A 576,716-nucleotide genomic window follows, 5' to 3' on the forward strand; every position below is an offset into this window, starting at 1 on the left:
ATTAGAGATACTAAGGGAACATTTCTGGAGAAGGAAATGGCAACCCACTTCAGTATTCTTGTCTGGAGAATCCCAGGGATGGAGGAGCCTGGTGGTCTACAGTCCATGGAATTGCAAAGAATCAGACCCAACTGAGCAGCTTCACTTTCACTTTTCACTTTCATGCATTGGAAAAGGAAATGGCAACCCACTCCAGTGTTCTTGCCTGGAGAGTCCCAGGGACAGGGGAGCCTGGTGGGCTGCCGTCTATGGGGTTGCACAGAGTTGGACATGACTGAAGTGACTTAACAGCAGCAGCAGCAGCAGCAGCAGCAGCAGCAGCAGCAAGGGAACATTTCATGCAAAGATGGACATAATAAAGGACAGAAATGGTATGTACCTAAGAGAAGCAGAAGTTATTAAGAAGAGATGGCAAGAATACACAGAAGAACTATATAAAAAAGATCTTCATGACCCAGATAACCACGATGGTGTGACCACTCACCTAGAATCAGAGGAAGGTGATGTCAAGTGGGCCTTGGGAAGCATTACTATGAACAAAGTTAGTGAAAGTGATGGAATTCCAGCTGAGCTATTTCAAACCCTCAAAGATGATGCTTGAAAGTGCTGCACTCAATAAGCCAGCAAATTTGGAAACCTCAGCAGTGGCCATGGGTCTGGAAAAGGTCAGTTTTGATTCCAATCCCAAAGAAAGGCAATGCCAAAGAATGCTCAAACTACCATACAGTTGCACTCATCTCACACGCTAGTAAAGAAATGCTCAAAATTCTCCAAGCCAGGCTTCAACAGTACATGAAGCATGAACTTCCACATGTTCAAGCTGGATTTGAAAAAGGCAGAGGAACCAGAGATCAAATTGCTAACATCCTCTGGATCATTGAGAACGCAAGAGAGTTCCAGAAAAACATCTATTTCTGCTTTATTTACTATGCCAAAGACTTTGACTATGTGGATCACAATAAACTGTGGAAAATTCTTAAAGAGATGGGAATACCAGGCCAGCTGACCTGCTTCCTGAGAAATTTGTATGCAGGTCAAGATGCAACAGTTTTAACTGGGCATGGAATAAAGACTGGTTCCAAATTGGGAAAGGAGTATGTCAAGGCTGTATATTGTCACCCTGCTTATTTAACTTATATGCAGAGTATATCATGAGAAATGCCGGCCTATATGAAGCACAAGGTGGAATCAAGATTGCTGGGAGAAATATCAATAACCTCAGATATGCAGATGACACCATCCTTACAGCAGAAAGTGAAGAACTAAAGAGCCTCTTGATGAAAGTGAAAGAGGAGAGTGAAAAAGTTGGCTTAACACTCAACATTAGGGAAACTATGACCATGACATCTGGTCCCATCACTTCATGGCAAATAGATTGGGAAACAATGGAAGCAGTGGCAGACTTTATTTTGGGGGGCTCGAAAATCACTGCCGATGGTGACTGCAACCATGAAATTAAAAGACACTTGCTCCTTGGAAGAAAAGTTATGACCAACCTAGACAGCATATTCAAAAGCAGAGACATTACTTTGCCAACAAAGGTCCATCTAGTCAAAGCTATGGTTTTTCCAGTGGTCATGTATGGATGTGAGAGTTGGACTATAAAGAAAGCTGAGAAGTGAAGAATTGATGCTTTTGAATTGTGGTGTTGGAGAAGACTCTTGAGAATCCCTTGGACTGCAAGGAGATCCAACCTGTCAATCCTAAAGGAAATCAGTCCTGAATATTCATTGGAAGGACTGATGCTGAAGCTGAAACTCATATACTTTGGCCATCTGATGCAAAGAACAAACTCATTGGAAAAGACCCTGATGTTGGGAAAGATTGAAGGCAGGAGGAGAAGGGGACGACAGAGGATGAGATGGTTGGATGGCATCACCAACGTGATGGACATGAGTTTGAGTAGGCTCCGGGAGTTGATGATGGACAGGGAAGCCTGGCATGGTGAAGTCTATGGGGTCACAAAGAGTCAGACATGACTGATCGACTGAACTGACTGATTCTGACAAGTGTGAAGTGATACCTCATTCTATTATAGTTGTTATTTGTATTTATCTGATTATTAGCAACATTGAGCATCATTTCATGTGCCTGTTGGTCATCTGCATATTGTCTTTGAAGAAATGTCTGCTTAGGTCTTCTCCCCACATTTTAAGTCTTTTTTTTTTTTTTCAATATTGTATGAGCTGTTTATATATTTTGGAAATTAAACCTTTGTAGGTTACATCTTTTAGAAATATTTTCTTCAGTTCTTTAGGTTATCTTTTTGATAATGGTTTCCTTTGGTGTACAAAAGCTTTTCAGTTTGATTAGGTGCCATTTGTTTATTTTTGCTTTTATTTATTTTGCCTTTGGTGATTGACCTAAGAAAATTTTGCTATGATTTATGTCAGAGAATGTTTTGCTTATGTAATCCTCTAGGTATTTCATGATTTTATATCTTATAATTGTACTTTAAGCCATTTTGAGTTTGTTTTTGTGTATGGTGTAAAGGAGTGTTCTACTTCACTGATTTACATGTGGCTGTCCAGCTTTACCAGCAAAACTTACTGAAGAGACTGTCTTTTCTCCATTGTGTATTCTTGCCACCTTTGTCAAAGAATAATTGATCATAGTTGTGTAGCTTTATTTCTGGGCTCTCTATTCTTTTCCATTTATTTATATGTCTGTTTTTTGTTTTGTTTTGCCAGTTCCATACTGTTTTCATTGCTGAAGTTTTGTAGTATTGTCTGAAGTCTGGGAGTGTTGTGCCTTCAGCTTTGTTCTTGATCCTCAAGATTGCTTTGGCAATTCTGGGGCTTTCGTAATTCCATACAAATTTTGTGATTATTTGTTCTAGTTTATTGAAAATATCTTGGGTTTTCTGATAGGAATCACATGATATCTACAGATTGCTTTTGGTAGTCTTTTGACAGGATTAATTCTTCCAATCCTAGAGTGTGGGATGTCTTAGATGTCTTTTTGTTTCTTTGAATCATCTTGAGCTTCCTTTATCAGTGTTTTATACTTTATCAGTGTGTAGGTCTTTCACCTGCTTAAGTTTATTCCTAGGTATTTTATTTTTTAGGGTGGGATTTTATTTTTTTTGGGGGGGGATGTTTCTTTTTTTAATTTTTATTTTATTTTTTAACTTTACAATATTGTATTGGTTTTGCCATATATCAAAATGAATCCACCACAGGTATACATGTGTTACCCATCCTGAACCCTCCTCCCTCCTCCCTCTTCATACCATCCCTCTGGGTCGTCCCAGTGTACCAGCCCCAAGCCTCCTGTATATGAGACAGCAAAAGAGACACTGATGTATAGGGTGGGATTTTAAATGTGATTTTTAAAATTTTCTCTTTGTGATATGTCATTGTTAGAAATGCATTGTTAAGAAATGTAGCCAATTTCTGTATATTAATCTAGTATCTTGCTATTTTTCTGAATTCATTCATTAGTTCTAGTAGTTCTTTTGTGAAGACTTTTCTTGCTAGCTCAGAGGTGAAGAATCCATTGCAATGCAGGAGACCCCAGTTTGATTCCTGGGTTGGGAAGTTCCCCTAGAGAATGGATAGGCTACCCATTCCAGTATTCTTGGGCTTCCCTGGCAGCTCAGATGGTAAAGAAGCTGCCTGCACTGTGGGAGACCTGGGCTTGATCCCTGGGTTGGGAAGACCCCTGGAGGAGGGCATGGCAACCCACTCCAGTGTTCTTGCCTGGCAAATCCCAATGGACAGAGGAGCCTGTAGGGCTACAGTCCATGGGGTCACAAGGAGTTGGACACAAGTGGATGACTAAGCACATTGTGTTCTCTTATGGTAGTTGTGGTTTACTTGCTAAGTCATGTCTGATTCTTGTGACCCCATGGACTCTAGCCCACCAGGCTCCTCTGTCCATGGGATTTCACTGGTAAGAATACTGGAATGGGTTGCCATTTCCATCTTCAGGGGATCTTCTGACCCAAGAATCAAGCCTATGTCTCCTTTATTGAAGGTGGATCCTTTACCACTAGCTGCCAGGGAGGTCTTTTTGTTCTCTATCCAGAGTAATATCATCTGCAAATAGTAATAGTTTTACCTTTCTCCTTCCAATTTGGTTACTTTTCATTTATTTTCCTTGTCTGATTGCTATGATTAGAATTTCCAATACTATGTTGAATAGAAGTGGTGAGAGTGTGCATCCTTGTCTGGTATTGCATTTAGCATGAAGACTTTCAGCTTTTCACCATTGACAATCATGTTGACTGGATTTGTGGTGGATGCCTTTTATTATGTTGAGATATTTTCCCTCTATACCCACTTTGTTGAGAATTTTTTCATGAATGTATCTTGAATTTTGTTAAATGTTTTTCTGTGTCTGTTGAGATGATCATGTTTTGTCTTTCATTTTGTTAATATGGTGTATCATATTGATTTGCATATGTTGAACCATGCTGTGACCCTGTGATGAATCCAACTTGATCCTATAGTGTATGTTTATGTAGTGTTGGATTCAGTTTGTTAATATTTTGTTGAGACTTTTGCATCTATATTCATCAGAGTTATTGGCCTGTAATTTTCCTTTTTTTTTTTTTTTTTTTTTTGTGGTTACTGTCTGGTTTGGATCAGGGTGATGGTAGATTCATAGAATTAATTTGGGTGTGTTCCCTCCTCTTCAGTCTTTTGTAATAGTTTGAGAAGGATAAGTTCTTTTTATATTTGGTAGAATTCCTCAGGGATGCCATCCAGTCCTGGAATTTTGTTTATAGAGAGATTTTCACTTACAGATTCTATTTCACTTCTGGTAATTGGTCTATTGAAATTTTCTGTTTCTTCTTCTTCTTTTTCTTTTGTATTTCTGTGGTATCAATTGTTGTTTCTCCTCTTTCATTTATTTTGTTGATTTGGGTCATTTCTCTTTTCTTTTTGGTCAGCCTGGTTAGAGGTTTGTTGATTTTAATTTTTAAGGAAAGACTGCTCTTCTTTATATTGGCCTTTTCTATTGTGTTTTGATTTCTATTGCCACTCTGGTGGTGGTTTAGTCACTAAGTCCTATCTGACTCTTGTGACCCCATGGAGCCTGCCAAACTCCTCTGTCCATGGGATTCTTCAGGCAAGAATACTGGGGTGAGTTGCCATTTCCTTCTCCAGGGGATCTTCTCAACCCAGGAATCGAACCCAGGTCTCCTGCATTGCAGGTAGATCCTTTACCAACTGAGCTACAAGGGAAGCCCTCTATTCCCACTCTAGTTTTGATTATTTCCTTCATTTTGCTGACTTTTTTTTTCCTCCTCATTCTTTTAGATGATAAATTGTTTTAGATTTTCCTTATTTCTTGAGAAGGGATTGTATCACTATGAAGTTTCTTCTTAAAACTGCTTTTGCTGCATTTCATAAATTTGTAAAGTTGTATTATCATTTTCATTTGTCTCAAGATATTTTTTGATTTCTTCTTTGATTTTGTCATTGACTTAATGGTTTTTTAGTAGCATGTTGTTTAGTCTTCACGTGTTCTTTTCCCTGTTTTTATTTCTGTGCTTGATTTCTAGTTTCATATTGTTGTGATCAGTAAAGATGCTACAAATGATTTCTATCCCCTTAATTTTGTTGAAGCTTATTTTGTGACCTAGAATGTGACTTGTTCTAGAAAATGGTCTGTGTGTGCTTGAAAAGAATGTGTATTCTTTTTATGTTTTTGGATGTACTGTCCTATAGATATCAATTAAGTCCAACTGGTATGTTTTATCATTATCTCTGGATGATCTGTCCATTGATGTCAGTGGAGTGTTAAAGTTTCACTGTTACTATAATCCTGTCAATTTCACCCTTCCTGTCAGTGTTTGTTTTATATATTTTGGTGCTACTATATTGGTTACATATATGTTAATGAGTATAATATCCCCTTCTTGTAGTGCTCTCTTTGTCATTATATATTCCCTTTGTTTATTTTCCTATATGGCCTTCTGAAAAATTTGTTTTGTCTGATATGCATCTTGCTACCACCATTTCCTTGTTGTCTGCATAAAAATATTTTTCTATCTGCTTCCTTTCATTCTCTGTGTGTTTCATCCTAAAGTGAGTCTCTTGCAGTCAGAAATTGTTAGTTTTTTTTTTCTAAATCCTATCTGCCTATCTGTCTTTTGATCAGAGTATTTAGTCCATTGCCATTTAAACTAATTATTGATAGGTATGTACTTATCACCTTTTAACCTTGTTTTCCTGATGTTTTAAGTTCTTTCTTTTCATTTTTTTTTTTTTTGTGGTTTGCTGATTTTCTTTTGTAGTCTGCTTGAGTTCCTTTCATTTTTGTGTGTGTATGTATCGTATATATTTTTTCATTACCATGGAGTTCTAGTAAGTTGACCCATAACTATATCTCTTGCTTTTAACTGATAGTCATTCAAATTCAAACACATTCTAAAAGATTGACATTTTAATATTCCCATCACCTACATTTTGTGATTTTTGTGTTTTATTTTACATCCTCATGCTTACTCTTTACTGTTAATTGTAGCTATAATCACTTTTATAGAACTTTTTGATTTTTAGTCTATGTATTGGCTTATTTATGTGATCTTCAATACTTTTTTTGTATTTGCCTTTCCTATTGTGATTTTCCATTTCCTATGGATTTTTTTCTCTTTAAAAAGACCCTTGAATATTTATTTTAAAGTAGGTTTAGTGTTGATGAATTCTTTCATTTTTTACTTTCCTCGGGATATGTTGGCTGTTGATGGAGAGTGTTTTTGTAGTATATAGTGCCTGTGGTGGATGTCAGGCAGGGCTTTCTCTCTGTTTCATGGCACCCTGTCAGGGACTGAGTCTACTCCCCAGTTTTGTAGTAGAAGCCCTGGGGGTCAAGTGTGATGAGACTCCACTGCCCTGGAGCGTGATTTCCCCAGAGGAGGTGATTGCTGAAGTAGGTTGAGGCCCACCCATGTGATCATGGAAAACCTATGTAGGTGTCTGTAGTTTCTCTCAGAGGCAGCCTGATGTTGCATCACTTTCTCTGTTGTGTTTGTTTCAGATTTAGTGCAAGGCTCTGGTGTGAGTTAACTTGGGCCTAGGACTCTAAGCATTGTGGCTACAGGAATTGAGGTGGTTCCCTGCTTGCTGCCTGAGATCTGGGCTCCCTCTGTGGCAGGGTCCTCCTGGGACCTTTCTGCTCCAGATCTACTGCCACCCTGTTACATGGAATGGGCAGACCTGGAATGCTCTTGCTTGGAGATGAACCACAAAGCAATGGTTTTGACAATAAACAAGGGTAAAATAAATATATAACATTAAAAATAAAAAGAGGAAATAACCATAGATAAAAGCTAAAAATTGTATATTGTGTATAGTTGTGCTAATAAATTTTAAGATATGGGTGAAATGAATGGTTTTATATGCAAATGTTAATTTCTAAAGTTGACTCAGTAAGAAAAACAAACCTAAGGAAAACCTTTTTCATGAAAGGAAATGAGAAAGTCATTAAAAATATTGAGATCAGAGAGTTTCACTGGAAAATTGTTAAAGACATTCAATTAGAAATTAATTTTCACATTATTTATATTGTATCAGACAGTAGAGAAAGAAGGGAAGTTTATTTTATGGAGGCGTGATTAGCTTAATAACAAAAACTGACAGTTCAAAAATAGAAACAGTGACAATTTTCACTTTTGAATGCAGATGTGAACATTTGAAGTACAATATTAATAAATAGATTCACAGAGTATAATGAAAGAATAAGAGATCATTAAAAAGTAAATTTTATTTCAGGGATGTGAGTTCAAATTTGATGATATTTACAGTAGTAGTAATAGTTTCAAAACAGTAAAATAAAGCATACGGTAATGTTGACAGATGTCAAAAATGACAAAATTCAACATCTATTACTGGTAAAAAAAAATGTGACAAATAAAATACAAATAAAAATATGCCTCACTAAAATACCAGTCAGAATCATATTTCATGGTCAAATACTATGGCCATTAATTTTATAATCAGGTTTAAGACAGGGATCCCAGAAATCACCAGTATTGTCTCAACCACCAAATTATAACTATATAATATAAAATGGTAAAATTACCATTACTTTCTCATGATTGTATATCTAGAAAAACCAGGAGAATCTAGTTATAGTTTAATCAGAGTAATATAGGTATTCAGTGTAATAGTTGACTTTGGAGTGAACTGAATCCTTTAAAAACCCATATATTGAAAACTTAACCCCCAATGTGACTTTCTTTGGATTTAGGGCTTTAAAGATGTCATTGAGTTTAGATGAGGTCATAAGGTTGAGACTCTAATATGACAGGATTATTTTCCTTATCAAGAAGAGACAACATAGAGCTCTCATGCTCTCTTGGTCTCCCTTTCTTTGGGCACATGTGGGCTGTGAACACAGTGAGATGGTGGCCAAGAGAAGAGGTCTTTGAACGAAATCTACCTCATTAGCACTTTGATCTTGGACTTACCTGTATCCAGAATTTTGAAAAATAAACGTCTGTTATTTAAGTGACCCAACCTATAGTACTTCTTATGGCAACCCAAAGTGACTAATACAGCTAGCAATTTCAGTAGACAAAATTGGTAAGGTTTTGGTATTGTAAATATTTGTTTGCATGTTTTATTTGCCCACATCCTTTATATATATATATATATATATATATATATATATATACATATATTTATATGTTTTAATATATGATTTTGTATCTCTAAAATACTTTGTTAAATACTTTTAAAATTAAACAAGGTAGGTTAGACAAATACTTGTGAAACTATTGAATAAAATCAGATTGTAAATTACTATAATTTTAATTACAATTATATATAAAGATTATATGCAAGTAAAATCTAAAAGGATGAACGAGTTCTATATGTACACATGCATCATCAGATCCCATTCACAGTAGCATCAAAAACATTAACAAAACATGGAACATATTAATAGGACCACTAAGAATTGAAAAATTTAGCCAAGGGACATATAAGACTTGAATAAATGGAGACGTGTCTTTTTTATCAGATTGTAAATATATTGAAAGTGAAAGTGTTAGTCAATCAGTCATGTCCAACTCTGTGTGACCCTATGGACTGTAGCTGGGCAGGCTCATCTGTCTATGGGATTCTAAAGGCAAGAATACTGGAGTGGGTTGCCATTTCCTTCTCCAGAGGATCTTCCCAACCCAGGAATCAAACCCATGTCTTCTGCATTATAGGCAGATTCTTTGCCATCTGAGCTACATTAATTCCCCCTTAAATAATGAATAACTAAATGCAATCTCAATAAACCTTCCAGTCTAGGATTTTTGGACCTTGTAAATGATTTAATGTTTACCTGGAAGAGTAAATATATTACAATAGCCAGCTGACTTCTGAAAAGAGGAAGCAATTAAGAGAATTGCCTCATCAGATTTTAAAACCTTTTATAAAGCTGAATAGAAATGAATACAGTGTGCTGCTGGCCTATAAATGGAACAGATTAGAGATTTCAGACAGAAAAAATTCAGTATTCAATGGAATTTACTGTCACAGCTCTACAGTTTGTAAGAATGATGAAGCTTTTGGTATGGATCACAACAAACTGTGAAAAATTCTTAAAGACAGAGATACCAAACTATCTTACCTGTTTCTTGAGAAGCCTGTATGCAAGTCAAGAAGTAACAGAACCGGACATGAAACAACAGACTGGTTCAAAATTGGGAAAGGAGTACAAAGGCTATATGTTGTCATCCTGATTATTTAACTTATCTGCAGAGTACCTCATGTGAAATGCCAGGTTGGATGAATCCCAAGCCGGAATCAAGATTGCTGGGAGAAATATCAACAACCTCAGATATGCAGATGATACTACTCTAATGGCAGAAAGTGAAGAGGAACTAAAGAACCTCTTGATGAAGGTGAAAGAAACGGGTGAAAAAGCTGGCTTAATGCTCAACATTCCAAAAATGAAGATCATGGTATCCAGTCCCATCACTTCATGGCAAATAGAAGGGGGAAAAGTGGAAGCAGTGACTGATTTTATTTTCTTGGGCTCCAAAATTACTGTGGACAGTGACTGCAGGCATAAAATTAAGACACTTGCTCCTTGGAAGGAAAGCTATGACAAACCTAGATAGCATATTTAAAAACAGAGGCATCCTTTTACCAACAAATGTCTCTGTAGTGAAAGCTATGGTTTTTCCAGTAGTCATGCATGGATGTGAGACTTGGACCATAAGAACACTGAGTGCTGAAGAACTGATGCTCTCAAATTGTGGTTCTAGAGAACACTCTTGAGAGTCCTTTCGACAACAAGGAGATCAAACTAGTCAGTCCTAAATGAAATCATCCCTGAATATTCAACTGGAAGGACTGATGCTGAAGCTGAAGCTCCAATGCTTTGGCCACCTGATGTGAAGAGCCAACTCACTGAAAAAGATCCTGATGCTGGGGAAGTTTGAAGGCAAAATGAGAAGGGGGAAGCAGAGGATAAGATGGTTAAATAGTATCACCAACTCAATGGACATGAATTTGAGCAAATGTAGATCGTAAAGGACAGAAAAGCCTGGCTTGCTGCAATTAATGGGGTCACAAAGAGTAGAACACGACTTGGTGACTGAACAACAATGCTGAGTTCAAATCCCTGCTCTGCTGTTATCCAGCTGTGTGACTTTTTGCAAGTTACTTAACCTCTCTGAGCATTAGTTTTATCATCTCTTTAACGGGAGAGTAATACTTACATCATAATGAAATAATGAATGTGCCTGGCACACAGTAAGCCCTCAATAAATGGTAGTTTCTGTATCTCTGTCTCACTTCTTACATAAAAATAAATTTCAAATGGATCAAAGATTTACATATGTAAAAAGTAAACAGGAATAAATATATGATCATGTTTTGTGGAAGACATTTCCAAGTATGGTGGGGAAAATAGAGATCATAAAGCAAAAATGGTACATATGACACATATAAAGTTAAAAGCTTGGTGTAGTAAAAATTGCCATAATTAAAGTTGTCTGAAAGACACAAAAGTAAGGAAAAGATATGCAACATGTATGACAATATAAGGTTTTCCCAAAATTAAGTTTTAAAAAAATCCTTAAAAGAAATATTGAAAAGATGAACTCCTGAACCAGGGTATATTAAAGATTGTAGACTTGGAGGATGTAGTTTTGGTAGTAGTGGTGGTGGGAGGAGGTGAAGAATAAAAAGTATTGTTTTTAGATAATTTAAACTATGATATGCCTATTAGACATGCGAGGTAGAAATTAGGTAGATTTTAATTATCCTTTATTTCTGTCTCTCGCCATTTTTCCCCAAATTAATTCAGAAGTTAGGTTAAATGTCATTCTCTCTGTCAAACCTTCCCTGACTCTACCAGCCTAAGTTACTTCTGTTATATATCCCATTGTGTTCTTTTGAAATTAATTCTCCTTGTAAGTACCATGGACTTCTGCACAACAGAAGTCTGTGATCTGAGACACTGGAAGATGGTAAATAGCCTGGCGATCAGCTGACAGTCACTGGTGCCCTTGCACTTGGGCTTGATTTCAAGTGTTGAACTGTTGCTCCTAGAGATCTATTAAGGAAGTCAGAGTCCCAGTCTTGGTGAAGATGGTGAGATGTAGAAATAACACAGACTCAAGTTATTATAAATCTTAATTCCAGGGGGAAAAGATAACTAGTTAAATTGGAGCACGAGATCTGAGACTCTAACAGAAATGATCAGATATTGAATTCACTGACTAGGGGTCAAATTCATAAGGAATAGAGCAAAAGTTTTTTCTGCATCTGGAGAAGATTTAACCTCTATATTCAAATATTACTAATTATGGGAATTATAGGACCCAGTGAAAGAGAGCAAGATGGATCACTATACCACATCCCTCCAAAACCATGGCTAAATTTAATTATTTGCCATTGTGCTAGGTTTTTTAATTAAAGTTTTGCATTTTTGATTATTGGTTGGATGTTCCCCACTTTTATGGAGTTTTGGCTTGAATAAATCTCTTTTCTATAAATATCTGTTGCCAGTGAATGGCCCTGCATTTACAGAAGCCTTGAAATGGAGCTGAAACATTTGAAACATGGGCCTTGTTTGGTAGGTGACAATAATTCCAGTTGCAGAGGGATGGTGTTATGTATGTGTTTGGCGAATGTCTTCATTAATGGCTTTGAAAAGAATTTAAATGGCATGTTAATTAAATTTGAAGTGATAGTAAAGGAGAAAGTGTTATGAACATTATTGACAATCCAAACAATAACCTCTCTGGGAGAGGTTAAGGATGTAAGCAGACAAAAAAGCCAGATTTAACCTATCCAATAGAAGTAATCATGCAGGGAAGATGATCAAAAATAAGATATTTTAGTCTAAGGAGAGCACCGACTGGAAATCAGCCATGCTGTGAGCATTTGGCAGTCACCAGAATAGAATTAGCCTAAATAAAATACTCAAGGAAGGAGTGAAAAGATTCGCACTGAATTTCTAACTTCTCTTTTTAAAAAAAGTACACTTTACTTTGAAGTCTTGTCCTAAGTATTGGTGTAGTTCATGGACAAAGGGTCACAGACTCTGGAGATAGACCTCACGATCAGGCAGAGTTTCACGTCTAGGAAAGTGAACAAAAATCTCTACACCATGGTTGAAATTAGTTATGTAAAGAAAACCTGCCCAGTGGTACCACATCTTAGAGGGTTCTTTGGAAAAGGATAACTGATGAGATTAATCTGCATTTTAGAAGTTGTTTCTCAAGGAGAGCTTGCTTCAGGACCCTCAGGAATGCTTTTTAAAATACAGTTTCCTAGGTACAACCCCAGACCTATTGAAACAGAGTCCCTGGGTATGGGTACATGAGATCTGCATTTTAAACAAGGGCTAGTTTTTTTTTCCTCTTATATAATATCTTTTGGGAACCACTGTTTTATATTATCAGGACATTGCACTTAATTGTCGGAGAAGGCAATGGCACCCCACTCCAGTACTCTTGCCTGGAAAATCCCATGGCTGGCAGAGCCTGGTAGGCTGCAGTCCATGGGGTCCCTAAGAGTCGGACATGACTGAGCGACTTCCCTTTCACTTTTCACTTTCACGCATTGGAAAAGGAAATGGCAACCCACTCCAGTGTTCTTGCCTGGGGAATCTCAGGGACAGGGGAGCCTGGTGGGCTTCCGTCTATGGGGTCGCACAGACTCGGACAGGACTGAAGCGACTTAGCAGCAGCAGCAGCACTTAATTGTAATGAACGGAAAGTGTAAATTAGGAACAATATTTTAATGTGGAATGCTTGTTATAATTATTTGAAATATAAAGACACATATTATCAGGAATTAGCCAACCCCACACATAGAAAGGAGAGACATAGGGTTTTCAGATTTACTGAACTTTGAAAATTTGAAAATGATTTACTGAAAATTTGAAAATGATTCACGTAGCTGCTGCTGCTAAGTCGCTTCAGTCGTGTTCGACTCTTAGAGACCCCATGGACTGCAGCCTACCAGGCTCCTCCGCCCATTGGATTTTCCAGGCAGGAGTACTGGAGTGGGGTGCCATTGCCATCACCAGATTCACGGAGATTACAATGTAAATGGCATCCCTTAGAGTTGTGCAGTGTAAACAAGTCAGTCTATGCAGGTACTCCAATTTAGTACATGCATGGCTTCCCTAGTGGCTTAGTGGTAAAGAACCCACCTGCCAATGCTGGAGATGTGGGTTTGATCCCTGGGTAGGGAAGATCCCCTGGAAAAGGAAATGGCAACCCACTCCAGCATTCTTTCTTGGGAAATCCTGTGGACAGAGGAACCCGGCAGGCTACAGTCCTTGTGGTCACAAAGTGCCAGATACAAGTGAGTAACTGAACAATAACAACAAATGATTCTGTTTTAGAGAAGAGAAGTTGATTAGCCTCTGTCACCCTCTAAATGAAAAAACTTAATTTTTCTTGATCTATATTCACCAGGACTTACAAATTTAATATACAGGGTACCTGGATGTTGAGATATGAATGTCACTGGTAATAAATGTATATCCTTTTATGATAATATACAGTCAAATTTTCATTCATAATTTATTCTCTTGTTATTTAGATTTTGGTGAATCATAGTTTTATAACCTAGAGTTGAAGATGGACCAAGAAAGATTTCACTAAAGTATTAATATATCAGTCTCATGAAAGCCACCCTGAAACCATCAGGCAATCTTGCCCTTATCATGACTACAGCTACCATGCTGTCGTATTATGTATTTATGCTGTGAAAAAAATTGATGTTTAAGTAAATAAGGAAGGTCAGAGACAGCTTGATGAGCCATAGATTCCATTTAGAATATTTCCCCTCATGTGCAATTTTTTTCTTTGCACCTGCAACCAGATTGTAACCTTGAGAAGAATCTTAGGCACAAAATTAGAGGCCACAGTGGAAAATTTACTTCTGAGAGTAGGTCATCAAAAAGAGCATGCTGAGTCCAGATGCAGAGGAAATTAGAACCTTTGTTTGTTCTCTCTTTGAGGACAATTGTGCCCTCTGTGAAAATTACATAGCCCCTCCTCATACTGTTTGAGGACTAGAGAAGCTCATTAACAAAACAAGTAAGGGAGATATTGGAGCACAAAATTGAGAGGAAGAACTAGGAAAATCATGGAGTTGGAAAACTGCTGAGTCATTAGGACTGATTGTATAAGATAAAGAAAGGAAAGGAGAGAGAAAATCTGTTACCTGAGCTAAAAGACCAGTTGGAACTTCCTGAAATAGTGACTCACAGGTCATGGCTTCTACCACAGATTTCCCTTTTCATGAAAATCATCTTTACTTGACCCTACTGCCCTTTGTAGATTCCTCCTTATTTCTTTCCTTCCTTTTACAACTAACTTCTCTTTACAAGTTGACTTTCTACCCTTACCACTCAGTCTCCCCTTAACCCCTGACTTAGAAATATTTCATCTGAAGCTTCTTCCCACCATTCTACTAAATCAAAACTCCTAAAGCTCATCAGAGCCATATCAGACCTTTATTTCCAGGTCCAAATCTCTTTCCCAATCTGTTTCTGCTTTTATAAATATCTTCTGGAATATCCCCCTAAATATAACAGCAACAACTGAAACAGCAGAGGTATGAACAGCAAAGGCAATGCTAGTAACAGTAAGATTATTTATTGAGCACTGCCTTGCACTGTTCCAACTATTCTCCAAGTGCTGACTCATTGGATTCTCTCAATGACTCTATGACGTAGGTGCCTTCATTATCCTTATCATAGAGATGAAATAAGTTGAGGGTAGATTCATAACTTCCCCAAGTTCACATAAACTAGTAAGTTGTGGAGCTAGGATTTCAACTTGGTGCTTGACCACTTGTTATAAGCTATTTTTCTGTATGCTATGCCACTCCAAATTCAGCACATCTAAAATTAAACTCCTAAATCCCTAACCCTAAATAGATTTCTTTACTTTTCCCATTTTAGTGAAGTCACCACTTTCCATTATCTTTAAGGATGAATAATACAAAACAAGTTTTCAGGGTTCTGACGTATCAATGCATGAGAATGTTTGTTCATCAAAAACTATACAATTTTTGATGCTGAATGTGCATGTCCCATCATACACACAGGTCAATGAACATGAATTTGTAGCTCTTAAATATTACAGATTCATTTTAATGCTTTCCTGCCAATAAGCTTGAATTTTAATTACATAACCAGAGTGTGTGATGTTTGGCAAACATTCCTTTGCCTACGATTCCTTTTAACATTTTTTATTATCTCTAGTTGTGGAGAGTAGGGGCTACTCCCCAGCTGTGGTGTGTGCACTTTTCATTACAGCAGCTTCACGTGTTGCAGTGCACAGGCTCTGTGGCACATGGACTTTAGTATCTGCAGTGTGTGGGCTCAGTAGTTGTGGCTTCTGGGCTCTAGAGCGCATGCTCAGTAGTTGTGGTCCACGGGCTTAGTTGCCCCATGGCATATGGGATCTTCCCAGACCAGGGATTGAACCTGTGTCCCTTAACCACTGGACCATCAGGGGATCCCTGCCTATGCTTTCATTTCATGATTCCCTAGTGCTTTGTAAGATATGTAAAAACTCTAGTAACTATGAGGAAATAGACTCCAAACATCTTTTTCCAGATAAAATGTTATATAACTTAACTGGGATTTAACTTAAAATATCTCTGAAGTTAACTAGATAACAGGTTACAAGTGGGGATGGTGAGTTTTTATAGCTAAGAAACTTAAAGTAATTTATATGACATCTAATATCTTAATCTTCCAGATGTTTTTATCTTTCATATTGGGAAACACAGAGGTTTTAGCCAGGTCAGATCAACCAATTCTGTACTTGGATGACTTTTTCATTTTTGGGCAGATAGTTTGGTCTTAGGTTTAGGTAATCTTTATATTTTAGTATCTTTTACTAAATTGCATCTTTTTGATGCAATTCTGCCCTTGAATACATCTGAATGCCAAAATAGAGGTCATTTACTTGCTATTAATAGTTTTAAATTACTGCAAATTCTGGCAGTAGTCCTGTTCTCTAGTAAAGGGAATTTAAGTAGCCATTGGCCAATACTCAACACCAAGTACTTTTGCTGAGGATATTATTTTGACTTTGTGCAACAACTGAGGGCTTTTTGGCCTAGTTTGCTATGACCAGGGAAGTCTGCCTTCTTCTTCAATACCCATAACTAGGCCTTGATTTTCTCCTGTGCTTGATACTTTGCCAAGTATTCTGATTCCTTTGAAATTCTTATATTATCTTTATCACGATGTATTCCCCAAGATTAGAATCCATACCCAGACTTTCATTTCCCATGTTTTGATGCTTTTCAAATGCTGCCTGATTTCTCTGACACTGCCTGTCTACCTAGGCCCCAGGACTGTCACATATGGCCTTGCAAGCTGTACACTGCACAATTCCAGGGGACACCATGGGGCAGACTGTAATGTCAGTGGTGCCCCTGGAGTTGTGCAATGAGGCAGCCCTAACTAGATCTTTACCTATTACGTGCTGACAGAGTACCCTCCCTTTCTGCCTTTTGTAACACCTTGTTTCACCTGTGTCATGGAAATTTGCCTAGTCTTTATTACCAGACTCCCTGATTTCAATTTTCTTCCTTCTTGGACCACCTATTATTGCCTGCTGTTTAAATACTACTGCCAATGATTACAAATGCCATCTTTTTAAACATCAAAATTGCACAGGAAAGGTCGAGTTGTTAGAATGACAAAATACAGAACTCAGGGGTACATGAAATAGCTGGTTGACAAGGTTCTGGTTTTCACTCTGTTCGTTTGAGAGCATATATACACATACACAGCCTGGGTACCTCAGTTCAGTTCAGTTCAGTCGTTCAGTCATGTCCGACTCTTTGCGACCCCATGGACCACAGCACACCAGGCTTCCCTGTCCATCACCAACTCCTGGAGCTTACAATATTTATTTTTCTCTTTGCATTAAATTTCAGTAAGAGTGCTCTTTTGCATTTATAACTTCAGACAAGTGAAACAAATCTAGAGTAATTTTGTCTTTGATAATTCATATGAAGTGAAAATACAAGTTGTTCAGTCAGGTTTGACTCTTTGTGACCCCATAAACTATATAGTCCATGAAATTCTCCAGGCAAGAATACTGGAATAGTTAGCCTTTCCCTTCTCTAGGGGATCATCCCAACCCAAGGATTGAACCCAGGTCTCCCACATTGCAGATGGATTCTTTAACAGCTGAGCTACAAGGGAAGCCCAAGAATACAGGAGTGGGTAGCCTATCCCTTCTCCAGGGGATCTTCATTACTCAGGAATTGAACCGGGATCTCCTGCATTTCAGGCAGATTATTTACCAGCTGAGCTACCAGTGAAGCCCTGGTAATGTTTGTATGTGATAATTCATATACATAGAATCCAAGAAGAAACTAGATTGTCTTTATAATTTCACTTAACAAAATTTTTGACTGACAGAGATGGTTCACAGTGGGTAATATGTATTCTGTGTGGACACTGAAAACTTCATTCAGGCTGTGTTTATATGGTCATTTTGAAAGTTATGCTAAAAAGAACTTAAAGATAAATACAGTCAGGATTGCCATGAGAAAGCATATTATTTATACATGATATAGGGCTTCCCTGGGGTCTCAGTGGTAAAGACTCTTTCTCCCAAATCAGGATTTGGGCTTTGATCCCTATCCCCTGGAGGAGGAAATGGCAACCCACCCCAGTATTCTTGCCTGGAAAATCCCATGGACAGAGGAGCCTGACAGGCTACAGTCCATGGGGTCTCAAAAGAGTTGGACAAAATTTAGCGAATAAACAACAATAGGTCAAATACTGTACTTTTCTAATTTTCTGTTTTGGGAGAAATCCAGACATTTCCTGAAATTGAGTTGCTAACTATTTTTCCACTAAATGAAGTTTCCAAATTGTGGCGATTAGGTGAAAATCACACAACAGGTTTGGTTAGCAATCAGCCTATGGCTCTCTGAATGCTAGGAAGTTCTTAACAGTGGATCATAGATTTATTACAGGGCCTTTTCGTTACCTACCATAATAATCTCCAAAATAAATGTAAGGACTCTACCTCAGAGGCTTTTTTCTCTCAACTAGTTTGAAAATGCATTCCATTTTTATTTTTATAAAATGTGAAGATGAAAGGCAGGGGAGAAGTAGGAACATCCTCATTGACTATAAAGATAGTGACACAAGTGGTATCATTTTCTTGCCTCATGTAAACTGCCTCATTGATGGAGCGTTTTGGATTGTCTTGTGTTTTTGCAAAGCATTGCTGGTAAGTATTGGCTAAGAGCGTAGATTCACAGCAATCACTTTGCTCTGAGGCATATAATTGGAACATGTAATTCTCTAGCCTGCTTAATATAAATGATAACCAATACCATCATATCTTTGTTTAAAGTTTATTAAGTGGGATGGAAATCACAGATATCTAAGATCCTTGCTGCTTCAATGACTAGGCTGAGCAATTTTTTCTTTTCAGCCTCTTTCAGTTATTTCCCAAAGGCAACTTTACTGTACTAGCAAATTCTAGCTAGCTTGCTTCATTTGAGTTTATGATTCTGAAGCAGTGGCATTCTGAAGCAAATTTGGTGCTATGGAAAACTATAGCAAGAAGCTCTTTCCTTTATTTCTTGGTAACAAAACTAAGTAAGTTAGTGAACCTGAGAGTGTATTACACTTTTAAATAAACTCAAATGAGCTTGTGACACTGTTTAATGTCTTTACATCATATGTGTTCTCATATGGCAGCTCATTACAGTATGGTATTAATGATAAAGAGCCATGTTAATGGGATATTAAAGGGTCTGAGAAGTACTATAGTCAATAAACCCACCTAACCAAGAGTTTCTCAAATGTGACAACAGGATCCTCCTTTCTTTATATCATTATTCCCACCCACCACCCCCCATATGCCTGTGCATCTACGCATGAGTGTTTGGCAAACACACAATGCTTGCTTACTTCTTGTGGACTTTTAATGATTTATAGGAAGCAGTTTGGTAAATACCATACTTAGAGAAACCTACCAAAAGCACTTATAAAAGCCAAGCAGTCGTCAACAACTGAGTAAAGTGTACTTCTGTTCGATACTATTGCATAGGCTCTAAATATCCATATTCTAAAAAACAACTAAATATTTGTGATGTCAATTTTTAAGTGTCTCAAAGTCCACTCAAAATAGATGGTTTCAAGTTGAAATTAGTTCTTATACAAGGTGACACACTTTGGTTTTGTAATACTTATCATCATCTAAAGTGATTTGGTATATTAGTTAAAGAATGGCCTAACCTGTTGTAATAAAGAGTCCAAAACATATGTTCAGATACAAAAGGAGTAATCTTCTCTCGTGTAGAACAGTTCAAGACTGTCCACAGCAAGTAGCTTTGTCCTTAAAAAGATGACCCAGGAGCTACATACTGCACTTCTGTCTACACATCCCATTGTGTAGAACATAGTAATGTGGGCATGCCTAACTACAGGGAGACTAGGGAATATAGTTTTTAGCTTAGTAGGTAGGTTCCCAGCAGAAACTGAGAAGAAGGAAAGAATGGATACTAGGGGACAGTTTGCTGTCTCTGTTATACCTCAGAAATGTTTCTGGTCATGGTACAACATATTAGAATGTAGGAGAGAAAAGTTCTAGGTAAGTAGTTCAGCTAAAATGCAATGAATGTCTATTGTTTGGTTCATTTGATGAGCACAGTGATAGATACATGGGTAAATGTATTTATTGAATAGGCAAGACACCATGATTTCTCTTTTATATTTTTAGACACTTAACCTGGATGAACTGCTGATACATGTTTATATTTATTCAACATTAATATCCTAGGAGATTTCTTTGTGTCAGGCACTGTATTGGAGATGCCACAGTGAGTAACACATGGCTATTGCCTGGGCAATGGTTATAATACAGTGAGAATATATGGTGTTGAATCATCCCAGAATATTAGACATGGGCATTTTTTTTCTTGTTTCCGACAGTAAAATAGTAAAAAAAAAAAAAAAAAAGAAAAGAAAAAAAAAAAACACAGAAAACTTTTGACAGGGGATATATGAGTGGCGATTCCTTTGCTGGTATACATTTCTAGCTAAATAAGTGTTCATGTCCCCCTTTGTCCTTAGAGGAATTGCATTATTTAAAGCAATAATGCTTCTATTTTCTTATAAGTCTCCAAAGCAATGAAAGTCTCAAGAAGACAGAATATATTATTTGTTAACAGAGACACTTCTAAATAAGAGTGATATGTGATGTAAATAAGAATTATTTTCACATTTCCATTGGCCTGTATTGCAGTGCAGTTTAGGACTTGGCTGGGAGTCAGAAAAACTAGTTATAGTTTTGTCTCTATGGTCTCAGCCTTATAAAATGGAGATTATGAAACTTGTTCCATCTATTTCATACACTGAGGTCTAAATAAGTTAATATATGCAAAAATACTTTACAACTCCTACAGTAATGTGCATTTATTAGGTATTATTGCTGTACCAAAACTTTGTGACTGATATTAGGACAATTGGTATCCTTATCATAGAGAACATGCTGGTTATGATTCCTAAATATATCTTTTAAAAAAAAAATCTTAATTTCCTTCACAGTTCATATGTAGGTGCTGGAGACCAATGACAAGAGATGAAGTTGATTGGTAGGTAGAGGTTATGTAGGCTGTGGCAAGAACTTCAAATATTTTTTCCAAATGAATTGGTAAGTGACTGAAAGGTTTGAAGTAGTGTGATTTGACTTGTTCTTTGGAGATGTTTGCTCTGGATATTTTGTAGAGACTGAACTTTAAGAGGTAAAATTAAAGACAGGAATCAGATTATTGAGAGACTTACAGAGTGGTCCAAGCAAAAGAAAATATGGTTTGGGTTAGGCTGATGGCTTGCGGGGATGGAGAGGAGAGGAAAATTTGGGAAAAGGTTGGAAGTAAAGGTGATGAGATTAGCTAATAATGAATCTATATGCAAAATCAAGGAAAGAGGATTGGGTTGAACCTGATGCTAGGTCTTTTGTCTGATCTCTGCAGTGCTCTTCATTCAAACAACTTTGGTTTTCTCATTGTCACATACCCCATGAATTCATGGAATATTATGGATATTTTGCTGCAAAGACCATTTCTTTGATTAGATGAAGATGGGGGTACTGTTTTGACTAAGTGGTCAGGAATTGTTTATGATTAGCCAGAACTGGCAAGCATTTTGATTAGCAAGTTTAGGATAGATGTTTTAATTTAAATATATAGAAGTGTGATTTTATACAAAATACTTTCCAAGAGAATAATTGTAAGGTTAAATTGACTTCCTTGAGGGAATGTGGGAAAGCAACAGTGTAAGAATAAAATCTGTGATTTTGGTTTGGGCTACCAAGTAGATGAAACAATTTATGAATATAAAACTTATAGAGCATCATGCTTGGGAGAGAGAATTAGAAGTTCTGTTTGGGGTATGTTGAGTTTGAGATACCTGTTGGATACTCTAACCTGTGGAAGTTCTAAGTAAACAGCTAACAATATGAGTTCAGTGATGAGATTTTTTGGCAGGAGATAAAAATCGGCCATGTATTTATGGATATGTGGTGAATGAGAGGCCTCTATATCCAAATGGTGATGCCTAGTAAAATGTTGAATATACGGATTTGAGACTAAGGAGAATGAGTCTTCAGCTTATTGTGACCATAAGCAATTGAAACCATGGGAGCGGACAATATGTCCCACCAGCTGAAAATGTGTTAGGAAAAAAAAAACAAAAGAGAACCCAGCACAGAATCCTCAGGAATACCAAGAGATAAAAGAGGAAGAGAATCTTAATGAAAAGAGTAGCAGGTAAACCAAAGGAAGAGAGTATTTCTAGAAACAAGGATTTTTTTTAACCAATATTGAGTGCTTTTGATGAGACAAGTAGATAATGACTGAGAAATATCCATTGAATTTAAACTAAGGAACTCCTAGGTGTTCCTGATGAGAGATGTTTTGGTAAATTACTGGAGGCAGAAACCAAATTATATTGAGATGGGTCTTGAGTATAGATTAGGAATGTGGATAGCAGTTGCAAATAGTTCTTCCAAGAAGTCTGTTTGTGACCTGGAGGAGAGAAATAACAAAGCAGCAGGAGGGGCTTAGGGAGTTATGCTTTTAAGATAGGAGAAATTGAGCTTGCTTGAATGTTGATGAAAAAGATCTGGTAGATAGAGGTTGAAGATGAAAGAAAGAAGACCCTCAACCCAATAGGTTTTCTGAAAGGATTGGTATACAAAGAATAACTGAAAATATTAGTCTCAGGCAGAAAAGATACATCTTTTTCTTATAGTATGAAAATACCAGAAAAGGATGGGTGTGAATGCAAGAAAAATTGCAAAAATAGTCATTGGAAAATAAAGAATGGCCCCATCCTATACCTACTGGTTTCTATTTTCTGTGAAGTGGGAGGCAGTTTAGCCTACTGAGAACAAGTGATACTGTAGTGGGATCAGTAGTGAGAGAGTGCGAAAAAACAAGAGCGAGCACAGCCTAGGACAATTCTGTCTTTTGCCCTGAACTTTTTCTACTGATTATCCCTTGAATGAGATTTAACATATAACACTTTGTAAAATTAAGGTAAACAACATGTTGGTTTAATACATTTATATGTTGTGATTTCTATTTTAACAATAGTTATCGCCTCTATCATGTCACCTAATTGTGTGTGTTTGTGTGGCTGGAATAACTAAGATCTAGTCTCTTAGCTATGGAGAGGCGTGTGGAGAAAAGAGAACCCTTATACACAAAGATGTGGTGTGTATATAGATAGATACACACACACACACACACACACACACAATGGAATACTACTCAACCATGAAAAGAATAAAATTTTGCCATTTGCAGCAACATAGATGGACAAGGAGGGCATTATCCTAAGTGAAATAAGTCAGACAGAGAAAGACAAATAGTATGTGATATCACATATATGTAGAATCCAAAAAAAATAAACCAGCAAATATAACAAACAAAGAAATAGTCTCATAGATATAGAGAACAGTCTTGTGGCTACCAGTGGGAGCTGGAGGGGCATTATATGGGTGGGAATGTGGGAGGTACAAATTATTGGATGTAAGATATGCTGAAGGATGTATTGTAGTGTACAACACAGGGAATATAGCCAATATTTGGTAATAACTATAACTAGAGTAAAAACTTTAATAAAGTATAAAAGAGATCAGTCTCTTAGCAAGTTTGACAGTTATAATACAGTATTGTTGTCTATCCGCTGTACTGTACATTGGATCTCCAGGATTTGTCTACTAGTTGCATGTTTCCACCCTTAAATAATATCTCTACTCTTCTCTCCCCTCTCTCGAATGCCCACCCCCACCCATTGCCCCTGAAAACCACCATTCTACTCTGTTTTTACAAATTTGGCTTTTTTGGGTTCCATATAAGTGACATCATACAGTATTTGTCTTTTTCTTTCTGAATAATTTCACAGAGCCTAATGTCATCAGTCGCCATCCATGTCTTCTTCAATCTATAGTTGAAAAGCAATACCTCCCCAAATCTAGTAACAGTTGTATTTTGGTCTTAGCATTACATGGCATTGTCATTTCCCCTCCTTTTTCCTAAGCTGTGAGAGCTTGCTTTAGGAGCAGCTGGCCAGATACCACTTGAAACCTTTTCTGAAGCTTTTTTGTTTTCCTCAAGTGAACAGGTTCTTCACAGGCCATTTTCAAATCCTAGGTCTATAGCAGGCCTGCAAAAGGACATTAAATGCATTGGCAACTCTGTAACAATTTGCAGGTGACATGTTATAAGCTTGTTTCTGCATAGGTCTTTTCCTTGGTGCCTTTTAGAGAGTCCCAGTTGGATTGAGCACCGGGGAATTGATGCTTTTGAACTGTGGTGTTGGAGAAGACTCTTGAGAGTCCCTTGGACTGCAAGGAGATCCAACCAGTCCATTCTGAAGATCAGGCCTGGGATTTCTTTGGAAGGAATGATGCTAAAGCTGAAACTCCAGTACTTTGGCCACCTCATGCGAAGAGTTGACTCATTGGAAAAGACTCTGATGCTGGGAGGGATTGGGGGCCAAAGGAGAAGGGGACGACAGAGGATGAGATTGCTGGATGGCATCACTGACTCAATGGACATGAGTCTGAGTGAACTCCGGGAGTTGGTGATGGACAGGGAGGCCTAGCGTGCTGCGATTCATGGGGTCGCAAAGAGTCAGACACGACTGAGCAACTGATCTGAAGGAAAAACACCGATACAGTGTACTAAAGCATATATATGGAATTTAGAAAGATGGTAACAATAACCTGGTGTACGAGACAGCAAAAGAGAAACTGATGTATAGAACAGTCTTATGGACTCTATGGGAGAGGGAGAGGGTGGGAAGATTTGGGAGAATGGCATTGAAACATGTAAAATATCATGTATGAAATGAGATGCCAGTCCAGGTTCGATACACGATACTGGATGCTTGGGGCTAGTGCACTGGGAAGACCCAGAGGGATGGTATGGGGAGGGAGGAGGGAGGGGGGTTCAGGATGGGGAGCACATGTATACCTGTGGCGGATTCATTTCGATATTTGGCAAAACTAATACAATTATGTAAAGTTTAAAAATAAAATAAAATTTAAAAAAATGAAAAAAAAGTACATCTATGCACCTACCATAGATATTGTTTAGCTCTTTTCTATAGAGTCTAGATAAGAACTATACTGTACTGATACCCCAACTATTATCATCTTCATTTTCATTTTAGTGCTGATGAGTCATTAAGTGGACTGTCAAGCCTTGAATAACTCTGGATCCTTAAGATAGTGTGTGTGTGTGCTGCATGCTAAGTCAGTTAAGTCGTGTACAACTCTTTGTGAGGCCATGGACTGTAGCCCTCTGGGCTCCTCTGTCCATGAGATTCTCCAGACAAGAATACGGGTGTGAATTGCCATACCCTCCTCTGGGGGATCTTCCTGACCAGGGATCAAACCAGTGTCTCTTGCGTCTCCTGCATTCTTTAATGCTAGGATCACCTGGGAACCTTCAGATGGTGTCAGTGCAGTTTAGTCCCTCAGTTGTGTCCGACTCTTTGGAACCCCTTGAATTGCAACACACCAGGCCTCACCTGTCACCTGTCCATCACCAGCTCCCAGAATCTAGTCAAATTCTTGTCCATCGAGTCAGTGATGCCATCCAGCCATCTCATCCTCTATTGTCCCCTTCTCCTCCTGTCCCCAATCCCTCCCAGCATCAGAGTCTTTTCCAATGAGTCAGCTCTTCTCATGAGGTGGCCAAAGTACTGGAGTTTCAGCTTTAGCATCAGTCCTTCCAATGAACACCCAGGACTGATCTCCTTTAGAATGGACTGGTTGGATCTCCTTGCAGTCCAAGGGTCTCTCAAGAGTCTTCTCCAACACCACAGTTCAAAAGCATCAATTCTTCGACACTCAGCTTTCTTCACAGTCCAACTGTCACATCCATACATGACCACTGGAAAAACCATAGCCTTGACTAGACGGACCTTTGTTGGCAAAGTAATGTCTCTGCTTTGAATATGCTATCTAGGTTGGTCATAACTTTCCTTCCAAGGAGTAAGCGTCTTTTAATTTCATGGCAGCAATCACCATCTGCAGTGATTTTGGAGCCCCCCAAAAATAAAGTCTGACACTGTTTCCACTCTTTCCCCATCTATTTGCCATGAAGTGATGGGACCGGATGCCATGATCTTTGTTTTCTGAATGTTGAGTTTTAAGCCAACTTTTTCACTCTCCTCTTTCACTTTCATCAAGAGGCTCTTTAGTTCCTCTTCACTTTCTGCCATAAGGGTGGTGTCATCTGCATATCTGAGGTTATTGATATTTCTCCCGGCAATCTTGATTCCAGCTTGTGCTTCTTCCGGACCACCGTTTCTCATGATGTACTCTGCATATAAGTTAAATAAGCAGGGTGACAGTATACATACTCCTTTTCCTATTTGGAACCAGTCTGTTGTTCCACATCCAGTTCTAACTGTTGCTTCCTGACCTGCATACAGATTTCTCAAGAGGCAGGTCAGGTGGTCTGGTATTCCCATCTCTTTCAGAATTTTCCAGAGTTTATTTCCAGAGTCAAAGGCTTTGGCATAATCAATAAAGCAGAAATAGATGTTTTTCTGGAACTCTCTTGCTTTTTTGATAATCCAGCAGATGTTAGCAGTTTGATCTCTGGTTCCTCTGCTTTTTCTAAAGCCAGCCTGAACATATGGAAGTTAATGGTTTACGTATTGCTGAAGCCTGACTTGGAAAATTTTGAGAATTACTTTACTAGTGTGTGAGATGAGTGCAATTGTGTGGTAGTTTGAGCATTCTTTGCCATTGCCTTTCTTTGGGATTGGAATGAAAACTGACCTTTTCCAGTCCTGTGTACAACCATTTATATTGTGGGTGAAGTAGCTCCTCCAAGGAACAAATGCTGACAGGTAAAATGAACATATTTCATATACATATGACATTATGTTTTACATATTATTTTCCCCATATTTCTTCCTTTATTAAGATATTTTTTAAACACAGTGGATAATAGTACTCATGAAAGAAATCAATCTTTTCCCAATATTATTGAATCCTTACATAGCTTACTATGTATCAGACACTCTTCTTGCTATTTTAAAAATATTAATTCATTAATCCTCACAACATCCTATGAGGTAGATACTATAGTCATGTATATTTTACAGATGAGGAGACTGAAACATAAAGAAGTTGAGTAACTGGCCCATAGCCATATGGTCAGTGAGTAGAACATCCTGAGATTTGAACCCAGGTTGTCTAGACCCAATATCCATGTGCTTAACCATCTCATGCCATGCTTATTCTTTGACACCTTCTTCCTGTTCCATCTAATTTTTCACAAACTTCTGTTGCGTGTAGCTTCTACCGCATTAATAAATTTCAACTGTATTTCCTCTTCTCCATCTTTCCATCCACTGTCATTCCTTTCCTCCATCTTATATTCCTTCTTTGTGAGTTGTTCCTTTTTTATTTTTTGTTTATTTTTTCACATGCCAAATTATTATAATATTTTAGCTAATCTCTTTCCCTGAGTTTAGTCCTTTGAGATGTGTTTTCCAACCTTCTTTAGGGTGGTTTTTCTGAAATATAAAACTAATATTTTGTTTCTGTGATTATAAACATTAGTTTCTCAAAGTTTTTAAGTTAAAAATCTAAACTCTTTAACACAGCCTACAAAACCCTACAGGAGCTAGCCTTTTCCTGATTTTTCAGATACTCTTTCCCCTCCCACACTTGGCTAATTTTTCATATACACCTCTTGCCACTTTCCCACTTATATCTCACATATCACCTATAGTATCTAGCTTTATGATCTTTGGAGAACATATTACTCTCTGATCCACTGTTTCCTCAACTGCAACACAGTGAGATTAGAGTAGAACATGCCTATGTTCCTTCCAACACTTACAAAATCTATAATCCCGATTCTTTGGTTGTTAACTCTTCCACTGTGTAACTTTCTGTATCCTGTATATGTATCCCCAATAGTTGTTCCTGGATATGTTTTAACTATGTCCTTAGAGAAGGAAAATGTCTTTAGTTTTTCTTTTTTGTACTTTGAGACTAATACGGAATGTCATTGTATATTTTTCTTTTGTACACTAATTATTTAAATGGTCTTAAATCAGAGCTATGTCTGATATCACCCACTTTAAAAGCCTTAAAAAAACCTTGTTATTTACAAAGAGTCAACAACCCTTAAAAATCAAAGATTAGAATTTAAAGTTCAGAATCCACAAAGATTGAATGTTTTTTTTTTCAATAATAACTAAATTTCCATGATCCTTTTGAATGCCATCTTCAGCCAAACTGTTCATTCATTCTGGTGACTTATATAGTGATCCGTTTGTGTTAGCTAAATTGAAAGTCTTGCAGCTTTGGCGTATGTAAACACTAATTGTTTCTGAAGGGCTGGGGTTTGTTTCTTCTCCTTTTCAGTATTTTCCCAATCACAGTTGCAGAAACACTAGGACCTCAAAGGCTAGTTGTTTTTATGCAGAGGAAAAATATGCTAATAAACTGTATGTGGAAGTATGGGTGTTTTGAATTTCAGTTTAGTTTTTTAACTTTAAGGAACTTGCTTCATTAGTGGAGTGTTTCATTAGATGTTAAGATTGAGAAGGGGCTACTAAACAAACTTTTTAGAAATGAAATTGGTCGCTTTTTCTTGAATGGAAAATAAGTTGATCTCTAGTACAATGCAATACAGAGTTTTCTAAAACAGAAATAGAGACTGCAGGAAAGAGAAGGCAGAAATGGATTACTCCCCTCCTGCCACTTCCTGCTTTGCATTACTTGGCTTCTTCTCATTAGTAGCCTGGGCTTTGGAACAAAGCAGATGAGAGTATGCATCCTGACTCAGCTACTTCCTAGCTGTGATTTGGGGCAAAGCCATTTAACCTCTGTAAGCCTTGGACTGCAAGGAGATCCAACCAGTCCATCCTAAAGGAGATCAGTCCTGGGTGTTCTGTGGAAGGAATGATGCTAAAGCTGAAACTCCAGTACTTTGGCCACCTCATGCGAAGAGTTGACTCATTGGAAAAGATCCTGATGCTGGGAGAGATTGGGGGCAGGAGGAGAAGGGGACGACAGAGGATGAGATGGCTGGATGGCATCACCAACTCGATGGATGTGAGTTTGAGTGAACTCAGGGAGTTGGTGATGGACAGGGAGGCCTGGCGTGCTGCAATTCATGGGGTCGCTGAGAGTTGGATACGACTGAGCGACTGAACTGAACTGAACTGACTGAAGCCTCTGTTTCCTCAAAATCAAGTGGGGATAATGAAAGTACTTATCTTGTAGGACTGTAATAAAGATCAAACGACCTAATGCATGTTAAGAGCTGGACACAGTGTAAGCAATGAGTCAATGTTAGTAGCTTTTGTTATTATTATTCAATATTACTGCTGTTGTTCCATGAGTTGATGAAGAGGAAAATTCTATTTCATATCACATAGCAAATTTAATTCAAAATGACCAGTGTGATCTTTCCATTCTCTTTTTAAATGTTCTGCCAGACAGTCCCCTGTCTCACCTCCCTTTTTTGTCCTCTTCCTCATATAGATGGTTCAGTTTTCACTGTTGCTTGAGTAATTCAGTTCTTTCCAAAAGTGTCTTCCCAGTTAGCAAAATGAAGGCCTTATAGATTACCTAATCTGACCTTCTTAGAAATTGGCTCAGCAAACATTCAAGCATGACCTTTGTTGGGGTTTGCCTTTCACCTTGTATTGTTTTTCTGGTCCATCCATTTCTACCCCACTCCCCATCCTTCCATCCACCATCCAATAAGCAGGTCTATTGTTGAAAAATGAATTCTGATACTAAGAATGATAGGATTCTCCTCAACAGGCAGAGGATTTAGCTCCAGCATATACATATTCATACACACACACACACACACACACACACACACACACACACACATATATATATATATATATATAAAGTAATTGCATTATTTGATGATGCCTTTCAGGTCTCTGATCACACAGCAGGAGATAGCATTTTAGTTTTGGAGGAATGTGCTACCAGGTTAGTTTATTCTATGGTGACTTTTGACTGCTTAAATCTCTGCCCTCTGAAACTTTACAAAAGCTGCGTGGACTTAAGATATACATTTCTATATCAGACTGGTGTGGTTTAAGCAGTCTAGCATGGTAGAAAAAGCCAGAACTGGATTCATATCCTGGCTCAGATACTTACTGGCTCTGTGATGTTGGGCAAGTGTCTTAACTTCTCTGTACCTCACTGTTACCATTTAGAAAATGGAGATAAAAGCACCTAGCTCTGAGTTATTTTGAGGATAAAATGAAACACAAACTCCAAATTCCTGGTATATAATACACGTCTGAAGTGTTTCTGTAGTCGTTTATAAGTGCAAGTATGTTTAAAAAATCCTTTGTTGAAGAAAATATGTTGAAATACAGTGGAGAGTAATATAGAAGCTACATCTGAGTATATGTGCCGCTATAAATTATAAACTGTCAAGAGCTTAGATATGATTACTCTTAATAGCTATTTGGGAGTTAAGCCAACATGGCCAGTCTTTCTGAGTGGAGTCACCATTTGCATTGGCACCACGTTGCAGCTCTTTTGTGAAACTACACTGTATTGGAGACTGCTGCATAGCAAGGTCTTTTTGGTATTTCAACTTCTAAATCTTTTCTGTGATACCTACTTTGGCCCTATGTAATGGAAAAGGTCAGTTTTCATTCCAATCCCAAAGAAAGGCAATGCCAAAAATGCTCAAACTACTGAACAATTGCACTCATCTCACACACTAGTAAAGTAATGCTCCAAATTCTCCAAGCCAGGCTTCAGCAATATGTGAACCGTGAACGTCCTGATGTTCAAGCTGGTTTTAGAAAAGGCAGAGGAACCAGAGATCAAATTGCCAACATCCGCTGGATGATGGAAAAAGCAAGAGAGTTCCAGAAAGGCATCTATTTCTGCTTTATTGACTATGCCAAAGCCTTTGACTGTGTGGATCACAATCAACTGTGGAAAATTCTGAAAGAGATGGGAATACCAGACCACCTGATCTGCCTCTTGAGAAATTTGTATGCAGGTCAGGAAGCAACAGTTAGAACTGAACATGGAACAACAGACTGGTTCCAAATAGGAAAAGGAGTTCATCAAGGCTGTGTATTGTCACCCTGTTTATTTAACTTATATGCAGAGTACATCATGACAAATGCTGGACTGGAAGAAACACCAGCTGGAATCAAGATTGCCAGGAGAAATATCAATAACGTCAGATATGCAGATGACATCACTCTTATGGCAGAAAGTGAAGAGGAACTAAAGAGCCTCTTGATGAAAGTGAAAGTGGACAGTGAAAAAGTTGGCTTAAAACTCAACATTCAGAAAACGAAGATCATGGCATCTGGTCCCATCACTTCATTGGAAATAGATGGGGAAACAGTAGAAACAGTGTCAGACTTTGTTTTTCTGGGCTCCAAAATCACTGCAGATGGTGAGTGCAGCCATGAAATTAAAAGACGCTTACTCCTTGGAAGGAAAGTTATGACCAACCTAGATAGCATAGTCAAAAGCAGAGACATTACTTTGGCAACAAATGTTCGTCTAGTCAAGGCTATGGTTTTTCCTGTGGTCGTGTATGGTTGTGAGAGTTGGACTGTGAAGAAAGCTGAGTGCTGAAGAATTGATGCTTTTGAACTGTGGTGTTGGAGAAGACTCTTGAGAGTCCCTTGGACTGCAAGGAGATCCAACCAGTCCATTCTGAAGGAGATCAGTGCTGGGTGTTCATTGGAAGGACTGATGCTAAAGCTGAAACTCCAGTACTCTGGCCACCTCATGTGAAGAGTTGACTCATTGGAAAAGACTCTGATGCTGGGAGGGATTGGGGGCAGGAGGAGAAGGGGACGACAGAGGATGAGATGGCTGGATGGCATCACTGACTCAATGGACGTGAGTCTGAGTGAACTCCAGAAGTTGGTGATGGACAGGGAGGCCTGGCGTGCTGCAATTCATCAGGTCGCAAAGAGTCGGACACGACTGAGTGACTGATCTGATCTGAATGCTGAATTCTTCTTTGTTGCAAGTGAAGCGGTTCTTTTTAGCAGAGAAAAAGAAAAAGAAATACCACAGCTTGAAAAGGAAATGGAAGAAGAAAAAAGAAAATCACACCAAATAATAGTTTTTTTTTCTTATGGAAATACAGTCTCTCCACACTTTCCCAAACAAACATTTGTCAGAAAATGATTAACAATTAAATGTTGGCCCCCTCTTTTTTAGTGGTAGATCTTCAATACAAAGTAGGCTGTCAAAATGACAAATGAATCTAGTGTGAGATGATTAAAAAAAAAAAAAAGCTAGCTTCAGACTCTTGTATGTGAACAGCTCAGTTTAGTCGCTCAGTTGTGTCTGACTCTGCAACCCCATGGACTGCAGCATGCCAGGCTTTCCTATCCATTACCAACTCTTGGAGCTTGCTCAAACTTATGTTTATCAAGTCAGTGGTGCCATCCAACCATCTCATCCTCTTATGTGAACAGCATGTTGTATATGAGATTTGCTGGAATTCAATCAGATTTCCTTATAGTCACTGAGAAGAGAAGTTCCACTCTCAAAGAAGGTGGACTGATCTAAGTCTCAATTCTGGAGCATATCTTTTCCTAAGATCTGATTGTTCCAATAATAGATGCTGCTTAAAACAGTATATAGAAAGTATACCTTGTTTCAAATCAAGGTTCTCATTGCTCTTGATCTTCAGGGCCATTGATAACTATCTTTTTGCCATCATCTCTTTGTCCTCAGGGTCCTTGAGCCTATCAACCTGATTTGCTGGTTTCTTTTTTTCTTTTTTTCTTGCCTGTGCTGGATCTTTGTTGGTACATACTGGCTCTCTATGTGTGGCACACAGGCTTAGTTGCCCCACGGCATGTGGGATTGTAGTTACCTGACCGGGAGGTAAAGCCCTGTTCCCTGAATCGAAAGGCAGATTCTTAATTAACTCTATAGCACCAGGGAAATTCCCTGGCTTGCTTTTTGACTCTACCTAGAGGACTCTTCGGAGAAAGTGATGGCACCCCACTCCAGTACTCTTGCCTGGAAAATCCCACGGACAGAGGAGCCTGGTAGGCTGTGGTCCATGGGGTCACTAGGAGTCGGACACGACTTCACTTTCACTTTTCATTTTCGTGCACTGGAGAAGGAAATGGCAACCCACTCCAGTTCTTGCCTGAAGAATCCCAGGGACGGGGGAGTCTGGTGGGCTGCCATCTCTGGGGTCGCACAGAGCTGGACACGACTGAAGCAACTTAGCAGCAGCAGCAGCAGAGGACTGTTGACTTAACATTGCCCAAAGGAAGACTGGGGAGGGAATTCTCTTCCTACCATGCTGACTTCTTCACTTGGTTTGGAACATTCATAACCACTTCAGCTAGTCAGGAACCACTCGTTATTCAAATCTCAGATTAAGTATCATTTTCTCAAAGAAACTTTTTTCTGACAAAATAGATGGAGTTTCCTTAGTGTAAGCTCTAATTGTTAACATCTTCTTTTCCTTCACAGTGGTTATCACATTATGTCATTATGTTAAGTTGATCCATATGTAGTTGCTGTTTACTTTAGTCAAAAATGGTCAAGTATTGGCAGTTTCTTATGGTCCAGACTGAAATAGTTGTTTGTGGAGTAGATTGATTTTTATCTCCCTTACAATACCTAAGCTCCAAGAGGTCAGCATCCAGTCTCTCTTTGCCTCTGTCTTCAGTATCTAGCAAAATGTCTGTCGTAGCAGTTGCTCCGTAAACATTTGTTGATGACTGCATGAATGAGTGAATGAATGACTATCACCTACAAACCAATTTTAAGGATCATATATAAACTTTTGAAACAAGTATTCAAAATACTTTTTTTTTCTTATTTATTTATTTTGGCTGTGCTGGGTCTTCATTGCTATACAAGCTTTTCTCTAGTTGCGACAAGTTGGGGCTACTCTCTAGTTGCTTCTTATTGTGATGGCTTCTCTTGTGGGGCACAGGCTCTAGGGCATTCGGGCTCCAGTAGTAGTGGCTTCTGAAGTCTAGAGCACAGGCTCAGTACTTGGGGCACACAGGTTTAGTTGCTCCATGGCATGTAGGATCTTCCTAGACCAAGGAATGCAGATTCTTTACCACTGAGCCACCAGGGAAGCCCTCAAGATACTTTAGAGTCATAAAATTACACTGTATGTGAAGGGGCAGGTATGCTTTATCATGAGTGAGAGGGGCTTTTTTTTCACAATACATACTCTTAATGTGCTCTAGGGTGGTATACATACGTGCCCACCATGCATACACACCCAAGTCAGAATTATTGTTGTATGTTTCTGTTATGATGAATATCTATCATCTCCTTCAGGAATTTCACATCAAGGCAAACAAAAAGTTTGAACACAACTTCTCTAGCTTCTTCTGACTCCTACTTCCCTGGTCAGCTTCATCTCAACTGTGCTTTAAGACAAAACTTGCATTTAGGACAAACCATTCTGCTTGCTGTTCTCCACATATATTTTGGACTTCTTTTCATCTGCATCCTTGCTCATGCCACTGTCTTCTATCATTTGCTATCCCATCCATCTTTAGAAGCCCAATTCTTATTCCTCCCTCTTTCTGAATCCTTTAAAGTTTCTCCTTTAAACTCCTAGAACACTTACTGAGCATACTGTACAATGCTCTCATCATTTAGTTACTGCCTGGTTTGACAGTAATTTTATCATGTGAAGATCTGTTATTCTCTGTATACCTCTCATCATCAGTGATTTGGGAGAGTTGGGACTTGGAGAAAAACATACCTGCTTTGAAGAAAATATATCACTAAATTTATGTTTAAAGAACTTAAAGCATACTTGTTTTATTATATAAAGTACAGAGAGTTCTGAGATTTTTATGGTTAGCAAAAGGAAGCATTCATTTGAAAAGTAGAGAAAGCACTTCAAAAGGGAAAATAACAGGGCACTATAGGTAATCTGTAACTGCTGCTTCTGCTGCTGAGTCGCTTCAGTCATGTCTGACTCTGTGTGACCCCATAGACAGCAGCCCACCAGGCTCCCCTGTCCCTGGGATTCTCCAGGCAAGAACACTGGAGTGGGTTGCCATTTCCTTCTCCAATACATGAAAGTAAAAAATGAAAGTGAAGTCGCTCAGTCGTGTCCGATTCTTAGTGACCCCATGGACCTCAGCCTACCAGGCTCCTCTGTCCATGGGATTTTCCAGGCAAGAGTACTGGAGTGGGGTGCCATTGCCTTCTCCAATCTATAACTAGAAGGAGGTAAAAAAATGTGCCCTGGCCTGGAGGACAGAGGAAATGGCATACATAGCCCCTCTCCTCTTATACCTACAGAAAGTCAGGACAATACAACAGTATATAGTAGAGCCTTCTGGTGACATACTGACTAATACATGGTTACTAAAAACTCCCTTCATCTCTCTTCCTTTTCTTCTTTTCCTAAGAGCAGCAGTTTGGGCTGTCAGATTTGGAGATGAACAGTTTAGGACTGAGGTGATTTTGCTTTGGAAGTACCTTAGATGCCGAGGTTTTGTTTCTGAGTCCATCTCATGCTTCAGAGTGAGATGTGGAAAGCTGGGAATTTTCCTTTTTCCCTCTAAATGATCAACCTAGGTTGTGCAAGTAGTTAGAGGAGATAGAAAGCAGGACAGACGCTCTGTCCATCCCAAGGGACTCATTTGGCTGGAGTGCCTTTTCGGTTACTCTTTCTAGATGTCATTTTATCACAGACAGTTAGACAGATGCACTATCAATAAATGCTAGAGAACCACCAAGATATTTCCTCTCTCCAAATAAATTATCAGGTTCTAGAAAATAATGGCCATGACTAGTACTTTTATGATATGAAACACAGTACATTATAAATAGTAAATCTTCAACAAATATTTCATTTAATAACAGAAACTAGGCACTGGAAGTTCCCTAGAAATCACATAGTTCAACCTCTTTGTTTTATATTTCATGAAATCAACAGACAATTATAATGTAACTACTCTGTACGAGGTACTTGGTCCACAAAAGATGCAAAGATAAATAAGAAAATAATTGTGTTTGGGGGGAAATTACAGAATGAGAAAACCAGAACTCATAGAGGTAAGTTTACTTGTTTAAACCATGAAGCCTATGGTAAACCTGGTCACGAACAATTTAGTGCTGTTTTCTTTAGAAAAATATGCTTTTGTTGGATCCTTGGTGATCCACTCCACCTTCTTGGATACTGGTTACTTCTTGCTCCTGTTCTAACCCTAGAAGAGGAGATGCAATTAGTAAAGCCCGGTGCTTCATTAGCCCTCATTGTATATAAGGTAATAATTTCTCCTTACAGTAAGTTAACTTTTTGTATTACTTTGTGCATTCAATTGCATAAAGATTTGCAAGTCTGAGCCATTAGCTTAACTATTCCCTCTAATTTCTTTTGAATCAGGTTTCCCTTCATCTACCTCTATACCTGATTTTTTGGAAAACCCCCTTTAAAGAGTACCTTCTTTTCATTTTATCAAAAATATTTCTGTTTGTGACAAATGTTTTTTAGGAAAAATGTGGTAAATTTTAAAGATACAGAATATGGAGCAAAGAACATAAGAATCACCAAAATAGTGCATACCCAGAAATTACTACTTGACTTTAGGATATATTTAATTTTGAGGTGAGCTTGTAGTGGACTAATTCTATAATCTTTAATTCTGCAGCCTGTTTTTTTCCCTCAATAATATATTGTGAATATTTATTCTTATTAATAATCATTCTTCTATGTATATTGAATATATTGGTTATATATTAATAGTATTACATTTTATAAAAGTTTCTCTTTCTATCATGTGACTGATATGGGCAGGGCATAGTGCTTTTTAAAATTGAAGCAGAGTTTATTTGAGACACTGTGTTAGTTACTGGTGACAGCAAAGTGATTCAGTTGTAAGTGTATATTCTGTTCCATTATGGTGTATTCAGTTCAGTTCAGTTCAGTTCAGTCACTCAGTCGTGTCCAACTCTTTGTGACCCCATGAATCGCAGCACACCAGGACTTCCTGTCCATCACCAACTCCCGGAGTTTACCCAAACTCATGTCCATTGAGTCAGTGATGCCATCCAACCATCTCATCCTCTGTTGTCCCCTTCTCCTCCTGCCCTCAATCTTTCCCAGCAATAGGGTCTTTTCCAATGAGTCAGCTCTTCGCATCAGGTGGCCAAAGTATTGGAGTTTCAACCCCAACATCAGTCCTTCCGATGAACACTCAGGACTGATCTCCTTTAGGATGGACTGGTTGGATCTCTTTGCAGGCCAAGGGACTCTCAAGAGTCTTCGCCAACACCACAGTTCAAAAGCATCAGTTCTTTGTGTCAGTTCAGTTCAGTCGCTCAGTCATGTCCGACTCTTTGCGATCCCATGGATTGCAGCATGCCAGGCCTCCCTGTCCATCACCACCTCCCGGAGTTCACTCAAACTCACATCCATTGAGTCAGAGATGCCATCCAGCCATCTCATCCTCTATCATCCCCTTCTCCTCCTGCCCCCAATACCTCCCAGCATCAGGGTCTTTTCCAATGAGTCAACTCTTTGTATGAGGTGGCCAAAGTACTGGAGTTTCAGCTTTAGCATCAGTCCTTCCAATGAACACCCAGGACTGATGTCCTTTAGAATGGACTGGTTGGATCTCCTTGCAGTCCAAGGGACTCTTGAGTCTTCTCCAACACCACAGTTCAAAAGCATCAATTCTTCAGCGCTCAGCTTTCTTTACAGTCCAACTCTCACATCCATACATGACCACTGGAAAAACCATAGCCTTGACTAGACGGACCTTTGTTGGCAAAGTAATATCTCTGCTTTTGAATATGCTATCTAGGTTGGTCATAACTTTCCTTCCAAGGAGTAAGCGTCTTTTAATTTCATGGCTGCACTCACCATCTGCAGTGATTTTGGAGCCCCCCAAAATAAAGTCTGCCACTGTTTCCACTGTTTCCCCATCTATTTCCCATGAAGTGATGGGACCAGATGCCATGATCTTCGTTTTCTGAATGTTGAGCTTTAAGGCAACTTTTTCACTCTCCTCTTTCACTTTCATCAAGAGGCTTTTTAGTTCCTCTTCACTTTCTGCCATAAGAGTGGTGTCATCTGCATATCTGAGGTTATTGGTATTTCTCCCAGAGTTCATTAATCCCCCCAAAAAAAAGTCCAATCAAAAAATTGGCAGAAGACCTAAATAGACATTTCTCCAAAGAAGACATACAAATGGTCAATAGGCACATGAAAAGATGTTTAACATCACTAATAGACAAGTGCGAATCAAGACTACAATGAGGTACTATCTTACACTGGTCAGCATGGCTATCATGAAAAAGTCTACAAAGAACAAATGCTGGAGAGAATGTAGAGAAAAGGTAACCCTCCTACATTGTTGGTTAGAATGTAAATTGGTGCTGCCACGATGGAAGTTCCTTAAAACACTAAAACAGAGCTACCATACCATCCTACAATCCCACTCCTGGGCATTTAAACAGATAAAAATATAATACGAAAAGATACATGCACCCCAATGTTTATAGTAGCACTATTTACAATAGCAAAAACATGGAAGCAACCTAAATGTCCATCAACAGATGAATGGAGAAAGATGTGGGATGTGTATGTATATGTATATATATGTGTGTGTGTGTATACATATATATATATATATATATATATATATATATATCTCCAATATATACATATACATATATACATCCTATATATATATGTTCAAAATATACATATACACACACACACATATATATAGTTGTATATACACACATATACATAAAATAGAGTACTACACAAAGAATACACAGAAGACCTAAACTGTACAAAAAAGATCTTCACGACCCAGATAATCATGCTGGTGTGATCACTCACCTAGAGCCAGACATCCTGGAATGTGAAGTCCAGTGGGCCTTAGAAAGCATCACTATGAACAAAGCTAGTGGAGGTGATGGAATTCCAGTTCAGCTATTTCAAATCCTGGAAGATGATACTGTGAAAGTGCTGCATTCAATATGCCAACAAATTTGGAAAACTCAGCAGTGGCCACAGGACTACAAAGGTCAGTTTTCATTCCAATCCCAAAGAAAGGCAATGCCAAAGAATGCTCAAACTGCCACACAATTGCACTCATCTCACACACTAGTAAAGTAATGCTCAAAATTCTCCAAGCCAGGCTTCAGCAATATGTGAACCATGAACTTCCTGATGTTCAAGCTGGTTTTAGAAAAGGCAGAAGAACCAGAGATCAAATTGCCAACATCCTCTGGATCATCGAAAATGCAAGAGAGTTCCAGAAAAACATCTATTTCTGCTTTATTGACTATGCCAAAGCCTTTGACTGTGTGGATCACAATCAACTGTGGAAAATTCTGAAAGAGATGGGAATACCAGACCACCTGACCTGCCTCTTGAGAAACCTGTATGCAGGTGAGGAAGCAACAGTTAGAACTGGACATGGAACAACAGACTGGTTCCAAATAGGAAAAGGAGTACGTCAAGGCTGTATATCGTCACCCTGCTTATTTAGCTTATATGCAGAGTACATCAGGAGAAATACTGGGCTGGAAGAAGCACAAGCTGGAATGAAGATTGCCGGGCGAAATATCAATAACCTCAGATATGCAGATGACACCACCCTTATGGCAGAAAGTCAAGAGGAACTAAAAAGCCTATAAAGCTATAAAGAAATAGATGGAGAAAGAGTGGAAACAGTGTCAGACTTTATTTTGGGGGGCTCCAAAATCACTGCAGATGGTGATTGCAGCCATGAAATTAAAAGACGCTTACTCCTTGGAAGGAAAGTTATGACCAACCTAGATAGTATATTGAAAAGCAGAGACATTACATTGCCAACAAAGGTCCGTCTAGTCAATGGCTGTATGACATCACCGACTCGACGGACGTGAGTTTGGGTAAACTCTGGGAGTTGGTGACGGACAGGGAGTCCTGGCGTGCTGTGATTCATGGGGTTGCAAGGAGTTGGACACGACTGAGCGACTGAATTGAACTGAATGAAGTCCAGATTCCACTTACAGAAAAATATATCTTGTGGGAAAATTCTTTGGTCAGAATCTTGAGAGTGGAGGGTTGAATGTCTGAGAATGTGAAGTAGGAGCAAACCTGGCATGAAAAGATTGCTATACTCCATTGTAAGAAGTTGGAATATATGGCTGGAGGTAGATGTGGGGTACAGAAATACCACAATAGGAGGGAGGAAGAAGTTAGGGAACATGGATGAAGGCCAGAGCCTGTAGGATACGTCCAGTGACATTAATATCAGTGGTAGATAAAGGACATTTAAAAACAAAAGTCAGTAATATTTAGTGATTCATTTTTTTAAATAGCTGCAATATAAAATCTTTTCCCATTCTCAAAACTCCAGTAAAGTCTGTTATACCTGTATAATCTTGTAGTTCCATTTACAAGGAATGAATTGTACATGTCTAATGGGAAGTGTTTTGCCCTATAACAACTTTGTGATGCTTTGTGGAGATTGGAGCATTCAGTCAGGAGAGAAGTGGTCTAAGAGTTCTAAGAAGTGACCATAAAAAAGGGAAGAGAGGTCAAAGAGACTAAGTAATGCAGACAAAAAGCAGTTTTAAGCTCTTTAGATTTAAGACTGGCTATTGGAAAAACTCCTCCTTTTTATTAGAAATACACTAGAGAAGTAATATTAGAAGGCTGGAAGGTTTTGGGGAGTTGACATCAAGGTTGCATAATACAGCATAAGTTCTATAATAGAGGCATGATCAATATCTTTGTTGGGTCTAATGTGAATTGACATTTATGTATAAAGAGTCCCCATAGCAACCCTCAATTAAACTTTGATTTCAAACTAGGAGTTAGGAAATTCATGGCTGTAGGAGACATATTTTTCCACTAAAATTGCTATTATCTTTCTTAGAACAACTTTGTCAATAATCTTTCTACAGAATTTAAAAACATTTCTGAAAAGATAAGCAAGATTCATCAATAAAGAGTAACTTAGATACTATCTTTTTCTGCCTCTTTCCAAATGACTCAGCTTGTTTCTTTGCTGGTGTGGTATCTTGCTGGTACCTATGTGAATCATGCCTGTCTTTATTTGGGCTTCAGGGGTAGTGCACTGTCCTCTAGTAATATAATAAAAGTCTGTTTTAACAGCTTGTCATCACACTATTAGTTATATCATGGTTAAGACCTAGTCCCCAAAGAAGATGACTGATATAATAGAAGCCTGATATAATATAATTAACCTGGTAGGAGATCTTAATCCTACATCCCAATATCACAGTCATAAAGGAGTTCTGCTGTATTAGTTTAATTGATATGGTTAAAGGTATCTGCCTTAATTCATTTTTTTTTTTTTAGTTTTTTGAAGGTTGAGTTTTTCTTTTCTTTTTTATTTTAAATGCCTTAATTCTTGCTCTGTCTCTTTCCACTGCAATGAAATATGGCCTCTTGAGTTACTATGAAATGTTGGTTGTTGATAGTGTCTCTCTAACTGGCAGACAATATTCTAGATTTTTACTGTTGATTGCAATTCTGGTAGGGATAGATTTGTCTAGAGGTCTAAAATATATGGAAGCAGAATATATTCTGCTTAAGATTAAAATATTGCACACAAGGATAAGTATCAGAAATAACTTCTATTTTTCCTCCCAAAGGAAGCAGTTTGAAGTTAGATTTATAGTAAGAATAAAGTTATAGAAATTGAAAGCTTAGATGCAAAGTCAAGCAAAACACGATTGAACTGGAGCAGAAAAAGTGAGGAGGTGCAAAGCAGTGAAAGGAAGATGAACTTTGAAGCATGTATAACTTGAAGCCTAGAGAGAGATGGAAATTGTTTTGTTCTAGAGACTTCTGATATAGTTGTGTTTGTGGTGATGGTTTAGTTGCTAAGTTGTGTCCAATACTTGCAACCCCATGGACTATAGCCCACCAGGCTCCTCTGTCCATGGGATTTCCCAGGCAAGCAAGTCATGTTGAGAATAATTTAAAGCAAGGTTTCTCAACTTCAGCACTACTATCACTTTGGACCAGATAGTTCTTCTGGGGGCGGGGCAGGGGCTGCCCTCTGCACTGTAAGACATCTAGCAGAATTTCCAGCCTCTATCTACTATTCAAAGTGAAAGAAAGTGAAAGTCGGTCAGTCATGTCTGACTCTTTGCGACCCCATGGACTATATAGTCCATGTAATTCTCCAGGCCAGAATACTGGATTGGGTAGCCTTTCCCTTCTCCAGGGGATCATCCCAACCCGGGGATCAAACTGAAGTCTCATGCATTGCAGGTGGATTCTTTACTAGCTAAACCACCAAGGAAGCCCCTACCTACTATTACTAGATGCCAATGCCCCACCCCAGTTCATTGTGAGTTTCTATGAACCAAAAATGTCTCCCTGTGTGTGCTCAGTCATGTCCAACTCTTTGCAACTCTATGGACTGCAGCCTGCCTGGCTCCTCTGTCCATGGGATTTTCCAGGCAAGAATACCGGAGTGGGTTACCATTTCCTACTCCAAGGGATCTTCCTGACCCAGGGATCGAACCCACATCTCCTATATCGGCAGGATGATTTTTTACCACTGAGTCACCTGGGAAGCCAAAAATGTCTCCAGACATTGACAAATATCTCTTTGTGGAAGAAGGTAAATTTGCCTAGTTAAGGAGTGCTAACTGAAGGGATTAACAGAAAATAGTTAAGTGTTAAAATATACCCCACTTAGGCTACATTTGCCACATACAGATAAACTCATAATACTGTCTTATTGTCATCTCATATTTCTAAAGCTGTGCTATCTCTTCTTTCCCTCCTATCAAAATTAAGATTATTGCTTACACTTTCCCTGTGGTTAGAAAATAGAATGATGATAAAAATGTGTTCCTTAGGTCATGAGACATATATTCAGGGACTACTTTCAAATGAAGAATGGTGTTATCAGGCAAAGAAATCCTTGGAGAAATTTCTATCTTTGAGGCATTTTCAGACGTGCCTAGAAAAAGTTCTAAGAAGATATAAAGCTGATTCTATTTAAATATTTTTGATGGGTTTTCTGTTTATTTGGTGCCCCTGCTTAGTGTGCAGTGTAACCTCTCAACAGGTGTGTGTGTGTTTCTGTGCATATGTGTTGATTTTCTGAGTTTTGTTAGAATTTATTGCTGTTGGTTCTTACAGATGGTAAGAATGGAAAATAAAACAAGACAGCTGCCCCCAGTGACTCTAGTATCCTAATGTTATTTTGGTCTTGAATCTGTCTAGTTTTTAGAGGTTTCTTTTACTTTTTAACCATTTCCTCCAAGGGAGCTGAAAATAGTACATGAAATGTTTTCTGTACTTATTTATAAGATGGGTTTTTAGAATTCACACTATGGTCCCAAACTGTCCTTTTCCATTGATTTCTACAGTTACTCATTTTAATAGCTTCTCTTGAGCAGCAGGGGATTCTGTTCCAAAACAGCATTACCTTTTGTAACTCAAAAATATTTTTACTGACATGAAGACTTATTGGCCTAAACAATTTATAACCTTTTGTTCTACTTGATCTGAACATTAGCCAAGCTACATACTACCATTGTTGTTTTTTTTTTTTTCCAGAACAGGTAGATTACCATTAGTCCCTTATCCTTTCTTGATAGAACAATTGAAACTTCTTTTTTATTCCAGTGCTATTCTTTTACACAGTATTGTGTCTCTTACATGGAAGATTTTGAAGAACATTTTTAAGACCACATTTGTCTTGAAACTTAAGTATTCAACTTCTGGATTAATTTGTCATCTTCAAATATCATATCTAACAAAAGTTCCAAAATTTTGATTTTTAGCAGATGTTGTGAAATGTGGTGGATGAGTTGGAAATTTTTGTAAAATAGTAAAGCCACCCCCAAACCGTAAAGTGCCTTGTTGTGCACAAATATAACCACTACATGAAGAGCCACTAAATGAAAATGTACTTTTACAATCAGTTTAATCAGCCCTTTGGCCTAGTTTTATTTAGGTTTTAACTATAGAATAGTGATCCTTATAAACATTTAAATACAGCAGTGTGTAGATATTAGAAGTGAAATGCTTGGGACTTCCCTGAAGGTCTGGTGGTTAGGACTTTGCATTCCAAAGCCAGGGCTGTGGATTTGATACCTGGTCAGGGAGCTCAAATCCTACATGCTGTACAGCCAAAAACCCAATGCATCAAACAGAAGCCATGTTGCAACAAATTCAATAAAAACTTTAAAAATGGTCCACATCAAAAAACTCTTTAAAAACATGAAAGGCTCTTATTTCTCTCTATTCTTCTGCCAAACTGGTGTGTAATTTTTAGAATGTTGTTCAAAGTATACAGAAGTCACTGACCTCTCATGAGCTATCTTTTCATGATATATACATATTGGCTTACCCTGCTAACACACATAATTTTCTAAATGATAGCTTTAATATTTCATTAAATGGCTATAAGTTTTTTTTAAATTTTATTTTATTTTTAAACTTTACAAAATTGTATTAGTTTTGCCAAATATCAAAATGAATCAAATCAAGGTATACATAAGTTTTAAAACTAATCTTTAATGTTAGGAATTTCTGTTCACCATTTTGTTATTTTACAGATGATACTTCAATATATGTGTTCTCTAAAATGACTGTGAGTTCCATAAGAGTATGAGCTATGTTTTGTTTATTTGCTTATTAGAAATTCAACTTTCACTGCCTCTAGATATTTAGTTAAAGTCTTTCTACTCACTTGCCTCACACAAATGCGTGTGTGAGGTGAAGAAAGGGGAAGCTGGATTAGGATGAAGGAGAAGAAATGATCTCTGGTAATTGGTTGGAGACTGAGCAGTGATGCAGGAAGAGCAGCAGTATGCATAGTAGAAAAGAAATATAGCAAAAGCCATAAATCAGTGCCAGAGAGGATTATAAAAAAACTTAAATTCCCAGGATATGCAGAAATATTAGAGGAGTACATTAGACTCACATGGCAACTGCCCTTTCAAGCCAAATTTACCTGGACTTCAAGTGGAAGGTAATTGCAGTTGACATCTAGATGCTTTAAAAACCTGAAAATGATCCAACTAAGATATATATATATATATATATATATCTTATATATATATATATATATCTTATCATATATAAGATATATAAGATATATGATATCTTATATATATATATATACACACCAAAGAACCTAGATTGCAGTTTAGACAAGATCATGGGGCATGCTTATTTTGTCCACCTCACTAACTTACACATATTAAGCAGCATGCTGAATATTTTTTTTAAGGAAGAAGGGAGGGAGGAAGAAGAAGGTAGGAAGGGTGGGAGGGAAGAATGGAGAAAGGGAGGAAGGAAGAAAAGTTATGTATAACATAACTCCAGGCAGTGCTTCATTTTAGCATAGGAAAGGTCCAAGTATAAAGATCTATTTAAAGATTTGGAGAAAGTTAGGCTGGGAAGATCCCCTGGAGAAGGAAATGGCAACCCACTCCAGTATTCTTGCCTAGAGAATTCCATGGACAGAGGAGCCTGGTGCGTTATAGTCCATGGGGTCGCAGAAAAAGTATACTACTACTGAGCCACTGAGCACTAACACGAACACTGAAGTATTAGGTACATCCGTAATTTATGAATGCATGATTATGTTCTTTAGTAACATATCCATTTTTGCACTTAGTAAATATGTATTGGATAGCCATTGTGTATGTAGCATTCTCTGTTGTGGGAGACACATGGCTTTTGCCTTTAAGGAGTTTATAATCTAGGCTTAAACACATGCACTTCATTTAAATGACTTAAAAGAACAAAAAGAACAAAAACAACAACAGTGTGCCACAGTATGAAAAAGGATGTGAGTTTTTGAGTAAGATTTAAGTTCAAATATTCGCTAGCCATGTAACTATGGCATGATGTATTCTACTCTAAATCTCAGTTTCCTCATCTACAAAATGAGGAAATTAAAATATTATATACCTAAAAAATTATTATCTACTCATAGGGCTGTAGTGAAAACTAAAATGATGTAGTTAAATACTGAGCACAGTGCCTGAAACACTGTAAGCACCTAATGATGGTGTGAATATTATGGTTATTATCTACCAGTAGCAGTGAACACAAGATATATCTCTAGACCGTATATGATGAAGTGCCAAATGAGTACAGAAAAGGAGAGGTCAGGAATTTTCTTTTTGTAAAGGAACACATAGTAAATACATTAGAATTTGCAGAGTACCTATGATCCCCTGTCACACACATAGTCATTATTTTTTATTATAATTCTTAAAAAATATAACAGCTATTCCTAACTCACAGTCTGTACAAGAATACATTTGCAGCTGGATTTAACCAGAGACCATATATTGCCAGCCCCTGCTTTAGATGGTAAAGTACTGTAGGATCTCAAACAGAAGACTAGCTGGCATGGTGAGGTTCTTGTAAAAGTTTGGGCTTTATCTTGATCTGGTTCTTAGAGAATGAATCAACTATAAACATAATTTGAAACTGATAAAAAATATTGCTCAGTGTGTCACTCTGAAAAGTGCATGGACTACTGAATGTAAAGAACTAAAAAGAAAGAATTTAGGATTAGACTTTTAAAGCTTTGGGCACTCAGTGAGTTTCTTGGAACTATGAATGACGATGGCACTCTGATTATTCCTACTTCTATGAGATTTCCCATAGTATTTTTTTTTCTGTATACACACCATTTGTTTCTCTCATAAGGATTCAAAACTGAGAAGTCAGCACATTTGAAAGATGAGTACAAGTACGACAAAAAATGCTAACAATAATTTCTTTATGCAGGTACAATTCAAATGAATCACATTTATTAACTCATTTAATCCTTACAGTAACCTTATGATGTATCTAATGTTGTTATAACCCCCATTTCACAGATGAGAAAACTGAAGCTTAAGGAATATAGGCAAATTATCCTATGTCACAGATAATGAGTGGCAGAGGTGAGATGTAAGCACTAGTTGTCTGACTTTAGAACCTATTCTCGTATGATACCTTTCCTGATGGGCTCTGATTCATGAGCAGTCTTAGGCAGCTGAGACTGAAACTCAATTTTATAGAATTAAAAAATGAAGCTAACATATTTCTCCCATCTGAATTTTTATCAATATATTTTGAAAGGTACACTGGAGTAAGACAATTTGTTTCTGGTCATCCACATATTTCTGTAGTGTTTCATTTACCTAGAAAACAGTGATAAAACTGTGGTTGTGGGAATGGCATAACATTATATTAATGTAGGCAGTAATGTCATCCTTTTCTACAAGTGAGAAAACTTAAATTTGGAGAGATAAAGCAGCTTGTCCAAGGTCACATAGCTAGTTGAATGACAGATTCAGGATTTGACCCCAAGCCTGTCTGATGCTAGAGTCCAAGCTTTAACAATCTTACATATTGCTCCCAAATAAGTTACACTGTAGTTGGGAAAATAATAGAAATTATTACTACTAGTATCCGATGCCATTTATGAGATGAAGAGACATTAAGTGCTGTGAAAATTCAGAGGAAGGAGAGGGCACTTTGAGCTGAGGTATACACAGAGGAGGTGATGCTGATGTTTATGTTTATACCTGTCAGTCGAAAATTTGTAAAGCACGTTATAATGTGGGAGTGGGATGAGAACGGCAAAAATACTGGAGATATGCTAGAAGATTTAGGACAGTGGCACACTGGAAAAAGTTGTTTCTGCTATAATTTATTTTTATGGAAACAGTATGCACTTACAGTAAACGTTAAAAGAAAAAAAAACAAAAACTCAAGGAAAGAGGACAGTGACATCTGAAAGTGATCTCTAAAAAATTAATCAATCATAATAAAAGCTTTGAGCAGGAGACTTAAAGATGATAGTATTTTGCTGCAATACTATCCATTCATAAATAGCAAAAGATTAGAATTAGGTGGGCTACAGTCCATAGGTCACAGAGTCAGACATGACTGAAGTGACTTAGCACACATACTGTTTAGAAATGAACTCTAGCTGTGTGGATACTGTCAGTGTTTAACAATATGCTTATGATTTAACAATTTTCTTGTTAAGGAAACAAGATTTTTATAATAATTTCTTGGCATCTTAGAAAAGTCACCATATTTAAGCATCATTCTTGCAATCATCTGTATCTGCCCCATATTATATTTTTTTTTTCCTCTCTAATTTTATTTTATTTTTAAACTTTACATAATTGTATTAGTTTTGCCAAATATCAAAATGAATCTGCCACAGGTATACATGTGCTCCCCATCCCGAACATATTTTTAACCTCTTAAGTGAATATAATTTAATAATGTCTCTAAAATATGCCACTATCATCCATCAAGAAATATATCATCTTGTTCTATTCATTTCTCCAATATTCTATTGAAGATTCTGTCTGATACCCTTTGTAACTCCTGATAAGGTTTTTTTTTTTTTTTTTGATTAGAAGGTGATTACAAATCTCTGAGTAGATTGATGAAACTGTTAATTTACCTGTCAAAAGATGGCCACAGATGTGCCTGAAAGAGGTGTGCTAATGGCATGGCACTAATGCAATTTCACAAACGACTTAATGGAGCACATAAAGCATATTTCCTCTATTAAATACACATAGCATGGAGTCATATCTTGCTTTACGGGCTGTGAAAAATATTTTTAATCAGCTAAAGGATGAAGAGACTCTTCAAGGTTATGCAGATTAAGTTATAAAAAGCCCTTAAACACATAATCCTCAATGAGTGTTCAGGAAGGAAAATTTCAATCAGGGATGTTTGTTTAGACTGACAACATTTGTGAGTTTAAGTTTCCAAGAGGATTTTAAAGGGAAAATTAGAATGTGAGTGTCATTTTTTAAAAATAGGGAAAATGAAAGTTATTCAATGCTTATGTTCATTAAAATATATTTACTGAACCATGATCCTAGATTGCTGACTTCCCTTCTAGTATAGATCAGAACACAATTATAGCTACAGTTGCTTTGTTTGTTTTTAATTACCTGACCACCTACATATATTTCTCACTGTCCTTGAGATTGTGATCACCACTTTCTTCTCCTAGCAGCAAGTAATTATCAAAATGCCTTTAAGTACGAACTCTCTGACCTCAAAATAAAGAATCTTTTATACTTCATTGATTCATTCACTTATTTATGCAACAAATCTCTATTGAACTTCTGTAATATACTCGGCACTCTAGTAGTCACTTGAAATAAAATGGGCTTCAAAATGCTTCTATAGGTCAATTATGCCTCAAAAAAACAAAACAAAACAAAACAAAACACTTGTGTAACAATGACTTTTTTAGGAGATAGGCTAGGACTTAGATTGAGAATGTACAGGTCGGAGTTCTGGCCCCTTAATAAATAGTCGATGCGGGGACTGTAGTTCCCCTTTGGGAAGGATATTATGCAAAAATTGGAAAACTGGCACTTAAGGTAGTGTCTGGGGAATTAGACATGCCTAGAATTAAGCCAAAGTCCTCTAAACCCGGAGATTGCAGCAGAGGTCAAATAACCTCCAATCACTTGAGATGAGAGGCAAGCTGAAGGTCTTCCAGTGAGGGGATCAGTCTCCAGGATCCCTACTTTAACTTCCAAGCTGCCCACTCTTCTCTTCTCCCTGATAAGAAATAAGCATAGGTATCATGAAATGGTCAGGAAATTGAGGACCCTGACTCTGAAGCACCATTCTTTAATCATCCAAGAATGATTACAATTCTTTTCAGCATATTTGTCTTCCCAAATTAAGAGAAACAAAGCTTCAAGAAGAAGTGAATCTAAAATTACTTTCTGCTTTACATTGAAATATTCTGAGAACTCCATTAGAGTCCCAGGAACTGAATGTTGGGCCCAACTGCATTACTTCTGAGCTGTGTAATCTTGTGCATATCACTTAAGTTTCTGGAGCTGCATTTGGGGTTGTGTTAGGAGAACCTAATGGTATTAAACATGAGAGCATTTTAAAACTTGTTCAGCAATATACAAACATAAGGAATTTTACTTGAGAGTATCTCAGGCTCTGAAAAAAATCTGGTTTAGTACTTAAGTAGCAAGTTCCTTATTGGAGAAGGAAATGGCAACCCACTCCAGTGTTCTTGCCTGGAGAATCCCAGGGACGGGAGAGCCTGGTGGGCTGCCATCTATGGGGTTGCACAGGGTTAGACACAACTGAAGCGACTTAGCAGCAGCAGCAGCAGCAGCAGCAGCAGCAGCAAGTTCCTTACGAGTCTCATCTGAAAGTTATTGCAGTAGTTGAAAGTATTTTCAGAGTTTATAATAAAACTGGAAACGACAGATATTCTCATTTGATTATGTAGGAGATAGAATTGCCAGTTATCGAGTTTTAGGACTGCTTGTTTTATTCTTGATAAATATACTGCATACTGACTCTGTGTAAGTACCTGTTCACAAAGAGCTGAAAACATTGAGAGCTGTGCTGTGCCCTTCTTTGTAGAAGGCATTTTGTCTACTAGGTTGAAGTAAAGGCCAAAGTACCTTATCAGACACGGAAGTACATTATCTACTCAGGGCAGTAGGACAGAAATAAAGGCCAGAGGTTGAATTTATGCTGGCCCAGTTAATGATCAACACCACTAAGAATTTGCAGCATAGAAAGTATAGAAGTATATCCAGAATGAAAATAAAAGCCATATAAACAAAACATACAATTATATCTGACTCAAAGTTGTCCAGAGATGTTGTTCATCTGGAATGTAAATGTAGACATGACTATGATCCCCACTTTTTTCCAGCCTTATTTTTAATAAAATTTGCATAGGTTAAATTTACATGTAATCTTTATAGCATAAGTTATGTCTGTATTGACAAATGATAGAATTGTGAAACCATTGTCAAGATCAAGATAGGAAATAGTTTCTATATCCCAAGAAAACTCCTTCATGCTGCACCTTTGTAGTCAAACCTTTCCTCCCATTCTTAACTCCTGTCAATCCATTCTCAGTTCTGATAGTTTTGCCTTTTCCAGAAAGTCATCTGAATCAAGTCATACCTAGAGTACACTTGCCTTTTCTATCTGACTGCTTTCACTTAGCATATATTGCATTTGAAATTCATTCATGATGTTACATTTGTCAGTAAACCCATTCCTTTTCATTGTTGATTAGTATCCCATTGTATGACTTTACCACTGTCTGTTTATAAAGTCATCTGTTGATAGACATTTGGGTTATTTCCATTTTTTGGTGTTTATGAATAAAGCTACTATAAACCTTCTCAATTGATTTTTGTGCCAACAGAAAGTTTCATTTCTCTTGCCATGAATACCTAGGAGCTGGATTGCTGGGTCACATGGGAAGTATACATTAAACATTACCAGAAACTGTTTTCTAAAGTGGCTGTACCATTTTCCATTCCCATCTGCAATGTTTGAGAATTCCAGTTGCTCACACTATCCGTGAAATGACAGCAAGGAAATGAAACTAACACATCTCTCTACCTGAGGCTTGTCATTCTAGGAGATATTTGCAGGAAGTAAATTATCTTTTTACTTCATCTCCTCACCTGCCCCCATCACTGATCCTTAAAAGAATCGATATGCAGGCCCTGACAAGATGGTTATTTTTAAGGTGCTAGCCTGCCATCTTCTCAGTCAGCTGGTCTCTTCCTTGCCTCAACATCTCTCCTTGGCCTCCTGTGTGGAGAGCAGAGTGAGCTTGGACTGGGTAACTGTATCTCATCAAGATCTTTATTTGTATTTTTTTCCTCTAGTAGTTAGACTGAATACCTATTCATGTACTTACTTGCCATCCATATAACTTATTTGACAGAATGTTTCTTCATGTGTTTTACCTATTTTAAAAATTAGGTTTTTTTTTGTTTCCTTATTTTGGATCTCTGAGAACTCTTTATATCTTCTTGATATAATCCTTTGTCAGATATATGATTTGTAATTATTTTTTTCTCAGATTGAATCTTATTTTTTCATCCTCTTAAGAGCAAAAGTTTTAAATTTTGATAAGTTCCAAATGATCATTTTTTTTCTCTTTAATTGTGCTTTGGTATTATATCTAAGAACTCTTCCAGACAAGCATAGAATGATTTTTCATCTATGTTTTCTTCTCTAGGTTTTATACTTTTTCATTTTGCATTTAAGCCTATGATTCATTTTGAATTAATTTTAAATAAAGCATAAGTAATAGATTGAGGTTTATTTTTTTATACAAATGTTTAGTTGCTCTGGAATCAAGAGTTGAAAAGCCCTATTGTTAGTTGCATGTACATTTAGGATTTTTTCTTCTTGATGAAATCACCCTGTTATCATTCTGTAATATCCCTCTTTATCCCTGATGATTTCCCTAATACATAAATGTGCTTTGTCTCATATCAGTATAGTTAACCAGTTCTCTGTTGATAAGTGTTTGCCTGGTATTGCCTTTTCCAGTCTTCTATTTTTAACCTGTATATATCTTCTTCTTTGAAGTGGGTTTCTTATAGAAGTCATAAGTTTGCTCTTAATGAGAGGATATAGTTCTTTTTTTTTTTTAATTCAGTCTAACACTCTATGTTCTCGTTTGTGGTCTTACACTATTTATATATTTAATTTCATTATTTTTCTTGGATTAGGTCTACATATACTTGTATTCATTGTTTTCTGTTTGTCCCCCTTTTTTTCTATTTTTTCATTTCCTGTTTTCTTTTTTTGATTATTTGAATAGCTTTTGGTATTCCATATCAATGTAACGTTTTTGCCTATATATACACTTATAAATTTTAATTGTTGCTCGAATTACAATATACATATTGTCTTTTCACATTCTATGTAGAGTTACTATTGTACCACTTCAAGTAAAATGTAGGGTTTCTCCCCATTTAAATTACAGTTGCCATCTGTATTTCATTTACATATATTAAAACCCTCCCTCAGACAAATGTTTTGTTTTCAAGAACCATACATATTTTACAGAATTTAAGTGGAAAGAAATACTCTTATATTTTGCCCAAATAATTGCCTTTTCTGTCAATCTTCCTTTATTCCTGGAGCAAGTTTCCTTCTGGTATCATTTTTTTCTAGCCTGAAGAATTTTTTTAGCAATTATATCTGATTGTGACAAATTCTCTTAGTTTTATTTCACCTGAAAATATCTTTAACTTTTCTGGACAAAGAATTCCAGGTTGACAGTTCTTTTTTAGGTTTTCAAAAATGTTCTATTATATTTTGGCTTATGTGGTTTCTCATTCACCAGTTATGCAAATTCTCTTGTACGTAATGTGTCATTTTTCTTCTGGATGCTTTCAAGATTTTTTTTTCTTTATTTTCATTTTCAGCTGTTTGATTATTATGTGTCTGGACACGGTTTTCTTGTAGTTTATCCTTTTTGTAGTATGCTGTACTTCTTGAATCTATAAATTTATGCCTTTCATTAAATTCAAGATTTTTCAACTATTATTCAAATATATTTAATCTACCAATCTTTTTCTCCTCCCATTTGGGGGCTCCATTAACACAAATATTAAAACTTTTAGGTTGCTAGCCTTTGTTCATTTTGTTAAAATCTGTTTCTCTTTGTTATTCTGATTATATAATTGCCCTTAATCTATGCTGTTTTCAAGTTCATTTATTATTTCCTATGTCATGTCCATTCTACTATTGAGCCCACCACAGTGAAGTCTTTATTTTGAATACTATATTTTTCAGTTTTATAATTTCCCTTTAGATCTTTATTGTAATATACGTTTTTTTTTTTTTTTTGGCTTGGACCTTCTATTTATTTTTTTATTTCAAGAGTGTTCACCTTTAGTCAAACAATAATTACCACTGTATGCCTATTAGGGTAGCTTTAAACAGAAATAACAATACCAACTGCTGTAAAGAATGCAAGGCAATAAGAATTCTCATGTTTTGTACAAAATGGTGCAATCACTTTAGAAGATATGTTGGCAGTTACTTACAAAGCTAAGCAATTCTTATCATATAATCCTGCATTCATGAACTTTGACATTTACTGAAAGAAGTTGAAAACCTATGTCTGCACAGAAACCTATGCATGAATGTTTTTTGAAACCTTATTCATATTTGCCAAGGTTTGGAAATCCAAACCCTTAATTTATTTGGTTGAAAGGAGAACTTGAATATCTTTGGATGATTTTTGTTTCCTTTTTGAGATATGTATATTGTTGTCAACTTTTCATTTTCTAGCTGCTCATGCACCATGTTGGATTAGGGCCCTACCTTTATCACCTCATTTTACCTTAATTACTTGCTAAAGACTCTGTCTCCATATTTATTCACATCGGGAATTAGGGCTTCAACTTATGAATTTTTGTGGGACACAGTTCAGTTTGTAGCAATCATAGTTTATGCTTGTGACAGCCCTACAAGATACTATATTCCTTATTTAACAGAAAAGTGCAATCAAAAAGATGTTAATAAGTAAATGGCCTAGGGTTACTGGGCTAATAAGTGTTCTATTATTTGAGCCCACATCTCTCAGAATCATTTCATCAGATCAGGAGCTGGCAAACTACAGTCCAGGGGCCAAATCTGATCTATCATCTATTTTGTTGAAACACAGCCATGCACACTTTGTTATATATTGCCTAACTGCCTATGACTGATTTCATGGTACAGTAGCAAGTTGAGTAGTTGTGATAGAGATCATATGGCCTACAAAGCCTAATATTAACTATCTGGCCCTTTGCAGAAAATATTGACTTGTACCTGTACTGTATCACACTGCTATCAAACACAGCATCATTTTTGAGAATGTACCCAAGTCTTTATCACATTATCACTTTTACTTTTTAATCTATCATGGTGTGCCATCATTCCTTTCTAACTGTCCCCCCCTTTTTTTTTTCCAGAGATGATGACTAGCTCAGGTGATGTTCATGGAGACTAAATGTTAACAGAAGATGCTAAACCTCTGGCTTTCATGGTCTACTAGGAAACACAGATGAATGAATAAGAGAAATGACTCTGGCAACAAAGATTCTGGTGCTGAGAAACAAGAGTATGGTAAAAGTAAGTTTTGGAGAACTGGATTAGTTTCATGATATAAAAAAAAGTATTTCACTAACACAGGGCAATGTGTTTGGTGTCTGACTCACTTGGTAAAGAGATAACTTTCTTTGAAACCAAATGTTTGCTTTGGCAATTTTCACTTTTAAGTGGCAGAATTAAAATTGAAAGTTGAACACAAGCTCAGCAAATGTAACTCTCAGGGAGGAATGTCAGGACTAATTTTTATATGGATGCTGACTTTTAAAGATTGACTGTTTCAAAACCAAGCTTTAGTCAAGGACAATAGAGCCTTAGGGTAAGATTGCTTACTATTACATAGACCCAGATGTATTTTTTTTTTAACTTTACAATATTGTATTGGTATTTTGGATCAGATCATGTCACAGGAATTGTAACTACTCTATCCATTAGCATAAAGTTATAACACAGTTAGTAGAAATATTAGTCCTATTTTGTTTATCATTTTTATAAAAGGTACTTATCAAACATTATATGGAATCATTCATTAGAATAGGTGACACTGCATGGAAGGTAACTGTAACTCAGAATAAATATGTCAGTGAAATAGTAAGTTACTTTAAAATAAATACACATATTTTATTTAAAATAAATTATATGTTAAAATTAGATGATTTTGAATTTCTTTAAATTGTTATGTGACTTAATTTTTTAATAGAATGAAATGCTATTTAATGTAGAATTATCAGATGTCAGAGCTGAAGGAGCCATTAGAAATTACTTAGTCCAATCTTCTCACTTAACAGAGGAGGTAACTGAGGTCCAGAAAGGAAAAAGATGTTATCAAAGTCTCACAGGGAATTTCATGGCATAGTTTGGACAAGAAGTTCTTAGTCCATACAAAGCAGATTATTTGGGCTACATAAGTGGTAGAAATGAATGTGAGAGACAGTGATACAGGCAAATAAATAACTTCCATTACCATTTGCCAAAGAATTTGTGCAACATAGTGAACCACATTTGAGGGAAGGAGGAAGAATTCTTTTTTAGTGTAACAGGCAGCAAAATCAGGTTTCTCTTGGAGTTGCTTTTAATTGGGAACCTTTCTTTCTAGTAGGGTTTCTGAATAAGCCCTCATCAGATAATGCTATCCTCACTAGTAAAAAGAGCACTTGACTTCAAGTTAAAAAACCTGGATTTAAGTATTGCCTATACACCATGGACAGGTGTCACTTCTTTTTTCTAGGTTAGTTGTTATACATATAAGATGAAAATATGAGACTAGAAGATCATCTCTAAGGTTCTTTCTAATTCTCAAGACTCTCAGACTCTAACATTTTAAGTTAATCAGTTTTCACTTTATCACCTGTGGTGGTAAGAAGCACATTATCTATGCAACTTCTAGATTTTGTTTGTGAACATGTCTATTCATTAGAAAATCATATCAATATATAGGACCAAAATCAGCATTCTCATCAGTTCAGTCCAGTTCAGTCACTCAGTTGTGTCCGACTCTTTGCCACCCTATGAATTGCAGCATGCCAGGCCTCCCTGTCCATCACCAACTCCCGGAGTTCACACAGACTCACGTCCATCGAGTCAGTGATGCCATCCAGCCATCTCATCCGCTGTCGTCCCCTTCTCCTCATGCCCCCAATTCCTTCCAGCATCAGTCTTTTCCAATGAGTCAACTCTTTGCCAAAGTACTGGAGTTTCAGCTTCAGCATCATTCCTTCCAAAGAAATCCCAGGACTGATCTCCTTCAGAATGGACTGGTTGGATCTCCTTGCAGTCCAAGGGACTCTCAGGAGTCTTCTCCAATACCACAGTTCAAAAGCATCAATTCTTCGGCGCTCAGCTTTCTTCACAGTCCAACTCTCACATCCATACATGACCACAGGAAAAACCATAGCCTTGACTAGACGAACCTTTGTTGCCAAAGTAATGTCTCTGCTTTTGAATATGCTATCTAGGTTGGTCGTAACTTTCCTTCCAAGGAGTAAGCGTCTTTTAATTTCATGGCTGCACTCACCATCTGCAGTGATTTTGGAGCCCAAAAATATAAAGTCTGACACTGTTTCCACTGTTTCCCCATCTATTTCCCATGAAGTGATGGGACCAGATGCCATGATCTTCATTTTCTGAATGTTGAGCTTTAAGCCAACTTTTTCACTCTCCACTTTCACTTTCATCAAGAGGCTTTTTAGTTCCTCTTCACTTTCTGCCATAAGGGTGGTGTCATCTGCATATATGAGGTTATTGATATTTCTCCTGGCAATCTTGATTCCGGCTTGTGCTTCATCCAGCCCAGCGTTTCTCATGATGTACTCTGCATATAAGTTAAATAAGCAGGGTGACAATATACAGCCTTGACGTACTCCTTTTCCTATTTGGAACCAGTCTGTTGTTGCACATCCAGTTCTAACTGTTGCTTCCTGACCTGCATACAGATTTCTCAAGAGGCAGGTCAGGTGGTCTGGTATTCCCATCTCTTTCAGAATTTTCCACAGTTTATTGTGATCCACACAGTCAAAGGCTTTGTCATGTTAATGATGAGGGGAAACTGAAACAACTGTAATTTCCTCTTCTTAACAATAGTCCAACAGAGATTTGAAGTCACTGATAATCCTTTTCTAGGCTCAATCTCCCCATTTCCTTCAACTATTCTTCACATGATATGGTTTTTAACACCCCTCCTCCACCATCTTGCTCAGGTTCCTTTGAATATTTGGTTTGCCACTGCGGAGTCCAGAAAGGACCTAACCCAGATTGTCCAATGGTTTGTCTGGCTATCCCAGAATAGAACAGGCCTATCATCTTTTTTGTTTTTACTAAACGTGTTTATTTAATTTCATTCCAAGACTACATCGGTTATTTTCAAACAGCTGACTCATATTAAGGGCTTTGTTTCAGCTGTACTATGTGGCAAGCAGAACTTCATTGACCAGGGATTGAATCCATGACCCTTGCATTGGAAACACAGAGGCTTAACCTCTGAAACACCAGGGAAGTCTACAGCTGACTCCTAGTAAATGTGTAGTGAGTCCATGCAAACCTTATTTTGTTGATATTTGTGGCTTCAGATTCATGATTTTATTCAGTCTTTACTTGAACACTTTATTATTATGTAGACCCAAGGGCAAGATTCTGTGGTAATCCTAGGAACAATTCATCTTGCTAATATTTTTGGTTTTTATCTTTGTCATTCATTGTGTTCATTCTCATTTGATTCTGTCAACAGAACTAATAAGCCAAACTTCAAAATTTTCTTCTAAATAATTAATAAAAATTTTACATGAGAATAACCACCTAATGTGACCAAAGTTCCAAGCTGACACTGTTTTACTTAACCAAATTTTTGTGAGATCTTTCAAATACAAATAAATCTAATTCTACCAGCACTCGGTCTGTATTTTGCTGACTTTTTTACATTAAGGCTATTGAGACAGATTTTTTTTCAGAAATTCTATTTTTGTCATGATTAGCATTACTATTATTTCTCTGGAGTATAATTTATTTGGGTCTGATAGTTTAACTTCATTTATGACTATATATGTCCTCTTAAAAAATCTTCCTCTCTTAGGATTCCAATTTCCTCTTGACCATTCCAACTGTTCTAATCCAAATACTGATCTCATACCCACTCTGGCTTTGTATTTTCTCCCCGTTGTTGATTCACATACAGTCTAAGTACTATCTGAGATGCAGTCTCAGATCTTGAGGTTCTGAATCACAGCCTATCCTTGATGTTGTATTGTGGGCTCAGAACACTAGCTTTCCTTTCTCACTTATTTCTTCTGCCTTACTTTGAAAGTAAAACATATATTTCCCAAAGATTTCTCTTCCTTGCCTTCTCAGATTCTTATTAGTTTTTCTTCAGGCTTTCCATGTTTTCATATAATCCAAAATGAATCTTTGATCCCTGTTTTCTCACTATCTCCTTGAAATCTGTAGTTCTATAGTAGAAACCCATAGAATGTTACAAAGGAATATTTTTCTGTTTTATAAGTGACTGTATCTGAATTCTATTTTCCATGTCACCAAGAGATTAATACATGTTAGGTATATATTCCTGGTTGATTATATGTTCTTAAAAATCTGCTCTAATATCTATTTTCAGTATACACAGGATAGGGCTGAAATGTGTTCTCTGTAAGGAGTTGTGCTCAATTGTAGTAATGTGGGATACATTTTTTACTCAGAGTTACCTTAAAATTTCCATGACTTCTTTGCATTGCAAAATTTGATCTCTGTTAACCAGACTATCGGATAAGGCAATGGCACCCCACTCCAGTACTTTTGCCTGGAAAATCCCATGGATGAAGGAGCCTGGTAGGCTGTAGTCCATGGCGTCACTACAGTCGGACACAATTGAGCGTCTTTACTTTCACTTTTCACTTTCACGCATTGGAGAAGGAAATGGCAACCCACTCCAGTGTTCTTGCCTGGAGAATCCCAGGGACGGGGAAGCCTGGTGGGCTACCATCTATGGGGTCGCACAAAGTCAGACACGACTGAAGCAACTTAGCAGCAGCAGCAGCAGCAACCAGACTATAGTTTTCTTGGAAAATCTCTAGAATTATAGTGAGGAATGGTTTCAGGAATAACCATGAAAGCCCTGACTAGCTTGTTGGATGTTGAGATCATATGGAGAAGAGCCAAGCTTAGCTCTCTTCAGGATGAAATTCAGTCACTTTCAAATGATATATAAGACCTGACGTGATCTGACCTCAACCATAACAAGGTACACTTTTAGTGTGTCATATTTTCTTTGTGTCTATAACTTTGCACATATTCTTTTGTCTGTAAATCTCTGCTGGAATTCAAGAATTACTTCTGTGATCACATCTCCTTTTGTAAGTCTTCATTGTTGTTGTTGTTCAGTCACTAAGCCATGTCCAACTTGTTGAGACTCCATGGACTGCAGCACACCAGGCTTCCCTGTCCTTCGCTAGCTCCAGGTGTTTGCTCAAACTCATGTCCATTGAGTGGGTTGCCATTTCCTTCTCCTGGGGATCTTTTTGACCCAGGGATTGAACCCATGTCTCCTGTATTACAGGTACATTCTTTACCACTGAGCTATCCAGGAAGCCCAAGTTTTCATTGAGCTCCTTCATTTCTAGTCTGAGGCAATATGACATCTTTGTAATCCCATGTGTGTGTGTTCAGTCACTTGGTCATGTCCAACTCTTTGTGCCTTCATGAATTGTAGCCCACCAGGCTCCTGTGTCCATGGTATTTTCCAGACAAGGATACTGAAGTGGGTTGCCATTTCCTTTCCAGGGGATCTTCCCGACCCTGAGATCAAACCTGCATCTCCCACAATGGCAGTCAAATTCTTTACCACTGAGCTACCTGGGAAGCCCTTGTAATCCCATACCACCTGCTTTTTGCTCTCTCTTGGTACTTATTAAACTGTATTATCAATGTACCTATCTATCTTCCCAGCTGGCCATATGCTCCTTAAGGGCAATGATTTTACCTTATTTATTTCTATATGCACAGTATTAAAATAGCAAAAGAGTAAGTGGTTGTCAATTAAAAAAAAACATTTATTTATTTGGCTGCACCATGTATTAGATGCAGCACATGGAATCTTTAGTTGTGGAATGTGAACATTCAGTTGCAGCATGTGGGATCTTGTTCTCTGACCAGGAGTAAAATCTGAGTGCCCTGCATTGGGAGTGCAGAGTCTTAGTCACTGAACCACCAGGGAAGTCCCATGGTTGACAATTTGATTAGATCCATTTGTCTAATTAGTAGAGACTAAGAAGGGATGTCCAGAATTTCTAACGCTGTCTGGGGAGGCCTTACAAATAGCTGTGAAAATAAGAGAAGTGAAAAGCAAAGGAGAAAAGGAAAGATATAAACATCTGAATGCAGAGTTCCAAAGAATAGCAAGAAGAGATAAGAAAGCCTTCTTCAGTGATCAATGCAAAGAAATAGAGGAAAACAACAGAATGGGAAAGGCTAGAGATCTCTTCAAGAAAATCAGAGATACCAAACGAATATTTCATGCAAAGATGGGCTCGATAAAGGACAGAAATGGTATGGACCTAACAAAAGCAGAAGATATTAAAAAGAGATGGCAAGAATACACAGAAGAACCGTACAAAAAAGATCTTCACGACCCAGATAATCACGATGGTGTGATCACTGACCTAGAGCCAGACATCCTGGAGGGTGAAGTCAAGTGGGCCTTAGAAAGCATCACTACGAACAAAGCTAGTGGAGGTGATAGAATTCCAGTTGAGCTATTCCAAATCCTGAAAGATGATGCTGTGAAAGTGCTGCACTCAATATGCCAGCAAATTTGGAAAACTCAGCAGTGACCACAGGACTGGAAAAGGTCAGTTTTCATTCCAATCCCAAAGAAAGGCAATGCCAAAGAATGCTCAAACTACCATACAGTTGCACTCATCTCACACACTAGTAAAGTAATGCTCAGAATTCTCCAAGCCAGGCTTCAGCAATATGTGAACCGTGAACTTCCTGATGTTCAAGCTGGTTTTAGAAAAGGCAGAGGAACCAGAGATCAAATTACCAACATCCGCTGGATAATGGAAAAAGCAAGAGAGTTCCAGAAAAACATCTATTTCTGCTTTATTGACTATGCCAAAGCCTTTGACTGTGTGGATCACAATCAACTGTGGAAAATTCTGAAAGAGATGGGAATACCAGACCACCTGACCTGCCTCTTGAGAAACCTGTATGCAGGTAAGGAAGCAACAGTTAGAACTGGACATGCAACAACAGGCTGGTTCCAAATAGGAAAAGGAGTACGTCAAGGCTGTATATTGTCACCCTGCTTATTTAACTTATATGCAGAGTACATCATGAGAAACCCTGGACTGGAAGAAACTCAAGCTGGAATCAAGATTGCCAGGAGAAATATCAATAACCTCAGATATGCAGATGACACCACCCTTATGGCAGAAAGTGAAGAGGAACTAAAAAGCCTCTTGATGAAAGTGAAAGTGGAGAGTGAAAAAGTTGGCTTAAAGCTCAACATTTAGAAAACGAAGATCATAGCATCCGGTCCAATCACTTCATGGGAAATAGATGGGGAAACAGTGTCACACTTTATTTTTCTGGGTTCCAAAATCACCGCAGATGGTGACTGCAGCCATGAAATTAAAAGACGCTTACTCCTTGGAAGGAAAGTTATGACCAACCTAGATAGCATATTCAAAAGCAGAGACATTACTTTGGCAACAAAGGTTCGTCTAGTCAAGGCTATGGTTTTTCCTGTGGTCATGTATGGATGTGAGAGTTGGACTGTGAAGAAGGCTGAGCGCCGAAGAATTGATGCTTTTGAACTGTGGTGTTGGAGAAGACTCCTGAGAGTCCCTTGGACTGCAAGGAGATCCAACCAGTCCATTCTGAAGGAGATCAGCCCTGGGATTTCTTTGGAAGGAATGATGCTGAAGCTGAAACTCCAGTACTTTGGCCACCTCATGTGAAGAGTTGACTCATTGGAAAAGACTCTGATGCTGGGAGGGATTGGGGGCAGGAGGAGAAGGGGACGACAGAGGATGAGATGGCTGGATGGCATCACTAAATCGATGGACGTGAGTCTCAGTGAACTCCGGGAGTTGGTGATGGACAGGGAGGCCTGGCATGCTGCGATTCATGGGGTGGCAAAGAGTTGGACACGACTGAGTGACTGATCTGATCTGAGACTAGAAATGAGTATATATGAAAGACATTTATTAATCAATATATATAAATGCATAATGCAGTATGGACTGGGGAAAATTTTTTTTGTCATTTGTTGAATAGTACGAATGGTTGTGTATTTATAGTCCACATATATCATGATATATCTGCTAACAGAACTATTTTTTGAAGAAGTAGTGTGCTGTGTTTCACTCTGTATTGCACAGTTAACCTTATAAACAGGTATATACATATATGCACACAGACATACATATATGCGCTATTCCTGTCCGAGAGTACTCTAGATCCCAGAAAATAAGGAGATACTCATTTAATTTTGAATTTTTGAAGTTTGACTCAGTATGTTTAAATACCCTACAAAAATAACATTAAGACTAGTCATACCTTTCTTCTGGTTGGAATATTTATGTAGTACAGAGGCATGATATTCCTGAGGGAAGCAGTTTGGGAGAATGTCTTATTGACTGAGGGTCTGGATTCATTAAAAATGCTTATTTATAGCAAAAGGTGCATGTGTGTATATATGTGTGCATGTTTACACATATAAACATTTTCTGTTTATAGCTTCCATGATCTGTATAAAGAGACTTATATTTATAATATACTCAAGCAATGGAATTCTGCTCTGTATTCACTTCATTTATTGTACCTCACCAGTACACAGTGCATGCTTGAAAGCTTTTAGGGGAATTATATGTATGACATAGTACACCTGTAGAAATCAGCCATTTTGTAAATGGTCATGAGTGTTCAAATTAAATCTATCAAATCAAAGGGTGGAATTGCAAGGAAATTTCAGTTTCTAGTCATTTGTATTTTTGTTATTTGAGTATTTCACTAAGTGCTTATTTTACTTTTTTGATCAGAAAAAAAATCAATTTTTAGAAGATAGTTGTCAGGATACTTCTGTCCTGAGTAAAAATAATTAATCGGTGAACTCATTAGTAGTTCACTATCATGTAAATTTTGACAGTTTTGCTAGAATTTCTTTGAGAGATGAAGTTAGTTTCCATTCAACTCTGTATTTTATAGTAAAGGAATGGCATGCACACATATTCAAATTTATGAAAATGGAGATTTTAAAGGCCACAACAATTCCCAAATTAAATCTGTGAATGCTCTGCATAAGAGTTAAGTCCCTGATGGTTGCACACATACAAATTTTCTTTGAAATCTCTTAAGGCAGCTATGTATAATAAAAGAAAACTGGAAAATTGGAACCATAGCCATCTACTGTACTGTGTGAAGTCTTGATCTTCACAGTATTTTGGCTATTTTCTCATAGTTGTTATCTTACTTGCTTTCTTTTCACTGGTAGACTCATGGCCACTTTAACATTTTACTTGTCAAAAAAAAAAAGAAAGAAAAACACCAAAAAACAAAATAGTTTTCTGTTACCTTTGCTGAAAGGCAGCACTTAAGAAGAAAAACATACTAATTTGATATAGTGACCTGTGTTGTCCATTTAAACAATGGCCTTTGGAATATAAGAACAATTGTGATATATCTTGTGAAGCAGTCTACTTATTGGTAGTAAGAATATCTGGCTCAGCAGAAAGAGTGAGCCTGAACACTGGTGGGGATGGAATAGATTGGGGTAGGCAGAGTTGTAGCATGCTCCTCAAATGACACTGTTTCTGAAATGATCTATAACACTTAAACCTGAGATCTCTCAATAATATCAACTATAACTTGTGTATTCACACACACAAAAATGATATTTCTGGTATTTCATATTTCTACAAGGGTGAACATGTTAATTTGGCTCATCAAAGTAGTCAAATGATTCTTTGTATATAAAGTATCACATGAGGAAGGAAATACATTTTAATGAGTCAGTGTAAATGAATCAGAAGCACATTGGCATGAACTTCCTTTCATTTTGAGACACAGGAAGGATTCTAAACATTCCAAATAGAGGGCTGTAAGCTTAATGATAGTATATCAAACTTAATCCATGATGCTAGTCTGAAGTTCAAAAACTTCAAACTGAAAACAAGGTCAGCCCTCTGTGGTCTGGGATGCATTTGTTACATCAGCTGGTGAACAGATAAAATCCATTACATTCTGATTTTCCAGGGTTTTTGTTTTCTTCCATCATTAATTTGGTACTGTTTTTCTGCCTCATAATTCATTCAGTTCACCTACTGAATTGGTAAGAGAAACTAAAGCCTACATTATTATAAATAAATGTCTGAGTGGTTATTTTATATTAACCTAGTATTTTCCCCTAACTTGGCAAAGACTTGAAATAGCTAGGATATTTATTCCATTGTCTGTAGGTTTTTTCCCTCCCATACCAGTACTCCCCATCATTAGTGAAAATAGTCAATACTTTTAGTGATCTGCAATTCTGTTCTTTCTCTTCCTTCACTTTGTTATTATTTTGAATCTTAACAGCTTTGAAAGTGGATCTGGTCCTTCCTGGAACTTATATAAGATCTTTATTCTCTATACATCTGTAGTCAAATATGATTCTAGGATTTGAGAATATGCTTCTCTGGAGGGGGGGAAAAAAAAAAAGCTTTATTTGTCTTTTGCTCTGTAAGAAATGCTAGTGTCTGCAAGCCAAATGTTTCTCCTTGCTGTGTGCTGAATTCTCAGGTTCATTAAACAATTTGTAACCTCAGCTCACAATCCAGGCTGAAGAAATGTTGGTCATTTTATGTGATGGAACCCACTGATAGGGCCTCTCTTAATGAGAATTTAGCTGGAGGGGAGTTGGGAAAAACATAAGAGATTTTGAGTAGCGTTTCTGTCTTCTCAACAACTGAAGTCTCAGTTCAAAACTCAGAGGAAAGAAAATAAAGCCTACATGTTCAGACCAGAGTTATGTAAGAATGGTCTTAGGCAAAATTCCTAGAGAGATAATCTTGTTTATTAAAGTTTCCTGATGATGCAAGACACTAGGAAAGTGTCAGCAATGAACACATCTTGTTGTGAAACTTATTCTAATAGGTTTATTGCATTGCCTTTTCAAAACAATAGTTTTAAATAATAAAATAGTCATTTCTTACTTTGATTCCCAATGAGCATTAAACACTCCTAAATGGAGGTGTCATTCATGATTTCAGATAAGATACTCCTTGATAGCAGTTTTGGTTAGTTGCAGTAACCATAAAATTAGTAAATAGCAATGATGCAGCTATGAAAAAGTCAAACTGTTTTACAGAGGTATACTTGACATATAACATTATATTAATTTCAGGTGTACAACATAATGATTCATTTTTATGTTGTGAAATGATCACCATGATAAGTCTAGTTAACATTCGTCCTGTTGCATAGTTACCAGATTATTTTTTCTTGTGATGGGAACTTTTAAGATCTATTCTCTCAGCATCTGTCTCATATGCACTACAGTATTCTTAACTATAGTCCCTGTGCTGTCCATTACATTTCCATGACTTATTTATCCTTTAACCAGAAGTTTGTTCCTTTTGAGCCCTTCGCTCATTTTGTCCTTCTTCTACTCCCTGCCTTTGGCAGTCACCAATCTGTTACCTGTATGTGAGCTCAAGACAATAAACATTTGTTGGTGAGGACTGAAGTCCCCATTATCAGGGAGGAAGGAGCAAATAGTATGTATCTAGAACAACAGTCTATATGGAAGTATGTGTGTATGTGTGTGTGTATGCATGTTATGTATTTAAGGGTACGCACTGTCCAACACTTTTCTCCTTCTAGGTTAAAGCCTAAAGAAATAGAGTTAGATGAATGGAAAGGGGTTGGGAAGATGGGAAATAGTTCAGGGCAGATGGAACAGTATATGCAAAGTCCCAGAGATGAAGAACATGAGGCTTTTAAGGAATGGAAAGGTGCTCAGTACAATGGGAATTCAATACAGTATGCATAATGCACTGGCATGAATAGGAGATGTGAACCTCTGGAGTGCAGCAGAGACCAGATCATAAAGGGTCTTGTAAGCCAAGGGCTTCCCTGGTAGCTCAGTGGTAAATAATCCCCCTGCCAATGCAGGAGACATGGTTTTGATCCCTCAACTGGGAAGATTCCGAGTGCCAGGGAGCAACTAAGACCATGTACCACAACTACTGAGCCTGTGCTCTAGAGTCTGGGAGCCACAACTACTGAGCCTCATGCCATGACTGCTGAACCCTGTGCACCCTAGAACCCATGGTGTGCAACAAGAGAAGCCCCCGTGATGAGAAACACACACACTAGAACTAGAGAGTAGCCTCGCTCGCTGCAACTAGAGAAAAACCTGCACAGCACTGAAGACCCAGCACGGCCAAAAATGAATAAATGAATAATTTCTAAAAAAGATCTTGTAAGCCAGTTTGTGAGTTTGAGCCTCATCCTTAGGGTAGTGGGAAACTATTGAAAGTTTAGGAAACAAACATGATTAAGTTCATGTTTTGTAAAGCTCATCTGACTACTGTAGAGAATGAATTTGAAGCCTCAAAAAGGGAGGTGGGGAAACTATTTTGGAGAATTGGAATAATTAAAATAAGAGAGTAATAAAAAATCCAGTAGTAAATGATCCATTCAGTGATTGATGAATGGTCTTCTTTTCTTCGCAGCTGAGAGGACCCGAGCTTAGGAAACCCCAATATTTTAAACTCCCCACCATTGGTACTGGAGGAAGATATTATCTTTATTATCCCAAAGAGCAAACAACTCTGTCCTTTTCATTGGAGGAAGATACTTTCTCCATCTTCCAAAGTTATTTGCTATATAAACATCCTTGAGAAAATAGTCCAGAACAAAAACTCCCAGTGCTTCTGATGAGAAGATGTGCACACAAGTAAGAAACCCTTCCCATGGACTGTAGCCTATCAGACTCCTCCATCCATGGGATTTTCCAAGCAACAGTGCTGGAGTGGATTGCCATTTCCTTCTCCAGGGGATCTTCCCAACTCAGGAATCGAACCCAGGTCTCTCGCTTTGCAGGCAGACGCTTTACCGTCTTAGCCACGAGGGAAGCCTGGATAATTGTCTACTAACAATAATATCTCCCCTTGAATATCAAAACCCATGCATGTCCTATATTCCTGTACTTGCACAAGAGTTATAATTTTGTGGGCACTTTGACAACATTGAATTGTCAAAGCCTTTATATGGAGACCAGTTTGCTGTGAGATCTAGAGATTTTTGTTCATTGTAGAATTGTAGAAATGAGTATTCTGCCACAAAAATATTCTCATATCTTTCCTTGCTCTAGCACTTAGGAGTTTTCAATTATTGCCACTGTCTGGATTTAGATGAATGAAAATTAAAGGAGCATGGCTGAATGGTTATTTATTTATTAGACTTTCTAAATTGCTCCTTCATGGAGATTGGAAATGCAGACCATCACTGCTACCAGAACCATTTAATGTGAAAGAAATGACAGCAGCTACAAGGAGCAAGAGAAATGCTTAACTCTCCGACATATATCACAGGAGGATCCTCTATGACCCACCTCCCAGAATATTGTAAATAAAAGCAAAAATAAACAAATGGGACCTAATTAAACTTAAAAGCTTCTGCACAACAAAGGAAACTATAAGCAAGGTGAAAAGACAGCCTTCAGAATATATAATTCTGAAGAGAAATAATAGCAAATGAAGCAACTGATAAACAACTAATCTCAAAAATATATAAGCAACTCCTACAGCTCAATTCCAGAAAAATAAATGACCCAGTCAAAAAATGGGCCAAAGAACTAAATAGACATTTCTCCAAAGAAGACATACAGAGGGCTAACAAACACATGAAAAGATGCTCAACATCACTCATTATCAGAGAAATGCAAATCAAAACCACTATGAGGTACCATTTCATGCCAGTCAGAATGGCTGCGATCCAAAAGTCTACAAGCAATAAATGCTGGAGAGGGTGTGGAGGAAAGGGAACCCTCTTACACTGTTGGTGGGAATGCAAACTAGTACAGCCACTATGGAGAACAGTGTGGAGATTCCTTAAAACATTGGAAATAGAACTGCCTTATGATCCAGCAATCCCACTGCTGGGCATACACACTGAGGAAACCAGAAGGGAAAGAGACACGTGTACCCCAATGTTCATCGCAGCACTGTTTATAATAGCCAGGACATGGAAGCAACCTAGATGTCCATCAGCAGATGAATGGATAAGAAAGCAGTGGTACGTATACACAATGGAGTATTACTCAGCCATTAAAAAGAATACATTTGAATCAGTTCTAAAGAGGTGGATGAAACTGGAGCCTATTATACAGAGTGAAGTAAGCCAGGAGGAAAAACACCAATACAGTATACTAACGCATATATATGGAATTTAGAAAGATGGTAACAATAACCCTGTATACGAGACAGGAAAAGAGACACTGATGTATAGAACAGTCTTTTGGACTCTGTGGGAGAGGGAGAGGGTGGGATGATTTAGGAGAATGGCATTGAAACATGTATAATATCATATATGAAATGAGTCACCAGTCCAGGTTCGATGCACGATACTGGATGCTTGGGGCTGGTGCACTGGGATGACCCAGAGGGATGGTATGGGGAGGGAGGAGGGAGGAGGTTCAGGATGGGGAACACATGTATACCTGTGGCGGATTCATTTCGATATATGGCAAAACCAATACAATATTGTAAAGTTAAAAAATAAAATAAAATAAAATAAAAAGAAATGCTTATCTAGTGGAGTCTCAACAAATAGTAGAACTACATTAGATGTGTCCTTCAATGTGTTAGGACTCAGAATCAAATGCAGCTACTGTGCTGGTTTTATACAGTGAGAAAATATCATTTATATTGTCTAGAGAAAAGCAAAAGATTTGTGCTACTTTGTAAGGTGCTTGGAACCCACTCTAGTGTTCTTGCCTGGGGAGAATCCCAGTGGTGGGGGAGCCTGGTGGGCTTCCGTCTATGGGGTCGCACAGAGTTGAACGCAACTGAAGTGACTTAGCTGCAGCAGCAGCAGCAGCAAGGTGCTTGGAAAACTCCAAATCTAAATACAGTTAACAAAGCTGGAAGGGAAGGAACTATGAGTTTCTGATCACTTTCCATATGCCATATGCTTGTACTTAATTCTCATAGCAACTCTATGAAATCATTATTATTCTCATTTTAAAGATGAGGAATATGGATTTTGGGAAATGTAAGTAACTTGCCCAAAATGTTACAGTTGTTAAGTGGCTGATCTAGGTTTGAGTTTAGTATAACTCTCAATGCTTGTGTTCATTCTGTGCTACCGTCTACCTATGTATAAATTCTTATGACTTCACAGGTTAATTGGAATGACTATTTCGCAGGAGTACTTGGAGACGCTTAATGAAATATGTCGATGTGCCCAAGTCAATATATTATTCTTTGAGGGGGGGACTTAAAACTGCAAATGAAAACAAGAAGCTAGATCAGTTAATAAAGCAGTGACTGTGATGGATTGGGGTTAGAAGGTGCACATTCAGCAATGACCATTTCTTGAAGAGTGGAAAGCCTTCTAGAAGGAACCAGTGTGTATGTGTATTATTTAGTTGGATACAAGATGATATATAAATCCCCTATGCCCAATTCTGCCTAAAAGAATGTGTTCACAGTGGATATGGTTGAATTGTCTGTACTACTCAATCAGGTGAACTATCTGGAGATTGCTTCATTACTCAAAAATAATTCATTACAGTAGTTGAAGAAAACCTTGTGGTCTTACTGCCCACACTTTCTGTTTAAAAAAAAAAAATGGTCAATTCAGTTATAGAGCTCAGTGAAACTTGATTATTTGTGTCCTGTGGACAAACTAATAAATCAAAGAAGTGATTTAACAGGATTTCCCCCCTTTTCGGGCACTTGGAGTTGGCTTCCTATAGACATAACTTATTCTTAAGAGCCTGAAGTAACAAATACTGCTTTTTTCATTCTTCCCCCTGGTCTTTAGTACAGACTGTGTAAGATTTTTCTTTAACTATTTATTTTGTGATGGGATATAGCCAATGTTGTGATAATTTCAGGTGCAACAAAGGGGCTCAGCCATACATATCATATATGAGAATGCGTTCTCCTCCTCACCAAACAAGGCTACCACATAGCATTGAGCAGAGTTCCCTGTGCTAGACAGTAGGTCCTTTTCGGTTATTCCTTTTAAATATAGCAGTGTGTGCCTGTCCATCTCAAACTCCCTGTCTCTTCCCCTCATCCTTCCTCCTGGCAACTGTAAGTTTGTTTTCTAAGCCTGTGAGTCTCTTTTTGTTTTGTAAGTTCATTGGTATCATTTCTTTTTAGATTCCACATATAAGGAATGTCAAACAATATTTCATCTCTGACTTACTTTTTCACTCTTACTACTCAGCCATTAAAAAGAAAGAAAGAATGCCATTTACAGCAACATGGAAGGACTTAGAGATTGTCATCCTGAACGAAGTGTAGGATTTTGAGATATTCATAGTAAGGAGCAACAATATTTATGTTTTGTGATGTTAATTGGGGAGCTATGCTGATACTTAAGAGTGTTACCTTGTCTGCCTGGAGTTACTCAGGTGTATGGTTCAGCTTGAACTCTGAAAAGTAATCTCAACATGTTTCCAAGAAGATGGAAACCTCTGGAATGAAATGCATTACTGAGAATAGAGTCCAAGGTCACAAATAATCTGGATTAAATATCTGAAGAAAGGCTGTATAGAATCAATTAGAATGAAAAAGCTTAGCAATACACACTGGAAAATGATTTGAGAGAAGAGTGGAAAATTGATTATTTGTTTATCAATTTGGATAAGCATGTTTTTCACTTAGTGCCTTTAATGAAAATCCTTGTAATGGAATTAATGGTGTTAAATTTTTAAAAAATGGATTAAAGAAAATATTTTTAAGTAACATAAAATTAACCTGTGAGACTCATAAATACAGTTTATATAAGGCAAATAAGGGTTTCTTAAAAACCTGAAAAGTGCAGTAAATTGGGTAAAATTAGAATTGTGTTTTTATTTAAAAAAAATTTGGGGGCTGTTGCACTGGGACGACCCAGAGGTATGGTATGGGGAGGGAGGAGGGAAGAAGGTTCAGGATGGGGAACACATGTATACCTGTGGCGGATTCATTTCGATATTTGGCAAAACTAATACAATATTGTAAAGTTTAAAAATAAATTGTCTTGTAAGTAATACATGATATCTGAGGAATTAGTGATATTTACCCATGCCTCCATGCAATATTGGATAAACTACATTGCTATTAGTAAAGTCCTGACTTTCTTCCAAGAAAATCACAACTTTTAATTGATATTGATAGTTCTTTAATACATTATTGTGTGCAGACTTGGGAAATACAAGGCTGATGTCTGAATTTATATTGTGATCAGGAATTAGGGATTGTAGAGGTAAGAATTTGGATGTGGGAAGCTTTTATTTATTCCTTCAGTAGGAGAGTTTTAAAAGCAATGTTTTTTACTTTAAGCAAATATCAGATTGTTTTCTGAGCTATTTGAACCTAATGAACAGTCAGCAAGAGAGTGACTCTTCCAAACTTGTTCTTCAGAGTTTTCCTTCCTTTCCCTCTCCTTTTGTCTCCCCTTCCCTTTCACCAGGAAATTTTTATTGACTGTCTACTATATGTCAGATAGTTTTGCCAAGTTCTAGTGGTTTAATGGTAAACAAGAGCAACAAGTAAATGAATTCAAATGCAGTGTGATCAGTACTAAGATAGAAGTTCAGTGTAGTCTGTAAACAGAGGAAAAGCATCTCAATCAGTCTGGATTTCAGGGAAGTCTTAACATATAGAGACCCGAGGATAAGTAGTAGTTAGCCAAGAGAAGAAAGGAAGAATGAATGTGCTTTTGTGGAAGAAACAGAATGTGTCAAGGTTTTGAGGTGAGAGCAAACTCAGGATCTTCAGGAACTGAAAATTCATTCCTGGAGCAGAGAGCCTGAAGGTAGGAGTGTAACAGTTGGGTAAAACTTGGGAGGGAAGCTAAACAATAAGGACTGAAAAGCCACATATTAGACTCAATACTGATTATAATGAGAAACCATTGAATGATTTTAAGTAGGGAATGGCACGAACAGGTATATGTTTTCAGAATTCCCTCTTACGGCTCTGTGCAACTAGTAGGGCAGAGTGGAGTGGAAGAACAGAAGGAGAGGTGTGTTATCATCTAGGAAGGTGTTGCAACAAGAGCTTTCCCAGTGGCTCAGACCATAAAGAGTCTGCTTGCAATGTAGGAGACACGGATTCGGTCCCTGGGTTGGGAAGATCCCCTGAAGAAGGGAATGGCAACCCACTCCAGTATGCTTGCTTTACAATTCCATGGACAGAGGAGCCTGCTGGGCAATAGTCCATGGGGTCGCAAAGAGGCGGACAAGACTGAGTGACTAACACTACAACAATCAGCATGAAACAAAATGGAAGCGTGGACTAGTGTTGTGGCAGTGAAGATAGATTCAGGAGATTTTGGTGCTATAGTTCACGAGACTTGATGGACTGCATCAGCCAAGGCTTAGACCACCATTTTCTAAGCGAGGTAACACTGTAGGAAGAGAATTATGGAATTGGAGTGATAACTGAGTTTTTCCAATGAGATGTTGCTTTGGAATTATTTCCGAAGCTGTTGGATATGTGAGTGGAATGTAGAGGAGAATTTGGGTGGTGGTGTTTTAGTTGCTAAGTCACGTCCACCTCTTGCGACCCCATGGACTTTACCTTGCTAGGTTCCTCTGTCCATGGGATTCTCCAGGCAAGAATACTGGAGTGGGTTGTCATTTTGTGGAGAATTTGTGATGAAGATATAAATATTATTCATCAACATATGGATAGTGACTGAACACCAGAACACCAGGGAGAGTGTATAGAGTAGTAAGATAAGAGATTAGAATAGAATCCCACTCATATTTAAGGAATGGGAAAAGTAAAACTAGCCATCAAAAGAGATTGGAAAGGAGAAAAATCCAGAGAATGTGCTTTTATGTAAAGCAAGGGAGAAGAGAATCTTGAAAAGGAGGCAGTTGGTTTTAGGCTGAGTCTTAAAAAGAAGTCAGTTGGTTTTAGGATGAGTATTACAAAAGGAGTCATTAGATTCAACAATGAGGGTAGTTGTGATTTTAGCAAGAGTGGTTTCAGTAGAGTGATGAGTATAGAAACAACATTGGAATAGATTACAAAGTAAATGCGATTTGAAGAACTTTGTGGCTCAGACGGTAAAGCGTCTGCCTACAATGCAGGAGATCTGGGTTCGTTCCCTGGGTCGGGAAGGTCCTCTGGAGAAGGAAATGGCAATCCACTCCAGTACTCTTGCCTGGAAAATCCCATGGATGGAGGAGTGTGGTAGGCTACAGTCCATGGGGTCGCAAAGAGTCGGACATGACTGAGCGACTTCACTTCACTTCACTTCACTTGATTGAATAACTGGGGGAAGGTGTGTGTAACAGGGGCCAGAGATCTTAGTGGTAGTGGTGCTGGGGATGTATCCTAGAATTTTGCATACTGCATTGTTATATCTGGGCTTCGCAGATGGTGTTAGTGGTAAAGAACCCACCTGCCAATGCAGGACATGTAAGAGATGTGAGTTTGAGCCCTAGGTCAGAAAGATCCCCTGGAGGAGGGCAGTGCAACCCATTCCAGTATTCTTGCCTGGAGAATCCCATGGATAGAGGAGCCTGGCGGGCTACAGTCCATAGGGTCCAGCGTTGGTCATAAATGAAGAGACTTAGCACGCATGCACACATTGTTGTATCTAAGAAATACTTGCCTAAATCAAAGTCAGTTTATCTCCTACATTTCCTCTAGAAGATTCATAGCTTCATGTTTGTGTTCAGATCTATGATTCATCTTAAGACACTTTTTATACATGATGTGAGATTTTTTATTATTTTTGCACATAAATATCCAGTTATTCCAGGACTATTTCTTGAAAAGGTTTTTCTTTCTCCACTGAACTGCCTTTGTTTAAAATCATTTGCCCATTTATGTGTGGATCTATTTCTGTACTTTACATTCTTTTAATCTGTTTCATCTTTAGGCCAATACCACATTGTCATAAAGCTTCATAATACTGAAATTTTGTCTGTTCTAGGGCCTTTGCATTTTCATATGAATTTTAGATCCAGCTTGTCAATTTTCACATAAAAATCTAGAGAGATTTTGATTGGGAATATTTTATTTTTTAATTAATTAATTTATTTTAATTGGAGGCTAATTACTTTACAATAGTGTGGTGTTTTTTGCCATACATTCACATGAATCCACCATGGGTGTACATGTGTTCCCCATCTTGAACTCCCCTCCCACCTCCCTCCCCATCCCATCCCTCAGGATCATCCCAGTGCACCACCACTGAGCAGCCTCTCTCATGCATCAAACCTGGACTGGCAATCTATTTCATATATGATAATATATATGTTTCAATGCTATTCTCTCAAATCATCCCACCCTCGCCTTCTGTCACAGAGTCCAAAAGTCTGTTCTTTACATCTGTGACTCTTTTGCTGTCTCACGTATTGGGTCATTGTTACCATCTTTCTAAATTCCAAATATATGCATTAATATACTGTATTGGTGTTTTTCTTTCTGACTTGCTTCACTCTGTGTCATAGGCTCCAGTTTCAACCACCTCAATAGAACTGATTCAAATGCATTCTTTTTAATAGCTGAGTAATATTCCATTGTGTATATGTACCACAGCTTTCTTATCCATTCGTCTGCCAATGGACATCTAGGTTGCTTCCATGTCCTGGCTATTATAAACAGTGCTGTGATGAATATTGGGGTACACGTGTCTCTTTCAATTCTGGTTTCCTCGGTGTGTATGCACAGCAGTGGGATTGCTGGGTCATAAGGCAGTTCTATTTCCAGTTTTTTAAGGAATCTCCACACTGTTCTCCATAGTGGCTGTACTAGTTTGCATTGATTGGGAACACTTTAAATGTATACTAGAATCTGGGGAGTGTTGACATCTTAATATTGAATTTAACCCATGCACCAAGATCTCTTTTCATTAAATGAATTCTTCTTTAGTTCATGTCAGCAATGTTTTGTTGTGTTCAGTGTATAGGTCTTGCACATCATATTTATCCCCCAATATTTCATATTTTATGCTCTTTATGAATATTGTTTTTAAATTGAGTTTTTTATTATTTGTAGGAAATTTATAATTGATTTTTAGTTAAACTTTTTATTTTTAGATAATTTCATGTTTATATGGAATTGTAAGAAATGATACAGGAAAATTCCACACATACTTAACCTAATTTGCCTCAGTGATAACATGTTACAAAATTGTAATACAACATCATAACTGGGCTATTGATATTGATACCATCAAGATACAGAACATTTCCATCACTACAAGGATCCCTCTTATATAGCCCCATCCACTGTCATCATTCCTTCCCACCTCGACCTCTGCTTATTCCCTGGCAACCATTAATCTGCTACTCTTTGTATAATATTGTTATTTAAAGAATGTTATATATCAATGAAATCATACAGTACATAACCTTTTGGGAATTGACTTTTTCATTTATCATAATTCTCTTCAAATTCACCCAGGAAAGATAGAAATGTATCATTAAAATTGTGTATGAGATTTGTATTATCATCATAATTTCCCTTTCCCTCTCTTTCCTACTTTTTCTGAAAATATATTAACCAGGTTGGACACACTAAAGCAGTAGCCATGTGATCAGTGGAAGATGGTGGAATCAGAAGTAGATAAAGTATCTTTAAACTTCAAGTTGTAGCCATTACAGTTCCTATTTTCCTCTTCAGACCCCTAGGAGGAATGAGGATTATAGGCTCCTGAGTTGTCTACCTTTGATTGTTTTAGCAAGAACTTTTCTCTCCCCCAAACTGTACATACACATTTACATATATATGTATGCATGATTAATTGTTGTTGAAAGTTTATATTTTCTTTTATCTAAATTGTAGTGGGGAGCTCTTTGGGCATTTGTCAGATTTTTCAGGAATTTGAAATATGTGCAAACAGCAGGCATTTCTTCAACTGGATAACTAATTTTACACTTAACCAAATCTTCTCTCTTCATTAAGATTAATGCCAAGATAACTGAAAGAAAAATGCAATGCCAAATAGCAAGACCTGCCCTATATTTTCACAAAAAGACAATTTAGAATAGGTATTCTTCTGTGGGCTAATAGAATAATTGCACACTTAGGGCATTCATATTCAGCATGGATATCATTTCCCTATTGCTGTGTTTCTAAGGAATCTGTCGCCTTGGTATCTAACCACTGAAACACTTTTTAAAGAAGGAAATTCTTCTTTTAGTCTACTGTCTACATGTAATTTGTGGAGAGCTATGTAGCTGGGCTCGCGTCTAGGGCTATAACTTACAGTTCTGCAGATTTTAGTTAGTTTTTTTCTGGAAAGCACATCTCAGAGCTGAGAACTATTCTAGTCCACTTTCATTCACAGTACCAGATGCTCTTGAAAGGAATAGGTAGCTGGGAAGGTGTGGGGCAGGGACTGTGTAGATATTTACATATACAAATGAAAATGTGCATACATATTTATATATTCTGGCTAGTACAGATTTAATGGTTCTCAGACTCACTGCATCTAGGGTGTTAACAGCCTTTTCAGAGTAGAGATGGGTTCAAATTTAGGAGACTGAGTCCAACACTGTTTTTAATATCAGTAACATTATAATGCAGTTGGGAGCTTCCTATTGCTTCTGAGCAATTCTCATGACAACTCCTGGGAGAGTTTTACAGAGAAGGTGAGTATAAAAGAAAATGTGTGTAAAACTGACAATCATTTGTTTTAATTATCATTATATAAAGTATTTGCAATAAATTATAAAATGTATTTCTTTATTTGAATTCTTAGATTCTTTATATGAATCAATAAACTATTTACAAGGACCAGTGTGAAGATGGGCATGTGAGTGGTACAGTGTGTTTGCACGCTCAGTTGTATCCGAGTCTTTGCAAAGCCATGGACTGTAGCCCGCCAGGCTCCTCTGTCCATGGGATTCTTCAGGTAAGAATACTGGAGTGGGTTGCCATTCCCTGCTCCAGGACAGTATGTTTACCATTCCAGTTTAATGGTAACACTGGGGTTTACATTGCTTTAAAAACTGAAAATATACACTTGCTTAGAGGATATTTTTAGGATCGGTTTACATTGATTATGAGCAACTGATGACCTTGTCTATTTCCTGGAAGCTCTAGGAGATTCTGTTTGTCCTGATTTTGCTTTTAATATTAGAGGGAGAGAGAACAAAAGAGAGCCCGAGGAAAGAAGGAAAAATATCTGAATGGAAAAAGAAAAAATAAGTCAACCATCTGGGTGTTTTAGATTAATTTAGATGGTGCAAGAAAGAGAGTGACTATTTTACACACCCTCATCAATGAATTCATTCCCTTTTTGGATGAAACTTTCACACTAGTTTTGGAATTTCATCTGATACCAATTTTTCAAATAGTTGATATCTAGCCACAGTCTTAGTGTATATGAGGCTAGGGATTCATGTGTTTGAAGATAATCTTCATAGAAGACATATTTGAAGATAATCTTTTAGACAAAATAATCCTTTCCCACTTTTTTCCCATAAAATTTGCCAATGCTAGATATTTCATATAAGTAGAATTAAATGTTACATTTTGTGTCTTGCTTCTTAGCAAAATGTTTTCAAGGTTCATTTATATTATACCATGTCTCAGTGCTTTATTCCATTTTTATGGATGAATAATATTCCATTGTTTATGGGTGTTGTGTGTATATCTTACAAATGGTTACCCATTCATCTGTTGACAGATATTCATGTTATTTACAGTTTTTGGCTATTATGAATAAACTATTATAAACTGTCTTGTACATTTGTTTTTTAAATACCTGCTTTCAATTTGAGTAAATTTGTTGGATTATAGGGTAATTCCACGTTAACTTTTAACTTTTTGAGGAACTGCCAGATTCTTTCCCACTGTGGCTACTACATTCTCACCAAGCAATGTATCGCTCACCAAGCAATGAACTCCAGTTTGATGGATGTTGGAATGAGAGAGGTTTATTACTTACATACATTGATAAGATAACAAAATTGGGGACTAGCATCCTGGTCTTTTTGGTAGAAACCCATTATTTATTACATCATTCTGTGGTTCAGATGATACTATTTTGGAAATTAGTTATTTCTGGGCATGGAGAAAAGGTTTGTGTGTGCATGAATAAAGAAACAATAAAAGGGATTTGTCAGGAGTTCTACCAGATATTAGGTTCTCTTAACAAGCATTTTGGTTGTTTTGTTAAATGTTATGACAACTGACTTTGCTAATACTCATCACAAAGAAGCCTACAGGAAAATTCACATACCATAAAATTCACCCTTTTAAATAGTAAATTCAATTTTTTTTTTCATTCATAGGTTCTGCAACCATCACTATCTAAGTTTAGGACATTTTCATCACTCCAAAAAGACACTTTGTACTCATTAACAGTAACTCCCCATATCCCCTTTCCATTCAAACCTTAGCAGTAACTAATTTTTTTTCTATCTCTGGATTTCCCTATTTCTGGTCACTTTATATAAAGAATCTACTTTATTCCCTTGTAAAACTGAATACTATTCTGTTATATGGATATACCATATCTTTAAACTTCATTGATCAGTTGATGGGCATTAAGATTGTTTCCACATTTTGGCTATTATTAATAGTGCTGATATGACCATCCATGAACAATTTTTTGTGCAGTAATGTATTTTCATTTCTCTTATATACTCAGAAATTGAATCACTATTTCATACCATAGGGCTTCCCAGGTGGCAGTAGCTGTAACTCTATGCTTTTTTTGGAAAACTGCCTGTTTCCCATAGTAGTTGAACCATTTTATAATACCACTGGCAGTATCTGAGGGTTTCAGTTTCTCTACATCCTCACCAACATTTGCTACTGTTTATCCTTTTAATTTTTAGTTAACCTAGTGGATGTGAAGCAGTATCTCAGGGTGGCTCTATTTTGCAATTTACCTGATGGCTAATGATGTTAGGCATCTTTTTATGTATGTATTGCCAATTTGTATATCTTCCTTGGAGAAATATATTTTCAGATCCTTTATAGATTTTTAATTGTTTTTTTTTTTAATCTTTTTAGTGTTTAGTTAAAAGTCAGGTGGTGCTAGTGGTAAAGAACCTGCCTGCCAATGCAAACCTGTGTAAGAGACACAGGTTTGATCACTGTGTCAGGAAGATCCCCTGGAGGAGGGCATGGCAACCCACTCCAGTATTCTTGCCTGGAGAATCACATGGACAGAGGAGCCTGGGGGGCTACAGTCCATAGGGTAGTGTAGAGTCAGACACGACTGAAGCAACTTAGCACGCATGCACATAAGTATTTGTATGCATTCTGGATGCAAATCCCTTATAAGAGACATGATGGGAAAATATATTCTCTCATTACCTGCATTGTTTTTTCACTTTCTTCATGGTTTCCTCTGAAACACAAAGGTTTTAAATTTAACCCAGGTTGCCCGCATTGCAGGCGGATTCTTTACCAGCTGAACCACAAGGAAAGCGGAAGAATACTGGAGTGGGTAGCCTATCCTTTCTCCAGAGGATCTTCCCCATCCAGGAATCCAACCGCGGTCTCCTGCACTGCAGGCAAATTCTTTACCAACTGAGCTATCATGGAAGCCTTGACAGTCCTTTTTATCTTTTTCTTTTGTTACTTTTACTGTTGGTGCCCTGTATAAGATGGCTTTGTATAACCTGAGGTCTGGTGATTTACACCTATTTTTTGTTCTAAGAAGTTTGTATCTTTAGCTCTTACATTAATGTCTGTGATCCATTCTGAGCTAGGGGTTCAACTTCATTCTTTTACATGTATGAGATGTCACAGTAGTGAATTATGATAACAAGTCAAGTTGAAATTAACCATCATAGCTTTATTCTCTTACTGTGATAGTATAAGCAAGAGGTCAAACAAAAGGTTCTTGCCATTTTATGGACCCAAGGACTGAGGAGAGGGAGAAGTGGAAGGTTTGGGAGTCAAAAGTGTACTAAACAATGGAGATAAGGCCCTTGATAAGTAAGTCCCATTGAGGCACATGAGATAGGAATATAGATGTGCATAGTATCCTGGCCCGTGTTGGCTCTGACTGCAGTTCCCTTCAGAGCTTGAAATACACTGCCTGTCTACCACATCTGGTGTGGAGAAGGCAGCTTTCCTCCATTAGGCCTGCCAGATCAAACCTTCACAGTTGCTTATGGTCTACCCTGAAAGGTCACTATAGGATTTTGGCTTGGAGCCAAACTTCTCAGCTTGTGATATAGCTATTTGTCCCAGAAGAATTTGTTGAATTCCTTCCCCATTGAATCATCTTGGCATCCTTTTTGAAAATCAACAAGGATTTAATTATGGACTCTCAATTTGGTTCCATTGGTCTGTATGTCTATCCTTATGCAAGTACTACATTGTCTTGATTGCTGCAGCTGCAAAATATGTTTTGAAATCAGGAAATGCAAGTCTTCCAACTTTGTTCTTACCAAGATTTGTTTAACTATTTTGGATCCTTTGCATTTCCATATGAATTTTAGGAAAATTTTGTCAATTTTTGATGTCCTTCTCAGTCATAAAAACTTAAATTGTTATCAGGGTAACCTATTATGTCATATATTTTTCAAAATTGTTACTTAGATGTGTCACATATAGTAGCTTTATTAACAGAATATGTGATCACCTGGAATACCTCGATTCCTTTTGTTTGTTAAAGAGATGAATTTTTTAAAAGGATAATTGAAAATAAATTTGTGAGTTCCTAGACTAAATACAAAACCACGTATAGGCATATCTCATCACCTTATTTATTTGGAATTTTTTGGAACATGGATGTAATACAATGTAATAAAAGAAGAAATATTGAAGTAATAGAATAAGAAGAGAATTCATGACAGAATGTTGTTATTAAAATGTAATAATTTTTATTAAAAGCCAGTAATAATATTTAATGGAAATGACTAGAAATTGATATATACTTCATGGTTTCTAATTTTAGTCTCACAACTCCAAGTAAGAGGAGGGGAAGGCTGATGTTTTTTATCCAGTTTTACAGAGATGGAAATTGTAGCTCAGAGATTTGAAGTGATTTGCCCTAAGTCATACAGTAAACCAAATAACAGCCCTTGAATCTGTTTTCACTCATCATATGTAATACTCTTTTCCTCTAAGCCACCTGTCTTCTTATGGATATAAATTATTATTTTACTCATAATGAAAATTTGCATTGAGTTTAGAGTTGAGTTTAGAAACAGAATTACATAAGATGTTTTCATTCTATGGCAGTTGTGGAGTTAACCACTTGATGCCATTCTCACACTCCTTCATATATATATACTTTGACTAGTCAATCCCTTTGAAGAGCTTAGCATTCAGCTGCGTAGATACACATACATATTTGAGTCAATATGAAGTCAAAGTGGCAAGCAAACAGAAGAAATTAAATGTCATTCATAATGTATAACCTTCATAAATTAATATTGGGGGTGGTGGTAAAAAGCTTTGTATTAGGAGACAGAAGTCTAAAGCCAAGTTTTAAATACATTCACAGATGTAGTTTGAACATATACTGCTGCTGCTAAGTTGCTTCAGTCATGTCCGACTCTGTGCGACCCCAGAGACGGCAGCCCACCAGGCTCCCCTGTCCCTGGGATTCTCCAGGCAAGAACACTGGAGTGGGTTGCCATTTCCTTCTCCAATGCAGGAAAGTGACAGGTGAAAGTGAAGTCGCTCAGTCGTGTCCGACTCTTTGCGACCCCATGAACCGCAGCCTTCCAGGCTCCTCCGCCCATGGGATTTTCCAGGCAAGAGTACTGGAGTGGGTTGCCGTTGCCTAGGCAATGTGAAATTAGAGTCTCCGTTAGGGAAGGACCATACCCTATTTATTCCAGAATTGTCAGTGACTAGTGATTAGCAGTTTACTATGTACAGAGTAGGTGCTTAATGATGTAAATCACCTTAATTGAAGGAATAATGCATCCTACACAGGGAGAACAATATGTATAGAAGTGTTATAACATGTATAATAATGTTGGCATGGAGAAGAGCATTGCAAAGTCTTGGAGTACTGTATGGTACTTTTGATAGCTCCTTCTCTTTCTACATTTAACTTACATTGTGGAAAAATTGCATATTTTTCCCATGGCCTCTAGTACTAACACAGAAGATGTGTTTATTTCTTATATTGGTAGGGAGTGATGCCTGGGTCACATCTCAGATATACATTTCTCTCTGTGAATAAGCTAAAAAATTTCATTTCCTCTGGGCTATTGTTTTTGTGTGTTCCCCTTTGTTTTTTAATCATTTTCCAATTCCATCTCAACTATTGCCCTTTTCTGATAATAGCTATACATTGTGTTTGTGAGATGAATTTTAATAAACAACGAGCTGTAGAGTCAAGCCAACATTTTAGACAGTTGGGAACAAGCCTTAGAAAAAACAATACTGTCATGAAGATTTATATTCCAAATAAGCCAGCTTCTGATAGTGTGGAGCTCAGCTCCTTGTGTGTCCCTTTAAGAATGTTCCAAGTGACAGTCCTTGCACGTGCAAATGCAACAGAACCCCAGAGCTGAAATCTTTCTTTTTGACCTCCCAGCAATAGAAGACCCTGGAGGAAACAAGACAGTCTGTGAGCTGGAGAGAGAGATCCTTTTCTAGGAAGTAATACAACTGGAACCTCCTGTTTCTCAATCTTATCAAGTGAATGTTACTTCCATCTTGAAGTCATACTTCAAATATGTTGTTGTGTATTTGGGTTTAGTATTCTGTTTTATCCACCGTCCCCAGGACCATGCCTATTGATTCTAGTCAAGTTAATGAAACTGTGGTGATGATTTAAGCGCCTCTGTTGACTTACGTATCTCTCAGCATAGATTACTTTATGAAGTTTAAAAAGCAAATAAAGCAACTTCCCTAAGTTTGGGATCCATTTATTTTTCATAGGCGGCTATTGATGAAATAAGCATTGAAGAGCAGGGCATGGGGAAGAAGGATTCACTCCGTCTTTATTAACTATCTGTTAGCAGCAGCTGCCACAAAGCAGGTAGATTAAAGCTAATTTCTAAAATGGGTTTAAGTGAAACATGAAATGTTTTCTATTTGAGAATTTCAAATGCCACATACTGGACTGATTCCTGCCCCATGGTATGGAATAATTTATGCAGAGAAGAAAGGTTCTACTATCTTATATTGGCTCTAGCCAGCCAGCCAGCTTATAAGTATATACTATTGGTTCAAGGGAGTTAATGTGAGCTTGTTGTGGCTTGAGGTAAATTCAACCCCATGACTGTCTCCAGTTTCTTGCCTTCCTGATGCTCAGTCAAACGAGTCATCTGTGTATGAAAGAAAGTTTTCATCTTGAGTTATGCGAATCGACAACATGATTCTCTGTCAATAAACCTATGCATGAATTTTATCCTGAATAGTAGGGAGTGTGTACTGCAAGAGGGCTTTCAAACTGGTAGTCCTTGGGCTTCTTTTGGCATATGCACTACACATGCACTGCTTCAGCAAGAGGGCATAGACCTCCATATGGTTTAAAAGAAATGTAAAACTCCAAAGATTTCACCTAAAAATCCAGATCTATGGCTTTTTTTTTTTTAAACAATCTTACCACAGGGATCTCATATTCATCCTTAGCTCTAGCTCTGGCAGGAAGTCTATTGAACAGCTTTCACCAAATCCTGTTTTTAAACACTCCATTCACTTCATGTATTCATGTAACCAGACTGGCACTGTAAGAGTCTGTGTTTCAGACTTATACAAAGACTGCTATATGAAGTGTAAAGCTTAGCCTGAACCAGTGAAAGATGAAAATTACAATAATTTTAAAAGAGAGGCAGTTGTTCTCTTCAAGCACATAATTCATCAGAGCATGGAATCAGTCACTGAATCACAGCCTGAACATGGTGTTGCTCCCAGTGTCCTTAGAAATCATTTAGCCATATCCCCTCATCCTATGAAGAAAACCTGAGGTCCAGATTGTCTAAGCAACTTGACTACAATTTTTACAGTTAGTTTCTAAAAAACTAGTATCAGAAATACTAGTTGTCAACCAAAATTTCATAACATTTTGATCACTGTTGCTATTTCCAATTAACGTGTGTTTAGTCACTCAGTTGCGGAGAAGGCAATGGCACCCCACTCCAGTACTCTTGCCTGGAAAATCCCATGGATGGAAGAGCCTGGTAGGCTGCAATCTATGGGGTCGCTCAGAGTCGGACATGACTGAGTGACTTCACTTTCACTTTTCACTTTCATGCATTGGAGAAGGAAATGGCAACCCACTCCAGTATTCTTGCCTGGAGAATCCCAGGGACGGGGGAGCCTGGTGGGCTGCCATCTCAGGGGTCGCACAGAGTCGGACACGACTGAAGCGACTTAGCAGCAGCAGCAGCAGTCACTCAGCTGTGTCTGACTTTCTGACCCCATGAAAAGTAGCCTGCCAGTCTCCTCTATCATGGGATTATCCAAGCAAGAATACTTCAGTGGGTTATCATTTCCTGCTCCAGGGGATCTTCCTGACCCAGGGACGGAATCTATGTCTCATGCATTGCAGGCAGATTCTTTACCCTCTGAGCCATCAGGGAAGCCCTCTTCCAATTAATAGGTAGAATATTTTCAAATAGCACATGATTCAACTTCTACTGTATTTTAAGCAACCCATCTCACATTCCATTTCTTCTCCAAAGTCATTTATGATTGGTTCAATATACCAGAGCTTACCCTACTATAATTGTGATAATCATGGTGATTGCAGCCATGAAATTAAAAGATGCTTACTCCTTGGAAGGAAAGTTATGACCAACCTAGATAGCGTATTAAAAAGCAGAGACATGACTTTGCCAACAAAGGTCCGTCTAGTCAAGGCTATGGTTTTTCCAGTGGTTATATATGGATGTGAGAGTTGCACTGCGAAGAAAGCTGAGCTCTGAAGAATTGATGCTTTTGAACTGTGGTGCTGGAGAAGACTCTTGAGAGTCCCTTGGACTGCAAGGAGATCCAACCAGTCCATTCTAAAGGAGACCAGTCCTGGGTGTTCATTGGAAGGACTTATGCTGAGGCTGAAACTCCAATACTTTGGCCACCTCATGCAAAGAGTTGACTAATTGGAAAAACCCAGATGCTGGGAAGGGATTGTGGGCAGGAGGAGAAGGGGATGACAGAAAATAAGATGGTTGGATGGCATCACCAACTCGATGCACATGAGTTTGGGTGACCTCTGGGGGTTGGTGATGGACAGGGAGGCCTGGCGTGCTGTGATTCATGGGGTCGCAAAGAGTCGGACATGACTGAGTGACTGAACTGAACTGACCCCTCCTATAAACTGCTTCAGAATTTGTACCATTCACTTGCATGCTTAATCATGTATTACCTGGTATGTTTACTCAACTCCACTATATGTTTGTTAAAACAGAGAAGTTATGAGTTTCTCAAGGGTGGGAGCAGTATTTTGTATCTCTTTCTCCACAGTGGCATCCAACACTCATGTTGGATGAACACTCATGTTCAGTTATATAGGCTTTCCTGGTGGCTCAGATGGTAAAAATACCTGCCTGTAGTGCAGGAGACCCAGGTTTGATACATGGGGTGAGAGGATTCCCTGGAGAAGAGAATGGCAACCCACTCCAGTATTCTTGCTTGGAGAATTCCATGGACAGAGAAGCCTGGAAAGGCTACAGTCCATGTGGTCTCAAAGAGTTGGACACAACTCAGTGAGTAAAACTTTCACCACTTATGTGCTTGATAAATCATTGTTGGGTTGAAATGAATTGAATTAAATGACCATGGCTGCAGAACAAACCAGGAAACCTTGTTTCCTTGAGGGCCTTTAAATAGCCAAATCCCTCTCTCCACACCCTAAAAGATGATGCTGTTAACGTGCTGTACTCAATATGCCAGCAAATTTGGAAAACTGTGCAGTGGCCACAGGACTGGAAAGGTCAGTTTTCATTCCAATCCCAAAGAAAGGCAACGTCAGAGAATGTTCAAACTACCTCACAATTGTATTTATCTCACATGCTAGCAAAGTAATGCTTAAAATTCTCCAAGACAGGTTTCAATAGTACATGAGTCAAGAACTTCCAGATGTTCAAATTGGATTTAGAAAAGGCAGAGGAACCAGAGATCAAATTGCCAGCATCTATTGGATCATTGAAAAAGCAAGAGAATTACAGGAAAACATCTACTTCTGCTTTATTGACTATGCAAAAACCTTTGTGTGCATCACAACAAACTGTGGGAAATTCTTAACAAGATGGGAATACCAGACCAACTTCCCTACCTCCTGAGAAATATATTTGCCGGTCAAGAAGCAATGGTTAGAACTGGACATGAAACAAAGGACTGGTTCCAAATTGGGAAAGGAGTACATCAAGGCTGTATATTGTTACCTTGCTTATTTAACTTATATGCAGAGTACATCATGTAAAATGCTGGACTTGATAAAGCATCAGCTGGAATCAAGATTCCAGGGAGAAATATTAATAACCTCAGATATGCAGATAACACCACCCTTATGGCAGAAAGCAAAGAGGAACTAAAGAGCTTCTTGGTGAAAGTGAAAGAGGAGAGTGAAAAAGCTGGCTTAAAAATCAACATTCAAAAAACTAAGGTCATGGCATCTGGTTCCATCAGTTCAGTTCAGTTCAGTCACTCCGTTGTGTCCGACTCTTCATGACCCCACGGACCACAGCATGCCAGGCCTCCCTGTCCATCACAAACTCCTGGAGTTTACTCAAACTCATGTCCATTGAGTCAGTGATGCCATCCAACCATCTCAGCATCCGTCATCCCTTTCTCCTCTCACCTTCAATCTTTCCCAGCATCAGGGTCTTTTCAAATGAGTCAGCTCTTCGTATCAGCTGGCCAAAGTATTGGAGTTTCAGATTCAGCATCAGTCCTTCCAATGAACACTCAGGACTGACTTCCTTTAGGATGGACTGGTTAGATTTCCTTGCTGTCCAAGGGACTCTCAAGGGTCTTCTCCAACACCACAGTTCAAAAAGCATCAATTCTTTGGTGCTCATCTTTCTTATAGTCCAACTCTCACATCCATACATGACTACTGGAAAAACCATAGCCTTGACTAGATGGACCTTTGTTGGCAAAGTAATGTCTCTGCTTTTTAATATGCTATCTAGGTTGGTCATAACTTTCTTTCCAAGGAGTAAGCACTTTATGGCAAATAGATGGGAAAGCAGTGGAAACAGTGACAGACTTTATTTTCTTGGGCTCCAAAATCACTGCAGCCACTTGCTCCTTGTAAGAAAAGCTATGACCAACCTAGGCAGCATAGTACAAAGCAGAGACATTACTTTGCTGACAAAGGTCCATCTAGTCAAAGCTATGGTTTTCCCAGGAGTCATGTACGGATGTGAGATTTGGACCATAAAGAATGCTGAGCACTGAAGAATTGATGCTTTTGAACTGTGGTATTGAAGAAGACTCTTGAGAGTCCCCTTGGACTGCAAAGAGATCCAACTAGTCCATCCTGAAGACAATTACTGCAGCACGCCAGGCTTTTCTGTCCTTTTCTATGTCCCAGAGTTTGCTCAAACTCATTTCCACTTAGTCCATGATGCCGTCTAACCATCTCATCTTCTGTCACCCACTTCTCCTGCTGCCTTTATTCTTTCCCAACATCAGGCCAGTGAGTCAGCTCTTCACATCAGGTGGCCAACGGGTTGGAGCTTCAGCTTCAGCATCAGTTTTTCTAATGAATATTCAGGGTTGATCTCCCAAAAGGGGTCAATTAGGTAAAGATAGATTTAGGAGAATACCCAAATCAAAGATAATGGTAAATTCAGAAGTTAAGGAGAGCCCAGTGTTCCTGAGAGTATCCAGTGAATATACATATGTTCCTATTTGTAGTTTGTCACATCTAGCTGAGAAGTTCTATTCTTTGCTACCCTGAAACTCTTGGGTCACTGTTCTTACTTCACTGAAGATTAGGGGCATTATCATCAAACATGGGAAAATACATGCTTCTATTTTCATATTTGGCTTGTTTTATTATTTGAAAAGTGTAGACGCCCTGGCATAGCTTGGGGACTAGTAGTAGATACCATTTCTGTGGATAAAGTTATAGAATCATCTTTTTTTCTGCTCCTCTTAACCACTCAAATTAATACAATTGTGTTTGGAGGCCTGAAGTAGAATTCACTGATCATTAATATTTTGCCACAGCCATATTTTCTTCACGAGAAACAAGAAACTCTCTGGATATTGTGTTTTCATAATAACAAAAAGTTTAGATGGCATATAGCAAATTATAATCCAAATCAGGTTTGGGAGGGAAACTTCAGAAGATGATAGGTATTTTCTTTGCCCGACTTTTGATTTTCAGTTTTCTGTGTAACTGTCAACTACCCAATTTTGATACTGACAGCTCATTTTAAGCATAAAATCATAAATACAAATAAGGGATTTAAGACCTCCACTATCCAGTAGTTTTGAGTCCATCATGTAAAAAATTAAGGCTGCGCTATGCTGGTGTCTCATGATGACTCTGACAGATGTTGGCCATTCTTATTATAAAATAGCCTGTTTCATTTCATTACTTCTTTATCACAGAAATCAGCCTTCTCCTGGTAATTTAAAGTCTATCTTAAAATTCCATAGACAGGTCCTCCTGTTTCCCAGTTTAGGATCGGCGTCATTATTTATGAATTTATTGCAAATTAAGGATTTGCCCATTTAGTTCGTTCATTAAAACCATGGTAGAGATATAAAATGATGTATGGGAAGCTTATACATTGAGGCTTAACTATTCTGGACATATGTATGGCAAGGGCCTCTGAAACCACTCTGCCACCTCTGTTAGCTCTAAATACTAGAAGCTTAAGAAATCAGAACATGAGGAATTACATGAGTAAGAAGACTATATATAAAACAAGTAGATATATGGCAGATCATCAACTCAATGGACATGAGTTTAAACAAACTCTGGGAGATAGTGAAGGACAGAGAAGCCTGGTGTCCAGCTGCAGTCCATGGTATTGCAAAGAATTGGACATGATTTAAGTGACTGAACAACAATGTGGTAAGACTCTGGGCTTCCGTTGTGGCTCAGTGGTAAAGAATCCAACTGCCAATACAGAGATGCGAGTTCAACCCATGGGTCAGGAAGATCCCCTGGAGGAGGAAATGGCAATCCACTCCAGTATTTTTTTCCCTGGGAAATACCATGGATAGAGGAGCCTGGAGGGCTACAGTTAGTCGCAAAGAGTTGGATAGGACTTAGCGCCTAAGCAAAAACAAAGTGGTAGACTCCTGGGACAGAGCAGCAGCAATGCCTGGAGCCTACTGCCTTCTGCCCTCCTTTTCTTCCATCCATAAGCATTTATCCATTATTTACCACATTCTAGGTTTTAGTTGAGTCCAGAAGATAGAAATGCAGTGTGACTTAAACCATTCTTATTGGCACAGCATATGTAGAGTGTTTGAGAGTGATTTGATTTACTTTTGTATAGTCATGGTGAAGGTCTTTGTGTATAACATAGTACGCAGTAGTAGTAGCTAAAATATAGTGGGCATTTGCCAGGTGCCAGACACTGAACTAAGCTCATTACATGTATAAACATCTTTAATTCTTACCAAAAATCCAATGAACTAGGTACTGTTATCTCCCCATTTTATAGACACCAAGGCACAGAGAGGTTAAATAACTTGCCCAGGGTCACATGGCTAGTAAGCAGTGTAATAATATTTGAGCCCAGGCAATGTGGCTCCAGCTTATGCACAAGCTGGAATAAAGATTTCCAGAAGAAATATAAATAACCTCAAATATGCAGATGACATCACCCTTATGGCAGAAAGCGAAGAAGAACTAAAGAGCCTCTTGATAAAAGTGAAAGAGGAGAGTGAAAAAGTTAGGTTAACACTCAACATTCATAAAACTAAGGTCATGGCATCTGGTCCCATCCCTTCACAGCAAATAGTTGGGGAAACAATGGAAACTGTGGCAGACTGTATTTTTCTGGGCTCCAAAATCACTGCAGGTGGTGACTGCAGCCATGAAATTAAAAGAAACTTGCTCCTTTGAAGAGAAGTTATGACCAACCTAGACAGCATATTAAAAAGCAGAGACATTACTTTGCCAACAAAGGTCTGTCTAGTCAAGGCTATGGTTTTTCCAGTGGTCATGTATGGATGTGAGAGTTGAACTATAAAGAAAGCTGAGTGCCAGAGAATTGTTGCTTTTGAACAATGGTATTGAAGAAGACTCTTGAGAATCCCTTGGACAGCAAGGAGATTCAACCAGTCCATCCTAAAGGAAATCAGTCCTGAATATACATTGGAAGGACTGATGTTGAAGCTGAAAGTCCAATACTTTGGCCACCTGATGCAAAGAACTGACACATTTGAAAAGACCCTGATGCTGGGAAAGGTTGAAGGCAGTAGGAGAAGGGGATGACAGAGGATGAGATGGTTGGATGAATTCACCAACTCAATGGACATGAGTTTCAGCAAACTCCGAGAGTTGGTGATGAACAGGGAGGCCTGGCATACTGAAGTCCATGGGGTTGCAAAGAGTCGGACACAACTTGAACAACTGAACTTACTGAATGTGGCTCCAGAGACTGCTCTTGATTACCATATTATACTGCCTCTCATTAATTGTTAGTTGGAATAATTATTGTCATTGTTATTCATAGGCTTTACTTGAAATGCCTTTGTCAGTTGGGTAGTATCAAAATGTGTATGCTTTTTCTTTTTTTCTATATTGATGGAAATTTTATACTTCCTTACCATTGTGAAGCAAAGAAAATTATGAGTTGCTTTACCTTTTATTTGCTGGTGATGATGATAATAATAGTTAATTACTAGGTATCTGATGGAATTCCAGTTGAGCTATTTCAAATCCTGAAAGATGATGCTGTGAAACTGCTCCAATCAATATGCCAACAAATTTGGAAAACTCAGCAGTGGCCACAGGACTGGAAAAGGTCAGTTTTCACTCCAATCCCAAAGAAAGGCAATGCCAAAAATGCTCAAACTGCCGCACAATTACTCTCATCTCACACGCTAGTAAAGTAATGCTCAACATTCTCCAAGCCAGGCTTCAGCAATACGTGAACCGTGAACTTCCAGATGTTCAAGCTGGTTTTAGAAAAGGCAGAGGAACCAGAGATCAAATTGCCAACATCCGCTGGATCATCGAAAAAGCAAGAGAGTTCCAGAATAACATCTACCTCTGCTTTATTGGATATGCCAAAGCCTTTGACTGTGTGGATCACAACAAACTGTGGAAAATTCTGAAAGAGATGGGAATACCAGACCACCTGACCTGCCTCTTGAGAAATTTGTATGCAGGTCAGGAAGCAACAGTTAGAACTGGACATGGAACAACAGACTGGTTCCAAATAGGAAAAGGAGTATGTCAAGGCTGTATATTGTCACCCTGCTTATTTAACGTCTATGCAGAGTACATCATGAGAAATGGTGGTCTGGAAGAAGCACAAGCTGGAATCAAGATTGTGGGGAAAAATATCAATAACCTCAGATATGCAGATGACACCACCCTTATGGCAGAAAGTGAAGAGGAACTAAAGAGCCTTTTGATGAAAGTGAAAGAGGAGAGTAAAAAAGTTGGCTTAAAGCTCAACATTCAGAAAACTAAGTTCATGGCATCTGGTCCCATCACTTCATGGCAAATAGATGAGGAAACAGTGAGAAACTTTATTTTGGGGGGCTCCAAAATCACTGCAGATGGTGACTGCAGCCATGAAATTAAAAGACGTTTACTCCTTGGAAGGAAAGTTATGACCAACCTAGATAGCATATTAAAAAACAGAGACATTACTTTGCCAACAAAGGTCAGTCTAGTCAAGGCTATGATTTTTCCAGTGGTCATGTATGGATGTGAAAGTTGGACTGTGAAGAAAGCTGAGCGCCGAAGAATTGATGTGTTTGAACTGTGGTGTTGGAGAAGACTCTTGAGAGTCCCTTGGACTGCAGGGAGATCCAACCAGTCCATCCTGAAGGAGATCAGCCCTGGGATTTCTTTGGAAGGAATGATGCTAAAGCTGAAACTCCAATACTTTGGCTACCTCATGCGAAGAGTTGACTCATTGGAAAAGACTCTGATGCTGGGAGGGATCGGGGGCAGGAGGAGAAGGGGATGACAGAGGATGAGATGGCTGGATGGTATCACTGACTTGATGGACCTGAATTTGAGTAGACTCTGGGAGTTGGTGATGAACAGGGAGGCCTGGCGTGCTGTGATTCATGGGGTTGCAAAGAGTTGAACACGACTGAGCGACTGAATTGAACTGAACTGAGGTATCTCATGCTGTCATAAATACTTCACATTCTTTAATGCATGTATCCTCACAAGTACCCCATGAAATAGATACAATTATTACTTGTTTTACACACATGAGAAAATTATAGTAAAGACACTTATTCAAGGTCATACAGCTAAAAGGCAGAAGACTACAGATTCAAATCTAGGCCTTTTGTCTCCACCTTCCTGTGTTTAATATCCGTATTATAAAGTTCATGTGATGTTGACAGTTCTCTCACATTGTTTTCTTTAGAAACAGAAATGGAGTGTCTGGAGAATGTCTACATACACTTTCCAGTTCCTTTGGTATGGAAAGTAAATGGGTAAAACCTTACCAGAATTGACTTTTCAAGCCATGTGTGTAGAGGGGACAGTGAGGACAGTAAATGTTCAGAAGAAAGGGGACAGAAAGTGTTAAAAATTCATATTGTGTATCTGCTGTGCCTAAGAGCCTTTACTAGCACTGAGGTTACAGCATTAAACAAAAGAAATAAGATTCTCTGCCCTCATGTAGTTTGCATTCAAGTGGAGAAAGATGAATAAGAAGCAGATGATCACAGGTGTATAGAGAAATGCAGCCCAGTGAAGAGGAATAAAAAATGTCATGAAGAGAGAGGGAATGCTATTTTAAATAGGACTATTAGGACACTTTGCCGAGAGGAGAAATTTGATTTAACAAAAATAAGTGGATAATGTGTCCACATAAATTTAAAATAAATTAATTTAAAAAAATTTGTATATCAGTGTTCATAGCAATATTATTTCTAATATTCAAAAAATTGAAACAAATCAAATGCTCATCAGTGGATGTGTGGGTAAACAAAATGTTGTATATCTATAGGATGAGATATTACTGAACCATGAAATGGAATGAATTCTGATACATACTACAACATGAATGAACTTCAAAGACACTAAGCAAACACAAAAGGATACAGACTGTAAGTTGCATTTATAGGAAATGTACAGAATAGGAAAATCCTTAGAGATAGAAAGTAGATTAGTGGTTGCTAGGAGTCTGAGGAAAGGAGTAAGGAATGACTATTACTGTATATGGGGTTTATTTTTAGGGTGATGAAAATATTCTGAAGATAGATCATGGTGATAGTTGTTCAACCTTGTAAATAGACTGAAAGCTACTAAAACTGTACACTTTGAAATGGTGGACTACATGATGTGTAAATTATATTAATTTAAAAGCCTCAAGACGAAGTCATATTTGGGCAGAGTCTAAGCTAGTTTACCTTAGATTGATTGTTTAAACTCTAACCTTAACCAAACTGCCTCTGAAAGTGGATGGAAGCAGGCAGCCCAGGGTGTTTCCCAAACCAGGGCCGTCTTCTGACACATAGGCAGAGTACTATGCAGATCAGTCCCAGATGGGTGAATCCCTGAGTTAAGATGTTATAAAGACCTCTCAGAACATCCCAGCTGTCCCTGAGAACAGCACATAAGTCTAGTACAGGGTTGAATGCGTCACTGAATAGGGCCTAAGTAAGTAAGTAAGTGTTAATCGCTCAGTTGTGCCCGATTCTTTGCAACCCTGTGGACTGCAGCCCACCAGGCTCCTCTCTCCATGAGACTTTTCCAGGCAAGGATATTGGAGTGGGATGCCATTTCCTTCTCCAGGGGATCTTCCCAACTCAGGGATCGAACCCAGGCCTCCTGCACTGCATGCAGATTCTTTACCAACTGAGCTACAAGGGAAGCCCCCGAATAGGGCCTAGAACAGTTTTAAAAAAATTAAAATATAGTAGCAAAGCTTTTTCTCTGATAGTGAAATTCCTGAGGGCGATGCCTTGGTGTTCTCTTATTTGAGAATGTATCCAGGGTTATAACTTGTGTGGACTACTGCAGTTATGGACAGGAATGGACTGAAAACTCTACTGCTGTCCTAGATATCTAGCTGAACCCATGCCAAATACAAGTTGTCAGAGGTAAGACATTAATGAAAACACTGTATTCACATATTTAATAAAACAAGAACTAGAAGGGACTTTTATTTACAAAAACACTTGCTGGCAAATAATTTAAATATTATTCTTCACAACATTTTGTGCATGCCACATATAATCTCGCCATTAGCAGTTATGATTGTGGATGCACTAATGTTGACTTATAGTTTTAGTACTTAAAGGTTAATGTTCCTGTCCCATCAACAGATGAATAGACAGTCAAATTGTCATATATACATACAATGAAGTATTTTTACCCATAAAAAGAATGAAGTAGTGATACTTATGAGACCAGGGATGAACCTCAAAAACATGATGCTAAGTCAAAGAAGCCAGACACAAAATGACCACATACTATATGAATTCATTTGTACAAATGACAGGAGTAAGCAAATCCACAGAGAGGCAAGGTAATGGTTGCCTGGGACTGAAGGAACTGGAGGTATGGAGAAGTGGCTGTTTAATGAGTTCAAACTAGCCTTTTGAGGTGATGAAAAATTTCTCAAATTATAAAATGATGATGATTGTACAGCTCAGTGAATATACTAAAACCCACTGAATTTTACACTTTAACTTAGAGAATATTATGCTATGTAAATTGTGTCTCAGAATATATTTAAAAAGTTCTTTTATAAATTGGTGAAAGAAGAGGAGAGCCATGCCAATAGCTAAGGAACGAGTTCGAGACCAAAGAAATAGCTAGGTCTGAGGCTTCAAGGCCAGTTTGAAGCCTCACATGATTTAGGAACAGCAAACGGGCAGGGGGGATACAGTGAAGAGAGCAAAAGGACGAGAATAGGAAATGAGATGACAAAAATAACGGGAGGCCTTGTGGAGGCTTATCAGCCATTGTATGGACTTTAAGTTATCCTCTATTGAATTGCGAAGTCTTAAGAGGTTTGAGCTGAAGAGAAACACGATCTGATTTGGGGTTTTTAAGAAAATCTTTCTGGCTTTTGTATGGAGAAGAGAATGTAGGAGCAGAAGATGTTAAGCAGGGAGACAGGTTAGTAGGTTTTTACAGTAATCCAGGCCCCAAAGTGATGGTAGGTTTGACTAGAGTCTTAACAGTGCAGGAGATAAGAAATGTTGAGATTTGCTGACACATTTTTAAATTGGAGAAGATAGGATTCCCTATAAGCTGGGTGTGAAGTGTAAGAGAAAGAATCAGTGATGACTCCTACGTTTTTGGCCCAAGCAATAGGGTTATCTTTTATTGGTACAGGGAAGACCATGCTATGAGCAGTTTAGGGATAGAAGTTTCACACAATATACTTAAGACACCAATTCATTATTAAGTAGAAATTTTGATCAGACAGTTGCATATATAAAGCATACCTACATAGAACATAGGCTGGTGTCTTTTCTGATTTCCCAATATCCAGGAAATATCAATGTTTGAATATTTTTATTTATTTTATTTTGTAGAGTATTTTTTTATTTATTCATTTTGGCCTTCTTATACAGCATGTGAGATCTTAGTTCCCTGAACAGTGTTGAACCTGGGCCACCTCCACTGGGAGCATGGAGTCTTAACCACTGACCACCAGGGAAGTCCTGATCTTTAAATGCTTTAATCTCTCTTCTGTTTGAGTCTTGAGTTCAAGGGAAAGGCCAGACTACTAATATAATCTGGACTCCTTATTAGCACATACATGTTTTTTAAAGCCACCTGATTAGCATATATATGATTTTTAAAGCCATGGGTATAGCTTTCTCAAAACATTTCTTCTACTATGTGAGATACATAGATTGTGAGAGAGGACATATATTCTCTGAGGGAGGCCTGCTTATTAAGAAAAGACAAAGGCCTACCTAACTTTGAGCTGACTGGTATAAGGGTAGATTTTTAAAAAATGGTTTTTTCTCATTGCCAAGAGGAAAATTCCCTCTCCCTTTCTCAGTATATTTCTGTGAAAAATCTATTATTTGTGAATCCTTCTCCTTTCCCTTTAATATCTCTGTAGATCTGTTTGAAGACTAGGTAAGCCACTTGCTAGCTTTGCGACCCAGGAGTGTTTTTCTTAAGCATCTGGGAAGCATCTCTTTGAAATGTAAACATCAAGGAATATAGAGTGTGAATGTTTCCCTGTTACTGTAGGAATGCCTTTTCCTGAGCTGTAACCAAATGCTTGTACTAGTGACAGGAGTTTTGTTTTTCCTTCAGACAAAGGCAATTAGCTAACAGAAATGGCTATCTCAATACCAGATGAATTGGGGATGAACTGTGAAAGAATGCATACGAAACAGTGTTGTAGTGTCCTCTTATGGAAAGACAAATTATGGTTAATCTTGAGAACATGTATGTAATGCATTGTAACTGCTTGATGATATATAGGGCGGAATCTCTTTCTGTCTTCAGAATCTATTAGCAGGTTGCCTGTGATGTGGGTTTTAATCTGGTTCAGTGCATGTAAAGTACTAAAATGGTATACTTTCCTTTCTGCATCTTATGGAGAAGATTCTCTGCCTTGACAGGATGTTTTTAATTTGTACAACACTGGTGAATGAGGGGGCAAATGCTCGTAAAGCTTCTGTGGGTGCCTCGTAGTACTAAAGTGGAAAAAAATTCCTATAAGACATAGCTCTCTCTATAGTATATCATTTTATAGATTGAATTTCTGGACATGTTGGTAACCCAAGTTACCTGTCCACTTCCCCCAGATTCAAATGCACCCCCATTTTCAGATTGGACACGATTCTTCGAAGTAAAAAAAAAAAAAAAAAAAAACTATGGATTTAAAATAGGAGGGCTATTAGCAAAGACAGATTATGTGGAACCATTATACTAGGGATTGAGGATATAAGGATTAGCAAGATAAAATTGTTCTCATGGAATTTACAGCCCAGTGAAAAAGCTAGACAAACAAGCAATTAAAATACAGTGGGATTAAGTGGTAACAAGGAATCACAAATTATTCTGGTATGACTAGGAGCCATATTTAGCACAGTCTTTGAGAGTCAAATGAGGTTGCCTGAAGGAAGGTGTCTTAGCTGAGACCTGAATAATGAGTAAAGTGAGCTTTAGAAAAAGTGAAGGTGAAGGGGTGAAGGGTGTGCCTAGCAAAGAGACTAGCATGTGCTAAACTATGGACAGATGAGAGGAAATAAGTTTGTGTGGAGCTGTAAGCAGTTTAGTTTAATTAGAACATGGAGTATATCCACAGAGACACGGGGATGGTTAGTGAAAAAATATAAGACTTGTACCCACAAGCCTTGCTATGCCATTTGAATTTAACTTTGCAGGCAACAGGAAGCCTGAAGGCAAGGCAGTGGAGGTAATGATTATATTTGTGCTTTATTTAGAATGATTAATGATATTGTGATATGAAAAGTAGTTTGGAATTGGGAAAGACTTGGTATAGGGTGACGTGTTAGGAGAAGGTCCAGGTAAGAGATGAGGGTGTCTTCTGCTTAAGGATGTGACACATGGATGGATGGAGAGGAATGGTGATGTTCCAGTGATATTTAGGAGTTACAATTCATAAAACATTGGTGTTGATTAGACGTAGAAGATGAGGCAGAAGGAGAAGTATGCTGTTCACTGGCTGCTGCTGCTACTGCTAAGTCGCTTCAGTCGTGTCCAACTCTGTGCGACCCCACAGACGGCAGCCCACCAGGCTCCCCCATCCCTGGGATTCTCCAGGCAAGAACACTGGAGTGGGTTGCCATTTCCTTCTCCAATGCATGAAAGTGAAAAGTGAAAGTGAAGTCTCTCAGTCGTGTCCGACTCTTAGCGACCCCATGGACTGCAGCCCACCAGGCTCCTCCGTCCATGGGATTTTCCAGGCAAGAGTGCTGGAGTGGGGTGCCATTACCTTCTCCAGTTCACTGGTGTATTTGCCCCCAAATCCCATGGTTGAAAATCTTGCTTTTAGAAATTTGGAGGGCAGTTTCTTCAGCCGGCCTGCTGCCTTGCTTCCATCTCCTTTGTGCCCAAGCAGAGTCACAGGCTCCCGAGCTCCTCCTGCTCTCTATTGCTGGCTTCTCTCCGTGGCATGAGTCTGTTTGGAACAAGCTCGGGTTTTGGATCTGGCAGGACCAGCATGTTTGGCAACACAACCACAGATAAATCACAACCTTATGAAAGATATGAAGGGCTTCCCTGGTGGCTCAGTGGGTAAAGAATCTGCCTGCAATGCAGGAGACCTGGGTTTGATCCCTGGGTTGGAAAGATCCCCTGGAGAACTGAACAGTTAACCCACTCAAGTATTCTGGCCTGGAGAATTCCATGAACCGTATAGTCCATGAGGTCACAAAGGATCGGACGTGACTGAGAGACTTTCAACTTTCACTTTCACTTTATGAAGGATATTGAGGTAACATCCTCTCCTGATGATAGGATTGGTTGTCTGTCTTTTAGCCTACCAACCTTGCTGGGGAACTTTCTTCTGTAGGATCGTGGGCTAACGATGTTGATGTTTGCTGCTAGGAAGCTCAGTGGAGAAGGAAATGGCAACCCACTCCAGTACTCTTGCCTAGAGAATCCTGTGGACAGAGGAGCCTGGTGGGCTGCTGTCCATGGGGTCACACAGAGTTGGACAGGACTGAAGCAACTTAGCATGCATGCATTGGAGAAGGAAATGGCAACCCACTCCAGTGTTCTTGCCTAGAGAATCCTGTGGATAGAGGAGCCTGGTGGGCTGCTGTCCATAGGGTCACACAGAGTCAGACACGACTGAAGTGACTTAGCATGCATACATGCATTGAGAAGGAAATGGCAACCCACTCTAGTATTCTTTCCTGGAGAATCCCAGGGACAGAAGAGCCTGGTTGGCTGCCATCTTTGGGGTCGCACAGAGTCGAACACGACTGAAGTGACTTAGCAGCAGCAGCAGCAGCAGGAAGCTCAAGATAGTGGACAGACTGTTGCAAAAGCCCAGCAGATACACACCTAGCCTGTGCTAGATGTCTGCTGGAGTGATGATGGGAGCAAAGTGTTTACAGCATCATGTGATAAAACTACCAAAACATGCGACCTCAATAGCAGGCAGGCAATAGACACATTGTGCAACATGATACTCCTGTTAAAACTATACATTGGATCACCACACCAAACTACAGTTGTGTGATGACCTGGAACTAGGATAAGACTTTGAAGTTTGGGGATACACAATTATCAACCCCTATGATGATTTTACAACTTCCTGAAAGGTGTCACTCTGCTGACATGATAATCCTACGGCTGGGTGGCAGCTACAGAGAGGGAACTGATTATCTATCAGTTAGAGAATCAACCTTCTGAACTCAGGAGGATAGCGTCTCCACTGAAGCATCAGCATCAATATGTGGCTGTTTTTTAAAGACAAACAGAATAAGCTGAACAGGTTTGCCCTGGGAAGCATTGAGGGGAGAATTGCTATTCATTACATCAACCCCCCAATTCCTGCCAAAGATAACTTCACTTTTAAATATTAATCTAACAGAACCAACACTTCAGCTCCTCAAGATGTCTACGTGGTAAATGGAATTGTGTTCCATCCTGTTCAAGGCACCCTTGCAGCTATGGGATCTGATAGTAGATGCAGCTTTTGGGACAAAGATGCCAGAACAAACTAGAATTTTGGAGCAGTTAGGTCAGCCAATATTGGCTTTACAGCTTCAATCACAATAGAAATGTATTTGTGTACACTTCCAGCTTACTACTAGGGGCTTCCCTAGTTGCTCAGATGGTACAGAATCAGCCTAGAGTGAGGAGGCCCAGGTTTGATCCCTGAGTTGGGAAGATCTCGGGAGAAGGGAATGGCTACCCACTCCAGTATTCTTGCCTGGAGAGTTCCATGGACAGAGGAGCCTTGCAGGATGCAGTCCAAGGGGCCCCTAAGACTCGCACATGGATTGAGCGACTAACAATTTAACTTTCTAGCTGCTGCTGCTGCTAAGTCGCTTCAGTCATGTCCGACTTTGTGCGACCCCATAGACGGCAGCCCACCAGGCTCCCCCATCCCTGGGATTCTCCAGGCAAGAACACTGGAGTGGGTTGCCATTTCCTTCTCCAATGCATGAAAGTGAAAAGTGAAAGTGAAGTCGCTCAGTTGTGTCCGACTCCTAGCAACCCCATGGACTGCAGCCCACCAGGCTCCTCCATCCATGGGATTTTCCAGGCAAGAGTACTGGAGTGGGGTTCCATTGCCTTCTCCTAACTTTCTAGCTACTACTGGTCAAAAGTATGTGGAGTATCAGGAATCCTTCATCTTCAATGTTATCATCCCTGCATACTGTAGGTGTTCAATAGGTATTCATAAATTTGATGATATTATTTAGTTTGGAAATATACAAGTGTAACCTTTATTCTGTTTTGATTAGTGTCAAGATATTCTGATATTAAAAATTTACACCCAGTTTAAAACAATTTTTTGGAATTCATTTTGGCATGCCCCTTGAGTTATCCATATGTCTGTGAAACACAAATGATACCTGGCAATGGGATGGGTGCCTTGTTTTGCAGATGAACATGAGGTGTGGTCTCCTGTTTAAATTCTCTTTCCCCTGAGAGACCAAAAGTAAATACATCCCACTTGGTATTCCCTTTCTGAGCAGTTTATCCTTTACCAACTCAAACCCAAACTGATTTAAATGCATCATGTTTGAGAGGGATAGATGAATTTCCTGTCACCATCACAGATGCCTAAAGCCAGCCTAAAGCAGAATACATTATCAAGTAAACAAATATTTACCCAAAGTAGCTGTAGCCAACATTCTGCTGATTTTTACAAATGTAGCAACTTAGGTAAGAGAAATTAGAAATTAGTAAGAATGTTAAATTGTAATCTAAAGGGAATCCTGGTAATTTAATATTGTTATTTAACATAGTTGGCCACATAGAGAAAATTTCACTGTATCCAGTATGGGAGATGAAATAAAGTGCATAATGACCTTCAAAATTTTTCTCAGTTAACCAGAACATTCCAACACCATTATTGTTCACTGTCATTTCATCTGTAGTTCTAAGCACATCTTGCGTAAAGTAAGCATCCAACACTATTTCTTAAATAAGCATGTGCATTAGCAAATATGAGAAAATGATATAAAATTATGCAGTTAAGAGTACAGGAAACCAAAACTAAACAAAGCATAGCTTGATTCCTTGATAATTCTGTAGGCACTTTGGAATATTTTAAGAGCTTGTTGTTGCTGTTCAGTAGCTAAGTTGTGTCCGACTCTTTGCAGCCCCATGGACTGCAGCACACTGGGCTTCCTTGTCCTTCACCATCTCCTGGAGTTTGTTTAAATTCATGTCCATTGGGTCAGTGATGCCATTAACCATCACATCCTCCTCTGTCGCCCCCTTTCCTCCTGCCTTCAGTCTTTCCCAACATCAATGTCTTTTCCAGTAAGGCAACTCTTCGCATCAGGTGGCGAAAATATTGGAACTTCAGCTTCAGCATCAGTCCTTCCAGTGAGTATTCAGGGTTGATTTCCTTTAGGATTGACTGGTTGGATTTCCTTGTTGTCCAAGGGACTCAAGAGTCTTCTCCAGGTGAGAGTGGGATGATTTGAGAGGGTAGCATTGAAACGTGTATATTATCATATGTGAAGCGGATTGCTGGTCCAGGTTCGATGCATGAGACAGGGTGCTCAGGGCTGGTGCACTGGGCTGACCCTGAGTGATGGGATGGGGAGGGAGGTGGAAGGGGGGTTCTGGATGGGGAATACATGTATGCCTATGGCTGATTCATGTCAATGTTTGGCAAAAACCACTACAATATTGTAAAGTAATTAGCCTCCAATTAAAATGATTTAAACATAAATTAATTAATTAAAACAATTTTAAAAAGTCTTCTCCAACACCACAGTTCAAAAGCATCAGTTCTTCAGCACTCAGCCTTCTTTATGGTCCAGCTCTCGCATCCATACACAACTACTGGAAAAAACATAGCTTTGACTGACTATAAGACCTTTGTTGGCAAAGTGATGTTTCTGCTTTTTAATACACTGTCTTGGTTTATCATAGTTTTTCTTCCAAGATGTGGGCATCTTAATTTCATGGCTGTACTCAACTTCCACAGTGACTTTGAAGCCTGAAAATAAAGTCTGTCACTGTTTTCATTTCTTTTCCCCATCTATTTGCCCTGAAGTGATAGGACCAGATGCCATGATAGTTTTTTGAATGCTGAGTTTTAAGCCAGCTTTTTCACTCTTCTCTTTCACCATCATCAAGAGGCTTTTTAGTCCCTCTTCACTTTTTGCCATTAGGGTGATATCATCTGCATATCTGAAATTGTTGATATTTCTCTTGGCAATCTTGATTCCAGCTTGTGCTTCATCCAGCCTGGCATTTCACATGATGTATTCTGCATATAAGTTAAATAAGCAGGGTGACAATATACAGCCTTGACGTACTCCTTTTCCAATTTGGAACCAGTCCTTTGTTCCATGTGTGGTTCTAACTTTGTTTCTTGACCTGTGTATAGGTTTCTCAGGAGGCAGGTAAGGTGGTGTGGTATTCCCTTCTCTTGAAGAATTTGCCACAGTTTAATGTGATCCACACAGTCAAAGGCTTTGGCATAGTCAATGAAGCAGAAGTAGCTATTTTTCTGGAATTCTCTTGCTTTTTCTATGATCCAATGGACGTTGGCAGTTTGATCTCTGGTTCTTCCATTTCTTCTAAATCCAGCCTGTATGTCTGGAAGTCCCCGGTTCATGTACTGTTGAGGCCTAGCTTGGAGAATTTTGAGCACAGCCTTGACAGCATGTGAAATGAGCACAATTATATGGTAGTTTGGACATTTTTTGGCATTGCCCTTCTTTGGGATTGGAATTAAAACTGACCTTTTCCTGTCCTGTGACCACTGCTGAGTTTTCCAAATTTGCTGGCATATTTTTAAAATTAATTTATTTATTTTAATTGGAGGCTAATTACTTTACAATATTGTAGTGGTTTTTGCCATACATTGGCATGCATCAGCCATGGGTGTACATGTGTTCTCCATCCTGAACCCCCTTTCCACCTCCCTCCGCATCGCATCCCTCAGGGTCATCCCAGTACACTGGCCCTAACAACATCGCCTTTCACCTTTCAGGATTTTAAAAAGCTCAGCTGGAATTCCATCACCTCCAGTAGCTTTGTTTGTAGTAATGCTTCCTAAGGCCCACTTGACTGTACACTCCAGGATGTCTGGGTCTAGGTGAGTGATCACACCTTCATGGTTATTCAGATGTTTAAGACCTTTTTTTGTGTAGTTCTTCTGTGTATTCTTGGCACCTCTTCTTAAGATCTTCTGCTTGTTTTAAGTCCATACCATTTCTTTCCTTTATTGTGTTCATCTTTGCATGAAATGTTCTCATGGTATCTCCAGTTTTCTTGAAGAAATCTGTAGTCTTTCCCATTCTATTGTTTTCCTCTATTTCTTTTCATTGTTCGCTTAAGAAGGCTTTCTTTTTTCTCCATGATATTCTTTGGAACTTTGCATTCAGTTAGGTATATCTTTCCTTTTCTCCTTCACTTTTTGCTTCTCTTCTTTTCTCAGCTATTTTTAAGGCCTCCTCAGAGAACCATTTTGCCTTCTTGCATTTCTTTTTCTTTCCAATTGTTTTGGTTTAAGAGCTTATTGTTATCTTAGTTAACATGGATGATTATTGACCAGTATTTTGGTTGAAAATTAAAATATATGAACTAATTCTATCCTCGGCACAGGACAGCCCCTGGAGAATGATTTTTCTTTTCTGTAAACACCTTTCATCACCTTGTTTGGTTGTTATTTGTGTCTCATTGTTGTCAAGGTGCTAAAATTACATTTATTTGATTCTCTTAATAGTTTAGCTTCAATAAAAGTGAGTATTTCTATATCTTTTGAGTATTAACACATACTCAATCCCAGGGCTAAATAGTGTTTTATTAAGTAATAAGTATTTCCAGCACATGGACTACTGTAATCCTTAATTGCAGTATTATAACTCAATTAATTGAATGATTTTTTAAATGACATTCTAGCAGATGGAATAATAATTAGTATCATTATTAAGATTAATTTTTTCATTGAGGTATAGTTGATTTACAATATTATATTAGCTTTAGGTGTATGACAGTGATTCAAAATTGTATAGCTTATGATCTCTTTAATGTTATTATAAAATATTGGCTATATTCCCTGTGCTATTAAATATATTCTTGAAGCTTTTTTACCTTATACATTATAGTTTGTTCCTCATAATCCCTTATCCCTGTCTTGCCACTGTCCCCTTTCTTCTCCCTACTGGTAACCATAATTTTTTTCTCTGAGTCTGTTTTTGTCTTTTTATTTCATTTATTTGTTTTAATTTTTAGATTTGACCTTTAAATGATTGCTGGTTGTTGTTTAGTTGCTAAGTCATATCTGACTCTTTTGCAAGCCCATGGACTGTAGCCCATTATGCTCCTCTGTCCATGGGATTTCCTAGGCAGGAATACCGGAGGTGCTTGCCATTTCTTTCTCCGGGGGATCTTCCCGACCCAGGGGTCAAACCCACGTCTCCAGCATTGCAGGTGGATTCTTTGCCACTGAGCTATCAGGGAATCCCCTATTTAAGTGGTAACATTGAGTATTGTTGTTTCTCTGACTTATTTCACTAAGTATAATACCTTCTAGGTCTATCCATGTTGCTGCAAATGGCAAAATTTCCTTCTTTTTATGACTGAGTAGTATTCCCCTGTGTGTGTGTACATATACACACATATACACATCTCCATTATCAGTTCATCTGTTGTATGGACACTTAGATTTCTTCTGTATCTTGTATACTGTAAATAATGTTGCATTGAAAATTGAAGTACATCTATCTTTTCAACTTAGTGTTTATTTTCTTTCAGCATATCCCCAGGAGTTGAATTGCTGAATCATATGGTAGTCCTATTTTTAGTTTTTTGAGGAAACCTCATTCTGTTTTCCATAGTGGCTGCACCAATTTACATTCCAACTAACTAGGGTTCCCCTTTCTCTACATCCTCACCAAAATTTATCTGTAGACTTTTTGATGATAGTCATTTTGACAGGTGTGAAGTGATGTCTCGCTTAGGTTTTGATTTGTATTTCTCTGATGATTAGCATTATTGAGCACTTTTATGTGCCTATTGGCCATTTGTATAGCTTCTTTTGAAAAATGTCTATTCTGATCCTCTGCCTATTTTTTTTTTTTTAATTGGGTTATTTTTTCTTTTGATATTGAGTTTTATGAGCTGTTACATATTTTGGATATTAACCCTTTATGAGTCATATCATTTGAAAAATACTTTTTCCCACTCAGTAAGTTTTCTTTTCTTTTTGCCAGTGGTTTCCTTTGCTGTGCAAAAGCGTTTAAGTTTAATTAGGTTTCATTTGTTTATTTTTGCTTTTGTTTCATTTGCCTTTGAGACTGATCCAAACAATATTGCTGTGATTTATGTCAAAGATTGTCCTGCCTATGTTTTCTTCAAGGATTTTTAAGATTTCTGATCTTATATTTTGGTCTTTATCCTGAGGTAATTTTTCTATATCGTGTTGAAGAATGTTCTAATTTCATTTTTTTTACGTTTTGTTGTCTGATTTTTCCCAGAAGCACTTATTCAAGAGGTTGTCTTTTCTCCATTGTATATTCATGCCCCCTTTGTTGTAGATTAATTGATCATAAGTGCATGGGTTTATTTGTGGGCTCTATTCTATTCCATTATTCTATGTGTCTGTTTTTGTGCCAGTAACATACTATGTTGATTACTGTAGCTTTCTAATAAAGTCTAAAATTAGGAAATGTAAATCTTCAGTTTTGATCTTTTTTCTCAAGATTGCTTTGGCTGATTTGGGTCGTTTTTGATTCCATATAAATTTTAGAATCAGAAATATGTCATGAGTATTTTGATAGGCATTATGTTAAATTTGCTGATTGCTTTTGTAGTGTAGAAATTTTAACAGTATTGATTTCTTTAGTCTATGAACATGGAGCCTTCCATTTATTTGCATTGTCTTCAGTTTCCTTTGTTGATGTCTTAGAGTTTTTTGAGTATAGATCTTTTATCTCCTTGCTTAAGTTTATTCCCAGTTATTTTATTCTTTTTGATGCAGTCATAACTGGGGTTGTCTTCTTGAATTCTTTTTTCTGATAGTTCATTATTAGCATATAAAGAAATAACAGATTTCTTTATATTGATCTTGTATGCTACAAGTTTACTGAATTCATTTATTCTTCATTTTTTATTTTGGTGTGGAGACTTTAGGATTTTCTATATATAGTGTCATATCTACAGTGATAGTTTTACTTCTTCCCTTCCAGTTTGGATGCCTTTTATTTCTTTTCTTGTCTGAGTCCTATGTTTATGGCTTATAATACTATGTTAAATAGAAGAGGTGAGAGTGGGATCCTTCCTTGTGTCTGAATTTAGAGGAAATGCTTTAATCTTTCCACTGTTGCTGCTGCTGCTGCTGCTAAGTCGCTTCAGTCATGTCCGACTCTGTGCAACCCCATAGATGGCAGCCCACCAGGCTCCCCTGGCCCTGGGATTCTCCAGGCAAGAACACTGGAGTGAGTTGCCATTGCCTTCTCCACTGTTCTATATGATGTTAAATGTGGATTTGTTATATATAGCCTTTATTATATTGAGATACCTATATTTTGCTGAGTTCTTTTTTATCATAAATAGATGTTTAATTTTATCAGATTCTGTTTGCGCATCTATTTAGGTGATTATATGCTTTTTATTCTTTTTTAAAAATTGTATTTATTTATTTTTGGCTATGTTGGATCTTTGTTGCTGCATAGGCTTTTCTCAAGTTGTGGCAAGCAGGGGCTATTCTCTCCAGTTGTGGTGAGTTGGGGTGCACAGGCTTCTCCTTGTGGTGACTTTTTTCGTTGTGAAGCATTGGCCCTAGGACACATGGACTTCAGTAGCTGCAGCACATTAGCTCTGGAACACAGGCTCGATAATTGTGGCGCATGGGGTTAGTCGCTTTGTGGCATGTAGGATCTTCCTGGATCAGGGATTGAACCCATGTCTCCCGCATTTGCAGGCAGATTCTTTACCACTGAACCACCTTTGAAGCCCTTATCCTTTATTTTCGCTTTATTCAATAATTTCCATGCCAAAATCAACAATACTAAAACAATACTAAAATGTTACACATTTATGTATATTTACTTTGAAAGAAGAAACACTTAAATAGTCATGTATCTATTCAATTATAAAGGTTATATAAGTCATAGAGTCATTATTGTAGAATAGTCACAGATTTTATTTTTATTGCTTTAACAAGTATAGCTCAAAAATTAAGGCTGAATAATATCTTTTAAACAAAACAGTACATTTGGTAATGGCTTCTATATTAGTCAAGAGACAGAATCTAATTCAATATTTTAGACAAGTACTTAGTGCAAAATATTTAGGGTTAAGGGAATTAGTGAGACATGTGGAGGTTCCCAGGAAATAACCACAATAGTAGTCTATCACCATCCTTAGCCTTGAATGGGCAGGGAGGGAGAATGGTGTTACTGTAATTTATAGTGGGTATAGAGCCCTGGAAGATGTGGCAAAGTATAAGAACTTTGACCACAGAGTAACCACGAAATGGCAGTTCATGGACTGTAGGGGAGAGAGCATAAACATAGGGACCTCTCTTCTCTGACCTCTCTTCTAGCCTTCCCTCTCTTCCACCCTCCACCCTCAGTCTCCTCCTGATCATAACTCAGTTCAGTTCAGTTCAGTCGCTCAGTCGTGTCCAACTCTTTGTGACCCCATTGCAGTACGCCAGGCCTCCCTGTCCATCACCAGCTCCTGGAGTTCACCCAGACTCATGTCCATCGAGTCAGTGATGCCATCCAGCCATCTCATCCTCTGCTGTCCCCTTCTCCTCCTGCCCCCAATCCCTCCCAGCATCAGAGTCTTTTCCAATGAGTCAACTCTTCGCATGAGGTGGCCAAAGTACTGGAGTTTCAGCTTTAGCATCATTCCTTCCAAAGAAATCCCAGGGCTGATCTCCTTCAGAATGGACTGGTTGGATCTCCTTGCAGTCCAAGGGACTCTCAAGAGTCTTCTCCAACACCACAGTTCAAAAGCATCAATTCTTTAGTGCTCAGCCTTCTTCACAGTCCAACTCTCACATCCATACATGACCACTGGAAAAACCATAGCCTTGACTAGACGAACCTTTGTTGGCAAAGTAATGTCTCTGCTTTTGAATATGCTATCTAGGTTGGTCATAACTTTCCTTCCAAGGAGTAACTAGATCATAACTAGATTTATAGTTATGAAATACATAGAAGCCAGCCAAGAAGAGAATTCCTGTAATGCTGTTAGTGGATATTATTAATAGTTTTCCAAGAGCACAGATCAGGTCAGAAAAGGGTAGAGAATAGATCTGGGGAGGAATGGATAGGGACAAACAGAGAATAAGTATCACAGCTTCAGAGGATGAAGTGTCTTTTCTTCTTGAACACATCTTGACTTCAAACAGATTTTTAAAAGAAAAGTATGCCAACTTTGTTTTTAATGCACTACTCAGATATCTTGGGATCTTTTTGAAGTCTTGAAACTTTGAAACTAAGAATGACCAGTTTGAAATACACAATGTGAAAACAACAACAATACTGCCAAGTGGGGGGAAACTTTAAAGGAGCACTTTTCATGGTAGACAAATCTACCTTGTTTAGAAATCGGGCCATGCTTAAAGTATCTGGAGAATATTTAGTGTTTTAGTATTCTTTCCTGTTTTTCTGAAATACAAAAGTCCTCTCAATTTATCATTCATTTTGAAAAATAGAAATATTCTTCTTATAAGGAAGATAGTGCAAGTGTACTGGTAGACTAGCACTGATGTTCAACATCTGTATTGAGAGAAAAGCCTGGTATAGAAGGGTTGGTGCCAAATTGCAGGATACATACCCCTGGAGACAGGGCTAACATTAATAATTATCATTTATCAAGTGCTTAATATGCACTAGGCTCTATTTATTATCTTATTTAATTCTACTAACAATTTTGTGATCTATGAGGAAACTAAGATTCAGAGAGGGAGGGGATATATGTATACATATGGCTGATTCACATGGTTGAATGGCAGAAACCAACACAACATTGTAAAGCAATTATACTCTAATTAATAAATTTTTAAAAAAGAGATGAAATGACTTGCCCAAAGTCAATATTCTCTGTGCAGGAATATGAGTCTAGTTTTGCCAGATTTCATGAGTTTTCAAAAGCAGTATAGAATCTAATTTGTGTGAAAGTTGTCTGTGTTTAAATGTACATTAAATTTTTTCTTGCTTTCTGGTATTTAACAAAACCAAACCTCTAAGTCTTAGTTGATAGGCCGTTATGTCTAAACTGTCTTCCATTCAGATGCTAAAACTATATGGTCACCGGAACCTTTATAAATTCCATCCAAAGATATGAGTAACATGAAGAGTTCTAGTTCTTTGGGATGGAAATATTTGGGGCAGGGGAGCCTTTTGCTGCCCATCAAATCATAGGGAGAAAACATATTACTTGTAGTTTCTAGACATTTAGGAGAGAGGGAGTTCTTTCAAGGGAGAAGTCCCTGGAAATATTTTTGTTCTTCCTATAACTATCCTTTCCGAATACCCTAGAGTGGTAAAACTCTCTATTCTATTCAGGACAATATAACAATACATAACCCTGTGTTTCATTACAGCCTAACGATTTACCTAGTTCAGTTAATTCACTACATAACCACGTTATTATATGAACAAAAGCAAAAGGGAGGTTCTTTTCAATTCATGTTAATTCCTTTTTTGCATTTTCCCCACTGACGCTGTAATCACTGGAAGTAGTTTTCATGCACATTAAAGGAGCTCAAGGTCCCTAGTATTGGGAATCATAGTAATAGTTGGTAATTTCTTCCTCTGTAATTTATTCTTTTCATTAGGTTTTCTGTAAGTGCAGAGTGTAGAGCCATAATCTATAGCCCTGGTGGGGAATTTACATTGAGAATGATAAATGTATATGGGAGGAGAGGGTACACATGGAATTGTGAGCACAAAACCATTACAATCCATTGCAGTGGGTGTGAGACATAAGAAACAGAAGGCTTGGTTTGGACAGCTAGGTACAGTGAGTTTGAAGTTATAGCAATACATTAGTCATTTTAGAAGAAAGGTAGCTATATATTCTTTGGTTGTTCCTACAGGCCATTTTTTCCTACCCTCTCTGCTATTACTAAGAGGAAACTAAACATAAAAAGAAAAATATCAAATTTTAACTCCAGCTCCAATGTGTAATTCACATACTATTATATTGAATGAAGAAATGCTTCTGTTTCACCTGTGAAAAATGCTACTGTTTCATATTATAAAATGAAATTTAAAGATTTCACATTTATTTATGAAGCCACATAATTCTGGGGAAATTTGAAGATCAATAAAAGCCCATTTAACTGAAAATAATGTGGAAGAATCAAAGATAAAAGATATGTAAGCAGATTCATTATAGTAACCAAATTGTTAGTGTGGTACACATTATAGTAATATTAACAAGATGCAACTGAAAGGACAGAATTACTAATTCTATCATGGAAAACTGGGTAGGATTTTAAGAGAGGAGTCACTATTTAACCTAAGGTTGAAAAGAAGAATCAGATTTTGCCAGGTCACAAAGGGACAAGGACATTTAGGAAGATATAATTATCTATGATTACATGTGAAAATGCACATGACCTATGCTATACTAGGGCTTATTTTGATGTTTCCCCTCAGTGTAAAATCATCTCAGTGTAAAACTTAGAGTTCTGTGCTAACAAATTTAACCCAACATCATACTGTATCCAAGTGCTGATACAACAATCTATTCTGTTTCTTGGCATTTTGCACAAATACGTGATGTTTAATTTTATTCCGGTTTACTGTGTGCATCATTTTTAAAAAGATTTTATTGAAGTGTAGTTGATTTACAATGTTGTTTTAGTTTAAGGTGTACAGCAAAGTGATTTCATTATGTATATACATATATACTTCATTTAAGATTTGATTCCCATATAGTTCAATACAGAGCACTGAGTAAAGTTCCCTGTGCTATACAGTTGCTTGCTATTAGTTATCTATTATTTATATAATAGTGTATGTATGTCATTATCAGTCTGCCAATTTATCCTCCCCCCCTCTCTCCCTCAGTAACCATGTTTGTTTTCTACATATTTCTGTTTTGTAAATAGGTTCATTTGTATCATGTTTTAGATTCCACATATAAGTGATGTCATGTGGTATTTGTCCTTCTCTGTCTGACTTACTTCATTCAGTATGACAGTCTTTAGGTTTTTCCATGTTGCTGCAAATGGCATTCTTTTTTGTGGCTGAATAATATTCCATTGTGTGTGTGTGTGTGTGTGTGTGTATGTGTGTGTGTGTGCATGTGCGTGTGTATACCACATCTTCTTTATCCATTCCTCAATTGATGGGCATTTAGGTTGCTTCCATGTCTTGGCTATTTTACATAGTCCTGCAATGAACACTGGGGTATATGTATCTTTTTAAATTACATTTTTTTCTGGGTATATGCCCAGGAGTGGGATTTCAGAATCACATAATAGGTCTATTTTTTAGTATTTTAAGGAATCTCCTTTCTGTTCTCCATAGTAGGTCTGCCAGTTTACATTTTCACCAACAGTATAGGAGGATTCCCTTTTTTCCACACCCTCTCTAGTATTTATTGTTTGTACATTTTTGGATGATGGACATTCTGACTGGTGTAAGGTGATACCTCACTGTAGTTTTGAATTGCATTTCTCTGGTAATTAGTGACGTTGAGCATCTTTTCATGTGCCTATTGGCTATTTGTATGTCTTCTTGGAGAAATGTGTAGTTAAAATCTTCTGCCCATTTTTTTTTTATTTCATTTTTTAAAAATTAGAGCATAATTACTTTCCAGTATGGTCATGGCCTTTGCCATACATCAACATGAATCAGTGTTAGGTATACTTATGTTCCCTCCTGGTTGAACCTCCATCCCCATCCCAGCCTTCTGGGCTGTAACAGAACACTGGCTTTGGATTCCCTGGGTGGTGCATACATCAAACTCCTGAGAGTGTTAAAAGCCTAGCTAGGGAGGTCAGAGGTCCCCAAGTGGAAGGAGGAAATAAACTGCAAATGGCAGACTTTTGAGTTTGAGTAAACTCCGGGAGTTTGTGATGGACAGGGAGGCCTGGCGTGTTGCAGTCCATGAGGTCACAAAGAGTGGGACACCACTGAACTACTGAACTGAACTGAATCCTGCGTTGCCATGGTGACACCTGGTTCCACCTGAACTTAACTTTATCTCAAACCTTGAGCTAACCACTGTGCTTTTCTCATGGAAATGTCTTTCTTAAGCTATGTTATTGGACTATGTATTTGCTTGGAAATCTGCCTGTCTTCAAGATTCATGTCAATTGGTTTATGGCCCAGGATGACTCACTTTGTGCCAATCCTTTCTCAAAATGAATGTTGTGGGGAGGGGCCTGCTGCAACTCTCTCAGTTTTGAGGTGTTTCCTTTCTCTAATTTTGCTAATAGGTAGATATGGAATTCCCTTGTAGCTCAGTTGGTTAAGAATCTGCCTGCAATGCAGAAGACTTGGGTTTGATTCCTGGGTCAGGAAGATCCCCTGGAGAAGGAAATGGTAACCCACTCTAGTATTCTTGCTTGGAGAATCTCATGGACAGAGGAGCCTGACAGTCTACAGTCCATGGGGTTGCAAGAGTCAGATAGGACTTAGCGACTAAACCACCACCAATAGGTATATATAACTCCTTGCTAAAAACTAGCAAGGGGGCACTCTTTCTGTCCCCTTCTGATGCCTGTCAGAAGCTTTCACTATCTCTTTTACACTTTACGACAACTTTGCTACATGAAAAACTCTGAGTAATCTAGCCCCATCACTGGTCTCAGAACAAATTCCTCTCCTCAGGAGGCCAGGAATCCTGGCGTCATTCGTGGCTAATAGCAGCAACCTTTCACTTCCACTGGCTTTATATTTTACATATAGTACTATATATGTACATTATACATTTACACCCACCCTCCTCTTCCCCCATTATGTCCTTTTTTAAAAATTTTTTTGTATTGAGTTTCATGACCTGTTTGTATATTTTAGAAATTAATCCCTTGTCTGTTGCTTTGTTTACAAATATTTTCTCTCATTCTGTGGGTTGTTTTTTCATTTTGTTAATGTTTTTTTTTTTTCTTTATGACTCACTTTGAAAGAATCTTTCACAATAGTGTAGTAGTTTATTCCATAGGATTTAATGTTGTATATAGCACTAAAAGAATGATGTCATTTGTATTATAAATAATACATAAATGTCATTATTCCAGTCAGTTAAAATGTATATTGCAATATGTTTTAAGCAATGCTTTAAAGAAAACAGACTTAAGTACCCTGTCATATAATATAATTCACCCAAAGCACATTTGAAGTCATCCAGAATTCTATGCCATTAGTTAACTTATTTATATTTTAGATATATCTATGATATACTAGACACTCTGTTAGGCACATTGGGACAAAAAAGATGAGTCTCTGACCTTAAGGAACTTATAGGAGAAATGAAACAAATACAGGTATCTACAATAGAAGGTTCTTCAGTGTGTGTTAAGAGCCTATTCTAGGTATGGTATAGAAATTGCGTATGTGGAGTGGAAAGGTGATTACTATATACTTGAGTAAATAAGAAATCTTTTAGAAATAAAAAATTCTGTTGTGGTTCCATTAAGGCCAAGGAAAGGAAATAAACTAAATATTAACATCCAAAGGAGAAAAGTGGCCAGCAATCCAATTAAATGAATAGAGTAAGAGATTATACTACTACTGCTCTTTTGACTCAAAGGGGGAAATAAAAAATTACAGCTTAATACATAAAACTTCCCATCAGGAAGTTTCCATAAGCCTCTTATCCTTCTCCATCAGAGGGCAGACAGACTGAAAACCACAATCACAGAAAACTAACCAATCTGATCATGTGGACCACAGACTTGTCTAACTCAATGAAACTATGAGCCATACTGTGTGGGGCCACCAAAGACATATGGGTCATGGTGGAGAGTTCTGACAAAATCTGCTCCACTGGAGAAGGGATGGCAAACCACTTCAGTATTCTTGCCTTGAGAACCCCATGAACACAATGAAAGGCAAAAAAATAGGATACTGAAAGATGAATGCCCCAGGTTAGTAGTTGCCCAATATGCTACTGGAGACCAGTGGAGAAATAACTCCAGAAAGAATGAAAAGACAGAGCCAAAGCAAAACAACAACAACAACAACAAAAAACACACCCAGTTGTGGATGTCACTGGTAATGGAAGTAAAGTGCAATGCTATAAAGAGCAGCACTGCATAGGAATGTTAGGTCCAGTAATCAAGGCAATTTGAAAGTGGTAAAACAAGAGGTGGCAAGAGTGAACATCGACATTTTAGTAATCAGCAAACTAAAATGGACTGCAAGGTGTGAATTGAACTCAGATGACCATTATATCTACTACTGTGGGCAAGAATCCCTTAGAGAAATGGAGTAGCCATCATAGTCAAAAAAAGAATTTTTTAAGAGAATTTTTTTTGCATTGGTCATAGCAAACACTCTTTTACAACAAACCAAGAGATAACTGTACACATAGACCTTACCACATGGTCAATACTGAAATCAGATTGATTATGTTCTTTGCAGCCAAAGATGGAGAAGCTCGATACAGTCAGCAAAAGCAAGACCAGGAGCTGACTGTGGCTCAGATCATGAACTCCTTATTGCCATTCTGACTTAAATTAAAGAAAGTGGGGAAAACCACTAAACCATTCAGGAATGACCTAAATCAAATCCCTTATTATACAGTGGAAGTGAGAAGTAGATCCAAGGGATTATATCTGATAGACACAGTGCCTGAAGAACTATGGACAGAGGTTTATGACAGTGTACAGGAGGCAGGAATCAAGACCATCCCCAAGAAAAGGAAATGCAAAAAGGCAAAATGGTTGTCTGAGGAGGCCTTAAAAATAGCTGTGAAAAGAAAAGAAGCTAAAGGCAAAGGAGAAAAGGAAAGTTATAAGCATCTGAATGCAGAGTTCCAAAGGATAGCAAGGAGAGATAAGAAAGCCTTCCTCAGAGATCAATGCAAAGAAATAGAGGAAAACAATAGAATGGGAAAGACTAGAGATTTCTTCAAGAAAATTAGAAATACCAAGGGAAAATTTCATGCAAAGATGGGCACTATATAGGACAGAAATGGTTATGGACCTAACAGAAGCAGAAGATATTCAGAAGTGGCAAGAATACACAGAAGAACTATACAAAAAAGATCTTCATGACCAGATAACCACGATGGTGTGATCACTCACCTAGAGCCAGATAGCCTGGAATGTGAAGTCAAGTGGGCCTTAGGAAGCATCATTATGAACAAAGCTAGTGGAGGTGATGGAATTCCAGTTGAGCTATTCCAAATCCTGAAAGATGATGCTGTGAAAGTGCTGCACTCAATATGCCAGAAAATTTGGAAACCTCAGCAGTGGCCAAAGGACTGGAAAAGATCAGTTTTCATTCCAATCCCAAAGAAAGGCAATACCAAAGAATGCTCAGACTACCCCACAGTTGCACTCATCTCACACGCTAGTAAAGCAAAGTTCAAAATTCTCCAAGCCAGGCTTCAACAGTACATGAACTGTGAACTTCCAGATGTTGAAGCTGGTTTTAGTAAAGGCAGAGGAACCAGAGATCAAATTGTCAACATCTGTTGGGTCATTGAGAAAGCAAGAGAGTTCCAGAAAAACATCTAACTCTGCTTTATTGACTATGCCAAAGCCTTTGACTGTGTGGATTGCAACAAACTGTGGAAAATTCTTAACAAGATGGAAAAACCAGACCACCTGACCTGTCTCTTGAGAAATCTGTATACAGGTCAGGAAGCAACAGTTAGAACTGGTCATAGAACAATAGACTGGTTCCAAATCTGGAAAGGAGTATGTCAAGGCTGTATATTGTCACCCTGCTTATTTAACTTATATGCAGAGTATATCATGAGAAATGCTGGGCTGGATGAAGCACAAGCTGGAATGAAGATTGCCGGGCAAAATATCAATAACCTCAGATATGCAGATGACATCACACTTATGGCAGAAAGCGAAGAAGAACTAAAGAGCCTCTTTAGTGAAAGTGAAAGAGGAGAGTGAAAAAGTTGGCTTAAAGCTCAACATTCAGAAAGCCAAGATCATGGCATCTGGATCCATCACTTCAGGGTAAATAGATGGGTAAAGAATAGAGACAGTGACAGAATTTATTTTGGGGGACTCCAAAGTCACTGAAGATGGTGACTGCAGCCTTGGAGTTAAAAGACGCTTGCTCTATGGAAGAAAAGCTATGACCAATGTAGACAGCATATTAAAAAGCAGAGACATTACTTTGCCAACAGAAGTCCATCTAGTCAAATCTATTGCTTTTCCAGTAGTCGTGTATGGATTTGAGAGTTAAACTATAAAGAAAGCTGAGCACCGAAGAATTGATGCTTTTGAACTGTGGTGTTGAAGTCTCTTGAGTGTCCCTTGAACTGCAAGGATATCCGACTAGACCATCCTAAAGGAAGTCAGCCCTGAATATTCACTGGAAGGACAGATGTTGAAGTTGAAAATCCAGTACTTTGGCCGCCTGATGTGAATAACTGACTCATTTGAAAAGACCCTGGAAAGATGCTGGAAAGATTGAAGGTGGGAAGAGAAGGGGCTGACAGAGGATGAGATGGTTGGATGGTATCATTGACTCAATGGACATGATTTTGAGTAAACTCTGGGAGTTGGTGTTGGGCTGAGAGGCCTGGCATGCTGCAATCCATGGGGTTGTGAAGAGTCAGACATGACTGAGCAGCTGAACTGATCTAATATAAAACTTTTAAGTGAATGCCTCTATTTCAAGCACTGAACTAGGCACTTTATATCTGTTATCTCAATTCTCAGAACAGCTCTGGAAGGTAGATAGTAGATGTTATCTCCCTTCTAATGTTGGAATTGAGACCTTAAGTCAAGTTTAACTCAAAGGCTGACTTAATACCACCATCAATAACTTACTTGTGCAGGTAGAATTAGCAACATAAAGTGAGAGGCTGTGTGTTGTACTGTGATGAACGTGAAATCAGCCCTTCTGACTTCCAAATGCTGGCTTTGCCAGATAGAATCTAATGTATCACTCTCAGTTCATTTCAGTTCAGTTGGTCAGTCATGTCTGACTCTGCAACCCCATAGACAATATACAGCCTTGACATACTCCTTTCCCGATTTGGAACCAGTCTTTAGTTCCATATCTAGTTCTAACTGTTGCTTCCTGACCTGTATACAGATTTCTCAAGAGGCAGATCAGGTGGTCTGGTATTCCCATCTCTTGAAGAATTTTCCATAGTTTGTTGTGATCCACACAGTCAAAGGCTATGGCACAGCCAATAAAGCAGAGGTAGATGTTATTGTGGAACTCTCTTTCTTTCTCAATGATCCAATGGATGTTGGCAATTTGATCTCTGGTTCCTCTGCCTTTTCTAAAACCAGCTTGAACATCAGGAAGTACACAGTTCATGTACTGTTGAAGCCTTGCTTGTAGAATTTTGAGCATTACTTTACTAGCATGTGAGATGAGTGCAATTGTGCAGTAGTTTGAGCATTCTTTGGCATTGCCTTTCTTTGGGATTGGAATGAAAACTGACCTTTTCCAGCCCTATGGCCACTGCTGAGGTTTCCAAATTTGCTGGCATATTGAGTGCAGCACCTTCACAGCATCATCTTTCAGGATTTGGAATAGCTCAACTGGAATTCCATCACCTCCACTAGCTTTGTTTGTAGTGATGCTTTCTAAGGCCCACTTGACTTCACATTCCAGGCTATCTGGCTCTAGGTGAGTGATCACACCATCGTGGTTATCTGGTCATGAAGATCTTTTTTGTATAGTCCTTCTGTGTATTCTTGCCACCTTTTAATATCTTCTGCTTCTGTCAGGTCCATACCATTTATGTCCTTTACCGTGCCTATCTTTGCATGAACATGTGTCACTCTAGGAAGGTTTGTTAATCTATCCAAGGCACCATATATATCTCTCCATGCATGCTAAGTCTCTGTAGTTGTGTCAACTCTTTGTGACCCCCCCTGGACTTAGCCCACCAAGTTCCTTCTCTCCATGGGATTCTCCAGGCAAGAATACTGATGTGGGTTGCCATTTCTTTCTCCACCATATATATCTCTAAGCTCATGTTTGTAATGGGAATATTGTGGTCATTTCACAACATAATGATTTAGTTTAAATACAAATCATAGTGATATATAGTAGTTTTTTACACTTATGTAGAGATGTTTAATATAGTACTTAACAAAATGAATTGACTCTCCTCTCTTTCTGCTCATCCACAGAAGAAGGTAATGAAGATATAATGTCCCACTAATCCCCTATCATAAGGAAATTGATAGCAAAGGCTTTATATAGAGAGAACAATGGAGATGACTGCAAATGTTTGCAGATGAGCACAGAGAGAGGAACAAAAATCTGAAACTATGTGTAATCATGTCAATGTGCATATTATGATACCTTCATGTACACAACAGTGTATATGTGAGAGGAAACAATGAATGAGAGTTAAAATGTGATATCAGCATATAGGTAGCACAGAAGAGAAGCTAAATCATATTTAAGAGAAAAATGGTTTCCACAGCAGCAGGACTTTATGTATAATCTAAATGAAAGTATTACTGTAAGTTAAAAGAAAGTCTGCAGCAATCAGTAGGAGCAATTGTTAGGCGTGAAGCATGGGATATATGCAAGGAGACATAGAATGACACGGTTTACCAAGGCACTATGACAGGCTGATCCAAACATCCAGTCTCCACGGCATGGGAATCCATACTACAGAAGTAACTACTTAGTGACTCCTAAGTAGATCTTTCCTACTGATTTACACTTAGGCTTTTTCCAGTATTTTGCTGTTACAAAGAGTGCTGTAGTAGTGAACATCCTGTTGCATGTCTCTCTTTCCACATATGTAAGTGTATAATCCAGGTTTAATGACGAATACTTATGAAAATTAAATGAGCACTAGGTCCTTTCCGTATGTTTGCTGCTGCTGCTGCTAAGTCGCTTCAGTCGTGTCCGACTCTGCGACCCCATAGAGGACAGCCCACCAGGCTCCCCCATCCCTGGGATTCTCCAGGCAAGAACACTGGAGTGGGTTGCCATTTCTTTCTCCAATGCATGAAAGTGAAAAGTGAAAGTGAAGTCGCTCAGTCATCTCCAACTCCTAATGATGAATATTTATGAAAATTAAATGAGCACTAGGTCCTTTCCATATGTTTGCTGCTGCTGCTGCTAAGTCGCTTCAGTCGTGTCCAACTCTGCGACCCCATGGACTACAGCCCACCAGGCCCCTCCGTCCATGGGATTTTCCAGGCAAGAGTACTGGAGTGGGGTGCCATTGCCTTCTCCGTTCCATATGTTTAGTACTATGTTATAGAAAAGAAGGTTTATGCTATTAAAGAATTTCTAATATGGCTGCAGAGTTAAATCTAACATATATGACCAGTATAGATCACCATGTAAAGAAGCGGCAAGTCATCAGATTGTTACTACTCGAGGGATTCGGAGGTGCCATGGGGGTGAGGAAAGCTTTGTATTATCTAAGCTCTCTTAAATTCTAAAACTAAGGTAGACCTTTGCCTAAATATTGGAAGCTCCCAACACTGTAAATTTCCTGTTAACCTCATAATGAAATTCTGTTCCAGATAGCTGACCTCTGTAATTTTCTAAGTAGAATAATAAAAATAATTTTCTCATAAGGTAAAAAATGCAACTAGCTTGACTGTCAGTTAAATATATGGGGCACCAGACTTGAGTGGCTAGAGACCAAATTTTCATAGGTACTGTTCACATCTTCTGATCCTTCTAAACATCTCACATAGAGAACCCTGATGAATTTATCAAAAATCAGGGTAAATTTTAGACATTAAATAACATCTAAAGGCCACAGTTAAATTCACCCATTCCAGTACATTTTAGTTTGCTGATTCCTATGGGTGAATTTAACTCAGATGACAATTATATCTACTACTGAAAGCAGGAATCCCTCAGAAGAAATGGAGTAGCCATCCTGGTCAACAAAAGAGTCCAAAATGCAGTACTTGGATGCAATCTCAAAAATGACAGAATGATCTCTGTTCGTTTTCAAGGCAAACCATTCAATATCACAGTAATCCAAGTCTATGCCCCAACCAGTAACACTGAAGAAGCTGAAGTTGAATGATTCTATGAAGACCTACAAGACCTTTTAGAACTAACACCCAAAAAAAGATTTCCTTTTCATTCTAGGGGACTGGAATGCAAAAGTAGGAGGTCAAGAAACACCTGGAGTAACAGGCAAAGTTGACCTTGGAATATGGAATGAAGCAGGGCAAGGACTAATAGAGTTTTGCCAAGAAAATGCACTGGTCATAGCAAACACCCTCTTCCAACAACACAAGAGAAGACCCTACACATGGACATCACCAGATGGTCAACACTGAAATCAGATTGATTACATTCTTTGCAGCCAAAGATGGAGAAGCTCTATACAGTCAGCCAAAACAAGACCAGGAGCTGACTGTGGCTCAGATCATGAACACCTTATTGCCAAATTCAGACTTAAATTGAAGAAAGTAGGGAAAACCACTAGACCATTCAGGTATGACCTAAATCAAATCCCTTATGATTATACAGTGGAAGTGAGAAATAGATTTAGGGACTGGATCTGATAGATAGAGTGCCTGGTGAACTATGGAATGAGGTTCGTGACATCATACAGGAGACAGGGATCAAGACCATCCCCATGGAAAAGAAATGCAAAAAGCAAAATGGCTGTCTGGGGAGGCCTTACAAATAGCTCTGAAAAGAAGAGAAGTGAAAAGCAAAGGAGAATAGGAAAGATATAAGCATCTGAATGCAGAGTTCCAAAGAATAGCAAGAAGAGATAAGAAAGCCTTCCTCAGCGATCAATGCAAAGAAATAGAGGAAAACAACAGAATGGGAAAGACTAGAGATCTCTTCAAGAAAATTAGAGATACCCAGGGAACATTTCATGCAAAGATGGGCTGGATAAAGGACAGAAATGGTATGGACCTAACAGAAGCAGAAGATATTAAGAAGAGGTGACAAGAATACACAGAAGAACTAATCAAAAAAGATCTTCACAACCCAGATAATCATGATGGTGTAATCACTCACCTAGAGCCAGACATCCTGGAATGTGAAGTCAAGTGGGCCTTAGAAAGCATCACTACAAACAAAGCTAGTGGAGGTGACAGAATTCCAGTTCAGCTATTCCAAATCCTGAAAGATGAGGCTGTGGAAGTGCTGCACTCAATATGCCAGCAAATTTGGAAAACTCAGCAGTGGCCACAGGACTGGAAAAGGTCACTTTTCATTCCAATCCCCAAAAAAGGCAATGCCAAAGAATGCTCAAACTACTGCACAATTGCACTCATCTCACATGCTAGCAAAGTAATGCTCAAAATTCTCCAAGCCAGGCTTCAGCAATACGTGAACCATGAACTTCCAGATGTTGAAGCTGGTTTTAGAAAAGGCAGAGGAACCAGAGATCAAATTACCAACATCTGCTGGATCATCAAAAAAGCAAGAGAGTTCCAGAAAAACATCTATTTCTGCTTTATTGACTATGCCAAAGCCTTTGACTGTGTGGATCACAATCAACTGTGGAAAATTCTGAAAGAGATGGGAATACCAGACCTGATCTGCCTCTTGAGAGATTTGTATGCAGGTCAGGAAGCAACAATTAGAACTAGACATGGAACAACAGACTGGTTCCAAATAGGAAAAGGAGTATGTCAAGGCTGTATATTGTCACCCTGCTTATTTAACTTATATGCAGAGTACATCATGAGAAACGCTGGACTGGAAGAAGCACAAGCTGGAATCAAGATTGCTGGGAGAAATATCAATAACCTCAGATATGCAGATGACACCACCCTTATGGCAGAAAGTGAAGAGGAACTAAAAAGCCTCTTGATGAAGGGGAGAGGGGAGAGTGAAAAAATTGGCTTAAAGCTCAACATTTAGAAAACGAAGATCATGGCATCTGGTCCCATCACTTCATGGGAAATAGATGGGGAAACAGTGGAAACAGTGTCAGACTTTATTTTTTTGGGCTCCAAAATCACTGCAGATGGTGACTGCAGCCATGAAATTAAAAGATGCTTACTCCTTGGAAGGAAAGTTATGACCAACCCAGATAGCATATTCAAAAGCAGAGACATTACTTTGCCAACAAAGGTCTGTCTAGTCAAGGCTATGGTTTTTCCTGTGGTCATGTATGGATGTGAGAGTTGGACTGTGAAGAAGGCTGAGTGCCGAAGAATTGATGCTTTTGAACTGTGGTGTTGGAGAAGACTCTTGAGAGTCCCTTGGACTGCAAGGAGATCCAACCAGTCCATTCTGAAGGAGATCAGCCCTGGGATTTCTTTGGAAGGAATGATGCTAAAGCTGAAACTCCAGTACTTTGGCCACCTCATGTAAAGAGTTGACTCATTGGAAAAGACTCTGATGCTGGGAGGGATTGGGGGCAGGAGGAGAAGGGGACGACAGAGGATGAGATGGCTGGATGGCATCACCGACTCGATGGGCGTGAGTCTGAGTGAACTCCAGGAGTTTGTGATGGACAGGGAGGCCTGGCGTGCTGCAATTCATGGGGTCGCAAAAAGTCAGACATGACTGAGCGACTGAACTGAACTGAACTGAAAGGCCACAGTAACAACAATAACATGTACTACCAATATCTTCTCTGCATGTGTGTGTGTCTGTCTGTCGCTCTCTAACACACAGACAAACACAGCTTATTTTAATCCTTATAACAGAATTTTTGGTAGGGAGATACTCTTATTATCTCATTTTTACTTAGAAACTGAGAATTTAGAGAATATAAGTGGTTCAACTAGCAATTGCAGTGCTACTGGCTCAAAATTTTATTATATTGTGATTCATCTTTATTGTGTTTATTAAATTTGAGATAAAAGAGAGGAGATGCCTTGATCAACTGGAGAACAAAGGAATACATAATTTGCCTTGCTCACTTTATTTTCATTGTGGCGAATATTGAGGTGCCAGAGTTACTTTTGAGACAAGCATCTTTATTTCTACACAGCACTGCAAACGGGGATATTCAGGCTAATTTTGCCTTAGTATTTTTTTTTAATTTTATTTTATTTTTAAACTTTACATAATTGTACTAGTTTTGCCAAATATCGAAATGAATCCGCCACAGGTATACATGTACTCCCCATCCTGAACCCTCCTCCCTCCTCCCTCCCCATACCATCCCTCTGGGTCGTCCCAGTGCACTAGCCCCAAGCATCCAGTATCGTGCATCGAACCTGGACTGGCATCTCATTTCATACATGATATTTTACATATTTCAATGTCATTCTCCCAAATCTTCCCACCCTCTCCCTCTCCTACAGAGTCCATACGACTGTTCTAGACATCAGTGTCTCTTTTGCTGTCTCGTACACCGGGTTATTGTTGCCTTAGTATTTTAAGGAAGAAAGTGATAATATTATGCTAGTTAAAAGCAGGGTCCCTGGAGCAGTTTTGTACCTGGATTTTTAACATCAGCCTATCATTTATTATCAGTGTAACCTTGATCAAGTTACTTGAACTCCTTAGTTTCTTCATTTGTGAAATGGAATCAGTAGTACTTACCTCTTAAGAGGTAAGTATATATATGTGTGGAAATAAATGACATGATGTGTTTTAAGTGTTAGTGCAATACTTGGATCATAAAAAGTAATCGGAAAGTGTTAGCTGTTATCATTCTCACCTTGACTGCATTTCCAGGTAATAAATTTGCTTAGAGTAGTGGCTCCACAACTTGAGGGTGTATAAGCATCCCTTGGAAAGATTTTTCAAGCACAGATTACTGGGCTCCACACCCGGGTCTACTGATTGAGTAGTACTCAAGTGAATCTGAATATTAGTATTTCTAACAAGTTTCCCATGATATAGATGCTGCTTGTCCAGGTCCCACACTTTGAGAATCAGTGGCATAGAGTATGGTGTTAATCAAAGCTAGATAATAGCTGTGGCCTTAAATTTTTGGCTAGTTTTTATTGGTTCTCCATCATCTAACAAGCTGCTCTCCTTAGAAAAAAGTCAGATCTCTCAGAGGTAGCCAATCACCTGGGCAGCTTCATGGTTACCACTCACTGCATCAAATTTCAAAGAAGTGAAATTTGAAAGTAGAGAATAAGGGAATTCATCAACAACCTTAATCCTGATTATTTGTGGGTAGTGAGATTATAAATGCTTTAAATTTCTTTTAATACTAAAATATTTTCAACACTGTTACACTGAAGTCCTATTGATTTTTATAGTCTGAGAGGATTTATTAAAAAATATAGCTTATTTAAGAGGTTAATCAGGAATATCAATTCTGTGAGAAAACTGATGTGACTTTTAACCATTTATACCAGTAAAACCTCACAGCATGTAACTTTATTCAGAATGCCCCACCTGAGACACTCATTTCTTGGCTTTCCCTTATCTCAAACACAACTCTCAAAGAGTTCATTGTAACACATACAGAGTTACAATATAGAGAACACCATTCTCAGCATGTAGGCTGCTATTTCAATGATTCAATGAACTTGTATTTTTACTCTTTATTTTGAAAATATTTGTTATCCCTTTAGCAACTTTAGTGTTGAGTCTATTATTTAGACAGAGTCTTCTCTTTTTGAATTATAAGTACCATGAATATGTATTTAGCATGAAACAGTGGGTTTGTAATAAAATGATGATCCTATTACATTTCAACAAATGGTTCCTGATAAACTAAACTATGAAGACAGTGCTTGGCTTGAATGTATAAACCAGGTGGCACAGGCTTCCCTGCTGATTGCATTTGTTTCTCTAAACCATTCCTGGGAATTCATTAGGGAACATTTGCTACAAAACAGCATTGAATGAGAGTAGATAGAATTTAAAAAATCATAGAAGCCCAATGTAATTGGTCAACTTATTAGAAAAAATTTACTGGTTATCTGTTGTGTATTTCAGAGAAGGCAATGGCACCCCACTCCAGTACTCTTGCCTGGAAAATCCCATGGACGAGGAGCCTGGTAGGCTGCAGTCCATGAGGTCGCTAAGAGTCGGACACGACTGAGCAACCTCACTTTCACTTTTCACTTTCATGCTTTGGAGAAGGATATGGCAACCCACTCCAGTGTTCTTGCCTGGAGAATCCCAGGGATGGGGGAGCCTGATGGGCTGCTGTCTATGGGGTCACACAGAGTCAGACATGACTGAAGTGACTTAGCAGCAGCAGCATAGTGTATTTAGCTCTATACTAGGTGATGTGTGGTTACTTGAATAATTAATTTTGTATGCTGATTGGGAGATTTGTGTTATAAACTGTCTAACATACAGAGTAAGTAGCAGAGACAATAAATACTTTACAGGTTTAAAGACATTTTTTATCTATCCAAGGACAAATCCATTAACTACTTGATATATCAGTTTCCTTATCTGTTAAACAATGGATACGAATAGTTCTATTCACATGGTTGTTATGAAGATTAAGTGACTTAATATGTGTAAAATTCCTAGTTCTGTGTCTAGCATTTATTTGTTCAATAATACAGGTATTAATAGAGAGTGGAAGATGTCTTTAGCATTCTGGAACTCTAAATGCCTGCCTTTCCCATAACTCTTTTCTGAGTCAAAAGCTATTTATGTATATAGTTATGGAGTCTTATGCTATTTGACTCTGCTTCCAACATTATTTTATTTATCAATGTCTGTATCCATAATTGTTCTTATATAGTATATCAGGTATGTGACTTCTGGTATACAAAAGGGATTTTTCACTTAACTGGAAGAAATAATGTCTGTATTTCAAGACTCTTGGGCCATTGTCATCTTTCTAGAATTGAGTAACACTGATGCTATGTTCATTCGTGTTTAAGCCAACACTTACATCTAGTCCTTGCCCAAAATGCTCAGAAATTTTACCTGCCACCCATGATTTTGATATATGGATTTTTTATTCATCAGGAGAAAAATTGCTCTTGCAGGCAGGCATTAGCCCTGATAGGCCTCTTTTATGATGTTGGAACTAGTACAGATTACTGTGTACCTTTTCATGGGTAAGACAGCTGAAATCTTAAATATGAAGCTTGCTACGTGCTTTACTAGGGAAAAAAAAGGTAAATACAATTCCTGTATTTTCCCCCTTTCAGTAATCTTGACTCTGATTTAACATGGATATATTTTGCCTCTGTATTCACTGTCAAAACCTCTTACCCTGTGATGTGTTAGATATCGAACAGATGTATGTGCCATCTAATATATGTATCTAATAGATGTATGTACCATCATGATGCTTCCTAAGATTGCTGCCTACTCTGCAGCTTGTGTCGAAAGGCTAAGTCTGGAACTGGAAATTATTTTCTGATTCCAAATTTGTTATGGTTATTAGACTTTGTAATTATGGTTTACAAGCCATTGGAAGTCCAGGCTTATTACCCTTTTGTGTGTGTGTGTGTGTGTGTGTGTGTGTGTGATGGCTATAACAAACTGGTTTCCAGGTTGCCACAGTATGGCTGATTTGGAATATTAAAACTTTGTACATATTTGTTTTCTGAATTTACTGAGACCGCTAATATGATACTGAAAAGGAGTAGAAATTAAAATTGTGAAAGAAGAAAGTAGATTATGGGAGAAAAACACAGAAGAGAAAAAGAAAGGAGAAGGAAAACAGAAGTATGGGAAAAGAGACAAATAGAAACTAATATGATATAACTAAATCTATATATAGGAGGATTACAGTGAATTTAGATGGAATAAATTTTCCAGGTAAAAGACAAAGTTTGGCAGGACAGAATGTTCAAAAATGCAACCATATGGTATTTATCAGAAACAGTGCTAAAACCTAAGGACACAGAAATGCTTGAATGTTTTAAAAAGTCTAAAACATTTTTAAAATGCCAGTAAGATACTTGGAAAAATAATGCTAGGGTGATTATTTTAATACCAGCCAAAATAGACTTTAATTAAAAGAAATCTAAAGAGAGAAGTAAAAACACAGAAGTAAGGAATAAGTTCCTTAGCAAGACTGAGCACTTCTAAACTTGAATGCACCTAATAACACAAGTTCTATATAAAATAATGAAAAAAATGGAAAGAGGTGGAAAAATTCAAAAATAGGATGATTTTAGCACAGTTATCTCTATTTTATAATTCAAAGAGATTTCTAAAATAGTTATAAATTTTCTATAGTCCTATATTTACATACAAATAAACAATCTAATTGACATGTTTTTTATGTGTGTGACTGGGAAAAAAGCTGCATTTATTAACTGCAGAATATTCATTCTTTTCAACTCTGCATGGAACATATTCGAGAATTCATTATGTTCTTGTCATGAAACAAGTTACTAAAGAGTTCAAAGTAACATAAAGGGCACATTGAGGGCCAAAATACAAATTAGAAATTAATAATAAAAATGTATGTATGTGTACCTCTTGTTACACCTCTTATGCTCTCTTTTTAAAAATTCTTTCCTCCACCAGAACACTTTCCCCCAGTTTCTTTCTTTCTGCAGATGCAAAAGTGAGCACCACCAGGTAGGGGAAGAATAAAGCAATGGTGTAGAAAAATAGAATACATTTTATTCTCTTTTCTGCTTTCCCCTTTTAGGTCCTTTGTGATGGAATTACTGGAGAGGGGATATCCTCTTGCAGTTCTTTAGAGATAGTGGAAGTGTTAGGAAAAGTTAACCTAACTGTAATAGGGAAATTAAACAATTAAGCAGTGTTTGTTTTTTTTTCTTATTGTCGTTGACTATGAGATCTGTAGGATTTTGAAAACCAAAGGTAGACAGTTTAAAGAAGCATGTGTTCATAGTAAGAACACAGTGAACACAATTCCTTTGAGAAAGTAACTGTATTTATTTGCCTTGAGACTTTTTGTATCTGACATTTGTGAATTGATGAATTTCCCATGCTCACCCTTTCTCTTAATGCTTTATCAAATTCTTAAAAGATGTCTACCAGGATGTCTTCCATTTTTTTTTTTTCTTCAAATGTATGGCTTGAGTCAGGAGACATTTCCCCATCTCCTTTGGATGTCATCTTTCTTGTTAAAATCCAGAGAAAGATATTACTTATCTTTGTGGATATTATATAGACAGTAGCAATGTATACTGATTTACACTTGTGAAGCTCAGCTTTCTCCTAGTAACTCAGCACCCACCTACATTCTGCAGCAAATTTCAGCCTTCCAGTCTTATTATGCCCCCTGTATGTTTCAAGGGGCTAAATGATAACTATTCGACTACTTTGGAGATGCTGCTGTGGCGGCTTTCCAGCTTTTGGTGTCTGTGGATGTCCAGATGCCCCCTTCTAGTCCACCAGGAGTTCAGTTGTGGAAGCAAGACTCCTCTTTCTCCAGGGGCTTACAGCCTTCATAAATTAAACAGGCCCAATTTGCTGCAGATCCTTCTTTTAGCTAATATATTCATCCATGGTTCCTGTGTAAAACTTTGCTCCACCTCCACCTAGCTTTTGCTTAAACAGCCCCTCTACAGCTCATAGGTGTCTTTTATACAAATTCTATCAGTGGTAAATGAGGGATTTGAGTTGTTTCTCTCCTTTGCTTTTTGTGACAATCCTGAATGTAGAGAATGTTGCCTAAAGTATTCACTGTCCCTGTATCTGGTAGTCTTACCTTGATGAGACCAGTTCACTAAGGGAATCAGTTTCAGATGTGTTTCTAATTAAATGATCTCTAGCTCTCTGGTATAACCGATAGAAAGAGCTGTCTTATTTTCTGTCTGGTTCAGATCATTGTATTATGCTGTCTGTGAGTTATTTGAAAGAACAGTGGAAGCGTTCACAGTTGGAGAAAAAGATATGCTATGCATCCGAATGGATTATAATGTATTAACCAAAAGGGGTGGGTAATGTTTTCAAAATATATACCTTGGAGTCATGTCTTGAGGAAGAAAAAGTAGTAACTGGGATGGCCTTAGAGAAAAATGATTATAGGGAGATAAGATAAACAGGAAAATGAGAAAACTTAGATGTACTGAGTCAGCAATGCTGCTAAAGAAATCAAACCTGGGAGGCCCTACACAGTATGCAAAGGGGGCTGTCAGATATAAGTATAAGATACATACTTGTCTTTTAAATAGATCATCATGGCTGTTGTATGTGGAGTAGACCATGGTGGGTGATAAAGGTGGAAGAAAAGTCACCAGTTAGGGAGTTATTAAGTGATTCAAGGGACTTCCCTAGTACCTAAGTGGTAAAGAATCTGCCTGCTGATGCAGTAGATATGGATTCGATCCCTGGGTCAGGAAGATCGCCTGGAGAAGGAAATAGCAACCCATCCCAGTATTCTTACTTGGGAAATCCCATGGACAGAGGAGCCTGGTGGTCTACAGTCTATGGGATCGCAAATGAGTCAGACACGACTTAGCAAATAAACAACAAGTAATCCAAGAGAAATTATGGTTGCTTGTACTAGAGTGGTCGGAGAAGGCAATGGCACCCCACTCCAGTACTCTTGCCTGGAAAATCCCATGGACAGAGGAGCCTGGTAGGCTGCAGTTCATGGGGTTGCTAAGAGTCAAACACGACTGAGCGACTTCCCTTTCACTTTTCACTTTCATGCATTGGAGAAGGAAATGGCAACCAATTCCAGTGTATCTTGCTTGGAGAATCCCAGGGATAGGGGAGCTTGGTGGGCTGCCGTCTATGGGGTCACACAGAGTCGGACATGACTGAGGCGACTTAGCAGCAGCAGCAGTACTAGAGTGGTACAGGTGGTAACAGATTCTGTATAGTTTGAAAGCAGAACTTGCAGGAGTTGCTGACTGACTGGATGTGGAGTGTGAAAGAAAGAGAAGCCAAGAATAATGCCAAGGATTTTGGCTTGAGTGAAGTTGCCGTTAGTTCAGTTCAGTTCAGTCACTCAGTCATGTCTGACTCTTTGAGACCCCATGAACCACAGCTAGGCCTCCCTGTCCATCACAGACTCCTGGAGTGCACCCAAACCATGTCCATTGAGTTGGTGATGCCATCCAACCATCTCATCCTCTGTCGTCCCCTTCTCCTCCTGCCCTCTACCTTTCCCAGCATCAGGGTCTTTTCCAACGAGTCAGCTCTTTGCTTCAGGTATGGCAAAATGATTCTAAGATGACCCCATGTGGTTTGGGCCTACTGGTATTCACGCCTTCATGGGATCACCTCCTCTTGAGTGTGGGAGGGACCAGTAACTGCTTCTAACCAATATAATATGGCAAAAATGATAGGAAGTGACTTCTATGACTATATAAGATGATCACTTCCATACTATTAGGAGACCCTTTCCCTTGCTGGCTTTGATGAAGTGAGCAGATACAGTAGAGAAGTCCATGTGGCAATGAACTGAGGCTTACTTCAACCAGATAGCCAGAAAATATCTGAATTCTGTAAACAGACACAGGAGCTTGGGAGTGGATCCTGTGTTATTAAACTTTCAGGTGAGACCTGAGACATGACTGACACTTTGAAAGTGAAAGTGCAAGTGCAAGTCACTCATTCGTGTCTGACTCTTTGTGACCCAATGGACTATACAGTCCTGGAATTCTCCAGACCAGAATACTGGAGTGGGTAGCCTTTCCCTTCTTCAGGAGATCTTCCCAACTCAGGGATCAAACCCAGGTCTCTCACATTGCAGGCAGATTCTTTACCAGCTGAGCCATAAGGGAAGCCTGACAAAAGACTCTGAAATCCGAATACTCAGCTAAGCCATGTTTTGACCCAAAGGAACTATGAAATAATAAATATGTGTTATGTTACACTATTAAGTATGTTGTAAATTTTTATGCATCAGTATATACCCGATGTAGCGAGGAAAAAAAGCCTGGTGTTGAACCAGGTTTGTGGAAGTAGAGGTCAGCAATTGCATACTGAATGTGCTGAGTTTGAGAAATCTATTAAACATTGAGGTAAACACATTTTATTTGTAAGTCTGGAATTTAAGGGAGAAATGTGAAAGGATGATATAAATTTGGTAATCAACAACATATAGATGGGCTTTGAAAACATGAAAATAGATGAGATCATTACCGAGTGAATGTAGAGAAAGCAGCAATCCAGGGATTGAGCCCTGGGACGCTCCAAAGTTAGTAAGACGGAGAGAAAAGGAAGAACTACAAAATGTTGACTTGCAATGGTCAGTGAGATAGAAAGAAAAGCAAAATAGTATGCTATCCTAGAAACCAATTTAACAATGTTTCCAGGAGAAAGGAGTGGTATATACTGCTGTTATGTCAAAAAAGAGGACTGAGAATTGACTGTTAGAATTAGTAACATGAAAATCATTGAAATAAATTGTGTAGCTAATTGAATCAATTGTGGATTGAATTCAAGAGAAAAATGAGTAAAAAAGGATTGCTTGTGGCATGAACAGCTATTAATATTTTGGTGAATATTCCTACTTAGTGAAAGCAGAGAAATGGGGCAGTAACTGGTGAAGGGTTGTGGGCTCTATAGACAAGTTTTTTGTTTTTGTTTTTCCTGATATATAAATAAAATGATTTCTATGATTCAGCAGGGACAATAGATGGATGATGTAATAGAGAGAGGATGAGGCTGAAATACGTCTTTTGAGTAGGCAAGATGAGATTGGATCTAATGAATAAGGGAATTGATTGATCTAAGCAATATGGACAAGTAAATAATTTTCATAATAAATAATCATTTTATGAATAAATTATTTTATTTTATAAATTAATCCTTTTTATAATAAAATAAGAGAAAGAACGAGTATGGTTGACCCTTGAACAAGGTTTACTAGGTAAACCCTTGTCTGTTCATTGGTTTTCTCAACAGTCCATCTTTCAGAATCCTTAGAGGTCAATCTCCACAAAGGCTGATATCTCTACAACCCATTTTGCTAGTCACAGTTGTCCTAAGTGTTGCCTTGCTGCTGGTTGCAGAACAGGAGAGTGTTCTATGAAATCTGGAAAGTGCTGGCAGAATTAAAACGTCCCTATTTAACTTGAGTTGGACTGTGAAGAAGGCTGAGCGCTGAAGAATTGATGCCTTTGAACTGTGGTGTTGGAGAAGACTCTTGAGAGTCCCTTGGACTGCAAGGAGATCCAACCAGTCCATTCTGAAGGAGATCAGCCCTGGGATTTCTTTGGAGGGAATGATGCTGAAGCTGAAACTCCAGTACTTTGGCCACCTCATGTGAAGAGTTGACTCATTGGAAAAGACTCTGATGGTGGGAGGGATTGGGGGCAGGAGGAGAAGGGGACGACAGAGGATGAGATGGCTGGATGGCATCACTGACTCGATGGACCTGAGTCTAAGTGAACTCTGGGAGTTGGTGATGGACAGGGAGGCCTGGGGTGCTGCGATTCATGCGGTCACAAAGAGTCAGACACGACTGAGCGACTGATCTGATCTGATCTGATCTGATTTAACATGAGATAAAATATCAGCTCAGCATCTAAGAAATTCAAGTTTTCTGTTCACTGTTGCTCATTTCTGATATTTAACCCATGGCTCTTTAACGTCATGGCTCTTTCAATTATGAGGGAGAATGCTCTTTACTGTCATGTTTAGTCATAGATATCCCATCTGCAGAATTGTACACTCTCTGTTAGAGAAGGTTGTGATTATTTTCTTGAAAGAATACATTCATTTATCTATTGATAAATATTTAGGTTGTTTTCAGCTCTTGGCTATTATAACAATGCTATAATGAACATGAGAATGCAAATATCTCTTCCAGATTCTGAATTCAGTCTAAATTTCTTTTCTGGTATGGGTACTTACGGGATGTGTGTGTATATAAAATCTGAAACTAGAGATTATAATAATCATCCAAATTCCACCATTTACATTACAATCCACTCTTGGTGTGAACTGTCCTCTTCCTTTTAGTTTCAATATCTTTCATGTTTTTCTTCTTATGTAATTGCTCTCTTTAGAACCTGTAGTGCAATGGTGAATATATTGGTGAAAGAAAATATACTTGTCTTGCTCCTGATCATAGAGGAAAGCTTTCAGTCTTTCACAATATGTTAGATGTGAGTTTTTCATAAATGACTTTCATTATTTTAACTATACTACCTTCTACTTGTCTTTGAAGTGTTTCTTTTTTCATGGAAGGTATTGGACTTGGCAAATGCATTTATGGATCAATAAAGGTGGTCATTTGCTTTTTTTCCTCTTCATTATGTTAACATGATGTATTGCATTGATTTTTCAGTTGAGTTGCCCTTGCATTCCTGGGATAAATCCCATTTTGTCATGTGTATAATATAGTACTAGATTTGGTATGCTATCTTTGTTGAGGATTTTTACATCTATATTCATAAAGAATATCACTGTATAGTTTCTCACGATGCCTTTTCTTTCAGTATCAGAGCAATGCTGGCCACATATTATGTATTAGAAAGTGTTTCCTTCTATTTTCTGGAAGATATTTTGAAAGATTTGGATTATTTCTTTTTTAAATGATAGAATTCACCGGTGAAGTCATCTGGTTCTGAGATTTTGTATTTTATGTTGCGAGATTATTGATTCAATCTCTATTTGTTATAGATCCATGACATTCAGGTTCTTTTTATTTCTTGAGTCCATTTTGTAAAACTAAGGATTTATTTTTTAGAGCAGGTTTAGGGTCATAGCAAAATTAAGAGGAAGGTTCAGAGATTTCCCCCACACCCTCTGCCCTCACAAATGCATAGCCTCCCCCATTATCAACATTCCCTATCAAGGTGTTATATTTGTTACAATTGATGAACTTTCACTGACACACATAATTACCCAAAGTTCACAGTTGATGTTACAGTTCACTCTTGATGTGCTTTCTTTGGGTTTGGATAAATGTATAATGACATGTTTCTATCATTATGATATCATACAGAATATTTTCACTGTCCTAAAAATCCTTTGTGCTTCACCTAGTCATCTTTTCCCACCTACCCCCAATCCCTGGAATTCATTGATCATTTTACTGAATCCATAATTTTGCCTTTTCTGGAACATCATATAGAAAAACACTTCATCTTATTATGCTTCACTATTTTTACACTTTGCAGATAATGTACTTTTTATACATAGGAGTTTCCTGATATATAGCAAGTATATTGATGCCATATTTTTTAAAGCAGTATTTACTGTTTTTGAGTCTCTGTGTCACATTTTGGTAATTTTTGCAGTATTTCATACTTTTTCTTTATTATATTTATTATGGTTATCTGTGACCAGTTCAGTTCAGTTCAGTCGCTCAGTCATGTCTGACTTTGCGACCCCATGAACCGCAGCACGCCAGGCCTCCCTGTCCATCACCAACTCCTGGAGTTCACTCAGACTCACGTCCATCGAGTCGGTGATGCCATCCAGCCATCTCATCCTCTGTTGTCCCCTTCTCCTCCTGTCCCCAATCTTTCCCAGCATCAGGGTCTTTTCAAATGAGTCAGCTCTTTGCATCAGTTGGCCAAAGTATTAGAGTTTCAGCTTCAACATCAGACCTTCCAATGAACACCCAGGACTAATCTCCTTTAGGATGGACTGGTTGGATCTCCTTGCAGTTCAAGGAGGACTCTCAGGAGTCTTCTCCAACACCACAGTTCAAAAGCATCAATTCTTCGGCACTCAGCCTTCTTCACAGTCCAACTCTCACATCCACATCCATACATGCCCACTGGAGAAACCATAGCCTTGACTAGACGGACGTTTGTTGGCAAAGTAATGTCTCTGCTTTTTAATATGCTGTCTAGGTTGGTCATAACTTTCCTTCCTAGGAGTAAGCATCTTTTAATTTCATGGCTGCAGTCACCATCTGCAGTGATTTTGGAGCCAAGAAAAATAAAGTCAGCCACTGTTTCCACTGTTTCCCCATCTATTTGCCATGAAGTGATGGGACCGGATGTCATGATCTTAGTTTTCTGAATGTTGAGCTTTAAGCCAACATTTTCACTCACCTCTTTCACTTTCATCAAGAGGCTCTTTAGTTCCTCTTCACTTTCTGCCATAAGAATGGTGTCATCTGCATATCTGAGGTTATTGATATTTCTCCCGGCAATCTTGATTCCACCTTGTGCTTCCTCCAGCCCAGTGTTTCTCATGATGTACTCTGCATATAAGTTAAATAAGCAGAGTGACAATATACAGTCTTGATGTACTCCTTTTCCTATTTGAATCCAGTCTGTTCCATGTCCAGTTCTAACTGTTGCTTCCTGGCATGCATACAGGTTTCTCAAGAGACAGGTCAGGTGGTCTGGTATTCCTATCTCTTTCAGAATTTTCCACAGTTTATTGTGATCCACACAGTCAAAGGCTTTGGCATAGTCAAGAAAGCAGAAATAGATGTTTTTCTGGAACTCTCTTGCTTTTTCAATGATCCAGCAGATGTTGGCAATTTGATCTCTGGTTCCTCTGCTGTGGTCAGTAATTTGTAATATTACTATTGCAAAAAGATTATAACTTGCTGAAGTCTCAGATGATAGCATTTTATAGCATGTACATTGTGGTATGTACATTTTTTAGACATAAACATAACTCTTATATTCACTAGGTGTCCAAAGAATTTGTATGACTTTCTTTTTTTGATATTTGGTATATTACAGTAGTATGGAAATAAACTTGCAATATCTCTGAAGTATGCCTGCAGTTGGCATCATGCAGTATATAGCCTTATCAGGTTAGCTTGCTTCATTTAGTGATACATATTTAAGGTTTCTCCATGGGATCTCTTACATTAACGGTTCTTTTATTTTTAGTGTTAAAACTTTTCCATTGTCTGTATGTACCAGTTTTTTAAATTCATTCAACTACTGAAGGGTGTCTTGGTTGCTTCTAAGTTTTGACAATTATGAACGAAGCTGACATAAATATTCATGTGCAGGATTTCATGTGGATATAAGTTTTCTAATACATGTGGGTATATAGAAAGGAGCATGATTTTTCAATCATATAGGAAAAGTATGCTGAGATTTGTAAGAAAATTCCCAGCTGTTTCCCAAAGTGGCTGTGCCATTTTGCATTTCCATCAGCAATGACTGTGAGTTCCAGTTGCTCCACATGTATTTGGTGTTGTCAGTGTTCTGGATTTTGGCCATTCCTGTAAGTATATAGTGGTTTCTCACCCTGTTGTTTTGACTTATAGTTCGTTGATAACATATATGACTTATGATAAGGAGCATCGTTTCATAATTTGGCCATCTGTATCTTCTTTGGTGATGTGTGTTTTAACGTATTTGGGCCATTTTTTAATCATGTTGTTAATTTCCTTACTATTGAGTTTTCATAGTTCTTTGTTTATTTTGAATAATAGTTCTATTTCAGATATGTTTTTAGCAAATATTTACCTAAGTCTGGGGCTTATCTTCTCATTCTCTTGTTATATTTTACAAAATAAAACTTATTTTTAATGAGTTATAGATTATCAGTTATTTCTTTCAAGGATTGTCCCTTTGCTGTTGTATGTAAAAAGTCATCATCATACCAAAAGTCATCAAGATTTTGCCCCACGTTTTATTATAATTTTATACTTTCGTATTTACTGTTTAGGTGTATGATCCACTTTGAGCTAATTTGTATGACAGGCATATGGTCTCTAGATTTTTTTTTCCATGTGAATGTGCAGTTGTTCCAGCACCATTTGTTGAATTGACTGTCTTTGTTCTATTGTATTGCTCTTGCTCCTTTTTCAATGATCAGTTAACTATATTTTTCTGGATCTATTCTTGGGCTTTGTTCTGTTGATCTATATGTCTGTTCTTTCACTAATATCACATTGTCTTGATTACTCTAGCTGTTAGTAACTCTTGAAGTTGGGTGACATCAGCTTTCCAAATTTGTTTTTTCCCTACAATATTGTGTTGGCTATTGAAGTCTTTAGCCTCTCCATATAAACTTTACAGTCACTTTGTTGATATATACAAAATACATTGGTGGAGTTTTGATTGGGATTATATTGAATCCATAGATCAAGTTAGGAGGAACTGACATCTGATAAAATGTTCTTTTATTCATGAGCATGAGATTTCTCTCTACTTAGTTTTTCTTTGATCTTGTTTATCAGGATTTTGCCATTTTTCCTCATAGATCTCTTAATATTATGTTAGGTTTATGCCTAAGTGTTTCCTTTTGGGAGTGCTAATGTAAATGATATTGTGCTTTTATTTCACTTTTTACTTGTTCATTGCTAGCATATAGGAAAATGATTGTCTTTGATTGATCAAAAGTCCATAAAAGCTTTGATTATCTTCATTCCCCCAGTCTACAGTCATGTCCCTTTAGAGGAGACTGGGAGAAAGATTAACAGTATAAATTTTTGGCAGTGGACCAAATTCCTTCCTCAATGAGGCCTGGACTCCTTTGCATTCTATGTGCTCTGAGTCTATAGTCTGATTGCTGCTTTGACTCTGTTGTCCATTACAGCAACCCCGCCCACCTTGATTTCTTGGTCACTGCCACCTGGAATCCATTTAGTTCCATTGTATATAGGTTTCCTGTTTCAGGGTCTGCAGTTCCAACTGTAAGGTCAGGCCTACACAGAAAACTAATTACAGAGCTCCTCAAGGTTGCCAGTACTCACCTCACAATTTTATTTCTCACAGTGTTGGTGAAAGGTGTGTCTTCTTGATCTTCCCATTGTGGGAGTGTTGGTCTTAAATGACAAATCTATTGTCTCTCCATTAAACCAAGGGAGGCCCAGCATGCTCATCTTTTCACAGTGGATCACCTTTTCATCTACTTTTCAGCCAACCAACTAAACAAACTGTTAGAACTCTTTCTGACTCCAGAGCCACACATTAAATGCAGAATCTCTGCTTAGTGAATTCATATCAATAAATTCCTCCTGATCCAACTGTATGTTCCTTCTACCATTACCCCACATCCTTAATGTTTATTTCCACATATATTTCCTTTCTTTCTTTCTGTCTAGATTTGAAAACAGAAGCTATTCTTTTGAAGTGAGGTGTACCTCACTTTGAGTGATACTTGAACTTCATAATGTGGACCTGCTGGGACTTGAATCTAGTTAAAGGTCTAGATGCAAAGAGGGGTGGTGAGATAGGGTCCTGAGGATATACACTAAGCATTGTCTTGCAACATAGACACCTTTAGGGTGGCCAGTATAGGTTCCTCAGATAATACAGGATTAACCCCTGCTTTTGATAGAAGGGGGAGGGAGGCCTTGTCCATTGATTTTGTTTTTTTAAAGCTCACCAGAGTTTACAGTCTGAATGACTACAGCTCATCAAGGTCTTGCTACTCATTCCATCCCAAGGTGTAGGATCCCATCTTTCCCAATCAGTGTGCCCTGTGAGACTGAGACTTCAACTTATGTTGTTATTCAGCCAGTTAGGTTGCCATTATCCTATGTTCCATTTTCAGCAATCTGTCTTATGGCTATAGGAAATAAGAATGTACTTCAGGTTATACATAGAAACTTTAAGGTCATTTATGCTGCATTTGACCTGGGAATTTGAATCCGGACCTCATCCTTTTTTTCCCCCACTTTCTCCAGTAAGCTTAGAAGCAACCAACTGATTTCATTATATTTGCTTGTTTTCCAAAAACAATTGTTAGTTTCATGTACACAGGCACCTAGTTCCTTGCTTCTCATACAGTAGTTGATTAGGAATATCCAGTAATATTTTACATATCTATACTGTCAGATCACATTATGGACTATCAGTGCTTTCTTTACTACAGGCAATAGAGTGATTCTTTAACCAGATTAGAGAACCAAGTCTAGAAGCCCCAGACCAATTTATATTTAGAAAACAAATCCTTAAAAGTATATTCCTCTGGACCCACTCCTCATACCAAAGTCTATATTAATCAAGATTTTTCAGGTAAATAGATCTAGGGGATTTATTTGTATTTTTAATATACTTTTATATATTTATAGTGTATATATTTATATATGTATTCATAGAGACCCAGGAAAGTCAGTGATGTAGTACCAGTCAATGTCTGAAGACCTGAGACTGAGAAGAGCCAATGGTGTATTAATAAATTCTGGTTCTAATCTAAAGGCCTGAGGATAGGGAGAACTGATGATGCTTGTCCCTGTCTAAAGAAAGGAGAAGACCAGTGACCCAGCTCATACATTTAGGCAGAGAAATGAAATTCTCTCTTCCTCTGCCTTTTTGTTCTATTCAGGCCCTCAGTAAATTAGCTGATGCCTACTCATATTTGGGAGGGCAATCTGCCTTAGTTTTGAAAAAGTCATTCTGACAGTTTTTGATAGTTTATCATTACTTCATTGGAGGGACATATCCTTGGAAGTCCTTACTCTACCTTTTTTTCTTTATTGATGTAACTCCATTTGGAACATTTTAATACCAAAAGTATTGGAGGGCCATTGTAAATTGAATATTTTAGGTGCAACCATCTATTTAATTGCTTCAGGTAACAACCCTTATTTGAGAAAATCACTGGGATGCCTTTTAAACCTCTTGATGTTGTCCATTGAATCACAAAAAATTTCAATTTGATCACTTTATTTGTTATTTTATTTTATGCCTTGACCCTTGTCATATCCAAGATTTATTCCTATATTTTCTTCTAAGAGTTTTATATTTTAGGTCTTATATTTAGATCTACAGTTAATTTTTAGTTAATTTTGTTTATGATGTAAGGAAGTCATAGTTTCATTCTTTTGCATGTGTATATAATTCACTCATATCAGAACCATTTATTAAAAATTATTCTTTCCTCTAATTCATCTTTACACTCTCCTCTAAAATTGGTTGACCATAAATATATTGGTTTTATTTATGGCCTCTAATTTCCATTCCATTCATCTATATGTCTATATGCTATTAATACAATTTCTTTATTATTGTAGCTTTGTAGTAAGTTTTGAAGTCTAGACTGTGAGTCCCCCAACTTTACTCTTCCTCAAGGAAATTTTCTGCTATTTTTTTTCTAAATCTTCATATAAGTTTTAGGATAACCTTGTCAATTTATGCAAAAAGGCAGTGTGCATTTTGATAGAGATTGTATTGAATCTGTAGATCAATTTGAAGAGTATTGTCATCTTAACAATATTATCTTCTTTTCCATGATCATGGGATGTATTTACATGTATTTTAGTCACCTTTAATTTATTTCAGCAATTTTTATAGTTTTCAGAGTTACCTAGATATTTTATTCTTTTAGATGCTATTATAAATTGAATTGTTCTCTTAATTTCTTTTTTGGATTGTTCATTAATCGTCTATGAGAATAAACTTGCTTCAGATATATTGATTTTATATCCTGCCAACTAGCTGAACTCAGTTATTAGTTTTAATAGATTTTCGTGTGTAAATTCCATAGGACTTAGTATATACAACATCATGTCCTCTGCAAATAGTTCATTTCCAATATAGAAGCTTTGATATTTCATTTTCTTGCATGATCACTCTGGCTGGAAATTCTAGTACAGTGTTGAACAGGCTTAGAAAGAATGGACATTCTTGTCTTGTTCTTGATCTCATTTAAGAGTAGAGCACTTAGTCTCTCATTTGAATATAATGTTAGCTGTTTTTTAATAGTTGCCCTTTATCAACTCTAGCATGTTTCCTTCTATTTCTAGTTTCTTGGTTTTATTATAAAGGGATGGTGGATTTTCCATTTTTTTCTCTGTTTGTTGATATGATCATGTAGTTTCTGTGTTTTATTTTATTGATATGATATATTACATTACTTGATTTTCAGATGTTATGATCCATGCTTTTGATGATTTTTTTTCTTTATATTGGGAACAGGTAAGACTATTAGTTTTCAACTGTTGGCCTTAAGCAAGATATATCAAAGTCCCTATGGACTTTACACATGTGCAATGGGAGAGAATAATACCTTTACAATTTGTAATGTTATAGTCTCATTCTTTTATTTAATGAGGAACATTTTCCTTTGAATGCCAGGTAAGACATAGAGATTGTAATCTGATTTCACCATAGGTTGACAGTATCTACCCACAGACATGAATAAATGTGTTAGAGAATTTAGTTCCTTTTCTGGAATACGGACTCTGTAGTCTCTGCAGTCTCCCTGATGTTGATTGAAGGTAAAAGTCACTTTTATCTACACCACTGTCACTAATGGAGTAGTGTCAGTTCTGGACTTATGAGTATGTTACCACTGGATATTTGTTCAGTGGGCTGAAAACATTGTTTATGTTATTTGTATATTGTTTGAATATTTCATTGGCTGGAGAATGATGCTTTAAGCCTTTTTGACAAGTATTGGGTTGGCCAAAACATTTATTTGGGTTTTTTCTGTGCTATCTTATGGTGGGAAAAAAATGAGCGAACTTTTTGGTCATCTCAATATCTGTATTTTAGAGACCAGACATTTCCACCTGATTATGATCAAAATGTCAAATATAGTCTGGCATAGAAACAGGGTGCTTCCCAATTGGTATATTTTAAATGGTTCACCTGAAAATCAGTAATTCCACCCAACAAGTTAATTTGTTCAAACACTTGGGGATACCCAACTTGGCAGAATCATTTCAATAAAGTGCTACTTCAAATTAGATTGTCTACAACAAAGTAATAAGCTAGGATGATTTAAGTTTATGGGAAGGTTTTTCCTTTACTTCTTCTAGGTCAAGATGATGTCTTCCATGTCCTATGATTCTGAACTCTGAGAACACAACGGGATTCTTCTCTAGCACTATTAGACAAAATTCATTTTTTAAGGGAACATTTGGCTTTGCCTAAAGGCAATCCTATAGGTAGTTCTATGTATAGGTGGGCTAGCTCTGCCTTAGTAAGAATACAATTTAGGTCTATGAATTGTCATCTAACATGATGTTATCTTAGTCTTTAGCTTATAAGATACTGAAAGTATATGGCTTTCACTTTAATCAGTAGCTTGAGATACCAGAATTCTAGACAACGCTTCTGAGAGCCCAACTTTGAAGTTACTGCTATCCAGCTCCTGATAATGGTATAATTGAGACAACTGATATTTGAGAAAGAATTATGCTGCTACATTCACTACCAAATCTTCTAGTTTCTTATACTTCTATCCCTATACCATGTTAGACACACAGAAGGCAATGGGCCTCTATTAGATGAGTTTCCATTGGAAGTACTTTCACTTGAGTTACAATTTAATGTAACTTGGCTTTTATGAGGGGATCCAATAAGAAAAAGCTGTTTTAAAAGCCTTCTGACTTTCCTGCAAAAGATATCTGGAAGATGTTATCCACTATGTTAATAATATAAATGTTAGTTGACAACACATCAACAATAATTTTTCAGATTGCCTTCTAAGAGCATATAACTCAAGATAGGTTCATTTTGGATACAAAATGTGATAAAGAGGTATTTTCCATCAGAAGACTACTCAGGAAGTGCAAGGCTGCTGCTTCTTTTTTTTGGTAGGTTGGATGAATATTCAAAACTAGTTTTGCAGAACACTGCAAACAGATTTGGAAACAGATATGAAAATTTATTTTATCATTAAGTAGGAGCCTGGTTTCTTTGTGCAGTGTTACAGTATGAATTTGAGAAGAAGCAATTTGGTAGATGTAATTCATATTCCTTAAATAATTTTGCTAGAAGCAGATGCTTCAGAGGACCACTGTATTTTACAATTTCAAGGGATGCCATTCACATTATTGTCTTGTGAATTGTGCCCCATTAATTTGTGCAGTGTACACTTAGTTCAGCTGTGTAACCCTGAACTAAGACACATGGCAATGGAGACATGGCAGCCCTGCCTCTGTCTCCATTGGAGGTGGGCTATTTTGGAAAAGCAGAGTTTAAAATTTACAATTACAATCTTTGTTAAATATCTGTGAACATATGCTTGTCAGGTATCTTTATGTGCGTGTGTGTATGTTTGTGCACATACATGCTTGTACCTTGTTCTGATAGGAGCTTTGGGAATTTGTTTTTGATGGATGACTACTTTCCTCTTTGTGACTTGACTTTACTTTCAGTTCCAGGGAGGGACACCCAGATATTCTACTTGAAAAATACTGGCTAACTACTATTGTATAGTTTTCATAGATGCCTTTATCAGGGTGAGGAAATTTCCTTCTATTCCTAATGTATTGAAATTTTTAATTTTAATAATGAATTGATATTGAAGTATGTCAGGTGCTTTTTCTTCACCTATTGAAAAGATAATATGGTTTTAATTTTGGTCTGTTATAATGGTGAATTTCATCAACTGCTTTTGAAATGATAGATCAATTTTGTATTACTAGTATAAACTCTGGGCTTCCCTTGTGGCTGAGATGGTAAAAAGTCCACCTGCAATGCGTGAGACCTGGGTTGGGAAGATCCCCTGGAGAAGGGCATGGCAACCCATTCCAGTATTCTTGCCTGGAGAATCCTCATGGACAGAGGAGCCTGCCAGGCTACAGTCCACGGGGTCACAAAGAGTCAGACATGACTGAACAACTAAGCACAGTATAACAACTAAGCACACTCTACTTATTCATGATGTATTGTCATTTTAATATTTTGCTGATGTTTATTTGCTACTGTCCCATCACTTCATGGCAAATAGATGGGGAAACAGTGAAAACAGCAGCTGACTTTATTTTTCTTGGCTCCAGAATCACCGCAGATGGTGATTGCAGCCATGAAATTAAAAGACGTTTACTCCTAGAAAGGAAAGTTATGACCAACCTAGATAGCATATTCAAAAGCAGAGACATTACTTTGCCAACAAAGCTCCATCTAGTCAAGGCTGTGGTTTCTCCAGTGGTCATGTATGGATGTGAGAGTTGGACTGTGAAGAAAGCTGAGCGCCAAAGAATTGATGCTTTTTTTTTTTTTTTTTTGACTTTTTTAAAAATTTTATTTTATTTTTAAATTTTACATAATTGTATTAGTTTTGCCAAATATAAAAATGAATCCGCCACAGGTACACATGTGTTCCCCATCCTGAACCTTCCTCCCTCCTCCCTCCCCATACCATCCCTCTGGGTCGTCCCAGTGCACTAGCCCCAAGCATCCAGTATCGTGCATCGAACCTGGACTGGCAACTCATTTCTTACATGATATTTTACATGTTTCAAGAATTGTGGTTTTGGAGAAGGCTCTTGAGAGTCCCTTGAACTGCAAGGAGATCCAACCAGTCCATCCTAAAGAAGATCAGTCCTGGGTGTTCATTGGAAGGACTGATGTTGAAGCTGAAACTCCAATACTTTGGCCAACTGATGCAAAGAGCTGACTCATTTGAAAAGACCCTGATGCTGGGAAAGATTGAGGGCAGGAGGAAAAGGGGATGACAGAGGATGAGATGGCTGGATGGCATCACTGACTCGATGGATGTGAGTCTGAGTGATCTCCGGGAGTTGGTGATGGACAGGAAGGCCTGGCGTGCTGCAGTTCATGGGGTCACAAAGAGTCGGACACAACTTAGTGACTGAACTGAACTGATTTGCTACTGTTTTATTAAGGAATTTTGCTACTGTATTCATGAATAATATTGATCCATAATTTTTTCTTGTCATTCTTTGTCAGACTTTGGTAATAGTGTTATGCTTACCTCACAAAGTGAGATGGGGGGTATTCTCTCTTCCACCAAGTTTTGAAAGAATTTGTATAGGATTGATATTATTTCTTTCTTAAGTTTTCGATATTTACCAGGGAAAGCATTCAAGCCTAAAGATTTCTTTGTGGGAAGGCTATTGATTTTTTTAATTCATTTTCTTTAATGGACATAAGGTTATTTATGTTTTCTGTTTTTTTCTCGTTTGAGTTTTAGTAGTTTCTTTTTGGCTGCACTGGGTGTTTGTTGCTGTGTGTGGGCTTTCTCTAGTTGCAGCGAGAGAAGGCCTCTCTCTAGTTGCAATGCACAGGCTTCTCTTTGGGTTATGTTATGTCTTCTTAGTAAATTACACATTTATTATTATAAAATTTCTTTCTTTCTGGCATTCTCATTTTTCATACAGTTTAAATTTTCTGAGATTAATATTGCCATAGTACAGCTTCTTTCATCCTTTCAATTTCAACCAGTATATGTCCTTATATTTGACAACTCTTATAAAACATTTAGTGGGTTTTGCTTTTTTCTCCTGATAATCTCTGTTTTTCAATTACAGTATTTGGCCCATTTACTTTTAATTTTTACTATGGTTGGGTTTGTCTATCATTCTGCTATTTGTTTAATATTTATGCCATATTTTGTTGTTTCTTCTGTCCCTTCATTCTTTCCCTCTTTGGTGCTAATTGTATATATGTATATTGGCTTTTATCTCCTCTATTGACTTTTTTTAAATTTTTTTATTTTTTATTATTTTTTATTTTATTTTATTTTTTAGCTGTACAATATTGTATTGGTTTTGCCATACATCAAAATGAATCCACCCCAGGTATACATGTGTTCCCCATCCTGAACCCTTCTCCCTCCTCCCTCCCCATACCATCCCTCTGGGTCATCCCAGTGTACCAGCCCCAAGCATCCAGTATCATAAGTATATCTTTTGGTGTTATTATTAGTGGTTTTTCTGAAAATTATAAAATACATACTTTACTAATGGCAATTTAATTTCACATAATATACCACTAGTTTCCACACAATATAAGAACTTTAGTATAAGTCCATATTCTTCCAATATATGTACTTTGGTGTCATATTATTTATACATATGTTTGAACCCCATAATGAACCCCAAACTGCCTATGCTATACACATATATTGTTTTATTTTTATTTAATATATGTTTTTTATGCACCTACATAGTTTTTGCTGCTGTTCATTTTTTCCCAATCTATCCCTTTGCCTGAAGAGCAATTTTTTTTTCATCATTTCCTGTGGTATACACCTGTTTGAGACACATTCTTTGGCTTTTGTGTGTATGGAAATGTTTTCACTTAGTCTCTTTTGAAAGATATTTTGCTGTATATAGAATTCTAACTTTACATTTTTTCAACACTTTAGATACGTAATTCCATTGTCTTCTAGCCTCCATTATTTTATTTTGATAAGCATAATGTCATTCCTATTATTGTTGTTATCTGTATAGTATTTAGTTTTTCTCTGACAAATTTTAAGATTACCTTTTTCGTTGAACTGCTGCCTATAGGCCTAGATGGAGTTTCTTTGTATGTTTCCTGCCTGGGGGGGTTCTGAGTTTTTTAGTTCTGTAGGTTGCTGAAACTGGTAGATTGATTTTCAATTTTCTCCCCTCCCAGTATGATCTAGTACTTTTCCCATAAAAGGGTAAGAGTCTATTTTCAGTCTCCTTGAATCCTGATTGTCTTTGTAAGTTTTTGACCAATGGAATGCAGTGGAAGCAACCGTATGCTACTTCTGGGAATCACCATTCAGGGCCTTTGGATTTCCTCTTTGAAACCAGCTGCTATTTTTTAAGGAAGTCCATGCTAGCTGTTTCTATTACGGGGGGCATGTAGAGAAGCACTGAGAGATGAGACACCCTGTGATGAGAAAGTACAGTGCAAGAGACTGAAATGACTCAGTTTTACTCCCAGTTGAATGCAGAGCGATTCCAGCTGATACTGTATAGGACAGAATAACTACTGAGTCAACCTATAGACTTCTAAGAAATAGTACACCATTGTTCTTTTAAATTACTGGTTTTTGTGGTGCTTGTTAAACAACAATAGATAACTGAAATAGAATTTCCCCCTAAAAGTGAAGTGGTTTCTGTAACAAAAACATGAAATAGAAGCCATTGTCTTTTAGACTGGGTGACTGGAAGAATGGTGAAGAAATAGTTATTTAAGGCAGAGAGAGCAGTGAGGAAATTGCTATTGCCCTTGTAAAAAGGGCTTTCTGTTATATATTGATATAACATTGACAAGATTGTCACTTGTGATAACTTAGAAGGTAGAAAAAATAACTAACAAAACTTTAGAACTGGTTAAAGTGATAGCCAGGAGATCAAAATATCAAGTCAAAAGTGTCAGTTACCTTCTTTTAGCTATGGTAATGTATGAGAAGAGAGAGATGAGCTAAAGAAGGAACTGTTTAGTTTTCAATCATAATATGGAATAAATATGTCTAATATAAAACTTATTGATTTGGAAAATAAAATATTTTCTCGCTTGTTTCTTTTCCAGCTGGCAAATGGTTCTCTAAGAAATAGCCTCATGGAATTGATTAAATCCTGAGCCCTTAACTAGGGTTAAGATCAAATCAAGGGTATAAATGTAGAAAGTCCTGGAGGATAAGACAGTATGAAAACTGAGTCGACACAGAGGAGAAACACAGCTCTCCAGCTAAGCTCTCAAATGAATGAAGTCATATGAACAATCCCAACTGGCACTGCATCCAGTGGTAGAATCACCCAGTCAACCCACAGAATTTTAAGTACTTTCATTTTTTTTTGCTGTTTTAAAGTGCTAAGTCTTTGTAAGCTAAATCCCACATCTGGGTTATCTGATGATTTTCTTCTATTTAAAATTATTTTCTCTTGATTATTGGTTGCATTTTTTCTGCTTTATCATCTCACTTTTTTTCACAGTGAGGTATGATTTATTTCACAATGTTAATAGAAGATACAAAAGGGGCATGACAGCTATAGGGGAGATATTTTCAGAAACTTGCATATTGGTGGCCTATTTGATCAAAAATGTCTACTTTTGTGAGATAAATACAATTTTACATGCTTTTCTTATTGGAAAGCACTATTGGTATTCTTTATACACTGGAGGGCAGAGCTAGATCTTTTGTTTCTACATACTGAAGTAGACTACAAACTATCATCCAGTTATTTCTCATGAAGCCAAATATGCTCACAGATGTACTTTACCAACTCCCACACTATTAGTCTGCCCATTAATATTTTTTTAATTTAATTTTATTTTTTAACTTTACAATATTGTATTGGTTTTGCCATATATCAAAATGAATCTGCCACAGGTATACATGTGTTCCCCATCCTGAACCCTCCTCCCTCCTCCCTGCCTTATGATCCAGCAATCCCACTGCTAGGCATACACACTGAGGAAACCAGAATTGAAAGAGACACGTGTACCCCAATGTTCATCGCAGCACTGTTTAAAATAGCCAGGACATGGAAGCAACCTAGATGCCCATCAGCAGATGAATGGATAAGAAAGCTTTGGTACATATACACAATGGAGTATTACTCAGCCATTAAAAAGAATACATTTGAATCAGTTCTAATGATGTGAATGAAACTGGAGCCTATTATACAGAGTGAAGTAAGCCAGAAAGAAAAACACCAATACAGTATACTAATGCCCATTAATATTTTTAAAAGTTGAATTAATTGCCAGCACTTTAAAACGCCAGTGACTTTTGTATAAAAATATATGGTGGATAAAGTGAACTGTTACTCTGAATACATCTCTCTCTCTCACACATACACATTTTTGCCTGAAAAGTTAAAAATTGCATTTCTAACTGGAGATTCCATATATTATCTGGTTTTAGCATTCACCAGTGAGATACAGTCAATGATTTTTGAAAAGCAGAAGTCAAAGTGGTTCCAAGTGGCAAACGTAATCATGGAGGTTTTTGGTTTACCTGTAAAACAGTTTCCCTGTCACCAGGTTTGTGGAGATCAAGAAGCAGGGCCAGAAGATGTGTCCTTTAGTTGTTGCAGCTGGTATTTTCATTGCTGGTATGGACCTAATGAAAAAGGCATGCTTCTGGACTAACAGTTAACATTGGTAGTAACCTTTTATTGTTCTTAGAGATAACAGAGTGAAAGATACAGGATTTCCTATTTTTCTGATTGAAGTAGGGTTGGCAGCTTGCTTGAGGTTTCATTCTTCATTGTTCTCTTGGCAGTCATCCTTTGCACGAGGATATCCAGTTATCACAGCACCATTTGTTGAAGAGACTATTTTTCCTACTGAATTGAAACCATTATTGATGGTCAGATGACCATAAAGTTAATACTTCGTTTATTATCCTCAATTCTGTTCCTTTGATCTAGATATCTGTGCTCATCCCAGTGCCAAACAATTTTGATTAATGTAGCTTTTGTAAGAAGTCTGAAAGTTGGGAAGTGTAAGTCTTCCATCTTTGTTCTTCATTTTAAAGATGTTTTGGCTCTTCTGTGTTCCTTATATTTCGATATGAATTTTAGGGTAATCATACAAATTTCTGCATAAAAGGCCACTGGGATTTTGAGGGCTTTCATTAAGTTTGTAGAGTGTTTAGAGAATATTACTTCTTACCAATATTAAATCTTCTGATTCATGAACATGGATTGTCTTTCCATTTATTTAGATCTTTTTTAATTCCTTTCAGAAATGTTTTGTCATTTTCAGAGCACAAGTTTTGAAACTTTTTGGTTAAATTTGTTTCTACATATTTTATTCTTTTCAATTTTGATAATCACTTTTATTCATTTTCTGAGTTTCATTGCTAGTATATAGCAATAACATTGATTTTTATTTATTGATCTTATATCCTGTTACTTAGCAGAACTTATTAATTCTAATAGCATTTTAGAGGATTTGTTAGGATTTTTCTAAATATAAAACCATGTCATCTATGATTAGAGAGCTTCCTTTTCAATATGTATGCTTTTTATTTACTTGTCTGAGTGACCTGGTTAAAACTCTCAATACAATTTTGAATACAAGTGACAAGAGTAAACATCTCTGTCTTGTTCCTGATCTTAGCAGGAAAGCACCCAAGCTTCTCAGTTTAATACGATGATACCTGTGGTTTTTCATAAATGTCTTTCAGTGTTTTTACATAAAATGGTATAGGATTTTGTCAAATAATTTTTCTGCATCTGTTGAGATCAGCATGCAATTTTTTTTCCTTTTCCTATTAATATTGTATATTCCATCAATTGACATTCAGATAATAAACTAACCTGCATCCTGAGATTAATACCACTTGGTAATGATGTATAATCCTCTTAATTTCTGGATTCAGTTTGCTTGTATTTTATTGAGTAATTTTATATTTATATTCATAAGAAATATTGATCTGCAGTTTTCCTTTTCTGTGGCATCTTTGTATTTAATATGGGTATACTACCAGCCTCATTCAATGAGTTAGGAAGTGTTTCCTCCTCTTCTATTTTTTGAAAGAGTTTGTGAATGATGTTACTAATCCTTCATTAAACATTCAAGAGAATTCACCATTAAAGACATCTGGGCCTAGACTGTTTTCTCTAAAGTTTTAAAATTACTAATTTTTGTTGTTGTTATAGGTCTAGATTATCTGTTTATTCTTGAGTCACTTGCAGTAGGTTGTGTCTTTCTAGAACTTTCTTCATTTCATGTAGGTTATCTAATTTGTTGAAATACAGTAGTTCATAGATTCCCTTATAATTATTTTTATTTCTAAAATTTCAGTAGTGGATCTCTTTTATTCTTGATTTTAGTTATTTGAATCTATTTTCCCTTGATTCTTTTAGCCAGAGTTTGTTAATATTGCTGATCTTTTCAAGAACCAACTTGAAAAATATGTTCTTTTATGTATTGTTCTTTTATTCTCTTTTTAATTTCAATTCTTGCCTTTATTATTAACTTCCTTCTGCATGTACTGGACTTAGTGTGTTCTTTTTTTTAAAGGTGGAAGATTAGGTTATTTTTTGGAGACCTTTTTAATATACAAATGGCATCCATAGATTCCTCTGTAAGCTCTACTTTAGCTGCATTTTACAATTTTTAGGTTTCATTCATCTCAAGATATTTTCTAATTCCCCTTATGATCTATTATTTGACTCATTTAATAAATAATAGTGTGTTTAATTTCCACATATTTTAGGATTTCCTAAATTTCCTTGATTCCTAATGATTACTAATTTTATCTACTCTATTTGTATAGTTTCAAGCCTTTGTTGATATTTGTGTTTTAGCTGAAAACATCATCTATCCTGGAGGAATATCCCATGGATATTTGAGAAAAATAGGTATTTTGCTGTTGTTGGGTGCAAGTTTCTATAAATATTTGTTAGATCTAGTTGTTATATCAGAGAAGGTGATGGCACCCCACTCCAGTACTCTTGCCTGGAAAATCCCATGGACAGAGGAGCTTGGTAGGCTGCAGTCCATGGGGTCTCTAAGAGTTGGACACGACTGAGCGACTTCACTTTCACTTTTCACTTTCATGCATTGGAGAAGGAAATGGCAACCCACTCCAGTGTTCTTGCCTGGAGAATCCCAGGGATGGCGGAGCCTGGTGGGCTGCCGTCTATGGGGTCACACAGAGTCGGACATGACTGAAGTGACTCAGCAGCAGCAGCAGCAGTTGTTATATAGTCATGTGATATCCTTGATGATACTGTGCCTTTTAGTTCTATTCATCATTGAACATTGGAGTATTGGAGTCCCCATCTATTATTGTTGAACTGTCCATTTTCCTTTTCAAGTCTGTCAATTTTGCTTCATATATTTTGGTTCTCTGCTGTTAGATGCTAGAGCATGTTGACAGGTGGCCACCAAAAGTTATGTCTACCCAGAACCTGTGAAAGTTTTCTTATTTTGATAAAAGTATCTTTGTTAATATAATTAAAGACCTCAGTATGTGGTTATCTTGGGTTATCCATGTAACCCTACATCCAATGGTCTGTGTCCTTATGAGATAAGGACAGAAGAAGGGTTTATGATGCATGAAGTGTAGGAGGCAATGTGACCACAGAGACTGGAATGATATAGACAAGAAAAGTCAAGGAAAGTCAACAGACACCAGAAGTTAGAAGAAACATGGGAGAATACTTCCTAGAGCCTTGAGAAGGAGAGAGAACCTGCTAGCATTTTTATTTTGGACTTCTGGCCTCAAGACTTTTTTTTTTAATATAAATTTATTTATTTTAATTGGAGGTTAAGTACAATATTGTATTGGTTTTGCCATACATCAACATGAATCCACCACAGGTATACATGTGTTCCCCATCCCGAACCCCCCTCCCTCCTCCCTCCCTGTACCATCCCTCTGGGTCGTCCCAGTGCACCAGCCCCAATCAAAGACTTTTAAGAAGATAATTTCTGTCATTTTAGCAACAAAGACTGTGGTTATTTGTTAGGCAGTCAAAGGAAACTTTGGTTTATAGTTTTATGTTTATAATTTCCTTCTAAGCTCTATTGAGATAGAATCTAAAATTTGCTAACATTTAATGCATGCATCTTGATGAGTTTGGACATATGCATACATCAATTCAACTATAATCAGTACCATAGTTAGAGTACTGAGCTATTCATCACCTTAAGAATTGTGCAATTTGCATGTAGTAAGAATACTTTACATGAGTTCTATCCTGTTAACACGTTTAAGTGTGATGTATTGTATTATTGACTATAGGTAGTAAGTTGTTTAACAGATCTCTGTAACTTATTCCTGCTATATACTTGAAATTCTATACCCACTGAAAAATAATTTCACATTTTCCCCTCCCTCTAGCCCCTAGCCAACAAATTTCCTGCACTGTTGCATGTCTATTAGATTTTGTTGTATCCTGAATATTGTGAATATTGTTTTGTTGTGTGTCTGCTTATACGTCTCTATATAAAAAATGATGAACCTTGTTCTGACAAGCAGTGAAGATATTTGAGTCAGTTATATCCTTCTGAATCTTTTTTAAAGCTTTCTTAGTGTAGATCTAAAGTAGTATTTCGGAGAAGGCAATGGCACCCCACTCCAGTACTTTTGCCTAGAAAATCCCATGGACGGAGGAGCCTGGTAGGCTGTAGTCCATGGGGTCGCAGAGTTGGACACGACTGAAGCGACTTAGCAGCAGTAGCAGCAAACATATGGAAAGGACCTAGTGCTCATTTAATTTTCATAAATATTCATCATTAGGAGTCAGACACGACTGAGCGAGTTCACTTTCACTTTTCACTTTCATGCATTGGAGATGGAAATGGCAACCCACTCCAGTGTTCTTCCCTGGAGAATCCCAGGGGCGGGGGAGCCTGGTGGGCTGCCGTCTATGGGGTCACACAGAGTCAGACACGACTGAACTGACTTAGCAGCAAAGTAGTATTTAATAGTACCAGTTAAGTTCAAGCTGATGTCATGACCTTCCTTATGTTCATACTGAATGCTTCAGGTGTTGTTCAATGAGTTCTTTCTATTCTGATTGTCTCAGTCTTGTATGAACAATGATAGTTGTTCTGTTTACTGTTCCCCTCAGGTAGTTGTTTTTCTCTGATATTTGTTCTTTTCCTGAACTGTGGTGTTGGAGAAGACTCTTGAGAGTTCCTTGGACTGCTAGGAGATCCAACCAGTCCATTCTAAAGGAGATCAGTCCTGGGTGTTCTTTGGAAGGACTGATGCTAAAGCTGAAACTCCAGTACTTTGGCCACCTCATGCAAAGAGTTGACTCATTGGAAAAGACTCTGATGCTGGGAGGGACTGGGGGCAGGAGGAGCAGGGGATGACAGAGGATGAGATGGCTAAATGGCATCACCGACTCGATGGATGTGAGTTTGAGTGAACTCCGGGAGTTGGTGATGGACAGGGAGGCCTGGTGTCCTGCAATTCATGGGGTCTCAAAGAGTCGGACATGACTGAGTGACTGAATTGAACTGAACTGACCTTTTGAAATTTTATTCTATGGTGGTTCCGCTTAGAATTTATCTAAAGATGCAAGGGGACCCCTGTGCAGTTTTCTAGAGTGTGTTCTCTGGGTTTTACTTTCGATTTGGTATACTTCCCCTAAATTTTTAGATGTCTCAGTCTCCTTTAATTCTGATCTCATTCTCCTCCTATCAGGGAAGACTATCTGGATCATGACTTTGTTGTAGATATACATGCTCAGTCGTGTTTGACTCTTTGTGACCCCATGGACTGTAGCCTGCCTAGCTCCTCTGTCCATGGGATTTCCCAGGCAAGAACACTGGAGTGGGTTGCCATTTTCTCCTCTAGGGAATCTTCCCAACCTGGAAATTGAACCCATGTCTCCTGCGTTAGCAGGAGAATTCTTTACCACTGAGCCATCAGGGAAGCTCTTGTTGTACATATAGTTAATGTCAGTTCATTACTTCATCATGGTACCAAATATTTTAAGAAGGGGTCAGGAATTTCCCTTATTCAGTTTGTTACCAGTACAATGGTAAGATTCTGGTGATATCTCTGTGCCTCCCAGGTGGCACTAGTGGTAAAGAACCTGCCTCCCAATGCAGGAGACATGAGAGACATGGGTTTGATACTTGGGTCGGGAAGATACCCTAGAGGAGGGAATGGCAACGCACTCCAGTATTCTTGCCTGGAAAATCCCATGGACAGAGGAGCCCTGCAGGCTATAGGCCACAGGGTACAAAGAGTCAGACACAACTGAAGCCACTTAGCACGCACATCAAATTTCTAAATCACAGAGGTTTTTTCCCTCCTGTATAGCTCAAATACCAGTATTTTAAGTCTTAGTATAATTCTCTTTGCTGTAAAGTTTTTCTGCTTGCTTTGCAAGCCTAGGTTTAGGTAACACTTTTGCTGGGCCATTTCTTACACTTGGTGAAGCCTGGTGTATCTCAAGATCTCATATTTAGTTTAATGTCTCATCCTTTGCTGTGTTGGTGTCATTAACTCAGTCTGGGCCCTGTTCACCTTTGAAGTCTCTCTTAGGTCTCCTACCCTGTCACCAGCCTTTGGTTTGCTCCCACTTTGCATTTAGTGAAGGTTCCATAGGAAACATCAGCAGATTGTCCTGTGGCTAGGGATTTTCTAGATTTTGCTCCACCATTCCAGCCCAAGTATAATGGTTAAAAGTTAATATTTTGGTTGGTTTATCTTTTCTCCAGTCTATGACAAGTTTGTTGTTCCTCCTGCTTTGCTCAGAGAATAAATCAGTTGTTTCTTCTCTCCTAGGCAGGGCTCATTACTTTATGTAACTTAGATTATTTGGTTTTCTTTGCATCCTTAGTCCTCTCTTGTGTTAAGCATATGATTATTATAGTTTGTACAACTTCTTATTTTTAGAATGGGAAAGATACTCCTTCATGAATGTCTAAATCATAACCAATAGGGAAAGTCTCCTAGGTATATTTATATTTTGTTTTTTAGTTTAGATATTTTTCCCCACTGTATCTACCTCCCATGCAAACTTGGAAATGAGATGTGCACCTGTGCCTCTATGCATTTCTATGAAAGGAAAACTTTCAATGGGCCTTTTCTACATGTAGGTCATCTCACCTGAGAGGCATCATTTTAGGGAAAGCATACAAGAGTTTAGCTACCTGTTTTTTTATTTTATTTTTAAACTTTACACTATTGTATTGGTTTTGCCAAACATCAAAATGAATCCGCCACAGGTATACATGTGTTCCCCATCCTGAACCCTCCTCCCTCCCCATACCATCCCTCTGGGTCGTCCCAGTGCACCAGCCCCAAGTATCCAGTATCGTGCATCGAACCTGGACTGGCAACTCGTTTCATACATGATATTATACATGTTTCAGTGCCATTCTCCCAAATCTTCCCATCCTCTCCCTCTCCAACAGAGTCCATAAGACCTGTTGAAATAAAAATAACTCTCACCCCATTAAAATATTGCCATTGAAATTGAGGTAATAAGCAAAAAGTTATTAGTGCCAAGAATAAACACCCAAAGTCTGGTATTTATCATTGTTTCCCTTTAATTTCTGAACTGACAAATGATAATTGCTCAGGCAATTAAAATAATTAGGAAAATGTGGAGGCACAAAAGGAGAAGCCTTTTAGAAGTTCATTTAAATGCATAAGGAGAGATTCACGCATGTTTGCTGCACCTGATGCTGGAGGAGACTGATTACCAGGTGCTTTTTAGTGGGCTAACAATTGATAGATCACATGCCATCTGAGTTCTTTCTGGGAACAGGGCCCACTGGAAGCATATTTACCTCAGAAGATAGGTCTAGTTTTAAAAATGGCTTCTTGGGATCTTGGGATTTATATTCTCTTAAATGTCTTGGTAATGAAGGATGGTTTTCAGGATCTATATTTGCTCAACATCTTGTAAATTTGTAGTATTTTTTTTTTATGGAGGGGGACATATTATTTTTGACTATGTTTCGTGGTGGTGGCTTAGTCTCTAAGTTGTGTCTGACTCTTACAATCCCATGGACTATAGGCCTTCAGGTTCCTCTGTCCATGGAATTCTCCAGTCAAGAATACTGGAGTGGGTTGCCATTTCCTTCTCCAGGGGACCTTCCTGACCCTGAGATTGAACCCCAGTCTCCTGTGTTGACAGGCAGATTCTTTACTGACTGAGCCACCAGGGAAGCCTGTGACTATGTTTAAATGAAAGTTAGAAAAATATGAGTAAGATCATTGAATGATATTACTAGTTTAGAATGCTTATTTGCCTTGTGAGCTCTGAGGAGCCGTCTGAAGAAGTCTACAGAAATAATTAAAAGATTGACACCAGTTTTGTGAAAGAAATGACAGTTTCTGTGAAGAATAGAATAATCGTAGGTAAAATAGGCCAACCTTAATTTAGAGAGAATGCATAGTAAAATCAATCAAAGAGGGCATTAAATGTGAGAACCACTGTGTGTACAACAAACACTTAAGCTACTCCATATTCTGATGGGATAGTGTCAGCCGGGATTGGTGTCAGAGATTGATGATACAATTTCTAAGAGATTATTTTAGAAGTGAATAGATGGTATTTTATTACAATTTTATAAAATTTGTTCTATTAGGCATGACTTATTCAGTTCAGGTATACTTTGTATGAAGTTATTCAGAGTATTGCTGTAGACTACTGATATTTGTATGCACTACTACCAAATTATTTATCTCTGACAACTCTCCCTTGATTTAACTAATATAAAGGTATATTCCCTCTAAATTAAAATGGTCTTTATAACATAGAGATTTTTTTCTTATTCACAGAAACTCATTTATTGTATTAAACACCTGTCATTCAGGATATGAAATATTTTCTGTGTACAGTACCTATTAATCCTCTGTTCATGCCCAGGTGAAGTTGAACGAGTTTAGCTCATAATAAAATTTACATGATGATGAAATTTGAAAGGAGAGTATTCAGTGAATTTGGACAAGAGAGGGTTTCACTAAAAATGGTGCTAGTTGATGTTAGGGTCAGCAACAGTCATTTGGAAGAGATTCTTAAATGTGATAAGCTGGAAGGCTTATTTCAAAATAAATTAATATGCCATTCTACTTTCCATTACTTAAACATGATGAATGATATCAAATAAATCACTGACTTGAAAAATAACTCTCCTAAATGATATTTTGAAAAATGCTTAGAATAACAACAATAGTCCATCAGCAGTATTTATTGACTGCTCACTTTGTTTATGTTGATTGTGTTACTAAGCATAAATATCTATTGAATGTCTGCTCTCTGCAGATGATACTGAAAGTTAGAACACTTAACTAGGCATTATTAAATAAGTGAGTGCAAATGAATATAGTTAAAAATTAGATGTGCGTCCACACAAGGCAAATGAGTGATCTGAATAGGATAGGCTTAACTAGAGAAGGTGTCACTAGGTTGCCATATGAGTTAAAACTGCGGCAGCCTCAATAGGTATGTTGTATAAGTAGAATGGTTTTGAAGCAGCACCCAAGTGCTATCTCTGTTCAAGTCAGTTAACTTGCCTTTACCTATTCAAAGTAGAAATACCTTTTCAGGTACATGAACAGATTTTCAGTCTACTTACTCATAAAGATTTTATGAATTCTTTATATTTTGGATTTTGTCTTCGTTCTATGAAATGTATCACTTTCTGACTCAAAGACTAAAGTGGACTGCTAGTGATTATCTCAAGGGAAAAAGGAAACTCTAAAATAAATTGGTATCATTTAACTTCTTAGTCAAAACCAAGGGAGTGGAACAAGGATTGTTGTACTGTGAATACATGAATATTGAAAACTGTATCGTGGTGCTACATCCTCAAGAGTCCTGCATAACCATACTTCCTAGCCTTCTTACAGATAAAATTCTTTGAATATTTTAAAACCCTGGCTACAATTTGCATTGCTTTGGGACCAGAACTATGGAAATACTGAGTTAGAATATGGTGGAGAAAAGTTTATAATTTGTGATATTTGAAGAAAGCAATCCTTCTCAAATGTCTTTGAAGCAAGAACCCTTCTAACCAGTTACATAACTATTCCAGATGGGAATGCAGATAGATCTCGGTTTTGTATCAACTTTGCCATGAAATATACTTTGTTCCTCTGATGGAATTTCCTTACTGTCTTTTTTAGAGGTAAAGGTGAATGTGGTATCATTTTGGAAGTAAGGAATAACATGTGCCAAGTCCATAAATTATTTCCCCACATACAGATTAGTTTCAAAAGCAACATGTCAATGTAAATCACCCTTTGAGCCTAATCAGAGGACTTTTCTATGAAAGCAGTAGATTTAGTTTACCTCCCTGGGATTAATACTAAAGATATTTTGAAGTTTAAACCTGATTATGTGTTTTGAATATAGTTTTTATTAATATAAAGCCCTTGATGTTCTATGAACAAAGCACAGTCTGCAAGCTGAATAGGTAATAAACATGTATTTGAGGGATAAACAGAAAATGCTTAAGATATTTTCTAAATATTCTTCCTGCTGTGATCCCTATGCCACACAGAATCTGTTAGGAATTATAATCCATTTTTTATGTCCTTGAAAGAGATCTAGTAAGGAAGTCTTCAATTTTTCGTAAGGCTTTAAATAAACCATAATGGCACTCTGGAATATATCTAGAGTGGGATTTCTTTTCAAACTATTTTTTGAACAGAAAGCATTTTAAGCAATGAGCTCTTTCAGTATCTGCTCTGAAGACATTGGCCAGGTGCTTCAGTGAATAATTCATTCACAGCTTTCCTTTCACAGTGAACTATTCAGAGTGGTTTAAATGATTGTACAAAGACTATCCAATATGAAGGTTTAAAAAATGTCCATAGTGTACTTTCCTTTCAAGCTACAGTAAGCAGTGTGATAGCCCCTGAGACAAACAAATACTATATGGAAGTTTCTGTTTGGCTTCTGGTTGAGCTGTTAGCCACTGGATTTTGCAAAGAGATAGAGAGGAAGAATTGGGCCTCATTTGGAAATGGTTTACACCCAGGTATTAGGAACAGACATTGTTAATCCTGAGAGGGAATAAAGTTTCAATGAAGTTGAGTTGGGTATACTTATTGTAACCTTTACTCTTAGTTGATGTAGACAGAACTAGAGATCTATATCTAAATATGTATATATAATTCTTATATGTATAATTGCTGCTGCTGCTGCTGCTGCTAAGTTGCTTCAGTCGTGTCTGACTCTGTGCGACCCCATAGATGGCAGCCCACCAGGCTCCCCTGTCCCTGGAATTCTCCAGGCAAGAACACTGGAGTGGGTTGCCATTTCCTTCTCCAAAGCATGAAAGTGAAAAGTGAAAGTGAAGTTGCTCAGTCATGTCTGACTCCTAGTGACCCCATGGACTGCAGCCCACCAGGCCCCTCCGTCCATGGGATTTTCCAGGCAAGAGTGGGTTGCCATTGCCTTCTCCAATATGTATAATTACACATATAGTAAACTTTTTCTCATTCATTCATCACCTGTACTTAAATATGCTTTAAATGCATCTGTATGTGTATGTTGTTTAGTTGCTAAGTCATGCCTGACTCTCTGCAACCTCATGGACTGTGGCCCGCCATGCTCCTGACATGATTTAGAAATAAAACAACAAAGTATGTATATATGTATGTGTGTGCTAAGTTGCTTCAGTTGTGTCCGATTCTCTGCTACCCTATGGACAGTAGCCTGCCAGGCTCCTCTGTTCATGGAATTCTCCAGGCAAAAATACTAGAGTGGGTTGCCATGCCCTCCTCCAGGGAATCTTTCTGACCCAGGGATCAAACTTGTGGCTCTTATTTTTTTTTTTTTTTTATGTACAAGTCTCTGTTTATTCATAATTAGATGTAGGTTATTTTTATACTTTTATTTTTGTGTACAGATTTGCTTAACAATCACTCAATTTCTAGGCCAGGTTCTGGTAACTGAAGAGCCTTTATACGTAGTTTATATTGTCTAGACCTGCAAACTCGCGTCTCTTATGTCTCCTGCACTGACATGCAGGTTCTTTACTGCTAGCATCACCTGGGAAGCCCATGTATATGTATTTATAAGTTTAGGATTTTTAAAAATGTATTCTATTGATAGTCTCATAACAACAGGTATGATACTATTAACTATGTTCTTTTTAGAACTCATCTATTTTAGTCTGGCAAAGCCTTCTTTACATTCTTCTCTTAACTTTACTCTGACTTTTTATTTTCATGTTCTTCACAGACAACTCTTTTTATATAATTCATAAGGTTTTGGTTCCCCAGACCTCTATCCATAACTGTCATGTACGCTGTGCTTTTTCAGGCATGGTGTGTCTATTCTACTGAATTTAACTCTTCCCTTTATTCAGTGCTCACATGTCTAAATATCACTCTTTAATTGTGGACATGCATTTGAGACTGATTTTATAAATGTGATTTTTATGAATATATTTGTGTAGTTCAACCTCAGTATGTATAAAGTCTAATATATCATTACTTAATCTCATGTATTCTCTCTTATGATCTCACCATCTGTCCAGTCACCACACATTAAAATTGTAGTCATCATTAATACCATTTTCTCATCTTTTCCACCTTTCATAAGCATTTCAGTCATTCATAAAATGTAACCTATTTGTCCCTTGTAATATTTCATCCATCTCCTCTTTTATATTCTAGTCAATATGTCATCCAAGTTCTGGTTCTCATTTCTTTTCTCACCCATTCACTTCCTACCTATGCCTGGAATTTTTTCTTTTATGTCTTAAATCTTCTCGCAAGGACATACTCAAACCCATCTCCTGATAGAAAGCTACTTTCTCTTTGCTCCTCTTTTACTTGGTTGTGCACATTCTACTATGTCTAAGTAACTCTAATATACACCCATCTACATGTCTGCTTTTTCCTTCTAGATTTTAAGTTCTAAGATGTATAGGCCATATCATATATATTTGTCCCTTACTGGGGCTTCATGAGAAATGCTGGACTGGAATAAGCACAAGCTGGAATCAAAATTGCAGGGAGAAATACCAGTAACCTCAGATACGCAGATGACACTACCCTTATGGCAGAAAGTGAAGAAGAACTAAAGAGTCTTTTGATGAAAGTGAAAGAGGAGAGTGGAAAAGTTGGCTTAAAGCTCAACATTCAGAAAACTAAGATCATGGCATCTGGTCCCATCACTTCATGGCAAATAGATGGGGAAATAATGGAAACAGTGGCTGACTTTATTTTTCTTGGCTCCAAAATCACTGCAGATGGTGACTGCAGCCATGAAATTAAAAGATGCTTGCTCTTTGGAAGATACACTATGACCAACATAGACGGCATATTAAAAAGCAGAGACATTACTTTGCCAACAAAGTCCATCTAGTCAAATCTATTGTTTTTCCAGTAGTCATGTATGGATGTGAGAGGTGGACTATAAAGAAAGCTGAGAGTCAAAAAATTGATGCTTTTGAACTATGGTGTTGGAGAAGACTCTTAAGAGTCCCTTGAACTGCAAGGAAATCCAACCAATCCATCCTAAAGGAAATCAGTCCTGAGTATTCATTGGAAGGACTGATGCTGAAGCTGAAACTCCAATACTTTGGCCACCTGATGTGATGAACTGACTCATTTGAAAAGATCCTAATGCTGGGAAAGATTGAAGGCGGGAGAAGAAGGGGACGACAGAGCATGAGATGGTTGGATGGCCTCACCGACTCAATTGACATGAGTTTGAGTAAACTTCAGGAGTCGGTGATGGACAGGGAGGCCTGGCATGCTACAGTCCATGGGATTGCAAAGAGCTGGACACAACTAAGCGACTTGTGTGAAATTGTTTTTGTTTAGTCGCTAAGTTGTATCGAACTCTTGCAACCCTATGGACTCTAACCCACCAGGCTCCTCTATCCATAGGTTCCCAAGACAAGAATACTGGAGTGGGTTGCTATTTCCCAGGGATCTTCCCGACCGAGGGATTAAACCCAGGTCTCCTGCATAGCCAAGTGGATTCTTTACCAGTGAGGTACCAGGGAAGCTCCTTGTATGATATAGGTACTATATAAATACTTGCTTAAATGCACTCAGAAAATCTTAATAATCAAGATTGATCATTACTTTGGGCAAATTGGCCTTTGTTTCCATGGAGGAAAATATATCAGGGGTTGTTTGATTCAGTTCAGTTCAGTTCAGTCACTCAGTGGTGTCTGACTCTTTGCGACCGCATGAACCGCAGCATGTCAGGCCTCCCTGTCCATCACCAACTCCCGGAGTCCACCCACACCCATGTCCATCAAGTCGATGATGCCATCCAACCATCTCACCCTCTGTCGTCCCCTTCTCCTCCTGCCCCCAATCCCTCCCAGCATCAGGGTCTTTTCCAATGAATCAGCTCTTTGCATCAGGTGACCAAAGTATTGGAGCTTCAGCTTCAACATCAGTCCTTCCAATGAACACCCAGGACTGATCTCCTTTAGGATGGACTGGTTGGATCTCCTTGCAGTCCAAGGGTTGTTTGATTAGGGAATGTATATCTTTTCCTATGGTAGGATGACATGTAATAGTCTTTCAGTGTTTTGTTTCTTTAAAGGCTTACTTGGGTTTTATTTTTCTCTCTTGTTTTATTTGAATGAACTTTTATCAAAGAGGAGGAAGCTCTTTACAAATGATTAGTACAATAGTCAACTAAATATGTAGCTACCAGGTAACCACCAAGTAATTAAAGTCTCACCAATGTCCTGTGGTCCTGGGGTTATAACTGTATGCTGAAATTTCCAGAGTGCAGCCTTTTGTAAAATTCTGTTGGCAAAGAACATCAATGTGGATAACATTCTTTCAAAGAATATCACTGAAGGTAGCACTAGAAAAATATTCTGGCCTTCGAGGGCATTTCTAATAGGTGGGTGGGGCAGTGTGTGACTGGACTGCCAATAGATTTGCCTTTGCTTAACCTTGCCTGGTTTTTATGAACTGAAAATTCTAGGGGACTCATCATTATTTATGCACTACAGTTTTTCATTCCCATTATTCCTCTATATTGTAATTTCTCCTCTATATATATAATTTCTCCTCTATATTATAATTATAATTACATGCTCTCTTCAGAGAGAAAGTCATCCTGGAATGAATTTAAGCACTGAGATCTATAAGAACCCTCAGGTACAACTTGGTAGATAATCAGTGGTAATTATCTATCCAAGATGAAACAGTGAAACTCTTCAGAAATGTGTACTTAATGCTATTCTTATTTTCAAATGGCATGAATAACACAGCCAGTTTTACTTTAAATACATATTATTGTAGGTGATTTGTCATTAACTTTGACAGTGTTAGTCTCTTCTCACTATCATATTCCATTAATTAGTGTTTCTGGTAATAGAGGTATCCTTTGTAAGGATCAATGCACTCCTGGCTTTTAAAGACAATATAAAGAGGGAAGGATGGGGAAGAGAGGAGGAGAAGAGAAAGGGAGAGAGACAGAAAGAGAAAGAAAAAGAATAGAGGGAGGAAGAGGAAAATGTTGTGGAGCATGAGAAGAGCAGGATGAAGAACCAAAAAAGGTAGAAAATGAAAAATAGGAAGAAATGAAACGAGTAGACTTATGCTAATGATAAATTGAGGAGGAGAAAAGAATAACACAATAAGTAGACATGTGTATGTGAGACAGCAAAAGAGACACAGATGTATAGAACAGTCTTTTGGACTCTGTGGGAGAGGGAGGGGGGATGATGTGGGAGAATGGCATTAAAACATGTATAATATCATATAAGAAACGAATCACCAGTCTAGGATCGATGCAGGATACAGGAAGCTTGGGGCTGGTGCACTGGGATGACCCAGAGGGATGGTATGGGGAGGGAGGTGGGAGCGGGGTTCAGGATGGAGAACACGTGTACACCCGTGGTGGATACATGTTGATATGGCAAAACCAATACAATATTGTAAAGTAAAATATTAATAATAATAATAATAATAAACTTTAAAAAAAAGCAGTCACAATCTACAAAGACATATATCACTTACTGGAAAGATACATTTATAATACCTCAGAGGACTCACATATCTTGCAACTGGTCGGACATCTGATCTTGTACTTACACTTACTTCTTAGAGAGCCTACTCTGTATGTACAGCCTATTGGGTGAACAGTGGATTATAAGACCTTTACCTTAGGCCACAATTAAATGAAGGAGGGGCAGATACCTGATCCAGGGAGAACTATTCATTTTCTCCATGCTAGAAACTTGGAATTGGAACACAACAATTATTTTATTTGGTCTCTTCTGACTCCTGGAACTGAGAAAATCTAGACTCAGGAACCGAGGCTGCCATTCAGGGTTAACCATGTTAGGGCCTTTTGTGGAAAACTTGAGAAAATCAATCTTATGAGAAAGAAGTCTAAAGAAAAATCACAGAGAGAAGGAGAGACAACAGCTCATGTAGCTCCAGAGGTAAGAAGAGAATAATTCGCGCTCCTGTCAGCCTTCCATTTCCTGGTGTCATTCCATTATGCAGGCCAGCTCCATTTGTTGCCTTTGTGTTCTATATCTATATTAATCAACCAGGGCTGCCATAGCAAAATTCAGGGGACTGGATGGCTTCAACAACAGAGAAGTATTTTCTCAAAGTTGGAGTTCCTAGATCAGGTTGCTAGAATAGTCATGCTCTGGTGAGAGCTGTCTTCGTGGCTATAGATAGCTACCTTCTTGCTGTGTTATCACATGGCAGAGAGAGATCTGGTATTTCTTCCTCTTATAAGGTTACTCATCCCATTGTGAAACCTCCCACCCACCCCTAATCCCTGTCATGACCTTATCTAAATATAATTACCTCCAAAGGATCCCATTTTCAAGTACCATCACACTGGGCGTTAAGATACCAACATGAATTTGTGGCGGACCTAATTCCATTCATGGCAATACCTTTGCAAAACAAACACACCCCAATTTTTATGTTTAAGGTAGCTGTGATGGAAATGGTCTCAGAATCTGATTGATCACTAAGTTTCCCTGGTGATTTTGATTCTGCTTCTTTACAAATCACAGTTTGGGAAATGCTGTACCAAAAGAATGTGAAGAATCAAGATCAGGCAATAAAGGGTTAGGGCAGGACTGGCTGCAAAGAGTGACAAAGTAAGCAGAATCAAGGCCATAGCTAGGCTCCAGCAGGAGAGTATTGTGGAGAAAAGTAAGATACTACTCTTACTGAGCAGAATGACACTGGTGTCTGTTTATGACTAGGCTATTCTAAATATGCAGGGATGGGGCAGACAGATGCTGGCATTATATATTCATAGCTCTGATCCCTCACTATTCAGACTTACAGTTCAAAACAAACACCTATGGCTAAAAGACTGTCCATTACATGAGATGAATTCACATAAACTAATCCAGAAACCTAAAAGTCATTCTTAATTTCTTGCTTCATTAAATCTAAATAATACCTGAATTCTTTCAGCACTATCTTCAAAATATCCAGAATACATTTGCTTTTCTCCACCTTCATTAAAACCTTAATATAATTTATTTCTCACCCATACTGCTTTAATAGACATCTGTTTTGTCTTCCTGTTGTCATTTTTTATCCCGTCCAAACTATTTTTCCTAGAGCATCCAGGTACATCTTTAAATAGTGAAAGTATCATATCCCCTTTCTATTTAAAATAGTTCATGTCTTCTAAATTCTCTTTAGGATAAAGCTCAATCTCCACTTAATGGTTATAAGTCCCTCTATGATCCCTCCAGCTTTACCTCTTAAAATCTTATGCCTGGAGCTTTGAGTTTCAATAAAATTTAACTGTTTGTTGTTTCTTACCTTTACCATATTTCTTATTCTCATATATTGTTTTCATACCCATGAATACATTCATGTAACCAGATGAAAAAAAAAAAGAACATAACTAAATTCTCTTTACAGTAACTCTAAAAAATCTCTTCATGATCCCTCAAGCTATTTCGTTCTGTCTAAACCTAATCGCCATAATTGTAGGTTATTTTTTCTGTTTTTAAAATTTGATATAAATGTATATATTACTTTATAACTTTTGCTCAATATTGTTTATGAGATTCATCCACATTGTTGCATGTAGCAGTAGTTCACACTTTCTCATTACTATATAGTATTCCATTGTATGAATTTGCAACCATTTAAAAATTCATTGTACTGCTTATGGACATTTCAGTAGTTTCCACTTTGAATTTACTATGAATTAAGCTGCTATGAGCATTCTTATATATGTCTCTTGAGGTATATATGCACTCATTTCATCTGGGAAATACCCACAAGTGAATCCTGTTCTTTATCGTTCAACATAATTTAGATCTCATCTCCTCTAAGAAGGCTTCTCTACTCCACAACCCCAAATCCTGTTAGATGATCTTCTTCGTGGGCATAGGAGTCTACGCTTAAGAGAGTACACAACAATCTGTAATGTAATCTGTTTGAAAGCATGTTTCCCCCCATAGATTTAAAGCTCCTTAGGGGTAGGGACTCTATCTTATTCTTTGTATTTTTAGTGCATAACAGAGTTCCTGGTACATGGACAATCAATAATGTATAGTAATATATAAGTATTAATGCAGCCATATATGCAAATCACATATTAATGGACTGGACCAACTGAAGAGTTCTGAAATTGTCTAATTAATAAACTTCTGAGCACCTGAAGTGAAGTGAAAGTCACTCAGTCATGTCTGACTCTTTGCAACCCCTTGGAATTCTCAAGGACTGAATACTGGAATGGGCAGCCATTCCCTTCTCCAGGGGGTCTTCCAAACCCAGGGACTGAACCCAGGTCTCCCACACTGCAGGCAAATTCTTTACCAGCTGAGCCACCAGGGAAGCCCAAGAATACTGGAGTGGGTAGCCTATTACTTCTCCAGGGAATCTTCCCAACCCAGGAATCCAAATGGGGTCTCCTGCATTGCAGGCAGATTCTTAACCAGCTGAGCTACCAGGAAAGTCCACCTACTGTGTGACCAAATGGATGGTAGGTGATGTTGCAGATGCCAAATACAGGCATACCTCATTTTGTTGCACTTAGCTTTTTGTGCTTTGCAAATATCATGGTTTTTAAAAATTGTAAACTGCCACAAACTGCACTCAAATAAGATGGTAAAATTAATGTTTGTGTATTCTTACAGCTCCACTGACCAGATATTCTCCTGATCCCACCCCCCTCTTCCAGATCTCCCTATTAAAATTAGGCCAGTTAGTAACCTTACAGTGTCCTTTACATGTTCAAGTGAAAGGATGAGTAACACGTCTCTTAATTTAAAACAAAAACTAGAAATGATTGAGTTTAGTGAGGAATGCGTGCTAAAGCTGTGATAGGCTGAAAGCTAGGCCTCCTTTGTGAAACAATTAGCCAAGTTATGAATGCAAAGAAAAAGTTCTTGATGGAAATCAAAAATGCTACTCCAGTGAACACGTGCATGATAAGACAGTGAAGCAGACTTATTGTTGATACATAGGAAGTTTTAATGGTCTGGATAGAAGATCAAGTCAGCCACAAAATTCCCTTACGTTAAAGCCTAATGCGAAGAGTTGACTCATTGGAAAAGACCCTGATGCTGGGAGGGATTGGGGGCAGGAGGAGAAGGGGACGACACAGGATGAGATGGCTGGATGGCATCACCGACTCGATGCACATGTGTGTATGAACTCTGGGAGTTGGTGATGGACAGGGAGGCCTGGCGTGCTGTGATTCATGGGGTCACAAAGAGTCGGTCACAACTGAGCGACTGAACTGAACTGAATCCAGAGAAAAGTCCATTCCAACCCCTCATGGATCACTTTGAGGGGTTCAAGACCAGTAAAAGAAGTCACTACAGGTGTGGTGGAAATAGCAAGAAAACTAGAATTAAAAGTGGAGCCTAAAGATGTGAGTGAATTGCTGCAATTTCAAGCTAAAACTTGAATGGATGAGGAATTGCTTCTTAGTAATGTGTAAATAAAGCAGTTTCTTTAGATAGAATCTACTCCTAGTGAAGATATTGTGAAGATTGCTGAAATAGTAACAAAGGATTTGGAATTTTACATAAACTTTCTTACTAGAGCAGCAGCAGGGTTTGAGAGGATTGACTCCAATTTTGAAAGTTCTCCTGTGGGTGAAATGCTATCAAACAGCATTTCATGTTACAGAGAAATTGTTCATGAAAGAAAGAGTCAATTGGTATAGTTAACTTCATTGTTGTCTTATTTTAAGAAGTTGCCACAGCCACCCAAGCCTTCAGCAACAATAACTCTAGTCAGTCAGCAGCCATTGACATGGAAGCAAGACCTTCCACCAGCAAAGAGATTAGATTTGTTGAAGGCGCCGATGATGATGGTTAGCTATTTTTTGTAAGCAATATAGTATTTTTAAAGTAATGCATGTGCATTTTTTTTTCAGATGTAATGTTATTGCACACTTAATAGACTACACTAAGAGCTGACTCATTTGAAAAGACCCTGATGTTGGGAAAGATTGAAGGCAGGAGGAGAAGGGGATGACAGAGGATGAGATGGTTAGATGGCATCACCGACTTAATGGACATGAGTTTGGGTAAATTCCAGGAGTTTGGTGATGGACAGGGAGGCCTGGTGTGCTGCGGTTCATGGGGTCACAAAGAGTCAGACATGACTGAACAACTGAACTGAACTGATAGTGTAAACGTAACTTTTATGCGCATTGGAAAACCAAAAAAATTTTGTGACTCTTTGTGTTATTTGCTTTATTGTGGTAGTATGGAACTGAACCCCAAACATCTCCAATAAATGCCAATAGTAAAAAAAAAAAACAAAACAGGATAAGCATACAGTTTTGGTCAGTAGAATTAATTTGTATTCACAAAATTGTCAGAAAACAATAAATAGTTAACCGTATTATAAAATGGCTCTTAGTACTTAGATTTCAGAGAAGGGAGAGACTGTTGAAGTTGAAAGATTCTCAAAGATGAGTTTGGGTAAGTGCTGGAGTAGGTATATCATGTTTAGGAAGGAACAGTGTGGGGAGGTTGAGGAATAGCACAATGATCTCAGATATCTGGCAGATTTGCTTTTCATATTCCTCATCACTTCTGTGGACCAAGCATTGTGTTTTGAGACAGACTTGGTGTACTTTTGGACTAACAGATATGGCTTACAGAGTCCTCCATGTCTTACTAAGTAAACTGCCCTTTAATCTATATACAGTGGAAATTCAACTGATGGATGTCATGAAGGCAAGTGATAAATCATTTGGAGGATGATGAGGGTCTGAATTATGCAGTAACAGTAAAAGCATGTGGAAGTTATCAAGAGGTGGAAAAACTAGAATGTCATGGTACCAGGATATTGTAGTGTGTGGTGCACTTTAATGCAGCAAATATGACAACATGGAAACATTTTTGAAACAAATATGATGCTTTGCCAATTTGTGACCCAAAATATTTCAGTGGAACATGGAAATATGTAATTATTTTTAATACTGATATTTTTCTTATAAGGATGGAAACGTCTTCGGATCTTGCTAAATTTTGACAAAATAATTCTTACATTGAAATGTTGCTGTGCTGTATTAAAAGAAAACCTTAAAATGAAGTCTCATCAAAGGCTTTATAAGTTATGTATTCATGTATCTGGGACACACTTTGTACTCTGGAATGAAGAAGCAACAGGCAGTTTTCATGAACAGATTGAGAAAGGTCTCTATAAACTAGGAGTTCTTAGGATTTAAGAACCATGATAAACTAAGATGACTCTAAGCTTACTTTCTTTTTTTTTTTAATTTTATTTAATTTTTAAACTTTACATAATTGTATTAGTTTTGCCAAATATCAAAATGAATTCACCACAGGTATACATGTGTTCCCCATCCTGAACCCTCCTCCCTCCTCCCTCCCCATACCATCCCTCTGGGTCATCCCAGTGCACTAGCCCCAAGCGTCCAGTATCGTGCAACAAACTTGGACTGGCATCCCGTTTCATACATGATATTTTACATGTTTCAATGCCATTCTCCCAAATCTTCCCACCCTCTCCCTCTCCCACAGAGTCCATAAGACTGTTCTATACATCACTGTCTCTTTTGCTGTCTGGTTCACAGGGTTATTGTTACCATCTTTCTAAATTCCATATATATGCATTAGTATACTGTTTTTCCTTCTGGCTTACTTCACTCTGTATAATAGGCTCCAGTTTCATCCATCTCATTAGAACTGATTCAAATGTATTCTTTTTAATGGCTGAGTAATACTCCATTGTGTATATGTACCATTGCTTTCTTATCCATTCATCTGCTGATGGACATCTAGGTTGCTTCCATGTCCTGGCTATTATAAACAGTGCTGCGATGAACATTGGGGTACACATGTCTCTTTCCCTTCTGGTTTCCTCAGTGTGTATGCCTAGCAGTGGGATTGCTGGATCATAAGGCAGTTCTATTTCCAGTTTTTTAAGGAATCTCCACACTGTTCTCCATAGTGGCTGTACTAGTTTGCATTCCCACCAACAGTGTAAGAGGGTTCCCTTTTCTCCACACCCTCTCCAGCATTTATTATTTGTAGACTTTTGGATCGCAGCCATTCTGACTGGCGTGAAATGGTACCTCATAGTGGTTTTGATTTGCATTTCTCTGATAATGAGTGATGTTGAGCATCTTTTCATGTGTTTGTTAGCCCTCTGTATGTCTTCTTTGGAGAAATGTCTATTTAGTTCTTTGGCCCATTTTTTGATTGGGTCGTTTATTTTTCTGGAGTTGAGCTGTAGGAGTTGCTTGTATATTTTTGAGATTAGGTGTTTGTCAGTTGCTTCATTTGCTATTATTTTCTCCCATTCTGAAGGCTGTCTTTTCACCTTGCTAATAGTTTCCTTTGATGTGCAGAAGCTTTTAAGGTTAGTTAGGTCCCATTTGTTTATTTTTGCTTTTATTTCCAATATTCTGGGAGGTGGGTCATAGAGGATCCTGCTGTGATGTATCTCGGAGAGTGTTTTGTCTATGTTCTCCTCTAGGAGTTTTATAGTTTCTGGTCTTATGTTTAGATCTTTAATCCATTTTGAGTTTATTTTTGTGTATGGTGTTAGAAAGTGGTCTAGTTTCATTCTTTTACAAGTGGTTGACCAGATTTCCCAGCACCACTTGTTAAAGAGATTGTCTTTAATCCATTGTATATTCTTGCCTCCTTTGTCAAAGATAAGGTGTCCATATGTGCGTGGATTTATATATATAGGTCTTTAGTTTCTTTAGGTAGATATAGTCCCAAGTATTTTATTCTTTCCGTTGCAATGGTGAATGGAATTGTTTCCTTAATTTCTCTTTCTGTTTTCTCATTATTAGTGTATAAGAATTCAAGGGATTTCTGTGTGTTGATTTTATATCCTGCAACTTTACTATAGTCATTGATTAGTTCCAGTAATTTTCTGGTGGAGTCTTTAGGGTTTTCTATGTAGAGGATCATATCATCTGCAAATAGTGAGAATTTTACTTCTTCTTTTCCAATTTGTATTCCTTTAAAAGAAGAAGTAAAACGCTCACTATTTGCAGATGACATGATCCTCTACATAAGCTTACTTTCTTAGTAATTTCTCACTATGGTCAAGCATGAAAATTGCAGAGGCAGGGATGGACTTTAAAAATGCTATTGCCTAGGCCACCTCTTATGTGTGGCCTGGATATCACCATTTAAAAAAATGGAATATTGTGCCTTGGTTTGGTGATAATTGTTCAGATACAACACTAAAAGCATGATCTATGAAAGTAAAAATTGCTAGTTGAATTTCAGTGAAATTAAAGACTTCTGCCCTATGAAAGATACTTTTACGAAAATTAAAAGATAAACCACAGGCTGGGAGAAAATCTTTGCAAAATACAGGTCTTATAAAGTACCAATATCCAACATATACAAGGAGCTCATCATGTCATGAAGTCGTGAAGTCGCTCAGTCGTGTCTGACTCTTTGTGACCCCATGGACTGTAGCCCACCAGGCTCCTCCATCCATGGAATTTTCTAGGCAAGAGTACTCAAAAAGAAAACAGTCCAATTCAAAAGTTGACCAGATATCTGAAGAGAGACACATCCTTGAAGATATGCAGATGGCAAAGAATCATGTAAAAAGATGCTTAACATCATATGCCATGGGCTAATTGCAAATTAAACCAATGGAATACTGCTACTCAACTATTTGAATGGCTACAATTCAAAACACTGGCAACAAATGATGAGAATGTGGAGCAACAGACACTCATTCATTGCTGGTGGGAATGAAGAATGATATATTCAAACTGGAAGACAGTGTGGCGGTTTCGGACAGAACTCAACATACTCTTCCCATATAATTTAGTAGTCTTGCTCCTTGGTATTTACCCAAATAACCTGAAAACTAAGGTCTATGCAAGCATTTGCGTATGAATGTTTATAGCATCTTTATCACATTTGCCAAAACACCAAAGCAGTCAAGATAACCTTCAATAAGTGAATGGACAAACAAACTGGTCCATCTAGACAATGGAATATTATTCAGAGGTTAAAAAAAATTAGCTACCAAGCCATCGAGACACATGGTGAAATATTAAAAGCATATTGCTAAGTCAAAGAAGCCTACCTAAGGAGGTTGTATATTTTATGATTCCAATTCTATGACTTTGTAGAAAAGAAAAACTATTATGCTAGTAAAGGGATCAGTGGTTGCTAGGGGTTATGAGGTTGTAAGGGAGGGATGAGTAGGTAGAGAAGAGAGGATTTTTTGGACCCTGAAACTATTCTATATGATACAATAGTGATGGAAATATGTCATGATGCATCTTTTAAAACTCATGGAATGTATATCACAAAGAGTGAATCCTGATGTAAACTATGGAAATTCAGTTAATGTGTCAGTATTGGTTCACCAGGTGTGTTAAAAACTTAAATTCAACTGAGTAAATTTAAATATCTAATTGGTTTTAATCCACAGTTCTTGGACCTGGCGGTATCTCATCTAGCAAGTAGAAAGGCACTCTTAGGAGTTGTACAAAATGAAAATGGGAGATGGGGGCATGGGAAGGAGTTTCAAGAGAGAGGAGATGTATGTATACTTACAGATCATTCACACTGTTGTATAGCACAAACTAACACAGCCTTGTAAAGCAATTATCCTCCAATTTTAAAAAATAAGTAAAAGAAAAATTTTTTTATAGGCAGGAAAATGGTGGGGCAAGGAAGTTAAAACGGAGTATTGGTGCGACTAAGATCACCTGCCTTTAGAGGAATATTGGGGATTTTAGGCAAATTACTTCCGTGGTGTTGACTGGGAGATTTTAAACTGATTTTGGTTTAAAATTCCACTCATGGGAGAGACTGAGAATGCAGTGGGTTTAGGTTTTAAGTCTTAGTGGATGTTAGCATAAGTGACTCCATTGTGGACCTGTTCTTTCTTTTTAACAGTTGTAATGATTGTACTATACTGACACAAAATGTGAATTTTAAAGGAAACTGTACATGGAGAAAGGGAGGATGTGGAAATCCTGTACTTGCCTGTCTATAAACTTAAACTCCTCTAAAGAAAACAAGGCCTATTGATTAAAAACAATCTGTTTAGGTTATCCTAATATGCTGCTGTGGTGGAGAATCAAGGAACTACATTTATTTAATTTGGGATCTGCAAGAAATTTAGAGCAATTTATCAAAATAAGGGACACAGAAGGAGTATTGGTGGTATAAATGATGGAATTCTGTACAGGATATTCTCATTTTTAATTGCCTGAGAACAATTCAGGTAGGGGCACCCAGTGGACATTTATTTCGACTTTTTCCTAATCACCATTATCCAAGCAATATTTGAAAAACCACCACAGTTTAACATGTAAAACCATAATGGATTTGAAAAGGATGATGCAGAGCAAACTTCTAATTAGAAAATATTACTGGCCTCAAGATTCTATCCATAGCAACAGCACTTAAATGCTACCTCCTGCTTTGGCTGTAGTTATATATTTTGCACAAAATAATATATTGTCCCTTGATATGTAATTCTTAATGTAAAAAGAGAGAGAGAGAGAAGAAAATAAGCACTAAAAACACCCCATGGCATTTTGCATAACAAAAGCATACATATGCGTAGGTGAAATTCACATAACTAAACAGAGCAAATGAATGTATTCCTCCAGAGACAGAAGTATTTCCTGGATAACCAAATAAAACTTCTGTTAAAAGATATTTCTTCCCTTTGTTTGTACCTGCTTAAAATGCTCTACAGTTCTTTTCAAAGCAGTTAAGAACTGCATTTTGAACTCTGCTATTGGTTTTATTCATCCTTTTCTTGCTGCACCTACTCTAGCAGTTCATCATAAACCAATCTTATCTCTGGAATTTACAATAACCCAAACACATGCTGAAAATGATTTGAATTGGTTTGCTAAGATAAAGCTAAAGTATCTTTCTCCTCATTGCTATGTAGTTAAAGATGTCAGTCACCTAAGGTAAGATCACTAAGGTTTTTCTGTATCTACAAATTTAAATGAAGAGAATTGAAATGATTACTATTTAATAAGCATTTTATTGAATTAATTTGATCTGTAACATTGTATAAGTTTAAGATGTACAGTGCATTCTGTTCAGTTCAGTCGCTCAGTTGCGTCTAACTCTCTTGCGACCCCATGGACTGCAGCACCACAGGCATCCCTGTCCATCACCAACTCCCAGACCTTGCTCAAACTTATGTCCATCAAGTCAATGATGGCATCCAACCATCTCATCCTCTGTTGTCCCCTTCTCCTCCTGCCTTCAATCTTTCCCAGAGTCAGGGTCTTTTCAATGATGCATTTATAAATTGTGATATGATTCCCTTGTAGTGATAATTATCACATTACAGAATTATAGTACCCTATTTTTGTCTATGTTCATTGCTGTGTTAATTAGCTATGGCTTTTTTTTTTTTTTACTAGTTATTAAAAGGTTTTACCCTCTGTCTTATATTTCTTACCCACATTCCCTGGTAACCACTATTTTATTCTGTTCCTTACAGGTTTAATTTTTTTAGACTCCACATAAAAGTAATATCATATGGTACTTCTTTGCCTGACTTAACCCACTTAGAATAATGTGCTCAAGGTTGAACTACATTGTCACAAATGAAAGGATACCTTCTTTTCTCTTGGATAAATAGTATTCCATAGTGTATATGTAACACATCTTTATCCATTAATCTATTGATGAGTGTTTGGTTGTTTACATATCTTGGCTACTTTGAATTATGTGGCAATAAACATGTTGTTGTTATTGCTCAGTCACTAAGTCATGTCCCACTCTTCACAACCCCGTGGACTGCAGAACACTAGGCTCCTCTGTCCTCTACTATCTCCCTGAGTTTCTCAAATTCATGTCTGTTTAGTGGGTGGTGCCATTCAACCATCTCATCCTCTGTTGTCCCTTTCTCCTCTTGCCTTCAATCTTTCCTAGCATTCCAGTGAGTTGACATCTTTACTATGCTGAATCTTAAATTACACATCTTACACATGTTTTTCTAGTTTATACCTAAGACCTTCAAATTTGTTTTTCATTTAGTAGAAAGCATATTATCATTAAACAAATACATTTAGAAAATCACAATATTATTCTCCAGTTTAGGAACTTGACAATTAGTTTATTTGACCTATTGTATATACTATATAACAGATGGCTTCTGGGATCTCCTTCATTTCCAAAATTCTAGTTTGTGTTCTTTTCCAGAAGTTATAGCTATCCTCGCCTATAAGTACAATAAATGTAATATTACCCTCTGCTTGTTTTGAGAATGCCCTTATTCTGCTTTAACACAAAAGTATCTTCCCTACTCAACTGTCCCATATCTTTAAAATATAGGTTTAGAATTTTAGATTTTATATATATATATGTGTGTATATATATATATACGTATATATATATATACGTATATATATATATGAATAAGAATCCCCTTTTGAGTCTTTAACATATTGAATTTTTATTTGAAATCATAAAGCTTCAGTACCATATTTACAAATTATTGGGAGAGAAGAAGGTGAGTGGTTAGGAGTTTGAGTAGCCATATTCTAAAAGTCCATCACAGATTTTTCCATGTAGACTAAATAATGACTTCTGGTATAATATCTAATTTTCTTCTAACTTTCAAAGTCACAGAATTAATTCGGGAGTTGCAGTTTATTAGTTTAACTGATGATTACATCTACATTTATTTTTAATACGTGTGTGTGCACAAAGTCACTTCAGTCATGTCCAACTCTTTGCAACCTTATGGACTGTAGCCCATCCATGGGGCTCCTCTGTCTATGAGATTCTCCAGGCAAGAATACTGAAGTGGGTATCCATTTCCTTTTCCAGGGATCTCCCTGACCCAGGGATCAAACCCATGTCTCTTACATCTCCTGCATTGGCAAGCAGGTTCTTTACCACTAGCTCCAGTTGGAAAGACCTAATATAGTACATACCAAATCCTAATTTTGTAGAAGATTTTTTGCCTCATTAGTTAAAATGCCAACTAGCCACGAAGATCCAACCTTTTGTTTTCTTTGTTTTCTCTATTTTTATATTTTTAAATTTATTGCTTTCTTTATTATTCCATTCTTTATGTTTTCTCAGGTTTCTTTTGGTCTTCCTTTTTCTATCACCTTGAGGAAAGAACTAAGCCTATTTACTTGATGCCTTTTCTCTTTTCTGTTGTATGTATTTAATGCTATAAATTTCCCACTCAGCATTGCTTTAATAGTATACTACAAATTTTGATATATTGTGTGTTCATTTTCTTTAATTTCTAGTACTTTCTGAAATTTAGCAAGAGACTTCCTTTTTGATTGATGGTTATTTGGATGTACATTGTTTAATTTTTAAATATTTGTCTTTAAAATATATTGTGTTCTCTCTATTGATTTTTAGTTTGATTCAATTATATTTAGAGAACATGTTCTATATAATTTTATTGAGATTTGTTTTGTGACTCAGTATATGGTATATCTTGTGAATGTTTAGTGGGTGCTTGGAAATAATACCTATCTTGCTATAGTGTGGGAGTGTTCTATAAGTGTTAATTAGGTGCTGTTGGTTGACAGTATATTGTCCATTGTTTTTACATCTTTCCTGATTTCTGGTTAGTTTATTAACTGGTGCAACTGAGGTGTTGAATTTCTTAAGTATAATCATGAATTTATCTGTTTCTGTGTACAGCTCAGGTTTTGCTTCACCTATTTTGCAGCCTCTTGTTTAATACACACACATTTAGGACCTCTATATATTTTTGATGGATTTATCCTTTCATTATTGTTTAATGTCCCACTTCATCCTGAATATTTTTTTTTTTTTTTTGCTCTGAAATGTATAATACTTAAGCTGATATTAACATAGCTACTCCCACTTGTTTGGTGTTTCAATTATATATATTTTCCATCCCTGTATACTCAATCTTCTTTGTTTGAAGTGAATTTTGTGTAAATGGCATATAGCTGTGTACTGGTTTTTATCCATTCTGCTGATCTCTGTCTTTTGTGTATTTATGCCATTTATAGATAAATTATTGATATGTTATGTATAAGTCTACCATTTTAACATATATTTACTCTTTTCTCCCCCCTCAGTTTCTTGTTTCTCTGTTCTTTTCTTCCTATATTGATTGGGATACTTTTGTAAATCTTGATTTACTTATAGTTTTTTAAAACTATATCACCCTATAGCTTGCTTCATGGTTGCTATAGATATTAACATATATAAATATAAAAATATTGAGTATGATATCAAGTATGATTTAAGAAACTCACCTTATAGTCATCCCTATATTATTCATTCTTTTATTCCTCCTTTTCCTTTCTGAAGTTTCACGCCTTATTCTGCTTTTATTTTCTTTCTTTTTTGGAGAGCTTTCTTTAGTCACTTTTAAGGATTTAAGTTCCTTTTGAATACCATTCTCTTTTCCTTATCCAGTGATACAAATATTAGATCTTTTGTTATTGCCTCCCAGGTCTCTGAGGCCCTGTTCTTTTATGTGTGTGTGTGTGTGTGTGGTTTTCAATTTGTGTGAATTCTAATTCTGTGCCCTGAGGTTTACTGAATCTTTTCTCTGTGTTCTCCATTCCTATATTGAGACCATTCAGTAAGGTTTTGATTCTTTTTTTTTTTTTGTCTTTTCCAGTGTTTTAATTCCATCTGATTCTTTTCCTTGCTTCTGTTTCTTTGCTGAGATTTTGTAATTTTTTTCATTTGCTTCAAGATAATAATTGCCAGATGAAGTGTTTTTCCTATGCCGCAATCCCTGTTGGTTATCCCATGTGGGCAAAAGGGATTCCCTAGGCCTCTTGATATGCCATTAGGAGACTGAGTAACACTGGGTTTGTGGAACAGAACATTTATCTTGTTCTGCTGCACTGAGTTGCCTTGCCAGTTAGCTTCCTGCTCAATCTCTGCCACTGTTGCTCGGGGGTGGTGGTGGTGACAGCTGCCTGGGCTACCCTTTGTCATTGGGTAGAAGTGTTGATAAATGTTGTTTCTAAGTCACCATCTACCACTAGATTTGGAGCCAGGAAGATATCAAGCCTGTTATTTGTTTTCCTACTGTTGAGTAGTTAGATGGGAAACATCAAGTCTGGACCATCTTGTTCTCATGAGTATAGAGCTGGGAGACTGGAGATTTTGGTTGCTTTTTGCTGCTGTGTGAATGGCTGGGAGATGCAAGACTTAGATCTGCTACTACTGCTGCTGAGTAGGGGGCCAGGAAACACTAGCCTTGTTGGCACCGCCTTTGCAGGGATAGCAGAGTTCTGCTGCCATCAGGTGGGGGAGGGGGATGGTAATGTCCTGCTGTATCATCATTAGGACCACTGGTGTGGGTAGTGTGGCTACATGTTTTTAAAAACTCAACTTTATCATACTTTCATACTTTGATATACCAAATCTAGGTATAGGACTAACATGCAAATTACTTCTTTTTTCTGTAAGATGTTACATACTGTAATCCAGGGTGGGAATATCCTAACCTTTATTGTCTGATTTATATGAAATAAATATACTATATGCTCTAGAAGTGTTATAAAATTATAATCCTATATGTCAAATTGGCTTAGAGCAGTGATGCATTATTTGGCCCACAAATTTTCTTCAAGATATTGAGATAAGTTTTTCTTCTCATAAACATTAGAGAAGCAATTTAGGATGAACTCTCTTCTAAAGATTCAAAAATTCCTGTGATGCCAGATCAGTTCGTTCTGTTGAAAAAAATGAACAGCATTTATCAGATACCTGGTTAATTTCCTCAGAAGTTATCTTGGATGAAAGTTCACACCAATAATCTGTCATCATTATTTGCTATTATAACATGTTGCCTCTACTAGATGCATAGTTACACTACCACTCATAAGAGTGTGTGTGTATGTGCACATATGCTTCTGCCTATATTTATGAAAGGATAGTAATGAAATGCAAGAATAGTTTTTATGTTGTTCTCATGATGTTTGTTATTACCAAACTTCTTGGGAGTACATTCTCTGTAGAATACATTACTGGTTTATTCTTCTTGTTTTAGAGACCTGAAAAGTCAGTTAATATGCACAAAGTATATTTTCAAAATTTTTTTACAAGCTTCCTAAATATTTGGAAAGTTTCATAAAATAAATCATCCTGGGCTTCTGATTTAGTAGACCAGTTTTATAAAAATCACTGAGTATTATGTTTTCAATAATGGACCCTGTAATTATTCTGAAATCTCCAATAAATCTTATTCACAGTTGCTATTATACAAAGATTGTAGCCGAAAAGTTTGTGTTCAGATATAATAATAATCATTTAGCTATTAATTGTAGAAGTCTTTATTGAGCAACTGAGCCAGGCCTGAACTAAGAACACAAAGATCAATAAGACCCTGAGGATGATCTTCAAATGAGAAATTCTAATGTTTCAAAGTAAAAATTTCCCTATAATAGAAGTCCTCCTAATGGATACCAGTCTATTTGTTCTGCCCTTTTTTCAAATATTCTGAGACAGTGGGAAGAGAGAGGACCCAACCATAACAAGAGTTTTTCATTTAACCTATACATTCTATGATGCAGTTTTTGTGCTGTTAAAGTATAATGCTTGTAAGGAAAATTGTACTGAGCCACGGGCTATAATTTTTCTTTGTTGGCTATGTTTTTTTGTTTGGATTTTCTGTTCATTGGACTTTAGTGAATAAGTTGATGTATCAATAATACTAAAGGAGTCTTTGAAAGAGAAAAATTCCAAAATTACATAATCCTAACAGAGCAACTATTTTTATCCTCATGTATTCCTTTCTTGCACTTATCCACTTACACATTTTCAGATACTTGCAGTTTGTTGTACATATTGTTCTTTTTTTTGCTTTGAATTTAAAGTGGCATAACTCAACCATGTTTCTTAAAAAATACACATTTTTAATAGCTGCATAAAAATCTAGTATTCATGCAGGTTTCTTCTTTTTTTGTATAAAATAGTGGATTTGACATTTTTCCTCTCAGTAATTTGATTTTTATTCAGATTTCATAAGTCATTTTGCTTGGTTATGCCTTAGTTGGGTTGGTATACTACAACTTTATGAGCTTAAACTAGAGTCTGTATAGATAAATGATTTCATTAGCTTATATAATCTTGAGAGAGCATCTTCACATTGGAGGGTCACTGAAGAAGTTTGGAGATGGGATTTGGAGGTAGTTTGCAAAGGGACACTCTGCCTTCCTTTCTGCTGCAGGATGATTTTGTAGTTTTATATACTTTCAATGGTATCTTTTTCTACTTTATCATATTGCACTTCTTGTAACCACATTATTATTGTATAAATGCTTATCACATTAATTAATTGTGTTGAAAACAGGTCTCTAATTCAACAGCAATAAATCACACATTTCCTGACTATTAAAGCCATGGGATACAGAAACAGTGTTAGTTACCAATGGTAGTGAAAAGTGGTTTCTATGCTATTTCCATTGTTGATTTTTGGTTAAACAAATAAAATATTATTAAGCCTCATGTTGATGCAGTTAAATTGTTTACTCAGTAATTTGTCTCATTTCAACTAAATGGTTTTATTTAGCTGGAATTAAATAACTAATTCTCCTCCTACACTTGTCAGTATGAAGCTATTCAACATCTGATTGAGGTCTGTGTTAATTTGCTTTCTGACCCTCATGCTTACTCCTTGAATACCACACTAGGAGCCAATTTGGTGAATTCCCATCATCTTTTCTGTAAATGAAAACAGAAATTACTGGTTTTTATGGAAAGGACTTGGATTTTAATGAAAGGATGCATTTGCTTCTCTCAGATGTACCATTCCAGGGGGATTAATTAGTAGAACTCTGATTAAAAATGTGTCATAGTACCTGCTTCCAAGGAACAGTGTTCTATGCTGAGACAGCCTGCTACAGGTAGAAGAGAGCTTCTTATTTATTTCACTGGGAGGTAATATAATACATTTTAAAATGTGTCTGACCAAATGTAAACAGAGAGACATTTGGTCCAATTTACTAAACATTAATTTATGTGTATATGTTGTGTCATTGCCATATAGACTGCTATATCAGGAGAGCCAACATTAACCCTGTGTTCATATTGCATGGAGAGAACTTTTTTCTTCTCTGGCTAAAATTTGAAATTTGTTTACCTAGGAATTTGATTAGTAATACATTTTTGACCAGGTGAATACTATCTGCTTAATTTAATCGAATCCTTTTCTCATTTCAGAAAGTTTGTAAGATTCACTGATGACTGTGCTTTACTTTGCATCATCAGTGGAAAACTCAGTCTTTCGGTTATATAGATTTAAAGTGAAAATGAAGGGAAATGAACAAGAACACAGAAAGTATGAATGATGGAGAAACATGGTGTACTACAAGCTAAAACACATGGGTAACTGTGGCCAGGATACATATCTAAGTATTATAACATTTATAATTTAGTCTACCAAATAAGACTGACTATTAAAATATTAGTACCATTGTTTGAAATAATTACAAAATTTTGACATGTCCCAGAAATGAGTAATTGCCACAGACATATTTCATTTGTGTTTATTAATGGTCTCCAATGGATACATGTTGTTTTATGTGACATGGTCAGTTCATTTCAGGTCAGTTGCTCAGTCATGCATGACTCTGTGACCTACAAAGGACTACAGCACTCCAGGCTTCCCTATCCATCATCAACTTCTGGAGCTTACTCAAACTCAGTGTTCATTGAGTCAGTGATGCCATCCAAACATTTCATCCTCTGTCATCCCTGTCTTCTCCCGCCTTCAATCTTTCCCAGCATCAAGGTCTTTTCCAATGAGTCAGTTCTCACATCAGGTGGCCAAAGTATTGGAGTTTCAGCTTCAGCATCAGTCCTTCCAAAGAATGTTCAGGACTGATTTCCTTTAGGATCTCCTTGCAGTCCAAGGGGCTCTCAAGAGTCTTCTCCAACACCACAGTTCAAAAGCATCAATTCTTTGGTGCTCAGCTTTCTTTATAGTCCAACTCTCACATCCATACATGACTACTGGAAAAACCATAGATTTGACTAGACAGACTTTTGTTGGCAAAGTAATGTCTCTGCTTTTTAATATGCTGTCTAGGTTGGTCATAGCTTTTTCCCAAGGAATATCTTTTAATTTCATGGCTGTAGTCATCATCAGCAGTGATTTTGGAGCCCCCAAAAATAAAGTCTGCCACTGTTTCCATTATTTCCCCATCTATTTGCCATGAAATGATGGGACCAGATGCCATGATCTTAGTTTTCTGAATGTTGAGTTTTAAGCCAACTTTTTCACTCTCCTCTTTCACTTTCATCAATAAGTTCTTCTTCACTTTCTGCCATAAGGGTGGTGTCATCTGTGTATCTGAGTTTATTGATATTTCTCTCTGCAGTCTTGATTCCAGCTTGTGCTTTATCCAGCCAGCATTTCACATGATGCCTTCTACATATAAGTTAAATAAGCAGGGTGGCAATATACAGCCTTGACATACTCCTTTTCCTATTTGGAACCAGTCTGTTGTTCCATGTCCAGTTCTAACTGTTGCTTATTGAGCTGCATACAAATTTCTCAGGAGGCACGTAAGGTGGTCTGGTATTCCCATATCTTTAAGAATTTTCAATAGTTTATTGTGATCTACACTGCCAAAGATTTGTTTTATCCAATAAAGCAGAATTGGATGTTTTTCTGGAACTATCTTGCCTTTTCAATGATTTAATGGATGTTGGCTATTTGATCTCTGGTTCCTCTGTCTTTTCTAAATCTAGCTTCAACATCTGGAAGTTAATGGTTCGTGTACTGTTGAAGGCTTTCTTGGAGAATTTTGAGCATTACTTTGCCAATAAGTGAGATGAGTGAAATTGTGTGGTAGTTTGAGCATTCTTTTGCATTGGCATTCTTTGAGATTGGCATGACAGCTGACCTTTTCCAGCCCTGTGGCCACTGCCGAGTTTTCCAAATTTGCTGGCATATTGAGTGCAGCACTTTCACAGCATCATCTTTTTGGATTTTAAATAGCTCAATTGGAATTCCATTGCTTCTACTAGCTTTGTTCATAGTGATGCTTCCTAAGGTCAACTTGACATTGCATTCCAAGATGTCTGGCTCTAGGTGAGTGATCACACCATCATGGTTATCTGGGTCACGAGGATCTTTTTTGTATAGATTTTCTGTGTATTCTTGCTACCTCTTCTTAATATCCTCTGCTTCTGTTAGGTCCATGCCATTTCTGTCCTTTACTATGCCCATCTTTGCATGAAATGTTTCCTTGGTATCTCTAATTTTCTTGAGGAGATCTCTAGTCTTTCCCATTCTATTATTTTCCTCTATTTCTTTGCACTGATCACTGAGGAAGGCTTTCTTATTTCTCCTTGCTATTCCTTGGAACTCTGCATTCAAATGGGTATATCTTTCCTTTTCTCCTTTGCCTTTCACTTCTCTTGTTTTCTCAGCTATATGTAAAGCCTCCTCAGACAACCATTTTGCTTTTTTATATTTCTTTTTCTTGGGGATGGTATTGATCACTGCCTCTTGTACAATGTCACAAACCTCTGTCCATAGTTCTTCAGGCACTCTGTCTATCAGATCTAATCCCTTGAATCTATTTCTTATTCCACTGTATAATCATAAGGGATTTGATTTAGGTCATACCTGAATGGTCTAGTGGTTTTCTCCACTTTCTTTAATTTCAGTCTGAATTTGGAAATAAGGAGTTCATGATCTGAGCCACAGTCATCTACTGGTCTTGTTTTGGCTGACTGTATAGAGCTTCTCCATCTTTGGCTGCAAAGAATATAATCAATCTGATTTCAGTATTGACCATCTGGTGACGTCCATGTGTAGAGTCTTCTCTTGTGTTGCTGGAAGAGGGTGTTTGCTATGACCAGTGCTTTCTCTTTGCAAAAGTCTGTTAGCCTTTGGCTGCTTTGTTTTTTATTCCAAAGCCAAATTGGCCTGTTACTCCAGGTATTTCCTGACTTCCTGCTTTTGCATTCCAGTCCCCTATAATGAAAAGGATATAGTTTTTGGGTGTTAGTTCTAGAACTTTAACTTTAGAAATAGAATAAAAGGGATGAGAAGATTAGATTCAAAGAGCTCTAAAGGTATGAATTTTTCTTAATTAAATATAGAAACATGGTCAAATATTTAATTAAAAACCTTCATGCCTTTAGAGATATTCAAATCTAATCACCTTTCCCTTTTACTCTAAATTGTTTCTAAATTGAAAGTTTAGTCACTCAGTCATGTCTGACACTGACTCCATGGACCCACCAGGCTCTTCTGTCCATGGGATTCTCTGGGAAGAATACTGGAGTGGGTTGCCATTTCTTTCTCTAGGGGATCTTCCCGACCCAGAGTTTGAACCTGGGTCTCCTGAATTTCAGGCAGAATCTTACTGACTGAGCCATGATGGATGACCTAAATTGTTTCTATATGATGCCAAAGGAATAGATTGTATATTTTGCCCTCAGGACAATGTATTTATAAGTCAGCTATTGAACTAAACAGTAGCATAATTTAAAAACCGTAAAATGTCCTACTTTTTTCTTAATTTTGATTAATAAACTTATCATAGATTATCTATATCATATATTTATATATATGTGAAGCCATGAAGCACATTTTTTAAGACTTCACAGTGAAAAGGATTTTAAAATGGAGGATATATATATATATATATACACTCTGTGTAAGTTTATAACTGAAATAACTTTTATCTGTCTTAAATTTACTTTTACACTGTAAAGTATAAAATTAGATGTAAATTGATTAATAATTGGATTCAACCCTTCTTGGGTTTTTTCAGTTTGTCCATGACTTTTCTGCATTGAACTTCCAAATCATTTTACCTTTACCTTGTTTATAGTTTTATTATCACTTTCTGTTGCATATTAATGCTTTCTTCTTATTTTTTCTACTAATAGTGAACTCCTATGTATGTATGTATCTCCTAGAGAACACAGTACAATGTCTTGCATTTATCTGTAACTGATCCCATAGGAAATATGCCTATACTATATATATATATATATATATATATATATATATAATGATTTATATATAATATATGTAATGTATGTAATTATAATACATAATAAGAAAAGCATATGAGATCTGTATATATATATATATATATATATATATATATATATATCTCACATACTTATTCATTTCTTCTTTGAAAACCTCATTTTTGCTCTTAAGACCTTCAACTGATGGGATGAGGTTCACCCACATTATACAAAATAATCTCCTTTACTTAAATTCAGCTGATTATATAAATACTTTCATGGCAACATTTAAATCAGTGGTATGATAACCTAGCCAAATTAATAGATAAAACTGAAGTATGCACACACACATATAGAAAGAGAGCACACAGAAGAGTGAATTTACAAGAATTGGCTTACACCATTATGGCAAGTAAGCCAGTCCTGAATTCCTAGGATGAGTACTCAGAAAGGGATGATTATGGGAAAGTTTGAACATATGGCATGGGCCAAAGCTGTTGTTCCCAGGCAGAATTACTTTTCTACCCTGGTGAAACCTCAATTCTGCATTTAAATCCTTCCATAAGACTCAGACAGATACCCTCCAATTGTAAAAGATAATTTTTCTTAAAGTCAACTGAATAGGGACTTTAATTATACTAGGAAAATAACTTTATGGTAACATCTAGCTAATGTCTGATTAATTAGGGGTTCTTAATCTATTTATACTGTTTTCATACTGTTTATGCAGTTCTCAAGGCAAGAATACTGATCCTGAAAGATGATGCTGTGAAAGTGCTGCACTCAATATGCCAGCAAATTTGGAAAACTCAGCAGTGGCCACACTAGAAAAGCTGTTTTCATTTCAATCCCAAAGAAAGTCAATGTCAAAGAATGCTCAAACTACTGCACAATTGCACTCATCTCACATGCTAGTAAAATAATGCTCAAAATTCTCCAAGCCAGGCTTCAGCAATACGTGAACCATGAACTTCCAGATGTTCAAGCTGGTTTTAGAAAAAGCAGAGGAACCAGAGATCAAATTACCAACATCCGCCGGATCATCGAAAAAGCAAGAGAGTTCCAGAAAAACATCTATTTCTGCTTTATGGACTAAGCCAAAGCCTTTGACTATGTGGATCACAATAAACTGTGGAAAATTCTTCAAGGGATGGGAATACCAGACCACCTGAACTGCCTCTTGAGACACCTATATGCAGGTCAGGAAGCAACAGTTAGAACTGGACATGGAACAACAGACTGGTTCCAAATAGGAAAAGGAGTACATCAAGGCTGTATATTGTCACCCTGCTTATTTAACTTATATGCAGAGTACATCATGAGAAAAGCTGGGGTTGAAGAAACACAAGCTGGAATCAAGTTTGCCGGGAGAAATATCAGTAACCTCAGATATGTAGATGACACCTCCCTTATGGCAGAAAGTGAAGAGGAACTAAAGAGCCTCTTGATGAAAGTGAAAGTGGAGAGTGAAAAAGTTGGCTTAAAACTTAACATTCAGAAAATGAAGATCATGGCATCTGGTCCCATCACTTCATGGCAAATAGATGGGGAAACAGTGGAAACAGTGTCAGACTTTATTTTTTTGGGCTCCAAAATCACTGCAGATGGTGACTGCAGCCATGAAATTAAAAGACGCTTACTCCTTGGAAGGAAAGTTATGACCAACCTAGATAGCATATTCAAAAGCAGAGACATTACTTTGCCAACAAAGGTCTGTCTAGTCAAGGCTATGGTTTTTCCAGTGGTCATGTATGGATGTGAGAGTTGGACTGTGAAGAAAGCTGAGTGCCGAAGAATTGATGCTTTTGAACTGTGGTATTGGAGAAGAGTCCTGAGATTCCCTTGGACTGCAAGGAGATCCAACCAGTCCATTCTAAAGGAGATAAGTCCTGGGTGTTCTTTGGAAGGAATGATGCTAAAGCTGAAACTCCAGTACTTTGGCCACCTCATGTAAAGAGTTGACTCATTGGAAAAGAATCTGATGCTGGGAGGGATTGGGGGCAGGAGGAGAAGGGGATGACAGATGATGAGATGGCTGGATGGCATCACGGACTCGATGGATGTGAGTTTGAGTGAACTCCAGGAGTTGGTGATGGACAGGGAGGCCTGGCGTGCTGCAGTTCATGGGGTCGCAAAGAGTTGGACACGACTGAGCAACTGAACTGAACTGAACTGAGTGTATTTATTTCAGGTAAACATATAATTAATTAAGTTAATTGACTATTAAACAAGTTGGCATATGAAAAGTCACACTACTAGGAACCAGTAAATACATGAATTTAAAAAAATGATAAAATTACTTATTTCAATAGATCAGGTAATACAGAGATAATCTTTGTTTCTATTATTAATTTTTAAAGGCATTGGGAATAAATTTGGTGCATATGCCACTTATATAGAATATATATGTGTAATGAATCAATTTTCATCCTGCAAAGAATACTGTGCGTGCTAAGTCACTTCAGTCATGTTGGACTCTCTGCAACCCCATGGACTGTAGCCCGCCAGGCTCCTCTGTCCATGGGATCCTCCCGACAAGAACACTGGGGTGGGTTGCCATTTCCTTCTCCAGGGGAGCATACTGTAAGTGTCCTCAAATTTTCTAGAAAGTTGACTATAATCTGCTACTACATTATACTACAATATCTCCATTCATCACTAAGATATATAAATAATGGCTGAGAATGTGGAAGAAGTTTTCTCAAGAGGATAAGAAAACTGTAATTAAGAGGGGACAATTTAGAATTTGATCCCTTTGGTTAAGTTGCTTTCCTCCTATTATCTTCCAAATACTCAGCTTTACGTTGTGAGATACGTTTGTGAACCTCTGCTTGGAGGTTCATACACTGAAACATAATTTTTATTGTGCAGTACTTGAATTATGCCTTGGCCTTGTGCTATAGAAAACCTGTAGATAGGACTGTTGGCAGATCTGGTTGTGAAAGAACTGTGAGTGCACAGTTTGCCAAGAATAGCAAAAGTAGGTAAAGCCATTTGTCATAATTGAAATGTACAATTACATTAGATTCTTGTATATTACTTTACATTTGAATCTTGAATTTGATGGAAGAAAATATACAAAAGAGTTAAGAATTGTAGAAGAAAATACCATATGTGAATGTTGAATTTAGTCTTTTTAGAATCATACGAATTTGTTTTGATTCACCAATACTTGTTTGTGGTGAGAGATCCAGGAACAAGCATTGTACCTTTGGAAGGATAGCCATGATCTCCTATGAGATCTCCATAATGAATATATTATGACAGTGAATTTTATTCATATAACCAACAGAATGCACTTCTAATTTCACCTTTTAAGGGCTTTGATAAAGCAGAGTGATTTCATTGTAAGGCTAGTTGTGCTCATCCCAAAATCACTATAATAGTTAAATCTGATGAAGCCAATTTTAACTAAATTATTCTTGTTCTTTCTAAATTGGCCCAGTTATCTCAAGAGTAAGGATTAAGTAAAACATAGAACATCTCAACGAAAGTATTTTCAACAATTCTTTGTAATTTTCTATAAGGAGATTCTATCTGTGTGAAATGTATAATTATTGATATTAAAGTGGCTCATAGAGAAGAAAATCTCATGTTATATTATGGGAAGTTTTTAGCCCTCTTCATACCATATACACAATAATAACTTTGTCTTTAAAAAATTATACTCAGTCCCACCAGCATTACAATAGGTAAGGCATGAGCCCTAAGATAAATGACTTGGTTCTCAGTTTCCCCTTTGGAAAAAATAATACCTGCACTCATGGGACATATTTGAGGATGAAATTATGTCATGGAAAATTTCTTTGATAAAGTAAATTTGCTGTATGGATAATGATGCTGATTATACCTGGCATCATTATCATCTAAGACTATGTTTTGTAATTCCAACCCAATGGGTTGATAAAAAGCATTTTCTTTGGAATGGAGAATTACATGAGTAATTAGGTATTAAACAAATATTATCAGCATATAATGTGCTAGATAATATACTAGGCACTGGGGATATAGAAATAATACTTGTTCTAATTTTGCTGTTGAGGGTAAACCATATATCCTTTCTGAAGTTTTCTAATTTATAACATGGAAATAATAACTCCTAACTTATGTCTGTGTTAGATCTAAATCATATAATTCATGTGAAAGTACATGATAAATAATTTCTCAAAAATCATTGTCAGTTTATTCTTCTCAGTGATGTTCATGTCTCTTAAGGTAGAACGTTGACTATATGACTTTCTCTTCTCAAAAAACCTTCACTGCCTCTCCATTGTTTGAAATATAAAGTGTAAACACCTTAGTCAGCATTTAATATTTTCTGCAATCTAAAATGACCCAATTTTAAGTCCTGCTTTCTACCAGAAAATTCTCAACTAAAATCCTACTTTCTTTCAAAAACTTTCCTTGAGACTCTTGACATTTCTTTTTCCAATTCCTTTAGTTTATTGTCTGTGCCATTTATTTAATGATTATTGATGCATGATTGTACTATGCTTTAAAATTATCATTTTCATTAATATATTTATACATTTTTTCAGTAAATATTTTTAAATTCTAAGGCATAAGGCCTTATGATAAATGCTATGATAGATATAGAGATAAATTCTGTATTTTGTAGGATTTTTAGATGGACATGTACCCTATATGAGTGTTGAATTTTAATTAAGTACTGCCTTAGATATAAGGCAAGATGTTCCTGTCCAATTCAGAATTTTCAATAACTTGAATAAATGTAAATAGTAGACTTGATAAATTTTATTGGTAATATTAAGCAATGCATTGAATTTATAGATCAAAGTATTTAAAAGATAAATTGATAAATTGAAAGTAACCCAGGTGCAATTCAGCAAAGATTCTATACAGTTATATAATTCACTTAAAATATTCAATTTTGTAAGTGAAGGATGGTGTATATATAGCTTAACAGTAAATCATGTTTAAAAGAACCTGGTGAGTTTCCTGACTACAAAAATTTGGTTCTAGATGTTTAATCACAAATGAGACAACTCTTAGACAAAGGGCTGATTACAGGTATTATCTAAGCTGCTAAAAGGCAGAAAATGCATCTTGTTTATCTCTATATAGTTAGTGCTTACTGCAGGGTTGTCATAAGTGATTGCTCAATGGATATTAGGTGAATAGCTAATAATGGCTGTTTTAAGTTATTGATTATTGACTGCTAGGCATTATAAAACATATTGTATATATTATCTTATTTTTCCCACAGTCATCCAGTAGAATAGGTGCTATCATAATTCCCATTTTGCATAAGATAAATTCAGGCACAAAGAAGTTAAATAACTTGCTTAAGATCATATAACTAATTCATGGCAGTTCAGTTTTATTCCTCAGTTCAGTTCAGTCGCTCAGTGGTGTCCGACTCTTTGCGACCCCATGAATCGCAGCACACCAGGCCTCCCTGTCCATCACCAACTCCTGGAGTTCACTCAAACTCACGTCCATCGAGTCGGTGATGCCATCCAGCCATCTCATCCTCTGTCGTCCCCTTCTCCTCCTGCCCCCAATCCCTCCCAGCATCAGAGTCTTTTCCAATGAGTCAACTCTTCGCATGAGGTGGCCAAAGTACTGGAGTTTCAGCTTTAGCATCAGTCCTTCCAAAGAAATCCCAGGGCTGATCTCCTTCAGAATGTACTGATTGGATCTCCTTGCAGTCCAAGGGACTCTCAAGAGTCTTCTCCAACACCACAGTTCAAAAGCATCAATTCTTCGGCACTCAGCCTTCTTCACAGTCCAACTCTCACATCCATACATGACCACTGGAAAAACCATAGCCTTGACTAGACAGAGCTTTGTTGGCAAAGTAATGTCTCTGCTTTTGAATATGCTATCTAGGTTGGTCACAACTTTCCTTCCAAGGAGTAAGCGTCTTTTAATTTCATGGCTGCAGTCACCATCTGCAGTGATTTTGGAGCCCCCAAAAATAAAGTCTGACACTGTTTCCACTGTTTCTCCATCTATTTCCAATGAAGTGATGGGACAGGATGCCATGATCTTCATTTTCTGAATGTTGAGCTTTAAGCCAACTTTTTCACTCTCCACTTTCACTTTCATCAAGAGGCTTTTTAGTTCCTCTTCACTATCTGCCATAAGGGTGGTGTCATCTACATATCTGAGGTTGTTGATATTTCTCCAAGCACTTTTGACTCCAGCTTGTGTTTCTTCCAGCTCAGTGTTTCTCATGATGTACTCTGCATATGAGTTAAATAAGCAGGGTGACAATATACAGCCTTGACGTACTCCTTTTCCTATTTGGAACCAGTCTGTTGTTCCATGTCCAGTTCTAACTGTTGCTTCCTGACCTGCATATAGGTTTCTCAAGAGGCAGGTCAGGTGGTCTGATATTCCCATCTCTTTCAGAATTTTCCACAGTTTATTGTGATCCACACAGTCAAAGGCTTTGGCATAGCCCATAAAGCAGAGGTAGAAGTTTTTCTGGAACTCTCTTGCTCTCTTATTCCAAACCAATAACATTTTCACTGGCTGCTGTTGAAAATGCTCATTTTCACCAGAATTTTACCTTCATGATAAAGCAATAAACAATTCAAGAAAAGACATTGTACAATTCCCAATATGCAATCCAATAAGCTGATAAAAATTTTCAAGTCTATGGACCTATACATTTGGTAGATAGGGGATGCCAGGCAATGTGTTCTCCATCTCTATACCTGCTCCCACTAAATATGTCTATCTTTTATGTCTTCATGAAAATGTAGAAGACACAGAAGGAAGGACACAATCCCTGTAGTTAAGATTATAATCTAGTTGGTGAGAAGACTTAAGGAAATAGAACAAAATGGAAATAGGATGGGAGAGAAATGGAAAGGTATTTATTAAGTAATATTTCTTGGAAAAGGGGAGGATTGAGCTTGCTACTTACAGGTTGAGGCAGGATACAACACAACTGGAAATATGTACACAGGCATATCTTGCAGATTTTGTTCCAGATCTCCACAATATAGGGAATATTATAATAATGACACTAATATTTTGGTTTTCTAGTACATAGAAAAGTTATGGTTACACTATAGTCTCCTAAGGGAAATGCAGTAGCATTATATCTAAATTATTTATTGCTAAAAAATAATGCTACCTATAATCCGAGCCTTCAGCTAGTTGTAATATTTTTGCTGGTGGAGGGTCTTGCCTAGATATTGATGACTGCTGACTGGTCAGGGTAGTGGTTGCTCAGGGTGGGAATGGCTGTGGAAGTTTCTTAAGATAGACAACATTGAAGCTTACCACAGTGATTGACGCTTCCTTTTATGATGGATTTCTATGTAGCCTGCAGTGCTGTTTGATAACATTTAACCCACAGCATAATTTCTTCTAAAGTGGAGTCAATCCTCTCAAACCCTGTGGCTGCTTTATCAACTAAGTCTATGTAATATTCCAAACCCTTGTTGTTATTTCCCTAATCTTCAACAAGAGCAGATTCCATCTCAAGAAACCACCTTTATTGCTCATCCCAAAGGAGCAGTTCCTCAGTCTTTCAAGTTTTGTCATAAGGTTGTAGCAATTCAGTCACATCATCAGGTTCTAGTTCTTTTGCTGTTTTCATCATATCTGCAGTCTCCCTCAAAGTCTTACATGAGGGTTGTACTCAACTTCTTCCAAACCCCTGTGAAAGTGACATTGAAAGTCACTAGTTGTATCCCACTCTTGAGAACTCTTCCCATGAATCACAAGGGGCTTCCCATGTGGTACAGTGATAAAGAATCTGCCTGCCAGTGCAGGAGACACAAGAGACATGGGTTCGATCCCTGGGTCAAGAAGATCCCCTGGAGAAGGAAACACTGTGGAAACCCACAGTGGAAACCCACTCCAGTATTCTTGCCTAACAATTCCATGGACAGAGGGAGGCTGGTGGGCTATAGTCTGTAGGGCCACAAAGAGTCAGACACAAATGAGTGATTGAACACAGTAACAGACACAACATGTCTGTTCCTCGTGGCATCTAGAATGGTGAATCCTTTCTCGAAGATTTTAATTTGACTTGGCCCAATCCATCGGAAGAAGCACCATCTAGGTCAGCATCATTCATATATTCTTTTCTCCATGCCTTTCCTGTAACTCTGTGGTCCATCCATTGAGGTCTTTAAATTTTAGTTATTGTATTTTTCTGAATAAATTCTATTTCTATGATAAGCTGTTCTTTTTTTCATGTGTTTAAAGCATGCACATCATTGCTTGGTGATGTATTAAGATGGCTACTTGAGTTTCTTTGTCAGAAACTGACATTTCTGTCACTGTGGTGTTGGTATCTATTAATTTTCTTTTCATTCAGTTTAAGATTCTTCTGTTTCTTCATATATTTAGTAATATTCTTTTGAGAGCTTGAAGATCTATATTTTATACCATGAGACTCAGTTTTTCAATCTTCTGTGTTAGCTGGCTTCCTCTGACACCTTTCTAGCAGTGGAAAGGGGAAAGTACACTGCAGAGGGGGAGTGCTTGTTACACGCTTATGGAGCTGAATGTCCTGGATCTTTACTCAACCTTTTCTGACATCATCTACTGGGAATATAGGGATGCTCTGTTACATTCTGGCAGTGTTGAGATCACAGTTTATTCCATGGTGTCAGGCTAGATTCAAGGCTTTATTTCCTTTAAGTTCATGGTCCTATGGCAAGATAGGATTGGATTTTATTTTTTCTGCACTCCTTGGCATTTCCAGGTTGCTGGGTTGCTTAGTTTCCAGTATGCCATATATGCAGGAAAAAAAAGTACAGAGAGCTTATTATTGTGTTGTTCCTTGAGTCATGAGTTTTCTAGTTGGTCTGCCTTCTACTTTCTACTCTCCACTTCTCAGAGTTTTCTAATAGTTACCTTACCTGCCTCCTGAGAAATCTGTTGCAGGTCAAGAAGCAACAGTTAGAACCAGACATGGAACAACAGACTGGTTCCAAATAGGAAAAGGAGTACGTTAAGGCTGTATATTGTCACCCTGCTTATTTAACTTATATGCAGAGTACATAATACAAAATGCCAGGCTGGATGAAGCAAAAGCTGGAATCAAGATTGCAGGGAGAAATATCAATAACCTCAGATATGCAGATGACACCACCCTTATGGCAGAAAATGAAGAAGAACTAAAAAGCCTCTTGATGAAAGTGAAAGAGGAGAGTGAAAAAGTTGGCTTAAAACCCAACATTCAGAAAACTAAGATCATGGCATCCGGTCCCATCATTTCATGGCAAATAGATGGGGAAACAGTGGAAACAGTGAGAGACTTTATTTTTTGGAGCTCCAAAAGCACTACAGATGCAATTAAAAGACACTTGCTCCTTGGAGGAAAAGCTATGACCAACCTAGACAGCATTTTTTTAAAATTTTTTTTAACTTTACAATATTGTATTGGTTTTGCCATGTATCAACATGAATCCACCACAGGTATAAACGTGTTCCCCATCCTGAACCTCCTCCCTCCCCGTACCATCCCTCTGGGTCGTCCCAGAGCACCAGCCCCAAGCATCCAGTATTGTGCATCAAACCTGGACTGGTGACTCGTTTCATATATGATATTATACATGTTTCATTGCCATTATCCCAAATCATCCCACCCTCTCCCTCTCCCACAGAGTCCAAAAGACTGTTCTATACATCAGTGTCTCTTTTGCTGTCTCGTATACAGGGTTATTGTTACCATCTTTCTAACTTCCATATATATGCGTTAGTATACTGTATTGGTGTTTTTCTTTCTGGCTTACTTGACTCTGTATAATAGGCTCCAGTTTCATCCACCTCATTAGAACTGATTCAAATGTATTCTTTTTAATGGGTGAGTAGTACTCCATTTAAAAAATTCATTGGAAGGACTGATGCTGAAGCTGAAACTCCAATATTTTGGCCACCTGATGTGAAGAACTGACTCATTTGAAAAGACCCTGATGCTGGGAAAGATTGAAGGTGGGAGGAGAAGGGCATGACAGAGAATGAGATGGTTAGATGGCATCACTGACTCAATGGACATGAATTTGAGCAAGCTTCAGGAGTTGGTAAAGGATAGAGAAGCCTGGCATGCTTCAGTCCATGGGGTTGCAAAGACTTGGACACGAGTGAGCAACTGAACTGAACTGAATAGTTAAATATATATATATATATACATATATATATATATATATATAATGTTTCTTATTTTATTACATACATAATGTTTAGGATTGTTGTACTTTACAGGAGGAATAGGCAATGTTTTCTTGGAGCTGGAAGTCCCTATTATCTAATTTTACAGATGAAGAATAGAGATTCAAATGAGATAAATAATTTCCTCTGATATCACAGAACTAAGTAAGAGGAAAAGCTCAGCTTCTCACCTCCTAATCTGTCTTTTCCCAACATTGTTTAAAAGCACTCTAATGTCAGATTGCTCTTATTTTTGTTCTTCAAATTTTACTATCAATAAAAAAATAGAAATAAAATTTATCTTCACACTTGCTTCTTGAACCACATGACAAAAGTCTCAGTTAGCCATGGATTGATCATTACTGATTTAGAGAATTATGGTTTTAAAAGTTTTGAAAATTATTTTAAGTGGTCTTTTTGCAGTTCAATCAAATGTCAACTGCTTGGCTAGTGTTTCAACAGTTATTTTTTATTTTTATTTAGTCAATTGTTTTGTTATGCATTGAAAATTTTTATTTGCTGTGGATTTGAAATAGAGTTTCTTTAATTTATATTAGTATATTTAAATTATGATTTCATTTTTAACGTGTACAGAAAAAATTTTTAGGAACATACCCTTCCTAATATTCATTTAATAATACCAGTTTTTTAAGCATGAAGGACAACTCATTGTGCATTTCCCTTTGTGTGATGTGAAAGCCACTATACTGGGTATGACCCTCTAGGCCATCCTCCTGTCATCTTCCAAGTCAGTCCCAGAAAGGACTTTTGTTCTACATCCTTCTTGAAATACAGCATGGGTCCATTAATGTTTTACATTTATAACCTTTATTTCTTACCCTGCAGGATAGAGAGTGAACTGTCTTGTATCTGTAGAGGAAAGCATTTTGTATTTTAGAAAGAAGAGACTCTTTGTTTTTTGTTTGTTTGTTTGTTTAATTTATTTATTTTAATTGGAGTCTAATTACTATACAATATTGTAGTGGTTTTTGCCATACATTGACATGAATCAGCCATGGGTTTGTATATGTTCCCCATGCTGAACACCCCTCCCACCTTCCTCCCCATTCCATCCCTCTGGGTCATCCGAGTGCACCAGCCCTGAGCACCCTATCTCATGCATTGAACCTGGATTGGCGATCTGTTTCACATATGATAATATACATGTTTCAATGCTATTCTCTCAGATCATTCCACCGTCTCCCCCTCCCACAGAGTCCAAATGACTGCTCTATACATCTGTGTCTCTTTTGCTGTCTCGCATATAGGGTCATTGTTACCATCTTTCTAAGTTCCATATATATATATTAGTATACTGTATTGGTGTTTTGCTTTCAGGCTTACTTCACTATGTATAATAGGCTCCAGTTTCATCCGCATCATTAGAACTGATTCAAATGTATTCTTTTTAATGGCTGAATAATATTCCATTGTGTATATGTACCACTGCTTTCTTATCCATTCATCTGCTGATGGACATCTAGGTTGCTTCCATGTCCTGGCTATTATAAACAGTGCTGCGATGAACATTGGGGTACACGTGTCTCTTTCAATTCTGGTTTCCTTGGTGTGTATGCCCAGCAGGGGGATTGCTGGGTTGTATGCCAGTTCTATTTCCAGTTTTTTAAAGAATCTCTGCACTGTTCTCCATAGTGGCTGTGCTAGTTTGCATTCCCACCAACAGTGTAAGAGGGTTCCCTTTTCTCCACACCCTCTCCAGCATTTACTTATTGTAGAATTTTTTTCTGATTTTTTAATATAAATTTATTTATTTTAATTGGAGGATAATTACTTTACAATATTGTATTGGTTTTGCCATACATCAGCATGAATCTGCCACAGGTATACACATGTTCCCCATCCTTCAACATGAATCTGCCACGGGTGTACACATGTTCCCCATCCTGAACCCCCTTCCTACCTCCCTCCCCATACCATCCCTCTGGGTCATCTCAGTGCACTAGCCCCGAGCATCCTGTATTATGCATTGAGCCTGGTCTGGTGATCATTTCACATATGATATTAGACTTTCTGATAGCAGCCATTCTGACCACCATGAGATGGTACCTCATTGTGGTTTTAATTTGCATTACTCTGATAATGAATGATGTTGAGCATCTTTTCATGTGTTTGTTAGCCATCTGTATGTCTTCTTTGGAGAAATGTCTGTTTAGTTCTTTGGCCCATTTTTTGATTGGGTCATTTATTTTTCTGGAATGGAGTTGTAGGAGTTGCTTGTATATTTTTGAGATTAATTCTTTGTCAGTTGCTTCATTTGCTATTATTTTCTCCCATTCTCAAGGCTGTCTTTTCACTTTGCTTATAGTTTCCTTTGTTGTGCAAAAGCTTTTAAGTTTAATTAGGTCACATTTGTTTATTTTTGTTTTTATTTCCATTACTCTGGGAGGTGGGTCATAGAGGATCCTGTTGTGATTTATGTCAGAGAGTGTTTTGCCTACGTTTTCCTCTAGGAGTTTTATAGTTTCTGGTCTTATGTTTAGATCTTTGACTTCCTTGGTGGCTCAGATGGTAAAGTATCTGCCTACAAGGCGGGAGACCTGGGTTCAGTCCCTGGGCTGGGAAGATCTCCTGGAGAAGGAATTGCCGACCCACTCAAGTATTCTTGCCTGAAAAATCCCATGGAAGGAGAAGCCTGGTAGGCTACAGTCCATGGAGTGGCAAAGAGTCGGACACGACTAGCAAATTCACTTTCACTTTAGATCTTTAATCCATTTTGAGTTTATTTTTGTGTATGGTGTTAGAAAGTGTTCTAGTTTCATTCTTTTACAAGTGGTTGACCAGTTTTCCCAGCACCACTTGATAAAGAGATTGTCTTTCTCCATTGTATGTTCTTGCCTTTTTTGTCAAAGATAAGGTATTCATAGGTGCACGGATTTATCTCTGGGCTTTCTATTTTGTTCCATTGATCTATATTTCTGTCTTTGTGCCAACACCATACAGTTGGATGACTGTAGCTATGTAGTATAGCCTGAAGTTAGGCAGGTTGATTCCTCCAGTTCCATTCTTCTCCCTCAAGATTGCTTTGGCTATTCGAGGTTTTTTGTATTTCAATACAAATTGTGAAATTATTTGTTCTAGCTCTGTGAAAAATACTGTTGGTAGCTTGATAGGGATTGCATTGAATCTATAGATTGCTTTGTGTAGTATATTCATTTTCACTATGTTGATTCTTCCAATCCATGAACATGGTATATTTCTCCATCTATTTATGCCCTCTTTGATTTGTTTCATCAGTGTTTTATAGTTTTCTATATATAGGTCTTTTGTTTCTGTAGGTAGATATATTCCTAAGTATGTTATTCTTTTCATTGCAATGGCGAATGGAATTGTTTCCTTAATTTCTATTTCTGTTTTCTCATTGTTAGTGTATAGGAATGCAAGGGATTTCTGTGTGTTAATTTTATATCCTGCAACTTTACTATATTCATTGATTAGCTCTAGTAATTTTCTAGTGGAGTCTTTAGGGTTTCCTATGTAGAGGATCATGTCATCTGCAAACAGTGAGAGTTTTACTTCTTCTTTTCCAATCTGAATTCCTTTTATTTCTTTTTCTTCTCTGATTGCTGTGGCTAAAACTTCCAAAACTATGTTGAATAGTACTGATGAGGGTGTGCACCCTTGTCTTGTTCCTGACTTTAGGGGAAATGGTTTCAATTTTTCACCATTGAGGATAATGTTTGTTGTGTGTTTGTCATATATAGCTTTTATTATGTTGAGGTATGTTCCTTCTATTTCTGCTTTCTGGAGAGTTTTTATCATAAATAGATGTTGAATTTTGTCAAAGGCTTTCTCTGCATCTATTGAGATAATCATATGATTTTTATCTTTCAATTTGTTAATATGGTGTATTACATTGATTGATTTACGGATATTAAAAAATCCTTGCATTCTTGGGATAAAGCCCACTTGGTCATGATGTATAATCTTTTTTTTTTAATATAAATTTATTTATCGTAATTGGAGGCTAATTAGTTCAGCCACTATGGAGAACAGTGTGGAGATTCCTTAAAAAACTGGAAATCTTTTTAATATGTTGCTGGAATCTGTTTGCTAGAATTTTTTGAGGATTTTTGCATTTATATTCATAAGTGATATTGGCCTGTATTTTTATTTTTTGTGGCATCTTTGTCAGGTTTTGGTATGAGGGTGATGGTGGCCTCATAGAATGAGTTTGGAAGTTTACCTTCCTCTGCAATTTTCTGGAAGAGTTTGAGTAATCAGGTGTTAGCTCTTCCCTAAACTTTTGGTAGAATTCAGGTGTGAAGCTGTCTTGTCCTGGGCTTTTGTTTGCTCAAGATTTCTGATTACAGTTTCAATTTCCATGCTCGTGATGGGTCTCTAAGATTTTCTATTTCTTCCTGGTTCAGTTTTGGAAAGTTGTACTTTTCTAAGAATTTGTCCATTTCTTCCAAGTTGTCCATTTTATTGGCATATAGTTGCTGATAGTAGTCTCTTTTGATCATTCGTATTTCTGTGTTGTCTGCTGTGATTTCTCCATTTTCATTTCTAATTTTGTTGATTTGATTCTTCTCCCTTTGTTTCTTGATGAGTCTGGCTTATGGTTTCTCAATCTTATTTATCTTCTCAAAGAACCAGCTTTTAGCTTTGTTGATTTTTGCTATGGTCTCTTTTGTTTCTTTTGCATTTATTTATGCCCTAATTTTTAAGATTTCTTTCCTTCTACTAACCCTGGGGTTCTTCATTTCTTCCTTTTCTAGTTGCTTTAGGTGTAGAGTTAAGTTATTTATTTGATTTCTTTCTTGTTTCTTGAGGTAAGCCTGTATTGCTATGAATCTTCCTCTTCTCACTGCTTTTACAGTGTCCCATAGGTTTTGGGTTGTTGTGTTTTCATTTTCACTTGTTTCATACTTTGATTTCTTTTTTGATTTCTTCTGTGATTTGTTGGTTATTCAGCAGCGTGTTGTTCAGCCTCCATATGTTGGGATTTTTAATAATTTTTTTTCCTGTAATTGACATCTAATCTTACTGCATTGTGGTCAGAAAACATGATTGGAATGATTTCAATTTTTTTGAATTTACCAAAACTAGATTTATGGCCCAGGATATGATCTACCCTGGAGAAGGCTCCATGTGCACTTGAGCAAAAGGTGAAATTCATTGTTTTGGGGTGAAATGTCCTATAGATATCAACTAGGTCTAACTAGTCCTTTGTGTCATTTAAAGTTTGTGTTTCCTTGTTAATTTGCTGTTTAGTTGATCTATCCATAGTTGTGAGTGGAGTATTAAAGTCTCCCACTATTATGGTGTTAGTGTTAATTTCCCCTTTCATACTTGTTAGCATTTGCCTTACATATTGCGGTGCTCCTATGTTGGTTGCATATATATTTATAATTGTTATATCTTCTTGGAGTGATCCTTTGATCATTATGTAGTGTCCTTTTTTGTCTCTTTTCACATTCCTTATTATAAAGTCTATTTTATCTGATATGAGTATTGCTACTCCTGCTTTTTTTTTTTTTTTTGGTCTCCATTTACATGAAATATCTTTTTCTAGCCCTTCAATTTCAGTTTGTATGTGTCCCTTGTTTTGAGGTGGGTCTCTTGTAGACAGCATATTTAGGGGTCTTGTTTTTGTATCCATTCAGCCAGTCTTTGTCTTTTGGTTGGGGCATTCAACCTATTTACATTTAAGGTAATTATTGATGAGTATGATTCTGTTACCGTTTACTTTTTATTTTGGGGTTCTTAGTTTATACATCCTTTCTGTGTTTCCTGTCTAGAGAAGATCCTTTAGCATTTGTTGGAGAGCTGGTTTGCTGGTGCTGAATTCTCTCAGCTTTTGCTTGTCTGTAAAGCTTTTGATTTCTCCTTCATATTTGAATGAGATCCTTGCTGGGTACAGTAATCTGGGTTGTAGATTTTTCTCTTTCATCACTTTAAGTATGTCCTGCTGTTCCCTTCTGGCCTGAACAGTTTCTATTGAAAGATTAGCCCTTATCCTGATAGGAATCCCCTTGTGTGATATTTGTTGTTTTTCCTTGCTGCTTTTAATATTTGTTCTTTGTGTTTGATCTTTGTTCATTTGATTAATATGTGTCTTGGGGTGTTTCTCCTTGGATTTATCCTGTTTGGGACTCTCTGGGTTTCTTGGACTTGTGTGACTATTTCTTTCCCCATCTTAGGGAAGTTTTCAACTATTATCTCCTAAAGTATTTCTTCATGGTCTTTCTTTTTGTCTTCTTCTGGGACTCGTATGATTCGAATGTTGGGGCATTTCACATTGTCCCAGAGGTCTCTGAGGTTGTCCTCATTTCTTTTAATTCTTTTTTCTTTTTTCCTCTCTGTTTCATTATTTCTACCATTCTATCTTCTACCTCACTTATCCTATCTTCTGACTCTGTTATTCTACTATTGGTTCCCTCCAGAGTATTTTTGATCTCATTTGTTGCATTATTCATTATTGACTGACGCTTTATTATTTCTTCTAAGTCCTTGTTAAACATTTCTTGCGTCTTCACAATCCTTGTCTCCAGGCTATTTATCTGTAACTCCATTTTGTTTTCAAGATTTTGGATCATTTTTTTCTATTGTTATTCTGAATTCTTTTTCAGGTAGATACCCTATCTCCTCCTCTTTTGTTTGGTTTGGTGGGCATTTATCATGTTCCTTTACCTGCTGAATATTTCTCTGCCTTTTCCTCTTGTTTAGATTGCTGTGTTTGCAGTGGCCTTTCTGTGTTCTGGCAATTTGTGATTCCTCTTTATTGTGGAGGTTCCTCCCTGTGGGTGCTTGAGTGAGTAGCTTGTCAAGGTTCCCTTGTTAGGGAAGCTTGCATCGGTGTTCTGGTGGGTGGAGCTGGATTTCTTCTCTCTGGAGTGCAGTGATGTGTCCAGTAGTGAGTTTTGAGATGTCTATGGGTTTGGTGTGACTTTGGGCAGCCTGTATATTGAAGTTCAGGGCTAAGTTTCTGTGTTGTTGGAGAATTTGTGTGGTATGTCTTGCTCTGGAACTTGTTGGCTCTGGGTGGTGCTTGGTTTCACTGTAAGTATGGAGGCTTTTGGATGAGCTCTTATCGATTAATGTTCCCTGGAATCAGGAGTTCTCTGGTATTCTCAGGTTTGGGGCTTATGCCTCCTGCCTCTGGTTTTCAGTCTTATTCTTACAGTTGCCTCAAGACTTTTCCATCCATACAGCACCGATGAGAAACTTCTAGGTAAATGGTGAAAAGATGCTCCACAGTGAGGGACACCCAGAGAATTTCACAGTTACATGGAGAAGAGAAGAGGGAGGAGGGAGATAGAGGTGACCAGGATGAGAAAAGGGGGAATCAAAAGGGGAGAGAGCAATCTAGCCAGTAATTCTTCCCTATGTGCTCTCCACAGTCTGGAATCCTCAGAGAGGTTCACGGAATTACATAGAGAAGAGAAGAGGGAGGAAGGAGATAGAGGTGAACAGGAGGAGAAAAGGGGGAATCTAAAGGAGAGAGAGAGATCTGGGGAGTACTCTCTTCCCTAAGTGTTCTCCACAGCCTGGAACACAGAGATTCCCAGAGTTTTGTAGAGAAGAGAAGGGGGACGGAGGAGATAGAGCTGTCCTGGGGGATAAAAAGGAGAGTCAAAAGGGGGAGAGAGTAATCAAGCCAGTAATCACACTCCTAAGTAAAAATGGGTACTTAAGATTGGATTCTTAAGTGTACAAAATTGATAACAAATACCAAAAAGCAATAATTAAAAATCTAGAGTAGACATTAGATTCTCAAAAATACAATATTTAAAGAAATCAAACAAAATCACAAAAAGTATAAGAAATATATATGAAGTTTGCTTTAAAAATAGGGTCTTATTTTTTTGGTGAAGTAATAGGTTATTAGAATGAAAATTAAAGGATTAATAGAGGACTTTAAAAAAAGAAAAAAAATTTAAATTAAAAAAATGATAATAGTAAAAATATATCTAGGAATTTCTCTGGAGCTATGTGGGAAGTGTGGGGTCAGTTCAGTTTCAGATAATTCCTTGTTCCAGATTATACTTCTCAAGATCTATAGGCCCTTTCCAATGTAGTTGGTGTTAACTACAGGGATTTTAATCTGTTGCACCTGTCACTTACAAAGCGGTTCCCTCTGTTTATTTGGCTTCTTCTGTTTGCAGGTCTCTTCAGTGTCTAATTTCTGCTCTGACACAAGGGTGCAAAGATGGTCTCTGGTTTAGGCTCACTTGTTCAGTTGTGCTGTAGGGAGGGAGGAACACTGCAAACAAATATCACTGGCATGTGTGGGGGAGTGCTCGCAGTGTTTTAGCCACACTGGGTTTGCTCCCGCTTATGGCGTGTGTGCTTTCCCAGTCTACACTGCTCAGGCTCCAGGTTGCCCTACAGGGAGCGGGCCCTGGGTTGCGTGCACTTGCCAGGTCTAAGCCACTCAGGTTCAGCTTCTCGGGTTTTACACAAAGGTGCAGACTCTGTTGGGCCTGCATTTTGTGCCCTTCCCAGGTCCGAGCAGCTCAGGCGACCAGTTGCTTGGCAAGCGCACTCTCCTCAGGTGGCAAGTGCGTCTTATCACCTCCCCAGTCCCGGCCACTTGGATTACTAGGTGGTAGCAGGTGCACTCATCTACAGTGTACCCTGTGTCTCTTCTGGGGACCTGATCTCTAGCTGCGACCCTCTCAGCAGATGTCAACCATCCAGAATCCCAGGAAGTCTTGATTAGAAACTGGAAGACTGCTCACAGTTTGGTAGAGGATGCCATCTCTGGGATGCCGTTTGCCTCTTTCAGGCTCTGTCTGGCGCCCACCTGCCCCCTGCCTCCAGTGTGGGATAGGCCCATCCACAGCCTGCTAGCTCTCCTCTAGTCCTTTGTTCTGTGAGCGGGCCTGGCAGTGCCTTAGGTTAGGGCTTTTCACGGGATAGTTATCTCTCTCTCTCTCTTTTTTTTTTTTCTCTCTCTCTCTCTCTGGCTATCCCGCAGTTTAGATTGCTATCTCATGTTAGCTCCCTCAGATTTCCCTCAGGACATTCAGGCCTGGTCCTTACCCTAAGCAATGCAGCCTGCTCCTCCCTGTTCAGCCCCTGCTTGCTGGTGGTGGATGTGAGGGTCTGGGGTACTTCTCCGCTGGGAGTTGCCCTTAGGCACGTGATCTGTGGGTTTTATTTATTTTTCCTCCTGTTTATGTTACCCTCTGAGATTCCAAAACTCCCCACAGACCCACTGGTGAGAGGGTTTCCTGATGTTTGTAAACTTCTTCTCTTTTAAGACTCCCTGCCCATGTCGGTTCTCCATCCCTAACTCTTTTGTCTCTCTTTTTATCTTTTACATTTTGTTCTACCTCCTTTTGAAGACAATGGGCTGCTTTTCTGGGTACCTGATGTCCTCTGCTAGCGTTTAGTTGTTTTGTGGAATTTGCTCAGCATTCAAATATTCTTTCGTTTAATATGTGGGGGAGAAAGTAATCTCCCCGTCCTATTCCTCTGCCATCTTAGGACTGCCCCCAAGACTTTTTGTATACTCTTCCCTTTTCTCACCCTCCACGCTACAGTTTCCTTACCTTTTGAATATTTATTACCTAAATACTAGTGAAGTTCAAAAATTTAAAAAGATTTAAGGAAGGTTTAGACAAGAGCTTGGCAAGCAATTTTTCAGGAAAGTGTTTCAAGTGAGCCTGGTATATTGATTCTCTGAGCTTTTAGGTGACTAAATATGGTCTGAGATAATCAAAGCCCCTAAGATGGTGACACTGGCTATGTGCATCATTTACATGTATCATGATGAAGGTAAATGTAGGCAGCATTGGTTTTAGTTAGATATGTTCACAGAGGCCTTATTCATTCACTCATTTTAATTCAAAAGCAGGATCTGAAGTAAGCATTCAAATCTTACTTCAATATGTAGGAGAGGAACTAGAACACTTGAAGTAGGATGGTAAACTTTGAGGTCATTACTAAGTTTTTGTAATTTATTGTTTAGTATCATTTTTTGGGGACAACCTACCAGACTGGTGGGGTAACACAGAGTATTAGATTAAAAGTAAGGTCTGGAGTAAGACAGAGCTGGGATGAATTCCTACTTTGCCCATTTACAAACAGAATAGAGCAGTAGTTAATGCTGTATGTAGTCTTTGGAGTTAAATTGGCCTGGTATTTGAATCTGAGCTCTGGTAATCACCAACTCTGTGACCTGGGGCAAGTTATTCAATTTCTATCTCATTTACTGATCTCTAAAATGGTGGTAACACATTGACTGGGCCTGAATCGTGGTCTAATAGTGGTAACACACCTCGTAGAATCAGTTTGAGATTAAAGGAGTTAATATATAGTAAGCATTAAAAGGGCTTCCATGGTGGCTCAGTGGTAATGAATCTGCCTGCAATGCAGGAAACTTTGGTTCTACCCCTAGGTTGGGAAGATCCCCTGGAGAAGGAAATGGCAACCCACTCCAGTATTCTTGCGTGGAAAATTCCATATACAGAGGAGCCTGGCGGGCTATAGTTCACGGGGTTGCAAAGAGTTGTGCATGACTGAGCGACTAACACTTTCATAATTTCTTAGATTTGTTGAGTTTTATAAGCTTACTCCCAGAACACATTTGTCTCTCTAGCTGTTATGTCTTAAGAAAGAGTCATTAGTCAGAAAGACTAATGAAATTCTGGTATAACTGGAAGACAGTTGAAAACAACAGAGCATATGTGTCCACTTGCACTGAGCCATGGTACATCAGTGCCCGGGTTATGGTAAGAAATTCTGATTGATCTAATTGAATAAAGAAGAATTGGAAAGATCAGATAAGGGGCAACTAAAGGAAAGGATTAAGAGTTATGTAAAAAGAAAAACAAAGTAACAGCAATAAGTCTAGGCAAGAACAGATCAATATGAACTATAAAAGAGTGATGGAATCAGAAATATACCTTTCTACCAAGAGGTCTCATAAGCACACAAAAGTAAATATATCTCAGTTTTACTTAGCCATCTTTATCTTCAAAGTTGTGTTTTCTTTGTATTGTTTAACTCACTTAGGAGTGCCTGCATCCACCGAATTCAGTTCAGTTCAGTCGCTCAGTCATGTCCAACTCTTTGCGACCCCATGAATCGCAGCATGCCAGGCCTCCCTGTCCATCACCAACTCCCGGAGTTCACTCAGACTCACGTCCATCGAGTCAGTGATACCATCCAGCCATCTGATCCTCTGTTGTCCCCTTCTCCTCCTGCCCCCAATCCCTCCCAGCATCAGAGTCTTTTCCAATGAGTCAATTCTTCCCATGAGGTGGCCAAAGTACTGGAGTTTCAGCTTTAGCATCATTCCTTCCAAAGAAATCCCAGGGCTGATCCCCTTCAGAATGGACTGGTTGGATCTCCTTGCAGTCCAAGGAACTCTCAAGAGTCTTCTCCAACACCACAGTTCAAAAGCATCAATTCTTCGGTGCTCAGCCTTCTTCACAGTCCAACTCTCACATCCATACATGACCACTGGAAAAACCATAGCCTTGACTAGACAGAACTTTGTTGGCAAAGTAATGTCTCTGCTTTTGAATATGCCATCTAGGTTGGTCATAACTTTCCTTCCAAGGAGTAAGTGTCTTTTAATTTCATGGCTGCAGTTGCCATCTGCAGTGATTTTGGAACCCCCAAAAATAAAGTCTGACACTGTTTTCACTGTTTCCCCATCTATTTCCGATGAAGTGATGGGACCAGATGCCATGATCTTCGTTTTCTGAATGTTGAACTTCAAGCCAATTTTTTCACTCTCCACTTTCACTTTCATCAAGAGGCTTTTTAGTTCCTCTTCACTTTCTGCCATAAGATTGGTGTCATCTGCATATCTGAGGTTACTGATATTTCTCCCGGCAATCTTGATTCCAGCTTGTGCTTCTTCCAGCCCAGCATTTCTCATGATGTACTCTGCATATAAGTTAAATAAACAGGGTGACAATATACAGCCTTGATGTACTCCTTTTCCTATTTGGAACCAGTCTGTTGTTCCATGTCCAGTTCTAACTGTTGCTTCCTGACCCGCATACAGATTTCTCAAGAGGCAGGTCAGGTGGTCTGGTATTCCCATCTCTTTCAGAATTTTCCACAGTTTATTGTGATCCACACAGTCAAAGGCTTTGGCATAGTCAATAAAGCAGAAATAGATGTTTTTCTGGAACTCTCTTGCTTTTTTGATGATCCAGCCAAGCGTCTAGTAAAAATCCTTGGGAGTTAATCATAGACTCATCATTTTCTTTCATTTTCAACATCCAACCTATTGTCAAGTCTTGTCATTTTTACTTCCGTGTCATGTCTTGAATGAAAACTTTTTTTGAAGTTCTCAGTGCCAATACTTTAATTCAGGATTTCATTATTGTCTGTATTTTTACATTAGTATTCTACAGGTGTCTCACTTCTCTATTAATTCTGTATCTTCAACTCCTAGTATAGTACTTGGAGTATAAGAGATAACCAGTGAAGATTTCCCTTTCATTTTTTAGAAAGTTTTTCATTTAAAATGAATAAAGAAGCATAATTGATTTGTTCAACAACATTAAGTACATTTAATAAATTAAAAACAAAGTTCATTTTATACATAGTGGTTTGTAGATCTTAATCCTCTATCTTTATTTTGCTCCTTTTCCCTTTCCTCTCTCCACTGATATCCACTAGTCTGTTTTCTGTATCTGTGAGCCTGTTTCTTCTTTTTTGTTGTTATATTTATTTATTTTTTAGACTCCTCATGCTGTGCATAAAACACATAAGCAACAAACATATATTGTACAGCACAGGGAAATAGAGCCATTATTTTGAAATAACATTAAATGGAGTATAATCTGTAAAAATATTGAATCACTACGGTGTAACCTGAAAATAGTATAATATTGTACAACAACTATATTTCAATAAAAAAGAAAGCCCAGTATTATGGATTGTATTTCTTTAACAGAAAACATGAAATGGAAATAAAAATATCTAAGTAGCACTTTACATTATTTTATGACGGATCCAAAATGACAATGATAGTACTTAGGACTTAGAACTAGAAAACCAAACCTTACTATTATAGATAAAAATATACTATTATGTGTTTTCTATTTTATTATAATTAATGGTATAATGAATTTTGATAACATGATATCATGAACAATGATATGATATAATTATATTCTTATATGTGACTCCTTGTTTATATCTTTGAAAGTGTTCTCTAGAAATGCAGTTGCTGTGTCATTAGGATATGCACTTCCTTATTTTTCAACATAATTGCTTCTCAACATGAGAGTCACCACTTTACACATTTGGTAGATTTGTACTTATTAGGTCCAGGATCTGCAAATACCAACAGTTTTATCTCTTCCTTTGTAATCATAATACTTTATTTCTTTGTTAAAATTTATTCAATAGTGTGGATTTCCAGCAGTATATCTAATAAGAGTGGTGAGAGCAGACACCTTCGCTTTATTTCTGACCTTAAGGAGAAAGCTTTCAGGTTTTCTTACAGTTAAGTATAATGGTAGCTATAGTTTTGTTGTTGTTCTGTAGATGCTTGCTCTCTCCCTCTTTCCTCTGTATTGGTTTGGTTCCTCTGGAGATTCCTGACTAGTACACATGGTATTCCTTTTACTTCCAAAATACCTACATTATTATAGTTAAAGGGAACTTTCTTTTGAATAACATATAGATGAATCATGTGGGAAATTTTATTTTTTTATTATTTTTTAATTTAAATTTATTTATTTTATTTAGAGGCTAATTACTTTACAATATTGTATTGGTTTTGCCATACATCAACATGAATCTGCCACAGGTATACACGTGTTCCCCATCCTGAACCCTCCTCCCTCCTCCCTCCCTGTACCATCCCTCTGGGTCATCCTAGTGCACCAGCCCCAAGCATCCAGGATCGTGCATTGAACCTGGACTGGCAACTCGTTTCATATATGATATTATACATGTTTCAATGCCATTCTCCCAAATCATCCCACCCTCTTCCTCTCCCACAGAGTCCAAAAGACTGTTCTATACATCGGTGTCTCTTTTGCTGTCTCATATACAGGGTTATTGTTACCATCTTTCTAAATTCCATATATATGCGTTAGTATACTGTATTGGTGTTTTTCTTTCTGGCTTACTTGACTCTGTATAATAGGCTCCAGTTTCATCCACCTCATTAGAACTGATTCAAATGTATTCTTTTTAATGGCTGAGTAATACTCCATTGTGTATATGTACCACTGCTTTCTTATCCATTCATCTTGCTTCCATGTCCTGGCTATTATAAACAGTGCTGCAATGAACATTGGGGTACACGTGTCTCTTTCAATTCTGGTTTCCTCGGTGTGTATGCCCAGCAGTGGGATTGCTGGGTCATAAGGTAGTTCTATTTACAGTTTTTTAAAGAATCTCCACACTGTTCTCCATAGTGGCTGTACTAGTTTGTATTCCCACCAACAGTGTAAGAGGGTTCCCTTTTCTCCACACCCACTCCAGCATTTATTGCTTGTAGACTTTTGGATTGCAGCCATTCTGACTGGCGTGAAATGGTACCTCATAGTGGTTTTGATTTGCATTTCTCTGATAATGAGTGATGTTGAGCATCTTTTCATGTGTTTGTTAGCCATCTGTATGTCTTCTTTGGAGAAATGTCTATTTAGTTCTTTGGCCCATTTTTTGATTGGGTCATTTATTTTTCTGGAATTGAGCTGTAGGAGTTGCTTGTATATTTTTGAGATTAGTTGTTTATCAGTTGCTTCATTTGCTATTATTTTCTCCCATTCTGAAGGCTGTCATTTCACCTTGCTTATAGTTTCCTTTTTTGTACAGAAGCTTTTAAGTTTAATTAGGTCCCATTTGTTTATTTTTGCTTTTATTTCCAATATTCTGGGAGGTGGGTCATAGAGGATCCTGCTGTGATGTATGTTGGAGAGTGTTTTGCCTATGTTCTCCTCTAGGACTTTTATAGTGTCTGGTCTTACATTTAGATCTTAAATCCATTTTGAGTTTATTTTTGTGTATGGTGTTAGAAAGCATTCTAGTTTCGTTCTTTTACAAGTGGTTGACCAGTTTTCCCAGCACCACTTGTTAAAGAGATTGTCTTTCTCCATTGTATATTCTTGCCTCCTTTGTCAAAGATAAGGTGTCCATATGTGCGTGGTTTTATCTCTGGGCTTTCTATTTTGTTCCATTGATCTATATTTCTGTCTTTGTGCCATTACCATACTGTCTCAATGACTGTGGCTTTGTAGTAGAGCCTGAAGTCAGGCAGGTTGATTCCTCCAGTTCCATTCTTCTTTCTCAAGATTGCTTTGGCTATTCGAGGTTTTTTGTATTTCCATACAAATTGTGAAAGTATTTGTTCTAGCTCTGTGAAGAATTCCTTTGGTAGCTTGATAGGGATTGCATTGATTCTATAGATTGCTTTGGGTAGTATACTCATTTTCACTATATTGATTCTTTGGATCCAGGAACATGGTATATTTCTCCATCTATTAGTGTCCTCTTTGATTTCTTTCACCAGTGTTTTATAGTTTTCTATATATAGATCTTTAGTTTCTTTAGGTAGATATAGTCCTAAGTATGTTATTCTTTTTGTTGCAATGGTGAATGGAATTGTTTCCTTAATTTCTCTTTCTGTTTTCTCATTATTAGTGAATAGGAATGCAAGGGATTTCTGTGTGTTGATTTTATATCCTGCAACTTTACTATATTCATTGATTAGTTCTAGTAATTTTCTAGTGGAGTCTTTAGGGTTTTCTATGTAGAGGATCATGTCATCTGCAAACAATGAGAGTTTTACTTCTTCTTTTCCAATTTGGATTTCTTTTATTTCTTTTTCTGCTCTGATTGCTGTGGCCAAAACTTCCAAAACTATGTTGAATAGTAATGGTGAAAGTGGGCACCCTTGTCTTGTTCCTGGCTTTAGGGGAAATGCTTTCAATTTTTCACCATTGAGGATAATGTTTGCTGTGTGTTTGTCATATATAGCTTTTTTTATGTTGAGGTATGTTCCTTCTATTCCTGCTTTCTGGAGAGTTTTTATCATAAATGGATGTTGAATTTTGTAAAGGCTTTCTCTGCATCTATTGAGATAATCATATGGTTTTTATTTTTCAATTTGTTAATGTGGTATATTACATTGATTGATTTGCAGATATTGAAGAATCCTTGCATCCCTGGGATAAAGCCCACTTGGTCATGGTGTATGATCTTTTTAATGTGTTGTTGAATTCTGATTGCTAGAATTTTGTTAAGGATTTTTGCATCTATCAATTCACCCCTTTAAAGTAGATAATTCAATGGATTGTTTTGTTTTGTTTTGTTTTTACTTTACAATATTGTATTGGTTTTGCCATACATCAACACGAATCCGCCACGGGTGTACATGTGTTCCCCATCCTGAACCCCCCTCCCATCTCCCTCCCCGTACCATCCCTCTGGGTCATCCCGGTGCACCAGCCCCAAGCATTCTGTATCCTGCATCAAACCTAGACTGGTGATTCGTTTCTTATATGATATTATACATGTTTCAATGCCATTCTCCCAAATCATCCCACCCTCTCCCTCTCCCACAGGGTCTAAAAGACTGTTCTATACATCTGTTTCTCTTATTTCTGAAATAGGTTAAAACTAAAAGGATGGATTAATTTAAACTGATTCTGGCAACTAGTATGGAGATTATGCTATAGCATATCATGTAATTACATCAGCTGATATTTGTATATTGAGCTTTCTTTATTAAATTGAATCTAAGTTTTATTTAGTTAGCAAAATTACCTACTGTTCAAGTTTATTTATTATCATAATTTACTTTTTACTTTATTTTTTTCTCCTCTAATTCTTAATGTTCCTTGTTATCTGCTTTCTTTATGTTTTCATTTTGTTTGTTATACTTGCTAAAGTTTTCCACCTTTTTAGAGGAAAAATTTGTATTTACCAATGTTGATATATTTTTCCATTTTATAATTTAAGGATTTCTCTAATTATTTTCATAACTTCTTTCTCTTACTCCCCAATGAGTGATTTTATTGTTTTCTTAAGTTGAATGAATAGTTTTTTTCATCTTTTTAATTTTATATTGGATGTATTAAAAATTAAAATTTTACAATTGTGACCAGATTTAGGCCTAACTTACTGAGTTTAGAATTTTTGTTGTAATTGTACTCATTTAAATTTTAGTATTGTGCTGTGCTTTGTGCTAGGTTACTCAGTTGTGTCTGACTCTTTGCGACCCCATGGATTGTAGCCGGCCAGGCTCCTCTGTCCACGGGTATTCTCCAGGCAAGAAAGCAGAGTGGGTTGCCATGCCCTCCTCCAGGGGATATTCCCAACCTAGGGATTAAACATAGGTCTCCTGCATTGCAGGTGGATTCTACCATCTGAGCCACCAGAGAAGCCTCAGTCTCAAAAGAATACAGAAGCAAACATGACAGTTTGTAAAAATCTTGTAATTTCATATTTGCTTCAATTAGATGTTTTTAAAGATATAATACTTTAGTGATCAATTGAAGCCTCTAGTTTACCCTGCCTAAGATTAATCTCCCTCTATACATCCCTTTCAGAGAAGGCAATGGCACCCCACTCCAGTACTCTTTCCTGGGAAATCCCATGGACAGAGGAGCCTGGACGGAGGAGGCTACAGTTCATGGGGTCACGAAGAGTCAGACACGACTGAGCGACTTCACTTTCACTTTTCACTTTCATGCACTGGAGAAGGAAATGGCAACCCACTCCAGTATTTCCTGGAGAATCACAGGGACAGGGGAGCCTGGTGGGCTGCCGTCTATGGGGTCACACAGAGCCGGACACGACTGACGTGACCTAGCAGCAGCAACATACCTCCCTTTAGTGTGACTTGCATGCTCATCTTTCACATTCTTGTTACCATTCGTTTACTATATATTTATCCATGCACAATATGTAATTCTTCTATAGATAGGTATATAATTCTTTCATATCTCAGAGTTTGCTCAGATTTATGTCCATTGGGTTGGTGATGCTATCTAACCATCTCATGCTCTGCTGCCCCTTCTCCTTTTACCTTCTTCAATCTTTCCCAGCATCACGCTCTTTTCCAATGAGTCAGCTCTTTGCATCAGGTGACTAAAGTATTGTAATCATTCGGTTTCAGTTGATTTCCTTTAGGATTGACTGGTTTGATCTCCATGCAGTTCAAGGGACTCTCAAGAGTCTGCTCCAGCACCACAATTCGAAAACATCAGTTATTTTGGTGTTCAGCCTTCTTTATGGTCCAGCTCTCACATCTGCACATAACCACTGGAAAAAACCATAGCTTTGACTGTATAGATCTCTGTTGGTTAAGTGGTGTCTCTGCTTTTTATATACTGTCTATGTTTGTCATAGCTTTCCTTCCAAGGAACAAGTGTCTTTGAATTTCATGACTGCAGTCACGATCCACAGTGATTTTTAAGCCAAAGAAAATAAAGTCTATCACTGTTTCCACTTTTTCCCCTTCTATTTGCCATTAAGTAATAGGACCAGATGTCATGATCTTAGTTTTTTGAATGTCGAGCTTTAACCCAGCCTTTTCACTCTCCGCTTTCAAAAGTTTCTTTAGTTATTCTTCATTTTCTGCTATTAAAGTTGTATCATCTGCATATATGAGATTGTTGACATTTCTACCAGCAGTCTTGATTTCAGCTTGTGATGGTATATTTTCATTAGCACACTGTAGTTTATTGATCAATGTTCTTATTTCTCAAATGCACATTCTTATTTTACCCCATATACACTTGTATAAAAATTTCTCTAGGGTATATTTCTAGATGTGAAATTGAAGCTCCCTTAGATATCACCATGTTTAACGTCAAAGGATTTTTCCAGAATGTGGTGATAACAATTTATTCAGAAGAGTATGAGAGCTCCTCTCCCTATTTTCTCACATCCCTACCAACAAATGATATAGGGAGTTTATAAAAATATTTTGTCACTATAGAGATATGAAATGATATTTCATTATTTTTGTATTTTGCATTTCCTTTACTATCAATAATACTGGTTATATGCTATCTGTATGTTTATAGGGCGTTGGGCCTTCCCAGGTGGTGCTAGTGGTAAAGAATCTGCCTGCCAGTTCAGGAGAGAACACGTGATGAGGGTTCAATCCCTGGGTTGGGAAGATCCCTTAGAGAAGGAAATGGCAACCCACTCTAGTATTCTTGCCTGGAAAATTCCACAGACAGAGGAGCCTGGTAGGTTACAGTCCATGGAGTCTCAAAGAGTCGGGCACGACTCTGCACACATGCACACAAGGGGTATTCAGCTTCCTCTTCTGTGATTTTCCTGTTCATATAATTTGTAGATGCCCACCTTCCCTCTACAGTAAACAACCTCCATTGTATTGGTTTTATAATGAAAAAAAATTCATTTTGAACAATTCAAACAATATGAAAATATGTAAGGAAGAATATAAAAAGTTCACTAAATTTTAGTAGACACCTACTTGTGTTGAAAGAGCTTTGTTTCAAAGGGTAGTCCACAATTGGCCTTTAGGAACTGACTTCGTCTTACCTGCCTGTGTGATGGCTATGCCTCTTTTTTCCATGCTCTGTCAAAGGTGAGACAGTTCAGGTATCCTATTTCTCTTTGGTGGGGCTTGTCATTCTTTGGAATTTTATTTATTTGGTTGCTTGACTTGTGAATTCAAGTCTTCTACTGCACTCAGGAAAAGTTATGATTTTGAAGCTTATTTGACTTTTTTATTATTATTAAAGTGTAAATAGTGATCTTTCCAGCTTTCTGTTCTCTAAATAAAATCAGAAGTCCATACCCATTAGTAGTCACTCCTCATTTACACCTTATCCCAATTTCTCTGGCAACCACTAATCTGCTTTCTATCTCTATGGTGGTGGTGGTTTAGTCACTAAGTCGTGCCCGACTCTTGCAATCCCGTGGACTGTAGCCCTCTAGATGCCTCTGTCCATGGGATTTCTCAGCAAGAACATTGGAGTGGGTTGCCATTTGGGGATCTTTCCAACCCAGGAATCGAACCTGTGATTCCTGCATTGCAGGCAGTTTCTTTTCAACTGAGCCACCAGGGAAGACCTCTATCTCTATGAATTCAATGCCTATTCTATACATTTCATCTTGCTGGAATCATATAATATGTGATTTTTTTTTTGTCTGAATTTCTTCACTTAGCCTAATGTTTTCAGTGTTAATCCATGTTGTGCCATTTATCAGTACAGCATTCCTTTTTATATCAACTAATATTCCAGCATATGCATAGCCTACATTTTTTCATCCACTTATCAGTGAATGGACATTTGGGATTTTTAAAAATTGATTTATTTGGCTGTACCAGGACTTAGTTGTAGCATGTTGTGACAAGCAAACTGTTAGTTGCAGCAGGTGGAATCTAGTTCCCCAACAAGGGATGGAATGCAGGCCCCCTGCATTGGAAGCACAGAGTCTTAGTCAATACACCACCAGGGATGTCCCCATTTGGGATTTTCAATCTTTGGCTTTTGTGAATAATTCTGCTAAGAACACTGGTTTAAAAGGTTTGTGTTTTTGTGTGTGTGTGAATACTTTTCCATTTCTCTTTTGGAAGAACTGTCAGAATATTTTCCAAACTGGCTTCCCCATCTTCATTTTTAAAGGATATATTTTCAATGTGTAAAGAATCTGCCTGCAATGCAGAAGATATAGGAGACACAGGTTCAATTCTTGGGTCAGGAAAATCCCCTGGAGAAGGACTTGGCAACCCACTCCAGTATTCTTGCCTGGGAAATCACATGGACAGAGGAGCCTGATGGGCTATATAGTCCATGAGGTCACAAGAGTTGGACACAACTGAGTGACTAAACATAGCACATATATCTAAGGTGACAGGCATTTTTTTTCTTTCTTATAGCATTTTAAAGGTGTTTACCTTTTGTCTTTGGCATTTATTGAATCTTATGCTACAATTCCTTTTTTTTTTCATTCAAGTTAATGCATATTTTTTGTATATATGGTCCATGAAAATGTTTATCTTGTTTTGATCATGAATTTATCTTTTTGTTTCCTCTCTTTATCAGAGCTTACAAATTTATTCTGTAAGGGCTGGATAGTGAATACTGTGGACTTTCTGGTCTAATGATCTCTGTCATAACTATTAAACTGTGATTAGCAGCAAAGCAGCCATGGTAAAAGTAAAAATGAATGAATGTGACTATGTTCCCATAAAACTCTATTTCTTAAAAAGAAGCGTGGTCGATTAGAATTTACCTGTAGTCCATTGTGTGCTCACTTTTGTTCTTTATAATGTCTGTCACTATTAAGCATGGAGGCCAAAAGTTTGATTTAAGTATAAACTCTGTGGACTGAGACTGCAATCACTAATTTTCAGTTTGGTTTGTGAGTGAAGTTTTGATTCTTATTTTTGCCTAAATAAAATTAAGGATAATTTTTTTCACGTGGGTTTAGTTTTTGTTGTTGTTTTTATCCCCTAGTTATTAATTTCATCTCATTGCACTAGAGATGTTATTGGAACCTGTATGATGAATACTTTGCAGAATTTATTGAGCTTTTTTTTGTGTGTGGCTTTATAAGAGATCATTTAAAAAACTTTTGGGCACAGTTATATAGCTTAATCTTAGTTTATTAGTTATAATAGTCCATAGATTATTCTTAAATCAATATTATTAATTGTGATATTTAGGTCTTTATTATTCTAAATTAAGTTTTGTCAATTCAAGTAATGAAAATTGAGGAAAAAAAGAATTATTTTCTAGTTATTTTCTTTTTATGGATAACCATTATATCTACATTTCTTTATTTTTTTCTTTTATATTCTATATAATAGAATACTGTATGAGACTTCATATTTCCCTGAACTTGGAGAGTAAACTTTCAAAGCTGAGGACAAAAATGTGTCAAGTACTCACATTCTATGGTACAAAAGTCAGGACCAGGCACCCCTAATATAAACAGTTGTTTGTGCAGCGGGCGGATTTTTTTGAGTAGTGAGCCATCAGCCTGTTGATGTGTGCCAAAACTTTTCCCTGTCCTTTCCATAAGGAAAGGTGGAAGTGCCTCTCCCATCCATAGTTAACTAAAGCAAATTTTCCAAGAAACTGTGTGCCTATATGTGAAGTATATTGATATCTCATTCCGATTTACTTTGAATTCCCTGTGTTTGACATGGCAAAGAAATGGATTTCCTGGGATCAAGTGGACATTGATGAAATTAGTTGACCTTGAGCCATACATAGTTCAAAAGGGCTGACCACCAGAGAGATCACAGGACCACAGCAGCAAAGTCTATGAAATATAATGTGAGGGGTTAGATCTGGGGTTGAAAGTAGAAGAGAGCAAATCCAACTGTTAAAAAAATTGCATGTTAGGAAAGACCTTCTGTGGGACTCCCTACAAAATTGATAATGTGCCTTGCAAGAGACCTTGACACACACTCTCTTTTTCTCTCTTGTGAGTACCTAACAGAAAATGTTAATTGTTAGATAGTGTGTACACCTTGGCAGCCAATTGTGTGAAAGAACCCCTGCTATTTCTTCTGTTTCCTTTTTTCAGGTTTTATATCCCAGAAAAACTAGAACCAGAAGAGAGGGAAGGAGGGTTAAAAGAAAACAAGCCCATACCTCTCTCTTCTACAGGTCCTTTGGTGTGATCTTCAAGTAAGACAGGGAGGGAAAGGAGGAAATGAGTTTATAGTTTTTAATTAGAATATATGCTGCTTAATAATCACTAAAGATGACCAACTGAGGAGACTACCAGAAATGTCATTAAATGGATTGAGAAGACAGGGTCAACAGGGCGTGACTGAAGGCAGTGACTGGAAAAACAAAACAGAACAAAACACTTGTTATCCATACCTCTCAAAGTTTGGTGGGTTCAATAAACCAGTTATTTATATTTTTCCTGATAATTATTTAGTAATTAAATAAAACATTTACTACACTAAGAATCTTATGCTTTATCAATATAAAATGAACTTTTGGTCCCACTTAATGCTTTATGTTTTGAATTTTACTTAATTTAATTAAATTTAAAACTTAATGTTTTGAATTTTACTGCAAGTGGTACTTTGCTACCCCTGTTTTCCTTTTGTTTTCATTTGTGTAACATTTTTTATTTAACTTTTTCAAAGGTTTTCTTTCACAAATTGTTTTTCAACTCAGTGTAACACACACACACACACACACCTACCTATCTGTCTATTCAATCTCAATGTAGGAGTTAAACTCACATTTGTTTTAATAATTGATATTGATTTTCTTCTGCCCATTTATGCTTTCTTTAAAAAATCTTTGCTTTTCTAACTTTCAGTATAGAGACTTCATTTTTGTGTTTTCCAATGACTTAGAGGGTCATGTTTTATATCTCATAATATTATCCTTTATGTTGTTCAAAATCATTCTTTAACTTCTAAGTCAATAAATAAACTAGTTTAATGTGATGCCCCATATTTGAGATAGGATATTCAGAACACTTCTAATTCTGTTTCTTTCTTCAACCTCTTATCACTATAATGAACATTTCTATGTAAGTATTTGCTACTCCATTTACCCATCATATCTAAATCTATATACATACATGCATAAATGGCTGTCCATCTTCATTTTTGACAATATATTAGAATGAACATCTTACCTATGGGCGTGGCTTGCCCCTGGCTGGTTAGGGAGATGCACCCTAGATCTAGCTTTTATTCATGGCTTCAAATTTTCAGAGCTTCCAGAGAAGTCTGCTAAGTTGCCACACCTTAGAACTCGTTGAACCAAGTCTGTTATTAAACTGGTATGATTATTTGGCTGCAATATTTGTTCTCTCTCTAGGAACTACAGATGTTATGCTGAGAGTTGATGCTCTGACTAACTTTACTCAACAGGCTTTACAAGATTCTCAAAAAGCTATTTCAGCTCTTAATGCAGAACAAATACAGATTAGAAAGGTGGTTTTACAAAGCAGATTGACCTTAGATATTCTAACAGCTGCACAAGGAAGAACTTGTGCCGTTATTCATACCCAGTGCTGTACATATATACCAGATCCAAGCACTAATATTACTCACTTTACAAAACACATGAACAAGATGACTCAGGCTGTGGATATTCCTGAAACCTCAATTTCCTCACTTTGGGAAATGTTAACTAGTTCTTCTTGGTGGAAAACTATCCTAATTGCATTAATTCTGATTGTTCTGTTTTTGCTGTTTGCTCCCTGCAACTATAACTGTGTAACTGGATTTGTTTCTAGCCTCATGAAGGCTTTTAAGTTACAAATAGTTGCTCAAACTCCTACAATTATGACAGCTTCCTCCAACTACTACTTGGGGCCCCTGGATCAGAGATCCTCAATATGAGGGTTAGGAGAATGTTCCCTCATCAGTTTAGGGGCAATGCCCCTCATCAGCTCAGAAGCAGTTATGGAAGAGAACAGTGCCCCACTCCCTAGGCAGCATTAGTTCAGTTCATTTCAGTCACTTAGTCGTGTCCGACTGTTTGAGATCCCATTGACTGCAGCACACCAGGCTTCCCTATCACCAACTCCCAGAGCTTGCCCAAACTCATGTCCATCGAGTCGGTAATGCCATCCAACCATCTAATCCTCTGTCGTCCCCATCTCATCCTACCTTCAATCTTTCCCAGAATCAGGGTCTTCTCTGGGGAGTCAGTTCTTTGCATCTGGTGGGCAAAGTATTGGAGTTTCAGCTTCAGCGTGAGTCCTTCCAATGACTATTCAGGACTGATTTCCTGGTTGGATCTCCTTGCAGTCCAAGGGACTCTCAAGAGTCTTCTCTAACACCACAGTACAAAAGCATCAATTCTTTGATGCTCAGCTTTCTTTATACTCCAACTCTCACATCCATACATGACTACTGGAAAAACCATAGCTTTGATTAGATGGACCTTTGTTGGCAAAGTAATGTCTCTGTTTTTCACTATGCTAGCTATGTTGGTCATAGCTTTTCTTCCAAGGAGCAAGTGTCTTTTAATTTCATGGCTGCAGTCACCATCTGCAGTGATTTTGGGGCCCAAGAAAATAAAGTCTGTCACTGTTTCCATTATTTCCCCATCTGTTTGCCAACAAGTGATGGGACCGGATGCCATGATCTTAGTTTTTTGAATGCTGAGCTTTAAGCCAACTTTTTCACTCTCCTCTTTCACTTTCATCAAGAGCCTCTTTAGTTCCTCTTCACTTGCTGCCATAATGGTGGTGTCATCTGCATATCTGAGGTTACTGATATTTCTCCCTGCAATCTTGATTCCAGCTTGTGCTTCATCCAGCCTGGCATTTAGCATGATGTACTCTGCATATAAGTTAAATAAGCAGGGTGATGATATAATTTTCCTGAAAGCAAAGGTAGGAATGAGAGGGTAACAAGCAGGAAGGCTATGGGTCCCCAAACAGACTGCAAGTGTCAGACTTTTTCTTCCTCTTTCTTAAGCAGCAGGTGGAAACAAACTACAAGTATCAGACATTCTTTTTCCCTCTCTATACAAAATTAAAAGAAGGTTTCTTTTAAAATTTTGTGTTGCCATGACACCTGGTTCCACCTGAACTTAACTTTTCTCAAACCTTGAGCTAACCTATGCAATTTTTCTTATGGAAATGTTTTTCTTAAGCTATGCTAATGAACTAAGTATTTGCCTTAGAATCTGCCTTTCTTGGCTCAACAAACCAGTATGTTTTACTCATGGAAATGTTCTGTTAAGCTGTGTTAATAAAACTATGTATTTGCTTGGAAATCTGCCTTCCTTCAAGATTCATGTCAATTGTTTTATGGCCCCGGATGACTCACCTTGTGTCCATGCTATCTCAAAATGAATGTTGTGGGTGAGGGGCCTGTGCAACTCTCAATTTTGAGTCATTTCCTTACTCTAATTTGCAACTTGCTAATCATATATAGCAACTCCTTACTATAAATCAGCAGCAGGGCATTCTTTCTGCCCCCTTCTGATGTCTATGTCAGAAGCTTTCTCTATCTCTTTTATACTTCAACAGAACTTTATTACACAAAAGTTCTGAACAATCAAGGCTTGTCACTGGCCCTGAATTGAATTTAAGTACTATTCAAATATTATCACTTAAATAGAATCATCACTAATTCTTAGGAATTGTTCCTTCTTTATCACTTTAGCAAGATAACATTTTAAAATATTGTGATGAGATTGTAATTTAGTTTCTTACTTCTGAATTATTACCATTAAAAGAAAATGAAGATATGTTTGCCAGCTAAATGCAACATTGGCAGACACTATCTTGGATAGTTATCATTTTATATGGTATATCATGTAACCAGATCAACAATTCTTCAAGAACTTTTATGCACTATGCCTCTTTTGATTTGTTACCTTTTCTCCATTCACATTCCCTTTTTCCAAACACTTTTGTCCTGGATTATACAAATAGCCTTCTATATACTGTCTCTTTCTCCTAAGTAATCCTCCTCTTTCTTCAGTTCAGTTCAGTTCAGTTGCTCAGTCGTGTCCAACTCTTTGTGACCTCATGAATCACAGCATGCCAGGCCTCCCTGTCCATCACCAACTCCCGGAGTTCACACAAACTCATGTCCATCGATTCGGTGATGCCATCCAGCCATCTTATCCTCTGTCATCCCCTTCTCCTCCTGCCCCAATCCCTCCGAGCATCAGGGTCTTTTCCAATAAGTAAACTTTTCGCATGAAATGGCCAAAGTATTGGAGTTTCAGCTTCAGCATCAGTCCTTCCAAGGAACACCCAGGACTGATCTCCTTTAGGATGGACTGGTTGGATCTCCTTGCAGTCCAAGGGACTCTCAAGAGTCTTCTCCAACACCACAGTTCAAAAGCATCAATTCTTCAGCGCTCAGCTTTCTTCACAGTCGAACTCTCACATCCATACATGACCACTGGAAAAACCATAGCCTTGACTAGACAGAATTTTGTTGGCAAAGTAATATCTCTGCTTTTGAATATGCTATCTAGGTTGGTCATAACTTTCCTTCCAAGGAGTAAGCATCTTTTAATTTCATGGCTGCAGTCACCATCTGCAGTGATTTTGGAGCCCCCCAAAATAAAGTCTGACACTGTTTCCACTGTTTCCCCATCTATTTCCCATGAGGTGATGGGACCAGATGCCATGATCTTTGTTTTCTGAATGTTGAGCTTTAAGCCAATTTTTAAACTCTCCTCTTTCACTTTCATCAAGAGGGTTTTTAGTTCCTCTTCACTTTCTGCCATAAGGGTGGTGTCATCTGCATATCTGAGGTTATTGATATTTCTTACCCACTAATAATTATCATATGAATGAAAGTATGCATTCAAGATTTATAGACTGGCACATGTAAACGTGATACACTGGTCAACCATACAGTAAGTATTAGAAACGCTATAGCCAGCTGAAAAATACCTGAACTTTGCCTTATTACAAATTAAATTTTCACCCCTGAGATTGGAAAAAATGTATATAGAAATCTGATATAAAGTTTAAGAAATTCTGAGGAAATTGGCATTATCAAACAGACTACTCGGAGTGTAGTCAATTAATTTTTGGCACATTAGTATAAAAATTAAAATTCTATTGGAGTATAGTTATTTACAGTGTTATGTAAGTTTCAGTAGTACAGTAAATTACAGTCCATTACACATTATAAATATATCCACTCTATTTTAGATTCTTTTCCCATATAGGTCATTACAGAGTATTAAGTTGCCTGTGCTATGTAGTAGGTCCTATTATTAATCTATTCTATATAATATATATTAATAAGATATAAAATAAAATATATGTAATAGGTCCTATTAGTTATCTATTTTATATATAGTAGTTTGCATATGGCAGTCCCAATCTCCTTATTTATCCCTCCCCCACTCCTTTCTTCCTTAGTAACCTCAATTTTTTTCTACATGTGTGACTCTGTTTCTGTCTGTAAATAATTTCATTTGTACTTTTTAGCTTAGATTCCACATATAAGAGATATCATGTGATTTTGTCTCTCTCTTTATGACTTATTTCATTCAGTATGACAGTCTCCAGGTCCATCCATGTCACTGCAAATGGCGTTATTTTATTCCTTTTGTGGCTGAGTAATATTCCATTGAACATATGTACTGCATCTTCTTTATCCATTCCTCCAGAGATATTTAGGTTGCTTCCATGCCTTTGCTATTGTGAATAGTGCCACAATGAACATTGGCATGTATGTTTATTCAAAGTATGGTTTTCTCCAGATATATACCCAAGAATGGGATTGCTTGAACATATAGCAGTTCTATATTTAGTTCTTTTAGTGAAAGTGAAAATCGCTCAGTCGTGTCTGACTCTTTGCAAACTCATGGAATTCTCCAGGCCAGAATACTGGAGTGGGTATCCTTTCCCTTCTCCAGGGAATCTTCCCAACCCAGTGATCGAACTCAGTTCTCCTGCATTGCAGGCAGATTCTTTACCAGCTGAGCCACAAGGGTATATTTAGTTTTTTAGGGAAACTCCAAACTGTTCTCACAGTGACTGTGCCAATTTGCATTCCCACCAGAAGTGTAGGAGGCTTCCCTTTTTACTCTACCTTCTCTAGCATTTATTGTTTCTGGATTTTTTTGATGATGGCCTTTCTGACCAGTGTGAGGTGATACTTTGTAATATTTTTGGTCTGCATTTCTCTACTACTTAGTGGTGCTGAGCATCTTTCCATGTGCTTTTTTGGCCAGCTGTATGTCTTCCTTGGCAAAATGTCTTTAGATCGTCCTCATATTTTTTATTAGTATTTTTTTTAATTGACCTTCATGAGCTTTTTGTCAAGATTAATCACCTGTCAGTATCTTCATTTATAAATATTTTCTCTCATTCTGTGCTTTGTGGATCCAGAATTATTTTTACTGTTAGATATCTGCCCTATCTAAAAGGTAGGTAAGCTGCATACTGCATCATTGTTTTAATGAAAATTAATTATAAATATTTTCCTTTTGTAAGGGAATGGATGGCTAAATTATGGTGTAGTCATTCTAAATTTTAAAGGGAAAAATTTAGATCTGTTTCTATTAAAGTAGAAGGATCTACATGATATACTGTTCTGTGGTAAAAATGTTGAAGAACAATGGACACGGAATGACGTATTCATGTAAGGAATTATAAACTTAAAAAAGGTTTATTTGGTATCTGTTTGTAATATTACAGAGAAAGTCATGAGAGATTGGGGTGGTTGCCATGGAGGGGGGATTGTTTGCTTTTTTAAATAAATAAACTGAAAATCCAGCATCTTTTCAAGAGGTTCAAAATGTAATTGCTTATGTGATTATAGAGCAAGGCATGGTAGTGTGGAGGATACACCCAAACTGGTTTTCACTGGATGAGAGTGATACTGATTGCTTCTTTTATCTTGTGATACTAGAGAGCCAATATAGCATAGCTATTAAGAACACAGGGCCTGTACCATAATTGTATGGTTTTGAATCCTATCTCCACTACTTGAAATATGTATTATCTCTAGCAAGTTTGGTAAATCACTCATTGCTTCAGTTTCTTTGTAAAATATGACAATAATATTACCTGCTGAATCAAATGGTTATGAGGATTATATGAATTAATATGATTAATGCTTAGAATATTTCCTGTTACAAAGTAACAATTCAATAACTGTTAGCTGTTGCTCTATAATTATAGGATTTATACAGATATCTCATTTATTTAGACATGGTGTTTTAAAAGAAGTATATATACAAGTAAATGCCAGAGTCCAGCTCCAGCAGCCAGGGATTCAACCTGAAGAGATGAATGGTGTCGACGAGAGAAATGAGGCAGCCTCTCATTTTTCTTGGACTGCCTCCTTATTTCAAGTTTAAGATTTTCTTTTATACTTTTACAAAAACATTAGATCAGAGGTTTGACATTTTCAGTTCCCCCTCTCCCAGATTTATTATCTCCATAAATCATTATTGCTCTTCAAACAGAGTTCCTGCTGCAGTGATTCTCTCAGAATCAGCCTTATTATCTATTATCTACCTCCTCTAATGTGTCCTATAGTTAACTTGTGATTACATTGTAACTCATGCTACATTCTTCAGTTTACTACTTATCTTCCTAAATCCTGTTTGCCCCTAACATCCTGAGCTCACTATCTCTTAAAAAGGCTTCTAGCTATAGTGTCTCTAAAAATTCCTAACTTCTATAAGCTATAGTAAAATATGCTAACTTTACAACATTCCTTAAATCTTTAACTTCTAACTGTTTTAATTATTTCTAAGCCCTAAATTCAGTAAACTCCTTTGCCATAAATATTTTCCTCACAAATAGGCTTCAGATAGCAATCCCTCCCATGGCCTCAAGCTTCAGCATGTGTGCTCATCCTGGAACACTCTTTTGTAAAAGTCCTTGAACAAATGTCAATGGTTAACTTTATGAATTATTTTCTGAGCACAGCTGCAGAAGGCTTTGTGCCTTCTCATGCTCCTCTCAAGAACAATAAGCACCTTAATATTCCTTTTCAGTCAACTCAGCCGAGGAGAGGAAAAGACAAGTCAAAATTACAAGGCCTAACTCCTTCATTCCGGGACCGTGCCTGCGGAATGAGGAGAGGGGTCTGGGGCCATGCCTCCATTTTGTCAGTAATGCCTAACGCAGCTCCCGACAACTAAATCCAGTTTTATGTATAAAATATTTATCAGTTTTTATTTTGGAGATAGGGTTGTGGCAGTATCTTATTATTTTTCACGTTTTAAAAAAGTGAATATATATAATTTATTCCAATGAAAAGCCAAAGCTTATTTCATATAATATATGCTTGATATTGAAGCAAATCAAGATGTATCATTTCCATCTCACCATGATAATATATCTAAGGCCAAATCCTAGATTTCAGCAAATTTTAATTTCAGATGCTTATAGCTGTAACTAAGATGACTATATATATATATATATATATATATATAAAACCATCCAATCCATAGTACTTTTTAAAAAATTAATTTATTTGTTTTAATTGGAGGCTAATTACTTTATAATATTTTGGTAGTTTTTGCCATACATTGACATGAATTAGCCATGGGAGTATATGTATCCCCGCATTCTGATCCCCCATCCTATCTCCCTCTCCACTTCATCCCTCTGGGTTGTCCCAGTACACCATCTTTGAGTGCCTTGTTTCATGCATCGAACTTGGACTGGTCATCTATTTCACATATGGTAATATACATGTTTCAATGCTATTCTCTCAAATCATTCCACCTTTGCCTTCTCCCACAGAGTCCAAAAGTCTGTTCTTTTTATCTGTGTCTCTTTTGCTGTCTCCCATATAGAGTCATCATTACCATCTTTCTAAATTCCATATATATGCATTAATATACTATATTGGTGTTTTTCTTTCTGACTTACTTTGGATAATAGACTCCAGTTTCATCCACCTCATTAAGACTGACTCAAATGTGTTATTTTTAGTAGCTGAGTAATATTCCATTGTGTACATGTACCACAACTTACTCATTTGTCTGCCAATGGATATCTAGGTTGCTTCCATGTCCTGGCTGTTGTAAACAGTGCTGTGATGAACATTGGGGTACACATGTCTCTTTCAGTTCTGGTTTCCTCAGTGCATATGTCCAACAGTGGAATTGCTGGGTCATATGGCAGTTCTATTTCCAGATTTTTAAGGAATTGCAACCCTGTTCTCTATGGTGACTGTACTAGTTTGCATTCACACCAACAGTGTAAGAGGGTTCCCTTTTCTCCACACCCTCTCCAGCATTTATTGCTTGTAGACTTTTTGAGAGCAGCCATTCTGACCCAGTGAGATGGCAACCCATTGTGGTTTTGATTTGCATTTCTCTGCCAATGAGTGATGTTGAACATCTTTTCATGTGTTTGTTAGCCATCTGTATGTCTCCTTTGGAGAAATGTATGTTTAGTTCTTGGCCCATTTTTTTGATTGGGTCGTTTATTTTTCTGGTCTTGAGCTGCATGAGCTGCTTGTTTATTTTTGAGATTAATTCTTTGTCAGTTGCTTCTTTTGCTATTATTTTCTCCCATTCTGAAAGCTGTCTTTTCACCTTGTTTACTGTTTCCTTCATTGTGCAAAAGATTTTAAGTTTAAACAGGTCCAATTTGTTTACTTTTGCTTTTATGTCCATTACTCTGGGAGGTGGGTAATAGAGGATCTTGCTGTGATTTATGACGGAGAGTGTTCTGCCTATGTTTTCCTCTAGGAGTTTTATAGTTTCTTGCCTTATATTTAGATCTTTAATCTATTTTGAGTTTATTTTTGTGTTTGACATTAGGAAGTATTCTAGTTTCATTCTTTTACAGGTGGTTGACTAGTTCTCCCAGCACCACTTGTTAAAAAGATTGTCTTTTCTCCATTGTATATTCTTGCCTTCTTTGTCAAAGATAAGGTGTCCATAGGTGCATGGATTTATCTCTGGGCTTTCTATTTTGTTCCATTGATCTATATTTCTGTCTTTGTATCAGTACCATATAGTCCTGATGACTGTAGGTTTGAAGTACAGTCTGAAGTCAGGCAGGTCAATTCCTCCTGTTCCATCCTTCTTTCTCAAGATTGCTTTGGCTAATCAAGGATTTTTTTGTGTGTTCCCATACAAATCATGAAATGATTTGTTCTAGTTCTGTGAAAAATACCATTGCTTGATAGGGATTGCATTGAATCTATAGATTACTTTGTATAGTATACTCATTTTCACTCTATTGATACTTCCAATCCATGAACATGGTGCATTTCTCCATCTATTTGTATCATCTTTGATATCTTTCATGAGTGTTTTATAGTTTTATATATATATATAGGTCTTTTGTTCCTTTAGGTAAATTTATTCTTAAGTATTTTATTTTTCATCATAATGGTGAATTGAATTGTTTCCTTAATTTCTCTTTCTGTCTTCTCATTGTTAGTGTATAGGAATAAAAGGGATTTCTGTGTATTAATTTTATATCCTGCAACTTTACTATATTCATTGATTAGCTCTAGTAACTTTCTGGTGGTGTCTGTGGGGTTTTCTATGTAGAAGATAATGTAATCTGTAACAGTGAGTTTTACGTCTTCTTTTCCAATCTTGATTTCTTTTATTCCTTTTTCTTCTCTGTTTGCTGTAGCTAAAACTTCCAAAACTATGTTGAATAGTAGTGGTGAGAGTGGGCACCCTGTCTTGTTCCTGACTTTAGGGGAAATGCTTTCAATTTTTTGCCATTGAGGATAATGTTTGCTCTGGGTTTATCATATGTGGTTTTTATTATGTTGAGGTATGTTCCTTCTATGCCTTCTTTCTGAAGAGTTTTGATCATAAATGGATGTTGAATTTTGTCAAAGCTTTCTCTGCATCTATTGAGATAATCATATGGTTTTTTTCTTTCAATTTGTTAATGTGGTGTCTCACATTGATTGATTTGCAAATATTGAAGACTCTTTGCACCCCTGGGATAAAGCCCACTCGGTCATGATGTATGATCTTTTTAATATGTTGTATTCTGTTTGCTAGAATTTTGTTAAGAATTTTTGCATCTCTGTTCGTCAGTGATATTGGCCTGAAGTTTTCTATTTTTGTGACATCTTTGTCTAATCCAGAGTACCTTTGAGAGTGGAATGGGGCACTTTGTTATTATACCCATAAAGTAGATCTTAATAGGCACTGTCTTGTTGACTAGGTTACATGATCATGTTAGCCCCAACTGAATCTCCCCTGACATACCTGCACACACCCACTATAGCCCAGTATACCTATGCTTACCTCAGATTTATATGGTCAGTAAAGACAGCCTGGCTCAGGTTACCATTATTCTTCATTTGCATTAATCCAGTAGTTTTGTCTCTCTTTTTTTTTTAAATTTTAAATTTATTTATTTTAATTGTAGGCTAATTACTTTAAAATATTGTATTGGTTTTGCCATACATCAACATGAATCCACCATGGGTGTACACGTGCTCCCCGTCCTGAACCCCCCTCCCACCTCCCTCCCCATACCATCCCTCTGGGTCATCCCAGTGCACCAGCCCCAAGCATCCTGTATCCTGCATCAAACCTGGACTGGTGACTCGTTTCATACATGATATTATACATGTTTCAATGCCATTCTCCCAAATCTCCCCACCCTCTCCCTCTCCCACAGAGTCCATAAGACTGATCTATACATCAGTGTCTCTTTTGCTGTCTCGTACACAGGGTTATTGTTACCATCTTTCTAAATTCCATATATATGCGTTAGTATACTGTATTGGTGTTTTTCTTTCTGACTTACTTCACTCTGTATAATAGGTTCCAGGGTATTTTTTTTATAAACAGAAAATAACATTTCTTTCTATGAATATTTTGTATGTGCTTGAATCATTATTCTTTTGGAGTTATGATGCACTTCTCACTGAATCACAAATATTAATTCTTGATATGGTTTATTTAGGTAGATCTTTTTTCTGACTTTAGTTTTTGCATTTTATTTTATTTATTATGCATATTAATAATTTTTTTAAAATTTTAAGTCAGGTTCACTTCTTTTCTTGGGTTGTTTGTTGTTTTGGATGTTTTCCTTCATTGCTGTTATGTACGGAAAGGACTCTCATATTCCAAGATGACAAGAGTCACCAGTTTTTAACTTAGAATTTCTATATATCCAAATTTTACATTTAAATGTTAATGTATCTGGGATTAAATCTACATGTATAAGGACATATAGAAATGACTTGATTTTTTTTCAAGTGTTTATTATATTTCCCAGTATCAATTCTTTCTGCCAATATCTATGGGTTTTACTCCCTCACATTTTTTTTACAATTTTTTTTTTCTTCTCAAAGTCTCCTTCCCCGTGAAGCCTACCCAGTCACTTTATATACAATCATAAATCACTTGCACTTCTGGTACCCCCCATCCCTTTTCCATATTTTATTTATTTTCTCTTGTAATTCACTAAGCTTCTATGTAAGCTTCCATAAAGTTAATAATTGTTTCTTTTATCTACTAGTGTGTCCGTTGTACCTAGTGCAGTGCTGGTCACATAGTTGGTGCTTAATACATATTTCTCGATTGATAATTAAGACTTCCAAATTCCCATGCTTCCTTAATTTTGCCAAGCACAGACTCGTGTTGCTTTGCAGAAATTCAGCCATTTTTTTTGTGAGGGCATGTCCAGTGCCATAACCTCTATGAGCATATTGTCTGTCTGTTCTGAAAAAAGGTCACAATCCAGTAACGACCACAGCTGTATGCCATACCTGTGTGCCAATTTGTAAAGGAAATGGCAAGATTTGAAAGCATCTTCCCACATATGGTTTTAAATAGGTCAGGTAGGAAAATGGAGTCTGTTATCTGTACTGGTGCTGATTTCACAGCCACTCATTCCTCAGAGGAGTAATAACGAATGGCAACAAGAGAAGAAAGATCTTTAGAGTCATTTTTTGTATGGTGCTTTGCCAAGAGCAACATTTATCAGGGCGTTGCATGTCCCACATGGAAGTGGGGGATCTTGGTAATATGTGAATTTGGTACCATCACCAAATTAACTCTGCTCAATTTTGTTGTCTTTCCAACTTCACATCCTTGATTACAAATTCATAAAGCTGTCCTTTTGAGTATAAATTCTTTACTGCTGCAAAAATATAATTGTTCATTTTTATCAAGTACCTGATTTGTTTTTACTTGCTAGTTACTAATTACATATGAAATATAAATGAATTGCAGGCCATATATTCTGTGTGTTAACTGCTTCAAGGAAAACTTATAGTAGGTCCGATCAACATTGCAGCTTCAGGAAGTAACAAGTCTTGGCATTAAACTTTCCTGACATACCTTACTTCTCAAGCTTGACATCTGGGAATATATGATTAACAGTGGCCTACGTATACATCCACAAGATATGGCAAAAGAATATATCATGTGGAAATTGTCTTTTGAGACATTTTAATGCTATGAAAAGTATTTTAGCATTACTTATTCTAGTGCCACTGACTTGTTTTTTTTTTTTTTTTTTTTAATCGAAAGACTAAACTTCATGAATTCAGGGATCTTGTTCATCATTTTATACCTAGGTATATTCATTTCCTGAGGCATAACTTGGTGGTATCTTAAAATAGCAGAAAGGTATTCTTTTGACAGTTGTGGTGGCCATAAATCTGAAATCAAAGTGTGTGTAGGACTGTGCTCTCTCTGGAGACTCTGGGAGAGATTCCTTCCTATTTCTGATGGTTGGCTGGCATTCTTTGGAGTTCTTTGGTTTGTGGTCACTAAAATCCAATCTCTGCTTCCCTCTTCACATTGCCTTTAACTTTGTCTCTCTCTCTCAAAACTTCCCTTGCTTCTCTCTTGAAAGCATACATACCATCGCATATATACATGCCAGACAATCCAGCATAAAGCACCTCCTCTCAAAATGCTTACTTTACGTCTTTTTCTATGTAAGGTGATAGTCTATATTTTGCATGTAAGATAATATTTACAGGTTTTGAAGATTAGGAAATAAATACATCTTTGGAGGATGATTTATTTAGCCTACCACACTAAGATTGCTGGACATATATAGTTGATAAATTTAGTGGCTTATATGACTTGAGCAAGTCTCTTTCATTTGAACTCTGATTTTCCCATATTTAGTCTGAGAAGGTTGGATCATTTAACCATTTTGAATTGACGTGAGATGGAACAACAGTAGAACATTTAATGAAGAAAAATCTCATGAAATACAGATTAATCCAGGTGTATGGTTGAGTTTGATGTTGTTCATCCCATATTTTAGTCATTCAGTAAGAGAGAGAAAGAGATGTGTCCATGTCTTTCTGTTTCTGAGTTGGTTTATTATAACATATGAGTCATTAAAGGCAATGTAATAAGATTTGATAGACTTAATTTGCTAATTGTTTAGAAAACAAAGAGATGTTCTTACTGCAAATGCATATGTGAAAGTAGGAGAAATCTCTGTAACCATATGATACTCACAATATGTTTGGTATAGTCCAGAGCCTCAAACTTCTAAACCATAAAGAACCCTATTTGAATTATTTTCCCAAATATTATGAGACCTAACACTGTAGGGTAAGTATAGTGTCATACCAGAAAAACCATCTTTTTGATAACTAAAATTTTAGTGAAATGCAAATAGCTCACAGTGGCTATGATTTTAGAACATTGGAATTATTAATATTTTAAAATAAAACTTGTATATCACCATTTCAAATGCATTTATGAAATCTAAATGCCATAGAAATTTGATACCTGCTACTGTTTATTTAAAAATATACAAACTTTTTACTTTAGAACATCTGAATGTGTAGGAAATTTCTATTTGAATTCATATTTCCATTTAACTACTCACAAAAGATTTTTATTCAAATTTAATATATATTTGCATGAAAATTTCATATTGGTTTTCAAAATTACTGCTGGAGCAACTGTACATAAGAGTGTAGCTTACAAAACATTTAATATTTTTTGTATTTATTTATTTATTAAAATTATTTTGTAATTGGAGAAGAATTGCTTTACAATGTGCTTTCTGCCGTCAAAACATTTAATATAGAATGCTGGGCTGGATGAAGCACAAGCTGGAATCAAGATTGCCGGGAGAAATATCAATAACCTCTGATATGCAGATGACACCACTCTTATGGCAGAGAGTGAAGAAGAACTAAAGAGCCTCTTGATGAAAGTGAGAGGAGAGTGAAAAAGTTGGCTTAAAACTCAACATTTAGAAAACTAAGATCCTGGCATCCAGGCCCATCACTTCATGGCAAATAGGTGGGGAAATAGTGGAAACAGTGGCAGACTTTATTTTTTGGGCTCCAAAATCACTGCGAATGGTGACTATAGCCATGACATTAAAAGACTCCTTGGAAGGAAAGTTATGACCAACATAGACAGCATATTAAAAAGCAGAGACATTACTTTGCCAACAAAGGTCTGTCTAGTCAAGACTATGGTTTTTCCAGTAGTCATGTATGGATGTGAGAGTTGGACCATAAAGAAAGCTGAGCTCTGAAGAATTGATGCTTTTGAACTGTGGTGTTGGAGAAGACTTTTGAGAGTCTTTGGACTGCAAGGAGATCCAACCAGTCCATCCTAAAGGAGATCAGTCCTGGGTGTTCATTGGAAGGACTGATGTTGAAGCTGAAACTCCAATAATTTGGCCACTTAATGCAAAGAGCTGACTCATTGGAAAAGACCCTGATGCTGGGAAGGATTGAGGGCAGGAGGAGAAGGGGGCAACAGAGGACACGATGGTTGGATGGCATCACCGACTCAATGGACATGAGTTTGGGTAAACTCCACGAGTTAGTAATGGACAGGGAGGCCTGGTGTACTGCAGTCCATGGGGTCGCAAAGAGCCGGACATGACTGAGCAACTGAACTGAACTGAATTGAACTGAGAGTTTTGAATTTACAGATAATTCACAATAAAATTTTATCGAAATCTAAGTAAATACATGATGAGAATAAGTGAGTAGACTATTCATTGAGGAAAGACAGCAAACGGAAGACTCTTGCCAGAGTTTAAATAGTGGATACACATTTACAGTATTCAGTAACCTTTCAAGAAATGGGCATTGTTTATCCCCAGACTTAATAAGTGTTTAAAATATAAAATGCTGAATTTTTTGGATACATTCCTTTTGCTAAAAATGTTCTGTTAGGAGAAAATTGTAGACCTCCTCCCTCCTCTTCCAAATCATGCGACATTTAGACACAATCTGAAATAAAGTTATGGCAGTAATCTCTTGGCTGTTATATATGAGGATGCTGAAAATGTAAGAGCATACTTTATAGCAGATAGGTGTTAATATTTCCTGTGATGCTCTTATAAGTCTTAAAAAATTTCGGTTGTAAAATAGGTAGTTAACAAAGCTTTGCATAGATTTGTTACCTGGATAAAAAAAAAGGACAATATTTCTTATTGTCTCTTTGCTTTTCTTGGAGTCTCCTTTATTTTTTTTTTTTCTGTTAAATTTTTATTCCCAACTCATTAATTTTATCTATTTATTTTGCTAAGATCAAGTGAGTAGTACATTTTGTGAGCACTTGTATTTAAAAAAAAAAAAGCTTGTTAGGTGAAAACCCTAATTCCATAAGCATTCATTCAGCAGAAATAGATTAAGTAAGAAGGAATACAATCAGTCTAGCCCCAGGCTCATTCGGTATAGCATGATAAATGGACTAAAGCCTTCATAGATTTGAAGGGAAGATGTGGAGTCTCCTTTAAAAGCTATATGTTCTTTGAAAATTCTTGGAAGGTTGAAGAGGCAAAGTCATTAAACAAAAGCTATCCCCACTGTTTCACTCTTTAATATATTTCATTTTCATCACACAGAGGTCAAAAGACTGTTTCTAGCTAGTTATTTGTTATTAACCCAAATATGTATAAACATATCATGAGTTTATGGGGCCTTCATTAAAAGAGGCTTTAAAAGCAACATTTCAAACTGTTACTTTGTCAGCCTGGAGATCTTTAAGTCTGGCATAGTATAGTAAGATTTGTGATACATGGAAATATACCTTTACTATAAAGTATGCAGGGGATAACTACAGACATATTCTCAAGTACTTCATTTTTAGGAAACAAAGTGACACGTGAAAGCGTTGGTCTCTGAGTCATGTCTGTCTCTTTCTGATCCTATAGACTGTTGCCTGCCAGGCTCCTCTGTCCATGAAATTTTCCAGGCAAGAATACTGGAGTGGGTTGCTTTTCCCTTCTCCAGGGGATCTTCCTAACCCAGGGATGGATCCCAGGTTTTCTCCATTGGAGGCAGATTCTTTACCATCTGAGCCACTAAGGAACAGACATATTCTCAGGTACTTCATTTTCAGGGAACAAAGTGTATGGCAATTGAGTAGCTAGAAATTGAATCTGTAAAAATAATTCTCATTTTATATCCCTTGGAAAATACCAGGGTACCACCAGGCTTCTGTGCACTCCAGTTAGAAGAGCAGTAATTTAGTAATAAAGGTTCACTAGAAGACTACATCACACAGCAACAAAAGAGTCAAATATTTTGTCAAAACTTGAAATAAATAATTTGAGATTCAGGGTATACTTTTGGCTTATAAGGAAAAGAGTCATTCAGATTAGTTGTTTGGTTTCATATAAATGAATTTGCGAACTGACTCACAAACTTACTTTTCTACTGGTAGATGAACTGCCTTAATAGTTCAGGGTATTTGTTTATCTACTCATTTGCCCAAAATAAATCCTTAAGACTTAAAGAACTACATTTGCTGCTGTGCATTTTTTATTGGTTTTCTTCCTTACCTTCCAGGAAGTTTGAGTACATTATCTACAAATCATTTTCTTTTAAAATAGATATTTAGTATAATAAATTTCACTACAACCCATATCCTCATATTTAGAAATTCTTTATTAATGCTTCTGAATTAATGAGAAGATTTGTTGTTTATTTGTTTTGCATTTCCAGCTTTATTGAGGTATAATTGACAAAATGGTGAAGTAGTTAAATTGTGTATCATGATGATTTGATGTACATATACATTGTGGAAGAGCTCCTCTTATCTACTTAATTAACACATATATCACCTCAAGTTTTTGTGTGTAAAAGAAAACATTTAAATTCTACTCTCTAGCAAATATCAATTATAAAATATAATGTTTTCAATTATAGTCTCAATGTTATACATTAGATACTCAGACTTTATTCATGATATGGCTGAAAGATGATACTTCCTTACCAATGTCTCCCTTCTCCTCTTACCCATGAGACACTGGCAACCATGTTTCTATTCATTTCTATGAGTTTTTTTAATAAAGATTCCACATATGAATTATAACTTGCAGCATTTGTCTTTTTGTGTGTCACTTATTTCACTTGCCATAATGTGCTAAAGTGCCATTTCATTTTTTCTTAAACTACAGGATTTCCTTCTTTCTTGTGGATGAATAAGATTCATTTGTTTGTTTATCATATCTTTTATCCATTCATCTTTTGATGGTCACTCTGGTTGTTTTCTGGAGAAGGCAATGGCACCCCACTCCAGTACTCTTGCCTGGAAAATCCCATGGATGGAGGAGCCTGGTGGGCTGCAGTCCATGGGGTCGCTAAGAGTCAGACACGACTGAGCGACTTCACTTTCACTTTTCACTTTCATGCATTGGAGAAGGAAATGGCAACCCACTCCAGTGTTCTTGCCTGGAGAATCCCAGGGATGGGGGAGCCTGGTGGGCTGCCGTCTGTGGGGTCGCACAGAGTTGGACACGACTGAAGCGACTTAGCAGTAGCAGCTGGTTGTTTCCATATCTTTGATATACTGAATAATGCTGCAGTATGGTGACTGCAGCCATGAAATTAAAAGATGCTTACTCCTTGGAAGGAAAGTTATGACCAACCTAGATAGCATATTCAAAAGCAGAGACCTTACTTTGCCAACAAAGTTTCATCTAGTCAAGGCTATGCTTTTTCCTGTGGTCATGTATGGATGTGAGAGTTGGACTGTGAAGAAGGCTGAGCACCGAAGAATTGATGCTTTTGAACTGTGGTGTTGGAGAAGACTCTTGAGAGTCCCTTGGACTGCAAGGAGATCCAACCAGTGCATTCTGAAGGAGATCAGCCCTGGGATTTCTTTGGAAGGAATGATGCTAAAGCTGAAACTCCAGTACTTGGGCCACCTCATGCGAAGAGTTGATTCATTGGAAAAGACTCTGATGCTGGGAGGGATTGGGGGCAGGAGAAGAAGGGGACGACAGAGGATAAGATGGCTGGATGGCATCACTGACTCGATGGACGTGAGTCTGGGTGAACTCCGGGAGTTGGTGATGGACAGGGAGGCCCGGCATGCTGCGATTCATGGGGTCGCAAAGAGTCAGACACGACTGAGCGACTGATCTGATCTGATACATGGGATTACAGATATCCCTTTGAGATCCTGTTTTCATTTCTTTTGGATACATACCCGAAAGTGAGATTACTTCTCATATATAAATTCTATTTTTAATTTTTTTGAGAAGCTTCCATATTGTTTTCCACAGTGGCAGCACTAATTTAAATTCCCACCAACAGTAGATGAGTATCCTCTTTATATATATATATATATATAAAGTCCATCTAGAAAAGTCTGTCTAATCTAACGTGTTCTTTGAAGTCAGTGTTTCCTTGTTGATTTTTGTTCTAGGTGACCTGTCCATTGATGTAAATGAAACATTAAAGTCCCCTATTACGGTTTTTTTTTTTTTTACTATCAGGCTCTTTATTATTTTTAATATCTGCTTTATGTATTTAGATGCGCCTTTATTTGGGTGCATACACATTTAAAATTGTTATATCTTTTAGTTGGATTGATAACTTTATCATTATCTAATAACCTTCTTTGTCTATTTTTTTTTCTTTTGTCTTTATTTTAAAATCTATTTTGTTGGGCTTCCTTTGTGGCTCAGCTGGTAAAGAATCCACCTGCAATGTGGGAGACCTGGGTTCAGTCCCTGGGTTGGGAAGATCCCCTGGAGAAGGGAAAGGCTACCCACTCCAGTGTTCTGGCCTGGAGAACTCCAGGGACTGTATAGTCCATGGTGTCACAAAGAGTTGGGGTCACAAAGACACGACTGAGTGACTTTCACTTGTCCTCCAAAGTATTGCTACCCTAGCTTTGTTATTTTTTCCATTTGCAAGACGTACTTTTCTCCATTCCCTCAGTTTCAGTATTTGTCTTTAGGTCTGAAATGAGTCTCATGTAGATGGCATATAGATGGGTCTTGTTTTTTTAATCCATTTACACTCTATTTTTTGATTGGAGCATTTACTTCATTTGCATTTAAAACAATTATTTATAGATGTGCACTTATTTCATTTTGTTCATTGTTTTGATGTATTTTTGTAATTTTGTTGTTGTTTTGTTCCTTTCTTCTTTAGCTCACTTCCATTTTCTGTTTGAATTTCTATCTTTTTGTGTATGGTGATGGTTTAATCGCTAAGTCGTGTCCCACTCTTGGGACCCCATAGATTATAGCCCATCAGGCTCCTCTGTCCATGGGATTTTCCAGGCAGGAATACTGGGGTGGGTTGCCATTTCCTTCTCCAGGGGATCTTCCCAACCCAGAGATCGAACCCGTGTCTCCTGTATTGCAGGCAGATTGTTTACCAACTGAGCCACCAGGGAAACCCTTTTGGTGTATGTGAGTTATCTATTTGAACCTTTTGGTTTGTGGTTACCATGAGGGTTGTATATGGTAACAAGTATAACATATAAGTGATTATTTTAATTTGATGATCCTGTAAGTTAGAAATCATTTCAACAACCCTGAATTTTTACTCCCCCACCCCATGTTTAATGTTCTTGACATAATATTATACATCTTTTTGTTTTGTGTATTCTTTAACTACGCATTGTAGATATGCATAATTTTGTTATTTTTGTTTTTTAAACTTCATTAGCATTATGATCACCCTAGAAGTTCTCTAGGCTGGTGGGCAGTGTCAGTTCATGGGTCAGGTTTCTGGGGAGCTTGGAGTAGATACTAGCCTCCTGTTTGGGGGGCTGTGTCCCCATATGCCTAGCTACTCAGCCTGGTGTGTCATAGGGTTGATGCCAACCAGTTCTTGGGTGGGGCTGGTTTTCAAAGCTATAGTCTGTAGGAGGACTCAAAAATAGTGATTTCTGGCACCAGTGTCATTGTGATAGAACAAGCTCCCATAAAAGGCTGCTGCCAGCATGTATCTCCCCAGGGCAAATCCCAGTAATCTTTTCTCTGGTAGGTTTCTCCAGGATCAGCAAATGGGCCTGAGGATTTTTAAAAGTTACTATCTCTGCACTGTATCTTGGAGTGTGTGCAATTTTCTATGCATCCTTTAAGGGTGTAATTTCTGTTTCTGATAACCTTCTAGGTCTCTCCTGAAATCCCATCTGGCCTATAAAGCCAGATGTTCTTGTGGCTTATCTTCCCAGTGTAGGAGGAGTCTTGGTCTGGGGAGTCCAATGTGGGGCTTTGACCTCTTACTTACTGGAGGGAATCTCTGCAATTGTGATTTTGGTTTGATTACCGAGGGGTGTGAGTCTTGACTATACTACATTTCTGCCCCTTCTATTTCCATTGTTGTGGTTACTTCTTTATATCTTTAGTTGTGGAAAATCTTTTCTGCCAGTTTTCTATTATTGTAAGTAAACTTTATCCAGAGTCAAGATCACAGAGCTACTCCCCTATAATTTTTTTTAAAGCTTTATAGTTGTGTCTTTTTCTCTAGTAGTTATTTCATCCATTTAGTTTTTCTTTTTTCTTTTTTTTTAACCTCATGGAGTAGAGATCAGTCTTTTTTCTTCTCCATAGAATAAACTCCTTTTACCAAGTCATTTAGTAAATAATTGTTCTCATTGATTTGTTAAACCACCTGTGTTCTGTTGGTCTTTCAGTTCCTAAAAGAATATTTTTATCACATCGGCTTTATGCTTTCTTAACACCTATGGGGGTAAAATTCCCAACTTCCCATTATGTATTCTTTTTATAAGTTTTTTTACTTATAGACTTTTCTTATTTCATGTAAATTTTAGATCAGCTTTCTAATATTGGTAGGGTTTTATTGGACTTGTTTATATATTAAAATATGGAGAATCAACATTTCTGTATTAGTTTGTCATATGACCTGAATAAATCTCTCATTTTGTCAAGACTTTCCTTAAAATACTGTCATTCTTCAGTATCCACTGGCAATTTGTCCCAGGTACCTCCCACATATACTATAATCTGCAGATACTCAAGTCCCTTGATAAAATATGTAGTATAATTGGCCCTTTGTATGTGTAGGTTTTGTGTCTGCAGATTAAACCAGTTGGGGATGGAATTTTCTATCTGTAGTTGTGAGAAGCCAACTGTACATTTATTAAAGAAAATCTACATATAAGTGGACCTACAAAGTTGAAAAACCCATGTTATTTAAAGGCAGTAGTAAACGCAGTTGTTTCTTTGCATGGGTGAGAGATTGGTTTGGTACCTTCCAGAGATACCAAAATCCTCAGATGCTCAAGCCCCATAGTCAGCCTTTCATATCCATGGATTCAACCCACCTGAAATTATATTTTTATTTTGGAGACAGTAAATTTCTATGAATTTAGATGGGTGAAGGGATTATAATGAACAAAGATTACACACATTTCCAACTTGGAAACATGGTTAAAGCATAGTGATGTTACTGAGTAGGGAGCTGCTTTGCATGAGCCAGGAAGAGAAGTCAGACATGGCATATGGACTACTTATTTTTCAGGTAGGGTGAGGACTCTGTGTATACCACACCTAGGCAAATAGAACACATGTGAGATTATAGATTCATAAGTCCTTAGAAGCTCTAAATCAAAGTTATAAATATAATATTGTATTATTCCTCTTAATTTCTAAGTAGTAGTATTCATACCTTATATTTGATTTCTGCCTCTGAACAACTAATATAGTGGAAATCTTATGTGTATTAGATATTTCTAAGTTTGAATCTAAGATCTGCCAATTTCTAGCTTTTTGAATTTGGGAAATTATTCAACTTTTCTAAGGTTTTGTTTTCTTATCTATAAAATCATTACAGTAGTATGTATTTCATAGAATTATTGTGAAGATTAAATGAGAATTTGGTCATAGCACATGTTTGGCCCTGAACATATATTTGCAAGGTATCTCTTCTCTCATGTTCTTGCTTCCATTGATGAAATCTAGCTAATAAAATAGTAGGACTATTTCAACTGCTAACTCTATAGGGCAATAACACTGTGGTGCTTGATCTTACTTCCTATAAACTGGTAGACTTCATTTTATAAAATTTTGTGCATTTAAAAAAATCTAATGTATATATTCCTAACTAAAACCATTTTCAAATATGTTGAAGATGATGAACCATATTTAAAGTGAAAGCCACTCTCTCATTCATTTATTCCTTTTCCTCTATTGTGGCATTGTCATTTCATGAGTATGTTTTTCATTAGAAGTAAATCTCTTTATTAAGAAAGTTAAATATAAGCAACTTAGAAATATATGTATCAAAATATATCATTCTTTACAGAAAATTTAAAAGTAAATGCTAAAACACAAAGCACAAATAATATACTGCTATGGAATTTAATTTGGGACTTGTGTAGAAAGAAAGAATACATTTTCTTTACTGCATGGGCTTATTGTGACAGATTCCATCGCACTACACCAGTGTTTTAAGTCATTCATCCCATGCTGTGCTGTCAGCTGTGATGACTAGAAATGCATATTGCTCCATGACAAGTTTAAAAAATGAATGACCGTTATTTTGAGGAACAGTTGTGATCAAATTGTGTGTGCAGTTAAACCTCAAAATGAAAATTTACTATTTCTAAAGATGCTTATGGGTAGGGATAATGTCAAGTGTAAGAGGGCTTTATTTAGTGGAATTTTTGTTTCTCTTTTGTAAAAGTAATAAATCTAGGAAGTTTTGGAAAGTTGGGAGGTGGAAATATGCATAAAGGAACAAGAAAGAACACCAGTAGTTATATTTGTGTTAGTATTTTCCATGTTCTTACAGGTTTTCCTCATTTTTTTACTATAATTAAGATAATCTTCTATATGAACTTCTGCATCCTACTATGTATATTTAAAGTTCTCAAAATTGAATGCATTCACATTGCCATTTTAAATCATTATTTTTAGTAGTGTCAGGGATTCCATTTTATACATATATGTGTGTGTGTGTGTATACATATGTGTGTGTGTGCATCCTAATTTATTTAACAAATTAAGGGTTTTAGGGCATTAGAATTGTTTACAGAGCTTGTACTGTTGCCAGTTAGCCATTTAGTCCTGTGGAGTATACCTCGTGTTCTTCTGGAAACTATGCCTACTCTAGTGACCTCGTTACCAAAGGTTCTGTCATATTCTGCATGGCCTTACCCTCTGGGCCAGATTTGAAAGGTCATGGTGCTAGTACCTAACCTCAAGCTTGGGTAATAACTTTCTTCCTTAGAGGTGTTCAATTTACAACCCCAGAGGACACTCTCCCTCTTAATAGCTAAAAGTGTTAAGTTAAAAGCTTTGGAAACTATGGGCAGCTGCAAATAGGATCATACGCAAGAGCTGATTTGTAGAGAAAGACAGTGAAACAGATGTTCAGAGAAAATAGAGCTGAGGGACAGAATTTGAATTCTTGGTTCAGTTGCTCCTGAGGCAAAGTTGTTCCCCTGTCCTCTCCACAGCTTGGTTGTTCAATCCCTCTTTGGATCAATGAACTAATAGACTACTTGTTTTTAAAGCTAGTTTTAGTTGAGTTTCTGAAACTTAGAACAAACGAAGATGACTTTTAACACTGTATTTGACATCTTTTTTGAGGATAGAACATGGTCTCCATTTTAGATGAATTCCTTAAGATACATTCTCAAAATAGAATTACTATATTAATTGTTTGTATATTTTAAATATCTGAATAAGGGGATTTAAATATAACCAGGTTTAAAGAGGGTTTCTCTGGTGCCTCAGACAGTAAAGAATCCACCTGCAATGAAGGAGACCCGAGTTCCATTCCTGGGTTGGGAAGATCTTGTGAAGAAGGAAATGGCAACCTACTCTAGTATTCCTGCCTGGAGAATCCCATGGACAGAGGAAACTAGGGGGCTACAGTCCATGGGATTGCAGAGTCTGACACAACTGAACAACTAAACACACACATGCACGCACATGCACACACACACACAGAAGTTTAAAGAAATCAGAGAAAATAGTCCTAATGCGCCACCAAGTTTTAGCTTATTCCTAAAGTTAATTAATTGTGAGAAAGAGGCCAAAGAGTTATAGTCACATAAAGAAGCAAGTGAATCTCACCATGAAAGAAGTTTTTGTGAAACATAATAAAGTTTTCTGTGGAGAAAAGGACACATATGAAAGAAATACATAGAAACAATAGGTATTCAACATTTAATATGAGTTCTACTAATTTTAAGTGATCCTAGACAACATTAATTTAGGGATAAAATAGATCCTGTAACATGTTTTTAGAATGCCATGCAAATAATTCAAGTATCTTAAGTGGCCAAGCATTTTTCATGGCTGAACCATGACTATAAATCCCAAGTCAACATGAAGAAACTTAAATTTGTTTTAGTGTCACATCAATGGCAATTTTTCACCAAAATGTGTTGATTCCATTCATGTGTGGAATACAAGAAAGAAACCAAAAAACCCACAAAATAAATGAACAAATGACACCAAATAGAAAGCAATGTAGATACGCAGAAACGATTAGTGGTTACCAGGAGGGATGTGGCAGAGGGTGGGAGTGATGAGAGTGCAATGGATAAACAGGGTCAAATGCATGGTGATGGATGGAAACTAAATTTTTAGTGGTTTTCCTGATACAGTGTAGATAGACATTGAAGTGTAATGTATATTAGAAACATGTTATAAACCAATGTTACATCAATTTAAAAATGTATTTAATAAAGTCAAGCATCCTGCCAATCTTCTTGTGTAACGGTTTGGAAGAATTTTTAGTTTTGTGATTGGATTCTGGGTCATAGGATATCTTCTTTGAAACATTTTAGACCAAAACTGATGTTATTCAGATTTATCATCCATTTCTTTTACCAAATTTATAGTTTTCTATGACTCTGTATTTTTTCTCAACAATGAAATTCATTTTTAAAGAGTGAAGTTTCATTATAATTGTGTTACACATACGTATTAAGATGGATGTATAAAGAAACACTAAAATGTCTAAAAATATCAAGGATACATTACAAATGTATTTTTGAGCAGTAACTATGATGTTTTAATAACTAAATTACCTTTGATATGACTAGCCCGAAGTGAATATCACTTCTTTACATACATATGGGGAGAATACACAATTTACTTTGGGGCATATTTCTTTTAGCAGAGAAACATTTCTTTTATATCCTAAACTTCATCCCTGTCTGAAGCTGACTTTGCAATTGATGCCAAATTGTAACTTGATAGCAAAAGCTTCTGTGATAGGTAGCACAGTACCTTGCTCATAGAATGCCCTTTGCTACTATTCATTGTAGATATGCGAAGTATAATAGCATTTCTGTCCTATCTGTCATTCAGCCTTCAGACTGTATACTGCATTCAGATCTCAAGAAAGTAGTACTCCCTGGATCTTTTCAGGAATGAAAAGCTTTTTATTTAATTAAGCAATGTCACATTCCATATGTAAATTAACATATTTCTACCTTCGCAATAGTCTTATTATGAGAATTTATTTTGGTTGCATGCATAAAATGATGGAATTCCTTTACCAAATAGAATTTAAAAATACCTAAGGAAGTAGATTAATCACTTTTGTACCAGACTCTATTATTGCTCTCCCTGCAGAATTCTTTTTTCCTGCAGACATCTTCCAGGAATAGAGGATACTACTGTGGGAAAGAAATGTACAATATACATGCAAATATTTACTTAATCTCTTCTTACCTTGGATTACTGGCTGCAACACTTGCCTTAATCACATATGTTCTTGCTAAAGCCCTTTAGCAGTGGACCATGGATTGAAGGAAAGTAAGGTTCTCAGCCTCCCTTCCATCTATTCTGATGTCCTTCTCCAACTCAGAAATGTACCAAGATCCTAGGAAGTTTCTGCCTTGGTTTTCCAGACTATTTGGAGGGACTTAAGGGGCACTCATGTGGTTGGAAGGTAGACTAAAGGGCTTGTCTCATAGCTGCCTTTACATAGAATGTGTACAGTTTTTACCTACTCTGTATCCTTATTTGAGATTGCTTGAGAATGCAGTGATGAAGAGTCTGAAGTACTTTTAACCACTTATCTGCTACCACTCCCTGGTTTTACCACTGTCCAAAATCATCACAAGTTTAACCCCCATTTAAAAAACAAAAAAAGCATATTTAGCTCCTTGTTATAACTAATAAAAATCTATGGGACATTGAAAAACATTTCTGTTAGGTCCAGGGTACTTATGCTATTTGGCATAAATCTCTATCAGACTGAGTGCCAAGTCACCTTGAATGAGTTGGGAGGGAAGGAGAAGAATCTCTACTATGAAGGGTGAGAGAACTACAGTAAGAGAACTTTGCATCTTGGGAACATAAATGTTAAGATTTCAGTAGGAGAGATACATTTTATGATTTTTACTTTTGAAGAGTGGTATATATTCAAGATGGAATTAAAATGAAGCAATGAAAATAATTGTTAAGGTATGATAGGACATTTTTAAATGAAAATTTTGGAATACATATTTTGGAGTATGTCCAGATTTTTTTTTTCTTAGCTGGAATTAGTTTACAAAATTAATGCATATCCTCCCAAGTATTGCAGGATTGGAGAATAATCAAATTTGACTTGATAAAAATGGAAAATGTCCTTTGATACCTCTGAAAACCTGTACTTTCCAAAGTGAGTGAGAAGACACATAAATCAATAGCAAAGATATTCCCTATCTGAAAAATTTTATGTGTAATTGATATCTCGTGACTCTGGAACAGTCTGTTTCCTGGTGCTCATTAGTGAAACCAGAAAGGAAAGAATTAAGGCCCATGAAGCTGGGATCCAGAGAGGCTGACTTAGAATAGTAGGAAGCAGAGGAGGAGGGGCCATTTGACAATTCTCTGACAGGCTGCCTTAGGTTGCTCCATCATTGCTAACTTCTGCCCACCTCCCTGCCTAACAGTACTAAGTGATAGTTCAGTAGGATGAACTCAGGGTATGTCCCAGCCAAGACTCTGGATTACTATGACCTCTTCTTTTCCTATGTTTGCATCTCTGAGTTTACATTTTGACCTTAATACCTACCCTCACTTTTTGTATGGAAGGAACTGCCTTTCCATTTAATGTATGCTGGGATTGGGAGAGGAGATTTTAATAGACACAATACCCACACTTCCCACCCACCATGGATTTTTAGGGGATATAAAAGAAATGTTTTTTTTCCTAGAAGAAAAATTAATGTTCAGTTCAGTTCAGTCACTCAGTCATGTCCAACTCTTTGCGACCCCATGAATTGCAGCACGCCAGTCCTCCCTGTCCATCACCAACTCCTGGAGTTCACTCAAACTCACATCCATCGAGTCGGTGATGCCATCCAGCCATCTCATCCTCTGTTGTCCCCTTCTCCTCCTGCCCCCAATCCCTCCCAGCATCGAGTCTTTTCCAAAGGGTCAACTCTTCTCATGAGGTGGCCAAAGTACTGGAGTTTCACCTTTAGCATCATTCTTTCCAAAGAGCACCCAAGACTGATCTCCTTTAGAATGGCCTGGTTGGACCTCCTTGCAGTCCATGGGACTCTCAAGAGTCTTCTCCAACACCACAGTTCAAAAGCATCAATTCTTTGGTGCTCAGCTTTCTTCATAGTCCAACTCTCACATCCATACATGACCACTAGAAAAATCATAGCCTTGACTAGACGGAACTTTGTTGGCAAAGTAATGTCTCTGCTTTTGAATATGCTATCTAGGTTGCTCATAACTTTCCTTCCAAGGAGTAAGCATCTTTTAATTTCATGGCTGCAATCACCATCTGCAGTGATTTTGGAGCCCAAAAAAATAAAGTCTGTCACTATTTCCACTGTTTCCCCATCTATCTGCCATGAAGTGATAGGACCAGATACCATGATCTTAGTTTTCTGAATTTAAGATTGGCTATTTAAATTCAAAAATCTCAATGTCAGCTGAAGTTTCTTGAAAGTATCTCAGGCAAGAGATTTCTGTGTGTTTTGTAGAGAATTTGTGAGTGTTCAACTGCTGCTCTATCAGTTTTACATCAGCTAAGAATTCCTGAAAGTGAGTCTTAAGTATCTTCCCAATCTGTGTACTTTATTTTCTCTTATTTTTTTCCATATTTCTAGTCTTGTGCAGAAATATTGCAGTTAAAATTGAGGGCATCAGGGTGAAAATTACGTGTATATTCCATGAGGAACAACTGAAATCACTGTAGCAGGACTGAAACCAGTGGATGGCATTTCTACCTTTTTCCCTCCAGGGTTTCTCCGTGCTCCTGGGGTTGTCCATTCCACTTTGAATGGCCTACCTCTCCTGTTCTTTGCCATCACCAGAAGGCTATGCCACAGTGCCCAGCACAACATTCACTTCAGTTCCCTGGGTGCTGCTGCTCCTAAGCAGCTGGGAAGGCATCTTGCTTTTGTCAGCTCTTTCCTTGAAACTTGTCAAGTAGAACTGAGTTGCCTATTAGAGCAGTGGTGACATCATTCTGTACTCTTGCAAGGGCCTGAGTTGGGCTTTGAGAGGTGCTAGACAGCTGAGCATTATTTGAATGCTCTGCCAAAGGAGTACAAGACCAGACAGAACTCTCCTTCAATTGACGCTAGATCAAAAACTTCCATTCAGTGACAACTGTAGCATGAAAGTTTCTTTCATGGCTCTCGTACATTTCCTCCTCTTTTCACTGTGTTGAGCTGGAGAATCTGCGTGTCTCCTTGATGTCAGGTAGTCTGGGGATTTTCAAATAGTTTTTTTTTTTTTTTTTTAATCTGTTGTAAGCAATACAATTTACAACAGTGCACACATATATACATGTATATGTAACAAATAAAATTTTCATGAAATGTTCAATGTGAGTTTCTCTGCTGTTTTCTGTTATATCCTATTCCATTAAAAATCTGCTTGTGACCCACACACTGGATTTTAAAACCTACTCTTTGGTCGCTATCCAGAAATGAAAAAACATTGATCTAGTCCAATACCAGTTTGACCATAAATTCTTTTTTGTGTGTGCATTTATCATTTACTCGTTTTCTTAATTAAACTACTGATTTTCAATCTCTGTGAAGAAAACTAGGCTCTACATTGATAACAGTTTAAAATCCAATGACAAAGAAAGGTCATTTCCTGTGTTTCCTATATTTTCTACATGTAGAAGAGGGAGTATGATAAAATGAAAATAGCACGTGTGTCCCGTCCTTTCCCTAGGTTTCAATTCCTCAATTGTATTATGAAGAGACAGGATTATAGAAGATTTATAAAATCTGTTTCTAGTAGAGTCTGTTATTTTATGTTGCTTCTTTCAGGGAATTGTTATGATGATGTTAAGAGATAATATAACTTTTAAGTCTAAGTAAAATTTTGTGAGTCTCATTTTTTTTTAATAACAGGTAGTGTTTTTTTTTCTACCTATGTCGTTTACCTGTTGTGCCAGATAGGTCAAGGACTACGAAAATATAGTGAGCAAATATGCTGGCAAAAATAACAGTCTCTAAGCTCATAGCTGCTGCTGCTAAGTCGCTTCAGTCGTGTCCAACTCTGTGCGACTCCATAAACGGCAGCCCACCAGGCCCCACTGTGCCTGGGATTCTCCAGGCAAGAACACTGGAGTGGGTTGCCATTTCCTTCTCCAGTGCATAAAAGTGAAAAGCGAAAGTGAAGTCGCTCAGTCTTGTTCGACTCCTAGCGACCCCATGGACTACAGCCTACCAGGCTCCTCTGTCCATGGGATTTGCCAGGCAAGAGTACTGGAGTGGGTTGCCATTGCCTTCTCCAAAGCTCATAGCACTGCTTTACAAATCAAAGCTTCAAGGACTCCTGAATTTAGATCATAGTTCCCTGGTGGCTCAGATGGTAAAGCGTCTGCTTACAATGTGGGAGATCCGGGTTCAATCCCTGGGTTGGGAAGATCCCCTGGAGAAGGAAATGGCAACCCAGTCCAATATTCTTGCCTGGAAAATCCCATGGATGGAGAAGCCTGGTAGGCTACAGTCCATGGAGTCGCAAAGAGTCAGACACGTCTAAGTGACTTCACTTTCACTTTTAAGGCACTAATTTAGTGTCTCTGAGTATCACTTTTCTTACCAGTTTTTAAAATACTGGAGATGGAATCACATAATCACAGTGTCAGATGTAGAAAAGAAGTTGTAGATGATTTAATTCGGAGGGCACAAGTAGTGTGGTCCAGAGTATTCCAGACTTGGCGAAGAAATGCAGAGTAAATGTTGATATGGAATTAAGTGAGTCTGCAGAGTGCAGAATTCAGAAATCTTCCCTAAGTGGAGAGGAACTTGTTTTTCTTAGAAACCTAGTTTTAATGAAATCACTCATAAGTTGATTTTGGAGCTGGAAAGTAAAATTCTTTTTGGATTTTTGACTGTTTGAAAGAATACTTTGTAATGATACATTATTTTTCCCTTTGGACTAAATCCAAGTTAGGTACTTAACTTCAACAGATTTAAAAGTATGATCTCTTTGTGGCTGAGCAGTCCCAGAGCTTTCACAAGCAAAGCTGAACACTTTAAGATATCTATAACCAGTATTCAAATGAACCTTGTCACACTTGTGAAATGATAAGAAAATTGGTCTCTTATAACCATAGGAGGACCACTCCATATTAAAGCAATGGATATGTTTGTAAAGTCTATTGAGGGCCGACACCAGGCACAGATATTTTTGACACAGCCTTTTGACTTCCTGTGACTTTTTTGGAAATGACTAAAGCTTTGTAATCAAGGTGAGAGTTGATATACTGTTCAGAATTAGCAAACATGCTGATTTAATTAGGAGTAAGGGTTTTTCAGCCAAATTTCTGCACTTTTCCATTAACATTCAAAACTGAACTTATTTATTTATGATGAGATAGAGTGCTTAATTTGTTGGGTGGATTTTAACTTCTTGATTCCTCAGTCTAAAGGAAACAAGTTTATTGTGTCAGCAGGAAGAAAGTCTCCCATGTGAGAAATAAAACTTTATTTCTCCTTTAAACCTTATTTCTCCTTTAAACTGCATGATTTAACTTACTGACTAAATTACCTGAATTAACCAGTTGTTTTAACTTAATATACACATGTCTTTATGATTTAAAATGTATATGCAATTGATGAGATCAGGATCTCTGAGCTCTGTCTACCTGTATTACAAATCTGTGGCCCTAAAGCCATTTGCTTCTAATTTCTTGGAGAGACTTGGTAGTACAATATAGGGGCCAGCAAGCTACAGCCAGTTGTTTGTTTTTGTAAACAGAAAAGTACACCCATGTAGGTATGTATTGTCTATGAATGCTTTTGTTCTATAGTGGCAGAACTTAGGAGTTGCAATGGAGACTGTATGTCTCCAACGCCTAAATTAGTATTTACTATCTGGCCCTTTATAGAAAAAGTTTGAATGCCTTTGGTATAATATACTTTTAAACAGCATGGAGCAAAAAGTCAATCCTTTTTTATTTTATTTTTTTCAGTTCAGTTCAGTCGCTCAGTCGTGTCCGACTCTTTGCAACCCCATGAATCGCAGCACGCCAGGCCTCCCTGTCTATCACCAACTCCCGGAGTTCACCCAGACTCACGTCCATCGAGTCAGTGATTTTTTTTTAATGGCTGGTAATTCCTCTATCTGGGTTCTCTGTTCTTTATCTTATTATCTTATTCCCTCCCTCTGTGGACTTTGTCCAGTGTGTCATTCTCTTTCTTCTGTGTTTTCAACCTTCTGCTCTCTATTGAGTTTCTAAGACTCTATAATATATACTGTAGTCTCTCCTAACTTAAAAAACAACCAACACCCCTCCCTAGCTGTTGCCCTATTTTGCTCTTCTTCTTTTTCTGAGATGCTCCTCCTTTTCATTTACTACCAACTCATATTCTTCAACATGCCACATCCTGGTTTCTGTTCTTCCTCTTCAATGAAACTGGAAAAGGTCACCAATCCAATGGACAGTCACAGTCAGATAGTTACACAAGTCATTGTCTTGTGTAACCTCTTTGCAACATTTTATGTTACTTCTCACTGAATCCTTGAAAATATTCCTTCTTTGGTTTCTGTGACATTACTCTATCCATAGCTTATTTAATAGTTTCATTCCTCAGTCACTTTTATGAGATTTTCTTTTTTGCTTGCTCTCTCCATATTGATATTACTATGTGTTCTTTTCTCTCCATAGACTGTGTGTGTAAGAGGAGAAAAGCAGACGCTAGTCTAATTCAGTCATATAAATGGAAGAAATACCTCCATGCCTAGATCCAAAATACATATCTGCAAACCAAGCATTTTTCCTAAAGTCAGGATCATATATGTCTAGTTGACAACTTTTCCCAGATGTCCTATAAACATACCAAAACATGACCTCACTGTTAAATCTATTTCTTGCTTTATCAAATGGCTTCACCATCCAGCATGACATACCTCAGAAATCTCAGAGTTTTTGCCTTTAAATCATTTTGTCTTTTACTCGCTAAACTCATTGGTTGTCAGGTCTTATAGATTATAGCTACCTTTCTTTAATATCTCATATCTCTTCTCACCTGTCAATCTTATCTAGAATTCTTATCTAAGAACTCTTCAATAGGACATACCTGGTCTTTTAAGATTGCTTGTGGTAAAAAAAATGAAATTTATATATTTATAGAGTGCTGACAGCTGAAGGAGGGAAGATAGTCACAGAGGCTTCCTGTCTGTGAAACAAATGGACGTTGACTTGTACCATAAGCATAGTTAATACATATTTGTTACTTTGAAACAAAATATATCTCATTGTTGAAAAGGGAAATTTGGGGAAAATTATATGGAATGATGCTAAAGCTGAAACTCCAGTACTTTGGCCACCTCATGCGAAGAGTTGACTCATTTGAAAAGACTCTGATGCTGGGAGGGATTGGGGGCAGGAGGAGAAGGAGATGGCAGAGGATAAGATGGCTGGATGGCATCACCGACTCAATGGATGTGAGTTTGAGTGAACTCCGGGAGTTGGTGATGGACAGGGAGGCCTGGCATGCCACAATTCATGGGGTCGCAAAGAGTCGGACACGACTGAGCGACTGAACTGAACTGAACTGAACTGATACCTGATATTGGGCTTCCCCGGTGGCTTGGTGGTAAAGACTACACCTGCCAGTGCAAGAGATACCATTCAATTCCTGGGTGAGAAGATCCCCTGGAGAAGGAAACAGCAACCCACTCCAGTATTCTTGCCTGGGAAATCCCATGGACAGAGGAGCCTGGTGGGCTACAGTCCATAGAGGTCAGACATGCTGCAGTGACTAAACGGCAAGTAGAAAAATGGAAAATTGATAGTACTTCTCTCCTTGTGTTCCTCCACTTTTCTCATTTTCTACCACCCTCCCCAAAGCGAGGACTATCTTGAGTATTGTGGTCATTAGTCTCTTGTTTGTTAAAATTATTTTGCATATTTCTGTCTCAATAAAATGTTTAGTTGTTTTGAATATTAAGGAAAATATAGCATGTTGTAAGTAATCTACTTGAAATTGCCTTTTTCATCCCAAATTCTTTTCTAAAGGGATTGCAGCTTTACATTTCTACTGGCAACATATAAGAAATCCTGTTGACCCATACTGGATGTTATAAGAAACCATAGTTTTGTAAATTGAATGCATATAAAATGGCTTCTTATTGTGACTCTGGTTTGTATTTTCATCACTGTTAATAGGGTTATTCATTTTTTCATATATTTATTGATATATACATTTATTCCTCTATGGGATTCCTCTTTATATATTTAGTGTTTGAAAAATAATCTTTGGTTGTCTTTTGTTATTTGTAGTAATCATATATTTTCCTGATGGTCCCATTTGGCTATATAATTCATAAATATTGTAAATATTTTCTCCCAGTTTCGGGCTTATCTTTTTTTCCTTCTTTGAGTTGTTCTTTGCTGACTCAAAATTCTTAATTTTAGTATAGTAAATTTTATCAATCATTTCTCTGAGATTTAGCACTTTTTATAATTTGTATAATATACCAACTCAATGAGCATAAATTTGAGCAAACTCCAGGAGATAGTGAAGGGGACAGGGAAGCCTGGAATCTTGCAGTTCATGGAGTTGCAAAGAGTTGGACATGACTTAGCAACTGAACAATAACAAAATCCTTCACTATCCTGATTACAGAAATATTTTCATCTGTATTTGTTACTAATATTTTATAATTTTTATTCTGAAATTTATGTTTAACTCAAATTGAGTTCTTGTTTAAAGATAACTATTTTTTCATATCTCCCTTATTCAAACTGCATTTTTTCCCTCCTGATCTGCTGTCATATTCTTAATATAGCAAAATATGTATAATCTTCACTTCTGAGCTCTCTTTTATATTCTACTGATTAGCTTGTCTATACTTATGTCAGGTCCACTCTGCTTTATTGTTATATCTTCCCAATGTTTCCTGCAATCCAGCAAAACTCATTTCTGTACAATATTTTTGTCCAGAATAAGAAGTTGATTACTCTTTGATCTATACGTTGCCACAGAAATTTTTCTAATCAGCCTATCAAGCTCATCAACAAAACACTTGGTATTATAGTTGAAATTTAAGTTAATATTTAAACTAATTTGGGATCATTGATATCTTTATTATGATAAGTTTTCTGTCTCATTTTAATTGGGTCTTCTTTAATGTCATTCAGTAAAACTTTATAATTTCTTATTCACACATTTTACATATCTTTTGTCAGATTTAAAGTACTTCACAGTCTTGTGACTAAAACACATTATATCTTAAACTCTGCTTTGCTAGTTATTTGTCTGTAGTATACAGAAATGCATTTGACTTTGGGGGGTCTGTCTTATATCCAGGCCTTTATTAAATTACAGTTATTTTATTTTATTTTTTATTGAAGTATAGTTGGTTTACAGTACTTAGTATAATAATGTCTAGGTCCATCCATGTAGCAGCAAATGGTATTATTTCATTGATTTCTATGGCTGACTAGTATTCCATTGTGTATATACACCATATCTTCTTTATCAATTTATATGTCTATGGACATTTAGATTGTTCTCACATCTTGATTATTGTAAGTAATACTGTTGGGAACTGGGGTGCATGTATCTCTTTGAATTAGTGTTTTACACTTACAAAGTTCAGTATACTTACCACTGTAGTATTAGTTAACGTCTCCATCACGCCACATAGGTAGTTTTCTTTATTGTGTTTAGAAGTTTTAAGATCTATTTTCTCAGCAACTGTTGAGTATATAATACAGTAATTTAAATTATAATAAAACTGCTGTGCAATATGCTTGTAGCACTTATTCATTTTCTAAATGTAAGTTTCTATCCTTTGATAGCATCTCTCTACACTACAACTCCATTTATTCTCTTTTCTACTTTATAATCTTGGCTAATTTCACATATAAGTTATATCATACAGTATCTGTCTTTCTTCTTCTGACTTATCTCACTTATCATAATGCCCTAAAGGGCCCTACATTTGACACAATGTCAGAATTCCCTTCTTTCTCAAGGCTGACTATTTCATTGCATATACATGCTACATCTTCTTTATCCATTCATTTACTGATGGACACTTAAGTTGTTTCCATATTGTGTTTGGTGTGAATAATGCTGCAGTAGATATGGGAGATATAGTTTTGATATCCTGTTATTTCATTTGGATAAATACCGAGAAGTGGGATTGCTGGATCAGAGGTTAGTTCTTAATTTTTTGAAGAATCCCCATACTACTTTCCACACTGGCTGCACCAATTTACATTTCCACCAGCAGTGTATAAAGGTTCCCTTTTCTCTACATTGTTTCCAACACTTTTTATCTTTTTTCTTTTAGACAACTGTCATTCAAACAGATAGGATGAACTATTTAATTGTAGTGTTGCCTTACGTTTCCTTGATGTTTCACATTGTTTAGCATGTTTTTATGTACCTGTTGACCATTTCTATGTCTTCTTTGGAAAAATGTCTACTCGGTTACTCTGTGTACTTTTTCATTGGATTGTTTGTGAGGATTTTTTGTTATTGAGTTGTAAGAGTTCTTTATATATTTTGGATATTAACCTCCTATCAGACATATGGTTTGCAAATATTTCCTCCCATTCTGATTGCCTTTTCATTTTGTTGATGGTTTGCTTCCTTTGATGCACAGAAGCCTTTTATTTTGATGTATTGTCACTTGCTGACTTATGTTTTTCTGGACTGAACTTTTGTGTAATATTCAAACAATTGTCAGTACCAGTATCAAGGAGCTTTTTCCCCAAGAGTTTTATAGTTTCAGTTCTTAGGTTTAAGTCTTTAATCTATTTTATGTTAATTTTTGTGAGTTCTGTAAGATAGGGGTCTAATTTCATTTTTCTACATTTAGTTATACAGTTTTTCTTATATCATTTATTGAAGAGACTGTAATGTTTCCATTGATTATTCTTGGCTACCTTGTTAAACTGTTGTTTTAGTCACTAAGCTGATTCTGACTCTTTATAACCCCATGGACTGTAGCCTGACAGGCTCCTCTGTCCTTGGGATTTCCCAGGCAAGGATGTTGGAGTGGGTTGCCATTTCCTTTCCAGGGGATCTTCCCAACCGAGGGATCAAACCTGCATCTCATGTTTGTAAAATACAGTTTTAGACTATATATGTGTTGATTTATTTATGTGCTCTAAAGTCTGTTTCATTGATCTTTGTGTCTATTTGTATGTAAGTACACTGCTTTTTGATTGCTGTAGCTTTGTAGTATAGTTTGAAATCAGTATGTGATTTCACCTTTGTACTTCTTTCACAGGATTGCTTTGGCTATTCTGGGTCTTTTTTGATTCCATACAGATTTTAGTATTCTTTTTTCTATTTCTGTGAAAATCATCATTGGAATTTTTATAGAGTTTGCATTGAATCTGTAAATGGCTTTGGGTAATAGGACATTTTAACAATGTTAATTCTTTGGCTCATGAGCACAGAGTGTTTTTACATTTGTTTGTTGCTTTTTCAATTTTTTCTAATTTTCAGTATATGAATCTTTCACTTCCTTGTTTAAATGTATTAAGTACTTTATTTTATTTTGTTTATTTGATCCTGTGAATGGGATAGTTTTCTCTGTTTTGTTTTTCAGTTATTTCATTATTAGTGTAGAGAAATGTACTTGATTTCTGTGTGTTGATTTTATATCCTACAAATTTAGTGAATTCAATTAATTCCAACAGACGGTTGAGTTGTTAGATTTTCATATGTATAATCAGGTATGGTGTGCATGGACTGGGTGTCAGAGTCTGTCTGAGGGTCAACTGGCAGAGTCCACAAGTGGCCTAGATGCTAGAGTTTTGCAAGAAAATGCACTGGTCATAACAAACACCCTCTTCCAACAACACAAGAGAAGACTCTATACATGGACATCACCAGATGGTCAACACCGAAATCGGATTGATTATATTCTTTGCAGCCAAAGATGGAGAAGCTCTATACAGTCAGCAAAAACAAGACCAGGAGCTGACTGTGGCTCAGACCATGAACTCCTTATTGCCAAATTCAGACTTAAACTGAAGAAAGTAGGGAAAACCACTAGACCATTCAGGTATGACCTAAATCAAATCCCTTATGATTATAAAGTGGAAGTGAGAAATAGATTTAAGGGCCTAGATCTGATAGATAGAGTGCCTGATGAACTATTGAATGAGGTTCGTGACATCATACAGGAGACAGGGATCAAGACCATCCCCATGGAAAAGAAATGCAAAAAAGCAAAATGGCTGTCTGGGGAGGCCTTACAAATAGCTGTGAAAAGAAGAGAAGCAAAAAGCAAAGGAGAAAAGGAAAGATATAAACATCTGGATGCAGAGTTCCAAAGAATAGCAAGAAGAGATAAGAAAGCCTTCTTCAGCGATCAATGCACAGAAATAGAGGAAAACAACAGAATGGGAAAGACTAGAGAACTCTTCAAGAAAATTAGAGATACCAAGGGAACATTTCATGCAAAGCTGGGCTTGATAAAGGACAGAAATGGTATGGACCTAACAGAAGCAGAAGATATTAAGAAGAGATGGCAAGAATACACAGAAGAACTGTACAAAAAAGATCTTCACGACCCAGATAATCACGATGGTGTGATCACTGACTTAGAGCCAGACATCCTGGAATGTGAAGTCAAGTGGGCCTTAGCATCACTACGAACAAAGCTAATGGAGGTGATGGAATTCCAGTTGAGCTATTTCAAATCCTGAAAGATGATGCTGTGAAAGTGCTGCACTCAATATGCCAGCACATTTGGAAAACTCAGCAGTGGCCATAGAACTGGAACAGGTCAGTTTTCATTCCAATCCCAAAGAAAGGCAATGCCAAAGAATGCTCAAACTACCGCACAATTGCACTCATCTCACATTCTAGTAAAGTAATGCTCAAAATTCTCCAAGCCAGGCTTCAGCAATATGTGAACCATGAACTTCCTGATGCTCAAGCTGGTTTTAGAAAAGGCAGAGGAACCAGAGATCAAATTGCCAACATCCGCTGGATCATCATAAAAGCAAGAGAGTTCCAGAAAAACATCTATTTCTGCTTTATTGACTATGCCAAAGCTTTTGACTGTGTGGATCACAATAAACTGTGGAAAATTCTGAAAGAGATGGGAATACCAGACCACCTGATCTGCCTCTTGAGAAACCTGTATGCAGGTCAGGAAGCAACAGTTAGAACTGGACATGGAGCAACAGACAGGTTCTAAATAGGAAAAGGAGTACGTCAAGGCTGTATATTGTCACCCTGTTTATTTAACTTATATGCAGAGTACATCATGAGAAACACTGGACTGGAAGAAGCACAAGCTGGAATCAAGATTGCTGGGAGAAATATCAGTAACCTCAGATATGCAGATGACACCACCCTTATGGCAGAAAGTGAAGAGGAACTAAAAAGCCTCTTGATGAAAGTGAAAGTGGAAAGTGAAAAAGTTGGCTTAAAGCTCAACATTCAGAAAATGAAGATCATGGCATCCGGTCCCATCACTTCATGGGAAATAGATGGGGAAACAGTGTCAGACTTTATTTTTCTGGGTTCCAAAATCACTGCAGATGGTGACTGCAGCCATGAAATTAAAAGACGCTTACTCCTTGGAAGGAAAGTTATGACCAACCTAGATAGCACATTCAAAAGCAGAGACATTACTTTGCCAACAAATGTCCGTCTAGTCAAGGTTATGGTTTTTCCTGTGTTCATGTATGGATGTGAGAGTTGGACTATAAAGAAAGCTAAGTGGTGAAGAATTGATGCTTTTGAACTGTGGTGTTGGAGAAGACTCTTGAGAGTCCCTTGGACTGCAAGGAGATCCAACCAGTCCATTCTAAAGGAGATCAGCCCTGGGATTTCTTTGGAAGGAATGATGCTAAAGCTGAAACTCCAGTACTTTGGCTACCTCATGAGAAGAGTTGACTCATTGGAAAAGACTCTGCTGCTGGGAGGGATTGGGGGCAAGAGGAGAAGGGGACGACAGAGGATGAGATGGCTGGATGGCATCACTGACTCAATGGACGTGAGTCTGAGTGAACTCGGGGAGTTGGTGATGGACAGGGAGGCCTGGCGTGCTGCGATTCATGGAGTCACAAAGAGTCAGACACGATTGAGTGACTGAACTGAACTGAACTGAACTGTTTATTTCAAACTGGATTGTAATTCCCTTCATGCTTCTTCCTTCAACTGATTTCATTTATAAATATCATTTTATATTTCTAAATATAAAATTTAGAATGTGTAATATTTCTTTTTTATTGATTTCTAACATAGTTTTATCCCAGTTAGAAATATCATTTGTCTCATATCCATTCTTTGGTTTTTGCTGTAATTTTAGTTGTTGTGATGAACTCTGCTGTCCATATTATGTTATTTAAATGAAAACGTGAAAGTGTTAGTCACTCAGTCATGTCTGACTCTTTGGGACCCCATGGACTGTAGCCCGCCAGGCTCCTCTGTAAATGGAAATCTACAGACAAGAATACTGCAGTGGGTTGCCATTCTCTTTTCCAGGGGATCTTCCTACCCAGGGATCAAACCAGGGTCTCCTGCATTGCAGGTGAAATTTTTACCATCTGAGCCACCAGGGAAGTAGAAAGTAAAGTTAATTGCTGTTATTTAAATTTGCATTAATCAAATTAAATAAAATTTAAAATTCAATTAATCAGTTGAACTGGGCATTTTTATAAGTTCTCTAGAGCCGTATTTGGCTAGTAGCTACTGAATTGGACAGGACAGTATTTCAATCATGGCAGAAGTGAGTTCACTTTATTGAACAGAGGTTGGCTAGAATGTTTTCAGTTACTGAAATGTTCCTTAAATGCTTAAGAATATTATGCCTTTACTAAATATGGCATATCAATTTTAGACTTTATCCATTATTTTTTAAATCTATCAAACCTCAGAGAAGAGTGTTAGAATCTTCTGCAATGACTGTATATTTTCCAATTTCTTTTTAAAATTTAATCTTCACATTGTAAGTTACATGTATGCTATTAGTAAAGTATAAGTTTATAATGTTTACACCACACCTTGAATTCCTTCTCTTTTATTATACTTTTATCATCTTTACTTTTATATTGCCTTTTCCCCAGAAATCTATTGTATTAGCATCTCTATATCTACTTTCTTTTGCTAAGTCCTATCCTGATATTCTGGAGCTTCCCAGGTGGTGCAGAGGTAAAGAATTTGTCTGCCAATGCAGGAGGCACAGGAGATATGAGTTCGATCCCTGGGTTGGAAAGCTCCCCTGGAAGAGGAAATGGCAACCCACTTCAATATTCTTGCCTGGGAAATCTGATGGACAGAGGAGTCTGATGGGCTATAGTCCATGAGTTTACAAAAGAGTCAGACACGATTAAGCAACTGAGCACACACATACAGTTATTTTATTTTCCATTTACCTTCAATCATTTGAAATCCCTGTATCTTTGCCTAGTAGATATATTTTTGTTGTGGAAAAGACTACTCTCAGTTTTATTTTTATTTGTTAGTGGACATGCATCTTTCATTTTTGTTTGAATTTTAAAATATTTTCTTTGTGTTTTATGTTCTGAAGTTCTATGATGTGTGGGGGATAGATTTAGATTTTACTTAAATTGCAGTTATAATTATGTTGATTAACATATTTGAGAGTTTTACTAATTTTCAATGATTCTCAAAAGATATGACTTTTATTATTTCCTTTCCCTCATTTTCTCCCTTTTCTTTTTTATGTTGCCATTTGGATTGTCTCAATTTTCCATCTCTCTCTTACATTCCCCTGCCCCTTCCTCTCTAAGTTGCCTTTTGGTTCATTTCTTTCAATTACTTTCTAGTTCATGACTTTTCTCTTTAGCAGTGTATTATCTGATCTCTAATTGTATTTTTCTTTCCTAGGAACGTTACTTTTTAATTTCAAACTTGTCCAATATTTTAAAAATAAAGAGTTTGTAATTTTTGCTTTCATTTCTTCCTTTTATATATTTACTTCCAGGTACATTTATCAGAAAAATTTTCATGTATACACAAACACAGAGTCCAACAAATCCCAGGTAACATCACACACTTTTAAGAACTAACATTTCGTTGTACTTATTTTATGGCTCAGCTGGTAAAGAATCTGCCTGCAATGTGGGAGACCTGGGTTCGATCCCTGGGCTGGGAAGATCCCCTGGAGAAGGGAAAGTGAAAGGCTACCCACTTCAGTATTCTGGCCTGGAGAATTCCATGGACTATATGGTCCATGGGGTCGCCAAGAGTTGGACGTGACTGAACGACTGTCACTTGCCATTTTTTGCTAAAGTATTTTTATGCAAATCTCCCAGATATAATTTATCTCCCCCCAGCAACCCAAGTACTTCAGTATATATTTTCAAACAAAACAAGAAAGGGCTTTTTTTTTTTTCTTTTACATAGTCAAAATGACAACATAGTTAAGAATTCGTTAATACTATCTAAAGTCATGTTCATTTTCAAATTTTCTTAATTGTTTGCCATTTTGTTTTACAGTTAACTTGCTTTCATCAGGATCTGTGCAGGGTCTATTCATTGAAAACTGTTTTTGCTGTCTTATGTTTCTTTAGATCTCCTTCAAAGGACCAAATCAGATCCTCTTCCCACTGTTAGCTATTTATTTGTTGATGAAACTAGAGTATCCCATAGAATGGTCCATATTCTGCATTTGGTTCAATGCCTTATATGTTTAAAACATAAAATGGCATATATTATTTAATTGTCTCATTGGTACTGGTGTACTAGCATTTATTTGTGAATTTAAGTGACGACAGTCTGCTCCTTTTATTGTAAAATTCCTAATGACAATTATTGTCCAAATGTCATTTTTTATTGGAGGTTGGAAAATGTTGATTTTTTTTCAACTTTAAAATTTTCATAGCATTTAATGCCTTGGATTTTATTCAATAGAAGTTTTTAAATATCAACTTTACTCTTCCTAGTCCTCTCTCCTTTTATACATTGGAAAATGTATTTCCTTTTAATATATAAATTCTTTCAATATATTATTCAGAATTTTATTTTCTTTTAAATACTGTGAGTTTTTTTTTAGTTTTTCATATTGTTTGAAATTGAGGTTTTTTTAAGTTTTATAGCTTTTATCATTACATATTTATATTTTGAGGCTTCCCTGGTGGCTCAGATGGTAAAGAATCTGCCTGCAATGTGGGAGACCTGGGTTTAATCCATGAGTTGGGAAGATCCCCTGGAGAAGGGAATGACAACCCATTCCAGTATTCTTGCCTGGAGAATTCCATGGACAGAGGAGCTTGGCAAGCTACAGCCCATGGAGTCGCAAAGATTTAGACACAACTGAGCAACTAATACACATTTATATTTTAACACCTGATATTTGCTCAGGCCTTCATTACCATTCTTTAGGGTTTGAAAAATGAATTGCATTTATTTATTGTCAGTTTGATCCTAAATCCACACTTTTTAGCTCTGTGACATTCACTATGTCCCACTTTTGTGGAAGAAATGGAAATTTTAAAAGTAATAAACCTCCCTGTACATGAATATTTTAATAGTCTCTATAGTTCATGTTTTTCAATGAAGTTTTATTATTTTCATAAGATAGTTCATGCATATGTTATTATGCTTCAAAAGCAGGAAGATACCTACAATATCAAAACCTGGTCTTTTCCCTTTTATTTCCTTAGAAAAAGTCCTCATGCTCTGGACAGTATAGCTGATATTTACAGTTGACATGCACTAATATCTTTTTATTGTGGTAAAATACACTAACTTTAATATAAAGTTTAGCATAAAGTTTACAGTTTCAACCATCTTAAAATATGCATTTCAGTGGCATTAAATATGGTCACAATAATGTGCAACTATCATCTGTCCCTAGTGTCAGAACTTTTTCATAAACCCAGAAGGAAACTACAGACTTATTAAGCAATCTTTCTCTATAATACAGTATTTTTAATGCCATTGAACATGAAATTGTTTTTCAGACTTTCCTTTTCAGATTGTTTATTACTAGTGTATATTTCTACTACTGATTTTGTATATTAATCTTGAACCCTGCCACTTGTGCTGCATTCATTTATTAGCCCTAGTAGTTTATGTGTGTGTGTGTCTGTTCCTTGTATATCAGATCAGGTCACCTACAAATATTGATGGGCTTATTCCATTCCACTTTGGATGACTTCTTTCCTTTTCTTGCCTTTTTTTTTTTTCTGTCTAGGACTTCCTATACAGTATTAAATAGAAATGACAAAAGTGTGCATCCTTATCTTTTTCCTGTACTTAGTAGGAAAATTTTCTGCCTTTTATCTTCTATTGTTATGTAAACTTTGGATTTTTTTCCATAGATGTCCTTTGTAATGTTAAAGAAGTTCTATTCTAGTTTGTTGAGCGTTTTTGTCATGAAAGAGTGTATTTTTTAAATGTATCAATTAAGACATGTTTTCCCCCTTATTCTCTTTTTTTTCCCCCTTATTCTCTTAATGTTATTATGTTCCATTAATTGATTTCACCCATTTAAACACCTCTGCATTTCTGAGATAAATTCCACTTGATCATAATAATCATTTAACTGTGTTTCTGGATTTGGTTTGGTGGTATTATGGTGAGGATTTCTAAGGGACAGAGGTCTTTTCTTGTGATGTCTTTGTCCAGCCATGGCGTTTGGGTTATCCTGGCCTCATATAGAATGATTTAGGAAATGCTTCTTTTTATTTTATATTTTTTCAAGATTTTGAGGAGGATTGGTATTTTTTACATTTTTGTTAGACTTCATCAGATCAGATCAGATCAGTCACTCAGTCGTGTCCGACTCTTTTCAACCCCATGAATCGCAGCACGCCAGGCCTCCCTGTCCCTCACCAACTCCCAGAGTTCACTCAGAAGCATGTCCATCGAGTCAGTGATGCCATCCAGCCATCTCATCCTCTGTCGTCCCCTTCTCCTCTTGACCCCAATCCCTCCCAGCATCAGAGTCTTTTCCAATGAGTCAACTCTTCTCATGAGGTGGCCAAAGTACTGGAGTTTCAGCTTTAGCATCATTCCTTCCAACATAAGTATTTCCTATTTGATGTACTCCTTTTCCTATTTGGAACCAGTCTGTTGTTCCATGTCCGGTTCTAAGTGTTGCTTCCTGACCTGCATACAGATAACTTCATGGCAAATAGATGGAGAAACAGTGGCAATCTTTATTTTTGAGTGCTCCAACATCACTGCAGATGGTGACTGCAGCCATGAAATTAAAATATGCTTACTCTTTGGGAGAAAAGTTATGACCAACCTAGACAGCTTATTAAAAAGCATAGACATTACTTTGCCAACAAAGGTCCATTTAGTCAAGGCTATGGTTTTTCCAGTAGTCGTGTATGGATGTGAGAGTTGGACAATAAAGAAAGCTGAGTGCCGAAGAATTGATGGTTTTGAAGTATAGTGTTAAAGAAGACACTTGAGAGTCCCTTGGAATGCAAGGAGATCCAGCCAGTCCACCCTTAAGGTGATCAGTCCTGAGTGTTCATTGGAAGGACTGATGTTGATGCTGAAACTCGAATACTTTGGCCACCTAATGCAAAGAGCTGACTCATTTGAAAAGATCCTGATGCTGAGAAAGATTAAAGTCAGGAGGAGGGGATGACAGAGGATGAGATGGTTGGATGGCATCACTGTCTCATTGGACATGAGTTTGGGTAAACTCTGGAAGTTAGTTTATGGACAGGGAGGCCTGGCATGCTGCAGTCCATGGGGTCACAAAGAGTCAGACATGACTGAATGACTGAACTGAAGTGAATTGATAATACATCTTTCATCTGCTTGGGTAAGTCTATTCCTAGGCATTTTTTGAACACAGTTTTGAATAATTTTTTAATATAAATCTCTTTCTGATTTTTCTTTATTAGTATAAAGAAATGTAACAGATTTCTATGTTTTAATCTCGTATCCAACTATCTTGCTGAACTCATTTGTGGAAAGTTTAAGATTCTCTATATAGGGTATCATGTCATCTGCAAATAGTGACAGTTTTACCTTTTCCCTTCAAATTTAAATACTTCTTCTTTTTCTTGTCTAATTGGTATGGCTACAACTTCCAATACTTCGTTGAATAGAAGTGGTGAGAGCGGCACTCTTGTCTTGTTTTTAAATATAGCGAGAAGGCTTTCAGCTTTTCGCAGTTACTTGGTTGCCTTTTTCTTGATTAGTCATTCACATTGTTGCTATAAACATTTTACTATTTTTTAGAGTTTGAACAAAGTTCATTCTGACAATTTTGCCAGATTTTTTTCAGTATGTCTCAGGAGTGATCAGTTCTTGGAATTCACTAGTGTGAAGTTTCAGTCTCCTTGTTTCTTGTTGACTCTTTTTGTAAATGAAGTTTTATTGAACACTGTACCACTTGTTTGTTGATATACTGACTATGGCTACTTTTGCTCTACAATGACAGAGTTGAATGGTTGCAACACAGACTGTTTGGCCTCAAAACCTAAAATATTGTCATTTTCCCAATGAATTAAAATGCCAGTTTAATCAGTCAAATATACACTTATTTTCTTAAGCTGTTTATTACTACTTGTGTTCAAAAGCTCTGTTACTGTAAGAGTATGTACTCTTAATCATTTCACTTTTATAGTTAATGTTGATCAATATGTGTCATTTCATTATTGTTTTTTTTCAATTTTAATATATTGCTCATTGCTATAGATGGAAATTAGAATTATTTTATCAAGATTCTCAAAATCCACACAATCCCTTAGGAAATTTGAATATTATGTGATATGTAATTTTTGAAGTGTCAGGCTTTTCTTTCCTAGAAAATAATGTGTATCAATTTATCCAATTTGTTTTCATTTCTCCCAGTAAACTCTTCTCATATTTAAATTGAACTTGTATATATATTCTCATTAATTCTTATAATTTTATGTTTGTTATTTTGTATATGTTAATTCATTTCATGTTAAATAATAGTTGAGTTATACAGGCAATATTTTTGATGCCGTATTTCGTAAGAATGCTCTTAGTGCTCTGATAGATGAAACAGGATTCATCTCTTGTGGCAAATGTTGACATATCATGCTGATATGTCTACATAGAGTAGTGATTTAGAAAGATTTTTAGGTGCATTTTAACTCAGCTGTACAGAGGACTTTTATAGCTAAATTCAATAATTTGATGGATATATATACTAGGATATGGAAAAACATGTCTTAATTTCAGATACCTGCTCTTCTATTTCACCATTAAGCATGATCAATAACTACTAACATCACTTACATATTATCAACAAGTTAAAGAAATTTCCTTCAGGTTTTCACTTTACCTAGTGTGTTTTTCGGAGAAGGCAAGGGCACCCAACTCCAGTACTCTTGTCTGGAAAATCCCATGGATAGAGGAGCCTGGTAGGCTGCAGTCCATGGGGTCGTGAAGAGTCGAACATGACTGCGTGACTTCACTTTTCACTTTTCACTTTCATGCATTGGAGAAGGAAATGGCAACCCACTCCAGTGTTCTTGCCTGGAGAATCCCAGGGATGGGCGAGCCTGGTGGGCTGCCGTCTATGGGGTCGCACAGAGTCAGACACGACTGAAGCGACTTAGCAGCAGCAGCAGCAGTGCGTTTTTGGTCTGAAATTGGTGTTGAAGTTTATCAAATAAATGTCCTATAGCAACTCTCAAAAACCATATGTTTTTTTTATTTTATTAAACTAAAACAATATACAGAGTAGTTTAAAAATTCTGAATTATAACTCCTCTGTCATTTCCTGTGATAAGATCAGGTTAGTCATAATATTTTTTAAATTAACATATGACTGGATTTGTTAGATATTTGAATTTTCATGTTATATTTATTAGTGAAATTTATCAATGTTTTTATTCTTTTTGTGACAAGGTATATCAGATGTAACAGCTTGATAAAAAATAATTCCAATATTTCTTTTTGTTCTATACTCTTAAACATTTTGAATAAAATAAGAGTGTCTTTTACTTTGAGGTTTGAAAGAACCTGGACAACAGCATTGAAATATAGTGTTACTCTTGGGGTTATTTCTTTCAGAAACTTCAAAATTGTTTCATGGTTGTTGCTATATTTTTACACTTTTTGCTTAGTATATCTTGGTCATATATACTTCCTGATAAAATAGTCCATTGCATCATTTTTAATTTCTTATTCGAATGGAGTACAGAATTTGTATTCTTCTCTTCTAATTTTATTAAATATCATTTATTTTATCAGGATAATATATATGCAGTATGTTTTGAAAGTCATATTTACTAAGGTCATTTACTGGATAATCACAGTATCTTGATGGAAATGTCCCATTCCTTAGCCTTGTTCCTCAGATAGAACAACTTTAAACCTTAAGGTATTTCTTCTAGTGTTACCTCTGGTTTCCAAAGGAGTATGCTCATGTCATTATTTATTTAGTGATTTAGAAATTATGCATTTATTTCCAGTTATGGCATGGGAACATTTAAACTCTATTATACAAGTCAAACTTTTTTTCTTCCATCTTTCAAGTATAGTTATAATTGTAATAAAATTTTGATGTTTACATTATTATGACTGTTATTATCATTAACTTCTGAGCCATCTATAATGTTTGTTTTTTATACTTTTGAATTGTCATATATTTAATAATTATTTTATTTTCTAAGTGAATTCTTATTAGTTATTTCAATACAGAAGTAAAATACTCATCAATATTAATTTTTAAACAGTCAAATACATTGTTTAGTCTAGCATTTCTGTTTTTTCCCTGGAGATCTTTTTGATTCTTTAATCCCTCCATTCTTTAATCCTTCCATTCCACACTTTCTGGATACACTGAAGATTTGAGTGCTTTTAATCATCTCCTATGTTGTACATGTTTTCTAAGTCTCATGACTATCCAGTTTACTTACACATTTTGTTGGAGTAAATTTACCAGTAGCCTTCTGTGACATGACATGTGCAGAATGTAAATTTTTAAGTCATGGTAAGCTTGAAAATCTCCTTATACTGCCAGAAAATTTATTTAGAGGAATGATATTTCAGAATTTTAAAGACATTGCTTCATTTTCTTCTAGCAACTAATGTTACACTTGAGAACTTTGATGCTATTCTATTTCCCAGTCCTTTTAGGATCATCTCTTTTATTTCTAGTGTTCTCAAATTTTACAACTATGTGCTTTGATATATTCTTTTCCCCAGTCATTTTGTTGATAGTTCATTGCTCCTTTTCTTTAGGAGATTAATATCCATTAATTCTGTGAAATTTTCCATTCTATTCCTTTGATAATTTTGTCTTTTCTATTTCCTTAGTTTTAAATTTAAGATTTAGTAATTCTTGAATTAATCCTTCAATTAAAATCTCCTCTCTCCCATTGTCTTATTTTTCTTGTTGCTGTCAGTATTATTTAAATTTCTAGGAAATTTCCTTTGTTTTTAACTTCTAATATTTATTCTTTTAAAAACTGTGAGCTTGTTTTTAAATTCCAAGGACTCATTTTATTTTTTCCTGTTTCTTCCCCTTTTGTAGCATTCTGTTCTTATTTCAAAGACAAAGTATGTTCTCTGAAGCTATTAATTATTGACAGTTTTGAAGCTGTATCTGTTTCTTGAATTTTCTCTTTTTATCTTGCTTCATTTTCTGTTGTTTATTTGGGGGGCTATTTTATGTTGGAGAGTTTCCTGAATATTTCATTATCTTTCACTGTTGTTTTACATTTAGGAAGGAAACATAAAAGAACTTCTAAGAAACTCTGTGTCTATCAGTTCAGTTCAGTTCAGTCGCTCAGTCGTGTCCAACTCTTTGTGACCCCATGAACTGCAGCACACCAGGCCTCCCTGTTCATCACCAACTCCTGGAGTTCACTCAAACTCACGTCCATCGAGTCGGTGATGCCATCTAGCCATCTCATCCTCTGTCGTCCCCTTCTCCTCTTGCCCCCAATCCCTCCCAGCATCAGAGTCTTTTCCAATGAGTCAACTCTTCCCATGAGGTGGCCAAAGTACTGGAGTTTCAGTTTTAGCATCAGTCCTTCCAAAGAACATGCAGGACTGATCTCCTTCAGAATGGACTGGTTGGATCTCCTTGCAGTCCAAGGGACTCTCAAGAGTCTTCTCCAACACCACAGTTTGAAAGCATCAATTCTTCGGCGCTCAGCTTTCTTCACAGTCCAGCTCTCACATCCATACGTGACCACAGGAAAAACCATAGCCTTGACTAGACGGACCTTTGTTGGCAGAGTAATGTTTCTGCTTTTGAATATGCTATCTAGGTTGGTCATAACTTTCCTTCCAAGGAGTAAGCGTCTTTTAATTTCATGGCTGCAGTCACCATCTGCAGTGATTTTGGAGCCCACAAAAATAAAGTCTGACTCTGTTTCCGCTGTTTCCCCATCTATTTGCCATGAAATGATGAGACCAGATGCCATGATCTTTGTTTTCTGAATGTTGAGCTTTAAGCCAACTTTTTCACTCTCCACTTTCACTTTCATCAAGAGGCTTTTTAGTTCCTTTTCACTTTCTGCCCATAGGGGTGGTGTCATCTGCATATCTGAGGTTATTGATATTTCTCCCGGCAATCTTGATTCCAGCTTGTGCTTCTTCCAGCCCAGTGTTTCTCATGATGTACTCTGTATAGAAGTTAAATAAGCAGGGTGACGATATACAGCCTTAATGTACTCCTTTTCCTATTTGGAACCAGTCTGTTGGTCCATGTCCATTTCTAACTGTTACTTCCTGACCTGCATATAGGTTTCTCTGTGTGTATAAACAGGGCTTTAAAATAACAAACTTCAAATTACAGTGATAGTGCAGTAATCTAACTCTTTCATTAGGAAAACTCACAAATGTCTTTTCTCTAAAGTCCTATTTTTATGCAGATAAATTATCTAATTACCTGCCTCGTTTAAGCCTGGCTGCTGAAATTCTGAAAGCAGAATGACTGAGCCTAGAATTTCCAAGGTTCAGTATATTTATATTTAATTGTTACATATGGAGCTTTGCACTCCACCCCATCCTCTCTTATGCTCATAGAAACAAGTGCCTTTTTCATTTGTCATTTATTTTAAATTTGTAGTTTAATATCGTTCAGTGTAAAGTTTTAAAATCTTAGACCACTAATACACTTGTACCATTCATTGTTGTTTCGTGCAATGCCAGTTTTAAATACAAACATAAGAACATTTAAATCATATATGAAATCACAGAAATTATACAATTTGTTTTAGATCATACATGCGTGTGGATTTCATTCTTTCCACAACTGTGAAAATGCTGCACAAAACTGAACTGTTTTTATTTTGCTTATTGATATTTGCTTTTTCTATAGATACTCTCTGTCTATGGCTTACTGTTGAGTGAAAATAATAGAAAATAAATTTTTGTTTCCTTTACTTAATTGAAAAAATTATTTTCCGTGTAAGTAGTTGGCTAATTATGGAAATAAAAAAAGAAAGGATATGGTAGGATTCTTTAGTTATTCCTATTTCTTAAAATGTCATTGTCTTTTTTTTTCTGCATTTGGAGTAAGTTCTGGTTCAAACAGAAAGCGTGGTCTTTGGGAACTTTTAGCTTCCTTGCTTAGTTAACAGATATAACACATCTACCTTGTACTCACTTGGGATCTTGCTGAAGTGCAACACATCATGAGTCTACTAAAATTCTTTACTCATGGATCACCCTCAAATGCTAAATACACATTATGTGGTAATGAAGAACAGGTAGCCTGCATATTGCACCAGTCTCAGTTGCTCATGTATATGCTCCATTGTCCCATGGAGTTTCATTTATAATACCCACATTGAAAGGTATAATTATTGAGAACTTCAAGACAGCAACAGCAGCGCTTTAAACCAAAGTGCTGCTATTTTGAGCCCAAGGCCATACTTACACATGGAACCAGATCTGTTTGTATTGGTCTTTTCAAGTAAATGATTTAGAAAATTAACTTTGGTTTCTAATTCATTAATTTCTTTTTAAAAAAAATATTTATTTATCTGCAGCATGTGAGATCTTCCATCTTTGGTTTCAGCATGGAGGATCTTTTAGTTGTAGCTTGTGAACTCAGTTGTGGCAGCCTATGGGATCTAGTTCCCTGACCAGGGGTCAAACCCAAGTCCCCTGCATTGGAAGTGCAGGGTCTTATCCACTACACACTAGGGGAGTCCCATCTAATTCAGTAATTTCTGCTTTTCTTTCTGTCATTTCCTTCCTCCTCTTTCCCTTACATTTTTGTTGTTTTCTTTCTTACTTTCCCATTTGAATATCCAGTTTAGTTATTTTCATTCTTGCTTACTTAATAAAAATATATTTGAGGCTATGAATCTCACTTGGGTGTGATTGTAACCAAGGGCTTCCCAGGTGGCACTTGTGGCAAAGAACCTGCCTGCCAATGCTGGAGATGGAAGAGACGTGGGTTTGATCCCTGTGTTGGGAAGAGCCCCTGGAAGAGGGCATGGCAACTCAGTACAAATATTCTTGCCTGGAGAATCCCATGGACAGAGGAGCCTGGTGGGCTACAGTCCATGTGGTCACAAAATGTGCTTGGTTTGCACACTTGTATGGGACTCATGACCCCTTTATTCCTTTCAATTTCTCCTTTTTGGAATGGGTATGTCTGTCCTAAGCCTGCCCCACCACTGCATTTTAGAAACAGTTTCTAGTTTTATATGTCGCATGTGGAAAGTAATTTTGTCTGAAGTTCAGCCATATCCAGAGTATTACCCCATACCTGATTAGATGATTTAGAAGATGAGATTTAAGACCTAATGAGTTGACGGCCATAAAAGACAATGAAAGAATGCCATTTGCAGCAACACGGATGGACCTAGAGATTATCACTAAGTGGAATCAGTCAGAAAGAGAAAGGCAGATACCATATGATATCACTAATATGTGGAATCTAAAATATGACACAAACGAACTTATCTATGAAACAGAAACAGACTCACAGACATAGAGGTTAGACTTGTGATTGCCCAGGGGAAGGGAGGTAGGGGAAGAAAAGATTGGGAGTTTGGGATTAGACGCAATCTATTGCAACCTATTACGTATTGATGCAAAGTATTACATATAGGATGCAAACATATATACATATGCACATATATACATAAACATATATTACATATAAAGATGCAAACTATTATACAGTAGGAAGGAACTTGTTTATTCAACCTATATACTTTGCTATACAGCAGAAATTAATACAACATTGTAAATCAACTATAGTTTAATAAAAAATTTTTTAAAGGAATAAGACCTATTGAGTTGATATTTAGATGAAATTTTGGCCTTAGAGTTAATGCTAAAATGAGTTAAGGCATTATTTGTGTTGGGATGAAGTGAATGTATATATTTTGCACATGGGAAAAGTGAGAATTGTGGGAAGGAGGCAGAAGGCAGACTGTAGTGAGTTAAATTGTGTCCTTCCCAAAATATGTTAAAGTTTTATCTTTCAGGATATAGTCTGCTGCTGCTAAGTCACTTCAGTCGTGTCCGACTCTGTGGACCCCATAGACGGCAGCCCACCAGGCTCCCCCGTCCCTGGGATTCTCTAGGCAAGAACACTGGAGTGGGTTACCATTTCCTTCTCCAATGCATGAAAGTGAAAAGTGAAAGTGAAGTCGCTCAGTCGTGTCTTATTAATTGCTTCAGTTATGTACTTATTCCCAATCTTATAGAGCCTTGCTCACTACAGGGAGCCTCCTGCCCTTTTTTCCTCTGTTCCTAGCTGCCACAGGTATCTGGACTATGCTGATTGTTTCACCACTCTTGGGGTCTGAAACCAGAACCTTGGTGAGCACATTCAAAGTCCAGAGATGTTAGAGTCATACTTCACTGCTCCCCTGCTCTCAAATGAGAAGTCTCACTTCTGCGCTTTCTCCAAGTTTCGCAGAGTTATCTTGGGCTGCAGGAAGGTGTCTACTCCTTCTTTGCTGCTAGTAGCCCCAGGGGTTCAGAATGTTTTGTTGCTTGTGTTTACTGTTTATTATTTTCTTTATCTGTAAGTATCAGAGGGTGAAATTTGCTCCTTGTTTTTGTCTCCCCTGTTGTATAGGAGTCCTCCTGACTTGGTAAGGTGTTGGGGAAGATGAGACATTTTGTAGTCTTTGATTAAGTCTTAGTCTTTTAGGAAGCCTGTGTTCCTGAGCTGTGACTTTTGCAAGTGCTTCTCAGGATTTTTGCCCCTATTAGGTGGGACAAGAAGGCTTCAAGAGCCTACAGTTGGATAGTTCCCTTTATCTATGTTGGTTAGGTTCCAATAAAACTCATTGATGTGGATCTAGCAAAATGATTTCCTTTGAGGGTGGACCTTGGTAGGAAGAACAAATGCTATAGGCATATTTCAGAATGTTTACTTTTTGCTTCCTCCTGCTGGAAGAATGAAGAGATTTTTTATCTTCTGATTTTCACTGTGAGAGCTTAGTGGGCCTCCTGGAGGTTTAAATACACAAAATTCCACCTCGTCCCTAAGATTGGTCCCTCTGGTGTTGTAACTCTCAAGTGTGTCTACACTGAGCTTCTCAAAATTCTTCAAGTATAGGTTGTTTTCCTGCCTTCATTCTGGTTCCCATGAAATGTTCTGCTCTTGTGTTGTACCCTAAGTTGTCATTCTCTGTAAACACTTTGTTTCTCCAGTTTGCGGGACAGCAATTTGACCTTTAACCTTTCTTGCTTTGGCCTAAGAAGAGGCGTTGATTTTTCAGAGTGTTCTTATTTGGATCAGAGTGATGAATTCTATGCTCTTTCTGTTTCAAACTAGAAACTGGAAGGCTTCACCAATTACTTTTTATTACAGAATTAACCTGTGAACAGATTCATCTCACTATGGATGAAAATTTGACCAAATGGTAAAGTCTCCTTTGATCACTCCTCTAAATCTTAGTTCCCATGCTCATTCCAGAGGTAAATGTATGGGCTTAATTTTTAATCTTTAAAAAATGATTGTTTCATTTAAGTTTATTTAACTGTAGCCATGGAAGTTGTGTTATCATTTTATTTCATAAATATTATTTTATTTATATATTTCTAGTTAATGAAGTACCCCCAAACTTAGTGGCTTAAATCAATAAACATTAACCATGTAACATTTACCATGGAACTTGAATCTGGGCATAGCTTAATTAGGTGCCTCTGGCCCAGGGCCTCTCACAAGTTAACCTCCCTGTTGTCTCATCTCAAGTGTTAACTGATGGAGAATTCACTTTGAAGCTTGCTCATATTGAACGTTGGCAGTGCTCAGGTCATAGCTGGCTCTGGATGAAGACATAGTTCATAGGCACATTCCATAGCACCTGGCTTCTTTCACAGAGAATCAGTGAGAGAATAAGAGTTAACAAAATGAAAGCCAGAGTCTTTTTGCATCATAGTATTAGAAGTGATGTTCCACCACATTTGCCTTTTTCTATTTGTTAAATTAACTATGTCGTGTTGGGACTCATACTTTATGTATTATTTTGCAAAACGATTTTCTACATGGTAATATACAGGAGATCAGTCCATGTTTATATATATATATGTATTAATATATATATATATTATCAAACTAAGCATCCACAACTATATATAATATAGTATATATAAATATATATTATAATTATTATAATATTAAATATATATATATAGTTATGTTTGTTGTTTAGTTTGATCTCTGCATAGTGTTCCATGGGATCATTGCACATTTTATTTTGCCATTTCCCTGTTGTTAGGCATTACAATTTGTCAGTTATATAATAAGTATATACTTTGGTCTAACTTCAGCATACCTATAATTCAAGTATCAGGGTCATGGTTTATACATTTTAAATTGTTATAGCTAGTGTAAAATTGCCCTCCTCCATGGTAACTAGCATCTTGCACTATCACCATCAGTGTATGCACATATGCTTCTCTACACACTCACCAACTCTTGATATTACTAAACTTTTAACAGTTGTTGTTAATCTGCTAGAATAGTAGTGTTATTATTTCATTAAAGAATCTTGATTGCTAGTGCAAATGAACATCTCTTCATTGTTTTATGGCTATTTGCATGCCCTATTCTGAAAAATTGTTTGTTTATAGTCTTTGCTCATTTTTCTATTAGGATACTTATTTTTTTATCAATGAATTGTACAATTTATTTATATATTCTCAACACCAAATTTTTTTGTTATATATGTAGTATGTAGTCTTTCAGTCATTTATTTTCATTCATTCATTTCTTTTAAAAATTAGTTTATATTATTTTTGTCATATAAGAATTTTAAACTTTAACAAGACTTATGAATATATTCCTTTGTTATTTATTTTTCTGTATCTTGTTTAAAAATGCTTCCACCACTCAACTATACTGACTGTCATTTTTAATAGCACTTATTGCATTCAAGGCACTATTCTAAGAACTTTGCATGCTTCATTTCATCACAACCTCAAGAAAAACTCAACAAAGTATGTTTTCCTGTTGTTTCCATTTTTCCAATAAGGAAAAAGAAGCACATAGTGGTAAAGTAACTTGCTTCAGCAAATATTAGAACCAGAATTCAAACTCAGGCAGTCTAATTTCACTTTGCTGAACCTGGGTTTTTGTAAAATCATTAGTACATACATGTGTATCTCTATAGCTTTTATTTTTACTTAGGTTCTTGATATAGCTAAAATGTATTTATTTAGTAAGGTTTATGTTATGGGTTTGAATTTTTATCAGATGGGTAGTCACTTGTCTCAAGACAATTCCTTGTGCAACTTTCCAGTTTTCTTCTTATTGTTGCTTTTGTTTAGTTGCTCAGTCATGTCCTACTCTTGTGACCCCATCCACAGTAGCCCTCCAGGCTCCTCTGTCCATGGGATTTCGCATAATACTGAAGTGGTTAGCCATTTTCTTCTTCAGGGGAGCTTCCTGACCCAGGGATTGAAACCATGTCTCATGCTGGGCAGGTGGATTCTTTATGCCAAGGCACCAGAAAAGTGCTCTTTTTATGTAAAACACCAATATTTATATGGGTCTTTTTTTAGACATATTTGTATATTTTTATACCAGATCTTCTCTTACTAAATTCATGTTATTCTGCTCTTTATTTCACACATTTTAAAGTCTCCATCTGATAGAATAAAATCAATACCAATTTTATGATCTTTCATGCAAAAAAATGAATAAATTGCAATAACTTTAAAGCATATCTTATATATGATAAAACAAGTCTTCTTTCAGTGATTTTCTTTTTCAGAATCATCTTGGCTATTTATTCCTCCATATAAATTCATATAAAATATGACTATGAATTGATTTTAATAAAAAATATTATAGAGAATTACATTGTGACTGTACTAATATTTTGATACATTTGAAGAAAATTGATATCCATAAATATTTATCCCATACATTCATGAATTAAATCTTATTTTAGACACATCGTTAACTATATAGAATAACTTCTGTATAATGGTTTTATTCATTCCTAGATAGATCTATTCCATGATATTTAACTATTAATTTTCTACCATTAAATACCAGTAATGTTTCCTCAAAATTATTTTAAATGATTTATAATAGTATACAGAAAGTTTTACTTTTTGTTTTGATTTGTATATTTAACCACTATATTTTAATGAAATTTGTATTAAATAATTGTAGGTTCACCAGAAGCTGTAAGAAATAATAGATTTCCCCCCTCATATCCTTTACTTTATTTTGCAAATTTATACTGTAATATCAAAGCCAGAATATTGACATTGATGCAATCTACCAATCTTATGTAGATTTCCCCACTGTAGTTTTTGTGTTGATGTGCATTTGGTTTTATAAAATTAGCTTACATATATAGATTCATATGTCCATGATCACAGTGAGGATACCGACCAGTTCCTTAAGCACAAGGATCCCTCATGTTACCCATTTGTAACTTCACCCCTCTTACTCCTCCACCACCTTCCCTAACCACTGGGAATCACTAATATGCTCTCCATTTTTACATTTATTTTTCATTTAAAATTGTACAAATATAAAAATACAGTGTGTGTACTTTTGATATTGGCTTTTTCATATAGCACAATTTCTTAGAGATACATCCAAATTTTTAAATGTATTAATACTTTGTTCCTTTTCATCACTAAGTAGTATTCCATGTTATGGATATACCAACTTCTTTAACCATTCACCTGTTGAAGGGCACTGGAGATGTATTATGATTTTAACTATTATAAATAAAGCTGCTGTACATATTCTAAATATCCATGTATATGTTTTTATGTGAGCATATGTTTTTATTTTTATGTGATAAATGTCTAAGAGTGTAATTACTGGGTCATATAGTAGTTATGTGTTTAGTTTTATATGAAACATTAACTTGTGACTATTATTTTACATTCCCACCAATGTGTCAGTGATACAGTTCCTAAATATTCTCAGTAGCATTTTGTATTGTTCTTTTTAAAAATTTTAGCCATTGTGTAGATGTGTAGTGGTAACACTATGGATTTTATTTGCATTTTCTTAATGTCTAATGATTTGAAGATAATTATATGTACATATTCAGAGAAGGTGGTGGCACCCCACTCCAGTACTCTTGCCTGGAAAATCCCATGGACGGAGGAGCCTGGTAGGCTGCAGTCCATGGGGTCTCCAAGAGTCGGACACGACTGAGCGACTTCACTTTCACTTTTCACTTTCATGCATTGGAGAAGGAAATGGCAACCCACTCCAGTGTTCTTGCCTGGAGAATCCCAGGGATGGGGGAGCCTGGTGGGCTGCCATCTATGGGGTCGCACAGAGTCGGACACGACTGAAGCGACTTAGCAGCAGCAGCAGCATATGTACATATTTGTCATCTATATATTCTTTTCAGTGATGTGTTAACATCCTTTCCCAATTTTGTAATTGGATTGTTTGTTACTGTTGAATATTGAGATAACCTTATATATTATATTAGTTTTAGATGTGGTTTTCAAATATTTTTTCTGTAGCTTGTCTTTTCACCTCTCTGTATGGACTTTTGCAGAGAAAAAAAAATTTAATTTGGATGAGATCCAATTAAATTGTTTTTTCTTTTGTGGTTCATGCTTCTGGTAACAAGTCTAAGAATTCTTTGTACAGTTCTGGATCCTAAAGTTTTTCTCCTCAGTTGTTTGTTGTTGTTGTTATTGTTGTTTTCTATAAGATTTTAAGTTTTTGTTTGTATATTTAAGATCATGATCCAACTTTTACTTAATTTTTTATATAAAGTATAATACTTGTTTTGATTTTCCTTTATTTCTTATGGACACTTCATAGCTCCAAAACTGTTGTTGAAAACTATTCCTTGTTCCTGAATTGAGTTTGAACCCTTGTCACAAATCAGCTAAGCATAGTTGTGTGGGTCTGTTTCTGATTTCCATAGGTCAATGTGTCTGTCATCCACTAATACCACTTTCTATTGAGTAATTGTAGCTTCATATTAAGCCTTAATATTGGGAAGACTGATTACTCTGGCTTTACTCTTCTCTATCAAAATTACTGTAGTTACTCTTAATCCTTGCCATACACATAAATTTTATAATAAACCTGTCAGTGTCTTAAAAAATTTGCTGAAAAAATGACAGGATTTGCATTAAACCTATAGATTAATTTAGGAATAGATGTCTTTAATATGTTGAGTCTTCCAATATATGAACTTGATAAGTCTCTCCAATTAATTTTGTTTCATTTCTTTACCCAGCGTTTTGTCATTTTTAACACATTTTGAAGTATGTCATATTTTGTTTATACCTAAATGTTTCATTTTCTTTGAGAGATTTTACACGGTACTTTCTTTATTATTTTGTTTTCCACATATTGATTGTTAGTCTATATAATTATAATTGATACAAGTTGATCTTGTGTCCTTTTTCTTGCTGAACTCATTTACTCATTCTAGGAATATTTTTGAAAAATTCCTTGGGATTTTGGTTGTAGTTGATCATACCATAGGCAAATAGAGGTAGTTTTATTTTTTCCTTTCCAATCTGTATTTTTTTCTTCCTTTATGACAGTGACTAAAACTTCCAGTACTATTGTGACTAAGAGTGATAAGAGGAGGTTGATCCTTTTTTACCATTAGGTAAAATTATGTAAAATCTCTCTCTGTTTCCATTAATTTTCTTTGCTCTAAATCCACTTTACAGATATGAATGTAGGTACTACTGCCTTCTTAGAATTAATGTTGCATGCTTTATGTTTTGTCATTCTAGTACTTTTGACCTGCTTAAATTTTTATATTTAAAGCGAGTTTTTTGTGAATAAAGTCTAGTCATTTTTTATTGATCTAATTACCAAATTCTATCTTTTGATTGATTTATTTGAGCTGTTTACATTTAAAGTAATTCTTGATATGCTAGTGTCTGTTATTTTATTGTTTGTTTTTTCCTCTGGTTCTTGTACCTCCATTTCTATTTTCTTGCCCTCTAATGAGTTACTTAAATACTACTTTTAGCATTCCATGTTGACTTATTTATGGTGTTTTTCGATATATTTTTGTAATTTCTATACTAACTGACCCAATTATTAAAATATGCATAGATAATTTATCATTGTCTACTGGAATAAGCTTTTTACTACTTTATGTGAAGGTAAAATATTCACTTTCATTCAGGATGCTTAGTCTTTCCCATTTAAAAATACCATTTCCTTTATTATCACATGGTGCTATAATTTTTGTTTTACTCATCAAATATATTTTATAAGGCTCATAAACAAAGACAGAGTAAATTATATGTACCCATATTTCTTTTCTTTCAGTTGTCTTTTCTTTTTACCTTATGCTCGAAGTTTCTTTCTTTTACCATTACTTTTCTGTTTAAAGAATTTCTTTTAGTCATCTCTCTAACAAATCTTCTAAACGGAGAGCATAATAGTGGCTACTATGGGCTGGACGATGGAGAGGATGGGGAGATGCTGGCCAAAGGTTTTCTTGTTGTTGCTGTTCAGTCCCTAAGTTGTGTCCGACTCTTTTTGACCCCATGGACTGCAGCATGCCAGGCTTACCTGTCCTTCATTGTCTCCTGGAGTTTGCTCAAATTCATGTCCATTGAATCAGTGATGCCATCCAACCATCTTATCCTCTGTTGTCTCCTTCTCTTCCTGTCCTCAATCTTTCCCAGCATCAGGGTCTTTTCCAGTGAATCAGCTCCTCATATCAGGTAGCCAAAGTTTTGCAGGTTCAGCATCATTTCTTTTTTTCTTTTTTTTAAATATAAATTTATTTATTTTAATTGGAGGCTAATTACTTTACAATATTGTATTGATTTTGCCATACAATGACATGAATCTGCCATGGGTGTACATATGTTCCCCATCCTGAACCCCCCTCCCTCTTCCCTCCCCATACCATCCCTCTGAGTCATCCCAGTGCACCAGCTCCGAGCATCCTGTATCATGCATCAAACTTAGACTGGCAATTTGTTTAACATATGGTAATATACATGTTTCAATGTCCTTCTCCCAAATCATCCCACCCTTGCCCTCTCCCACAGAGTCCAAAAGACTGTTCTATACATATGTGTCTCTTTTGCTGTCTTGCATACAGGGTTATCATTACCATCTTTCTAAATTTGATATATATGTGTTAGTATATTCTATTGGTGTTTTTCTTTCTGGCTTACTTCACTCTGTATAATAGGCTCCAGTTTCATCCACCTCATTAGAACTGATTCAAATGTATTCTTTTTAATGGCTGAGTAATACTCCATTGCGTATATGTACCAAAGCTTTCTTATCCATTTGTCTGCTATGGACATCTAGGTTGCTTCCATGTCCTGGCTATTATAAATAGTGCTGCGATGAACATTGGGGTACACGTGTCTCTTTCAATTCTGGTTTCCTCAGTGTGTATGCCCAGCAGTGGGATTGCTGGGTCATATGGCAGTTCTATTTCCAGTTTTTTAAGGAATCTCCACACTGTTCTCCATAGTGGCTGTACTAGTTTGCATTCCCACCAACAGTGTAAGAAGGTTCCCTTTTCTCCACACCCTCTCCAGCATCTATTGCTTGTAGACTTTTGGATCACAGCCATTCTGACTGGCGTGAAATGGTACCTCATAGTGGTTTTGATTTGCGTTTCTCTGATAATGAGTGATGTTGAGCATCTTTTCATGTGTTTGTTAGCCATCTGTATGTCTTCTTTGGAGAAATGTCTGTTTCGTTCTTTGGCCCATTTTGTGATTGGGTCATTTATTTTTCTGGAATTGAGCTGCACGAGTTGCTTGTATGTTTTTGAGATTAATACTTTGTCAGTGGCTTCATTTGCTATTATTTTCTAACATTCTGAAGGCCATCTTTTCACCTTGCTTATAGTTTCCTTTGTTGTGCAGAAGCTTTTAAGTTTAATTAGGTCCCATTTGCTTATTTTTGCTTTTATTTCCAATATTCTGGGAGGTGGGTCATAGAGGATCCTGCTGTGATGTATGTCAGAGAGTGTTTTGCCTATGTTCTCCTCTAGGACTTTTATAGTGTCTGGTCTTACATTTAGATCTTTAATCCATTTTGAGTTTATTTTTGTGTATGGTGTTAGAAAGTGTTCTAGTTTCATTCTTTTACAAGTGATTGACCAGTTTTCCCAGCACCACTTGTTGAAGAGATTGTCTTTTCTCCATTGTATATTCTTGCCTCCTTTGTCAAAGGTAAGATGTCCATAGGTGCATGGATTTATCTCTGGGCTTTCTATTTTGTTCCACTGATCTATATTTCTGTCTTTGTGCCAATACCATACAGTTTGATGACTGTAGCTATGTAGTATAGCCTAAAGTTAGGCAAGTTGATTCCTGCAGTTCCATTCTTCTTTCTCAAGATTGCTTTGGCTATTCGAGGTTTTATGTATTTCCATACAGAATTGTGAAATTATTTCTTTTAGCTCTGTGAAAAATACAGTTGGTAGCTTCATAGGGTGAAGAAGGCATTGGCACCCCACTCCAGTACTCTTGCCTGGAAAATCCCATGGATGGAGGAGCCTGGTGGGCTGCAGTCGGTGGGGTTGCTAAGAGTCAGACATGACTGAGCGACTTCACTTTCACTTTTCACTTTCATGCATTGGGGAAGGAAATGGCAACCCACTCCAGTGTTCTTGCCTGGAGAATCCCAGGGACAGGGAGCCTGGTGGGCTGCCTTCTATGGGATCGCACAGAGTTGGACATGACTGAAGTGACTTAGCAGCAGCAGCAGCAGCAACTTGATAGGGATTACATTGAATCTATAGATTGCTTTGGGCAGTATACTCAGATGTCAATGGGTTTGGAGTAACTTTGGGCAGCCTGTATATTGAAGCTCAGGGCTGTGTTCCTGTGTTGCTGGAGAACTTGCGTGGTATGTCTTGTTCTGGAACTTGTTGGCCCTTGGGTGGTGCTTGGTTTCAGTGTAGGTGTGGAGGCGTTTGATGAGCTCCTATCAATTAATGTTCCCTGGAGTCAGGAGTTCTCTGGTGTTCTCAGGATTTGGACTTAAGCCTCCTGCCTCTGGTTTTCAGTCTTATTCTAACAGTAGCCTCAAGACTTCTCCCTCTGTCACTTCCAAGGCGCTTCCCTGTTTGTTTTAGCTACTTCTGTTTGCAAATCTCTTCAGTGTCTAATTTCTGCCCTGACACAAGGGGGCAGTGGTGGACACGTTTTTAGCCTCACTTGTTCAGTCGTGCTGTGGGGAGGGAGGGACGCTGCTAACAAATATCACTGGAGTGTATTCGCAGTGTCTTGGCCACACTGGGTTTGCCCCTGCTCATGGCGTGTGTGCTTTCCCAGTCTATACTGCTCAGGCTCTAGGTTGCTCTGCCGGGAACTGTCTGAGGCCAGCCGTGGGTTGTATGCACTTCCCAGGTCTAAGCCGCTCAGGTTCAGGCACTCAGGTGGTCCTCAGAGGCGCAGACTTGGCTGGGCTTGCATTTTGTGCCCTTCCCAGGCCAAGCAGCTCAGGTGACCAGGTGTTTGGCGAGCACAGTCACTGTGACTTATTGCCTCTCCCGGCCCTTCCACTTGGTTTTCTGAGTGTATAACCTGTGCACCTTCTCAGGCAGATGTCGACCGTCCAGAATCCCAAGAAGTCTTGGTTAGCAAGGAAGCCTGCTTGCAGTTTGGTAGATGATGCCTCTCTGGGGTTGTGACTGCCTGCTTCCAGCTCTGGCTGCCCTCGCCTGCCTGTCTCAGCAGGGGATGGTCTGGTCCACAGCCGGCTAGCTCTAGTCAGTCCTTTGTTCTGTGAGTAGGCCAGGCAGTGTCTTAGGTTAGGGCTTTTCGCGTGGTAGCTATCCCACAGTCTGGTTTGCTATCTCAAGTTAGTTCCCTCAGATTGCCCTCAGGGCATTCAGGCCTGGTCCTTACTCTAAGCAGTGTAGCCCATGCCTCCCTGCCCAGCCCTCACTTCCTAATGGGGGATGCGGCGTCTGCGCTGATTCTCAGCTGGGAGTTGCCATTGGGCACATAATCTATGGGTTTTAACTATTTATTTATTTTTCCTCCTGGTTATGTTGTCCTCTGATGTTCCAAGGCTTGCCACAGACTTGCCAGTGAGAGTGTTTCATGGTGTTTGGAAACTTCTCTCTTTTTTAAGACTCCCTTCCCAGGAACGATCTCCATCCCTACCTCTTTTGTCTCTTTTTTATATTTTTTCCTACCTCCTTTCAAAGACAATAGGCTGCTTTTCTGGGTGCCTGATGTCTTCTGCCAGCTTTCAGAAGTTGTTTTGTGGGATTTATTCAGTGTTCAAATGTTCTTTTGATGAATTTGTGGGGGAGAAAGTGGTCTCCCCATCCTATTCTTCCACCATCTTAGGACCGCTCCCAGCATCATTTCTTCCAATGAATGTTCAGGGTTGATTTCCTTTAGGATTGACTGGTTCGATCTCCTTGCAGTGCAAAGGACTCTCAAGAGTGTTCTCCAACATCACAGTTCAAAAGCGTCAATTCTTAGGCCCTCAGCCTTCTTTACGGTCCCATCCACTTTCGAATGCAGGGAATGCAAGAGACTCAGGTTAGATCGTAGGTCAAGAAGACCTCCTGGACTAGAAAATGGCACTCCACTCTAGTATTTTTGCCTGGAAAATTCCAGGGACAGAAGAGCATGGCAGGCTACAGTCCATGGGGCCTCAAAGAGTGGGACATGACTGAGCACACACATGTACTAGTGGTTGAAGGATGCAAGACTTCATCTATGAGTTGAATAATCTCTGAGGATCTAATGAACAGCATGGTGACTATAGTTAGTAATACTGTGTTTACTTAAAATTTCCTAAGAGAGTATACATTAAGAATTCTCACCAATTCTTTTCAACCCCATAGACTATAGCCCACCAGACTCCTCTGTCCATAGAATGCTCCAGACAAGAATACTGCAGTAGGTTGCCATTCTCTTCTCCAAGGAATCTTCCTGACCCACCAATCAAACCCAGGTCTCCTGCATTGCAGGTGGACTCTTTACCATCTGAGCCACCAAGGAAGGCCCTTTACCTGCTGAGCCACACTTTATTATTTTTCTCAACACACATGCAAAAAAAGATAACTATGTGAGGTGATGGATATGTTAATTAACCTGATTGCAAAAATCATTTCACAAAGTATGTGCATGTCAAATCATCATGTTGTATATTTTAAATGTATACAAATTTATCATTTATACCTCAGTAAAGCTGATAATAAAGGATAAATCCACTAGTGACAGTTTCTTTTTGTTTTCTCTCATGTGGGGAATGCTTTTATATTCCCTTCATTTATAAAGTGGTAGGCTGTTCTTTTAGTGTTTGAAATAATTTTTGTAGCTTCCTTCTGGCCTCCATGGTCTCAAATGAGAAGTACACTGTCATTTGCATTGGTGTTTTCCTATGGTTTATGTGTTGTTTTTCTCTGAGTGCTTTCAAAATGTTTTTCTTTGATTTAGTTTTCAGAATTTGAATGGTGATGTTTCTTGTCAGGTGTATCTTTGACTGTATTCTATTTTATATTTACTCAGTTTTATGAACTGTAAATTCTTGTTTTTCATCAAATTTGGGAACTTTAAAGCTGTTATTTATTGGAATATTTAGTCCTACTTTCTCCTCTCCCTCTGGCACTCTGACACATTTTTGTTTCCCAGATCACTGAGACTCTATTCATGTTCCCCCCCCAACCCCCACCACCCCCTGCATTTTTCTCTGTATTTAGATTGGGTGAATTCTATTGATCTGTCCTCAAGTTCACTGAGTTTATCATCTGTTATTCCCACCCTATTATTGAACTTCTCTAGTAGGATTTTTATTTCTTTTATTTGGCAAGTGTTATTTGTAATAACGTGTCTGTCCAGAAAAATAAAGAAATAAGTAAAAATTTTAAATTGTAGGGTTTCATCTAATCTTTTCTAATCATTACACTTTGTATTTATTTCTGCTTGCTTATTGTGTTGGCTAGGACCATCATTAAAATGCTTAATAGTAGAAATTATATCTTTAGTTTATTCATGACTTTATTAAAAATTCTTTGAAAGTTTTATCAGAAAGATTATCTTTTTTATGCATATTTATTTTTTTGTAGTCATCTTTTAGATAAGGAAGTTCTTCCTTTATTCTGCTAGACATTTTTTGTAATGATGATGCATTGAATTTCATCGAGTCCTTTTTTAATTCACTGAGATGTTAATAATTTTCCTTTAAATCTGTTAAAGAAGTGAACTACCTCTCTAGTGAGATTAACAAATCTGTGTGCCATCCTGCAATGTGGGAGACCTGGGTTCTATCTCTGGGTTGGGAAGATCCCCTGGAGGAGGGCATGGCAACCCACTCCAGTATTCTAGACTGGAGGAATCTGGCAGACTATAGCCTATGTGGTCACAAAGTCAGACACACATGATGCATTTGACTTTACTATTTCAAAACAGATTCAGTCATTCAGTTGTGTCTAACTCTTTGCGCCTTTGGTTTACCACATGTCAGGCTTCCCTGTCCATCACCATCTCCTGGAGCTTGCCCAAACTCATGTCCATTGAGTTGGTGATGACATCTAACCATCTCATCCTCTGTCGCCCCCTTTTTTACTATTTCAAATCTTTCCTGAAATCAGTTTGCTGGTATTTTGTTTAGGATTTTTACTTTTATGCTTATACCTGAGTTTGATTAATAATTATATATAATGCACCACTTGTTCAATTTTGGCATTAGGATTATGTTAACCCTCAAAAGGAGTTTATGTTGTTGTTTAGTCACTAAGTCACATCTGACTCTTTTGAGACCCCCGTGGACTGTAGCCTGCTAGGCTCCTCTGTTCGTGGAATTTCCCAGGGAGGAATACTGGAGTACGTAGCCATTCCTTTCTCCAGGGGATCTTCTTAACCCAGGGATTGACCTCTGTTTTCCTGCATTGGCAGGCAGAGAGCTTAGTCTTTTCTTTTTTCCTAAGCTCTTGAACATTGTGCCTAAGATGAAGTTATATGTTCCTTGAAGTTTTTGTTTGAATACCCGACAGAGACATGAAATGGTAGTAAAATATATTCTTTCAAAGATTTATATATTTTATAGCTTATTGGTCTAATCAGGTTTTTACTTCTTATTTGGAAATTCTGGTATACTTTTGTTTCTAAATTATTGTCCACTTTATGTGTGCAAATATATTGTCATAAATATGTACACATTAGTCTTCTGATGTACTAGTCTAATGTTTTTGTATTTTACCTTCTCTCTTCTTTTGTTTATACTTGTCAACATTTGTATTTTTAATTAGTTCTCTGAAATAACCTTGTTTTATGGACAATTCCCACTGATTTTTATATTTTCTCACTTTCAGCTTTTATATTTATTAGTTTATTTACCTTTATTTATATTCATTTTGCAATTCTCTTTCTAGTTTTAAATTTCAATACATTATACATGTATTTCCAATCTCCTATTTTAAGGTACATACATCATCTTCTTAATATTCCATTGGCTACGTCTCACACATAGTGTTTGTATTATCATTTATTTCTAAATTTTTTTAACACTTATTCTTCAAATTCTCTTTAACCAAGTCTATTTTACAACTGTCTTTTCCCCTTAATTTTTGAGTTATATAGGACTTAGGGACCACCTTTTGAATATTTATTTGTAAATTTGGTTAATTATAGTATGTGGACAGGGTCAGTACAATGTGATTACTTTTAATTAGTTAAGACATTCTTTGTCAACTTTTGAAAATATTCCAAAAAATTTTTTTATCCTAACTTCAAATAAAGATTATATATTTTTCCCCATTGTACTTGTTAATTTGGTATTATTGAAGTCCTCTATAAAACTTCTTATCTGATTTATTGGTTTCTGAGAAAGATCTACCCAGGTCTCCTACTGTTACATATTTGACAAAGTATCCCTTGAGATTCAGTCAATATTTGCTTTTAGTTTTGTCACTCAGTTTTGTCTGACTCTTTGTGACCTCATGGACTGCAGCACACCAGGCTTCCCTGTCCATCACCAACTCCTGGAGCTTGCTCAGACTCATGTCCATCAAGTCAGTGATGCCATCCAACCATCTCATCCTCTGTCATCTAAAGTAAATTTGCTTTACTTTAGCAAAAGTATGTTGGATACTTAATGTTCATGACTTTTACCAATGTACAATATCTTACTTTTTCCCACTTAATGCTTTGTATAGTAAAACCTATTTTATCTACATCAGCTTTTATTTTAACATTTACTTGATCCACATTTTTATTTATATTCCACATTTTTGCTATCTTTTTAAGTTGCCACTCTTATGAACACTAATGCTTAAACTTTAAAAAAAATCAATTTTGAGGACCTCTGTCTTGCAATAGATAATTTTATCCAATTAAAATTTATGTGATTACTGATATAGTTAGCTTTATTCCTGCCAGCTTAGTTTGTGTTTTCTCTTTTGTTGTTTTATTTTATTCCTTTTATATGTTGGATGATAAAATTTGTTTGACTTTACTATTATTTGTTTAGAAACAGAGTACATAACTCTAATTCTTCTAGAATTAATCCACATATTAACATACTTTTAACATCCTTAAAATAGCACCTGTCTTCTGCATTTCCTCTCTTCTCCCTTCAATGCTCCTATTTATTTGTGTCAGTTATCCATTTCTAATTGCAATTTCAAATCTTTCTGCATTTTAAATATTTACTTCCTTTATATATTTGAAGTCTCTTCTTTTGGAACATTTGTGAATTTGTTCTTTATATTTCATCTTCTATGCTATCACCTCTCATCATTTATTGTCTTTATTTTCTGCCTTGTTCTTCTGTACAATCCCAGAAAACTGTCTTAGGTGCTGTGCACATAACTAATTTATGTTGTAATAATCATCCTTGTTTGTAATGCTTTTTTGAAATATGTTACAGTATTTGTTTCCCTCTACACTTTTTTGATTATATTACCTGTATCCTTTATTGTTATATTCTACTTTATCAGTGTAGCTTTCGTCTCATCTAGAGAATTTGCTTTTTTTTGTCAGCATGATGCACATGCTGGCTAAAATTTCCTCTTATTTTAGCAATCATTTTAACAAACTATGTTCTCTTCAGTGTTACTTTTATTTCTTTATATTATTCTGAAAAGTCTTTTGGCTTTGGCCCACTTGTTAGTTCTTTCTGTTGGAAGCTTGAATGTGGCCTGATATTTGTCCAAAAATGTGGGTGGATTCTCTCTGCGTTGCCTCATTAGTCTCTAGGATACTCATAGAATCCTTTGCTTATGTCTTTAATTTTAAATTTGATTAAAATAAGATTCTGTTATCAGTATTTTGATTGAGTAACCTCACGATAGTGGTGGGATGCTATTGCAGTGAGCAGCCCTATACAGCAATTTTATTTTTTTCATAGATTCTATTTCAACAATTCACTTTCTGCATCTAGTTTTCTCCTTAGCCTGACTTTTGCTTCAGGTACATTGTAATCTATTGTCCATTTTTATGGCAAAAACCATAATATGTTTTTTTTTTTTTTTTTAATGCCTGAGAAAACCTTGACATAATGATTTTAAGACCTAAATAAATGTAAAGACATGCCTTATTTGTGGATTTGAAGACTCATTATTTTGGAGATATTAACCATTTGCAAATTGATTCATAGAGTCAAATTAATGCCAGTCAAAATCCTAGCAGGATCTTTGTTTAGAAAAACTAATTCTGCAATTCATATGGAAAGGCACAATTACTAGAATAGCCAAAACAGTTTTGGACAATATCTACTTGTAAGATTTCCCATAAAGCTAAACTAATCAAAGTATGTGGTTTTGGCAAAGTAACACATGAATGAAACAAAATAGAAAAATCAGAGATAGACTGACATAGATATGAACATATTTCTGATGAAGGTGTAAAGGTAATTAAATGGAGAAAGTATATTTTCAAGACAACGTGCTGAAACAATTGAAAATTTAAAACAAAAGAAGGAAACTTGACACGCCTCATACCTTATACAAAAACCAAAGATTAACTCAAAATGGATCATAGCCCTAATTGTAAATTTGTTTTTAAAAAAAGCATTTAAAGTTTTAGAAGAAAACACAAGATAAAATGTATGCTATTACATAATTTTAATTAGGGCACCAAAAGTGTACATACAGGTATACTGCTGGATAAAATAGAGGCTATCATTTACATCTGAATTTCAGATAAACAGTGACATAATAGTGTTAAGTGTTCCCCAAGTGCATATTTTTCTTTGCTAAATCTGGTTACCCTGCAACTGCTAAGTTGCTTCAGTCGTGTCCGACTCTGTGGGACCCCATAGACGGCAGCCCACAGGCTCCCCCATCCCTGGGATTCTCCAGGCAAGAACACTGGAGTGGGTTGCCATTTCCTTCTCCAATGCATGCAAGTGAAAAGTGAAAGTGAAAGTGAAGTTGCTCAGTCGTGTCCGACTCATAGCGACCCCATGGACTGCAGCCTTCCAGGGTCCTCCATCCATGGGATTTTCCAAGCAAGAGTACTGGAGTGGGGTGCCATTGCCTTCTCCGCTGGTTACCCTAGGGATAGAAAATAATTCGATGGTTCCCAGAATCCAAGGGTAGGGGAGGGATTGAATACAAAGAAGTAGGGGGAATTAGGGAGATAAAAGAAATACTCTATCTTTATTGTTGTGATAATTATATAACTATATAGGCATTTGACAAAGCTGGTATAACTATATACCAAAATGGGTGAATTTTCCTATATTTAAAGTATGCCTTAATAATGAAAATTGGAATAAGTTATAGTAAAATGGTAATTGTAGAATCCAGGAGGATATACAGTTATTACAGTTATGGTCTGTAAAACCTTGAAAACTTTTCTCAGTGTCTGAAATTGTTCATAAATAAAAATTGGGGTAGGGCAATTAAAGAATAACATAAGCAAAACACACAATAAATAGAAATAATCCTACCTTTTAGGGAATATGTCAACCGTATCAAGAAACAACTATGCTAGGGAGATACCAAAGATTTCTATTTGTTTTGGCCACACTTGCCTTTAAAATACTTGGAAGTAGCTGCTTTTGGTAAGTTTCTGCAAGGCTAAAAATATTCCAGGATGATGTTTTCCATTGTATAAAATACCAATCCTCATGTCTTAATATTAGGAGTATTTGTGGTGTTTTTCCAGGATCAACACAGTTCTTGTGATTCCACACTGCTTTTCCCAAGAAAGGATTTAAGTAAATAAAATATATCTTCTTTCAGTCAGGCCTTCTTTACCTATTTCAAAGAAAAATTTCTTGTAGTTTGTGTCATTTGAAGGGCATCTTTGCCCAATTTCCACAACAGGATTTTGCACATTTTAGCTGATTTGTGTCTGTTTCTAGGCAACAAGCAGAGTCAGAGGTAAAGATTTGGAACTCTTCTTCTTCTATCATTGTCTTAAGAAGGGAATACAAATCAGGTTGGCAAATATGGGAGTTTTCCCAAAAGCAAAACTTGATTTTGTTTCCTTGAGTACATGAAGATGTTTTGTCCATATTCAAATGCAAATTCAAATTTTATTAATTTGTTGTCTATGTACAACTCTATTTTCTTTAATTTATCTAAAGCAAATTAATATTTTTCTTTCTATTCTTAAGCATTATTGTTTAGGTCCAGAAAATTTTATTCCCAGTTTTTGATTCTTCCTTTCAAATGCTCTTGTTCCCTCTTTGGAACACAAACTTTATTGTTTTGATCTCCATTGTTTGTGCTCATTCACTCATTTATACTTCATTTTTTATCTTCATTCATAATTTTGCAGAATGCTGGGCAGAAGAGACAGTATTAGATTTGCCTCTATATTGCATAATTATGTTTTTTTTTAACCATGGAAGCTACAATTTGTATTTCCTTGTACTGTTTTCTGTTACCTATGTCTTTTTTCCTCTGCTTTCAGTCATTTTTAAATTTTCTTTTGATGTACATGTGCTTGTGCCTAAAAGACCATAGTTGCCATGAAGGCTTATGCTTACTGGCCCCAAAAGAGTGTAATCAATACAGAATTCTTAAAGGGCTACTACCCAAGGGCACAGCAAGAGGAGACAGTCCCATGAACCCAAGCTTTCGTTGATATGAGATTATCTTTATAGCTGTAGCCTGAGGTCCCAGAATGTAACTGTAATCCTTTCCAGAGACCTAGGAGGGAGGGTATTAACTTTGTGCTCTCTTCTGCCAGGTTCCAGAGCACAGCGTCTCCCAGAAGGGAGCTTTTGCATGTATCTGTTGTGCCAGTTTTTTCCACTGCTGAGAGAGGGATACCCGTGATCACTTGGCTCTGGAGGCTGGGGGGCTAGTGTTCCAATAGGACTGTAACAATCAGAGAGTCAATTCTTTGCTGGCTACCATGCTCAGGGCACTTCACAGAGACTGAAACCTACCCTGAGTCCTTTTGTGGTAAAGACCTATTTACTTGTCCTGGAACTTTGACCTGAGGACTACGCACCTGGTTTACACACATCTAAGGGACTTCTGAGGGTCTCTCAGGGGACGGAGTCCTGTGGATTCTTTCCACTTTCTGCTTGTCTCACTTCAGCTTTCTGGGGCCTCCAGAAAGGAGCTTGTAACCTCATCTGGAGCCCCAATTTTGGTGACTGCCATTCAGGGACTTCTGTTTGCTGTTCCCCTGCGTGTGCTAAGTTGCTTCAGTCCTGTCCGGCTCTGTGCAACCCTATAGGCTGTAGCCCACAGGTTTCCTCTGTCCATGGGATTTTCCAGGCAAGAATACTGGAGTGGGTTGCCATACCTTTCCACAGGGGACCTTCCCAACCCACGGATCAAACCTGCACAGGACTGTACATTTTTGCAGACTTTAAAAATCACTTCCTGAGGATCTGGTATCCAATCAGCCCAAATCTAGGTGCTGACTGAGATCCTCCCCTTTGGGACACTGACAGGTATTCGTATACCCTCAACTAAGGGGACTCAGTAAGCATGGGCTGCTTAGACAGTCACAATGGTTCACTCTCTGTGCTATGAAATTCAGTGAGCTTTGACATATGCTTAATGTCTTATGCCTACCATTATGGTATTAGTCAGAATAAGTTTCACTACCCTAAAAATCCCCTTGTGGCTCTTTTATTTAATCCTTCCCTTTTACCTGAACTCCTGGATACCACTGATTTTTTTAACTTGTGTATACTTTTGCCTTTTCCAGAATATGACATAATTGAAATTATATTACAGTATGTGGTTTTTTCAGATTGGCTTCTTTCCCTTAACAATATATATTTAAGGTTTATCCATGTCATTTCATGGGGTTTCCCTTGTGGCTCAGCTGCAATGTGGGAGACCTGGCTTTGATCCCTGAGTTGTGAAGATCCCCTGGAGAAGGGAAAGGCTATCCACTCCAGTATTCTGGCCTGGAGAATTCCATGGACTGTATAGTCCATGGGGTCTCAAAGAATCGGACACGACTGAGAGACTTTCACTTCACTTCATGTCATTTCATAGCTTAATGGGTAATTTTTTTTTTTTTTGGTACTGTTGAATAAGATTCAATTCTAAGAAATGGAATTCCACTGTAAAGAATGAAAGTTTGCTTATCCACTCACCTTTTGAAAGGCATTTTTGATGATTACAAATAAGGATGTCACATTTTTTAGTTCTATAATTTTATTTGGTTCTCTTTAATAACCTCTATTTCTTTGGTGAGTTTTTTAAAGATAATTTGTCGTTGCCTGTTAAGCATTTTATTATGTCTTCTTTAAAATACTTGTGACAGAATTTCAATATCTGATTCATCTTAGTGTTAGCATCTTTGTTAGTATTCATTGATTGTCTTTTCTCATTCATGTTGTAATTTTTCTTGTACTTTATATGATGGGTGATTTTTGATTGTGACATGAATATTCTTGAACATCCCTTGATTTTAGTATATGAGGAGGTTCTGGAACTAATCCCCCATGGGTACCAAGAGACAACTGTATAACTGCCTTAGGTCTAGAGAAAAGTGAAAAGAAAAAAATGGAGCAAATGGATAATTTTTATTTTTTTTAATATATTAGTTCCACACAATGAAGAAACATATACCAATAACTCTTACTTTTCAATGAGGCACATCATTCTTCAGGGTAGGAAGAAGGGGTAAGGCAATAGTCTGATACTATTAATCAAGAGAAGTCACCTCACATGGAGACTTAACGCATATATATGGAATTTAGAAAGATGGTAACAATAACCCTGTGTACAAGACAGCAAAAGAGACACTGATGTATAGATCAGTCTTACGGACTCTGTGGGAGAGGGAGAGGGTGGGGAGATTTGGGAGAATGGCATTGAAACATGTATAATATCATGTATGAAACGAGTCGCCAGTCCAGGTTCGATGCAGGATACTGGATGCTCGGGGCTGGTGCACTGGGAAGACCCAGAAGGAGGGTATGGGGAGGGAGGAGGGAGGAGGGTTCAGGATGGGGAACGCAGGCATACCTGTGGCGGATTCATGTCGATATTTGGCAAAACTAATACAATATTGTAAAGTTTAAAAATAAAATAAAATTTAAAAACATAATAAAAAATAAATAAATAAAAAAAAGAAGGAAAAAAACATTAAAAAAAATCAGTCTTAGTTTTTCCCTTATTACTGAGTTGCAAGAGTTTTTTTGGATGTATTCTGTATATATTCTTGGGCTTCCCTTGTGGCTCAGCTGGTAAAGAATCCACCTGCAGTGAAGGACACCTGGGTTCAATCCCTGGATTGGGAAAATCCTTGGAGAAGGGAAAGGCTACCCAGTCCAGTGTTTTGGCCTGGAGAATTGCATGGCTGCCATGGGGTTGCAAAGAGTCGACTGAGCAAATTCACTTCACTCACTTCACTGTACATAAAACCTTGATCAGATAAAAATTTTTGCAAGTATTTTTGTCTTAATCTGTTTGCCTCTTTATTCTTATAAGTTTTTCAGAGCTCAGAAGTGTTTAACTTTGATGCATTCCAATTTATATAGACTTTGTTTTATAATCTTCACTTAGCCCAAAACCACACAAAAAGGAGATAAGCAATCCAATAACACTTGGCATAATTAATTTTTAAAATTGCCAATGTAATAGGCAAAATGTGATATCCAATTCTTAAGAATTGCATTTGCTTGATTATTAGAGATGTTTAACCTTTCGTAATATTTTTTTAAATTAATTACCAACTTTTATGACCATCTCATCAAGGGCACATGTAACACATCTCCCAAATATCCTGTTGTGTTTTTGTTAAAAGGAATTCTGCATAGACAGAATAGACTATGAGTTTGACCAGTATGAAAATGTTTTTCCTTCAATGCAAATAACTTGCTAAATTGAGCATGTTATACCTATATATAGTTTGGGAGACTCAATCCATTTCTAAAAATTAGAACAAAAGACAGGAGATACATCATTTTCTATTATAACCATCATGTATCCACTACTAATTATTGCCTGACAGCATGTAAGTAGGACTTGATTATGTTCCTTGTTGTTAATGACCCAAAGATAAGCACATATGTGAACATTATAGTTTCTCTTCATATCTTCATGAATGTAAGAGCTGTAACAAAATTTTCATATGTATATAGAACATATGCGTTTTGCTGATATCTCACAATTTGGTGAAAAAGTTTATTTTCTGCATTCCTTTTTTTGATTTAATGTGTATCACTCTTGCCTCAACTTAAACTTTGCATTGGCTTTTATGCGAATATATAGAAGCATCAGGATACAGTGGTGACATGGCAGTATAGAGGGTTAGGAGTTAGAAGCCATAGGTGTAAGTCCCAGGTATTTAGCATATTCCACAGTCCAAATGCTATTTAATTTGAACAGCTGAAATCTAACTTTGCCTTTTGCTACTTTTGTAAACCTATGGAAGTCACTCCTTTTAGCTTTAATTTCCTCACTACAAAGTCATTAAGATTATGAAATAGGATAAAATTAAGAAACTACTTTGTACATTATAAGTACAGCATAAATATAAGAAATTGCTATTATTTTGCAGTCACCTCCCCTCTTCTCCTGAATAACTGATGTTTTCCTATGCCTTATATGGACCATCTGTAATTTAGAACACTTGTTTTTGTGCTTATTCTAAGCAGAGATGATCTCTATGTATATTTTCATATTTCCAAATGTAGCGATATCTCAAGTTTCTGGGTGATACATCATTTGTAAACTGAGAAATGTCGTGATAATGAGTGAGTCTAATTATAAATTTTCAAATACTGCCTGCAGGGCTAGTTTTAGCTTTAATAAGGAATATCTCATTGGGGAATAAAATTCATTTTCTTCTGTGATAAAGCAGGCTTTGCTAGATTAAAAATACATTACCCTTTGGAGATTGGTCAAACTTGAGACAAAATGTTCCTTCTATTAGATGATCTTTATAAAATCCTGTCATCCAAGATTTCAGAGTTTTTAGATCTCTAAGTAAATGGGGTGGGAGATAAATTTTAGTTTATATACTCTGTGTAAGAGAAAAATTACTGATTGTGCAGAAGTAAGCAAAAACCTGATTGCAAATATCCAATGAACACAGCTGACACTTGTGTCTCAGAAGCTTCAATCCTGGGAGGAATATTGATCCAATATCTGACCTTTCTTTCTCAATGACTTGTGCAAAATCACATTCATCTGAGGGGCCTAAGGCAGAATACTCCCAATGGGGCTTCCTTCTTTATCTGATAGAAAGTTATCTCCTGAAAAGTTAAGTGATATGGCTCTATTAGATACCACCATTGTTTATGTGTTTTAGAGGATGAGAAGGAGCAAGTGAAATGGAGAGGCAAATGCAGATGCAAGAGATAGGAAATGACAAAGTAGTTAAGCAGATATTTTTCAGAAGTATTGTAAATTTCCCCTTGAAATATATAAGTAATTTTAAAAGTGAGCTTTTTGAAGTATAATTTACATATAATAAAATTCACCCATTTAAGTTTACAATTTCATGAGCTTTGACAAATATATTCAGACCTGTATCCACAACCACAGCATGATATAATGCATTTCTTTTAACAGAAAAATTTCCATAGTGATTTAATTTAGTCCTCTCCTCCCATCCATATCCCTTGGCAATCATTGATCTCTCACCATAGTGTTTCATTTTCTAGAATTTCATATAAATGAGAGCATAGAGTATGTCAACTTTTGTGTCTGATGTCTCTCATTCAGCATAATACTTTTGATATTCATCCATCTTGTTAAGTATGCCAGTAATATAATCCTTTTTAATTATGAGTAGCATTGCATTGTATTGATATGCAACAATCTTTTATACATTTACCAATTGATAGACATTTGGGTTTTTCAAGTATTTGACTATTATGAATAAAGCTCCCATGCACAAGTTTTGTATGGATGTATGTTTTTATTTCTCCTATGTAAATAAGTGAGCTTCTCTGGTGGCTCAGTGATAAAGAATTCACCTACCAATGCAGGAAACATGGATTCAATCCCTGGGTTGGGAAGATCCCCTAGAGGAGGAAAAAGCAACCTATTCCAGTATTCTTGCCTGAAAAATTCTGTAGACATAGGAGCCTGGTGGGCCGTAGTCCAAGGGGTTGCAAAGAGTTGGGTATAACTGAGCAACTGAGCATGCATGCAACTAAGAGCAGGATTACTGAGTTGTTTGTAATTTTTATTTTAACTTTATAAAAAATTGCCAAACTGTTTGCCAAAAGAGCTTTACCCTTTTCAATTTCTATTATCAATATATGAGAATTACCATCGCTTCACGTCCTCACATAAATAGTTTAGTCTGTCTTTATTCTTAGTCATTTTGCAGTATGTAGTACTATCATAATAAATTTTTAATTTGTAATTCACTAATGTGCTTGCTTTGTGTGAGCTTATTTATAATTAGTGTATCTTCTTTCATTAAATGTCTGTTAAAATCCCTTGCCCATTATTAAAAATCAGGGTTTTTTTTGTCTTATTGAGTTATAGGAGTTATTTTTGGTATACATTCTGTATACAAAACCTTGATCAGATGAAAGTTTCTACAAATTTTTTTCTTAATCTCTTTGCCTCTTTATTCTTGAAGATCAGACATTTTTAATATTGATCTATTCCAATTTATATATTCTTTGTTTTACAATATTCATATAGCCCAAAGTTACACAAATTTTCTCTTATATTTTCTTTTAGAAGTTTTATAATTTTAGCTTTAATGTTAGGTCTAAGTTCCATTTCCAATCAATTTTTTGTATAGTGCAGTTAGGGTTATTTTATTTAAATTGTTTGCATGTGGATATCCATTTGTACCCATATCTCATGGGTACAAGCATGATTTTCTGAAAACCTTTCTTTCCCCATAAATTGTCTCTGCACCATTTTATGGTTGACCATACATGTACCCATTTTTGAACTCTCAGTTCTCTTCTATCAATCTATATGTCCGCTTTTATGCCAACGCCACAGTTGTTTTTCTTTCTTTTTTTTTTTTTTTTTCCTTTACTGTAGCTTTATAATAAGTAAAAGTCAGGTAGTATAAGCTTTCTAACTTTTTTCTTCTGTTTCACAATTATAATGGCTATTTCAGGTCTCTTGTATTTCCATGTAAAGTTTAGAATCAACTTGTCAATTTCTTAAAAAAAAAAAAAGCCTGTGAGAATTTTATTTGGGGTTATATTGGATCTCACATCAATTTGGGGTGAATTGATATTGAGTCTTCCATGGTAGGCAGAATTCTGGCTTTCATGATCTGTGTCCTGTGGTATTACTCCTGTAGATATGTTACATTTCAAGACAAAAGGAGTTTGGAAATCTAATTCAAGTTACTAATGAATTGACCTTGAAAAAGGGAGATTATTCTGGAATATCCAGAGAGGCATATGTCATAAATCGCATGGGCTATTAAAAGCAGAAAGCAGGGACAGAATTAGAATTATTAGATACTCAAATGTTAATTTTTCAGCCCAATATAAAAAGAACAAGATAAGGAAAAGTGTTTGTATGCTGATTTGCATTGCTTTTAAAGACTTTATCTCTTTAATCTCTGTGACAATATAAGATACTAATATTAGGGGAACCTGAGTGAAGGATATAAGGGGATATTGTGTACTATTTTTGAAAGTCTGAAATTACTTGAAATGAAAACAATTTTAGAAAATTTATACTAAGAGAATAAAATGGCTAGCACTTAGTAAAGTTCTGAGGGCATGACCATATGACAGATAATCTTCAAATGCGATGTGGTTATGGACTGAGTGCGAGAAACTTGGATATGATCACACAGTGCCCAAAGACTGAAGCAGTACACAAAAGGAATTTTTGTATCTCTATTTCAAGTTTACCAAGTACCTTGTCTACTTGAGTGGTAACAGATAGCTCAGCTGAAGGACAAATCTGTTCCAACAAGTTGATCCATCCTGCAAAGCAAAAATGCATCTTCTTAAGCCTTTCTGGGAAGTCAATGTCTTAACTAAAATAAATAACATTATGGATTTTAAGTATTGGAACAGATCAATCTATCCAAAATTTGGAGGCAGACAAGTCCTTGAAACTGTTCTTAATTTGTTTTATTCCAGGTGGCTGCCTCTTGTACTTCATCTGTATTAGGAAGTCTGAATTAATCTTTCTGTTCTGGTCGCTGTCTTATTAAATATCATATTTTTCTTTACGCTTTTACCTTTTTTCTCATGATCATTGCCTTTACATCTTCTGCATGATGAAAGAGGTACTCTTATTTCATTAATTAGAGGCCCTAGAAATGTGCCTACATGAAGTGAACCAGGTGCATTTCCATACCATGTATTATCATGGGCTTTAATGATCAGACTGTGGGACCACTCACAATTGTCTTTGCTGGGATATTATGGTTTGTGATTATTATGACATAGTGGTAATTTTGTACAGTCTTTATTTCTTAAAAAATAAGACATAATAGACTATTGAAATGCACACTTATTGAGAGAAATGTAAGAAAGGTATGAGAAGAAATAAATGTTCTTTTTAAATGCAAGGGAAATATTTAACTGGTGTTATTTTCAGAAGGCAGGTATTTTCAAGTATGAGCCAGGTTTTAATCAATAAAAACTTCCCTATTTTGGGATATATATATTCCCCTGCTCTCCACACTCCTGAATGCTACCAGGACTTTATTTTTCCTTAAAATTAGCTAAAATGCATGTTTATTTGATAATTTCATCATCTGTGGCAAAAGTCTGAAAATGGCATTCATACAGTTCTCTGAAAGATAGCAAGCACTTTGTGAAATACTCCAGCAAATAGTACCAAATACATGGTTAGTTGATTATATGTATTGGGAAGCCCAAATTGTATTATATTTTAAATTCTCAGAAAATGCAGGAAGGGATATCTATGATATCTATCTCTCAGAAACACAATTTTGCTTTATTTTTCTAATATCTGGTTGTTTTCTTTGTCAATTTCAGAAAGTTCAGCAAATGTTTGTTATTAAAATCTGCATGCAAATATGAGTAGAGGAGGACTTGATAAAGATTATCTACCAAAAGCCTAATGTAAATGTATTTAATGGGAGAGAATTCATATAATTTTCCTTTAAGATAAGGTATTGCTTGTTACTTCCATCACTGGTTAACGTAGGTAATTCTGTCACAAATATTAGAATGAGAAAAAAATACATACGTGGATTGGAAAAAAATAAAAATAACTTTCATTTTGTATAATCATTTATATAGGTAATATATGTAAATTGGCTCATTTACATATAGGAAACCCTATGGATTCAACATACAAATCATTAAAATGAAAATTTTCATAGACAAACAAAAATCAACAGTTCTTCAATACTTAGAATAGCTGTTCCCTGTATAGTCTTGCCAGTGTAATTAGTACTTCATAAGGAGACAGTAGAGACAGGAGAGTAGAGAAAGGAGAGTAGAAAGAGACACATTCTAACTTTGTATAAACCTAATGAAACAATCTCAAAACATACAAAGCCAAGAGTAGCAGAACCAAAGGAATAGATTAATCTATTGTCCTAAGTGTAGATTTTAACATGTATTTCATAGTAAATTTAGAACAAAATAACAGAAAAGATAACTTAAATTGAAATAGAAGGAGGGAAATGAAGTCAAGAGAAACATAATAAGATATGAAGCAAGTATGCAATAGAGAATAAATAAAGCCAAATGTTGGCTCATTTACAATGTGTTTGATTTTTTTTTTCACTCTGTCAAGACCAATCAAGAAAAAAAAAAAAAGCAGAAAAGAAATAACCAGTACCTGGAATGAAAAATGGGCATCACTTTAGATTCTAAGGATTATTATAAAGACATTAGCAGGGTAATTTGAACAACTTTATAAAGATAAAAATTTTTAACTAGATGAGAAGAGAAAGTTTCTTTAGAAATACATGTGAATAAACAAAACAAGAGGACATGGAAAATCTGATTAATTATCTATATTAATGAGTTTGATGTCATAATTAATTTGAATATCTAGTAGAAACCTTTCCCAATTAGCATCTGCTTATGCATAGGATGAAGTGATTTGTGTCCCTCTGAGAACTAGTGGAAATATCAGCTAAATCCTTTTCAAATCTGCTTAAAGGCATCAGAGAACAAGGGATAAGTTTCTGTGCAAAGTTTACATGTGAAACATGTAAACATAAGGTGATGATATACAGTCATTCAGTCATTTTCCCCCTAGTAGCATTTGCCAATTTCAACTTAGGGAAGAAGTTAAGAAATAGAACATTGGGAAGAGATTGTAAGACTGAAGCCAGTAGAATTCTTGGGAGTCTTACACAATGGAGCAACAAAATAGGAGAATTCAGGAGACATAGACATCTGGAGTCCTCTGAAAACACTGGTTATATTCTGAACCTGTGCTTGGTAGCACACGAAGAAACTAAACAAAAAAATGTGAAAAACAAAAATTCCATAATCTTGCTGTGCTGAAGGCTAAAGCTCATGAACCATCAACAAAAGGGACTCCAATGAACAACATACCAGATTTACATTGGGAACTTCTAGGGAGCTATAACATACCTACAGGATAAACCAGTTGTAACCTGAGCCTTACTAATTCTACAAGTCAATATTTACCTAATAATATTTACAACCCAAGGTTTATCTAACCTGGCTAGTCCATCATGACCAGAAGCAGATGTCCTAAAATTATCTTTATAATGTTGATTTTTCATATTTACTTTACGAAGTTTTCTGACTCTGAGATTATATATATAGTATGTGAAAATGTATGATGTTGGTTTCAGGGTTCTCTTTTTCCCTTCTCCATAGGGTATATGTAAAGCAACAAATCATTAGATGGAATTTAAGTACATTTCTATAGTCCTAGCTATAAAGCCATTATGGCAATGCATTTGAGCTAAAGCCATCAGTTCTAGTTCACCTACAAGGCAGAAACCTAGCTTAACTTACTTTTTTTGGTGCATTCAAGCTTAATGAATCATAGTTGTCTTGTTCTTGTACAGTTATATCTTTGTATATACACACATCTAAGTATTCCTATATAATAAAATATCACAGCACTTAAGTTACCCTGAGGATTATTCTGCTGCTCCACTGTTGGAAGAACTTAAATTTCAAGTTAAAGAATACGGGCACTAAAAACAAAAACAAACAAACAAAAAGGAATATGGGCATTTGGTAGACAATGAATAGATATTAGTGGCTACTTATCAAAGTAACACAGCTTAATGAAGCATACTTTAGGAAACTTGATTCTATTAGACATACATATAATGATTAAGATGTAAAAAAGCAATATTTCAGTTGAAATGTCATGAAGAGCCATGAGGTTGATCCAAGGAACTTGTGATTTAGAATTTTACATCTGTAAGAGTATTAGAGTTTAATTCTGTGACTTTATATAATGGAAGGGAAACTAGAAGAAAGGGAGTAAGTGGAAAGGGAATACAAATAGCACATGGTTTAAAAAAGAAGAGTTGAGGCATATAAATTATTTAAAGTACTATCTTTTAGTCTTTCATATATTTTTTTTTAAATAAAAATGTTGTATAAAAACAAATCCAGAGTTAGATAAGGAGAGGCTTTACTGAGAAGAAAGACTGTTGCAGTAGGGAGAGCTCTCAGATCTCAGAAATCTGAAAGTGTCTCAAAAGCAAGCAGAAAGACTTTTTTTTATAGAGAGGGGTGAGCAGTAAGTATGGGCAAGTCAAGCAAATGAGAGAAAATGATTAGAGGGCTCTGTCGGGAAATGTGTCTCACTGTAGTCAGCCGATTCTCACGATAAGCTGAGAGGGGATTATTTTTGGCTTTTCAGTGCTTGATCAGGTTGGAGGATAAGCAGAGTTCAGAAACATTTAGTGAAGAAACAAACCTGACTAAAGTTGGTCAAGACAGCAGAGGGTGAGTGTGAACACCTACCTGGTCAGGAGCCAGGAGCACATGGGGATATACCATTACTAGAAGTATTCCAGTGGATAATAAATAGCCTCTTGGTAGTTATGCAAGAAAATAAATTTATTAGTCAGGTAGGAATTTGGCTTGGGTGACCTTCAAAAATTTATTCTCACTTGAAGAACAATTCTTTGTATGATTCAGTGAATATTTCTACAAAAGCCAAAGAGGTCCCCTTCTTGTACATTCCTGGACTATAAGATTTGCTGCATCATCTAGTCACTTTATATAGTATCTTTCAATAAAAGTTAGTAAAATCCTTTAAAAGCAAGCCTTGCAATCATCATTTTGTAGACTGTGTAAATGAATTATTCAGGACTCTGTACTTCCAAATATCTATTATTTCAGACTGAACAAAATTGCTGTGTACAGGATATGCATTTCTTCCCTAGGATTGCAGTAATAGTATGGAAAGGATGTGCACTATTAACATTTAGATAAGTATCACTGGAAAAGCAATGCTTAAAATTTACCTAGTGTGGAGAAAAAAGAGGAAAGGTTTTGGTTAAATCTTATCAGACTCACCACTAGTCCATCAATTCACAGTTAGCTTGGGGCGTGATGCTGCTTTTCAAGCTCCCATGAAAAGACTTCCTGATTGTAAAGGAGGCAAATTTATTTATGTAAATTGACTATTTGGCAGTACTTCTGCCTCTTTTAGTGTTGACTGGTCCCGCCTCTGATAAGGCAGATCTAATTTCATTTCCATTAAAATGCAATGAAAGCACATTTATGAATTTAATAATTTCTTTCCTGAGTTTGATAGGAGTTTAGAATGGTTAGCTGTGGAGTGTTATTAATAAATATTGCTTTTTAAAATTAAAATAGAAACACCTAGCTGGTCAGGGAATTTTTTTTCCTGCTATAGATGACAAAAATTGAGTTGGTAAAAGAAATAGTAATTTGGCAAAGGGCTTGTTTAATTGGACCCTCTTGCTTATCTCATTGTCAAATTATTTTCAAACCTTTCTCTATATAATTAAAATATTGATGTACTTTGGTTTGCATAACTTATTCATCTTCCTGAAAGGAACATGAAGCAAATATAAATTAAGGCTTTTTAACAAAGCATGGAAAGAGGAATATGATGTTGTGAATTGTTCTGCTAATTTGTCTTTCAGAAGGCTCTCTTAAAATTTTATATTTTCCCATACTGCTTACATTGTTATATGAACTGTGTCAACTAAAAAAAGATGCACAACTTGACAGTTGCAAACTAAGTTTTATTTGTGGCAAAATGAGGACTGCAGCCTGGGAGATGGCACCTCAGATAGCTCTGAGAGACTGCTCCAAAGAGGCAGTCAGGGAAGGTCAATAGATAAGATTTAGGTGAAGGCGGAGTTCAATGCAAATCAAGTGCTTACTTTACAAGGGGCTTTCTCCTGGTCAGGAAGATCTGATGCCATCACGAAGGGATTTAGAGCTTTTCTAGATATGAGGAGATGCAAGGATTGGGACTTCATGGCATATAGATGGGGAAACAATGGAAACAGTGACATACTTTATTTTCTTGGGCTCCCAAATCACTGATGACAGTGACTGAAGCCATGAAATTAAAAGACGCTTGCTCCTTGGAAGGAAAGCTATGACCAACCTAGATAGCATGTTAAAAATCAGAGGCATCGTTTGCCAAAAAATGTCTTATCTAGTCAAAGCTAAGGCTTTTCCAGTAGTCATTTATGGATATGAGATTTGGACTATAAAGAAAGCTGAATGCCAAAAAATTGATGCTTTTGAACTGTGGTGTTGAAGAGTCTTGAGAGTCCCTTGGACTGCAAGGAGATCAAACCAGTCAATCCTAAAGGAAATTAGTCCTGAATATTCATTGGAAGGCCTGATGCTGAAGCTGAAACTCCAATACTTTGGCCAACTGTTGCGAAGAGCCAACTCATTAGAAAAGACCCTGATGTTGGGAAAGATTGAGGGCAGGAGGAGCAGGGGACAACAGAGGATGAGATGGCTGGATGGCATCACCGACTTGATGGACATGAGTTTGAGCAAATTCCAGGGGATGGTGGTGGACAGGGAAGCCTGGTGTGCTTCAGTCCATGGGGTCAGACTGGTCTGAGCAGCTGAATAACAATAACAAGGATTGGGATCATAAAATCTGTTCCTAAAAAACATCCAACTATCTAAAGACCTGTCTCACCAGATTCCCTGGAGCACTAGTTCCTCACTCCACTCTGAACTCCCTCAGGGAGTGTTGAAGGTCAGTAGCTGCAGCAGCACAGGGTTGAATCTCCACAGAGGCAGATGACAAATGCTCTTGTTGTTCAGTCATTTGCAATGCTCCTGGCAAGTGCCAATTTGTAGTTGATGACTTCCTATATAACTATCATTATTTCTAATAACTTAGTGCAGATACTTGATCTACAGTGCTTCCTGATGAAGTAGTATTTGCTTGAAGTGCCACTGTATAGACTGTGTAGTCAACAACCATTTACAAATTAAGAAAAAAGGGGATATATGTGTGAACATTTTTAAATATGCAAAAGGGTTTTAAAGATTATAAGAACCACTGGTAGCAGAGCTTATCCTATTTTCCTGTCTAAATTAACTTTCTAATTTCACCTTCCCAAGGGTGAAAGTGAAAGTGAAGTTGCTCAGTCGTGTCTGACTCTTTGTGACCCCAGGGACTGTAGCCTACCAGGCTCCTCAGTGCATGGGATTTTCCAGGCAGGAATACTGGAGTGGGTTGCCATTTCCTTCTCCAGGGGATCTTCCTGACCCAGGGATCAAACCCAGGTCTCCTGCATTGTAGGCAAACACTTTACTGTCTGAACTACAGAGCTCTAAGTTCTCCTAAGGGTGGGCAGATGCAACTTAACCTTTTATTCACTAACAAATACTTGATTGACTTGTTAGGTCAGATAAAATAAACAACTTTCTTGACATCAAGAGCTGTGTATGTTGGAGAAGAATACGGAGAAAATCTTTATAACAAAGTAGGAAGAGTGGGTTGCATGGATTCAGAATACTGAAACAGTGTGGCTACAACTTAAGAGTTTCTTATGCATACTTAAAATACTGAATTTACAAACTTAATTTCTTTGACACTGCTGTCAGGCAAGTCCAGCCCATCCTTTATTAAATGACAAGTAAAGTCTGGATTGGAGTATAAAATACTATCTGGTGTCAAATATTTGTAGATGTCTTCCTATGACTAGAACTTCCAGTTTAATGAAAATGTTTGAGATCTGTTAATACTTCTGTACCGGCTTTTTTATTTTATATATCTTTAAATTTAAAATGCCATTTGTACCACTTTCTAAGTACAATCTAAATTTATCATGCTATTTAAAATTCACAATCATTTTTTTGTGCAGCCCTGGGTAATGTTTTGTATATGGAAAGTAAATCCATTTTAATCAAAATATATTGTTATTTAGATTACAAAAATATTATAAAGTGAAATAAATTCAATACCTAACAGCAATTATTTGAACTATCATCCTTATGCATATTAAAAATTCAGAGCAAATTAAGAAAGAAGAAAATATCATTAGATAAATGTAGAAAACCTAGAGCAAAAACCGTACTTAGTGGTAGGATATTAATAATTCATCCCAAATGGAGAATAACACTATTGGTACTATAATTATTTTACTAGAATACCTAACCAGTGCATTAAGAAAAAGAAAGAGATATAAACATTGGAAACTTATATAAAATTGAAGATGCTTTCAAATAATTTGATCTGATAATTAATATTAGACTAGAAAGAAAAACATATCAGCGGCATTCAAATGATATATTGCAAACAGAAATATAAAGATGCATATTAAAACAGATAAGAGCTTTAATTTTATTTTGGAATAAACTTAAGTTATACAAAGAAAATGAGAAAGTTGATTGATAGACATTAAAGTTTCAACTAGGAAGACCAAACATTTTCCTTTGATTCCAAAGATTCATGAGTTTCAGCTTTTGGAAATTTACTTATACTAATTCTTGAATATAATTCTTTACTATCATTTACTCTAATATTTACTATCATATCCTCTAATACCATTTAATATCATTTCCTCTAATATTTTAGCATTTCTAATAGTAAAATATTCTCTCTATGGGATTAAATCCCTATGTCACTACTGTTTCTTTCTTTCTTTTCTTTACATTTTCTTTCTCTCTATGGAAACACATGTATTTCTCCAGCATTTTCCCCAGCAATTCTATTGATTTACTTTCTTATAATAATGACTTTTTTTTTCTGATGCTTTTTTACAACAGTCAATTTCATTTTAAATTGTTTTTCATTTTGAGAAAGTTAAATCCACATGCAGTTTTAAGAAATAACAGATCCTATATGCTCCTTACCCAGTTTCTCCCAATGATAATACCTTGCAAATCTATAATATCACAACAGAGATATTGCAATAGATACAGTTAAGATACAGAACATTTCCATCACCAGAAGTATCCCTCATGTTCTCCTTTTATAGTCATATCAATTTCCCTCCCACCTCACTCTTTTCTTAATCCCTGGTGACTGTCCATCTCTTTTCTATTATTTTATAGAATTAATTTTCAAAAATTTTATATAAATCTTATATGTAAATACAACATTTATATAGTGTGTATTTGGCTCTTTTTACTCAGCATAATTCTCTGGAGATTCATACAGGCTGTTGCATGCATAATTAGCTGATTGCTTTTTAATGCTAATTAGTATTTCATGGTATAGATGTGCCACAGTTTGTTTAACCAATTGTCCATTGTAGGATATCTGCATTGTTTTCAGTTTGGGACTATTACTATTAAAGCTAGCATATACATTCATGTACAGCTGTTTGTATGCATATAAATTTTTGTTTCTCTTATATAAACACCCAGGAGTGCAATTGCTGGTGTATGGTAGTTGCATGATTATTTACTTAAGAAACTCAAGCTGTGTTTCAGAAACTGTACCATTTTACATTCCTACCAACCATATAAGATGTTCTCATATTTCTCTGAGAATACTAATTAGATTATTTTAAACTTTCTCCTCTTTTTTTGAAGTATATTCTGGGCTCAATATTCTGCTTCTTGTTTTTAAACTTAATGTCTTATTCTGTTGAGTGTTATTGTATGTGTTAAATTTTAGTTGCCTGTTCATGTACTGCAGAATGATTATTGCAGGTAAGTTGAAATTGGTTTTCTCTGCTATTGTGTGGGCATACATGTTTCCTGACAGGCTTCTCACCTGATTGGAAGTTTTGTTTCTGGAGACGAGTTTGGACATTTTGAAAGGCAAGCTTCATTTTAAAATGCCTGTATGAAAAGTTAGAATGTTTGGCTCGGTCTCCCCAAGTTTCAGGCTATGGAATTTATACATGATATCTCATTTTTGTTTTTGCATTTTTAAAATGTAGGTAGAGAGATTTTTGTTCCAAGTGTACAGTTAAGGAAATAAGCTCAGAGAAGGTGAGTGACTTGTCTGAAGTCACACAGCTTATAGTGGGATGAACTGAGACTCGAGTCCAGGTTTTCTGGTTCCAGAGGTAGTGCTTTTTCCAAAGCAAAGAGTTAAAGCCTGGTTGGTGGCAGGGAAATGGCCTTCCCATCTCATAACTCTGTATGGAGGAGTAGGGCAGGATAAGGATGAGGCTAGAGACTGATCAGGATTCCATAGATGGTTACTCCATAGACGGTTATAGACGGATATTAAAATCAATATCTTGTCTCACTTTTCACCATGTCTCTGTGTGGAAGAATTGGATAGAATGGGATGATGGCAGAGACTTGGCATAATTTTTTAATAGTCATTCAAGTTATATCTCTGTATCCCTCTATAAGTTCTTACTTCAGAGATAGACCCTCAGTGGGCTTTTCCCATGAAGACCAACTTGTATTTCTTTTTTAGGTACCACATTCATATATTTAGCAACACATTTATAACAGGACAAGAGGGTAACCTGTCCTGATATCCATGTTTTGGATGATCGCATTGATAAACATACACAGAATTAAACTTATTAAAGAACATCTAGCAACTTCTGTCCCTTAGTATCTGCCACTCAGACCTGCAATGCTAAGCAAGCTGTCTTGTGACTAATATTGTTTAGATCCAAGAAAAAACATTTTCCCACCTCTTGCCCTGTGCTGAAATGTATTCAAATACCCAGCAGTTTTATGTGTTGGATACAGATGCTACTTCAGGATATGAGAAACATTTAAATGCCTTATGTAACAGAAAACACAAATTAGTTAAGTTGTTCTATCTTTTCTCTCAGATGATATGAATCCAATAGATTCTTGTTTAAGGAAGTTTTATTTCACAGTACTGCCAAGCATCTTTCCTTCTTTTCCTTGTGTTCCAATCTTGTTTCTATAGATACACACATGGTTTTTATAATCATTATAAAATGCAGCTGAGAAACATTTTGCTAAATACATTTAACAGTTCATATTCCTTTTAAATGTTTCTGTATGTAGTTTGTTATGTTGGCAAGTAAGTCGGCATTAAAAGGTAGAATTGCAAATATCTTTGCATTTATAATAATATTTGAAAAGATTTGAGTAAATTTTCAAAAAAATACATTTCAGCTTTATTTAAATGTAACAACAATTTTGGTATTCAATAATTAAGAAATATTAATTTATCTGACTTTTAATTTAAAATTTTTGAATTTGATATAAAGTATATTGAAAGCATATACTAACTGTTTTAATATTTTATAGTAATTTAATTTTATGAACATAAATTTTAACATTTGTATTTTTGAACATGATCACCTTTTACATTTCAATCTTTTATAGCATTACTACTAATAGGAAAGTATTTTAACAACACTAAAGAACAGGAAAATAAATTGAATAAAATGAATATTCATAAATTATGAATTATATATATGTATTTTTATTATTCAACTAAATATCACTGCCTAATCAATATACAATCAAGTTATATATTAATGATTAATACTTTTTTATATTCTGCCAAAAGTCAGTCATATAAAAATCATCCAGGCATTTAACATTTTTCAAGACAGGACAATGGATATGTTTTACATCACAGACTGTTAGCTTGACTTAGAAGTCATATACTTTTGCCAGGTCCCCAAATTTTTAAGGATGTATCCAAGGTTTTATTGGATTTCTGGTTCCAAAAATGTGTTTAAATCTTTCTGCTCTTTTTACTTTACTCTTTTTAGTTAAGATATTTAATATGATGCTTTTAGAAAATATCACACAAAAACAGTTCTGTCCCACGGTCAGTAAGTGCCTTCACCTTAAAATAAATGCCTTCTTCTATTGTGCACTTGACTGCTTTTTTCTCCTCCAAGCCTCCATATTTTCCTATGAAAATCCTGTTGTATAAATACTGTGTGTGTGTGTGTGTGTGTGTGTGTGTGTGTGTGAATGTCAGAATGAAGATGTTCTTCCATATTTGCTCTCTGTATCCTTGCTATTTAAAGTAAAATCTACTGATCAGTAACTACTCCATGTCTTGGGAACCAATGAGAAATGCAGAATCTTGGGCTCTACCCTAGATTTACTCAATCAAAATTTGCATTTTTAGTAAGATCACCTGGTAATTTATATCCACATTCATGTTTCAAAGACACTGTTCAGTATCTTGGCTATCATAATTTCTTTTTCCCTTAATTCTATATTTTGAGAGGATTCATTGGGATGAGTATTGAGCTTTTCCAGTTCTGTGGCCATGGCTGGGTCTTCCAAATTTGCTGACCTAATGAATGCAAAATCTTGATGGCATCATCTTTTAGGGATTTGAATAGTTGTACTGGGATTTCATCACACCCATTAGCTTTATTAACAGAAGTGCTTCTTAAGGCCCACCTAATGTTGCAATCCAGAATGTCTGGCTCTGGGTGACTAACCACAACATTGTAGCAATCCAGTTCATTAAGATCTTTTTTATGCAATTCTTCCATGTATTCTTTCCATCTCTTCTTGATCTCTTCAGTGTCTACTAGGTCTCTACCGTTTCTGCCCTTTATTGTGCCCATCTTTGGGTGGAATGCTCCCTGGATGTTTCCAATTTTGCTGAAGAGATCACTAGTTTTTCCCCTTTTGTTGTTTTCTTCTATTATTAAGCACTGTTCATTGAAGAAGGCCTTCTTGTCTCTTCTACCTATTTTTTGGAACTCTGCATTTAACTGGATGTACCTTTCCCTCTCTCCTTTGCTTTTCCCTCATTCTTCCGCTATTTGTAAAGCTTACTCAGAAAACCACTTTGCCTTCTTGCTTTTCTTTTTCTTTGGGATGGTTTTGTTCACCACCTCCTGTACAATATTACGGACCTCTGTCCATAGTTCTTCAGGCACACTGTTAACTAGTTCTAGTCTGTTGAATCTATTTGTTACCTCTACTGCCAATTCATACGGGATTTGATTTAAGTCATACCTGGCTGGTCTATTGTTTTTCCTGGTTTTCTTTAGTTTAAGCCTGAGTTTACTCTTTTACTAGTGCTCTTATTGTTCAGGTTTAGGTCATTAACTTTTAAATCTTTTTCTAGCATTTATTTATATTGATAAAATTCTAAGTATTGCTTTGGTTACATACCATAAAATTTTATACTTTGATATTCATTGTTGATATATGTGGTAGGTGTTCAGCTCACAATGGTCACTATTTTTTCTTGTGATTTCTTCTTTGATCCATGTATCATTAATACATGTTGTAGAAATTCCAAATTCTGGGTATCTCTCCATGCTATTTGTCACGGGTTAAGATATGTTCCCACTTGTGAAAAGGGATATGCTGATGACCTAACCCTCAGTACCACAGAATGTGACTTTATTTGGAAACAATATCAATGTAGATATAATTAAAGATAAGGTCATATTGGAATCAGGTAAATCCTTGGTTAATATGATTGGTGTCTTTATAAGATAGCCATGTGAAAATAAACATAAGGAGGAAGTCATATGAAGACAGAAATCAGAGTGATGCAGGTACAAGCCAAAGAATGCCAAAGACTGCTGACAAAGCACCAGAAGCTAAGAAAAGGAAGAATTCCCCTGCAGGTTTAGAGGGAAGTTGCCTCTGGTGACACATTGTTTTCAGACTTCTTGCCTTCAGAACTGAAACGGTAAATTTCTGTTGTGGTACTTTTAATTTCTGTTGTGGTACCAGTTTGTGGTACTTTGTTATGGTGTGCTTAGTTGCTCAGTTGTGTACCACTCTTTGCGACCCCATGGACTGTACCCACCAGGCTCCTCTGTCCATGGGGAGTCTCCAGGCAAGAATACTGGAGCGGATTTCCTTGCCTCCTCCAGGGATCTTCCCATCTGCCACAATGCAGGCAGATTCTTTATCATCTGAGCCGCCAGGGAAGCCCTTTGTTATGGCAGGGTCTAGGAAACTAATCCAGTGTTACTGTATATTTTCAATTCTTTTAAATTTGTTGATGACTTTGTCTTATGGCTCCACATACCTTTTATGTTGATGAATGTTCCCTGCACTTGTATGTTGCAGTTGTTGGTCTAACATTCTTTAAATATCAGTTAGATCAAGTTGACAGTGTTTTCAATCTTTTGTATCTTCACTGATTTTTTTCCCTACATTTTTTTTTAAATCAGGTACTGAGTGAGGGAGTTAATTTCTATGAGTACTGACTTTTCTATTATAGTCTATCAGTTTTTAGTCAATATAGCTTCTTACATCAACTTTAATATGATTTGTATTCATTTTTTATAATTTTAACTGTTTACTGTTACTGTGTGCCTTTTTTATTAAATCATTTTTACTAAGGACTATATAGATTAGTCTTGGTTTTAAATCTAGTCTGACAATCTCTGCCTTTTGATTCTAGTGTTCATCTATTTATTAACTGAATCAGTACTTGTATTTATTTTCTCTTTGCTGTTACTTTGTGTTTACTGTTCCAATTTTCTGTCATATATAATTTCTCTACAGCCAACTGAACTTCTTTTATCATTTATTATATTGTATGTACACTTCAGACAAATTCTCTCAACTCTTACCTACTTGCTGCTGCTGCTGCTGAGTCGCTTCAGTCATGTCCGACTCTGTGCGGCCCCATAGACGGCAGCCCACCAGGCTTCCCTGTCCCTGGGATTCTCCAGGCAAGAACACTGGAATGGATTGCCATTCCCTTCTCTGATGCATGAAAGTGAAAAGTGAAAGTGAAGTCGCTCAGTAGTTTTTATTTTATATTCATAGGTTTCAAAGATGATATTTTGTATTTTTTCCAGCAGGTATATAAGTTATGTTTTTATGCTTATGTGTATGATCATCCATAAATAAAATTTTGTGTATTGAGTAAGATATGATCCAAAGTCATTTTTTTGCCCAAATGATATCCAGTTGTCCCAGTACCATTTATTGTTAAGAAAGACTTTCTTTTCCCCATGAAATTATAAAAATATGTTAAATATGTTTGTGGAAAGTCAAGTAACCATATAAAATTAGGTATGATTCTGAATTTCTTATTTTATTCCATTTGTTGATTCTTCTATCCTTATATCAATACCATTTGTCTTAATGAAGCTTTTTTGTAAGTCTTGACATCTGGTAGTAAATGTCCCATAATATCACTCTCTTTTTGAAAACTAATACTGTCTCTTCTGTAGCATAAATTGTAGAATCCAATTGTCAGTTTCTTCAGTACCACAGTGATAGTCTCTCAATTAATGAATATAAATTATTCCTCCATTTGTTTAGAGTGAAAGTGAAGTCACTCAGTTGTGTCCAACTCTTTGCAACCCCATGGACTGTAGCCTACCAGGCTTCTCCGTCCATGGGATTTTCTGGGCAAGAATACTGGAGTGGGTTGCCATTTCCTTCTCCAGATCTTCCTGACCCATTTGTTTAACCATTCTTTAATACCCCTTAACTGTTCCAAAAATCTCCCAACAAAGAAAAGCCTGAGTCAGATGGCTTCACTAGTGAATTATTAGGAAAAAATACCGATTTTCTCAAACTCTTCCAAAAATTAAAGAGGAGGGAACACTTCCAAACTCATTATATGTATCCATCACTACCATGATACTAAAGCCAAGTGAAGACCTACAGGAAGGTAGGTGAGAGAGAGAGAATCTTAAGAATGTATTACCTTATCAAAAATAAATTGTAGAAGAAAATTGGAAATAGCATGACAGCAAGAGTCAAAACTTTCAAGTAATATTTTTACTATTGCTTTCCATAAAGGTTTGTAATATATGTTTCTTGTATAAGAACACCTTCCTAGGCTGAATACAGAAATTTACCTGAATTTTTTTAAAAATTATTAAATTTTGCTTCTCAAATGTCAGTATTTAATATACCTACAATTGAATTTTTACATATGTTCTGAGAAGGAAATAAAAACTAATTTCCCCCCATCCAGAAGATTGTTCTAGCATCATCTATCTATTTCTATTTTGAGATACATTTTACATAAATAATACTGCATAAAACACAATGTAAAGAATATTTATGAAGTATGCGTAGTTTGTAGCAACCAAGGTGAAAACAATGGATCATTTTCAGCACCTCAGAAATCCCTCATGTATCCATCATTTCCCCCATTCTAAATATTTTTACTTTTATGATACTTATTGCCTTGCTTTTTTTAATAATTTTACTACTTATGACTATGTCTATAAATATTTTTCCTTGATTTTGAGCACTATGCAAAGTGAGCATACTACTCTATTACTTTTTTATTTATTGATCAACATTGTCAGAATCATTAAATATACATAGTTATTTCATTTGCTTTGCCATATACTATTCTATTGTATGAATATCTCCAAATTTGTTCATTCTACTATTGATAGAAATTAGAAGTTTTTTCCAATTGAAAACTATTACAAGCACTGGGAATATGTAGCATAAGCTACAAATGCTATTTACATATCTACTAGTGAGCATGTGCAAAAGGCATTCTAATCTATGTACTTAGATAGGATATTGCTATATTACAAGTCAGTTGTTTGTTTAAAGTAGTAGATTATGCTAAAATTTTTTACAACATAGTTGAGCAACTTACACTCTACTAAGTGTAAATGACATTCTCCATTGTTTCACAATTTTACCATCAATTAGTGTCATCAGAGTTTTCAGTAATTGCCAATCTAATGTGTATGCATTGAGATGTTGAATTGATATTTTCTTTTTTATTATATATTTAATTGGAGGATAACTGATTTACAATATTGTGTTGGTTTACATGAATCAGCCATAGGTATACATATGTCCCCTCCTTCTTAAACCTCCTTCCCACCTCTCACCCCATCCCATCCCTCCAGATTGTCATTGAGCACCAGGTTTGAGCTCCCTGCCTCAGGCAGCAAATTCCCATTGGCTATCTTTTTTACATATGGTAATGTATATATTTCAATGTTATTCTTTCAATTCTGAGTCTCTATTCCTGCAAATAGGTTCATCAGTACCATCTTTCTAGATTCCATATATATGTGTTAATATGATATAAGTTTTTCTCTTTCTGACTTGCTGCACTCTGTATAGTAGGCTCTAGGTTCATCCACCTCATTAAAACTGACTCAAATGTTTTTCTTTTATGGCTGAATAATATTTCATTGTATATATGTACCATAACTTCTTTATCCATTCATCTGTTAATAACATCTAGGTTGCTTCCATGTCCTGGCTATTGTAAATATTGCTGCAATGAACATCGGGGTGGATGTGTCTTTTTCAGTTATGGTTTCCTCAGGGTATAGGCCCAGTAGTGAGATTGCTGGTTCATAGGGTAGTTTTCTTTTTTTTTCTTTTTATTTTTTTATTAATGGATAATTGCTTTACAGAATCCTATTGTTTTCTGTCAAACCTCATCATGAATCAGCCATAGGTATACATATATCCCCTCCCTTTTGAACCTCCCTACCATCTCCCTCCCATTCCATCTCTCTAGGTTGATACAGAGCCCCCGTTTGAGTTTCTTGAGCCATACAGCAAATTCCTGTTGGCTATCTATTTTAAACATGGTAATGTTAGTTTTCATGTTACTCTTTACATACATCTCACCCTCTCCTCTCTTCTCCCCATGTCCATAAGTCTATTCTCTGTGTCTGTTTCTCCACTGCTGCCCTGTAAATAAATTCTTCAGTTCCATTTCTCTACATTCCATATATATGTGTTAGAATACGATATTTATCTTTCTCTTTCTGACTCACTTCACTCAGTATAATAGGTTCTAGGTTCATCCACCTCATCAGAACTGACTCAAATGTGTTCCTTTTTATGGCTGAGTAATATTCTATTGTGTGTATGTACCACAACTTCTTTCTCCATTCATTTGTCCATGGACATCTAGGTTGCTTCCATTTTCTAGCTATTGTAAAAAGTGCTGCAATGATCAATGGGATACATGTGTCTTTTTCAATTTTGGTTTCCTTAGGGTTTATGCCTAGGAGTGGGATTGCTGGGTCATATGGTGGTTTTATTCCTAGATTTTAAGGAATCTCCATACTGTTTTCCATAGTTGCTGTATCAATTTATATTCCTACCAACAGTGCAAGAGCCTTCCCTTTTCTCCACGCCCTCTCCAACATTTATTGTTTGTAGACTTTTTGATGATGGCCATTCAGACTGGTGTGTAGTTTTGATTTGCATTTCTCTAACAATGAGCAGTGTTAAGCATCTTTTCATGTTAGCCATCTGTATGTCTCCTTTGTAGAAATGTCTGTTTAGGTCTTTTTCCCACTTTTTGATTGGGTTGTTGGTTTTCCTGGCATTGAGTCCTATGAGCTGCTTGTATATTTTGGAAATTAATCCTTTGTTGGTTGTTTCATTTGTTATTATTGTCTCCCATTCTGAGGGTTGTCTTTTCACCTTGTTTATAGTTTCCTTTGCTATGCAAAAGCTTTTAAGTTTAATCAGGTCCCACTAATTTACTTTTGTTTTTATTCCCTTTACTCTAGGAGGTGGGTCATAGAGGATCTTGCTTTGGTTTATGTCATCGAGTGTTCTGCCTAAGTTTTCCTCTAAGACTTTTATAGTTCCTGGTCTTACATTTAGGTCTTTAACCCATTTTGAGTTTATCTTTGTGTATGATATTAGAAAGTGTTCTAATTTCATTCTTTCACATGTAGCTGTCCAGTTTTTCCAGCACCCTTTATTGAAGAGGCTGTATTTGCCCCATTGTATATTTTGACTCCTTTGTCAAAATGAAGGTACACATAGGTGCATGGGTTTATTTCTGGGCTTTCTATCTTGTTTCACTGGTCTATATTTTTGTTTTTGTGACAGTACCATACTGTCTTGATGACCATAGCTTTGTAGTATAATGTGAAGTTAAGAAGGTTGATTTCTCCAGCTCCATTCTTCTTTCTCAAGACTGCTTTGGCTATTTAGGGTCTTTTGTGTTTCCATATGAAATTTTTTTCTAGTTCTGTGAAAAATGCTATTGATAATTTGATAGGGATCACACTGAGTCTGTAGATTACATTTGGTAGTATAGTGATTTTCACATTATTAATTCTTCCTACCCAGGAACATGAAATTTCTCTCCATCTGTTTATGTCATCTTTGATTTCTTTCATCAGTGTCTTATAATTTTCTGTGTACAGTTCTTTTGTCTCCTTAGGTAAGTTTATTCCTAGATATTTAATTCTTTTTGTTGAAGTGGTGAATGGGATTGATTCTTTAATTTCTCTTTTTAATTTTTGCATTGTTAGTATACAGAAATGAAAGTGATTTTTCTGTACTGATTTTATATCCTGCAACTGTGCTGAATTCACTGATTAGTTCTAGTAATTTTCTGATACTATCTTTCGGAGAAGGCAATGGCAACCCACTCCAGTACTCTTGCCTGGAAAATCCCATGGATGGAGGAGCCTGGTAGACTACAGTCCATGAGGTCGCTAAGAGTTGGACATGACTGAGTGACTTCACTTTTCACTTTCAAGCACTGGAGAAGGAAATGGCAACCCATTCCAGTGTTCTTGCCTGGAGAATCCCAGGGACGGGGGAGCCTGGTGGGCTGCCATCTATGCGGTCGCACAGAGTTGGACACGACTGAAGCGACTTAGCAGCAGCATGAACAGTATGAAAAGGCAAAATGATAGGATACTGAAAGAGGAACTCCCCAGGTCGGTAAGTGCCCAATATGCTACTGGAGATCAGTAGAAAAATAACTCCAGAAAGAATAAAGGGATGGAGCCAAACCAAAAACAATACCCTGTTGTGGATGTGACTGGTGATAGAAGCAAGGTCCGATCCTGTAAAGAGCAATATTGTGTAGGACCTGGAATGTTAGGTCCATGAAATTGGAAGTGGTCAAACAGGAGATGGCAAGAGTGAACATCGACATTCTAGCAATCAGCAAGCTAAAATGGACTGGAATAGGTAAATTTAACTCAGATGACCATTATATCTACTACTGTGTGCAGGAATCCCTTAGAAGAAATGGAATAGCCATTATGGGCAACAAAACAGTCCAAAATGTAGTACTTGGTTGCAATCTCAAAAATGACAGAATGATCTCTGTCCATTTCCAAGGCAAACCATTCAATATCATGGTAATACAAGCCTATGCCCTCAACCAGTAACGCTGAAGAAGCTGAAGTTAAATGGTTCTATGAAGACCTACAAGATCTTTTAGAACTAACACCCACAAAAGATGTCCTTTTCATTATAGGGGACTGGAATGCAAAAGTAGGAAGTCAAGAAATACCTGGAGTAACAGGCAAGTTTGACCTTCAAGTACAGAATGAAGCAGGGCAAGGGTTAATAGAGTTTTGCCAAGAGAATGCACTGGTAATAGCAACCACCCTCTTCCAACAACAGAAGAGAAGACTCTATACATGGACATCACCAGATGGTCAACACCAAAATCAGACTGATTATATTCTTTGCAGGCAAAGATGGAGAAGCTCTATACAGTCAGCAAAAACAGGACTGGGAGCCAACTGTGGCTCAGATCAGGAACTCCTTATTGCCAAATTCAGACTTAAATTGAAGAAAGTAGGGAAAACCACTAGACCATTCAGGTAAGACCTAATCAAATCCCTTATGATTATACAGTGGAAGTGAGAAATATATTTAAGGGACTAGATCTGATAGACAGAGTGCCTGATGAACTATGGACAGAGGTTCAAGACATTGTACAGGAAACAGGGATCAAGACAATCCCCATGGAAAAGAAATGCAAAAAAGGAAAATGGCTGTCTGAGGAGGCCTTACAAATAGCTGTGAAAAGAAGAGAAGCGAAAAGCAAAGGAGAAAAGGAAAGATATAAACATCTGAATGCAGAGTTCCAAAGAATAGCAAGGAGAGATAAGAAAGCCTTCCCTAGTGATCAATGCAAAGAAATGGAGGAAAACAACAGAATGGGAGAGACTAGAGATCTCTTCAAGAAAATTAGAATATTTTCTTGAAGGGAATATTTCATGCAAAGATGGGCTCGATAAAGGACAGAAATGGTATGGACCTAACTTAAGCAGAATATATTAAGAAGAGGTGGCAAGAATACACAGAAGAACTGTACAAAAAAGATCTTCATGACCAAGATAATCTCGATGGTGTGATCACTGACCTAGAGCCAGACATACAGGAATGTGAAGTCAGGTGGGCCTCAGAAAGCATCACTATGAACAAAGCTAGTGGAGGTGATGGAATTCCAGTTGAGCTCTTTCAAATCCTGGAAGATGATGCTGTGAAAGTGCTGCACTCGATATGCCAGAAAATGTGGAAAACTCAGCAGAGGCCACAGGACTGGAAAAGGTCAGTTTTCAATCCAATCCCAAAGAAAGGCAATGCCAAAGAATGCTCAAACTATAGCACAATTGCACTTATCTCCCACGCTAGTAAAGTAATGCTCAAAATTCTCCAAGCCAGGCTTCAGGAATACATGTACCCTGAACTTCCAGATGTTCAAGCTGGTTTTAGAAAAGGCAGAGGAACCAGAGATCAAATTGCCAACATCCGCTGGATCATGGAAAAAGCAGGAGAGTTCCAGAAAAACATCTATTTCTGCTTTATTGACTATGCCAAAGCCTATCAATGTGTGGATCACAACAAACTGTGGTAAATTCTGAAAGAGATGGGAATACCAGACCACCTGATCTGCCTCTTGAGAAACCTGTATGCAGGTCAGGAAGCAACAGTTAGAACTGGACCTGGAACAACAGACTGGTTCCAAATAGGAAAAGGAGTACGTCAAGGCTGTATATTGTCACCCTGCTTATTTAACTTCTATGCAGAGTACATCGTGAGAAACGCTGGACTGGAAGATGCACAAGCTGGAATCAAGATTTCTGGGAGAAATATCAATAACTTCAGATATGCAGATGACACCACCCTTATGGCAGAAACTGAAGAGGAACTAAAAAGCATCTTGATGAAAGTGAAAGAGGAGAGTGAAAAAGTTGGCTTAAAGCTCATCATTCAGAAAACTCAGATCATGGCCTCTGGTCCCATCACTTCATGGGAAATAGATGGGGAAACAGTGGATACAGTGTCAGATTTTGTTTTTTGGGGCTCCAAAATCACTGCAGATGGTGATTGCAGCCATGAAATTTAAAGACGCTTACTCCTTGGAGGGCTTCCCTGGCGGCTCAGACGTTAAAGCGTCTGCCTACAATGTGGGAGATCTGGGTTTGATACCTGGGTCGGGAAGATCCCCTGGAGAAGGAAATGGCAACCCACTCCAGTATTCTTGCCTGGAGAATCCCATGAATGAAGAAGCCTGGCAGGCTACAGTCCAGGGGGTCGCAAAGAGTTGGACACGACTGAGCAACTTCACTTTCACTTTACTCCTTGGAAGGAAAGTTATGACCAACCTAGATAGCATATTGAAAAGCAGAGACATTACTTTGCCAACAAAGGTCCATCTAGTCAAGGCTATGGTTTTTCTAGTGGTCATGTATGGATGTGAGAGTTGGACTGTGAAGAAAGCTGAGCGCCGAAGAATTGATGCTTTTGAACTGTGGTGTTGGAGAAGACTCTTGAGAGTCCCTTGGACTGCAAGGAGATCCAACCAGTCCATTGTGAAGGATATCAGTCCTGGGTGTTCATTGGAAGGACTGATGCTGAAGCTGAAATTCCAGTACTTTGGCCACCTCATGTGAAGAGTTGATTCATTGGAAAAGACTCTGATGCTGGGAGGGATTGGGGGCAGGAGGAGAAGGGGACGACAGAGGATGAGATGGCTGGATGGTATCACCGACTCAATGGACATGAGTTTGGGTAAACTCCAAGAGTTGGTGATGGACAGGGAGGCCTGGCGTGCTGTGATTCATGGTGTCACAAAGAGTCGGACACGACTGAGCGACTGAACTGAACTGAACTGATGTACAGTATCATGTCATCTGCAAACAGTGAGATCTTTGCTTCTTCTTTTCTGATCTGGATTCCTTTTATTTCTGTTTCTTCTCTGATTGCTCCGGTTAGGAGTTTCAGAACTATGTTGAATAATAGTGGGGAAAGAGGACACCCTTGTCTTGTTCCTGATCTTAGGGGGAATGGTTTCGGTTTTTTACCATTTGAATTGATATTTTAATTTGAATTTGTCTGATTTACTAATAAAGTTAAAGATATTTTTATATGTTTCCTGATAATAGGTATTTCTTCTTTTGTAAAGTCTAGTGAATCTTAAGACCCATTTTCAAAAACTGGTATTTGAAGTTTTTCTTAACGGCTTCTTATATTTTTTGTTTGTCAAGTTATATATAAATATATATATTTTTTATTAAATATGAATGTTGCAAACATCCTCTCCTTATTTTCTTTTAACTTTTCTAACAGTTTTATTGTGGCTTTAGATGAAGAGAGATTAATTTTAATATAATTGAGTTTATCAATATTTCCTTCATGCATATGGCTGTCTTCATCCAGTTTAATGCATCTTTCCCTCAAGTTGAAATCATAAAAATATTGTCTTATGCATCATCTAAAAGTGTATACTTGCCCCTTTTATGCATTAGTCATTTCTCTGCCTGGAATTGACTTTTAAAACATTTGTAAAATTTGTGATATATTTCATATAGCATAAAATGCAGCATTTTAAAATTGTACACTTAAGTGGTTTATGGTATATTTACTGTGTTGGACTTCCCTGGTGGCTCAGATGGTAAAGCGTTTGCCTGTTCAATGCTTGTGTCAGGAAGATCTCCGGGAGAAGGAAATGGCAACCCACTCCAGTATTCTTGCCTGGAAAATCCCATGGATGGAGGAGCCTGGTAGGCTATAGTCAATGGGTTGCAAAGAGTCGGACATGACTGAGTTACTTCACTTTCACTTGTCACTTTCATAGCCCTCTAACACACATACTCAGTCATTTTAAACCACACAATATAGTGTTATTTTTATGAGAATTTGTCCCTATTTTCATAATGAAAAAATGCCAGAAAATCTACAAAATCATAACTCTTCTTGAAAGTACCAGAAAATAAAGCTCACAAGGCAAATGCAAAAATCTTGTTTTCCAAAAATGACAAGACTCTCTCAGGAGAAGCAAGAAACATAAACTATGTCACTGGAGGAAGAGGAAGCAAGCATAGAGATGTTTAACAATAAAACACCTGAAATTGTAACAAATTCCAAATGGTTGAATATGGCCTAACATATTAGTTTAGAATAACATGGAGCCCCCTATACAAGGGGAATGAGATTGATTTACCAGTCTTCCACATGGTCCTCTACTGGTTACCCACAAGAAAGGTTTGGGTTGGGCGGAAGATGAGATTAAGAGTAACTGTTGGTGCAGGGGTGTAAGCTCCACTGCAAGGCCAGTAAAACTCCGTGAAAGTAAAAGTGTTCAAGTTGCTCAGTCATGTCCAACTCTTTTCTACCCCATAGACCGTAGACTGCCAGGCTCCTTTGTCCATGGAACTCTCCAGGCAAGAATACTGCAGTAGGTTGCCATTCCCTTCTCCAGAGGATCTTCCCGACCCAGGGATTGAACCTGGGTCTCCTGCATTGCAAGCAGATTATTTACCATGTGAACCACCAGGGAACAAGAGGTATAGGCTCCACTCCTAGGCTAGTAAAAACCCCATACTCCTTCTTGAATCCTTCTCTTATGTGAAGAAATTGCCTTAAACCACTGGGGGAGGAAAATCCAAACTATCTTGTCCCCGGTATTCAGGCAAAGATTCAATTCTTCTGAATGAGGGGTAGAACCACAACTCTTGTAGCATAAAATTCAGGTATAACCTCACATTTTGAGGGAAGGGCATAAGAAAGTCCATCAACCCTTTGAGAAAGGGTAGGGACTCTTCTCTCTAGCCTGAAGAATGCAGACAGGTTCTCTGCTTCTGGAGCAGGGGGTCACAGCAAAAGTCATCTGCCAGTGCGGGAGAGGCTTAAAAATGTCTCTTACAAAAGACCTTTCCCAGGTGCACGGCAGAATTTGCTCATACAAGGGGAGAGGGATAGGAATGTTAAGATCTCACCCACAAAGGCAGAGTGTGCAAGTCCTGCCTAAAACATGATATTTGATGAGGAAAAGTGGGAATCTAGTTGCTAACTCAACAAGCCTAGCACCAAGTAGCAAGAGTACTCTGGGTGTGTGGCAAGAGTGAAACAAGTAGGAAGGAATTGTTGAAAGCTGAAGCAGGAATGCTAAATATTACTCCTCAGTAATCCAGCCTCACACTCAGTAGAGAATAACAACTGCTTATCATGAGGAATAAAATGGAAGACTCTGTTATACTGAAAGTAGTAATGTAACAACCCAACTCAAGTACTTGCTACATTACTCAATTCCTTCAACTAGTGGCCAGACAAAAGAAGTGTAACCATTTGTGGTAATAAATACTACTTGACTCAGTCTTTGTTATTCTTCTAGATAGTAATTCTGGTGTTCTATTAAAAGACACATAGCAAATTCAGGGAAAAACATTCATTTTTATGAGATAAAGCAATACATAGAAACAGACTCAGATGAGCCAGAATTTGAAACTATGAGATAAGAATTTAAAAATAACTACCATGTGAGGTGATGGATATGTTAATTAACTTAATTGTAGTAATTTCAAAATGTATGCATATATCAAAACGTAATATTGTACATCTAAAATATATACAGTTTTATATGCTAATTACAGCTCAGTAAAGCAGGGAAAGTAAAACAACTACTGTTATATGTAAAGCATCTAGTGGTAAATGTGGACAACATGGATGAAGGGATGTGAAATTTCAGCTGAAAGGTGGAAGCAATGCAGGTGCTACAATGGCAACAAACATAGAACTTGTAATGAAACTGCTCAATAACAAAGCTAAAAATAAATTTGGAGAAAGGCAGATAGGGAAAGGAAATTCAATGCAGAGAAACAAAAAATTTAACTGCCTTCTCTTGAGACACTTAAACAAATAGTGAATTGAAATTGTTAAAATATGGAAAGAAAAAAGTCGGTCAAGAATTGTATACTTTTCAAAAATAAAGGTGAAATGAAACTTTTCCAGTGAAACAAAAGCTGGTAGATTTTTTTTTTTTTACCAGCTTGCCTGCTCTGTGAAAAATTAAAATCATATGAATTAAGTTCTCTTACCATAACAGAATTAACTTAGAAATCAATAACAGAAATAAATCTGGAAGACCCATGAATATTTGGAAATTAAGCAATGTACTCTATAGAAACTGATGGTATAATATAATAAATTCTATACTCATATAACAAATTCTGTATGTACATAATTACAATGGACTGTTTAAATTATATACATGATTATATTTCTGATAATATAATATTTTAATATACATGCCTAAATATATTTATAAATATCTAAATATATATTTGTTTAAATACAATAATATTTAATTGCATATTTATGTAGTTTCAACTAAATTTCTTGAGTCCTATTTGTTTCTTTGTCAGATATGTCTGGTCTGGTCATTTCTGATAATTTCTTATTGCTTGCTTATCTTTGTGTTTCCAATATTCTTTAAATATTTGTTACATGTTCTGTATCTAAGTTTGTTAATAGTTTCTGCTTATTGAGTATTATGGTAGTTTACCTCCTCATGGTCTTGTTGATGTTTGATTTTGAAGTTTTATCTACTTAGTTTCAATCTGTTGGCAATCCTTCAGTTTTTAAATTTTGAATATTTTCCTGTTAGAATTGTGTCTACTTCAGCCAGGTGTGGTATAGAAAAGCTTATTTTATTCTTCCTTGAGATTTGTAAATTAATCTTAATGTCCTAGTTTTACCTTCTCTACCTTTTGATACATCAGGATTTAGTGTCACTTTAGCAGTGCTTCCATTGGCAATTTCTGTCATGATATTCCCATTTCCCCTTTAGTGCTAACTGATTACCTCCAGCTCAGATTTATTCTTGTGACTTTTACCTTTATCAAAGCAGGGTAAATTATTAGGTGTTTGGAGACCTACCTACATCTTGTAAATCCTGTGATATTTTGCTATCTTCTTTCTAAGATAAAGTTGTTTTATAGTAAAATAGTCTTCCACATTATCTCATCTACCACACTACTAGAAGCAGAAGTGTCCATCCTCACCCCTTTTTAAACTTTTGCTGAATATTTTCCTGATAGTGACCTCTCTGTGATCCCTGGGACCAGTATGCCTTCAGTGTTAGTCCTGTGACTTAGATTAGAGTAATAAATCTATATAAGTAAGGGCTGGACACTACAGACTAGAAATACCTGCTAAGGTATGGTAGGCTGAGAGCCTGCCTGAGATATCAAGAAACAATTAGTCCAACCAGGTAAGTGTTGGGCCTTTGTCAATAAGAAATTGATTGAAATCTTGTTAAGCAGATGGTTAGTGAAGTGTTAAATACTACCTGCAGTCATACTGGGGAACGAGAAAGGCAGTCTGTTCCCCTCAAGGAACTGTGGAAGGATTGACACTCCTGGGGAAAGAAACTTCTGATCTCTAAAAAGCCTTAAAATTAGAGTGCTCTTTTGACATGCTATTCAGGAGGATAAGATAATACTAATTACCTGGTCTGTGATACAAGGCAAGAACATAACAATCATAAACAAGGCAAAAGCCTAGATTATAAGATCTAAACAATGACATATAAGAAAGAAAATATCTCCCCTGCTTTTTTATTGCAGCTCTTCACTACTCATCAAAATTAAAAAGTAAAAATGTTAATAATTTGCATTTAATTTACGGTTCCCTGTGTCTTAATTCAAATACCAGTGTTACCAACCAGTAATTCTCGTTTCATTTTGGTGCAGGCAATTCATGACAAATATTCCCTTTACTGATTCTTAGTATTTGGTTTATGCTAATACAACTATAATTTCTGCTTTTCCCCTACTAGAATACAGTCTTCATAAAGGCCACAACCCTACCTGCTTTATTCATTATTATTTTTCCATAAATATTTCTATATTTTTGATTGAATGAATGGTTATAAGAGACTATGTAGAGTGTGTGACCAATGGTTATTTTGCTAATATATCCTAAGTGATGGATAATACAATATTTAAAATCAATAAAGTAAGAGGTTTCTAGAAAATTGTCTATTTAAGGATATAGTTCACTAGCTGAAATAGATTTCGTATTGTACAATGAGTTGGATAGTAGTCCAGTGTGAAAATTCAGAGAGAATAGATCATGTTTACATGGGATTTAAGAGGGTAATACAAAGCATTGTTAGTTTTTTTTTCTTGAACTAGCTAATATCACCTATTTTATACCTCACTTCATAATTCATCCAGTCTTTATCCTTCCCCTCACCAAATAATAATAAATTTTACTAAATCTAGGAACACATTACTCTCATGTTGAGCTTGGTGCTTACTGTCCTATGAAAATGACTTGATACCAATTCAAAAGGTTGTTGGAAGAACTGAAAAAATAGATTTATGATTCAAATTTATATTAATTCACATTTGCCCAATTTAAAAGTGCACAAGGTATGTGTTGACCTTTATATAAAGTAGTCTAACTTGGTGTGCAATATAATATTTGAGATGCAATATAATATTTTATGTTTAATATTTTTTAGCTGTATATGCCTAATGCTTCAAATTCTTCTAGTGGTCTTCTTTTGGTCTCCCTTATTTACTTTGGAATTCCCCAAGTACAGTATTCTTACAGATGACTGTGTCTTTTCAATCTTCCATCTGAAATCCTCTGTTATTATACTGGATCTTGGAGGTGGTGGTAAGCTGAGGGAAGGGAAGTATTTTGTAAACCTTGGTGATTTTTTAGGTCCCTGTCTCTGGACTCAAACTTTCACAAGTATTTCTCCGCGGGTATCACTTTCTCCCTTTTGGATAACACAGATAAGTTACAGAGGGCTACAGTGGGAGGAATGTGGTTTCCCCACCTGGAATATGGTTCTGGGAAATGAGAATAGGCATTTGTTACAGAGAAGGCCTTGGATATATTTCACAATGATTAATTTTCCCCTTTCCATGCCAGAACAACCAGGAGATGTTTCTGGAATTTCACCATGAGAACCTAGTAGACTACTAGAAGTAAAATCAGTTAAAATGTGGGACTCCTCCTTGAACTGTCGCCCTTGGGAGTTTCTCATTCCTGCTACTGTTAACAGTCAAATTTACAACATTTTGTAAAAATTACCATTTGACTGTTCCTAACAGTTCTGGCTTCAGCAGCTTCTATGTCAAGTAATCATATCCCGTTTGTGAATTTCTGGGTTTGCCTGACTCTCCAAATATCTGGATAGAGGTTTTCTTCTACCAAGTCAGTTGACTAGTAAGTCTAAGATTTTAAGATTTACTGATTATTTTTGTAAGAATGAGGTGACAGCTTCCAAGGTCTTTATATATTGAAGGTAAATCCAGGTTTTACCTTTATTTTTAACATAAATTAAATTGTAAGTTCATATAATTTAATGTTTTATTGTTTGTGAATTATATTAAAAGTATATATATTATTAAAATATATACAATTTAATATTGTTGAAATTATATAAATATATATGAATGACATGGAATTTACCATTTTAATCACTTTAAGTGTGCATTTCAGTGATATTAATTACATTTGCAGTATTATCATAACTATCATCACTATCTGAAAGTTTCTAAAACTTTTTCATCAATTCAAAGAGAAACTTTTTATACCCATTAAGCAATAGCTCCACATTCCTCCTCCCCCAGCTCCTAATAACCTTTCATAATTTCTGTCTTTCCTGTTCTAGTTATTTAAAATAGGTGGAATCATATAATATTTTTTCTTTTGTGTCTGGTTTATTTAACATAGTGTAATATTTTGAGTTTATACATGCTACAACATATACCAAAATTTCATTCCTTTTTAGGCCAGATAATACTCCAGCACATGTATATAGCATTGAATGTTTATCCATTCATTTGTTGATGAACATATCGATTGTTTTCATCTTTGGTTATTGTATACAATATTGCAATGAACATTGGTCTACAGGTGTCTGAATCCTTGCTTTTAGTTCTTTTAGGTGTATACCTAGCAGTAGAATTGGTAGGTCTTTCACACGCTAGTAAAGTAATGCTCAAAATTCTCCAAGCCAGGCTTTAGCAATATGTGAACTGTGAACTTCCTGATGTTCAAGCTGGTTTTAGAAGGCAGAATAACCAGAGATCAAATTGCCAACATCCGCTGGATCATAGAAAAAGCAAGAGAGTTCCAGAAAAACATCTATTTCTGCTTTATTGACTATGCCAAAGCCTTTGACTGTGTGGATCACAATAAACTGTGGAAAATTCTGAAAGAGATGGGAATACCAGACCACCTAATCTGCCTCTTGAGAACTTTGTATGTAGGTCAGGAAGCAACAGTTAGAACTGGACATGGAACAACAGACTGGTTCCAAATAGGAAAAGGAGTTCGTCAAGGCTGTATATTGTCACCCTGTTTATTTAATTCATACGCAGAGTACATCATGAGAAACGCTGGACTGGAAGAAACACAAGCTTGAATCAAGATTGCTGGGATAAATATCAATAACCTCAGATATGCAGATGACACCACCCTTATGGCAGAAAGTGAAGAGGAACTAAAAAGCCTCTTGATGAAAGTGAAAGAGGAGAGTGAAAAAGTTGGCTTAAAGCTCAACATTCAGAAAACGAAGATCATGGCATCCTGTCCCATCACTTCATGGGAAATAGATGGGGAAACAGTGGAAACAGTGTCAGACTTTATTTTTCTGGGCTCCAAAATCACTACAGATGGTGACTGCAGCCATGAAATTAAAAGACGCTTACTCCTTGAAAGGAAAGTTATGACCAACCTAGATAGCATATTCAAAAGCAGAGACATTACTTTGCCAACAAAGGTCCATCTAGTCAAGGCTATGGTTTTTCCTGTGGTCATGTATGGATGTGAGAGTTGGACTGTGAAGAAGGCTGACGCTGAAGAATTGATGCTTTTGAACTGTGGTGTTGGAGAAGACGCTTGAGAGTCCCTTGGACTGCAAGGAGATCCAACCAGTCCATTCTGAAGGAGATCAGCCCTGGGATTTCTTTGGAAGGAATGATGCTAAAGCTGAAACTCCAGTACTTTGGCCACCTCATGCGAAGAGTTGACTCATTGGAAAAGACTCTGATGCTGGGAGGGATTGGGGGCAGGAGGAGAAGGGGACGACAGAGGATGAGATGACTGGATGGCATCACTGACTCGATGGACGTGAGTCTCAGTGAACTCCAGGAGTTGGTGATGGACAGGGAGGCCTGGCGTGCTGCGATTCACGGGGTTGCAAAGAGTTGGACACGACTGAGCGACTGATCTGATCTGATCTGATATGATTGTAAGTATATGTTCAAATTTTTGAGGAACTGGCGAATTCTCTTCCACAGTGATTGAAACATTTTGTATTCCAAGCAACAATACATGAGCATTCCAGGTTCTATGTATCCTTGTCAACACTTGTTATTTCCAGTTTTTATTTTCATTAAAAAAAAAAAATCAAAAAAAAAATCATAGCCATAATGGTGTATGACAAACATTCTATCATTGTAGTTTGCTAATGACTAAGACTTTTAAAGGACTTCCCTGGTGGCTCAGATGGTAAATTGTCTGTCTACAATGCAGGAGACACGGGTTTGATCCCTGGGTTGGGAAGATTCCCTGGAGAAGGAAATGGCAATCCACCCCAGTACTATTGCCTGGAAAATCCCATGGACAGAGGAGTCTGGTAGGCTATAGTCCATGGGATCACAAAGAATCGATGACAAGGATTTTAAAAGTAAGAATTCAAGAGATACCTGGAGTAACAGGCAAATTTGGCCTTGGAGTACAAAAGGAAGTGGGCCAAAGGCTAACAGAGTTTTGCCAAGAGAATGCACTGGTCATAGCAAACATCTTCTTACAACAACACAAGAGAAGACTCTACACATGGAAATCACCAGATGGTAAATGCCGAAATCAGATTGATTATATTCTTTGTAGCCAAAGATAGAGAAGCTCTATATAGTCAGCAAAAACAAGACTGGGAGCCGACTGTGGCTCCAATCATGAACTCCTTATTGCCAAATTCAGATTTAAATTGAAGAGAGTAGGGAAAAACCCTAGACCATGCAGGTATGAACTAAATCAAATCCCTTATGATTATACATTGGAAGTGAGAAATATATTCAAGGGATTAGATCTGATAGACAGCGTGCCTGAAGAACTATGGACGGAGGTTCATGACATTGTACAGGAGTCAGTGATCAAGACCATCGTCAAGGAAAAGAAATGTAAAAAGGCAAAAATGGTTCTCTGAGTAGGCCTTAAAAATAGTTGAGAAAAGAAGAGAAGTGAAAAGAAAAGGAGAAAAGGAAAGATATACCCATTTGAATGCAGAGTTCCAAAGAATAGCAAGGAGAGATAAGAAAGCCTTCCTTAATGATCAGTGCAAAGAAATAGAGGAAAACAATAGAATGGGAAAGACTAGTGATCTCTTCAAGAAAATTAGAGATACCAAGGAAGAATTTAATGCAAAGGTGGGCAGAATAAAGGAAAGAAATATTATGGAACTAACAGAAGCAGAAGATATTAAGAAGAGGTGGCAAGAATACACAGAAGAACTGTGCAAAAAAGATCTTCATGACCAAGATAATCATGATGGTGTGATCACTCACATTCACATAGAGCCAGACATCTTGGAATTTGAAGTCAAGTGGGCCTTAGGAAGCATCACTACAAATAAAGCTAGTGGAGGTGATGGAATTCCAGTTGAGCTATTTCAAATCCTGAAAGATGATGCTGTGAAAGTGCTGCATGCAGTAAGCCAGCAAATTTGGAAAACTCAGCAGTGGCCACAGGACTGGAAAAGGTCAGTTTTCAATCCAATTCCAAAGAAAGGCAATGTAAAAGAGTGTTCAAACTACCACACAATTGCACTCATCTCACAAGCCAGCAAAGTAATCCTCAAAGTTCTCCAAGCCAGATGTCAACAGTACATGAACCATGAACATCCAGCTGGATTTAGAAAAGGCAGAGGAACTAGAGGTCAAATTGCCAGTATCCGTTGAATCATTGAAAAACCAAGAAAGTTCTAGAAAAATATCTACTTCTGCTTTATTGACTACGCCAAATCCTTTGACTGTGTGGATCACAATAAACTGTGGAAAATTCTGAAAGAGATGGGATTACTAGACCACCTGACCTGCCTCCTGAGAAATCTGTATGCAGGTCAAGAAGCAACAGTTAGTACTGGATATGAAACAACAGACTTGTTCAAAATAGGAAAAAGAGTATGTCAAGGCTGTATATTGTCAGCCTGCTTATTTAATTTTATGCAGAGTACATCATGTGAAATGCCAGGCTGGATGAAGCACAAGCTGGAATCAAGATTGCAGGGAGAAATATCAATAACCTCATATATGCAGATGACACCACCATTATGGCAGAAAGTGAAGAAGAACTAAAGAGCCTCTTGATGAAAGTGAAAGAAGAGAATGAAAAACCTGGCTTAAAACTCGACATTCAGAAAACTAAGATCATGGCATCTGGTTCCACCACTTCATGGCAAATAGGTGGGGAAACAATGGAAACAGTGACAGACTATTTTGGGGGGCTCTAAAATCACTGAAGATGGTTATTGCAGCCATGAAATTAAAAGACACTTGCTCCTTGGAAGAAAAGCTGTGATCAACCTAGAAAACATGCTGAAAAGCAGAGACATTTCTTAGCCAACAAAGGTCCATCTAGTCAAAACTATGGTTTTTCCAGTAGTCACCTGTGGATGTGAGAGTTGGACTATAAGGAAAGCTGAGTGCCAACACATTGATGCTTTTGTACTGTGGTGTTGGAGAAGACTCTTGTGAGTCCCCTGGACTACAACCAGTCAATTGTAAAGGGAATCAGTCCAGAATATTCATTGGAAGGACTGATGCTGTAGCTGAAAGTCCAATACATTGGCCACCTGTTGTGAAAAATTGACTCCTTGGAAAAGACCCTGATGCTGGGCAAGATTGAAGGCAGGAGGAGACAGGGACAACAGAGGATGAGATGGTTGGATGGCATCACCAACTGGATGGACATGAGTTTGAGCACGTTCCAGGAGTTGGTGATGGACAGGGAGGCCTGGCGTGCTGCAGTCCATGGGGTCACAAAGAGTTGGACATGACTGAGTGAATGATCTGAACTGAACTGAAGGCTTTTAAAATATTTTTATAAGGTTATTGGCCATTTGTGTATCTTCCTTGGAGAAGTATCCAAGTCCTTCCTTTGTCCATTTTTTAGTTGTGTTTTGTTGTGGAGTTGTAGGAGTCCTTTAAATATTCTAGATATTGAACCCTTATAAGATGCATGGTTTGTTTTTTCTCCCATTCTGTAAGTTGTGTTTTCAATATGGATTATGTTTTTTTCCCCCTTTAGACAAATATGATAATGTTTTTCTTTGTGGATCCCTCAGTTTACCTTTCTTGGAGTTTGCTGAGTTTCTTGGATATATGGATTTACATATTCCATTAGATTTGGGCTTTTTTACTTATTATAGTTTCAAATATTCTTTCTGTTTCTTTCTCTGTCTTCTTCTGGGACTCCTATAATGCATATATTGTTCCATTTGACGATGTTCCATTGTTCTTCTCAGCTCTTTTCATTTTTTTTCTCTTTCTGCTACTCAGACAATATGATTTCAGCTATCCTGTCTTTAAGATTGCTGATTATTTATTCTGCCTGATGAAATCTTCTGTAAACATCTGTAGTGGTTTTTTTTTTTTTTTCTTTCATTTCAGTCATTATGCTGTTCAGTTCCAGAATTCATTTGGTTAGTTTTATAATTTGAATATTTTTAGGGAACCCTGGGTTTGATCCCTGGGTTGGAAAGATCCCCTGGAGAAGGGAACAGCTACCCACTCCAGTATTCTGGCCTGGAGAATTCCATGGACTGTATAGTCCACGGGGTCGCAAAGAGTCAGACATGACTGAGCAAGTTTCACTTTCATTTTGTTTTTGCATCATTTTCCTGATTTCATTTAGTGTTTTGTCCTCTTCATTTGGCTGTTTGGCCATATTTAAAATAAATTTTATAAAATCTTTGTTTACTAATGCCACTGTGTAGACTTCCTCAGGGATGGTTTCAGTCAGTTTATTTTGTTCCATTGACTTGGCTATGTGCTCTTGACTCTTCTGTTTGCCTTGTTATTTTTCTTGTTGAAAACCGGACATTTGAATATTATGATATGGTAATTCTGAAAATTAAATTATTTTCCATCCCTCGGGTTTACTGTGTTATTTATTTGTTGAAGACTCTAATAGTCCATTTGATTAATGACTTTTCAAGATTATTGTTGAAAAGTCTGTATTTCTTGTTGTTTGTGATTACTGAAGTGTCTGTTCGTTGAGCTTATGCTCAGCTAGTATTTATGTAAATTTCCTTAGTTTTAAGAGCTGAAAACAGGGGGAAAAACACCTCTCTCATTCTTTCGAGATTCTCACTTTAGAGTTCTCTAACAGTTTTTTAGTCTTGTACTAAGCCTAGGGATCAGCTTGAAGTAAAAGTCTAGGGTCTTCTAAGATCTTAATGATGCATGTGTCTTACCCTGTTCTTGATTGTGGCTCTCTCTTTTGTTTTTTTTTTTTTTTTTTTTTGGTCACAAGGCATGTGTGATCTTAGTTCCCCAACTGGGGGTTGAACCCGTGGCCCTTGCAATGGAAGCACAGTCTTAACCACTGAACTGCAAGGGAAGTCCTGTGGTTTTCTAAATTCCCCTATAAACATGGGTGTTTTTGAATGACCTAATTTTTCAAAGAAATTCTCCTTAGATTTTCCTCCCAAACTTTAGTTGGTCTATTATGTGTCTTGACTTTAATCTTTTGCCCCAGGCTTCTTGAGGGTTTTCTGGTCACCTTGCAAAGCTTTCAAGAAATGACTGCCAATTTTCTGGCCTGTTAGTTCTGAGTTTGGTGAAACAGAGACAAGTACCTAGTACTAATATTTCACATAGCCTGCAGACAGTTCAAAGTCAACATACACAATAATTTATGAGTAATACCTGATCTGCTCCTTCTGTAACTTGACAGAGGGTGCCACAGTGGAAATGAAGGCTGTCATCTTCAAGACTGCTATCAAGCCAGGGAGGGATCAGGGAAGAGCAAGTAAAATGATACAAAGATTTCCCACCAATTTTAAGTTTTATTTTCCTTGATTCAGTGTTTGATTACTGTAAACCTTGACTCTTTTCCAGAATTATGACAAAGTTGATTCTTACAGTGCTTATTTTTTGGTGGTGTTATGGAAGGTGAGAGCTTGGAGCTGTCTACTCTGCCATTTTTCTGATGTCAGATCTATATAATTTAATTGTAAATAATGGGAATATGTTTACAAATTTTCTGAAAATTTATCATTAAATTCTCATGAGATGATTTGAAGTAGCTCTAACACTCTTTTGAGTTTAAATTCATTTAAAGGTATATTATCTCTACTTTGAATTATATCATTCTCTTCAAGCAAAACAATGACTCTTGCCCTCAGAGAATGTCTAGTCTAAAGAAAGTTACTCCAAGTATGACAGTATGATATATGCATTAAAAAGAAATTTTTAGAACATTTGGTTTGATTTTGTTATTTTCATGAGTCTTCTTAGATATTCTTATGATGATAGCATCCTGATCCCTGGTCTCATCTTTAGTGTGCACATGTGTGTATGTATGTGTGTGTGTGTGTGTGTGTGTGTAATGGTTCTGTCATTTCTTCCTAATTATGACTTTGTCTCTCTAGTGTAAGAATGCAAGTAGTACTATGGGTTTTGCAATGCTTAGCTAGATGCTGCCAGTCCATTGGTCAAATAACATACTGCTTCTGAGTATAGATTGACCTTTCTCCATAGTTTTGTACTCTTTCTGAAATCCAAAAGCCCTGCTTTTATATTATCTTCAGAATTAGCTGTTTTTAAATAGATGAAAATATATCCTACAGCAATTTTCAGTCAACAAGAATGTTTAATAAAATTTGTTGTATATTTTAATCATTACTATCTGATTATACCAAAATAATAATTGCTTATAATGGAGGATTTATAAAGTTAATTAATATATTGCTACATTGAAAAATCCTTTGATTTTTTAAATAATCACTTCCCATCTGTTATATAAATTCCTCTGCAACTTACAGGAAAAAGCAAAGCTGTCTCTCCAGTACTGTTCACATTCCAGTGCTACATGTTAAATAACAAGAGGAGATGATTCTTGAGATGAGTTTAAATCAGATGTATTCAATTATCTATTGAATATGTAACGTTTGGCTATGTAATACTTTCAGTTTCTTAGTTAATTCAATATTGCAATAGAAAAAAAGATTACACAAGAGGAAAGCTACTACCATAGACCCAAGTTTAGATTTTTATATGATTTCTAAGGTATACTAAATAGGTTGAGTCATATGATATATTTAAAAGTCTAAAAATGACTTTATTTCCTTCAATCCTCCAATCACTCCTGTCACTATTCTTTTGATTAAAGACATGCCAAAATTTACCTATTGGAACAGCTTTATTTTTAGATATGTTCTTCCTCAACTAAAAGTCATTGATGCAGAGAAATTTTCCATTTATTCACTGATTTGAAAATAATAATACATGGTACTTCAGAAGCATGTCAAAGGGAGCATACAATGCAGTCATTCTCCAAGCTATAATTGCATGCAGTGCTTTAGTGTAAAGCAATTTGCTTTCAAACATGAAAGAGCATATGACCTGAGGAGATACAGTCAGTGCTAAATGGTATTTCTATCATTTATTTTGGAATCTCTCTAAAATCTTCATTACATCGCTTAAAACAAGCAAGACATTAACCACAAAGCTACCATAGACCAATATGTCCAAGTCTACATAATTACATCAAAATGCAATGGCAAATTTTTTTTTTTAAATATAAAGAGTTTATGATACCAGGTGGAAATTTCTTAAAGAGATGGGAATACCAGACCCCCTTACCTGCCTCCTGAGAACCTGTATGCAGGTCAAGAAAAAACAATACCAGACATGGAACAAAAGACTGGTTCAGAGTTGGGAAAGGAGTACATCAAGGCTGTACATTAAGGATGTAATCCTGCTTACTTAACTTACATGCAGAGTATATTGCACAAAATGCCAGGCTGGCATTCTTGATGAAAGTGAAAGAGGAGAGTGAAAAAGCTGACTTAAAACTTAACATTCAAAAAACAAAATCATGGCATCCGGTCCCATCACTTCATGGCAAATAGATGGGGAAACAATGGAAACAGTGAGAAACTTTATCTTCTTGGGCTCCAAAATCACTGCAGATGGTGACTACAGCCATGAAATTAAGAGATGCTTGCCCATGAGAGTCCCTTAAATAGCAAGGAGATCAAATCAGTCAATCCTAAAGGAAATCGCCCTGAATATTCATTGGAAGGATTGTTGCTGAAGCTGAAGCTCTAATACTTTGGCGACCTGATGTGAAGAGCCTACTCATTGGAAAAAGACCTTGATGCTGGGAAAGATTGAGGACAGGAGGAGAAAGGGGTGACAGAGGATGAGATGGTTTAATGGCATCGCCATCTCAATGGACATGAGTTTGAGCAAACTCGGGAGACAGTGAAGGACAGGGAAGCCTGGTGTGCTGCGGTCCATGGGGTCACAAAGAGTTGGACACGACTGAACAGCCACAACATGATACCAGGTAGTTGTAAAAACAAACACAGAAAGAATATTTTGAGTCAATGGAGCTTGAGCACTTGCTCAAGTTCCTGAGGCACACATAGCTACTTCTATTCAGAGATCTCCAAAAACAGAATTTGTTCAAGGCTGGTGTTGTAATAGTCCTTTCCCCTTGTGGTCTAAAATTTTATGGAATCATAGAGGATGATCAGCTTCCCTGTTGGCTCAACAGTACAGAACCTGGCTGCCAATGCAGGAGATGGAGAAACAGGTTCAATTCCTAGGTCAGGAAAATCCCCTGAAGAGGAAATGGCAACCCACTCCAGTATTCTTGCCTGGGAAATCCTATGGTCGGAGGACCCTGGCAGGCTAAAGTCCATGGGGTCGCAAAAGAGTCGAACATGACTTAGTGACTAAACAACAACAGAGAATGGTCAAGATACACCATAGACTATATGCAGCCATGAATTTCTATGGCACAAAGTGAATCTGGTAGAGTTGGGGGCAATTCCAGGTAGCTAATTATGTTATAATCATGAAAGTTTAAACCAAAGAGGACATATATGAGCAGTGACTTTTAACATGTGTAAAGGAAATTTTTATCAAAGCATATATTATTTTAGTGACCAAAGTCATCACTTCATTGTCTCCAAAGAAATGAGGAGCAGATTGGGCATAGAAAAGAATTTTCTGTGAAGATATTTTCTAGAACAGTTTGTTATTGTCATCATACCGCTCTCTAACCAAGCTGGAGCCGCATATCTATTTTTCAACTAGACTCAGAATAAAACAGAAATAATCATTTGACTCAAGTAAATGAAATGATAAATATCACTCCATTGTATGAAAATGATGATTGCCTGGCTGACATCCTTTTTTTTTTTTTCTACTGCTTTTTAAGCTGTATTAGTGACATTTTCCAAAACAAACTAGGAGACAGAGGCCACAATTAGCCAAAGTATTGTTTACATGATAGTGGCAAAACACTTTGCAATTGTATTATTGATGAATTTGCAGTTCAGTGGTGGAGAGAAAGACAAAACTTTGGCACTGAAGATGGAGGGTTCCCCAATACAAAGGCAGAAGAATGAAAGAGTATGCAATAAAACTGGCAAAAAGAGTTTGATCTACTGTTTAGAGAATGCTACCACAATGAGTTTGTCTCCCAGTATTGATCAATTTTGACTATACTCTAAAAGCAATGAATTATGCAGAATTATGATGATGAATCTTAAACACTCTCCATGTAACTAAAAGTACCTCTGCCTGAGAATGTTCCACTTGTGATTTGATCCTAAACAACCAGTTTTCAAATCATGAAATCAACTGATCTGTCAAATAGCATCTTGTTCTTCAGCTCATCTTTCTTGATATATTATGTGCTGTGCTTAGTCGTTCCGTCATGTCTGACTCTTTGCGACACCATGGACTGTAACCCACCAGACTCCACTATCCATAAGGATTCTCCAGGCCAGAATACTGGAGTGGATTGCCATGCCCTCCTGGGGATCTTCCCAATCCAGAGATCGAACCCAGGTCTCCCACATTGCAGGCAGATTCTTTACCATCTGAGCCACCAGGGAAGCCCTGTTACATTATACATGAAGGCAAAAATCTGTTTGAATCCTTCAGTGTGAATTATGACCTGTATATAGGAAGCTTCTCACTCCAAAAAGAGGCATTTTCTTCATTGCTCTTAAGAAATGCCACAATTCACACAACTGATGACTAGAGAAAGCACTTGACCTTTGCTATGACCACCATTCTATATCTCCCAAGCCTCTCCTCAAGTGTCGAAAAAAATTAGCATTAAATTGACTTACATGCTTTCTTTTTCAGCTTGTGTGACATAACCTTTAAATAAAATGATGTTTGTTTTAAAAATAAATTAATATTTATTTCATTTATTCACAGAATGCACTAAATGTTTTCTATTTATCAAGTACTATACTCAGTCCTTTCATATGCAGTTTCCTAATTCTCACAAAATCTGTTTTTAAAGAGCAAACAAAGACATAGGTTCTGGAATGTGATTAAGGTCACATATATAGTAAAAGGCAAGGCAATTATATGAACCTATTATCTCAGTTTTTAAGTGATTTTTTTGCCACTATTTTTCCCATTTTTCATCCAAATTTTCAAATTTAGTTGCATACCATTATTTATAATATCCTCTCATTCTATTGTGTTACTATTTTATCATGAAAAAATTGCCACTATTTATTATTTTCCTCATAAAAATATATCCCAATAAAATTACAATATTTCAAATATACTGTTAGTTATAAAGAAGTTAAAATAATACAGAAACTTCTAAACTAGAGTTACTCAACCTGATTGCTCTCAATATTTTGTGCATGATACATTTTTTGGCAAGGGCACATCATCAGGGGAGGGCTATGCTGTAAGATACTTTAAGATGTTTGGCAATATCCCTGATTCTAACCATTAGATGCCAGTGGCAAGCACTACCTATCTAACTGTGATAACTAAAATTGTCTCTAGACAGTGTTAAATGTCCTAGAGGAAGGAGGATAAAATAACCCCTCTTTTGTGAACTGCTGCTTAGAAAATCATGTTTCGTCTTTCAGTCATTAAATTTATTATATAGTTTTATAGTTTTCAATAGCCTTGTAGAATCAGAAGTTCATTAAAAATAGATACATTTCCTTTAATGTTGTTTCCATGGAAACTAGGAGAAGGTCGACTACTATTGCTAATAGTCTCTTGGGTGAAGTTTTAAGCTAACCTAGCCCTGTGTAATTATAAGAATTTTTTTAACTTAACATAAATTTAATAACTTATGATTTTGACAAATTCTAAGCTCCTTTTGGAAAAAAAATGATTAGTGCCATATTCTTGTAAGTTTTCAAATGTGATCCTGGGCAACAGTTACGGCATTGCTGAAGTTTCCTTCAAAGGTGATTTACAATGTTGTGTTAGTTTCAGGTGTACAGCACAGTGAATCAGTTATACATATATATCCACTCTAATTCAGATTTTTTTTCGCATGTAGACCATGACAGAGTATTGAGTAGAGTTCATTGGGCTATATAGTAGGTCCTTATTAGTTATCTATTTTATACATAGTAGTGTGTATATGGGTAGTAGTGTGGGATATTCCCAGTATCCCAATTTATGCTTCTCCCCATCCTTCCCACTGGTAACCGTAAGTTTGTTTTCTACATATGTGACTATTTCAGTTTTGTAAATAAGTTCATTTGTAGCTTTTTATTTTTTTAGATTCCGCATAAAAGCGGTATCCTACGATATTTGCCTTTCTCTGTCTGACTTACTTCACTCAGTATGACAATCTCTAGGTCCATCCATGTACAACCCACAGAATGGGAGAAAATATTTGTAAATGAAGTAACCAACAAGAGATTGACTTATGTTTTAAAATGGACAATGTCCAATAGGTGGTTGGGCTTTAATGATGAGTTGCTCTCACCTGACTGATCCCTTATTCCCCTTGATTGAAATTTAAACTTAAAGGCTACAAAGGAATGTGGTAGCACCCTTTCTCATCAGCTCTTCTCAGGATGGCTCCATTTTATTTTGCTAACAGTGCTAATTATTCCCTATTACTCTGGCATTATGCTCCCGTTCCAAAATAAATAATATTTATGAAACATTGGAGCAATAAATAAACTGTGTGTTTATTGTGTTTATTCAACACTGAGGCTTCCTTTCCAAATTGCATGGCTCAGCTCTGACTGCTGTTCAAGTAGAGGCATCATGCTTTCCAAACTGCCCTGCCAACTTGTCTTTGCATACACATTTTTTTTTTTCCTTTGAGACTTGGAGAATAGCAATTAGACCATCCCAGGTGGTGTGGTTACCAGAAAATAATCACATTTTGGAGCCATCAGACACTTCACACACTCACTGAGGCTTTGTAATTCTCAGGGGTATGATTACTTCATCCCTGCTCTTCTTCATGCCATGTCAGTATCCCCTTCTGTTTTCACAGTAGTAACTTAAAGTTTCTTCAATCCCTCCCTCCCAATTATGTCCTTTCAACTATATAATCATACTAAGAATAGTGTCAGAAAACAACCACCATGACAAAACCCAATAAAACACTGTACTGAGCAACATTCTGGGTTTTGCTTTGCTTTTTTTTTTTTTTTTCCCAACATTTAATTGCAGTATATGTCATATTTTTCTAGTAACTCATTGCTTTTGGAAAACTAACATGGAAATTTGTAGACATCCAAAATCTAGATGGATCAGATTTTGACATCCAGCTTTAGCCATATCTCATTTTTCTCCATACTCGCCACTCATGCTATTCCATACCTCCTCCAACACTTAGCACAGAGCATGGGCTAGAGTAGGTAGGTACACACTAATTGCTTTGTCTTGCGAGTGTTTCCAGTCTCTGAATATAATACAGCAATGCTTAATATAGTAACTCTAAGCCTAAATGTCCATTATTTTCAGAAATATTTTCAAATGAGTCTCCATTTTATAATGACGGTGTTTTCTAAAATATTCCATTATAGCATAGTGTGCCATAGAATGTCAATAGCCAGACTGTGCAATATAAAGCTTCATGATTACTCAAGTTTTAAAATGTCTGGTTTAAATGAATTCCATTTATCTGTTAAAGGTTTTGAGACATTCTGTAGTCCTGCACATTGAAACTTCCAAGAGTGATTTTTTTTCATAAAGGCTTTCTAAAATTTATTTGGCTATGCAACTCTTTTTTATTTACATATGCATTATAGAAATAGGCCTAAAATGTTGTAAAACCTAAGGAAATTTAATAGCTGAAATAAAATTGCTTAGTTGAAAGATTTATAACATAAGGTCCATGTATGCATGCTAAGTTGCTTCAGTCATATCTGACTCTTTGTGACCCTATGGACTGTAGCCTGCCAGGCTCCTCTGTCCATGGGCTTTTCCAGGTAAGAATACTGGAGTAGGTTGCCATGACCTCCTCCAGGGGATCTTCTCAACCCAAGGATTGAACCCACATCTTTTATGTCTTCTTCATTGTCAGGCAAGTTCTTTACCTCTTGCGCCGCCTGGGAAGTCCAAGGTCCTTACACAAGCTTCAGGGAAATCAGTGTTAGTATCTGTATTTTGGGGGGCTGAAAGTTAAACTGTTGGTTATTTTAGTTATTTGAATTTGTGCTTCTATAGGATATACAACATAGATTAGTAAGAAATTAATTTCAGCTGCTACATGAGGGAACCCTGGGAAGGCCTAATTGGAGGTGTCATTTCTGTTTGGCCTTGAGAATTTTAAAAGTGAGTATACCTGTGGCAGATTCATTTCGATATTTGGCAAAACTAATACAATATTGTAAAGTTTAAAAATAAAATAAAACTTTAAAAAAAAGTGAGAAGTGATAAAGAATATTCCAGAAAAAGTAGACAACTTGAATGTATTGGAAGAGTAAAATGCTGGGTGTATTTCAAATATGGTGAGAGGTCCCATTAGGTTTGAGTTTAGAATGCATTACGTTGGAGCTTAGGCTACATTAGTGGTATGTTGTTGCTGTTGTCATCGTCATTTAGTTGCTAAGTTGTGTCCAATACTTTGTGACTCCATGGGCGGCACCATGCCAGGCCTCCCTGTCCCTCACCATCTCCCAGAGTTCATCTCCCAAGTTCATGTCCACTGAATCAGTATACCATGAGTACACCACATGATTGGTATAATGGGAAATAATTTTGAAAAATCATGTTGGATAAGATTAAGAAACAAGATTTTGGATTTTGATATTTCCATTTACTCTTTTGTAAACTTCTGTGGTCTTCCATTTTTTACATAATTTCCCATTTTAGAAAGTAATCTGGTAGTGATATGGTGAATTAAGGGAAGATGACAGAAGAAAACTGTTGACAGAAGGATCAATTCAGTGAACTCAGAAGTTTAGGTGTAACATGATGAGGGTCCTAAATTTGGTAGTGGCAGTAAGACCGGAAAAGAATGACTTTAGCTTTTGTAATTGTGAGTATAATTGACGATCCATATACCATTTGCTTTCCCCCACCTTAACATACACTGTCTAGGCTTGTGCTGTGTAATGTGTGACAATGTACACTTAAATTTAATTAATATTACAAAAAATTAGAAATTCAGTTCCTTAGCACTAGTCATATTTCAAATGCTCACATATTTACATGTGGCTAATGGCTACCATATTGGGCAGTACAGATAGAAACCATTTCTATATCTGGAAATAGTTCTATCAGAAAACTGCAGTCTAGCTATAAAAACCTATGTAGACATGTAGCAGCCTGAAATGAGCGATTTGGGGATAGCAACATTTCTGCCTGTATTGGCCCTCACTGAATTCTGAATCAGGAAAGCCTGATATTTTGTGTCTCTAGCCCACCCTTTCTGACAAATCAGTGCTGCCTTCTCATGCTACATGTCTCTTTCCTTTGTGTTCCCACAGCACTCTTTTCTTATCTCTTGGCGCACTTATGACACAGTTGAAACACTGATTCACTTGCCCTCCTCCTCCACAATATTGTATCCCTAGCATCTTGCACAGTAGGGAACACAAAGCAATTTATGGAGGAGTTGCTCCATGGATTTCTGTGGATGAATGAATGTCAAAGCAGCATCATAAAACATCATTATCAGGGTCATGGCATGAGATATTTTTGATTAGGGTAGTCTGTTTATTCTGCTTCTCAAATACCATATTTCATGAATCACTTCTTATTGCTATAGCGATCTTCATAATTGGGTTTGAGTGGAGCTGCATATGGAATAGGTATGTCGCTGCATAGGAAGGGGTTTACAGTCATAACCATTTAAAGTGGAAGCTTTCCCGGAAGTCTGACAGACATGTACAGAAAGTGCAACTGATTTAGCATCTGGAAGGAAAGGCATAATCCATTCTTTTCCTACCAGATGTGAAGGTGTTTTTGTTGTTGTTAGTTGTTAAATCATGTCAGACTCTTTTGTGAACCCATCTACTGTAGCCCACCAGGCTCCTCTTTCCATGGGAGTTCCCAGGCAAGAATACTGGAATGGGTTGCCATTTCCTTCTCCAGGGGATCTTCCTGACCCAGGGATCAAACCTGCATCTCTTGCATTGGCAGGCGGGTTCTTTACCAATGACCCATCAAGGAAGCCCATAAGAAGATATATCAAATTCATTTTACTAGTTGGGGCAGAAGCAGTGTTTATAAAACAATGCATTGTAGCTAAACATCCACATGGCCTTGTATTAATTCATTTCCCATGATTATAATTTTTGATTCTCCTTGTAATGAAAGAATATGTGTACAGAGATTGACTGGATTGGGAAATAGAGAGGTCACAAGCTTGGCCCCAGTGACATCTTTTGCCTCTCCATAAAAGTGGAACTGTCTGACAAGTGAACAGGCTTCGGTGCCTGGGATTGTAGACTAAAGAGCACAGCAAGTGTGTGTACAAGATTGCTATTTTTGGTAATTAAAGTGGGCCTGTTTAGTGCTGAAAGGATCAAAGATGCCATGCTCCGTTCTTTTATGTTTGCCTAAAACTTTAAAAGCTCCCAACTTTTTTTTCTCCCTGTAATCTCATAGGCTATCAGTGATTTTCCTGACAAATGAGGCTGTGTCTCTAGGTAAAGCCTGAATATGACTTGGGAATCTGATAGAATAATGGTTCTCGTCTTGGCAGGTCTGCTTCTTGAAATGCTTCCTCATTTTAAATCTCCAGTTCTTGCATTTCCATTTCCCCTGTGAGAGCTCCATTCTCACTGTTGTCAGCAGAAGCAGTTGCTCAGTGTGGTGCAACGAGCCTGACGGATGGCTTTAATTCACTGGTCCCAGACCGCCTTTATGATTGCTCAGGTCCTGGAGAGAACTGGCCACCCAAGGCAGCAATCACTGCCTCTGTGTTTCAACACCTGCCATGACAGCCACTGGGCATGGAGATTGGTGCCAAGGAGGAGAAATAGAAACAGATATTTCTCATGATTTCTGCAATGCTGGGGGCTGGCAGAGCAGGAGAGAAGGTCTTAACATTATATCATAACTGACTACCATCTCCCATTTGCCACCATTTCAAACTCGGGGTGAAATAGGGGTGGTCCCCTTGTCACAAAATGACATCAGACAGAAAATACCAGCATATCTTCTCCCGATTTCAGTTTAGGTAAACTCTAATTTGGATCTATGCGTGCGTGCATGCTAAGTTGCTTCACTCATGTCCGACTCTTTGTGATGCTATGGACTGTAGCCCACCAGGCTCCTCTGTCCATGGGATTCTCCAGGCAAGAATACCGGAGTGGATTGCCATGCCCTCCTCCAGGGGATCTTCCTGACCCAGGGACTGAACCTGTCTCTCTTCTGTCTCCTGCATTGGCAGGTGGGTTCTTGACCACTAGCACCACCTGAAAAGTCCTTATTTGCATATATAGAGGGGGATATCTCCGTGAAAGAAAGCTGTCAATTGTCATTTCTTTACTGTCCTGAGTCTGGATTAAATTCTCCTAATTTTAATTTCCTTTTATTAATTAATTTTACTTACTTGTGTTACATTATTTATGGCTATATATACCCTTATTATGCACAAATATGTCAGGAAAATGAGCAACTGACTGTAACTGGATCAAGTGTATAATATTGGGTAGGACCCTTCTACTCACCTTGTATTTCAAGTGGCTGAATTAGTTAAGATAGACAGCTTACTCTTTAAGTCCTCCTTGTCTGATTGTGTATTGCAATTTAGCTTAGTGACATTGGTGTTTTAAGAAGAATGCAGAGATGAGAGCAATTCATGACTAAACCAAAGTCTTGTTTATCATAAATTGGATCTTCATAACCAGGGTATGGAGAGCTCTTCGTAGTTTACAAAGAATGTTCTCATCTCTAATTTTCCTTGGGTCCTCATAAGAATGCTATAAGAAAGATTGTTCTCAGGGATTAAGACTATCTTCATTTTACAGTGTAACACAGTGATTTAAAAAGTAGATCTCAGGATTTGGAATCAGTATTTCCCAGATTTTAGTCTCTTTAACTTTCCCAGCAGTTATGCTGTGCTTTCCTGAGGGACAGACTTATAAATGTGACTATATTGGTGCTAGGGGAAATGTACAAAGAGCAAACTGAAGAATTCAGAGAGCTATCTCAGGCTTTTTCTAGCAGACCTTGTCTGGCTCAAAGTGTTTGCTTTTTCCTTCTCGATTGCTGTGATTCATGACTTTGCAAAATTGCAGGCTCAGCATTGCCCCAGACTCTGGAACTCATCTGACCACAGGATAGAGGAGTTTCCACAGCTACAATCAAACATTCCAGGACAATCATATAGCCCTTCTTGCTGTGCCAGCCTTGATCTCATGCCACACTTTATAATAACTGGGCCTTGTTTTTGAAATGCAGCTACTCCTATTATTCTCTGGTTTTCTATCAGAGCCTTATCCTCTTATTTTTAAGTTCCTGTTGTATAACCTACCAAGCATTTCCAAGACCTCTAGTGGTCAACTTCTTTTGTGAATAGTTTTTTGGGGAAATGCAACTATGCCCATTCATTTATGTGTTGTCTGCTGCTGCTGCTGCGTTGCTTCAGTCGTGTCCGACTCTGTGCAACCCCATAGATGGCAGCCCACTAGGCTCCCCGCCCCTGGGATTCTCCAGGCAAGAACACTGGAGTGGGTTGCCATTTCCTTCTCCAATGCATGAGAGTGAAAAGTGAAAGGGAAGTCACTCAGTCGTGTCCGACCTTCAGCGACCCCATGGACTGCAGCCTTCCAGGTTCCTCCGCCCATGGGATTTTCCAGGCAAGAGTACTGGAGTGGGGTGCCATTGTCTACGACTGCTTTAATGCCACAAAAAGTACAATTGAGCAGTTGCAACAGAAACCATGTGGCCTGGAAAGCCTAAAGTATTTATTTTCTGGCCCTTTAGAGAAAATGTTTCCTGACCCTTGCCCTAGAACTGTTCTATGCTTTGCTCTTCCAGTTTATATTATCTGATACTTTAGTCTTATCCTAAACCTAGCACAGTGGCTGGAATGTTGAAGCCCAAAAAGTGATTCCCCGTATATCTGACTGTATGCTGGTTCTCCTGCTCTAACTTACCTGTACCTTCTATCCCTGGATTCCCACTAACTGTATTTGGCCCTGCTCTAGGCAGGACACCCCATCACCTTATGTTTGTTTCTCTCTTCCCATGCTCACTGCTTGCCTTGGACACAATTTGCATTTTTAACTGCCATTTCAATGAGATCTAGCCATGGAACTAGGCTTCCTCCCCTACCATGCATCTCATCTATTCTATCCTCTCATACCCTGCTGTTTAGTGTCCTTCATGTCTCCATAGATAGATCGGTTTCCATGTCCTGTCTTCTGCCATGCTCATTCCAGTTGAAGTCAGCTATGTTCAAATGTCTCTGGGTCATTCTTCCTATTCATTTCTGGGAGAGAGCAGGAAAGATTGAAGTTAGACAAATTTCTCTTAGAGCTGATATGCTCTTATCTCCAATATATATAGCTCCAATATGGCAGGTTCTTGTGACCATAGAAGGTGTCGAATCACATATGCCTTCAAAGCCTCCAGTTAAATTGAGATCTAAAACCATACGGGCCTGCTCATCATAGGTGCTCAGTATACATGTATTCCCTTTTGGCCTAGTCTCATGGCTAAGTATTATTCTCCACCCTCTATCCACCCCATCCTTATTCCTGGAAATGTTATTTGATACTACACAGAAGCAACCAAAGCTCCTCAGTGAAAACAACCCAGAAGCCCAAAAGTTGATAATTCAAAGCATGATTCGAGTTTTACCAATAGTTTTCTACAACTTCATGTATCTTTGTAATTGTGATGAAGCACAATTGTATCCTGGTAGAAATTCTAGCAAGGAGCTGATTGTGTAAATTTTCCATGTAGATAACCTTGCATTCATCTGAAGTAAATAATATTCCCAATGCCCTTAAATAAATGGACTTGATTTTTTAAAAAAGTGTGTTTGCTCCATCATTCCATTGGAGATATCTGTATAGGTGACCACCATCTCCCCAAATCTGACACTGTACTGGTTTTCCTTCCTGTTGGCTGCACATGAATAGAAAACATGTTCGCTCAGTGCGGAAAGTTGTTTAACATAGTTTCCTTGTCTCTTTTTTGCATTTAATAACTTGGTGACCTTTGTAGACAGATTCAGATTTCTCACCTTTGTTCTCCTTATTATGAGACTATATATCTCAATCTAATAGTATTTCTGAACACCATTATTTTTTTCAACACATTTAGAATTTAAAAACACGCTCTCACCACATGTAACTTTTCTAGTTTGATTTGATAAGAAAAAAATTTTGTAGCTTCAAAAAACAGAATAATATGCGATCTAAGTAACAATGATATAGTTTTTCTATTTCCCAATTTTGTGGAAATTTTAGGCAAGTCAAAGTAGGTTAAAACATTATCTGTGAACCAGAATGATTGGCACCTTTAAGATTACTGAATGTTTCTCAGACCTCAGAAATCAGAGGTGGGTCAGGGCTTTGTAAAATCTTAAACAAAGTCCCTGAATATGTGTATTGTGTACAGATCTTTCTGAACTACTAAGCATACATTTCTCCTTCCTCTAGCAGATTTTGGAAATATTGACCAAAGATCAGGGTTGGTTACTTATCAAACACTGCTGTATAATTGTCTTTGAGTTGTAATGAGAGCATACAGTTTGATTTGTGGAGTCGTGCCCACAGTGAGGTGTTTTCCATCAGGCAGCCACTGGGCACAATTGGCCATGTAACATGGGAAGAAGATTATTTTACAATCATGCTTTGATTCTTGACATATACTGTATTTGATTGGCGATAGATAGATGGAGAGACTTAGCAGCACACACTCAAGTTGTTTTCCTTTCTCAGATTGAAGATATATTGGGTATGGGAAGGAATTTGGAGATTATTCATACTTCATTTTGCAGAGAAAACTGAGGCCTAGAGACAGAAAATCACTTGCCTAAGATTCATTTGGTGAAGGCCAAGAATCAAACCCAATTTAATAGCTTTTCATTTTTACTATTTTAGTTCTCTTCTTTTTTGGCCAGTAGGCTTTATTTTGGTAAGGTGATACAGCAAGTAAGACATCTCTAAAGACTATGCACTCTATCTGGATATTTACCAGAGGATGTGGGTGAAATGGCCTCCTTCTACGCATAGATATTTACCAGATCTCTTGCCATGGACCAGTTATTCTGGCCTTTCAGTAACTTCTTCATTCTAGTCCAGAAAGTATTAAACATTGGAATTCTTATAAGTATTCTGAACTGAGATGCACTTTGTAAGTTCACCTTTGCTGGAATGCAAATCAGTGCAAAATGGCTCACTTAATTTACGTTTCTGTCAACAGTGAGTTTCTCCTGATTACCTGCCCAGATATGTGAGGAGACTGTTGAAATGCTGAGTAGTCTCTGTTTGTGTTGAAGTGGCCTCTGGTAATTGCATACATGCCTCCCTCTACCAACAATCTTACTTAGTACATCACCTAAGAGAAGGTCCAAGTTGATGCTTTGTGAGTTTCAAGTCTGATCATTTCATACTGTTTTATTTGTAGAGAGAGCACCAGGAACATCTTGCTTTCTTTCTGTTTTGTGTCTAAATTATGTATCTGCATGGGGCTGCACACTAATTTGTTTATTAAATATTTGCAATGGCAATTATAGAGGGGGAAAGGAACATTTAGATGGCTGATTCTCAAAGCATTTATTTCACCAGTAGCCCTTTTCTTACATACAATAATAATGTGCAATATAGAGTACATGAAACATGACTTGGGAATCTAGATTTCCCCCTGCTTACTCTCCTAATATAATTTGTCAGTTTTACTGAACTTTGAGATTTCTATGAAAAATGATTTTACAAATCTTTATCTTATAGATTGAAATACTAAGGAACAAACTGGTCTAAGGCCTGAAGTGAAGTGAAGTCAAAGTGGCTTAGTCATATCCAACTCTTTGTGACCCCATGGACTATACAGTCCATGGAATTCTCCAGGCCAGAATACTGGAGTGGGTAGCTTTTCCTTTCTCCAGGGGATCTTCCCAACCCAGGGATTGAACCCAGGTCTCCTGCATTGCAGACAAATTCTTTACCAGCTAAGCCGCAAGGGAAGCCCAAGAATACTGGAGTGGGTAGCCTATTCCTTCTCCAGTGGATCTTCCCAGTCCAGGAGTTGAACCGGGGTCTCCTGAATTGCAGCTAGATTCTTTACCAACTGAGTGACCTATCACTGGGTTAAGAGTACATTTCACTCTGGGACCCAATATGGATTTATAACAATTCAGTGTCCTTCTACTTCTGAACAAGAGAGTGGGATGCTGGTGAATAAAAATTGAGATAGCAAGTTTTGAATAATTGAGCAACTCAGAGTGCATGGTAGGTCTTAAGTTGCTTATTGTGAAATTGTCATGTAAAATTAATTTATTTAAAATTAAATAAATTCTGAGCCCATGACAATTAGCACTTTCTGCCACTGTAACACCACATATGATGAAACTTGAAACATTTGAAAGATTATGGAAACTATTTCAAGTTGCTTATATTTAGCCTCATAATAATTTTACTGATCTGCTTGAGATCTCTGATAGGTTTTCCTTTTCCCAGAATATCACATGAAAGGAATCAGATAGTCTATGTCCCTTTGAATCTGTCTTCTCTTACTCAATATAATGCTTTGGAGATTTATGCACATTGTTGCATATATTTGTAGTTTGCTCCTTTTTTGTTGCTGAGGAGTATTCTATTTATTCTATTTGGAGCAGGGGGTAAATTATGCTCAGAGGCTGAGATAGCATATTTAACAGAGGTTCACTTCAGGAATTTTACAAACCAGTAACATACGGGGTAATGTGTTCCAATAAGCCTATAAAGAAGTGTACCCCAAACAATTGATAGATTAATTACACTATTGTCTCAGGCAAGGGAAGATGGCAGAGAATCCATAAGACCCAGCTGCACCCCTTAGCAACTGAGCTGTGCATGTGTGTGTGTGCGCGCTAAGCCACTTCAGTTGTGTCCTACTCTTTGTGACCCTAAGTACTTTAGCCCTCCAGGCTCCTCTGTCCATGGGATTCTCCAGGCAAGAATACTGGAGTGGGTTGCCATGCCCTTTCCTAAGGGATCTTCCCAACCCAGGGGTGGAACCCATGTCTCCTGCATTGGTAAGCAGGTTCTTTACCACTAATGCCACCTGGGAAGCCCTAGCAGCTGAGCTACTAAGTGCTTATCAATGACAACAGATGGGATGGTGATGTTCTGACACAACTTACTTCATTCTTATATCAGAACAAGTTTACTTCTAAAAACAACTTTTTTGTTTTTGCCGTCTGTGTTATAAACATGTGGATTTTAATAAATTCATTGAAGCCATAAGCAACTGGATTTGAAATAATTTCAATCCAATATACAGCACCATTATATGGACATACATTCCCCAGTAGAAGAAAGTAGTTTGATTTCGGATTGTTCTAATGTGGGGCAATTATGAATAAAGAAGTTGTTATAACATTTACATGCATGTTTGGTGTGAATATGTTTTTGTTTCACTTGTAGAAATACTTAGGTGTGGGAATGCTGAATCAAATGTTTAATGAATGTTTACATTTATAAGAAAGAGTGAAATAATTTTTCAAACTGGCTGTAGCAGTTTGAACAGAAATGTAGGAGAGTTATAATTGTTCCACATCTTTGCCAACACTTTGCATTACCAGTGATGTTTTTTAACTGATCTAATAATATTTAGAGATATCTCTGAGTGAAGTTTTACTTTCATTTCCCCAATGACTAATATTTTTTGCACATTGCTTTATGTACCATTTGAAATTTGTACCATTTGTAGATTTTTACTGATATGTCTGTGCTAATGTTTTGCCATTTAAAAAATTTTATTCTTGTTGAGTTTGGGGACCTTTTAATATTTATTTGAGCTATTTTAAATTCTAAATATATAAAAATATATATATATAATTGAGCTATTTCAAATTCTAAAAGATGATGCTGTGAAAGTGCTGCACTCAATATGTCAGCAAATTTGGAAAACTCAGCAGTGGCCACAGGACTGGAAAAGGGCAGTTTTCATTCCAATCCCAAAGAAAGAATGCTCAAACTACTGCACAGTTGCACTCATCTCACACGCTAGTAAAGTAATGCTCAAAATTCTCCAAGCCAAGCTTGAGCAATATGTGAACTGTGAAATTCCAGATGTTCAAGCTGGTTTTAGAAAAGGGAGAGAGAGGAACCAGAGATCAAATTGCCAACGTCTGCTGGATTATCAAAAAAGCAAGAGAGTTCCAGAAAAACATCTATTTCTACTTTATTGCTTATGCCAAAGCCTTTGACTGTGTGGATCACAATAAACTGTGGAAAATTCTGAAAGAGATGGGAATACCAGATCACTTGACTTGCCTCTTGAGAAACCTGTATACAGGTCAGAAGGCAACAGGTAGAACTGGACATGGAACAACAGAGTGGTTCCAAATAGGAAAAGGAGTACGTCAAGGCTGTATATTGTCACCCTGCTTATTTAACTTCTATGCAGAGTACATCATGAGAAATGCTGGGCTGGAAGAAGCACAAGCTGGAATCAAGATTGCTGGGAGAAATACCAATAACCTCAGATATGCAGATGACACCACTCTTATGGCAGAAAGTGAAGAAGAACTAAAGAGCGTCTTGATGAAAGTGAAAGAAGAGAGTGAAAAAGTTGGCTTAAAGCTCAAATTCAAATAACTAAGATCATGGCATCCGGTCCCATCACTTCATGGCAAATAGACAGGGAAACAGCGGAAACAGTGGTTGACTTTATTTTTCTGGGCTCCAAAATCACTGCAGATGGTGATTGCAGCCATGAAATTAAAAGACCCTTTCTCCTTGGAAGGAAAGTTATGACCAACCTAGACAGCATATTGAAAAGCAGAGACATTACTTTGCCAACCAAGGTCCGTCTAGTCAAGGCTATGGTTTTTCCAGTAGTCATGTATGGATGTGAGAGTTGGACTATAAAGAAAGCTGAGTGCTGAAGAATTGATGCTTTTGAACTGTGGTGTTGGAGAAGGCTCTTGAGAGTCCCTTGGACTGCAAGGGAGATCCAACCAGTCCATCCTAAAGGAGATCAGTCCTGGGTGTTCATTGGAAGGACTGATGTTGAAGCTGAAACTCCAATACTTTGGCCACTTGATGTGGAGAGCTGACTCATTTGAAAAGATCCTGATGCTTGGAAAGATTGAAGGCAAGAGGAGAAGGGGACGACTTAAGATGAGATGGTTGGATGGCATCACTGACACAATGGACATGGGTTTGGGTGGATTCTGGGAGTTGGTAATGGACATGGAGGCCTCACATGCTGCAGTTCATGAGGTCGCAAAGAGTCGGACATGACTGAGTGACTGAACTGAACTGAATACATATTTTGGATACAAATTGTTTGATATGTAATTTGTTAACGTATTTTCTCAATATTTTGGTTTTTCTTTTCATTCTGTCTCTATAAAGGTGAAAATTCTTAGTTTTGATGAAGTTCAATTTATATTGATTTATTTTATGCTTTTGGGTGGTGCTTAATACATGTTTGCTATATCTGCATTCACAAAAGTATTACTGTATGTTTTATCCTAGAAGTTTTATTGTTTTTGATTTCATATTTAAGTCCATGATCTAATTTTGACTTTTTTAAATATATGGGGTATGGAATGGATTGAGCCTTTTTTCCTATGAGTTTGACTTTTTTCCCCACATATAAGTTACACTGTGCAGTATTTGTCTTTCTGTCTGGCTTATTTCACTTAGCATACTGCCTGCCCTCCAAGTCCATGTATATTATCACAAATGCTAGGATTTTCTTCTCTTTTTGTGGCTGAATAACATACCATTATTTATATACTACATTTTATTTCTTCATTCATCCATTGCCAGGCATTTAGGTTGTTTCCATATCTTGACTATTGTAAATAATGGTAAAATAAACCTGGGAGTTGCCAGTAACTCTTGATGATAGTGAATTAATTTCCTCTGGATATATACCCAGAAGTGGGATTGCTGAATCACTTTTTGTTTGCTTTGATTTTCTTGTGAGTTTGGGTATCCAGTTGTTCCAACAAGAGGTATTTAATTGCATTTACACCCTGGTCAAAAACTCAGTTGACCACAATAGCTACCTGTGGGCTGGTAAGCAGCCTTTGAGATCATCTGGCATGAGGGCTTTACCACTGCACCAAAAAAGTCTTACTACTATATAATGGCCAATCAGAAACTTTCTTTAAAGGAGATGTAATAAAAGCCCTAACAGAAAGGACAGACACTAGGGGGAAATTAGGAAGGGTAGATTGAAGAGGTACAGAAGGCAGGAGCAAAATATACAAGAAGAGAATTGGGAATTAAGAAATCATTAGTCAAGAATTCAGAAAATATTAGGAGAATTGAAAATAGGAATAACCTATTGGCTCATTGTAGTGGAGAGCACTAGAGTTGGGAGTAATGGATCCCTACTGTTGAGGACACCAAAGAAGAACTGAATTGGTACTCCTGAGCTGTGTTCCAAATGGTATTACAGTTCTCTGTGAGCCTAGTTGTAACATTCCAATTCTTTCCTGTCCTGTTGTATTCCTTTAAGTATTCTTAGTATGAAACATACTCATGTGTGTGTGCCTCTTTTCTTTGAACCTAAAAAGGCTCAAAATCAAGCATCATGTTTGTTGGTGCCAGAACCTGTAGCACAGTCTGGCTTTGTCTGGCATACTGCTAACCCACAGATGGAGTGAGTACCAGTTAAGTCAGTAGAACTAGAACAAGATTTTGAGAGGGACTTTTGATTTATCTACATTTGAGTTTTTACAAGGATAGATTATGTATTGTGTGATTGAAAACAAAATAAAAATCAATTGACCGTTGGTCTATTTCACTACTATTTTTTCATCTGAAATATATATCTATTCTTTTACCTTTTGCAACAAAACTGTATGAAATACTGTTTTATAGTGAGTCTTAAAATTGTGAGTCCTACAGTTTTGTTCTTTTTCAAAATTGTTTTGCCTATTGCAGTTCCTTTGCATTTCCATATAGATTCCAGAATTGTCTTGCTGATTTCTGCAGTAGTCCTGCTGGAATTCTGTTTAAGAGTACGTTGAATGTGTGCATACATTTGGAAACAATGGACATCTTAGCACTGTCTTCAAATTCATAAGCAGACTATGTCTCATTTTTAGCTTCTTGACTTCATTCATAGTGTTTTGTATGTTGTTTATAGATCCTGTATATATTTTGTTAGATTATTATCTATTTTGATTTTTAGTGATGCTATAAACTGTACTTTAAAAATAGACTTCTAATTGCCAATTACTAGATGGCTATGGTGTTGATATGACTGATTCTTTTCTATATTAACCTTTATCCTGAGATCTTACTGGTTTTAGTAGTTCTTTTGTTGTTTTTATTGATTCTTTGGGATTTTCCATTTCCGATCATGCCATCTATGAATATATTTAGCCTGTAGCTTTAGTTCCTTTTTCTTGTATTATGGCCCTGGCTAGGGCATCCATTATGATGTTGAGTTTTGAGTGGAGACAGTCTTAGAAGAAAGCTTTTTTCTGTCTTAGAATTTACAATCTTAGAAGAAAGGTCTTCAGTCCTTCACAATTAAGTGTGATGTAAGAAGTTCCCTTTTGTTTCTAATTTGCTGAGAGTATCAAGAATAGATGCTGAATTTTGAAATGTTTTCCTCTATTTATGAAGACAATCAGATGTTTTTTCTTCTTTAGTCTATTGATATGGTGAATTACATTGATTGATTTCTGAATGTTAAATTGCATTCCCAGGAAAGATTCCTATTTGATCATAATGTGTTATGTTATTTTGTATACTGTTGGATTACATGTGCTAAAATATTGTTAAGAATATTTGCAACTATATTTGTGAGGAATAATGATCTGTAGTTAATTTCTCTTGTAATGAATTTGTCTGTTAACTCTGGTCACAGAATGAATTTTGAAATGAGGTCTCTTCTTCAACATTTAGTAGGTATTTTTTGTAGAATTGGTATTTTTTTCTTTAAATGTGTGATAGAACTCCACAGTGAAACCATATGGACTTGAAGGGGTGTGTGTGTGTGTGTGTGTGTGTGTGTGTGTGTGTGTGTGTGTGTGATAGTTTTAAAACACAGATTGAATATTTTTCATAGCAGTTCTGCAATGCTGCAGTTCATGGGGTAGCAAAGAGCTAGACAGTACTTAGTGACTGAACAACAACAATGTATGTTACTTGGTTCTTCTTGAGTAATCTTTGGTAGTTTGTGCCTTTTAAGTAATTTGTAACTTCACCTACATTATCAATTGTATTTACACAAAATTATTTATAATATTCTCTTATTATCTTTGCCTTTGGTATCTGCAGTGATGTCCCCTCTAATTCTTGATATTGACAATTTGTGATTCTCCTTTTGTTAACTTAATAGCCTAGCAAGAATTTTATCAATTTTATTGGTCTTCTCAAATAACCTGATTTTGGTTTTATTGATTTTATCCATTGCTTTTGTGTTTTCTATTGCATTATTTTTGCTTTCATTTTGGGTTTAGCTTGTCTTTTTAGTGTTTTTCCTAGCTTTGAGAACTTTCTTCTTTAGTAATATGGGCATATAGTACTATGTGTTCCCTTTCAATATTGCTCTAACTGCTATAAAATTTTTCATGCTATATTTTCACTTTCATTTTATTCAAAATGCATCCTTGTCTTCTCTTTAATTATTTCTTAGACTCTTGGACTATTGGAAAGTGTTATTTATAAGTATTTCGTTGGTTTCTAAATGTTTAGGGATTTTCTGGATTTTTGGATACAGATTTCTAATGCAAATCCGTTGTGGTCAGATAACAGACTTATATAATAATCATAATTTAATAATCATATGTGTACCATCATTCTTTATCTTTGTTCTTGTAATGTGATTTCTTTTACCCCCAATTGCTGCTTTTAGGATTTTTTTTCCTTTATCACATTTTAAAAACATTCAGTTATGATGTGGTGATGTAGTTTTGTTCATAACTCTTTTGCTTGGAATTCCTCAAACTTTTGGATCTGTGGGTTTATAATTTTCATTAAAGTTGATGAATTTGTTATTTATTCAAATATTATTACTTATTTGACATATTTCTCTTATTTTTTTCCTCTTATATTTGATGATATATACATCAGGTCTTTTGACATTGTGAAAGGTCACTGATGCTCTGTTCATTTTTTTGGTATTTATTTTCACTTTTTGTTTAATTTAGTACTCTATTGCTTTGCATTCAACGTAACTAATATTTTATTTTGCAGTGTCTAATCTGCTGTTAGCCCATTTTAAGAATTTGTCTTCCAAGATTTTGTATTTTTCACATCTGTAAGTTCAGTTGAGGTTTCTTTTTTATATAACCTCTATTACTTTGCTTTTGTAAATGTTTTTACTTTAATTGGAAGATAATTAATTTATAATATTTTGATGGTTTTTGCATACATCAGCATGAATCGGCCATAGGCATACATGTGTCCCCTCCCTCCTAAAACCCGTTCCCACCTGCTTCCCCACCCCACCCCTCCAGGTTGTCACAGAGCACCAGCTTTGGGTTGCCTGTATCATACATCAAAGTCCCACTGGCTATTTCTTTTACATATGGTAATCTATATGTTTCAGTGCTGTTCTCTCAAATCATCCCACCTTCTTTTTCTCCCACTGAGTCCAAAAGTCTGTTATTATGAGTTTGTCTCCTTTGCTGCTTAACATTTTTTGTTCCCCCCTGGCTTCTTCAAAATAGAAATATAATTATAGTAACTGGCTTAACATCACTATTAATTGGTCTGACTAATTCTGTCGTCATTTTGTCATTTCTGTGTTAATTTCAAGTGATTGATATGTTCTCCTCATCATGTGTCATATTTTTGTACATCTTTGAATGACTTGCAATTTTTGATTGGATGCCAGACATGGTGAATTTTGCCTTGTTCCATGCTGAATATTATTGCATTTCTTTACATATCATTGGACATGTTAAGACAAGGTTAAGTTACTTGCATATAATTTAATAATTTTGATGAGAACCTCTGTCTTGATGACACTGATTTTTATTGTCTTTGGACTTAACAATTGTGTGTCATGTTTCTGTTTTGCTTTGTGTTCTTCCTGCTATACGTGGGACTTCTTGAAGTTGTATTGATTATGAATGCCAGAACCTCCAGTTTAGCAGCTCTACTTAAAATAGAAAGCTGTTTCACCCAGTATTTTTGTGTCAACCACATGAAGGAATCAATTCAGCTCAGTTCAGTTGCTCAGTTGTATCCCACTAATTGCAATCCCATGGACTAGAGCACGCCAGGCCACCAAGTCAGCTGCCAACTCCCGGAGTTTCCTCAAATTCATGTCCATTGAGACAATGATTCCATCCAACCATCTTATCCTCTGTCATCCCTTTCTCCTCCTGCCTTCAATCTTTCCCAGCATCAAGCTCTTTTCCAACGGGTCAGTTCTCCACATCAGTGGTCAAAGTACTGGAGTTTCAGCTTCAGCATCAGTCATTCCAATGAATATTCAGAACTGATCTCCTTTAACTGGTTGGGTCTTCTTGCACTCCAAGGGACTCTCAGGAGTCTTCTCCAACACAATTCAAAAGCATCAATTCTTCAGTGCTCAGCTTTCTTTATAGTTCAATGCTCACATCCATACATGACTACTGGAAAACCCATAGCTTTGACTAGATGGTACTTTGTTGACAAAGTAATGTCTCTGCTTTTTTTTTTTTTTCCTCTGCTTTTTAATATGCTGTCTAGGTTGGTCACAACTTTTCTTCCAAGGAGCAAGCGTCTTTTAATTTCATGGCTAAAGTCACCATCTGCAATGATTTTGGAGCTGAGAAAAATAAAGTCAGGCACTGTTTCCACCGTTTCCCTATCTGTTTGCCATGAAGTAATGGGACCAGATGCCATGATCCTGGTTTTCTGACTGTTGAGTTTTAAGCCAAATTATTCACTCTCCTCTTTCACTTTCATCAAGAGGATCTTTACTTCTTCTTCACTTTCTGCCATAAGGGTGGTGTCATCTGCATATCTGAGGTTATTGATATTTCTCCCGGCAATCTTGATTCCAACTTGGTTTCTCCCAGTCCAGCGTTTCTCATGATGTACTCTGCATATAAGTTAAATAAACAGGGTGACAATATACAGCCTTGACGAACTCCTTTTCCTATTTGGAACCAGTCTGTCGTTCCATGTCCAGTTCTAACTGTTGCTTCTTGACCTTCATACAGATTTCTCAGGAGGCAGATAAGGCAGCCTAGTATTCCCATCTCTTTAAGAATTTCTCATAGCTTGATATGAAGTGATGGGACCAGATGCCGTGATCTTAGTTTTTTGAATGTTGAGTTTTAAACCAACTTTTTCACTCCCCTCTTTCACCTTCATCAAGAAGCTCTTCAGTTGTTCGTTCCTTTCTATTTATTACTTGCTATTTATTTTATACTATAGAAATTATGTTAGACAAAAAGCAAATTTGAGAAATTTTCTTATTTCAGTTCAAAATGGGTCCTCAAGCAGCAGAGACAACTTGCAACATCAACAACACATTTAGCCCAGGAACTGCTAACAAATGTACAGTGCAGTGATGGTTCAAGAAGTTTTGTAAAGGAGATGAAAGCCTTGAAGATGAGGAGCAAAGTGGCTGGCCATCAGAAGTTGACAATGCCCAATTGAGAGCCATCATCAAAGTTGAACCTCTTCAGTTCAGTTCAGTTCAATCGCTCAGTCGTGTCCAACTCTTTGCAACCCCATGAATCGCAGCACACCAGGCCTCCCTGTCCATCACCAACTCCTGGAGTTTACTCATACTCATGTCCATTGAGTCAGTGATGCCATCCAACCATCTCATCCTCTGTTGTCCCCTTCCCCTCCCACCTTCAATCTTTCCCAGCATCAGGGTATTTTCAAATGAGTCAGTTCTTTGCATCAGGTGGCCAAAGTATTGGAGTTTCAGCTTCAGCATCAGTCCTTCCAATGAATACCCAGGACTGATCTCCTTTAGGATGGACTGGTTGTATCTCCTTGCAGTCCAAGGACGCTCAAGAGTCTTCTCCAACACCACAGTTCAAAAGCATCAATTCTTCAGTGCTCAGCTTTTTATAGTCCAAGTCTCACATCCATACATGACTACTGCAATAACCATAGCCTTGCTAGACAGACCTTTGTTGCCAAAGTACTGTCTCTGCTTTTTAATATGCTGTCTAGGTTGGTCATAACTTTCCGTCCAAGGAGCAAGCGTCTTTTAATTTCATGGCTGCAATCACCATCTACAGTGATTTTGGAGCCCAGAAAAATAAAGTCAACCACTGTTTCCACTGTTTCTCCATCTATTTGCCATGAAGTGATGGGACCAGATGCCATGATCTTCGTTTTCCGAATGTTGAGCTTTAAGCCAAATTTTTCACTCTCCTCTTTCACTTTCATCAAGAGACTCTTTAGTTCCTCTTCACTTTCTGCCATAATGGTGGTTCTATCTGCATATCTGAGGTTATTGATATTTCTCCCGGCAATCTTGATTGCAGCTTGTGATCCTCTTTCAGCTACACAAGAAGTTGCTGAGTAACTCAGCATCAACTATTCTAGTTATTCAGCATTTGAAGCAAATTGGGAAGCTGAAAAAGCTAGGTATGTGTGTGTCTCATGGCCTTACTGCAAATCAAAAAAATTTTCATTTTGAAGTGTTGCCTTCTCTTACTCTGTGCAATAACAATTAGCAGTTTCTTGATCAGATTATGAAGTGTGAAACAAAGTAGATTTTATATGATACCTGGTGATGACTAGCTCTTTGACTGGACCAATAAGGAGCTCCAAAACACATCCCCAAAGCCAAACTTGCACCAGCAAAAGGTCATGGTCACTGTCTCCTGGTCTGCTGCTCATCTGGTCTACTATAGCTTTCTGACTCCTGGTGAAACCATTGCATCTGAGAAGTATGCTCAGCATTTTGATGAGATGCACCGAACACCATAACACCCGTATCTGGCATTGGTCCACAGGAAGGGCCCTGTTCTCCATGACAATGCCTGACTGTCCATCACACAACCAACACTTCAAAAGTTGAACGAATTGGGCTATGAAGTTTTCCTCATCTGCAATATTTACTTGACCTCTCACCAACCAAATACCACTTCTTCAAGCTTCTTGACAACTTTTTGCAGGGAAAACATTTCCACAACCAGCAGGAGGCAGAAAATGCTTTCCAAGAGTTCTTCAAATCCCAAAGCACAGATTTTTATGCTACAAGAATAAACAAATTTATTTCTCATTGGCAAAAATGTGTTGATTGTAATGGTTCTTATTTTGTTTAATAAAAAGAGTTTGAGCCTAGTTATAATGATTTTGTAATTCATGGGCCAAAAGAGCAATTACGTTTGCACTGACCTAATATTTTCTTAAAATATTAAGATTAAAATATTAAGACTAATAATGTAACTAACTAGTAACTTTCCTCATGTAACTCAAATTGCATGAATTACCTCTATTTAATTTTTGTAAAAATTCAAACATTCATAATATAAAGAACAGTAAAATTAACCTCCTCATACCCAGAATCCATATTCTAGAATTACCAAGTTTTGATACTCCTGCTTTATCTACACCCCCCTTATTTTAGTAAAACATTTTTTTTTAAATCCCAGGTATCTTGTAATTTTGCTTCAATATACTTTAGTATGCATCTTCAAAACCATGGATACTTCTTTACAAGAAAATGTCATTATCACACTTTTGAAGACTGACAAATTTCCTTATTTTACATACACTCAGTGCATGGGCAGAAACAAATCACAGCCTCAAAAAGGGTTAAACAAACTGTAATAAAAGTAGTCTTTACAAATGCATAGGGGAAGGGTAAGGAAAACAACAATTACTCTGGAGTTAATGGCATCAGGGACCCATTACCACTCATAGGCCTAAAGGGTCAAGGAGAAAGAAGCAATTAGAAAAATCTTGAGAATCTAGCTAAATGGAGAGATTCACCCCTTGTGATCAACAATCCGGATTTTCCTCAGACTGAGGCATTTTCTGGAATGTGAGACTTTTGATGCTAAAACTGGAAAAATCCTAGGAAAGCTGGCATGGTTTGGCCACATGGGTCCCTTTGACAATGAGTTCTCTTTGGTGGAGGTATGCATCCAACATGGCTAATCCTCTGCTCTTGAGCTAGCACCTTGCAATAGATTAACCAAACGGAAAACTAAGAGAAACAGTACCTTTTTATATAAGTTATACAGGTTACCCTCCATGGGCAGAAAATGAGTAGAGAATGGATTGAAAGTGAAAGTGTTAACTGCTCAGTCTTGTCCGACTCTGCGACCCAAGGACTGTAGCCCACTAGGCTCCTCTGTCTTTGAGATTTACCAGGGAAGGATACTGGATTGGGTTGCCATTTCCTTCTCCAGGGATCTTCCCAAACTAGGGATCAAACATGGGTTCTCCTGCATTGCAGGCAGATTCTTTACCTTCTGAGCCACCAGAGAAGCACAAAGAATGGATTAGGAGAGGTAAATAAAATATATCAGCAGGATTGTATATACCTTGTATTGGTTATTGCTCAAATATCATATTCCCTAAGATAGATATTATTGGATTGTCTGAGATAGAATATGATTTGTTAAATTAGAATCCAACACATTATATTTAGTTTAATGTCTTTTATATTCTTATTCAACAATACTTCTCCTTTCCTTGTTTTTTTTTTTTTCCTTTCTTCATTCTAATGACTTGCTGAAAAATCAAGCCAAGTTATCTTGTAACAGTCTCATAATCTAGATGTTTTTGCTTCCCTGTGATGTTTTTTAACTTGTTCCTCTACCACCTTATTTCCTTTAAATCATCTAATAATTAGCTCTAAATTCAACTTTTTTTGGTGTATCATAGGTAGTGTTATATGGAGAAGGCAATGGCACCCCACTCCAGTACTCTTGCCTGGAAAATCCCATGGACGGAGGAGCCTGGTGGGCTACAGTCCATGGGGTTGTGAAGAGTCGGACATGACTGAGCGACTTCACTTTCACTTTTCACTTTCATGCACTGGAGAAGGAAATGGCAACCCACTCCAGTGTTCTTGCCTGGAGGATCCCAGGGATGAGAGCCTGGTGGGCTGCCGTCTATGGGGTCACACAGAGTCGGACACGACTGAAGCGACTTAGCAGCAGCAGCTAGTGTTATACAATTCACATCACATTACATCAAGAGGCAAATAATGCCTTGTTTTCCTAAACTTACTGAATTGAGTACCTAGTTGGTAGATGGTGCCAGTATAATTCTTCTGTTATGAAATTCTCCAAAAACCTTTTATCTAATGATTTCATTCAGTGATGATTATTGTTTGAATATATAAATTCATTAGGGATTGCAAAAGAATAATTTTTGTAATTCTAGTATTTCTTCCACCTGTATTGGCAAGAAATCTATTGAGAGGAAGAACTTTTACTCATAAATGAGGATTATTTGGCTCCTCTGAAAGACAGTTCATGCTATTAAGTCAGGAATAATTCTTAATATTTTTTTTTTGAATCATCTATCTTGAAGGTAGTGTTGGATCCCTACCTACAATAGTAACATTTTTAGCTTTCTCTTCTTTGAACATCATTCAGTTCAGTTCAGTTCAGTCGCTCAGTCATGTCCGACTCTTTGCGACCCCATGAATTGCAGCACGCCAGGCCTCCCTGTCCATCACCAACTCCCAGAGTTCACCCAGACTCATGTCCATCGAGTCAGTGATGCCATCCAGCCATCGCATCCTCTGTTGTCCCCTTCTCCTCCTGCCCCCAATCCCTCCCAGCATCACAGTCTTTTCCAATGAGTCAACTCTTTGCATGAGGTGGCCAAAGTACTGGAGTTTCAGCTTTAGCATCATTCCTTCCAAAGAAATCCCAGGGCTGATCTCCTTCAGAATGGACTGTTTGGATCTCCTTGCAGTCCAAGGGACTCTCAAGAGTCTTCTCCAACACCACAGTTCAAAAGCATCCATTCTTTGGCGCTCAGCCTTCTTCACAGTCGAACTCTCACATCCATACATGACCACTTGAAAAACCATAGCCTTGACCAGACGGACCTTTGTTGGCAAAGTAATGTCTCTGCTTTTGAATATGCTATCTAGGTTGGTCCTAACTTTCCTTCCAAGGAGTAAGTGTCTTTTAATTTCATGGCTGCAGTCACCATCTGTTGAGATTAAGATTGTGCTTTTTAATATATTTAGAATTTTTATTGTTGTGGGTTTTACTTGCTGTAAATTCAGAGAGTTTAGCCGGACCAATTTTACAGATGGTACATTGTACCTTCTATATCATGCAGACAGACCACATCCTGGTTTGTCCGGCAGAATCCCAGTTTGTTCCCATTTTCCTACCATAATTATCAATAGCACCTCCTTTCTTTACTATGTCCTTATTTAGACTATAAATTATATCATTCATTTATATTATAGGAAACACTATAAATCTATATCTTAAAGTTCTCCAGTAGAACTCCAGAAATAGTTTATATAAATTAAATAGGCCCTGATAGAGACAGCTGAAGTGTTAAATGTAGAAGGACTTTATACTGTGTTTCCAGGTAGGTGCTCCGGATCCTTTCAACCTCTGGACTATTAAGCATTTTTAGGACTGCTTGGATGGTATATTCATTCATCAGATACTGGAAAAGATTTGTTGATACTGTCCTATGATACTTTCTATTAGAAGTGCTGCATTTCTCAAATACCCAGCTACTCATTAAATTTAGTTCATTTTGTTCTTGCTCTACTGCTAGCCTAATGATCAGTGTGTGCCCATGGAAACTCAATTCAATTGCCTCAGTGCATAACAAGGGCAAAGATGGGCACAGTGTTCTTTCCTTTAAATTACAGGCCATTTTAATACCTTATCTATAAAAAGGAAGAAAGTTCAGAACTGGTAAATTGCAACTTACATAATGTTTAAGTTGTTAAAGAGTATTTTATTAAAATGCTGGCTTCTGAGAAGTAATTTTAAGAAAATGTTAGAATTTTTTTTTTAATTCTCTAGGGGTCTTGAGTTACTATCATAAAGATTTTTCAATATATTGTAATGCTAATAGAAGCACAGTGAGGTTGACTTAGGGCTTAGACAAAATAGCAGGTCAATTTTATTTCAGTTTTGCACCACTTCCATAAAAAATTGTCAAGTGACCCTCCAACTTAACTTCTATTCTCCTCCATTGAACATCATAGAAGGACTAATTTCCAGTGTCGTGACAAGGGAAACGGCATCATTATTTAAATAAGAGATCCTGAAATCCATATTCCTGTAGTTGGCATCATTCTAGGAAAAAAAATTAATGAAAGGAAATAAATACACATTAATTAGCTGATTAATACATTCAACAAATACATTATGTTCATTATGTGCTGAGCACTGTTCTTGCTCTGTGAATTCAGCAGTGATTATGAGAGCCTATATGGGCATTACATTTTTATCGGTAAACAAAGAATGATTGAAAAAGATAGTGGCACTTCCGGTGTTGGCTAAGAGAGAGAAAGTCACTACAATCTAATTCTCCAGTTAATTACAGCCAAAATGCAGCTGCCTGAAGATGCTGAAAAGTAAATAATGACAGGAATGTTCTTTTTGTTCCCCCCTTCTTTATTGCCTGGCTTTAAACCAAGGGTGAACCAAGCCTCAGAACTGCACTTTTTCAAAATATTTTTTTTTCAAATGTTCATTTATTTATGTATTTGGCTGCATCAGTTGCAACATGCAGGATCTTTGCTGTGGAGCACAGACTCTGAAGCCATAGACTCAAGTTATGGCGCACGGTTTTAGTTACTTCAAGGCAGGTGGGGTCTTCCTTCCACCATCAGGGATTGAACCCATGTCCCCTGCATTGGAAGGAGGATTCTTAACCACTGACCCACCAGAGAAGGCCCTCAGAACTACACTTTGAGTGAGGAAAGCAAGGACTCTGAGAGAAACCACCTCTTTTTAGCCAGGGAGCTAGGGAAAGGAGATTCTGTAAATCTAAACAAACAAAAACAAAGTGTGAAGAATCCTTGAGTTGTTTATCTTTCCTTTTCTTTTCTCCCTTGGCGTCACAATGCAAGTCCCAGATAAGAAGTTGCACAGCTGTAGTGGCAGGAAAGGAGGCCATGTGGACACCTGTCGTCCTGAGAGAAAACCTGCCTCTCTGGATAGAGGAAACTATAAATAGGAGCCCAGGTGACCCAAAGAGTTGGGAGGAAAGGTTTCTTGAAGAAGATAGAACTAAAATAGGGCACTCCAAGTTCCATGTATGAATTAATCAAGTCCCAGGCCCATCCCCAACATTCCCCTGTGCGTACATGCAACAGACCCAAAGAAATAAGAAAGGCTTTAAGGATGGAAGTGCAATACACAATGCCACCCGAGTTCCAGACTAACCACTGAGATGTTCATGTGCAGAATACAGCTGAAAAGTGTAACAAAGGCTTTGAAAACCAAAAACAGACATTGGAATCATTGCCTGCATAAAATGAGAAACAACCTACAGTCTAAACATGACCAGCTTGATTGCCAGCTGAAACAAAAACAAAACCAAAATCAACGTCTCCAGAGAATTTTAACAGAACCTAGAATCTTACAACATAATATTCAAATCTAAGCTATAATCCCAAATTATCTGTTGTATGAAGAGCCAGGAAAAGTGGCCAATTCTGAAGGGAAAAGAAAACAGATGCTAATCCTAAAATGACCCAGATGTCAAAATTATAAAATAAAGTCTTCAAAGCAGCTATTATAAGCATGCTCCATGAAGAAAAGGTGAATGCTCTTAAAATGAATGGAAAGAGACTAGTTCTCAGCAGAGAATTATAACTATGAAAAAAATGGAAATTTCACAGCTGAAAACAGATCTGCTACTAACTAGGGGAAAAATGAGTTTCTTGGCAATATGCTTAGAAAGTTATTTTATGGTAAATTCCATTTTCAGTTTGTAAAAAAATATTATAGTCATTTAGTCATCAACCCCATGGAGGTGAACAGTGAGGAAAAAGATAATGCAGCCTTAAGATAATTGCCTTGGATTAGGTTTTAGTTTTGACCAAATTAACTTGCAGTGGCCTATTAGGCATAGAGTAGAGACTTCAGGTGTGATATTTTATGAAAAAGTATAGTGTTCAGGAATGAAGTTATATAAAGAGTCCTTGGTATATCGTGGTATTGAGAGCTATTGGGTTTGTTGAAATCACATAGTGTGAAACTCTAGACATAAATGAGCAGACAATCCAGGAATGAGTGCAGTGCCCTCACTTAGAGGAGGCTGAGCAAGGAAAGGAATCTGAGCATGGCAGGAAAACAAGGAAGTAAGTCAAGAGGGAGGTGTCATGGAGAAAAAATGAAGGCTGACTTTTAAGAATGAGATAGTGATGAAGTATTTAATGCTACTAAGAGGTACAGAATATGAGGAAAGAGAGGTAGCCATTGGGTGTCATAAATTGAAGGTCACTGTTGAGCTTGAAAAAAGTAGATTCAGTGAAATGGTGGGAAGAAAACCTTAACTGAAGTGGGTTTGGTGAAAGACTGGGAAGTGAGGGATATTTGCTGCTATTTTAATAGTAAATATTAGCCCAGTTTTGAGAAAATTTGCTAAGAAGCAGGGAAATGAGGAAGTAGCTTGAGGAAAAACTTGCTATCAGGGAAGAGAATCACATACTGCTGGATATGGAAGGACTCAAGTGGAAAAACTGTGGTCAAGATAAGGAAAGTGACTGGCTCAAAATTGGAAGGTGGCAGTTGGCTTTATTTTTACTGTTGATTTTCTTCCTAGCTATTTCTTAAACAAGATTTGAAAAGTTACTGTATTTACTTGTTTGTTTTACTGCACACTTAAATAAAGAAAGTCAGAAGATTTAAGCTATACATACCACAGACTGTAGCATCACTATAAAGAGCAAGACAGCCTTCTATTGTTGTCAAGACCACAAAATTTGTTTTGAGTGCAGTTTACAATTCAGTGGATGTTTATTAATAACCAATTATGTGAAAGGCACTGTTAGAAATCCAAAACTAGTTATAATACCCATCTTTTTTCCTCACAGGGTGTAAAATGTAGTTCTGTGTGGGGTTAATAAGATAACTCTACCATAAAAAAGATGTTAATTCCATATCATGTTTTTTATTCTCATTTATAGCTTCACTTTCATTCTGTTTTCTGTAGCAGTAAGTTGAAGGTCTCTTTCAGTAGACTGTGAGCCCCTGGAGGCAAAACCTGTGTCTTGCCATCTCTGTGCATTTTCTTTCCCTCACCGTCTACTCAGTACATATTTGTGTGTAATAGAAACTTATTGCATTCTTATTGACTTGAGCTCATTGATGGATTGAAATTACAATAAACATACAATAAAACTGTGTTGATTGCCAAATTAGGTAATGTTCTTCCACAAAAACTTCATTATAAGTATAGAAGTTACCAATAATTTTTAACATGCTGCTGCTGCTGCTGCTAAGTCGCTTTAGTCGTGTCCAACTCTGTGCGACCCCATAGACGGCAGTCCACCAGGCTCCTCCTTCCATGGGATTTTCCAGGCAAGAGTACTGGAGTGGGTTGCCATTGCCTTCTCTGTAAGTGACACCACTTCAATTTACCAAAAAAAGAAAAATATCAATACATTCACTGACTGCTTTACATAACAAGACCCAGTCAATTAGGTAGAAAATAATGAGTGACATGAATCTGTTTTAGGAACAGATATGTGAGAAATGTGAAATGATTGGAAACAGATTAAAGTTTGGAAGAATGCTCTGAAAAAGCAAAATAAATACCTACATTTCCAACCAAATTGAAGTGGTGTCACATGAAAATAGCCTACAGTTCATCTCTGAATTTAGTGAAAATCATTGGTTCAGGAAGAAATTGAAAATCTATAATGAGGCTCTCCCTTAACAAGTAAGACAGAACTTACTAAAAATGTCCTCATTCTAAGCTATACATTAAGGAAATTCTATGAAATGGATTAAAATTAAATGATATGAATAAAATAAACATCATTTAACTACTGATAATATGAATTGGTAAAAAGGCAAAGAGAGTGAATTGATTTTGAAAATTGAAGAAAATCTTCCTTTTAACTGAGACAAAATGTGAAGATTTCTTAATCCTCTTACACAAGTTTTATCTGTGAAGCAGCATGCTTACTCATGGTGCTCTCAGATAAGTGAATTTAAAGACATATGTTAGGAGGCGGGCAGGAGAATGGAATTGGAATCATAAGAATTCTGTTTCAGGATGGAATCTGAGGAGTTGCTATTTACAGAAGTGCTTCCTGGTGCTTATTTGAGTCTTTAGTGGGGGAGGGGTGGGATTGTAAGGACAAGCTACAAGAGAAATAGAAACTCTTGCAGCATGCTAGCTGGAGGCTTGGGACTGGAGGCGAAGGTAGTGTCTAGACTGGACTACTAAGTATGAATGAATATGCTGCCTTTATCAAGCAAAATCAGATTGTGGATTTTATGTGTCTTTCTGGGGCATTAGTGAATAGAGATGACTAGGAAGATTCCCACTCTCCACATATCAACTTTTATATGTAAACATTCACACAGAGCTGTGTTTCATATCCTTGGAGTTTTCCGTGACTTGAACTTTACTAAGGTCAGGAAGAGCTTTTAGGTCCATTTTTCTTTTCTTTCTTTCTTTCTTTTTTTTTTTTTTTTAAACAAAAGGAGCTCCTGTAGCTAAAGCATTTCCCCTTTTCTGTTACCCAGGGTGAGTACATCTTCTTTATTCAAATACCCTAAATTATTCTCTGTTCAGAAATTAAAATGATGGCAAAGAAATGCAGCATAGGGCAGGAACCAGTATAGAAATATCGTATTGAAATAGCTGAGTGGGAAATGGTTGTAATAGTCATTGATAGCAGTTCCTTCTGAATAAGTCAGTTTAATCTTGACCTTGTAAAGATAGTAAAATTCTAATTATTCTGAGAGCAATTAATAGAATATTTTAATTAACTAAATTTGAGAGAATTTTAAACTTGGAAAGAAAGAGGCAAAGCATAATAAAACAAGCTCATGGTAGACTATTCCAGAACATTATTGAGCATTTGCCAAGACTTAGTGGTAACATGTACTTTTAGAAAAATATAGTCAAAGTACAAATACTGATATTTAATCTTTTCAAAAATCAGAATGATGACATCTTACATGAACAAGCATTTAATACTTACTAATTACTTGTGCTCCCAAAATTCATTTTTAATGGAATAGTTTGTTTCTATGATAAATGAATTCTGAGTTCCAATGTTCTAAATGCTTAATGTTTAAGTTTTAGAGATTTAACCAGCAATATACTCCATATGTCTACTTAGAGCAGTATTTCACAAATACCTAACTGCCAGTGTGATTTATTTCTATGAGCAAAGCCAGTTTGAGTTACAATTCAGGATATCACAAATGCTTGTGGCCAATTTTGAGGATAACGAATAGTCCAGCCTGACTAATGCCATGACTTGTGTAAGATGATGTTGGAAAAAGCATTTTGGACATGTAGAATTGGGTGAAATTTCAAGAGTCTTGAGGCTAAGATCAAGGGATTTGCTGGTAAATTCATCTTTACAAAAATTCCAAAGTCTACCCTGGATTGTCTGACAAAACCCTTCTCCGAGTTTCTGCAATATATTGGTTAATCAAGAGACTGTATGAAGGACATAAAATTGTCTATACTAGAATGATGGGCGAGAGTATAATACTAGACACAGGATGACAGCACTAGTCTATAAACCTCAGCAGACCAGAATTTCATGTATCTTGTTCACTATTAAAAACCCAGCATCCAACTCGTGTATTAAAACTTATCAGGTACAGCAGAAAAAAAGAAAGTCATACATTTTAAAGCAGCAATAATAAAAATGTGCTTCATTTTCATTTTTTCTATAAAAGATTTGATCTCTTTTTAAATTTGTTTGCTAAAATGATAAATAAAATTACACCTCATTAATAGCTCTTAGCTCTAAATTTAGGTTTTAAATTTAGTGCAGTGCTCAGCAATTTATGAAAAAAAAAAATGAACTTAAAGTCTAACTAAATTTGAGACTTGTCCAATGAAGAGGTGGAGGAAAGAGTATTAAAGGGAGATCCCAGAATTCTGGGCCAGGATGGCTTTAAGTCTGTTGACAGTCTGGATCTCATTTCTGAGAATCTCTCATACTGGGAAACTTTAGAATGATCTAAGTCAAGCCCTTGGCTGAGAGTGAAACTCATACCTAACTTGCATGAAAAAAAATCAGGTGGATGGCTTGAGCTGTCATTTGAGGAGCCTGGCACTGTCTGTTCATAACTCATGATGTTCTTATCTAGTGACATAATATATTACTGTTTTTCATTTCTGTGAATTAAATATAAGATGATACAAAGTACTTTGGAACTGTGTCCCTATAATAAATAATACAGAACTCCAAAATAGCTGGTCATTTTAGCACATTGCATATAAAATTCAATAATGCTGAATATGTGGGATAGTAGAGACATAACATTCAAGCAAATTATTAAAATTTGGTTAAACATTAACAGGTACTTCATCATCAAATACAATGCAGATATCATTATTTGAAACTATCAATATAAATGAGTACATTATAAACTTTTGGTGTCCTTTACATGCTATAATAGGAAAGAAAACAAGATTCTCAATCTTTCAAGTAGAAATGTATCATTTTGAGAGCAGAGGCTATAATATATTCTATTGTTTATTTAATATCTTCTTTTACTTAAGTATGTTTATCAGGGTGCTTATAGATGCAATTATAAAAATACTGTAAATAGCTAAAACAGAAAGGACATTTTACTATCTCACTTAAGAACTATGCAACTATGAACTGTCCAGGACTGGTTAGTTAAGAGACTATATAATGTCAATAGTAATCCAAGTTCGTTCTTTCTATTCTGCCATTCTTAGCAATTTGGTTACTTGTGTTTGTAAAATGGTTGTGGCATTTTGTGATCCAGGCACATTCTCACATATTTGTTTTGAAAATCTGTTGTTTTTTTTTTTTTTTTGTAAGTAAGCCTATCCCAGAACACCTACCCTTAAATTTCTCTAAGAAGAGAAATAGGATTACATTGATTGGTTTAAGCTAATCACAGTGAACCCCTTGAGAGAGAAGAGGGCAGATCTCTGAAGCATTTGCCCACCCAATAGCTGAAAAAAATTGGAAATGGGTAACAAAAAATAAGGAAATGATTACTAAGTAGGCAAAAAAAAAAAAAATAAGTAAGACATGGGATTAAATATTGTGTTGGTTTGATGGTTTAGTTACTAAGTAGTGTCCAACTTTTATGACCCTTTGGACTGTAACCCACCAGGTTCCTCTGTCCATGGAAGTTTCCAGGCAAGAATACTTTAGTGAGTTGCCCTTCCCTTCTCCATGGGATCTTCCCAACCCAGGGATCAGACCCAGGTCTCCTGCATTGCAGGTGCTGTCCTGCATTGCAGGCAGATTCTTTATGGACTGAGCTACCAGGGAAGCCCTGAATATTGTGTATTCAAATATTGTGTATTCAAATATGTTGTACAGGCATTGATTCTGTTTTTAAAGAAAGGCCTGAGATCAGCATAGTATTTATATTTGGTAGTTATGTCTGAAAAGCTTTTAAGTCACAAATCCATCAGCTATTAAGCAAGAGTACCCACGCCAAAGAAAAAAAATAGATATCTTTAAATATCTTAAGAATCCTCCATTTAATGAATACAAATACAGATAAGCTATTCCTAGGGTCATAAAGTAAGAGGAGTACAAATTATGTAGTTGGATCCACATCTTTTGGTTTACAGGTGAGGAGAGTGATATTTACAGGAGGCAAATGACTTAGTAAGGCTCTCACAGGTAATTTGCAAATGATCTAGTACAAGAACTTGGGTCATCCTGATGCTGAGGTGCTTATTTCACTTTCTTCACTGTTCTACCAAAGACTTTCTGGGAATCCAATACATACTGCTACTGCAGTAGCATTTGAGTTTTTATAGTGGCAGCCCCTCTGCAGGAAAAAGCAACAGCTGCAGGAATCTAACACCAGCAAGCAAAAACGCACTGCAGTAAGCAAGCCCAGAAGGAGTCCTTTCTCCAGCAAAGTTCCTTGGCAAGCTGCAGAGCTAGCTAGGGGAATGAGTCATCAATTGACATTGGTGAATAAATTGCCACCTATAGATTTTCTTTTCTGTTTCCACTTTTTTTCTTTTACCAGATTCACTCATTATCTTTTCATACTCCTAGTGGGGCAATGACAGTAATATCTGCCTTATTAATGTCTTTTTTGCACCTGAAGTGTCAAGATAATGAGAAATTTCTGTTATTCCAAGAAAAGACTTAGAAAAAAAATAGCAAAGATTTCAAATGAAAGTTGAATGATGTGGAAATTTATGCTTTCCTTTTATTCTTAAACAACATGTTGTGATTATTATAATATAAATAGCACAACTCATGTATTTAAAATTGTCAGGTACAGGAGAACAAAGAAAGTTATACATTTTAAAGCAGCAATAATAAAAATGTGTCTTGTTTTCACATTTTTCTATAAAAAGACTTATGCTTGATCTTTTTTTTAATTTGTTTACTAAAATGTAAATAAAATTACACCTCATTAATAGTTCTTAGCTCTAAATTGAGGTTTTATTTTATACATTGTTTAGCATCATTTGTCAAGTCAAAGAAACTGGCCATTTTCTAGAGGAGCATGCATTCTTCTTAGGGTTTTAGCAGCCCTTAAAACACTCAGTCCCTGAAGCTTCTATGGGAGTGATACGTATTTGTAGATCCAGATCCGAAATTTGCAGCAAAAGTTCTCACATCCTTATACAGGGTGTCTGAGAATTACTTTTTTCATACCTTCTATCAGCTAGCTGAAAATTTCCTAGCTAGTTTCAGTGGGTTAGCCAATATTGTAGGATCTCATCTCCCATTACTTAAGGCAGACTTCTGAGAAGCCGTGCTTCTTAGAGGAAAGAATATAATAAACAATTAAAAGCAAGGCAAAGAATTGTTGAACATAATTAAATTCTTTAAGTATAAATTATTACAATTAGTTTAGACATGAAACTTGTTGGCAAGATCTCTGTCTCACATTAAATGTATGAAATGACACATTTATTGAAACCTATTTTATTAAAAAATTGAGTCTACACTTGAATAACAAATAATTTCAGGACAAATGAGTTAGTCTAGGACACTGTGGGTTGAAACTCAGTTAATGTTTGTCTCTCAAGAAATGGTACTGACTGAAAACCCACATTGCCCATTTGGGTAATATTCCTAACCTTGAGATTTACATTATTGATAAAAGCTACAAGTTACCACATATCTTTTAGGACAATTGTGTATAAAACAGGAATGAGCTGAATGAACCATGATTTAGAGTTAATACCCCAAGCAGGACCTTGATTTCATGTATTAAGTCACACGTGTAGAAATCCATGCATTGTCAAATAGCCATCCCCTACCTTAAAAGAATAATTCATTATCACTCACATGTTAATTTGCCTCAGTTTTGATCACAGAAAAATAAAGCAGTGAACCCATTAGAAGGATTACATTAAATTGTGAACTTCTGTGGAGTTGATTTTGAAAGGCATAGAACTGGTTTTCATTTCTGTATTCTGCTTGGCTTGAACCTGAGGTTAATCATTAATCCCTTTACTATTAGCTCTCTTTTATACTGTATTCAACACTTTGGTTCATTTTGAATGGTTTTAAATGATATTTTACAGTTCTATTAATTCTTTCTGGTAATTTGTACGAAGAAGCACCTAGTTGTTTGATAAGCTGCAGTGTTTGTAGATGGGTCATGAAGAATAACTTTTTAATACATAGAGAAGAGCATAGAGATTCAAATGAAATGATAGGCTCTTCTATGGGAGAAAACAGTCACAAACAACAGCTAGAAGGATCAGCACTTTTTAATGGGTTCCCTTTCTTTGGCTCCAGGGAGAGAGAGTATTTCAGTCAGATATTACCAGCATTAAAATCATTACCCAGTATAAGGGCAGATGGCTGGCCGATAATTGTTTATAGGGACAGATGGCAGTTCCTTGTACCCTCTTTCTAGTTTCTGTGTTTTTAAAGCTCAGCAGTTGCAATGTGAAGTCTTCATAGGACCATAAAATACAAACCACTTTAAATAACTCTGAACCAGGATTTTGACTGATGTGCTTAAAAGAAGCAGTCACAGTTTGAAACTCAATCTACAGAGAAAGGTTAGGTACATGGCCCTGCAGGTTATAATTTATAGGAATAGCAGACTAATTGGGGCTAGGTCTACACACTAATAAACAAACTGGCATCAGTTAAATAAAGGACTGAGTCAGGTCAAGAATTTTCCCTAAACCAGACAAAGACACAATTTTGGTAAATGCTCCATATTCAAACACCAGCATGTGCTGAGTGCCTGGCTAGTGTTCACAAGGGCTACCAAAGAAGTGCCAGGCCTTTTTCTGACCTTCATTAGCTGACTGTCTAAATGGGGAATAAAATGATACCCAGAGAGAGAGATCATTCCAGTTTAAGGCAGAGGATGCTAAATGCATGTAACACAGAGGATAGCTCTAGAGAAGATCAAATAGAGTGATTAATATGGACATGAGAGCTTGGGTTAGTAGGCATATGCAGAGCAAGGAAGGATCAGTAGTGGTTTTTCAGGTAGACAAAAAATGATATAAGCAAAGACATAGGCAGAGAGGCACAGACCTAGCCTGAAGATCCTGTATTCTTGTTTATTGTACAACATTTTATTTCTTTCTCCAGTTTCAGTCTGCTCTTAAGTGTGGTAAGGGATGCTAAACAATTTGGCACATTGATCAATTTAAAAGAATAACACTTGAGCCCAAATATGTGGGAACTTGAATTCTAGGTTATAGGTTTCATACACTGTTCTTAAAATAATTAGGAATGCCATTGAAAGTTTTGGGGAAAATATGACATGTGTAAATATTATTTTCAGTAGATTTTTTCTGGTGTTTTGTGAAGTAGGTTGGGAAAGGAGAGTCTGGATTGAGTCCAGAAAGTTATGACCAACCTAGATAACATATTAAAAAGCAGAGACATTACTTTGCCAACAAAGGTCCGTCTAGTCAATGCTATGGTTTTTCCAGTGGTCATGTATGGATGTGAGAGCTGGACTGTGAAGAAAGCTGAGTGCCAAAGAATTGATGCTTTTGAACTGTGGTGTTGGAGAAGATTCTTGACAGTCCCTTGGACTGCAAGGAGATCCAACCAGTCCATCCTAAAGGAGATCAGTCCTGGGTGTTCATTGGAAGGACTGATGTTGAAGCTGAAAATCCAATACTTTGGCCACCTCATGCGAAGAGTTGACTCGTTGGAAAAGACCCTGATACTGGGAGGGATTGGGGGCAGGAGAAGGGGATGACAGAGGATGAGATGGCTGGATGGCATCACTGACTCGATGCACATGAGTTTGACTGAACTCCAGGAGTTGGTGATGGACAGGGAGGCCTGGCGTGCTGCGATTCATGGGGGTGCAGAGAGTCGGACACAACTGAGTGACTGAACTGAACTGAACTGAACTGAACGAGATTATTACCATACTTAAGACTAAAGATGGTAAATCCCTAAAATAGAGTAGAAACCATGAGCAAGAGAAGGAAGATGATAGCCATTGTGAAGACTTAGCATCATTAAATGATTGGCTACATAAGAAAGGCCAAAATGAAGGGCAAGGGATCAAATGTTTACAACTTGAGTGATTAGGGAAAGGATTTTCCTTTACAGTAGTAGAAATAAGGAAGACAGAGAGGAGTTGTACCTTTGAATTTATTTGTATATGTTACTGAGACATCAAGATGGAGATTGCACAAGTCAGGTGGAGATGATTGATAGAAAAGACAGATGGAGGGGAATGATGGTTGAAATGGTAAAAGAGGATGATATCACTAAGGGAGAAATCTCTTAAGGAAATAATAGTATAATGAGGACCAGAGCTTGGGGACAATATCCAGATTTTAAAACTAGATGTTAAATGTCTGTTTTCAAAATATTTTAACTATTTTTCTCTCTGTGTATTTGTGCGTGTGTGTGTATGTGTAATCTTGTGGTGTCTATGGGTGAAAGCTTATATTTCTGTGTTATTTTAGTGAATATAGGATCTTCTTTTTTCTTTTTCTTATTTTATTATCCTTGGAAATAATGGCATAAAGTTTGCAAGAAATCATTCTCTTGACTAGATGTTACATTTGGAAGAAGCTGCCAAAAAGAAATAAACAACAACAGCAACCCACAGCAAATAAAAAAAAAAACATAACTGTATGCTTGCATCAACAGAAAAATGTAGTTTTGATTCAACTGAAATTTTTTTCTGCATTTCAAATGAAGCAAATGCAGTAGTAGTAATTTTATGTCAAGGAGTTTATTTTCCCTAAATGTTTCTTGTCAAGGTCTAAAATAATACATTTTATAGTGATTTTGTATGACTCTTATTTATTTTCAAAATTGTTTGATTCTATTTCAGATACCCAGAGTCATTGCCAGATATCAAATGTAGGGTAATATGAACCCCCACAATAAATATATTTCTTTGGTATATTTTGAGCTTTGAGACTGAACACATTGAAGGAGAAGGAGCCTCCTAGTACTGTAGACTTCTTACCATGGAGGATGATGGTACTATTTGTTCAGTGGGCCCTGACCCAAAACAATTTGCAGTGCTTGAATTGAAGGGGGGTGGGGATTGAATAAGCTCTGTTATTGTATTTAAATATAGTCATTTTATACAGTTTGAAATGGCATTAGACATCATGTTATTCAGTCTCCAGCTTGTTTAGGTCTAAACAAACAGACATAAACATATATTTGATTATTCAAATGATAATCATTCTATACAAGTCATAGCCCATTTTGTTTTCAGAAAACTGGGCAGGAGAAAACTCTCGAATATATTGAGCTGAAATCAGTACTTCCGGTATGAGGGACAGTTTGGCTTTACAGCGAGACAAAGATATTAGAACATTTTGTGCTTTTTTAGTTGTCTTTTAAATTTGGGTTATGTGTCACTTATCTGTGCCTTCTTACCAACCAGTGCTCCCTGTTGTAATACCCTTGCCTAACAATCAGTTAATAGTGATGCTCAGGAGGTATGTGAACAGTAGACTATGAGCTCTTTGAGAAGAGGGATTATAAATTATTCTTCATTGTGTCCCTTGTCGATAGCAGCGAGCACAGTGCCTGGTAAATAGCAAGTGCTCAGTAAATGTTTAATGAAATGAGGCAGGGAAGAAGAAAGGAGAGGAGGGAAAAAGGAAGAAATTTATAGAAGGAGAATGATTCATATTATCTTTGCCAATTTTGACCTTTAATATGGCAGAATCATCGACTGAGTGCAGCATATCTTGCTTGACACACTTTACATATTTATATAATTCCCTGGGATTATTATTATAGAATTTCTAATCTAAATTTATCTTGATCTTTAGTACATTGGTTATCTGTGTCATGAAATGCCGGGGTCCAGCCCCGGCTGATCCAGGGTATTCGAAGGAGAAACAGCATAGGTGACCTATTTATTTGAATATTTATCAAAGATATAAAGAGTAATAGAATGAGGATAGCTCAGTGAGGAAATTCAGTGGAGAAAAGAGGCTGAGTAGCTTGGTTTACGCGGGAGACCAATAAAACTTCACGACAAGAAGTTTTCACCACTTACATAGGCCGCAGGTGTCCTTCTGTTCTCCCGGAAGGAGAGGAGACACTGAGGCCTCCCCGGTCGGATCTTAGAAGCCCAGGCATAATTAGTAAGCATGGCGGGTTCTGCGCTCCAGATGGAGACTCAACCAGAATTTGAGAGAAAGAGAGACATGGGGAGACCAAGTTTCGGTGAACAAGGCCTGCACTTTATTTTTCCAAAGTAGTTTTTATACCTTAAGTTATGCATAGAGGATAATGGGGGAAGGGGTGGAGTCATGCAAGGACAGCAGTTCCTGGTCCTAATCGAAGCCAGGCTTTCAAACTTATCATATGCAGAAATTCAGGTGATTTACATCATCTTCTGGCCAGGAGGCCTGTTAACATTTTAAGAAACTTATTTTTCTCTAAAGGTGATTATTCTAAAGTCAGGCGCCAGCCTCCAAAAAGCACTGGACAAAGCTGCATTCCTATAGGGCAAAGGTGAGGTGGGCTCAATCAAGAAAAGAATTAACTCAAGGGTCCAAGGTTACAAACATTGAGGCTATTACTTACATTTCTATACACCCATTATATCAATCAATACACTGCCAAGGACACAGTAGGTAAGGGGTATGGAGACTTAGCAGCAAACATTGGCCCAATAAGTGAAAAACCCTTCACCAATACAATTTCTAATCAATCTTTTAACTGCTCAAAGGACTCTGTATTTAGACAGTTTAGAACATCTCATGCCTCTCACAGTTGGGAGGTCTGAGCAATCACATGTGGCTGGAAAAACCTTCAGGCAGGCTAGAGGATTTCCAAAGGAGTTTGTAGGTTGAAACACTATCACACCCAGGAACTTTATTAACTGGAGCTATAAGTTAACTCCTTTTTCAGAGAGAGGTAGTGGGGGACAGCCCTCCCATAAAGTCAGAGGTGTAGGTGAGAGGACAAAGCAGAAAGTTAGGCACACTCTGGTTTTGGGGGTAGATGCTCGAGAATTTCCAGGGGGGACTCCTGAGGCTCGATTCCGCCTTTGTGTATGCCGAGCCTCCTTCCTCATGACCTTTGCCAGGGGCGGAGCTCCTGCTCCCGGCAATGAAGATCTTTTTTGTATAGTTCTTCTGTGTAGTCTTGCCACCTCTTCTTAATATCTTCTGCTTCTGTTAGGATCATATCATTTCTGTCCTTTATTGTGCCCATCTTTGCATGAAACGTTCCCTTGGTATCTCTAATTTTCTCGAAGAGATCTATAGTCTTTCCCATTCTATTGTTCATGACACAGATAACCACGATGGTGTGATCACTGGACGAGAGCCAGACATCCTGGAATGTGAAGTCAAATGGGCCTTAGGAAGCATCGCTATGAAAAAAGCTAGTGGATGTGATGGAATTCCAGTTGAGCTATTTCAAATCCTCAGAGATGATGCTGGGAAAGTGCTGCACTCAATATGCCAGCAAATTTGGAAAACTCAGCAGTGGCCACAGGACTGGAAAAGGTCACTTTTCATTCCAATCCCAAAGAAAGGCAATGCCAAAGAACGTTCAAACTACCACACAATTGTACTCATCTCATACATTAGCAAAGTAACACTCAAAATTCTCCAAGCCAGGCTTCAATAGTATGTGGACGATGAACTTCCAGATGTTCAAGCAGTATTTAGAAAAGGCAGAGGAACCAGAGATCAAACTGACAACATCCATTGGATCATTGAAGAAGCAATAAAGTTCCAGAAAAACATCTACTTCTGCTTTATTGGCTATGCCAAAGCCTTTGACTGTGTGGATCACAACTGTGGAGAATTCTTCAACAGATGGGAATACCAGACCACCTTACCTGCCTCTTGAGTAATCTGTATGCAGGTCAAGAAGCAACAGTTAGAACTGGACATGGAACAACAGACTAGTTGTAAATCAGGAAAGGAGTATGTCAAGGCTGTATATTCTCACCCTGCTTATTTAACTTGTATACAGAGTTCATCATGCAAAATGCCATTCTGGATGAAGCACAAGCTGGAATTAAGATTGCTGGGAGAAATATCAATAATCTCAGATATGCACCACCCTTATGGAAGAAAGTGAAGAAGAACTAAAGAACCTCTTGTTGAAAGTGAAAGAGGAGAGTGAAAAAGTTGGCTTAAAACTCAACATTCAGAAAACTAAGACCATGGCTCTGGTCCCATCGCTTCATGGCAAATAGATGGGGAAACAATGGAAATAGTGACAGACTTTGTTGTTTTCAGCTCCAAAATCACTGCATATGGTGACTGCAGCCATGAAATTAAAAGATGCTTGCTCCTTAGAAGAAAAGCCATGACCAACCTAGACAGCATTTTAAAAGGTAGAGATATTACTTTGCCGACAAAGGTTCATCTAGTCAAAGCTATGGTTTTTCCAGTGGTCACATATGGATGTGAGAGTTGGACCATAAAGAAAGCTGAGCACCAAAGAATTGATGCTTTTGAACTGTGGTGTTGGAGAAGACTCTTGAGAGTCCCTTCGACAGCAAGGAGATCAAACCAGTCAATCCTAAAGGAAATCAATCCTGAATATTCATCGGAAGGACTAATGCTGAAGCTAAAACTCCAGTACTTGGCCACCTGATGTGAAGAACTGACTCATTGGAAAATAACCTGATGCTGGGCAAGATTGAATGTGGGAGAAGAAAGGGATGACAGAGGATAAGATGGGTGGATTGCATCACCAATTCGATGGACATCAGTTTGAGCAGGCTCTGGGAGTTGGTGATTGACTAACTGCAGGTGATGGACTAACACCAGGGAAGCCTGGTGTGCTGCAGTCCATGGGGGTCACAAAGAGTCATACATGACTGAGCGACTGAACTGAACTTTGTTCATTGCAATGTGTTTTTTTTTTTTTTTTTTTTTTTTGAATGGCAGGTCTTTGTATGAACAAAACAATCTCTGGAAATGCTTCTACTCACCTTTAGTATTCTAGCACAAAAATCTAACTACCATTATTCCAACTGAATACATCTGATCCTAGGTGCAGTAACCTGAGACAGTTGTAAAAAATCCTAATAATTCATCATGGTGCCATGACTCTTGATGGGATTCTCTGATGTTAACAAACACACACAGTGGCGCCCTCTGTTACAATGTAGCTATAATACATTATTTACAAGGGAAATGTGAAGATTTAATCAATCAGTAATGACCAAGTTTAAAAAAATTGAATCTTTGTTTTCAGTCTCCTAAAAGCAATTTAAAAGAATATAGGGTTGTTTCCCTGGATTGGTGGAAATTTAACATATCTTTGTACAGATGGGGAGGGTTATCGTAAGGAAGCTATCTCCTACATAGTTATCACGACTGCCTTAATTTTCATTTTGACCTAGGGTATCATTGTCATATATCAGTTTCAAGATAGTGGAAATGCTTATTAGATTTATATCTCCTGATAAACAAAGAAAGTAACTTTAAGCTTGATAGAGACTCAGATTAGCTGGCAAGAAAAAGCATTAAAGTCCCTCTTTGCTATGTGTCAACCAGCACAGTAAAAAGAGGTTATTTTCAGGACATGATGCTAGTGAGAAAAATCAACCAGGAAGCCATCCATTTTTAGGAGGTTTAAAAATTTAGTGCATAGGGAACAATGCAGGCAGTCTCTTTTATCAAATAGTTTGTTTTCCAAAAATGATAAGGATATTAGGATATTGGGGAAATTATTAAAATAGGAATTAAAGTAGTAGAATAGATGTCAGCTGGATGTGCAAGTAAACAGATTGCAATAAAAGAAGAGATGTTTTGGAGCAGAATAAGCAAAATGATGCCATGTAATCATGTCCAAGTACAATGTAATTTTGTACTAAGTACCCACATACTCCCTCTTATACTTGACCCCCTCCCTGCTCATGTACACATATGTATACCTACACTCCTACCAACTTAGCCATACTATAAACATACTCATGTGTACATTAATATACAAATGTGTGTGACAAGTATGTTTGAACTCACTTTGGAAAATAAAACCATGGAAAAATTATAGCCTGATTCAGTCTTCAGTGGTAGCGTTCCTTTTCTTTCTTTCTTTTTTTTTTTTGATTAATTATCTTTTTTTTTTTTAAACTTTACAATATTGTATTGGTTTTGCCGTATATCAACATGAATCCGCCACAGGTATACACATGTTGCTTGGGGCTGGTGCACTGGGATGACTCCTTTTCCTTTTTTAAAATTGTTGTTTCATAAAGTGCTTATTGTGTACCCTTTCATGTATGAATTTCTTTCATTGTCACATCAGTCTATGAAGTAGATACTGTTACTATGATTTTCCATTTAAGAGATGAAAAAATCACCATTCCATCTCCATGTTTATCTCTGAGGTGCTATTCTGGCATTCCAATTAGGTTACTGTGATGTCACCTCTTGATGTTTGCTGCTGCTGCTGCTGCTGTCGCTTCGGTTGTGTCTGACTCTGTGCGACCCCATAGAGGGCAGCCCACCAGGCTCCCCCGTCCCTGTGATTCCCCAGGTAAGAACACTGGAGTGGGTTGCCATTTCCTTCTCCAATGCATGAAAGTGAAAAGTGAAAGGGCAGTCGCTCAGTCGTGTCTGACTCTTAGCAACCTCATGGACTGCAGCCTACCAGGCTCCTGTGCCCATGGGATTTTCCAGGCAGGAGTACTGGAGTGGGGTGCCATTGCCTTCTCCCTTGAGATGTTTAGGATGGTCCTTTGGAGCCTTCCTGGGAAAGAAGCCTACTCACTTAAGACAGATGGAGTAAACCTAGCCATTAGCTAAGGTTGGCCCTTCTTGCCCTTCACAAGTATTATTTAATTTCCCATCAAGTAATCTCAAAAGTCAAGTTGACTTCCTTCTTTAGTGACATAGTGAAGTCGCTCAGTCTTGTCCAACTCTTTGCGACCCCATGGACTGTAGCCTGCCAGGCTCCTCTGTCCATGGACTCTTCCAGGCAAGGATTCTGGAGTGGGTTGCCATTTCCTTCTCCAGAGAAGGAAATATCATTTTAGTGACATAGAACCTGCCTATTTTTTTGTCCTGTTTCTCCTCAGAGTCCAGAGTGAAGGCTCTCTCCTCTTTTTTCCTGCGCACATTGATACAAGATATATTTTTTCACATTGAAGCACCTAAGTTAAGAAATATATCTCCACAGTTTAACCTACACTTCTGCCTGCCATAATTCCAAATGGTCATCTTAGCAATAATCCTCGTTTAGAGATGGTCCATTGATATTAAGAAGGTAGCAAACCCTAATAGCAACAATGCTCATATTGACATAGAAGATGACCTTTCTGATTTGGAATCATCTTCCCGGTATCTCAGCAGAGACAGTGGGGGACATGAGAGGTGCCGATAGGAGCCCAAATTTGGCAAATGGCTAAATTTTCTGCCTTTCCCATTGCATTTCAGAAGTCTTGGATCATTGGGAATAATAAGAAAACCCATCCAAACTGCTGCCAACTTTTAAATACTACATTTGAAGCATCTAGTAATGGCCTCCCTGGTGTCTCAGCTAAAGAATCTGCCTGCAATGCTGGAGATGCAGGTTTGATCCCTGGGTTGGGAGGATCCCCTGGAAGAAGACATGGTAACCCACTCCAGTATTCTTGCCTGGAGAAGCCCATGGACAGAGGAGCCTGGTGGGCTACAGTTCATGGGGTCACAAAGACTCAGACACGACTGAAGTGACTGAGCATAGCACAATAATTTAAAATAAATGAAACATCAGACATGGTCATACTGAAGACATTTTGGATTGAAAGGAGCTTTAGAGATCCCAAAGCCCAATGGCTTCAATTTCCTTACCCATATAAGACAGAGAAAAGGACCTAGTCCTATGTATCTTTGTCACTGGAACACCTGGCATGATACCTTCCATAGTTCATGTTCATAACACGTCTGTGAGGCTGCTTTATACTTAGAATTGTGATTGACCTACCCAGGAATACATGGGTAGTAATGGAAAAGTCCAGAAGCCTCATTTTATGCCTGTGACTGATGTTTCTAGCCACTTACAAGACAGGGCCTATTCTAAAGGTCACATTTTGAATCCCTAAACTATAACCCTATAACCCTACACAGCAAGAGTCTGCTCAACCCTAGATGGCTGTTAAGGTAGGTATTAGACCTGCCTTCTAAAAACTGCAGTGTTAAGAGAAGTTGGGGCATTTACTTCTAGCCACTCCTCTTAGCTCTTGTTTTCAAAATAGAAATCCGCATGACTTTCCAATGCATAACTGTGAGACTTAATTTCTTTTCTTCAGGGATAAGCAGTTTTAAAAATGTATAAACATAAGCAAATTTGCCCAGAGAGGACAATGTCCTCATATTCCCATTCCCAAAGAGTTCAGGCTGGCAAAGTACAGCTCTTGGTTTTAGCCATAATTAATTACTTTGACGTATTACCTATTTTACCTGAGGGACCACAAAGAAAGGGTAGAAAGCAGGCCCAGTTATAACAAGGCATCGTTCCCAGCATATTGCAAGCAGCAAGTAACACATAAGGGAATAACCATGCAGCCTCAGTCAAACAGTGCCATTCTCTCAGGTTAATATTATTGGAATTATTAACTTCTGAAATGCTTCTAGGAGGAACTACTTTGTATATGACAGGTCCCCTGTGCTTAAGTGGAAAGAAAAGCCAATAAATTATCAAGCAGCACACGTGATTAAGGAGTGAAGCAGGGAAAGAAAAGGTTTGAGGTGTTTTGAATGTGTGGTCAGCACAGGGATAAATTAAGCAATATAAAAAGATAACCAAAAGCATCTGTGTACCAGTCTTTGCCCCAAGCTCTGTCAGCTGCAATCCTGAGAATCTTCTGCAAACATCAGATCAGCGGTGCCCAGTCCTTGAGCCAGTTCTGACAAAAAGCAGCCAGAAAGCCATTAATGACAGAGCCTGCCTAGTATTGTTCAAATGACTTATAAACCTGAACCCTTTTAATCCTCACAACAACCCTTTGAGGTAGAGACTGATACCCATTTTGCAAAAGAGTAACCCAGAAAACAAAGATGTTAAACAATTTACCCAAATGTCATAGTTAAGATAATTCTAGCTGCTGTAATATGAATAAGTCCTCCCCAAACTCAGGACTGAACCAAATAGAAGTGTATTTCTTGCACACACAATTTAGCACAGCTCATAAATGACAAAAGTACCTTATTCAAAGTCAGTGGCCTCATAATTGAATTACTTTTCCAATTCACCATTATTATTGCAAAACAGACACTGTAACATATTAAGGCCAGTTACACCCTTGAAGCAAAGAATGAGTACCTCACCTCTATGCTTGTTGTAATGGTGAGATGACAAATGTGTTTAAATTGGTGTTACAACTACCTAGGTTTAAAACTTAATTTTAGAATCAAAAACAAAGCATGACCTGATAGTAAGAACTTTAGACATACCAGGCATGTCAAAATGCTTTGAATGTACTTTTCACTTAACTCTCATAGTCTTGCATTTAAGGTACTACTAATCAGTTCAGTTCAGTTCCTCAGTCGTGTCTGATTCTTTGTGACCCCTTGGACTGCAGCATGCCAGGCCTCCCTGTCCATGACCAACTCCTGGAGTTTACTCAAACTCATGTTGATTGAGTCAGTGATGCCATCCAACCATCTCATCCTCTGTGTCCCCTTCTCCTCCCGCCTTCAATCTTTCCCAGCATGAGTTCAGTTCAGTTCAGTTGCTCTGTCCTGTCCAACTCTTTGTGACCCCATGAATTACAGCACGCCAGGCCTCCCTGTCCATCAACAACCCAGAGTTCATCCAAACTCATGTGCATCGAGTCAGTGATGCCATCCAGCCATCTCATCCTCTGTCGTCCCCTTCTCCTCCTGCACCCAATCCCTCCCAGCATCAGGGTCTTTTCCAATGAGTCAACTATTCGCATGAGGTGACCACAAGTATTGGAGTTTCAGCCTCAGCATCAGTCCTTCCAATGAACACCCAGGACTGGTCTCCTTTAGGATGGACTGGTTGGATCTCCTTGCAGTCCAAGGGACTCTCAAGAGTCTTCTCCAACACCACAGTTCAAAAGCATCAATTCTTTGGTGCTCAGCCTTCTTCACAGTCCAACGCTCACATCCATACATGACCACAGGAAAAACCATAGCCTTGACTAGACGGACCTTTGTTGGCAAAGTAATGTCTCTGCTTTTGAATATGCTATCCAGGTTGGTCATAACTTTCCTTTCAAGGAGTAAGCATCTTTTAATTTCATGGCTGCAGTCACCATCTCCAGTGATTTTGGAGCCCAAAAAAATAAAGTCTGACACTGTTTCTCCATCTATTTACCATGAAGTGGTGGGACCAGATGCCATGATCTTAGTTATTTGAATGTTGAGCTTTAAGCCACCTTTTTCACTCTCCTCTTTCATTTTCATCAAGAGGCTCTTTAGTTCTTCTTCATTTTCTGCCATAAGGGTGGTGTCATCTGCATATATGAGGTTACTGATATTTCTCCCAGCAATCTTGATTCCAGCTTATGCTTCTTCCAGCCCAGCATTTCTCATGATGTACTCTGCATAGAAGTTAAATAAGCAGGGTGACAATATACAGCCTTGACGTACTCCTTTTCCTATTTGGAACCAGTCTGTTGTTCCATGTCCAGTTCTAACTGTTGCTTCCTGACCTGTATATAGGTTTCTCAAGAGGCAGATCAGGTGGTCTGGTATTCCCATCTCTTTCAGAATTTTCCACAGTTTATTGTGATCCACACAGTCAAAGGCTGGGTCTTTCAAATACTAATATTGCCATTTAAAAAAATTTTGTGAATGCATTTCTCTCCTTAATCAATTTTTAATGTTCTTGTTGTAAAATAAAACATAGACTATGAAAACATACTGAACAAATATATGGCATGAAGGGCTACTATAAGGTAAACCCATGTGTACCCAATTGAGGTCAAGAAACAGAAATATAGCAGCCACCCTGAAGCCCTTCCATTTCCCCGTCAAATCAAAACCTCTCTCTTTCCCCACAGTGACTTCCATCTTGGTTTTACAGTAATATTTTCCTCATATGTATTTACAATTTTGTCTATTTTTATGAAACTTTTTATATTTTAAAAATTATTTAATTCTGAAGATTCTCCTTACACCTGTTAGCTTTATTAATATCTGATGAAGAACTCAAAGAATATGTTGCATGCTCATGGTGTAATTAAACATGTTCCTCTACCCTAGTATTTCCTGCAAATTGGCAGATCAGTGTGAAGCTTGCTTCAGATTCTTATTTGTTCTCTTCAGTAAACTACAGTCAGAGTTGTATTTTTAATAATGAGACATACATGTTTTGTTCCATCTCTTTTTGTGGTGTTAGCAGCTATTTATGGTCAATGCCTAGACCAAATAATCAATTAGGGATTGGAAATTATAAAAATTCTAATTCTATTATTGCTTATAGATAGTATACTTAGAATAGATGTATCTTCTACAAATTGATTAATGAGAAGTAAAATTTACATAGAAGAGGAAGGACACATGCATTATCTTTCCTTTTATTTGCCCACTTTATTTTTTTTTCTTTTATTTTTTTATTTTTTTTCTAATTTTATTTTATTTTTATACTTTACATAATTGTATTAGTTTTGCCAAATATCAAAATGAATCTGCCACAGGTATACATGTGTTCCCCATCCCGAACCCTCCTCCCTCCTTCCTCCCCATACCATCCCTCTGGGCCGTCCCAGTGCACCAGCCCCAAGCATCCAGCATCGTGCATCGAACCTGGACTGGATTTGCCCACTTTAATATAAAGAAAGGTGAACTTCCAAAAGTGAACAAATCATTTATTATTTAATATCATTAAGTACTCATGGACTTAAGATATTTAATATATTTCAATTCATTGTATCATTTTTGAAATTTTGTATCTATATTTCACATAATATTTAAAAACTTAAGCATTTTTAAGTGTACAATTCAATTCAGTAGCATTATATTTATGGTGTTTTGTAGCTATCACCACTATCTATTTTCTAGTTATATGTATGTTTTTATCCTGACAGAATGTTAAATTGTGTCAAAGGCCTTTTTTCTTATCAATTGAAAGAATCGCGTCTTTTTTTCCGTGTTCTTTAATGTAGTATATTACATTGATTTTCTTATGTTGAATGATCCTTGCTTTGCTGTGAGAACTGCCACTTTGTAATGGTGTACAATCATTTAAATATACTCTTGGAATCAGTTTGCTAGTATTTTGTTGAAAATTTTTGCTAATATATTCATAAGGAATATTGGTCTGTAACTTTCTTTTGTTATGATGTCTTTTTTTGGCTTTGGTATCATCAAATGAATAAGTTATTGGTTCCTACTCTTACATTTTGGAAGTGTTTGAGAAGCATTGGGTCATTTCTTATTTAAATATTTGGTGAGAATTATATGTGAAGAAGCAATCTGGTCCAGTTCTTTTTTATTTTTGATTACTGATTTAATCTCTTGTTAAAGAACTATTGAGCTTTTCTGTTTCTTCATGAATCAGTTTAGGTAATTTTTGTGGTTTTAGAAATATGTCCATTTCATCCAGGATACCTAATTTTGTTGTACAACTGTTCTTGATTTTTTCTTAACAATCCTTTTTGCTTTGTAAGGTTGTAAATAACGTTCCTCCTACTTTCACTTCTGGTTTTAGTTATATGTGTCATCTCTCTTTTCTTTGACAATCTAACTTAAACATTTGTCAACTTTTGTTGATCTTTCAAAGAACCAACTTTTTTAAAAAAGTCTGTATTTATTTTATTCTCGTTTTCATTCTTTTCTGTTCCAGTCTTTATTATTCTCTTCCTTCTGCTAGCTTTAGTTTTAAATTATTCTACTTTTTCTAGTTTATTAAGGTATAAATTTAATTTATCTATGATAGATCCTTCTTTTTTCATGACTGAGTAACTAAGCACAGCACATTTTCAAGATATTTATGCCTTTGGCATTTATAGCTATGGCTTTCCCTCTGAATGCTGCCCTTGCTGCATCCTATAACTTTCGGTGTGTTGTGTTCTCATGTTTATTTTTCTCTTAGTATGATCAAATAACTCTTGTGATTTCTTCTTTGACCATTGATTGTTTGCTGCTGCTGCTGCTAAGTCACTTCGGTCATGTCCGACTCTGTGACCCCATAGACTGCAGCCCACCAGGCTTCCCCATCCCTGGGATTCTCCAGGCAAGAACACTGGAGTGGGTTGCCATTTCCTTCTCCAATGCATGAAAGTGAAAAGTGAAAGTGAAGTCGCTCAGTCGTGTCCGACCCTCAGCGACCCCATGGACTGCAGCCTACCAGGCTCCTCCGTCCATGGGATTTTCCAGGCAAGAGTATCGGAGTGGGGTGCCATTGCCTTCTCCATTGATTGTTTTGCAATGTGTTATTTTCCATATATTTGTGAACCTACCAGTTTTCCTTCTATTACTGATCTATCTTCATTCCACTGTGGTCAGAAAAGATACTTTGTATGATTTTGATCTTTTAAATTTTTGAAACTTGCTTTATAACTTAACATAGGGTCTATCCTATAGAATGTTTATGTGCAATTGAGAAGAATGTTTATTCTGCTGTTGTCTGGTAGAATGATTATTATGCATCATGGGTTTATACTGTTTTTCAAATCCTCTATTTCATTATTAATCTATATAGTCATTCTGTCCATTATTGTATGTGGTGTATTGGAGCCTCCAACTATTATTGTAGAATTATCTATTTCTGTCTCCAATTCTTTCAATGTTTGCTTCATTTGGGAGCTCTTATTTGGTTTATCATTGCTTATTAACCATATTTTTATAATTGTTATATCTTATGAATGAATTGAGTCTTTTGTAATGTCCTTTTTCTCCTGTAACAGTTTTAGACTTGAAGTATATTTTTCTGATATTAGTATAGACACCTTAGATCTCTTTGGGTTACTATTTGGATAGAAAGTCTTTTTTTCATTTGTCTGTTTTCAAGATGTGCTTCGCTGGTGGCTCAGATGGTAAAGAATCCACCTGCAATGGGTTGATCCCTGAGTTGGGAAGGTCCCCTGGAGGAGGGCACGGCAACCCACTCCAATATTCTTACCTGGAGAATCCCCATAGACAGAGGAGCGTGGCAGACTACAGTCCATGAGGTTGCAAAGACTCGGACATGACTGAGCGACTGAGCGTAGTGCATTTTCAAGATATTTATGCCTTTGGATCTCTTGTAGATAACATATAGATTCATATGTCTCACGAAATTTGGGAAGTTTGGGGCCATTATTTGTTCATATATTCTTTCTTCCCTTTTCTTCTCCCTCTTGGACTCACATGATGTGCATGTTGTTCTGTCCATAGTGTTCCACAGATCTTTTAGGTTTTATTCACTTTGTTACACTGATGCAAAACTGCCATTTTATTTGTTTTTTTCTTCATTTTTATTGGAGTATAGTTGATTTATAATGTTGCTTTACTTTCTGCTGAACAGCAAAGTGAATAGTTTTACATATACACATATCCACTATTTTTTAGGTTCCTTTTTCCATGTAGACCATTACAGATTACTGGGTAGCATTCCCTGTGCTATACAGTAGGTCCATATGGGCATATTTAAGATAGTTGTTTTAAAGTCTTTTTCTAGTAAGTGTAATGTCTTGACTTCCTCAGGTATGGTTTCTATCACTCTATTTTGTTTCTCTGAATGGGTCATACTTTTCCACTTCTTTGTATGCTCTTTGATATGTTTTGTTGCTGAAAATGGGAAATTTGAATATTATAATATGATAACTCTTGAAATCAGACTTTCTCCCTTCCCTAGGATTTGCTTTCTGTTGTCATCATTGTTGAAGGATACACTAGTTATTTTGTTTAATGACTTTCTAAAACTATTTTTGTATACTATATTCATTGTTTGTGGTCAGTGAAGTCTCTCTTCATTAGTATGTGCTCAGGTAATATTTTAACAGATTTTCTGGAATGCTAGAAGCTAAAACAACAACAGCAAAGAAAAAACAAACAGATAAATCCCTAAAACACAAAATACTTCTCCTATTCCTATTGGTTTGCTCTGTGTGAGGACATTCCTTCCACAATTGGCCAGGCTTGAACTGAGCTGGAGGATTAGCTTTAGTTGAAAACTGTATCTTCTTCAGCTTTTACTGAGCATTCACATGGCTTTCTAAATTTCCCTGTATATACAGATCCTTTTGAGTGTACTAATTTCCCCAAGAAACTCAAGTTTTGTCTCCTGGGCCTTAGGTGGACTATTTTATGTTTTGTCATCAAGCATCTGTGGACTGTTATTTCAGCTTGTAGCACTTTTGAGCAAATCCTACCACTTTTCTAGCCTAAATTCTGAGTTATTTGAAACAGAGTTAATTGCCTTACCTTTGTCCTTCAGGTATCCTCCAAATGAGTTAGAATACACATATACAATAATTTGTGAACAAGGCCTAGTCTTCTCCCTTTGGATCCAGGTATCAGGATCCCACACCAGGAAATCAGATTTGTATCTTTAATAGAAAAACTGCCACCATGCTGGAAAGTAGTGGGTCAAGGGCTAGTATAAATTCCATAAAATTTTTCTATTGTTTCAGGTTTTTTTTTTTTTCTTGATTCAGTGTTTACTTGATTGCTCTAAACCTTTGACTGTTTTCTAGAGTTCTGAAAACTTCTGGTGATTTTGTGATGTTTCTTTGGTGAAATGAAAGCTTGGAGCTGCCTACTATGCAATTTTACTAATGTAGTCCTTTTTCAATCTCAAACTTTTCCATATATGGTCAGTAAGATCCCTTTCAAACTGGCCCATGAGTTCTTTTAACATGACTCTAATAGTTTTTCATAACATATATATTGTCTTATATGATAAAATATGGCTGACCTAGAATCAGTTATTTCTCTAAGATGCCCTAGTTTCTTTTGATACAACACAGTATTTCAAGTCACAAGTTGGATGTTAGACAACTTGTTAGTATTTGTTATGGCCAGTGTTTCTATGCCTTTGCCATGTGTAGAGCTGGTGAAGATAGATAGATAGAAAGAAGGAAAGGAGGGGGAGAGAGGAGATGGGGAGGGAAGGAAGGAAACCTTATGAGTTCATATATATACTTCTTATTTCATCCAATTCAGGGCTACAGAGTTTTTACTTAATCTCTTCTGCTTATTGCCTTTCTTGTATTCTACATGCAGTTTCTGTTGCTATTCTCAATTTACTCTGCTGTATTTCCTATAAACACTTTTAAACTATGTTGGGGCTCTTTTGTTCTGAGGTCCATGAGATGCCCTGTTGCTTCCCTCTACTCTGTTCTGCATATTCCCTGATACCATGCTAGTTTTGCATGTTGATATCTCTCCTGCTCATTTGCTGGTATTTTGAGATTGTGAGGGTATCTTATTACCTAATTTTGTTGTAAATGTTGCTCCTGAATTTTTTATTGTGATATCTAGTTGTTCCATATGTTTTTTTATTGTCAAATTCAGGGAGATTCAAGAAGAATGCTGCTGTTTCCACTATCTCCCCCAAATTCTGTCCTGTTATTACCATTTTAGATGTGGGGAAACTGATGCACAGATTAAGTGACTTTGTTAATGTTACAGAGTAATTAGCAAAGCCTGAATTAGGCCCTTGTAACTTAAGTAGAGCCCATAATTTAACCTCTACTCCATGCTGTCAAATCAAGAAAATACATGTTTATCACTACCTGGAGAGATGACATATGTTTACCTGTTCCATGATTCTTGCCTGGTACTATATATAAGGGGACTTCTGTTTCTCTTTTGTGTAGTTAGGGGGATATGGAGAGTTATTTTGGAGAGAATATTTTCAGTTTATCTTCAAATCCTACACACTCCTTCCCAAGAATTTTCTTTTAATCAGAAGGCAGAATAAATGTATTGAAAAGGCAATTCAGGCTTACCGCATCTCTCTCTCTCTCTCCTATCTCTTTTGGATCCCTTGTACTCAGACAAGGTGAACTTCATATGTGCTTGCAATCTTTATGGGGTAAACAGATCGGTTCTAGTGGTTCCCAACTACTACTCTACTTTTTTTTTTTTTTTTTTACCATTTATTCACTTAGATTAATAAGTCATTCCTGCCTTTTAGTGGACTTCACTATCTTAAAATTGGGAGTATTGAGGGGGTAGGAAGTCCAAGTTTAGCTTTTGAATCAAATCCATTTTTCAAATCTAGATTTACCATGGATAAAGCTGCTTATTTGGCTTCCCCTATTCTCAGTCCAGAAGTGATAAATATTTTTCACCTGAAATGTAACCATTACCAAGCACAGTATCATAGAGTCTTAGTTGTTGAGACAATCTTCACTCTTGTTCAACCAATTTTTTTGATAATCAAGTGCCTGTACACCAAACTCATAACTATCTAACCTCTCGTGAGCACCCCTGATTATATGGCTCTATCTTGGATCAAAAAGTCTAGCTTTTACTTGCCAAGTACTTATTTATATGATGGTTAAGAACCTGAACATTGTGTCGGACACATTCGGAACTTTGGACAAGGTATTAACCTTGTGTCTTTATCATGAAAATAATGCTAATAGTAGCTTCCTAATAGTGTTCTTGTGAGGTTTAAATTAAATCATGGATGAAAATCTCATAGTAGTTTTCAAAGTAAGTACTCAAAAAATGCTGATTCTCTTCATTCTTGGGCTTCCCTGGTGGCTCAGTCAGTAAAGAATCTTCCTGCTATGCGGGAGACCTGGGTTCGATCCCTTCATTCTTACCAGGCACTTTTGCTTGGTTGGTTTACCTAATACACAACTCTGTAGGTTAGGTATTAATCCTCCTGTGGACCAAGATCTATCAGCATTATCTAGGAGCATATTAAAAATGCAGACTCTTAGGCCCCACTCATACCTACTGTATTAGAATCTGCATGTTAAGAAGATCCCCAGGTGATTCTTATGTGCATTAAACTGTGAGAAGCACTGCTCTAATTGATCATGATGTGCTGCCTCACTCTTTAAGGAGATACCAATATTAAAAAGAATAAACTGAACTTGTATAAAGTAAAGGGGCCAGAGGCTGATGAAAATATGTAACACCTGAAGAAAGCTTGTAGCCAAGATATAAACTAGGATGAATCTGAAATCAAGAGGCAACATCAAAGAGAGTATCGTAGGCTTCCTTTCTGAAAGTGGTGATGGTATTGCATGGACACACAGAGGTAGAATCAACAGCAGCTCCAGGGTCAAGCTAGACTAGGACACAGGTGGGGTAAGGAAAGCAATACATCAAGTTACCAGAGCAACTGAGGGTTCTGTTGCCTTGAGGGGCACCTGGATATCTCAGCTGGAAATTGACTGCCTCAGTGGATGGCTCTCAGGAGCTCCAGTACAATACAGATACTGTTCTGTGCTTGTATATTCATTTCCTTCTCACTGTGAGCATGGAACTTATCACCAGGCAACAGAGGAGAGAAGAAGAAGGAGGTCTGATAAAGTACGAACCCCCAAGACCAAAATGTAGAGAGCTTAATCCTAATAGATGGTTCGCAGGCACCCTGGCTTTTCATTTCTAGGTGGCAGAAAATGAAAGTTATATAAATGTAAATTGCTTGAAATAAATGGGCCATCACTCAAGGCTTGGAAATCTTTGTTAAACAGAAATTTCCATCACAATATTTTTCAAATTATGGCTGTAATGGCTAAACTTTATGGTGATGGGCAGCAGTGATGTATGAAGTATATGGGCAGCTATGATTGAATCACAGAAGGCTGTGGTCTTGTAGTCTGTACTTGTATATGTTTGCTACAGTCCAGCCTTCCGTGTAGCCTAAGCAGTCAGTTGTGAATATGGTGAGGTTGTGGCTGTGCTTGAAAGGACCCTTTTACCAAAAGATGTCCCCCCCCCCCCCCTTGATCTGTTTGCTAATGGCACAGTTGTTTAGCTGGAGATAAAACTGCTTGTTCCTCAATTAGAAAAATGCTATGAAATTAATTTTTTTTTTAAGGAAGAAAAGAAAAAAATATGGGAGGGGAAAGTCAGAGAGAGCACAATGTGGGTGTTCAATGCTGGGTAAGGGATTAATTGTTACAGTTAAGTTGGAAATAAGAGAGATGAAGGTGTTCATGTTAACCTATGAGTAAACAAGCATTGGGCATCCACTGAACCAAGATCTATAGTACAGATGTTTTCCAACTTCCAAATACAAGGTGCCCTATGTACAAACTCAACCTGGCACACAATGTATGATCCAACACTCTAAGCAATATCTGACTTCCCAGGCCAGTCCGCAGAGCTGATTTGATTGCTAAAGCAGTAAAATTAACAGCATAAGCTTGAGAGCTGAAATCCAAGGGCACTGGACCATTGATACTAGAGGAGAGGAAGGCAAGAGAAAGGAATAAGCAGAAAAGTAGAGAGTATAGAAAAGGAAAAAAAGATGACTAAAAGTGAGGAGAGACAGAAGATATTACAAGAGCCCCCTAAGACTTTGCCAATGAAAGCTATGACCTCCCTCCCTTTTTGTCTATCCTCTACCTTCTTCTTGAAGTGATAGAGCAAACTGTAGGTGAAATCATGGTCCCTGTTACTTCTAAGTTGTGCATTCTTATTATTGTAATAAAATTCTAGAGCTTTCAATGTCCAGTGTGCTTTGTACTCTACCTGTATACTGAACCTAATGTTCCATTTCTTTCACCCTTGCTTAGGATTCTGATTTTGTTTCAAGTCTTTGAAGATGCCAAATTTCTATCCTAGGAAAAATAGAAATAGGAGAAAGAGCGGTTCACATAAACTGCTCTCTATTCTTCAGGTCTTAAATGTTCTTTATCAGTGTTGCTGTTACTGTAACACTATCCTCACCCCCTCCAGTCTCGATTTGGACTCTTGGAGCATCCTATAGTTTTCCTTTGTGGTACTTATCAAAATTATAAATTCTTGTGAGCTTATCTTCAATTCTTTTTCTCACTCAACTCTAGGCCCCGTGAGAATAGAAAACAAGCTCTGATTATTCATGCTACATTCTCAGCATCCAGTTTAGTATCTTGCTCAAAACTTTGAATGAACAGAATGAAAATAGGGACTAGAGAAGAGGTATTTACTTTCTATTTGCTATGAATGAGTCAGGAAGTTTGTAGTAAAAATATAAAAATGAATAGGCCCTAGGTAACTGTCATTCTCTAAAAAATCATCTCTCCTGAGGTCCTAAATGTCTTCATGCTAACTTAAACTCTCCTAAATTTGCCATCTTCTCAGTTCAGCCCTACCACTTTTAAGTGCTCTGTATGCTGAAATTTTATCGCACTCTTTTTTCCCCCCTATTTGCTGAAATCATAAGTTCTCTGAAGAACTCACATTAGTTTTCATAGGGTACCTTCCTTCTGAGTTCTCCTGTGAATTTGGAGAGAGAACAACAGGAGGGGTCGTGGGGAACAGAAGGTACCTAAGGGGCATTTATCTGTATGGGTTGATTTTGTGTTCATTGTAGTTTCCAAGTCAACCGTTCCCAATAGACCAGGGGTTACAAATTTTTTCTGTAAAGAACAAGATAGTAAACATTTTCAGCTTTGTAGGCTACATGTTATCTAGAACAGCTATTCAATTCTGAAGCTCCATTACTTTGGCCACCTGATGCAGAGAGCCAACTCATTAGAAAAGACACTGATGCCAGGAAAGATTGAAGGCAGGAGGAGAAGGGAATGACAGAGAATGCAATGATTCAGTCACATCACTGACTCAATGGACATGAGTTTGAGCAAACTCCAAGGGATGGTGAAAGGCAGTGAAGCCTGGCATGCCACAGTCCATGAGGTTGCAAAGAGTTGGACACGACTGAGTGAAGAGCATCAACAACAATGGTAAAGTAGAATGTAGAATAGAATGTGCGGTGCTCACTCGTGTCCAATTCTTTGCAGCCCTGTGGACTGTAGCCCACCAGCTCCTCTGTCCATGGAATTTTCCAGGCAAGACTATTGGAGTGTGTTGCCAGTTCCTCCTCCAGGTAATCTTCCCAACCCAGGGATCGAACCTGCATCTCTTGAATCTTCTATATTGGCAGGCAGATTCTTTACCACTAGACATACCTAAATAAATAAGTGTGGCTGTGTTCCAATACAACTTTATTTAAAAAAATAAACAGCAGTCTGGATTTGGTCCATATGTCATGGTTTATTTATTCCTGCATCTAGAGAGCTGTTGGCCAGAGGCATGGTGTCTTACCTCATCACCTCCTATCTTTTTTTGACATTCCACAGATTAGAAAGTATCCCCTAAGTAAGAATTCTTTAGTGCATGGGTCTCCAACCCCCAGTTGGTCCACTGCCTGTTAGGAACTGGGCTGCTCACCTCCTGCGCGGCAGGTGAGTGAAGCTTCATTGGCTGTTCCCCATCCCTTGCATGACTGCCTGAACCATCCCCCAACCCCTGCCCAGTCCATGGAAAAATTGTCTCCCACCAGTCCCTGGTGCCAAAATGTTGGGGACCACTGCCTTGGTGGAAGGGTCACAGGTCACAGGTTAATTAGAACACAGGTGTCAGGCCTTCCCTTCTGACATCAGTATTATAGATGAGTAGTGTGTGAGTAGGAGGAATCATTTCTCTGTTTGTACCATTTCAAACCCTGACATTTCTACAACTAGTGTAATTATAGCTAACATGGTACTCCATTAATATAGTAAGGGATTTGATCTTATTATTTTTTTTTTCATCAACTGGATTTCTAGAGTCAGGCAGTACTTTGAAACCTCCCTGGCAAATCACAAGCTTGAGAACAAATATATGCAATTCGCTACTGCATTTCTCTCCTAGAGGAGAGGAAAGGATATGGAATTGTTTGTTGAGGGTGGAGTTCTATGAGAAATGAAAGCACATACTAAGGAAGGTTACAGAAGATGAAACAGTTCAGAAGAAGCTAGTGAGATCATCTGGGGCCATGTGACATAAGTTGACATAATTGAATCTCTATATTACTCTCAGCTCTGAACCAGGTAGTGCCCCTTCAAAACAGGCAGTAGATGCCCCAGGAGGTAGCCTTTTGCCGAGTGGCATTGTCCATGATGAAAACACTGTCTTCTACCCTTTGCTAGGTACTGTAGTATCTTCTAATGCAGGGGTCCCCAACCTCTGGGATCTAAGGCCAGTTCATCTGAGGTGATGTAATAATACCATGACTTCCCTCATGGCTCAGATGGTGAAGAATCTGCCTGAAATACAGGAGACAAGGGTTCGAGTAGAAATAAAGTGCATAATAAATATAATGCACTTGAATCATCCTAAAACCATCCCCACCCTCTGTCTCATTACCATTATGTGAAAAATCATCTCCCATGAAACTGGTCCTTGGTTCCAAAAAGGTTAAGGACTGCTGTATTAATAATGGATTGTTTGGGGACAAAACCAAGAAAACTAATTTCAACTTCCTAATTGGGTATCTACATCCTAGTTAGATGAAGAACACTGGGCATTCTGACTTTGAGTAGGAAAAATCAGGTTGGGATATGTATGGTCTGCTTCTAGTCACATGTATCACAGTGCTTAACAAAGGAGACTTTGAAATCAGAGTCTAGGTTCAAATCTTGGTTTATGCCATTTAGTGTATAACTTTAGACATGTTACCTAAGCTTTCTGGACCTCAGTCTCTAAAACTTTGAGATGAGGTGATGTATGGGAAGTGCTTAATTCCCTACCTGACATATAGCTGTTGCCAAAATGAATGTAAGAGCATGTAGAATACTGAAAAGCTAACAGTTTGCGAATGAGACAAAACTGAGTTTAAATATTGATTTAAAGATTTATTAGCTAACCTATATATTAGTTTAGCTAATCCCAGTGAAGTTCAGTTTCTCTGTCTGTTAAATGGGAATAATTTCACAGTTATAATATATGAATAATAGTTGTTGTGAAGATTCAGCCTTACTAAATGTGAATTTTCTCCTCAACATTTTCTGGACCTCAAAGTTATTTTAACAGTAGAATATATTTTGTCTCCATATTCTGAGTTCTCCATACCATCCTGCATATATTGTAATGCCTCTTTTTCCCTCTTGAAAGCTAGGCTGGTGATGTAGAGGGCAATCATTGTGAACGAACAGAGCTATGCTGCTGCTGCTGCTGTCACTTCAGTTGTGTCCGACTCTGTGTGACCCCATAGACAGCAGCCCACCAGGCTCCCACGTCCCTGGGATTCTCCAGGGAAGAACACTGGAATGGGTTGCCATTTCCTTCTCCAATGCATGGAAGTGAAAAGTGAAAAGGAAGTCGTTCAGTCGTGTCCAACCCTCAGCAACTCCATGGACTGCAGCCTTCCAGGCTCCTCTGTCTATGGGATTTTCCAGGCAGGAGTACTGGAGTGGGGTGCCATTGCCTTCTCCAGAGAACAGAGCTATAGAATGTAGCTATTATGGCTTAAGCCTGATGCAGTATCTTGGAGACTGTAAAGAGGAATACATAGTCCTACATCCCTCATGCCCAGCACAGGAGACATTCTCCCTTTCCAAAACTGTACAACTGTTGGCAGGATATTCTTCTAGGTTTTCCCAATACCCTATTATACTTTTTTCCCCCCATACTTGATTAGAGTATCACCTTACAAGAAATCATTTTCTCCAGCACCCCCTGCCTGGATACTTCTACTCTAAGCATTACTGAACACATAAGAAAATATTTCTACAAATGACCCCTTAAGACCCAAAGAGCTTTCTGAATCATCAAAGAAAGATAAACTGAAATGAACTGAAAGATAATTTGAGCACGTGGATTTTGAGTTCTTAATCTGTGTTAAGTGACTTGAGTTGTACTCAGATTTTGTAAATGTTGCTAAACCTTCTGTATTTGCATGACAAATGTACAGAATATTCAATTAACTGAAGCAGTCCATTCCTGTTGGACTGCTGGAAGACCAAGAATGGCCTGAGTTAGATTGTTATACTGTAACAATCTGTTACTAAATAATATTGGGCTTGATAGCAACCTGCTGTTGCAATATATACTGAACAGAAGAACGCTTTCCTTGGAACAGAAGGTGGACCACTTTTACATGTGCTATTAAAGGGATATATTATTCAGTGGCTTTTAATATCTCTTTGAATTAAATTTAGGTTTTTAAATATTCTACTGAAGCTTGCCTTATAAAGGAAGCTTGCTACATAAGTATACATTCATCTCTTGTGTATTGACCCATAGCTAAAAATCTTTGCTCTCCACACCATTATTTGGTCTCATCCTATTTCTCCAACTTAATTGCCCATGGCTACACATCAAAGAAGCTAGATTTCATTAAAGTTCATAGACCCCAACATGTCATGTTCATACCTCTTTTTACTCATATTGCTCTTTATACCTGCAATATCCTTTATTCTTTTTCCCTCTGGCCAGCCAAGTCTTAGTAATCATTTAAGGCCCATTTCAAGATGCCTCCTTCAAGAGCCTTCCATTTTTTAAAAATAACTTTTATTTATTTATTTATTTTGGGTATCTTTTTTTTTTTATTTTATTTTATTTTTAAAATTTACATAATTGTATTAGTTTTGCCAAATATCAAAATGAATCCACCACAGGTATACATGTGTTCCCCATCCTGAACCCTCCTCCCTCCTCCCTCCCCATACCATCCCTCTGGGTCGTCCCAGTGCACTAGCCCCAAGCATCCAGTATCGTGCATCGAACCTGGACTGGCAACTCGTTTCATACATGATATTTTACATGTTTCAATGCCATTCTCCCAAATCTTCCCACCCTCTCCCTCTCCCACAGAGTCCATAAGACTGTTCTATACATCAGTGTCTATTTTGCTGTCTCGTACACAGGGTTATTGTTACCATCTTTCTAAATTCCATATATATGCGTTAGTATACTGTATTGGTGTTTTACTTTCTGACTTACTTCACTCTGTATAATAGGCTCCAGTTTCATCCACCTCATTAGAACTGATTCAAATGTATTCTTTTTAATGGCTGAGTAATACTCCATTGTGTATATGTACCACTGCTTTCTTATCCATTCATCTGCTGATGGACATCTAGGTTGCTTCCATGTCCTGGCTATTATAAACAGTGCTGTGATGAACATTGGGGTACACGTGTCTCTTTCCCTTCTGGTTTCCTCGGTGTGTATGCCCAGCAGTGGGATTGCTGGATCATAAGGCAATTCTTTTTCCAGTTTTTTAAGGAATCTCCACACTCTTCTCCATAGTGGCTGTACTAGTTTGCATTCCCACCAACAGTGTAAGAGGGTTCCCTTTTCTCCACATCATCTCCAGCATTTATTGCTTGTAGACTTTTGGATCGCAGCCATTCTGACTGGTGTGAAATGGTACCTCATAGTGGTTTTGATTTGCATTTCTCTGATAATGAGTGATGTTGAGCATCTTTTCATGTGTTTGTTAGCCATCTGTATGTCTTCTTTGGAGAAATGTCTATTTAGTTCTTTGGCCCATTTTTTAATTGGGTCATTTATTTTTCTGGAGTTGAGCTGTAGGAGTTGCTTGTATATTTTTGAGATTAGTTGTTTGTCAGTTGCTTCATTTGCTATTATTTTCTCCCATTCTGAAGGCTGTCTTTTCACCTTGCTAATAGTTTCCTTTGATGTGCAGAAGCTTTTAAGGTTAATTAGGTCCCATTTGTTTAATTTTGCTTTTACTTCCAATATTCTGGGAGGTGGGTCATAGAGGATCCTGCTGTGATGTATGTCAGAGAGTGTTTTACCTATGTTCTCCTCTAGGAGTTTTATAGTTTCTGGTCTTACATTTAGATTTTTAATCCATTTTGAGTTTATTTTTGTGTATAGTGTTAGAAAGAGTTCTAGTTTCATTCTTTTACAAGTGGTTGACCAGATTTCCCAGCACAACTTGTTAAAGAGATTGTCTTTAATCCATTGTATATTCTTGCCTCCTTTGTCAAAGATAAGGTGTCCATATGTGCGTGGATTTATCTCTGGGCTTTCTATTTTGTTCCATTGATCTATATTTCTGTCTTTGTGCCAGTACCATACTGTCTTGATAACTGTGGCTTTGTAGTAGAGCCTGAAGTCAGGTAGGTTGATTCTTCCAGTTCCATTCTTCTTTCTCAAGATCGCTTTGGCTATTCGAGGTTTTTTGTATTTCAGAAAAAGGTTATGTTCCATACAGAAGGAATAATACCCTTTTTCTCTGATTACCATGTCTTATCATACATTTTTCTACGTCAGGGTGGCCTTCCCTGCCATAGCTGACAGCATCAGGTTTTTAAATTTAATTTATTTATTTTTACTTGAAGGATAATTGCTTTACAGAATTTTGCTGTTTTCTGTCAAACCTCAACATGAATCAGCCATAGGTATACATATACTACCTCCCTTTTGAACCTCCCTCCCGTCTCCCTCCCCTTCGCACCCCTCTAGGTTGATACAGAGCCCCTGTTTGAGTTTCCTGAGCCATACAGCAAATTTCCGTTGGCTATTTTACATACGGTAATGTAAGTTTCCATGTTACTCTTTCCATACATCTCATCCTCTCCTCCCCTCTCCCCATGTCCATAAGTCTGTTCTCTATGTCTGTTTCTCCATTGTTGCCCTGTTAATAAATTATTCAGTACCATTTTTCTAGATTCCATATATATGTGTTAGAATATGATATTTATCTTTCTCTTTCTGACTCACTTCACTCTGTATAATAGATTCTAGGTTCATCCACCACATCAGAACTGACTGAAATGCATTCCTTTTTATGGCTGAGTAATATTCCATTGTGTGTATGTACCACAACTTCTTTATCCATTCATCTGTCCATGGACATCTAGGTTGCTTCCATGTTCTAGCTATTGTAAATAGTGCTTCAATGAAAAATGGGATACATGTGTCTCTTTCAATTTTGGTTTCCTCAGAGTATACGCCTAGGAGTGGAATTGCTGGGTCATATGGTGGTTTTATTCCTAGTTTTTTAAGGAATTTCTATACCATCTTCTATTGTAGCTGTATCAATTTCCATTCCCACCCACAGTGCAAGAGTGTTCCCTTTTCTCCACACCCTCTCCAGCATTTATTGTTTGTAGACTTTTTGATGATGGCCATTCTGATTGGTGTGACATGATATCTCATTGTAGTTTTGATTTTCATTTCTCTAATAATGAGTGATGTTGAGCATTTTTTCATGTGTTTGTTAGCCATCTGTATGTGTCCTTTGTAGAAATATCTGTTTAGTCTCTTTCCCACTTTTTGATTGGGTTGTTTGTTTTCCTGGCATTGAGTTATATGAGCTGCTTGTATATTTTGAAAATTAAACCTTTGTCAGTTGTTTCATTTGCTATTATTTTCTACCATTCTGAGGGTTGTCTTTTCACTTTGCTTATAGTTTTCTTTTCTGTGCAAAAGCTTTTAAGTTTAATCAGGTCACACTTGTTTACTTTTGTTTTTATTTCCGTTACTGTAGGAGGTGGGTCATAGAGGATCTTGCTTTGATTTATGTCATTGAGTGTTCTGCCTATAACATCAGTTTTTCTTAAAGTAGGACTATGGTTTATTTATAAGTGCAGTCTCTAATATATGGACATGTGTGTATTTCCTGGGATATCATTTTGTTATTAAATTCTAGTTCAATTTTAATGTGGTCAATGAACATTTTCAGTATGTATTTAATCAATTCAAGATTTGCTGAGACTTGTCTTATGGCCCAGTATATAGTGTATTTTGATAAATGTTCCATGTGCACTTGGAAACAATGTGTATGCTGCAGTTTTGCTATAATGTACAGGGTTCATGGAACAACAGACTGGTACCAAATAGGAAAAGGAGTACATCAAGGCTATATATTGTCACCCTGCTTATTTAACTTATATGCAGAGTACATCACGAGAAACGCTGGGCTGGAAGAAGCACAAGCTGGAATCAAGATTGCTGGGAGAAATATCAATTACCTCAGATATGCAGATGACACCACCCTTATGGCAGAAAGTGAAGAAGAACTAAAAGCCTCTTGATGAAAGTGAAAGAAGAGAGTGAAAAAGTTGGCTTAAAGCTCAACATTCAGAAAACGAAGATCATGGCATCTGGTCCCATCACTTCATGGGAAATAGGTGGGGGAACAGTGGAAACAGTGGCTGACTTTATTTTTCTGGGCTCCAAAATCACTGCAGATGGTGATTGTAACCATGAAATTAAAAGATGCTTACTCCTTGGGAGGAAAGTTATAACCAACCTAGACAGCATATTAAAAAGCAGAGACATTACTTTGCCAACAAATGTCCATCTAGTCAAGGCTATGATTTTTCCTGTGGTCACATATGGATGTGAGAGTTGGACTGTGAAGAAAGCTGAGCACTGAAGAATTAATGCTTTTGAACTGTGGTATTGGAGAAGACTCTTGAGAGTCCCTTGGACTGCAAGGAGGTTCAACCAGTTCATTCTAAAGGAGATCAGTCCTGGGTGTTCATTGGAAGGACTAATGTTGAAGCTGAAACTCCAATACTTTGGCTACCTCATGCGAAGAGTTGACTCATTTGAAAAGACTCTGATGCTGGGAAAGATTGAGGGCAGGAGGAGAAAGGGATGACAGAGGATGAGATGGTTGGATGGCATCACCAACTTGATGCACGTGGGTTTGGGTGGACTCTGGGAGTTGGTGATGGGCAGAGAGGCTTGGTGTGCTATGGTTCATGGGGTTGCAAAGAGTCAGGCATGACTGAGCGACTGAACTGAACTGAACAGTGCTCTATAAATATCAGTTAGGCCATTCTTGTTAGTCATTGTAGCAGGTGCTGTCAGTGCCTCACTCACATCCTTAGAACACTCCAATGTGCTCTGGCTGATTGCAAATTGCCCACAATTTACAACTTTATGACTGAAAGCAGAAAGGTGGAAGGTCATGCTGTCCATGTGTACACTATAGACCAGAGGTGCTCGAGAGTTTATTCCCCTAGAGACTGGCCCTATAATCAATGACTCTTGGGAGTGGGTGTATGTGTATAAATATTCTATTACTCCTTAGTTGGGATAATACTGAGGAAGTGTTTGTTTCTTTGTTTTAACTTTGTCTGAAAGATGACAGACAAGAATAAGTTCCAGTGCCCACAGCAGCACATAGCAATAGCTGAATTTTCTTTTCATTAACAATTCCCCAGTCTACTACCAGTATTCCCTGGGCTTCCCAAAGCAATAGCTAGCATTTAAATCCTTGTCTCCAAATCTATTTCTGGGATAACCCAAATTAAGACAGTTTATTTACATCTGTCAGATAATCAGTATGTTTTCTTTGTTTTATTTTTTAGCAAGACAGGTATTTTAATGTCTCCTGATTTGTTTGCAGGTCTGTATATTGTTTCCCTTCTGAAAATGTGTGCTTTACATATTTTAACCTATATTATTGGGTGCATATACCTTCCTGTTTCCCTGATAGCTCAGCTGGTAAAGAATTCTCCTGCAATGTGGGAGACCTGGGTTCGATCCCTGGGTTGGGAAGATCTCCTGGAGAAGGGAAAGGCTACCCACTCCAGTATTCTGGCCTGGAGAATTCCATGGACTAAACAGTCATGTCCACAAAGAGTCAGACATGACTGACTTTCACTTTTCACCTGCCTGTTGAGTTGACATTTTATCATTATTAAATTTGTCCTTTATGTCCTACCCTCTTCTTTTTAAAAAAAAATTTACTGAAGTATAATTGATTTACAATGTTGTGCTAATTTCTACTGTATACCAAAGTGATTCAGTTGCACATATATATTCATATTCTTTTCCATTATGATTTATCACAGTATATTGAATAGAATTCTCTGTGCTATACATTAGGACCTTGTTGATTGTCTATTCTCTATATATAATAGTTTGCATCTGCTAATTCCAGACTTCCAAACCATTCCTCCCCCACACCACTCCCCCTTGACAACCACATGTCTGTTCTCTATGTCTGTGAGTCTTTTTCCGTTTTGTAGATAAATTCATTTCTATCATAATTTATGATAGAATGTTTTATGTTTCATGTTTTATGTTTCTGTATATTTAAGGTGTGTCTCTGGTAACCCTGTATTTGAGTTTTATTTTCGTTTTTAGACTGACAATATGTTTCTTTTATTTAGAGTCTTTAGTAGTTTATATTTAAAAAGTAATTACTGATGTCTCTGAGTTTATCTGAAAAATTCCACATATAAGTGATATCATATGGTATTGTCTTTGTCTTTCTGATTTATTTCACTTAGTATGATAATCTCAAGGTTACTTAAAATCTCTAGGTCCATCCATGTTGTTGCAAATGGCATGATTTCATTCTTTTGTATGATGAGTAGTTTTCCATTGTGTTTGTATTATATCATTTCTTCTTTATCCAGTCATCTTTCAGTGGACCTGGAGATTGTTTCCATGCCCTGACTATTGTAAATATTGCTGCTATGAACATAGGGATGCAAATATCTTCTCAAATTATGGCTTTGTATGGATATATGCCCAGAAATAAGATTGCTGAACCTTATGGTAACACTATGCTCAGTCTTTTTTAAGGAATCTCCATACTGTTTTCTATAATAGCTGTACCAATTTACATTCCTGCCAACAGTGTACAAGGATTCCCTTTTCTTCACACCCCCTCCATCACTTGTTATCTGTAGATTTTGTAATGATGGCCATTCTGATTGGTGTCCTTTTATTTTCTTAATTTAGCTTCCTTTGGGTTAGTTGTATGCATGGTGTATTTTTTTCACTCTTTACATTCATGTTTTATGTTTCTGTACATTTAAGGTGTGCCTCTGGTGACTAATAAGTTGAGTTTTATTTTCATTTTTAGACTGACAATATGTGTCTTTTATTTGGAGTCTGTGGTCATTTATATATAAAGTAGTTAGTGATGTCTCTGAGTTTATATGAACCATTTTGCTATATACTTTCTTTTTGGCCTATCTTGGTGGTTTCTTTCTCCTGTTTTGGATTCTTTTGAATTAATCAAATATTTTTTTAAATCCTATTTTTCCTTTGTTGCCCTGTTAATAATAAATATTTCATGCTGTTTAATGGTTACCCTAGAGACTACAGCATGCATCCTTGTCTCATTAAAATGCAATCAAAATAAATGCTTTTATTACTTTCCAAACATGCAAGGACCTTTCTAATATTTTATCTTTATTCACACTTCTTTTGCATTTTATGTGATTTGCTGCCAAAAGTTTTAATTCTGCAAATATTAAAGCCACACAATTTAGCACTATTATTGCTTTAAATGGTCAATATCCATTTGAATTTATCCTTTCAGGAGTTCATCATTCTTTTCCACATTACCATACTTCTACCTTAGATCATTTCCCTCTCATAAACCTTTCTTTTTAGTACATTTCAGGGCAAATTTGATAGTAATTCATTCTTTTAGCTTTTGTTTGAATATGTTTTATTTTGTCTGTATGTGTAGAGATGTTTTCATTATAAATTGTAAGGTGAGTTTGCATTATTTGCTTTCAGTCCTTTAAAGAACTCCTATTTTATTCTTCCTTTAGAAAAATTAGCTATTAGTCTAATGGTGCGGTTTTAAAAGTAATGGAACTTTAAATTCCTTTGGCTGATTTTTCATATTATCCTGTCTTTGATTTTCGGAAGCTTTACCATGATATTCTTTGTCTGGAGACACACACACACACACACACACACACACACACACACTGCTTGGGATTCATAGATATTCTCTTATCTATAGTTGATGGTGTTTATCATTTTTGGAAAACTATTGGCTGATATTGCTCCAAATATTCTTCTGACCCATTTTCTGTCTTCTCTTTTTCTTAGCTTCCATTTACCTGTACAATAGAATTTTTACATTTTTCTTTTTCTTCTTGTGCTTCATTCTGTACATTTTCTGCTGACCTACCTTCAAATTTACTATTCATCCATTCTACTTGGAATGATTTGCTGTTAAACTTGTCTATCAAATTACTAATTTAGATTACTTAAAACTTTTAAGTGTTATTTCATTTTACATTTTATTTCTAAGATTTCCATTTGATTATTATTTATTTCTGTGAAATTTTCCATTTTTTTCTATTTTCTTGAAGATATTCATCATAGTTCTCTATAAGTTTGTGTCTGGATCACCATTGGATCTGTTTCTATTGACTGCCTTTTCTCTTGAATTTAAGTCAGTTGGTCCTGTTTCATTCCATACCTGTTACTTTTATATTGAATAATAGACATTGCACAAGAAAAATTTAGAGGTTCTAAGTCTCATTATTTTCCTTTAGAGAGGATATATTATTCTTCTTACAGAAGCATAGAGTATGGTCAAATTGCCTTACTCCTTCTCCAACTAGTCTATTTGCATTTTGTCCTTTCTCTAGGATACATCTCTTTCAGAGTCTTACCAGAAGGCTTTGTTCATTTACCAGGTGATTCTTCCTTTGTAGGTTCTAACCTCAATTTTTTTTTGTCTCCTTAGTGCCATGACACTGTTGGAATCTCTTCTTAGCCTTTTCACCTCCTACAGCTTCTTTTAGTATGGTTTCTCAGAACCATTCTCCATACAAGTAAAGCTTAAAACTTAAAAAACTACTTCAAGGGAAAACTGAGTGTAGAATGTTAGACTCATTTTGGTGTGGTTCCCTTTTCTATGAAATATTGGCCCTTAGATTATGGCCTTTTTGGGAGCCCTAAATGCTAACTTGTTCTCTATGCCCAGTGAGACTGCTATAAGCTCAGGGAATCTGTTTCCCGCTAGCCTTTGTGCTCCTTGCAAGAATTGTAAAATGCCTTAAAAGAGAAAAGAGACAGAGTTTTAGGGTTTACTTTAGTGTGCTTTCGTTTTCTCTTGACCTTGATACATCAAGTCTGGCTGCGTTCAGTACACTCTGATACCTTTGAACAGCTCTGTTTGCATTTTTTATATATGTGTGTGTGTGTGTGTGTGTGTGTGTGTGTGTGCTCAGTCAATTTGGTGCTCTGTGACAAAGTAGAGGGGTTCTTTTTTTTTTAATTAAAAATATTTTCAATTTCTTGGTCATGCCATATGGCATATGGGATCTTAAGTCCCAGATTAGGGATTGAATGCATAATCCCTTCCGTGGTAGCATGGAGTCCTAACCACTGGACTCCCAGGGAAGTCCCATGTGATTCTTAAGTTTTAGTTTCTAGCTCTGTGACAAATTTGATTTTCTTGAAATTCTTCAACTACGGTTGTCTGATAACTTCAACATATGGATCTCTTGTTCGTCTATTTGTAGTATGTATTTTTTCATTAATTTTTCAAATCCTTTATTTGTGCAAGGTTGGTTATATTTTATCAAAAGCCAAAGAATTTTGTATAATATTTTAGATAAATTTGATGTGCTCTTCCTCCAGAGATGATTTAATTTTCATTCTGAGAAATAGCTGGGTGAAAGCACTAGCAGACCCAGATTTCCATAATCCATAAAAGTTTGAATGTACTTTTAATGATTTGCTTATCCACGTAGTGTAGTAGTGAAACACAGAGCTTCAAATTCTCAACTGAAAACCTTATATGTTTAACATGAATCTTCTTTTATTACTCTTGAACTACAATTTGTATTTTTTTATAGTATAAAAATAGGACTTGCCTTGTAGCTCAGTCAGTAAAGAATCTGCCTACAGTGCAGGAGACCCGGGTCGATCCCTGGAGAAGGAAATGGCAAACCACACCAGTATCCTTGCCTGGAAAATCTCATGGACAGAGGGGCCTGGGGGGCTGCAGTCCATGGGGTCGCAAAGACTTGGGCACAACTGAGCGACTAACACTTACTTAGTATAAAATAATTATAAATATATATATATATATATATATATATATATATGTATACACACACATACATATACATGATACACAGAATATAAACTCATTGTGCTTAATTTATATTACATTATACTATTTTAAATAAAAATTTTACATTTATGTTCTATGCAGATATTTTTGGTGTCCTAAGTAGATGGATTGGTCTGAAAGTAACTAGTCTGCTGTCATCAGAAACATATGTCTACCGAAGATAAATGAAGTAAAAGCTGGAGAGAAGTTGCATCAGAAAGTTCAGTCACTCAGTCATGTCCAACTCTTTGTGACCCCATGGACTGCAGCATGCCATGCCTCCCTGTCCATCACCAGCACCCGGAGTTTACTCAAACTCATGTCCATTAAGTCGGTGATGCCATCCAACCATCTCATCCTCTGTCGTCCACTTCTCCTCCTGCCTTCAATCTTTCCCAGCATCAGGGTCTTTTCAAATGAGCCAGTTTTTTACATCAGGTGGCCAAAATATTGAAGCTTCAGCATCAGTCCTTCCAATGAATATTCAGGACTGATTTCCTTTAGAATCAGGAATGGTTGGATCTCCTTGCAGTCCAAGGGACTCTCAAGAGTCTTCTCCAACATCACAGTTCAAAAGCATCAATTCTTCAGTGCTCGGCTTTCTTTATAGTCCAACTCCCACATCCATACATGACTACTGGAAAAACCATAGCTTTGACTAGACAGACCTTTGTTGTCAAAGTAATGACTCTGCTTTTTAACGTGCTGTTTAGGTTGGTCATAACTTTTCTTCTAAGAAGTAAGCGTCTTTTAATTTCATGGCTATAGTCACCATCTGCAGTGATTTTGGAGCCCCCCAAAATAAAGTCTGTCATTGTTTCCCCATCTATTTGCCATGAAGTGATGGGACTGGATGCCATGATCTTAGTTTTCTGAATTTTGAGTTTTAAGCCAACTTTTTCCACTCTCCTCTTTCACTTTCATCAAGAACCTCTTTAGGTCTTCACTTTCTGCCATACGGATGGTGTCATCAGCATATCTGAGGTTACTGATATTTCTCCCGGCAATCTTGATTCCAACTTGTGCTTCATCCAGTCCAGCATTTCTTATGATGTACTCTGCATATAAGTTAGATAAGCAGGGTGACAATATATAGCCTTGACGTACTCCTTTCCTGATTTGGAACCAGTCTGTTGTTCCATTTCCAGTTCTAACTATTGCTTCTTGACCAGCATAGAGATTTCTCAGGAGGCAGGTCAGGTGGTATGGTAGTCCCATCTCTGGAAGAATTTTCCACAACTACAAACAAAGCTGGAATTCAAGAAAAGTTCAGGTGAGTAAAAAATAAATTTTGCAAAAACCTACTTATAATAGAGAATCATTTAAAGCAGTCAAATGTTTACAAATAAGGTATTTCATTGTATGAAAGTGTTTATATTTTGAAAATATTGGTTGATGAATGGTACATGCTTTTAAAAAACACAGTTTTTCAAATGTTTTCATTTGGCTCTTTTTCTGTAATTATGTTTTTTTTTTCTGTGCATATGTAAGTGATAAAATATGCTTATTTAAATCAGTGAATTATGAAGCACTTCTTATATGTGGTGTGTAGTTCTAACTCTGCCTATAAACTGACTATTCCTATAGGACATCCTGCTATTTTGGGCATAATCCCAAAGGCTGGGAGCCACTGAATACCTACTAGCCAGCAATTAAAATAAGTTGCTAAGTTCCTAGGAGAGAATAAAGAGATTTACAATACTAATATTATAAAATATAATCATAAAATAATAGTGTGTGGCATAGCTGATCAAAGATTAGGGTGTTATTTTATTTTCATATAGTTCAAAGCAAACCTGGTTTGCCTGAGTATGTGACTAATTACTGAAGCCTCATTAGACCAGTTGATATACCACCCAGCCCTTTCAGATACACTACTTGTAACATTGTTATGAAAATTCAAAGGAGAAAATTTAACATAGAACAGGTAATACCCCATCATAATTTCTTTATTCAACACGTATTTGTTGAGTATGCATTATAACCCTGGTTTTTATGTGAAGTGCTATGGCTACAAACGAATGACTCTCTTTTCATATTATTTGAATATGAAAAATAAAAATCATAGGAATGGATGAGATTTTTATGGAGTCTAAGCTGAGTAGAAAACAAAGTAAAGTCACAAATACTTAGATGATCCAGCAGAAATCATAGGGGTGGAGGAGGGTCAGCAAACAGTAACTATGAATGAGACTAAAGGAAGTTGGTTAGGCAGGAATGATGGTAGGAAAACTGAGAGAAAAGGAAGCTTTTCTCTCATGTATGATATTGAAGTTTTAGTTTTGAAGAAGTTGTATAGTTCCTGTTAATCACTCAATAAATGATCATGGGAATGGGTGTCCCATGTGGATTTACTGTGATTTTAAAGAATCAAGAAAGCCTAAGACCAAGGTTTTAGATGCATGAACGGTGAAGATATTGAGGTCCAAAGTCCCAAGTTGAAAATGTGTGGTAGTGGCTATGATCCAGTAGGAAAGGATGGATGAGAATGAATGAGCAGGTAGCAGGCCACAAAGGATGCTTACCTAAGTATGAATGAGTAATCGTGTGGAAAAGGAAATGTTAGCAATGGACTTTCACAAGATAGCAATTCATGTCTGTCATATTCTTGTTAATGCAAGTTCATGTGCCAGGTGCACAGTGAGGCCAAACAAATGGAAACTTCTACATTTGGAGCAGAGAAAGGTTTATTGCAGGGCCAGGCAAGAAAACAAGTGGTTCATGCCCTAAAAGCCCTGAACTCCATGAAGGGTTTCAGCAAAACACTTTTAAAACCCACGTGAGGGACAGGGGTTGCAGGGTACGTAAGTGGTTAGCTCGTGCACAATTCTCTGATTGACTGATGGTGCAGTAGCAGGGTCATGTCACAGGGGTTAACTTTATCAGTCCTCAAGCTCCAGTAGGCCTGGGGGCTATGTGACTATGATCATCAATTGAGTAACATCTCCCTTTTGATGAGGGGGCAGGGGTTATATCTGCAAAACAACTCAGAAAATGTACATCAAATACTATTGTCTATGTACTTCAGACAGGAGCTAAAGAAGAGGACATGGGTGAGGGGTCTGTCCTGAGATGGCCCCATAGGATCCTGCTTGGTTACATTCTCACCATAGAATATACAATTTAAGACCACGTTCAAAAGAGCACAAGACATAAGCAAGCCATTATTTTCATCTCAGGTGTGTCATGTATTACTGTGAGGTGACCATATAATTGATAATCAAAACTGAGGAAATTTGGAGAGTGAAGATGGATACTGTTAAAAATTGCACCAAAACAATAGACATAAACTGGGACTGGCCAGGGCGAAAAGGTACATATGGTTACTTCATGGGCAGTTCATATTGCTTCACTTATAAAATGTGAAAAAGATTATAAAACTTTCACACACTTATACAAGTGTGTGAAAGTATCAAACTCTATTAGTTAACATTTGTCAAATTGGAATATTTTGTCCTGCCTTGTCCCAGAAACTGTAAATTCATTGAACTCAGGGGATGCAGCTATTTTTTCTTTGTAGTCCCTCCATAATTAGTACGTGGACTTCCCTGGTGGCTCAGATGGTAAAGTATCTGCCTACAGTGCAGGAGACCTGGGTCCAATCCTTGGGTCGGGAAGATCTCCTGGAGAAGGAAATGGCAACCCACTCCAGTATTCTTGCCTGGAAAATCACATAGACGGAGGAGTCTGGTAGGCTACAGTCCATGGAGTTGCAAAGAGTTGGACACAACTGAGCAACTTCGCTTTTCACTTTTTATAATTAGTACATAACTATGCATTCAGGGAGGATTTAATAAGTGTAACTGTTATTCTGTGTTTATAACTTTATTTGGATCCCACTGCAATTTACTCTCATGCCTTGATTATTTTATTTTATTATTATTATTTTATTTAAATTTATTTATTTATTTAAATTAGAGGCTAACTACTTTACAATATTGCACTGGATTTGCCATACATCAATATGAATGTGCCATGGGTGTACATGTGTTCCCCACCTGAACCCCCACCTCTCCCACCTCCCTCCCCATCCCATCCCTCTGGGTCATCCCAGTGCACCAGCCCCGAGCACCCTGTATCATGTCTTGATTATTTTGAAGACAAAACTCATCCTTAACATAGATAAGAAACTGGGGTAGACAAGTTTTGCAAATGATCAAAAAATGAACACAGTAGACTGTGTTATGATGTGAAAGCAAGGTTTTGAAAATAAAATTCAGGCTTGTATTAGGGGCTTAGGATCTGGAGGTTTAGCCCATTCTTTTTCATTCAATCTTCTATCCCTTAGGCACTAAAACTGGTTGGTGCCGAATAGATGGAAGTACTTTGGGCATAACTCTGACTTCCATTTTGCTAGTTCCTGGTGCTACTTAACCCAAAAGCAAAGTGTCAAGGATGGGCTTAATGTTTCTGTCTTAGATGATATAGAAATTTGGTGCAGGCAAACTTAGGGTTAATACTTGGCACTGATCTTGTTTGGATACTTGGCATTTCAGTCACCCTGGTAACTTAAACACTTTTCTTGAGACAAAGAGGTGTAGGCATATTTTTTGTCATCCCTTTGGTAAACATGTAAGAATTAATTTAATGCTTGAATTACTTTACCATCCTCAGTGACTGTTTCTCATTCTCTTCTAAAATGATCTTTCTTCACCCATGGCTGATCTCTTATCTGAGGCTGCCTGCTTCAGAAATGACTTGACAGCTTACATCACCTGTTACACTAACCTCAGACTAATTTCAGTTTCTCCCCTGCCCTATCATTCTCCTTATTTTGCTGTTTCAAAATTCTTCTGTTACTTTTTGAAAATGAATGTAAATTTTTCAAACTTACTCTTCAGACTTGGTTGTGTCTTAAAATATCCTATGATCGTAATAGAATCATAGAAGATATAAGCAGAATTGTAGAAGATATAAGCAGAATTGGAAGGAATCATAAAGGCCATGTAATCTAAACCCCTTCTCTCCTTCTCCTCTTCCCAAAATTTGAATCCTCTCTGCAACATTCCTGGTATATCTTTATACCAAATGCTGCCCATAACCTGAGAATTTTCAGGAACTTCTTGATCTATCTCATTTCACCTTTAGGCTGCTTTGATTATAAGTCTTTTTTTGTTGTTGTTATATTGAATCACAATGCGTAACTTTACCTCCAAATCCTTATAACTTCTTGGGGATATAAAGAAAATAATAGAGTCTTTAAGTATACACAGAAGAATTTATCATACCTTCTCCTGGGTAAATGTCCTGAAACTCTCAGTATTTCTTTCTGCAACATGGATTCAAGTTCTCCCTATGGTGACCAACTTGTCTTGGTTTGTTTTCCTAATTTTAGCGCTGAAAATCCTGCATTCTGGGAACTCCCTCAATCCCCAGCAAACTGGGATAGTAAGTCTATATATAGGAAGTGCTAGAAAAAAAATCAGGTCTTATGCTAGACTCTCATTAAGCCTATACCGTTTTGAATTGGGCTTTGGCACAGATGAACCTTTATAAACTGTTTATTTGCATGGTCAACACACATGAAAGCAAAAGAAACATCTAGATGCAAATGTAATATCATTGAAAGGCAAAAAGTACTGGATCATGTGCTAATTTCCAACTCACTTCCAGGCTAGATTTATTTGTGATGTATTGAATTTAAAATGAAAAACCATCTGTCATCCTCCTGTGTTCATAGCAGCATTATTCACAAATAGCCAAGAAATGGAAACAACTTAAATGTCCATTTGACAGATGAATGGATAAAGAAAATATGAACCTGGAGAGCATTATGCTAAGTGAAATAAGCCAGCCAGACAGAGACAAATACCACATGGTACCACTTGTATGTAGTAAAAAAAAGAAAAGTCAAAAGCATAGCCAAAAATAAGTGGATAACAGGGGCTGGGAGTGGGCAAAATAGGGAGAGATTGGTAAAAGGGTATCAACTTTTAGTTATAAGATGAACAAGGCCTGAGGATATAATATATAACATGGTGATTATAGTTGATAACTCTCTTATATAATTTAACTTTGCTAAAAGTGAAAGTGAAAGGTGAAAGTGAAGTCACTCAATCATGTCTGACTCTGCGATCCCATGGACTGTAGCCCACCAGACTCCTCCATCCATGGGATTCTCCAGGCAAGAGTACTGGAGTGGGTTGCCACTTTCTTCTCCAGGGGATCTTCCTGACCCAGTGATCGAACCTGGGTCTCCAGCATTGTAGGCAGAAACTTTACTGTCTAGGCCACCAGGGAAGTCCCAAGAGTAGAACTCAAATGTTCTCAACACACAGTAAAAGTTGAATATGTCAGGTGATGGATGTGTTAACTCAATGGGAGGAATCCTTTCACAATATATACATATGTCTAATTATTGCACTGTATACTTTAAATATCTTATAATTTTATGTGTTAATTATATTTCAGTCAGTAACGCTGGAAAAAAATTAAGAACCATCTATCTACAAAGATCTAAAGCACAGGTCACAAACTGGCAACCTAAGCTCAGATTCAGCTTGCAGTTGGGGACTTTTTGGGAAATCATACAGTAGTGGTCTCCTCAATATTTTATTTTATTTTCATTGACTTAGTCACCAATAATTAAAAAGCAAGAGATTTCACATTTTAAAAAAATCTGGATTTCTCGTTCTTTTTTAAAAAAAATTGTATCATCTGGCAATAATTTGCCCATACTTAGGGCAGTGATCTGTTGGAACTGAAGAGTAGCTGCTGCTTTTATGTAGGGCTTTATAGTTCACCATAATCCCTGCCATGGCCCATCATTTCCTGTCCCCACTGGCTTCAGTAATCACACTACCTTCCAGAATCCTCAGGCATTGGGTATTGAAAATCCTCATTACAATCCTCTTCTCCTTGAATTGTTCCTGTTTTCCATATCTTTCATTACAAAAATATGTGTTTTCTTAGCAAAAACAAAAAATGCATAGCAATTCCTTTCCCTAGAGATGGCTGTCATCTTATTGGGATGAAAAACTGTTAATATATTTGAGGCAATTATATAATAAGTGTCTTTTGATTGATTGAATTAATGGCCTTAATTTTTCATGTTTCTATGTGTCAACATCATTTGGCAGTGTTTTCTCATATTGACTTGATCATGAAACTTGTTTAGGTCAGTGAAACACTAGAAAATTTGATGCCATCAGTAGCTTGAAAAAGTACTTAGTGTTTCCACTTTTCTATTTTTCCTTGCCTTCACCATGGTAAAATTCCCTGGATAGTTTGCTGGATGATGTGAGATACCAGCTGGCCCAGTGATGGCTTTTGTCCTGGCTGACAGGCAGCCAACCTCCAAACATGTGAGGGAGTTCAGCTTAGACCAGAAGCATGGGCCAGAGACGTTCATTCTAAATCCCTAACCCAGAGACTTGTGAGCTAAGAAATGCTTGGTGATTTGCATTCTTGAGTTCGATTTGTTTTGTTATATAGCATTATTGTGGAACTAGTTAACAAATAGAGATATTTGTCCTTTTAGAAGCAAAATATTGTAATAAAAATCTGAAATATGTGTCCTTGGCTTTGGGAAAGGCAGTAGGTAGAGACTAGGAAGACAGTGTTGAAAGAATGGAGGCTGAAACAATGGTGAGAAAGCTGTTATAGCACTTGGATAAATGGTGAAACGTTATTTAGTGAAACATTTGATAAATGTTGTAACAGAATATAGAAAATATACCAAATTACCATTTATACTTGAGTTAAAGTATTGCCAAACATAATATTGAAAATATCACCTGGCTCTTACTTGCTGTGCATAACAACAAGAAAGAAATGAGTTAAAGAAAGAACTGGCCAGTTTTTAAGTAAAATTTAGAGAATATAACAACTCACTAGATTAGAAGAAACATTTTTTCTCATCTATAGCCTCTCATACTAGTAAAAGATTAAATCCAGGGAACACCCAGAAAGATGTGATCTTAGTACTAAAGACCAAAACAGTTTTGTAAGACTGTGTTAAGATATTGATAGAATTAAGGGATTTCTAAATAGATCCTCAGGCTTCCCTGGTGGCTGAGTGGTAGAGAATCTCTCTTGCCAATGAAGGAGACACAGGTGCAATCCCTGGGTTGGGAAGATCTTCTGGAGAAGGAAATGGCAACCCACTCCAGTATTCTTGCCTGCAAAATCCCATGGATAGAGGACCCTGGCGGGCTACAGTCCATGCGGTCACAAAAGAGTTGGACATGACTTACTCAACTAAACAGCAACAAAGTAGACACTCTCAACTAGACAAAAGTCTTTGGAGAAATCTTAAGGGTATTGCCTTGCAGCAGCCTGATATCTCCAAAGAAACACTAACAAAATTTAGAGACAGAGGCCTATCTCAAAAATAATTACGACTTTGGCTTTTGCCTATGAAGTGAACTTGAAAAATACTTATGTGAAGCCCAAAAAGTTTTTCAGGGGTTGTGTGGGCAAAAGTGCAACCAGTCTGGTTTAAAAAAGAATGAGATTGTGGAAAACTCAGAAAAGCACCAGTCCTTCAATATTCAGTGAGCAGGAGGCAGACTAAAAAGTTACTCAGAAATTATGTTTATAAGTTCTCTCTTCAGAAGCAACCAAGCAGAATGGAAAAAGAATAATAAAGTTAAAAGCCATGGAGAACAATGGGCAGGTGAGCCACTCTCTGGAGTCATGATGGAATATATGTAAGAAGCATTTCCCATTCCTAAGTTGTAGGGTTCTGGTCATATATACCCAATGGGAATTGCTATGGCTGTATACCAGGGCTAGCAGCTTCACATTTTCTTTCCCTTTCTGGACGAGTATTTTTGTATCCAGTGCCACTGTCATCACTGAATGTTGGATATGTGGGTGGCTGATAATTTTCATTTAAATCTGTTGGTCTTTGGATCCTCATCTGAGGAGCCATGTCAGCACCTGATCATAGATCATGAGATACTGGATTCTAGGTCTGACGTTGTGACTGAATGAAAGTTTTGAGATCCTCGTTGGAAGAAAGCATGTTTTGCATGTAGGAATGTTGTGAATAATTATTACAAGAGTGGACTATGATATATGGATTGCACTAAAGGCCATCTATATCAGACCTTCCCATATCATTGATCTTTGTAGATATTGGGCTTGGCCTTGTGACTATTTTGCTAATTTGAAAGTAGAAAATTTAATATAAGTTGAAGGCTTTAAAAAATACTTGTCTGCTTCTGCCTTTTTTTTCTTGCTACTCTCCCTTCAACATAATAGCATTCATAGTTTAGACTGCTGCATGATGAAAGACATGTGTCCCTGACACCCCTATGGCCTAACTATCATTTACCAATTGCCAGACATGTGAGTAAGCCCACCTAACATCAGAATCATCCATCTGAGTGTGGCTTAGAATGTCAACCCACAGACTCCTGACCTAAATAAAGGCTTAGTGTTTTAAAGTTCCTGAGTTTTGGGGTGATTTGCTACACAGCATTATTGTTGCAATAAATAACAGGTAGAAACAAATTAGTGTATAATCAAGGGAGGGATGAAGGGAGAAATCTGTATCATTAGGCAATTGATGCCCACAGATAAAGAAGCAGCCTCCTTTTCTGAGCTACTGTATCTGATATGGGTACATTTCACTAATACAGCTATTGGCAAATAAAGTGAAGTATGGCTTGATACCTTTAAAATATGAAAATAATTATTTGTTTCATTTGGTAAAACTTAAATTTGGCACACTCACAGTCTGACTAATGGTAGGATTTCATAGTTTTGCCTTTAATAATACCGAAAAGGGTTTTACAAGTAGTCTTTTTTCCATTTAATTTTAATTTAAAAATCATTTATGACATTATGCTTCAGAAGAGGGGAGGATTGGGGAAGAGGACATCAGCACCAAAATGCCTCCAATTGCTAGAATACTAAAGTAGGCTTTGGTTTTCTCATGTGTTAAGTGGCAATGATACTATAAAACTTGAAGGGCTGTCCTGAAAATAAGTTATATATGTAAAGTACTTGACATATAGCAGGCACAAATCAATTATTAGTATCTTCTCAGAATTCTGTAACTTTCCACAATTTTCTCTTGAAAACTTGAAAGCAGAAAATATCTGTAGATAATACAGCAGATACAAAATGTCAGAAGAAACTGCTTTCTTCACCATGTAAATGCAGAGCTCAGCTTGCTTATTTTGTGGGTCCATCACATTGATACTTGTTTTAAGGGCTAGGCTGCATTAATGGAAGGGACTTAAGTAAATCAGAGTGGTGGGAGAAAGACACTTGGGTTTGAATCTCATCTTGACCAACTTATTCATTGGGTAACCATGGGCAAATTACCTAACCTCTCTGAGTCTCTGTTTCTACATTTATATAGAATATAAATGCTGTGAATATTGAGAAAATCAATGTAAAGCATTAGCAAAAAGCAGGAACCGATGCATGGCAGCAGATACTATTACTAATTACTCTTTGCCATCTTATGATAATATTTTTAGCTCAATATTATGGTTTGAGAGATATTTTCAACTTTGCTGTTGTCGTATTAGCAATGACCCAGGCTGTGTTCTTTAATGGCTTTTTGAAAATCGAAACTCCTACTGGGAAATTTTTTAGCTTTCAAAAATCTTTTCACCTTCTGAATGCTAGTTCCTGTGAGTGTTTCCAAAGGCAAAATGGCATTTCAAGAGCAATGATAAGTGCACTTCTAAAATAGAATACACACCAGGCAGTTTCCTAAGACAGAAAAATATCCTGGTGAGAGCAGCTGGGCTGGTTAGGGGAACAAATGGTCAAATGTAATACCCGAGGAAGTTCTGTAAGGCTGAGGGCAATAGCGACCACAGGAGCTTTGTTCCTTGGTGTTTTTTCTTTTTTCTTTTTTTTTAAAGTTTCCCAAAGTACTTGGCCCCTTTCTCCTGAATGTGGAAACTTTCTACTTAAAAGTAAAGACCATTCCTTGCTAAGATTATTAGCAATATAATGGCAACCCACTCCAGTATTCTTGCCTGGAGAATTCCATGGACAGAGGAGGCTGATGTACAGTCCACAGGGTCACAAAGAGTCGGATATTACTGAGTGACTAACACTTTCACTTTCTTCCTTGATTATAGCAGCTGTGACTACGTCCACTGTTTGGGAAGGGTCTACAGAAGTTTTGAAGAAGACATTCTCTCTCACAATTAATTCGTCTGTTTTTGTTTTGGGAACTCACTGTGCTTTCTTTCCCTGTCAGCTTCATATGCCCATGTTGCTCAGCAAAACAATATTCATTACAAAGATAATTCAAAAGAATGGGAAAGACTAGGGATCTCTTCAAGAAAATCAGAGATACCAAAGGAATATTTCATGCAAAGATGGGCTCAATAAAGGACAGAAATGGTATGGACCTAACAGAAGCAGAAGATATTAGGAAGAGATGGCAAGAATACACAGAAGAACTGTACAAAAAAGATCTTCATGACTGAGATAATCACGATGGTGTGATCACTGACCTAGAGCCAGACATCCTGGAATGTGAAGTCAAGTGGGCCTTAGAAAGCATCACTATGAACAAAGCTAGTGGAGGTGATGGAATTCCAGTTGAGCTATTCCAAATCCTGAAAGATGATGCTGTGAAAGTGCTGCATTCAATATGCCAGCAAATTTGGAAACTCAGCAGTGGCCACAGGACTGGAAAAGGTCAGTTTTCATTCCAATCCCAAAGAAAGGCAATGCCAAAGAATGCTCAAACTACCGCACAACTGCACTCATCTCACACGCTAGTAAAGTAATGCTCAAAATTCTCCAAGCCAGGCTTCAGCAATATGTGAACCTTGAACTTCCTGATGTTCAAGCTGGTTTTAGAAAAGGCAGAGGAACCAGAGATCAAATTGCCAACATCTGCTGGATCATGGAAAAAGCAAGAGAGTTCCAGAAAAGCATCTATTTCTGCTTTATCAACTATGCCAAAGCCTTTGACTGTGTGCATCACAATAAACTGTGGAAAATTCTGAAAGAGATGGGAATACCAGACTACCTGATTTGCCTCTTGAGAAATTTGTATGCAGGTCAGGAAGCAACAGTTAGAACTGGACATGGAACAACAGACTGGTTCCAAATAGGAAAATGAGTTTGTCAAGGCTGTATATTGTTGCCCTGTTTATTTAACTTATATGCAGAGTACATCATGAGAAATGCTGGGCTGGAAGAAACATAAGCTGGAATCAAGATTGCCAGGAAAAATATCAATAACCTCAGATATGCAGATGACACCACCCTTATGGCAGAAAGTGAAGAGGAACTCAAAAGCCTATTGATGAAAGTGAAAGAGGAGAGTGAAAAAGTTGGCTTAAAGCTCAACATTCAGAAAACGAAGATCATGGCATCTGGTCCCATCACTTCATGGGAAATAGGTGGGGAAACAGTGGAAACAGTGTCAGACTTTATTTTTCTGGGCTCCAAAATCACTGCAGATGGTGACTGCAGCCATGAAATTAAAAGACGCTTACTCCTTGGAAGGAAAGTTATGACCAACCTAGATAGCATATTCAAAAGCAGAGACATTACTTTGCCAACAAAGGTTCGTCTAGTCCAGGCTATGGTTTTCCCTGTGGTCATGTATGGATGTGAGAGTTGGACTGTGAAGAAGGCTGAGCGCCGAAGAATTGATGCTTTTGAACTGTGGTGTTGGAGAAGACTCTTGAGAGTCCCCTGGACTGCAAGGAGATCCAACCAGTGCATTCTGAAGGAGATCAGCCCTGGGATTTCTTTCGAACGAATGATGCTGAAGCTGAAACTCCAGTACTTTGGCCACCTCATGCGAACAGTTGACTCATTGGAAAAGACTCTGGTGCTGGGAGGGATTGGGGGCAAGAGGAGAAGGGGAAGACAGAGGATGAGATGGCTGGATGGCATCACTGACTCGATGGACGAGAGTCTCAGGGAACTCTGGGAGTGGTGATGGACAGGGAGGCCTGGCATGCTGTGATTCATGGGGTCGAAAAGAGTCGGACACGACTGAGCGACTGATCTAATCTGATCAGCCTATGCAAATCATTCAGGACTACTTCCCAGAGACTTTCTATTCTTTAGTTGGGACAAGTGGCCCGAAATTGAGAAAAATATTTTACTTTCAGTTGGTTCCACGCTGGAACTGAGTGCACATAATAATAAAGTAATAAATTAATAAAACAATAAGGTAATAAAGATATAGCTCTGATCATGAACTGTCTTGGTATGTACTTTTTCATTACATAATCTGTGTCCTACAAGAAAAGAAGTGTTACTATGGATGCCAAGAAGTCAACACTATTAAGAAAGAGTGGTGAAGACTTTGCTTAGTTGCTCAGATGTGTCCAACCCTTTGTGACCCATTGACTGAAGCGTGCCAGTCTTCCCTGTCCTTCACTATGTCTTGGAGTTTGCTCAAACTCATGTCCATTCAATTGGTGATGACATCCAACCATCTCATCCTCTGTCATCCCCTTCTCCTCCTGCCATCAATCTTTCCCAGAATCAGAGTCATTTCCAATGATTCAGTTCTTCGCATTGGGTGGCCAAAGGATTGGAGCTTCAGCTTCAGTCCTTCGAATGAATATTCAGTTTTGAGTTCCTTTAGGATTGACTGGTTTGATCTCCTTGCTGTCCAAGGGACTCTTGAGAGTCTTCAGTGCTCAGCCTTCTTTATGTTCCAACTCTCACATCCATAAATGACTACTGTAAAAACCATAGCTTTGACTATTCGGACTTTTGTCAGCAAAATGATGTACCTGCTTTTTAATATGCTGTGTAGGTTTGTAAAAGTTTTACTTCCAAGGAGCGAGTGTCTTTTAATTTCATGGCTGCAGTCACCATCCAGTGATTTTGGAACTCAAGAAAATAAAGTTCGTCACTGTTTTCATTGTTTCCCCATCTACTTGGCATGACGTGATGGGACTGGATGCCATGATCTCAGTTTTCTGAATGTTGAGTTTTAAGCCAACTTTTTCACTCTCCTCTTTCACTTTCCTCAAGAGGCTCTTTAGTTTCTCTTCTCTTTCTGCCGTAAGGGTGGTGTCATCTGATCTGTGGTTATTGATATTTCTCCCAGCAACCTTGATTCCAGCTTGTGCTTCTAGCCCAGCATTTTGCATGATGTATTCTGCATATGGGTTTAATAAATAGGGTGACAATATACAGCCTTGACATACTTCTTCCCCAATTTTGAACCAGTCCATTGTTCCGAGTCTGGTTCTAACTATTGTCTCTTGACCTGCAAATAGGTTTCTCAGGAGGAGAAAAGGTGGTCTGGTATTTCCATCGCTTTAAGAATTTTCCATAGTTTGTTGTGATCTGCATAGTCAAAAGCTTTAGCATAGTCAATGAAGCAGAAGTAGATGTTCTTCTGGAATTCCCTTGCTTTTTCTATGATTCAATGAATGTTGGCAATTTGGTCTCTGGTTCCTCTGCCTTTTCTAAATCTAGCTTGTACATTTGGAAATTCCTTTTTTTTTTTTTTGGAAATTTTTGGTTCATGTGCTTTTGAAGCCTACCTTGGAGGATTTTGAGCATTACTTTGCTAGTGCGTGAGATGCATGCAATTGTGTGGTAGTTTGAAAATTCTTTGGGTTTGCCCTTTTTTGGGATTGGAATGAAAACTTACCTTTTCCAGTCCTGTGGCCACTGCTGAGTTTTCCAAATTTGCTGGCATGTTGAGTGTGGCACTTTAGCAGCAGCATCATTTAGGATTTGAAATAGGTTAGCTGGAATTCCATCACCTCCACTTGCTTTGTTCATAGTGTTGCTTCCTAAGGCCCACTTGACTTCACACTCCAGAATGTCTGACTCTAGGTGAGTGATCACACCATCTCAGTGTCAAAGACAGAGATGAAGGTAGAACAGCCATTGGTATAGATGGAGCTTATATATTTGGGGGCAAAACATGTTTCTGGTTATTTTAAGAAGGTATGAGCAGTTTAGCAAGATTGATTTTCTTATTTAAGAGTCGTCCTATGGATCATATTGAAACAAGCTAGGAGTCACCTGGGCAGTTAAAAAATGAAGTAGTATGAGGAAAACTGTATGAACATAGAAAGCTGGGTGTAAAACCATTTTACTCATTATAATAATATTCTTATGGTGTCTAAAGTCATGTCTTAGTAAAAAAAGGGGGAAGTGAAATATCAGGCATTGGTAAGACAGCTGATCTCATTTAGGCGTATAATATAAAACAGAGAAATAGGTTTTCTCTGTGTGAATTTAACTGACCCACATGAACAATCTGTCATTTTTTTAAAATCCGGTATTACCTAACTGTGATAGCCCAGAGTATTTGTTATAAGATAGTTAACACCATTCCTTGAACACACACCATGTTGAACTCAAAATTAGCTAAGGTAAAGTGGTAGAAAGAAGTTTAAAAACACCCTGGAATATATCATTGAATCCATTTGAGTGTAATTTTTGTTAGATACCTCATGTCCAACAGGAGGTTATGCCCACACGTACAGAGAGGATATGAGTTAAATTGAAGAAAGTTTGAAACTTGAATAGAAAATTGGCATTAGATAATTCAAGATGTTCTAATTTAGAGTAAAAGGGAAAGGACCTAAGATAACTAATTCAAGAGAAGCAGGATTTTGACATGGAAGAAACATGAGAGCAAAGAATCAACAGTGAGTTTGACTGAATAAGAGATTCATCTATCCCTGCGTTTGCTGAAATTTAGGTATAGTCAACAGTGGAAGGGTATTTGTTATGTGTGAGTCTATCACTTTAAGGGAAGTACAAAAAGAAATTATGATTTTCAAAAGTATTATTTCCAATTAATTTTTTGGTTTTAGACTTGCACATGTGCATCTGTAGCCTGCTCAATTATAGTTTGACCAATAGGTCAGATTTTATATTGAGTCATTTTTTGGAGACTGTTAATTTTATTGAAATTTAAAAATTTTAACTTGTTAATATTCCTTATAAAATATAGTTGTGTTATTACTCCATCAAAAATTGGTAGTTATTTGTGCCCAACTTAGACCCCAAATTATTAAAAAGGTACTTCCAGCTTAAGAATGCTTTCAGCACTTGTCAATAGCTAAGTTAATGAATACATCATAAGCAAAAGTTGGATGGTTGCATGTTCATACTGCCTGATAGCTATAAATGGATTACCAATCTATTCTCAGGTTTCTTTCAGTTCTAGGAAATGTGTTTCAGTATTATTTTGAAACATTTATATTTGGTTTTTAAGTATGCCCAAATAAGTGTTATTTATTTTTTTCTCTGAGTAAAGAATATTACCCATTGTTCCAAAACAGTCAAACTCGGTAATCAAACTGTTTTCATCACAGCTGAGTATTCTTATACAGCTCTCTCATTTTATCTTCAACATAAAAAGAAGCAAGATAACTTATTCTTGAAATTATAGGTTATATATCCTTGAAATGATAGCTGATGTATAAGAAATTTGTGATAATGGGTCCCTGCTGAAGTGTGCCAATTGAGCAAATTCATCTTTAACCCACCTCATCATTTTTTACTACTTCCTCAAAATCGTCACACTTGCAAAGTCCCATGTTACTACCATATACTATCAAATACATAATCCCATTATATGTATATATGCACAAATGTATATAAAAGGACAATTTGCATTTGTGATTTTTCTGAGCTGTAGCATTTATATCATTATCTTTACCATTACTTTCATGTTTTGATGCACAAGTTTTACAACATTGATCCACTTTTGTTATTTGGGGATTTAACAAAATGATACGAATTCAAAGGAAAACTATAGTAAAGATAAATGGTAAGAAATTATTTGAGAATATTTTAGTGTATATAAACTGGGCCATATTAAATGTTAGTCAATAATTATATATCATTTTAACATACTTCTAACCTTTAAGATTGCAAGAATTGCTAATACTGTAATAGGATTTCTCTGAAAAAACCACCCTATCTTCTATTTCATATTTGTAAAATATATAAATACAAAATCATATATAGGATGCTAGTTAATTTACTCATTTATATAAATTTGCTGTACTTAAATATTTCATGCTATGGCAGTAAGAAAAGCAGAGAAGGCAAGAAAGCACACCCGTGATTGCCTTCAAGAATATGCAGTCCTCTGAGTCAGATATACACCTCCATATGAAATGAATCACATTCAGCAATTGAATCTTTTGTGACCTCCCTTTAACATCTTTGCAATGTAGGGAACTTGAATTGGATCACTTTTTCTAAGAGGAATAAAACCAGACATATGAGGATCAACAAGAGAGAATATAAATTCCCCTTCCTTTCCCCTATCCTTCAGTGGGAAAAACAAGGCATTGTGATAAAGTGGAAAAAAAACTAAACTAGAAATCACTCTCTTGTTTTGGCCTGACTCTCTCACTTCATGGCTGTGCACTTCAGGACAAGTCCCTTCACCTTTTGGGGGATAATTATCCTTAGATGTGACATGTAGTAGGTGGATTTCACCAGATGCAATGTCTATAATTCTGCGATCCGTGAATCCCTTGTCTATTCTATATGGAAGTTCTTTGTGAGAATCACCAGGTATAGTAATGTTTTTGCAGTGAGAGTTGTTCTTGGAAAAAGTAGATTCTTCTGTTTCTCTTCTGTAAACAGAAATTGATTTCTATCATTTGAACTAGGGGGTATAAAATTTTAACCTCTTCCTCCATTTGTTTCAGAAAGTAGTTTTTTCTCTTCTTTTATTCTTTTTTTTTTTACTTTTTAATTTTGTATTGAAGTATAGCTGATTAGGGGCTTCCCCCGTGGCTCAGACAGTGACGAATCTACCTGCAATGCAGGAGACCCGGGTTCAATCCCTGGGTTGGGAAGATCCCGATTAAAAGCGTTGTGATAGTTCAGGTGAACAGCAAAGGGAATCAGCCATACATATACATGTATCCATTCTCCCCCAAACTCCCCTTCCATCCAGGCTGCCATACAACACTGAGCAGAGTTCCATGTCCTATATAGTAGGTCCTTGTTGGTAATGTATTTTAAATACAGCAGTATGTACATGTACCCAAACTCCCTAACTATCCCTCCCCCCATCTTTTCCTTCTGGCAACCATAAGTTAGTTCTTGAAATCTGTGAGTCTGTATTTGTTTTGTAAGTTCATTTGTATCCTCTTCTTTAGGAAGCAACCTCCTATTTCATTGCCAGCCATGGAGGCCTCTCTGTTCCCCAGCCTTTCATTTTGTTTGACATATGTAAACTTGTTTTCCTTTTTTAAGACACATGATAGATAATTAGAGTTACTTCTTATTTCTTAAAGTCATGATCTAAATGCTTTCCCATTCATTACATCAGAGACTTGACCTAGTCTGTAAAGGGCCCCTGTGTTAAGGCTAGCAACAATGTCAATGAATTAAAATGAAACAACCAGTAAATGACAGTTGAACAGAAATCAGCTGATAAATATCTATAATGGGCCAGACCCCAAATCCCTACCTTACTCTGGGGCACTACCAAATACCATTGACTCAATACTTGGCCTGCCCTGAGATTCACCAAATCCCCATTTCCAAAAGTGTAACTCAAAGAGTACTTCCCTAGAGTGAGACTTGAAGAAAGAAATGCCCAGGTATATTCCATCTCTCAGCTCATCGTGCAGAAATGGTTGATTTTTGCCTCACCTCACTGTCTCTTCCTCCCCTGATAACCCAGAAACAGAAAGGAAAGGGTAGGGAAAGGAACAAGCTGTTTCTTAGAAAGAAACCTAACTGGAGTGGAAGGCAAATGCCTAGTCTTTGTAACTTCTCTTATGTGACTGATAAACAAAAGATTATAAGAGGAAAATATGTCTAGTCTGTTCTTTGTATTTTTCAGAGTAATAACTCTTTAGAGACTTGCTCCATGTCCATAGCATATAAGCAAACAAGTTAGATTTATAACTCAAGACCCCTGGATTCCAGTCCAAAGCTTTTTATTAGACTTCACTTATGCATTGATGCTTCCTTTTTGCTGTAGCCCAGGAAGCCTTACTTTGATTGCAAGACACAACTGCTACCATATGCCCTTTGAAAATTGTTAGCATTGATCTATAAGCTACTACAACTTTCCTAGAGCCCAGGTAGACAGAGCTGTTAAACAGTGTATTTTAAGCATGTAGAAAAACCCACTAACCAAAGACACAGTTTACCTAACAAGGAAAAATTTTATCTGGCCCCCATCTTCTGTGAGGCAGGAATATGATTTGAACAAATCCTAGAATCATGGTCAAGAACTTAAACTTCATTGTTACATCAAGATTAGAATGCCATCTCTACCACATGTTGTGAAACTTTAGGGAGATTACTTTACCTCTCTGAACATCAGTTTCTTCATCTATAAAGTAGGGATGAATAATATTCCCTTCAAAGCCTTATCTAGGAGGACTGAATAGATGAGATAATGGATGTTAAGCACTTAGCAAGTGTGTGGCATACAGTGTTCAAGATATGCTGCTGCTGCTGCTGCTAAGTCGCTTCAGTTGTGTCCGACTCTGTGCTACCCCATAGACGGCAGCCCACCAGGCTCCCCCGTCCCTGGGATTCTCCAGGCAAGAACACTGGAGTGGGTTGCCATTTCCTTCTCCAGTGCATGAAAGAGAAAAGTGAAGGTGAAGTCACTCAGTCATGTCTGACTCTTAGCGACCCCATGGACTGCAGCCTACCAGGCTCCTCCGCCCATGGGATCCTCCAGGCAAGAGTACTGGAGTGGGGTGCCATTGCCTTCTCCCAAGATATGCTAGTTACTATTATTATCATCCTCTTCATTCAAGTCTTTGTGTGTATGTGTATAAAACGTGTTTCTTTTTATCTTTCTTGTTAGAAGCTAGAATTTATAAGAACAGAAATTATGTCTTTATTGTTCACTATTATATGTCCAGCATCTAGACTAACATTTGCTCATAGAGTAGACATCAGCACATATATGTTTAATAAATGAGTGAGTCAAATGGCCTCCAAATATAGTAATCCATCATGCTAGAGTACGAATTAACATAAAAGGAAGTAATATTTTTATAACTCATTTTTGGACTGTGGGTATGCCATAACATTGCTATTCATCTCTAATATTTGACATCCATTATTCATTCTATAGAAATCATCTTCTTCAGTGACAGAAGGCAGTTTATCCAGCCCCCCCATGTTTTCAAAGAGTCAATCTTTTTGTGATTAATACATTTTCCTCAAGGAATTGTTCCTTTGCTATATGTTGAAATGATTCATAAATTAAATTTAACAAGACCATCCAGCTTGATTATGAGTTATAGTTATTCACCTTTTCATTCAATCGCAATGTTATGGATGGTGATGATGATGAAGGATAATGGCCCACTTGTGTTTAGTGGATTGTAACCAAAGGATTAATGGAGACAATAGAAGATACTCATATCAAATATGTGCATTTTTGCTGCCAATCTAGATAAAAAAAAATCTGCCTGGTGCCTAGTTACTTTTTTTTATCACCCTCCTTCTCCACCCTACCTCCACATACATCCTTCCTCTACAGTCTTTTCTTTGTGAGGCTCCTCTGTCAACCTACCCACAAAATCAAATAATGCCTGCCCAAAGTGATGTACATACAGGTTGGAGGGTTACCTCTTATCCTGGATTTGTCATGACCTTAATCAGTTTTGAAATATGCGGGTACTGTTAAATGAATTCCATTTGCCCAGTCTATACTAATATACTCGGAGAAGGCAATGGCACCCCACTCTAGTACTCTTGCCTGGAAAATCCCATGGACAGAGGAGCCTGGTAGGCTGCAGTCCGTGGGGTCGGGAAAAGTTGGACAAGACTGAGTGACTTCACTTTCACTTTTCACTTTCATACATTGGAGAAGAAAATGGCAACCCACTCCAGTGTTCTTGCCTGGAGAATCCCAGGGATGGTGGAGCCTGATGGGCTGCCGTCTATGGTGTCGCACAGAGTCGGACACGACTGAAACATCTTAGCAGCAGCAGCATACTAATATACTATACTAAGACCAATGTTCACCACCCCCAACCTCAGTACCTTAAAGGAGCCCTTCTACAATGTTGAGAAGTTGTATGATAGACAAAAGTGAGCTGGATTTCAAGCAACCTGGGTTCTTGCCCTATTTCCTCTACTAATTTATGTCATCTTACACCAGTTATTTCCTCCCTACATGTAGGTTGCATAATTTGTAAATGGGGATAGTGGCTCTTAATGACCAATTTATTTTTTTAATATAAATTTATTTATTTTAATTGGAGGCTAATTACTTTACAATATTGTAGTGGTCCAATTTATTTTTAATAGTTTATGATTCTCTGAGATTCTTTGTTAATTTAGAAAGGAATGCAAGTTAGTTTTCCTTTGCCTAAATCTATTCTATAGAAAACCAATAACATTCTTGGAGTAGTTTAATTTGAATTGCAATACAATATGTAGCAAAGATTTAGTTTTGCCCCAGCTTGAAATATCTGAAGCAATACTTTACTAATTTGACAATTATTTCAACATGTTCATTTTTAAAGTAAATGTGTGCAAAATTATTACTGGAGTTAATCTTATTGGTTAAACTAAATAGGGCATAGATACAAATTAAGGCCTCCAAATATGTTAATGCAGTTGATAATTTTAAAAGATAATGGAAGAATGAGCATAATATTTGCAATTCATGTCAAGTAACACATTTAATGCAACAAGTGATTAATGCAGTTAGGAAAAAAAAAAAAAAAGAGAGAAGGCTTAAAATGTTTTCTTTGATCCAGGAGGAAGTAGTATCAGATGATTGGTATTAAGAGCATGCATGTATTAATCCAGTTTTTTTAAAAGCAGAGCATGGAAGAGAACTGGCTTTTCACTTCACATACACCCATCTGAATCTGATGAATAAGCAAGAAACTGCTAAAATGAATTCTGAGTACCCAGGGCATGGATACAGAAACCCACATGCCTTCCTGCTTATCTCCTATTCAAGACTGCTCCATAAACTATTAAGATATCTCCTCCAAACTGGCAAATAGGATGTAGATATAGTCCTTGGATGCCAAATACCAATTAGACAAGGACATAGAGGTGAACGGAGCCCTGGGAGCCAAGTTGTCATTTATTGAATCTGTTATCTGTATGAAGATGACCATAGCCAATTTGCTTACTTCGACATTTGCTTTCAGGTGTTGATATCTGGTTTTATTTTTCCCTCAACTGGATGGGCACTAGTTGTTTCTCAGAGAGCCCTCAATTCTCTAGACTCCTCCTAGAGATTACAAAAACTTTTTTTTGTTCGTCAATTCCTTTCATGTGTTACAGCTGTATAGTAACCTGTTTTTCACCAGATGCTGAGGTCTATCACTGTCAGAAATCTTAATGTGGCATCTAGCCCACCATACCTGTTAACAGGTATCTGAATTAAATGAGGTTTGATTCATAACTTCTTTGATTTGTATAATCAAGCTTTTGGTGATCAATCCTGCCTCTCACCGATGAAGCCATCACCACTCCTGTTCATTTTCTTCATACTCTACTAGCAGAGATCTAGCTTGGTTCTCCTGTTCCCTCCTCAGAAGTATCCCAAATATTTCATATATCACTTAGTGAAGGGGAATCCAGGAAGGACCACATTAGCAATTCACATATTTCACATCTCACAAAACCTGGCAGTAAATCATCCCTGCTTATTTAACTTATATGTAGAGAACATCATGAGAAACACTGGGCTGGAAGAAGCACAAGCTGGAATTACGATTGCTGGGAGAAATATCAATAACCTCAGATATGCAGATGACATCACACTTATGGCAGAAAGTGAAGAGGAACTAAAAAGCCTCTTGATGAAGGTGAAAGAGGAGAGTGAAAAATTGGCTTAAAACTCAACATTCAGAAAACGAAGATCATGGCATCTGGTCCCATCGCTTCATGGGAAATAGATGGGGAAACAGTGGAAACAGTGTCAGACTTTATTTTTGGGGGCTCCAAAATCACTGCAGATGGTGACTGCAGCCATGAAATTAAAAGACGCTTACTTCTTGGAAGGAAAGTTATGACCAACCTAGATAGCATATTCAAAAGCAGAGACATTACTTTGCCAACAAAGGTCAAGGCTATGGTTTTTCCAGTGGTCATGTATGGATGTGAGAGTTGGACTGTGAAGAAAGCTGAGCGCCAAAGATTTGATGCTTTTGAACTGTGGTGTTGGAGAAGACTCTTGAGAGTCCCTTGGACTGCAAGGAGATCCAACCAGTCCATTGTGAAGGATATCAGCCCTGGGATTTCTTTGGAAGGAATGATGCTAAAGCAGAAACTCCAGTACTTTGACCACCTCATGCGAAGAATTGACTCATTGGAAAAGACTCTGATGCTGGGAGGGATTGGGGGCAGGAGGAGAAGGGGATGACAGAGGAAAAGATGGCTGGATGGCATCACTGACTCGATGGACGTGAGTCTGAGTGAACTCCAGGAGCTGGTGATCGACAGGGAGGCCTGGTGTGCTGCAATTCATGGGGTCGCAAAGAGTCGGACATGACTGAGCACTGAACTGAACTGAACTGAACTGAATTCATCCCTTCCATCCCTTCCTTCAGTAATTCATGAAGCCTTTTACAATTAGCCCCACTAAACTCCTTTCACTTATCTCTGTCCTATAGTTTATTTCTCTATCTTTGTATTTGTACATACATATTGGTACTCTTGGGTGTATATATGGTCCTTTTTTCAGTCCATGAATGTGTTGTCAGTTCTTCCGTCCAGATAGCAGATTTACTGGAGAGGATCACTTAGTTCCTACTGGGACCACCCCATTCCTGCCTTACATTCCCATATGAGCTTACTTCTCTTTAGACTACACAAAATCATTTTCAGAAATCAAGATAAATTTCCTCGATAAAGGTGAAAATACAATTTTATTTCTAAGAAACATTATTTACCATATAATATCCAGAAGAAATAATAACTGGAGAACTGGAAAACTTGGTATTCAAAGGTCAGAATCAGAAGAGAGATTCTACAGGATGTTGGAAGAGTATGAACCTCAGTGTCATTTATCCTGATGTTGTATATTTGAAGCTGGGGAAGAATTTTTGGCTACATCTGTGCTATGTCAGCACATGTAAGAACAGTGTCTGCTTTCTCAGATGAGTGGCTTTTTGATGATAAGTTTGCTGCAATGATTCTGTTTAAGTAGGACCTTGGAAAAGACAAGAAGCAAGTAAAGAACAAAAATGCACAGCACGTTACTCTGTAGCTTCATCAAAGGCACTCAACTCTTCATACTCTACTAGCAGAGATCTAGCTTGGTTCTCCTGTTCCCTCCTCAGAAGTATCCCAAATATTTCATATATCACTTAGTGAAGGGGAATCCAAGAAGGACCACATTAGCAATTCACATATTTCACATCTCACAAAACTTGGCAGTAAATCATCCCTGCTTATTTAACTTATATGTAGAGAACATCATGAGAAACACTGGGCTGGAAGAAGCACAAGCTGGAATTACGATTGCTGGGAGAAATATCAATAACCTCAGATATGCAGATGACATCACACTTATGGCAGAAAGTGAAGAGGAACTAAAAAGCCTCTTGATGAAGGTGAAAGAGGAGAGTGAAAAATTGGCTTAAAACTCAACATTCAGAAAACGAAGATCATGGCATCTGGTCATGCCATGGGGAAATTACGAGTTAACGTGTACACCCATGGTGGATACATGTTGATGTATGGCAAAACCAATACAATATTGTCAAGTAATTAGCCTGTAATTAAAATAAATACATTTAAATTAAAAAAAAGACACATATACTCCAAAAAAAAAATAATAAAAATAAAAAGATCATTGATTTGTATCCTTTCAAGGGAAGTAACAGAAAGCTCAAGCAAACATCTTCACATCCAGTGATACTCTGTACTGTGCTGTGCTTAGTTGCTCAGTCGTGTCCAACTCTTTGCAACCCCATGGACTGTAGCCCACCAGGCTCCTCTGTCCATGGGGTTTCTCCAGGCAAGAATACTGGAATGGGTTGCCATGCCTTCCTCCAGGGGATCTTCCCAACCCAGGGATCAATCCCATGTCTCCCACATTGCTGGCAGATTCTTTACCATCTGAGCCACCAGGGAAGCCCTACATACATACAATTCTTACTGTTGCCATGGTTCCCCCCACTTTTGGCAAAATAAATGCCAATTTTCCCAAAACCAATTCACCTGCAGTTCAGGAGATACAGGTTCAATTCCTGGGTCGGGAAGATCCCCTGGAAGAGGGTATGGCAATCCACTCTAGTACTCTTCCCTGGGAAATCCCATGGACAGAGGACCCTGGCAGGCTACAGTCCATGGGGTTGCAAAAGAGTTGGACTCAACTTAGTGACTAAACAACAAACAACAAAGAAGTATGAGTAGTTCGGTAAAAGGATCCATTTACCATTTCTACCCTTCCTCCCTTTAGTGGTTTGTCAAGGAATAAATGTGCATATGCCCTCTTCACATTCTTAGCTCTAGATACACAAAAATAAAAATTCCCCAGCCTCAGAGATTACAGTTTTATTTTTTATTTATTTTTTATTTTACAATATTGTATTGGTTTTGCCATACATCAACATGCATCTGCCAATAATATCACTTTCAACTTATATATCTGAAGATCTCTTTGCTTCAAAAGTTTCCCAGAGTTTCAGGATTTCTGATGTCAGATACATTTTAGCACTAATGGTACACAGTCAGTAGATCATACATCCCTCCAGTGACACAGCCCTGGTATGAAATATACTGAATGTGATATATTGCATTGTCCCTCACTCTTGCATCTTCTTTAGATCTTACCTAATTCAAAGGTTAAGGCATTGATAATTTTGAATGTCTATGAAGAGTGGCTATCCCTTGTCTTTCAGAAATTCCATGTTCCTATTTGAATCTTGCTTACATTTTCCCTGAAACTTCCAATGTCTGGAAGTGAATGCATTCAAAATGTTTGATAAGATGCTTCCCTGTATGCTCTGAGTTGTGAGGTGTTAGTATATTGATACTATACAGAGTGTAGATAGATAGAAATATATCTATTGAAGTATAGCAGATTTTTATTGAAGTATAGTGGATTTACAATATTATATTAGTTCTAGTTGTACACATTAGTGATTCAATATTTTTATAGATTATATTCAATTCACAGTTATCATAAAATAATAGCTACATTCCCCTGTGCTATACAATATTTTCTTGTTGTTTATCTCTTTTATACATAGTAGTTTGTATTTCTTAATCCCATACTTCTATCTTGTCCCTCCTCTCTTCCCTCTTCCCACTGGTATCCACTAGTTTGTTGGCTTGTTTTCTATATCTGTGAGTTCTTATTTGCATATATACACATCTGTATAATCTTTTCAATTACATATATGTATTTGTCTCTCTCTGACATTTCACTAACCATAATATTGCCATCCACATTGTTGCAAATGGGAGAATTTCATGGTGTATGGGTATAGGTGTGTGTGTGTGTGTGTGTGTGTGTGTGTGTGTGTGTGTATGGGTTGGCTAAAAGTTTACTCAGGTTTTTCTGTAACATGTTATGAATAAGATGGATATCCATCTTATGGATACACACACACACACACACACACACAACACATGCTCACATACGTACCATATCTTCTTTATCCTTTCATCTGTTCATGGACACTTGAATTTATTCTGTATATTGGCCATTATGACTAATGTTTCTGGGAACATTAGGATGCATGTATCTTTTTCAGCTAGTGTTTTCAATTTTTTTTTTTGATATGTATCCAAGAGTGAAATTGATGGATCCTATGGTAGCTCTATTTTTAGATTTTTGAGGAACCGCCATACTGTTTTCCACAGTGACTGCACCAATTTCCATTCCCACCAACAGTGTGCAAGGGTTCCCTTTTCTTCATATCCTGGCCAACATTTGTTATTTGTGTTCTTTTTGATGTTAGCCATTCTGACAGGAGTAAGATGATAGTTATTGTGGTTTTGATTTGCATTTCAGATAGAATTTTTAAATGTCTCTCCTCCTACCCTCTAAGTGTGTGCCTGTGAATATTTAAATAAAATAGAATATATAAATAATAAAATCAAGCCAAATTGCAAAATAAGCAAAAGTCTTAGACACTTCACAGGAGAGGAAATGGTAATGACCAATCAAAACATGACAAGATGTACAAATACCTTTAAATCATTAGGAAAATTCAAGTCACATTCATGATTAGATATCACTATATATACTAGAATGACTAAATTTCAAAAAACTAACAGAGCCCAATGTTGAGGAGGATTTAGAGCTACAGGATCTCTCATACATTTACATGGGAGTGTAAAATGATGCAATTGCTATGATTAAACATGTAACTACCCACCTTATGACAAAGCAGTTCCTCTCTTAGATATTTTCTCAAGAAACATGAAAGGATATATCCACACAAAGTTTTGTATAACAATGTTCATGGTAGCCTTACTTATAAAAAAAATACATTGAAAATTATCTACCTATCCATCGGCATGAAAAATAATTGAAAATTTTGATACATCAGTAATGGACTATTGCTCAACAACCAAAAGGAGAGAACTATAGATGCCCGCAACATGATGAATTGCATAAGTATACCCAGTTAAAGAACCTAGATCCCAAATAGTACTCACTGCACAATTCCATTTTTGAATTGCTACCATAGGAGAAACAAAGCTAAAGAGATGGAAATCATAGAAACCATTGCTTCTGGGAGGTGCAGGAGGATGTATCAGAAATGGATAAGAGAATTTTTAGGTTGATGGTAGTACTCTATATCTTATTTTTTATTGGAGTATAGTTGCTTTACACTGCTGTGTCAGTTTCTGCTGTACAACAAAGTGAATAAGCCAAACATATACATATTTCCCCTCTTTTTTGAATCTCCTTCCCTTTTAGGTCACCACAGAACACTGAGTAGAGTTCCCTGTGCTATACAGTAGGTTCTTATTAGTTATCTAGTTTATACATAGCAGTGTATATATGTAAATCCCAATCTCCCAATTCATCCCTCCCCACCACTTTTCCCCTTGATGTCCATATATTTTTTTTTCTATGACTCTGTTTCAACTTCTGCTTTGCAAATAGGTTCATCTCTACCATTTTTCTAGATTCCAAATATGTATGTTAATATTTGATATGTATTTTTCTCTTTCTGACTTAACTTCACTTTGTATGACAGTCTGTAGGTCCATCCATGTCTCTGCAAATGACACGATTTCATTCCTTTTAATGGGCAAGTAATATTCCATTGTATATCTGTACCACATCTTCTTTTACCATTCCTCTGTTGGTGGACATTTAGGTTGCTTCCACATCCTGGCTATTGTAAATAGTGCTGCAGTGAACACTGGGGTGCATATATATATTAGAATTATGGTTTTCTCCAGATATATGCCCAACAGTGTTATTGCTGGATCATATAGTAATTCTGTTTTTAGTTTTTTAAGGAACCTCCATACTGTTCTCCATAGTGGCTGTATCAAATTACATTCCCACAGGTAGTAAAAGACAGTTCCCTTTTCTCCACACCCTCTTCAGCATTTATTGTTTGTAGATATTTTGATGCTAGCCATTCTAACTGGTATAAGGTGATACTTCATTGTTTTGATTTGCATGCATGCTGTTTAGCCGCTTCAGTTGTGTCTGGCTGTTTGTGACCCTGTGGACTATAGCCCACTGGGCTCCTCTGTCCATGAGATTCTCCAAGCAAGAAAACCGGAGTGAGTTGCCATTTTCTCCTCCAGGGGATATTCCTGACCTAGGGATTGAATCCACTTCTCTTAAGTTTCCTGGATTTGCAGGTGTGTTCTCTGGGAAGCCCCAGTTTTTATTTCCATTTCTCAAGTAATTAGTGGTCTTCCCTGGTGGCTCAGTTGGTAAAGAGTCTCCTTGCAATGTGGGAGACCCAGGTTCAGTCCCTGGGTCAGGAAGATCCCTGGAGAAGGAAATGGCAACCCACTGCAATATTCTTGTCTAGAGAATCCCATGGACAGAGGAGCCTGGTGGGCTACAGTCCATGGAGTGGCAGAGACTCAGACACAACTGTGTGATGTTGAGCATCTTTTTATGTGTTTGATGGCCATATTTATGTCTTCTTTGGAGAAATGTCTATTTAGGTCTTCTGCCCATTTTTTGATTGGGTTGTTTATCTTCTTGATACTGAGCTGCATGAGCTGTTCGTATATTTTGAAAGTTAATCCTTTGTCAGTTGCTTTGTTTGCAAATATATTGTCCCATTTTGAGGGTTGTTTTTTCATCCTGTTGACTGTTTCTTTTGCTGTGCAAAAGCTTTTAATTAAGTTTAATTAGGTCCCATTTGTTTTTATTTTCATTACTTTAGGAGATGGGTCAAAAAAAATCTTGCTATGATTTGTGACAATGAATGTTCTGCCTATGTTTTCCTCTAATAGTTTCATAGTTTCTGATCTTACATTTAATCCATTTTAAATTTATTTTTGTGTATGGTGTTGGGAAGTATTCAAATTTCATTCTTTGACATGTAGCTATCCAGTTTTCCCAGAACCATTTATTGAAGAAACTATCTTTTCTCCATTGTATATTCTTGCCTCCTTTGTCAAAAATTAGGTGACCATAGGTGGGTAGGTTTATCTCTGGGATTTCTATCCTGTTCCTTTGATCTATACTTCTGTTTTTGTGCCTGTACCATACTGTCTTGATTACTGTAGCTTTGTAGTATAGTCAGAAATCAAGGTACCTGATTCCTCCAGCTCCAGTTTTCTTTCTCAAAATTGCTTTGGCTACTCAGGATCTTTTGTGTTTCCATGCAAATTGTAAAAATTTTTGTTTTAATTCTGTGAAAAATGGCACTGGTAATTTGATAGAGATTGCACTGAATCTATACATTGCTTTGGGTAGTATAGTCATTTTCACAATATTGATTCTTTCTATCCAAGAATATGGTATATGTCTCCATCAATTTGTGTCATCTTTGACTTGTTTTTTTTAAATATAAATTTATTTATTTTAATTGGAGGCTAATTACTTTATAATATTGTATTGGTTTTGCCATACATCAACATGAATCTGCCATGGGTGTACACGTGTACCCCATCCTGAACCCCCTTCCCACCTCCCTCCCCATACCATCCCTTTGGGTCGTCAAAGTGCACCGGTGTACACCCTCCAAACTAGTACAGCCACTATGGAGAACAGTGTGGAAATTCCTTAAAAAACTGGAAATAGAACTGCCATATGACCCAGCAATCCCACTGCTGGGCATACACACTGATGAAACCAGAATTGAAAGAGACATGTGTACTCCAGTGTTCATCGCAGCACTGTTTATAATAGCCAGGACATGGAAGCAACCTAGATGTCCATCAGCAGACGAATGGATAAGAAAGCTGTGGTACATATACACAATGGAGTATTGGACTCTGGAGTAATGGACAATACCCATTCGTCTGCTGAGTGTACAGTGTAAGAGGGTTCCCTTTTCTCCACACCCTCTCCAGCATTTATTGCTTGTAGACTTTTGGATAGCAGCCATTCTGACTGGCGTGAAATGGTACCTCATTGTGGTTTTGATGTGCATTTCTCTGATAATGAGTGATGTTGAGCATCTTTTCATGTGTTTGTTAGCCATCTGTATGTTTTCTTTGGAGAAATGTCTGTTTAGATCTTTGGCCCATTTTTTGATTGGGTCATTTATTTTTCTGGAGTTGAGCTGCAGGAGTTGCTTGTATATTTTTGAGATTATTCTTTGTCAGTTGCTTAATTTGCTATTATTTTCTCCCATTCTGAAGGCTGTCTTTTCACCTTGCTTATAGTTTCCTTTGTTGTGCAGAAGCTTTTAATTTTAATTAGGTCCCATTTGTTTATTTTTGCTTTTATTTACACTATTCTGGGAGGTGGGTCATAGAGGATCCTGCTGTGATTTCTGTCGGAGAGTGTTTGCCTATGTTCTCCTCTAGGAGTTTTATAGTTTCTGGTCTTAGATGTAGATCTTTAATCCATTTTGAGTTTATTTTTGTGTATGGTGTTAGAAAGTGTTCTAGTTTCATTCTTTTACAAGTGGCTGATCAGTTTTCCCAGCACCACTTGTTAAAGAGATTGTCTTTTCTCCATTGTATATTCTTGCCTTCTTTGTCAAAGATAAGGTATCCATAGGTGCGTGGATTTATCTCTGGCTTTCTATTTTGTTCCATTGATCTATATTTCTGTGTTTGTGCCAGTACCATACTGTATTGATGACTGTAGCTTTTTTAATAGCACCTGAAGTCAGGAAGGTTGATTCCTCCAGTTCCATTCTTCTTTCTCAAGATTGCTTTGTCTACTCAGGGGTTTTTGTATTTCCATACAAATTGTGAAATTATTTGTTCTAGCTCTGTGAAAAATACCATTGGTAGCTTGATAGGGATGGCATTGAATCTATAGATTGCTTTGGGTAGTATACTCATTTTCACTCTATCGATTCTTCAGATCCATGAACATGGTATATTTCTCCATCTATTAGTATCCTCTTTGATTTCTTTCATCAGTGTTTTATAGTTTTCTATATATAGGTCTTTTGTTTCTTTAGGTAGATATATTCCTAAGTATTTTATTCTTTTCATTGAAATGGTGAATGGAATTGTTTCCTTAATTTCTCTTTCTATTTTCTCATTATTAGTGTATAGGAATGCAAGGGATTTCTGTGTGTTGATTTTATATCCTGCAACTTTACTATATTCATTGATTAGCTCTAGTAGTTTTCTGGTGGAGTCTTTAGGGTTTTATATGTAGAGGATCTTGTCATCTGCAAACAGTGAGAGTTTTACTTCTTCTTTTCCAATTTGGATTCCTTTTATTTCTTTTTCTGCTCTGATTGCTGTGGCCAAAACTTCCAAAACTATGTTGAATAGTAGTGGTGAAAGTGGGCACCCTTGTCTTGTTCCTGACTTTAGGGGAAAATGCTTTCAATTTTTCACCATTGAGGATGTGTTTCTGTGGGTTGCTCATATATAGCTTTTATTATGTTGAGGTATGTTCCCTCTATTCCTGCTTTCTGGAGGGTTTTTTATCATAAATGGATGTTGAATTTTGTCAAAGGCTTTCTCTGCATCTATTGAGATAATCATATGGCTTTTATTTTTCAATTTGTTAATGTGGTGTATTACATTGATTGATTTGTGGATATTGAAGAATCCTTGCATCCCTGGGATAAAGCCCACTTGGTCATGGTGTATGATCTTTTTTAATGTGTTGTTGGATTCTGATTGCTAGAATTTCATTAAGGATTTTTGCATCTATGTTCATCAGTGATATTGGCCTGTAGTTTTCTTTTTTTGTGGCATCTTTGTCAGATTTTGGTATTAGGGTGATGGTAGCCTCATAGAATGAGTTTAGACATTTACCTTTCTCTGCAATTTCCTAGAAGAGTTTGAGTAGGATAGATGTTAGTTCTTCTCTAAATTTTTGGTAGAATTCATCTGTGAAGCCGTCTGGACCTGGGTTTTTGTTTGCTGGAAGATTTCTGATTACAGTTTCAATTTCCATGCTTGTGATGGGTCTGTTAAAATTTTATATTTCTTCCTCGTTCAGTTTTGGAAAGTTGTACTTTTCTAAGAATTTGTCCATTTCTTCCAAGTTGTCCATTTTATTGGCATATAATTCCTGATAGTAGTCTCTTATGATCCTTTGTATTTCTTTGTTGTCTGTTGTGATCTCTCCATTTTCATTTCTAATTTTATTAATTTGATTTTTCTCCCTTTGTTTCTTGATGAGTCTGGCTAATGGTTTGTCAGTTTTATTTATCCTCTCAAAGAACCAGCTTTTGGCTTTGTTGATTTTTGCTATGATCTCTTTTGTTTCTTTTGCATTTTTTTCTGCCTTAATTTTTAAGATTTCTTTCCTTCTACTAACCCTGGCGTTCTTCACTTCTTCCTTTTCTAGTTGCTTTAGGTGTAAAGTTAGGTTATTTATTTGACTTTTTTCTTGTTTCTTGAGGTATGCCTGTATTGCTATGAACCTTCCCCTTAGCACTGCTTTTACAGTGTCCCACAGGTTTTGGGTTGTTGTGTTTTCATTTTCATTCATTTCTATGCATATTTTGATTTCTTTTTTGATTTCTTCTGTGATTTGTTGGTTATTCAGCAGCATGTTGTTCAGCCTCCATATGTTGGAATTTTTAATAGTTTTTCTCCTGTAATTGAGATCTAATCTTACTGCATTGTGGTCAGAAAAGATGCTTGGAATGATTTCTTTTTTTTTTTAATTTACCAAGGCTAGATTTATGGCCCAGGATGTGATCTATCCTGGAGAAGGTTCCATGTGCACTTGAGAAAAAGGTGAAATTCATTGTTTTGGGGTGAAATGTCCTATAGATATCAATTAGGTCTAACTGGTCTATTGTATCACTTAAAATTTGTGTTTCCTTGTTAATTTTCTGTTTAGTTGATCTATCCATAGGTGTGAGCGGGGTATTAAAGTCTCCCACTATTATTGTGTTTTTGTTAATTTCCCCTTTCATACTTGGTAGCATTTACCTTACCTATTGCAGTGCTCCTATGTTGGGTGCGTATATATTTATAATTGTTATATTTTCTTCTTGGATTGATCCTTTGATTATGTAGTGTCCTTCTTTGTCTCTTTTCACGGCCTTTGTTTTAAAGTCTATTTTATCTGATATGAGTATTGCTACTCCTGCTTTCTTTTGGTCTCAATTTGCATGAAGTATCTTTTTCCAGCCCTTCATTTTCAGTCTGTATGTGTCCCTTGTTTTGAGGTGGGTCTCTTGTAGACAACATATACAGGGGTCTTGTTTTTGTATCGATTCAGCCAGACTTTGTCTTTTGGTTGGGGCATTCAACCCATCTACATTTAAGGTAATTATTGATAAATATGATCCCATTGCCATTTACTTTATTGTTTTGGGTTCGAGTTTATACACCCTTTTTGTGTTTCCTGTCTAGAGAAGATCCTTGAGCATTTGTTGGAGAGCTGGTTTGGTGGTGCTGAATTCTCTCAGCTTTTGCTTGTCTGTAAAGCTTTTTACTTCTCCTTCATATTTGAATGAGATCCTTGCTGGGTACAGTAATCAGGGCTGTAGGCTATTTTCTTTCATCACTTTAAGTATGTCCTGGCGTTCCCTCCTGGCCTGAAGAGTTTTTATTGAAAAGCCAGCTGTTATCCTTATGGGAATCCCCTTGTGTGTTATTTGTTATTTTTCCCTTTCTGCTTTTAATATTTGTTCTTTGTGTTTGATCTTTGTTAATTTGATTAATATGTGCTTTGAGGTGTTTCACCTTGGGTTTTTCCTGTTTGGGACTCTCTGAGTTTCTTGACTTGGGTGATAATTTCCTTCCCCATTTTAGGGAAGTTTTCAACTATTATCTCCTCAAGTATTTTCTCATGATCTTTCTTTTTGTCTTCTTCTGAGACTCCTATGATTCAAATGTTGGGGCATTTAACATTGTCCCAGAGGTCTCTGAGATTGTCCTCATTTCTTTTAATTCATTTTTCTTTTTTTCTCTTTGATTCATTTATTTCTACCATTCTATCTTCTACCTCACTAATCCTATCTTCTTCCTCCATTATTCTACTATTTGTTCCCTTCAAAGTGTTTTTGATATCATTTATTGCATTATTCATTATATATTGACTCTTTTTTATTTCTTCTAGGTCCTTGTTGAACCTTTCTTTCTTGCATCTTCTCAGTCCCTGTCTCCAGGCTGTTTATCTGTGATTCCATTTTGTTTTCAAGACTTTGGATCATTTTCACTATCATTATTTGGAATTCTTTATCAGGTAGATTCCCTATCTCTTCCTCTTATGTTTGGTTTGGTGGGCATTTATCCTGTTCCTTTACCTGCTGGGTATTCCTCTGTCTCTTCATCTTGTTTATATTGCTGTGTTTGGGGTGGCCTTTCTGTATTCTGGCAGTTTGTGGAGTTCTCTTTATTGTGGAGTTTCCTCACTGTGGGTGGGGTTGTAGGGGTGGCTTATCAAGGTTTCCTGTTTAGAGAAGCTTGTGTTGGTGTTCTGGTGGGTGGGGCTGGACTTATTCTCTGGAGTGCAATGAAGTGTCCAGTAATGAGTTATGAGTTGTCAATGGGTTTGGAGTGACTTTGGGTAGCCTGTATATTGAAGCTCAGGGCTATGTTCCTGTGTTGCTGGAGAATTTATGTGGTATCTTGTTCTGGAACTTGTTAGCTCTTGGGTGGTGCTTGGTTTCAGTGTAGGTATGGAGGCGTTGGATGAGCTCCTGTTGATTAATGTTCCCTGGAGTCAGGAGTTCTCTGGTGTTCTCAGGATTTGGACTTAAGCCTCCTACTTCTGGTTTTCAGTCTTATTTTTACAGTAGCCTCAAGACTTCTCTATCTATACAGCACCGATGATAAAACATCTAGGTTACAGATGAAAAGTTTCTCCACAGTGAGGGACACCAGAGAGGTTCACAGTGTTACACAGAGAAGATAAGAGGAAGGTGGGAGATAGAGGTGACCAGGATGAGATGAGGTGGAATCAAAAGAGGAGAGAGCAAGCTAGCCAGTAATCACTTCCTTATGTGCGCTCCACAGTCTGGACCGCTCAGAGATGTTCACAGAGTTATACAGAGAAGAGAAGAGGGAGGAAGCAGACAGAGGTGGCAAGAAGGATAAAGGGGAGAATCAAAAGGAGAGAGACAGATCCAGCCAGTAATCAGTTCCCTAAGTGTTCTCCACCATCCGGAACACACAAAGAGATTCACAGAGTTGGGTAGAGGAGAGAAGGGGAAGGGAGGAGATAGAGGCTACCTGGTGGAGAAAAAGTAGAGTCCAAAGGGGGAGACAGCAGTCAAGCCAGTAATCTCACTCCCAAGTGAAAATGGGTAATGAAGATTGGGTTCTTAAAGATACAAAAATGATACTAAATACCAGAAAGCAAAGATTAAAAATCTAGAGTAGAGGTTGGATTTTCAAAGATATAATATTAAAGAAAAAGAAAAAAAAAAACAGTCACAAAAATTCTAAAATATATATATGAAGTTTGCTTTAAAAAATAGGGTCTCTCTTTTTTTTTTTTTTTTGCAAAGTAGTGGTTATAAAAATGAAAATTAAAGGAATAATAGAAGACACAAAATTTTAAAAAAAATTAAAGAATGATAGTAAAAATAGTAAAAATATATCTAGGACTTTCTCTGGTGTTGTTGTGGGCAGTGTGGGGTCAGTTCATTTTTGGATAGTTCCTTGATCCGGCTTATATTTCTCAAGATCTATAGGCCCCTTCCTATGTAGTTGGTACTATCTACAGGGTTTTAATCTATTGCATCTGTCAGTTCCAAGGAGGGTCCCTCTGTTTTAGCTTCTTCTGTTTGCTGGTCTCTTCAGTGTCTAATTTCCACCCTGACACAAGGGGGCGGTGATGGACACTTTTTTAGGCTCACTTGTTCAGTCGTGCTGTGGGGAGGGAGGGACGCTGCAAACAAATAACACTGGCATGTGCTCACAGTATCTTGGCCACACTGTGTTTGCCCCCACTCACGGCATGTGTGCTTTCCCTGTCTACACTGCTTAGGCTCTAGGTTGCTCTGCTGGAAAGTATCTGAGGCCAGCCCTGGGTTGTATGCACTTCCCAGGTCTAAGCTGCTTAGGTTCAGGTACTCAGGTAGTCCTCAGAGGTGCAAACTCCGTTGGGCCTGCATTTTGTGCCCTTCCCAGATATGAGAAGCTCAGGTGACCAAGTGTTTGGTGAGCGCAGTTGCTGTGACTTATCGCCTTCCCCATCCCTGCCGCTCAGTTTTCTGGGTGTACAACCTGTGCACCTTCTCAGGTGGATGTCGACCGTCCAGAATCCCAAGAAGTCTTGGTTAGCAATGAAGCCTGCTTGCAGTTTGGTAGATGATGCCTCTCTGGGGCGGCGATTGCCCCCTTCTGGCTCTGGCTGCCCTCACCTGCCTGTCTCCAGAGGGAGATGGGCCGGCCTGCAGCTGGCTAGCTCTACTCAGTCCTTTGTTCTGTGAGCGGGCCTGGTGGTGTTTTAGGTTAGGGCTTTTTGCGGGGTAGCTATCCCATAATCTAGTTTGCTATCCCGAGTTAGTTCCCTCAGATTGCCCTCAGGACATTCAGGCCCGGTCCTTACTCTAAGCAATGCAGCCCGTGCCTCCCTGCCCAGCCCCCGCTTGCTAGTGGTGAATGCAGGCATCTGCGCTGCTTCTTCGCTGGGGGAGTTATCTTTGGGCACATAATCTGCGGGTTTTAATTATTTATTTATTTTTCCTCCTGGTTATGTTGCCCTCTGTGGTTCCAAGGCTCACCACAGACTCAGCAGTGAGAGTGTTTCCTGGTGTTTGGAAATTTCTTTCTTTTTTAAGACTCCCTTCCCGGGATGGAGTTCAGTCCCTACCTCTTTTGTCTCTCTTTTTATCTTTTATATTTTTTCCTACCTGCTTTTGAAGACAATGGGCTGCTTTTCTGGGTGCCTGATGTCCTTTGCCGTCATTCAGAAGTTGTTTTGTGGAATTTTCTCAGCGTTCAAATGTTCTTTTGATGAATTTGTAGGGGAGAAAGGGGTCTCCCTGTCCTATTCCTCCGCCATCTTCTACCGCTGGTCTTTAAACCACACAGACAACTATTCTCTCTTCTAACACACTAATAAATAATGCTCATCCTCATGATTTTTTTGCTGGGTCAGGGGTCATCCTTACAGGACAGACACAACAAACGGCATAACACTTCCAGACACACCAAAGAATAGCTGCCCATCTTAGACTTGTTTCTTCAGTATCCTATAGTTTTCTGCATACAGGTCTTCTGCCTCCTTAGGTAGACTTATTTCTGGGTATTTTATTATTTTGGTTTTAATGGTAAATGGGATCGTTTCCTTAATTTCTCCTTCTGATCTTTTGTTGTTAGAGTATAGGAATGCAAGAACTTTCTCTGTTTTAATTTTGTATCCTGCAGCTTTTCTAAAATTCATTGATTAGCTCTAGCAGTTTTCTAGTGTCATCTTTAGGATTTTCTGTGTTTATTGTCATGTCATTTGCAAACAATGGCAGTTTTGAGGCTTTGGGGTAGTGGCGCTCAAGACCCTGGAGCCTATGTGAGTAGAGGAGGCTTTGCCTTGAGGGGCAGGTAAGCCAGCTCAGATGAATGATTTTTCTAATGCCTGTGGAGGCTGAAGCCAACAGATGGGGAAGAGGATTGCAGTGGCAGCCCTCCCCCTCCCTTGTGCACCACTCACCCAAGCATTGCTTCTGTGGTGTCCTGGACTTCCTCTGCAAGCTTTCCCAGTTGTGGAGCTCCTTACTCCTGTTCCTTCAGGCTGTCTTTTCACAGCCAACAGCTGCTTCCTCCCTGGGCCCATGCTCCAAACCCTACTTCCCAGCAACTAGCCCCATTCCATGACAGGAGACCTATGACTCTGGCTGGAATGTGCAGGGCGCAGACCATATGTTCACTTCTTACTTTGTCCTGCCTTCCACAGACTGTCTTTCGCATTTCTCAATCTCCCAAAAGTCCCTTTCTATCCCAGCTGATTTCCCCACCATGTGTGTTTCTTTCTGATTGCAAGAAACTCTCCTCAACCTTCAGCTTTCCACCAGAATTGCTGGACCTTTGTTTTATTCCTCTTTTCTTCTTCCTTTCATCCTAACCAGTTGTGAGGGGATTTTTCTTATCTCTTTAGGTATCCAAAGTCTTTAACTAATGTTCAGCAGGTGTTCTGTGAGAATTGTTCCATTTGTAGATGTATTCTTTTTTAAAAACTTTTAAATTTTATTAAATATTTATTTGGCTGCATTAAGTCTTAGTTGTGGCACCAAGGATCAAACCTAAGTCCCCCGCATTGGAAGGTGGATGCTTAACCACTGGACCATCAGTGAACTTCCTGTAGATGTATTCTTGATGTACTTGTGAGCAGAGACAAATTCCACATCCTCCTATTCCATCCTGACTCCTCGCCCATCTACATCTTGATTGAGGTATTGGATTCAGGTGTAGATATTTGTCAAAACTAATCAAAGTGTACTCTTTATAGTTGTGTGTATACTGAATGTAATCACAACTCAATAGAAAATTAAAAAGAATGTCATAGTGAAAGTTGAATAGATATTAGCTTGAACTAACTTTAGATACTGATTTCCATTTCTAAAATGGAAATGGCCTTGCTAATTTCTATCTTAGATTAACTCTAAAATATGAGTCACAGAGAAGAGTGAACAGCCAATTGTAATATGGAAATGTGAAGAAACTTCATATATACTTTGGAAAAAATGTATTTCCTTAAAGTAAAACTAGAAAATAGATCCTTATGATAATTTAGATTTGGTAAATTCTGAAAATAAAATGTTAACATACATCTTCAGTTGGAAAAAAATTTATTCAGAACTATAATTAAAACCAAAGGAGGTTTTGTTTTTACTTTTGTTTTTGTTTAAAAAGCTTTTTCCAAAGAACCTGCCCCGGAGGTGAATTGACATTCTCCTTTCTGGAAAAGAATATTTCTGTCATTCTTGCAATGATTCTTTTCCAGTTAACTAAAATATCTAAAGTCCCACTGAATCCTCCATATCACAAGGGAGAATAATAGATAAACTATATAAAACTTAAAAATGAATTCACTTGGTTGAAGGGTATGTGAGAAGCCAAACTTTCCAAGTTTTAATGTTGATTTTGATGATGATTTGGTCATGAATTGAAATATCGTGTTTAGTACACATTTTGGTACACAGTAGCAAATTAAAATGTTACTTAGCATGTTGGTTATGCACCTATTCAGTTACTGACTATGTGAACTTTGGCAATGTGTTAGTCCTCTTTGAATCTCACTTTCCTTATTTAAGAAATGAGAATCATGAAGAAAAAAATTCCAAAACCAAATTAGTAAGATGAGCATGAAGAAGCCAAATGGGATCTAAAGCTCTCAACAAATGCATAGCACAGAGAAGTAGTTCTAGTTCATTAAAGGCTTACCACAAATATTATTAGATAAATGCATGGTATTTCAAGTTCTCTGAAATTAGTCCCTGAGGCAAGAAGAGTTGTGCCCTTTAGGGATCTCATATAGTACCATGTAGATAACTGTATCATTTCCCCAAGTGGAATGTTGATCTTCAAAGCAACTAAAAGAGCAGAGAAAAATTCTTGGAAAATGCTTGAATTATTCAGGGTGAATTTTTCTAAAGCATAATTCTTGCCCTGACAAAGATCATAATCATGCACTGAACAAACATTACCTAAGCATTACCCAACATAATGGATATTAATGGATATTATTTCAGAAAATAAAGAAATGTTAGCATATAATTTCAAATAATATATATTATGCTTAGTGAAATAAGTTAGACGGAGAAAAACACTATATGTTATCTAAAAGATCTAACAAACTGGTGAATATTACATAAAAAAATCTGAATCTTAGATATCGAGAACAAACTCATGGCTACCAGAGGATGCTGGAGTGGCATATAGTGGGGAGGTCATGTGGGAGGTACAAGCTATTAAGTGTAAGATAGGCTACACTGAGGTACAACACAGGGAATATAGCCAATATTTTTTAATAACTGTAAATGGAGTGTAACCTTTAAAAATTATATTTAAAAAAATCCAGTTGTGATATTGATTGAGGGTACATTGAATCTGTGGCACCATTTGGGAGAGTATTTCCATAATAACAATACTAGATTTTCTAATTGTTACATACTGGTTTTTTCCATTTAGTTAAGTCTTCTTTAATATATTTCAACTATATTTTATAGATTTTATTCTATAAGTAATATACTTCCTTTCTTAAATTTATTCTAAAATATTTCACTTTTTGATATTCCTTTAAATGAAACTGTTTATTTATTTATACAGATTTAAAACAAACAAGTTTTTTAATATGTATATTTCATGTATACTTGGCAGAAACAGAGGGTAAAGTGATAAACTGTGTAAGAGATGGCTTAGAATTCAGGTTTAAATATGTTAAGCTATTTCTGGTTGTTGGGGTGCAGATTATAGAATTAACAGGAAAACTGGTAAGCAAAAAGAAAGTTTGTTATACAGATTTAAATCAGTTTCTTCTCCATTGAAAAGAATGTCTTGTGATTTAGTCGTTCATCTCTCTCCCAGGCACAGAGAGGTCAATACCTTTATATGTGGAGACTTATTTTTATAATTGTTCATTTCCCTTACAAAAGAATGAATTATAATCTGTTTTTAGAGCTTCTGCTGTATCTGTTGTTTCTCAAAATATTCCCCTTACCATGATCCTTATGCTAAAGAGACTTGTTCTGGGGTGGTATATTTTGCCACCCTTACATTTCCTGCCTTTGAAACCTCCTTAAGAAGTTTCACAGTCCAGAAAGTGAGTTGGTAGATTATTCTGTGTATCACTGAAGTAGTTTATTATTCCTGGGAACAGGTGAGATCAGTTAAACAGTTGAGTCTGATTTCAGGAGCTATTACAGGTGCACTGCCACCGAAGTTAGGTATCTATATGGTGTGAGGAATCATGTACTTAATAAGACATGTTTCTATGGAAAAGAAGAAAAAGTTAATAGTTGGAAATTTATATCTGAATCTGAAAAAAGTTGAAAAGATTTCTAGATTTGAAGTCAAAGCATCTGTGCCCATTTCAATGTCTTTGATGCTAATATCAGTGTTCTAGTGAACTTCCTGAGTGGCTTGTTACAGCAACACGTATGAAGGTTTCCATACTTAGCTGTTGTAGTGATTTCTCTGAAGTTTATATCAAATCATCCAGCTTCAGCTACCAGGGCTTGGAGGGGGAAAGTAGTTTTAATTTTAACTCACTCCAGGTCAGAAGAGTAGAAGAAAATTTGAAATATTAGTTTGAAGCATCGTAGCCTGATCAATGCAACAAAATAGAGGAAAACAATAGAATGGGAAAGTCTAGAGATCTCTTCAAGAAAATTAGAGATACCAAGGGAAAATTTCATGCAAAGATGAGCACAATACTAAGAAAATTAGAGATACCAAGGGAAAATTTCATGCAAAGATGAGCAAAATACAGGACAGAAATGGCATGGATCTAACAGAAACAGAAGATATTAAGAAGAGATGGCAAGAATACACAGAAGAACTGTACAAAAAAGATCTTCATGATCCAGATACTCATGATGGTGTGTTCAACAACCTAGAGCCAGACATTCTGGAATGTGAAGTCAAGTGGGCCTTAGGAAGCATCATTATGAATAAATCTAGTGGAGGTGATGGAATTCCAGTTGAGCTATTTCAAATCCTCAAAGATGATGCTGTGAAAGTGCTGCGCTCAACATGACAGCAAAATTGGAAAACTCAGCAGTGGCTACAGTACTGGAAAAAGTCACTTTTCATTTCAAGACCAAAGAAAGGCAATGCCAAAGAATGCTCAAGCTACCACACAATTGCTGCTATCCCACATACTAGCAAAGTAATGCTCAAAATTCTCCAAGCCAGGCTTCAGCAATATGTGAACCGTGAATTTCCAGATGTTCAAGCTGATTTTAGAAAAGGCAGAGGCACCAGAGATCAAATTGACAACATCCGTTGGATCATCGAAAAAAAAGAGAGTTCTAGAAAAATATCTACTTCTGCTTTATTGGCTATGCCAAAGCCTTTGACTGTGTGGATTACAACAAACTCTGGAAAATTCTTCAAGAGATGGGAATACCAGACTGCCTGACCTGCCTCTTGAGAAATCTCTATGCAGGTCAGGAAGCAACAGTTAGAACTGGACATGGAGCAACTGACTGGTTCCAAAAAGGGAAAGGAGTACATCAAGGCTGTATATCATCATCCTGCTTATTTAACTTATATGCAGAGTACATCATGAGAAATGCTGGGCTGGATGAAGCACCAGCTGGTATGAAGATTGCTGAGAGAAAGATCAAAAACCTCAGATATGCAGATAACGCCACCCTTATGGCAGAAAGCGAAGAAAAACTAAAGAGCCTCTTGATGAAAGTGAGAGAGGAGAGTGAAAAAGTTGGCTTAAATCTCACCATTCAGAACACTAAGATCATGGCATCTGGTCCCATCACCTCATGGCAAATAGATGGGATAACAGTGGACACAGTGACAGACTTTATTTTCTTGGGCTCCAAAATCACTGCAGATGGTGAGTACAGCCGTGAAATTAAAATATTCTTGTTTCTTGGAAGAAAAGTTATGACCAACCTAGACAACATATTAAAAAGCAGAGACATTACTTTGCCAACAAAGGTCCATCTAGTCAAAGCTGTTGTTTTTCCTGTAGTCATGTATGGATGTGAGAGTTGGACTATAAAGAAAGCTGAGCATAGAAGAATTGATGCTTTTGAACTGTGGTGTTGGAGAAGACTCTTGAGATTCCCTTGGACTGCAAGGAGATCCAACCAGTCCATTCTAAAGGAAACCAGTCCTGAATATTCATTGGAAGGACTAATGTTGAAGCTGAAAGTCCAATACTTTGGCTACCTGATGCAAAGAACTGACATTTGAAAAGACCCGGATGCTGGGAAAGATTGAAGTCAGGAGGAGAAGGGGATGACAGGGGATGAGATGATTGGATGGCATCACTGACTCAGTGAACATGAGTTTAAGTAAACTCCTAGAGTTGGCGATGGACAGGGAGGCCTGGTGTGCTGCAGTCCATGCGGTCAGAGTCAGACACAACTGAGTGACTGAATTGAACTGAGCCTGACAGTATTGGGGAAAAGTAGAATTCAGAAACTAGTCCAGTTTACAGAGAGAAAATAAACCTCAGAGACAATAGAACTAGATTTTGATATCTATACAGTATAGTTTTTTATGGCTTCCCTGGGAGCTCAGTGGTACAGAATCTGCCTGCAATGCAGGAGATACAGGAGACATGGGTTCAATCCCTGGGTTGGGAAGATCCCCTTGGAGACAGGCATGGCAGCCCTCTCTGTTATTTTTGTCTGGAGAATCCCATGAACAGAGGAGCCTGGCGGGCTGTAGTCTATTGGGTGGCAAAGAGTCAGACATGATTGAGGGACTAAGCACACTAGTTTTCTATACTTTTCTATTGAAACATAGTTTTTCTTCTACAATCATGCCCCCCCCCCTTTTTTTTTTACCAAAGGTAATCAGACTATTTTTTTTTGCAAAATAGGTCCAATATCATCAAACTTGGCCTGATTATTTAAACAACTACAGCAAGAATACTAACTGACCACGTGGGTCATTTGTAAATCCACTTTGCTAGGACATTTAATAAGAAATATCTGACTGAGCTTTTAAAAATCTCTCATTTCTAGAATGTTAAGCCAAGGACTTATCATCAAACTTCACCTGCACCACCTGTGGATTTGCGTGATTTCTTCCCTTCTCAAGGTCCCCCACATATCCTCAGGTTCCTGGGACCATTAGGAATTGTTCTTCCACAGCATACTGTAAAGCTGTGAAGTTTGTAAGACAGGTAACAGGCCCCCCCGCCTTTTTTTTCCTTCTCAAATGACTTTATTGGCTATGTGAAGTAAACCTTAGTTCCTTAAAGCAATCTGGTTGTATCTGACTCAATGTACATTCTCAAATTTGACATTCCAGTCAAAGTCTTAATAAAATGGAAAACATTTCCAAGTGTGTTCCTGTTGTAAGGAGAACAGCTTCTTATTAAATTTATGCAAATAATGACATTTCTATTGAAATAAGAGTATTCAATATGAGTGTGCATTATAAAGGGATCAGGTGGGAAGAAATAATTCAGTTCTATTTACACAGTTATAATTTACCAAATATCTATAAGGTATAGATAGCTTAAGAAAGGGATTCTTTACATTTAGAAATCAAACTATTAATAATGTTTTAAACAAGAGGTCATAAAATTACAATTATCCTCACTGATTCTTTGAATCCAACTTAATTTTAGTTTTGCTTGATGCTGGGTTAGCTGTTTCTAAATCAATTTCTCCATTAGGGTACTGGAAGTTCTTTACTAGTTCAGTGAGATGATGTTAATGCTATCCAAATCCCATGCTTGTCAAAGCTCTTCCCATTTTTCTTTTTGAGGATGAGTCCTTTTGTCTGTAGCAATAATGTTCAGGAAAGCATCAGAATAAAACAATAACTGTGAATAACAAAAGAGTTTAAAATGGCCATGGATGAAGATCTGGTGAGGATAAATTATAATGTACTTAACAAGGAAATTTGGCTATTTCTGTGATATACAACATTTAAGATAATATTTGAAACTATGATTACATGAATAGTAAGGACAAATTTATACAAATTTTCTACAATTCCTGGAGCACATGTTAATACACTTATAATCATATATAACCTAAAGAAGGTTTAGCATCATTTCTTATTTGAAAACATTCCTGTACATTTAACATATAAAATAAGCTTCAAATAGTTTAATAACTCTCTTTTTATAAGGAGAGAGAACAAATTCTTTTGCGATTATCCAGGGACATCTGGAAAATCATAAAGTTAGTTCAAGATCAAAATGACTTCATTTAGAATTTGGTTTTAGGATGTTATCTAAAATGTCACAAGGTTTAAAGCACTTGATTAAACATAATCACATGTTACTGTGAAAAAATATTAAGTTATCCATTTAATCAAAGTGACGATTAAGCAAATACAAAGTTATAGTTATAAAAGGAACTGTAGTTTTGTTTTGTTTTGTTTTTAAACAGAGAAGATTTAGTTTCTTAAGTAATTAAAGACCTGATAAAGACAACATGAAACATAGAAAATTATTTTGGTAAGAACCAAATCTTTGTTTCCTAAGTGAGTTACTTAACAAATAAACATTTCATACAGTAATTAAAGAAAAGTGTGTCCTTTTAACAAAGAGAAGACAACATTCTATCCACTGGGCTAAGTAGTCAGAAAAATGTCAGTTTGAATGAAGCTCTGCAACTAACTGTGTTGTTGTTGTTGTTGTCACTGCTGCCATTGCTGTTGTTCACTCACCAAGTCATGTCTGACTCTCTGGGACCGCATGAACTGCAGCACGCCCAGGCTTCCCTGTCCTGCATTATCTCACTGAGTTTGCTCAAATCTCATGCCCATTAAGTCAGTGATGCCATCCAACCATCTCATCCTCTGTCATCCCTTTCTCATCCTGCCCTCAATCTTTGCCAGCATCAGGGTATTTTCCAGTGAATTGGTTCTTTGCATGAGGTAGCCAAAGTATTGTAGCTGAGTATCAGTCCTTCCAATGAATATTCAGAATAAATTTCCTTTAGGATTGACTGGTTTGATCTCCTGGCAGTCAAATGGACTCTCAAGAGTCTTCTCCAGTACCACAGTTTGAAAGCATCAATTCTTTGCAGCTCAGTCTTCTTTATGGTCCAACTCTCATATCCATACATGACCACTGGACAAACCATAGCTTTGACTAGATGGACCTTTGTTGGCAAAGTGATGTCTCTGCTTTTTAATACACTGACTAGGTTTGTCCTACCTTTTCTTCCAAGGAGCAAGTGTCCTTTAATTTCATGGCTGCAGTCACCATCTACAGGTGATTTTTGTTGCCTAAGAAAATAAAATCTGTCACTTTCTACTTTTTCCCCATCTATTTGCCATGAAGTGATAGGATCTGATGCCATGATCTTCATTTTTTGAATGTTGAGCCTTAAGCCAGCTTTTTCAGTTTCCTCTTTCACTTTCATCAACAGGTTCTTTAGTTCCTTTTGTTTTCTGTCATTAAAATGGTATCATCTGCATATCTGATATTGTTGATATTTCTCCCAGCAATCTTGATTCCAGCTTGTGCTTCATCCATCATCCAGCCCAGAATTTCACATGATGTAATCTGTATATAAGTTAAACAAGCAGGGTGACAATATACAGCCTTGATGTACTCCTCTCCCAATTTGGAACCAGTCCATTTTTTCATATTCAGTACTAACTGTTGCTTCTTGTCCTGTATACACGTTTCTCAGGAGGCAGGTAAGATGGTCAAGTATTCCCATCTCTTTTAAGAATTTTCTATGGTTTGTTGCGATCCACACAGTCAAAGTCTTTAGTGCAGTCAATGAAGCAGCAGTAGATGTTTTTCTAGAATTCCCTTACTTTTTCTATGATCCAGCAGATGTTGGCCATTTGATCTCTGGTTCCTCTGCCTTTTCTAACTGCAGCTTGTACATCTGGAAGTTCTTGATTCACGTAATGCTCAAGCCTAACTTGAAGGGTTTTGAGGATAATCTTGCTAGCATGTGAAATGAATGCAATTATATGGTAATTTGAACATTCTTTGGCATAGCCTTCCTTTGGGATTGGAATTAAAACTAATCTTTTCCAATCCTGTGGCCACTGCTGAGTTCTCCAGCCTATTATATTGAGTGTAGCTCTTTCACAGCATCATCTTTTAGGATTTTAAATAGTTCAGCTGGAATTCCATCACATCCACTAGCTTTGTTTGTAGTGATGCTTCCTAAGCGCCACTTGACTCCACACTCCAGAATGTCTGGCTCTAGGTGAGTGATCACACCATCATGATTATCTGGGTCGTGAAGATCTTTTTTGTACAGTTCTTCTGTGTATTCTTGCCACCGCTTCTTAATCTCTTTTGCTTCCATTAGGTCCTTGCTGTTACTGTCCTTTATTGTGCCCATCTTTGCATGAAATATTCCCTTGGAATCTCTAATTTTCTTGACGAGATCTCTAGTCTTTCCCCTTCTATTGTTTTTCTCTATTTCTTTGCCTTGTTCACTTAAGAAGGCTTTTTATATCTCCTTGATATTCTTTGGAACTCTGCCTTTAGTTGGATATATCTTTCCCTTTCTCCTTTCCTTTTTTCTTCTCTTCTTTTCTAATCTATTTGTAAGGCCTCCTCAGACAACCACTTTGCTTTCTTGCATTTCTTTTTCTTTGGGGTGGTTTTGGTCACCACCTCTTGTACTGTGTTAGGAACCTCCATCCATACTTCTTCAGGCATTCTGTTTACCAGATGTAATCCCTTGAATCTATTCATCACCTCCACTGTATAATCATAAGGGATTTGATTTAGGTCAAACCTGAATGACTTAATGGCTTTCACTACTTTCTTTAATTTCAGCCTGAATTTTGCAATAAGGAGCTGATGGTCTGAGCCACATTAGCTCCTGGTCTTGTCTTTGCTGACTGTATAGAGTTTCTCTATCTTTGGCTGCCAAGAACATAATCAATCTGATTTCAGTTGACCATCTGGTGAGGTCCATGTGTAGAGTTTTCTCTGTGTTGTTGGAAAATGGTGTTTGCTATGACCAGTTCCTTCTTTTGGCAAAACTCTTGCTTCCTTTTGTACTCCAAGGCCTAATTTGCCTGTTACTCCAGGTTTCTCTTGACTTTCTAGTTTTGCATCCCAGTCACCTATGATGAAAATGACATCTTTTTTTGGTGTTAGTTCTAGAAGGTCTTGTAGGTTACTTGTAGTTACTATGTAACTTGGGGTAAATCACTAATTCATTGTGTCAAACTCAATATTTTTAAAAGGGACATGATGATTCTTGTCTTGTAGGGTCACTCTAGTGATTAAATGTGATTATATATGTAGTGCTGCTAATAAGTGCTTAAACATTATAAGCAATAAATGATGATTATTCCTATTGTTGTTATTTGTCCTAGACTTGTAAAGCCTACATTTGCAAACATGTCTATTGTTTTTGAACAATTTCTCCCCTATAATATAATATAGGATTTACATATAGTTTGCCAAATAACAGAATTAATCCCATAATCAATGTCCTCGCCATGTAACTTTTGGTTGAGCATTTCTTTAATATATTGAGGACATTTAAAATGCAGCCATGGTCTCTAATTCACAAATAACAGTTAACAAATGAAGGTCTCCATGACTCTAGCATTTACCTCCAGGATTTGCCTCTTTCCAGCAATATTGTAGCTAATAGTTTCAGGGGAACACAAAGGATTTACTTCTGTGATTTTGAGTTACTGTGAAAAAAACATTAATTGCAAGTGGATGTGGTCCCACCCAAATGAGGGGAAAAGTTGTACTTCATCTTTATTTTTTACATTGAAGTATAATGGATTTACAATGTTGTATTAATACTTTTTTTTCTGTACTGAGGTATAGCTGATTAACAAACAGTGTTGTGATAGTTTCAGGCTTACAGCGAAGGGACTCAGTCATACTTATACATGTATCCATTGTTCCCCAAATGCCCCTCCCATCCAGCCTGCCACATAACATTGAGCAGAGTTCCCTGTTCTATACAGTAGATCCTTGTTGGTTATTCATTTTAAATGTAGCAGTGTACATGTCCATCCAAAACTCCCTGACTACCCCTTCCCCCAACCCTTCCCTCTGGCAACTATAATTAACGCTTCCTCTTTTAAATAATAGTCCTTTCTATGCTTCAGCCATAGATACTGAAGTAATTTTCAGTAATTTTCACTTTGAAGAAGGAAAGTTATGGAGCATATCCATACTTTCACTGTCAGCAGATGACCAGAGCACGTTCTGTGATTCCTGAGGCTGGCAGTTGACAGTTTCCTACCCGGTCAGAAAGTAACTATGCAGTGATGAATATTAAGCCATCAAAGGCATTTGTTAGTTTCTGTTTATGAAACTCAATAGCTGCCAAGATTCCTCTGTTAATGCCTCTGAGTCATTTTCATCTTTCCTATCATCTGACCACACCTGAGCTTTTAAGCCCACTTGGCATAAAATGAATGTTACCTACTCGACAGTTTTATTCTGGCTTTGTTTCTAGGGCCCTTTAGGCTGTGAAGTACTCTTTAAAGCCTGGATCTGTTTGTCACAGATGTAGACACTTGACTTGTTTACAAAAAAACGAATCTGTGTAAGCTTGCCAAGGAGCACATGAACTTGTTTCTGAATGTATGAGTAGTGTCATCATTGTCCTTGAGTAGAACACCTGCTGTGATGCCATCACCAATTAGCTCTTCTCTTTCCCCCATCTCTCTCCAGGAGGCTTACTTTTCAGTTCCTTGTGTTCTGAAGTTTCACAGGACTATTTTATATGGAGAATAAGAATACTCTGTGGCCTTTCTAAAATGTCTGTGGCTCCTTGGTCACATAGGGTATGTGCTTTTCTCTGGCACACTCTATACGAACAAAATGATGTGGTTTTTAAAAGAAGTTTGACTCAAGTTTGTACAAGTCACTTGTTAAAATAGTAAAACAATGTGACTAATTAGATTAGTTTTATCATTGAACGTTGAAATACATCATCCCCATCTTTAATCTACTGAAGGAAATAATTGATTGCAAAGTGGTGATAGACTAGTTTGTTTCATGAGGCCTAATATGGAGATTGTAGACTAGCCATAGTATAATCAAACATAGCAGCTGGTTACATATGCTCATCCATACTGTGCTAGTCTATACAAAGTTTTAATTTGTTATTTACTTGTTGAGTTGTTAAGTCGTGTCTGATTCTTTTGCAACCCCATGGGCTATAGACTGCCAGTTCCTCTATCCATGGGATTTCCCAGGCAGGAATACTGAACTGGGTTGCCAGTTTGTTCTCCAGAGGATCTTCCTGACCCAGGGATCAAACCCACGTCTCCTGCATTGGCAGGTGGGTTCTTTATCACCAAACCACCTGGGAAACCCATATTTACCTATACACATTTAAAAACAGGAAATTTCATGTAACAGTCCACAAAAATTTTTTTTTTAAACAAGAAAAATATAAGATCTGGTACATTGGGCCTGCATTGGTGCATAGCAATATTTGGCTGGAACTGAGTAATAGCCTTTAAGATGCATGCGCTCTTCACTCTTTCATCATCTACATGACTTTTTGCTGTCTTACCAACTCTAAAGCTTGGTAGTGATTGCCATTTATAATATTAAATATGGCCTTTAAGTATGCAACCCTTGGTGTGTCTTGAGCTGCCCTTTTGTGTATCCTGTATCTAAATTTCAAACAATAAATTGATAGATATGTGGGACTTTGAATGAAGAAAATATATAGCATTTGTGTAGCTTTATGTATTGGCATTGTAAGAAATTAGTACAAACTTAATAATTTTAAACAACACGCACTTATTCTCTTATAGTTTGGAGGTCAGATATTGTAAACAAAATGAATCTTATAAGTAAAAACAAAGGTATGGATAAGAGATATTCATTCTCCAAACCAAGCTCATAACCTTTAAGGCTTTGAAGGGAGAATCTGTTTCCTTGCTTCTTGCATCATCTATAGGATGATGGTTCCTTGGCTTATGGTACATCAGTCATGTCACTCCAATCTCTAGATTCTGTTGTCACATCTTCCATTCTGACTTTATAAAGACCCTTCTGATTACATTGAGACCATTGGCATAATCTAGGATAACCTCCCCATGTCAAGATACTTAATTACATCTATAAAGTTTTTTTTTTTTTTTTTTTACCTTTCAACTAAAAGTAAGTCCTTAATGAAGAAATAGTACAGAATTCAGGAAGAGATAGGCAGCTCTCTGTAGACATATAACCAAAAATTGTTATTGTGTTCAGAGAATTTACAACTTGGAATTTATTCAAAATAATAAATTTTTTAGACTCTTCACCTTATCAATCATGAGAAAATTATAAGCTTTGTCAATAATATGGGCACACGCATGTCTGTTTAGTAGTTTTCATTCAGTAAGATATTTTCAGGTCAATCTTAGACTCTCCCATCTGTAAATGCAGCAATGATAGATGGTGTCTTAAAATATCTTTAAAATGATACTGAAAACAAGCCAATGGTTCCTGTGGATCAGAAATTGAAAATAAATACACAGTTGTAAGCTAAGGATAAAAGCATGGTCTAATGAGCTTTGCAGTTGAAAGCAAGTAGAAGTGGCCCAGAGATCAATTACCATGGAGGACAAAAATATTGCTGGTAGCGCTACAGAAATGTTCATTAAGTGAAACTAGGAACCTGAAGTGATATTCTCCCTATGATGAAAAGAACCCCACCCTCCAAATCCTGTTACTGTTTTTCTGGACAGTAGCTTTTATAAAGTTTAACAACTGGAGTGGTGGGTATAAGTAGGAAAAGTCACAGAAAAAAAGAACCTTACTAGCCAACTAGCCAACTACAAGCTTAGTGACTGTGTTTTACCCAGGATTCCACAGAAAACATTGTGAGGCAGAGTGCTATATATATTTTTTTTAACTAGGGAGTACAATCATAGGAGGAGAAATGAAAGAAAAAGAAGACTAGAAGGTAGAAAAAAATAAAATTAACTACAGGCATAATTGGCAATATTGAAGGTTGGGTTCCATACCACTGCAAGAAAGAAAATATTAAAATACAGTGAGTCACTTGAATGTTTTGGCTTCCCAGTGCATGTGAAAGTTATGTTTACAGTACATTGTAGTCTATCAAATGTGTAATAGCATTATTTCTAAAAAAACAGTGTACATACATTAATTTTAAAAAATATTTTATTGCTAAAAACTGCTATCCATTATCTGACCCTTCAGCAAGTTATAGTAGAACATTAAAGATCACTGATAACAAATTACCATAAAAATACTATAATAATGAAAAAGTTTGTAATATTGTGAGATTTCTGAAATGTGATGCAGAGATACCACAGAGTGAGCAAATACTGTAGGAAAAATGGTGTCAGTAGACTTGCTTGAAACAGGTTAGCCACGAACCTATAACTTTTTTTTTTCTCTAATGCAGTATCTCCAAAGTGCAATTAAGTAAAGCACAATAAAAAGAGGTATATCTATGTCAGGGTGAGATACCAAGTCTGCTACCACTTGACACTAAATACAACTAGTTTTTCAATCATACAGAACCTTCTTGGAGAAGACCAAATATTTGCTTCTTAGGAAAACCCATCTTGGAGACAAAGTGAAAAGAATTATATGCCAGCTCCTATCTTCTGCTGGTTAAAGTTTCACCCTGGAAATTTTAATTCAAACACTTTGGTGGAGCATGTGCTAATGTAAGTTTCTGTGTCAAGAATCCTTAGCAAATAAAATAAAGGATCTAGGGTGTAATTAAGTGGGGAACATTCAGACGGTTTTCATTTGAAGTTGGTTACTCAGTGGTAGCTTTGGCTAGAATGAATGACCAAAGACCCTAAAGACAGTTGAGACTAAGAGAATCTGAAAAGTCAGATGAAAACTGTTTGACACATATTGGAATTGTTATATCTTCTATATCACCATAGCTTCATGGGTCCCAAGTCTCTGATACAAGATGTCATTCTGAGTGAAGGAGAAAGAAAAAAAATTTCCACTCAAGATGAGCCTTCTAAATAAAATGTCAAAGTATAGGAGAATATATAACACTAAGAAATACAACTACTCAGAAGGTGAGAAATAAATGAATTTACCCAGAAGAAAGTTCAAATAATTGAGCAAATTCAAATTGCACCAAGTCTTAATAATATGTTTAACATTTAATCCTTGAAAGAAAAGGTATGACAAACCTACACAGCATATTAAAAAGCAGAGACATTACTTAGCGGACAAAAGTCTGTCTAGTCAAAGCTATGGTTTTTCCAGTATCATGTATGAATGTGAGACTTGGACCATAAGGAAAGCTGAGCATGGAAGTATTAATGCTTTTGAACTGTGGTGTTCGAGAAGACTCTTGAGATTCCCTTGGACTACAAGGAGATCAAGTCAGTCAGTCCTAAAGGAAATCAACCCTGAATATTCATTAGAAGGACTGATATTGAAGCTGAAGCTCAAATACTTTGGCCACCTGATGCAAAGAACTGACTCATTAGAAAAGACCCTGGATGCTGAGAAAGACTGAAGGGAGGAGGAGAAGGGGATGACAGAGGATGAGATGGTTGGAATGCATCACCAACTGGATAAACATGAATTTGAACAAGCCCCAGGAGTTGGTAATGGATAGGGAAGCCTGGCATGCTGCAGTCCAAAGAGTCAGACACAACTGAGCAACTGAACTGAACTTAACTGAAAATAAGTTTAACTATAACTTAGTATATGTTTTATACAGCCAACAAACTGAAGACAATTTATACATTTTTAAATGTTTGAAAAGCCTCTTTTGTCGGAGCAGCCCTATGTAGACAGTACATGCTCAGTGCCTTTGATAGGAGAGCTGAATTTGATGTGGACTCAAGTCATATCTTTCTTCAGGGTGTGTTGGCAGCTTTCACCTTGGGACGGGCTTGGGCTTGAGATGCCAATACCAGAGGCAGTGGTGGTACTGGTATGAGGCCAGACTTCCTGTCTGCTAGCAGCCATCACTGCCCAGTCAAGGGCTGAGTCTGATCCCATACTCCTAGAGCAGAAGCCCAGAGGGTTGAACTTGAGGTGGCTCTGTTCCTTTCAAGTGTGTGATTTTCTTTCTCTTTGTACCAGTACCTTTGCCCCAGAAGAGGGCAGTGCTGAAGGAAGTAGGGACATGTTCCAACAGAGGTTCAATGTACTACCTGTATAGGTTTCCATGGCTGTACTCAGACAAAGATTCAGATGCGATTCTCCTTTGTCTCTCACTAACAAGTGATTTCCCCTGCCTCTGCTGTTTTGTGATACCACTCTGCAGGGCTGGTGGGGCCCACGTGTGCTCTTGGCATATATCAGGAGGTTCGCTGTGGTGGAGTGGCTGCTTATGAGTAATCTGGGTGGCTTCTGAGGCCGCTCTTGAGTAAGCACCAACAGTGGCCACCACGACCCCACCAGGCTCTGCTCCAGGCCACGTTGCCACTGTGTTCCATGGTTGAGCAGTTTCCCTGGTCATGGATTGAGTGAGGCTGGAATGTTTCCTCAGCTCGGGCTATGGAGTGCAGTGGGGCAGAAAACCTGGTCACTATTTGGGCAGCTCTCTTTCCACCCTCCCTCAGGGGGAACTCCCCTTTGTCTCTTATAACTGATCACTGTCCTCAGCCTCTGTTGCTTCTGCCCTGGTATGGATTCACTCCCAAGATAGGTGGGTCCCTTGTGGTTTCTTTCCACACATCGAGAGTGACCCATGGTGAACTGGCTACTGACAGAGATCTGAGCAGCTTCTGAGGTCCCACTTGATTATGTACTGACACTGGCCAATGCTGCCCCACTTGGACTCTGCTTTGGAACTGATCACCTTTGCATTCCCTGGCCAAGTCTTTTTCCAGGTCATGGCTGCTCCAGATCCAGTGCTGCACCATTGCTCAGCTCAGGCTAGAGCATGTGGCAAGATGCTTATAAGGGATCTGACAGCTGCTATCTCCACCTTGCAACATGGCTAGCCAGGGTGTATGGAATCCTCATGAGTGGAATCAGAGCTTCTCTAGCCCTTCTCTTTGTCCCAGCAGTTTTCCAACCACTCACTGGGCTTGTATTCCCCATGTAGGAGCCCAGGACTGGGATGCTGAGTCTGTGGCTTGATCTGCTTACTTTCCAGGGTGGATGCCCACCCATATAGTCTGTCTCCCTTTTCTTCTGAGTCCCCTCCCAGGACTCAGTCCCTGGTCCCAACCTGATTGCTTTTCTTCCCTTCTTACACAATTATATATGGATTTTTCCTACAGTCTTGATTGTGTAGCAGTCTTCCTGCCAGTTTCCAGATATTTTTCAGTGAGACATGTTCCACCTGCAGATGTATTTTTGATGTGTTTGTAGGGAGAGGTGAGCTCCATGTTTTCTTACTTTGCTGTCTTGATTCTCCTGCCTTCTCTAGGCAGGAGAAAAAAAAGACAGTAAATGGAACTAGCTCTATACTTGACAAAGGTGATAAAATAATTTATGAATTGGGAACTAATACTTGGAAATTAGTCATAACACATGGCAGAGGAAAAAATGAAAATATGAAAGAAGATCACTTTGGAAAAATCATGATCTTGTAGAAAATTCAAAAGAATCAACAAAAAAAATTGCTAGAATTAATTAGCAATTATAGCAAGGATGCCATGTCAGTAATTCAAAGTCAGTAGCTTTTCTACATTCTAGCAATTAAAAATGGAATTTGAAATTAAAAACATAAAATAATTTATGTTTTATTTACCCCCCCATTTTTTAAAATTCATTTTTAATTTACCCCCAAATTACCCCAAATAATTTACACCCAAGATGAAATACTTAAGTATAAATGTAACAAAAATATATAGTATATAATACCTATATGAATAAAACTATGATGAACAGAATCAAAGAACTAAAATAATGGGGAGGGACTACAATTTAATGAGTAGGAAGACTCAATAAGGTAAAGATGTCAGTTCTTCCCAACTTGATCTATGTATCCAAAATAATCCTGGTCAGAGTCAAGTTATTTTGTGGCTACATACAAACTGATTCTAATGCTTATTTGGAAAAGCAAAAGACAATAGTCAACACAATATTGAAGGAGAATAGCAAAGGTGGAAGACTGATACTACGTGACCTGAAGTCTTATTATCTACAGTAATCAAGACAGTGTGATATAGTTGAAATAATTGAAAAGTGGTTCAGCAGAGTCCAGACATAGACACACATATGTATCCTCAATTGGTCTTTGACAAAGTAGCAAAAGCAATGCACTGGGGCAAAGATATCCTTTCAACACAGGGTGCTAGAACAGCTGTATGGCCACATGTAATAAAAGGAATGCAGTCAGAGGCCTTACACCCTGCATGAACTTTAGATCAAAATGGAGCAGACACTCAAATTTAAAACAAAAGTATCAAACTCCTGAAAAAATAGGGTAAAATTTGTATGTGTATGTTGGTGAGTTTCCCAGGTATAACACCAAAAGCATGGAAAGAAATGATCAATAAGCTGGACATCTGCTCTGTGAAAACTTCTGCTCTGTGAAAGATAGGTCAAAAGAATGAGAAAAAAGCCACAACTAGGAGAAAATAATTGCAAATGACACATCTGATAAAAGACTATTATTAAAAATATAGAAAGAAACTCTAAGGCTCAACATAAGAAAATAAACAACCCGTTTAAAAATAGGCCAAATATCTTACCAGACACCTCACCATACAAGATATATAGATTGCAAATAAGCATATGTGGAGATGCTCCATATCATAGTTCATCGTGGAAATACAAATTAAAACAACCAGCACACACCTATGAGAATGGCCAAAATCCAGAACACTGACAACACCAAATGCTGGCAAGGATGTGGACTGACAGGAACTCTCATTCATTGCTGCTGGGAATGCAAAATGATAGAGTCACTTTGAAGACAGTTTGGTAGTTTTTTACAAGACTAATCTGCCTGCAATGCAGGAGACCCTGGTTGGATCCTTGGATTGGGGAGATCTCCTGGAGAAGGGAATAGCTACCCACTCCATTATTCTTGCCTGGAGAATCCCATGGATAGTCTGGTGGACTACAGTCCATGAGATTGTAAACAGTCGGACATGACTGAGCAATGAACCCTTTCACTTTTCAAACACACTTTTATCATAAAATCCAGTAATCATGTTCACTGGTATTTACCCAAAGGAGTTGAAAACATATGTCTACACAAAAACCTTCACATGGATGTTTGCAGCAGTTTTATTGATGATTGTCAAAACATGGTCAACCAAAATGTCCTTCAGTAGGTGAATGAATAAATAAATTCTCACATATCTGGACAATGGAATATTATTCAGCACTGAAAAGAAATGAGGTATTAAGCCATGAAAAGACATAGGGGAACTTTATTGTTTATTTATTACTATGTGAAAGAAGCATCTGAGAAGTGTACATACTGTATGATTTCACGTATATGCCATTCAGAAAAAGACAAAATTATGGAGACAGTTTTAAAAGTTATATTGTTGTCATGGCATAGAGGGTTGTGATGGATAAACAGGTGAAGCACAGAAGGTTCTTAGGGCAGTGAAATACCCTGTGTGATATGATAATGGTGGATACATACCGTCATACATTTGTCTAAACCCATAGAATGTACAACACCAAGAGTGGTCCCTAAAGTAAACTATGGACTTTGGGTGATTATCAGGTTTCAATGTAGGTTCATCAGTTATAACAAATGTACCACTCTGTGAGACCTGTGGGACACCATCAAACTTACTAATATTCAAATTATGAGAGTTTAAGGAGGAGAGGAGAGAGACTAAGGGGCAGGAATAAATTTTTTTAAAAGTCTTTAAAAATTTGATAAATTTGATGAAATATGCAAGTCTACAAATTTGGCAAAATCCATAAACTTATACATACTAAACTTGCCTGGAAAATTCCATGGACAGAGGAGCCTGGCGGGCTACAGTCCAAAGATTTGGATATGACCGAGTGACTAACACTTTCATATACATCCTAAACCTCACACTTATCCTGGTTTCTCTTCCTTTTCTTATAAAGACATCATTCAGATTTAGTTTAGTTGCTAAGTCAAGCCCGACTCTTTGCGACCCTATGGACTGTCGCCAGCCAGGCTCCATGGGATTTTGCAGTCAAGAATACTGGAGTGGTTTGCCACTTCCTTCTCCATGGGATCTTCCCAACCCAGGGGTTGAACCAAGGTCTCTTAATTACTCCTTTAAAGGTCCTTTGCCCAAATAGAGACACATGGGGCCAGAGTTAGGGCTTGAATATATGAGTTTTGAAGGAACACAATTCAATCCATAATAATTGTGCAGCCCAAGAACACAATTACACAGTTATAGATGGTCATATCCAATCTATTATTTTATTGCATTTATGTCACTCATTTCTTCTCTTAATAATTATCCAAAGTTTCAGGAAACATTTAAATATAATTGGCCCTCTGCATCTGTGTATTCAAAGAACCATGGATCAAAAATATTAAAAACAAAATTCCGGAAAGTGTCAAGAAGAAAAATTTGAATTTGCCCCATATTGGCATCTATTTACATAGGATTTACATTGTATTTACATACCATTCACATTGCATTAGGCATTATAAGAAATCTAGAGATGATTTAATGCACACAAGAGGATGTGTTTAGATTATATGCAAATACAATGTAATTTATATAAGGACTTGAGCATCCATAGGTTTTAGTATCTGCAGGGGTCCTGGAGTTAATCCCTCCTGGGTAAGGAGTGATGAGTGTAATAATAATGTTAATCGTCCTCCTGCCTAATTCTCATCTTTAATACAAAGCAATTCTAGTCCTTTTCCATTAAGCTTGATACAATAGACATATTTTATAATTATGCATTTTTATGCCTGCATATGTATATTTTTATGTAAGTACATTATATAATAAAAAAACATATCAATTACTATTTTAATATTTACTACAGCTACTCTTCCTTTTATCTGCTTGCCTGCCTCCTCCTTTCCTGCCTTCCTTCCTTCTCTTTTTCATTCTATTCATGAATGAAGTTTAGTTCTTCCTGAATGACCCTTTAGAATTTATTGAAATAAGTATGCATTTCCTTTCTTTATGCTTAATATGGTGAATTATATTAATCTATTTTCCAATATTGAGCCATATGTATATCTCTGTAGTGCAAAGAAAATCATTTACTTTCGGTCAATTATAATTTTACTACAGTTTTTGAATTATATTTGCTTTTATTCATGATTTCTGCATCAATATTCATATTGCAAATTAGTTTATCCTAAATTCTATATTTTATAGATATGGATAAAAATGAAAATATAACTTGAACACTTTTCCTATTTTTCTCTGTTCTCTTAAAGTATAATTTCATTAGGATTTTCTGCCTCTTGAAAGTTTGATAGAATTCACTTACGGAATCAATTGGCACTTAAAATGTTGTGAGGGCAGTGTGTTAGGTCTTAGAAAACCATAGCAGACTGGTTAATATAGATACAACTCAGAAGTTGTATAAACTTTCTTCAGTTTGTTCAATCTCCTTGAGTGGCAGGAGATTAAACAAACAATACGTCAAAATTTAAAAACAAAAAAGAAAGGAGACAAACAAAAAGAAGAAAAACAACCTCTTCCAATCTTTGTAGATTGGTTCTGTGCTGGTGCACTCAATTTTTCTTGCTTTTAAATATCTATTTATTTGGCTGTACCAGGTCTTAGTTGCAGCACCCAGGATCTTTGATCTTTGTCAGGTGTTGGTTGCAGCATGCAGGATCCAGCTCCCTGACTAGGGATCAAACCTGGGCCCCCTGCATTGGGAGTGTAGTCTTTGCCACTGTACACCAGGGATGTCTTTCTTTTGGTGCACTCTTTCAGCTAAGCTTGCTCTGGGCTTATGGATCTGCCCTAGGTGAAAGCTTAAGGCCTTGTCAGATCTTTTCTCAGGATGCATAGTATCTGAGCATATATGTGGCTTCTCTTCCCTGCCTTGAATGATCTGTATTATGTATTTACAATAATCCCTTGTTCCCAGCATCTGGGGGCCTATAGTTTACCTTACAGCTTTTGTGGACAGTGCTAATGCTTTTCTTGTCTGAGTTCAGATGTAGGCAAAACAGAGTCTAGCACCACACATCAGCCTTTCGGGTGTGCCTCAGATAGGTTAGAATAGATATACAGAACAATATGTAGGTTAGGTCTGCTTTTCCAGCTCAGTTCTAGGGAGGGAATGGAGAACCAGGCTGGTAGAGCTTGAAGACCAAAATCACTGTCATGCCAGGGATGGGGTGGGGCAAAGGCTAGTGAAAATGTCACAAAATTTCTTGCCATTTTAAAGATGGCTTTTTCTTGAGGACATATACAAGATGGCAATAAAACTTGATTTTCCAGAATTCTGGCAAAGTTGATTCAGATGGTTTATATTTTACTCCAGATGGTCCACCTTTGCCTTGTAAAAGATATTGGCTGTCAGTTTCTGTATCTTTGTATATTTTATGACCATCTTGATGAGAACTTAGTAAAAAGTCTAGCAAAAATCTATTACTAGTTTATGAAGTTGAATTGGAATTTGAAATATCTCATTTTTGATATATACAGTGATAAATTCATTATTTTTTCCTCTAACTGGTGGCTTTACCTCATTTTCTTGGTTGCACAGGGAAAATAAATTATAATCCACTCATCTCAGTTGGAAAACTTCTTGTCAATGTTGATGCTGCATTTTTTTTTCTTTTGCCTTATATATGCTACTTTTCTGGGGCTTGCCCAGTGGCTCAGCAGTAAAAAATTCACCTGCAATGCAGGAGAAATAGATTTGATCCCTGGTTGGGAAGACCCCCTGGAGAAAATCCCATAGACAGAGGAGCCTGGTGGGCTATGGTCCGTGGGGTTGCAGAGTCTGATATGACTAAGTGGCTGAGCACTCATGCATGCTATTTTTCCAGGAACTGATTTCATTTTATCTACCAAAATGCTAAAGTATTTGGCATTTTTCTTTCTAGTCTCCCATTTCCCTATCCATATCTCCCCTAGTTTACTACTTTTTATACCCCAGCAAAGAATACTCTTCCTTCCCTAACAATTCTCATCTTCCATGTCCTACAAGGTCCGGTACCATAACTTTTATTCAGTAATATTTTCCCAAGCTTCTACTGTATTGACAGCACCAGGAAAACTATCTATACATTTTGAATATTTAAAACTGTTTCTTGGATTAGATGCTTCATTGAATGATTACTCTGTCCCTTAGAGTTCTCTTACCTCTAAATTTCTATGACACTTACTATTAAAAACATAGATAATAATAGTAATACTCTATTTCTTGTGTTATTAACTCTGGAATGAAAAGATAAAGGTTAGGGAAGGGAGACGGAAATTGATGTTTTTTTGAAAATCTCCTATATACCCAGTATATTGCAGGTGTTTTATAAAAAATTAAAGATAAAATATACATAATCATCTCCATGTTAAATGTATGAGATTTTGGATAACTAGGACAAAGTTATATAACTGACAGGTAGCAGAACAAAACTGGGTGTGCCAAGCTTCAGAATCCATCATGTTTTTTCAGCACACAGGCCATATTAGAATAGGTAATATCTTAAAAGAGCTTTAATATCTTTACCATTCTTCCACATCTAATCTTACCTTCCATTTTTGCTACTATTTGCTCCAGGTTCACATCACTTTATCTGTTCAATAGCCTCATAAATTTCCTGTTTTTTCTACCCACTTCCAGCCTTATACACTCAGTCAAACTGATATATAAAGTCAAACAAAAGTAAGCTAAACTAAATACCAAACTCAATGTTTCACTTTTTCTCAAATCTCTTCAATCATTCTGCATTGGCCTCAGGATACAATTTACATTCTTTAGTTTAAAATTCAAGGCCCTCTAAGATTTTGAGCCCTTTCCTAATGATTCCATCTTTAAATCACATATGTCATACAAACTAAAATGTTCACTATTATAATACTTATACTGCAGAAAGGGAGAATAAGATTAGAGTAAAAGGTAGAAAATGATAATTCCTAAGTTATCTTACCTGATAAATGGTATGCTCTGTAAAAATTTGTATTCTCAAACCCCACCCCACCCCGAAACTGGTACAGAGTAGGATCCCAAAGTTGTTTATCGAATGGATTAACAAATGCCTCAGTTTTCACCACTGAAGTGTAATTTAGAGTGAAACCACCTCTTTCTCCTTTTCCTCATATTGTGCTAAAAAATGAGAGAATCACTCTTTTTTATTGTTTTATTTATTTATATAAATTTATCTATTTTAATTGGAAGCTAATTACAATATTGTATTGGTTTTGCCATACATCAACATGAATCCACCACGGGCGTACATGTGTTCCACATCCTGAACCCCTCTCCTCCCTCCCTCCCCATACCAACCCTCTGGGTTAAATGCTGATGTAAATATAAAATTGCTCCCTGGCATTTTATGCAGTGTGGTATAGTGTTTAAAAACACAGACTTGGGAATCAAACAACCTTATTATAACAGTTACTAAATGTAAGACCCTGGAATTCACCTCTCTTTTCATTTTGGTTTTCTCACCTATGAAACTGGGATAGAGATATTCCCCATGTCATAGGGTAGTTATGAGGCCTGACAAAATGTTGAAATGTATCAACTTTATTTCTAGAGTTTATTTCTAGAGCCCCATTCTAGAATTTCAGATACAAAGAATATCCAGACTGGAATGGACCTTTGAAGGGACAGAGATTTTTTTGTGGTATTTCAATAGAAACCATGGCAGCCTTCCTATCAAACCTGTGAGTTTCATTTCTCTCCCAGATTAAAGTTGATTTCTCTGCTTCGTGCTAACTATCCTTCTACAAACCTACAAACTGAATCTCCCCCAAGGCTGCTGTTCACAATTTTTCCTACACTGAACATTTTCACTGTTTATTTTAGAAATGCACTAATTAATGAGCACTACTAATTTAAGCTTATAATCATGACTTGTCCTTTAGTGATACAAAGAGGCCCCATAAGTTTTCACTGAGCAGTGAGCAATGCATATGTTTTTTGTCATATGTTAATCCAAGATGCTGATGTACACTTAGTACTAGGAAATATTCTGTTTTTTGAAAAATTTACCTGAAACTGCATCAGTAGTAGTAATGTATCTTTACTAGGGAAGGAGCTAAGATTATTAAATATATTTTATTTCCTTTGCCATGTACACTTCTTCATGCTTCCCTCCATTATGCTTCCTTTAGAGGTGTAATTATTCCAACAATAAAACAGGAAATTGAGTGTTAATAGGAAGGATGGTGAAAGGGCCCTTTTCTAACAAATTATTAACATATCTTATTGATCCCAAATTTCCTAAATATATATGGAGGTGGGAAAGGGGGACCCTTGATCATCAAATCTCAAAATATTGGGAAAATCAATCCTCATGAAAGCTAAAGTAGATTCCAGACCAAAAAAAAAAAAAAAAATCTGTCCAAATAAGCAGAGACCAATATAATACATAAAAATGGAAGAATTATAGTGTCCAACATCAAAAAGGGAAACTATATCAATTTACCTGAACTTATTTATGAAGGCTCTTTAATTGGTCAATAAAGGAAGATGAATGTTAACATCGACATTTATCATTACCCCCAAGTCTGTCCTCTTCAAAGAAATAATCTTGGATTAGATGTGTTATTGGACTAGCTCAGAAAAAAGTTTCTGAAGTCCACCTTTCAGAAACTAAGAAGCCGCTCTTAAGTTCTGTGCATCCACTTAATCGAAATCCTTGAATCCTGCCTCCTAAATATCCTTATTTTATTTTTCTCCCTATGTATACATTCCCAGCACCGTTCCTTAGACTGTATCAATACCAACTCTTTTCTGAAGCTTTGCAATACCCTTTCCTGCCTATAGTATAACCCTCACCAATTCATACCCCATAGTGATAATGGAGTGATCTTCCTAAAACACGGATATGATCATTTTCTTCTACATCAGTTCAGTTCAGTCACTCAGACGTGTCTGACTCTTTGAGACCCCATGGAATGCAGCACACCAGGCTTCCCTATCACCAACTCTCAGAGCTTGCTCAAACTCGTGTCCATTGAGTCGGTGATGCCAGCCAACCATCTCATCCTCTGTCGTTGCTTCCTCCTCCTGCCTTCAATATTTCCCAGCATCCAGGTCTTTTCCAATGAGTCAGTTCTTCACATCAGGTGGCCAAATATTAGAGTTTCAACTTCAGCACTAGTCCTTCCAATGAATATTCCGGGTTGATTTCCTTTAAGATTGACTGGTTGGATCTCCTTGCAGTCCAAGGGACTCTCAAGAGTCTTCTCCAACACCACAGTTCTTCTACATAAAATTCCTCATTATATCCCTATTGCCTCATCTAGAAAACCTCTGCTTCTTTCTCATGACCACACCTACTATCCCAAAAGCATAGTATGTTTGACCCTAGTATTGTTCTTAGAAAAGTGAAAGGGAGATTATAATATGCTGATTTCTTTGAATGGGCAAATTATATCATTATTTCATCCCCAGTGACCAGTACATTTTGTAGCATACAAGGCATTAAGAACATTTCTTTTGCATGCTTAAATGAAGTGTTTCTAAGATTTGGACTGAAGAGAGGATAAATGAGGGTTTGGGACTTATACAGATAGCTACCATAAATCTCTTAAACCTCACTTTATTCATAACAATAGCTATAATTTGTTGATTATATACCATATACTAGACTCTGGTGTTCAAAAACAAAACCCTTCCACTGAGGCTGTGTCTTTACAATGTCAATACATTGAATGAAACTGCTAAAAATCTTTGATCTTTGCTTGATCATTCTGCTTGATCTTTGGCCCACAAAGTTCCATATAACTATTTGTAATTATGTGATTTGGGGAACAAATTGATCAACTCTGGTCTGCCTTTTTATCCAGCTTACTTTACAGCAAAGATCACATTCATTAATTAGCTTGTTTTCAGAACCATGTTAAGTGATTGAGGCAAGGAGGAGGGTGTGAGTGAAGTATCACAGAGGATATGCAAAGTCTTGCTGAGATAATTGAATATTTTCCCTGTTGGTATGTCTTGAATTAGGTGTGGAAGAGATTGTTGGCTTTCTTTGTAACCCTTTAGATGAGAGTATTTGGAAGGCAACATGATATCAGTTCTTGTAATACAATAGAGGAGTAATGGCCTGCAAGAAGCCGATTCAATTCTACCAGCATATTTCTCCTGGAAATCATGTTATTTTGCTAGTTGACACAGTGTGGAAATTATAGCTAGTTCATATTTACTGGCCTTTAAGAAATGTTCCAATCACTATTGTAGTGCTAAAGCATTTATTTTTGTCACGAGCAGAAACCTCGTCCCTCTTTCCATTGCATTATGTTCTCTAGCTTTGCTGTTTGGGGTGATACTGCACCATAATTTGCAGTGGATTATTATGAATATTGGGATGAAGAGTAATTTACAGAAGATTTTCTTACAAAGTTTTGGGTTCAAAAGCAGATTCCTTTCTTATGTGTATATAAATTTAATAGCTAATTGAAAAAAATTGTCTTTGACATTTCAGAGAAGCAAATTGACTACATGTGAGTTGTTAAACTTAATATAATATAATATAAATGCTATGACTATATTCTGAATTACCGTTAAGTTTAACATATCCAATTGAATTCTACAGTCACTTTCTCTAATCAGATATTATGAGCAGTTCAATTGGTAGTATTTATTATCACCATCATAACCAGTATCATTATGTATTGAAATGTCTACTAGATTCTTTGAATGTGATATCAAATTTAAATAACTTGTTTAGTGATATGCAGAAAGCTAGAAAGATTTTTTTATATCACAATAATTTATGTTAAGAGGTTTCCCCTAAGAGGTGGCCAAGTATCTCCTTGAAAATATGGCTTTTTTTAAAGCCAATTTCTGTTACCCAACACTTTTGCAGGTATGAAAGATAGCCACAATAAATTCATATGGCAGAACTTCTTTTATGGCAGGAGTCATCTTAAACTGTAGGTAGGATTTGAAGTCAAAGTTCTAAATGTTTAATGGCTGCTATTGAGTGAACTGCTTTCTAAAACCAACTGGCATGAAATGGATGCCAGGATGAGGTCTGCTTGAGAAAATTTTTAAAAATTTTTTCACAATTACTCTCAGAAAAATCAATTTAGTGAGGGGATGGATACACAAATAACTATAAGACAAACAACAATCCATGACAACATACTCAAACTGAAGTTCTGGCTAGCTTTGTTCACTGCTTTTGCCCTTCTCCATTTTTATCTTGGTCATGACAGGAAGTAAATGATGTAAGAAAAGGAAAACTTGAGCAAACAATAGCATGTGAAAAATACGCTTCAGAAATAGTTACTCCAGGAATCCATATATTTGGCAGAAGACTCAGATCAAAAAGAACCTTTATAAGTCAGTAAGGTGACAAGCAGTCCAAGTGAAAATTGGCAAGCAGTTTAAATAGACCCTTCACAAAGGAGTCATATGAATAATGAATAAGCTCATTAAAAATTATCACCATCATTTATAAAGAGGGAAATTCAAATTCATGTCACAATATGATACCAATGCACTTTCACTCAAATGGCTAACATTTAAAAGACTGCACATAATAAGTGTTGGCAAAGATCTGGAATTCTCATTCATTACTGATAGCAGTGTAAACAGGTAAAACAATTTTTGAAAGTCATCTGGCAGTTTCTTTAGACTTAAACACATACTTACTATATGATGTAGAATTCTACTCCTAGGTATTTACCTATGAGAAATGAAAGTATATGTCCACACTGACTCATCTACAGAGTTCATAGGAGACTTATTCATAATAGCCCAAAACTGGAAACAAAATAAATGATCAACAGATGTGATAAATTGTAACAAATCTTTACAATGGATTAGTACTCAGAAATTAAAAGGGAATGGGAGGAATTCAGGAAAGGAACATAGTAAACAAGAGTATGTAAAGAATATACTTCAAAAAATAATTTCATAAGAAAACTGATCATAGAATATTTATATAAAAATACTTTGTCATTAAACAGAACATGGACACTAATAGGTTTTATATATATATGTATATGTGTGTGTGTGTGTATAGATGTATATATATATATATATATCAATCAGAGTAGTGATGTAAAAAACAGAAATACACAAAAAGTTTGTGATCATCCATTTCTCATGGAAAACATGAAGAAAACAATTAACTATCAAAAATAAAATCTATATTTGATACATCAAGAATTACAGTATGGCTTTTTTGATTTTTGCTATGGTTTTCTTTGTTTCTTTTTCATTTATTTCTGCCCTAATTTTTATGATTTCTTTCCTTCTACTAACCACTGGCTTCTTCATTTCTTCTTTTTCTAGTTGCTTTAGGTGTAAAGTTAGGTTACTTATTTGATTTTCCTCTTGTTTCTTGAGGTAACCTTGTACTGCTCTGAACCTTCCCCTTAGCACTGATTTTACTGAATCCCATAGGTTTGGGGTTGTTGTGTTTTAGTTTTCATTTGTTTCTATGCATATTTTGATTTCTTTTGTTATTTCTTCTGTGATTTGTTGGTTATTTGGGCGTGTTGTTTAGCCTCCATGTGTTTGTATTTTTAATAGATTTTTTCCTGTAGTTGACATCTAATCTTACCGCATTGTGATCAGAAAGGATACTTGAAATGATTTCAGTTTTTTTTAATTTACCAAGGCTAGATTTATGGCCCAGGATGTGGTCTGTCCTGGAGAATGTTCCATATGCGCTTGAGAAAAAGGTGAAATTCATTGTTTTGGGATGAAATGTCCCATAGATATCAATTAGTTCTAACTGGTACATTGTATCATTTAAAGTTTGTGTTTCCTTGATAATTTTCTGTTTGGTTGATCTATCCATAGGTGAGAGTGGGGTATTAAAGTCTTCCACTATTATTGTGTTACTGTCAATTTCCCCTTTCATACTTGTTAGCATTTGCCTAACATATTGCTGGGCATACACACCAATGACACCAGAATTGAAAAAGACACGTGTACCCCAATGTTCATCGCAGCACTGTTTACAATAGCTAGGACGTGGAAGCAACCTAGATGTCCATCAGCAGATGAATGGATAAGAAAGCTGTGGTACATATACACAATGGAATCAGTTCTAATGAGGTGGATGAAACTGGAGCCTATTATACAGAGTGAAGTAAATAAGAAAGAAAACACCAATACAGTATAGTAGCACATCTATAAAAAATTTGGAAAGATGGTAACAATGACCCTATATTCGAGACAGCAAAAGAGACACAGATATAAAGAACAGACTTTTGGACTCTGTGGGAGAAGGCGAGGGTGGGATGATTTGAGAGAATAGCATTGAAACATGTATATTACCATATGTGAAATAGATCACCAGTCCAAGTTCGATGCATGAAACAGGGCATTCAAAGTTGTGCACTGGGACAACCCTGAGGGATGGGATGGGGAGGGAGGTGGGAGGCGGGTTCTAGATGGGGGACACATGTACACCCATGGCTGATTCATGTCAATGTATAGCAAAAACCACTACAATATTGTAAAGTTGTTGCTGCTAAGTCACTTCAGTCGTGTCCGACTCTGTGCGACCCCATAGAGGGCAGCCCACCAGGCTCCCCCATCCCTGGGATTCTCCAGGCAAGAACACTGGAGTGGGTTGCCATTTCCCTCTCCAATGCATGAAAGTGAAAAGTTAAAGTGAAGTCGCTCAGTCGTGTCTGACTCTTAGCAACCCCATGGACTTCCAGGCTCCTCCGTCCATGGGATTTTCCAGGCAAGAGTACTGGAGTGGGGTGCCATTGCCTTCTCCGATTGTAAAGTTATTAGCCTCCAATTAAAGTAAATAAACTAATTGAAAAAAAAAAAAGAATTGCAACATATTCTGCTACAAAAAGATTCAGTTCTACAGTTAAAAGACCTGAGAGAATCAGGCATATTTGAGAAAATGATGAGATCAAATTTATTTGAGATGTCCAAAGTACACATAAGATATACACCTGACAAAACTAGATATAAAAACATTCATAAAAGTGGTAGAAGAAAAATTAAGACTTCACTTTCCAAATCAAGTGGAATTGCTTTTCAGTAAAAAAAAAAAAAAAAAAAAAAAAAGTGATGGTCATTTTCAGCTAATAAATCTTTAATTCTTACAGCAAAAAAAAAGAAAAAGTTGAACAAACCTAAAATCAACTACTTTTCTTGGACCCTCAGATAACTGAAATCACAGGGAAAACTGCCATTCAAAACTCTGATAAACAGGCAAATATAGAAGTCAGTCTACCTAGAAAAGAGGCTACTGGAGTCACAATTTGGTGGGAAAACTAAAATGGTAATTTTGGGAAATAACTGAAGGCCAAGTGTGGACTAACTTGAGAGTGAGAAACTTTTCAATGTGCAGTCCTAAGAGTAGTCTTACATTTTGTGGGTTTTATTTCCAGGTATTCCTCTGGGTTCTCACAATGGAAGTATCGAAGAAAAATCCCCTCACATTTCGGTCAGGAACAGGGGAAAACTAACGATTTTGAAATATACCATGAGTGTTCTCCATAAAAAAGGCCAACTCTCCAAGGAAAAAAGTCTTTACCAGAGCCTTATCTAACCCATGGGAAGCGCAATTAATTCTAGCCCCCTGGGGGCTTCATGTCTTGCATAAGTATAGGGAAAAAATGGCTAAGAAGTGCTTCAGAAGATGAAACACTGTTATTTGATAATAAGATTGTAGAATGATTCCCATCCCTCACACATTATCAACATTTACAGAGCTCTAGTATAGTAATAGTGGGTAACAATGAATAGAACTGAAAGCCAGAGATTCTATTTAAAGAGGGATGCATACAGAGACCCAAAGACTAGAGAGAGAAAAACAAGGACTCTGGAGGAATTTAAGACCTCTAGTACTTACAACCTGAGAAATCATTAAACATAGCCAGACTCCTAGCCAGATTAACATAGAACTTCACACACAAGATCCTTTACCTTAGTTCTTATTACTCAATGCATCACATCTGGCTTTCACCCAAGATATAAGGCATGTAAAAGGCAAGGGAATAAAACCCCACCAGTTTACAAAGAAAGCATAAGTCCCAGACTCTTAAACAATTTAAAATAATTCTGATTAACATGTTAGGGGCTCTGTTGTTGTTCAGTCTCTCAGTCATGTAACCCTTTATGACCTCACCTGGACTGTAGCATGCCAGGCTTTGCTGTCCTTCACTATTTCCCAGAGTATGCTCAAACTTCTGTCTACTGAGTCAGTGATGCCATCCAACTATCTCATCCTCTTTCGCTCCCTTCTCCTCCTGCCCTCAATCTTTCCCAGCATCAAGGTCTTTTCCAATGAATTGGCTCTTCACATCAGGTGGCCACAGTATTGGAGCTTCAGCTTCCCCCAATGAATAGTTAAGGTTGATTTCCTTTAGGATTGACTGGTTTAATCTCTTTGCAGTCCAAGGGACTCTCAAGAGTCTTCTCCAAAACCACAGTTCAAAAGCATCAATTCTTCGGCACTCACTCTTCTTTATGGTCCAGCTCTCACATCCATACATGCCTACTGGAAAAACCATAGCTTTGACTATATGGAACTTTGTCAGCAATGTGATGTCTCTGCTTTTCAATATGCTGTTTAGGATTACCATAGCTTTTCTTCCAAGGAGCAAGTGTCTTAATTTCATGGCTGCAGTTACCATCCAGTGATTTTGGAGCCCAAGAAAATAAAATATACCACTATTTCTATTTTTTCCCCATCTATTTGCAATGATTGTACTACAAGGAGATCCTACCAGTCCATCCTAAAGGAGATCAGTCCTGAGTGTTCCTTGGAAGGACTGATGTCAAAGCTGAAATTCCGATACTTTGGCCACCTGATGCAAAGAACTGACTCATTTGAAAAGACCCTGATGCTGGGAAAGATTGAAGATGGGAGAAGAAGGGGATGACAGAGGATGAGATGGTTGCATGGCATCACCGACTCAATGGACATGAGTTTGTGTAGACTCCGGGAGTTAGTGATGGACAGGGAGGCCTGGCAATGGACATGAGTTTGTGTAGACTCCAGGAGTTGGTGATGGACAGGGAGGCCTGGCATGCTGCAGTCCATGGTGTTGCAAAGAGTCAGACACGACTGAACAACTGAACTGAACTGAATTTGTGATGAAGTGATGGGACTGGATATCATGATCTTAGCTTTCTGAATGTTGAGTTTTAAGTCAGCTTTTTCATTCCCCTCTTTTACCTTAATCAATAGGCTTTTTAGTTTTTCTTCGCTTTCTGTCATTAGAGTGGTATAATTTGCATATCTGAGGTTATTGGTATTTCTTCCAGTAATCTTGATTTCAACTTGTGCTTCATCCAGCCCAGCATTCTGCATGATGTACTCTTCATATAAGTTAAATAAGCAGTGTGACAATATACAGCCTTGATGTACTTCTTTCCCAATTTTGAACCAGATCATTGTTCCATGTCCAGTTCTAACTGTTACTTCTTAACCTGCATATAGGTTTTCCAGGAGGCAGGTAAGGTGGTCTGGTATTCCCATCTCTTTAAGGATTTTCCACAGTTTGTTGTGATCCACACAGTCAAAGGCTTTAACATAGTCAACAAAGCAGAAATAGATGTTTTTCTGGAATTCTCTTGCTTTTTCTATGATCCAATGGACATTAGCAATTTGTCCTCTGGTTCCTCTGCCTTTTCTAAATCCCACTTGTAACCCAAAATTTCTCAATTCACATACTGCTGAAGCCTAGCTTGAAGGATTTAGGGCATAATCTTGCTAGCATGTGAAATGATTGCAATTTTATTGTAGTTTGAAAATGAGTAGAGTATGAAAGAAAGAGCAAATGAAATTCACTCCACTGTAGTGGGTGAATTTTTTTCTCAGAGGGGTACAGGTACTGCTTTATAATATAGTATCCCTGAATAATTTAATACATGAATTACATGTGCTGTGAGCCATTTTTTTCACTGTTAGAGTGGGAATTTTCATATGGTATGAGCAGGAAGCTGGAATGATCCATGTGCTAATGGATTAGAGTTGGAGATATCAGTGTGAACTCATATTCAGCCTAATATACACACAGAAGGCTACATAGATAAACATTTATAGATATATGTAGATGCACAGGTTAATACACATATTTTCTTGCTCTGTTACTTGAAAGTTCCTAGCATAAATGGTACCTAAGTAAGATCAAATACATCTAGTGCCCAGGAGTTGATTTATCATACCATTCTTCAATAAAAGGAATGAAGACTTTTAGGAGAAACAGCTGAGTCTAGGACTATTAGAAGAAATACAGAAAATGAATCTAGAACATCATATAGTTTCTTAAAGTACATAGATTCTCCAAAAGGAAGTGCCTACTTTAATGAGAGTATGCGAAAGGGACACAGAAGCCAATTTAAATTGCTCCCAAGGGCCAAAGTTGGAAAATATTTGAGCAACAAAACAAAGTAGTTAATACTCTCCACTCTCTGAGTGTATAGTGTGTATAGTGAGTCCCTTCCAAAAAGTATAATATGGAAAGATTTTTAAAATTACCTGTACAGTGGAGGAATCAGGAAAAATACCTCTGCCAAGTTATCAAGGTCACATTAACAGTGACAAATTATGTTAATAGTATGTACCCTTGATATGATGCGATGAAAATGGCACTGTACCTCTGTAGTCTTCCTTGCAACAAGACATTACCACAGTCTAAACATGAGAAAGACATCACATTAATTATAATTAAGAGACATTCTACAAAATACCTGAACAATACTCTTCAAAACTATCAAGGTCTTCAAACACAAGGAAATTTGGAAATTGGACATAGTAAAGAGAAGCCAAATGAGACATACAACTAAATTTAATGTGGCCTCTTGAATAAGGTCCTGAAGCAGAAAAAAGACATTAGGTAAATGCTAAAGAAGTCCAGAAGCAACAGTTAGAACTGGACATGGAACAACAGACTGGTTCCAAATAGGAAAAAGAGTACATCAAGGCTGTATATTGTCATGCAGAGTACATCATGAGAAATGCTGGGCCGGAAGAAGCACAAGCTGGAATCAAGATTGCCAGGAGAAATATCAATAACCTCAGATATGCAGATGACACCACCCTTATGGCAGAAAGTGAAGAGGAACTAAAAAGCCTCTTGATGAAAGTGAAAGAGGAGAGTGAAAAAGTTGGCTTAAAGCTCAACATTCAGAAAACTAAGATAATGGCATCTGTTCCCATCACTTCATGGGAAATAGATGGGGAAACAGTGGAAACAGTGTCAGACTTTATTTTTTTGGGCTCCAAAATCACTGCAGATGGTGATTGCAGCCATGAAATTGAAAGATGCTTACTCCTTGAAAGGAAAGTTATGACCAACCTAGATAGCATATTCAAAAGCAGAGACATTATTTTGCCAACAAAGTTCCGTCTAGTCAAGGCTATGGTTTTTCTAGTAGTCATGTATGGATGTGAGAGTTGGACTGTGAAGAAAGCTGAGTGCTGAAGAATTGATGCTTTTGAACTGTGGTGTTGGAGAAGACTCTTGAGAGTCCCTTGGACTGCAAGGAGATCCAACCAGTCCATCCTAAAGGAGATCAGTCCTGGGATTTCTTTGGAAGGACTGATGCTAAAGCTGAAACTCCAATACTTTGGCCAGCTGATGTGAAGAGTTGACTCATTGGAAAAGACCCTGATGCTGGGAGTAATTGGGGGCAGGAAGAGAAGGGGAAGACAGAGGATGTGATGGCTGAATGGCATCACTGACTCAGTGGACATGGGTTTGAGTTAACTCTGAGAGTTGGTGATGTACAGGGAGGCCTAGAGTGCTGCAATTCATGGTATCACAAAGAGTTGGACATGACTGAGCGACTGAACTGACTGAAAGAAGTCTGAATGAAGAATGGAGTTTAATTAGTAAATATATATATATATATATATATATATATATATATATATATATATATATATATAAAATATTAATTAAGTAAGTACAAGTAATGGACCACAATGGGGCAAGGTGTTAATAATAGGGAAATTGTGTGTGGCATACATGGTAACTCCTTATACAGTCTCCTCAGTTTTTCTATAATCTTAAACTATTCTAAATATAAAGTCTATTTGAAAATATGAAGGCTGATTAAACTTATATGTATTCTTCATAATTTGCTGAAGCTTAAATACAAAGCATGTATCCTCTTAAATATCCAGGCAATAAAAGTCACCTGAACTTCAGTACTTTGGCCACCTCATGCGAAGAGTTGACTCATTGGAAAAGATTCTGATGCTGGGAGGAATTGGGGGCAGGAGGAGAAGGGGGTGACAGAGGATGAGATGGCTGAATGGCATCACTGACTCGATGGACGTGAGTCTGGGTGAACTCCGGGAGTTGGTGATGGACAGGGAGGCCTGGCGTGCTATGATTCATGGGGTCATGAAGAGTTGGACAGGACTGAGCAACTGAAATGAACTGACCTGACCTGAACTTGAGACTGGCTTCAGAACTTTACAGAAAAAACCCATTGCCAAAATAAAACTACAGTGGAATGGGAAGGTAGAGAGAGCCAAGATATATGACTCAAGAATCCTGTACCTAATCAAGCTACTGTTGTATTAATATTATGAAAATTTTGACAAAAGATATTGTCAACATAAAAAAATTGTACTGAGAAGTAACAGTACGTACACACAAGCATGTTTTGAAATATTTTCTACAATTAGTCAGTGGATCAAAATTTAAAAGTCAACTCTTGTAATTGTGACTCGGGTATGAAAGAACCTAGAGGAATCCTTAGAGAAAATACATATTTAAGGTCAAGTAATTTATGGGTTTTGTTATCAGAGAAGATAAATTATAGTAATTGGCAATGTACATGGATAATATGTCTAACAAAAATTAAAAGGTCAAAGGAAGAAATTATGGAAGATATTTGGAGTTGTAATTTCTGTTACCCTTTTAAACTGAAGAAAAACATCTATTTCTGGTTTATTGACTATGTCAAAAACTTTGACTATGTGGATCACAGTAAACTGTGGAAAATTCTGAAAGAGATGGGAATATCAGACCACCTGACCTGCCTCTTGAAAAACCTGTATGCAGGTCAGGAAGCAACAGTTAGAACTGGACGTGGAACAACAGACTGGTTCTAAATAGGAAAAGGAGTACATCAAGGCTGTATATTGTCACCCAGCTTAGAGCACATCGTGAGAAACGCTGGGCTTGAAGAAGCACAAACTGGAATCAAGATTGCTGTGAGAAATACCAATAACCTCAGATATGCAGATGACACCACCCTTATGGCAGAAAGTGAAGAGGAACTAAAAAGCCTCTTGATGAAAGTGAAAGAGGAGAGTGAAAAAGTTAGCTTAAAGCTCAACATTCAGAAAACTAAGATCATGGCATCCGGTCCCATCACTTCATAGCAAATAGATGGGGAAACAGTGGAAACAGTGGCTGACTTTATTTTTTGGACTCCAAAATCACTGCAGATAGTGTTGCAGCCATGAAACTAAAAGATGCTTACTCCTTGGAAGGAAAGTTATGACCAACCTAGACAGCATATTAAAAAGCAGAGACATTACTTTGTCAACAAAGGTCTGTCTAGTCAAGGCTATGGTTTTTCCAGTAGTCATGTATGGATGTGAGAGTTAGAGTATAAAGAAAGCTGAGTGCAAAAGAATTGATGCTTTCAAACTGTGGTGTTGGAGAAGACTCTTGAGAGTCCCTTGGACTGTAAGGAGATCCAATTAGTCCATCCTAAAGGAGATCAGTCCTGGGTGTTCATTGGAAGGACTGATGCTGAAGCTGAAACTCCTATACTTTGGCCACCTAATGTGAAGAGCTGACTCATTTGAGAAGACCCTGATGCTGGGAAAGATTGAGGGCAGGAGGAGAAGGGGACGACAGAGGATGAGATAGATGGTTGGATGGTATCACTGACTCAATGTACATGAATTTGGGTAAACTCCGGGAGTTGGTGATGGACAGGGAGGCCTGGCATGTTGCTGTTCATGGGGTCACAAAGAGTCGGACACAACCAAGTGACTGAACTGAACTGATAGTTGATTTACAATTTTGGTGAATTTTATGTATCAACTTGAATGGACCAAGGGATACCCAGGATATCTGGTTAAACATTTCTGTGTGTGTCTGTGAGGAGATCTCCTCACACCCAGTAGAAGTGGTCTCCCCACCCTAGCAGAGGTAGCCTCGCAACCCCCACAGAAACAGCCTCTCTACCCACAGTGGCAGCAGCATCCACCACCACCCCTGCCCCCCGCAACAATGGTATCACCTCTCTACCCCCAGTCTTACTAGCCTTTCCACTCCTGCCTGAGGGAATGAACTCTGAACTGCCTGAAGAAAGTATAATGTCTTTCCCTGAGGCAGTTGTTATGTAAAACAATGCTGATTCTCTTCAAAACCCACCCCCACCATCCTTATTTGCTTCTATACTTACAAGACTAATATCTCAGCGGACCTGCTAAAAGTTAGGTACTCAGTGTTACCCATGAGGAGGTACACTCCAGAAGAATTACTTCAGTTTTCTGATTTATACAAACAAAAATCCAGGGAAATGTGTGGGAATGGATTCAGAGACTGTGAGATAATAGAGGAAGGAAGATAAACTTGGATCAGGTTGAATTTATTCACATGAGCTCATTAAGCAGAAAATTTGCATTTAATGTTCCAGATTGGGAAATTAGAAAAAGCTCTAAAGGTTTGGATGGTTGGCTGATGGATGAAGAGGTGAATTTGATGGATATATAGGACTTATCTTGTTTTAAAGTAGAGAAAGGGTTTCAAAGGCTTGGGAGACTGGAATGTTTAAATGGATTAATTATTTAAGATCTACTAATTCACACTGGGGGCTTCCCTGGTTGCTCAGATGGTAAAGAATCTGCCTGCAATGCTGGAGACCTGGGTTTGATCCCTGGGTTGGGAAGATCCCCTGGAGGAGGGCTTGGCAACCCACTCCAGTATTCTTGCCTGGAGAATCCCCATGGACAGAGGAGCTTGGTGAGCTACAATCCATGAGGTCACAAAGAGTTGGACACAACTGAGTGACTAAGCACAGCACAGCACAACCCACACTGGGAGGGACCAGAAGACATAGCTTTAACCAATGCTGTGAGAAATAAATTTATGAGGTTATGAGGGAAGCCTGATCATCCTTGAAGAGCTCCATGACTGTTCTTCTCTATAGGCTGAATCCTACAGTGGAAATGGCAGACACTGAATTGAGAAACCTAAATGCAATGGAAATAATTGGATACCAGTTGGCATGGGTAAAGTGGTGGCATTCAATAGCTACAGGCAAGGGGGGCATGGTTACCATAATGGACAGCATTGTCAAAGCAGCAATCAGATTAGTCTGTCATATAGACCTATGAAATTAGCTAGTCATGCTATTCCTAGAAGTGAAAGAAATAAGAAGCCTAGTAAAGTCTTACTTCCTCTGTGTAAGCAGAAAAGTTCCAGATCAAGTGGAAAAAGTCTAAACTGAATCATAAAAACAGAGAGTCACACCCCTCAATCAATTCCTAAAGAGAGCTTATAGGCACAGAAACCCCCATGAATGAAAGGGAGGCTGGGTCCCACTGCAGGAGGACTCTGATACACTACCAAAAATGTATAACTGTTAATTTTTTCCCCAGTTCAGTTCCGTTCAGTTCAGTCGCTCAGTCGTGTCCGACTCTTTGCAACCCCATGAATCGCAGCACGCCAGGCCTCCCTGTCCATCACCAACTCCCGGAGTTCACTCAGACTCACGTCCATCAAGTCAGTGATGCCATCCAGCCATCTCATCCTCTGTCATCCCATTCTGCTCCTGCCCCCAATCCCTCCCAGCATCAGAATCTTTTCCAATGAGTCAACTCTTCGCATGAGGTGGCCAAAGTATTGGAGTTTCAGCTTTAGCATCATTCCTTCCAAAGAAATCCCAGGACTGATCTCCTTTAGGATGGACTAATTGGATCTCCTTGCAGTCCAAGGGATTCTCAAGAGTCTTCTCCCAACACCACAGTTCAAAAGCATCAATTCTTCGGTGCTCAGCTTTCTTCACAGTCCAATTCTCACGTCCATACATGACCACTGGAAAAACCATAGCCTTGACTAGACAGACCTTTGTTGGCAAAGTAATGTCTCTGCTTTTCAATATGCTATCTAGGTTGATCATAACTTTTCTTCCAAGGAGTAAGGGTCTTTTAATTTCATGGCTGCAGTCACTATCTGCAGTGATTTTGGAGCCCAGAAAAATAAAGTCTGACACTGTTTCCACTGTTTTTCCATCTATTTCCCATGAAGTGATGGGACCAGATGTCATGATCTTCGTTTTCTAAATGTCCCCAGCCTTCCCCAAAGGACCTATGCCCTTTTAGCAGGGTAACTGAGAATTGGGGAAAAGGAAATAATCAGCCCTTTCAGGGACTACTGGACACTGACTCTGAACTGACACTAATTTAAGAAGACATAAAATGCCACCATGTTCCACCAGAGTAGGGATTTATAGAAATCAGGTTATCAATGGAGCTTTAGCTCAGATACATCTCACAGTGGGCCCAGTGTGTCCCTGAACCCCTCTTGTGCTTGTCTCCCCGGTTCTAGAATATATAGTTGGAATATATATATACTTAGAATCTGACAGAATCCCCCCACAATGGTCCCTTGAACTGTGGAGTGAGTGCTATTATGGTAGTAAAAGTCAAGTGGAAGCCACTAGGACTGTCAAAACCAAGAAAAATAGAAAAAAAATTCCTGGAGGGATCTAAAAAATGAGTGTCCCCAGAGGACTTGTACATAGGATGAGTAACATGTACTTTCATTCACCAAGGATAACCTGGCAATGGCCACCAGTGAGTGTCCCATTTGCCTGCAGCAGAGAACAACACTGAGTTCCCTATATGGCACCATTTCCCAGGGTGATTAGCCAGCTATCAGCAATAGGCTGAGTATACTGCACTGCTTCTATCATGGAAGGGGCTGCATTTTGTTCTTACTGACAGATATACTCTGAATATGGAGCTTTTCCTTCCTTGCCTGTAATACTTCTGCCAAAATTACCTCCATGGATTTACCGATTGCCTTACCCACTGTCATGGTATTCTACACAGCATTGCTTCTGATCAAGGAACTCACTTCACAGCAATAGAAGTGAGGCTACATGCCCATATTCATTGAATTCACTGGGCTTATCATGTTCCCCATGATCCAAAGCAGCTGCCTAGACTCAATCATGTAATGGCCTTTTGAAGACTCAGTTACAGTGCCAGCTAGGTGGCAACACCTTCTAGAGCTAGGCCAAGGTTCTCCAGAAGACTGTATATGCTCTGAATGAGTGGTCAGTATGTTGTGCTGTTTCTATGATAGGATCAGTGGGTCCAGGAATCAAGGGGGTAGAAATGGGAATGACGCCACTCACTATTACCCATAGTGACCCTTCAGCAATATTTTTGCTTCCTGTTTTTGGGACATTATGCTCTGCTAAACTAGAAGTCTTAGTTCTAAAGGGAAAATTTCTTCCACTTGGAGACACAACAATGACTCTATTAAACTGAAAGTTAAGGCTTCCATGCAGCCAGTTTGGGTTCCTCATGCCCTAAATCAACAGTAAAAGAAGGGAGTTACTGGGCTGGCTGGGGTGATGGATCTCAACTACCAAGGGGAAATTGGATTACTACTCCACAATGGTGGTAAAGAAGAATGTGTGGAGTACAGAAAATCCCTTAGGGTGTCTCTTAATATCACCATGCCTTGTGACTAAGGTCTGTGGAAAACTACAGCTCAATCCAGGGAAGATGACTAACATCCCAGAATTTTCAGGAATAAGGGTTTAGGTCACCACCTCAGATAAAGAACCATAATCAGCTGAGGTTCTTTTTGAAGGCAAAGGGAACGCAGAAAGAGTACTGGAAAAAGGTAGTTATAAATACCAGCTATGACTATGAGACCAGTTACAGAAACTGTAATTCTTCCTTACATTTTTATGGATATATTTGTGTGTGTGTCAAATATCTTTGTTTTCTTTCCCTTTCACTCCTTTATCATGTAACATAAGAAGAATCATGAACTTTATATCACATAATTTAAACACTGTTAATTTTACATCAAGGTATTTAAGTTATGGGATATCAAAAAGAAGAGTAAACCACTCAAGGACTTTACTTTCTATTCTGGGGAAGTGGTTCGTGCATTTTTCATTGTATGCAGGGTAGTTGTATTGCATTAGAATTAGAATTGCTTCATTTGGAGATTAAGTACGGTTTAAGGAGATGGGCATGAATGCTCAGCCAAGTTGACAAAAAAAAGTTAGCCATAGGAGTTCTATCCCTTGTCATCTTGGCAAAGAGATACTTACATATCTGGTTAAACGTTATTTCTAGGTATGTCTGTAGGGTGTTTTGGGAAGAGATTAGCATTTGACTTAGGGGACAGAAAAGCACATTGCTCTCCCCAAGGTGGGTGGGCATTATCTAATCCACTGAGGGCCTGAATAGTACAAAAATGCAGAGGAAGGAAGAATTCTCTCTTCCTGCTTGACTGTGTAAGTTGAGATCTTAGTCTCCTGCTCTGGGACTGGGATTTATATCATTGGCACTCCTGGTTTTCAGTTCTTAGGACTGGGACTGGAATTTATTGCACTCGCTTTCCTGGGTCTCTGGCTTGCAGACAGCAGATTTTGAGACTTTTCTCAGCCTCCACAAGCTCAGGAACCAATTCCTTATAATAAATCTCATTATATATATTTGGGTTTTATATCACAAATATATACAAATATTTATATACCTAAAATATATAAATATGAAATTGATAGGTTAAATATATGATATAAAATATTATATATAATAAGCACATCTATATATATATATATATATATATATATATATATATATATTATTGGTTCTATTTTTCTGGAGAACCCTGACCAATATAATGGCTGCTTTTGTGTTTTTCTTATATTTGAGCAAACCAAAGAGCAAAGTGAGAGAAGCCAACACAGTGTCAAGCTGCAAAATCATATAGAGATGATTCAGATTATCCTGTACATTTGATAGATGGGAAAACTAAACTCTATACAGGTAAAGGGACTGGTCCAAAGAAGAGAAGATCAGAGGTATAACCCAGACATTTTGATAAACAACTCAATAGTCTTTTACTTTACATCATTTGACAATAAAAATACTAATGATGATGTTATATGTTCGCATAAATCTATTGTGTATTACATAGTTTATCTTTTTCTTTTGCTTCTATTACCTCCTTTAAAGAAAAAGGAGAAAATTTGATGCAAATTGTAGATTTTGCTAATTATCTCTAAGGTGCCTAACTTTACAGGTGCTGAATAGTGTGTTACATAATGAAGGTGATTAATTGAACTTAAGAATGTATGATTTCAACTCATGTTGAAGCCATGTGATCTGAATAAGTTTTAAATGGAGTTGGATGAGTTTTTTTGCCAAATTTATTGGTGAGAAAATTGGATTCTAACTTCAGTCAATTTAATTTGTTGCTTTGTACTACATGGCTACATGAATGACAGGAAAGATCAGTGCCTTGGGGTTTCAATAAATCGGATTGCTTTGAGGAGAAAAGCCTCTTATTTAGTGAAAGAGTATGTTCTTCAAAGTAAATGTAATTTAAAGCGTGTATAAGACTTCAAACTATACTAATAACGTAACACCTACAACCTCTAACCTAATTGTTTTAAAGATGCATGTTAATATATTCAACTTTTTCTGGACTACTTTCTCTATCCATCACTATTTTTTCCTTGATTGGGACCTGGTTCTCCTTCATGGACAATGATTCCCCTGTAATATTATCAACTGATATTTCCTCATTCACCCATTGTGGACATATATTAGATCCAGGGAGATGGGTTGGAATACACTTGATTCTCCTTCACTATTTTTCAGACCTTTGTTCAATATGTCATACTCTTTTGAAGCCTACAAAACTACCCTCCTCCTGTCCAATTTCATTTTCAAGTCACTCTCCCACAATCTTTGCACATGTTGGCATCATTTTTACAGCTACGTATTTCTTCATTACCACAGGAACCCTATGGCATTGCAACTGAAAAAACAGATGGCACAGTCAAGGAAGTCCATGACTCCCTTAAATTTTTTTGACCATCTTCCACATTCTATTTCTGCAATTCACTAACAATGAAATCACTAGAAATTGTCATCACCCATAACAATTCTACCGATACCTCTATACTGTTTAACAATGAAATTTCTCTCTCAACACATTCTTTTACCCTTTAGCCTCTCCTACTCTTGCACCTTCAATAGACTAGTTTTTTTTTTCCATCAAAACTTTCAATCTACTCTTACCCCTCCTTTCAATAACTTCCTTTATTACCTAAATACTTATGATAAGCTTCTTAAAGAGCACTCTCACTAGCAACTTGAATTTCTTTTTCCTCCTTTAGTATATGCCTACTCAATTAGTCTATGGCAACCCACTCCTGTACTCTTGCCTGGCAAATCCCATGGATGGAGGAGCCTGGTAGGCTGCAGTCCATGGGGTCGCTAGGAGTTGGACACGACTGAGCAACTTCATTTTCACTTTTCACTTTCATGCATTGGAGAAGGAAATGGCAACCCACTCTAGTGTTCTTGCCTGGAGAATCCCAGGGATGGAGGAGCCTGGGGGGCTGCCATCTCTGGGGTCGCACAGAGTCAGATATGACTGAAGTGACTTAGCAGCAGCAGCAGTCAATTAGTCTAAAACCCCCTTTAGTCAACATGTCTGTTTTCTCTTTGACTACTTTTGAGCTTCTGCAAAGTGCCTCAGAATGTCACATAACACATGATGATTGACTCCACTGAAAATATATCATTTCCAATATTTCAGGTAGAACCTCTATGTGTGCATGCTTAGTAATTCAGTCATGTCCAACTCTTTGCAACCCTATGGACTGTAGCCTGCCAGGCTCTTCTGTCTATGGGATTATCTAGGCAAGAATACTTGAGTGGGTTGCCATGCCCTCCTCCAGGGGATCTCCTTGACCCAGGGATTGAACCCATGTCTCATGTCTCCTGCACTGGCAGGCAGGTTCTTTACTGCTAGTGTCACCTGGGAAACCCAACCATTAAGTAATTATTTCATTCATTTCTGGTGTTTAATTTTCAAAAAAAATAGCTTGGTTTTAAAAAGTTCATGTTAAGTTGAAGGAACTAGGGATGCATAAAGTATTGAAAAAGTACAGAGACTCCATGGAAATTAATACATTCGGACTCAAAGTGGCTCAAAGTTGGTAACTGGATGCTATCATGAACTATAGCAGTGACTTTCTCTGTCTCTTTCATTCTCTGTCTCTGGCTACCTCTCAGCCTACTTGATCTTCTTTCTCTGCTTCTCTTTGTTCAGTATACTATTATCCCCTCAGATTCTCACAGCTACCTGAAATAGTCTCTCAGTGTCTCAAATCTAAATTTCTAGTGAAGAGATGGCATATTTGATTGGCTTGAGTAGCTAATCAGCAAATAATATTACAAACATGCTCATCTAAGCTAATTGCTTCAGTAGAAGATTTGGGTAGTATCAGTTATGAGAAAAGGGAGCTGCAGACAGAAAGCCTCATAAAACTGTTTTCCTACAGTAGTTCTTTCTTTTTTTTTTTTTTCCTACAGTAGTTCTAAGTTCACTGTCATCCTCAAGTCCCCCAGTTGTACAATTTTCAACATTTTTAGCCTGCCTTTTAAAGAAAATAGAAGACAATGTTTTCTGCAATCAGTATGACCTTGATTTATGTTTTTCTTCTTTACCTAAAGACTTACAGCTCCACTTTTTCCTAACACTTCTTTATACCTGTTTCAAGTAATGAATACTCTATTTTTCCCAAAACTAAATTGCATAGAATATGTATGTGGACTAGTAGATTAAGATCCTAGAAAGGAGAAAGTGAGAGAGTCCAACAGTAATTTTTTCCTTTCATGTCTTCAGTCTCTTCTTTAGCATTGATATTGTCTTTCTCTGCTAGCCATAATGATTATCTTGTGTGTGTGTGTGTGTGTGTGTGTGTGTGTGTGTGTGTGTGTGTGAGGGGTGTGTTTAGTCACTAAGTCATGTCCGACTCTGTGACCCCATTGACTGTAGCCTGCCAGGCACCTCTGTCCGTGGGATTTCCCAGGCAAGAATACTAAGATGTGTTGCCATTCCTTTCTCCAGGGGATCTTTCGAACCCAGGGATCAAACCTGCATCTCCTGCATTAGCAGGTGGATTCTTTAGAACTGAACCTCCAGGGAAGCCCTAGTGAATCTTCCCCAGTCTAAACGAACATTGCTTTAGTTGTGCTGCCCTCAATATACTCTGATATCTTTTTCATTCTTGCATAACCAAATAAGGAGAAAGTCGTCTAAAATACATGAACTTATTTCTCAACAAACTGCTATCCTTTAAGACATTATTCTTTTCTACTTGCCTTATCTGTATGCATTTTCTTTACTACTTAAACAAATAAGACCAAAACACACTTACAATTTGCTTTTGCATTGTAATAATATATTTTGGATTTGGAATTGGGAGAAAATGCTTCTTCCTCATTTCTAATGTTTCCTTTTATGTGAAGAGACATTTATTAGCATAACATTCTTGGTTTCTTTCCATTTCTTTACTCATTTTGCCTTAGGGGATGAGGAATAATTTAACATGATTAGTGATTTTTGGAGGGAGAAAATTTTTATCTCTAGCAGAGTACTCTCCTGCTACTTTAGGGGCAGCCTATCACAACTCGCATATCAGTATTAGGAAATCAGAAACCACTCCAGTTCTATAATCGTTAACACTGAAATTCCCCTCTTTGATCAGAATCATTTGCCCTTGCGTTCTAGTGGAATATATATTAGGAATCCCACTTATTCATAAATATTCACCTTCTCCAACATCAGTTTTCAGTAATAAAGGTTATATTTTGAGCCCCATCTTCTTTCTTTTTTGTCTTATTTCCCACTTGGTTCAGTCAGAAATACTGAGTAGTAGACTTCTAGGGGAAAGGTAATTCCTGGAGATTACGGCTTCTCACATGCTCTTTATGGATAACTTTAACTTTTGGGAGCATTATATAAGTGCAGCACACATGGGTTTTTGACCTTGAAGTTTGAAGTGAAGTGAAGTGAAAGTCACTCAGTTGTGTCCGACGCTTTGCGACCCCATGGTCTATGCAGTCCATGGAATTATCCAGGCCAGAATACTGGAGTGGGTAGTCTTTCCCTGCTCCAGGGGATCTTTCCAACCCAGGGATTGAACCCAGGTCTCCTGCATTGCAGGCGGATTCTTTACCAGCTGAGCCGCAAGGGAAGCCCAAGAATACTGGAGTGGGTAGCCTATCCCTTCTCTAGCAGATCTTCCCGACCCAGGAATCAAACCGGGGTCTCCTGCATTGCAGATGTATTCTTTACCAACTGAGCTGTCAGGGAAGCCCTTGAATGAAGTTTACAATGGCCTATATTGTGAAGGTAGATTTTTAACTGCTGTGACCTTAGGCTATATTACATTTTGACCTTGGCAGGTGAATATAGCTTATGTAGCCTTTTCATAAACAAATGTTTCTTTAGAGGTGCTGCAGGCACCAAGCTTTGAGTAAACACACAAATCTAAAGTTTTACATTTCATCAAAGGAATAGATAGAAAATTTTAGAGCTTTTGGACCTCAGCAAAGAAAGGATACAGGGGCCACCAGCCATGGACTGGCCTGAGTAAATAAGGGTCACATGAGGTTTAGCAAACAAATGCTAGCTAAACTGGCTTCACCAAAGATATGGGTCTCAGAAAAGTCTCATACTTAGTGAACCACCTTAACAAAATGATGGGTAATTTAGGGTGCTGACTAGAATGTGATGTGAACTATCTTATTTGACTTCCCTGGTGGCTCAGACGGTAAAGCATCTGCCTACAATGCAGGAGACCCAGGTTCAATCCCTGTGTTGGGAAGATCTCCTGGAGAAGGAAATGGCAACCCACTCCAGTATTCTTGCCTGGAATATCCCATGGACGGAGAAGCCTGGTAGGCTACAGTCCATGGGGTCGCAAAGAGTCGGACACTTCACTTCACTTCACTTCACTAGTACATGTATGCGGAGCTGAAGAAACCTCGGCAGCCACTACTGTGTACTAAGGCCTTGGTGAGTGGGGTCAACTGAGGCAAAGATTCAAATTTGAAAGAATGAGAGTCGTTCCATATATAGGCTTTTTAGCCTTTGATAGAACAAGATTTGTTGCTTTTAAACTGAAAACACTGCTGAATTCCCCAGACCTTATGAAGTTCTAGAGTTTTCATATGAAAAAATTTTATGACCTTATAAAGGCAGGCCGATAGCTGTTGTATTCAGCACCCAAGATGCAATAGTGAAGGAGACACATCTGGATTGCTGGAGCTAGTCCACAGGCTCAAGAGTCATTCCCAAACTTGTAGTCTCAGCATGAATCTGGATTAAGTATAGAGAGGGAAAATTCTTCTCTGTAAGACAGATTTTAGATAATTAAGCTCTTCTTTATCAAGTAGCAATAGAAGTTACAACTGTGACCTAGCACTGAAAATTCCTGTTTACAAAACAATGTTCACACTGCTTTGTAAGAAAGACTCCAATTAATGAAGAAACGCAGATTCAAAATATAAATGTGAATAAAGATGTTTTGAACAAGCAATAACATAATCTCTAGTGAGATCTAGTGAATAAGATTCACAACTCTGCAAATTTATAAACTTCTTAAAAAGGCTATACAGTATAAGCATAGGAAGGCTGGAGGAGCTATATGGATAATAGGTAAAAGTTCAAAATAGAGATAAAGAGATATAAAGTGAGACTGTATAACAATAGAAAGATCAATTCATCAGAAAGATAAAAATCATTAATGCACATTTGTCTGATTAAAAGAAAAGCTTCAAAATACATAAAACATGATTTGCCCAAAGTTTAGGGGAAAATGGGCTTCCTTTGTGGCTCAGCCAGTAAAGAATCCACCATTCAGGAGACCTTGTTTCGATCCCTGAGTTGGGAAGGTCCCCTGGAGAAGGGAAAGGCTACCCACTCCAGTATTCTGGCTTGGAGAATTCCATGGACTGCATAGTTCATGGGACTGTGAAGAGTCGGACACGACTGAGTGACTTTCACTCACTCACTCATAGGGGAAAATAGTGCATTCCATGAATATAGTTGGGGATTCTAACACATCTATCTCCCAGCAAATAGTAGACCAAGATAAAGAAAATCAATAAAAACACAGATGATCTGAATAATACTGTTGATTAACAATACCTAATTGTTATAAACACTACCCTAACACTGCAGAAATTAATTATTTTCAAGTGAATATGGCCCACCTACAAAGATGTGATGATAGATCCTATGTTAGGCCATGAAACAAATCTCAATAAATTTAAAAGGACTGAAATGTAGAGTATGTTCTCTTGCAACAATTACATTAAATTAGAAACCGTGGCGGATGCATGTTGATGTATGGCAAAACCAATACAGTATTGTAAAGTAAAAAAAAATAATAATAAAAAAAATTTTTTTAATATTCACAAAAAAAACAAAAAACAAAAACTTACAAACCACAAGGAAAAAAAAAGAAGTAAATAAAAATAAAATGTATAGCAAACACCAAATCTATTTATATAGAAACACCTCTGAATAATCCACAGGTCAAAGAAGAAATCATGAGAAATTAGAAAACATTTCAAAATGAATTATTAATGTAATGAAAATGAAACATCAAAATTTATGAGATACTCCTAAGGCAGTGGTTAGACAAACATTTATACCATTAAAGGTTTATATGGGAAAAAAGACAAATCTAAACATGAACTTAGATTTTTGATAGGAAAAGAAGAGAAAGTGGAAAGAAAATGATAAACGTATGAGAAAAAAATCAGTAAAATTGAAAACAAACAACAGAAAAAAATAACAAAGCCAAAAGCTTATTCTTGGAAATGATATACAAAATTGATAGAGGGGTTCAGATCAAGGTCAGATCAAGAACAGAGTAAGAGGATATGGAGCTCAGTTTCCTCCACGAACACATCAGAAATGCATCTACATGTGGAACAATTCTCACTGAAAACTAACTGGAAACTGGCAGAAGGACTCATGGACAATCAGACTGTAAGAAAGGTACAGATGTCATGAGGCGAGAAGGAAAGAAAAGCACTCAAATCGGAACCCATGCCCTTGGGATGGGACACAGAGGTACAGGGAGTTCACACAGGTGGATACCCATCCAGCGGAGTAAATGGGTTTGAACCACTGCTTGGATGCCCCAGTCCAGGTGTCCTACACTGGGGAGCCAAGCACCTTTGGCTGGTTGGAGGCCCACTGGGAGTAATAGAAGGGCAATGGGAAGACTGGAGTCCACTTGTGAGGAGCACAGTGCAGGCTCATTCCCAAGGCAGGCCGGGAAGAAGTCTGCTCTAGTGGCCACAGGATTTTCTGGGCCCACCAGATATATTATACTTTGACAGAAATTCGGGCTATATAGATGAATGTACTTGTCAAAACTTAATGATCACACTCTTAAAACATGTGCTTTTTGCAAATACATTTTACATCAAGAGAAAAATTACTGTAAACAAACACTGAATTCTTCTTAATGACTGCATGTATTGTGCCCTGGTAAGTCACTTCAGTTGTATCCGACTCTTTGCAACCCTGTGAACTATAACCCACCAGACTCCTCTCTCCATGGAATTCTTCAGGCAAGAGTACTTGTGTGGGTTGCCGTGCCCTCCTCCAAGAGATGGGATTGAACTTGTGTTCCTTACGTCTCCTGCATTGGCAGGCGGCTTCTTTACCACTAGCTCCACCTGGGAAGCTACCAGCGTATACTATAGTGATGTCTTCAACTTACTTGGAAATTCAACAAAAATAAATAGACTGATGGATGGACACAGGAATGAATAAGTGGATCAGTTCAGTTCAGTTCAGTTCAGTCGCTCAGTCGTGTCCGACTCTGCGACCCCATGGATCACAGCACACCAGGCCTCCCTGTCCATCACCATCTCCCAGAGTTCACTCAGACTCACGCCCATCGAGTCAGTGATGCCATCCAGCCATCTCATCCTCTGTCGTCCCCTTCTCCTCCTGCCCCCAATCCCTCCCAGCATCAGGGTCTTTTCCAATGAGTCAACCCTTCGCATGAGGTGGCCAAAATATTGGAGTTTCAGCTTCAGTATCGGTCCCTCCAATGAACACCCAGGACTGATCTCCTTTAGGATGGACTGGTTGGATCTCCTTGCAGTCCAAGGGACTCTCAAGAGTCTTCTCCAACACCACAGTTCAAAAGCATCAATTCTTCGGCACTCAGCTTTCTTCACAGTCCAACTCTCACATCCATACATGAATAAATGGATAGATATGTTATAAATCAAGTATAGTAAAGTGTTAATGGTAGAATCTAGCCAGTGGTTATCTGAATGTTCAGTATAATTTTTTTTCAACTTTGCTGTATGAACATTTTCATTTAAATAAAACCTTAGAATAAAGGGCTAAGAAATTTTCAATGTTTCTCTCTGAGGGAGATGCCAAATTGTATAAGTGAATTTTCCCCCAAGAGAAGCTATCTATTTGGATAGTGCCAAAATTTGCTTTTTGTAAGAGTATTTCTTCCTGTTAAGTTTATGGGTTTTACAATAGAATTGGTACAACTGGCCTCCAATGTATTGGTAAGACAAAAATTAAGAAAGTCTTTTTCTACCCTTCATTCTTCAGACACCACTGAGACTGTGTTGTGATATTTGATACCATTAAGTACATACTACACTTAGGGAACATGGTTTTGCTTGGCATAACTACTATAGGACAGACTTTGAAAAAATTTGGCCTATCTGTGGTTGGCACTCTGCTGATAGTGTGTCCTCTGAACTCTTGGAATTATTTAAAAGTGAAGGCTCATGAAAGACTTGGAAATGAAGTGAGGATCTAAAGAAACTATGTTCATTCCACTGAGGGGCCAGGTTGAAGATGCCGAAGGAATGTTAATAATTCTACTCAGATATTGACATGTTCTCTGTCTGAGATTTAGAGGCTAAAAAAAAAAAAAAGAAAACTGGAGAAAATTTTGATTTGAACTTTTTGCAAGAGCATAATAATTTAATTTGCAGTACGTATTTTGGACCTTAATATCTTTGGACACTTCCTTTCTAGGAAAATTAATTTTTGGACTTTTATTTTTCCTTCAGAATTTTATAATGGGACAACATATTCAAATGTGGGTGATCTTATGGTTGGTATTTTATTGGAGTGTTTTACTAATGCCCTATATTCTCACTGCAGAGTCACTGAGAGGAAATGTTGATCATAGTGGCTGGAAATAGCTTTAGCTGGGAGATAAAATAAGGAATAATTCTGACCTAGGCTTCTGATTTATTTCTGAGCTTTATGCACATAAAATCTCTACTGACCAACTGTGGTCCCAGAAGGATATCAAATGAATTACTGGTTGGTATAGCAGAGTCACGGAGAAGGCAATGGCACCCCACTCCAATACTCTTGTCTGGAAAATCCCATGGGTGGAGGAGCCTGGTAGGCTGCAGTCCATGGGGTAGCGAAGAGTCAGACGACTGAGCGTCTTGACTTTCACTTTTCACTTTCATGCATTGGAAAAGGAAATGGCAACCCACTCCAGTGTTCTTGCCTGGAGAATCCCAGGAATGGGGGAGCCTGGTGGGCTGCCGTCTATGGGGTCGCACAGAGTCAGATACAACTGAAGCGACTTAGCAGCAGCAGCAGCAGCATAGAAGAGTCAGCCTCATGAAGGTGGGTACAGGATTGTCCTGAAGCATTGCTGACCTCTTGCATTGAGGTAAATAGACAAACCAGCAATTTAACATAGATTTAATGACTAAGGTTAATGGGTTAAAATTTTAAGTCAGGATATTCATTCACTTTTATTTCCCAGCTGAAGTTATTTCCATGTAACATATTTATCTTTTATGTACTTATGGTTTCCATGTCTTATTTTGAAATGCTTTTCCCCAACTCAGATCAAAGAAATCATTTTTGGAATCATATTTTTAGAACTGTTTTTTTTTTTCTGAATTATAATTTATCTCAGCTTAAGCTTTGAAAAAGAAATCCAAGTTTATTGATTTTACCCAAATGGCTAGTCACTCAATTGTCCCAACAAAATGTATTGAATAATCCATGTTTTCTTACTTATTTAGAATACACTGAATCTCCATGTATCTGTTTCTGGATTCTCTATACTTTTCTGTTGTTTGATCTATTCTTGGAATATAACCAAACTGATATATAATAGAGTTAGTCTTGCCTCAGTACTCCTCTTTTTTATCCTCATTATTCTCACATTTATTTTTCAAGATAATTTTAGACTTATGTTGCCAAGACTAAAGCACAATGAAAAATGAAGAACCTTACTAATATGTTAATAGGATCATATTAGATTTAAAAATTAAAGAGACTAAATATTTGGAATAGACCATCATCTTAGACAAGAACAAAGTAGCTTTTTCATATAATGTAGTAGGGTTTTACAGTTTTTCTTATCAGCCATTGGCATTCCAAGTTAAATATATATATAAACTTTGTTGATGTTATGCTACTGTGAGATGCTTCCTTCCATAATCTTTTCAAACTACTTTTTTATTTATAGAAGAGATAATTTACTTTAGTGTGTTAATTTTATGTTCAGTCACCTTTTTATTGGATTTTCTTGTTTCTAAGAACTTTTCAGTTGATTCTCTTGTATTTTCAAGAGTATCATTTATAAACAATGATAATTTTGTTTCCATTCTTCATTTGCCAATATGATTTATTTTAGTCTGATTACCTGGTTAGTATTTATAAAACCTATTCAATTGACACAGTGCTAGTAAGTAGATTTCTCTTGTTTCTTATTTTAATGGAAAAGCTTATAATTTATCACTGATGATAAGTAAAGTTGGATTTTGAACAATGTGTGTTTTAACTGCACAGGCCCATTTATACACCAATATTTCTCATTAGCAAATACTACAGTAGTACATGGTCCATAGTTGGTTGAATCCATGGATGTGAAGGAGTCACAGATACAGAGTCAACTATAAGTTATACGTGGATTAACTCTGGTGTTATTCAAGGAGGGTCAACTGTATTTCCATAAGGTTTGCTTTTAAAATCATAATAGATATTAAATCACATTAAATACACTTTGTAATTCATTGGGATAACTAAGTTTTTCCTCCTTTGGCTTCCTGATATGGTAAATTAAAATAGTGATTTCTTAATATGTAATTATCCTTATAGTTTTTATAAATACTCCACTGGACCAAGGTTTAGTTTATGTTTAATTAACTGCCTGATTCCATCTTCTCATGTTATCTTTAAGATATGTGAATAATAGTTAGAAAGAGAATCATATTTAAAGACATTAGTTTCTATATTTTGGAGGGGTATCCTTTTTTAAAACTTTTTATTTTGTATTAGGGTATAGCTAATTAACAATGTTGTGATAGTTTCAAGTGAACAGTGAGGGGATTCAGCCATACGTATACATGTATCCATTCTCCCCAAACTCCCCTCCCATCCAGCCTCCCATATAACTTTGAGCAGAGTTCCCTGTGCTACTCAGTAGCTCCGTGTCAGTTTTAAATATAGTGTGTACGTGTCCATCCCAAATGCTTTCCTACACCTTCCCCTACTCTTTCCCTTGGCGTTGTAGTCTAAGTCTGTGAGTTTCTTTCTGCTTGTAAGTACATTTATATCATTTCATTTTATATTCCACATATAAACCATGATGTATGATATTGTTCCTTCTCTGTCTGGCTTACTTCACTCAATATGACAATCTCTAGGTCCATCCATGCTGGTGCAAATGGCATTATTTCATTCTTTTTAATGGCTGAGTAACATTCCATTGTATATATGTAAGGAGTACCCTTTTGTAAGGGTTTGTAGTCAGTATTATGATGGTTTTGTAAATTGTATTTTGAATTTTGCCATGTTTTGATCTCGAAAACGTTTTATATATTAATAATATTCACATTATATGTTTCTTAGAGGTGCACAAGAATTCACCTCTTTGATCATTTTGACTGTATGCATTAAGGGGATGACATGAAAAGATGCTCAACATCACTAAACATCAGGGAAATGCAAATGAAAACCACAATGAGTTATCACCTCACACTTGTTGGAAAGGCTAGCATCAAGAAGATGAGAGATAACAAGTGTTGCTTAGGATGTAGAGAGAAAGTAACTTTTGTGTACTGCTAGTAAGAATGTATATTGGTACAGCCATGATGGAAACAGAATTGAGGTTCTTCACAGAATTTTAAAAAGACCTACCATATGATCCAGTAATCTCACATCAGGGTATATATTCAAAGAAAATGGAAACAGGGTATCAAAGAGATTTCTACACCATGTTTTTTGCAGCATTATTTATAGTAACCAAGATATGGAAATAACCTATATGTCTCTCAATAATAAATAGATAAAGAAGTTGTGGTATATGTGTAAATTCAGCCATGAGAAAGAAGGAAATCATACCTCATAGGACAACATAAATGGTCATTGAGGACATTTTAAGTGAAATAAAATAGAAAGACAAATATTGTGTAATATTCCTTTTAAGTGAAATCTATAAAAGCCAAATTGATAGATAGTTAAATGGTGGTTGCCAGGGGCTGGGGGTGAATGAAATGGGGAAGTGTTGGTCAAAGAGTATAAACTTCTAGTTCAGTTCAGTTCAATTCAGTCGCTCAGTCGTGTCCAACTCTTTGCGACCCCATGAATCACAGCACGCCAGGCCTCCCTGTCCCTCACCTACTCCCGGAGTTCACGCAAACTCACGTCCATTGAGTTGGTGATGCCATCCAGCCATCTCATCCGCTGTCGTCCCCTTCTCCTCCTGCCCCTAATCCCTCCCAGCATCAGAGTCTTTTCCAATGAGTCAACTCTTCACATGAGGTGGCCAAAGTATTGGAGTTTCAGCTTTAGCATCATTCCTCCCAAAGAACACCCAAGGCTGATCTCCTTTAGAATGGACTGGTTGGATCTCCTTGCAGTCCAAGGGACTCTCAAGAGTCTTCTCCAGCAAGATGAATAAGTCCAAGGGATCTAATGTACAACATTGTGATTAGAAATAATAATCCTGTATTATATACTTGAAAGTTACTAAGAGAATATATCTTAAATCTTCTAGCTATGAAAAAGAAATGGTAATTATGTGATATGATAGAAATGTTAGCTAACACTATGGTGGTAATCATAATATCATCTGTAAAATTATCAAATCAACTCATTGTACACCTTAGTTATATATCAATTATATGTCAATAAAGCTGAGGGGAGCAAGAAAAGGGGATGGCCTGGGAATGGACAGCAGTGAGCATCAGTGGCTATTTCTTTCTGTTTCAAATTTTTCTTTATGTATTTTAATGCCAAATTATTTTGTTGCATAAAGACACATGCTAGAACTTTACTGTATAATGTACTGTATACATCACTGAAATGCTATTCAATCATCTTAGTTAGTAATCTCATACTTAATGTACTTGCATATGCATAAGGTTTGTGTTTGATTTTTTCCCGCTGATAATTTGAGAATTTAAATTTCTTGAATATTTAATGTTTCTTTAAATATTCTTGAAAATTTAAATAACACCTGTCAACCTCTATTTATTGATTTTCTAGCTTTAGATGATATTTATTGACTCTCTGTTATTCATTCAATAAATATTTATTGAGTGTACTATGAAATGTATCATTTTAGGTACTGTTTTAGGCATAGGTGAACAAAACAAACTCATCATCCTCATAAAACTAACCTCTAGCTATAAAAGGTAAGGGATATATGGGAAAAATGAAAACTTTAATTTGAAAAGATACATGCACCCCAATGTTCATAACAGTACTATTTCCAATTGCAAAGATATGAAAACAGTCCAAGTGCTCATCAACAGATAATTGGCTAAAGATGTGCCACAAACATACACATACCCATACACAATGAAATATTACTCAGCCACAAGACGAAATGAAATATTGCTGTCTGCAGCTAAACCTAGAGAATGTTATACTTAGTGAAGTCAGACAAATATTATGATATCACATATGTCATATCTAAAAATAATACAAATGTATCTATATGCAAAACAAAAATAGACACAGAAAACAAATTATGATTAGCAAAGGGTGGAGGGAGGGAGGGAGAGAATATAAGATTAGGAATTAGAAAATAAAATTAGGAATATAAGATTAACAGATACAAACTACTATACACAGAATCGATAAAAAACAAGCATCCACTATATAGCACAGGAAATTATATTCAACATCTTGTAATAACCTCTAATGGAATATAATTCGAATAGTTTAACTGAATGTCTTTGAGGGCTATAGTCCATGGGGTTGTAAAGAGTCAAAAACCATGGAAGTGACTTAGCATGCATGCATCAGTTTCAAAGGCACTTAGATTTTAAATATGTGAAGCCAAATCTATAGATAAAATGAAATTTGTGATTTGAATTGTGTTGTTTTTTCTTCATGTGTGATATCACATAGCTATGGTCTTTATCATTTTTCTGGAAATGCAATTCATGCTCAGGAGTCTCATAATAAAATACATTTTTTATACAACCAAAATATAGGAAACCTCTTTCAGGGTATTGTAGCATTAAAATAGTCATACCAAGCATGACTTGGTATTTAAGCTCTGCTAGGAATGAGAGCAATGGCAACCCACTCCAGTACTCTTGCCTGGAAAATCCCATGGACGGAGGAGCCTAGTGGGCTGCAGTCCATGTGGTCACTAAGAACCTGGCACGACTGAGCGACTTCACTTTCATTTTTCACTTTCATGAATTGGAGAAGGAAATGGCAACCCACTCCAGTATTCTTGCCTGGAGAATCCCAGGGACAGAGGAGCCTAGTGGGCTGCTGTCTATGGGGTCGCACAGAGTCGGACACGACTGAAGCGACCTAGTAGTAGTAGGAATGAGAAGGCCTTCTGAATCCTCAAACAAATGTGGAATGGTATTAGGTCTATATTTACTGTTTCTCATATCTTCCATATTTCTCATCCTTAAAATTAATGAGTTATAGTGGTGGTTTATTTGCTAAGTCGTGTCCGACTCTTGTGACCCCATGGACTGTAGCCCTCCAGGCTCCTCTGTCCATGGGATTCTCCAAGCAAGAATACTGGAGCAGATTGCCATTTTCTTCTCCAGGGGATCTTCCCAACCCAGGAATTGCACCCGGGTCTCCTGCATTGCAGGCAGATTTTTTACCGACTGAGCTACAAGGGAAGCCCAATGTGTTATAGAGCAGATTTTAAAACTGTTTCACAGACCGCTAGTGATTCTTCCTAGGTGCCTCATTCACTTAATCATTTACTCATTCAAAAATATTACTTAAATGTCTGCTATGTACCAAACACAATGTTAAATGATACGTGTCAAAAGAGCGTGAGGAGAGAAAGATTGTGATGACAGAACTCTTTGTCTACCATTGCTTCAACCAGATCAGGTCTGCTTTAGCTCTTTGATATTTTGGATTTCCGAAAATATTTCCATGGCCAAAAATCCATGAAAATCACCAGTTTGGATGCCAATAAAATACTAGAATATCCATTCCCTTATCGTGTCAGTTTGCTAAAATTTTACTGGATTGAGATACAACCTCAGTCTCTGGTGAACTTACATTGCTTTGGATTCTTCATGTCCTTCACATTGTAAAATTCTCAGTGTCTTCTAAAGTGTCCAAATTTCTATGGTTACCAAATTGAGGAATGATTTAAAATAAGCCAATGTGTTCTGTCTCTGCTATTCAGGAAGAGTCACAGACCTGTGAACAGTTTTCTGTTCATTATCATGAACCTCATGTTTCTTTCTAAATATCATAAATGGTAAAAGAGAGAGAGAATAGTTCCCAACAGCCTGTGAGTAGGACTAATTCTAATTAAATTTGCAGTCGAATTTTTGGTTTCCTATAAGGCTCTGCTTTTATATTTGAGCACATGACTGACTGTCCTGACTGGGTCTTAACAATATTGTTGCTGTTTCTATTATTATATCATTATAATATTTCCTTTTATGGTAGGTTGACTAACAGTACTTAAAATGAAAGTGAAAGTGAAGTTCTGTCTGACTCTTTGCGACCCCATAGACTATAGTCTACCAGGCTCCTCCGTCCATGTTCCAGGCAAGAGTACTGGAGTGGGTTGCCATTTCCTTCTCCAGGGGATCTTCCCAACCCAGGAATCAAAGCCGGGTCTCCCACATTACAGACAGGTGGTTTACCATCTGAGCCACCAGGGAAACAGTACTTAAGTGGTACTTAAATATAAATATTATCTTTCTTGACTTTTCTAAATTTTCTAGTCATTGGTTTATACATTTGCGGCATCCTTTGATAAAGAAGGATGCTTGAATTTATCTTTGCTATAAGGATAAGATTTTCATAGATAAGGAGAAAGAATTCGAACTAACAAGGGAGACAAAAAGATATTCAAAATATCCAAATCCATGAATGACCTGCAAATGCTATAAATGGTGAAACACACAAACACACACACACACAACACTGTTGTATCCACCAGAGGCAAAATACTTAAAATGATGAGAATTCAGAAGTCTGTAGAAGTGAGATAGAGTAATCCTTTTTTCACATCTAAATAAACCCAAGTGACCATGAACTTCTAGAAATATTTTTTGAAATGTACCTTTATGCAACCCATAGTCTGTGTCTTCAAGGTCATCAAAATTGAAAGAGACCTTGTCAGTGGGAGGGTTCAAAAATCACGGCATAGTCTTTCTGGAAAGACTGAAGTGGAGTTGGCTTTCTGAAAAGAATACATTCAGTGGCTTCATCAGCAGAAGACTCACCAGTGTCTGAATCACCACCAAGAAAATTTAGCAACCCACTCCAGTATTCTTGACTGGAGAATTCCATGGACAGAAGAGCCTAGTGGTCTATAGTCCATGGGATCATGAAGAGTTGGCTGTGTCTGAGCAATTAACACTTAACACACTTGCAGACTATTTACTTTGGTAGACTGCTACATGACTTAAAAGGGTTTATGACACACCACTGCTTCCCCTCTCTCAGAGCATGAGGATTGCGTGTTCCTTGTTTCTAGTCTGTAAACTCCCTAAAGTAGAGACTATGGGTCTGCTGCTGGAACTCAACCCCCCATGACTGGAGAAATGAACTATTTTTCTAATTTTCTTTTCTTGAATGAGATTTTTTTTTTTCTTAAAGCACCAAATAGTAAATCTTTTAGGCTAAATATTTGATGTAATGGGCTCTAAGACCACTGTCAACTTTACCAGTTTTGGTGGTAGCAATAAAATAGCCATAGACAATATGCAAATCATTGATTGTGGTTTGTTTTAATAAAATATTATTTGCAAAAGCAGATATCTGGGTAGATTTGGGTCACAGGGTGTAGTTTGAAGACATCTTGTCTATTCTATGCAGTCATGATCTTGGCATAATGCCTGCCCTTAATTTTTTTTATTCTAATTGAATGCTCATGGTTTTCAATCTGTCTATCCTTCTCTGCTGCACTCTTGATCTCTCCCTGACCCCTCCCTCTTATCCTCTCTCTGTGTCTTCCTCTCTCTGTCTCGCTTTGTTCCTCCTCCTTTCCTCATCTTCTACCTGTCTTGCTCTCAGCTCTCATGCCCAATCTTTCTCCTATGCTAAGATATGTTATTTATTCACTTGTGCTAGCTCATTTTCTGTCAAAGGTTCTGTCTCCCACCATTTCCTCTTCTTTTTTGCCCTGCATTCTTCATCAAGCATAGTTCAGTACTTTAGTCATTGAATCAGGGGAGCAGTCATCTCATCCCAACCATAGTTGAGTATCTCACAATCAGAAACGTCATTCACTTTAAATTATGCAGAGACCCTGGCTCTTTGATTCTTCCTGAGACTGTGATTGGAAGAAGTAAGGAGCAGTATGAGGGTGGGTTGGGGGCAAGGAAGCTTGATTTCTAGAGGGATGCATGTGTACTATCTATATATCTTAGTTTGAGGGTGTTATCATTTGTTCCAGGATGAGAATGAGAGTTGAAGTGTGCTATGTTGACCACTGCAAGGCCTGGTACAGAAGGTTACTCTAGTCTGTTCATTTCTTATCACCAGCTTTATAAAAGGGGCTGGACATATGCCTTCCTTAATCCTGAATCTTAAAAAAATGTCTTCCTCCCACAAGTTAATTAAAATGTGCTTTTATAAGGACTTTGAGTCAGTAGCAACTTAGCAGAAAGCAAGGCTCTAAGGAATTAAGACCAAGGATAGGAAAAAAAACATGATAGGGGAGGAAAATCCAGAGTATAAAGTAATGTCTAGGATGACCTGGTAAAATTATGGGAGGCCTCATGTGGTCAAAGCTCAGAATGAGGACTCTGAGTGCCTAAAGGAATAGAATAAGTCAATAGATCATTCTCTATCACAAAATTGCCTGGGGTAGATTATACAGTGATGTTTTAAATATGAGAAATAAGGAAAAATAGTTGGTATGTATGATTTCAGTTTGAAAACTGATAATCAAGATTAGCTCATCTATAGCCAAGTTGTAGCTAGAATATCTGCTGAATGGCAGAAGGGCAGCTGCAAACCCTCCTATGAAAAGTCCTATTATATACAAGCCTCTATGTCAAGTCTCAAGGCACACAGATAAAAAAAGACTTTCTCAAAAAATTGAATACATAAATAAAGAATTTTTCTCCATAAGGCTTTTGCTGTTTACCTATTTCTCTCCCAACAGATTATTAAACAATATAAGTGCTAAAATATGAATAAATACACTATGTTCCGTGAGCACACTAGAGGAGCCCCTAACTCTCATGTCTAGTCAAATAATACTTCCTCCAATAAGTTACACTTGACATGAGATTTGAACAAAATATGTTCAGATGGAGGAAGTAGCAAGGTGGCAAGGCCTAAGGTTTTGGTCTACATTTACTGAGAGGGAGGGATAGCACCTTCATGGGATTGGAAAGTTCAGTTCAGCTGGATAAAGAGACAGCACTGGCCACATTCAGCAGTTAGACATGAGTATGTTGCAGTCGTTGTGTGAGTGGGGAGACCAGAAATGTCAGCAATTGTGGAATAAACATTGGCCCTGATATGCCAAAAAAAGAGAAAAAAAATTGAGTCCCATTGCCATCCCAGAAACCTCAAGAAATCCTCCCTGAGACGGACTGCATAGCCAAGTAGCAGCAATGAGTCAGCCTAATTTGGGAATGGATGTCAGTGTGACTTCATTACACCCTTATACTTATAAGGCCTGGGGACATTCAGTTTACATAAGATTGACTTCCAGCCCGGGCATTAGGACATTTGTGGGTTACCAAAAAAAAAAAAAAAATCCCTCACTACTCCTCTTTCCCTATTTATGATTGAGGGTTAAAAATATAATTAACCACTGAGAAAGAGGAACACCAAGATTGTGCTTCGCTACCAGTTGGGGGAGAAGATCTATTAAGCCCTCCAGCAAGGACAGTCCAGTAGAGAATCTGTATTGATATACAACATGTTCCAGCCTTTGTGATTCCTGGAGCTCATGGCTGATAGCTGATAGTAGCTTCCTCTTGTAGCTTAGGTCCATGTACATATGGAATAAACTGCCATCCATAATTTCAGACAGTCTGATTATTATAGAATTGGTCATCTCACTGTATTCTTCAAATAATAAAGTATACTTAATATTAAATCTGGATTGAATTTCTTGGTCTTTTTACCTAGTTGCGGTTTGTTTTTGTTTTTTTTTTTCATATAGTTGTCCCCGTATGGACTCTACAGACCACTTGTTTCATTTCAATTGGCTTGAGAAACCCAGTTAAGCAACAGATTTTATCATTGTTGCTGCTGTTAGCTTGTTTCTTATTGTAGAACTTCTCAGAGGCTTAAATAGGTCAATATGAATTCTGTATCTACACAAGACATCCGTATTATATATTATCTGTTCCCCCATGTGACCGTGGATCTTCTGTAAGAGTAGAGATTATGTCTGTTGTTCATTGCTACATCTCCATATCCAATGCTTTGCCTGGCACCTATTAGGCCCTTTAAATATTTGTAAAATGAACAACCATATTGAAGGGCTGATGTTCTATGGAACATATTTCTCAGATATATTAAGCAAATATTTCTGTCAAATGTCAGCTAACTAGTTATCATGTTTATATTTTGTATTGACCCTGTAACTCAGAACTGCCATTTTGGTAAAATTTATATTGGTAGCATCTACACAGATGTGAGAAATTGTTAAGATGCAACAATAAGCATGGAGACAACAGCAAAATTTCAGAGACATGTTAGATGGAATCTTACCTAAATGGACTACTTCAGCTAAATACTGACTCTGTAATTATTCTTCTGCTTATGAAACATTTTTCAGTTGTCATGTGGACATAGCTATATAGTCAAAAATACTGTATGATGATTAAAGAATGATTGTTCTCCAAAGTACCCTTGGGATATTGGTTGTTTCAGGTTTTAGGAGCTTCTCAAAAAAAAGAAGAATCTCCTGGAAATAAAGATGTTTTACAAATAAATCATATATGCATTCTGGGTGACAGATGCTGAGTTCAATAACCTTTTGTCACTTTTTATTGGGAGCACCATCTTGCAATGCACAGTATGCTAATATGTCCTCATATGATTACAAGAATCACTGCCAGTCACTGATGTGAACAGACAGTAACTGCTAATCCCAAAGCCCAGTTGTTTAGATGATGAAACGAAAACCCTTAATTAAACCCCATAGCCAATATATAATCACCCATGCACAGGGCATTCCTAATTTTTTTTTCTATAAGCATGCAATAAGTCCTTGGCATCTGGCCTTCTGTGATTATTCAGTTTAGGAACTCTACCACCATGAGTGAAGTGAGTGAACCCTATTCCTTTTGGCAGATGTGGGTAGAAGAAATGATCCGAATTTTTTTTTTTCTCCGTTAATCTTGAGCAGGCCTTAGCACCATATAAAATGTTCTGTATGTTCTGCTGGGAAATTAATGATATTTTTTTCGTTTCTGTAAGTATTCAGATCTTCAAATATTTGTGTTTGTTTGTTTCTTTAAGTGATGCAGGCTTAAAAAAAGAAAGAGTAAAATAACAGCAGTAAGAATTGAAAAGACAAGGTTGACATTTGTGCAGAGCTAAGACATTATAGCTGCTTGTGACCTGAATGGTTTCCTGGTCCACAAAGAATACATGGATTTCAGCTAGGCTGCCAATTCTGATTTTCTTTAGCTGCCCCCGACCCCCCCCCAAAAAAAAAAAAAAAAAAAAACTGTGTTTAGCAAGATCCTGGGGCAGTCTTGAAGTAAATGAGAAAGGTTGCCTTGGTTGGTTAACATGCCTGTTGTGGGAAGATAGTGTTGTCTACTGATTCCAAATCTATGATCTTCTAGACATCGCAAGTACTTCGTATGGGATGAGGGTGTATACGCACTGAACCACATATAAATGTGAAACTCTTGTCAGAATTATGGAGCAGTTTATGTCTGCAAAACAACATCAGCCTACTGATTAAGTAAGTGTTATCTCTTTTCCACTCTAGACTTACTGCAGGTAAATGTTCTGTGACAAGACTAATATGTTTCTGTGCATGTGGATAATAAATTATGAGTTATAACTGTGTCTATATGTGGTGTTTGACTCCCAGCCACCACAGGCCTCCTTGAATAGTAGGTTTCAAACATTCTTACCTATGTATTCAAGTAGTTCTGTGGAACCCTGGGATTCTGTGAAGGTGTCTCAAGGGCTACCTCAGGGGCTGATTAGGTATGGTTCCAGGCTCCCCACCCATGCCTGTGCATGTGCTTTGAAACTTAAAAGATAAAGAAGTGAAAAGTTGCCAAGCACATTGTTGTTGTTCTTTTAGCAGCAGAAAAATATTTTTAAAAGTAGTTAAGCCACTGATTTACACTCCAGTTTCTTTTCTTATTATGTTTTGTGAATTATACCTCAAAATAGACCTTGGGATTTCTTCAACCTTTTGTGGTATTAATATTCTAGATGTTAATCTCTAAGAAAAGATTGAGCTACCAACTCCCAGATGGTGTGTCAAAACAGATCTCCTATTTGGATAGTCAAATTCATATTTTATATTTTCCTCTGAAGCTCTCCTTCCAAAATTGAGGATGAGCTACCCAATATTGAGAATTAAGGAAATGGTCTTGCTCAGGAAGTTTACTTATTCCCTCAAATATAAAAAGTGTGTTTTTAAGATTTCACTACCCCTGTTTCACCTACTGTAACCAGTACTTTGCTAAAGCTCTCTTGTATGGGTATGGCAGAGCCTATTATTAAATTTTCAATAATTGTACAAGCCAAGTATAAAACACAGTTATTATTTTAAAATATAAATTATGTAAGTTTACAATTTAATAAATTATATTAAAAACAGAGAAAATGAATACTCAAAATTTATAACTTTACAATTATCCTGCAGTATCTATGATCTTGAGGTCATGTATATCTCTTCCATCTGTATGGTGGAAATACTCTATAAGGGTATGCTGTCATGCATCTCTTCCCAACTCATTCAGTGACATCATGTTGATAGCTTGAAAATGAAAATCACTAATGCTGTACAAGGCAGTTATTTCTTTCCTTGATTTGAAATGTTTCTACTTTCCTTTTATACAGACGTATTTTCTTTCTCTCCCATTTCTACTGTGTATTTTCCTCTTTGATCAGATAAATGTTTCTTTGCTAAGGAGTTAAGAGAAAAAAAATCTTTATGTGTTATTTTTTCTTGGAGAGTTTTCTCATAGTAAAAACCATTGTTGAGGTTATGTCTCTCTCCTGACCTTATGGGTATTTTTGATGTGAGTCATTGGTTGCACTGACCCCTCTAGAATAGTTCAGACTGTGAAATGAGTTACACAAATAAATGATTCATACCATAGTGTTAACTAACTAAACTAATCAAATTTCACCTTGGAGCTAAAATCTCACAGTACTTAACCAGCTCACTCCTGATATTTAACCCCGTTTATTCATTTAGGCATTCATCCTAAGGTAATTCATTTCTCAGTGGTAAAAAATTATCTTAAGTTATCAAGACAGCTTCTTGAGAATGTCTACTTATTCACAGAATAGTTTGGGGTAACCAGACTGTTTTTAAGAGGATCTATGCTAATGGATCATAGAAAAAGCAAGGGAGTTCCATAAAAACATCTATTTCTGCTTTATTGACTATGCCAAAGCCTTTGACTGTGTGGATCACAATAAACTGTGGAAAATTCTGAAAGAGATGGGAATACCAGACCACCTGATCTGCCTCTTGAGAAATGTGTATGCAGGTCAGGAAGCAACAGTTAGAACTGGACATGGAACAACAGACTGGTTCCAAATAGGAAAAGGAGTATGTCAAGGCTGTGTATTGTCACCCTGCTTATTTAACTTATATGCAGAGTACATCATGAGAAACGCTGGACTGAAAGAAACACAAGCTGGAATCAAGATTGCCAGGAGAAATATCAATAACCTCAGATATGCAGATGACACCATCCTTATGGCAGAAAGTGAAGAGGAACTAAAAAGCCTCTTGATGAAAGTGAAAGAGGAGAGTGAAAAAGTTGGCTTAAAGCTCAACATTCAGAAAACGAAGATCATGGCATCTGGTCCCATGACTTCATGGGAAATAGATGGATAAACAGTGGAAACAGTGGCTGACTTTATTTCTGCGGGCTCCAAAATCACGGCAGATGGTGACTGCAGCCATGAAATTAAAAGACACTTACTCCTTGGAAGGAAAGTTATGACCAACCTAGATAGCATATTCAAAAGCAGAGACATTACTTTGCCAACAAAGGTTCGTCTAGTCAGGGCTATGATTTTTCCTGTGGTCATGTATGGATGTGAGAGTTCGACTGTGAAGAAGGCTGAGCGCCAAAGAATTGATGCTTTTGAACTGTGGTGTTGGAGAAGACTCTTGAGAGTCCCCTGGACTGCAAGGAGATCCAACCAGTCCATTCTGAAGGAGATCAGCCCTGGGATTTCTTTGGGAGGTATGATGCTAAAGCTGAAACTCCAGTACTTTGGCCACCTCATGCGAAGAGTTGACTCATTGGAAAAGACTCTGATGCTGGGAGGGATTGGGGGCAGGAGGAAAAGGGGACGACAGAGGATGAGATGGCTGGATGGCATCACTGACTCGGTGGACGTGAGTCTGAGTGAACTCCGGGAGTTGGTGATGGACAGGGAGGTCTGGCATGCTGCGATTCACGGGGTCGAAAAGAGTCGGACACGACTTAGCGACTGATATGATCTGATGCTAATGTGTGGCTTCCCTGGTGTCCCAGATGGTAAAGAATCTGCCTGCAATGCAGGAGACCCAGGTTCAATCCCTAGGTTGGGAAGATACCCTGGAGAAGGGAATGGCTACCCACTCCAGTATGCTTGCCTGGACAATTCCATGGACAGAGGAGCCTGGCAAGCTACTGTCCATGGGGTCACAAAGGGTGAGAAACTACTGAGCAACTAACACTTTCACTTTCCATGATAATATAGTAAGCTTTAGTATTTCTCCAATACTACACTCGATGTCAGTTGCTTCTAGAAGATATAAGATAAGAAACCAGGGTGAATAGTGCTATTTAGGCATGGACACCATACAGTTCCTAGATTAAGGTTGAGTCTAGTAGTCAGGTTTGCTGAAAGAAATAGTACTAAGAGAATGTGTAGGGCCATGATTGTTCCAATATCACAAATTAATCATGGTTCACAGGGACTGTCTAAGACATCCTTCAGATCTGGATACAGCAAAATATGTTTTGCTTTAGTAGAATGTTATCAGTTTCTTTCTGATAGCTTTCTAGCTTGGTGAATACTTATAAAACTATCATTTAAAAGTGGCATTTCCATACATATTCAATGGAAATAATGTCATTGTACCTTTAGAAAATCATTTCTTTTTTTCTGTTTATAATCAACATTTTCTGCATCCTTTGAGTCTTTGTTTAGAAGGGATATAGTGTTCATAGTTGTTGCTATGATAACTTGCCAAGTAACCTTTTATAATTTAGTGGAAATATTAATAAATCATGATGTGAGAAGAATAATACTGAAAGGTCTCCAGAATGATATGACGTCATTACTTTGGTAAGTGGCTGATAACTCATTTTTTAGCTTTTTCTGTTTTATTGTCGTTGTTGAGACAGCCATCAGTTGTTTTTCCATTGTTTTGGAGTTTTCTAATGCCACACTAAATAGTGTAGATCTGCAAAGAGAACAATGAACAGCTGATTTCCTAACAAGTTTCATTCAAATTTGAATTGGAAATATTGCTTCTGAAACTTCCTGTCATAAATATAGCCACATCAGTCCTTAAAAGCTTATTCCATGTGTATCTAGGGTCCTCCTTCTCCTTGGGTTAGTCACAATTAGCATTCTGTGACTGTATTTTATGGACTTGAGCAAGATATGTGCACAGCAAAGCAATTAATTAGCTAAATTAGTGAATATCATACAAAACCAATATAAAGACATGTGCAACTTCTCTAACACTTGATAGTGGGAGAAATGCAGTATTAAAAAGCCTTACTACATGCAGCTTATAACCTCACACAGAGTCCAGAGGAAACAAAAATTGTCCTCGAGATTTTGATTTTACCATTCAACTCATAATGAGTTTCTAGGTGTAGGAGAGTTCAAGGAGTGTTTTCTAAAGTCACTTCTAAACACTGATCAAATTTCCATGATATTCTCCATGAATGTATTAACTTAATTCAGCTGCCTCCCCCGAAACAATCCCTGTGACTGAAATAATTGCTTTTGGCCAATTAGGTCTCACCCATGAAATCCTCCTAAATTAAACGCTACCTAGAGTACCTGGCTGCTATGCAATTGGGCAAGGACTAAAAAGGGGTTGGAGAGGCAACGAAGTATGTGCTATAAACTGTACCACAACACAGCCTTAGCCTTAGCACTTAATAAGTGTTAAATAGAAAATGTAATGCCTAACAAGTCGGGCATCGTCATTTTTCATGACATTGATTACATTATTTATTATTTATTTTTAACATTCTTCATTCCCCAAAAGAATTCATATATGCCATATAGTATTATTAAAAAAGAAAACATGTACTTTTTAAAATGATCTATGGTAAAGAATGTTCTGGGGGAAGCCTGCTGCCATGTTATGAGGAGTTTCAAAAAGCCTATGGGAGACCTACAAGGTGAGGAATTGAGGCCTTCCAACAACTTTGTTTATGAACTTGGAAACCAAGCCTCCTTCTCCAGATGACTGCATGCCCAGTTGCAGCTTAATTACAGCCTCATGAGTAACTCTGATGAAAGAAATCAAAGAAGACACAGATGAAAAGGAACCCCGTGTTTATGGGTTATAAGAATTAATATTGTTAAAATATCCATACTACCCAAAGCCATATATAAATCTGAAGCAATCTATATAAAATTCCAAAGGCATTACTTCACAGAGATAGAAAAAACAATTCTAAAATTTGTATGGAACCACACAAGACCCCAAACAGCCAAAGCAGTCCTGAAAAAGAACAATGCTGAAGACATCACACTTCCTGATTTCAAACTAGACTATAAAACAATAGTAATATAAACAGTATGAAAGTGAAACTGTAAGTCTTAGTCACTCAATCATGTTTGACTCTGTGTGACCCCATGGACTGTAATACACCAGGCCCCTTTGTCCATGGAATTCTCCAGGCAGGAATACTGGAGTGGGCTGCCATTTCCTTCTCCAGGGGATCTTCCCAACCCAGGGACTGAACCCAGATCTCCTGCATTGCAGGCAGAATCTTTACCAACAGAGCCAGGGAAGACAAACAGTATGGTAGTGGCATAAAAATAGATGTATAGATCACTAAAACAGAAGCGAGAACCAAAAAATAACCCTCCCACCCCACATATGTAAGATCAACTAATATTTGACAGGGAAGCCAAGAGCACTCAATTGGGAAAGGATAGTTTCTTCAATAAATAGTGTTGGAAAAACTAGATAACCACATGCAGAAAAATGAAACTGGATCCCTATCTTACACCACTCACAAAACCTAACTCAAAATGAATTAAACTTACAATAAGCCCTGAAATCATAAAAGCCCAGAAGAAAATATGGGGGAAAAGCTCCTTGACTTTGGTCTCGGTAATGCCTTTTTTTTTTTTTTGGCAAGGGGGTGGGGGGTTGGGTTAGCATTCCCTAGAGGCTCAGACAGTAAAGAGCCTGCCTGCAATGTGGGAGACCCTCGGTTGATCCCTTGGTTGGGAAGATCCCCTGGAGAAGGAAATGGCAACCCATTCCAGTATTCTTGCCTGGAAAATCCCATGGATGGAGGAGTCTGGCAGGCTACAGTTCATGGGTTGCAAAGAGTCGGACATGACTGAGCGACTAACAACAACAAAGCTTTTTTAGATATGATTCCAAAAACTGTAACCAACAAAGGCAAAAATAAGTTAAGTGGAACTACATCAAACTTATAAACCTTCTGCATGGAAAAATGAAAAACAAAATGAGAAGGTATTCTACACAGTGGAAGAAAATAACTGGAAACCATTATATATCTGATAGATCAGATCAGATCAGTTGCTCAGTCGTGTCTGACTCTTTGCAACCCCATAAATCACAGCACGCCAGGCCTCCCTGTCCATCACCAACTCCCAGAGTTCACTCAGACTCACGTCCATCGAGTCATCGATGCCATCCAGCCATCTCATCCTCTGTCGTCCCCTTCTCCTCTTGCCCCCAATCCCTCCCAGCATCAGAGTCTTTTCCAATGAGTCAACACTTCGCATGAGGTGGCCAAAGTACTGGAGTTTCAGCTTTAGCATCATACCTCCCAAAGAAATCCCAGGGCTGATCTCCTTCAGAATGGACTGGTTGGATCTCCTTGCAGTCCAAGGGACTCTCAAGAGTCTTCTCCAACACCACAGTTCAAAAGCGTCAATTCTTCACCGCTCAGCCTTCTTCACAGTCCAACTCTCACATCCATACATGACCACAGGAAAAACCATAGCCTTGACTAGATGAACCTTTGTTGGCAAAGTAATGTCTCTGCTTTTGAATATGCTATCTAGTTTGGTCAGAACTTTCCTTCCAAGGAGTAAGTGTCTTTTAATTTCATGGTTGCAATCACCATCTGCACTTCAGTCATGTCCAACTCTGTGCAACCCCATAGATTGCAGCCCACCAGGCTCCGCCGTCCCTGGGATTCTCCAGGCAAGAACACTGGAGTGGGTCGCCATTTCCTTCTCCAATGCGTGAAAGTGAGGTCGCTCAGTCATGTCTGACTCTTAGCAACCCCATGGACTGCAGCCTACCAGGGCCTTCTGTCCATGGGATTTTCCAGGCAAGAGTATTGGAGTGGGTTTCCATTGCCTTCTCTGGAGACTGAAGCCTACTCAGGAGGAAAAGAATGACAAGAAGTAGGGTTAAATAAAAAGGTGAAACTGGGCAGATTAGTAAACATCATCAGGAAGACAATTGAATTTATTCATGTTTGACAATCAGCCAGTGCAGTGCTTTGAATAGAGGAGAGGCATGATCTGATTTATACTGTAAGAGAGGTTCTTGTGCTATTCTGTTGAGAATAGGTTTTAGGTATAAGGACAAGGATGAGAGCAAGGAGACCAATTAGAAGACTACTGTGTTAATTCCAGCAAGAGATGATAGTGGTTTGGTATAATGAACTGAATGTTTGTGCCCATCCAAAACTCATATGGTGAAACCTCACCTCCCAATATGATGGTAATAGGAAATGAGGCCTTTGGGAATTAATTAGGATTGGATGAGGTCACTAGCAGAGAAGGCAATGGCACCCCACTCCAGTACTCCTGCCTGGAAAATCCCATAGACTGAGGAGCCTGGAAGGGTGCAGTCCATGGGGTCACTAAGGGTCGGACACGACTGAGAACTTCACTTTCACTTTTCCCTTTCATGCATTGGAGAAGGAAATGGCAACCCACTCCAGTGTTGTTGCCTGGAGAATCCCAGGGATGGCAGAGCCTGGTGGGCTGCCTTCTGTGGGGTCACACAGAGTCGGACACGACTGAAGTGACTTAGCAGCAGCAGAGGTCATGAGGTGGCTCGTGGGAGCCATGAATGGGATAGTTCAGTTCTTTTCAGTCACTCAGTCTTGTCTGACTCTTTGCAACCTCATGAACAGCAGCATGCCAGGCCTCCCTGTCCATAACCAACTCCCAGAGTCTACCCAAACCCATGTCCACTGAGTCAGTGATGCCATCCAACCATCTCATCTCTGTTGTCCCTTTCTCCTCCTGTCCTCAATCTTTCCCAGCATCAGGGTTTTTTCAAATGAGTCAGCTCTTTGCATCAGGTGGCCAAAGTATTGGAGTTTCAGCCTCAACATCAGTCCTTCCAATGAACACCCAGGACTGATCTGCTTTAGGATGGACTGGTTGGATATCCTTGCAGTCCAAGGGACTCTCAAGAGAATGGGATAAATGCCCTTTTAAAAATCATAAGAGACTACTATCAGCAACTGTATGCCAACAAAATGGACAATTTGGAAGAAATGGGCAAATTCTTAGAAAAGTACAACTTTCCAAAACTGAACCAGGAAGAAACAGAAAATCTTAACAGACCCATCACAAGCACAGAAATTGAAACTGTAATCAGAAATCTTCCAATAAACAAAAGCCCAGGACCAGATGGCTTCACAACTGAATTCTACCAAAAATTTAGAGAAGAGCTAACACCTATCCTACTCAAACTCTTCCAGAAAATTGCAGAGGAAGGTGAATTTCCAAACTAATTCTATGAGGCCACCATCACCCTAATACCAAAACCTGACAAAGATGCCACAAAAAGGAAAACTACAGGCCAATATCACTGATGAACATAGATGCAAAAATCCTTAGCAAAATTATAGCAAACATAATCCAGTAACATATTAAAAAGATCATACATCATGACCAAGTGGGCTTTATCCCAGGGATGTAAGGATTCTTCAATATCCACAAATCAATCAATGTAATATACCACATTAACAAACTGAAAAATAAAAACCATATGATTATCTCAATAGATGCAGAGAAAGCCTTTGACAAAATTCAACATCCATTTATGATAAAAAAAAAACCCTCCAGAAAGCAGGAATAGAAGGAACATAATAAAAGCTATATATGAGAAACCCTCAGCAAACATTATCCTCAATGGTGAAAAATTGAAAGCATTTCCCCTAAAGTCAGGAACAAGACAAGGGTGCCCACTTTCACCACTATTATTCAACACAGTTTTGGAAGTTTTGGCCACAGCAATCATAGCAGAAAAAGAAATAAAAGGAATCCAAATTGGAAAAGAAGAAGTAAAACTCTCACTGTTTGCAGATGACATGATCCTCTACATAGAAAACTCTAAAGACTACACCAGAAAATTACTAGAGCTAATCAATGACTATAGTAAAGTTGCAGGATATAAAATTAACACACAGAAATCCCTTGCATTCCTATACACTAGCAATGAGAAAACAGAAAGTGAAATTAAGGAAACAATTCCATTCACCATTGCAATGAAAAGAATAAAATACTTTGGAATATATATACCTAAAGAAACAAAAGACCTATATATATAAAACTATAAAACACTGAAAGAAATCAAAGAGGACACAAATAGATGGAGAAATATACTGTGTTCATGGATCTGAAGAATCAATATAGTGAAAATGAGTATACTACCCAAAGCAATCTATAGATTCAATGCAATCCTTATCAAGCTACAAACAGTATTTTTCAGAGAACTAGAACAAATAATTTTACAATTTGTATGGAAATACAAAAAACCTCGAATAGCCAAAGCAATCTTGAGAAAGAAGAATGGAACTGGAGAAATCAACCTACCTGACTTCAGGCTCTACTACAAAGCCACAGTCATAAAGACAGTATGGTACTGGCACAAAGACAGAAATATTGATCAATGGAACAAAATAGAAAGCCCAGAGATAAATCCATGCACCTGTGGACACCTTATCTTTGATGAAGGAGGCAAGAATATACAATGGAAAAAGACAATCTCTTTAACAAGTAGTGCTGGGAAAACTGGTCAACCACTTGTAAAAGAATTAAACTAGAAAACTTACTAACACCATACACAAAAATAAACTCAAAATGGGTTAAAGATCTGAAGGTAAGACCAGAAACTATAAAACTCCTAGAGGAAAACATAGGCAAAACACTCTCCAACATAAACCATAGCAGGATCCTCTATGAACCCACCACCCAGAATATTGGAAATAAAAGCAAAAATAAACAAATGGGACCTAATTAAAATTAAAAGCTTTTCCACAACAAAGGAAACTATAAGCAAGGTGAAAAGACAGCCTTCAGAATGGGAGAAAATAATAGCAAATGAAGCAATGGACAAAGAATTAATCTCAAAACTATACAAGCAACCCCTGCAGTTCAATTCCAGAAAAATAAACGACTCAATCAAAAAGTGAGCCAAAGAACGAAACAGACATTTCTCCAAAGAAGAAATATAGATGGCTAACAAATATATGAAAAGATGCTCAACATCACTCTTTATCAGAGAAAAGCAAATCAAAACCACAATGAGGTACCATTTCACGCCAGTCAGAATGGCTGCTATCCAAAAGTCTACAAGCAATAAATGCTGGAGAGGGTGTGGAGAAAAGGGAACTCTCTTACACTGTTGGTGGGAATGCAAACTAATACAGCCACTATGGAGAACAGTGTGGAGATTCCTTAAGAAACTGGAAATAGAACTGCCATACAACCAGCAATCCCACTGCTTGGCATATAGACTGAGGAAACCAGAATTGAAAGAGACACCTGTACCCCAGTGTTCATTGCAGCACTGTTTATAATAGCCAGGGCATGGAAGCAACCTAGATGTCCATCAGCAGACGAATGGATAAGAAAGCTGTGGTACATATACACAATGGAATATTACTCAGCCATTAAAAAGAATACATTTGTATCAGTTCTAATAAGGTGGATGAAACTGAAGTCTATTATACAGAGTGAAGTAAGCCAGAAAGAAAAACACCAATACAGTATACTAACGCATATATATGGAATTTAGAAAGATGGTAACAATAATCCTGTATGTGAGACAGCAAAAGAGACCCAGATGTATAGAACAGTCTTTTGGACTCTGTGGGAGAGGGCGAGGGCGGGATGATATGGGAAAATGACATTGAAACATGTAAATTATCACATGTGAAATGAATCACCAGTCCAGGTTCAATGTGTGATACAGGGTGCCCGGGGCTGGTGCAAGGGGATTACCCAGAGGGATGGGATGGGGAGGGAGGTGGGAGGGGGGTTCAGTGTGGGGAACACATGTATACCCATGGCGGATTCATGTCAATGTATAGCAAAACCAATACAATATTGTAAAGTAAAATAAATAAATAAAACTGAGATTTTAAAAAAAGAAATAAAAATTTCAAGAGTCCTCACTCCCCTCCTCTGCTCTCAGCCATATGAGGATACAATGAGAAGTCGGCTGACTGTAATGTAACAGAGTCCTACCAGAATTTCAGAGTTTAAGCCTCTAGTACTGTGAGAAATTAATTTGTTGTTTATATGAAGTGCATGCTAGAAGAAGCCAATATAGCCATGAAGGGAATTTAAAAGGTGATTCTGTGAAGAGTTCAGAAAGAAAAGGAGGAGAGTAATAAGGAAAGCTTCCATCTCCTTAGAGAATATGTAATTATGAACAGAATGTTGGTAGAAATATGGATGATAAAAGCTATTATGATGAGTTCTCAGATGGAAATGAGAAACATGTTATTGGAAACTAGAGAAAAGCTGATCCTTGTTATAAAGTGACAAAGAACTTGGCTGCATTGTCTTCATGTTTTAGGGTTTTATAGAAGGTAGAACTTGTGAGCAATGAAATTGGATATTTAATTGATAAGACTTCTGAGAAAAGTGTTGAAGATATGGCTTTCTCCTTTTGAATGCTTATAGTAAAATGTGAAAAGAGAAAAATGACTTAAAGATGCGATTGTTAAGCATAAAGCATCTAGAACATAAAGGTTTTGAAAATTATCTGTCTACCCCTGTTGCAAAAAAAAAAAAAAATGGGGAAACATTTTTGTATGAGAACACTAAGGAGGGGACCAAATGACCCTTTGACAATATTAGTAGGGATGTTAGCCATGGTCTTACCATCCCAGTAAGAAAACTGCCAGTTTGAAGTGAAGTGGGAGAAGATGGGAAGAAGTGAAGTAGGAGAAGAAGGAAGAAAGTCTGTTGGACTTGCTGAATTTTCTTTGGATTGGCCAAAAAGTTCATTCAGGTTTTTAATAAGATGTTATAGAAAAACCAGAATGAACTTCTTGGTCAACCTAGTATAAGACAGGAGCACTTGGCTACAAAAGTAGGCTATTCTTTAAGACAAGAAAAGAATGAGTTTGAAGGTGATTCGGAGATCACCAGGGCTGCCATCTCAGTTTGAAAAGGTGGGACTATCGCCTTGCTTTTAACAGACTAGGGGATTTCTGCCTAAAGCCTTGAGAGTGAGGTAATCCCACAGAGCCCTGGAGGATAACCCCTGCCTGGCAAAGTTTGGGGGCAGGACTGCCATCCCTGTGGCCTGGGGGTCATCTCAGTGGTCATCCCAGTGGCCTGGAGGAGTCCACATAGGTGAACTACTGCTCCAGTGGCCTGGAGGGCAGAGTATGGAGCCAAAGAGTATTATCTTTGTACCTTAAGATTTCATGAAGTTTGCCTAGCGAGGATTTGAACTTCCTAGAGACTAGTCACCTTTCTTCTTTCCTGTTTCTCCGTTTGAAATGGGAATGTTTAGTCAATGCCTGTCTCACTATCATACTTTGGTTTCAGTTCAGTTCAGTCACTCAGTCATGTCCAGCTCTTTGTGACCACATTGACAGACGCACTCCAGGCTTCCCTGTCCATCCCCAACTCCCGGAGCCTACTCAAACTCATGTCCATCAAATTCGTGATGCCATACAACCATCTCATCCTCTGTCGTCCCCTTCTCCACCTAGCTTCAATCTTTCCCAGCATCAGGGTCTTTTCCAATGTCAGTACTTTGCATCAGGTGGCCAAAGTATTAGAGTTTCAGCTTCAGCATCAGTCCTTCAAATCAATATTCAGGACTGATTTCCTTTAGGATGGAATGGTTGGATCTCCCTGTAGTCCAAAGGACTCTCAAGAGGTTTCTACAACACCACAATTCAAAAGCATCAATTCTTCACCACTTAGCTTTCTTTATAGTCCAACTCTCACATCCATACATGACTACTGGAAAAACCATAGGCTTGACTAGATGCACCTTTGTTGGCAAAGTAATGTCTCTGCTTTTTAATATGCTGTCTAGGTTGGTCATAGCTTTTCTTCCAAGGAGCCAGCCTCTTTTAATTTCATGGCTGCAGTCATCATCAGCAGTGATTTTGGAGCCCCCCAAAAATAAAGTGTCACTATTTCCACTGTTTCCCCATCTATTTGCCATGAAATGATGGGACAAGATGCTATGATCTTAGTTTTCTGAATGTTGGATTTTAAGCCAAAATTTTCATTCTCCTCTTTCACTTTCATCAAAAGGCTCTTTAATTCTTTGGTTTCTGCCAAAAAAGTGGTATCACCTGTGTATCTGAGGTTATTGATATTTCTCCCGGCAATCTTGATTCCAGCTTGTGCTTCATCCAGCCCAGTGTTTCTCATGATGTACTCTACATATAAGTTAAATAAGCAGGGTGACAATATACAGCCTTGACGTACTCCTTTTCCTATTTGGAACCAGTCTGTTCCATGTCCAGTTCTAACTGTTGCTTCCTGACCTGCATATAGGTTTCCCAAGAGGCAGGTCAGGTAGTCTGGTATTCCCATCTCTTTGAGAATTTCCCACAGTTTGTTGTGATCCACACAGTCAAAGGCTTTGGCATAGTCAATAAAGCAAAAGTAGATGTTTTTCTGGAACGCTCTTGCTTTTTTGATGATCCAGTGGATGTTGGCAATTTGATCTCTGGTTCCTCTGCCTTTTCTAAATCCATGTTGAACATCTGGAAGTTCACAGTTCATGTACTGTTGAAGCCTGGCTTGTAGAATTTTGAGCATTGCTTTGCTAGTGTGAGATGAGGGCAATTGTGCAGTAGTTTGAACATTCTTTGTCATCGCCTTTCTTTGGGATTGGAATGAAAACTGACCTTCTCAAGTCTTGTGGTCACTGCTGAGTTTTCCAGATTTATGGGAATATTGAGTGCAGCACTTTCACAGCATCAGTTTTAGGATTTGAAATAACTCAACTGGAATTCCATCACCTCCACTAGCTTTGTTCGTAGTGATGCCTCCTAAAGCCCACTGGACTTCACATTCCAGGATGTCTGGCTCTAGGTGAGTAATCACATCATGATGTTTATCTGGGCCTTGAAGATCTCTTTTGTATAGTTCTTCTGTGTAATCTTGCCATCTCTTAATATTTTCTGCTTCTGTTCGGTCCATACAATTTCTGTCCTTTATTGTGCTCATCTTTGCGAGAAATGTTCCCTTGGTATCTCTAATTTTCTTGAAGAGATCTCTAGACTTTCCCATTCTATTGTTTTCCTCTATTTCTTTGCACTGATCACTGAGGAAGGCTTCCTTATCTCTCCTTGCTATTCTTTGGAACTGTGCATTCAAATGGTATATCTTTCCTTTTCTCCTTTGCCTTTAGCATCTCTTCTTTTCACAGCTATTTGTAAGGCCTCATCAGACAACCATTTTGCCTTTTCTCATTTCTTTTTCTTGGGGATGGTCTTGATTGCTGACTCCTATATAATGTCACAAACCTCCTTCCATAGTTCTTCAGGTACTCTTTCTATCAAATCTAATGCCTTGAATCTATTTGTCACTTCCACTGTATAACCATAAGGGATTTGACTTAGGTCATACCTGAATGGTCTAGTGGTTTTCCATACCTTCTTCAATTTAAGTTTGAATTGGACATTACGTAGTTCATGATCTGAGCCACAGTCAGCTCCTGGTCTTGTTTTTTTTCTGACTGTATAGAGCTTCTCCATCTTTGGCTACAAAAATATAATCAATCTGATTTCACTATTGACCATCTGGTGATGTCCATGTGTAGAGTCTTCTCTTGTGTTGTTGGAAGAGGGTGTTTTATGTGACCAGTACCGTCTCTTGGCAAAACTCTATTAGCCTTTGCCCTGCTTCATTCTGTACTCCAAGGCCAAACTTGCCTGTTAATCCAGGTATCTCTTGACTACTTTTGCATTCTAGTCCCCTATAATGAAGAGGACATCTTTTATGGATTTTAGTTCTAGAGTGTCTTGTAGGTCTTCATAGAACTGTTCAACTTCAGCTTCTTCAGCATTACTGGTTGGGGCATAGACTTGGATTACTGTGATATTGAATGTGTATAGAGCCTTGGAAATAAACAGAGATCATTCTGTCGTTTTTGAGATTTCATCCAAGTACTGCATTTTGAACTCTTTTGTTGACTATGATGGCTACTCCATTTCTTCTAAGGGATTCTTGACCACAGTAGTAGATATAATTGTCATTTGAGGTAAATTCACCCATTCCAGTCCATTTTAGTTCACTGATTCCTAAAATGGCACTGTTCACTCTTGCCATCTCCTGTTTGACCACTTCCAAGTTGCCTTGCTTCCTGGACCTAACATTGCAGGTTCCTATGCCATATTGCTCTTTACAGCATTGGGCTTTACTTCCATCACCTGTCACATCCACAACTGGGTGTTGTTTTTGCTTTGACTCTGTCTCTTCATTATTTCTCCACTCTTCTCTAGTAGCATATTGGGCACCTACCGATCTGGGGAGTTCATCTTTCAGTATCATACCTTTTTGCCTTTTCATACTGTTCATTTTAGTTTGGCTTTGTATAATTTGTTGGTTTCACTTGTTCACATCTGGGGAAGATTTTTGTCTCAGGATGGATTTTACCCAAGGCCCATTTTTATCTGATTTATATGTTATTTTTAGATGAGACTTCAGACTTTAGAGTTGATGCTGGATCAAGTTATCTTTGGGACTAAGGGATGGGATATTTTGTTTGTGAGAAAGACATGAATTTGGTGGGGGGGGGGGCTTGTGGTAGTGTTGTGGACTGAATATTTGTATCCCACCCCCCAGAATTCATATGATGAAACTCTATCCCCCAGTTTGATGGTCTTAGGTGGTGGAGCCTTTGGGAGGTAATTAGGATTAGATACAAACATAAGGTTGGAAGCCTCATGACTGAATCTGTGCCCTTGTGAAAGTCAGAAGAGGGTTTCCTCCCCCTTTCTCCTCTCTGCCATGTGAGGTTCTTCAGCATGTGACTACTTCTGCCAAGAAGTAGTCAGCAGTCTGCAGCTGAGAAGAGGGCCTTCATCAGAACTCAACCATGTTGGCACCCTGATTCAGATTTTTAGTCTCTAAAACTCAGGGAAGTAAATGTTGTTTATAAGCCACCCAATCTTTAGTACCTTGTTAAAGTAGCCTGAATAGACTAAGACACTTGGTTTGAGGGTTTCTAATTTCAACAATTTTCCCATGATCTCTAAGTATTTCTGTCATTTGGCCTGAAAGAAGAAGTAGGTATCTATAGTATTGGGACTGAATTCACTGGGTAAGTGTGTAGAGAGAGCCATCTAATTACCTTTCTAGTTTTTCTTAAGTCCTTGCAAGCTCCTAGTTTCTTCTGTTTCCAGATGTGCAGCACTGTTAGTACTGATCCTCTCTTTTGGGTAGCACAATGTTCTCACCCTTAACCTTGACCAAAGCTTCCTTCCAAGACTCTGTCTTCCCTCAGAGGCTTAATGTCTACTTTCCAGTTTTCAATGATCCCTCATAGTTTCTGGTCCACTGAGAATATTTCTTATTGATTTTCAGTATCTATCTGTCTTGCTCCACCTTTCCACATGTATGTGTGTTTATGTGTATGGTGTATATGTGTGTTTGTACCTGTTTACTATACTTCCACTTGCACCTCTAGTTTTGTGAATTTGGTGCCAGAAGGAAATGTATTTATCTCTTTATCTGGAAGGTAGATTTTAATATAAAATTTTAAAAGCTAGTTCCTTGGGCAAAATAATCTATGAATGAAATTCCAGGTTTCCTGTAGATTACACTGTGCATATATTATTGATGATAAGTGCACACTGTTTTATTCTTGACATTTGATGCTTCAGAAGAAATTTAGTAATCTGATGGTTGATTACTAAAGCCTGAGGCATTATCACTGTACTGTAGGCATTTAATAGAAAGATTATTTCAGAGTTTCTGTTTCAGATATTGATAAGATCCATTGTCCCCTACTTTGCCTGGTTATTTCTGTGGATAAGAGAATTAAATAAGCGAGACTCATATTCACTAAGCATTGTTGTTGCTGTTCAGCCACGACTCATGTCTGACTCTCTGAAACCCCATGGACTGCAGCCTGCCAGGTTTCCCTGTCCTTCACCAGCTCTCAGACTTTGCTCAAACCCATGCCCATTGAGTCAGTGATGCCATCCAACCATCTCATCCTCTCTTGCCACCTAAGCATAGTTTTGTGTTATAGGGCCCTAGGCTAAAGCTCTAGCTCTGATGAGCCACCTTTAGGAAGGAGCTTTGGGTGACTAGATGCCAGTTATTTTCTGGCATATCATCTGATGGTGTATCCCCTCTAGAGCTGGAACACTGCAGAACACATACTTTCAGGATGGACCAGACTTGGATCTTCTCTCTTAAAACTGCACAGAAGGTATTTTAAGAGTATGTGTGTGCTTAGTCACTCAATCATGTCCAACTCTTTGCAACCCCATGGATGGTAGCCTGCCCATGGAATTCTCCAGGCAAGAATACTGGAGTGTGTTGCCATTCCATTCTCCGGGGTATCTTCCCTACCCAGGGATTGACCTCCAGTCTCCTGCATTGGCAGGCAGGTTCTTTACCATCTGAGCCCCCAGGGAAACCCATTATTAAAGTAGAGAGCTGCAAAGGCTGTATCCTTTTGAAGTGTTTCCTGTACTTTTGCATAATATTCTTCTTATTATAATTAAAATAATGACTGTTCACCTGAAGACCTCTCAGGAGTCCTTCTCCTTGGGAGATGGATCTAAAGGAAAGATCCCTAGAACCTTGCTGGGACACTTCACAGTTGTACATAATGAATAAATGAAGACATTTGTTTGAAGCTCAAGTCTGGGAGAAAAGAAACAATAATATAGAAATTTCTGTAATGAGACCTAGGATTTTCCTTTGATAAAAACAGAGACATGGTAGCAGTGAACACTGTTCTCCATAGCTTCTCAATACTGAGATACTACAGGGGCACAGAAAAGTATAGAGAAATTGGGTCTGCTTATTTGGAAAACAGCATCTGGGGAAAAAAAGGCAAATGTATATTTCAGTAAATGTATGGTCTCCAACAACAATTTTCAAATATTTTAGACAGAAAGATACCTTCATTGTTTCATAGAAAGATTACTCAGGTACCAATCCTCCCTTACTATTTAAAAGCTCATGATCATAATGAATGGGGAGAAACTGCTGTTTTTGCTAGCCATCCCCTCAATAAAGATGATCAATTTATTGCTAATTAAGACCTGAAACCCACCAGTATGATCTTACATCATTATTACCAGAAGCCTGTCTACACACACCTCACATCACTTACAAAGTATTGCCTGACTAAACAAAACCATTATTTCAGGAGTGGGAAACACCAGGGTGACTCCTGAAAAATACAGGGAGTAAATACTGAATGGATATGCCTAAGCCTAATTCTTAGGACTGATGTAATAATGATGATGATGATGATGATAATGATTCCCTTTAATCTCCAAAACAGTGAAACACTGGTATGGCCACAACTGACAAAGAATATACTACACAGAAACACCTTTGTCCTTTGAATCCAACAAGAATGCCTCATTTTTATACAGATCCAAATCCAACAATCACATGGTGCTCCCTGAACATTAGTCTTCCCCCAGCCTTCTTTTTTTTTTTTTTTTTGCTTCTTCCCTCCCTTCCTTCATCAAATACAATTTAACAGGCTTATGGATGACATATCCTAATGGGAGGACATTTCCACTTAAATGACACTTAAATGATCCTATCCCCTAAGAAATACCCTAACCCACTTTAAGTCTCACCATTCCTTTCTTAGCATTAGGCCTCTTACTCTGAATTTTAGGAAGTAACTAGAAAATAGTTAAGAAGAGAAGAGAGTTTATTGGAATTTTCCCCATCGTTTGAATCTCACTTACAAGGATTAATGAGCAAGAGATGGAAGCTTTTGTTGTAGGAATAGAGTAAGACTTAGAGCCTTTATAACAACTATTTGTTGATTTAGTAGAAATTGTGTTTCACTAGCAGGGTCATTCATCAGCATGAGACACTAGAAGCAACATGCCCAGGAAAAACAATTTTCCAGAAGACACAAAGCTTACCAGGAGTCTTATGGTATGAAGGCAGGAGATTCAGTTTGGTTGCTGACGAATAGAAAGGAAAAATAAAAATGAGCATTTTAAACCACAGCACGCATCATCATTGTACTGTGTCAAGTTTTATCAGTCAAAGCTGTTTAAGAAAATTTTATGGATTTTTTAACCTTTTTATAACGGAAATAAGTCATTTGGGTTTCAGCAAACCTGATACACCCAGTACTTGAGATCAGATGGCCTTTCTTCCATCATAATTACCATCATCATCATCATCATCATCATCTAGCACTTTGGTTAATTATTGACCATAAAAGTGAGAATATTTTATTGCTCTTAAGACCATAATAAAGATACATACTATTTTTTTTTTTATTCATTAGCACCTTTATATCTATTTTCTACTCCCCCATGTAGGATTAGGGACAGGACATATTGCAAGTAACTTTTGCATCCAGAGTAGAGTCCTCACTTCCACCAGCTAATTTATTCATATTCACCTTTTGAGGAAATGGCAGCTTAAGTAATCTTTGAGTAGAGCTATGTAGCTCTGAAATGAGTAGGACAGTCCAGTGGCTACCTTGAAAGGCTTTGGATTTGGGGAAACTACACATATAGGGCCTGATCATTTCCAAAGTACACATATAGCCCTGATCAGAAAGTACACATGATACTTCCTGGGTGACATTAGTGGTAAAGAACGCACCTGCCAATGCAGAAGACATAAGAGATGTGGGTTTGATCCCTGGGTTGGGAAGATCCTCTGCAGAAGGAAATGGCAACCCACTCCAATATTCTTGCCTGGAGAATCCCATGGACAGAGGAGCCTTTAAGCCTATAGTCCATAGGGTCACAAAGAGTGGACATGACCAAAGTGACTTAGCACACACACAACACAGAAAGTACACATATAAGCCCTCATAGAAATTACCTACCTCACAGACTTACTGAGAGCTGACACTGTAACAATCTGACCTGCATATTCACTGTGTAACACTGTGGAAGGGAAAGCTTGGAACTAATTTTGCTTGAAAAGGTATAATTAGGCTGCCAGTTATTTTGCAATGGCAGGCTTAATAAGTCACACTCATACAACACCATTTTGTCTTCTAACTTCAGATGATAAACAGCCTTAGAGAAGGAAGACATTAACCCAACATCTCCTCATCAGGGAGTGGAGAGATAAGACTAGCATCCAGGTCCTAGGAATCCTATCCATGAGCATCTTCCTAACATCACTGATTCATTCTACAACTGGCAGAATATAAGATCAAGTGCCAAAAGTCTAATACTATCCTTATAAGATGTGTTATTTTTTCCAGAGGTCTAGGCCTTCCTATGGTGACTAGAAATTACATTTACCACTATTCACCTCTGAAACGCTCAGTCTTTGACACGCAGTAAACACTTCCTTCTAATGTTTGATACTGCTGATGGTAGTATTTGTTGGGTAATTGCTTTGGTTTCTTATTGATGATCTTTAAAAACAATTATGTATTTTGGCTGTGCTGGGTCTTCAGTGCTATGCATGGGCTTTGTCTAGCTGTGGTAAGAGGGGCTACTCTTCATTGTGGTTTTCTGGCTTCTCATTGTCATGATTTCTCTTGTTGTGATAGTAGGAAATGGCAACCCACTCCAGTATTCTTGCCTGGAAAACTCCATGGACAGAGGAGCTTGGCGAGCTAGAGTCTATGGGGGCGCAGAGAGTTAGACACGACTGAGCACACACACAAATACTCTTGTTGTGGAGCACAGGCTCTAGGCACACGAGCTTCAGTAGTTGCAGTTCCCGGGCTCTAGAGTGCGGGCTCAGCAGTTGTGGTGCACAAGCTTAGTTGCTTCGCAGAATGTGGTATCTTCCTCGGCCAGGGATCTAACCCATGTCCTCTGCATTGGCAGGGGACTGTACCACCAAGGAAGTCCATCTTATTGATAATCTTAATGGATTCAAAGGACCCAGAGTACATCTTTGTCTCTGAGACATCCAGCTTAACTTTTTCTGGTAGTTTTATTATTGTCGTTGCTGTTATTCCCGTTTCACAAATACATACATAAAGCCCTAAAGGGTGATATCTTCTTCAAGGACATATAACTATGAAACCGTGGAATACAGAACAAACTACTCCTACTCCTGCACTGCTTTTAATTTGTCTACCCTTGACTGTGAGTAACTCTTTGAGATATGCTGGTTGGAGACTGAGATTAGCTCCTCTGAAAATAAAATGAATTAAAACCTCTATGAGTTATGTATGTGTTTTATAATTAGAGTATGTGTGGTAGACAGTGATAGGAGCTGAGCTATTACCTCAAAGAACCAGGGTGGGAAAGAAACTAACAAAAAGTTCTATGCTTATGAACAGAATTATTTCCTGAAATAGGAAATGCTGGATACAAAGGGAAAGCAGAAGGAAATGAAGGTCGATGGCTATTTTCCACAAATCCTTTTGAAAACTCAATCCGCTAGGGAAGTAACTATTCATTTTACGGAATTATGAGATATTTACACTTCATGATTTACTCAGAACCAAATACTGAGATGCAATAAGCAATGTGCACACATTTATGAAAAGGGTTTTTCAGGGGACAATTGGATATTAAACTTAATTCTCCCTATATATGTGTATTCTGTAATAGGACCACTTTGTTCACTAAAAGAAATTGACTTTTTTTTTCAATTTCAAACAGAAGATGTATGAAATATTTCTTATTCATCATATTTTGGAGTGAGTTATATGTCTATCAGTAAAATAAGTTCTTTTTAATGAGGTTCTAATTTTATTATTTTTGGTGGGTTTTATTTTATTATTTGTGACCACACAAGGACTTGAGAACCATAAGAACTTGAGTTTCTGAACCTTCTCCCAAAAAGTAGCTTTAGAGAAGAAAATTATTCACTGTGCAAATATACTAAGGCTTTTTCTGCTATTAAGGTAGAAAATAGCTGTGTGTAGGGTCCTGAGCATTTAGCTGTGTTCCCTGGGTTCTAGAAGATTGCTTGAATTTGTACCTAAAATCCTATGCATGGATGTGGTAACAACACAGAGAAATTTCCCTTATCTCACTCCATTCCCTCCAACCCATGGAGCAATCTTCATGGAACAATGCTTTCACCAGGTTACCAACAAAATCAAGGATCTATAATAGCTCTCAACAACTGGAAACTAATTATTCTCCAGAACGATGCCTCACATGGAAGAAATAACATAGGATTTGGAGTTAGAGCTGGGCTCTAATCTGTGCTTTGTTAATGTGTAATGTTTGCAAGTCATTCAAATTTTCTGAACTTCATTTGCTGCCTCCATGATTATTTTGAATACTGGAGAAAATGTTGATACAGATTGATTAAAAGGGCTTCAATAATTCTTCCCACTTCCACATGCATGGAGAAGGCAATGGCACCCCACTCCAGTACTCTTGCCTGGAAAATCCCATGGACAGAGGAGCCTGGTAGGCTGCAGTCCATGGGGTCGCTAACAGTCAGACACGACTGAGCGACTTCACTTTACTTTTCACTTTCATGCATTGGAAAAGGAAATGGCAAGCCACTCCAGTATTCAGGGACAGGGGAGCCTGGTGGGCTGCCATCTATGAGGTCGCACAGAGTCGGACACGACTGAAGTGACTTAGCAGCAGCCACATGCATGCCATTTTTTTCAACCCAAATTTTCAGCCCCTTCCATCAAAAGTAGAGTCTAAATGTCTACTTCTTGGTCTGAAATTGGCCATATGATAAACTCATCAATTAAACATTAGCAAACATGGTGCAAACAGAGGGTCTTCCCTCTCAAGCAGAGGCTTTACAAGTGCTTACACATTGCATATTGCCCTCTCCTTCCCCTTTGCAACCTAGCCATAAAGTGTTAACAGCCTAAGCTAGCTTGCTGAATGATGAGAAACATGATAAAATTCACCCACATAACTGCAGTTGACAAGAAGCTAACTTCCAGAAGCTAGCTGCAGATACATGAATGAGCCCAGCCAAGATCATCAGAACTGTCCAGATGAGCCTAGCCCAAATTCCCAACTTGCAAAGTCATGAACTAAATACATTTTTTATATCACCAGGTTTTGAGATAGACTCTTATATATCAAAAATGAAGTTATACAAATGTAAGTAAAAAGTCTGTTACAATCTATGGGGTATAATAGATGCCTAAAAATGATATTTCCCCATCCTCCCTAATATAGCTTGACCTGAACATTTCAAGTTTTTACTTACCTATGTAAACTCTACCAAAGCATTGATGTAGCTACCATGTTTCTCACTGTATCTACGAAAATCTGTTTTTCCACAACATGTCATGATTTAAACATTTATTTCAAATCCAAACAGTTCTGCGAGGGCTTCTTTATTATAGCCTACCATTATCACTTTTATTTTTCTGATGCTATGTTACTTAGTCTAAAGTACATAATATACCACTTTAGGTATTAATTCACTAACCTTTAATAATTGATTCGTGTGTGTGTATCTTCTTTCAGTGAATAAATATTTACTGAATTGTTACTAGATGCAAGACCATGTGATAGATTCTGGAGACAGAGATAAATAGGCTATAATTCAACCCTCAAGTTATTCACAGTGGCAATAAATACAGACTAATAATAGTGATGAAGTGTGATTTGTACTATAAGAGAGGTAAGCAGAATAGTGGAACAAAGGCAGTTTTGAGGGTTGGAAAAATCTTTACAGAAGAGTTAATTTGTAGTTTAGAAGTCCACCCTCGCCACCCCACTTCCAGCCCCCATCATTCTGGTGAACTCAGTCTTCCAATATTCAGAGGGAATATTGTATACAAAGCTATTAAAAATGCTGTTTAATCATTGGTGTATAACAACACTTTCAGTTTCTCTTGAGTGCTTAAAGTGTAACTATTTTTTATTATTGCCCTTTATTTTTATGATATATCTTCATCTTATTTTTTCTCTTCTACAAATGAGTAAACGGAGGCTAAAAGTATTCAAACTAGACTGTATGAATCTTGAGGACACAACCACATTGCTAATCTCTATTTTCAATAAAACATACAGGACCTAAACAATTTTTAGTGAACACCTATAGAATGAAAGAGAGAAAGGAGCTGGATATCATCATTTTCTCTTATGCGTTAAGAAGGAATTCAGTGGCCTCCTCTTTGTCTTAGCATAAAATATATAACTTAGCCTCAGTTCAGTTCAGTTCAGTTCAGTCACTCAGTCGTGTCCAACTCCTTGCGACCCCATGAATCGTAGCACGCCAGGCCTCCCTGTCCATCACCAACTCCCGGAGTTCACTCAGACTCACGTCCATTGAGTCAGTGATGCCATCCAGCCATCTCATCCTCTGTCATTCCCTTCTCCTCCTGCCCCCAATCCCTCCCAGCATCAGAGTCTTTTCCAATGAGTCAACTCTTCGCATGAGGTGGCCAAAGTACTGGAGTTTCAGCTTTAGCATCATTCCTTCCAAAGAAATCCCAGGGCTGATCTCCTTCAGAATGGACTGGTTGGATCTCCTTGCAGTCCAAGGGACTCTCAAGAGTCTTCTCCAACACCACAGTTCAAAAGCATCAATTCTTTGGCACTCAGCCTTCTTCACAGTCGAACTCTCACATCCATACATGACCACAGGAAAAACCACAGCCTTGACTAGACGGACCTTTGTTGGCAAAGTAATGTCTCTGCTTTTGAATATGCTATCTAGGTTGGTCATAACTTTCCTTCCAAGGAGTAAGTGTCTTTTAATTTCATGGCTGCAGTCACCATCTGCCGTGATTTTGGAGCCCGCAGAAATAAAGTCAGCCACTGTTTCCACTGTTTATCCATCTATTTCCCATGAAGTCATGGGACCAGATGCCATGATCTTCGTTTTCTGAATGCTGAGTTTTAAGCCAACTTTTTCACTCTCCTCTTTCACTTTCATCAAGAGGCTTTTTAGTTCCTCTTCACTTTCTGCCATAAGGATGGTGTCATCTACATATCTGAGGTTATTGATATTTCTCCTGGCAATCTTGATTCCAGCTTGTGCTTCTTTCAGTCCAGCGTTTCTCATGATGTACTCTGCATATAAGTTAAATAAGCAGGGTGACAATACACAGCCTTGACATACTCCTTTTCCTATTTGGAACCAGTCTGTTGTTCCATGTCCAGTTCTAACTGTTGCTTCCTGACCTGCATACAGATTTCTCAAGAGGCAGATCAGGTGGTCTGGTATTCCCATCTCTTTCAGAATTTTCCACAGTTTATTGTGATCCACACAGTCAAAGGCTTTGGCATAGTCAATAAAGCAGAAATAGATGTTTTTTCTGGAACTCTCTTGCTTTTTCCATGATTCAGCAGATGTTGGCAATTTTATCTCTGGTTCCTCTGCCTTTTCTAAAACCAGCTTGAGTATCTGGAAGTTCACTTAGCCTACAGGTGTCTAAAGGAACTATTCCAAATATATATTTACAAGTTCCACTCATGTTTGACTCAAACGTACTATTCTGTTCTAGCCATCCTAGGCTTTGCTCCATTCTTAGAAAGTGCCAAACCCTCCCCTTGCCTTTGAACATCTGCTGTTTCCTCTGTCTGAAATATTCCTGTTCTCTGTGAGTCCCTTTCATCCCTGACCAACTCTTACTCATCCTTCAGGTTTCAGCTCAAGCATGACTTCTTAAAGAAGGAAACCAGGAATCCCAAACTACATCAGGTCTTCCTGTTAGAGACACCTACACAATGTGCAATTTTTTTAAATTTTATTTAATTTTTAAACTTTACAATATTGTATTAGTTTTGCCAAATATAGAAATGAATCCACCACAGGTGTACCCGCGTTCCCCATCCTGAACCCTCCTCCCTCCTCCCTCCCCTACCCTCCCTCTGGGTCGTCCCAGTGCACCAGCCCCAAGCATCCAGTACCGTGCATCGAACCTGGACTGGCAACTCGTTTCCTACATGATATTATACATATTTCAATGCTATTCTCCCAAATCTCCCCACCCTCTCCCTCTCCCACAGAGTCCATAAGACTGATCTATACGTCGATGTCTCTTTTGCTGTCTCGTACACAGGGTTATTGTTACCACCTTTCTAAATTCCATATATATGTGTTAGTATACTGTATTGGTGTTTTTCTTTCTGGCTTACTTCACTCTGTATAATAGGTTCCAGTTTTATCTATCTCATTAGAACTGATTCAAATGTATTCTTTTTAATGGCTGAGTAATACTCCATTGTGTATATGTACCATAGCTTTCTTATCCATTCGTCTGCTGATGGGCAATTTTAATTACATGAGTTAATTTTAATCTCAGTCATTTTAATCACATGTTTACACTGTGTCTTTTCCTCTATACTGATAGCTCTCTAATTGCGATCTTTTGTTCACTACTTTGTCCTCAATGGTGAGAGTATATAGTAGGCATTCGTAACATTCATCTATTAATTTAAGTAAATGTACTATTGGGTGAGGAGTCTGTGCCTAGCCTGTGTAGAAATGGTTATTGTGTTGTGGTACAAAATATTTCACTTGGTGTTATAGTATGACTTTAAATGCCATCATGCTTGAAAGAGATCTATGCATATTGTAGCTACTTGGCACGTGTGTCCATGTTGTACATTCAGTATCTTGACTGAGAATGAGAGATGTATGAGTCCCAAGCAGTCAGTGCTAATGCAGACATTTCACTTCTATCTACTTGATGTTGTCTAAAATTAAATGATATCAATAGACCATGGGAATTATAATTTTTTTAAACAATCTGGCAAATGTTTGCTGCTTAGAAGCTTTAAGAAGTTCTGAGAAGCTATTTCCATCAACTTACAGCAATATTCTATTTTTAAAAGATGCCCATTTGGCTGTGAAATGCCTGTTGAATAAATTTTGTTTGTGGTGGATGTTTCCCTTTAGATATGTTTTGTCCATAGAATTAATATCTAATATTTTACAATTCTTAAAAAATAATAAAGTCAGTGAATCATCATCATTGGAAATGGTTGTCTGGAACCATTCACTATCTTTAAATTAATCACATTATGAAAACAAAATTTTTTTGAGAATTCTGACTCCAGAAAGCATAATACAAGTGTTGAAACTTAGTTCGTATAGCAGGATAAAACTCAGTTTGAATTCAAGCTCTTGCGTTATGTAATATATAGTGCTGACCAAGTTACTTAGTCTTTATAGTGGCAGGTTTCATATCTGTGAAAACAGGGATCCTAATAATATCTGCCTCATTGGGTTGTTGCAAGAATTAAAGGAGATAATCCATGATAAGTACATAGCTAAAACCAATTGTGTGCTTACCATTTGCTCAATGCAATTATTCAATATCAAAATTCTTGATAATGTTATTACAAGGAGAAAGGATTAGGGAGACCATTTTAAGCAAATTGAATGAACAAATATGTGGAACACAGGCTATTAAAAGAATGTGAACTGCATTTAGGTGTCAATGAGGAGAATCCTCTACTTTGCTAACAGTGTTTATGAAGTTGACTAATAAGAGATCAGACTGGGGATATGTGTATTGAGCATAAGAAATTGGAACTCTATACTATAAACAACAGGAAGTCATTGAAGTAACTTCCTTTTAAACAGCACCAGGTTTTTATTAATAGTACATGTTCTGCTACAATTTCAAAGTATCAAGACACACTTTAGTTGTTACTAACTACTGTGGACTGAGTTGTGCCCCTGCCCCCAATCCATATGCTGAAACCCTACGCCTTCCCCATGATGGTATTTGGAGAGGGTGGCTTTGGGAAGTAATCAGGTTTAGATGAGGCCATGAAAATAGGACCCTCATAATGGGATTACTTTGTTGGCAAAGTAATGTCTCTACTTTTTAATATGCTGTCTAGGTGGTCATAGCTTTTCTTCCAAGGAACAAGCGTCTTTTAATTTCATGGCTACAGTGATTTCGGACCCCGAGAAAATAAATTTTCTCACTGTTTCCAGTGTTTGCCCATCTATTTGCCCTGAACTGGTGGGACCAGTTGCCATGATCTTATTTTTTTATACTTATAAGACATATATAAGTATATACTTATAAGTTTATACTTATTTTGTAAGTTTTTTTTTTTTTATTTAGTTCCCTAGTTCCCAATTCCCCCTACCCCCTTGGTACCCATACCTTTGTTCTGTATGTCTGTCTCTTTCTGCTTTGCAATTAAGATCATCTATACCATTTTTCTAGATTCCATTAACACATATAACACATTAATATGTGTGTTAATATATGATATCTGTTTTCCTCTTTCTGACTTACTTTACTCTGTATGACACTCTCTAGGTTCATCCACATCTCTACAAATGACCCAATTTCATTCCTTTTTATAGCCGAGTAATATTCCATTGTATGTCTATACCATATCTTCTTTATCCATTCCTCTGCTGATGGACGTTTAGGTTGCTTCCATATCCTGGCTATTGTCAATAGTGTAAAACTAGCTAAAAATTGGTTCTTTGAGAAGATAAACAAAATTGATAAACCTTTAGCCAGATTCATCAAGAAAAAAAAGAAAAAGGAGAAGACTTGATAAAGTTATAAATGAAAAAGGAGAAGTTACAACTGATAGCTATAGGTAAATATTTATATTTGTAGGAGGAATATTCTGGAAACAGCAGTTCATCACCAAGTCACTATGATAGAATATGGACAATTCTGGACAGAGAAGAACAATTGTATAACACTGTGTCATATGCTACATGTAATCAGTAGGCCGAGTGTTTGAAACAGCAGCTCTAGGAGATTAAACAGGATTCCCCTTAGATTCTGGGTGTGCCAAATAATTGGCATGAGGATCTGGATCTGTTCAGAGACTAAAGGAAACTGATAAAGATGAGCAGTCATGTAGATCAGCTTTGTCCAATAGAAATATAACATAAGCCATGTATATAATTTTAGATTTTTGAATAGGCATACTTTAAAACTGACTATAAACAATTAAATGAATTCAGTAATATATTTTATTTAACCAAATATGTTTCAACATGCAATAATTTTAATATGGGGGCTTCCCAGGTGGCTCAGTGGTAATCTTCCCACCAATGCAGGAGGGTCAAATTTGATCCCTGGGTCGGGAAGTTCCCTGGGTAGGGAAGATCCCCTGGAGAAGGAGATGTCAACCCACTCCAATATTTTTGCCTGGGAAATCTCACAGACAGAGGAGCCTGGCAGGCTACAGTCCATGGGGTTGCAAAACAGCCAGACACATCTTAGTGACTAAACAACAATTTTAACACTCTAGAAGCATTTAAAATTATTTATGATATATTTTAAGTTTTTAATAGTAAATTTTTGAAATCTGGTGAATACTTTGCACTTATTACATTTTAGATCAACCATATTTCAACTGTTAAATAGCCATATTTGTTCAGTATTTGTTATATTGAACAGAATATCTGGAACTTTTAATAAAGAGTGCTTTGTATATGGTCATGGAAATACTGAACCGCTAGTATTACATGGGAAAGGATGAAGGTACAATTTTGTGCTTTTGGATATGAATGTTCATATACATTAAGGACAAAAATAGACTAAAGTCAGGTTTCTCAACCTTAGCACTATTGACATTTTTGGCCAGATGAGTCTTTGTTGTGGGGGGTCTGTCCTGTCCCTGGCCTCTATCCACTAGATGTCAGTAGGATTCTGTCCAGAGATAATAATTACACATGCCTCCAGAATATGCCAAATGTCGCCTGGGAGATTGGGGATATGTCAACCATGATTAAGAACCAGTGTTCTAAATACTGCTTCTAATCAAAGACTTTTAGACTCAGATTGGATAATACACAAAGCAAAGATCCTTGAACTCTGAACCTTAAACATTAATCATCTATTTCATTGTCAATGTGTGCATCTTAGATGGTTGGATAAGAGAAGCAACATGATTTGGTCATTTTTTCAGTGTTTCCTGTTGTCCTGCATTAATGCTGTTTCTTCACGTAGTAGTATGTTCTCCCAGTCTCTTTTACTAATTGAATTTAATGTATCTTTAAGATCCTGTTCAAGCCCTAGTACATTCTTGAAGCTGTCTCTTACTTAACTAATTTAGACTGAGAAATCTCTCTCTCTCTCTCTCTCTCTCTCTCTCTCTCTCTCTCTTTTTAATGCTGAGACTAACTGTTTAGAAGTGCTATTTTGTGTGGACTTGTCTTATAACCATAGTGAGAGTCTAAGTTCCTAGAAGGCAGGGGATTTTCTTTTTTGGGTCCAAACACAAAAATACATAGACCCTCCAGAGAGTACCTGGCAAGTTCATGTACATTTCAGGTTAAATTCTCTGAAAAGCAGATGTTTAGTTGGAGTTTAATGGGGTGGATGTTTGCTAGGAAGTGGCCTTGGGATCTAAACCTGCAGAAGGGAAGAAAAACAAGTAGAACTGATTAGAGGAAAAGATTGAGCTACATTGCAGATCTCAGAGCCTCAGCCAACTACACAGGGAACTCTAGAACTATAATGGCCCTCAATTAGCCAAATTATTAGAATATTATAACCCCCACCCTTATTTGGGCTTCCCCTAAAAGAGTATGACTTTAGACAGTCCTTGAAGGGGTTGAGTACACTTCTAGCAGCTTGGTCAACAAGTAAGTCCTTCCTTGAAGGAGGGTTTGGACATGTTTTCATGTCTATCACAAAATGATAGATGGGTAGAAGAAATTCAGTAGACGTCTATTGATAGCTAGAAGATTTTGCAGTGGTGCTAACATGAAGGAGAATGGATCAGGGGAAGTTTTTGTCTGTCAGTTGGATTGGGTGGACCTATTTGATAGCCAGTCAGATGGCTTTTCTAAGGAACATTCCTTCCAAGAAAAGAGGAGTGACTCGGTGTTTGTGATATACCCCAAATTACTTCATCAACAGTTATAATGGTTTGGGAATATCTCCAATGAATGTTACGTTATCAAACTGAGGTAGCATAAATACTTTGTTGGACATGTTAAGTATAAACTTTCCTTGTGACTTAGCTGGTAAAGAATCCACCTGCAATGCAGGAGACCTGGGTTTGATCCCTGAGTTGGGAAGATCCACTGGAGAAGGGAAAGGAACCCACTCCAGTATTCTGGCCCAGAGAATTCCACAGACTGTATAGTCCATGGGGTTGCAAAGAGTCAGACATGACTGAACAACTTTCACTTAACTTAGTATAGGTACTGAAAGACCATGTATATGCTTATAGGCTCAATGACATTAAAAGAAACACAAACAATCCAGGCTCTCAATTTCTGAATCTGTCATTCCCACTTTTCCATAGACAAAGGAAAGAATAACTGGGGTAGGGTGGTGGGAACACATTTATTTATTTATACTAAATCCTTTATACCTTTATCTGTTAAGCCCTGCAGTAATTCTGGGAAATAGGGAGTACTGTCTCAAGTTTTCCAGATAAGAAAACTGTAGCTCTACACTGTAAATTATCCCTGGCTCCACCATAATCATCATAGTCATCATCATCATTGTCAAAACATCCACAGTGTTTACTTGTTACTAGACATTCATCCAAGCATTTTACATACAGAAGCCCATTTACTTCGAATAACTACCTTATAAAGTAGGAGCTGTTGTTATTCACACTTTACAGATATAGTGACTGAGTTACAAAGAGGTTTAGTAACTTGCTCAAGGTTTGCCGAGAGTGGCAAAGCTGAAATTTGAAATCAGGCTGCTTTGTCTCTAGTTTCTGCCCTTTTGCTGCTACTGGTGTTGCTGCTGCTGCTAAGTCGCTGCAGTCGTGTCCGACTCTGTGTGACCCCATAGACGGCAGCCCACCAGGCCCCCCCATCCCTGGGATTCTCCAGACAAGAACACTGGAGTGGGTTGCCATTTCCTTCTCCAATGCATGAAAGTGAAAAGTAAAAGTGAAGTCTCTCAGTCGTGTCCAACCCTCAGTGACCCCATGGACTGCAGCCTTCCAGGCTCCTCCGTCCATGGGATTTTCCAGGCAAGAATACTGGAGTGGGGTGCCATTACCTTTTCCGTTCTGTCCTCTTAATCACTATTTAAAATCACCTAAGTAGTAAGAAGCAGAAAAAAGTGAAAGTTTTAGTTGCTCAGTCATGTCCGACTCTTTTGTGACCCCATAGACTGTAGCCTGCCAGGCTTCTCTGTCCATGGGATTCTCCAGGCAAGAATACTGGAGTGGGTTGCTATTTCTTCTCCAGGAGATCTCCCCAACCCAGGGATTGAATCTGCATCTCTTATGTCTTCTGCATTGGTGAGTGGGTTCTTTACCACTTAGCGCCTCCTGGTCTGAGCAAAAATGAGGCACAAAAACAAGACGGTCTTACTCTAAAGGCAGACATTTTTTCCTGCACAAGGATAACTTCAGAGGCACTGTACTTATACATTTTGAGTAATGATTCTCTTTTGATAGCAGGCAGGGTCTACATGGAAAATTGATGAAATGATTATGAGATGACCTTTAGGAAAGATGTATGTTTTAGTAGGTCATTGAAGGTGGCTCTTTTTAAGAAATTATGGGGTTTTTGCAAAGGTGGCTGGTAGTCAGATTTCATATTTGATGACTTCTAGAAAATAATATTTTTCTCATTCTAATTAGTGTAACCATTGAAAATTTCTGAGGCTTATTTGGCCTTGTCTAGAATCTAATGCCATGTTCAACTGCCTCAAGTGACAGGAGAAGGCCAAAAACACGTCCCAGCAACAGGAGTTGAATCAGGATTCCACTTCCCAGAACCAATCATGACAGAAACTTAGCCAGCTTCCACAGAGCTACCCTTTAATTATATCCTCTATGCTTGGCCTGTCTCTCCAAGTAAATTCCAAACCTATCCAGAGCAGAGTTTCTATATTATTTGTATCCCACCTTCTTCTACAACAGAGGGTAAATGAGGTCTTGAAACCATCCATGCCTATTGAAACTGAACAGTAACTGAATCACAGGGCTCATGTTTCCCTGGCCATGTTGAAAATACTTTTTTTTTTTAACAATCCAGATTAACATATTAAAATGAAATGCTTGTGATCTCAGTGTTTATGCAGAGGCAGACAGGCTGAGAACAGTCCAATAGGTGCCAAGTATCTCCACATCCTAAAGCAAGGGTTTATATTAACCATTTGGACCACAATACCATGCATATGGTAGTTCTGCCTATCCAAGTGTGATGCATTCCAAGACCCTCAGTGGATGCCTAAAACCAAGGATAATACCAAACCCTATTTAGACTATGCTTTTTCCTATACATGGGCTTCCCTGGTAGCTCAGAAGGTAAAGAATCTGTCTGCAGTGCAAGAAACCCAGCTTTAATCACTGGGTCGGGAACATCCCTGGAGAAGGGAATGGCTATTCACTCCAGTATTCTTGCCTGGAGAATCCCAGGGACAGAGGAGACTGGTAGGCTACAGTCCATAGAGTCACAAAGAGTCGGACATGACCAAATGACTAACACTTTCACTTTCCTTTTTCATATATATATATATATATATATATATATATATATATATATACACACACACACCTATGATAAAGTTTAATTTATAAATTAGGCACAGAGAGTAACAACTAATAATAAAATATAACAATTATAACAATATACTATAATAAAAATTATGTAAATGTGGTCATTCCTGCAAAATATTATTATCTCATTGTACTATAACTCACCTTTCTTCTTGTGATGATATGAGATGATAAAATGCATATGTGATGGGATGAAGTGAGTTGAACAATGTAGGCATTATTCTATGACAGATAAGTCAAAAGAAGGATCATCTGCCTCACATGATCCTGGATCATCAAGCCTTTGATGATGTCAACTGTTGGATATTCGGACCGTATAGTGTTGACACTTGGGGATCCCATGGGAGACAGTATTATAGTGAGAGCTTTTATTATGCCTTTCAGAATGGCTCATAATTTAAAACCTATGCATTGTTTATTTCTGAAATTTGCTAGTTAACACTTTCCAACTGAGGTTGACCATAGGCAATGGAAAATATAGAATGTGAAACTATGGATAAGGAAGGGGGTCAACTGTACATTGTGAAACAGGATTTGTTACCATTACCATGATTCCATGTAAAGTTGCTCCAACTTCAATCACTTTCCATTAAATTCCACCTCATTCCATAAACTCAATGACATGAAATTTCCCAGGAGTACCAAGATGGTCTTTCCTGTGAGTAGTTCAGCCCCTGAAGTCTATCATTCTTGAAATTTCATTTATCCAGGAGAATTACAATTATCCTCTGCCTGATTCAGACTCTGATAGTAAATATTGTTTACAATAAAAATTGATTCTTTGGGGGCAAATTGCAACTAGACACCAGGCTTTATATCAACTCAACATACACAGAAACCAATACTATGTTCAGATTTTGCAAGAAATCGAAATGTTGAGTCATCACGAACATGTGCTAGGACTGGTACTTAAAGATAGAGACTATGAGTCTTCTATAAGCAGGTTAAACACATTGAAATGCAGGCCAGTCTACAGTAAAGAATCAGAAAGCCCTAAGCCACCTATCTTCCTTTTTCTGAAAAAGCAACAACAAAATGTTAAGGTAGTTTGCAAAGCAACAAGGAGAAAAGATGGGATTCAGACTAGCCTTAATTTCCAAAGTTCATATTCACTAGTCAATTCTAACCCAAAATAAAACATTTATTTTACATATCAGATTAGGAAAATGTAAAGGAATGATAATACCTAGAGGAGAGGAGGATGAAGACATAAGATACCTGATAGAGTAGCTGTGAGATTTTATGTTGGTGCAGTATTTTTGGAGGTTAATTCAGCAATAATTATCAAATGTTTGTATTAATAAAAATGGGCATATCTTTTAAGATAGATAGTCAACACCTAGGGAATTTTTCTATTGGAATTATAAATATAGGTTTAAATATAGAAATTCAGTATACTATTTTCTATAATTTTGAAAAAAAAAAAAACAAACAACCATATGCTTATCATTAGGGAGTTAGTTAAATTATAGTGCATCCATTAAATGTCATGGATCATGAAAAACTATGATGTCTATTTTACACATTTATATAGAAAGATGCCTAAAATACATGTGAAAAGTTGAGTTTATATAACAATGTATAGAGTATAATCCCATTGTTTTGGTTAAAAGTATCCAAAATATATAAATATAAATATGCATGAATGTATATACACTAAATTGTATACATCAGAAAGTTTTTGAGAAAGATACTTTTATCACCCATGGTCTCCCTTAGAGGCTCATGCACCTTAAATTAAGAACTCTGCCACACCAACTTTCCCACTGTTTGGCACTGTACGTTATACTCAGGTTAAAACTATTTTCCTCTGTTTTCATTTCATGCACACCCTAGAATTTTCTAAAGTAAAAGTTCTATTCTTTTTTCTTTCCAAATTTTAATAAATATTAGCACAAATATATATTTTCATCCATAAAGTTTCTACTTCATGCTAAGGCAAATACAGTAATTATTGTTTTACTGCCCAAATATATTATATACAGTGACATGAAGTTTATACACATGTAAGTTAGATAATTCTTACTCTGAGGAAAATTTAACATATTCTTAGATATCTATTGAGTCAGCCCATATTGGAAACGACAATTGAAACTGACAAACAAATTTCTTTGACTATGCCTTGCTGGATATTTGGGTGTTTTTCAGTCACAAGTCCTGCCCAACTCTTTGCAACCCAGAACTGCAGCATGCCAGGCTTCTCTGTCCTTCACTATCTCCTGGAGTTTACTCAAACTCATGTCCATTGAGTCAGTGATGGCATCTAACCATCTCATGCTCTGCCACTCCCTTTTCCTCTTGCCCTCAATCTTTCCTAGTATCAGGGTCTCTTCCAATGAGTCAGATTGTTGCATCAAGTAACCAAAGTATAGGTGCTTCAGCTTCAGCATCAGTCTTTCCAATGAATATTCAGGGTTGATTTGCTGTAGGATTGACTCGTTTTATCTCCTTGCTATCCAGGGGACTCTTGTGAGTCTTCTCTAGCACCAAAATTTGAAAGCATCAATTCTTCAGTGCTCAGCTTTCTCTGTGGTCCAACTCTCACATCTGTACATAACTACTGGAAAAACCACGCCTTTGACTATGTGGAACTTTGTCAGCAAAATGATGTCTCTGCTATTTAATATGTGGCCTAAGTTTTTCATAGCTTTTCTTCCAAGAGCAAACGTCTTTTAATTTCATGGCTGCAGTTACCATCTACAGTGATTTTAGAGCACAAGAAAATAAAATCTGCCACTATTTCCATTTTTTCCCCATCTATTTGCCATGAAGTGATGGGACTGGATGCCATGACTGTAGTTTTCTGAATGTTGAGTTTTAAGCCAGTTTTTTCACTCTCCTCTTTCACCTTCATCAAGAGGCTCTTTAGTTCCTCTGCTTTCTGCCATAAGGGTGGTGTCATCTGCGTATCTGAGGTTATTGATATTTCTCCTGGCAATCTTGATTCCAGCTTGTGCTTCTTCCAGCCCAGCATTTCTCATGATGTACTCTGCATATAAGTTAAATAAGTGAAGTGAAGTCACTCAGTCATGTCTGATTCTTTGCGACCCCATGGACTGTAGCCTACCATACTCCTCCATCCGTGGGATTCTCCAGGTGAGAATACTAGAGTAGGTTGCCATTTCCTTCTCCAAGTTAAATAAACAGGGTGACAATATACAGCCTTGACGTTTTCCTTTTCCTATTTGGAACCAGTCTGTTGTTCCATGTCCAGTTCTAACTGTTGCTTCCTGACCTGCATACAGATTTCTCAAGAGGCAGGTCAGGTGATCTGGTATTCCCATCTCTTTCAGAATTTTCCACAATTTATTGTGATCCACACAGTCAAAGGCTTTCATAAATCTCAGTAATTCCTTTGCAGTTTGTGAGCAGATCCACATTTAATCAATGATATTTTCAGTTAGGTTTATTTTTAAGGTACTCTGAATGGTACTATTAAATACTTCATATGCTCAGTCTATTATGCATTTATACATTGTTAAACATTCTGGATTCATTTTGTTTATAGTTATAATCACAAACAGCCTGTTCTAATGTTTTTTGGTAGGGTGTTGAGACAGATCTTTTTTCTGAAGTAAAACAATATCCTTAAAATGTTATAAGATGTAGCTTAGAACATCCATATGGCAAAGCTCATTTCAAGGGGAAAGTCAACTTTTTCATTCAAATTGAATAGATTTTGGTTCAACTTGGGAAAACAAACAAACAGATCTTAGAAGGCTTTCACATGCATTTCCAGTGCATTTCCCAAAGACAGTTTTAAGATATTTTTTTTGAAAGAAGTATATTTCATGCCTGAAGTTAACTTTTCAATAAGGATTATTGCTAGCTTGGAATTTCATTATCTCTTTGTGGTAGGAACATATTTTAGTAAGCTCAAGAATGGTTTACTAATTCATGTTAATTGCTGGAAATTCGTGATGTAAGAAAACAAGCAAGGTAGCCAAGAAAGTGGTCCAGTCTCCCTTATTGTTGACAAAAAGGCACCAGCAGAATTCCTGTTGCATATGTGAAAGTAAAAATTACCTGTCATTACTTGCCATTAAATCTGTGTATAGCAAAGCAGGACTAGCATTGCCTTACAAAAACTTAAAGGTGACTTAAAGGTTACAAAATGGCCAATAGAACTAAGCCATTGTCTGCAGCTTCATTATGTTTTTTGTAAAAATATAGCAACTCTACATGAAAATGGCTTATCTACCTGTTCTATCATTGCTGGGTCTCCAGGACACACTCTTTTTAAAAAGCATTTCAATTTTTTAATATTTAACAGCCTGATTGAGATATAATTAAACTATAGTAAACTGCCTCTTACACTGTTGGTGGGAATGCAAACTAGTACAGCCACTATGGAGAACAGTGTGGAGATTCCTTAAAAAACTGGAAATAGACCTGCCTTATGATCCAGCAATCCCACTGCTGGGCATACACACTGAGGAAACCAGAAGGGAAAGAGACACGTGTACCCCAATGTTCATCGCAGCACTGTTTATAATAGCCAGGACATGGAAGCAACCTAGATGTCCATCAGCAGATGAATGGATAAGAAAGCAGTGGTACATATACACAATGGAGTATTACTCAGCCATTAAAAAGAATACATTTCAATCAGTTCTAATGAGGTGGATGAAACTGAAGCCTATTATACAGAGTGAAGTAAGCCAGAAGGAAAAACATAAATACAGTATACTAACGCATATATATGGAATTTAGAAAGATCGTAACAATAACCCAGTGTACGAGACAGCAAAAGAGACACTGATGTATAGAACAGTCTTATGGACTCTGTGGGAGAGGGAGAGGGTGGGAAGATTTGGGAGAATGGCAATGAAACATGTAAAATATCATGTAGGAAACGAGTTGCCAGTCCAGGTTCGATGCAGGATGCTGGATGCTTGGGGCTGGTGCACTGGGACAGCCTGGAGGGATGGTATGGGGAGGGAGGAGGGAGGAGGGTTCGGGATGGGGAACACGTGTATGCCTGTGGTGGATTCATTTTGATATTTGGCAAAACTAATACAATTATGTAAAGTTTAAAAATAAAATAAAATTAGAAAAAAAAAAGGTATGAATTTTGCTAAGTTTGACATATGGATATACTATAAAACTATCACTACCAGGCAGTGAACATACCTATTACCCCCAAAGTTTCTTATGACCTTCACATTCTCTCACTCTTCCTCCCTTGTCCCCACTCCACCATCCCCAGGCAGCCACTGGTCTGCTTTCTGTTACCATCAATTAACTGACATTTTCTAGAAACTTCAGTAAATGAAATCATGCAAAATATCCTACTTGTTGTCTGGATTCTGTTTCTCAGAATAGTTATTTTGAGATTTGTTCATGTTTTAGTTTGTATAACTAGTTCTTCCCCCAACCCCCATTTTTTTTTGCCTTGCATAAGGTTCCAATTTTTTTTGTTTGTTTGTGTAATTCAGGGAATATACAGAGGTAGAGGTCTAAGATCAAATTTTTTATTATAGAGTTATAATTAACAAACAGTATTAGTTTCAGATATACAATATGGTGATTCAATATCTTTTATGGCAGTGGTCCCCAACCTTTTTGGCACTAGGGACCAGTTTTATGGAAGACAATTTTTCCACAGATGGGAGTGAGGGGTAATGTGAATGATGGTTCAGGTGGTAATGCAAGTGATGTGGAGCAATGGGGAGTGGCAGGTGAAGCTTTGCTGGCTCACCTGCCCACTGCTCACCTCCTGCTGTGCAGCCCAGTTGGGCACCCCTGTTTTATGGTATGAAATGATTAACACATTAAGGTCAGTTACCACCTGTCACCATGCAAATCTGTCACTGTTACAAATTTGTAATGACTATATTCCCTGTGCTGTACATTACATCCCCATGGTCTATATATTTTATTGCTAGAAGTTTATATCTGTGCTTTTGGTGTCTAGCTTTAATCATCATCACAAGGATGTATGTTTTGCATCTCCACCTGGATATCATTGCTTGAATATTCCAATGTCATTCACTGGATCTAAAAGAAAGTGCCAGTCCTTTGGAAGGCCAGGATATAAGGGCAAGGGCAAGGATAGGGGTGATGCAGTTTCTAGCTTTAGCCCCAAAAAAAAAAAAAAAAAAAAACAAAACAGGTTTGGTTCAGTTCAGTCACTCAGTCATGTCAACTCTTTGCGACCCCATGGACTACAGCACACCAGGCCTCCCTGTCCATCACCAACTCCCAGAGCTTGCTTAAACTCATATCCATCGAGTTGGTGATGCCATCCAACCATCTCATCCTCTGTCATTACCTCCTCCTGCTGCCTTCAATCTTTACGAGCAACAGAGTCTTTTCCAATGAGTCAGTTCTTCACATCAGGCGGCCAAAGTATTGAAGTTTCAGTTTCAGCATCAGTCCTTCAAATCAATATTCAGGACTGATTTCCTTTAGGATTGACTGGTTTGATTTTCTTGCAGTACAAAGGACTCTCAAGAGTCTTCTCTAACACCACAGTTCAAAAAGCATCAATTCTTTGATGCTTAGCTTTCTTTATGGTCCAACTCTCACATCCATACATAACTACTGGAAAAACCATAAGTTTGACTAGACGGGCCTTTGTCGCAAAGTAATGTTTCTGCTTTTTAATATGCTGTCTAGGCTTGTCATAGCTTTTCTTCCAAAGAGCAAGTATCTTTTAATTCATGGCTGTAGTCACCATCTGCAGTGATTTTGAAGCCCCAGAAAATAAAGTCTGTCACTGTTTCCCCCCATGAAGTGATAGGACTGGATGCCATGATCTTAGTTTTTTGAACATTGAGTTTTAAGCCAGGTTTTTCACTCTCCTCTTTCACTTTCATCAAGAGGCTCTTTAGTTCTTCTTCACTTTCTGCCATAAGCGTGATGTCATCTGCGTATCTGAGGATATTTGTCCCGGCAATCTTGATTCCAGCTTGTGCTTTATCCAGCCTGGCATTTCACATGATGTACTCCTCATGTAAGTTAAATAAGCAAGGTGACAATATACAGCTTTGATATACTCCTTTCCCGATTTGGAACCAGTCTGTTGTTTCATGTCTGGTCCTAACTGTTGTCTCTTAACCTGCATACAGATTTCTCAGGAGGCAGGTAAGGTGTCATCTGTACTTTGCTATTCATGATATATTTACTACACTGAAAATGATACTCTTAGAAATATATATCAAATTGCAAACCATCTAAAGCTTGACAGTTTTATAGGGTATAACATTTGAGTGTGTTTATCCAAGATAGTGTCAATAAAAAGAGATAATGACTGCCTAAAAAAGAAAGTCTTCATTTGGAATACCTCTTCCTCCAGATAATCATGGATCTTGGCATAATCAGCTGCTTTACAAAACTGTCCTTATCATTACTGACTCATTTTAAAAACTAAAGAGTAAAAGCAAACTTAAAATATCTTAATTTAGCATGGCCTTTCAATTCAATAAATCTTTATGACACTAGAACTTTATCTGTGCTATTCAGCCTATAAGGTTAGAACAATTTTCCTATTCTCCAATTCAGAAATTTTAAAATAAGACTTTAATTCTAGTATATGAACCAATCAAAAATTTTTTTAATATCAACAACCTAAGGTTCTCTTACTGTTTGTGCTTGACATGATTTGCATGCTCATTTGTGTCTGACTCTTTGTGACCCCTTTGACTGTAGCCCACCAGGCTCCTCTGTTCATGGGATTTCCCAGGCAAGAATACTGGAGTGGGTTACCATTTCCTTCTACAAGGAATCTTCCAAACCCAGGGATCTGAACCCACGTCTCCTGCATTGGCAGGTGGATTGATTCTTTACCACTGAGCCACTTGGGAAGCCCCTGTTTGTGTTTAGAAGATAGTTTATGAATTTCTAGAAAAAAATGCAAGTAATTTTGCTTTAGGTTAATAGTTTATTTGGCTTTTAGCCTACAGTGAATCTATCTGTGTGACAGCAAAGAATTATTTTGTTTGAATGCCTTGGCAAGACTAGTTTTGGTGCTTTTAGTTAAGGAGAAAGCTGTATTATTCACATTCTGACCAAACATTTGTTTCATAGTTTTAGTTTGAGTTTATTTCCATGCTAGTGGAATTTATTATTTTTTTTAATTGCAGGATAATTGCTTTACAATGTTGTGCTGGTTTCTGCTCTACAACAACAACCAACCTTAAGTATACGGATGTCCCCTCTCCTCCCACCCCACCCTTCCATCCCACCCCTCTAGGTCATCACAGAGCACTGAGCTGAACTCCCTGTGTTATACAGCAGTTTCTTATAGCTGTCTACTTTACACATGGTAGTGTATATATTTCAGGGCTACTTTTTCAATTCATCTCACCTTCTCATTCCCACTCTGTGTCCACAAGTCCATTCTCTACGTCTGTGTCTCTATTCATCAGTACCAATAGGTTCATCAGTACCATTTTTCTAGATGTGTGTTAATATACAATATTTGTTTTTCTCTTTCTGACTTATTTCAGTTTGTATAATGGGCTCTAGTTTTGTCCACCTCAGTTCAAGTGGCTCAAATGTGTTCCTTTTTATGACTAATATTCCATTGTATATATTTACCACAACTTTATCTATTAATTTGTTGATGGACATCTAGATTGTTTCCATGTCCTGGCCATAGCAAATAGTGCTGCAATGAATGTCTTTTTGAATTATGGTTTTCTCAGGATATATGCCTAGTAGTGGGATTGCTGGGTCCTATGGATGGAGGTGGATGAATTTATTATCGTAAGACATTTTGATTGGATGAAAGTTAATGTCTTAGCTATAATGCCCTCTATGACTCATTTGCATGGGGAAGAGAGTACAAAGTAGAAAGTACATTTCAGTCTATCCTGCTGCTGCTAAGTCACTTCAGTTGTGTCCAACTCTGTGCAACCCCATAGACGGCAGCCCATCAGGCTCCTCTGTCCCTGGGACTCTCCAGGCAAGAACACTGGAGTGGGTTGGCATTTCCTTCTCCAGTGCATGAAAGTGAAAGTGAAGTTTCTCAGTTGTGTCCGTCTTAGTGACCCCATGGACTGTAGCCTACCAGGATCCTCCGTCCATGGGATTTTCCAGGAAAGAGTACTGGAGTGGGGTGCCATTGCCTTCTGCATTCAGTCTGTCCAGTGGTTCTCAAAAGAACTGATACTGACCCCTGGATATCATTTTGGTAATTTGTCAGGGACAGTCTTGAGTCATGAAAACTGTGGAGAGTGGGCTCAACTGGTATTTCATTGACAGAATGCAATGATCAGGAACCACAGAAAATCGTCCTATGTCTTGAACAAATTTTGAATGTCCTATTAGACATTCAAATGTGATATTTTCTGTGCTAAATGAATATCTGAGCCTGGAAAACTATGTGACTCTAGAACATAACTCCAGGAGACATACAAAGTCATTTTGATTGATATTAATAAACATTTTTAATAATGCAGGTAGCGTGTAAATTGAGGGAATAATTGAGGGGGAAAATGTACATTGTACACTTGTTTGTTTAAAACTTATAATGACAGGCCCATCATTCAGAAAATTACACAGTATTTAAATTGGCAATCCAAAATTCCTGAATTGGTTTGCATTTTTAGCTGTTACATTTGTAGTGATGTTGTATTATAGGTACAACTACTGAACTACGTCATTGTGTCATCTTTTGTAGTTGAGTCCAAATATCTACATATTGAAACACTTACCATTTTATTATAGTATACTTTTTAAATTAATCTTTAAGTTATATATGATGCATTAAATTGAATTTTTAATTATGATTACACATAGGTTTGATGAACTATAAAGTTAATTTCAGCATATTACAGGAGATGTCATGACACACTTGTTTTTAAAAATAAATTCATTAGATCTAAAAGCTCATTGGAATTGTTTTATAATAAATATTAAAGTATGAGAATACTTTTTTCTATATGAATAATTTTAGTTATCATAAAATTGAAGTAATAATAGTATCTACTCCATTTTGATGTTGTTGTAAGGATGAAGAAGTGAAGTGAAGTCACTCAGTCGTGTCTGACTCTTTGTGACCCCATGGACTGTAGCCTACCAGGCTCCTCTGTCCATGGATTTTCTAGGCAATAGTACTGGAGTGGATTGCCATTTCCTTCTCCAGCAGATCTTCCCAACCCAGGGATTGAACCCAGGTCTCCCGCATTGTAGACAGATGCTTTACCATCTGATCCACCAGGGAGACATGCATGTAGATTGTGCATGTAAAACTAATTATTGCATTTGTTACATAGAAAGTACTCAATAAAAATAGACTGTTATTATTATGATTAGTAGAATAGTATAATGTATTTATTATCTGTGGTAATTTATGCCATGCTTCTTAGAATATAAATAACATATATAGTATAGAATGTATATTCCATTGGACATGATTGAAAACTTATCCTCCCTAAATATTTTCATTTTGTCTGCAGATCACAAAAACTCTCTCTTGAATTTTCTCTCATCTCATGATCTGATCATTTTCAGTCTCTTTTATTCATTTTTCTCATGCTCATAACCTCTTTTTTTTTCCTAATTTTATTTTATTTTTAAACTTTACATAATTGTATTAGTTTTGCCAAATATCAAAATGAATCCGCCACAGGTATACATGTGTTCCCCATCCTGAACCCTCCTCCCTCCTCCCTCCCCACACCATCCCTCTGGGTCTTCCCAGTGCACTAGCCCCAAGCATCCAGTATCGTGTATTGAACCTGGACTGGCAACTCGTTTCTTACATGATATTTTACATGTTTCAATGCCATTCTCCCAAATCTTCCCACCCTCTACCTCTCCCACAGAGTCCATAAGACTGTTCTATACATCAGTGTCTCTTTTGCTATCTCGTACACCGGGTTATTGTTACCATCTTTCTAAATTCCATATATTTGGAGTGTCTCAGGGTTCAGGGCTGGGACATCTTGTCTTCCTTGTGCACAATCACTCTGTTGATGGACTCATCCTGCATCAGTGGCTTTAGACAATATTACATACTGACAAATCCTGAATCTATATGTCCAGCTAGGAACACTTTTCTGAACTCTAGTCTCATATATACAATTGCCAAGTTTCTATCTGGGATTGTTCATCTACCATGTATCTAAACTTAGGATGTCTAAAACCAAATTGCTAATATTTCCTCATCTAAAAAAATAATTTTCTGTCTACTAGTACCTTTCCTGTCTGTTATTGAAACTATACCTTTTAAGTACTTAGGAAAATAAATCCTGGAAACACGCTTAACTCTACTTTCACTCACATCCTCTAAGCTAGTCTATCAGTAAATCCTCCTGTTGGCCCTACTCTCAAAAAATATCTAGATTGTGATCATTTTTACCACCCCCACTGCTGCTACTCTCATCTAAATCACTGTCCATATCAGACCTCCGATGATTATATCCTCCTAACTGTTCTCCTTTCTTTCACCCTGGCCTTAATTTCCATTCTATTCACGCAACATAATAGCCAGATTGATCCTTTTAAAACAAAGACCCCTGTTGACAGCCCATGTCGCTCAGAGTAAATACCAAACCTGTACAATATGGCTTTCTGTTACCTTTCCAACCTCATTGTTAGTTATTTTCCCATTTGGTGGCTCAAATGGTAAGGAATCTGCCTGCAATGCAGGAGACCCAGATTTGATACCTGGATTGGGAAGATCCCCCGAAGGAGGGAATGGCTACCCACTCCAATATTCTTGCCTGGAGAATTTCATGGACAGAGGAGCCTAGTGGTCTACAGTCTATGGGGTCACAAAGAGATGGACATGACTGAATGACTAACACTTTCCTCCTACTCAAATTGCCCTGATCTTGGTGCTGATCCTGGGAAATCCTCCTGCCCAAAGGTCTTTGTACATTCTGCTTCCTCTACCTAGAACTGTATTTCCCCAGTTATCGGCATGGCTTACTTCTTCATTTTCTTAAGGTATTTGCTCCAACATCAAATGCTTTCAATGAGATCTTTCCAGACCATCCTAACAACCACCTCAGCACTTACCTGTTTAATTTTCTCTGTATAATACTTATAGAATTTGTGAGTTTATTTTGATTATTGCCTGTCCTTCTCTAATAGAATGTGAGGACAACAGGATATGAATTTGTCTTTCTAATTCATTTCTGTATTTCCTGCACTTAGATTAATGCCTGGCACATAGTAGATGCTCAGGAAACATTTACTGATGTATGAATATTCTGCTTTTGGTTAACAAATGACTAAAGAGAGCAAGACTGAAATATCACCTCCTTTCCAACATTTAGGAAAGAATTTCATTTAAAATTACTGGTGTATATACATCTATTTGTATATATATGTATCTGTTTGTGTAAATATATATATATATATATATATATATATATATATATATATATATAGCGAGAGAGAGAGAGAGAGAGCAATATTGCACAGGAACCTGGAATGTTAAGTCCATGAATCAAGGCAAATTGGAAGTGGTCAAACAAGAGATGGCAAGAGTGAATGTTGACATTCTAGGAATCAGCGAACTCAAATGGACTGGAATGGGTGAATTTAACTCAGATGACCATTATATCTACTACTGTGGGCAGGAATCCTTTAGAAGAAATGGAGTAGCCATCATAGTCAACAAATGAGTCTGAAATGCAGTACTTGGATGCAATCTCAAAAACAACAAAATGATCTCTGTTCATTTCCAAGGCAAACCATTCAATATCATGGTAAGCCAAGTCCATGCCCTGACCAGTAATGCTGAAGAAGCTGAAGTTGAACAGTTCTATGAAGACCTAAAAGACCTTTTAGAACTAACATCCAAAAAAGATGTCCTTTTCATTATAGAGAATTAGAATGCAAAAGTAGGAAGTCAAGAAACACCTGGAGTAACAGGCAATTTTGGCCTTGGAGTACAGAATGAAGCAGAACAAAGGCTAATAGAGTTTTTCCAAGAGAACACACTGGTCATAGCAAACACCCTCTTCCAATAACATAAGAGAAGACTCTACACATGGACATCACCAGATAGCCAACACTGAAATCAGATTGATTACATTCTTTGCAGCCAAAGATGGAGAAGCTCAATACAGTCAGCAAAAACAAGACTGGGAGCTGACTGTGGCTCAGATCATGAACTCTTTATTGCCAAATTCAGATTTAAATAGAAGAAAGTGGAGAAAACCACTAGTCATTCAGGTCTGACCTAAATCAAATCCCTTATGATTATACAGTAGAAGTGAGAAATACATTTATGGGACTAGATCTGATAGAGTGCCTGATGAACTATGGACAGAGGTTTGTGACATTGCATAGGAGGCAGTGATCAAGACCATCCCCAAGAAAAAGAAATGAGAAAAGGCAAAATGGCTGTCTGATGAGGCCTTACAAATAGCTGTGAAAAGAATAGAAGCTAAAGGCAAAGGAGAAAAGGAAATATATAAGCATCTGAATGCAGAGTTCCAAAGAAAAGCAAGGAGAGATAAGAAAGCCTTCCTCAGCGATCAATGCAAAGAAATAGAGGAAAAGAATAGAAAGAGAAAGTCTAGAGATCTCTTCAAGAAAATTAGAGATCTCTTCAAGAAAATTAGAGATAGCAAGGTAAAATTTCATGCAAAGATGGGCTCAGTAAAGGACAGAAATGGTTTGGAACTAACAGAAGTAGAAGATATTAAGAAGAGGCGGCAAGAATACACAGAAGAACTGTACAAAAAAGATCTTCACGACCCAGATAATCACAATGGTGTGATCACTCACCTAGAGCCAGACATCCTAGAATGTGAAGTCAAGTGGGCCTTAGGAAGCATTGCTACCAACAAAGCTAGTGGAGATGATGGAATTCCAGTTGAGCTATTTAAAACCCTAAAAGATGATACTGTGAAAGTGATGCACTCAATATGCTAGCAAATTTGGAAAACTCAGTAGTGGCCACAGGACTGGAAAAGGTCAGTTTTCATTCCAATCGCAAAAAAAGACAATGCCAAAGAATGCTAAAACTACCGCATAATTGCACTCGTCTCACACGCTAGTAAAGTAATGCTCAAAATTCTCCAAGTCAGGCTTCAGCAATATGTGAACTATGAACTGCCAGATGTTCAAGCTGGTTTTAGAAAAGGCAGAGGAACCAGAGATCAAATTGCCAACATCCACTGAATCATTGAAAAAGCAAGAGAGTTCCAGAAACACATCTATTTCCGCCTTATTGACTATGCCAAATCCTTTGTGTGGATCACAACAAACTGGAAAATTCTTACTGAGATGGGAATACCAGACCACCTGACCTGCCTCTTGAGAAACCTGTATGCAGGTCAGGAAACCACAGTTAGAACTGGACATGGAACAACAGACTGGTTCCAAATAGGAAAAGGAGTATGTCAAGGCTGTGTATTGTCACCCTGCTTATTTAACTTATATGCAGAGTACATCATGAGAAACGCTGGGCTGGAAGAAGCACAAGCTGGAATCAAGATTGCTGGGAGAAATATCAATAACCTCAGGTATGCAGATGACACCACCATTATGGCAGAAAGTGAAGAAGAACTAAAGAGCCTCTTGATGAAAGTGAAAGAGGATAGTGAAAAAATTGGCTTGAGCCCCAAAAATAGTCAGCCACTTTTTCCAATGTTTCCCCATCTATGTCCCATGAAGTGATGGGACCAGATGCCATGATCTTAGTTTTTTGAATGTTGAGTTTTAAGCCAGCTTTTTCACTCTCCTCTTTCACTTTCAAGAGATTCTTTAGTTCTTCACTTTCTGCTATTAGAGTGTTATCATCTGCATATCTGGGATCATTTGTATTTCTCTTGGCAATCTTGATTCCAGCTTGTGAGTCTTCCAGCCCAGAAATCTGCATGATGTACTCTGCATATAAGTTAAATAAACAAGGTGACAATATGTATCCTTGCCGTACATCTTTCTCAATTTTGAACCAGTCTATCATTCCATGTCCAGTTCTAACTATTGTTTCTTGATCCACATACAGGTTTCGCAGGAGACAGGAAAGATGGTCTGGTATTCTCATCTCTTTAGAGTTTTCCACAGTTTGTTGTGATCCACACAGTCAAAGACTTTAGCGTAGTCAGTTAAGCAGAAGTTTTTCTGGAGTTCCCTTGCTTTCTCCATGATCCAGCGTATGTTGGCTATTTGATGTCTGCTTCCTCTGTCTTTTCTAAAGCCAGATTGTATGTCTGGAAGTTCTCAATTCACGTACTGCTGAAGCCTAGCTTGAGGGATTTTGAGCATAACCTTTCTAGCATGCAAAATGAGCACAATTGTACAGTAGTTTGAACATTCTGTGGCATTGCCCTTCTTTGGGATTAAATGAAAACTGACATTTTGCAGTCTTGTGGCCACTTTTGAGTTTTCAAAATTTGCTAATGTTGAGTGCAACACTTGAACAGCATCATCTTTTAGGATTTTAAATAGCTCAGCTGGAATTCCACCTACTCTGCTAGCTTTGTTTGTATTAATGCTTCCTAAGGCCCACGTGCTGAAGAATTGATGCTTTTGAACTGTGGTGTTGGAGAAGACTCTTGAGAGTCCCTTGGACTGCAAGGAGATCCAACCAGTCCATTCGAAAGGAGATCAGTCCTGGGTGTTCTTTGGAAGCAATGATGCTAAAGCTGAAACTCCAGTACTTTGACCACCTCATAAGACGAGTTGACTCATTGGAAAAGACTCTGATGTTGGGAGGGATTTGGGGCAGGAGGAGAAGGGGACGACAGAGCATGAGATGGCTGGATGGCATCACAGACTCGATGGACGTGAGTTTGAGTGAACTCCGGGAGTTGGTGATGGACAGGGAGGCCTGGCGTGCTGCAATTCATGGGGTTGCAAAGAATCAGACACGGATGAGCAACTGAACTGACTGACTGAAGGCTCACGTCACTTCACACTCTCGGATGTTAGGCTGTTGATGAGTGACCAAAGTATCGTAGTCATCTGGTCATTAAGACCTTTATTGTATACTTCTGTGTATTCTTGCCACCTCTTCTTAATCTCTTCTGCTTCTGTTAGGTCCTTAACATGTCTGTCATTTATTGTGCCCATCCTTGCATGAAATGTTCCTTTAGTATCTCCAATTTTCTTGAAGAGAGTCTAGTCTTTCCCATTCTATTGCTTTCCTCTACTTATTTGCATTGTTCCTTGATGAAGGCCTTCTTATCTCTCTTTGCTATTCTCTGGAATTCTACAGTTTGCTGGGCATATCTTTCCCTTTATTCCTTGCCTTTTGCTTTTCTTCTTCTCTCAGCTATTTGTAAAGTTTTATCAGACAACCACTTTGCCTTCTTTCGTTTGTTTTTCTTCAGGATGGTTTTGGTCACCAGCTCCTATAAAATATTATGAACCTCTGTCCATAGTTCTTAGGCACTCTGTCTACTAGATCTAATCCTTTGAGTCTGTTCATCACCTCCGTTGTATAATCCCAAGGGATTTGATTTACAACATACCTGAATGGCCTAATGGTTTTTCCCTGCTTTCTTCAACTTCAGCCTGAATTTTGCTATAAGGAGCTGATGATTTGAGCCATAGTCAGCTCTGGTTTGAGCAACAGTCAGCTCCTGGTCTTGTTTTTGCTGACTGTATAGAGCTTCTCCATCTTTGGCTATAAAGAATGTAATCAATCTGATTTCTGTATTAAACATTTGGTGAGGTCTATGTGTACAGTCGTCTCTTGGTTTGTTGTAAAAGGGTGTTTGCTATGACCAGTGCATTCTTTTAAAAAATTCTGTTGGCCTTTGTCCTCCATTGTTCTGTAGTACAGTACCAAACTTGCCTGTTACTCAAGATATCTCTTGACTTCCTGCTTTTGCATTCCAATCCCCTATGATGAAAAGGAATTTTTTTTTTTTTTTGCTGTTAGTTCTAGAAAGTCTTTCCCTGAAGAAGGAAATGGCAACCCACTCCAGTATTCTTCCCTGGAGAATCCAATGGACAGAGGAGCCTGACAGGCTACCACCATCACCTAGGTCTTTTAGGTCTTCACAGAACCTGTCAACTTCAGCTTCTTTGGCATCAGTGGCTGGGGCATAGACTTGGATTACTGTGAGGTTGAGTGGTTTGCCTTGGAAACAAACAGAGATCATTCTGTCATTTTTGAGATTGCACCCAGTTACTCCATTTTGGACTGCTTTGTTGACTATGAGGGCTACTCCATTTCTTATTCTTGCCCACAGTAGTACCAGTCATCTGAATTTAATTCACCCATTCTCATCCATTTTAGTTCACTGATTCCTGAAATGTTGATGTTCACCCTTGCCATCTCCTGCTTGACCATGTCCAATTAACTTTGATTCATGGACCTAACATTCTAGGTTCCTATGCAATATTGTTCTTTACAGCATTGGACTTTACAGCCACAGCTGAACATCATTTTGACTTTGCACAGCCTCTTTACATTTTTCTGGAGCTATTAGTAATTGGTCTTCACTCTTCTCCAGTAGCACCGTCCAACCTGGGGGGCTCATCTGTGGACTAAAAGAATATGTTTTCAAGATGAGCCAAAAAAAAAACCTGAAGTTAGAAGTTATAGGGTCAACTAATATTTAATAATGGAACTGCGAACATCAGTGGGGAAAGGATAGTCTCTAAAGGGTAAACTAAGAATTAATAGACATCATTTGGACAGAACCTTTACTCAGACAGATAATATAGACACAGAGAAGACCAATTATTATTGTTTCATCCCTGATTTTTTGTGAGGATAAGGGTAGAGTCAATAACATTTTCTGTTGTTTAAGTTGCCTATGTGCAATTTATCTAATATGGGAAAAGATAACTATTTTACTATATGGTGAATTCTTGAACCACATGTTTATTAATGAGGGAAGAGAAATAATGAAAGGTTGCTTTGTAGATACTAATAAATTCAGGGTGCTCATTGGGGAAAGGGCTTTTTCTGATAAGACATATTGATTTATAAAAGATAAGATGCAAGACAGAGTTAGAATTTAAAACCATTAACCTAAAAGTAAATGAACCTATACTTTGATTATATAACCAGAGATTAATTCTAAATGTAAATGTTAAAATGGTCATTACTAACATTTGACATGATGATTTCACATTTGAGAAGTCATCATAGACCCATGTTCTATAGTTATACATTAATAATGATTCTAGAGAATTAATTTCTGTTTTGTAGAGAGGCATTGAGTATTCTCTTTAGAGGTGATGTGATTTGATTTCTTGTAATGGTCCATCTACTAAGTAGTGAGACAACTTTTTTTAATAGGGGCTGTTAACTGAGTTGGTAAAGAGTCTACCGGCAATGAAGGAGACCCAGGTTTGATCTCTGGGTCAGGAAGATCCCCTGGAGGAAGAAATGGCAAACCACTCCAATATTCTTGCCTGGAGAATTCCATGGACAGAAGCCTGGCGGACCATAGGCCATGGGGTCACAAAGAGTCGAACACAACTGAGCGACTAACATGCTACAGTATTAACAGCTAGAGCAGAAAACACTTCATGTGGCTATTTTCAGCATATATATATATTCTTATAGGAATAATTCTACTTGTTTATAATGTATATTCCTTTTAATATGATACTGAATTTGGTTTACTTGTATTTTGTTGAAAATTTTTGCATCAGTGTTCATAAAGGATGTTGATTTGTAGTTTTCTTGTAGTGCCTTTTTCTGGCTTTGTTATGAGGTTGATGCTGGCCTCATAGATTAAATTTAGATGTGCTCCCTCCTCAATTTTTTAGAAGAGTTTGAATATTGATATTATATATTCTTTAAATACTTGGTAGGATTCATCAACAAATCCAATAATCCAATAATTATCTTTGTTGGGAGGTTTTTTATTATTGATTAAATTTTTTACTACTTATAGATCCATTCAGAGTATTATTTCTTTATTATTCATGGTAAGTTGTATATTTCTATGAATTTGTATATTTTATCCAGATTTTCCAATTTGTTGGCACATAAGTATGTATACTATTCTATTAAAGTTCTTTTGATTTCTTTAAAATGGGTCATAATGTTCCCAATTTCATTTCTGATTTTAGTAAGTTTAATTTTCTCTTTTTTCTTAAAGTAGTTAATGGTTAGCTAATTTAGTTGATCCTTTATAAAGAAATAACTTTTGGTTTCATTGATTTTCCACTATTGCTTTTCTATTCTCTGTGTGTGCCAAGTTGCTTCAGTTGTGTCAGACTATTTGCAACCCTCTGGACTGTAGCCCACCAGGCTCTCTATCCATGGGATTCTTCAGCAAGAATATTTGAGTGGATTGCCATGCCATCATCCAGGGGATCTCCTAGGGATTGAAATGTCTCTTATGTCTCCTGCATTGGTAGGTAGGTTCTTTACCACTAGCACCTCCTGGGAAGCCCTATTCTGTATTTCACTCAAATAATTATTTACTTCTTATTATAATCTTCTTTTCTAACTTTGGGTTTGCCACTTCTTTTTTCTAGTTCCTTAAGGTGCAAGTTACATTACTTTTTGTTATTGCTCTTCTTTTTTTTTAATATAAGCATTTACAGCTATAAGTTTTCATCTTATTATATAAGATACATTACATGCATTTTACATTTTTATTTTTATTTGTATGAAAATATTTTCTAATTTCCCTTGAGATATCTTCTTTGACCCATTGGTTACTTAAGTGTGGTTGTTTAGTGTGTTTAATTTCCACATATTTGTGAAATTTTCAGTTTTGCCTGATATTGATTTCTGATTTCATTCCATTGCGATTGGAAAGGATATTTGTATGATATCAATCTTTGTAAATTTATTGACTTGTTTTACAGCCTACATATAGTCTATTCTAGAGAATGCTCCATGTGTTGAGAAAAATGTCTATCATGCTATTTTTGTGGAGTATTCTGTGTACATCTGTTTGGTACATTTAGTTTATGGCATTCTCTATTTCTTTATTGATGATCTATTTGGATATTTTATATTTTAATGAAGGTGAGCTATTAAAGTCTGAAACTATTATTGTAGAAATCCTTTTCTACAATAAAGGGGATTCTTAAAATCCCTTTATGTGTCAGTGTATGTGTCATATATTTTGTAGCGCTGATGTTTGTTGTATCAGTCAATCAGTGTTAGTCACTCAGTCATGTCTGACTCTGAAACCCCATGGACTGCAGCACCATCTGGTATTCTCTTCTCTAAGAGTTTTCTACAATTTGTTATGATCCACAGTCAAAGGCTTTTTAGTGTAGTCAATGAAACAGAGGTAGATGTTTTTCTGGAATTCTCTTGCTTTCTTTGTGATCCAGTGAATATTGGCAATTTGATCTCTGGTTCCTCTGCCTTTTTTAAACCCAGCTTGAACATCTGGAAATTCTCAGTTCACATAATGCTGAAGCCTAACTTGAAGGATTTTAAACTTAATCTTACTAGTATGGGAGATGAGTGCAATTGTCTTGTGGTTTGAACATTCTTTAGTATCACCCTTCTTGGGAACTGGGATGAGTTGAACTAGGATTGACCTTTTCCAGTCCTGTGGCCACTATTGGGTTTTCCAAATTTGATGACATATTGAGTGCAGCACTTTAAAAGCATCATATTTTAGGATTTTAAATAGCTCAGCTGCAATTCCTTCCACCTCCACTAGCTTTATTAGCAGCAGTGCTTTCTGAGGTCCACTCCACAGTTCAGAATGTCTGGCTCTGGATGAGTGACCACACCATTGGGTTATCCAAGTCATTAACATCTATTTTGGACAGTTTTGTGTAATCTTGCCATCTCTTCTTGATCTCTTCTGCTTCTATTTGGTCTTTACCATTTCTGTCCTTTATTGTGTCCTATTTGCATGGATTATCTTTTCCCATCTTTTTACTTTCCACCTCTTTGTGTCTTTATATTTAAAGTGATTACCTTGTAGACACGATTGATTGGATCATGGTTTTTGTTTTTTATCCATTTTGCAATCTATAGCTTTTGATTGAAGAGTTGGTAATCACCTTATATTTAAAGTAAATGCTGATAAAAAGGACTTACTTTTACCTTTCTGTTTTCTACATGTCTTATAGATTTTGTGTTATTGTTGTTCATTTCCTCTATTACCCTGTTTTTGTGTTTATTGATTCTGTAGTGAGATATTTAGACTCCCTTATAATTTCCTTTGTGTGCATTCTACAGATATTTTCTTTATGGTTACCATAGGGAATTACATATAACAACTTAAAGTTATAAGAACATAATTTGAGTTGATACCAACTTCAGTTGCATATAAAATTCGACAGCTTTCTCATCACTTTACGCAAAAGTGAAAGTGAAATCGCTCAGTCGTGTCCGACTCTTTGTGTCCCCATGTATTGCAGCCTAAGAGGCTCCTCTGTCCATGGAATTTTCCAGGTGAGAATACTGGAGTGGGTTGCCATTTCCTTCTCCAGGAGATCTTCCCGACCCAGGGATCAAACCCAGGTCTCCTGCATTGTAGACAGATGCAAAATGATGCCACAAATTGCATCTTTAAACATTGTGTATTCATTATCAAAGGTAATAATTATTTTTATACCTCTGTCTCTTAAATCCTTTAGAAAATAAAAAGTTACTAACTAAAAAGTACAATAATACTTTTTTTGTTTTTATATTTGTCAAACCTAATGGTAATGGATTTCCTTTACTTTTGTTTATCTGGGAATGTGTTGATTTCTCATTTTTATACAATATTTTTTGTGAGATATAGAATTCTTTGTTTAGTTTTTTCTTCTTCCAGAATTTTAAATATATTCTCCTACTGCCTGATGGTTTCTGCTGATAAATCAGCTGATAATCTTATTGAGAATTCTTTGTATGCGACAAATCATTAATCTCTTCCGCTTTCAAGATTCTCTCTTCATCTTTGGCTTTTGACAGTTTCATTATAATATGTCTTGGTGTGATTAATTTTGTATTTATCCTACTTATATTTTATTGAGCTTCTTGGATTTGTTAATTCATATCTTTCCCTAAATTTGAAACTTTTTGGCCAGGATTTTTTTAAATAATCCCTCTGTTCCTTTCTCTTTCTCTTCTGGGATGTCCTTAGTGTATCCAGTGGTTTTCTTGGTGGTATCCCAGATGTCCTTTAGGATCTGTCATTTTTCTTAACTTTTTATCATTATGTTCCTCAGACATGATAATTTCAATTATCTTGTGTTCACAGTCAGTGATTTTGTTTTCTGTTAGCCAAAATCTACTGTTAAACCCCTCTATTGAATTTTTCAATTCAGTTATTGTATCTTTTCATCTCTAATTTCTGTTTGGCTCCTTTTCGTGATTTCTATCACTTCATAGTTATTCTCATTTTTCAGATGTCATTTTCCCAATTTCTTTTCTTTCTCCTTTTTTGAGCTCTTTAAGTATAGTTAAAACAGATATTTTAAAGTCTTTGTCTATTAAGTCTGATGTCTTTTCCTCCTCATGTACATTTTTTGCCAATTTACTTTTTCTTTTGAATGGACCATGGTTTCTTATTTATTTATATGCCTTGTGATTTTGTTGTTGAAAATTGGACATTTGGAGGAAGAAAACAGCCAACAATTAATTACACTTACAACTTACACTTAGCTTATAGGTTTTGTGGATGATCAGCATTTGAGTCTGTCTTTGGTGGTGAATAAATGGAAGTTTTTGGAGGAAAAAATGCCCATTCTTCACCAAAGTTCATAGTAACTTTCAATGTTTTCAGGCAAGTTTTCAAAACTGGCTGGCTTGAGAAAGTGGCACACAGAGAAATAATATCAACCTAAATCTGGATATAGAGAAAAGCAGAAAGAATATGCATACACACATATTCATTTTAAAGATAACCCATATCTTTGGTGGGTTCTGTCCATTGCTTCTTATTATAGAGCGTAATTAGGGCTATTTACATCACTAGAGAATATATATCTGTACACATAAGCCATGAACATTCTAGGACCTATAACAGAATAAAGTGCTTTCATTTATTTTGTACAATAATAATATGGTACATGCTAAAGGTTATATACCCTGATCATGAGATGCTAAGCATGAAGGGCAAGTCTGTCACATGTCCATTAATCTACATCAAATATTTGAAATAAAGACAGCAAATAACAGACATAAAGGATTGATGCAACAGGGAAGGGCTCTCTGGAGTCTGCTGGAGAAGTCTATACTATAGTTATTCTGATAGTTGTTAGAGGGTTGCTGTAGACATTGAAATCAAAGAAACAGCCTTCTTTCCTCATTTCTATGGTTTCAAGTATAATTAATTTTAATGAATTGATTACCCACTGGGTTGCTATGGGCTATATTTTACTTTTTTTATGAACATGGTTGGAAAGTTCAAAATCACATGAAAATGACTCAAGGGAAATAATCTAGACCAATCATTTCTAACCCATTCCCATGGTATTTACCACAAAGGAGCATATTATTGCTGAAGTTATTTAATATAGTGGATACAGTTCATGTGTACTTTTTGTAACATCTCATATTATTAGAAGTGCATGCTATTTACTAAATTGGACAGAAATATCATTTATGAAATAACACAGCTGAGTTAGTCCTAAAAGAGTCTCCTCAGTTGGATTTGGAATACAAACAGTTTCCAGAAATTAAAACATTAATTTTTTTAAATGATATAGAAAGATCACTTCATGTTTAATCTAGAAATTCTGTTCAGAAATTCCGCTGAATGACAAATTGATTGGTCACTGGGGATTTCCAATAAAATATTAATAGCTCAGATTTTCCCCTCCAGGGAATCTGCTCCAAATATGTGTTTCCTCTGATAAGTGTGTTTCTCATCACATGCAAACCCCATCCCATGGTTATCTGTTAGCATAACATTCACTGTGGTGGTTCTTACGGGATACAGCAGGTAAAATGAGTGGATTTAATCTGACTTTGCAATTTAATTTTTTTTAGCTATCTTTAGCATCGATACATCTCTTTCTGTATTATTTCAATTGTTTAACTTCCCCATAGAAAATCTTTCAAATTTACCTTTCAAATAGAATGTATATAGTTCTTGGTTGTCCTATGTATGAGATGACAGAATCTAGATAATGCCAGAGACATCCATATGGACTTCCCAAATCTGTCATATTACATAGCATAGCACATGGTTCTTGAACACATCTCAGCTACCTTAGAAGATGCCTCTGGTCATGGGGTATGGTGGTTTTCTGTCAGCATAGCTAAACTCAAGTCCTATATAGTTCTAGATTCAAGTTCACTACAGAGTACTTTGGACAAAATTTGTTAAGGTAGGAGTACGTCATCACCTAATTGGCATGGGGCTACACCTGGGCCCACAGCTTTCCACTGTCCACCAGATCTCCATCTTGAATGTCTCCAAGTCCCAATTCAAGCCTGTATGTAGTTCCATGGTGAAGACATCAACTCATTCTTCAAGTCACCTGTGTTGTTGAGGACAGAGATGTTAGGAATAAACATGGATTTATGTTGACCTTATAAACTCTAATTTATCCTCATGGACTCCATTTTGTGATCATGGATTCCATCTTGTTGATACTCTCCTTTTTTGAACATTCACCATTTTCCCCCCACTATCATCCCTGCCAATTACAGCAACTTTAGACATACCATCAGATACAGAGGGAATGTAATTTTCTAAGTTTACAATTGCATAAGAACTAATTCCTATGGCAAATCTCTTATTTTATAACATTCATAATGATTCTGTATCTCTGATTGAAGCTTAACTGACACATTGTGTTACACATAAGATACATTGTCCCTTAATGTAAGAAGATGCTACCACAATCCATATTACCACTGCCTTTGTAGACAATTTTTTAATAATATTGTAACATGTTTAGTACAGAAATTGATGTATAGGAGGTACTTGCAAATACTAATTTTATAAGAAATATAAGCTACTGCTTTTCCATTTATTGGCTAGGATATTTGGCATTCTTTTAAATGAAGATCTTACCATTTCGTAGCCCAGAGCAATGCTTTGACCTTTTCAATATTCCATAATTAGATTGGCTGCAGTTCTACTTTGCCTCCTGTTTACAGCCTAAGCAGCCTCTGGGAAAGGGGCAGAGTAGCCAGCTGTTCACAGTTGAAAATATTTTAAAGGTCAAATAAATAGAGCATTTCAACTGTCAACTCTACTGAAAAGTATTCAATTTTTTCAGGTGAATCTAAAGAAACAGGAAATATACTCTCCATAGAACAAAGCTGAAATCATAAAATTTTGCTACTGTATTTAAGAAATTTATCAACTGACCTGGGTGGATGTCTGTACCCTTAGACAAAGGGAAGTATGCTTCTCAAACTATTTTGGCTTGTGTCTTTCTTGGGTCACTCCTCCTCCCACTCACAGCACACCTCTATTACTGCAAAAATAAGATATATCAACAGATTTTTTTTTTTAAGTCTTATGGTTCCTTCTAGTAAGACAAATGAAGTTATGTCTGATTTTTTAAGAGAGGGTTATGTTTCAAGAAATGCAAATGTTAACAACTGAATTGTTCTGGTTAACAGAATTTGTGGGTTTAACCATAATTTTTATGCTTTATGATGTTTTTTAATTATCTAAACAAATTTTCCTCATAGTAGTAGATTCTAATGAATATCATTTAATGCTGCCTTAATAATTGGGGCAATCTTATTAATATCGAGTAAGTTTCTAGTATTCGATTTGGAGAATTCACTTTTGGAGTGAATTTTTGAAAGAAGTACTGACCTGACTATAATCAGAAAGTTCTGTTGTTGTTTCTTTGTTTGCCTTGTTTTTAACTCAGCCAAATAGTAAGAAAACTAATTTATAACAGGGATATTTCTCTCTCTCTCTAGTGAGTATCCAAAAGCTCTTCACAGATAAGTAAATATTCTGATTGTCTTAAAAAGAAAGTAGGAAATATTAGCTGCTCAGTCATGTCTGACTGTAACACCTCCAGGCTCTTCTGTCCATGGAATTTTGCAGGCAAGAATACTGGAGTGGGTTGCTATTTCCTACTCCAGGGGATCTTCCTGACTCAGGGGTCTCCCACATTGCAGGCAGATTCTTTACCACCTGAGCCACCCAGATAATTGAAGTTTAACATATTAGAGGTAAATATAGTTACTGTTGCTTACACTTGAAAACCAAAAATATACTTTGGTGTACATGAAAAACTCAAGAGATCAGGAAAGAAAAGAGGCTGTTTAATCAGCAGTGCCATTGCTTATTTTACTGAATAGAGCTTTAAATTATAAGTGTTTGTAAGATTAATATCTTTTCCAGGATTAAAGTTTGCCTTTGCATTAATGTAATACTATGGAAAATGGGGTTATTTCTCAGAAAAATTAGGTACCTTGCTAAGCTACCTGGACAAAAGAACTTCGAGGAGAGAGTTGTTATCTGATCTACCTCAGGAGACAATCCTTAGAGAGGCTTGATAGCTGTACCTTGAGAAAAGATACGGGAAGGGAGCGGGGGAAGGTTCACATTCTCTCCAAGGCCCAGAGTAGTTTAGAGAAGCTAAGGGCATGATGCTGCAGTATTACACAATCATGCTTCCCTAGGGGACTCTGATTGATGTTATGGTAAGAGCTACAAGGTAATAGCTTTCACCAGGGTTACCAGTTTTTCTGGGAGAGTAGAACAGAACAACTTGGAGAAGCACTACACAAAGCCTGCTATTATATAGTTACGGAAGCTCCAGGGAGACATGGACATATAAAATTAGTGCTGGAAAAACATCATCAGAAGTGCTAGGAGTCATGCACACAAAGGAGAACTACTGTGACTTTGTATAGAAGAGGGCCTGCTCTGAGACAAACAAGCATATAAATCTTAGTGATATTGTCCAGAAGTCATCTGACCTGGGCTCTTGGGACCATTCACCAATGGTAAAGATTGTCACTGAGATAGTACAACTCTAAGACCAACATGGTCAAAGGAAGATTTGACATGTTTTTCCTAGTATGAAAATAGTAGTAATTTATGACTATTATGTTTCTAGACATAAGAAAGTACAGATACTCCAAAAAAGAGTCCTTATAAACTTCTCACCCATGGATAAGTAGCATCCTTTTGCCTCCTGGCAATACTAGATACCTTTACTGTGCCTTTAGGACATGCCAGTGTTAGGCAAGGATTTGCTGGGCATAATCTTTTATTGGGAAGTTTACTAGTAATCTTAATAAGAACATAAATGTCCTTTCAAAAGTGCTAGAAACAGTTGAGATAAAGCTATTCTAGACTATAGCTTAATACCCACAATGAGGTATTGGGAAGATTTAATGCAACCCTAAAGGGAATAATTAAGAAACATATGGATAATCATGCTAATAATTTAGATGAGAAGTTTTATCACTTCCATAATTTACATATAGAGAGATTTCCTAGGAATTATGTTTAATAATTCAGACTTATACATGGGAAGAAAGGGGAGTCCTTTTAACTCAATAACTAGATAATCCATACTAGGACATAATAATAAATTATAGTTATATATAGGTATTATATGTATAATGTAAGATAAATGATTTTAAGTATCAACTTGATAATAATGCAGAGCTTATTATAGTCATGGTTCACATACCTCTTAGAGATGTCAGTCATGGTTTATTATTCAATCTATCCTTTGATTTACATACCATAATTTAAAATTTTAAGATTAATATATATTAACTGGAAATGAAACTATATATTTATCTATAAATAGATACACAGTTATATATGTATGGTTTATATATACTATACTATCCTATTAATATTGATACCAAATGTAAACTTATTTCCAGATGCTACAATTTAGCTAGGTAGATTCCTCACTATTGGACAAATGAAAACAAAATCAAAGGTTTGAAAACAATTAAAACATTTTGGTATATTGAAAATAGCTATTAAATGGGTAAGTTGGGAAACATGCAAAAATACTACAGTTTACTAGAAGGAAAAGAAACTTACATTAAAGACAAATAGAAAAAAATAGTACCTTTTGGAGGAAAGCAAAAGTATGGAAATTCACTAGCAAACTAAAGGCCATAAATTTAAAAAGCAGTAATTAAAGTTTTTGAAAGGGGAAAGGATGATGTTCCTGCCCCTATAAAAAGGTAGAGCTTCCCAGGTGGCACTAGTGGTACAGAATCTGCATACCAATGTAGGAGACCCTGGTTCAATGCCTTGGTAGGGGAAGATCCCCTGGAGAAGGATATAGCAACTTACTCCAGTATTCTTGCCTGGGAGACCCCATGGTCAGAGGAGCCTGGCAGGCTACAGTCCCTGGGGTTGCAAAGTCAGACACGACTGAGCACACATGTAAATATAGGTTGAAGATTACTAGAGAGGTCCATGATTTCAAAGTTAATTAGATAAAAAGTTTAATGCAGTTTTTCTTGAATAAGTCACCAGAGAAATCTGAAATAGCATATACAAATTAAGGTAAATTCATTCTACTTAAATAGTAGGAAATAACAGAATTACCTAGGGATTTAAAAAAAAAGTAATTATTGAACTCTACCATTATAAATGCTGATTTAGTGGGTCTGTTATAGAATCCAGGTTTATATTTTTCAACAAAATTCCTGGTTATCACAATGGAAGAGTTCCAACTAGGAAATTTCAGACACATAGAAGCATCAGAAAGTGTTGTTCTGAATTCACCACAAGATCATATAACTGGAGAAACCCCAAATCAAAGGGTAAATCATTGGCATTCTTATTATGTCCTAGGGGGATAACTCATGAAATAATGAAGGTAGTCTGAGTTCAGTAGTATTGTTTACAACAAATATTTTTCATTTTAATGTAGTTCAATTTACATTTTGTAACATGTAAGAGTAACGTCTGTGCTAAGAAAGATCACAGATGTACTTCACTAAAAGCTACATAGAACCAATTTGGTTGTGTATATATAGGGGATGAACTATGGATGGAGGTTCGTGACATTGTACAGGAGACAGGAATCAAGACCATCCCCAAGAAAAAGAAAAGCACAAAAAGCAAAATGGCTGTCTGAGGAGGCCTTACAAATACCTGTGAAAAGAAGAGAAGCGAAAAGGAAAGATATAAGCATCTGAATGCAGAGTTCCAAAAAAAGCAAAGAGAGATAAGAAAGCCTTCTGCAGTGATCAATGCAAAGAAATAGAGGAAAATAGTAGAAAGGGAAAGTCTAGAGATCTCTTCAAGAAAATTGGAGACACCAAGGGAAAATTTCATGCAAAGATGGGCTTAATAAAGGACAGAAATGGTTTGGAACTAACTGAAGCAGAAGATATTAAGAAGAGGTGGCAAGAATACACAGAAGAAACGTACAAAAAAGATCTTCATGACCCAGATAATCATGATGGTGTGATCACTCACCTAGAGCCAGACATCCTGGAATGTGAAGTCAAGTGGGCCTTAGGAAGCATCACTATGAACAAAGCTAATGGAGGTGATGAAATTCCAGTTGAGCTATTTCAAATCGTGAAAGATGATGCTGTGAAAGTGCTGCACTCAATATGCCAGCAAATCTGGAAAACTCATCAGTGGCCACAGAACTGGAAAAGGTCAGTTTTCATTCCAATTAAATTCCTAATAAAGGCAATGCCAAAGAATGCTCAAACTACCACACAATTGCACTCATCTCACATGCTAGTAAAGAAATGCTTAAAATTCTCCAAGCCAGGCTTTAGCAATACATGAACCGTGAACTTTCAGATGTTCAAGCTGGTTTTAGAAAAGGCAGAGGAACCAGAGATCAAATTGCCAACATCTGCTGGGACATCAAAAAAGCAAGAGAGTTCCAGAAAAACATCTATTTCTGCTTTATTGACTATGCCAAAGCCGTTGACTGTGTGGATCACAATAAACTGTAGAAAATTCTGAAAGAGATGGGAATATCAGATCACCTGACCTGCCTCTTGATAAACCTGTATGCAGGTGAGGAAGCAACAGTTAGAACTGGACATGGAACAACCGACTGGTTCCAATTAGGAAAAGGAGTACGTCAAGGCTATATATTGTCACCCCACTTATTTAACTTCTATGCAGAGTACATCATGAGAAATGCTGGGCTGGAAGAAGCGCAAGCTGGAATCAAGATTGCCAGGAGAAATATCAATAACCTCAGATATGCAGATGACACCACCCTTATGGCAGAAAGTGAAGAGGAACTAAAAAGCCTCTTGATGAAAGTGAAAGAGGAGAGTGAAAAAGTTGGCTTAAAGCTCAAAATTCAGAAAACTAAGATCATGGCATCTGGTCCCATCACTTCATGGCAAATAGATGGGGAAACAGTAGAAATAGTGTCAGACTTTATTTTGGGGGACTCCAAAATCACTACAGATGGTGATTGAAGCCATGAATTTAAAAGACACTTACTCCTTGGAAGGAAAGTTATGACCAACCTAGACAGCATATTAAAAAGCAGAGGCATTACTTTGCCAACAAAGGCCCATCTAGTTAAGGCTCTAGTTTTTCCAGTGGTCATGTATGGATGTGAGAGTTGGACTATAAATAAAGCTGAGCAGTGAAGAATTGATGCTTTTGAACTGTGGTGTTGGAGAAGACTCTTGAGATTCCCTTGGACTGCAAGGAGATCCAACCAGTCCATCCTAAAGGAGATTAGTCCTGAATATTCATTGGAAGGACTGATGATGAAGCTCAAACTCCAATACTTTGGCCACCTGATTCAAAGAGCTGACTCATTTGAAAAGAACCTGATGCTGGAAAAGATTGAGGGCAGGAGGAGAAGGGGACGACAGAGGATGAGATGGTTGGATGGTATCACCAACTCGATGGACATGGGTTTGAGTGGACTCCGGGAGTTGGTGATGGACAGGGAGGCCTGTAGTGCTGTGGTTCAATGGTGTCACAAAGAGTTGGACACAACTGAGTAACTGAACTGAACTTAACTGAATTGATAGTGGGGATGATAACACAATTATACACTAAATTTTAGCATGAAAGGAAATGTTTTAGATTAAATCACAATAGTGATAAGAAAGGAAAACAACAAAATTTTTAGAATTTTATATCCTTGATCTTTTTTTAAAAAATAGAATACATATTAATTCCTGTATGTATCACAAAGTTAAATTTCCTATCAAAGCCTGATGTGCATCTTATGACCAAAATTAATGCACTATTTGATCAGTTGTGAACTACTAAAATTATTTCAACTATAGATTGTAGTAATGGCTATTTTGAAAAGCAGCTGTATGAATTTATAATCCACAAGCCATAAAATGCACTAATTTAAATTGTACAATTCAATAGCTTTAAATATATATACAGAGTTTTAAAACGCTCACCATATCTAACTTGAGAACTTTTTCATTACCCCCAAAAGAAACTCCATGCACGTTAGCATACATTCCCCGTTCTACCCCCCAGTCTTCTCAGCTTGAGGCGAACAGTAATCTACTCAATATCTCTATAGAATTATCCATTCATTCTAC

General features: G+C 37.3%; 1 pseudogene; it reads left to right on the forward strand.

The window, feature by feature from the left end:
- The first annotated feature begins 97,435 nt into the window (after nucleotides 1-97,435).
- Nucleotides 97,436-100,552, forward strand: LOC100140451 (mRNA export factor-like; annotated as a pseudogene).
- The last annotated feature ends 476,164 nt before the right edge of the window (nucleotides 100,553-576,716 follow it).

This window comes from Bos taurus, chromosome X (genome assembly GCF_002263795.3).
Source record: "Bos taurus isolate L1 Dominette 01449 registration number 42190680 breed Hereford chromosome X, ARS-UCD2.0, whole genome shotgun sequence".
In the NCBI taxonomy this organism is placed as follows: domain Eukaryota; kingdom Metazoa; phylum Chordata; class Mammalia; order Artiodactyla; family Bovidae; genus Bos; species Bos taurus.